The sequence below is a fragment of the Caretta caretta genome, chromosome 2, assembly GCF_965140235.1.
Source record: "Caretta caretta isolate rCarCar2 chromosome 2, rCarCar1.hap1, whole genome shotgun sequence".
Lineage (NCBI taxonomy): Eukaryota > Metazoa > Chordata > Testudines > Cheloniidae > Caretta > Caretta caretta.
Window position 1 is genome coordinate 188205764 of NC_134207.1, and position 576716 is coordinate 188782479.

The 576716-nt window shown below is 41.4% G+C and overlaps 2 protein-coding genes and 2 long non-coding RNA genes across 14 annotated transcripts; 2 read left to right on the top strand and 2 right to left on the bottom strand.

The window, feature by feature from the left end:
* The first annotated feature begins 15921 nt into the window (after positions 1 to 15921).
* ULK4 (unc-51 like kinase 4) lies at positions 15922 to 401936 on the top strand. 8 transcript variants are annotated; one of them, XM_048838839.2, is made up of 39 exons: positions 15946 to 16042; positions 18459 to 18556; positions 18921 to 19000; positions 21631 to 21818; positions 23223 to 23322; positions 30148 to 30287; positions 32052 to 32217; positions 39257 to 39358; positions 40141 to 40224; positions 48660 to 48735; positions 49206 to 49298; positions 49597 to 49718; positions 49876 to 49945; positions 51230 to 51329; positions 53629 to 53733; positions 56447 to 56507; positions 62938 to 63119; positions 64508 to 64554; positions 66206 to 66284; positions 96916 to 97023; positions 100763 to 100846; positions 113154 to 113315; positions 122574 to 122756; positions 137764 to 137891; positions 152892 to 153025; positions 160793 to 160914; positions 161213 to 161269; positions 172775 to 172826; positions 173063 to 173157; positions 178633 to 178684; positions 178784 to 178928; positions 190463 to 190555; positions 219181 to 219229; positions 283029 to 283134; positions 323299 to 323465; positions 328018 to 328116; positions 344800 to 344985; positions 396690 to 396778; positions 401147 to 401936. In XM_048838839.2, exons 4-39 carry the CDS (start codon positions 21681 to 21683, stop codon positions 401208 to 401210), a joined length of 3840 nt encoding a protein of 1279 aa, XP_048694796.2. In that variant the 5' UTR covers positions 15946 to 16042; positions 18459 to 18556; positions 18921 to 19000; positions 21631 to 21680; the 3' UTR covers positions 401211 to 401936. The 8 variants fall into 8 exon arrangements, 5 of the variants coding, with proteins under 5 accessions (XP_048694795.2, XP_074981776.1, XP_074981777.1 ...); XM_048838838.2 differs by lacking the exons at positions 18459 to 18556; positions 18921 to 19000 and having other exon boundaries at positions 15922 to 16042; XM_048838837.2 differs by lacking the exons at positions 15946 to 16042; positions 18459 to 18556; positions 18921 to 19000 and adding an exon at positions 16058 to 16214.
* A 3392-nt stretch (positions 401937 to 405328) lies between these two features.
* Positions 405329 to 437666, bottom strand: CTNNB1 (catenin beta 1). 2 transcript variants are annotated; one of them, XM_048838848.2, is made up of 16 exons: positions 437445 to 437585; positions 416712 to 416771; positions 415947 to 416174; positions 415501 to 415754; positions 415168 to 415406; positions 414883 to 415084; positions 414403 to 414547; positions 413675 to 413778; positions 413255 to 413593; positions 412579 to 412737; positions 411540 to 411659; positions 410867 to 411017; positions 410655 to 410776; positions 407363 to 407423; positions 406356 to 406575; positions 405329 to 406088 (listed from the first exon to the last, which is right to left on the bottom strand). In XM_048838848.2, the coding sequence occupies exons 2-15, from the start codon at positions 416722 to 416724 to the stop codon at positions 406367 to 406369; spliced, it is 2346 nt and encodes a 781-aa protein (XP_048694805.1). In that variant the 5' UTR covers positions 416725 to 416771; positions 437445 to 437585; the 3' UTR covers positions 405329 to 406088; positions 406356 to 406366. The 2 variants fall into 2 exon arrangements, with proteins under 2 accessions (XP_048694805.1, XP_074981778.1); XM_075125677.1 differs by lacking the exon at positions 416712 to 416771 and having other exon boundaries at positions 437445 to 437666.
* Positions 437667 to 438988: 1322 nt separating this feature from the next.
* On the bottom strand, positions 438989 to 444220 carry LOC142071152 (uncharacterized). Of its 2 annotated transcripts, none has more exons than XR_012667176.1 (3): positions 443964 to 444220; positions 443148 to 443221; positions 438989 to 439857 (listed from the first exon to the last, which is right to left on the bottom strand). It is a non-coding gene; the product is annotated as an uncharacterized LOC142071152 (long non-coding RNA). The 2 variants fall into 2 exon arrangements; XR_012667175.1 differs by lacking the exon at positions 443964 to 444220 and adding an exon at positions 443806 to 443938.
* Positions 439671 to 446096, top strand: LOC125631747 (uncharacterized). Of its 2 annotated transcripts, XR_007355033.2 has the most exons (4): positions 439671 to 439798; positions 439947 to 440306; positions 441682 to 441743; positions 445643 to 446096. It is a non-coding gene; the product is annotated as an uncharacterized LOC125631747 (long non-coding RNA). The 2 variants fall into 2 exon arrangements; XR_012667174.1 differs by lacking the exons at positions 439671 to 439798; positions 439947 to 440306 and adding an exon at positions 440313 to 440965.
* The last annotated feature ends 130620 nt before the right edge of the window (positions 446097 to 576716 follow it).

Sequence of the window (576716 nt, forward strand, 5' to 3'; positions counted from 1 at the left end):
CCTTACTCCTTAATGCTGCCTGTTAAAAACAAGACAGCAGTTTTGGTTTTAAGTCTTCTTACCTTTGCTGCCACAGAGGTATCAATTTACCCATTCCAATGCTAAGCTACACTTAAGGCTAAATTTTCAGAAGTACTCCACTCCCAGCAGCTCCCACTTTGGCCATTTAATTTAGGTGCTTAAATGGCAGCTGAGTTATTTTGAAAGTCTGGTCTGTTCTCTGCCATGCAATCTCAGCACTTTCCCACAATTGGTCCCACATTGATGCAGCTCCACCTGTGAAAATGCTAGTTTAGGTCAGGTGCAGGGTTGTGGTTGCTTTTAAGCCCATTTATCATCTAATCGTACATTAATTGTTTTGTTCAAATCTTGTTCTTCTATCACACAAGCAAGTGGGGCACAGTGTGTCAGGACTCAAAAAGGAAGCCACATCCAAGGATGTGGAAAGAGCTAGAATCACATTAGGTTGATAGTCTGTGAAAGCAGCAGGCCTGATCATGGATTCTCACTCCTGTAAGAGAGCAGTGGAGAGTTAGGGACTAAGAAGCAGCAGAAGGAACAGAGGCTGAGTTAGGAACTAAGAATGGCAGCGGTAATAAACTGAATATTAGACCACGTTTCTTAATCTGATTTTGCTTTCTTAACTGTCAAAGAGCAATTACACTTTTGTATTGGTGGAAAGTTCAAATTCCATTTAGTCAATCAACTCCCTTCTGCATTTCCACAAACATGAAGGGTCACTAATTGATACTTAGGTGCCATCTTAATATCCTGTTAAGATGCATAGGGAGCTCATACATCATTTGCTATTACTTCAGTACATATGGTTCCAGATTAAGCTGGCTTTATTTTCAAAGGTTCTAAGAATTTTCCTACAACTCCCATTGAAATCAGCAGGCATTGCAATCAGCATATTTGAAAATCATGCCAAACATGACAACAATAATGCATCTGTTTACATGTGTGGCTATGCGAATATGGCTGATACACCATTATGTTAGACTATGCCAAATAAGGCTTCCTAAACCAGGGTCAAACCCTGGTTACAACATATGGGTCCAATCTTGATCCATGATTCTAAATCCATTGCCAAAGATATCCATGCAACTACAAGGACTGGAACTTTAAAAAAACAAAGAACAAACTTCAGTGGAAAGTTAGCTCCATCTATACCTGGGAAGCTTAATGTTTAATTCAATCTGCTAACTCATGTAAAAGCGACAATCTGCCTTTTCTTCACTAGGATTTCACCCCAAGTTATGAATACATCTGTTTTCCTAGTAAAGAGACAGTCACTGAGAGCAGAAGAGCAATAGTTGCAATCATGTTTAAACACTTAACGATAGCATGGTTCGAACACAGTTTTCCACATCGACATGGACAGGGACTGTTTTGGTTTGAGACCTGTATTAGAACCATGTTACAAAGTACCTGGGAAATATATGGTTTGTCAAACCTGGTACCCAAGCAGTTGGGAAAATATCCCTGTCCATGGCAGTTGGGGAAAGTGTTCAAGAACATTGCTAGCAACAACCATATAATATTTAAACGCAATCCTGGCTAACACAGTTCAGCTCCATCATGGACGGGGCTGGAGACCTAATGTAGATTACAAAACAAACCATATATAAAGCATAGTTGTGCAACATGGTTAGGAACTGTGGAGCTGGTTAGAACACATTTCCTGGTTGTTTTCTGAGAGGCAGGCTAAAGTAAGATTACAGATTCTGAAGGAAACATCAAGTTCTACATGATGGCCTTAATTCCACCTACTCATGAACAGGTGTGAATGGTGAGGAAGGAAAAAAATCAGGGTTCCTGCCTTTTAACAGATGTACCAGTTTCTTTGGGACATTCTTCCCCCACCCCATAAAAATATACTTGACTAGACAGAATGTTTGGAGATCGTTTAACATTTTAGAGGGAGGCACACTTCTGAGCACTAAGAAATGTATAAGAGTGCATGATCTTTTATAATTACCACCAGCTTAAAAATGAAGGAACTTAGATTAATATTTAAAAGTTTCATGAATTGTGGAGGAGTATTTGCACAAATGCAGATCCCCCTTACTGACAAACAGAGAAGCAACATCAGCCTGCCTGTAAATAATTCACAAGGCCCAGTTTTGCAAGCAATTCTTGTGTTTCAGGTTAGGTAAACACAGAATAGAATTAAACGGTGTTCTTCCAAAGGGGAGGTGCCAAAGAGCACAGAAAGCAAGAGACGCTGTTCTAGCTATTTCAAACCAGGGCTCCTTGAAGGTCGGCCCAGTGTCATATGGTTTAGAGTAGCGGTTCAGGAAACAGAGCCTGGATCTGGCTCAGCGACACCATGCTGGCTGCGAACTAATGCAGAAGGCCCCTTTGCCGCTTCCTCGGGCGCTGAGAAGGACATCTGCACAGCCATCCAGCCCCCCGGCCGCAGTCCCGGCTGCGCCTCTACACCTGAGCCCTGGAAGGAAGAGGCCAGGAGCCACAGGACGAGCAATCAATGGGTTCGCGTCCCTCCAAACCGCAGCACAGGAGGGACCGCCAGCGCCGCCGCCACCGCCGGGAGAGGAAGTGAAGGGCATCCAAAACATGACACCCAAATAGCGCGAAACCGGCTAGGACACTCCACGGGGTTCACCCGGGGGGATGCCCGTGACCCCCCTCCCACATGCGCAAGCAGTGATTGCAAACGAGGAGGAAGAGCCACTCACCAGATTGCCCGCGCACAAGCCGCGGCGGGGCGAGCAGCTGCAGGGGTTCTCTTGGCGCCGCGCTGCCGCCGTTCGCGCCTGTGGATCCCGCGCCGGGCGTGAGGCGTGCAGCTGCCCAGGGGCGGCGGGGCCGGGGAGAAGGGCCGCTCGGCTTCCCCTTGGCCGCGGCGGGCGGTGCTGCAGCCGCCTCCCGCTTTCAGGCTGCACACGGAGAAGGGCGGGGGGACGCTGGAGCAGGGGGACCGCAAGCACCTCCCTGCCCGCGAGAACCCGCGCACGGCGGCATACAGGCAACCGGCCGGCAGCGCACGTGGGACAAGCCCTCCTGGGGCGGCGGCGGCGGTGGCGGCTGCTGCTGCGGGCGGACAGCGTCCGCGGCGCGATCCCGGCCCCCTGACGCCCTACCCCGGCCGGGCTATGTGCTGGGCGGGCTCCCGCTGTCCTCCCCTCCCGGCCGGGCTACGCCGTGGCGCTGGGACTATGGACCGGGGTCCTCGCCTCCGCCTGGGGCTTGCAGCGTCCTGGGGCCGGGCTCCCGATGCAACTGTGCCCGGGGGCGCTGAGCGGCTCCGGCCTCTGCACCCTGGCGGGGGCGCTTCAGCAGCCCAAGGCACGGGTGGCGCAAGCGGCTTCGCTCACCCTCGCGCTCCAGCTCCCGCCGGGCCCTGAGCTTGTTCCTCAGTCGCTGCCCGGCTCGCTCATCTTCCCCCGCCCATTACCTCATCCCACACAGGCCCCGCCGCCGCCGGCGGCAGCTGCTCCGGGGGGTGGGGACTGCGTGCGGGGAGTAGCTAGGCAACTGCTTCCAATACACCAGCTCACGGGGAGCGCACTCGTTGGACGGAGTAAGTGACCTTCATGCTCGAGCGGAGGCATCAGCGGCACAAACTGGCTCCGCTCTTAACGTCTGTAAAAGAGAATCAAAAGTGCGAAGGGCTGTGAAGCCGTAGGGCACCTCACCAATGCCCGGGGCTAACGGGACAGAGGGGTTTAAAACAGTCCCGTGAAAAGCAGGGTTTTGTTGTTGTTTTTAAATAAACATCGCGAGGGGAGCATTTGTATCCGAAACATGCATCGCTGTGTCCGTTTGTAAGACCCTGGAGGTGACTATCAACACAAAACTAAATAGAATAGTTTGTTCACTGCTCCTCGCTCATAAAAGACACAATAATAACCATAATTAAAAGTAACTGGACGTTAACGATTCTTTCAGTGTTAATCATCAACGTTATTATGTTAAAATGCTCTTGAAACTGTTTTAAACCTGATAGTGTCCTTTTAAGGTGCTTATTCAGGGGGGAGAGAAATTGATTTGAAAGTGCTACATTATGTTAGCATGACCTGAATAATAACCGTATGGCACATTTCATCCCGAAGTACAGTACAACTCAAGCTAATTTATGCTGGTGAGCCCCCTGCATCTGTCTTGAGGTGCAAGGTTCCATTCAATTTGTAAAGATCAGCCTGCAGCACTGGGATCTATCTATTCAATCCTGCAAAGACTCACATGTATGCTTAACTTTAGACACTGAATAGTCCCATGGGTGACTACAAATGGGATTACTTCCAGGGTGTACAGTTAAGCATGCACATAAATCCTTGAGGGATCTGGGCCCTGCATGCATTAGCACCACTGAAAAACAGCTATTTTTGAGGTAGAGAGAGACATCCAAACAGCACAGAGCATAACAGGTAGAGGAGAGGAAACGTTTGGCCTACGACAGCAAGGGCAAATTCCTATCACTAATGTCCATGCAGAGCACACAGGATTGTTTTTAAAGTTCTCATTCAAAAGACCCAAATAGAGGAAATAAATTTGTTTATCTCAGAAGGATCTCAGATGATAGTGAGATGACAGTCACGTGGTTTCAGTTAATCTAGGCTTTACAAACCTGATCTTTAGATCACTAAACCGTGCTAATTTTGAATAAAACCAAGAATACAAATACTACAGTATTCCAGAATTCTGGTACAAAAACAACTGTTTTGCACTTGCTACAGTAACACCCCTGGATGGTATTGTAAAAAAATGGCTAGTTGTACCACTGTCCTCTGCTGGAAAGGATCAGCACTTCAGTTGTTTATCATAGTGCTATACTGCTAATGGAGGCTATTATACTTTAGGCCAAATATTAGGAGCCTGTGCTTTGGAAGGAGGAAGAAAAAATCTGAATATTGTCCCACTATTGCCATAAAGTTTAGAATTACTCCAGTGTGCAGCATTATGTCAGTGACAACTGTGAAGTTTCTAGGCAGTCACAGATTTGTTACAGTATTATAGGAGTATGTTGGGTGGTGGTAAAGCATGATGATGTTATTCCCATGTCATGCACTCTGAGTAATCAGGAAAAAATTGGATTCCAGACGTGAGTTATTTTCTCACTGAGAGATAAATGGGTTGGCACAAATACAAGGTTCCTCTATTCCTAGTCTAATTTATTGACAAGTTTGTGCACTCCTTAAAATTAGATGGAACAAGCAAAGAGTAGTTTATAACTCAAGAGATGGAACATCAGTTTCAGACCTCAAGCAAAACAGCTAGATGTTCAAGTGTCCAAAAACACTGTATTCCTGTGACTGCTGCCTTCCCCAGGACAATGCTTCCACTCCTGTGGTTCTCTCTTCCCTCTCCAAATATATTAAGTCCTTTAGGTTTAGGCTTTACCCTCCAGACAGTTGGTAAGTATCACTCAGAACCACTTCAAGCTTGGAGTTGATTTGTCTGCATCTATAGCTTAGATATAAACTTCCCCAAGAATTAGAGAAAGGTGTTATAGCTGGAGTGGTAGCTATAATGTTTAGTAAAGAATTTGTATAGTACTAAGGGTTAGGAGCCTCAGTCATGGACCAGGACCCCATTGTGCAGATGCTGCACAAACACAAAATAAAAATACATTTACAAATAAGTAACTAAATAACTTACACTCTAAGTAGAATTAAGATTGCATTTGCATTTCCATTATAATCCTCTGCTTCCAGGTACTCATAGATTTTTGAAACATTCGTTTTTCAGGCTAAAATGTTCTGGGCTTGTTCTCTGCCCAAAAATGAATTTTTATTTACGTTTGATTTAAAAAAATGTTTCAGTCGTTTTTGAGCAAGAGGTGAGTAATAAAAAGAAAGAGACCGTCACCATTCTCTTACGAATAAATGCAACCACCTTTTATGCACAGCACTAATGTGGAAACTGGGAGTGGGAAGCTGTAATTTGGAAGAAAAAAAACATTTTTACTGAGGATAAGTGCCTCTGACCCTGCTGGTGAAAACTCATTGTGATTTGGCTGAATACTGAGGGTTTGAAAAACACACTTTGTGCATGCACAGTACATTCAGAATGACTGTTCAGCTAGTTTTACCAGTGTTATAAATGAAGGAATACTGAGCAGTGGCTAACTTGGACCTTGCTTACACTGGAAACTTACATTTTGTTGGAACACATGTTAATTAACATGATGCTAAACAGCCAGTCCAAGACTTTAACTAGAGTTAACTATCACCAGCTGACAGGAGGTTAAACACCACAATTTTTGTTTACACTGAGTGCTAAGTCATGTTTAATATCCTGTTAGTTAACATTCGTTTTAATAATCAGATTTTCTAACACAGAAGAGACATTACATGTGCAATGAAGGAGGTAGGGATGCTGCATAGCAAGGTACTAGGAAGCTCATGAATTTGACAGTATAGCAACTACAAAGTATATTACTGAGCCTCAGCTTTTCTATCTATCAAATAGCGATAATAATCCTTAGTTACTTATTAGTTCACAGTGGTGTTGAAAGAATTAATCAGTTACTTATTATATAAAAGTTTACTAACATAAAATGCTATCTAAATATGAAATAGTATTATTCTTAGTTTGGGGGCAAGCTTTACTATTCAAAAGGATAACAGTTGGAGGGCCCAATTGTCACCTCAGAGGCTGAGGGGTAGCCACATTATCCTGTCAAAGCCTGACGCAACAGAAATAGGACTTTCTCACAAGCCCTAACAAAACATCTATTTCACACTGGATGTGCTTAGAGGTGTAATAGAGGTATTAATATATTCCCTCCCATATTTACCATTACATCACCTCATTTGTATAGTGTCTCTCATTCTGGTAACTAAATTAAGATGACTAGATATTTAAAGTTAAAAAGATGGCTTCCTGTTATTTCTCTACTTTCTCTCCCAGTCCTTCAATGTGCTTCTCAGTCCCTCTTCCCTCACACTGTCTTCTCCTTCCTGTCTCTAACACACTCATTCATTCTATATTTAGTTTCCTTACTCATCCTTCTGACACAGATGTCTATATTCCTTGAGCCCCAGCTAATAATATCCAGTCTTCTCTAGTGTATTTTTCAGTGATCAACATTGACTTTTTCCGCACATTCCTCATTCTTTCTTTGTAGTGCGATTTCTTTTATGGATTCTCTAAAATAATCAAAGAACACAATATTCCTTTAACAACAGCATTCAAGAGGAACTGTAGAAGAACAAATTGTAGTTTGCCAACTGAAGATCCAGAAAGATCAAGGTGTCATTTAGATATTAAATCTCATGGTTTTAATCCCAGAGATCTGGTGATTATTTTAAGATAGGATTTCTCAAATAGGGAATCATGTCAAAATCACCAAAACCTGGCAGACAATAGGACCCAGGGATAAACAGAAGAGGGAAGAAGAAGCTCTGCTTTCTCCTTTTCCTCATGTTGCTACCAGCTTGCTCCTTGGCCTTGCTTCCCCCACCTCCATTCCTTCTTCATGCACTGAACCCTGCTCCAGAGACCTGCCCCTTAAAAAAGTGTTTATAAACAGTTTGCGCTGACCCAATGATTCCTGCTGCACTCATTGCCTTCCTACCCTGTTTAAACACTAGTTCCTTGAGTGTTTTGATAGCTTTCCAAAGGGGGCATTATAGTGTGACAGTATGCTTATGTATAAGGTAATGTCTAGAAAGTTGGAACTTAAAGAGTTCTACTTTCCAGGAAGTGCTTAATGAGAGATAACACTCTATGTGGATCAAGGAATAAAGCCTGAATGTTGTACTTTCTTCTCTCCCTCTCCTTTTGTTCTTGAACACTGTATATGTCTGAAATGAGTTGGCTTCTGCAGGTATGTGAAATATTAAACTAAGAATATTGCAACGCAATACAACACAAAAAACAACCAACAAAACAAACAACCCCCCCCCCCCCCAAAGAGACTATAATAATCATGGTGGCATACCAGATTCCTGTCCCAAGACAGATGAAGATGAACGGGGATGTGTTCAGAAACTGCACATTCTTTACATCACAATGGGAAAATTGTAAAATTGCAACGGAGCTGGATAAAAAGGAAAACAAAAGAAGAGCATCCACACTATTAACTGTACAGGCAATCCTCAGACTTACGACACAATTGGTTCCTCAAAATTGCATCTTAAGTTGAAACATCGTAACTCAGAACCGCAATCCACTCCATTGCAGGACCAAGCGTCATAAAGTCGAAACCAATGTCGTAAGTCGAATCAGGGTGTCAGCTCAGAAATGTTGTAAGTGTGTTCGTTGTAAGTCGAACATCGTAAAGTCAAGAACTGCCTGTAATGGGCAAAAGCTGCCACATGCTCTAACAGCATCTGGATATGTCAGCACCAGACCTGGAAGATCCATGTAAAATCCTGGAAGTACTCCATAATTATTTTCAAAGCACAAAAAATGTCATATCCACTACAGTCTAATAATAATAATTCCATATAATTGAAAACAGGAGCTCTTTCAAGAATATATTGGAGACCATTCTGGAAAAGAAGCCTGTATCTGGAAAGCCAGAGATGCCATATTCTGGCCAAATATGACCAAGGATATCACAGACCTAATGAGCAGGTGTGATACCTGGGGTGCGGGGGGAGAAGTGAGGGGGGAGGGGAGGATGATGCAGGCCAAGTAGCAAAATGAGACAATGGAAACACAATGCATTGCCAACAGACTTTAGAGCAAAATAGGAATGGACCTTTTCACCATAAACCACACAAAATACCTCAATATTGTTCCAACTTCTGGAAACCAGATGAACTATCAAACACTACCATTATTACCATCATAGACAGACAAATGAAGCATTTCAGCAGACATGGTATCCCAAATGGTGCAGCTTCAGACACTTGACCCCAGTTACTTGTAGTGAGTTTATTAAATTTACCTGAGAATTGGAATTCAGTTACATCACATCACCACCATACCATAGACAATCTAATGACTAAACTAAATTGGCAGTTAAAATTGATAATACTATTAAAGAACACTGCAAAATACACAGAAAATATATGGCAAGCCATGTTTGAATGGAGAAACACACCCACAAAAGTCTTAATAGCAGCCCAGTATAACACGTGATGTCAAGAAGCACCCATAACTTGGTGCCTATAGCCCCAGTATTATAATTATAATTGTCAGTGGTGGAAGGAGTAACAGAAAAAAAGGAAGAGAGACAAGCAAAGGCCAAAGCCTACAATGACCAACAAGCTTAAGACCTCCTAGAACTACAAACAGAAGACCCTGTCAAGATCAGATTACTTTCTCAGAAGAAAACATGCACTGTACTTGGAAGCAAGTTAAATGTGTTGAACAGATAAATCCTCCTTTATATAACGTAGCAGTGGATGGGAATATATTTCAAATAAACCACAAATACATTCACCCACTACAAAGACAAGATAAACATGGACTTGGAGGATGGTGAAATATACACCTCACTGAGACTCAATCAGCAAGACATGTAAGGAACACAGGCCAATAAGTGACCAAATGGATATCGGAACAGACTCTCAAAACACCACACCATCTGAAGAATCAAGTGTGAGGCAGTCTCCTATAGTCATAAGAAAGTCTCACATTTGCTCCAGCATCAACCCCCCTTGCAAAGCATACATGAAACTTTGTAGAACACTAAAGCATGAATAAACAACCCTCCCAAACCCAGAGGAAAATACCTTAGTTCTCAAGCAAGTGAAAAGTAAAAAACTAAAAAGTTGTTAAATTATACATATGACAAGTTAGGCTGCGAGTTTTCATGGAATCCGTGACCTCCGTGACTTCTGCAGCAGCCGGTGCGCTTGGCACCAGGGAAGCTCAGGCAGCCCCAGTGCCAGGCGCACTGGCCGCTGCTGCGGCAGTTTCTTGAGCCACTGCGCCGCCACCACCACAGCCAAGTTTGGGGATGGGAGGGGGTAGGGAAATGGGTCACAGGATGGGGTGAGTTGGGGTCTGGGCGGTGATTGGAGTCTGGGGGGCTCCCTGGAAGCGGCGACATCCCTCTCGCTCAGCTGGTAGGCAGAGGTGTGGCCAGGCAGCTTTGCAGACTGCCTCCACCCAGACTGCTGGCTTTGCAGCTCCCATTGGCCAGGAACCACGGCCAATGGGAGTTGCGGGGGCGGTGCCTGCAGGTGAAGGCAGCATGCAGAGCTGCTTGGCCATGCCTCCGCCTAGCAGCTGAGAGGGGGATGTCACCACTTCCGGGGAGCTCCCACAGGTAAGTGCTACCCAGAGCCCTTCTCACCCCATCCATGCCCCAATCCCTCCCACACTCAAACTCTACTGCTGCTGGGGGGAGGCACGAAGCCAGGTAGGGAGCCTGCCAGCCCCACCAACCCTGCCCCACCACCACCAACAGGAGTCCCGGCCTGTGCACCGCCGCCTGGTCCTCCTTCAGCAGCAGCGCCACCCTCCCCTAGCACCCATAGGGCCCCTGGGCAGCCCCACTCCCAAGTTTTATTCACTGGTATTTTTAGTAAAAATCATGGACTGGTCACAGGCTGTGAATTTTGTTTACTGCCCGTGACCTGTCTGTGACTTTTACTAAAAATACCTGTGACTAAAACGTAGCCTTAATGATGGGATAGATATCAAGGGAGTGTAACAGAATGTTAAATATGTAAGAGGATATGGATTCGGTATTCTTGTTTAATTTTTCTATTTCACATACATGTGGCAAAAAGGTATGTTACAAATATGATTGATAGCTTCCCAATAGGGCTCATTATAGCATGATAGTATGGAAAATATCTAGGAACACAGAGAACCTTGCTTTCAGGATGTATTTGGATGAGAGAGGAGAGTATATGTGAAGGAAAGAATAAAACCTGAATGTTACACTGTCTCAGCTCTCTCATTTATGCTCACTGAACACTGGAGCAGAGCACAACGTAAGTGAGGCAGTGGCAGGAGGAAGCACTCTCCCACCCAGCAATATCCTACTTTCACAGCCCCTAGAAACCATCTCCTCCTAGCCAGCACCCATCACCTGCTCAGCAGAACTTACCCGTGACCTGTCAGCACTCCACCTTCTAGCACTAGGACTCCTTATCAGCAGACTACATCCCACAAGCTCCCCTCTGAAAACCAGTCCTGGTTTCATGCCATGATCCCAAAGTATTTGACTGCAATAACTGTGAAAATGGGACCATGTTAAAAAACTCAAGTGGAGAAAGTTGAGAACCCCTGATATACAAGATCAATATGAATACAGACAAAAAGTGACAAGAAAGAAAATTCAGTCCCTTGGATCAGCCAAAAATTTGTCAGAAAGATTAACCTTAAATCAGTGTTTCCCAAACTTGGGACGCCGCTTGTTCAGGGAAAGCCCCTGGTGGGCCCGGCTGGTTTGTTTACCTGCCACGTCTGCAGGTTTGGCCGATCGTGGCTCCCACTGGCCGCGGTTTGCTGTGCCCGGCCAATGGGGGCTGTGGAAAGTGGCGGCCAGTACATTCCCTCAGCCCGTGCCACTTACCATATTTGCAGTGAAGTTTGCATCAGTAAAGACATTCATAACTTCTTAGCTAAAAGCAGTTGGGAAAAAAATGGTATGAGCCAATATAGCTACCTGTATCTGAATTTATTCATATTGTAAGGCTTTCTTATGAAGAGATTTGTTTTGCAAGACTGAATCTGTGGCTTGTCTGATAGGATTTGCTTGCTAAGAGGTGGATGTGCTCTTATAATTAAAGTCTCTGTTTAAAAATATTTATTTAATAAAATTAAAGATGACAAAAACAAACTTTCCATTTGTTTGTTTTGATTTACAGTACTTTGTACTGCTATAGTAACTTCCAATGAGGCTCTCAAGTTCTTTACATCCATTAATGTTCACAACACTCCAGATAACATAGGCACTGTTTCCCATTTCGTAATTTGTTACTATTATTTCTTATTAATATTGGATTTGGCACTGTCCAACACACAAAAATAAAGACCATCCTTGTCCTAAACTTATTATCTAACATACATAGGACACTCTGGGAGAATCACAAAGGGAGTAACTTAGTTATTTGGATTTAGTTTTTGTCATTTATAGCTGGGGAAACTAAAGCAGAGAGAGGAAAGTTACTTTTCTAATGTCACACACAAAGTCACTGTCAAATCCAGGAATAAAACCCAGTTCTGTGCTTTAACCATTAGACCACGCTTCCTCTTTTAAACTATATCTGCTATCCTTAAGAGACCTAAGAATCAGATACGCATTAATTATAAACCTAAATTAATCCCTACTTAAGGCCCACTTTTTCTGTGATGATGACAAGAAACTATGTGACATCTATTTATTCATTTTACTTATACTGTGAGTTAAATACTCATTTATGTGGAAGAAAGAAGACAAGGGAAATCCATTCTGTTTGTGTTTAGTTTCAGTTATTAGAGCACAGATGTCTCTGTAAGGGTTGGGAGGAAGTACTGTGCAACAGAGGAAGAATTTGAACATTCAAAAAAGTGAGCAAGCATTTAATGTTTTACTATGCACGTACAAATAACAATTTTCTGCTTACAACTTAGTGAAATCTAAAGAGATTTACTTGAGGACAGCAAAATCTCTTGCCTATCTTCAGCAGTCGCCTCCTGACAAATGTCAACACCCTGTTCCAACCCCCCTGAAGCCTTGAACTGCTAAAAATATAATTTATTTTGTTACAAAGCTAAAACTAACTATTTTTCATTGACCTTAAAAATGGCTGAACTTTATTGGACCAAACTTTCCCAGAAAACTGAACTTGAAGCAGACACTAGACATGAAAAATGTCAGCCCAATGGACAAAGCTACAAGCACATGAAAACAGTAAATTGTAACGTAAAGTGTTGGACAGCCCTGGTATACAGGTCATTGCTGCACAGAATAAAACATATAAAAACTGTTTTGAAAACTAATAACCTTTAGTTACCCACTGCTTTGCATTGAAAGATCTCAAAGCACTTTACAAATGTTAACGTAGCCTTTCAAATGGCCTGGGAGATGGCTAATTACAGTGGAGTCACATCTTACGCGGGGACTTAGGAGTCAGCGTGTAAGGCAAAAATCGCGTATAGTCAAAATTACCCTTGAAAATCCCTTAAATTGCCCATAAAGTACAGTATACTGTACATGGTTTTGTGTATACAACCCTGTACAGTAATATGTATAATGTATACAGTAATGTACAGTGTATAATAAAGAGTACATATGCAAAATATAATTTTACAGTACTGTATTTTTAATTACAGGGGGTAATTACAGGGGGTTGTCGGGGCTTGATGTTGATCCAGGAGATGGAGGTGACGGAGACTGAGTCGTAGACAAAGTGGATGGCTCTGGTTCAGCTCAAGAAGTTGATTGCGTAGGCTCATCTGCTGCTGGTTGTTTTTCCTTGAAAAGCACAGTGATCAGCAACTGTCGCTGTTGTCTCTTGAGCTGCTCAAACATTTCTTGATACGGTCTCAAATCGTCCGTAATACTACATGTGATTTTAAATCATTCAAGTGTTTCGCTGCTTGGAACACTTCAGCAAATTTATGAAGATTCCAACTTGTTGGCTCTTTCTGTTCGTTGTCATCATCTTCATCTTCTGTAGACAATTTTATCAGTTCCTCTAACTCTTCTTACTCAGTGTTTCTCTATGGCTCTCAATTAATTCTTCAATTTCTTCCTCAAGGATGTGGATGAAGCCATCACCACCCACTTGCCTGGCCACCTGAACAATGCATTTCACTTCTTTGTCAATGGTCAGGAAACCCTTAAAATCATTCACACATTTTTTCCATAGGTTTCGCCAACATACATTGACTGTTTCAGGCTTGATTGCATCCACTGCCTGTTTAATATAAGTGATGCAATCAGTAAGGTTGAAGGACTTCCAACACTCCATCACATTAAGATTGGGATCAGCATCCATAGCGCTACGTATCCCTGAGAATGTAAGCCTCGTGTACGTGGCCTTGAAACAGCAAATCATGCCTTGGTCGAGAGGCTGGAGGATGGAGGTGGTATTGGAAGGGAGAAAGACGACTTCAACATCGTTATGCGCAAACTGGAGTGCCGCAGGATGGCCAGGAGCATTGTCTACGATCAGCAACACTTTAAAGTCAAGTCCTTTCCTCTTCGAGGCACCGCTTAATCTCTGGAATGAAACACTTGTGGAACCAATCCAGAAATAATGCTGCTGTCACCCAAGCCTTTTTATTTGATTGCCAGAACACAGGCAGGAGATTTTTGTTCTTGCCTTTTAGGGCAAGGGGATTTGCAGTCCTGTAGAGCAAGCCCGGCTTTATCAAATGCCCAGCCGCATTGCCACAAAACAACACAGTCACGCGGTCCTCAGCTGCTTTGAAGCCAGGGGCTTGTCTTTCTGATTTTGAAGTGTAAGTGCGGTTGGGCATTTTTTTCCAGAAGAGCCCAGTCTCATCAGCATTAAAAACTTGTTCTGGAAGTTAGCCCTTTTCTTCTATGATTTTCTTTAATTGTTTGGGGTAGGCTTTTGCTGCCTCTTCATTGGCAGATACAGCTTCACCAGCAGTCTGCACGTTTTTGAGGTTGAAGCGGTTCCTAAAATTCTTAAGCCAACCTTGGCTGGCTCTGAATTCCTTCTCATCAGAAGGCTGTCTCTCTTTGGCAGGACGTTTGAACAGCGCATAGAGACTAAGAGCCTTTTCTTGCAACATGTTGCCATTGATAGGCACACGTTTACGGTTCATGTCTTCCAACCATAAGTTTAATGCCTTTTCAGTCTTCACTAAAGCCTTATCATGCACCTGGCTTGTCACCTTAGCAGTTATTGGAGCACTTGATGCCATGGTTTGATGAATTTCTCTCTCTCAAATCTTGATGGCACGGATGCTAGATTTGTTGCGGCCATATTTATGCGCCATGTTGGAGACCGGCATACCTTCTCTCAGTAAATCCAACACAGCCAGTTTTTGCTCTAGTGTTGGAACAGATCGCTGTTTCTTCGGTTGACAACCAGAGGAAGTAGTTGGCTTGCGTTTAGGGGCCATGTTGTAAGAAAAATACGTACAGTATCTTTAAACACTAGAATCACACTCAGCGCGGCAAGATGCTCACACTATGAGAGGCACAGGGGAACTGAGACCGACTGAGGGAACAGCAGATTCACGTCTCCCATCTCATGCTTGCTCCGGGGCATACGCTCATTGAGTGGAATGGTGGGCGGAATTGCCCACACTATTTACAGGTATCTTGTTATTTTTCTTTTTTTTTTTTGCCGAACGCATATAGTTGAATTCATGTAAGTTAAATGCGCTTATGATGCAACTCACCTGTACAATGATCCTTTTGGCAGAGAGGGGATTACTGGGGAATTGGCAAGTTTAGTGTTATACCCAGGGTCACATACGGGCTTGTGAACTTGTTTCTAATCACACATTAACATGGGTTAACTGCCATGAGTATAACATGTCTGTGGGTGGTAGGTTTCCAGCCATGTGAGTTAAAGCAGGGTTGGAGAGTACAATGTAGCCAAGCCTCACGGCCAAGCAGAGAAACCAGGAGCCCCAAATCCCTGCTCTAGGCCACCAGCTCTTCCAGCCTCCCCGTTGGATCTGTCCCGCCCTGCAGTGGCGGGCATGGGCATAGGAGCTGGGGATACCACCCCACCTCCTGGCTTGAAGCGGTTTCCATTCTATGCAGGGTTACAGTTTAGTTCAGTGGCTCTCAGCACCCCTGGGCCCGGGCCAGCACACAAGCAGCAGCAGCAGCAGCAGCAGGAGGAGGAGGAGGAGGAGAGGGGACAAGGGCAAGATCAGGAGCAGGCAGGGTCATGGGAGCCGGGAAGGAAACAGCTGGAGCGCAGCGAACTCTTGCCCCTGCCCAAGGTAACCTCACCCGGAACCTGTCAGCTGGGCCAAGCGCCTTTGGCAGCCCCGCCTCTTTACACGTACGCATTTGCGTGGCCAATCGTTGCTCCGTTCGGTTTCCGGCGTCGGACGCGGTATCTTAGATACGGGGGCGGGGCTGGCTCAGACCACACGGGACTGAAGGGGTGCTGGGTACCCGGCGAGCGGCTCGGGGTCTCGCGCCGCCGGACTCGTCCGCTCTCCCGGGCCGGTCCTGGCCGCGGTGCGTTTCCTGGGGGGTAGCGTCTGTCGTTCCGGGCCCCCGGGCGCGCTCCTCCCAACCGGCTCCCCCGGCCAACCGCCGTGGAGTGGCCCCCGGGTGGGGGGCGGGGCTCGAGGATTTCGGTTGATGGCGGCAGCGTCTTGTCACTGACCCGCGGCGGCCCTGGCGTCAGGTACCCTGCCCCTCCCCCCCCCTCCCGTGCACGTGCGGTCCCGCTTCTGCCCGCTCCCGGCGCGGGGCGGAGCCGGGCCGCTGCCCGCTGGGCTCGGGTCCCTGCAGAGAAGGGGGGCGCGCACCCTGGAGGCTGCAGGGGTCGGTCCGACTTCCCCCCTCCCCGCCCGAGGGTCTCCGCTGTGGGCGCTGAGCCGCTCCCCAGCGCGGCTGCATGGGCTCAGGCGGGGGTGAAATGTCCCGAGCCATAGGGCTGCCACCGCCAGCCCCGTGGCCCTCCAGCAGCCTGTGGGGAGCTCTGGGCTCGGCCGCCCATCCGTGAATGGTCGAGACGTGTTAGCAGAGAGAGGGCTCGGAGCAGATAAATTAAACGGTGGAATTGATGAGCTGTTTAACTAATAGTCCGAGATCAGTTACTATTGAATATGTACGTTATGGTGGCACCCAAAGACCCCGGTCGGAGTTAGGGTCCTGGCTAGGAAACTCATTTCGGGCCCCACCCTAGTGCCCTCACCTCCTCCCGCACCTCAGCCCCCAATTTTGTGAGCATTAATGGCCTGCAATTTCCATACCCAGATGTGGCCCTCAGGCCAAAACATAGATGCTGACTTCTGCTGGTGGGTGCTTGACCTCCCCCTCCGTCCCTGGCCCTGCCCTGACTACATCCCTGCCCTGCCCCAAAGTCTCCACCCCCTCCCTGCCCCTATTCCAACCCCTTCCCCAAATCACTGCCCTTGTCCCGCCTCCTCCCCTGAGCGTGCAGCATTCCCGCTCCTTCTCCCAGAGCTTGTTATGCCGCAAAACTGCTGTTTTGTGGCAGCAAGCACTGGGAGGAGAAGTGGGGACGCGGCGCGTTCAGGGGAGGAAGCGGAGGTGAGGTGAGGTGAGCTGGAATGGGGGGCGGGGCAGGGAGGCTTGGCTGCCGGTGGATGCATAGCACCCACCAATTTTTCCCCATGGGTGCTCCAGCCCTGGATCACCCACGGAATTGGCACCTATGGGCCAAAATGTTTGCCCACCCTGATTTATAATGTGAACGTGCTAACAGGGGAAAGGTGGGTTGCAATATACAAGCCAATGAGTCTGGTGAAAAATTAGAACAGCTTTGTTAGTTACATGTATTGGAGCCTTTTTTTTAAAAAAAAAAAAATAGTATTTCAGTTTTCCCTAACAATCCCTGTGGAACCTTGCTCCTGGATCTCAGCTTGCCAGCATGAGACTGGGGAAACTCCCCTAGCTGGTAAGGACTTTAAAGTCTTGAGTGTAGCAGCATAAACTAGTGGTTCTCAACCAGGGGTCTGGGGTCCCCTGGGGCTGTGAGCAGGTTTCAGGGGGTCCGCCAAATAGGGCCAGCGTTAGACTCACTGGGGCCTACGGCAGAAAGCTGATGTCCCACTGCATGGGTCTGAAGCCCAGGGCCCTAAACCTCATCATTCAGGATTGAAGCCGAAGCCTGAGCAATGTAGTTTCATGGGGGACCCCTGTGGTATGGGGCCCCAGGCAACTGCCCCGTTTGCTGGCCCTGGCTTTTGTATGCAGAAAAACAGTTGTGGCACAGGTGGGTCGGGGAGTTTTTATAGCATGTTGAGGGGGCCTCAGAAAAAAAAAAAGTCTATACCATGGTTCTCGACCATCAGCCAGACCTTTTTGGACCAGCATGTGCTGCCCCTGCGGGGTAGGGATCCTGCCCTCCACTTAGATCATTTTTAACTGTTGCCAGAGAAGAAGGTCCCCAGAGGAGCAGAGTCAGAATGGCTGCGAATCCAGCCCTTCTGGATGCAAGCTCCTCTTCTAGGTAGCTTAGTGTCCTAAACCTACCTTCCAGTCAGATCTGTTATGTTCTAAAACTATTATTTTGGGTATTTCTGCATGCTGTTCTGCCTGATTTCTTCATTGCTTTAACACAGATAATTTTGATGCCAAGCTGAAAGGGTACCACAAATCCTACAGTGCCATTCTTCAGACATTCCTTTCATTCTATATGGGCAGTTTGTTTGACTGCTTGATGTGGCCTATTGTCAAGGCCAATGCAAGTGTCCCAGAGTTGGCACTGTTGAAGCAAGAATTTCTGGCCCTGACAGTACCCCCTCCCCATCTGTGTTAGAGGCTATGATGCAGCTATTGCTGCTCTTTGGATTCAGATGAGCCAGAAAGTGTATCTCTTGCCAAATACACCTCTATTACTGAGGAATATTAGTATTGATTCCACAGGTGAGGATCCTAATTTTGGCCAGTTTTTCTGCAGAAGCTGTTGAAGAAAAGCTGATCTTCAGCTGGCTCAATAATCTGCGAAAGCCTTAAAAGAGTTAGCTGGGCCAGGAACCTCTCACCAATAGTATTGCTGTATCCTTGAACCTTACTTTGGGCCATCTGGTTAAGATGTGGCAGATCCCTCACACAACTGCTTCATTCTCACAGATGGTTGAGGGAAAAAAAATTTCCTTGAAGATGCTGCTGGCTATGTCTCACATCCTGCTCATGAGAGCTTTTTGCTAGAGAGAAGACCCACCACATTTATAGTACTGGGATGGGAATAGGGGCAAAATCATGAGCTGCAGAACTGGGATTCTTCTTTGTTACTTTGTGGCTACAACTTTTGAAGCTGTGGACAACTGTGACTTCATGGCCAGGGTTAGTTAGACCTTTGGGTGGGGGGGGGGGGGGGTCCTACATCCTGGTCAGTTGTGTTCCCCAACAGAAACTTCAGGAGCTTAAGAATCTTATGCATGAGGTTGCAGATCTGGAATGGGTAAACTGTGTAGTCTCCTTTGATGTAAGTAATATAAGGTGAGATCTGGTGCCTCAGATACATATCTATAGGTCTGTTTGACTGCACTTTCATGCGAAGTCTGATTCTTGCAAATATCTCACCCCCTATATTGTAGGATATTAATGTGATCTGATGAAAGCGCCTTTTGAAATACTCAGTTCCTGTGAGTTGAAGATTCTTACATGGAAAATCTTTTTTTCCTGTGTCAAGGTTCCTTCCCCACTCTGTACTCTAGGGTACAGATGTGGGAACCTGCATGAAAACCCCCTAAACTTATTTTTACCAGCTTAAGTTAAAACTTCCCCAAGGTACAGACTATTTTCCTTTTTCCCTTGGACTTTATTGCTGCCACCACCAAGCGTCTAACAGATATATAACAGGGGAAGAGCCGGCTTGGAAACTTCTTTCCCCCCAAAATCCTCCCCAAACCCTATACCCCCTTTCCTGGGGAAGGCTTGATAAAAATCCTCACCAATTTGCATCGGTGAACACAGACGCAAACCCTTGGATCTTAAGAACAATGAAAAAGAATCAGGTTCTTAAAAGAAGAATTTTAATTGAAGAAAAAGTAAAAGAATCACCTCTGTAAAATCAGGATGATAAATACCTTACAGGGTAATTAGATTCAAAACATAGAGAATCCCTCTAGGCAAAACCTTAAGTTACAAAAAGACACAAAGACAGGAATATCCATTCCATTCAGCACAGCTATTTTATCAGCCATTTAAACAAAACAGAATCTAACGCATATCTAGCTAGATTACTTACTAAGTTCTAAGACTCCATTCCTTTTCTGTTCCCGGCAAAAGCATCACACAGACAGAGAGAACCTTTGTTTCTCCTCCCCCCACACCTTTGAAAGTATCTTGTCTCCTCATTGGTCATTTTGGTCAGGTGCCAGCAAGGTTATCCTAACTTCTTAACCCTTTACAGGTGAAAGGGTTTTTCCTTTGGCCAGGAGGGATTTTAAAGGTGTTTACCCTTCCCTTTATATTTATGACATCCTGGTGGCAGGAATTTCTGCTTGTAGCGTGAGTGAATGGCTCAATCACCTTATTTAAAGTTTTACTCATCCAAGATTTGTCATAAGGGTGATAACTTTAATGAGCCTATCATCCTTCCTTTGTTCTCACACTTGCAGCTCTTTTCCCAAGACCTTGAAGTTAGGTGGTCTTTGGGGCAGACAAAAGCACTTGAAAAATCTTCCTAACTTTATTTTATAGTAATTATCAGGAGGACTGTCTAAATAGTGTCAGAGTGCATTTTTTTTTTTATCATGACATAGCTGGCCTGAAAGAGGAAGACATCAAGGCTCAGTTGATGAGAGGCAAGGCTGTCACCACTGCGTGTCCTAAAGCAATCTCCCTTCTGACAACTGCAAAACAGCTCTCTGTGCACTCATAGAGAGAAGAAATGTATAGAGTATTACTGCTTACATCCTGCGTCCAGGAGAGAATCCCATTTTGGAATCTGTTCTTCAGAGTTTGTTTCCCAAGTTGAGGAGGCCAAACTCTCCTATCCCAAAATAAAATAAAAATGTCTTTGTGATGTCCGTCACTTGAAGTTTGCCAAAGTGCTTTTTTTTTTTTTTTTTTTCTACTTATGGTTTACATTTCCTACAGGCTTCAGCATTCATAGCCTCTTGGGATTTTTTTAAAGCAGTATTTTACTCCTCTTTTAAGAAACAAAATAAATCCCTGCTGTAGAGCTGATACTTTCATTGTCTCAGACAGTGGAAATCTAAGGCCAGGGAATGAGAATCTTCTTAGAAAGCTGTCTCCAGAGAAGCAGAATTATAAATACGTATTTTCCCTTCATATGTTTTAGTTATGATATTTTGCTACCAGTTCTGTTTGAAATTCAAAGTAAAGGCTCACTCAGACCAAGACAGAATAGCTCCTATTACTTAATGTGCTCAGATACAGAACATAAATACGCAGATTAAAAAAGTCTGCTTTACTTCTTACTAAACATGGTGAACTACTTACATTTTTTCTGATGTACAAATGAGACTACATTGAGGATTACTAATAAATTGTAAATATTTCTTTGGAAGCAACAGTACGGTATTATCTAGATTTCGAAGTCAAAAAATGATAAAACTGATGGGAAAATTAGAAGTTAGTTTATGTGGAATTGCCTTGAATCTCAAAACACAAAACCAGCTCAGTTGGTAAACATAACTTTCCATTATCTTTCTCTACACTAGGGAATTTCAAGATATTCCCACTCATACATGCTACCTCTGGTTCTTAGCAGGTTTAATTGATGTGGTAAAAACATTGGAAGCTGCTGGGGTCCTTGGCTCCATTAGGGCTAGTGCCAGGATAGATGAACTGCTAGTAGACCAAAATTCCCTAGTAATGTCATGGCTGTAGAGGCAGGGCTTTGTAGATTAAGTTTTGTTTAGAATTTGCAGTTTCGAGTTTAATATTGTGACTCTTATATTATCCTCTGTGTAAAATGTTGATTAGACTTAGTTGTGGGAGGTCTTGTTTATAAACTTTCTGTAAGGTCAATCATTATTGCTAATCACATGAACGGTACCTTTTTGTATTAAATGCCATATCTTAAGAATTAAGAAAATAATGATTACATATTTACATTTAATAAATTTGAATTTCTTTCTTTCAATATGATGTTTTAGTGATGAAAACAACCCATTTCTTAATTTGTTGGATGTAAAGCGTATTAAACATGGAGAACTTTATTCTATATGAAGAGATTGGAAGAGGAAGCAAGACAGTTGTTTATAAAGGAAGAAGAAAAGGCACTATTAATTTTGTTGCAATTCTTTGCACTGATAAATGTAAAAGAGCTGAAATAACTAACTGGGTAAGAATAATGTTTATTACTATTTCGGTAGGGAAATGTAGATACAAATACCAGGTACTCCTTCACATACAATTAATTTGTCACAATTTATAGTTGATTGCACTGTTGTTGTAGCCTTGTTGGTCAAAGCAGGTGAGATAATATCCATTATTGGACCAATGTCTGCTGATGGAAGGTAGAAACTTTCTAGCTAGACAGAGCTCTTCTTCTGGTCTGTGGAGCTCAAAAGCTTGTACATTCCACCAGTAGAAGTTGGTCCAATAAAAGACATTACTTCACCTACCTTGTGTGTGTCAATTTATAGCAATGTTTTAAGATTTTAGATTCCAAATTCCCATAGCTTAAATGGGGTTTTTTGTAGGTGTTAAGTCATGGATTCCTCCTAAAGTCCCTCACTTAATTTCAGTCCTTTTTTAGCACAGATGTAAACACATCTGCTCATAAGTGGTTAACTTGTGCTGGTCATAGAAGCTGTCATAAATGTAGTGATTGTTTTTACTTTGTTACTGCAGTGTTCACTGGGAAAATACAAGTCAATTGAAGTACCAGCCTCCCTCCTCTCCCATATATACATTGTCTTAAGTACTTTCTCTTATTGTTTCAGTAATCAACACTTACTGAGTCACTACAAAGTTATATCCTTGGTTAAAAATGCTCAGAATATTTTGTTACTTTTTGTATTGAGCATATCCAGCAATTCTTCTACCACAAACTGCAGTAAATGTTGCACATTTAGGCTTCCTTCCTTCCTTTTTATTTAAGATGGAAAAGGGGAATGGAGAAATTTCTACTATTTTCCCCCGTGTCCCTCAAAGCTGTGAACCGTACTTTATTGGAGTTGACCCATCTTTCAACATAAATGTAGCTCCTGGGCACCTCTCAGTGATATTTGGCTGACCAGAGGGGATTACTCAAGAATAATGGAAAACTCTTTCCTTCTCCAGGACTCACTGTACCTGCTTCTTTCACACTTCTATCTCTCACTGGCAAAGAAGCTAAGGACGTAACTTTGACCCTGAACTCTGATCTACAACATGGGAATGTTTTCTTCTGTCACTGGATAGCTATGCTGACCCTGGCCTTCTTTCTTAAACTGTTGTTTTTTTGTTAACCAGTTGAACTGTTTTGAGGAAAATTGACTGTAGTTCTGAACATAGGGAAGTTGGGGTGGGTGGTGGGCTTGTGCCAAAAGGTACCTTCCCTCTGTATTTTTGATTGCATGATTTGAGTAGGAATGTGACTTCTTAAAAATTTGGTGGCATTTGAAAAGCTAACAAGATGGGGAGAAAGGAAACTAGAATTACTTTGGATTGCATCTCTCCCTCTCCCTCCCCCACTCCCCCCTCGAAACACTAATATATGAATGCAACTCTCCAAATACAATATATAAATATTCTGTTACAGGTTCGTCTTACACATGAAATTAGACACAAGAACATAGTAACATTTCATGAATGGTATGAAACAAGCAACCATCTCTGGCTTGTAGTGGAGTTATGCACAGGTAAGAGATGCTAACTAAATAAAATATGTTAAATGGGAATTTCATGTCATAAATTTATAACAGAAAAAAGTTTATTCAAAATGTACATTTTAACTTTTTTTCCTGACAGTCTATTTAAAAACATAAATGAAAGGTCAGAAACTTTAGTAGAAAGTTAGCATATAGAAATCATTTACAACTGGATTCCTAGAAAAATGCCTCCAGTTGTATTCTCTTCCACTTCAATGTGTGTTTCAAGAGTTAACTGATATGAAACAATATAATTGGATTTAAATAGCTTGGCAGATGATGCCACTGCTGCAACTTGCAGAGCACCACTATGAATTCTTGAAGGGGATGAATAGATAAAAGTTGTTCAAGGAAAGGTTAGATTTCTAGTGCCTGTCAGCTTTTTGGTACTTTCCTAAATATTTTTTGAGAATTAAAAATAGAAAATATGCCAGTAAACCTAAAACATAAATTTGACCAGATGAAAGATATTGCTTCATTTTCCTTTTTGGAAATCAAAAGGGGAGTCTGCTGGCTAGTGTTATATGAATTAAGCCATCTCTTCCAGTTGACTTGAAACATCCTTTCTTTTATGTTAAGACACCAATTTTGGAGCTGAATGAACCTGAGGACTGCCCTATGCTTTGTGAACTGGGTGATTCTTTGGTCTGTATTAGGTTATCTCTATGTTATCCAAAAAAGGTTTATTGAAGGGCTTTATCCAGTTGTTATGACGTGCATGGTTTGAACTCTAGGATAGCATTATTTCCCATGTTTGACAGAAATAAGTGGGCTAGATACTGAGGTCAAACTTTGAAATTTGGCTGCCTAACATTGGCTTCCTAGTAAGGACCTAAATAAAATAAACTTTCTGTTCTCGAAGTGCTATGAAGCTTCAAATGCCACTGAAAATGGGAGCTGCAGATTCTCAACACCTCTGACGTAGCCAGGCCACTTCTAATCAAGTGTATGATTATGGAGTTGGGTGACTAACTTTATACCCCTAAGTTTGAAAACTTTGGCATATTTTTCTAGTCTAATTTGTTGGCAAATATGACAGGTTTCAGAGTAGCAGCCGTGTTAGTCTGTATTCGCAAAAAGAAAAGGAGTACTTGTGGCACCTTAGAGACTAAATTGGTTAGTCTCTAAGGTGCCACAGGTACTCCTTTTCTGTTGGCAAATATGTTCACCTTTGAACAGGCAGCCTTTTGTTAAATATAGAGAGAGTATTAATCATTTCTGGCAATCATACAGTTTCTACTAAGGCTCAACATAATCATGATATTTCTAAAAAATCTTAGTTACCATATTTTTAAGTACAACAAGTCTTAGGTCCTTCATTAAATTTGTTCAGTTTGAAAATAGCTTTTGAAGTGTGGAAAATGTATTCCATTTTGAATATCCAACATATCTCTCTTGCAACAACATGAATGATTTTTTTTTTCTTGATCAGATCAAGTATAAATTTTGTTGTGCTTTCTTCCCTCCCTCCCCTCCCCCCCCATATTTTTCTCTGTATTTTTGGCCTTATTGAGTTGGACTATTTTATATGCAGTTTTCTAAAATAAAGTGATTAAAAACAAAACCTTAAAACAGGAGCTTAAGAATTTGGTATGGGTGTTTTTTTTTATGATGATGATTTATTTAATGAGTTTATGGGGTTACTGAGTTGTTTTGAAGGAATGTCTCAATTATTAAAACCGCTCAAAACAAATGTATAAAGGAAATCACTGTAAGGTTCAGGAACCTGGGCAATAATGCAGAGATACAGTAACTCCTCACTTAACGTTGTAGTTCTGTTCCTGAAAAATGTGACTTTAAACGAGACGATGTTAAGTGAATCCAATTTCCCCATAAGAATTAATGTAAATAGGGGGGGTTAGATTCCAGGGAAAATTTTTTTTGCCAGATGAAAGACTATATTTTAATTATAAATAAATAAAATATATATACACACACACACACAGAGACACACACAGTTTTAAACAATTTAATACTGTACACAGCAATGATGATTGTGAAGCTTGGTTGAGGTGGTGAAGTCAGATGGTGGGATATTTCCCAGGGAATGCCTTACTGCTAAATGATGAACTAGCAATTGGCTGAGCCCTCAAGGGTTAACTCATTGTTAATGTAGCCTCACACTCTACAAGGCAGCAGAAATGGAGGGAGGGGAGACAGTGTGGCAGAGAGACAGTGTGTGTGAGAGAGATGTGCATTTCCCCTTTAAGTACGCTGACCCAGTCTTAAGTACGCTATCTTTTTAAGTTAATCAGCAAGCTGAGACCACAGCTGCTGCCAGGAAGCTCCCTCCGTCCTGAGCCCTGTCATGTGTCCCCCTGCTCTATGGAGATGGGGTAAGCGGGGTGCAGGAGCAAGGAGGAGGTGGACACCCTGATATTTGCGCCCCCCCCCCCCGCAAGCAGGAGGCTCGGGGAGCAGCTCCAAGGCAGAGGGCAGGAGTAGCACATGGCAGTGGGGGGAGGGACAGCTGAACTGCAGGCAATTGATAGCCTGCTGGGCGGCTGCTGCACAGGGAACTAAGCGGAGCGGGGAGCTGATAAGAGGGCTGCCGGTCCACCCTGGTTCCAAGCCCCAACCAGCTAGCTGCAACGGGCTGCTCTTCCTGCAAGCAGTGGACAAAGCAGGCAGCTGCCAAACAATGTTATAAGGGAGCATTGCACAACTTTAAACGAGCACGTTCCCTAATTGATCAGCAATGTAACAACGAAACAAGTTAACCAGAATGACTTTAAGTGAGGAGTTCCTGTAGTTCTCATACTCTTCCTTTTATCATTGGGAGGAAATTGTTTAGCAGATATTGGCTACTATTGATCAACATCCAGATATTTCAGTGGATTCAGTGTTGGTCTAAAATAGGTTTCTCTTATGTTAAATATTTTCTGTCATAAAAGTGTACAGAAGTAAATATTTTTTAAAACAGTATCACATACTAGAAAGGTGCCTTAATACCGCAAGCATTTTTTAGACTGCAGTCAAGTGTTTGCTTAGAAGGATGTGTATTGTAGATGGGGCTGGTAGCACCACCTTTTATTAAGGTTGCCTGACACTTCAGACCTTGTTTTCAGTTTTTAATAATTTTGCCAGACTATAACTGTTTGGGCTGAAATTTCCCATGGTGTATGTCTGCCTCATGTTGAATTTTTTCGGAAAATTCCAGCCAAAATGTTTATTTCCAAGGATGAGGGTAGGGGAGAATACATTTTGACTGTGTGTTTAGTGTGGTTTTTTTTTTTTTTTGGCAACCTTTATTTGAAAAGGTCTAATGCCTCCATGCTTTGGAACAAAGCCTTGAAATTTGGTGGGGGGGTGGTCTTTGTATCAAGGATAAGCCTTTTGCTGCCCCTCTAAAAATCCTCCCAAATTTGGCCAAGTTAAAAGCTTTTGAAAAATGGTAATTTGCACATGCTCAGTAGAGACCTTTTCAATTTTAGCAGCTAAATTCTCTGCACAATCTGTCCTCATGGAGTTATATTCCAGCCCAGGGCTGAAAAGGACTGTAACAGAGCCTTTGGAAGCCAGGTGGTCTAGCGGGTAGTGTACTCCGTATTGCTTCTCAGTGGGAAGGCCTTTCAGTCCAGTTCCTCATCTGAGGATGGATTTAGCTTCACCTTAGGTTGCAATGTCCTTGTCCTCTTATCAAAGGTGGAGTGAGATTGGAATGTGATTTATGCCTCTCCTGCAGCAGGGGTAGGGCCCGGGCTCTTCAGTCAACAGTGTCCCGTGCCCTATAGTGCCCTTGAAATTACCTTTCCTGGGTCTGCTTTCTACCATCTGTCTCTCATGGCTCCAAGTCTAATCTAAGGTAACAAAAGAGAGAAGAAAAGACGGCTAAACCTTTAGCCCCAATGGGTCTCAGCATGAAGTCCTATTCCTCACAGGGAGACTTCTTCAGCAACCTTGTTCAGGACCCCTTAGGGTAGGTCTGTTTTCCTCCCCTTGACTGAGCTGGGTAGCTCTCTTTTTTTAAGCTTCCTTTCTAGTTGGAGCATGCTCTGCAGGTCTGGAGGCATAGGCGGCGACTCTGTGGATACTGCAGGGCTGGAGCACCGACAGAAAAAAATTAGCGGGTGCTTAGCACCCACTGGCAGCCAAGCTCCCCATCCACTGGCGGCCTCCTTACTTACCCTCCCTCCTAGCGCCTTCTGCCTGCCATGGATCAGCTGTTCCACTGAGTCCAGGAGGCACTGGGAGGGAGGTGGAGGAGCAGGGATGGGGTGTGCTCGGGGGAGGGGGTGGAACTGGGTGGTAAGGGATGGGCCCTTGGGGGAAGGGGTGGAGTGAGGGCTGGGCCACAGGCGGGAAGAGGTGGGGGTGGGGGATTGGAGGAAGGATTGGAGTGGGGACGGGGCCTGGGGCTGAGTGATGGTTGAGCACTCCTGGGGAAAGTTGGAAGCTGGCGCCTGTGTCTGGAAGGGTGGGGCTATGTGGGCCCAGTATTGTCTTTTATCCCTTTCGGGCCCAATATGAGGTTTGTATACCTAGTGTTTCTCACGGGTTGTGAATTTGTGTTTACTGCCTGTGACCTGTCCATGACTTTTACTAAGAAGACCCGTGACTAAAATGTAGACTTAATCATAATGCATATGCAGAAGGGGGCTGAAATAAGGTTGTTAATTCTAATAGTTCCAAACTTTTGTATGCTTGACTGCAATCTTATTGTGCTTTTAACATAACTTTTTGCATATGGTTTATATGTATGTAGTTTAGTAAGCATAAAATTAATAGTAGAAAGTAAATTAGGCTCCAATCCTGTAAACGTTTGCTCAGTGTTTAACTTTATGCATGTGAGTGGTCCCATTGGTGCCAGTGGGACTACTTGCTGTGTGTAAAGTTAAGCACATGCATATGTCTTTGCAGCACTGGAGCCCTAAAATGTACCTATTACTTCAGACCGCTCATGTACTGACTTCTAACTGGAAGTTAGAAATAGTCTAATAAAAGCAGCAAAATTTGCCTATTGCAATGTAGTTGATTAAAAATTTCTTAAAATCTCAGGCAAACAATAGAGCAGGGGTTCTCAAACTGGGGGTCAGGACCCCTTAGGGGGTCATGAGGTTATTACATGGGGGTCACGAGCTGTCAGCCTCCACCCCAAGCCCTGCTTTGCTTCCAGCATTTATAATGGTGTTAAATATATTAAAAAGTGTTTTTAATTTATAAGGGAGGGGGTTGCACTCGGAGGCCTGATATGTGAAAAGGGTCACCAGTACAAAAGTTTGAGAATCACTGCAATAGAGTCTTACTGGCCGCTGTCATTCCTAATGCTAATTGACACCTTTGTTGATGGTCTCATAAGATGTAAAGTACTCTCTCATGTCAAGAAGTGGGGTTTTTTTGTTCTTTTATTTTCTGGATAGGTTTGTTGCACGTTGGCAGGGCAGTGTAGGAAGCTTGCACTATTGCTACCCATACTGTATTTATTCGGTGGATAGAAGATTTCATTCTTCAGTGTATCTAATCCAACTTCTTTCATGGTATTAACATTCACTTAAGGAATTGTGGAGTGGGAAAAAGAAAACAATAAAATCGTTGTTAGTGAACCCACTCATTTCATTTCTCTGATAATGATTCTCTTCAAATCCTTTACAAGGGACCCCCTGCCTCTGGAGATAGATCAGAGTACATTAGCACTTCAAGAAAGTGCTCAGGTCTTGAGCCCTATTTCATCTGGCACACTGTTGCACGAGTTGTTCTAAAGCTGTAAATACATTAACATTAATTCTTCTTAGAATCGATACAGCCGTGTATTCCACCTGGGTGTGTGCATGCTCATACCTAGGTGGAATACATGTCTGCATCACATCTTGAAGAACCACAGTTATAGTAAGTAACCATTTCTTACTGATTTTACAATATAACTATTTGAAGTTATTGTTTTCAAGACAATTATACTAAAAAATTGTATATAAAGTTAATCTCTCTCTAGTTTTGGAAGAATTCACAGGAAGACATTCCACTTCAGAAGTATTAGAGGAGATGTGTTAGAATAGAATTCTTTTTATTTTAATAAATAATTTAATAATAAAAATATGGTCATAGGTTAAATATAAACAGTTAAAAGACATCTCGATTTCTGAAGAAGAGCTTTCTTATAACCTCCTTTTATGGTCATTACCGTAATAATTTCATGGTGTGATATAAATAAACCATTTGTTCATGAAAATTATAAACTGAATTGTTTGCTCTGTCACTTTTCAGTAATGTTGATTTAGAGAAAGATGAAGATTATTGTATAAAAGGTGAAGTCTGATATAAATCATGCTATATAAATGTATGCAGGGTTGTAATTTTGTTTTGAGTACTAAAATAATGTAAATAAATTCAGTAAAGAATAGATCAATTTCCCACTCTCTGCCTTCTTGGCATAAAATAGGAACTCTTTGACAGAAGTAGTCATTATTGATGTTAGTGGTGAACTCTTATCGGTTTTAGTGATCCATATGGACAAATTAGATGACATGGGTCTTATGTTCAAAATTTGCCCATGTTTCAGTGACTAGGTATAAAGGATGTACAGTGATTATACGAGAATGATGTTTCCATGCCTCCGTTTTTCCAGACGTCAAAAACAGCTGGGTGTAGTACACCTTTAGTGCTGATGAGTAACAGGTTATTTTTATATACATTTTGAAACTTGTGGCTGTTGGAGAGTCACAAAGCAATTGAAGATAGGCAAACATTTATTTTTTTCAATTGATTTTGTATTTTCATTTTAATTTTTTTAAGAGGCTGTATAATATCATAGTAGGCTATTGGTCTGGCCTTTTCTTGATATACAACTGTCATAAGGAATTCTGTGTGAATTCATTTCAGGTGGTTCACTAGAAATGGTCATTGCGCAAGATGAACAGCTACCTGAAGATGTGGTGAGAGAATTTGGTATTGATTTGGTTACTGGATTACATCACATTCATGACCTTGGAATTATCTTCTGTGAACTCACACCTGGAAAGGTAATGAGTAACAGTAGTTGTGTTATAATGGGTATCTTTATGAAATGTTAATGATATCTTTGACATTACAAAATTATTATTTGTATTATGTTAATGTCCAGAGTCCCTGCTCAGGGTTGGAGGCCAGGTGTTGTGCATGAACAGAATAAGAGACAAGTATATGTCCTGAATACCTTACAGTCTAATTAGTTTATTTTCTATCTCTCCTGTCAAGCACTAATTCCCAGCTGCAGAGTGGTAGAGTATGGTATTTGTTTCCATGCTGCAGCATAAAAAGATGAGTCAATAAAGGATTTTCATTATTCATTTAGGAGTCCCTTTGTGTTTATAGCTTTGAATCATTCTGTCATACCCTGTTTACACTAGGAAACCACATACTTCTTCGTTTCTTGGTAATCCTTCATGCCACAAAATAAAACTTAAAAAAAAAGTAAATATAAAAAACAATGACTTAGTCGAAATTAATACTGTATACAGTACATAAATTATTGTGTAAATAGCAATTGGAGAATAAAGTTGGTGAAATCTGCTTTTAGAACTCCATGGGAAGTTGTTACCAAATGTTGCATAAATGAATGATCAACCTACTGTAATTGTTTCCTAAAACAAGACTGCACATCTTTGCCTAGTTTTTGAATTTAGTCTAGTAAAACCCTCATGTTTTTCCTAAAATGTACATAGTGAATCAAAGTATGACCACAATAAACATTTTTGGTTTTGCTTAGTATATTGACTCTGCTCTCAATTGGACTCTCTCCTGTGTGATCACATTTTCTGCATTACCAAGTTTCTTGTAAAATCAGCTATTGTGGATGCATGCGTAAATTCAGTAGATGACTTCATAAGAAATATAGTGCTGCACATTTGTGTATCTGATGGCAGGACATTGAGACATGAATGGAATACAGTAGAGTTTGAAAACTTGTATTTCCTTTAAAGCTACTAATTTACTGTTAAACCAGGTTGATGAACAGGTAAAATGTTTCTCAGAATCTGATTGCTAGGTGAATAATCCTTTTAGTCAACTCTAGCGTCTATATTTTGGAAATTAAATGTTAAATATTATAAACGTTAATCTAACAAACTTGAATATGCACACTTTGAAAGATGCATCAATTTTTATCTTTTCTGCAGAGTAATGTAGGTGGCAATTACTCCTTTGAACTCATCGTCCAGTTCAAAGTGTAGCCATCCTTATTTTCAGAGTCCTGCATAGAAAACTGTTCTGGCTATTTTGATATTGCCTCTTTTTCTATGTAACCACAACCTCCCATGACAGCTATGTTCCACTGAAACAATGTAGCTGTTGACCAGTAGAGGACTAATGACTTCAGGAGCTGGAACAAGATTTTGGAACTCACCACCAGATTAAATAAGAATGGTTGCTAACTTTGCTGCATGCAGAGCAAATGTAAAACCTCTCTTTTTCCATGCTTTCCCACAATATCATCTTCATCGTCACAGGCTCATTTAAAACAAAGAAACAAAAAGCCCTCTGCCCAGATCTGTCTAAAATAAAAAAAAACACCTTTTGATGTCTGTGAAAAAAGGAGGTCGTTGTAGTCTTTCTCCCCCCGCCCCCCCAACCACTTGTGGGAGGCATTCAGCTATTACTGTGATGAAGGCCATATAAATACTTTTAATGGTAATGAGACTTGATCAAAACTTAAATCTTAGATAGGTTGACTGAAAAATTCAGCTTCTTGAAACAGTCCTTATATTTAAAAGAAACAACTTGGTGTTCACTTTTGTTTACCTCTGTAGATACTTCTGGAAGGGCCTGGCACACTGAAGTTCAATAACTTTTGCCTGGCTAAAGCAGAGGGTGAAAATTTGGAAGAATTTTTTGCTTTAATTGGGTCAGAGGAAGGAGGAGGTGATGATGGCTGTGAAAGCACTCCACAAAGAAACTTGAAAAATAGACTCAAAGGTACAGCATATAGTATATTGTTTTATCCAGTTAAAATTAACTAAACCCAATGAGGCATAATGAAATGTTTTAAAAATGTTTTGATTTTAAATCATGTTGAGAGGACGGGGTCTTATTTTCTCTGCCAGAAACTTTTAAAATAGTAGTCTTTTGTAACTATTCTTTTTGTGGATGCAGGAATTAAGAATGCTAGGTTTTTCTCAGAAAACTCTACGTTAGTAATGAAACATTTTATTTTGTTTAGTTCTGACAGTGTCTATGACAATGTAATAGGAAGCATTATGGGAATTTGTGTATGGTACAAACCGCAAAACAAGCTACACTACCTGTTATGAAAATTAGAGCAAATAAAATGTAATTGTGAAAGGCAATTGTTAAATAAATTGTTACTAATTTATCTGTACATACAGCTATTGCTTCAGGTGACTATATTTTATCTCTTCTCCTCACTGTAATTAATGCTACTGTTAGCTTAAGGCAGGGGTTCCCAAACTTGGTTCGCGGCTTGTTCAGGGTAAGCCCCTGGTGGGCTGCGAGATGCTTTGTTTACCTGAGCATCTGCAAGTACGGCCGCTTGCAGCTCCCAGTGGCTGCGGTTCGCTGTTCCCGGCCAATGGGAGCTGCGGGCAGACATACCCATGCTAGCTTTGATTGAGCTAATGCACTAAAAATAGAAACGTAGCCACAGTGGCAGGAGCAGCAAGCTGCTCCAAGTCCAATCCTGTCTGAGACCATAGGTTCATGCTGGGGACAGTCAGTCCCTCCCACATTTGCGCCACTGTGGCTACACGTCAATGTTTAGCAGGTTTGCTCAATCAAAGCTAGTGCAGGTATGTCTCCTCAAGCTCGAATTTACAGCTTTTAGTGCCAGTGTAGACCTATCCTTAGTGTCATGTAAGCAAGATTTTGGTAGAATAGACAATCATTGATATCCTTAAGTACAGGGAAGATTGCTAGCCCGCGCTTTAAGTGAGTGCATGACAGGTACATAGAGAAGAAACAGGTTTTACATACACGCAGTCATGTTTCCTACCTTCATAACAGTACAAAACCAAGTTTAGCAAACATACAGCATAACATACATCTGTGAGAAGAAGTAATAAAGACTGTTTTATCATTTTAGTGTGTCTGTTCTGAATAATCTTCAAGGTACCCTTGAATTAAAGCCCAGATCAAGGTATTCGAGTATAGGGACAGTGAAGCTGAATTTATATTACTGTAATTACATAAACTTACAGTGTGGCTGTACAAGTGAGTGGTTGGTTTTTACAATGAGTGTTGTAGATGTAACATCACATCTCTGAAATGCAACTTTTACTGTACAAACATACATCTCTCAATCATTTCCCAGTGGCATTGGTGAGTTTTCAGTAATTTCAATGGCTGGTGTGCTGCTGTTTCAATTTTTTTTACATTTAAAACAATAAACCAATTTTCAGGAGTCATTTTTAAAACAAAATGATCAGATAGATAACAGACTTTAAATGGAGCAAGGGGCCTAATTAACTAGAAATACTAACTCATTAAATTTGGGTGGGTGGGTTGGTTGGTTTGGTTTGTTTATTTATTTTAGGATGTCCTTCTGTGTCTGATATAGACGAATGGGGAAAAATAAAACCGAGTTGGCTATTACATTTCTCATTTCCTCGTTTAAGTGCAAATGGTATGATTTTGTAAACATTTAGAGTAACCGTTTGAACTTATGGAGGTACCTAGTATATGGAGCAGTACATATAGAAATATAAATAAATCCATTTTAGATTACAGCTAACACAGCAAAATACAATCCTTTATTTAGAGCCTGTTGAGCTCCAGCTGTATGGTGAAAGCTGGTGTATGTGGAAATGAAGGCTGGAACTATGGTAAAGCAAGGGAAAATATTATGAGGTTGCCAATACAGAGAAGTGCTGAAATAAGTAGCATTAAGCCAGTTATAGGCACATATGTGCCTAATAAACAGAAGATCTTTATCCTTAAGGGATTAAACTTTGCACTCCACAATCAGTAGAACATAAATAGTTCCTTCAGCAAATTGTTTTGTTTTTGTTTTGTTTTTTCTTGAAATGAAAATCTTCTAGAGAGGACCAAACAATACTGTGCAGTGTATTTGCCTACATGATGTGGCTAAGGAGATATCAAATCAGTTTAAATGGGAGGACAGAAAATCAATTCTAACCCATCTGTTCTTGATATAAAATTATTAGGGCTGTCAAGCGATGTAAAAAAAAAAATCACGATTAATCGTGTTAAACAACAGGATACCATATATTTAAATATTTTTGGATGTTTTCTACATTTTCAAATATATTCAATTACAACACAGAATACAAAGTGTACAGTACTCGTTATATATTTTTTTATTAGAAATATTTGCACTGGAATGGTGGTTGAAGCATGAAGGGATATATGAATCTTTAGCGCATCTGGCATGTAAATATCTTGCGATGCCGGCTACAACAGTGCCATGAGGAAGCCTGTTCTCACTTTCAGGTGACATTGTAAACAAGAAGCGGGCAGCATTGTTTGTCTGAGCAATTGGCTGAACAAGAAATAGGACTGAGTGGACTTTTAGGCTTTAAAGTTTTAGTTTGTTTTGTTTTTGAGTGCAGTTATTTTTGTACATAATTCTATATTTGTAAATTCAACTTCTGTGATAAAGAGATTGCACTACAGTACTTATAATGGGGGAATTGAAAAATACTATTTCTTTTTTTTTACAGTGTGAATATATGAATCAATTTCAATTGGTATTCTAGTGTTTAACAGTGCAATTAAAGCTGCGATTAATCATGATTAAGTTTTTTGAGTTAATTGCATGAGTTAACTGCGATTAGTCAACAGCCCTAAAAATTACGTAAAGTATTTCTCTAACTCACTGAACTCCAGTTGACAGAAGCTTGGTAACATCCTTCAGGATTGTTTTGCATATTTCATCGTTCCATGTTTTCCATACTTGGAATTAAGTGAAGATATGTCTCACTCAGTTGGACAGCAGAGAGATCTTGTATACTGGGCTTCCCAGAGTGCAGTGGAGAAAAGGCTTTGGACTGGGACTGTGCTGTCCTCCTAGCCATGGTTGAGGCAGCTCGTCCGTGCTGATACTTTTTTAAAGTCTGTCAGGTGCCTTCAATGGCAAACCCTATGATCTATGGTATCACATTTGATCCTACCACTAGTAGGAGGTGGAGTTGATTTAGAGTATGTGTGCTCCATTTACATCTCCGAGAACTTGGAAGTTAATTTGGGATAGTGAGTTATATATTGAAAGGACCTCGCCTATGGGGTATGACAGGTTTAATTCTGTCGCCCTTTTGTTCAACATATATATATGAAGCTACTGGGAATCTCAGTTAAAAAAACAACTTGGGCTGCTAGTGCCCTCAATATGGACTTCACACTGCTATTGGGTATCCATTTATTAGCAGTGGCTTGAAGTATATTCTTCCATCTGTTACTGGCCAGGAGACTTTCCATCCTCCCTCTGGATGCTGTCCTGGCTACTGTGAAACATTTTTTTTTTTTTTACAATAGGCTTAATTATTGCCATGCCTTGTACTTAGGAATAAACTCTGGTCATTAAAGAAACTTCTTCTGTTCCAGAATGCAGCAGCCTTTTCACTCAAGAAGTCTGGTCCATACAAATGCATTATAAGTGCAGTAACTGAGATGCCACCAAGTAGGAGAACAAATTCAAAGTTCTGTACTTAATCTTCAAAACCCTCTATGCTATGGGATTGAACTATTTCAGTTACAGCTTCTCTCTCTTCAAAATGCTGATCTGCCACAGTACTTATTAGGAACAAGTGAACTATTGACAATAAGCTTTGTCTCCTGCTCGCGTAAGTTTCTTAATGGAACTCCCTATTGCAAGAAACAAGAATGATGATGAACCTACTGTATCCAGGAAGAAACATGAACCGAACAGCCTCTTTGATATATCTTTATCAGAATGACTGCAATTGTGTGTGTGTGTGTGTGTGGGGGGGGGGGGGTTAACAATCTATCCCCTCTTACAAGCCAAAACCTAAGGATAAAAGAAACCAATAAGTGCTCTTGAAAGGAGGATGGAACTGAAAATTTTGTTGACTTTGTCTAACCCTCAGTGACTGTGGTATAATACAGCTGGATAATAAACTTTCTATTTTTATTCCTCCTGTGTTGAGGTTAATTGGCAGACAGGCGTGTTGTATCTACAAGTTATTTTTTGTATATGAAACATTATTCATGATTTATATTCAGGCATATTATAAAAAGTAAGGTGTAGTATTGAGAAAAAATGGAGTTTGGGATCAGTAAATAAAAGTGATTTAATCTGAAATGTCCTAAATATCTAGGTAGCTCTATAGTCATTCTCTGCTAGTATGACACAGGGACTACAAAATTATATGTAACAGGAGAGGATGTCTGCTTCACTCTTTTAGCAGCACTCCAGCCCACTTAAAGAAAAGGGATTATAGGAAAATTAAAGAAGGTTATTCTGATAAACCATTTGCCTTATAATCAGATTTGTGTATTTTGTTGTTGTAAGTATTTTTCATTTAAGTAAAAATACAGAGAAATTGGCTTAAATTTGTAACCAATATCCTATTTATTGGCTTCAACAGGAGTTTCACCTGTGCAAGGATTGTGGGAACAGACATCATGTGAATAAATACTATGGATAATTTTACAGTATTTTTTCTGTTTGTTGGGACTCATCTCGCCCTCAGTTGCATGGTGTACATATCTCTAATTAAATTGCATAAAATGGTCCTCTCCTTTTTAAACAGGGATAAACATTTCTATGAATCTTCAGTTCTGTGGCTTCTACTCAAAAGGGGTTATGTGTATTTTACAAAACACAGAGTACTAAGAAAAAATCATTCCAACAGAGAAGTCATTGCATTCTTCTCCTTCCTCTTCTCTTGTACAGTCTGTGAAAACTGACACTGCAATTTTGTCTTTCATGGCTGTGTTCCCAATTTCCCAAACACTGAAATGCCTCCATTCCTGTAAACTATTGTTACTAATATTGAGTTTAAATAAATCTATATATTTAAAAGTGGACTACATCTATTTTGTGTTTGTGTACAGCAAACTGAGCTCAGAAGAGAGGAAGCCCATTTTGAATACACTTTGTGCAAATGTGCTTCACAGAGCTTTTAAATACAGTTGGCATTTTTGAAGCTACTGTGGGTGGTGGTCATCTTAATGAAAAGTGGCATTGTCTGAAAGAGTGGGAGTCCAGTATGGCAGAATGTAGACCTATTTCCATCCTATTTTAATACTAGTTTAACATAGGAATAGCTATACTGAATCAGACCAGTGGTTCATATAGTCTGGTATCCTGTCCATGACAGCATTCAGTATCAGATGCTTCAAAGGAAGGTGGAAAAACTGCAAAGGGAAACCACCATAAACGGTCTATTTTTTTATTGTTATATATATCAAGATCATCCCCTCCTTCTGCCTCCACTTCTCTCTCTCCACAGGCTATTGCTGACTTCTTCCAAGAGAAACTGACAAAATGCAATGTGACCTTCCCATCCCTCCCACAGCTCTCTCCTCCTTCTCCCCATCATAGATGCAGAAGCTTCTTGTCTGTTCTCTAACCTGTCCTCTTGGCTCAGTGACTGCATCCTATCTTCTGGGCTGCCTTCTCTCTCATCTCCTTCCTTACTCTTCTCCTTAACCCATCCAACTACTGCTCCGTCTCCCTTCCCCCTTTTGTCTCTTAGCTCATTGAACATGCTGTCTGCAATTGCTGTCCGGAGTTCCTCTCCTTCAGTTCCATCCTAAGCCCTCTCCCATCAAGCTTCTGCTCCTTGCAGTCCACTGAAACCAATCTCACCAAAGTCTCTAGTGACCTCTTCCTAGCTAAAGCTCAGAACCAGTACTTTGTCATCATTGACCTGTCAGTTACCTTTGACTACATCACCCATGCTCTTCTTGAAATTTTGACCTCCCTTGGCTTCCATGACTCAGTTCTCTTCTGGTTCTCCTCCAATCTCTCTTACTGCTTCTTCAGAGTGCCCTTTCGGGGATTAGCCTCAATACCCTATCAGTTTTCTATGCAGGCTCCACAGGCTCATGCCTTGTTCCTTTCTCTTCTCCCTCTAAACCTGATCTCTGGTAATCTCATCTGTAAACACAAATTCAAATACCAGTATCCATGCTGATGACTCATAGATCTGCCTCTCTTCTTCATTCTTGTCTCCATCTGTCCAAACTAAAATCTTGACCTGTGTCTCTGACATCTTCTTGTAGATGTTTAGTCATTAGCTCAAGCCCTCCCCTACTTCCTTTCTCAGTCACTCTGGACAATACCACTAATCTGCCTATCCCTCCATCCCCTAATCTGGGTGTCATCTTTGACTTGGACCTTTCTGTAGGTACATTAGAAAATTACAGCACAAAATGGTAGATGTTCTTCTCAGATTATCTGTAGGTTTCAGAGTAACAGCCGTGTTAGTCTGTATTCGCAAAAAGAAAAGGAGTACTTGTAGCACCTTAGAGACTAACCATTTTATTTGCGCATAAGCTTTCATGAGCTACAGCTCACTTCATCGGATGCATACTGTGGAAAGTGTAGAAGATCTTTTTATACACACAAAGCATGAAAAAAATACTTCCCCCCCCACCCCACTCGCCTGCTGGTAATAGCTTATCTAAAGTGATCCACTCACGAAAGATTATGTGTAGTTGAAGTGAAATAGGAATATAAATAACAAAATAGTTTCCACAATCCCACTGAAAAGGTATATCAGAGTGAAGTGAGGATAGTTGTCTGAGAGGCAAGGTTGTGATCACAGGACTATAAGTCAAATTCCTGAGTTTCTACCTCAGATCTGACATTGACATTTTCTGTGCCACTGGGCAAGGTACTTAGGGAAACTGAAGTTCAGCATTTATCTCTAAATGGAGATAATGTATACTAATTATCTCCATTTAGAGACAGAGGTGAGGTGGGAGGATTGACACGGTGGCGCTTTTTAAAATTCTGAATTGACTATCCATTCAGCCTTTACACAAGTTGCCTTATCTATGTTTTATTTTGTAGGATCTCCTGTATACACCGCTCCAGAAGCAATAAAGGGAGCTGACTTCTCCATAGCTAGTGATTTGTGGTCATTGGGCTGTTTGCTTTACGAAATGTTTTCAGGTTGTGTTTCTATCTATCTATCTATCTATCTGACATTTGTGATGATTTGGGAAAATGAGTTTTTGGTACACTATAAAGACTTCCATTTATTTAGGAACCTTGTAAAATAATCAGCTGAGATACTGTCACTAAGATCTGAGTTATAGTATAATTTTAATATATGGTTTTAACTGCTTCTAGTGCTCAGAATTATAATTTGCTAAATTATAATAACAGCTTGAGCTCCCATTCTCATTCAAGGGTTTTATGCTCTTAAACATTAAAACAATTTAGCAAATGCATTAATTTGTTATTTTAAAGGTAAAATTCACTTTTTAGCTGTTTAAAATTGCACTACTTTAGCTTAGTGAAGGGTTGGGAGAAGGGAGCGGGAAGGGAGCATTTAGGAAGGGGAAATCTCCTTCAAACCAGGTTGCAGGGTTGTAGCCCAATCTTCCTGTGGCAACATACACAGTATGCTAGCCTATTGGATTAACATAGATGTGGGTCTTGCTGTCCTCATTATCCACTCTGCTGGTATCTGGGGCTACCATGGAGACCCGTTTTGGGACATCAGACATGAAGGAGCATTTTTAATGGCTGTCCTGCCCATGTTTTGTTCTGCAGTCCTCATTGTTCACTGGCTCTCACCAACAAAGTTATTTGTAGTTAAATTGACATGAATTTGTTAAATTGAGTTCAGATTGACGACACTTGCTTCTTGAATGAGAATTATTTAGTAACAATTATTTTGCAGTTTAACCAAGTTTGATAGAATTAAGTGAATCTACTTATGTTTACAGGAAGACCTCCATTCTTCTCTGAAAGCTTTTCTGAATTAATTGAACAGATTTTATATGAAAATCCTTTGCCACTTAAATCTAAAGGTAAGGTTTTCTTATAGTTAATGAGTCAAACTAGAGTAATGCTTAAAATGTAGTAGTCAGGTTTGTTTGTTCGTTATGTTGATAACTAATATTTTGGTTTGCAAAGAATATTCTGCTTAAAATTCTTAATTGCAGAAGTGTATTTTCTCATTAAACTAAACTTGTATTAGCATAATTGTAAGAAATTTCTATCCCTAAAACTGAATTTTTTAGCTCTGATGCAAAAACGGTTTAGTAAAATTTCTAAAACTTCCTATGGACTTGTTCTCAAATGCCTTTGATGGGTGTGAAGAAGTGTGGTTTCAAAGTAAAAATACAGGGTTGAAACAGTGTACATAAATAGTAATTTAAATAACATAGCAGAGGTACTCACCTACATCCATTTGCTGACCAAGTTACAAGTGTCAAAGCAGTGTAATTTGCACTGATTTTAGCATTCATTTAATTTGCAAACTGAGTATACTAATGTAGTATTCTGTAGTGACTAACTGAATCAGTGAGAGTTGTGCCTGTTAACCTGAGGCATGAAAATGATCCTGGGAAAGTGGTGAATGGTGCAGACAATTTAATGTGGATTTGGAGCTGCTTTATCTCTTGCCTGCTACACATTCCTCTTCCATTCACAGCATGTGTATTAAACATAGAGTTGCTAACCCTCCAAGATTGTCCTGGAGTCTCTAGGAATTCAAGATTAATTTTTAATTAAAGATTATGTCATGAGATGACACCTCCAGGAATACAGCCAACCAAAATTGGCAACCCTAATTAAATGTGAAGTGCAAATAAAATCTCTGAATTCTGTCTATTGCAGCAGTAAGTAATGAATATTTCCCTTAGCCTAAAGGTACTTATACCCAGAGACTACACAGTAAAGAACAAACTTTGAAACAACATGCACAACAGTATAAAAACAGATTTATCTGAGCCCTTATGGCTCCATGCTGCAGCAAAATTTTGTACAGTTCCTGTACTATCATCATATGGTGCTGGAGGAGTGCATATGGAACTGTACTCATGAGTCACTTAACATTTGTGTTTTAGGTCTTTTACTTGTTTGATAAAATAAATATTAACTGTAAAATTAGGTGCAATCTTTCTCCGAACAAATCATTTACTTTGAATAATTTATATACTATGGGCCATCCTGCCGTTCATCTATGTGTACAATTTCCACTGGATTCAAGAGAGACTAACCAATTTATTTGAGCATAAGCTTTCGTGAGCTACAGCTCACTTCATCGGATGCATCCGATGAAGTGAGCTGTAGCTCACGAAAGCTTATGCTCAAATAAATTGGTTAGTCTCTAAGGTGCCACAAGTACTCCTTTTCTTTTTGCAAATACAGACTAACACGGCTGTTACTCTGAAAACTGGATTCAATGGGATTTCTGCTCATAGAAGGAGCTCCGAATATGACCCTGTATATGAATGTGTTTTTTAAATTCAATAAATGAAATCCCTCTGGTACGGGGAATTGACACACCTGGTCAATTATCAGATGCAATCAACTCTAGATTTTGGGAAGAAATTTCTTAAAGGATGAAATTCTACCCTTGTGCACATGTGCACAATATTAATTAGGTTCAGAGAGTTGCGTGTGCATTTGAGGGCAGAATTTTTCCTCTTAAGCATCCTTTAAAATGCAAAAAGGTCATATTTAAAACTTTGGATTCATTCAGTGTGTGTTTTGAATATGTTTTAAAATTAAATTTAAGACATGGTTAATTAAAAATAATTGTATACAGCATACAGTTTAGTCTTTTGTTCTATAAGTAATGGGGGGTTCTTCTTCTTTGAATAGTGTCCTATGGGTGCATCCCCTGTGCTTTTGATCAGAAACTTTTCATAACAATGTGCGTTTGGCCTGTGCGTACATGCATGCTAGTTTGTGTCACGCCCTGTGAGTTGCTACATAGCCGTGCACAGGCAAACCTCCCTCAGTTGCTTCTCAACAGCCTCAGCCTGAGATGGAGCTCTGGCAGTTGTCCCCGTTGAGATTACTTCAGCTGTGTCCCAGTTTTTATTCTAGTGCTTCACTTATAGTAAGTGTTTGTGTAATTAGTTAGTAAGCAGTAGTAGCTTTAGCTTCCTAGTTTAAAGAAAAAAATAAGAAACTTCTCATATATTATATAGATAGATAAGTGCGTAGACAAGGTACTGGTAGTTCTTGTTCACTGGGAGGTTATGCCTGGTTCTCCTAGTTTAAAATGTCTGTCGTGCCAGGAGGCAATCCCGGTAAGTGATGGGTACTCCCAGTGCATCGATTGTCTCAGGGAATCGCACATTCCCAGAAGTGTAACTTCTGTCTGACATTGAGCCAGAAAATAAAGGGAGATTAAACTTCGTCTCCTCATTATAGTAAACTCGTTGCATCCATCTTCTGACCCAGGCCAAAGGACCCCTTCTGTACACCTGTCTCCAAGCAAGTCTGCTGCCTCCACTATTTCTAAGTCATGCTCCTCGAGGGCATCTAAGAGGAAGACCTCTCATAAGACTTCCAAAGATCATGCCCTGAGTTCACCAGGTAGGGAATTACCTCAAAAAAAAGCCGAGGTTGTCGGAGTCTTCAACCAGGTCAGCATGCTCTGCTCTCCAATCTGGTACCTTTGAGGCTGCTGATTCCTCAGGTACCAAGGGCGTTGTTAGCCAAAAGATGGCAAAGCCTCGGGTGTGGAGAGATCGTTGGGACCATCAGCAGACCAAGGTGGCAAGAAGTGCGCTTCCTCTGCTTCCTCGTTATCAAAGATGCCTGCTTGGGTTCCTACTGCATTTCCCTTGAAGCAGACAAGATTCACAGTACCTTCAGCTCCCTTGGCCACTACTACGTCTCTGCAAACCATGGACTTGGTACCAACAGCACGGTTGTTACCTCAGGAGTTTTGTTTTCCCCGAGACCTGGCTGAGGTGTCCAATTTTTCATTGCTCAGAGATAGGCAGCCTTCATGTACTGCCCTCTCTAGGAGACCTGATCCTCAAGAAGAAACCTTTGAGGAGCAGGAGATAGAACTGATGAAGAGGTCTCTCTTCTGACCAACAGCTCCTCTTCATCTCTGGATGATGCAGTTCTGCCTCATCCTCCATCCTTGGAGAATGATTTTAAGCAGTTTCAGGATCTAGTCAAGAGAATTGCTGACTCATTGCAGATCCCTATCGAGGAGGTTAAAGCATCATAAGCTGCTTGACATCCTTCAGACAGTCTCATTTGCCCACGTAGCCTTACCTGTTAATGTGGCCCTTCTGGACACACCTCATCTACTATTTCACCTACATGCAACAGAACAGATAAGAAATATTACTTTCCAGCAAAACACCTGAAGTTTTTATTTTCTCATCGCTCTCCTAATTCTTTGTGGACAATGCAGTTAATAAACGGGGAAGGTAGCACCACGTTAAATCTACGTCTATGACAAAGATCATAGCATTTAGACCTACTTGGTAGAAAACCTTATTAATCAGCCTCCTTACAATTTAGAATTGCCAATCTACTAGGTATTAATGGTGAAATATCATATAAATTACACCAAACTGAACTCTTTTGTTGACCGATTACTGGCAGAACATAGAGAGCAATTCCAGGCAATTTATTGTGGATTGCCAGCTGCCTTCCAGAACTTCACTACAAGCCTTACTCGATGCTGCTGATACTGCTGCCCATTCAGTCTCTACGGTGGTAATTATGAGAGGGACTTTTGGCTCCAGATTTCCAAAAGAAGTCCAGAATACAGTGGAAGACTTCCCTTTCAGTGGGTCTAAACCAGGGGTGGCCAACCTGTGGCTCCAGAGCCACATGTGGCTCTTCAGAAGTTAATATGCGGCTCCTTGTATAGGCACTGACTCTGGGGCTGGAGCTACAGGCACCAACTTTCCAATGTGCCGGGGGGTGCTCACTGTTCAACCTCTGGCTCTGCCACAGGCCCTGCCCCCACTCCACCCCTTCCGCCCCCTCCCTTGAGCCTGCCATGCCCTCACTCCTCCCCACCCAGAGCCTCCTGCACGCCACGAAACAGCTGATCGGGACGTGCAGGGAGGGAGGTGGAGGCTCTGATCGGTGAGGCTTCTGGTGGGTGGGAGGTCCTGGGAGTGGCAGGGGGGGAACTGATGGGGGGCTGCTGACATATTACTGTGGCTCTTTCGCAAGGTACGTTGGTAAATTCTGGCTCCTTCTCAGGCTCAGGCTGACCACCCCTGGGCTAAACTGTTTGCAGATAGCGTGGATGAATCTCTGAGCACGTTAAAGGACTCCAGGGCTAGGTTGCTTTCTCTTGGGATCTATACACCTGCCTATAAGAGAAGGTTTAGCAAGACTCTGACAGCTCAGAGATCCCATCCTGTGCAATTCTCAACCTCCTAGAGGTTGTATGAACCACATCAAAAAAGACAGAAATTCCAGAGACAGAAACTGTCCGCCTCTCAGCCTTTGACCTCATACCCTTCCAGCTCCAAGCAGCAATTTTGATGGGCTGACTGAGGTCTTGAATGACCATCCTCATCCTTACCAGCTGCACCAATTCAGCTGTCTTCTTCCCTTCAGCGACCACCTTTTACCACTTCAGGCAGGCTTCAGAGTCTATCTCCACAGACAAGTGGGTTTTGGAGATCATCTCCCCAGAGTACACCATCCACTTTACTACCCTTCCACCAACCAACCTCCCTGCCCAATGCCTCTTTAGGGATTCCTCTCATGAGAGCTTGCTTTGTGAGGAAATGGAGTCTCTTCTATACTTGGGTGCTATAGAACCAGTCCTTATGCAGCACAGAGGAAAGGGATTTTATTTAAGGTACTTCCTGGTACCAAAAAAAGAATGGCAATTGGAGACCCATTCTAGATTTGAGGTTACTCAACACTTATGTGAAAGCATCAAAATTCAAAATGGTGACATTTGCAGGTGATAATTGTGTCACTAGATCAAAGGAATTGGTTCTCAGCCCTTGACTTTCTGGATGCATATTTCCACATTGCGATCCCCCCCATCTCACAAATGATTCCTAGGTGTTACTATTGGCCAGGATGCTCCTTTTTGGACTGTCATCTGTCCCGAGGGTCTTTTTGGAGGCCATGTCGGTAGTAGTGGCTCAGCTCCACAGGAAAGGTATTTTAGTGGCCTCTTACCTGGATGATTGGCTGCTGAAGGGTCACTCTCTGGAATTAAGTTCATGGGTAACTTTTGAAGCCATAGATCTCTTCCTCAAATTGGGCCTACAATTGAACATTCAAAATTTCACTCTGAGCCCTGTACAAAACTTAGCATTCATAGGAACTCATCTCCGTTTAGTAACAGCAAGAGCCAAAGCACTGCACAGATTTGTGGCCTTTTCCGACATAGCAATACAATCCAGCACATCCCCCAAACCTTTGTTTTATATCAACTGGCAAGGAGGAGTAAGAGTCCTCTCCCTCTGTGCAGAGGCTGTCAAGCTTAGTAACCAGTGCATATGCAATCAGGTCATTGTCACAGGGGTTGTCTTCCAGGGGTTCAGAATGTGACCGTAGATGCATTTAGCAGGCACTTATTCCAAGAGTATGAATGGGAAATAGATTTCAGCATATTACACCACATATTCTGGCAATGGGGACCCCCCCAGATAGTCTTGTTTGCCACAGCAATAAACAAGAAATGTGCCCAGTTTTGCTCCAGAGGCAGGCTGGGTCACCGATCCCTGGGGGATGCCTTTCACCTTCATTGGTCGTCGGATCACCCATATGCATTCCCACTGACTCCTCTAATAGCTGAAATTCTACTGAAAATAAAAGAAGACAAAGCCAGAGTCATCCTAATATTTCCGAGCTGGCCCTGACACACGTGGTTTCCTTACATAATACAGTTGGCCGTTTGCTCACTGGTCACTCTGCAGGCCAGTCTTCATCTCCTCTTCCAGGAAGGCAGAAAGATCCTACATCCCAGCCTTGAAGTTCTTCATCTCAAAACATGATTGGTCGATGGTTCATGGGATTAAAGACAACCTGCTCTGAGGAGGTGAGGTAAGAATAGTATTACCCAGCAGAAAATAGTCTACTACCCATACTCTTAAAAATGGACAAGATTTGACTGTTGGTGTGACCTCAAACGTACTCCACTGACTCCTCATTGCTGCCAGATATACTGGTCTGTGTCCTAACTCTAAAAAGTTTAGGGCTATCGCTGAGCTCCATTAGAAGTCTCCTGTCAGCCATCGTGGCTTTATATTTTCTAGTAGAGCCTTATTCCCACCCTTTATTCCTTCCTGTTTTGCTCACCCAACGACAGTTAGGTTCCCAAGGGGGCTCGGAAATATTTCTTTCAGTCAAGCATCATACTCTGGTTTGGGAACTCAATCTGGTTCTTAAATGCCTTACAACACCACCATTTGAACAGATGGCTACCTGCTCACTTCTCCATTTAGTGAAAATGACATTCCTGATAGCCATCATGTCAGCATGACAGGTTGGGGAAATTAGAGCCCTTATGGTATCCCCTCCTTTCACAGTATGTTTTTTTTAAGGACAAGGTCAAATTTCTACGTAACGTTGTTGGGAGAGAATTGGATTTGATCTAATCTGCAGTCATCTTGTGCATTTAGCCTCTCCCTCCTCTCTCCAACCCCCCCACTCCCACCCCCTGCCAGCTAGAATCAAGGACACCATAGAGTCAGGAGAAAAATCTGGCCTTGCTTAGGCAGACAAAAAGAGCTGCAAGCTGCAGTTTTACTGATTGGGATAGATAAAGGGAAAGGACAGATTCATTGTGGGGGAAAGGGGGGAAGAAATATGGAAAACTGACCTTGATTCTGGTTGTCTGTTTGTAAGATTTGTTTTTGTTTGCCGAAGTTACTTTGCTGATAAGGAGAATAAGGAATTGTCATTGGCTGTTGCGATGGAAATAACTCATAATAGCCTCTAATAGGCTATGTGCTTTGTCCAGAAGAAATCTATAGAGTGAGTTAGAAAGCATGCTTTGGAGCAGTCTGAGGAAACTTTTATTGGGGCAAGGAGCTGACACCTAAACTTCCCAGCAACTGGACGGAAGGAGGGCCCCCGGAAGCCTGACTGCTAATCACTCAAAACCATCTCAGTCTTTGGGTAATGATAAATGTTTGGGGTGTTCTGAACCTACTGCTACAGCACATGTGTGTGTGTCTTGTGTGTTTGAGACCTAATAAAAGAGTAGTTTTATGTTAAAGCACTCTTGTTTGTACCAATCATTTATGAGACAGAGGAACTGTGTCCCCAGTGATTTATTCCTGACATGATCTGGAGAGAAACAGTTAAATTACCACTGCTTTGGGTTCTGAAAACTGTGGGTAACAGTGTCCTCTGAATTCCAAATTAATCAACCCATTCACATGCCAGTTTTCCACGCTAAACCTCACCTAGATAAACAAGAGGCATTGTTGCATACCCTTGATGTCAGGAGAGCCCTGGCCTTCTGTCAGGATAGAACTCTAAACCCTTCAGAAAGACCCCAAATTGTTTGTCTCACTCACAGATAGATCAAAGGATCTGCAATCTCTAATCAAAAACTTTCCAAGTGGATTTCCGACTGAATTAATTGCTATGAATTGCGTAATATTCAAGCACCTTCGAACATATGAACTCACTGTATGAAATTCATTTCTACTTCTTCACCATTTCTCAAAAAGGTGTCCACTACTGAAATATGTAAAGCTGCTACTTGGCTTCTATGCATCCATTCGCTGAACACAGTGCAATAACTTGTGACTCTACAGCTGAGTCAAACACAATATCAGAAGTATTTTCTTCCATACTGGACTTGACTCCAAAGCCCCTTCTTAAAGCGGGGCTACTCAATAACCCCCAGAGTGGAGCACCGGAGGGACACTACTCGAAGAAGAATAAATGGTTTCTCACCCTGTGCAGTAACAGCAGTTCTTCAAGATGTGGTCTCTATGGATGCTCCATTACCTGCACTACTACTCCTCTGTTATAGGGCTTTGCTGTAGAGAAGGAACTGAGGTTGGTTCACCCATGCCGTACTATATAACAATGGCATGAAGCTGACTAGCATAGATGCATGGGCTAAACGGACACTGCCATGAGAAATTTCCAATCAAAGGCACAGGGGGTGCAAACACAAGTAGGGTGGAGCACCCATAGAGGGACACATCTTGAAAAACTACATTTACTGCACAGGGTGAGTAACCATTTCTTTTATACAGTATGAGAATCTTCCCAATGTGAAAATTTGCTTTTAGAAACTTTTAAAATTACAGCTGCTTAGTAACTGGAAGCGTCTGTTGCATATGCTGTCTTAGGTTCTGGTTGTGTAATCATATACAATCTGTACCCATGTATACCCCATTGTCTTTAGTGACTAATAGCAGGAACAGGACCTATATATATGACAACTCTATATTTCTTCTATTATTTATATAATCATTCTAGTTTTAGGCTAGTTTATTTTTATTACCAATATTATTTGAAGTTCTTCTGTTTACAGGTTCTGCTCTTCCCAAACCTTCTTCACACTTCCTTAGTTTGCTGGATGGTTTGCTTCAAAAGGATCCTCAAAAGAGGTAAAGCAGTCTAATGCAGGACAATTAATCACATATTATGTTTTCTCCTCTTCCGAAAAGCGATGACTATTGCAATACTGAATTCATGTCATTTTGCAGATTACATCTGCAAAGAGATGTAATTGTCTGTTTTGAATATGTTGCAATTAATTAATATAGTTTTCGTTCAAAGATTTGTGCCGAGTGTTTTGATTAAATTACTCTGATACGAAACAAATAGACACCAGGATAATGGTACTGGTGGCAATTTTAGAATCCTATAAAATTTAAAATCAGTCCAAACTTGTTTTGAAAGTGGGAGAAGAGCAGTTAAAATATCTATTTTACTGGGCTTCTGACTCATAAATGGTATGATTACATTGTTACATAATAACAGGTTTGCCAGTCACTGAGAAATTCATAGAATATTAAATCATGGCACTGTATTGTAGTGCTGTTTCAGGCTCTCTTTATTCTATTGTATTACAAAGATTGAACTGGACAGACCTGTTACAGCATCCATTCTGGAAAGATGCTTTCAGCAGATATGATGATTCCACAAACAGCCAGGACATAAGCTCAAGGTACAATATGTTCAGTGAAAATAACATTTTATAATAAATATAAGGAGACAAATATCCTTTTGTACTATTAAAAAAAACTCTTTTCTGGTCATTATTTGTATTTTTCTTTTAATTTAGAAAAATGTTTTTAAAATTTTGTTACATTTGTGCTATGCAAGTATTGTATCTTGAATCTTGTCTCTTGAAACTTATCTATCACTGTTGCGAACACTAGTGCAAATATAAAAACACTATAGTATTGATTTTTGAAGGATGTTAAGTAACTAGTATCTAACTAGCATCTCTTATTAAACAACAGTGAAAACATGGAGTTGTTTGCATCTAGAGATACCAAGGACTCATTGGATACCCATAAAAATTCGAATGACATGTCATCCTCAAGAGCAGATAATAAACAACTTAATAAATCTTTCAAACTAGGTAAGATTATGTATTGCTATTATTGTCTCATTTCAAATGAGTGTGTTCTGTAAATCCGATCAGCCTCGTAATCCCAGCAGTATGTCTGTTCCATAAATTTTATTCCTCATAATCTTTAAATTAGTGAGTTCCATGTTTTTTGTTTTTTTTTTAACAGAAAATCCATCTGAATTGCGGCCTAAAAGCGCCCCTGGTGGTGAATCAAATGAGTCCATATTTCTTCTTAGGTATGATAAACTACAGAGCAATTAAACTAGAAATGAAAAAATGTATGGAGTATCTTCTTAGATGTATTATTTTTTAATTAAAAGAGCACAGGCTGAAATGCAGTATTTTTATGCAAGCAGATTGTCTCATGATTCTGTAGGGAAAATTGTGTTTAGATAGTTAGTATAAAGAAACCCTCGAGATGTTGTAGCCCACAATTTAAATATTGCTGAATTTTACTGTTTTTCATAGCAATATCTTGTAATCTCTAGGCTGTTCTGCTAACCAGGATTAGAAAAATTTAGGTTTTTCTGTTATTCATTACTTTTATTCTTTTCTTGTTTTACGTATGCACAAATGATCTTTACCATTTAAGAAGCAATTCAAAATTGCTTAATAGGGTGGAGGGTCTGAAGCTTGCAGTTTCAGCCAGGCCAACAAATAGTGCCTGCAAAGACCTGTCAGTTGTGCTGCATAGGCTATCAGTCGCTATGTGTGCTATTTGTGCAATGTGCCACAGGAGCCATTAAATAAAAACGGAAACAATGAGTTTTAGTTGGTGAGGGCCTACTGTGTGTGGTTTTTTGCATTTGCCTCAAGGCAGGAGAGATTCATTTTTGATATAAGAGCCTTAGTTTCTGTCCACATGAAGCAGAAACTTGCTTGTTTAAAAACAGCCATCCCTCACCATTCACTAATGTAGCAGAAAGATCTGTCCAAAGCAAGGATTACACTGGGGTAAAAATCCAAACACCTTGCTTGGTTAATCTACCAATAATGAATTCAGTACTGAATCTGTTTTTTATCACAACACCCTGGTCTCTCCTTGTGTGTCTTCCTAATCTTCTTGGTGACTCTGAAAAAATCTTATGAACAAACAGCATTTTGAAAATGAAAAGAATGAATACAAAAACCATCAGGATACTTGTCAGTTTCAATGCTTCCCAGCTCTAAACAGCCATCAGTGAGAATGGAAGAACAGTGTAAAGTGCATTGCAATCCAGCAAGTTAATCACCTTGAGATATTGTTTGGTGACTCCTCACATTTAGGAGATGGGATTTTAATATGACTACATCCTTTGGTTTGGAGGGTTGATGGTGCGGAAAAAAACAACAAACTATTACGGGAGATTTAAAAACAGGAAGTATATATTGAGTTGATGGAACAAATATTCTGCCTGTCAGCCTTGACGCTTTCCCCACACAAATGGGAATTACGTAGAGGTTTCATAATCCCGAATATGTTGTGTAATCCATGAAAGCTAATCGGCACTCTTCTTTCATTTTTGTCTCCTGTCTTTCAGCTCTCGTCCTACTCCGAGGACTAGCACTGCAGTAGAAATGAGTAGTGCTACTGCTGCCTTAACTCAGAATTCGGCACAAAGAACTTTACGCTTGGCAAAGGTGAGGAGATCGTAATATTTCCATAGTTACGATTTCATCCTGGATTCCATTATAAAGCCAGCTGGGCACTCCTTTCCCCCTTGAAATTAAAAACAAAAAATCCCCAAACCTACACATTTACTGAATTTTAAGATCAATTCTCAGGGCGGCTGTTCATTACAGCAGGGGCCAAAATTGCCCCGGACTGCCCAAAATTTGGGAGCTCAGCGTCTATTGCCCTCTAATTAAGAGAAATAAAAGAGATTGCCAGACCAAGACATAAATTAATTAAATAAAAAGGGTAATGTTACTGTAGAATGTTACACAAACATTCAAAAACATTATTACCAGGAGTGTTATAGTTTAAAAAAAAATTAAAAATCTAACATTGAAAAAATATATAGAAAAGATAAGGTAATATAAAGAAAGTTTCAATATTGTTACAGTTGATACATTATCTAAAAAAACTCCCGCATGTATGAAAATTAACAGTAGATATTTCAAGAACAGTCTTAACTCTGACCTGTAAGACATAGCTCTCAAGAAATGTAATATTTCAAGTTCTGAGTTATAAGAAGATGGTGTAACACATCTTCAGTGGAAAGAGGACTAATGTATCTGTTACAGTAACTAAATTCAGTTGCACCAGACTACAGAAACTGTATCTTTAAGGCGTATTGCACACACCTCTTTCAATTTCAGAATACTAACATTTTAGTTAATTCTGTAGTATCGCTATTGCAGAAAGATCACTGTTTTGTGTATATAGAACTGATATACCTTACGTTATGCTATGTAAAATTTCTAAAATAGTTTGATAGAAGTATAATGTACTATTTTTATACTAGTCTTTTTGTGTAACATACAATATTTATTAAACACATTAGCGAGTAACTGCATTGCATGGGGTGGGGGAAGAAATAGGAGTTAGTGTTGAGGTTATTACTGGAAAGTCTAATGTTAATTTTCACATATGTAGATATTTCTTACAAAATATATAAATTGTAAGACTACTCAAAATTTCATGTACCTTATCTTATTTTCTCATTTTGTATGACTTTTAAAAGGTGGGGATTTTAAAAGCTGTTTTTTCTTGATACTTATATTTTCTGTTTTTTGTTAACTTAATGTGGCAATATTAACTTTTAAGTTACAGGGTTTGGTTTTGTTTTTTCGATGAATAGTTTTGTTTTTTTTAAAACAAACATGTAGCTATGTCTGAAATAAATTGATTTTTATTTTTACTTATCGACCTTTGCTGCTCAAAAGGAATATGTTAATATTTTAATTACCGATCATAAAACACAGCTGATAGTTTTATTCATCCAACTGCATTTGACATTTATGAGAAAATTGGAGTTGCTGTTCTTTCCCAAGAGCATGTTTACTCAAAACACTAGTAATTACCACAGATTCTCATAAAATAAAAGGATTAGATTTAAATGTGATTTTAGAGACCATGATGATGATAATCTAAACATTTATATAACTGTTGATTGTAAGTTCCCAGCTTCCTTTTCTTTATTTTTAAAAAGGCTGTTGAAATCTTCGGCTATAATCCTTCAAAGATTTATTCACACTGACTCTGAATGGGACTATTCACAGTGTATAAAGTTAAGCACCTGAATACATTTTGGCAAAATTGTGGTGTTGGTAATTGGGTATGGTGGGGTGTGTAAATACCCCCCACCCCCATGAACATTAAAAAGATGTACCAGATAAAGAAATGGGCATTGTCCATACAAAACATGTTCACTGAGTAAGAAAAAACTCCAAAGAATTAAAAAGGCGTCACTTCTGCTCGGTGGGGGAGCGGCCGCTGCCCCGGTCCCCCCCAGCTATGCTACTGTTCGAGAGATGCATAAACCATATAATTGGCATGTAAATACTTGTTCTTTCATATGAGATTTAGGAAAAGTGTGTCTGTAAGTTGGTGGGAATTTTTTTTAAAAAAATATGGTAATAGAATATGCAGCAGTAACTGGGGTGGGGATAATGAATATAAGGCCCTGATTCTGGAAAGACTTTTAGGACTTGGGCAAGTCACGTAATCTCTTTGTCTCAGCACCCTTTGTCCGACTAGTCTATTTCTATTGGATCAGCATCTTTCTCTTACTGTATGTTCGTATAGTGCCTACCACAGTGGGACCTGATCTTAGTTAAGGAATCTGTTCACTACCATAAAGCAAATAATACAAACACTGAGTATTTGTGTTATCCATACAATGCAGTTTGGTAATGTTTAAAAGAAATATTGCTGCAAAAAATTTTGAAAAGTTTTCTTACAAACCTGACTACTGTATTTTTGTTGTTGTTCTAGGGTAAAAATGGACACTCAAGCCAGCAGGACATGGAGTCCAAGATGAAAGAGCTCATCTACACAGAGTCAGACCTTTTTGTAACTCCTATTCTTGACAATCCAAAGGTATGGCAAAGTAAAATACTAAAGAGTAGATTAAGGAACTTGCTGTGCTGTTTATTGCACAGATAAATCTTTAAATGGGGCAACCACTCTTTTCCTTTCCTTTATTGTTCTCTTTTTTCCTTTCCTTTATTGCTCCACCCAGTCAACTGCTAATTCTTTTGACAAGATTTCTGCCGTTTTGTATGGCCCTATTATACAATCAGTATGGAGAACTGATTTATCTGGGGATCAAATATTAATCTGAAAGGGTTTCCCACAATTAATGGAAGCTACTAAATGTTGCATTCGGTGCCCTTACAGATTTACCTTTTGATATCTTGCATTCACTTATTAAACTCTAGTAACATATAGTCATGACAGATATTTATTTATAGGTATGCCTGTTAAAATTAAACTTTGTAGAGGTAGGTGTCTTCTCACTGGATACTAATCCTTTTACACTAGGATTTAGATTTTTACACTGTGACTTCTGTTGCGGGATGTTTGCACGGTGGAGAAAATTGGAAGAGTTTAAGCATATGATTATTTTTTCTAAAAAATGTGAATTTAATGTTTCTGAAAATGAGATTAAAATTGCAGGCAACGCTGGACAAATGTTCACAATTCTCTGCTATGGCACCTTAATCCTGATCTGGAAAACTCCTGCTCTTCTAGTATTGAGAGTCTTGAGCAGAGACTGCCACTTGTGCTGAATGGTGTGATGGCTTCTGTGTGCAAAAAATCAAGTTATTTTAAACAACTTTAATTAATAAATTGCAGGTGTTTGGGCTGAAATATTTTGTACTGGAGGCAGCTGTCATTCTAACTGTGGAAAGACTATTGCCTTACAGTCTACTAAAAAGATCTATGCTTTAAACTGAAAAATAAACAAAACCCCTTTGTTTTTAATAGTTACTGTTCCTTGGTTTCACCATTTTAAGTCCCCCATATAATCACCTCCTTGTAACAATCTAAATAGTTGGCTTTTAAGGATAGTGTTGTTTTGAAAGAATTTTTTCCATTATTTAAAAGTGCATTTGATTTGACTGGTGAGTCCATTTGTCTCTGTTTTGTCTTTGTTCGTGCATTTCATCCATGAATTCACTGGCCAGGGAAACTGTGTTAGCATCTTTCCAGTTAAGGCCACTTAAACATGATTCTAGTTAACCTGGTTTAAACTCAAGTGTAGGCCAGTCCAAAATATCCTGCTGTGTACCATGATAGGCCCAGGAGCAGGTGACATTTAATGATTGATCAGGTAGGGTTTGGTTTGGTTTGTTTTTTTTCTCTTGACAGAGCCTGGCCTTTTTTTGTCAAGTCTCTGAGACATTTTCCTGGAAAAAATTCCTTTTACCAAAACTTTGACTCCACCATTTGTTTGAGAGCAGTTTGCCAGGTAAATATTACTTTCAGGTAAAACACCAGGGAATAAAAGGACATGATACTTCTTCAGCAGAGTTTTCTACAATCTCTGGTAGTTAATCAAGCCTAATGTTAACTGTGAATTTTAAAAATCTGCTTCTGCCTTCAGTGGGAACTCTGGTTTTGGCCAATATAAATAAGAGAGGTTATTGAGGAAAACACTTGGCTGATTTTTTTTTTTTCCCCAATGAATTGATTCGATATGGACATGGAAACAGTGAGATGCATACACTGTAATTTGGATTCCAAACTGGGACCTCATGGGTCAGAGCCATATCTTTGGGACAAGGTGTTGGCCTTGCTGTTTCTGGGCAGTTGGTCATGGTAAAGTTTAACCAGGAGAAGAATAGGGCACTGGAACTGTTGTTGGTTTAGGGACTTGGCCATGTGCAGGAACTCTGGTTCTTATGGTCAGTGAACACTTGGACCTGATGGTGGGCCCTTTCCAAGTAGCGTTGCTGCTCTTCAAAGGTTATTTTAATTGCCAGGAGCTCTTGTCAAAGATCTTGTTGTTTTTCTCAGTATGGGTGAGCTTCCTCAAGTAGTGGGTGATGTGGTGCAATATTTGCCTTTGGGATAGGACTGCCCTGATTGACATACTGAAGACATCTGCTTCCACAACGAAAGCTTGCATTGCACCTGGGTGGGCCAGTTCTGGAGCTGTGGTGAAGGCAAGCTTTGACTGCTTGAATATGTGCTGGGCCTTGGATGACCAATGGAACTGCATGTTTTTCTGGAGTATGGCAGTAAAGGGCTTGGCTTGTCTTTTGGAAAATTCTAAATGAACCTCTGGTAGAAGTTTGTGAAGCCTAATAAACACTGTAGGCCATGGATGTTGCGGGGGCTGTCCAGTTGTGAGCAGCCTGGCCCTGTTTGAGCTTGGTGAAGGTCATCAAAGATGGCTGACATCAATTGGAGAAAGGTGGCCCAGTTTGACAGCACTTGGGTATGGCCTTCCGGTGGGGGGGGGGGTGCGGGCAGGCAATCAGCTGCTTTGGGACTCTGCCAGTTGGACCTCCAGGGTGGTGCCTCACACTGGGGCTGGGCTACATGGGTCTCAGGTAAGCTACTGATAGCAGGCTGCTAGGTGGAGGGCTGTGGAGCGTGGCTGCTCTCATGAACCTTGTGGGCCTGGGTTCTAGGCCTGTGGCTCATTGACACTTAAATTATAATGGTAGGAGTGGCTTGTATTGGGTGCATGTGCCAAATATATTTTTGTCTATCTGTGTCTGTGTTTATATGTTTCTCTACTTTAAAGACGTTTACAAATGCTTTTTAAAAATCACTGTTTTTTCTATTTTGTTTTTTCCAGATAATGAAACAAGCACCAGTTAGATTTGACTTGAAAATGTTACATATACCGGCACATTCAGGTACAGTCCTGATGAAGTTGATAAAATGTGTAAGTGCTTCACATGATAGCACATACTTACATAACATGTTTTCATTTTCTTCATAATTTTCCATCTGAATAGTTTCCCGTTGATTACAATTCATAACTTTCCCAGTACATCTGAAGAAGTGAGATTTTTACCCACAAAAGCTTATGTTCAAATATATCTGTTAGTCTTTAACATGCCACGGGACTCCTTGTTGTTTTTGTCTAGGTGATAATGAATCTCATACATATATTCAAGGAAGAATTGGTAATTGTTTTACAATGTAGTTTGTTATATTAAATGCTAAATGTTTGAAAGAAAATTTGAGATCATTTTCTATTGTGTTTTATACCGATTTCAAAGAGAATGTATTATTCATGGGTTGCAGAGCTCAGCCTACAAGAAAGCAAGACTTATTAGGCCCTATTTAGAAAATAGCAAACCAAAAAAATAAGCACTCAAATCCAGTTATTATACTAAAGCTATGGACAACTTTAGTTGCTTCTGACATTGATTAATTTTTTATTTAAAACCTTTAGGAAATAAATGAATACAATATGTATGTTTTTCGTGGAATAACTCTCTCCATTTGGAATTGCTTAGACTTTTGAAAATCAGATCACTTTATTTAGATGGCTCCATAAGGACTTTGAAGCCTGTCCTTTTGAAAATCTTGGATGGGACTCTCCCAGGGTTTGGGAGTTAGTGTGTTCAACTGTGTTGATCAAAGTCCCAACATTTTCCAGCAGACAGCTGGAGTGTATGAGAGCCTGATCACATGTGACTCAGCTCCGTGTCTTTTTATGCTGTTAAATCTAGGGCGAAAAAGTTCATCCCTTTACAGTGAACTGCATGATTCAGTGACTTAACTACAGAAATTCACTATACAAGGGTTTTTTACTCTAGTTGCATCAAATTTATTCGCAGAAAGCAGTCAGATGTTAGGGAAAATTAAGTATGAATTACATATGAAAACCAAGTTAAAAATGTTAAAAATACTATTAGGGTTCCAAAGTCAAGCACTTGAAACTTATGAAATGACAGAATTAAGGTTACCTGTGCAACTTTAATTCAGTCCACTTGTGCATATGCATTGCAATAGAGTCTATAATTACACAATCATATACTATTCTTTTCAGTCCCAGTTTCTTCCCTCCTGACTCTTCATTGGACCTGATTTTATGCTTCCCTCCAGCCCCCCACCAACTCCCAGTCTCCCCCTCTGGGCTCTTCATCCAGTTTTCCCCCTGCTCTGTTTCTTACTCCCAGTCCTGTTTTTCAGCCAGTCCCAGTCCTCCCCATCTCCTGGCTTGTCATTTTGATCAGCACTCTCACTCACAAACAACTTAATCCCAGTTCCTCCCCCCATTTCCCTCATCATCTGTGTCTCCTTGCTCAACTGTTCTGAGCCTTTGTTCCCCGCCCCCCCGGTCCCAGTCTGTTTCATTGACCAGCTAGTCCCAGCCTCTTCCCCTAGAGAGCTGCCAGTAACAGTTTCTCTTCCCACCCCCTAGTTCCAGTCTCACTAGACTCCTTGTCTCAATCTATCCTTTTCCCCCTGTCCTCAGTCTAGCTCTTGTCCTTACTCAAATCAGATTAGGCAGCTTGCTCCTCCATGCTGCCAAGGTGCCAGCAAGAAGGGTCTCTGAGAGCACAGGAGAGACACTCCCTGCTTGTCCCCACCCTGCCCCAGAGTAGCAGTTACAGGGAAAGTCCAGCTTCATTCCTGTTTTTATTGGACTGGCAAATGCTCACTTGCTCTTCAGGGATGGTGAATGTGCATTCTGGTGAGCAATAGAAGCTATGAGAGACGAGAGCATGTGCAGTGAGGTTGGAATCTTTGGAGATTTTTAGCTGCTAAAATTAAAGAAACCTCTACTGAGCATGTGAAAACTGAGAGTTTTCAAAGGTTTCTAATTTGATAATATTTGGATGGATTTTCATGGACAGCAAAAGTCACATCCCTGACCCATTTCAAGTCCCTGCTCCAAAGCATGGAGGCACTACACTTTTTAAAAGGTTGCCAGAATTTCTTAACATGGGCAAAACATTCTTGGAAAGGGTTGAACTGTTTTGGCAGACATTTTCCAGGCAGATACCTGGCATGGAAGATTTCAGCCCAAATGCTTAAAGCTTTGCAACTAATAAGGGTCTTATGATGGGAAGAGTTGCTGAACCATAACAAAAGATGGCACTACAAGTCCTACCTATAATTGTGAAATGCTCCTAATGCCCAGCATTGTTGGGGTTTGGGGTTGTGGGGGGGAGGGTTGTGGGTTTTTTTGTTTTGTTTTGTTTTTGGCATCAAGTGAAGTTTTTTATAAAAAAAACAAAAGGCTGATTGTTATCAGGAAAGTAATACTAGTTCCTTTGGAATACTTCCTTTTGGTCTATTTACGGAGGTATTGTTAAAATATATTATGTTTGAAGATGAATTTCAGCCAAAAATATGTTCCTTTTGGAATTCAGGTGGCATCTCGCTCTCGTAAATTTTTCCTTCTCAGCTCTTTATGGTGGGAGTAGGGAATGAGGAATAATGTAAGATTCTGTTCCGTTTGGTATGATCCATATATTGAGCAGTGATTTTGTTGTAATATAGTATCTCTTGGCCCCAAACAGCAACAAATACTTTCTGTAGGATAAAGTCATAGTTCAAAGTTTTCACACTTGGGTGATTAAAGGTAGACAGGTTTCAGAGTAGCAGCCGTGTTAATCTGTATTCGCAAAAAGAAAAAGGAGTACTTGTGGCACCTTAGAGACTAACAAATTTATTTGAGCATAAGCTTTCGTGAGCTACAGCTCACTTCATCAGATGCATTCAGTGGAAAATACAGTGAGGAGATTTATATACACACAGAATATGAAAAAATGGGTGTTATCATACACACTGTAAGGAGAGTGAATCACTTAAGATGAGCTATTACCAGCAGGAGAGTGGGGGTAGGGAGTGGGGGGGGGGAAGAAAACCTTTTGTAGTGAGAATCAAGGTGGGCCATTTCCAGCAGTTAAACAAGAATGTCTGAGGAACGGGGGGGGGGAATAAACATGGGGGAAATAGTTTTACTTTGGGAGTGGATGAGTCATTACACAGTCTCTATTCAAGCCTGAGTTAATTGTATCCAGTTTGCAAATTAATTCCAAATCAGCAGTGTCTCGTTGGAGTCTGTTTTTGAAGTCTTTTTGTTGTAATATTGTGACTTTTAGGTCAGAGATCGAGTGACCAGAGAGATTGAAGTGTTCTCCGACTGGTTTATGAATGTTATAATTCTTGCCATCTGATTTGTGTCCATTTATTCTTTTACGTAGAGACTGTCCAGTTTGACCAATGTACATGGCAGAGGGGCATCGCTGGCACATGATGGCATATATCACATTTGGCAGATGTGCAGGTGAACGAGCCTCCGATAGTGTGGCTGATGTGATTAGGCCCTGTGGTGGTGTCCCCTGAATAGATATGTGGACGCAGTTGGCAACGGGCTTTGTTGCAAGGATAGGTTCCTGGGTTAGTGGTTCTGTTGTGTGGTGTGTGGTTGCTGGTTGTTTCAGGTTGGAGGGCTGTCTGTAGGCAAGGACTGGCCTGTCTCCCAAGATTTGTGAGAGTGATGGGTCACCCTTCAGGATAGGTTGTAGATCCTTGATGATGCGTTGGAGAGGTTTCAGCTGGGGGCTGAAGGTGATGGCTAGTGGCGTTCTGTTATTTTCTTTGTTGGGCCTGTCCTGTAGTAAGTGACTTCTGGGTACTCTTCTGGCTCTATCAATCTGTTTCTTCACTTCAGCAGGTGGGTATTGTAGTTGTAAGAATGCTTGATAGAGATCTTGTAGGTGTTTGTCTCTGTCTGAGGGGTTGGAGCAAATGTGATTGTGTCGTAGAGCTTGGCTATAGACAATGTATCGTGTGGTGTGATCTGGGTGAAAGCTGGAGGCATGTAGGTAGGAATAGTGGTCATTAGGTTTCCAGTATAGGGTGGTGTTTATGTGACCATCGCTTATTAGCACCGTAGTGTCCAGGAAGTGGATCTCTTGTGTGGTCTGGTCCAGGCTGAGGTTGATGGTGGGATGGAAATTGTTGAAATCATGGTGGAATTCCTCAAGGGCTTCTTTTCCATGGCTCCAGATGATGAAGATGTCATCAATATAGCGCAAGTAGAGTAGGGGCGTTAGGGGACGAGAGCTGAGGAAGCGTTCTAAGTCAGCCATAAAAATGTTGGCATACTGTGGGGCCATGCAGGTACCCATAGCAGTGCCGCTGATTTGAAGGTATACATTGTCCCCAAATGTGAAATAGTTATGGGTGAAGACAAAGTCACAAAGTTCAGCCACCAGGTTTGCCGTGACATTATCGGGTATACTGTTCCTGATGGATTGTAGTCCATCTTTGTGTGGAATGTTGGTGTAGAGGGCTTCTACATCCATAGCGGCCAGGATGGTGTTTTCAGGAAGATCACCGATGGATTGTAGTTTCCTCAGGAAGTCAGTGATGTCTCGAAGATAGCAGGGAGTGCTGGTAGTGTAGGGCCTGAGGAGGGAGTCTACATAGCCAGACAATCCTGCTGTCAGGGTGCCAATGCCTGAGATGATGGGGCGCCCAGGATTTCCAGGTTTATGGATCTTGGGTAGCAGATAGAATACCCCAGGTCACTGTTCCAGGGGTATGTCTGTGCGGATTTGTTCTTGTGCTTTTTCAGGGAGTTTCTTGAGCAAATGGTGTAGTTTCTTTTGGTAACCCCCAGTGGGATCAGAGGGTAATGGCTTGTAGAAAGTGGTGTTGGAGAGCTGACGAGCAGCCTCTTGTTCATATTCCGACCTATTCATGATGACGACAGCACCTCCTTTATCAGCCTTTTTGATTATGATGTCAGAGTTGTTTCTGAGGCTGTGGATGGCATTGTGTTCTGCACTGCTGACGTTGTGGGGCAAGTGATGCTGCTTTTCCACAATTTCAGCCAGTGCATGTCGGCGGAATCACTCTATGTAGAAGTCCAGTCTCTTGTTTCGACCTTCAGGAGGAGTCCACCTAGAATCCTTCCTTTTGTAGTGTTGGTAGGAAGGTCTCTCTGGATTAGTATGTTGTTCAGAGGTGTGTTGGAAATATTACCTGCCAAAATACAGTATGAATGTAAATAAGTGATCTGCTGTTCAGAGGTGCTTAGCACGCACAACTTTCGTTGTCTCTTCAAAGGGAACTAAAGGTTCTTAACAGCTCTTGGATTCCAGGCTGCTTATTTAGGTGTCTGAATGTAGATTGAGGTATCTGCCTTTAAGCATCCAACTTTGAAACTGTTCACTATGGAGCTGAATAGTTTGATCTGCATTACAAATGGGTTCCAGTGTCATTTGCTATACAATAGCTGGATATAATTTATTTAACAACTGGACGATTGTGTTTGAGGCTATAAAACTAGCATAGTTTGCAGGTTTTTTATTTTTGCTGGCAAACAACTGTTTGGCTAGTGTTAGAATATCTTGTAAAAAGATGCTTAGCCTGGTGCTGAATATCAACACTGAGGGCTAAACTTTTCCTTTTCAAAGATGAGAATCAAGGTTAAAATACCCAAAGTCTGATTCTCTTCCTGCTTACGCTGGTGTAAATCAGGAGTGCCTTCTTTGAAGTCAGTGGAGTTATCCCAGTGTAAAATTGGTGTAAGACAGAAGAGAATTAGTCCCCTTAAATATTGCCAAGAACAATCAACACATTCACTATGAAAATGTCTGGATACCATTTACAAAAATAAATATATTTTTAGGGATGCAAGAAGGAATGGACAGGATTGCTTAGCTCTATGGAATGAAAGAATTTTCATGGCTTTCCTTGTAGACATGTTGTGAGTAATGGATTGGGAGTCATGAAATTAATTCTAATCCCAGCTGCGATCTGACTCTCTTGTTCAAGTCACTTAGGCCCTGATGCTACAACTGTTTAAGCACATGCATACCTGCACACATGCTTCAAATAAGTTGTGATTCTGAGCAAATTCCTCAGATTTTTTTACTTAATTTTTGCTTTATTGTTGTTCTGGCAAACTCCCATTGATGAAATCTGATTAAAAATTAAAGAATGAATGAGGACAGTATCACTTCCTATAATCCATGGGAAGGCAGTGTGGGTTTACTTAAGCAAGGACCAAATGAAAACTGTAAATAAGAACCTAATGGATTTTGCTCTTTGAAAATAGTTTTGTATAGATCTGTTATGTATTATATCCCCTTTTTTCTCTTGGTCTTTTTGATAATTCTCATAATTGTATTCTAATAAAATTAAATTCTTTGATATTTACGATGACATTAAGGCAAAGTTGTGATTGTATCCAAAAGTTTTAAAATTACTTTGGTTCATGTGGACATAACTATATTTTAGTATTTAAAAGTAAAATCAAAGATGTCCATTCGTAATCTTTAAACAGCTGCTGACATTTTTTGTGTACAGTTGAGAAGCTATTATCTCTGAAAGAAATGGACTGGAATGATTTTTTGCAACAAGTGTGCTCATTGGTTGACTCCACTGAGAAGAACACAGGGGCAACACGAGCTAAATTGAATTTGCTGTGCTATCTGTGCACTGTGGCTGGCCACAAGGAAGTAGCAACCAGGTTAATCAGCTCACAGCTGGTAAGTAGTAAAGTTCCCGGAGAGTCAGCATGGTTCACATACCAGCCATTGCAGCAAAAGTCAGCTGCCTTTAGCACTGGTGCCCTTTACTTCTATTTTAAGAACCTGTTGGTATAAAAACACATGCAGTACAGCCAATTAAGGACAAAGCAATGAAATGTACCAATTAGGTTTCTTGAAAAGAAGTTATGGAGCATTGTCTGTCTCTTAGACTCCAGATGAATTTGTTGGTTATAATTCGCTACATTAATAGAGTTAATTAAATAATTATTTAAACTGTCTCCAGCATTAATAGCACCTTGAAATGTTTAAGATGCTATAAATTGTTATTTATAAAAGCTGTAACACAGAAAACTGCTTTTGGAAAAAAATGTGCATATCAAAATGTTAGACAATCCTCCTTGACCATACCTTTATAGATGGTAAACATGTTTTCTAAAGCATATACAACCATTAAGGAAACAAACTGCATGTGGAAATCAGTTTTGCTGGTCTCTGGGTGGTGGCCTAATTCATTTTTCAGTCATAGGTATGCAAAAATAGCAAAAGCTTGCACTTCCCTTCTCTGTATTTTAACTATGGAAGTGATCTACACACTCTCAGAATTATTATAACAAACTGCCTTTTTAAATAAGTTTACAGCTTTGAATTTTGAGTTTTTTTTTCTTTAGTTTATTTTCTTTGACTGAAGGTAAACATTCATGGCCTAATTTCCCCTTATTTACATGTGTGCCACTAACTCCATTGAAGTCAAATTCTGCCCTCAATAAAGTCATTGCAATTATAGTGGAGTAATAAGGGCAGAGTTTTCCCACACATGCATTAGACTAAATAAGATCATAACAGTTGGGGACAGACACATATTAGATCATAGAGTCTGTGTGAGGGCTGGAAACAGTCCTGACAGATGGTGTGTTGAATACTCAGTTGATACTAGACTTGATATTAGCCAAAACAATTGTATTGCAGAGTAACGTAGAATTTGTAAGCTGGTTGTTTGGTTTGTTTAGTTCAGATGAATAGCCATTTCAAATTCTTACCACTTGTCTGTTTACCTTTGTGTGTGTTGGCAGATCACAATTTTTCTAGTATATATTTATTTTTATCTGGTGAATATATTTTTAAGCAAAGCTTCAAAAAATTTCTCACTTTTTTTTTTTTAAACGTTAGGAACATAAACTTTGAAGATTTTTTCCAAACTGTCAATTCATCCTTTTGAGTCAATGGATTTTGAACGGCACCCAAGGTCTTTTGTAGTCAGAGTACAAAATAGACATTTAAAAAAAATCTTAATATGTATTTTCATAAGACGTAGATCTATATACTCATACATGAATAGGGAATTTTTTGAGAAATAAAAATGTATATTTATCTATTCCTTATTCTAGTTCCCGTTGTTAATACAACAGTTGCGGGCAGCTCCAAATTGGGATATGTAAGTAACAAACAACTTATTACAAATGAATTTATTCAAATGCTGATTGTTGCTGAATATTTTATAGGGCATACTTTAAGCATTTGTTTATGCCATGTCAATTCTGCTGTGGTTTACCTTGAAAGAGGAATGACCACAGACATCACATAATATAACTGTATGTGTTCTGATTTGAATTTCTTTAGTACCTCAAGCCTAATAAGATCTGTTACATTTTAGCCACTACCAATTTCAACTTTCGGTTGGTGATTTTACTTATTTTATAAATAATAAATGTATTCTAAGAGATGCCTCATTAGATTTAATTAATGATATTTATATAAAGGAAGAATAACTTAACATCTTTTCCAATTTCTTTTGCAAATTGGATGTGCTGTTAAAATTTATATTCCTGAATAAATCTCTCAACAATAATATGCAAAACTGAGTAGAAAAAATAAAGGATCTGGAATTACATCTACAAATTCTATAATGTAGTTTATGATGTAGTGTATTAAAAATCCCCAAACAAACCAACCCCTGCTCTAAGTAAGTATAATATCCATAATAACAGAGAGTTTCTTTGAAGCAATCCTGTCAAAAATTATAATGGAATAATGCCCTCTGCTGGTTATTTTATAGAAAGCTTGATTTTTTTAAATTCCTTATTTTTAAAATGGTAGTTTTAACTCTCTTATCTAGAGTTAATTTTCTGACATGCACTTCATTTCTGGCATTGGAATCTATTTTGACAACTGGAGTCAAAGATTAAAAATGATTTATGATGGCTTTTCTGTATTTTAAACAAATGTAGATGAGTGTGATTAATGAATAATTTAGGTAATATTCATAGTAACGTACACTTTATTGTACGCAGGGGAGAATCATGACATTTTGCACAGGTAATTGCCGAAGTCATAATCAATTGAGCTACTGAAATAAAATGCCATTTTAAAGGGCAATGGATAACGTATCTAAGAAAAAATTCTGGGCTTTTGTTAATGTAAAATTATGCTTCAAAACTGCATACACTTAGCACTATACACTTTGTGTACAATACACATATTGTACACCAGGGGTGGGCAAACGTTTTGGCCTGAGGGCCACATCGGGGTTCCAAAACTGTATGGAGGGCCGGGTAGGGAAAGCTATGCCTCCCCAAACAGTCCCCGCCCCCTATCTGCCCCCTCCCACTTCCTGCCCTCTGACTGCCACCCTCTGAACCTCCAAACCATCCAACCACTGCCCTGCTCCTTGTCTTCTGACCCCACCCCCTATCCAACCCCCCCGTCCCTTGACAGGCCACCCAGGACTCCCACGCCTATCCGACTGCCCCCCCGGGACTCTTACCCCTTAGCCAACCTCCCCGCCCCCTTACAATGCTACTCAGAGCTGGAGCCAGCCATGCCGACACGCTGCCTGGCAGGAGCTCACAGCCCTGCCACCCAGAGCGCTGGCAACACGGCGAGCTGGGGGCTGCGGGGGAGGTAAGACAGCAGGGCAGGGGCCAGGCAGGATAGTCCCATGGACCGCAGTTTGCCCACCTCTGTTGTACTCGCTGTGTACAATACACCGTTATAAATAAGTAGGATCTTGAACTTGTCTGATCTTTTTTTTTCTTTTTCAAATTTTAATTTTTTTCACGAAGCTAACAAATGTATTTAATTCACAGACGTGCCAAAATAGCCAGGGTGATTGCTTTACTAGCATTGCATACAACTGAACTTAAAGAAAATGTACCTGTTACTGAAGTAAGTTACCTTTTGATTATTTAAGTTGCCAAAAATTCAGAAGACTATTGATATTTTTATTCGCAAACTCAGAAATTTTCACAGCTTTTGTTGAACTCTGCTTTATTTCCCCCCAAATGTGAAAACGGGCATACAGTGCATCCTATCAGCTAAACGTATACATCCATGTTGTAATATATTTATGCTATTCTTGTGGTTGTTCCAAATATATTTTGGCAGAACTGCAATATTTACAGCCTTTTTCAGAAACTCAGTTTTGCAGGTATTTGTTGCTAGGCTATCACAACACTTCTTTACTGAATTTTGGAATAATGTAAAAATATATGATGGATTTCTGTATAGTCAGTTATCCTCAAAGGTAATTATTATTACTATTGTTTTAAAGAAAGCAAAATAAATTTGATAACTAAATTCTGGAAAAAGGATGTAGGAATGGGACTCAGTTTGACATTCCACCACCCATTCTAGAACATAATATTGCAGGGGAAAATTATTTAGTACGGAGAACAAACAAATGTTTTTATTCCATACCACTTGAATCTTTTATAAATTTTCACATACTGATGGTTAGCTGACATGACTTAATCAGAAGACTGGTCCAACACATACATTTCATTTTAATTTTACTATTTGCATATGGCACATGTACACAAAACTCCTGAACTTGGTGGCAGCCAATCATTCATGTTTATCTAAAGTGTTTAAGGTTGATGAGATTTCTACAAAACAGTGAAATTAACAACTGAAGAGATTTTCATGCATAGCTCCTATATTCAGTGGACATCAGCACATGAACAGCACAGCTGCTAAAATTTCTCCTAACACAAATACACATCCTCTGTATACGGATCTGGCTTCAGGAGAGAGTTTTAGTACTTTAGGCACACGCAGTCGTTGGTTAATCAATAGCTAACTACATATGTAGCACTACAGTTTTCATAGTTTATTTTTTTTATTCCAGGTGCCTTCTTCTGGATGCACCATACAGAACATTGTGCATAATCATTTCATTATTATCTATAATTATAATAATTATCTTGATATAGCATTTTGTGACGTGTGTTCATCTTCTGAGAAAGATGAGAATTCTACTGGATAATCTGGAATCTTATTCCACAATTCCTGGCAATATATTTTAAAATCACACATCAGAAATAGGGGAAAGACTTTAGATTACTTCAGAAGCTTACACTGTTACCAGCTGCATCCTACCTGAATTCCAGGTTGCAATGTCAGTGTCACCTTTAACTTCTTTCTCTCAGATGTGGCAATGTTTCCTGTTATTATTTTAATGAAGCGAGACATTAAAGGATAGTTCCAAGATACACATACAGTTTTTGTTTTCAGGTATTTGCCTAGGAAATCTTTACATCCAGTAGAATATTATTAAATATTGGCCAGCCATTTCCCATCAAATTAGTATAGCAGATATGTTATCCCATGGAAAGTGTGGAATAACAAACACTCATGAAGCATACTTCCATTAAGTGAGTTTAAACGAAGAAATTGAGCAGTTGTTGCACTGAGCTAATACTGCTTTTTGCCCAGACTGTGTCCCATTCTGGTGATCTTCCATATAAACTCAAAAAGCCCATAGATTTGAGAATTCCACACAGCAACCATTAAGCGATTGGACCCCGGACAAACTACTGAACTGGGGCATGTTCAAACTGAAGAGCTATTGTCATTTCCAGAGCCATCTGGTATGTGGATCAGATTATTTTTAATATTTCTGGTAGACTAGCTGGGAAAATGTCTTTCATGAACATTCATCTCCAGCTTGTATATATGTTTGCTACTCTAGCCCTAATGATAATTATTCTAAATAAGTTTTTTCCCAAAGAAGAATTTTATTTTCAATCACCCATAGATTAAAAGTATTGTTCAGCTTTAATAAACATATTGTGAGACCATCCTAGCAGAATCCAATGCAAACATTTTGATGTCTTCAAAGTAATCTGTAAATATATACATTTTAAAATAATTTTAAACTGTACAAAGAACTGGTTGACTTTCCAAAGTATGGTTGGCTCAGGAGAGGAAGAGTAGGAGGGAGCTGTCAGAGATCTTTAGACCTGCAGAGCTCTAATTGGTGCCTATTGAGTCATCACAGCAGTGTCAGAGCTGGACAGTCTGACTTCAAAGAACATAAATACCAGTAACTTTTTAAAATATATTTTTTAATACTGTGACTTTTTGGTTTATTTTCCTCAAACTGACATTGGCTAGCTCCTGCACTGATACCATGTGAGCTGAGTGCACGTACTAGCACGGCTCTGTGGTTGACCCTGTAACCACAAACTCATGCTGGGGTTGTGATGTTTTCAAAAGTGTAAGGCACAGTTTTGAGATGTTTGATGATTCTATGCCTTTGAGATATTAAAAATAATCCCTTTCAAAATTGTACTCTGAATTGTATTAAAAAAATAATGCCCCTTACTTGTCTCCTTATGAGCCAGTTAATGCTTCAGTTAGAACTCTGAGATAGCTGTCCTGATGAAGCAAGTTGCATGCTGGGGTGTCACAACAGGCTGCAGCCAGTCAGAACATCTTGGGGGATCTAAACTACACCTAATGTGAAGTGACTGGTCTCAGTCCAGTTCCTAGAGAATGATTATCCACATCACAAAACCTAACACTGGTGGCCCTGGTTAGTACTTGTTTTGACCATCTTAGCTGAGAGGCCAGGGTCTTAAGGGCTTGAATCCACGTGGTTAAAGTCAACATGGGCTTTTTCATTGGTTTGAATAGGAGCAAGATCAAGCCCTGAATGGGCATAGAGACTTAATCTATCTCCTTACCGTTAGAAATAGTCTCTTCAGGATAAGGTAGATTCCCCTGGGTGGGATAGTATTTTCAATCTTTAACTGCTCATGTGTGTTGTTCAGTGAATAGAGGACTTCAGTCTGGCACATTTCCCAGCGTTACACTCATGCACATGTTGAGAGAAAAAAAAATCAACCCTTCTAAATTTCTATGTGCACAAAGTCCCTCTGCTTCTTGTTTGAGGAGTTCAGTACCTTTTGATAAAAGCTTGCAAAGTTTAGTATTCAAGGCGACCTGCAGAGAACAATTTTGTTTTTGCTGTACAGACCTCCACCAGAGGTCACTCAAACACAAAAAAGAAATATAAGAAAAAATAGGTTCTCATTCAATTTGAATCTTAAATTGAAAACAGACTAGGCAGAGGTTTACTATGGAACTATATATTGCACTTATGTCTTTAGTGTGCTGATATATGCTAATATTTGAATGCTATCAAATATTCATATTCAGAACAAGTAGATGTTCTTGTCCCTGAAATCACTGCACTTCTTTTGGTTAATTTTGAAAAGATGGAAGTTGCCTTACCAGGTGTGAGGTCACACTCCCACCTTTTCATGCATTTATACCTGCTCTTGTATTTTCCACTCCATGCATCTGATGAAGTGGGTTCTAGCCCACGAAAGCTTATGCCCAAATAAATTTGTTAGTCTCTAAGGTGCCATAAGGACTCCTCATTGTTTTTGCTGATACAGACTAACACAGCTACCATTCTGAAACCTATCTTTGCAGCACAATCAGGATAGCCACTTAATATTATTGTTTCCACTGGGGTTTGTGCTAATAGAGGGGATTTCACTTTACTAACCAAGTGTCTCAGAAAAATGAATTTCCTACCTGTAAAATTAGTTTCTGCAATACATCTCCAACAATCTGGAATAATGGAGTTTTCTTATTAACTGGCCTTGGATAAATGGCAGGCAGACATATCAATCAAAAGGCCAAAATTCTCCTACCCAGAATGAGTCTCCTCTGACAGTGACTCATGGATTGGTCCAGAAAAAGTCTTTCCAAGAGTAAATAAACTGGAAATCTATATACTCTTGTTTCTGCACATACAGTTCCATCAATCCAAACAAATGGGGCTCTAAAAAGTGCTAAGGCAAAGCCTAACAAGTGCAATGGAGAACTTGAAAATTATTTAGCTACTGTGCTCAGAAAGTTATACTACTGAATGGAGCTTTAGGTACATTTTTATAATTTTGTTTGATTAATTACATGGTCAAAGCTGAATTCACCTTCATAAAAGGAAAGGAGTACTTGTGGCACCTTAGCGACTAACACATTTATTTGACTAACACATTGATTATAAGCATCCGATGAAGTGAGCTGTAGCTCACGAAAGCTTATGCTCAAATAAATTTGTTAGTCTCGAAGTACTCCTTTTCTTTTTGTGGATACAGACTAACAGGGCTGCTACTGTGAAACCTTCATAAAAGGCACACTTACTTAATTAGAACTGTTGCTAGGGAGCACATTACATTCATTGCATTTCTGTCAATCAGCAAAATGATACATCTTCTCCATTAAAATGGCATGGCTGGTGTTGTCTAGTATGGTCCCTTGCCAGAGTCCCAAATAAGTTGGTGTCTTTTTATGAGGGTGATGATTTAGTGGTTTCTTGTATATTATTTTGTGCGACACCATTAATTTGTGGGTGAAGAAGAACTATATAGTTAGGATCCTCTATTTCAGTGACAGAATACATGAATTTCTCAAGGATGAAGTGGTATCTGTAAAAGACTATATTCTGTGTATTTGATCCTTCATTCAACATTCTGAACATAACTTGTATTTCTGTTAAATCCTCTGTTGTGAAACCATCTTCTGCCTCCATCGTAAATGTAATTTTGACCTTGACTTTGTCATACAACAGGGAAAATTAGGAATATGATCTGGAGGAGGAGCGGAGGTTGCATGCCTCACTCAGAGTGAACTCCCTGTGCACAGCAATCAGGGGATAGGGCATGGATAACCACAGCAAGTATCCTCTTGTTCTTTCCCTCCTCCTTCATGAAGATGGGTAACAAAAGCTCTTTGGCCAAAGCTATTTCCACGTAGCAATTCCACAACCACTCTGTAGGGCTGTGTGTATGTAATATCTTTTTACCCACTCCCAGGCATCTGCCCAGCTGGTCAAACCAGGTGCAGGGCTTGGAATTTCTTCCTTTAGACTACAGAAGTGTGTTTATTCCCTGATGTCTTCAGTAAAAAGAAAAGGAGTACTTGTGGCACCTTAGAGACTAACAAATGTATTTGAGCATAAGCTTTCGTGAGCTACAGCTCACTTCATCAGATGTGATATCTTCAGTGGTACTTAAGATCAAAGAGTATTCTTGGCTTGCAAACTACAATTTTATCTTTTAATATTTCAAACTTGTATGGTGCTTTCTGAGCAAAATTAAGCTTAATTAATAATAATAATAATAAAAAAAGTGTGTTCTTAGATTCCTGCAATGCCAAGGTCTTTCTTATTAGCTCAGGTAGTAATGTAGCTCTTCTAAGAAAAGAAAGACATCACGTACGATGAGGTACGTATGATTGAGAATTCCATACTTTGAGTGCGAACAGTACTTTATTTTTGGTTTTGGATATGACTTGTCAAATTTAAAACTTTCTGGTATCTATTTGTCTGACATTGTATTCCCCTTTCCTTTCTAATAAATGCTTTAGTGAACTTTTATAGGTGTTTACATTGTTGTATAAACTCAGGAAAGGGATCTGGACATCATTTTAGACACTCAGTGAAAAGCCTCAGCAAAATATGTAGCTGTGGTCAAAAAAACAATGTTAGTATGTGTAAGGAACTGGATGGAGAATAATATAGAAAAAGATATAATGCTATTATATAAATCAATGGCATGGCCTCATCTGGAATACTGTGTGCAGTATTCACCATCCCATGTTAAAAAGGATATTGAAGAATTAGAGGGTACTCAGAGAAGAGCAATGAGACTGATTAGGAATATGGAAAACTTCTCATATGAAGAGAGATTGAAAATAAAGGGATTGTTTTACTTTAGAAAAGAGACAGAAGGGGGGGGGTGAGAGAGATACAGGAGGTAGATTGGAATTTCTGTTTTCCCTGTCTCATAGCACAAAAACAACGGGACATTCGATGAAATTAAAAAGATATATTCTAAACGGAAGCAAGGAACTACTTATTCACCCCATGTGAAATTAGATTGTGAAACTCATTGCTACATGATGTCATTGAAACCAGAAATTTAGCAAGGTTCAAAGAGGGTTAGGGGTTTACCTGGATAACGAGAATATCCAGAGCAGTGATACTTAGACATCAGTGATTCAGGAGCCAAATTAGTGATCAGTGTGATCGAAAGAGCCATAGTAGTTTGAATTGGAGCTGTCAATTAATCACACTTAACTCACGAGATTAACTCAAAAAAATTAATCTCAATTAAAAAAAAATTAATCACGATTAATCACATGTTAACTAATTGAAATTTATTAAATATTTTGGAGGATTTTCTACATTTTCAAATATATCAATTTCAATTACAACACAGAATACCAAGTGTACATGATCAATAGCACGATTAATCACAATTAATTTTTTTAATTGCTTGACAGCCCTAGTCTTAATTTGTTTCATTTACTATAGTACTATGTATTCATATTTAAACAGTATGACAGGGAAAATATTTAGTTTATATCTGTCTGTATCTATATCCATCTCACAGCAAAATGACTGACTCAAGTATTATTATTTTTTCAACTACAATTTGTTAATAACATAGTAAAAGCATCTCGATTGGTTAATAACTTATATTGGTTAATAATTAAATCACACAGTGTTTTAATATCATGTGCTCCAAAGAGCTGCAGGAGACACATTAAAGAGCCACATGCGGCTTGTGAACCGCAGTCTGAGTAACACTGATCCAGAGTTATAATAGTTAATGCTAGCATAGCATTTCTGAAGGGTTATAAAACCTTATGTTTCAGATGTTAAGCCAATCACTAAGTATTAAAAATTTGGAGGAGACCTTTAAAGGGGGGGGCTCATTATCCCACATTTGCCTAATGTAGAGTTTCTTGCACCATTCTCTGAAGCATCCGGTACTGGCCATTCTCAGAGAAATAAGAAAGTGGATTAGATGGATCGTGAGTCTGATTCGGTATGACAAGTTCTATGTTCTCTTAAGTTTTTTGTTTTGATTCATCTGCCTTGCTAATATTTATAATGTGAAATCATACTTCCTACCAATTTCCTTTGATTAATTGCATATTTTAATTTGTTTGGGATAAAAGTGTAGTCAAAATAAAACCTAATGCATTATCACTATTGGCTTCTTATTGGCCTGCACCTAGCCTCTAATCCTAAACCTCCTGTTTACTGAACTTCTGGTACGCTGCTAGGTAAGCTTATATTTACTTTTAATATGATATACTTGATTATTTTCTTTTGTCTACTTCAGAGTAAACTTGTTTGTAGAGAAAATGTAGGACTCAAAAATATTTAACTGTGGATTACAGAAATAAAAGAATGTTGTTTTTTTTTTTTTTTTTTTTACATAAGTGAAGTGATGATGAAGTGCAATTCAGATGTAAAACGGCCATATTTGAATTGCTTATGCATGGAAATAGCACATCTCACATCAAAGAACACTTTAAAAAAGATCCCACCTAATTGCTTATAATGATAGAAGTGTATTTGGTATCTTACCTGATGCCTTGTAGAACAATTTTCAGCCTATAATTTTTTCTGTAATCACAGATTTTTATTGGTTCTAACTAGCTCATATCTCTGCCACCCTTTATACTATTTTTAGTGCACCAATTGTGAGGTTTCTATTTAAAGCATAATGTGATTTTTGAAGTTCTTATGAAACCTTGATATTAATTTTTTGTTAGAAAAAAACATGTCTGTGAAAGACCATGGAAATAAAAGTCACAATTGGAAGATACACCAAATTCAAATAATGAGAACTGCACCCTGAAACAGAAATACCATTTAAATTTGGCTTCTCTTGCATTTTTGTTAGGACTACCGAACATCATGGGTGAAATCCTGGATCTATTAAAGTCAATTGTAGTTTTGCCATTAACTTCAGTAGGGCCAGGACTTTACTTTCACCCCATGTCTTTCACATGTCAGGTAAATACAACTACTTGTATAAAATCCATGTGTGCATGTGGATTTAGGTGTGACATGAGTAATTCTACATTTACATTTAGAATTTTAATATCAGTAATTGTTGCAAATAATTCTGAGGTTGTAGCGCTATTTGGAGAAAGAGTTGACAGACACTAATTTTTTGTGGGTGTGTGTTTTAAGATTATAGATGTTGCCTCTTAATTAAATGATTACAATATAGCATTTTCATTTTCAATTAATAAATAGCTATTAAATATATTGCATGTCACTTAACATCTGTACAGAAACATAATTAGGTGCCTCACACAAAATCAAATTCTGTTAAGGTCTATATTCTCTGCTTTAAAATTCTACATTGAACTCTTGTAAGCTGAGTAGCTTTACCGTCTTATCTGTGGCAAAATGCATCATATATAATGCTGGGTGCATCACTTCAAGCTGATTACCTCTTAATCAAACTCAAGAGCAGATGTGGTTTTTTTGTTTTTTTGTTTTTTTTTAAACCACAAAACCTCAAATTACTATAGTGATATTGTACAATAATTTTCGATGCTTTTAAACCCTATTTAAACAAGTCTTAAGTCTCTGATGCAAAATAAACTTCTGATTATGTTTTATTGTCAACTTCTACATTTTAAATAAAGTTGTAGAAGTTTAAATATGCTCTTTAATTTAGATTCTGTGGTAATAAGATAGGTTTTTACATTTAAAGGGGATTGTTCCCCATTCTTTATGCTGATTTGCTTGTTTGTGGCCTGCTACAGTAGTTCTTACAAGTGTAAAACTTCCATGGAAGCCCAAGGGAGCTTTGCATTCCTGAAGATTCTAACTATGATCAGTGTTAATGGGAGCTGTACATATCACAGGGAAAATAGATTCCAAAATATGGAGATGTCACCTAATAGTTCCCATTATTTATTTGTTGTTTGTATTATGATAATGCACAAGGTTTCATCTTTGATTGGGGCCCCATTGTGCTAGGCATTGTACAAAATACATAGTAAGAGACAATCACTGCCCCCAAAACATATATAATTAAAAAATAAATTAAGGGCAGGGAAGTAGGATAAAAAACACAAGCAAAGTGGTCAGGGTGATGATATGCATATTTTTTTGTTAGGTCCATTGCATTAATTTTTCTCTAAATCAAGTGACATATGAATAGTAGGGAAGAGGGATACAAACAAGTTATGTACATTAATTATATTTACTTTTTTAACTCCACAACCCCTCAAGCTATCCATTGTCAGCTGCCTAGTTTCATGTGGTATCACAGCATGGGTTGTTCTCTGTCCTCTGAAATTTCTCTTAAAGAAGTGGCCTCATGAATTAGTTTTCATAGAGGATTACATGCAAGACAGTGAGGAACAAAGCATGGTGGCTGTGTTAATCTGGGGGCAGTTCAAGGGTGCTGGAGTTTGGCTCACCTTTGAGTGCAAATATCAGAGATTGTAAGCATTTTCCGATCAGCTGACCCTCATGAGGTCTATTTAAGAACTACATGAAGTGCACTACAGAGCTGTCGTCATTATTACCTAGACATTGTGCTGTCGTGTGACTAATTTTCCTAACTGTCGTATTAGAAGGGCTTTTGCTGAACTGAGTTCAATATGCCCCATCCACCTCTTTGAGTAATTAATAAGTATATATTTGTGCTCTATAGGATGTATGCATAGAATAACTTGTACCTTCCATAATTTGTGTTTTTTACATTAATCCAAATTGAGACTATTTCAGAAGTTTTCTTAGAGCTGCTAGACTTTTTTATTAAAAAACAAAACAACTCAAACTGAATACATACATGTAATTTATTTCTTTTATTAGATTTAAACAATCACAAAAACAAAACAAAGCCAAATAAAAACCCATAGAGAAAATTCTAGGTACCTGACAATTATTCTCACAATATAATGACCACCCTGCAGCTTTAAAAACTCATGTTAAATAACAAACTCAGCCTGCCAGCAGGATTAAACAACCATAAATGTTAACAAATGAACTCAGCCAGCCAGTAAATAAAAGCAACAGAAAAGCTCCTTTACATTGTACCATTGCTGTTAGCAAAATACTCTCAGCTTTCCCTGTAAAACCCTATCAAATAAATGGCTTTTGAAGCATGCCCTCAGATTTACTAAGTTTGGGGTATTTCAGATCCAAATGAAGAGCATATTCCAAAATCTTGGACCACTTAGAGAGCACTCTGTGTACAGCCTGCTCTCCAGTATGGCAAGGGTGATGCAGCTTGAGCATCACTGCTGATCTCAGCTGTGGCAGTATGGAGAGAGGCAATCTCTCTGGTAGCCCCAACCTAGGTCATTTAGGGCTCTCATTTTAAGATGATCTGATTGGAATTTAGTTCTGAATTATATTGTTGCAAATTCCCTTTCTTTTCTTTTATGTATACTTTCCCCATGGCTTCTCAGCATCCCTTTCAGAACTGTACAGATGTGTTTAAATTTTCCTGTTGGTTTAAATCCCAATCCTCCCTCTACTGGGCCAATTTAATGTAATCTCCCATACTTTTGTCCTCCGTTGCCAGTTCTTAGTTGACCAAAGGGGTTGCTGTTCTGTTACTCACTTCCATTCATTCATTCCCAGTGGCAGTGTATAGAGTTGTACTCTCACCGTATGTCAACCTGAGGATCATGGGACCAAGACTGGTACTTGCACATCCACATGGCAGTCTAGGGAGCAAACCCTAGACTTGCTTTTCTTGATATATAATATATCCAGCGGTTTTCAACCTGTGGCCCATAGTCCCCTGGGGGTCCACAGACTGTCTAGGATTTCTAAAGGCTCTGCACCTTCATTTGGAATTTTTTAGGGTTCTGCAAATGAAAAAATGTTGAAAACCACTGTATTCTAATAAATTTAAACCAAATTTTCAAATTTATATGCTTAGTTAGGTGTTGCAGTTCAAATACAAGACAGAACAAGGCTTTAAGCAAGCAAGCAGGCTGGTCTGGCAACGGGTTGTTCTCCTATCAGCTTTCCACCCTCTCTTTTATTTTTTCTCTCCCCCCGCACATTACATACTCCAACAGATAAAAGGAATACACTGGCTTTGTTTAACATTCTTATTTACCAATATTTATCTACCGCATTCCTTGCTCTCGGGCCTTGAGCCCAGTCCTGGGAGGCTTCCCACGGTTCATGTCATCTGGACGAGATTCCAAGGTTCATGCCCTTGAGAGGAGCCGTGTGTGCACTGCTCCTACACAACACTCCGGGTGTGTCCTGAATGTTGCCAAGTGCATGAACCCTGCATGAATGCTACAGTTAGGCACCTAAATCCAGATTTAGGAAACTAGACAGACGTGACCTGCATAACAGGACGGCTTGTGCTGTGAGCTGGGGACCTTGGGGCGGGGCTAAGACAAGCTCAGAGCAGTGAAGAAATCACTCTGGGCAGGGAGGCCTGGGAGAGAACTGACTAATGAGGGAAGAGACAGAGACCCCAAGAGGAACTGAAAAGGCTGGGTAGAAAGTGGCTCAGGGAAAACCACAGCACAAGTAAAGGAGCACACCTGTTTGTTCAGTACAGGGCCCTGGTCAGAATCCAGAGTAAAGGGTGGGATTGGATTCCCCTACCAACCCTAGGGAAGGAGGATGTACAAGCCTATTGCAAGGGTATTGAGCCCAGCGGATGGGAGGGGCTGCAGGCTAAGCCCTGAAGAAAGACCGAGGAATAGCCCCAGTGAAGGAGGAAAGATTTTGTTTGTGTTAATTGGGACTTTTAAGTTTGGACAATTAGATGATGAAACCTAAATATACGCAAGCCCTGTTTATTGAAGGACAATATACAGAGTATACCCTCCAAGTTGGTATACAGTGGGGCAGGGCTGGTCACCAGAATTTCCACTTCAGTTCCAGGGGGTGGTTAAGCAGGTCCTGGTGGTCCTCATCAGCACCTCGGGAATCAACAGAAGCAGTGGGAGGTGCAGCTAGATCTACAGAGTGATTGCACATGTGAGACTCGAACCTGGCCTTGTCTAAATGTATGGGACCACCATCTTAGCCTTCAGCAGCGTGCTTCTTACTATACCTCTTTTGGAAAGTGGTTTTCCTAACTGAAATCACTTCTGCCAGAAGTCTTCTTTAAAGCTAATGTGTACATATGTCCTTATCCGAGTTTCCTCCCTAAAGTAGTTTCAGATTTTCATAGTAGTCAAGCAATTTACTTACCTGTGTTTTACCTAAAACCACAGCACAAGTAAAGGAGGAAATAGGAATGAACAACAACTATACTCATTGGATGTTAGTCTTAGAAGCTCTATCATTCTACATAGAGAGGACTAAATCATTTTGGCAGTCTAACAGTTGGTGGCTAGAGTGGACAGGATGAAAGGTCTCCCAATCTCCTCATGGAGAATCTCATGTTGGATAACTTCGTGTATCCATCATTGTTTGGAACAGACAGGTGTTTCATCACCAAATAACCTGACTGCTCATTCCATGAATTCGCAAGCATCCTCTGCGGCGTTCTTAGCACAAATTCCTATCCAGGACATTTGTAAAGTAACAACTGGGTCATTGGTGCACACCTTCTCCTCCCATTACATCATTACTAAAGGAAGATGCAAAATTTGGTTGAACTGTACCATGGTCTCTATGTACAAAAATTCCTATCCTTCCTTGTATATTACTGCTTTGGAGTCACTAAGAGGCAATGCACATGTACACTCAAAGAAGAAAAAATGATTATTAATCTTTTGTAACTGTTCTTCGATATGTGTTGCACATGTCCATTTCAGTAACGGCCCTCCTGCCCCTCTATATCTGCGTTTTTGGAAAGAAAGAACTGAGGGGGTGTGGGGTCGGTTGGGTGCTTTATATCCGCAATAGTGGCACATGGCAGAAGAAGGCGCTCAAGCTGTCCTGATGGGTATCATTGAGGGAAAATCTTCCAGTGGCTGTACACACCCAGAGTGGAATGGACATGTGCAGTACATTTTGAACAACAGTTACAAAAGGTATGTAACTGTTTTTTTTTCTTGTGGAAGAAAACTGCTATTTTCAAAATAAAATTTAAAAAATTATTTAATTTAAAAATTCTACCGGTGAGTGGAAGTAGCTCGATGAAAACTGAATAGTACAGGGCAAAAAAAAAATGGTAAGATAATAGTATTTTTTTGTAATCCATAGGATTGTAAATGATAAGGTTGGAAAGGGCCTCTGAGGTTGTCTAGTGGTTTTCAGTTTGTGAACAGGAGGAGCAGAAACTAAATCAAAAATACATAAATTAATAATTTCCCCATTGAAACTGCCATCTCATTTTATACTTAATTCTTTTTGGTTATAGCATCACACATTTTACCCCTGCTTTCCTTGAAAATAATGCAGGAAAACAGAAATAAGGCTTTATTACAGTTGCACCTCAGGGCAGAAAGAATGAGCTGAATTTGTAGATGTAATTAAAAGCCATTCACTAGCATTTTTTTATCACTTACATAAACTGAATCCTTTGTGCGCAGCATTAAATTATTGTATTTTTATGCTAGTACAGCATTGACAAACAAAGTAAGGGTAAATGTCTTACGAAGTAGAAAAGTAGGTATATGGGTAAATAAAATAGAGAAATATCATTTCAAAGCGATGAATTTTGAATATAGGCATTTTGTGTGTTGCAGTTTTTTAAAATACACACTAAGGGTTTCTCTTTACATTTGCTTCTGTAAACAGGACATAGCATTTTTTAATAGATCAAAAGCAGAAATCCACTAGAAGGAAAGAGTTTTTATGTATTAAAACGATGTGCACTTCTCCAGGAAATCTATTACATTTTACCATTTGGAACAATTTTGCTGCTGTTTGTAGGAAAAAAAAAAACCAAACACAATTCTGTTACATCTGGATTGCTCCTTACCATGCTGGAGTTTCCAGAGGCGGTTCAAATCTGTGGCACAGCGTGTACTGGCCGTGCCTCATTCTGCTTGCTGCTAGAGCTACTGCCTCTGTGGCAGCAATCAGTTGGTGGCTGATTTGCTCCCATCCTTTTCTTTTGCCTTTATTATTTTTTAAAGCTATTTTCAGGCAGTATTGAGCTTTCATTTGTTCCAAGCCTCCTTCCTTGTTCCTGGTTCGGGGTTTGTCATGTCATGACCACAGCCACCTGGAGCCTATGCTTGAGCACTTGCCTGCTGAGCTGCTCTTTCCCCTTTCAGGCATTACAGAGCAGTCTCACAAGCACTGGGCGAAGTCCAAAAGGTGTTCCATTTATTAGGGAGCTTTCCATGGCTCAGCAGGGAGGGAATTATGCCTAGCCGTCTCCCAGCCAGATGACTCTAGTGCTGCTAAGGCATGAGCTCTGAGTAAGATAGGTATGTTAGGGCTCCAGCCACCCTCCAAGTAACCATGACTTCACCACAGAAAAGCCTGAGCTGAGCCAGAGAGAGATTATACAGAGGAAGGGTACTTCATCCAAAAGATCTAAGGGGAAGTCCTGAGGTGACAAAGGGCTGCCAAGACAAGACCCCTGTGGAGCTACTGGTACTCTCCCTCCCACCCACCCCCACCCCACCCCCAGTGTTGAGTGCCTTGGGAAGAGAAGCAGGGCTTATATTCATCTCCCCTCCCCATCACAGCTTGAGTGAGGGAACTCTGAAAATGAGACCTCACACCTTGCTCAGAGGGAATGGGACCCTGAACGGGCAGGACTCAGAGAGAAGTTTCTAGAGGGGTCTGGGCTATGCACAAGGCAAACTGCAAAAAACTGTGCTCTGATCATAGCAGGGCAGTAACGTCCACTATGTACACCCAAAAGTCAAAAAGAATAAAAAGGGGGTGGGGGTGGGGACAGGGACTGAGGACAAAAAATCCGGAAGGTGCTAGTCCTTTGACTCCTCCTCCTGAGGAAGGCGAGCTTTTAGACTCTGAATCTGAGCAAGACTTGGAAAAAAATTGACATTTCACCTCCCCTTTGAGAAGTTTGAGGCCACGTGTAAAAAGGTTATGACAACAATCCAGATCCAACCTGATAAGGCTCTTGAGGATAAGCATTCCTCCCCTGGCATCCAGCAAAGCCCGTTTTGAATCCTGTTCTGCACAGCCAGACCTTTCAAGATCACATTAGGGATTCAGCGGTTCTCATGCTCACGGATAGTATCACCATGATGTATTATGTGAACAGACAGGGGAGCACACTCCAATGTGCTGTGTCAGAAACTGATCAGGCTCTGGCAGTTTTGCATCAAGGAAAACATTTATCCCTATGGCCAATCATTTACCTGGGATCCAGAATCACCTGGCAGATCACCTTAGCAGAAATTTCTCTCTGAATCACAAATAGTTCCTTAAGCCCAGCATCCTGAAGTCCATTTTTGCAGATCGGGGCATCCTAATGATCAACCTGTTTGCCATGAGAGACAACAAGAAATGGTGGCTGTTTTTTTTTCTCAGGGGTCTCAGGCCGAGCTCCTTGACTGATTTTTATCTGATCTGGGAATTTGCACTTTTTCTCCAATTTTGATCAACCTGCAGGGTCATTCTCAAGCTGAAATTGGACTGTGCCAAGCTCCCTCTCATTGCTCCAGTGTGGCCAAGACAGTGTTGGTTCTTCGACCTCCTTGCTTTATCAGTTTGGCCTCCCATATCCCTTCCTCTTCCTCCTGACCTTCTGATTCAGCATCTCGGTAAGGTTTTGCATCCAGCGGTCAGCTCTCCATGTCATGGTGTGGATGCTGCACGATTAGATGAGGAACAGGAATGTTGTTTGTAGGTGGTCCAGCAAATCTTGCTTAATAGTAGGAAGCCTTCTACCAGAGCAGCCTATTTGGCAGAGTCAAAACAGTTCCCAATATTGTTGCTAGCCCGGGCAGTCCAGCCAGAGCTAGTTTTTATCCAGGACATCTTGGCGTACTTGTTACACTTTCAGTCTTCTGGTCTTGCACTTGGTTCATTGGGAGTCCACCTGGTGATGATTTTCGAATTTCATCCTCCCATCCCTGGGAAGTTTGGTGTTTTCAAACTCCATGGCAGTGACGTTCTTGAAAGGAGTTACTTGTCTCCACGTTCCAGTTAAAGAGCTGGTTCTTTTGTGGGACCGTGATACTGTCTTAGCATCTCTTGTTGGACCTCCCTTTGAGCCTCTGGCAACTTCTTCTTTCTCCCTTCTGGGCCAGAAAACTGCCTTCCTTTGGCAATAACAACTGCAAGGAGGGTCGGTGAGTTGCAGGCTTTGATGGTGGAGCCCTCCTTATGTGCAATTTTTTAAAGACAAAGTAAAGCTATGCCTGTACCCTAAATTTTAATAGAGTGGTTTCTCAGTTCTGCTTAAACCAAGCTATATATTTACTAGTGTTCTTCTCTAAGCCGCATTCAACCCCTGAAGAACAACGCGTTCACGTGTTAGATGTCAGGCAACACTTAGCTTTTCATCTGGATAGAACCAAACCTTTCTGCTTCTCATTTCATTTGTTTGTTTCATATGCAGACTGAATGAAGGATAAAGCGGTCTCTTTGCAGATCTCCAGGTGGATAATTTCTTATATCACTTTTGAATATGAAGTATCCCAGGCTATGCCTCCTCAAAGGGTGTGAGCTCATTGAACGAGAGCCCAGGTGACGTTGACAGCATTTCTAAGTGACATTCATGTATTGGACATTTGCCAAAACACAACAGCCTTGATGGTATTCTTAATGCACATTCCATGAGGAGAGTTTAAATAGATTAGTGATCATTAATCTATTTAAACTTTCCTCACGAAATGTGCAGGGCATTAACAATACCATCAAATGGAGGGGAAAATATTAAACTAAACTTTAAAAAAAACAAAACCTCACTATGGCCTTACTTCAGGACACCCACCACACCAAGGACAAGGCATTTTGAACTCTTACTCCTCTTAGGCCTGTAGCATTCCTCTTCCACAAGTTTTTAGACAAAATCTGTGGCGAGATGTACCCTTAGTGCGAGCTAACAATGAAGAGCAACTAATATAATAGGTAATATTTTCATCTCCAACAGAGATTCCTGCGTGGGTATTTATAGAATGGCAACTTACTAGATCTTTCTCTCTGCCATGTGTTCTGCTGTCTGCATGTTACTGCCACCTCATAATCCTGCCCTGGCATCTATGCCACCAGGAAGACTGAAGCAAATCTACACAGGGTCTTAAAGTTTCACTCCTATGCAATGTGCCAGGGTTGTTCTTTGAGGCAGTCCAGACTTCCTCATGTGGTGAAAGCATTATGTAGAAGGAATGGGATGAACAGATGTACCATCACACTTTCCTATAGGTTTTAAGATCTTGCCTCATTGTTTAGTGGACAAAAGCTGCAATTGTAGCATCTGTTTACTAACATCTTTGTCTCATATGCACTTGGAACCAGAGAGATTTCTTCTTTCTTATCTTCCCTGAGGGATTTAGTTCAATAGGGAGACCTCCCTCTGCTATTTACTTATTCATTATGAATACTACAGAGGTTAGTCTACAGCATTAAAAAAAACCCATATTTGATAGAAAAGGAGTACTAGTGGCTCTTTAGAGACTAACCAATTTATTTGAGCATAAGCTTTCGTGAGCTACAGCTCACTCATCGGATGCATTCAGTGGAAAATACAGTGAGGAGATTGATATACACACAGAACATGAAAAAATGGGTGTTTATCATGCACACTGTAAGGAGAGTGATCACTTAAGATGAACTATTACCAGCGGGAGAGCGGGGGCGGGAGGGAACCTTTTGTAGTGATAATCAAGCTGTAGCTCACGAAAGCTTATGCTCAAATAAATTGGTTAGTCTCTAAGGTGCCACTGGTACTCCTTTTCTTTTTGCGAATACAGACTAACACGGCTGCTACTCTGAAACCCATATTTGATAGATATCTCCAGTTTACAGTCTTAAATGGACTATAGTCTAGGATTGACCTTAATGTTTTTAAAAGAATCATGAGCCTCTGTCATAAACTGATGCATCAGAAAATACTGTTCCACCTCCATTGGTTACATCAGAATGTGTAAGACGATGATGCTTGCTGATGCTATGAGGGTCCAGAAGTCATGCCAACTACATATGCTGTGAGAATGATCTGTTGTTAAAGGCTTCTGCTGGGAGGTGTGTTCCAGGATTTCTTTCATCTTCCAATAAAATTCCTACTCGTTCTGCAGCAATTTCAAAGTCTCTGGATTTTATTGACTACCAAAGACATTGGCTTCTTTGGGCCTCCTTTGTGGCTAAAAAAACTAGTGCTGCAGAGATGAAGCATGTGTGCGTTTTGTAATATTGATGTCTTGGAAATGGTGGCATGCTTAATAAGACTTAAGAGATTCAAACTACTTGATAACAAATGGCTTTTATTCTTTGACATGAATGATCTTTACTTTGTTGGTGTTCAGCTAGAATCCTTTTTATCACAGTTCGAATTTAAATGCTGTTTGTTGCCTTGAACATCCTCTGGACCACCCCTCCTCCCCTTCTTCACATAGCTTTCTGCCCATCTTTTCTTTTCCAGTCAGTTTCTCAGAACATGCAAAAATCAGTTATACAGCATAGTTGATTCAACTTTATCCACTGGATTTCACTGTTAATTCAAGACCAGTTCTGAATCATGACACATTCTTAGAATTTTTTGCAAAGCTGCAGTACTGTTGGAGAACAAATTTTAAATTATGGTTTGCTTTTGTCTGTGCTACAAGACAGAAATCTGTTTTTAATTCTATCGGGACATTACTGTATTGTAACCGGGTTTCCCAGTATGGTAGAAATTACACTGCAGATGGGACATTAGGTGCTGAACATACATTTGTTGAGCAGTTGTACTTCAGTTTTTGAGTAAAAATCTTGTTCCCCTCATTTTTAATGTGTGTTGCTTCAAATACCAGTTTATCTTGTAGAGCTGGTCAAATTCTGTTACTAACAAAATGCATGATAAATCTCGGCCTTTTGTATCTGTGGATTGTGATCAAAACAATTCTGTATTCAGAAATATTTATTCAGTTATTGTTGTTTATTTGTTTGTTTTTACTGTAGTGTCTAGCAAATTTTATGTAAGCAAATTTCAGCCTGTGGATTCTCCAAAACTTTTCACCGCCTAGTATTTACTATGTAGTATATGTAGCATGTGATTGATCAGCTAAGCCATATAGTATTGTTTCTGCTAGGATGGCTTTAGTAATTTTTAAGTAGGAGAATAAACACTAGTGAATAGGGGTGAGATCCAAAGGCCATTGAAGTCAGTGGTAAGGCTTCAGTTGATTTCAGTGTACTTTGTATCTGGAATAAGAATGGTCTGACCCAGTAGGGCCCAAGGTCCATCTAGCCCAGTATCCTGTCTTCCGACAGTGGCCAATGCCAGGTGCCCCAGAGGGAATGAACAGAACAGGTAATCATCAAGTGATCCATTCCCCGTCCCCCATTCCCAGCTTCTGGAAAACAGAGGCTAGGGATGTTAGGATATAGATATTCAGGCCTGTCTGCAAAGGCCTGTACTTTAAGAATTTAGGTGTATTCTTATCACTTGGCTAGTTCTAGAGGTATAAAAGAAAGAAAGAATCAAAATCACTGTCTGCCAGTGTAAGGTCCTTCTCTTACTGTGACAGTCTGAGGCCCTGTGCTTAGGCTAAGGCCTTTGGCTAAGCAGCAGAGACACCCATAAGCTGGGAAGCGACCGGTCACATCCTCACATTCCAAACTAGTCGCATTGAAATAAGGTGCTATTGGGCTGTTAGGAATACAATCCTGTCCTGATAATAATGCCTGTCACCTCCAGAGAAAGGGAAGTGCCTAGAAAATATAGATGGAAACTTAGTTTGATAGCATCCTGTCTGGCAAGAACTCACTTATCAATAGCTGGGATGTGAAATCCTCACTTCTGTATTGTTTTGTCATTATGGTTTCCACTTTGCTATTGTTTGTCTGTATAATCTCTGTCTGGTTCTGTGATTGATTGTTACTATCTGCTGTATAATTAATTTTGCTGGGTGTAAACTAATTAAGGTGGTGGGATATAATTGGTTACGTAATCATGTTAGTTAAATTTCAGGAAAATGATTGGTTAAGGTATAGCTAAGCAGAACTCAAGTTTTACTATATAGTCTGCAGTCAATCAGGAAGGGAGTGGGTGGGTGTGTGGGTGGGAGAAATGGGAACAGGGAATGGGGGTAAGGAAATTGGAATCATGTTTGGCTAAGGGCAGAAATGGGAACAAGGACACAGGTGTAAGGCTCTGTGGTGTCAGCTGGGAAGGAGGACACTAAGGAAGGAAACTGGAGTCATGCTTGCTGGAAGTTCACCCCAATAAACATCGAATTGTTTGCACTTTTGGACTTTGGGTATTGTTGCCCTCTGTTCATGCGAGAAGGACCAGGGAAGGAAGCGGGTGAAGGAATAAGCCCCTTAACAAGGGACACCATCCCTGCCCATCCTGGCTAATAGCCAATGATTGGACTTATCCTCCATGAATTTATCTAGTTCTTTTTTGAACCCTGTTATAGTCTTGGCCTTTACAACATCCTCTGGCAAAGCGTTTCACATGTTCACTGTGTGTTGTGTGAATAAATACTTCCTTTTGTTTGTTTTAAACTTGCTGCCTATTAATTTCATTTGGCAACCCCTAGTTCTTGTGTTATTTACTCCCTCTGATAACACTTCCTTGTTTACTTTCTCCACACCAGTCATGATTTTATAGACCTCTATCATATTCCCCCCCTTAGTCGTCTCTTTTCCAAGCTGAAAAGTCCAAGCTTTATTAATCTCTCCTCATACAGAAGCAGTTCCGTACCCCTAAATTTTTTGTTGCCCTTTTCTGAACCTTTTCCAGTTCCAATATATCTTTTTGGACATGGGGCAACCACATCTGCATGGGATTTATACAGAGGCAATATGATATTTTCTGTCTTATTATCTATCCCTTTCTTAATGATTCCCATCGTTCTGTTTGCTTTTTTGACTGCCGCTACACATTGAGTGGATGTCTTCAGAGAACTATCTATAATGACTCCAAGATCTCTTTCTTGAGTGGTAACAGCTAATTTAGACTCCATCATTTTATATGTATAGCTGGGATTGTTTTCCAGTGTGCATTACTTTGCATTTATCAACATTGAATTTCATCTGCCATTTTGTTGCCTAGTCACCTAGTTTTGAGAGATACTTTTGTAGCTCTTTGCAGTCTTCCTGGGATTTAGTTTGAGTAGTTTTGTATCATCTGAAAATTTTGCCACCTCACTGTTTACCCCTTTTGCCAGATCATTTATAAATATGTTGAATAAGGCTGGTCTCAATACAGACCTCTGGGGGACACCATTATTTACCTCTCTCCATTCTGAAAGCTGACCATTTATTTCTACCTTTTGGTAACTGGTTAAAAGATAGGAAACAATCTATAAGGGGACCTTCCATGTTATCCTATGACCGCTTACTTTGTTTAAGAGCCTTTGGTGAGGGACCTTGTCAAAGGCTTTCTGAAAACCTAAGTACACTTTATCCGCTGGATCCCTCTTGTCCACATGCTTGTTGACCCCCCTCAAAGAATTCTAGTAGATTGGTGAGGCATGATTTCCCATTACAAAAACCATGTTGACTCTTCCCCAACAAGTTATGTTCATCTATGTGTCTGATGGTTTTGTTCTTTGCTGTAGTTTCATCCAGTTTGCCCGGTGCTGAAGTCAAGCTTACTGGCCTGGAATTGCTGGGATCACCTCTGGAGTCCTTTTTAAAAATGGACTATAGTTAATAGTTCTGCAATTTCACATTTGAGTTCCTTCAGAACTATTAGGTGAATGCCATCCGGTACTGGTGACTTACTACTGTTTTAGTTTATCAATTTGTTCCAAAACCTCCTCTAATGACACCTCAATGTGGGACAGTTCCTCAGATTTGTCACCTAAAAAGAATCTCCGGTTTGGAAATCTCCCTCACATCCTCAACCGTGAAGACCGATGCAAAGAATTCAGTTAGCCCTGGTCTACACTACGAGTTTAGGTCGAATTTAGCAGCTTTAGATCGACTTAACCCTGCACCCGTCCACACAACGAAGCCATTTTTGTTGACTTAAAGGGCTCTTAAAATTTGATTTCTGTAATCCTCTCTGACGAGGGGATTAGTGCTGAAATAGACATCGCCAGGTCGAATTTGGGGTAGTGTGGACGCAATTTCAATTTCTCTGCAATGGCGTTATCATCCTTGAGTGCTCCTTTAGCATCTCAATCGTCCAGTGGCCCCACTGGTGGTTTAGCAGGCTTCCTGCTTCTGATGTACTTTAAAAAAATTTGCTATTACTTTTTGTGTCTTTGGCTAGCTGTTCTTCAAATTCTTTTTTGACCTTCTTAATTATATTTTTACACTTCATTTGCCAGAGTTTATGCTCCTTTCTGTTTTCCTCACGAGGATTTAACTTCCACTTTTTAAAGGATGCCTTTTTGCCTCTCACTGCTTCTTTTACTTTGTTTAGCCATGGTGGCTCTTTTTTGGTTCTCTTAGTATGATTTTTAATTTGGAGTATACACTTAAGTTGAGTGTCTATTACAGTGTCTTTAAAAAGTTTCCATGCAGCTTGCAGGGATTTTACTTTTACTGCTGTACCTTTTACTTTCTGTTTAACTAATCTCCTCATTTTTGTGTAGTCCCCCTTTCTGAAATTAAATGCTACAGTGTTGGGCCACTGTGATGTTTTCCCTGCCACAGGGATGTTAAATTTAATTTTATTATGGTCACTGTTACCAAGTGGTCCAGCTATATTCACTTCTTGGACCTGATGCTGTGCTCCACTTTATGACTAAATCAAGAATTGCCTCTCCTCTTGTGGGTTCCAGGACTAGCTGCTCCAATCAGTCATTTAAGGTGTCAAGAAATGTTATCTTGGTCTTAATGAATGGCCTTATTGAATTTTCAGACAGATAATAACTTGTGATGAAATCATTTTTAAGAATACAGTAATGTCATCCAGATACACAAATAACACACAAGTCTAATGAACTTGCCATATTTTTTGTGAAGATATTTCCAGATCTTTATAGTGTTCAACCAAAGATAGATAGTGTTCAACCATCACCTTTCCCCACTTATGCAAATTGGTATTTTAGGATATTCTAAGAAACACCATTATCTTTCTTTGTAACTGTAGAGTATATGTCCTTTTTCATGTGTACTTTTAAAAAAAAGTTATAGTAGAGAGAGTTTTTTGTTTAGTGCCAACACTATATAACCTACTTTTGCAGCCAAGGGAGAGTACTCTGTTCAAAGGAAAGTGAAGTTGTTTTGTTATTACCAGCACACATAACATGATGTGTGTCTACTTACAAGACATTGAGCTCTACAGCAATTTCTATTATGCTGGAGGCATAGGCAGTTTTATCTCTGTAAGGGTCTACAGCATTACAAATGTGTTTTAATTCCCACTAATGCTTACTGACACCTCATACCAATGGATTAAAAATGGAGTAACATTGTAAATCTCTGCCACCTACTTCATAAGATATAAAATAGCTCTTGTTTGTGAACAAACTATAGTACTGGCTTCTGAACTGCAGAGAAACTTCTAGATGCCTGAATTGGGGTGAAAATATCCAAGGAATAACATATTAAATTGACATATTATTTTGTCATACTATAGCTAATGGCTGTCTATGCAGATATAAATCTTATATCTTAGCTCTGTTTTTTTATTGTAACTATATCTGTTATGTCCATCCAACTTGACAGCTAGTATAAAATGTCTAACTGATGTGTTACATTTAAAATGCCTTTTCAAGACACTGTGGGACTTACTGTTCATTACTAATTGCTCAATAGGGAAAATGTAGGCTGATAGAAAAGAAAAAAAAATAGCCAGAGTGGGGAGAGATGACATATTGTCGATAATTAATATAAATTGACTTTTTTATTACAGTTTTTTCCCAAGTAATAAATAAAAAGTGTAGTCGTATTTTATTTATTGGTTATTGCCCTTTAACCTTGAACAAAAAGTCTATGGCCCAAATTTTGTACTCTTATATTTGTCCCTAAATCAGAGTTAATTTACACCTTTAATCTATCCTATATTATTCCTGTAAGGAGTAAAAGTAATATTTGTGTTTGTGGGAGAAGAGATTAGTTAGGGCCCATTTTTTGCAAGGCACATTTCTAGACCAGGATTCCTGATCTTGAGACTCTGCCACACATCTCTCCTATAGTTCTAGTTGCAGATGACCTGAGAAGGGCCTCTCCATGGATCTGGGGAGGAAACAAGATACCCCTCTGATTCAATGGGCCACATCATTTTAGGTATGCATGTTTTGTCTATGGCTACAGGGAACTTGTTTTCTTGAATGTGTTCAGCAAAGAGAGGAGAAGCATAGGGCTAATTTATAAAGTGTTCAACATTAAAAAGTCACAAAAAGAAAAGGAGTACTTGTGGCACCTTAGAGACTAACCAATTTATTTGAGCATGAGCTTTCGTGAGCTACAGCTCACTTCATCGGATGCATACCGTGGAAACTGCAGCAGACTTTATATACACACAGAGAATATGAAACAATACCTTCTTCTCTGTGTGTATATAAAGTCTGCTGCAGTTTCCACGGTATGCATCCGATGAAGTGAGCTGTAGCTCACGAAAGCTCATGCTCAAATAAATTGGTTAGTCTCTAAGGTGCCATAAGTACTCCTTTTCTTTTTGCGAATACAGACTAACACGGCTGTTACTCTGAAACCTGTCATTAAAAAGTCAGTATTTCATAACATTTACCACAGAGTGGTATTTCAGAGGCAAGAATTTTCCTCTATACTTAGATTAGGAAGTTTGTGGTAATGGTCGGTAAATACTAACTTTTGAGTGCTGTCCACTGCTGTTCTTTCCTTAGTATCCCATATTGTGTGTGTTTGGATTAGTACTAGTGGTATAAAAGCCACAATCAGGATAAGGTTCTCGTTGGGTTAGGCACTATAGAAATACATAGGATGACGCTGTCCCTGTCTTGAAAGGCTTGTAGTCTAATTTTAAGGGAAGGTACAACAAGTGAGTGTGACAAACTGCTTGAAGGAAGTGGGGTGGATAACAGTAAGTGATAGCAACCTATTGTTACGTAGACTGTGCACAAATAGGTGTTTTTTTTTTAAATTGGAAGGTGTATATTTTATTTCATATAATATACATCAGTTATTCCATAGAGAACACATCTGATGAGGAAGAAGATGCTAATATCAGTTATTATTCAGTTCAGAACCACTGAACCAAAACTGTAGTGTTTTTCTCACTGTTCTGTATTCTCTGTTAGAAGCTTTAAAATATATTATTTTTGTTTTTTAAATTAAAACACAAGCTAAAAAAACAATAGTGATACCCAGATGCAAGTGCCAATGAGATTGTTGTCTGGAACCTTGCTTCTGCATTCTAAGAGGTTATGACCCACAAGAACGTTAATTGGATGTATTAGAAGCAGGCAACCTAACAGACCAGAGTATTTGCTTACTAAGCAACCAATTTTATGCGTGTTTCACCTTGCGATGGTAAAAGTTTGTAAACCTTATAACAAAATTCATTTTAGAAAATCCAGCAAAATAAAAACTTTGTCTAGGATCATTTCACGACCACCGTATTGTAGTTTACCGAAATATTTGAAGGATAATGTTTCACAATTAATCTGAAGTGATTTATAAAAGGGGTATAAAGCTTTGGGCTATACCTTGAGACATCCCATGGTAGTGATACTCTGAAATTGTGAATAAAAATCCTGGAATATCAATGAATTTTGTTTCAAAGAATGAAAGAATGGTGAATTTTTGCTGATTTTTGTAGTATCTGGAGGCCTTCTCAGAAAATAACAGATAATTGTTTTTATCTAAGGTACTTCTGTGTTTAAAGTATTTACTAAGTAGTACTTTGTATTTCCTAGCTTTGCTGTGTCCTTGTATGCATAAGGACACACTCAATTATGGTTTAAATTTTTTATTGTACTGTATTTTATACCTTTTGTATCAACATTTTAATAAGTCAGTATTGCATACCTAAATTAGAAAAGCTATATGATGACAAAATTGATATCTTGTGCCCTAAGTCTTTTACTTGTTGAGGCCTCCCCTCAACATGGTATAAAATGCCTGGGTTGGGGGAAAACTTGGAGCTCCGAGCTGGGCGGGACCCTTGGGCATAGGCATAATTTTACTTCTATTTGTGGGGTGGGTAAGAGCCTAGCGTGGCTCGAGCCAGCTCTGCACAGCGGGGTCCAGGGAGGGAGCGCCACCTCCACCCCCTGACTCACTCAGGAGGCCACCTAGCCTGTTTGGGCTGTGGAGGGATGCAACCAGAAAATATAACTCACAGCTGGGGCTGTATGCCGTCCAGAAGGTAGCTGAAGGTGCAGGAAGGAGGTAGCTGGGGTTGTGCGTAGGGAGGGTAGTAGCTCAGGGTACAGGGTGGGAATAGCTAGGGGCTGTGTGCAGGCAGGGGCGTAGCTATGGATGCAGGCAGGGTGTAGCATAGGGGGGCTCCCAGTGCGGCTCCCAGCTTTGGGAGGGGAGGGGGAGGAGGATTGCTGAGGCTCCCAGCTTCAGCCCCTCCGGTTGCTCCTGGCTGTGTTGGAGGAGGTTTGCTGGCTTCAGCTCCACACCGCTCCCAGCTCTGGGGGCTTGAGGGGGTTCTGGCTTCAGCCCCGTGTTGCTCGCGGCTTGGTGGGGGGCTGCTGGCTTCAGCCCTGTGCTGCTCCCAGCTCGGGGATGGGGTGCTGGCTTTAGCACTGCTCCTGGCTTCGGTGCAGCGGGGTTGTCGCTGGCTTCAGCCCCGTGCCACTCCCAGCTTCAGCACTGGGGCTTGGGTCACCAGGTTTCAGCCGTGGGGTTCTGCGGCCCCTCTGAAAGGGCTCATGGACTGCCCCCTCCCCCGGTTGAGAACAGCTGCCCTAAGTAACATCCAACATATGTCTCTGAACATTTGCAGATGGTTAGTTAATGCTTATGATTAATACAAAAGGAGAATACTGGTCAATGTCACAAAGGCCACTTTGTTTCTGAAAGCTTCATGATAGACATGAACCAGTCAATAATAATAAATTACATGGGACTATATCTTGACAGGCATCCTTTATTGAAATCTAGAACAAAATGCAGAAGGAACTAAGGAACTATACGTTGATCAGTATCACCTCATTATCTTGTTGTGTAAACAAGAGCACATTATATCTGCATTTACAAAAGCAGAGCAAATCACCAAAAGAAACTTTAGAAAAAAACAAAATAGCTGGTAATCAAGAAGCATTTGTCCCTCAGAAATATCTTTGTTTAATGATGGTTGCTGTCAGTTTTTCCTTGGCTTTTTTCTTCAGCCCAGTGTGTCTCACATTCTGATATGTATGGGCTATTCCTCTCGTCTGCAATTTCCAAATATGGTTCAAAGGTTCAGGATGACCTGTGCTAGCTGTGCCCCCTTTACCTGCCAGGTATTCTGCCTCCACTGCAGCTATCAAATGTAATTTGCTTCACTCCCATCCTTCTCTTTTAGATTTGTTATTTTAGCTGCTTTTTTGGCAGTTAAAGCACTTTTATTTGTTTTCAAGCTTCTTTGCTAGATTGAAGAGCCCATTCTTAAATATTGGTTCCCCATGTAGGTACTTATAGACTGTAATCAAGTCACTCATTAACCTTCTCTTTGTTAAGGAAAATATACTGAGCTCTTTGAGTCTATCACTATAAGGCATGTTTTCAAATCCTTTAATCGTTCTCATGGCTCTTCTTTGAATCCACTCCAATTTATCAACATCCTTGAATTGTGCGCACCACAAGTATTCCAGCAGCGGTCGCTCCAGTGCCAAATACAGAGGTAAAATAACCTCTCTACTCCTACTCAAGATTCTCCTCTTTATGCATCCCATGGCATCATTAGTTCTTTTGGCCATGGCATCACAGTGGGAGCTCGTGTTAGCTGATTATCCACTACGGCCCCCAAAACTATTTCAGAATCACTGCTTCCCAGAGTAAAGTCCCCAATCCTTAAGTATGGCCTACATTCGTTGTTTCTAGATGTATATATTTACATTTAGCCATATTAAAATGCATATTGTTTGTATTGGGACATGGGGCTCTTAGCCCAACTTTTTATGGCCACCAATGCCATATCTTCAGTGGCCTCCTTGGGACATTCCTTGATCTGCAAGATCTCAGTCCTCAGTTCAGTCCAGGGTAAGGTAGCCAATCCCCTTCATAGTCTCTTCTCTTGAGCCACCTAGGCTGCAGACTCAGACTGAAGTTGTTCCCTCTGAGCTGGTTCAGTCTGAACCGTTGTTATAGGAGCAAGTGTTGCCACAAGAGATCTGTTAGCTCCCCTCCCTTCCTCTTCCTCCTCACCAGATCTCTCCATGGTGCTGGATTCCTCCTCTTCTGTGCCTAAGGATTTTAACAGGTTTCAGAGTAGCAGCCGTGTTAGTCTGTATCCGTAAAAAGAAAAGGAGTACTTGTGGCACTTTAGAAACTAACAAATTTATTTGAGCATAAGCTTTCGTGAGCTACAGCTCACTTCATTGGGTGCATGCAGTGGAAAATACAGTGGGGAGATTTCATTTACACAGAGAACATGAAACAATGGGTGTTACCATACACACTGTAATGAGAGTGATCAGGTAAGGTGAGCTATTACCAGCAGGTGAGGGTAAAAAAAACCTTTTGTAATGATAATCAAGGTGGGCCATTTCCAGCAGTTGACAAGAACGTGTGAGGAACCGTGGGTGGGAACATGGGGAAATAGTTTTACTTTGTGAAATGACGCATCCACTCCCAGTCTTTATTCAAGCCTAAATTAATGGTGTCCAGTTTGCAAATTTATTCCAGTTCAGCAGTCTGTCATTGGAGTCTGGTTTTTGAAGTTTTTTTGTTGAAGAATTGCCACTTTTAGGTCTGTAGTCGAGTGACCAGAGAGATTGAAGTGTTCTCCGACTGATTTTTGAATGTTATAATTCTTGACATCTGATTTGTGTCCATTTATTCTTTTACCACACTATCAGAGGCTCGTTCATCTGCATATCTACCAATGTATGTCTCTATGCAGAGGTTTGAGTGCCTCTCACGTCCGGCCCCTAACTCTCTTGCTGTGATGATGGCAAAAGAGAGACTTTGTCTTTACGTGTGGATTTGTAAGATCTTAGATTTGATGGGAATAAAGATTTATTCAGCCTTGTCATTACAAATGCACATTGCATATCTGCAGCCACTATTATATAAATATGATTTTGTAGATTGGGAGGCTATGTCCAAATTTACTGATAAGTTGTCTGTATCCTCCAGACCTAAGAATCCTAACACCTGTGGGTACCTAAGCTTCTGATATTTCTGATAGGTAGAATTTTCTTTTTTTTTCCCTCTGATACTAACTCATTTGATCATTATTTTGTATCGCTATTCAATTTAGTCTCCTGGATTTTTAACACACTACTCTGCTTCAATGGAACTTGGACTTGCACTTACAGTTGGGTGAGCAGGAGAGTAACTCAGGCGGCTCTGGACTTCACCAGCCTCTCTTCCTATATCCAGTGCCTTAATAAGCTACAGAGGGACTTCTTTCTGCACAGTTTTTCCACTGGGACTGCAGTGCTGCCACCAGAAGCCCTATCTCCAGCTTACTCACTTCCAGTTTTTTCTCTAAGTCTTGTCTTTTGTGCGTGAGGTCTAGATCCATCTCCATTAAGAAACATATCTGGTCTCTCGGTTTCTGAGTGACCATTCTCTTTACTACTTGTATGTTAAAAAGGTGGCACAGCACACTGCATGGGTAGGGTACTCTTTACCCATATGGAAGCATAAAATTAGATCAGAATTCAACAATGAAAAGAATATCACCAGTACATTATTTGACTAATCATTACAGACTAATCATATCTGACCATTGGATAGACTTTTACTTTTCCCATCAGGTACTGAAAACAAAGTAGACATCCAAGATCTTGGAATTAATGACTATGTGATACTTGTCTTGGGAGATACAATCTTTTTAAAAAAAAAATAAAAATAAAAATACTGCTAAAAAAGTCTGCAACCAGTTGTTTCCCAGCAAAAAGGCGTAAACGAAACATAGGAACTTTCTCCTCAGACTGACAACAAGAGGTACTTTTGGTTTCTTAAAGGAAATTGGAAAAGGAAGTATTTACAGACGGAAGAGTGAAATAGTGCACAGTATATTTGTCATGCCAAAGATGGTGATAATGCAGTTGTTTCTATAGTCTTGTTTTCAAATTGCTGGTCAGCCTTGTACTGATTTTTGTACATTTTAAAATATCATGGAGGTAAGCATGCAATAGGAAGGCCCTATTATTTATATGAAATATTAAATTTTATTCCTCCTGGTGTGTATCAAGATTTGTAGCTGGTAATGGTTTATTGATCCTCTGAAAAGGGTAGTACAAGCTGTAATATATTTTACAGTAGTCCTGAAAAAGCTAATATTTTCAAGTGTTCACACCATGGTATCTGTGATACCATAATTACCGCTTATATAAAGTATGTAAAAATAACCCAGCATCTCAGGTACATAGCATGCAGTAACTTTTGGAAACAATTGACTTTAAGGGTCACTACTGTCTATAGTATAAACAATACCTCTTAGTTGTTTCATGCACATAGAATGAGGTTGGTAAAGAAGAACAGGAAGAAATTTTTAAGCTACAATGTGAAAGTTCTGCCTGAGTGAGGACTACAGAATTAGAATCAGGCACATCTCAGTTGGTTTTCAGTGTAAGTTTTATCTGAGACAAGGTTGCCAATTAAGGCCTATCATATTTTATATTTTAGGCAGTCATACTCCTAACTGAACTGATCAGGGAAAACTTCAGGAACAGCAAATTGAAACAATGCCTTTTACCTGCCCTCGGGGAGGTGCTTTACCTGATAGCCAGTCAGGTAAGTCTATAAAATGATCGTTGCAAATCTTTTTAATGTTTTAAATCCTTTTCAAAAGTAAGGTAAACATCCTATGTGGGTATTCTTAGCATTTGTTACCCTCAAGTGCAGGCCTTTTTAATGTTTAATGTGTTCAAGTGCTGTGACATTAAAAGTACAGGGGATTTGCAAGTCTTGTAAAATCCCACACTGTTGCGCCCACTCTCTCTTGCTCTCTCTCATTAGCTATTGCCATTAAGAGAAGGAAACGCCTGAAGCTCTTGTTTGAAATAAAATGTAACTTTTAAAGGGGCCATGGAATTATTTGGTTGCCATTTTATATTCCCCCTCTACTTTGTGAATTTCCAGGACAGATCATAGAAGTTTTAACATCTTTGTTTAAATTTCTTACACTCTTTCACTGTAGATTTTTTATTTTTTCTCCGTTATCCCTGTTTACACTTCTCAATGCTCTGTTATTTCTAAAAATGTTTCTTTATGCTTGCTGAAAGAGACATTTTAAAACTGAAATGAAGCATTTAATGCTTCTAATTCATGTAATGGTATTTCCCCGCCTTGAAAGGAGAGAATCTAGAATGATGGTAGCAGGATTGAAATGTTTTTATGGAACAGTGACTGTTCCTGTAGTCCTTATTAAACTGTCTTGCTTTTACTGGGACACTGGTGCTGTATGCACAGTAGAAAATAGCTCTCAGAAGTTCTCTACATTTTCAGTGAATGGGGATTTACTTTATAAAAAAAAAAAAAAAAGAAAGAAAATGAAAGCCCAAAACCAACTCCATAAATTGTTGAAAGCTTTTTCCAGCTGTTAAAAGCTTCTTCCCCAATCACTGATTTCCCTCCATACTTACAACTCTATTCTCACATGATTCCTTCCCCACCCACAAAGAACATCATAAATGGGCCTTTCTGTGTGACCTGAATGTGAGTGAATTTTGACACTGGTTAACTGATGCAACATTCCCTTGCCTGCATTTCAGTGGTGATGTACATGGATCAGTGTTGCTCTGCATCTGGCATGTTAAACAGCAAATGAGTACTTAACTGAAATTTTTATTGCGCAAAAATCAAGAAATAGAGAGTTAAGTATGTTATGGTCCTCTGTCTCAGTGCACAGGTAAGGTACAGTATAATGCAGACAGCAGTGTAGCATTTTGCCCTTGCTGCCCCAGCAGTGTTTTACAACACTTATCAGGAGGGAGACCATCTTTAAGTTTGAATGCGTAGTTCACATATATTGTCCTCTGCTGAGACTATCAATATGGGTTCCAATTGTAACAGTGTTTATTTTTATATGTGAACAGCTGTCCTCTAGGAACTGAACTGCGACCAAGCAATTTCAAATAGCAAATTCTGATGATTACTGACAGGCTGAATTTGGACCATTGAGCTAGAAACAAAAGGAACAATGTTCTGCATCAACCATTACCTGGAGTAGCATTTTCTAGACAATGCTGACTTTTGTAGAAAGAGAGATACTATTAATAGTAATAACAGAAGATGGCATTTTTCTAAACACCCATGAGCTTCTTTTTTTCTTCTTTTAAGAATTCTGTTTTTATTCTTTAGAATGTAGATCACTTCAGATTAAAAAGGTATTAAAGGATATTGCATGTTATACTTTGTTTCCCTTGAGGCATATGCATTAACTACATTATCTAAAGGTTTTGAATATTACTATATTAATTTCATAAGGGCACAAGACCAGAATGAGGATCTAAAGTGGATATGAACATTGGTTAACTCCAGTTACAATTAGTAATTTCTCTTATATATACACACACACACACACACACACGTATTCACAGTTTATCCTTCACAGACCAAATGCATGTTCTCTTATAATTAATATGGTATAGGACTACATTAACGTGAACTAGGTACTTTTGAGAGCACATCAGAGGGAACTACATGGAGCACAACGCATTAAAGCACTCTACAAATCACACCCCTCTAGAGTGCTTTGCTGGCACTGTGTAGACAAGCCCTTATTCCTCCTATGGAATTACAAGCCATCCTCTGCTTGAACTTGATTGGGCTGTAATGTAAGGTTACATATTATTTTTCCCTATTCACTTTTGCAGTGGATGGGGAAAGGCAAACTGTAGTTAAAACCCAGCTTGCCAGTGTCCAGAGATGACTTTTACACCCTTTCACGTTTTTTTTCTCAAATGTTCGGGGTTACTTTGAGCATTTAATCTCCGATTTTCTTTTAACAGTAACATGAAAAAAATGTAAATGAAGAATATCTCTATATAAATATCTGCAGATAAATTAAAAAAAAAAAAAAAAAAAAGCAGGGGAGAGAACATCGTAGCCTAGGGTTAGGTGTCCATGGCTGGCGTTAAATTGAATCTCCCCTGGTTACACCATGTAACTTGACAAATCTATCATGTTTGCATGTGTCAGTTCCAGAGGAAATTACACCACACTTTTTAATTGGTAGTTAGCTGGCATAGAGCTCAAAGAAAATTAGACATTGATTAAAAACTCAGCTTCTCTATTGAAGCCCTTTGCAATCAACTTAAACTTTATTCTCCCTTTGAATGAAACCAGGTTTAAGAAATGATAATGTTGGAATGAAAGAAATTAAGTATTTGATTTTTGATTAGGGTTGTATGTATTTGTGTTCCTCTCAAATGAAAATATATGGAAAGCAATTCATTAATTTCTTTTCTTCAACTACTATATCTTGTTAATGCAATGGTGATGTTGAATTATATATTGAATCCTAAAAGTCAGGAGAGACAGAAAATTAAGGTTGTTCCTGCAACTTTAACTTGACCACTTTGTACATCCTATGCTTTTTAGAGTATACAGCACATAAAAAGATTATTCTCTTTAATTTTCCCAGCAAATGTTTTTCTCCTGCAGTTACTAGCACCTATATGCTATCAAATGCAAGTTAGCACCTAAATGTGCAATTTGTTTTCATGAAATGTTACAGGTTCTTTCTATACTAAGAAAATCCAAATGACATTCTATTTACCTGACAATTTGTAATATGCTACTTAAAACAAAAACAAAAAAAAAAGCAATAGTCCATTTACCACTAATAGTGGAATAATATTCTCATTTTAGTGAAGGGAACAAGACTATTCCAATAGGACAGGTATGTAAGGATTCTGGAATATTGTTACTTCTATCTAGATAAATAGCAGATTTCCAAGTGCTCCATACTGGGTCTTGAATAAGCTACTCTTTATAACTTCTGTATATTTTTCAAAAACAAATTTTCTTTAAAAACTTTTTTAAATTGAGAGACAGAAAGCAAATGTATTTCTAGGTATAATTTAAATGTAATCACTTTAAATTATTTACATTTAAATCACTTTAAATGTAATCTTTAAATTTTTTTTCTATTTTTAATACTTTAGAAACAGGTAACGAATTAATCAAAATGATTGCTGAGATTGTAGGGACTGGTTTAGAGTGTGAATTACATTAAGCCAATGAAAAATACAAACCTCAGGACAAATACTCCTAGGAATTTTAAAGCATGCTTCAACAATATAATAAAAATAAACTTTTGTGCCATAAAAATCCAAAATATTAAATTCAACTTTTGTTCCAGAATTTAATCTATCTTCTAGATTTTATTCAGTCGACATCTGTATATTAACCTTTTAAAATCTGATAGGTGTATCTTTCATGGCTGAGATATTATGATTTTTTTAATTAAGGGGTTAATATCATTTGTGCTGTTAGCTTCGTTGCTGATCCTTCCACTTCATTACAGGAAGAAAAAAAGGTGCACTCCAGAGAATGCTGGGTCGTTCCCTTGGCTGCTTACACTGTGCTAATGAGGTGCCTTCGGGAAGGGGTAAGGATCTTTTATTGTCCTCAGAATTTCTCCACTGTAATAACCCTTCAGGCATTGTGAGATGACTGTAGCCTAAAGCACTGCAGTACATTGTCAGTGAAGTATTGCTCCTGAATTTAAATAATCGTGATACGACCATGACCTACACAGTAGTAGTAGATTGCAAAAATGAAGTAGCTTTCTCTGTATACCCAACATTTATACATGATTTTGGTTATAAGATAGTAAATAAAGAATTTCTATGATGTAAACGTTGAATTTATTCATGTTATGGATTTCTTTTGAGGATTGTTTGGTGAGCTAGTACAACCCTTGCTACAGTTTATTTTTTGCACAGATCTTTTTTTTTCTGCCAGTTTTTTCTGATAAAAAATTGGTATACAAGGCTCTAAACACTCCATCATCTTGTCAGGTCATCAGTGTCCTTTGAGGCCCAAAAGTAGTAAACTTTAAACACTTTTTTTGCTATATATATTATATGTCTTATAGTTAATTTCTATTGTGACAACTTTGCTTTGTTAGAAAAGAAAAGAAAAGAACAGATTTGTGGTCCCCACTCACAAAATGAAAAAGAATTGAGCAGAGCCACATACAAGGTTGGCATTTACTGTTTAAGATCAATTGCCCAAGGGAAAGCCAAAGGCTGAAAACATTCCTTACTGGGGGGGTGGGGGGGGATCAAGATAAGTACACTTCTTTATTGCTTACAGATTGTACTTAATGGAGGAAATCTCCAGATGCATAGAAAATCTCCAAATCGTCAAGCGGCCAAGAACACACAACTGATTGTTTTTTGGACTCTTTCCAGCCGGTAGTAATGGATACATAGTAAGATGTCACTCCAAGACATGGTTGTTATAAACCACGTAAATGTCATCTTAGCAAAGGGAGACTTCTTTCTATCTGTAGATATCCATGGCATAGAAACAAAACGGAGGCATTCAAAGGAACATTAATTTATTCCTGTACAGTAAAATAAATTCTAAATCCTGAAATATATTAAGTTTCACTGAGAATTTATCTGGATATTAGTTTTTTCAGTTTTTTTTCTAGTGAATATAGTGCTCATGAAATTTGCTGAACTGACAGTCGTGCAAATGAAGGTCTTATCACTGAAGACAAAGCAATGCCACAGATTTTGAGGCTTTCTGTGCCACCATAGTGCAAAGATCCTGCTCTGGAGAGACATTGTGTGTTTGCATGATATGCATGTATTCATTCAATAGACCTGAGCTTTATGTATAATTAGAAATAAATCAACACATTCTTAGGTATTAGGGTGGCTAATTACCAGACAGTGAAGTGGTCTGTCCAATCTTAGATTTAAGAAAGTTGAACAAGTTCTTCTGGAAGTTTGGTTTGGAACGTTAACCCTAGCATTCATAATTCCATCACTTTGAAGTATGGATTGGTTTTCAGTTCTCAATTTAAAAGATGCATATTTCCATAACTCTAATTGGCTAAATCATCTGAAGTACCTCTTTTTTGTGATGGCACAGAGATATTTTTAGTACAAGGTTCTTCCATTTGGCCTTTCTACAGTGCCAAGGGTCTATATTAAGTGTCTTTCTGTAGTAGCAATGCATCTAAGAAAATAGGGTAGCTTTGTTTACCCATAGTTAGATGATTGGCTGCTGAAGGCTCTGTTATGTGAAGATTTGCTAGCTCACATTCAGGTGCTGCTCCATACTTATGGATTAGGACTACTTCTGAATATCAAAAAGTCCAATTTATGTCTAAGTCAGAGAATCCATTTTATAGGAGCTATACTGGACTTGGTAGCAGAAAGAGCGTTCCTTCCAGAGGAAAGATTTGGGGTAGTGATGGTATTCCAGAGATTCTGTGTCATCAGACCCAGAAAGTAATTTTCTATGTGGGTCTAAGAGGTCTCATGGCAGTGTCTATTTATGTTATTCCATGTGCATTCCTCAGAATGAGGCCAATGCAACGGTGGATGGCTCAAGTTAACAAGCCAAAACTGGACATTCTTCTCATGCTAGTCACTATGCCTCAGGATATTTTTTATTTTTTTAATGTGGAGGACAAACGGAGCGAATATTCTCAAAGGTGTCCAGTTCCCTTTTTTCATTTGCCACAGTAATCTCAATGCATCAGACAATGGATGGTGAGCTCATCTGGGTTCTCTGATAGTTTGAGGTCACTGGGCATTTCAGGAAAAGAATTTTCAGATAAATGTTTTAGAACTGAGAGCAACTTCACCTGGTTCTCAGATCTTTTCTTTCTCAAATAAGGAGGAAAGTTGTACAGATAACGATGGACAATATAGTTGGCCCTGTATTACATCTGCAAGCAAGCAAGGCAGTGCCCTGTCTCCTCTCCTGTGTGCCAAGGCAGTCGGTATTTGGAAATGCCACCATATGCCTTTTTTTCAGCCACAGTTTGAGCCAACCATTTTACTGTGAGGAGTAACTGTCTTGGTAGCATTATTCTTTATTTCTTTTATTTCATGATTACAGCAGCAGATTCCCATGTCTTAGGATGGTGTATGGAATGGACTTACATTTTTAACAGCCCTTTACAAGTCTTCTTCCTTTGGCAAGAATCAGTATGAGAGGATTTACGTTTCTTAAATCCCTCAAATTTGCATCTCTCAACTTTATTCGTGGTCAGCCTTATGCTCTACTTCCTTTAGCCTCAGCTCTATAAGCCTTCTATAAAAGAGTACCTTCTTTTGTATGTTGGACATGGGTTACCATTGCAGTCATCGTGTTCACAACTGGTGCATTCTACGCAATGTCTGTCTGTTTAGCAGGGGACAGTAATGTATTGGCAGATGAGCTCAGTAGAGAAATTTCTCAGATGCACAAGTGGCCTCTGAAGGACCAGATGGTACAAGAGATCATCTCCAGTTGGGATTGGCCCATTGTGGATCTGCTTGCAACCAAGTTCAAGAAAAAGAGTAGTCTTTTCTGTTAAAAGAAAAGGAGTACTTGTGGCACCTTAGAGACTAACCAATTTATTTGAGCATAAGCTTTCGTGAGCTACAGCTCACTTCATCGGATGCATACTTTGACTTTCCACAGTATGCATCCGATGAAGTGAACTGTAGCTCACGAAAGCTTATGCTCAGATAAATTGGTTAGTCTCTAAGGTGCCACAAGTACTCCTTTTCTTTTTGCGAATACAGACTAACACGGCTGTTACTCTGAAACTTTTCTGTTAAGTGTGGGAAAGAGCAGCGAGTCCATCTTGAACGCTTTCCTGATGCAGTGGTGAAAGGGCCTCCTTTATGCTTTCCCCACTTTTCCATTAATTCAGTTGGTGGTGAGGAAGATAAGAGAGGATAAGGCAAGAGTTGGTCCTGATTGCTCTAGCATGGTAGAGACAGCAATGGTATGCAGACCTGCTTCAGCTGTTGGAGGGAGTTTACAGATTTTTTTTCCCCTGGCCTCCAGACTTGTTTTCTCAGTAGTATGGCAAATTCTTCATCTGGATCCCCAATCTCTCTATCTAACATCCTGGCCTGTCGGACTCTGAATAATCTTGAACAACTTGTTTGTCATTAGTCAGAATATATTGCTTAATTCTAGAAAACAATCTGTGACGAAATGTTGTTTGAAATGGTTTAGATTTTTTTTTTAAATGAAAAAATCTGGCTCACCATTTACAACGTCTGTTCTGTGTTTTGGAATATATAATGTATTTGAAGTGTGAGGGGCTCTTTAATTTGTCTTTAAGAGTTCATTTGGTGGCTCTTTCAGTTTATCATGTTTTGATTTATGACAATCACTATCTGTGTATAATACAGTTAAAAGGTTTGTGAAAAAATTATCTAACTTGTATCCCACCATTGAGAGATCTGGTTCTACCATGGGCTATTAATGTGGTCTGATCTATGCTTATGAAGCCCACAGGTAAATATAAAAAAGCAACCATAACAGAGTACTAGATGGGGAGGAAATGGAAAATTACAGTAGGGTCATATGAGAAATAAAAGGGAAGTCAGTGGGGGAATCTGCTCAACATCTTTGATTATACTGAAATATAAGGATTATGGGGAATAGATAGAAAGAACTGGAAGTATTGGTACATAAGCTAAATTATGACTTAAGTGGCATCACAGATCTGTTTTACCAATTACTTTTCCAACAATAATTGTTGAAATACTTTTCCAACAGTAATTGGACAACTTTGCCAATTACTTTTCCAACAGATGTCTGAGTAGTTAAAATCCCCCATTACTACTAGGTCTTGTGTTTTGTATATTTTTATTGTTTGTTCTAGATATGCCTCTACCACTTCCACTTCCTGACTTGATTGTCTATAGTAAACCCCATCATGATGTCAACCCTGATTTTTCCCCTTTTATCTTTACCCAGAGACTTTCAACTGATCTACCTCTCAACTTTTTCTGGCCCTCAGAACAAGTGTGTGTATGTGTATGTGTGTATATATATATATATATATATATATATATATATATATATATATATATATATATATGTGATATGTATATGTATATGTATATATATGTATGTATGTGATATGTATATGTATATGTACTTGATGTATAATGCAACATGTCCTCCTTTTTCTCCCACCTGTCCTTCCTAAACAAGCTATAACCCCCTATACTTATATTTCAGTCATGAGATTTATCCCACCAAGTCTTTTTCAGTAAATTCTTGCAAAATATTGGGGACAACTTTTTATTTCATTAAGTGGAGGACAAAACCAGGGGCACAGCCATTTTAGACTTGATTCTGACTGACAAGAAGGAATTGGCTGTGAATCTGTAGGTTGAAGGCAATTTGGGTGAAAATGATCATGAAACGATAGATTTCATGATTCTAAGGAAAGGAAAGAGTGAGAGCAGCACAATAAAGAGAATGGACTTAAAAAACCCCAGATGTTAACAAACTCAGAGAACTGATAGGTATGGTCCCGTGGGAAGAAAATCTAAGGGAAAAAGGAGTTCAGGAGAGCTGGCAATTTCTTGAGACAATATTAAGGCACAACTGCAAACCATCCTGATGCAAAGAAAAGATAAGAATAGTAAGAGGCCATTATGGCTCCATCAAGAGTTCCTTAATGACCTGAAAATCAAAAAGGAATTCTACAAAAAGTGGAAACGCAGACACATTGCTAAGGAGGAGTAAAAAAAGAATAGCACAAGCATGTAGGCACAGAATCAGAAAGGCTAAGGCACAAAATTAGTTATGCCTAACAAGGAACACAAAAGGGAATAAGAAGAGGTTTTTAAAATACACTAGGAGCAAGAAAAAGGACTAAGGAAAGCATAGGCTCTCTACTCAGAGGGGAAGGAGAGCGAATACCTGATGAGATTGAGAAGGCTGAAGTGTTTAATGCCTATTTTGTCTTCTCTAAAAGGTTTAACGATGACTGATACTCAACACAATTAATACTAACAAGAAGATGGAAGGAACAAAAGCCAAAATAGAGAAGGAGCAAGTTGAAAATTATTTAGATAAATTACATGTATTCAAGTTGGTAGCGCCTGATGAAATTCATCGTAGGAGGCTTAAGGAAGCAGCTAAAGCAATCTTGGAACCATTAGTAATTATGTCTGAGAACTCCTGGAGATGGGTGAGGTCCCAGAGGACTGTAAAAGGGCAAACACAGTACCTATCTTTTAAAAAGGGAAGCAAAGATGACCAGGGAAATTATATACCAGTTAGCCTAACTCTGATACCTGGAAAGATACTGGAACAAATTATTAAATAATCAATTTGTAGAAGAAATAGGTTTATAAGGAGTAGCCACTGAGGGTTTTTCAAGCACAATTCATGCCAATCCAACATAATTTCCTTGTTTAACAGAGTTACTGGTCTAGTGGATAGGGGAAGCCATAGACATGATATATCTTGATTTTAGTGTGGTGTTTGACACAGTCCCACATGACATTCTCTAAAGGAAACTTGGGAAATGTGGTTTGAATGAAATTACTATAAGGTGAGTGCACAACTGGTTGAAAGACTGTGCTCAAAGAGTAAGTTATCAATGGTTTGCTGTCACAGCAGGAGGATGTATCTACTGGGGTACAGAACTATTTAATATTTTCATTATTGACTTGGAAAATGGGGTGGAGAGCGTGCTAATAAAATTTGCAGATGACACACCACGCTGGGAGGGGTTCAAACATTTTGGAGGACAGGATTAGAATTCAAAATTTAAAAAATTAAATTAGAGAATTGATCGGAAATCAACATGATGAAATTCGATATAGACAAGTTCAAAGTACTACATTTAGGAGGGAAAAATCAAATGCACAACTACAAAATGGGAAATAATTGGCCAGGTGGTAAGTACTGCTGAAAAAGATCTGGTCTTAGAGCAGATCACAGACACAATATGAGTCAACAATGTGATTCAGCTGCAATAAAGGTTAATATCATTCAGAGGTATATTAATATGAATGGCATATGCAAGACATGGGAGGTAATTGTTCCATTCTACTGAGCACTGGTGAGGCCTCAGCTGGAGTACTGTGTCCAGATCTGGGTGCCACACTTCAGGACAGATGTGGATAAACTGGAGAGAGTCCAGAGGACAGCAACAAAAATTCTAAAAGGTTTAGAAAACCTAGTCTATGAGAAAAGGAGTACTAGTGGCACCTTAGAGACTAACCAATTTATTTAGTCTCTAAGGTGCCACAAGTACTCCTTTTCTTTTTGCGAATACAGACTAACACTGCTGCTACTCTGAAACTAGTCTATGAGGAAAAGTTTAAAAAAAACAGGGCATATTTAGTCCTGAAAAAGGAAGACGGGAGGACCTGATAACAGACTTCAAATATGTTAAGGGCTCTTATAAAGAGGATTGTGATCAATTGTTTTCTTTGTTTCCTGAAGTTAGGATAAGAAGTAATGGTCTTAATCTGCAGCAAAGGAGATTAGATATTAGGAAAAACTTTCTAACTTGAAGAATAGTTAAGTTGTACAATAGACTTCCAAGGGTGTTTGTGGAATCCTTAAAACGTTGGAGGTTTTTAAGAACAGGTTGGACAAATGCATGTCAGGGATAGTCTGTTTACATGATCCTACCTCAGTGCAGAGTGATGGACATGATGATCTTTCAAAGAACCTTCCAACCCTATATTTCTATGATTCTTTTTTTCTTTTTCTTTCCCTTTTATGTGCTGTGACTTGGTAATTTTTCACATAGTATGTGATCAAATACAGTATGGAATGGTGGGTTAAGAAGAAAATTTCCTTCTTGATATTTAATTTCCTTGTTTCTGTTTACATCAGTTGGCCCTGTAGTGTTGTTGAAATATATATATTTATCATTAAATATATATAAATTTCATTAAATATCATTAAAGAGCTAAGGCCCCAGTCCATTTGCTGCAGTGAAGTCCTGTGTCCACGCTGAGCCCAATCGACTTAAAAGTAAAGCTCATTACCTGAGCAAGGACGTTTTTTACTGCAATAAAGTTGGAGGGGAAAAGAAAAGGGGGGACGGGAATACCATTATGACCCTTATCTTTGGGCTGCTGAAGGACCGAGTGCGTCAGACTGAGGGGACAGACTGGGCGGTGTTTACTGTCCTCGTTACTCCTTTTTTAGATGTCCATTCCTGAATTTACAGCCAAATTCTTGTTTTATTTTTCTTAAAGTAAAAGTAAATCTTTTACTCTCTCTATCTTGTCAGATTATTTTTTCAGTGAAGAATGTGTAATTACAACTCACAGCCAAATGAAGATTTTGATTTCTATAATCCTGAATACTCAAGAATAAAAGTTAATTCTTTCATGATATGGCTTTAATATATTAGAGTGTGTGTACATCTTCTAATTTTCCATCTTTCATCTTTGTTTAAACTAAAGGCGTTCTAGCAACTGATTAGAAAGATGCTGGAATAAGTTCTTATTTCCTGAATCTGTTTCCAGTTTGGCTACCACTCTGGAACCAATTTGCTTCTGTAATCACACGACATTAGTATTTGAAATTTTAATTTTTTTTATATAAATGATATTATACATATATAAGATCACTGCGTGTGAGTGTGTGTGTGTGTGTATGTATGTATATCTTAATAAGATATATTATCCAAAACTGAAGAAGACATGTTAAACTCTAAAAGCAGTGTACTTTTCATTATGTTCTTTCTCAGTGTTTAGGAAAGCTTCTAATATGCTGTTGGCTCTTCCACAACCAAAATAAATAACAAGACAGAATAAAATCAGTTATTTACCCAAATGTAAATATTGACCTCTTTATACCTTTAATTCCTTAATTCCTTTTAAATGTTGAATGAAAAGGAAGCTTACCTTTGTATTTTCAGATATATTCACCTTATTTGTACTTGCTTTCTCCATTATGTGTGCCTGATTTTCAGACGTACTCAGCACCCACAACTGTATTTTAAGTCAGTGGGAACCAGAAGTGCTTAGTGCCTCTGAAAATCAGGCCCTATATCTTTTAGTGCTCTTTTGTAAAACTGCTTGGAATCTGAGAAAATCTGATTGTGTTGTTTTTTTAATATTGCTATTATTAATGCTATGATGGTTCATGATACTGGCAGGTTATCTGGTGTACGAAAGCTCTTCAATCGTATCTTGAAGATCCATTTTTTTCAACTAACATAGCTTATGTCCTGATAACATGACAAGATGAATCCTTCAGTTGAGGCCAAATATTAGCTTAGCTCAGGCTTCCTTTCCCAAGAGTTAAGTAAGCAGAAAATGGTACAAGGCTTGTTGCTTATACAGTGTTTGACAACAGGTCCCAGAGGGGCTAAGGGAGCCAATCTCAGGTGGCAGCAAATTGAATTAATCTGAAAGCCTCATTGAGTTGAAAGAGCACTGAGACAATACATGACCCTTTCCAGCCAAGATATAAGAATGACTGTGGTTGTCTGGTACAGGGCATGAGTCATCTTAGGACTGGTTAAAAAGTACAAGATAAAGCACGCTTCTGAGGGACAAAATTTTGCTAAGGATAGCTGCATCTGGATATTGCTGAAGATCTGTTAGCATTCATAAGAACCATTCTCTGCTGCATAATGCTTTGGTTATGGCTTATTTATGGTATTATAATTAAATGTGGTATTACTTATTTCAAGCGACACAGGAGCCCCAGTTTGTGTGCCTAATAATCATTGGTATGTAAGAAAGAATTAATACTGCTATAAATCTTTTGAATATGTACAGTTCATATTGTAAATACAGGTATATTTTTCACCCCTGCAGTTCAGAAAATCATTTAAACTGAAATTTAAAGAAAAAGATTGAAAATTTGTATTGTTATTTGCAAACAAAAATATCTGAGAAATAAGTGTCAAGAAGCTTAATTTTGATAAAAGTGCACTTGTATATGAGTTTTTAAATGGTTGTCTACTGTACAGTATGGTACACTAACAAAACTTTAAAGACTGGGGGCTAATTCTCCTTTGATTTACAACTCTGTAAATGAGAAGTAAATCCATTAAATCAGTTGTGTTATATCCATGTAAAACTGGTTTGAGATGAGAATCAGGCCCATGAGTAAATTGTTCTTGTTTAAGTAGAACTGAAGTTTAGACAGTGGTAACAAATTAATTGACACTTATGAAGAAAAGTTTCTTTTAATAAGAATTATACTAAATTCCCACATGCATCTTTTTAGTCTTATATGTTTAAAAATTAAACACTGATGATCAGTAGAGGAAGGAGATAGTTAGGAATATATTTTTAATGACATGAAAACTTCATTATTGTTGCTCGCAGTTGGTGGTGATGATGACTGTGGAGATATAAATGTCAGAAATCCAAAGGGAATGAGATGGTAGGATAAAGTGGAGAATAATATAAGAGAGAAATAAATAGTGCCATTATGGTACATTATTTGTGAAGACTGAGTGTGCTATAGACTAAACAAACTAAATCTCTGGAGTACATCTATTGTCCTCCTTACTTGTATTTAAATTAACTTGACCAATTCATCAATCGCATTTAGTCAGTGTTGAAAGACTTTGCTTATTCACAGTTTGAGCTGGAAAATGATGTTGTGGACAATGAGGAAAAATATCAGATGTTCTGTCTTCAATTTCTGTTTGGTAAATGATCTGTTTATAAAATATAGCATTTGATTATTCAGTCTGTATTCAGGTAGACCTTCCGATAGAGTCAATAGGAGTTATCCAGAACACAAATTGTTGCAAGATAAGGTCCTTCATTGATCAGCATTATTTTGACATAATTTATTTTCCTAGAAGTTTAGAAATAGACAAGAGAACAGTTATTTGCATGGACAGTGTACATGGATTATTATCTTTATTTTATTTGTTAATTTAAAATTACTTGGTGCCTGTTCCTGCAAATGCTTATGACAATAAGATTCAGAAAGCACAAAGGGGATGGAATAGGAAGTAACAATGTGGCCCAAGAATTTAGGGATTGCTGTACTAGATCAAAGCAGTGGTCCAGTTAGTTCACTGTCCTGTGTGTCTCAGTGGTGAATACCACATTTTCAAGGTCCAAGGAAGGACAGTTATGGAATAACCTGACCCATGGAGAACTTTTTTGTTAATCCTAAACATTTAGTGGTTGATCTATGTCCTGCAGAATGAGGATTTCAAGAAAGGGGGGAGAGGTGGTCAAGATGTTGTTTGAGGAGCAGCTGGACTCAGAGGCAAGCACTCTGTGGTGTTTGAAGAAGATAGGCCTGCCTAGCTTACCATCAGGTGACTGTAAGATTTTAGTTAAAATAGACATGCGTTTAGACTGTCATCTTAGTTTCCTCTAAATATGTTGTGTCCTTACTGTTAAACAATATTTTGGTTTAAGAAGAATATTTCTGGTCACTATATTCATCACTGGTCACAGACTCCCAGCACAGGTGCCAAACCCAGGTGGACCTGTTGGGCAAGCACATTCAGTACTCAGGGTGCTGTAACCCAGGGCCTAATCTAAGACTGGAAGAGCTGTGTAATTCCACCCCTGGAATGGTAAAGGCACACAAGACCTGATATCTGAGGCATGCACTCACATAAATCAGAAATGGGACAGAGGTGTAGCATTTGTGAAAGAAAATATGACATTGGATGGTAACTGTGACAATCTTGCTATCTGTGTGGCAATGGAATTGTTTTGGTGAAGTAGAACTCATGGGGACACTTGGCAAACTGATGGCTGAACATATTTCTCAGATTAAAGTAATTTTAGATTAAAACCATAAATTTTAGATTAAAACAATTTTTGTACTTAAAACTGTGTTTCTTTTGTCAATGAAAAACTATAAAATAGGTTAAATTTGAAATTTCTAGCTTCTGACAGTAATAGCTATGTAGGTGCAGAAATTAAGAACCCATGAAAAATTAGACTATTTTTCATGTTCTTATAACTCAAAAATCGCTGAACTAATTTCACTAAAACCTTCCAAAAGATTAATCTTTTGGCTGAGACTAAGCATGAAAAAAAATTGGCTGTGGAGAAATTTAAGAAAGTTATAAAGCAACTGAAAGAAAAACTAAAATGGAATGGGATCTCAGACTTAGTTAGCTATAGGATAGTACTAATTTCCCAGACTGCTGTAGTATGACATGTATATATGCAGCACTTACAATATGCACTTCCATATTCCAGTAAATGTTTCCTATCCTTTCCCTCCATGCCAAACATGAGACATATGGTACATGTTTGACTTGACCAACAATTATTGAATGGAAAGTAATGTAAATTTTTAATTAAAATAAATTCTTAAATAAACTTATTAGTAAAGATGGTGGATTGAAAGCCCTGGAAAGTGTCCTCTGTATATCCATAGAAAAAGTGCATTGGGGTAATGGCAATGCAATCTGCCATGCACTGCCTCACTTATATGCCTGAACCTTGTCATGGTAGAATCACTTTAGTGTTAAGAGTAATTAAATTTCCATGCCTATCAAGTCCTTGACCCTTTTGTTAATGTCCCGATAATAACTGGCATTCTTATTGGCAAATTCTGTGATATGAACACGTCTTCATGTAGAGCTGAATGCTCATGACACAGTAACCACTTTCATTCATTACTGACCTATGCTGGATTCAGAGTGATCACTTGGAGATGAAAGACTCAGTTTTAAATATTATTTCTATTATTTCCTTGGATTTATTTACAGTACAAGACAAAGGGGAGGAGGGGAACATAAACTTTGTTTCAAAGTAGTTGAATTTTCTTGTGAAATGACTTATTCCCTTAGGATTTCCCATATTTGTCCTGATATCTGTGTAACAAGATTAAGCAGCAGTATTCTGACAACACAAATTATTTTCCTGTATTTGTCTTTTATTTAGATAGTTCAGAAAAGTAAAGTCAGAGATCGACAATAGTAGTTAATATAAAATGCCTTTTTTCCCCTCTAGGAAGAACGTGTTGTGAATCATATGGCGGCGAAGATTGTTGAAAATGTTTGCACCACTGATTCTTTTCATGCACAGGGATTTATTACAGGAGAAATTGGACCAGTGTTATGGTACCTTTTCACACATTCCACTGTAGATTCTCTGAGGATAACAGCTATTTTGGTAAGGAGCTTCCTCTCAAAACATCTAAATAGTCTGGTGTCGTTGATTTGAAAAGCTTGAGAGCATTCTGTACAGATATTGAAATGTGTGAATATTATTTTCATATGTGACATGTTAACATTTTGTATTTCTACATATATTTCTAAAACTGTATAATAAATATTCAGCAATCTGTTAGTTTTGTAGGAACATTGCTTTCTAAAGGTATGTCTACAATGTAAGTGAAAGTGTGATTGTAGCACAGGTGGACATACCTGTGCTAGCCTTAATCTTGTGGGCACAGGTTACAATAGTAGTGAAGATGTGGCACCATGGGCTCGCAACCAGAGTACAAGTCTGTCTGGGTACTCTGGTTGCTCGCCTGTGCTAAAGCCTGTGCCACCGAGTCTTTACTACTATTGTTACCATTGATAGCTAGATTAAAACTAGCATGGGTGTGCGTATGGGTGCTACAATCAATCCTTCAGTTGCAGTGTAAACATACCTTTAGTATTAGTTCTGTAGGCAAATGCGGTGCTTTTACTTGTGTAATGATGGCTACTGTATGGGTCTTGCAAGACAGAAATTTCTTTTCTTATATGCAAAGTCAACAAACCTTAATTTGCTTACAGATAGAAGTTGACTTCAGTTGACTTTTAAGCAAGAGGAGCCTTGTGACAAATATATTGCTAATTAATGAATCTTACTAATGTTTTAAAGTTTTGCTCTGACCTGGAAAAAGCCTCAAAACTGTTTGGCTTGCATTGCTCTGCCAACATAATATTACTCCTCTCTAACACTGTGACTAATAATTTTCACTCTACCCTTGTTCGTGTTCTACTCATTTCACTGAGATGACTTATAATTGATGCTGAGTACATCCTTATGTTGAAAGCTAATATTGGACAAATGCCTCATGAGTTCATAATTGTCTGTTGGACTCATGCTTTACTGCACTGTCTGTAACTAGTATTCAAAGGGTTCTGTCTTCCAAGGAATCTGTAAAATTCCCGCAGTGCTACAATATAGTCTTTAATTGTTTTGGGAAGAGGGGTAGAGTATTATTATAATTTACTGTTAATATTACAGAAGAGAGTAGATGACCCAGCTAAAAATCAGTGTCCTATTGTTCTAGATGCTGTACAAACACATACTAAGAGACAGTCCCTGCCCTGAAGAGTTTACAATCTAAATATGACAAAATAGAGAAATGGTGGGAGGAAGGGATGCAACATGCAACAGAAGATTGGGCACTGAGGAAAAACGAGCTTGTGAGTTGCCAACGTAACCCACGAAGTCTGTGATGGAACTAGGAATTTTACCCAGATGTCCTAGGGCCTGTTCTGGGGCCTAAGCCTTCATTATAGACGATCATTTTGGAGGTGTATAAATGCCCTTGGGTTAGCTATGGAACAGCCTTTAAAATATAAAGTACAATCATTTTTTAAAACTTTATAAATTTCATAGTATGTTGGCAATATTTTGTAAGGTATTACCCAAGATTTTTCACCCCTGTTGGTTGGAAGAACAACTGGAGGAATGGACAAAAACTACATTAGCAGCCACTATATTCAGTGTGAAACTGCTTTTTGTTGCTGTGGTTTGGAATTTGAGGGTATTGTTGGATTCCCAGCTGTTTCCTGTGTCACTAATATGGTGGGTGTGCAATTAGAGAAATGTAGCGGCATGTTAATAAAGACATGAGAGAGAATTAAAAATAAGCCAACATGGCACAAGAAATATTGTCCTTTAAAAAAAAAAAAAAAAAAAAGCCTGCAGAAGTGCTATGAACTTTTGGAATATTGTGGTTGCTGTTGTTTAGGATGGGATTTTACACTTATACCTTACAGAGCTCAATATTGTCCTTGGAGGATTAAAGTATATATTTTCTATGCCAGAAGTTGCCACTGGTTTTGTGGAGTCCAAGTCCAAAATTGTGAAAGCTTTTGGATTCCTTTGAAATATGTTTATTGAGTGCTTTAAACTTTATTAGATTATTGGACAGGTCAATAGCCATTCTACTGTTAAGGTTGCTGCTGAGGGTTCTATTATAAACCTGGTTTTAGCACCTCTAAAATCCACGAGCAAAGGAATATTAACCTTAACAGTAATGGGTTAGGCCTGAGGTGGAGGTAGAATTTTTCTGCCACATTTGTAGTGAGTTACACAAGAAATTCCTGAAGTAGTACTGTTACAATTCAGGGCAACTGCACCTGTATTCTTCCTCCATGGTCCAACAAGGGCACCCTCAGCTGTCACCTTTCTTGGGCGGAGACCCTCATCTCTCTCCCTCCTGACCAGGCTGCATAGTTCCCAGTTTAAACTGTGAATTCCCCAGCAACTCAGACTGCCTAAGCGGGCCTGCTTTGTTTCTCTTCCGAGGCTATAAACAGCATAATTGCCCATAGATATGTTACCACACAGATCTTTCTAAGCAAGCACATGTATTCTTACAGAGAAAACACGTTCAAACAAAAAAGCTACAAGTGTGCTAATAAGCTTACCAGAGATCACCCCCACACACACATGCAACCAACTCCAGGAGGGACTCTGGCTAGTGTCAGTCCTTTCAACCCTTCCCAGGAAGGGCTGGGCCCCTACTTGGACAGAAGGTCCTGTCCATTTGCTGTCTGTTGGTCACTGAAGAATCCAATTCGAACCAGTATATGCAAGCCTGAGTGAATTTGCCTAATCATCTCCCACAGTTCTTAGTTCCTGGAGGGCTGTGGTCCTCCTCCCTGGCCCTCCATGATCTATAAACTTAAGTAAGATCTCCAAAATATATTGCAGGAACTTGCCATATCTGTCACAAGGACACCCTAAACACTGAGCTGTTCATGACAAGTCAGACAGTCTTCTAACCTTTTTTGCAACACTGTAGCAAGAAAAATAAAAGAATGAGAGAAAAAACATAGTTTACTGGTCTTATTAATTCTCTTCCGTATAAATTTTCATAAGCCACTCATCACTGTAGTATGTGAATGCCTCCTCGTAACGGGTTAAGCAATGGTACTACACATCTGTCACCTGTTGTTTGTTCTCTCATTCTCTCTCCAGGGAGAAAAATGTGTGGAATGGAGTGTCTTATTTTGGTAGGGTTTTAGTTGTGTTGTGTTTTTTTAAAAAATATTCACGTTGCTATGTATTTATGTTAAAGAAGTCAAGGTCAGAGAAATGTGCCTTGCTTTTGGAGTGGAAGGTGGTGAGGTTTGTGACGGTCCTTAATTCTTGGAGTTCATTCCACAGTTGCAGATCAGTGCCAAAGAGTTCTGTCTCACATTCTGCAAAAGGAGTGCAGCTGTCAATCAGTCTCCATCCCAGAACTTTAGAGATGGTCTTTTTGATATTCTGGGACCAGGTCTTATAGTGCTTTGAAGATAAGGGCCAAGACCTTGAACTTGATTAGAAATTCTAAGGGAAGCCATTGTAGAGAGTGGAGGATAGGTCTGATGTGTTTGCAGTAGTTTGTGTTGCTGAGGAGATATATTACAACAGTCTGTATTAGTTGGTGTTTCCTAGGTGCTAAAGACTTCATGCTTACGTATATCATATGGCTGCAGTACAGCCACAAAGGGATGCAGGCATGAATAACTGAAGACTCAGGTCATTGTCCACCAAGGTGGGATGGAGTTGCCTAGTCAACAAGAAAGGATAGAAAACAATGCTCATGGGTGCTGCTATGTGAGAGTTTAGTGTCAGTGAGGAACCCAAGAGTATTGTTAAATGACAAATCAAATATTGTGAATGTGTACCTTCGACTAAAGGAGGCTATACTGTGGCTGCAAACTCTTCAGAATGCTTTCCTGTGCTGCCAGCATCACCCCCTCTTGTTCGGTTCAGCTTCAGTCAGCTGTTCATCATCCAGGAGCTGATCTCATCCAAGAACAGGGCCATCTCGATGGTGATGCTGTGGTTGCTTGTGGTAAGGAATAGATACAGTTGTGAGTCATCTGCATATTACTAGTACTTGAGTCCATGTCATCTGACCTGTTCACTTGGTAGCTGCAGATCGGTGTTGAAAAGGACTGGAGAAAGAATTGATCCTTGTGGGACACCACAAGTGAGGAGTCTAGTGGTGGAGATGCCATTTCCCAGTAACTATTCCTCCAGGGTGGAATCAAACCATTTTAGTGCATTACCCTGGACTCCCGCCACATCTCTCAGGTGAGACAACAATATTTCATGGTCAAAACTGCTAAATGCTGCAGAGAGGACAAGGAGAATGAGAATCGTCATCTGCTTTTTATCCAGTGACAGGAGGAGATCATCCATCGGTGCTACTAAAGTGGTTTCAGTTCCATGGACTGGCCAGAATCCAAGTTGTGCCAGGTCTAGAATGTTAGCTTCAATTAGATGAGTTTGTACTTGACCTTTGGCTAGCTTCTCTGTGAGCTTGCTTAGGAAAGTTGGGTTTGATATTGGATGGAAATTGACTAGAATCAAAATACCTAGGTCTGAGTTTCTTCAATGTTGTTTGGACTCCTGTGTGTTAGAAGGAGGAAGGGAAATTCCTTCTCTGTATTATTTTTTGGCTAATCAATCAGGAGTGGAACCAGTTCATGATTCTCTGGGCTTGCATACATGAACATTTAGTTTGCAACGAACTGGGGTGTAAATCAACTCCATGCTAGCCTGCCATATGCTAACTGTCCGTATGGACCCTGCTGATGTGCACTAATAGTTCCTTAGTGCACTTTGATCTAACTCCGGCTTCAAACCGTTGTAGATCAAAGAGTATTAAGGAACTGTTAGTACATGTCAGCAGAGACCACACAGTTAGTGCGCAGCAGGCTAGTATGGCTGTAGATTTACACCCCACCTAGCAGCTCACTGAATGTTCATGTAGACAAGCCCTCTTTCACAGCCAGGAAGGACATGAGTCAGATTCACAAATTTTGGGTCAAGACCATTCACCGAAAATGCAGCTTCAGTTGATATAAATCTATTTGCAAATTCCTGTTAGGTCTGCCAAATATTTCTGGCTCAACTGAAAAATCAGTTTTTTTCAGCATTGGAAAAATGAAACATTTCATTCAATCCAACTCAAAATCTTTCATTTTTTGTTTTTTGACATTTTGACAAAAGCAAAGGAGGAATAGATTCACAAAACTCTTTGGGCATAGGGAAGGGGGAGGACCTTCATTTATAAGGTTTAGCTAAGTGTTTGGGGTACTTGTGGAATGTGGGAGATGCGGATTCAGTGCCCCTTCTGTCTATGAGAAGGGATTTGGACTTGCTTCTCCCATATTGCAGGACAGTGTCTTAGCCGCTGGGCTGTGGGATATTCTGGTATGGGTATTTCTCAGTCTCCCCTGTTTAAGCTGTTCCACTTTTTATAAATAGTCACTGAAGCATAAACTTGAACTTCGGTCTCCCAAATCCCTAACCACAAGGCTATAAAATCATTCTTCCTCTTTCCCTGGCCAATGACTATCTATTGTCATTCATAGTAATTCAATCTATCTCAGTTATGTTTAATAACACTAAGAACAACATGGTACATTTGTAGGTTTTGTGAGCCATGTTAAGGTTGCAGTGGATTGATGGAAGCCTTGCTACACAACTAATGCCCTTTTGGATTAAACCAGGGTTGGGCAAACCCTTGCCCCAGCCCTGATCACACACCCGCTCTCTGAACCCCTTGGTCTCAGCCCGGAGCACCCTCCTACACCCCAAACCCCTCATCCCCAGCCCCACCCCAGAACCCGCACCCCACTCAGCCCCAGCTTGGAGCCCCCTCCTGCAACCTGAACTCCTCATTTCTGGCCTCACCCCGGAGCCCGCTCCCCCGGCCAGAGCCCTCCTCCCCTCCCACATTCCAGCCCAAATTTTGTAAGCATTCATGGCCCACCATACAATTTCTATACCCAGATGTGGCCCTTAGGCCAAAAAGTTTGCCCACTCCTGGATCGGACCGTACTATGAGTACGTCTAGACTGCAATAAAAAAACCCTGGGTATAGTGTCTCGGAGCCTGGGTCAACTGATTCGGGCTAGCAGGTCTCAGGATTGCAGAGCTAAAAATTTCCGTATAGACATTCAGACTCATCCTGGAGCCTGTGCTTTGAGACCCACCACCCCCCTTGTAGGGTTTCAGATTCCAGGCTCCAGCCGTAGCCCAATGTCTACACTGCCCATTTTAGCCCTGTGAGCCTGAACCCTGCAAAACTGAGTCAGCTGACCCAGAGGTCTTTTATAGCAGTGTAGACATACCATGTATGTCTTTTTGTGACATTGGGACTCTTTTTGGTAAGTGCCATCAGTTTCACTGTAATTTATTGTTCCAAAGATATATTTAGTCATTTTTGTGCCTCATGACTGTGTGAACAGCTGTCATTAGTCCTATATACTGTTTTATTTGATCATATTTGCTGGAATCTCCTCTGCCTTGTTTAAAGGTATCTTGAAGAATTCTTCACAATTGAGACTTACAGTCCTATCTAAATGCATGTCTTTTGAGAAATGACTGTTGTATCTTGACATTGAGAGAACAGGCAATATGGAAAGTACACCAACATCAGGATTTTGCTCTGAGGGTACTCTGGAATTGTGCTCATTATGATCATTATTGTTGTTTGTTATAATTTTGTTTTAATCAATAATAAAAATCTATCAAGAAGATTCTGTCCTCAGTGTCTGGAGTCAAGGAAAAATACTCTTTATGCAGTCCTCTGTCTGCAGATGATAAGCTGGAACTGAGTCTCAGTATTTTTTGTTTTCTTTGGAGTCTAGGTTGCACCAGGTAAATATAACAGACTTTGTCCTGTAGAGAAACTCAATCTTTTTAATGTCTTCCCTGTGTCAAAGAAATAATTCTATAAAATATGAGTCAAAATGGCTTATTCTCACAAGTACAGCAATTAAAAACATTATTTTCAAAATAAGTGGAATGGTTATGCCTTCATTGGCCACAAAATATTGATGCAGTCTTTAAAATATGAAGAGAGAGAGACAGTTTTCTTGCCTTTTCTATGGTAGGAAGAGCCAGCTTACATACAGCATAAACCACTTAAATGAGGATTAAAAACTTGGCAAAACTCAATTGAGTCATCTTATTTGATTTGATTTTTTTTCTGAATGATGGACTCTGCAGAATCTGTTTTAAAAGAGAGATGGCTGTAGAAAGTGAATGAAAAGAGCAGGAATTGGTAAGGCTGTATTGGTCTGGAGAGGACAAAAAAGTGGGAACACTGAGTAGTTGAACAGGTTCAATAAAATGTCCATTTAGTTCTACTGTTAAATAACCCATATTCAGTTTAAATAGACTCCACTGCATTTCTAAGCACCAAGCAAATACTTTTAGTTTTTTTCTGTCCTGGAGTTATTAAAAAAAAAAAAAAAAAGGCTATGGGATCAAATTTAGAACAGCAGGTTTAAAAGGCATAACAAACATTATTTAGTATAAAACAGTATAAATTTGTATTTATGGTCTAATGTCTGTTATATTTTTCTCAGGCAAGTTACTTTATTATTACAATTCTGAGATATTAACTCTTCGTCATTCTGGACTGAATAGGACTTTTGAAATGCTGAAACTAAATCAGTCTTGCAAATTTTCTCTTCATTAGACTAAGTCTCTGAAGCTCAGCTCAGAGATTCTGCATACTTCAGACTTAGACATTACCCAAACTTAAGGTGCTTTAGGGACAGAATGTCCTCCCAGTTGCTTAGAAGCTTGATAAATCATATTTTTTGCAGAGTCAAACAGTTGTGCTGGGACTAGAGGTGCTGGAGGTGCTGCTGCTGCCCCCCCCATCTTGAAATGATAATAACAAACACTAAATACATGGTTTCCATCGTCAGCACTCCCGCTAGCAAAACTGTTCCAGCACCTCTGGTGTCAATCAGCAAACATTAGCCAGTATGAAATCTGAAACCTCATAAATGAAAATGGAAAGTCTACAAAGTTTACTAACATTCGAAGAGAGTTAGGCAAATACTGTCTGGCCTTGTGCAGTCTGTTTAGACGCATTTCAGTGAACCCTTTCTCTAGAAAGTTTCTCCAGTTTAAATAGATATGGATTTTGTATCAAGAGAAAGTTGTGTTGGTCCTACCAGCTGCTCCAAGAATCTTATCAATGCTAGTGAAACCAATTGTGTGTCTCTGTGTTACTTACTATGGGGAGAATTCTTAATTTATTTGAATATTCTGATTATGGCTTACATAATCCCTTGAGATTCTTTTCTTCCACTTAAAATGTACATTTCTTCAATTTTTACCTTGAGATTTTTTTAAAACCTTTATTTTGTTGCAAAAACTAGAGATCAGTGGTTTTCTACTGTGGTCCGTGAATCCCTGGGGGTTTGCAGCGGGTGTGCAAAAGTTGTCATTACCTCTGGGGATCGGTAGACTATGCCTAAAATTTCCAAAGGGATCCACACTTCCATTTGAAATTTTTTAGGGATCTGCAAATGAAAAAAGGTTGCAAATCACTGCTGTAGATGTTTCATGTAATTGGATAATGCAAAACTAATTAATTCCTTTATCTTTCTTTTGCTATTATCTTCACTGACGTCACTTATTTATATGAAGTGACATCATTTCCTTTTATTGTCAGTTTCTCTCAGTTTGGTCAGATGTCTATGTTAAAACTTATTATTTGACTTACCTATGCAGATTGAAAATAAGAACATTGCTCTTCTTCCTTCTCAACTGGGTTATTTCAATGGTCAAAAAGTTAGATTTGATATGAAAATGTGGGGTGTGTTTGATGAATTTTGTGATTATTTTTATCTGTAAATATTAGTTTTAAATTCTATATGAACCCTTACTCTAAAGAAATGGGAATTGTTTTTCTTGTTCTTTTATAGGCTTAATTGCTTGTATCATATGCTTCAGCTTTGGTTTCCTTTTTCCTTAACTAAAACAACAAAAACATTATTTCTAATTACAATAAAGACATTCATTGTTAATCTATATAGTTAAATCAGGATAATTCACTATTGTGTATGGAAGAGTTAAGCAAAATTAATTTAGCTAACACAGAACCCAAACTATAATAAAATAACTATTTAGTATTATGATATTGTACCTTAGCAAGGAATAACATTTACGCTAACAAAATGCTTGATTAAAATTATTTTCAAATTTATAGAGCAAGTTGCATTGTGTGTGTATATAAGTGTGGGGGAAAATTAAACTGTATGAATTCACTACATTCCTACTCCTTAAAAAAATTGGAAAAATCTATTGCTGTTCAATGATTTTCTTTATTGCATTAGTTATTTTATTATTAAAATGAAAATAGCATTACTTAATGGGAATATCTTATTTATATAGGCTTTATGCAGAATTACTCATCACTCACCCAGTGCTTTCCAGAGTGTGATTGAAAAGGTCGGGTTAATGGCTGTTGTAAACTCATTGGCAAATGGAATATGTAAAGTTCAACAGTACATGCTGACCATGTTTGCTTCTATGTTGTCATGTGGGATTCATCTTCAGAGACTGATTCAAGAAAAGGTTTGATTTAAACTTTATGCTATTATTCTTGATTCTATGATTCTGCCTTGCTCATGCCATTTTTGTATACCAAAAACTTTTCCTGACCCTTCATAGACTATGAAAGGTATTATGACAATTTATCAACCTTTTTTGTTTGTTTGTTTTCCCTTAATATTCACCTTGTTTTGTAGTGGAGATAAATAACAGTTCAAAGTTATTGAAACACATTCCTACACTACCCAAAAAGCTGAAAAAATTGATGTAGGAAATGAGATTTTTGTACTGAATGAGGCCACTGGTCCATCAAGTCGGAAGTCCTGCTTTCAACAGAGTGTAATAATTGCTTCAGAGAAGTATGAACTCCCTTCCCCAAGTAGTGGTTAGTCAATTATGCAATGTGGAACATGGGAAGTGGCGGGGGTGGGGGCGGGGGTAGGGGGTAAAAGATGTGGTGGCAACAGATTTCCTCCTGGTCCTGGCATGTGTTCATCTTACACTCTGAAGTAATGAATCTATTGACAATTATCTTTGCAATATTTGTAATTATTTATGCAATACTTCAGTATTTTTATTTTGCATCTTTATTTTGTATAGGATCTTTTGTTGATACTATATCCCAAAACACAGTAGAGTTACCAACTTAAATAAAAAAAAGAGAGATGTTGAGGGGCACAGATAAAACTTAGGCTTGAAACTGGATAAAGTTCTTCACACGGGAATCTTTCATCCCTACGGTTTATCTGATCGTTACGGAACACGTTCCATTCTGTTGGTATGGTAATTACCATTACCATGGCTGGAACATCTGCATCTGCTTAAGAGAGCTGTACAAGTAATTTCTTGTTTTTCTTCTGCTTACAAAACATCTGTTTGTTGGCTCTTTTAAATATACCAGGAGTTTCCCATTCTTTCTCTGTTTGTCAGAAGCTGGGAATGAGTGACAGGGGATGGTTCACTTGATTACCTTTTCTGTTCATTCCCTCAGGGCACCTGGCACTGGCCACTGTCGGAAGACAGGATACAAGGCTAGATGGACCTATAGTCTGACGCAGTAGGGCCATTCTTATGTTCTTACATTCTGTATAGATTTTTACATGATGACATAATTTTATCAATTTGTTGTTGTTAAACATTTGTATGTAGCGCCATAGATTTGTATGGCCCTGTATAGTGAGACTCGGGACATGCACCTTTCCCTGAGGAGTTTATAGTCTACATGTAGTTATCAGTCACCATTTTGCAGCTGATGAATTCAGAACTCCTTTATTAAAGTGTGGTACTTCTTATAGCTGGCCTTGTGTGTGATAGCTTTCGAAGTGCCCTCAGATCTCTAGCAGTCACACTCCCCATTGTCGTCTGCATTTTTGGTTATTAGCTTTAACAGAGAAGACTACCTGAGCAGACACAATAGTGTCTCTCAGGACTAGATACTTTGGTCAAGAAAGTTACTACCTGCTATCTACACAATGGAGGCTATAATTAAACAAACAAAAAATGTAAAATAATGAGGTACAGAACTTGACGGGATTGATTTTTTATTTATTTATTTTTATTTTTTGCAAATCTCAAGAGGTGGGACTGATCTGTAATTGAGTTGCTGGTTCAGCTAAAATTCAGTAAATTCAGAAGGCTCTAGCCTGGACATAAATTGATAATAGCTCTAAGGGAAAAACAATGAGAAATGCATTAGGACAGCTACTTTAACATAGTACCGTTACACATTTAAAAGAGAAAATGCATAGTGATTGAAGCTAAAATTGTACTTGGATTATGCTATCCATACCTTAGGCCTTAGGCCAATTTGTATTGTAAGTAAAATGGTGACATAATCCTTTTATTAACTTAAGACAGTTTAAGTGTCACACGTCCTGATAAATGTCTGTAATTTATCTTCTAGAATATGATTAAAAGCTACTTATTTTGATCACCCAATCATTCTTCACTGTATAAAACAAAAGAAGTTCACCTCCATTCCTAGTCAATAAATATTCCACATCAGTAAGAAAATAGAATACTGAATGTAGGTTTTCATATAATTTCTTTTGTAAAATATATTGTAAATTGATACTGAATTCTTTTTTAAAAACAGATATACTTGAGACTTCTTAAATTTTGTTTCCTGTGAAAATTATACTCTCCTTGACTCCTATCCATCTTTCCCAACATCCAACACTGCTCCATTTTTAAAGCCACTTCCATTTTTTTAAAATTGCCTATGTGCCATGTGCATCCTAGTGCTCCCGTATGAGGGCATAAAGAGTGGATGGTTGCAACCCTGCATCAGTTCCTTTTTACCACCCATGGCAGTGAGATGGAATTTAGCTGATGTCCTACCCACTAGGCTTTAGCTTTAGCTAGTTTTCTTGAAAGCTTCTCCAAATCCTCCTGAAATTCTCAGAACTATCTATAATCTTTTATTTTTACAACCCTGGTCTCTTGTAGTGCTTGTCGAACCGAAAGCTGCTTGCAGACCTTCCTGTAACAGAGTCCTGGAATGGCAGACTCAAAACCCGCAGGCTTCAAGCCTCTCTGTCTTGCAATACTGGTACAGCAGACACTTGTTCTGCTTGAGAGAGTCTCAATCTGAAGCAGGTGTTTGGTCTGTCTCTCCTTTGCTGTAAGAATCCACAAATCAAAGGATGTGAGGCTGAAAGTCCATCTTCTAGAGTAATTTGTGAGAATGTATTCAGATCCAGAAGAGCTGAGTTCAAAAACCCATTTAACGGTGAAGACTGCATCTACCAGTGCTCCATCAAGCAGGCAGGTATCTCTGCAGAGAAAGAAGCACCATAACCCGATGCCATCGCTGACCTCACTGTCAATATCCGCATTGATACTGACCCTGATACCAAAGCCATCAACAGCCCTGACGTTTAAGCTGATGACTCAGATGTCAAAGCAGGGTGCTGAAAGGGCCTGCAGTGAGTATTGGAGAAGAAGCTTAGAAAGGAGCTTGGGGAACACAGAAGGATGTTGGGATACAAGCTGGCCAAGGCATGTATTGTTCTGAAGGTGAGTAGAAAGGAACAGATGGAGCTGCAGCAGGCTCCACCTGTAATGGAGGTTTCTTCTTCAAATGCTTGCTCATGTCCATTCCATTGTAGGTATGTGTGCTCGCCACATGCACTGCCCTCAGTGGTATCCTTAGGGGACCAGTTCTGGCACCCTCTAGAGTGGCGCGCATATGCACCGGTATAAGGGGTGCTGGCAGCTGCCCCTTCCCTTAGTCCCTTCTTACCACCAGTGATGGTGCTGGAATGTCTCCTTGCCTCTGCAAGCTTTCCTGGTGTGCCTACTAGCAAATTCGTTGTATACAGTTATTAAAGTTGTAGAGTTAATAGTTCCTTTAGTGTTAAGTTTGAATTAATTAGTAAGTCCCATGGGACTTAGCCTAGGGGTGGAGCATGCCCCAGTTCCCGGACTTCAAGCTTTGTGACTGCTGCAAAAAATCTGTGCCAGTCAGTGATCTCCATAGAAGCTTCTTGAAGTGTTTAGGGAAAACCCACGTGAGCAACGAGTGTCGCATTTGCAAGAGCTTCAGGCCATGGACCAAAAAGGAGTGAGACATTCATCTCCGAGCACTTCTTATGGAGTCTGCCCTCGCACCGGCCTTGGAGCTAACATGACCGAACTCAGCTCCGAGCACCATGGCCTTGGTGCGGAGCACACCATCCCTGGTACTGGCTAAAAAGCAAAGAAAGGCTGGGAGAGAGCATTCTCCTAGATCCCATAAAGGGAAGCAGAGAGCTGGAGAAGAGCAAAGACCCGTGTGAGGCAGCTCTTCCCCTCCAGATGTTGGTCAGGCTCCAGTTCCCATTGAGTGGTCAAGCCCTCTTCCAGACCTGCCTGCCACCCCGGGACCCTTCCAACAGTTTTCATCAGTGCGGCACAACTCCCCGTCACAGGGGGTGCCCCGCAAGCACTTGCCTGAACAGCGCCACCAGTCCCCAGATGTGGGTCAGCTTACCTGCCTGAGGCCTGGCGTCAGTCCCCGGACTCTAGGCAATGTTCCTTGGGGTCCTGGTGTTGAGTTCCGGCGACCGTTGCCAACCATCTTTCGGATGCCCCTGAGACCAACTGATGCCCCTGCGACAGATGGGTAGACCCCTAGGGGTTCCAAAATTGGCAGGGGGCCAACCACTAGCCCTGGGTCCATGTTGCCACTGGTGGCCCAGAAGGGAATGCCAATGTCCCCGGTGGGTGATCTTGGCCTGCAGGCAGGAGCCCGAGGAGTGAGAGACTTGTCTGGGAGACCAGGATGGTACCGAGACCTCCTGTCTACCTCATTCCTGTTGGCTTCCTCCGCGGACCTCTGTTAAGGGACCTGTACTCATGCCACGACTCCGGTGACTGGCAGTGGCATTCGGCGGATCGGGGAAGGTACCCCAGCGATCGACACTTGATGCTTTGAGAGCACTGCCGCTCTGTACACCAGGAGCGAGAGGACTGACATGTCGGAGACAGTCAACGTGCTCGTGATGATCCGTAATGGCGATCTGGAGACGGGACTCCGGGATAGCCATGTCATCCCTCTGAAGTGGTGCTGCGGACTGGTAGACTGGCTCGGGCGCTCCTGGGACTGGAGCTCTGGGGACTGGTGACACGCCTCTGCAGACTGCCGGATATTTGGCAGTCCATGGCCAAGTTTGTGGACTCGCTGCCAGAGGAGCCCAGGAAGGAATTCCTGGCTATCCTCGATAAGGACAGGGCTGTGGCCAGGGAAGCCCTTCAAGTGGCCTCAGATCTGGCAGATTAGGTGGCCCAGACCATGGTTTCGGCTATTTCTGTGAGGTGTGGCTCCTGGTTGCAGTCGTTGGGCTTATCGGTGGTTCAGCAGTCCATCGAGGACCTCCCATTTGATGGCCTGGCACTGTTCTCAGAACAGGCAGAAAGTAAATTACACAGTCTAAAAGACTTTAGTGCTACCTTGCGCTTGCTGGGCCTTTACACGCTGGTGCCTGCGAGGAAGCGGTTTAAACTGCAACAGTCCCACAGGTTTGGGACCCAACCTCGATCAGAGCACTTTTGCAAGAAGGGCAAGGGTATAAGTGCCGGCAGGGCCATCAGCTGGCCTCCTCAGATCACTTGAGCTCCACCTGCAACCAACCAGGTAATCAAGCATTTTGAGGGTGTGCTCGAAGGAGACCTTCCAGCCTGTGTCGTGGATCTAGCACCCCTACTTTTTTCCAACCATTTGTCCCCCTTCCTCCCTGCCTGGCCTTCTGTAACATCAGACCAGTGAGTCCTCAGCACAGTAGCAGGGGGATATGCCCTCCAGTTTATTTCTATCTTGCACCTCCCTCCCTATCCCTCTTCAGGGACCCTTCTCATGAGCATATGCTGACTCAGGAGGTGCAGGGCCTTCTGCAAGTGGGAGCCGTGGAGGAAGTCGCTCTGCACTAGAGGGGGATAGGGTTTTACTCCTGCTATTTTTTGATCCCAAAGGCCAAGGGTGGTCTACGCCCCATCCTCAAGCTGCGGATCCTCAAGAAGTATCTCAAGAAGTTGAAGTTCCACATGGTCTCCCTGGCCTCCATCATTCCTTTCCTGGATCCAGGAGACTGGTCTGTTTCCCTTGACCTAAAGACACTTACTTCCACTTATTGATATTTCACAGACACCGACAGTTCCTAAGTTTCATAGTTGGGACCGCACACTACTAATTCGCAGTGCTCCCTTTTGGCCTAGCAATGGTGCCAAGGATGTTTATGAAGTGCATGTTGGTGGTGGAGGCCTACCTCAGATGTCGGGGTATCCAGATCTACCCGTACCTCAACGATTGGCTCATCCAGGGCCACGCCAAGGTCCAGGTCCAGGGCAGCGTTGCGATATTGCAAGCCACTTGATCCAGGTCCACAGGATAGAGTTTATCGGAGTGGTGCTCAACTGTACCCGAGCTGGAGCATTCCTGCCCTAGGCCAGGTTCAGGGCAGTGTCAGATCTGATTTGCCAATGTCATTTCCCACATGTTCATCACTGCCCGGGTCTGTCTCAGACTATTGGGGCACATGGCAGCATGCACATACATTGTCCGACATGCGAGACTCGGACTACGCCCGCTCCAGATCTGGCTGGCGTCGATATACTCCCTGGCCAGACATCACCTAGACAAGCTTATCATGATCCTGTTGCAGGGGTGGTCCAATCTGATTCTGATGTTGGAAGGTGCACCATTCATGAGCCTGCGACTGTCTCCCTGATTTCAGATGTGTCCTACCTCGGTGGGGAAGCACATCTTGGTATACTGTGAACTTAGGGGTTATGATCTTGAGAGGAGCTCACGCTACATATAAATGTCAGGGAGCTCAGAGCCATCCATCTGGCTTGCGGAGTCTTCCTTCCCCAATTGTCTGGTTAGGTGCTGCAGGTGTTGACGGACAACACAGCCTCCATCTTCTATGTCAGCAGGCAGTGGGGAGCTTGTTCGTTGGCTCTGTGCCAGGAGTCTGTGGGACTTCTCCATTCAGCATGCAATCCACCTGGAAGCCTTGCACCTCCCCGGTATCCAGAATACGCTGGCGGATCACCTCAGGCGGTCCTTCTTCTCTCACCACAAGTGGTCCCTTCACTGGGAAGTCGTCAGAATATTCTTCCGGAAGTGGGGAACTTCCCGAGTGGACCTGTTTACCACCAGGCTGAACAGAAAGTGTCATCAGTTCTGCTCTCTCCAAGGCCTCAGCAGAGGCTCGCTCTCTGATGCCTTTCTCCTGCCTTGGTCAGGAGACCTGATGTACGCCTTCCTGCCAGTTCTGCTTATCAGCAAAGTCCTTCTAAAAATCAAGAGGGACAAGGTATGGGTCATTATGATCACCCCAGCATGACCTTGCCAGCATTGGTTCGGCTGTAGCAGCCCCATGGCCACTTCCCAGCCACCCAGACCTACTCTCACAAGACCACAGTCTGCTCCTGCACCTGAACCTCCCCTCTCTCCATCTCACAGCTTGGATGCTGCATGGCTGATGAATCCAGAGGAACAAGCCTGCTCTAGTCAGGTACAGCAGATTCTCTTGAGAGCAGAAAGCCCTCCATCAGAGCAACTTATCTGGCAAAGTGGAAGCGTTTCTCCTGCTGGGCGTCGGAGTGCAATATCTTCCCAGCCCAGTCGTCTGTGCAGTCCATCCTTTGGTTACCTGCTTCAGTTAAAGCACCAGGGCCTCGCCTTCTCTTCAATCAAGGTGTGCCTGGCAGCCATATCGGCCTTCCATCCTCGCTTCCCGGGTAGATCAGTATTCTTGCATGACGTGTCGTTTAGGTTCCTGAAAGGCCTTGAAAGACTTTTTCCACAGATCCTGGACCCGTTTCCCCAGTGGGACCTCAACCTGGTCCTCTTCAGGCTCACAGGTCTGCCCTTTGGAGCCTATGGCTTCTTGTTCCCTTTCCCACTTATCGTGAAAGGTTGCATTCCTTGTAGCTATTACCTTGGAGAGTTGTGTCTGAGATTAAAGCCCTCACTTTGGAGCCCCTGTACATGGTATTCTACAAGGACAAGATCCAGCTGTGGCCCCATCTGGCCTTCCTGGCAAAGGTGATGTCACACTTCCATGTCAACCAGGGTGTCTTCTCCTGGTGTTCTGTCCAAAGCCTCATACAACCAATGAGGAGAGGCGGCTGCACACACTCGATGTCAGGCGCGCCCTGGCTTTCTATCTGGAGTGCACCAAGCCTTTCCGTGGACTGGCCCAGCTCTTTATCGCAATAGCTGATAGGATGAAGGGTCTCCTGGCGTCCTCTCAGAGGATTTTAAATTGGATCACTACCTGCATCTGTACTTATTACGAGCTGCCGCAGGCTGTACCTCCACCAATAGTGAAGGCTCACTAAACTAGGGCACAGGCATCTTTGGCTGCCTTCCTGGCACATGTTCCTATCCATTTGCAAAGCCACAACATGGTCTTCAGTACACACGTTCATGACACATTAATCCATCACTCAGCAGGCCAGCAATGATGTTGGCTTTGGCAGAGCTGTGTTGCAATCGATGCGTCCATGAATTCTTACCCGCTCTCAATGGTACTGCTTGGGAGTCGCCTACAATGGCATGGACATGAGCAAGCACTGGAAGAAGGGACAGTTACCTTTCGTAACTACTGTTCATCTCCATTCCATGACCTGCCCTCCCTCCCCTCTGTTGGAGATCTGGAAAGAAGGAACTGAGGGAAGGGGGAGCTGGCGGTGCCCCTTCTGCCAGTGCATATGTGTGCCACTCCAGAGGGCTCCAGAGCCGGTCCCCTATGGATATTACTGAGGGAAAAAACTTACGGCACCAGTGCATGTGGCAAGCACCAGCACCTACAATGGAATGGACAGGAGCAGCACATCTTGAACAACAATTACAAAAGGTAACTATCCCAACCCCAGCAATGTCAGCTCTGGCACAATAGTGTAAATTCAGGGCCACACTCTGCACTGAGTTATGGACCTGTGCTGAAACCACCCTACCAGATAGTTTATCTCATCACCATCCCTGAAACATACCTTTCCACCTGTGTTGAGCAGAGACCTGTCATCACTGAAGTCTAAGAGCCATGTTGCCATTCTTTACAGACCCCATCTGTAAATGCAGCAAGACTGACACTGTCTGGTCAGCAACCTGTCATCCCTCTGTACACATATGGAATGCCACTGTAGCCCTTATCAGGGCCTGCCCTCTAGGGCCTCTGTGTGTTGATCCCTGCCTTAGTAGGTGAGGAAGAGGTCCCCCACTTCCATAGTGAGGCAGCAGTTGGTAGATAGAGAGGAATGGGATCTGGAGGCCAAATGACCCCTATTATTTCCTAAAAAGATCTTTTCATAATCCTCAAAGAAAGCAGTATCCTAGGTACTGATATTGGCACCGGCCAATTTCAAGGCCTTTTAAGAGCTGCTGGTGCAGATTGAGGACACCTTGGATACTGATAGGTCAGTCATCTCCAAGAAGTTTCAGAAATTATTTTACATTTTGTCAGCTGCTGGTCCCACTAGGATTGCCCTCTATATAAATGAAGGTGTCCTGGACCCAAATAGCCTTGTGGCAAACACCAGCCACTAAATACCACCAGCAAAACATGTCAAAAAACTATATCAGTTACCCCTGGGGGGTACTTTTACTCCCATTCTAGCCCAAACTCCCTAGAGGATTTGATTGTCTAAAAGAAGTTGAGCTTTGCCAAAAGCCATGCTTAAGGACAAGGATCTCCAATGCTTAGATCTGTTTGGAATAAAGGAAAAATGGGTGGCCAACTGCCAGCCATTGCAAGTGAAATATGGCTTTTCAGGATAGGATCATAGAAATGTAGGGCTGGAAGGGACCTCACCAGGTCATCTCTTCAGTTGCCCCACGATGAGGCTTAAAGTGGCTCTCCTACAGCTCATGGAGTCTCCATTCAGGCCATTAGTGGAAAGCTCATTATATCATCTCACTGTCAAGACAGTCTTTGTCTTAGGTATCATATCAGTGCAAAGTCAGTAAGCTAAAGATCTTATGGCTGGACCTCCATTTATGTCCTTTTACAGGGTCAAGTTGGTGATGAAACTGCACCCTAAATTTATCCCTTAAGTGGTCTCAGAATTCTGTCTGAATCCGTCTCTTACTTTATCAGTCTTCTTCCAAAACTTCATTTGTCATTGGGGAAAAAAAGGAGCTTCATTTTGTGGATGTGTTTAGGGACCCACTTTCTTACATCAACAGGACCAGACCTTTCTCCCCACCTCTTTGTGGCTGTATCTGGTGCATCAAAGAGTCAAGCCAACTTGTCCCAGAGAATCTTGATATGGCTTACAGAATACATTTCCACCTGCTATCATTCAGCTGGCAAACTTTCCACTCCAATTGTCAAGACACACTCCACCAGGGTGCAGTTTTCGCCTGCTTCAGAAAAGTACCAATATCTGTGATTTGTAAGGCATCTGTGTGGAATAACCCACTGAGCTTTCTAAAACACTATGCTCTTGACATGGCTGCCAGAGCTGATGCCAAGTTCAAAAGAGCAGTACAGTAGAACCTCAGAGTTACAAACACCAGAGTTAAGAACTGACCAGTCAACCACACACCTCATTTGGAACCAGAAGTACGCAATCAGGCAGTAGCAGACACACCCCCGCCCCCTCTCCCCCCCAAAAAAAGCAGATACAGAATAGTACTATGTTAACTACTAAAAAAAAATTAAGGGAAAGCTTAAAAAATAAGGAAACTGTTTCTGTGCTTCTTTCATTTGAATTAAGATGGTTAAAAGCAGCATTTTCTTCTGCATAGTCAAGTTTCAAAGCTATATTAAGTCAATGTTCAGTTGTAAACTTTTGAAAGAACAACCATAATGTTATGTTCAGAGTTACAAACAGCCTCCATTCCTGAGGTGTTTGTGACTCTGAGGTACTACTGTATTTCAGTGCCTCTTTGACTGGTACAGCTGAGACTCCTCACTCCCATCCAGTGGTGCAAGTAGAAATCATTTATTGCCGGTACTGCACTCGTGGGAGGGAAACAAGGGGGGACATGTGACCGCCCCAGGTTCTCCCTGTCCCCTCTGACACCACCCTTTGTATATACAAACATCAATATGCTTAACTACTCACTTTCCCTCCAAATATGTAGTATTCAGTCTGTTTATATGGAATATGGGAGTTGGGTGAGGAGCCATTTCAGCATATGTATGACTTATTAAAAGACAAATTTTAAGTAGAACTGTATCCTAAACTACTTTATGGTATTGTACTCAAACGTATTTCAATGAGGGATTCAACTTCCTTTATAGGAACAGACTCCTGAAACTCTTACCAGTCCACAAAAGTGGTCCAGAGTCATGCAGATAGTCTCATTGTCTTCAGTGGGATTGATCAAATGATTAAGGGTTTACAGGATTAGGTTCCAAGTTTGTAAATTATTCTGGAAAAAACTGACAACTCCTGAGCTGTCAAATCAGTAGAAGCCTCGTTCAGATAAAGGTGGGCAGATGTGTGATAAGTCTTAGCTCTGTTGCTAAGATGAGGAACATATTTTCATCAAAGTTCTTGGCAGATTCCTGAGGCAGCTGGTTTAAGGCCATGAGTGTCTGGCATTATAACCTTCATTTATAATAATCCCTGGTGAGGAGGTTTTAGCTGGAAAACATTCCAAACATCCATATCATTGGCTTAAGAGGTTCAGTCTGCAGACCTGCAAGTCATTTGAACCAGTAGCAAAATTTCCTACAAACCAGGACTTTAACTCTTGGATACATTAAATGTCTGCTTCAAAAACGAACGAACGAACAAAAAAACCCACGGTCTTTGAAGAAAGGAAAAGATTTGCTGGAATATGCTTTGGCAGCTACTCCTCTTTCTATTGGATATAAAAATTCTAAGCCTCCTTTTCCATCTTTGGGAGCTGATGTGCCTGGATAGGCAGTTCTATAACCATATTGTGAAATATTTTATGGATCGCTTTTGAATACAGGGTTCTAAACGAATCCCAGCCTGAGAAAGCAATACTAATAAGTAAAATCTCAGTTGAAGGGAACAGGTATAATGTTTCCTCCCCACCCCCGCTATTCCTAGGATCCATGGCCTTTTGTAAGTTAGTTATGCAGTTTGGATGGCTTCACATGTGAACTCTTTATGCTTGGTTGAGCTTCCTGTATTACTCACCTGTGCACAACGTCAGTGTACTTGTGGCTCCCCGCACAAACTGGTAAAGGAACTTTCCAGTAATCTTTCGGGAATTCTGATAAGTCAGACAACCTCATCTCTTGTAATGGGTGCATTCAAATTCAGAAAGTGTGCCCCACTGAGCCGCTCATTAGCTTATGCACTCTGGAAACTGAAGGAGGCCAATCGCCATGTAAATGTTGTGGAATTTCAGGCTGGCTTTGAGACTTTCTTCTCTCATGCTAAAATCATTATTCATTTGCAAACAATACAGATGCATTGTACTGTTTCATCCACCAGGGACTGTCTAAGTTTCCTGTGCTGGGTGGCAGTTGTATGTGGGAATAGCATTTTGAGACTGAAAGGCACCCACCCAGAGTTTATCTAGTATTGGACACAAATGGGTCAGGAGCAACATGAAGGGCCCTAGGAAGCATGGTAGCAAACTTCACCATTGCCAAATGGAACCGTCTTCTGGAGATGGACTTACTTAAAATCTGGAACAATGTGGACTCTCCAGACTGTTATTCAAGAATTGGTAACTGATTATTTTATTCCTCAGTGGTAGAAAATTCTCCCTCATGCTGTCCCGGTTTCCATTCTTTCTAAAAGGAATTATAGTAGATACTGCAGGACAGAGTATGAGTAATTCTCATATCATGGCCTTGACTGCCAACTCTGTTAGCCACCTCCACCCACTGACACACCCTTACCTCTTCCTGGCGCTGATTCTGAATGTTCTCTCTGAGGAAAGGTCAGATGCTACATGTGAATTTCAAGTCCCTTCAACTGTTAGCTTGGTTTCTGGGTTCTGAGCAGAAAATTCTTTACAAAATGCAGTTCAAGCTGATGAAATTTTGTTGGAACCTCAGCAGCCATCCAACAGACATTGTTAAGCTTTCAAGTAGAAGTGCTTTGTGAAGTGGTTTATTCTATGGTTATACACAATCTTGTTTACCTTTTTATTTTTGCACACTCTCCTTTCTTTAAGTTGGGTTAGTGAAGGTGTACTTATCAAGTTTCAGTTCAATTTTTCAGTCTTCAATCAGTCTTTCCACCAGGTATCCATCAGTGCAGAACTTCATTTAGGGTTTTTCATTTGAATCCACCATTTCATAACCCTTCAAATAATGGCTTTTCAATGGGGAGAAATCAATGGACAGGGAGCTTATGCTTGTGACCAGTCAGTCTTTCTTCCCTCTTTCTTGGCACATACTGAGTTGCATAGGAGCAGGGATCTCTCTCTAGCTTTGAAGCTCTTTGCAGGGTTCTCTTGGGATTATGTGCTTAAAACAACAGTGGATTTAAGTGGGTGCTGTCAGAGAGTCAGAGCTTGAGGGTATGATGCTGTCTAAAGGGGAAGGTGACCATCTATACTAATATGGTCACCACTTTTGTAAAAGTGTGATAAATCTTGTACGGAGTATGCCTTGTGAGGTATCATTTGAAAAGATGCAATCCACTGGGAATTATTATCTTGTTGTAATGTGTATATCAACTTTGTGTGTGGAGTTATGAAATTTTGCTATATATTTGTAACTCAAACATGTGAGTCTGAGAAACGCCCATAGGCTGGCTCTTCAGGAATGACAAAAGAACTGTAAACAAGGGTCTCTGCATGTCATCCCAAAGACACCTCAGATGGAACATTTGCAGGAGATGCCAGCCTAATTTGCAATTCATATCAAGGACTAATGGCAAAGCACCTATGTCATGGAACTGCCTGACCCATGTCACAGCCAGGATTTTTCCAGCAAAAAGGGTCAAGGTATAAAGAGGGAGAACAAAGGCACCTGGCCACCTCTTTCCTACCCTATCTCTGGACTGGTGAATTCTAATTCGGGAAATTTAAAATAAAAGGACTGAGATCCCCAAAACTTTTTGGGCAACTGTGACAGAGTGTCAGGCAAGAAAGGCTGAGTCAGCATTCTGTCCATAGCAGGTCCAATCGAGCAAGGCAGATAGGAGCTGACTAAGCAGAGCTGTACCAAATTTGTGGTTGAGACAGGGCAGAAAAGCTACTTAAGCAGTTAGCCAGAGCCTACAAATAGGCACAGGAAAGAAGTGGAAAGGGGCAAGCAGGCAGCAAGGGGGGAGGGAGAGAGAGAAGGAGAAAGATTGCTTGCTTGCTCGCTTGCTCTCTCTCCCCTGCTTGTTATAGGATCTATATAGGTAATGAAGGTGATGGGGGACTCCATTTCTAAATAAGCTGCACAAGGTGTTGGACCAGCACCAGGGTCTCTGTGCAGTTTGTAGTCCTGGACAGAATCAGAACCAAGAAGGCCCTGTTACAGCAACCCAGAGAGATTTATAGAAAACTAGCAGATTTAACATCCCTGCTATCATTTGGCCTACATACTTTGATCTAACTGAAAGGTATTTTATTTGCTTTGATCTTTTAGTAACTTTCATTCCTTTTTCTTAGTTAATAAATGTTTAGTTTACTAAAGGATTGGCTACAGTGTTGTTTTTGGTGTAAGGTCATGAGCGTCCATTGACCTAGGTAAGTGACTGGCCCCCCAGACTTGAAGAACCTAATGTGTGGTGATTTTGGTTTTAATAACATTTCATCACAAAAATCCAGTTTGGGTGATAATATAGGTCTAAGGGAATTGTCTGTGGCTTCATGTTAAGCTAGTATAGCAATCCAGGAACACACATTTGTTGTTGGTTTGGTTAATCTAATGATAGAATATACCACCAGTGTGAGAGTGTCTGCCCAGTTTTTTCACAGCGTGACCCGAGATTGGCCCTCAGCTGTGACCCATACCAGGCATGGTTACAGAGGGAAACAGTGTTTTCTTTTAAATTCAGGGTCCTTGCTATGTAACTTAGGTCTGATGTGCCACATAGTATGCGGTATACTTCACTAGCCTCTAGTTACATCAAACAAATGTTTTTTTATTTGTATTAGCTTACGATTTTCTAGCTCACATGGAAAGTAGTATGTAAACTACTAAATTTCATAGTATTAGGAGGAAAGACAAGCATTTATTTTTTGCAATTTTTAAAATTACAACTTTTCTTTTAAAACAACTATTGTGTTTAAAATATCCTTTGTCATGTCTTTTGTTAAGATGAAATAACTTTTTCATTATGGGTTTCTCTGTGTTTTAAATGATATGTCCTATTTTGGGTCCAACACAGTAGAAAACGTCTGTTAACCTTGGCCCTCGGAACGCTGCACATATCCGCTTTGCAGTTGGCCTATCTGTCTAGGACAAAACTCCTTTATTCAACAGTATCATGTGGGATTTTGAGCTGTAATTTAATGTTCTGAAAAGGCTTTACCTAACATTGAATCCAAACATATTTGCATATTTATTGTGCCAGAATGATTTAAAATGAGTATACGCTAATGGACAATGTTATTTAGCTACTTTGTTGTTCAATAAACAGTATTTGTGTTTTTGTTCCCACCCAGGATTTTGTGACTACAATTATCCGTTTATTTGAAAGTCCATCAACTTCCATTAGAGCAAAAGCCTTTCTGGTCCTGTTACAGGTTTTAATTAATAACAGAGAGATGTTACTGCTCAGTTGCCAAGCAAGGTAAGATGATAATGGAGACTATAATTAGACATGTAGTGTGTATTTTCAAAGTTTAGCTCTGTAAACTCTATCAGTTTATACTTGTTCATACTCTACTTGTTTATAAATAATTATTAGCATATTATGAGAGGAAAAACGTTGATGGCTTTTGTCACCAGATTAAATAAATCATATATCAGGTTTTTATTTATAATACTTTCAAATGAGCCACTTTTGTGAGGAGAGTGGTGGGACAAGCTATGTACATTGTGAATCTTGGTTCTATTCTAATATTTTTTTCATGGTACACAAAACAAAATAGATAATGGGCCAATACACACTATAAACCATTATGATTAACAACAGCTATGACTAACAGCAGCAGTAAAGACTTGATTGAACTGCCAAACTGTTTTTCTTCATATATTATGATTTCTTTAAACATAACGGTAGCTTTTTAGCGAACAATTTATCCCTTGACAGGATAACTGATTGAAACTAAAACATTTCTCTGGTGCTCACATGATGAGATAGCTACAGTGGGATGGGAGAGGAGAAATGGGCCATTATATGGGGAGACAGTTACTTTTGTAATATTCTGGACCCTGAATATTTATTTGACCCAGTGTGGATAATGGATGTTCTTTGATATGTATCAATGGGCATTCATCAGCATATTTCAGTTACTTAAGTGTCTCCTAGATTTGTGAGCGAACCATACAGCTATTTCAAAATGACTAGAAGTACAGTAGCAAGAAATTAACTGGCTGACTATTTTTAAAAAATGATTTGAGTATTTCATGCATTTTTAAAGACTGTTTTGTGAAATTTATAGCAAGTCTGGTAAAAGTTGCAAAATTTGTGTCTTGATTTCCTCTTTAGTAATACTTTGATAAAGATAAAATATATACAGACAGGAAATGCATATAGCACTATATTGCTTCAAACTATAAAATCTGGTGGTAAAAGACAATTGATACAAGGGAAAAGTTCACCACGAATTGAGGCAAGTGATACAAAAGTCAGAGTAGTAACAACCCTAAGGCAACACTGCATATATCTCCACAGTTTCAAGAGAAATGCTGTTCAGTCTACTTTAGACAGGGTTTTATTTTAACCAAGTTATCAAATCTAATATCATTGCAGGGGTTTTTGTGAGTTAGTTGTTAAACTTACTAAATCTGTAAACTAGTATTTGCTAGTTCAAAGTCTATGCTGTACCTTAAAAAGACTCCATTAAAAGACGTGCATTTCTAAATGAGTATTTCAAAATTAATTATGTGCGAACTGGATACCTGGACAAGGGAGGTAATCTGACACAGGATTTGTAACAGAACCTGTTACACAGACACTTTCCGAAGGGCTTTGAGACCGATGAAAGAAAAGTACCTGAGAAATAATAATGTTTTTATTGTTATTTCATCTCTAGGTCACTGGTTTCAGCCCTGTCCAGTACTGGTTTCAGCCCTGTCCAATATCAGTACTTAAAATTAATTGATCTCAGTCTGAATGCTGTGGATAGGTATACATATCACAAACCCAGATACCACAGTTGGCACCCATTCAGCCATTCTTGCCAGAGAAATGCAAAACCATTGTGACTGGGAGGTCTGGGGAAGCCTGCATTGTTGCTATTCATACTGTGACAGTCCCTTAAATAATTAAAGGTCTTTTACTCTCAAGGGCTATCACCACTAGTACCTTTCAGAAGCACCCCATTTATGTTTTTAAATACAAAGATGTGTCCATTGTAACATGATTACTGTTTCATATATGTTAGGTAATTTTATAAGTCTTTCAAAGTTTTAGACAAAGGAAACGCAGTGGATCTAATTTACCTAGATTTCAGTAAGGCGTTTGGTACCATGCCACATGGGGAATTATTAGTTGAATTGAAAAAGATGGGGATCAGTATGAAAATTGAAAGGCGGATAAGGAATTGGTTAAAGGGGAGACTACAGCAGGTCATACTGAAAGGTGAACTGTCAGGCTGGAGGGAGGTTACTAGTGGAGTTCTTCAGGGATCATTTTTGGGACCAGTCTTATTTAATCTTTTTATTACTGACCTCGGCACAAAACATGGGAGTGTGCTAATAAAGTTTGCAGATGATACAAAGCTGGGAGGTATTGCCAATTTAGAGAGAGACCGGGATATCATACAGGAAGATTTGGATGACTTTGTAAACTGGAGTAATAGTAATTGGATGAAATTTAATAGTGAGAAGTGTAAGGTTATGCATTTAGGGATTAATAACAAGAATTTTAGTTATAAGCTGTGGACGCATCGATTAGAAGTAACGGAGGAGGAGAAGGACCTTGGAGTATTGGTTGATCACAGGATGACTATGAGCTGCCAATGTGATATGGCTGTGAAAAAAGTTAATGCGGTCTTGGGATGCATTAGGTGAGGTATTTCCAGTAGAGATAAGGAGGTTTTAGTACCATTATACAAGGCACTGGTGAGACCTCACCTGGAATACTGTTTATAGTTCTGGTCTCCCATGTTTAAGAAGGATGAATTCAAACTGGAACAGGTACAGAGACGGGCTACTAGGATAATCTGAGGCATGGAAAATCTGTTTTATGAAAGGAGACTCAAGGAGCTTGGCTTGTTTAGCCTAACCAAAAGAAGTTTGAGGGGAGATATGATTGCTCTCTATAAATATATCAGAGGGATAAATACCGGAGAGGGAGAGGAATTATTTAAGCTCAGTACCAATGTGGACACAAGAACAAATGGATATAAACTGGCCACCAGGAAGTTTAGACTTGAAATTAGACAAAGGTTTCTAACCATCAGAGGAGTGAAGTTTTGGAATAGACTTCCAAGGGAAGCAGTGGGGGCAAAAGACCTATCTGGCTTTAAGATTAAACTCGATAAGTTTATGGAGGAAATGGTATGATGGGATAACATGATTTTGGCAATTAATTGATCTTTAACTATTCATGGTAAATAGGCCCGATGGGATGTTAGATGGGGTGGGATCTGGGTTACTACAGAGAATTCTTTCCTCGGTATTTAGCTGGTGAATCTTGCCCATATGCTCAGGGTTCAGCTGATCGCCATATTTGGGGTCGGGAAGGAATTTTCCTCCAGGGCAGACTGGAAGAGGCCCTGAGGGTCTTTCACCTTCCTCTGTAGCATGGGGCACTGGGTCACTTGCTGGAGGATTCTCTGCTCCTTGAAGTCTTTAAACCATGATTTGAGGACTTCAATAAGCACAGACATAGGTGAGAGGTTTATTGCAGGAGTGGGTGGGTGAGATTCTGTGGCCTGCATTGTGCAGGAGGTCAGACTAGATGATCATAATGTTCCCTTCTGACCTTAATAGCTATGTATCTATGTAAAGTTCTGTTGTACAACAGAATTAGTTTTTTTGTCAATGATGATTAGAGTAAACCTATTCCATCATTACTATGGCACTAAAGTACTCTATACAGTACAGAGATTGCTTTGACATAATAATATAGTCTTGTGACAGGTATCTGTCACTTGATTTATAGTACTCTAAAAACGTTTTAGCTGCATTGTAATCAGCTGCTGCTGCAGTGCTATTAGCCTTAGAACATTTTGACTGCTGGTGATTTTAAAATGGATGATAGCAGAGTACTCTAATGACAGTGTAGTGGTGGTGTTAGTATTTGATATAATGAATTGATTTTTGTTTTTGCTTATACTTTTTTTTTCCACAGTGACCTTTTTTTCCCTGTAGCTATTATTTCCCATTTCTTTGCATTTGCCATTCTGTTATGTGATGTATGGCCTCTTTCTTGACTTGCACTTTGTCTCACTTCAGATGAAGGTACATCAAATAAATATGACATAAGTCAAAAGAAATAAGGACTCAATGTCTCCACATCAGCTCTCTGTTTTTAAAGTGTACTATAATATGCTGTAAGCACTTCCCAAGTTTTTTTCAAACCATTAGTTTACTTAATAAAAAAACAATCAGACCATTTTGTGAAAATGTTGGTTAGACAATTCGACAGGTGTCATAGTCCTAAAATGAAATATTTTTTTCAAAAAGTTAATGTAGTCCACTCTTTGGTCTTGTTGGTGTCCTTATTAGGACCAGGATGCAATATGAAAATGAGGAGATGTTGCACACCACCTTTTTCTCTGCAATCTTCAGCATGTATGTGATGCTTCTGGTAGAGATCATGAGACATTTTCATCTTCAGGTTCATTAGTAGGCTGATAATGCTTAGCTCTGTGTCTTTCTCAATCAACCTTGATTCTCCATTCTCTTTGCTTTCCTCCTCCTTAGCTGACACAGGGTCCTGTTCATCCAGAATAACAGGGTTGGTGGTGTTGGGTAGAGGGAAACATTTTGAAGAATTGATAGGAATTACGATTGCTCCCTCTACTGAGGAAGTATTCTCCCATTTGTCTCCTGGAACAGTACTATCTGGGTCTTACTGGTTCAATTGCTGCTGCTGGATTGGTAGGTAGTGTCTTTGGCTGGCCTTAGAGGTTGCACCCTCATCATTGCTGTAGTTATTGATCCTATTTACTCCTGCTACCTGTCTGTAGAGTTGGCCTTGTGTGGAAAGATTCTTAATGAAGAATCCTTGGTTCTAGAAATTGATTTCTCTCACAGATGGCAAGAGCCTTAGATCTGTGGTGCAAGACATTTCTGGGTCTGTAATCATCCGATTACTTAAATGGGTGGAAGAGCCTAAGTAAATTGTTGGCAATAGTTTTGTTTACATTTTTGAAATCTCAGCTCACACATTGATGTGGGATATATTATAAATTACTTTAATAAATCTGCTATAGAAGATTATGATAAAATGAGCTATTGTTATATCATTTTCTAGCAATAAGACAAAATAATTATTTAAGACCAGAATTAAAGCACCAGCAACCCACTTTTTTTGTCGTCTTGATTTTGTGAGCATGGAGGCCAGTGCTTCAGTGCTTTAATCTTCATACAACATGTATACATCTAACATCTTTATCTACACTGTTGATAAATAATTTTTCATAAAACAGTATATTGCCTTTAAATATGTAGTTTTCATATACTGTAGTTTTGATACTTCATCAGAAGAATATCTCTGGTAGACCAACAGTGACCACCTTTATGTAGTTTGAGGTAAACAATATTGTAACACTAATTTAAGAAGCATGGGTTGGCTATGACCTGTGGGTCACTAGGCAATTGAATAAACATTATAATCAAAGACACCCCTATCTTATGTGTGTCTTAATGTAAACCACTGTTGACAGGGCATCCAGAAAATATACCTTAAAGTCTAAACCAGTAGCACTCATCCATGAAATAAATACACAAAGTACTTTCCTGATTCTTGCAAGAAAGTTTTTTCAAGCAGATAAGAATGTTCCAATGTAATCCTCTGCTCCCATGATTAAATTGTAGTATTATTTTGATTAAGCATCTCTTTGTGATTCAGTGATCAATTGACGTTTTTATTTTAAGTATATCCTACAGATTATGTGAAAAGCAATAGAGGATAGTACTTTTTAAAATTATACTTCTTAAATTGACTTCTGAATCTGACAAAACTGTCAGAAAAATATTTTATCCACACATCCTGTCTATATTACCAAGCTTAGCTCCAAGCACAGGGGCAATTATATTTACTCAAGCTACATTATTTCCAGATCTTTAAAAAGGACCCTATCCTCCAGACTTATACACTTGCTTAACTTTATCTTCCACGAATTAACCCATTGGTTTCAATGGGACTACTTATAACACATGCAGTTAACATGTGCGTAAATCTTTCAGGATCAGGGCCAAAGTTAATTTCAGGTCCCTATTTAGCTTAAGGACCCATGGTTTTGATGTAAAACACAAATTAAAAATAGCTTCTGATATAATTGGGACTTAAAACAGACATTTGCTTGACCATTAGAGAGTATCACCATACATGTAGTTTTCATGCAATTTAATACAGTGTTAAATTATGGGGCAAGCACCTGTGCTGTGTGATTATTTTGGAAGCGTTTTACAAGTTGTTTCTCAGTGTTTTCTAGAAGTGCATGTATTTTCTCATTGTTTGATCATGGCTTTCTCTTTCAGTTGATGAAAATATCTCTTCACGTCGTAGGCAGTCATTATTTTACTGATTAACTACACCCAACTAATTTTCATTGCAACAGCTAAGATTTTGTGGGGTTCTGGTAGGCAAAGTTTAGGTTAAAGCTATTCTTCAGTTAAACAGACCGTAAGGCAATACATGCTTTGTATTCTGCTTTGAATAGCATGGTTATTTTGGAATCATGTCATAAGTGCCAATGTAATTGCTGTATTACTTTTTCTCATAACTCATTACCAAATTAAATAGTGAGGATCATAATGTTCCTTGTTTAAATATTAAAAATGTAAGTCTGAGCAGAATTGCAGCATATAATGTAAAAATATTGAATTTTCCTATTGAAAATATTTTGCATCACTAATCATGGTAAAATCATTAAAAATTGCTGGTAGGTGCAAATTACTTATGGTTGCTCAGTGTTGGTAAACTCAGTTGTATTGTAGCAGGGAGCATACAGTATATTACCTGAAAATGAAAGTAATGGAGATATAAAGAAAGGAAACTGAATATTAAGGACAAAATTCCATTATGTGCAATGTGCAGCCCTGTGTACCACTTGTGAATGGCAGGGGTCTGTGATGACAAATAAAGGCATCTTGTATTGTTGGCCAGTCAGTCGCAACTGTATAAATTCCATAGCAGGATAATGTGTCAAGTCAAACTGTCCTGGTAGCAGTGAAAAAGGGGAAGGTCCTCAGTGTTCCCTCTGTTACTTACCTTCACCCTTTTCACTGCTCAAATCCTAAACATGACAGTCAGTAAACCTGACAAATGAGCACAGGTTTTGTTAGGTTTATTGACTGTCAAGAAAGATTATTGCATAAACTGACTGCATAGATCCTTGAACTCTTCAGAATGCCAACAGAATTATTCTAGTCCATCACTCTTCATGCCATCATAGAGCCATCCAGCCCTAGCTAGCCAACCCAAGAGCCTGTTGCAGGGACCAAGACTACCTATTGAAAGCCCTCTTTTTTGAGGTCCAGCCTATTGGCTGACTCTTGAAACAGGGCGACCCAGGGACGTGCACTGCATTCCAAGGCCTGCCTCACAGTCTCATGCTGCCTGGTAAGGCCATCATACCTTAAATTGCACTTAAGCCTTATTTTTGAGGATGTAAGAGGTATTAACTGGTGCATAGGCTTTGTGCTGACTGTATGCACAAGGGTGCATTTCAGCCAAGTGAAATGGACGTACAATTCCTATTAGTAAAAGATATAAGAATAATATCAGAAACTGTACAAATCGTGATTTAAAAGCTCTCCTCGTATATGTGATGTGAAGGAAATCTGGTGCAACTTTATATTTCCTTATTGGAAAAAGATGTATTTCTCTGGTCCTGAAAGAGTTAGGAAAATATCCTTATTTCCCACTCCTTTACAATCCCCGTTCTTGAAGTTCTTACCTAGGGAAATAGAAATAACTCTGAGAGAACCTGTCAGTGCAACTCCTAATTGGCTGCAGGGCCCTCTGTGAGTATTACAAAGCATGCCCTCCAAAAGAGTAAGACAAGGTCTGGGAGTCATTGCCAGACTCTTTTAAATGGCAATGTAGACTACCTGCCAGGTCAGAGCACTCCCGTTAGGCCACTATGACTTGCCATCTACTGCACTGGGTGGATCTATGATTGCTGTATAAAAATTATTACTGAGAAATGAGGTTGGGGTTTTCAGAGAGGCCTACTGCAGTTATGCACCAACTCCCATTGAACATGATGGGAGTTGGTTGCATAAATCTTAAACATATTTGAAAATCCCAGTCTTAGTTAATGAAAACTATTTGCTGCTCTGATTTAGATTCACTTTGACTGTGCTGATTTATCCACCCTGCAGAAAAGTGCTGCTTGCCACCAAATTATTTCAGTACCACATAAGTTGTGTCCGCAGGATGTGGGCAGGTTTTCAGTGCTTAGGGCTGCCATTCATGTACCTCACTTTTAAGACTGTCCTTAGTTTCATCTTAACTCCTTTTATTTTGTATTATTCTTATCTGGTAACAAAAAGTATTAAGTGTGAGATTTCTTCATATTTTTTGTGTCAAGTCTCTTTATCTAGGTGAATAATAAGCAAGATTTGAAACTTTTTCAAATTCATAAAAACCTCATACTTTCCTGCTATGAAATATATTCAGCAGTTCAGAGCTTATTTCATTTGCTGTACCAACAGGGGGTTTATAGATAATTTCCATACTTTTATTTCCCTTTCTGGGAGCATATGTCAGCTGCACTGCATCCAAAATCTCCCCCTGCAGCACAAGAGATAAAGGTTTGACCGGACTTGCACATTAGTCTAGAACTACAGTAGATTCCTAAAACTGAAATTCCTATTAGACTATCAGAGTACAATATCTGACTTCCTTTCTGGATAATATACTGAGCTGTCATGTCTATTTGTTTTTACATACTCTATATTTTAAAAGGATTTTTCCTTGTTTCTAGTGAACGTCTTCCAAATTATTTACCTTCACTTCATTTTATCCACTAAAAAGTTGTTCTTGGGGTGGAGTTCTTTCCTTAGGTTGGAGAAAAAAGGAGAGGGGTTTTGTTTGTTTGTTTGAAACCTTCAGTGAAAACTGATAAATGTTCAAAACTTTTAAAAATCAGACCATTTATGTAGATGCCTATAACTGGACTAAGAACCTATCTCTAGGTACCCAATTTTGAAAATCTTGACCACTATTAATAATGTAGTTGCCCCCCAAAATGTACAACTTTGATCTCCAGAAATTATAGTTTCTTTGGAAAGTAGAACCAGTTTTCTAGGAAAATACTTATTTTATTTGTTGTTTTTGTACCTTGAGTACATAAAACAAATATTTATTATTACATTAAACCTAGGAAATAAATTTACCCAGAATTATATCACTGATCTTTCTGTTCAGACACAGAAAATTTAAGGGAATAATTTATTTGTGATTAAGAACTTATAAATAATATTAGGTTGTGGTGTTGGAAAAATGGTTGAAACCTTCGATTGTTTTCTGTATAATCCTTAGGTTGCCTTACAGGGGAGTGATAGGACACAACGTACCATAAATATAGCCAGGAAGCTGAATTGATTTGCATGCCCAACTTCTCAGAGAATGATTAATTCATCCTAACTGTTAATGCCATGTCTATTTTATTAATTCTGGCATTTCTTTGTTCACTTTGTGTCCCTTTGACTGCGTGGCACACATATACTTGTTATGCATGGAATAAGTGTGATACTTTTGTAGGCCCAACTTTGCCATACAAACAGAACAGGTGTTTATTTGGGACCGTAAAACATTCTGGTAAATCATTCTATGGTAGGGTTGCCAGGCGTCCAGTTTTCTACTGGAATGCCCAGTCAAAAAGGGACCCTGGCAGCTCCGTTCTCGGCTGTGCTAAAAGTCCGGCTGGCTGCAGCATGGCAGGCAGACTCCGTACCTGGCTCCGCATGGCTCCCAGGAAGCGGATGGCATGTCCCTCTGGCTCCGACAGGGAGGGGTGGCTAGGGCGGCTCCATGCTCTGCTCCCGCCTGCAGGCACCACCCTGACCACCAGCTCCACAGCCCCCATTAGCCAGGGTTCCTGGCCAATGGGAACTGCAGGAGCAGCACTTGCAGGCGGGAGCAGTGTACTGAGTCCCCTGGCTGCTCCTCCGCTTCAGAGCCAGAGGGACATGCCATAGCTTTTCGTGAGCTGCATAGACTTCCTCCATATCCAGGAAATGCCGGGGCTGCCTGAAGCCCGCACCCCCTCCCATGCCCCAGCTCTGAGCCCCTGCCACACTCCCAACCCCTCGGCTCTAGCCTGGAGCGCCCCCTGCACCCTGAACCTCTTTTCAGCCCAGAGCCCTCATCCCCTCCCACACCCTGAACCCCTCATTTCTGGACCCACTCTGGAGCCCATACCCCTCCCACCCCAGCCTGGAGCCCTCTCTTGCACCCCCAACCCACCCCCCCTTGCACCCAGAGCAGGGGTGGGGCCTGGGCACAGGGCAGGCAAGGGGTATTCAATTTTCTGCAATTAGAAAGTTGACAACCCTATTCTGTGGATGACTGCAAGGAAGGGAGAATGTTTGCCTAGGGCTTTAGAACAGTAAACTTCCCTAAAGCTGACTGTACTTATGTGGGAATTGGCAGGATTTTGTTGAGTTGCTATCAGTGCTATCAAATAATTTAAAGAAATATTGGTGGTCTTTTTTGGAAGCAATTGTCAACTTTGGCTTTTTTGTGGGAGAGAAGAACATAACTTTGAAAAGGGGAGGGTTTTGCACATGAAGAGAGAGAGCTGGCCATACTCAGGAGCTTTACATGTATTTTTACTTTTCACTTTCCCCAAAATAAGTAAACACACATCTGATGCTTCTCAAACACTCTTTATGTTGGATTTTGCGAGAGAGAATTCCTTTCTTAAAATATAAATATATATCAAACTTATTGTGCTAGCCTTCACTCAACAGCTTGTTTAGATAATGTGTAGACAATTCTAAACTTACTATCTCACTCAAACTAAATTTACAAGAATATTTAAAGAAAAATATGATACTCATGTTTCTCATACTTAATATTTGGTTAAACATATTCTCTCTCAATGAAAGAACATATTTAAACAACTTTAATTTATTTTGTTTTAATTATTCAAGGCAACTGAAAATGTCTAATAAAACTACATATCATATATATATAATGAAAGTTGGAGTTGACTGATGAGATGGGCTTTTGAATAGTTAACATGTATTTTATTTCATCAAAATTGACCATAATTGAATAAATCATACCTAAAGTCTAAGGAAAATAGCTAGAACCTTTGGCAAGTATAGCTGGATCTGCTGCCTTTGGGCTCCTGTGGTGAGAAAAAGTAAATGGTTACTGAATGGATCACTTATTTCTCTCTCTCCTTCCTACTCCCCCCATCATCCTAGACAAGGACACATTTTGATTTCTGTATTAATGTGGCACTTTGGGTCCAACCCAGACCAGTAAGAGATTGAGTCACTGTCTGCCCTGTAATCCTGTGCAGCCTTGATTCAGCGCCCTGTCACCAGCAGCAGGCTCAAAGCACAGTAGCTTCACTCTGGCTTTCACCAGCCTTGGCTACTCCTTGCAGGGTGACCCCAACACCCTCGCAGTCCCAAATTTCCATTTAAACCATCTGCTTTGTAGTGCTCACTAAACACTTACAAAAGTTAAGTTCACTGATCCCTTAGAAAGTGTAACCAGCAGTTTATTAGCTTAACTGGGGTTAGCAGACACTCTGTTTAATCAAAGCACTGGCTTAGTTTATACTAAAAATAAAACAAGTTCATTAAACAAAAAGACATAGGTTTAAGTGATACCAAGTATAAGGACTAAAGATAGAAAGGATTACAAGCGAACAAAAGTAAAAATATGATTCTAAGACTAACACCTGAGTCCCTCTTTTTCAAAGAAGTGTTTCTAACCAAGTCTCTTCCAGCATAGCTGACCATACTCTTTGGCCAGTACCCCTCAAAGTGCTCAGTTCCTTTGTCCCTTCAGGTGAAGGATGCCAAAATGGCTTCTCCCCCCCGCCTCTATATATCTATATAGCTATATATCTATCTCTAATCTTCCCAAAGTTCATTGACCTTGCTTCAGGAAGCAGAAAGGTTTCTTGAGGGCACAGTCTCCATCCCCCAATGAGATTTCCTCACATGCTCTCCTGATGGCTTTCAGAGTAACAGCCGTGTTAGTCTGTATTCGCAAAAAGAAAAGGAGTACTTGTGGCACCTTAGAGACTAACCAATTTATTTGAGCATAAGCTTTCGTGAGCTTCTCACTTCATCGGATGCATACTGTGGAAAATACAGAAGATGTTTTTATACACACAGACCATGAAAAAATGGGTGTTTATCACTACAAAAGGTTTTCTCCCCCCCCACCCCACTCTCCTGCTGGTAATAGCTTATGTAAAGTGATCACTCTCCTTACAATGTGTATGATAATCAAGGTGGGCCATTTCCAGCACAAATCCAGGGTTTAACAAGAACGTCTGAGGAACGGGGGGGAGGGGCAAGAGGAGGAATAAACAAGGGGAAATAGGTTACTTTTTATAATGAATCAACCATTCCCAGTCTCTATTCAAGCTTAAGTTAATTGTATCCAATTTGCAAATTAATTCCAATTCAGCAGTCTCTCGTTGGAGTCTATTTTCGAAGTTTTTTTGTTGAGGGATAGTCACTTTGAGATCAGAAATTGCGTGACCAGAGAGATTCAAGTGTTCTCCGTCTGGTTTATGAATGTTATAATTCTTGGCATCTGATTTGTGTCCATTTATTCTTTTACGTAGAGACTGTCCAGTTTGCCTTGTACACGGCAGAGGGGCATTGCTGGCACATGATGGCATATATCACATTGGTAGATGTGCAGGTGAATGAGCCTCTGATAGTGTGGCTGATGTTATTAGGCCCTGTGATGGTGTCCCCTGAATAGCTATGTGGGCACAGTTGGCAATGGGCTTTGTTGCAAGGATAGGTTCCTGGGTTAGTGGTTCTGTTGTGTGGTATGTGGTTGCTGGTGAGTATTTGCTTCAGGTAGGGGGGCTGTCTGTAGGCAAGGACTGGCCTGTCTCCCAAGATTTGTGAGAGTGTTGGGTCGTCCTTCAGGATAGGTTGTAGATCCTTGATAATGCGTTGGAGGGGTTTTAGTTGGGGGCTGAAGGTGACGACTAGTGGCGTTCTGTTATTTTCTTTGTTAGGCCTGTCCTGTAGTAGGTGACTTCTGGGAACTCTTCTGGCTCTATCAATCTGTTTCTTCACTTCCGCAGGTGGGTATTGTAGTTGTAAGAATGCTTGATAGAGATCTTGTAGGTGTTTGTCTCTGTCTGAGGGGTTGGAGCAAATAAGGTTGTATCGCAGAGCTTGGCTGTAGACAATGGATCGTGTGGTGTGGTCAGGGTGAAAGCTGGAGGCATGTAGGTAGGAATAGCGGTCAGTAGGTTTCCGGTATAGGGTGGTGGTTATGTGACCATTGTTTATTAGCACTGTAGTGTTCACCTTGATTATTATACACATTGTAAGGAGAGTGATCACTTTAGATAAGCTATTACCAGTGGGAGAGTGGGGTGGGGGGAGAGAAAACCTTTTGTAGTGATAAACACCCATTTTTTCATGGCCTGTGTGTATAAAAACATCTTCTGTATTTTCCGATGAAGTGAGCTGTAGCTCACGAAAGCTTATGCTCAAATAAATTGGTTAGTCTCTAGGGTGCCACAAGTACTCCTTTCCTGATGGCTTTGTTTACCTTGCTTGTGAAAATGCTTTTCTTTGACTTTGGTCACATCTTTTGCTAAATTTATAGTAGACAGGTAGGTAGCTACCTTCCCTCCTGTCTGGGGGAGAACCTCTTTCTCCCTTAGTGTGGTCACAGACTTCAAAAAAGCATAATATCAGTGAGTATCCATAATTCCTCATATAATGTTAATACATACATTTTACAATGATATTCATCACCAGTGTGTCATTAGTTTTCAAATGATTTATAACATCTTTTAGATACAGATTATGACAGTAGCATGATAGGCATAGAGTGAGTCTGTCAGGCTTGAGAAGAATTGCTGATACAGACTACACAGAATAGTGAACCACCACGGGGCCTCTCTGTCACATCTATTTATTTATTTTTTAAAAATAGTGGCTAAGAAATGGGATGGATTAAGAGAGCTGAAAACGGTCCTTTTTAAAAATCCTGAGAACAGATCCAATCCATTGGCAATTAATGTTTCCCTGCCAGTATGCCAAAAGCCTACTGCTAAACTATAGTTTTAAAATAATTTCTTACTAGGGTTGCCAACCCTCCAGGATTGGCCTGGAGTCTCTAGGAATTAAAGACTAATCTTTTGTTGTGATGAAATCTCCAGGAATACACCCAACCAAAATTGGCAATCCTATTTCTTACTCAAAGCTCGCTGTCATAATTTCTAGACTGAACAAATTAAGAATTTGAAACATTTAATATGTAACAAATGTGTAAATTAATCCAGTCCATTTTCATCTCCACAGAGAAATTTGGTCTTAAATATATGTCATTAACTCTGGCTTCTTGAGTATGCGTATTATTATTTATTACAGCTAAATATACTCCTATACTGGAGCATGCTGGAAGAGACCATCCTGATTCTGGCCCACGTTGCGGATGAGCTCTGGGAGGGATCATGCCTGAAAAAGGAGCCCACAGGGACACAAGGGATGTATGCCTGCTGCACCATTCCCTAGAATGGCACAGGGTGTGCACATCTCTGTGTCTGCAGCCAACTCCATAAACAAGTGCTGTGGAAGAAAATCAGTGCTGTGGCCTTTCTGGTGGCTTTCACTACCGGGGTACTAGGAGGGAGCAAACAGAGGTTGCAGTTGTTCCTGGCCACTAATGCTGGGATGCAAGGAGGCAGAAGTGTCTTGTGCTCTCCCTCACAGGTTGCACACCTATACAGTGGCCAGGCATAATCTGACTCTTGGTTTTTTAAATTTTTGTTTGTCCAATGGTGCACATATGTGGCCTGATTTTCAGTGGTACTGAGTACTTGTATATGTCATTAACTTTGGGAGATTTGTGGCTTCACTGAAAATCACACCACTTCTTTTAAGTACTTAAAAAGTAGGTTTTCAAATTTATATTTAGATACACAAATTGAAAATTTGCTGCCTTGGTTAAGCAATTTTTTTTGCATTACAATTCAATATAGACTGTTTAAAGTTAGAATCTCCTATTCAGTTTTTAAGGGCCAATTCATTCCTCATGTAAGCACTATATCCCCATTTACACTAATAGTGTTGTACTTGCTTACACCAGAGTTTAATTTGGCTAATTGTATTTGGTTTATCTGTAGTTCCCCATAGAAACATTTGTTGTTGTTTTTAAAATAAACTTTGTTTTAAAGATAAAAATCTGGAAGTGCTTGCCTCAGTGGCATTTTGAGATACAGTATCAGTTTTTTGTCACAAGAGGTAATCTTTTGCACTTGCTTATTTGTAGATTGGTGATGTACATTGAAAGAGACAGCAGAAAGACTACACCTGGAAAAGAGCAGCAAAGCGGCAATGAATACCTGTCAAAATGCCTGGACCTTCTCATCTATCACATTGTGCAGGAGCTGCCAGGAATTCTAGGTAAATTCAGCTGGCTGACTATGAAAATAATTTTTGTCTGTCTTCTTTCCTCACTCCCTTGTGGAACATTTAAGTATCTCTCTTTAAAGAGTAAAGACAATGGTAAGTAGAAAGATATTTTCTCCCTCATTTACTGTTTATGGCGTTAGCTTCATCAAATTTCTCAGTTATATTGTGACCACATAATACTTTGCATTTGAATCTTGAAAAAATGTTTTCTTTTATTTAATATTTCAGTCATGGTGGCACACAAGGTCCCAATCAAGACTGAGGCTCCATTACGCTAAGTGTTGTATAAACATTTTTAAAGACACAGTCCATGCCCCCCAAAACTTACAGTATAACTGTGACCTACAAAACATGGAAGAAGAGAGATGCAATTGTATATATTATATAAACATATATGTGTAAGTCAGTGGTTCTCAAACTATTGTACTGGTGACCCGTTTCACATAGCAAGCCTCTGAGTGCGACCCCCCCCCCATAAATTAAAAACACTTGTTTATATATTTAACACCATTATAAATGCTGGAAGCAAAGTGGGGTTTGGGGTGGAGTTGACAGCTGGCGACCCCCCATATAATAACCTCGTGAAACCCTGATGGGTTCCAACCCCCAGTTTGAGAACCCCTGCATATATAAGTGTATATACTTTTATGTGAGAATGTATATAGTTATAGTTGGGGCAGGTAGCACCACCTATTAAGGTTGTCCATTGTAAAACCCTGATTTCAGTTGCTTATAATTTTTAAAACTTTTGGGGTGAAATTTTACATGCTTGATTTCTGCTTCAGGATGAATTTTTCTAGAAAACTACAGCCAATACAGTTCAGGTGCCTCTAATAAGGAGGACAGGGAAAAATAATTGTTTTGTCCATGTTAAATTCTCACCATTTCTTCTTTGAATAGTTCTAATGCCCCCATGCTTTGGAGCAGGGACTTCAAATTTGGCTGGGAGTGGTCTTTGAGTCAGGGTGTGCTTTGTGCTAGCCCCATGAAAATCCACCCAAATTTGGCCAAATTATAAGCCATTGGAGAATCACAGTTCACATGTCCTTAGTAGAGACTTTTTTTGATTGTAGCAGCTAATTTCTGAACAGTCCAACCTCATTGAACATGTGCCTCTCTCAGGTCCTGGTGCTGACCAGACTGCATGTGTACCATCCCCATACAGCAACCAAGCATACTCTATGCCAGGTCTACAGAGGTGAAGCCGGACTTTCCCTGCAAAGGGATTGGGGCTGTCCCTGGAACTGAAAGCAGGAAGCCTGTCTCTTCTGTGCTTTCAGTGACCCCTCTCCTGGCACCCAGTTATTGTGGAGGAGGATGCTGTCTGTCTTGAATACTGGGGGCACAAAACATGGACCAGGGATTGGGACAAGGAGTCTGGTGAAACTGGGACTAGAGGGGTTGGGAGGGAGGGAAACTGTGATTGAGTTGGCAGCGAGACTGGTGCTGGGAGCTAGTGAGGGGAAAGGGTGGTGACTGGGAGACATTTGGCTGGGGAAGGAACATTTGACATCAGATGAGTAGCGGGAAACTGCGACAAGGAGCAGGTGTGGGGTAGGGTAGTGTTGAGGAGCCAGATTGGCAAGTAGCTGGGGTGTGGGAGGAGAACTGAGATGGCTGAACTAAGGGACTGGGACCAAGAATCAAGGGAGGGAGGAGACTGGGTGGGGAAAGGAGCTGGAGAGAGGGTGGTGCGTGGACTGAGACTGGATGAGAAGTTTGGGGATGGAGACTAGGACTAGGAACCAGTGGGATGGAGGGGAGAGACAGATCGGATGAGGAGCTGGAATGCGGAAACTGGGACTGGCTGGGTAAGAAGACTGGGAATGGGTGGGTGGGGGGAAGTGGGAGAGACTTGAAGTGGGGTGGAGATTGGGGTAAGAAGACATAAGAGTTGAGACTGGGACTGACTAAGCAAGGAAAATGGGACTGGGATGAAGAGCCGGGGAGGGGAAGAGACAGGATTGGGACAGGTTGGAGAAGATGGGACAGAAGAGGTCAAGCATGGGGGGAACAGTCAGAAGAGTCTGTGCCCACTAGACACACTTCCCCCCAGAGCCTGGAATGGAACCCAAGCTTCCTGAGTGTCACCATTTCTTTTCTGTCAGAAAATATCTGTGAAACCCCTGGCAAGGCACCTCATTCCCTCTTGCCAATCCACATATAGGATGGCCACCTACTATTGCTATCAGTTATTCTGTTAGCTCAAGTGACAGAAGTCTGTGTGGTGGATCTAAAGTTGCCAATCCTTCTGAGGACCTATGTGAGTGTTGGTAGATGCCACATGATAGTATTTGTTTTTTCAGTTTGCTTTTTTAAAAACGTAGGAAATTACAAAAAGCTACCTTTTTTGTTGAGGTTGCAAAGCCAAGCACGCAAGTTAGAAAAAGCCAGAATTAAGTTTGTCTTTGCATTATTTGGACAGTGTGTGCAGGTGCATAATGGTACGACTTTAAATGCATTATCACATTTTTAGCACAAACAAGCTCGGGTCCTACAGAGAGCAACTTTCACCACACATACCTCATGTGTGATCATATAGTTAGACTGTATAATAATGCTCAAGGGAGTTGAATTAAGTTTGCACAATCTTAATTCTGGTATTTCCTAACCTTTGAATGCTCTTTCAATAAAGTTATTCTAACATACTTTATATAAGAAGTGCCAAATATCCCAATCTTCTCCTGAAGCGATCATTAATTTTCTAATACGTTTATAGGTCTTGAGGAGAGTTTTGAAGGATAAGATGCTAATGACTTTTCTATTCAAACAGCCAAAGTTCTCTGGGACATAGTTCCAGGCACAAAGCACAGTTTGGAAGGAGATACTGAGGTAGGATTTTGTGAGAAGCAGACAAGGCAGGGTGGGGGGCAATGCAATAAGAGAGGAGAAGAAATGAAGACGAGCAGAGAGCTGTGAAGGGAATTGCAGGTGAGAACAAAAGAAGTTTGAATTTGACATGGTGATGCAGTCAACTTAGGGATTCAAACAGGGGTCATTTGACCAGCAATTTGTGTGGGCTGGATAGGGAGATGTGGGTGATAGGGAGCCCAGAGAAAAGAAGCTGATACAAAAAAGATAAAATGTGATGAGGGGCTGGGTGAGTTTTGGCTGTTTGAGCAGAAAAGATGTATAGATCTTAGACAAGTCTTGGAGGATGATATGGCAAAATTTGGGCACAGCCTGGATATGCAAGGCAAAAGAGGAGTCAACAAAAATGATCCCCAGGTTAGAGGATTGAGAATGGTGGGGTTATCAAGCCTGACAGAGAATGTGGGTAGTGGAGAGTGTTTGTGAGGAAAGATGTTAAGTACAAGTTTGACTGCAAGACTTCCAGAAAGAGGAGATGTCAAAGCGAGGCTAGCATATGGGATTGGATGGAGAAAGATACTTTAGGAGTGGAGAGGTCAATCTGTGAGTCATAGTGTAAAGATGGCAGTTAAAAATTCTGTTAGCAGATTAGATCCCCCAAATGTATGGATGTAAAGGGAGAAGAGAGAGGAGGCAAAGGCCAGAGCCTCTGAAAGCCACCAGGCAGAGGAGAGGAATAAAACTCGTCGGCTACGTTGTCCAAGAAATGACTCTTTCTTTATTTCTCACTATACGCTAATTATTGTTTTCCGTAATGGGGAAAAAAAAGGGGTAGCACTTGCAAAGTTTGGTAGGCTTAAAAGTCATCTATTTACAAAGACCATGTAATATTTTGTTTCTCCCTCAAACCACATCTGTTCTTTGTTTTCCTAAGTAACTAAATATCAGATGACTATGTATGGTCAATTGCAGGATCGGGGCCTTAGACTGTATATGCTTTGAGGAGGCCCCCCCTCCCTCTGAATGTGTGTACACTGCCTAACACAGTGGGACTCTGATCTCAGTTGGGGTCTCTGGGTACTACTGTAATGCAAATAATGATGATAATATATTTTGGACAACGTTTACATCAAACGTAAGTTCTCCCCTTTGTTTTCCTTCTCCAGTTAATGTTGGGGAGAGGGGGTTGTATTGTTTTTGTGTGAAGGGAGGGTTGTCTTTGTGGTTGGCTTTTATTAAGGTTAATTTTGAGATCTCTAGTTTAATGAGAGAATATTTTCTCTTTACCTGTTTGGGATAATGAAAGAATATGTTCTGATTCAGGGTGAAAGTTATTTCCTCATGTGAAAAATGTCAAAAGTTAGACACTTTGCAAAGTGAAATGAATTAAAGGCAGTTACATTTCTGAGTTGGAAATTGATGTTTGCTAGTTTTTAATATATATTTATCTAAACTCCCTTCTAATCCCATTCTCTTCCAGCAGATGTAGCTATAAACCAAATAGATTTTAAAAAATAGAAATTGATTTCAAATATTTATTTTAAAAAGTTAGATTAAATCAATAGTAGAGTGGTCAGCCTTAAATTGCCATTTGCCTTTGTTAACTAAATAACTTTACTTCTGTATTTGTAGCATTTTAGGTATTTCCTATATAATAAATATACAGTCATACTGAAATAATAAGGTATATGTACCTATTTATCTAATGCAAAATTTGGCAGCAGGATGACCCTGTATGCATTGTAAAATATGGAAAGTCAGAATAACAAGTTAGGTAGATTCAGCATCTCTTATTCACCACAACTAGGGCTTTGTCATATTATTGTAATTTAATTATTCAAAACCAGAAGTACATATTTAAAATTTAGGACTATTTATTGAGGCTCACATTACTGGAGAAATGATGGGAAATACATTCATTTTTATGAACAGTGCATTGCATTTGGAATAGAATTGTTTGCACATCTCTCCTTTTAATTTAATTTAAGGTCAGGTTCTGCCTCCATTACGTACATTGAGTATTAAAGTCAATGGGAGCATTCGAGTAATAAACTACCAATACTACTCAGCTAATTAATATGAATTAATTCTGTGGCCTGTTATGTACAAAAGAACAGGTCTGTTGAGTCTCTGTTCCCTTCTGGCCTTAAAATCTCTGAAACTGCATATAAGGGTGGCAGAATCTGGTTTTTAATTGTTAAGTGTCTCTATTATAGGCTTGGAAAAACAGGAAATATATGTACATTCAAGGGAAGAATTTATTAAATGAATATTTTCAATGCTTTGAGAGTTTTCTTCTTTCTTTGCATATAATCAGAGACTTTCCCCTGCCCACCGCTTCCATTTTTATGTATAAGCTGAAGGCCTCTTGTTTGTCTGAGACAACAGTTCATATAAAACAAGATCAATCAGAGTGGAGTTTGCTGGTTTTCACACACTTCTTGGTTCTTGAACCACAATCTTCCCCTTTATGATCAGATTTTTGATCCTTCTCTCTAGTTGTGCCTGAGACACATTTTCGGTAACTCAGCTGTGCTCCCTCATTGACTCATGCTAACTATCCTTTTTATTTTATTTTTTACTTGTCCCTCACAAGAATCCCTGTTGCTTTGGATAACTTTGTGTTATCCACTTCTCTTTTATGAAAGTACATTCCAGAAAAATTATATGCTCCTTGAAAATGTTGGTTTTTATCATCCAGAAATCCTGGGTGAAATCCTGGCCTCACTGAAGTCATTGGCAGTTTTGCCATTCAGTTGAGTGGAGCTAGGAAATCATTCATTATATTTCAAGAGTTCAGGTTTTTTAAATATCAGCCTACAAAAATAATTTAGGTGTGCATTGTGTATATATGTGTTTAAAGTATATGAAATTGTACACAGTATCTTGCACATGATTAGAGTTAATATGAGACTTCAGTATCCAAAACCTTCTTAATTTAAATCAGCAGTTCCCAAACAGTGGGTTGCGACCCCAATAGGCATTGTGTTATCAGCAGACAGGGTCGTGGGTCCAACAGACCAGATTCGTTGTGTGAGAGGGTGCTATCTGCCCCAAACGTTTCCAGACCTGCTCCAAAAATGCCATGGCAGGAGGTTGACGTTTTGACGTACAAAATGGCGGCCTCCTCACATCGTGGCCTCGTGGATACAGTGCATGTGAGGTCATGTTGTGTAGAGGCTACCATTTTTGTAAAATGGCTGCCTCCTGGCATAGTATTTGTGGAGCAGGTCTGGACATGTTGGCTGTGAAAAGATCCTTTTCAGTAGGCAGCAGCTTTATCAACAAAGCATCCTCTCTGCCTGAGCTGGTAGGAGCCTGTGCTAGCCTTTTCTGAGATGGGAATCTGCAGTTGATTGTAAGTACCTTAAGGCAGAGCCCATATTTTCTTTTTATGCCACCCTGAGTACACTATTGGCACTCGATAAAGAATCATTGTAACTCATTGTGTGTCTGCTGCAAGTTCCTGGCTGACAATGAAATTATTCAGCCTCCCACACAGGTGATGATGACTAAGCATCTCAGCCAGATGGAGGAAAGTTTGCATCCTTTTTCCCCCAACTTGGACATGACAAAGTATGATTCGGTACAAAACCACTTTCACTGCAAGCCTGATGCCATGGATTTGCCAGCAGCTGAAATCAAATAGCTCATTGAAATTTCCTGCAGTGGATTCTTTTGAGGAACTTATCCCCAACTTTCTCTCCTGGAGTTCTGATTCCCTACCAAGTGTGAATATTCTGAAACTGATGGTGCCATTCGCGAGCACATATTTTTGTGAAGCTGGATTCGGCTCACTTGTGTCCATCAAGTCTCAGTATTGATCTTCTGTTGATGTTACATCATAGATTAAATGTGAAATTTCTATCACGCCACTGGACTTGGAGAAGCTGTGCTGCAACACGCAAGTCTATGTGTCACATTAGAGCATTAAATAATGTACTTGATGTGTAAATTCCTTGAATTCCTTGGTTGCTGTCTTGCATTGTTGCTGTCTGGGGTCACAGCAAACATTGTCTCAAAATGGGGTCATGCAGGCAAAAAGTTTGGGAACTCTGATTTAAAGTGAGGTCACTGAACACTATTTTCTAATATCTTACGGAAAGCTGCTAAACAGGCTTCTCCAACTTTTGATTGCTAAACTTGGCTAGACTGCACAAGTTTCCTATGGTTCATTCTGATATGTATTTGACTCCTTGGGATTCAGAAGGGGATGGAGTCTTGATTTACAAATGTTTCCAGGGACCAGAAATTATTCTTGGTTTTAGGGGAGTGTGGAGTTCAGAGTTAGTGTGGTTACAGAAGTTTGAGTGACAGCTGCTTGCCTTGAAAAATAGCGTGCATGCCACCGTACTACTCCAGTTTTATGCAAAAATAATTCCACTGAAATCAGTGGAATTATACTGGCATAAAACAGGACAAACATAGTAATCAGCCTCAGCTTTCTTGTTTGTCACTTACACCCATTTGGTATGAAGGAGAAATTAATTTCTCACAGTAGTGGGAGACTGTGAAACTAAAGGTTAGTATTTTTGGCAATAACTGGTTAACATTTTCATTTAGGATAACAGATATGCCCCTTGCCGCTCATTCTGAATTACTGTCTAGAGAAGAAAGGAATATCTTCTGTTTGAAAATCCACATGAATCAGAGCAACTTACTGGCAAGCATCAGTTGAAATCAATTGGACTGCTCACGTGCTTAAAGTTAAGCACTTTTAGGTGTTTTTTTCTGGATGAGTCTAGAGTGCCGAGCACTTTGCAGGATCAAACCCTCTTTAAGTAGTTCAGTTTGTAAGAACAATCAGAATTAGTTTTTCTTCAGGTTAAGCCTGGGAAACTTCATACAGACTACATGAGAAAAAATGTCAATAGCCCCTTTGTTTAATTAAACTAATTATGTTGAGGTAGACTGAGATGCATCTTGCACATTTGCTGTGTGTTACAGGTGATATTCTTGGTGCTCTAGCTAATGTCTCTGGACGTAAACATCCATCAACAACTCAGGCCAAACAGCTGAAGATGTGCCTTCCCATGATGCCGGTGGTTCTTCACCTTGTGGCATCCCAGGTAATTATTTTTTTAATTAGAAAACAATATAACCCACCGTATGCTCCTTAAATGCACTTTATGTTGATTGTAATTGGACTAGGCCAAATTCTGTCTTCTTTACATGAAGTCAGCTTAACTGAAGTCAGTGGGATTTCCCATTGACAGAATGAAGATCCCTATTTGTGAAGTTATGTTTAGACAATTCTAATGATAAAAGCAAAATAAATGTTCTGCTTTTTTAAACACACTGTAAAATATGCTACATTTATCATGTTTTTTAATTATTTAATCTTATGCCAAAACTCTGCTCAAATAGGTATTCCGTCCCCAGATTGTAACCGAGGAGTTTCTTTTTAACTATGGAACTTTGCTTGTAAGTAACAAGTTGAATTATACTAACATTTTGTATATCAAGAATGTGTATACTTCTGGGAATTAATCTTATACAATATATAGGATAGTTAAAATAAAAGTGGGGTTGTCTTTTTTTGATGTAACTTTTTTATTTTGACTATATTAAATTTGAGTTCTTAGCAGAAAATTTATTGTCTTCCAATAGTATATTTGCTTAAAAGACAAAAACCTAATACAATGTCTTTCTCCATGGAAATCATATTTAAGATCAAAAGTCATGAAGGTCATTCAAATAATGAAAAAGATAATTTAGAAGCTTCATATAACTGAGTGTACTGCTCTGCATACTGTATAATTTCTGATAAATGCATAATTTGCTAAGTGCTATGAAAGATAAACTATAATACCCTGTTTCAGTTCAGTCATATTTAATAAGACACATGCTTTTTCTAGTTTAAGGATATGACCCACATGAATTATGTTATCTTTTTCTCCTTGCCAGTACATTTGCACTATATTTAGTTGATGAAATGCTGAGCAGCATAAACTAGAGAGCTAAGACATTTGTCATGTTCAGCATCTGCTGTCTAGCTTTGACATGAACAATAAAAACTGTACTGGATTTCAAATATGCCATACAGCACTGTAGTTAAAATGAAGTAGTACTTCTGAATTGTATTTTTAGTTTCTAGTATAAAAGTGATAGCCACTATCAAATGAGAAAAGCGTATTTTAAAAGTTGCACTTCATGATCAAACAAAATATTTTGAAGGACACGTTTTCAACAAAGTGTTTAAATTAGTGATTTATTCCCATGGTAGATTGCAAAAGCTCTCACTGTAGACTGGTTAGATTACGGTTTCATTTTTTCTTGTTCCTTAGAGATTGATGTAGCCGCACCTGTCTGTGGTTGAAAAGATAGTGTTCATAAAGACTGTTTTTTAGAATGATGAGCATTAGAATTAAGAAAAAATAATCCAAATTTTAAAAGTGAAGCTGCATAGTCGTTTTTTTTTCTCTTGAACTTTTTGTAAGTGAATTTAATTTTTATGAAAGGTGCTGGATTGACCTTTGTAGATATCAAAGTCCTCTGTTTTATCCACAGATCAATTACAGCTCATGCAACTGTAGTGCAAGTTTCCTCACTACTGTCCTGCCAACTTGCCTCAAGTGTGTAAGAGAGATATCAATTTTAGTTCACTTTCCAAGCTCTTTGGCTTCCCGAATACAGCTAATAAATTGGCCAGCTAGTTTTAGCTGTAGTTTTTGTTTTGCGAAGTGGCCATTTGTTGTCTTTGGAAAAGAACCAATATCTTCCCTTCAAAAATTATTTCACATAGTCACCAAATTCCTGACAGATAATAACAATTTACAGTTACTAACTGGGCTTGATTTGAACCAGCAACTTAAACATGAAAGACTCTTATTTTTCATCAATAAATCTCTGAGCTACAAAGTTTAAAGTAATGCTTCCAGATCCCAAATAATTAACCAAATAGAATTTATTTATATGTAAACTTAAAATATATGTTGTTATAGTTAAAGCCAAATTTTGAAATATCAGATCATCCTTCACTTACCTATGAAATCTTGAATTCAGAATTATTTGTATCCCCTGCTATGGCTCATATAATCTTAAATGCCATAAATAATGCAGACCTAATCCGGCAAGAAGCTGGGCACTCTCAATTCTCCTTGATTCCACTTCACAACTACATCCTCAAAGAAAAGGTGGTGAGAAGGATGAAAGATTTTATCAAATTCTTTGTTAGCCCAAACTGGTTCTCTCTAGTCAATATTTTATCTTTATGGTGAACTGATGAAACCATATATGAAGGTTTGCATTGGTCATCCCTTTTGGCTTCTTTAAATACAATTTCTATAGTGATTGATGAAAGAATTCTTTGTAAAATTTGTTCTTAAACTTCTGTTTATATTAGTTGAGGATCTGGTGATGATGCATGGAAGAATTTGCATATGTTTGGCAAAATAATTCCTCATGGAACTCTCTCAAGAAATCATTAGGACCATATTGTCTCTGTCCCTTTTGTGTGTGTTGGAATAGTAAGAAGGTGAAGTTTAAAGAAGCTGCCGCCACCTTCTTCAATTAGTGTCCCTATGGGTGCTCCACCCTAGTTGTGCTTGTGCCACAGGCGTCTCCGATCAGTTTAGGAATCAGTGCCCGTTTGGCCTACGCTTGCACTCTTCCATCTCATGCCCCGCAACACCGTTATATAGCGCTGTGTGGGCAAACTGCCCTCAGTTCCTTCTCAACTGTCTCAGCAGCATCCAAATTGAAATTACCTCACTTGTATTTTTTTTCCTCTTGTTTGAAATAATTAGTTCATAGTTTCCATTAGTTCTAGTACTCCCTTTTCCTTTTCTTTAGGAGTTTATAATTTTTTTTATTAGAATAGCATCCACAATTATTTTTTTTCTTGGTTGTTCCCTCTAGGGAAGTGGAACCTGAAAAGGGTATTTCTGGCTCCCCTGGGTTTAAACATTGCCTTTCCTGTCAAGAGTGTATCCCAGTCCATGATGAACATTCATCCTGTATACGCTGTCTCGGGGAGTTACATGTCCCTCAAAAGTGTTATTTCTGCCTGAAATTAAAGTAAAGGGCCAGAAAGAACCATGAACTAAAACTGTGTCTGTTTATGATGGAGAGTTCTGACCGCAGCCCCAGGACCCTCCCTGTACAGTGGTCTTTGAGAAGGCCTACTCCATCAACTTCTTTGGCATGACATTTCCCCATGGCTTTGAAGAGGAAATCCCTGGATTCCTCTCAAAAAGCCTCCAGAAAGCAGACTTCATGTTCCTTGGGTAAAGAATCTACCACGAAGAGATGATCCCCGGCCAGGTCGAACACCTTGGCACCCACCAATCTCCAGCTTGGTACCTAGGAAGCTGCAAGTGCCTCAGGTATTGTCATCACCAGAAAGCCTAAGGACTCGAAGAGTTTGGGATCCGGAAGTTTGGTACTGCCGGGTGAATGGAGTGGTGGAGAGAAAACAGCTCTAAAATCGGTACCAACAGAGTCGCCTAGGGCCTCGGTACGTAGTACTTTAGCGCTGTAGAAGGCCAGACCAATACCTACTGGTCATTCATCAGAGTGTAAGAGACCTCCAGTACCATCAGCACCTTCTACATCAGTTGCTTCTGCTCATCTTACCTCAGCAGTACTGCCCACCATCCCGGTACCACAGGAATTTTGCTTTTCTAGGGTCGTGGTGGTTTCAGAAATGCCCGAGTCTCTCCTGCTCGGCATCAACATGTTCCCAGTACTGACCACCTCTCGCTCTCTGGACAGACACACAGTACTGACAGAGTCTACCATAGCTTTCATAACTGCTCCACCTCTGCCAAGTGATGAAGAGGATGACAATGATGATGATTTCTCATCAATTTCTCTCATTTCTGTCTAAGGCTTTCCTTTCCACTATCAGGGAGCTTTCCACCCCTGCAGAACCAGCTTACTGTCTTAAGAGATACAGCTCACCCAGTTGGTTTGGATGCCCATATCCATGTCTTTTGCACCACATCGGTGGCCTTACAAGAACAAGTGCTTGGAAGCACCAGAAGAACAGCTTCCCACAAGGCTCAGTATTATCTCCGACATTGTTCAACTTTTATTCGAATAACCTACCATATACCAGATCTCGTGAGTTTTATGCAGATGACATATGCCTCGGCACTCAGTTATACTCCTTTGACATACTTGAGTGTTTTGAATGCATGTATGGTGACCGATTGTTGTTGTTGCCTGATACCAAGTGTGTTGGGTGTCTTCCACTTAGATCATGCACAAGCAGGCCGCGAGCTGAATATAGTTCTCAATGTTTAGTGAATAAAGCATGATTCATATCCGGTCTATGTGGGCATCATGTTGAATAGAACTCTCACATTGTGACCATCTTACAAAAGCAGCAACTAAGGTTGAAACGCGCAACAATTTGCTTGGAAAACTGGCCGGAACGACTTGGGGGTGCCAATATCCAAATGCTGCGCACTTCAGCCTTGGCACTCTGTTATTCAGCTGCAGAGTACTGCACTCCAGCGTAGGCTTGCTTGTCTCACACAAGAATGAGCGATGTACAACTTAATTCCACCATGCGTATTATTTCAGGCACATTTAAATCTACTCCTCTACCTTGGTTACTGGTTCTCTGCACTATTGTTCCACCCAGTGTACACAGAGAGGAAAGGGTAACAAAGCTCATGGTGAAATTGTGTGATATGCCACATCTACCATTAATTAAAGGCTTGTTTAATCCACCACATGGTCGTCTGGCCTCACGGTGCTCTTTGTGGATAAGTTTACCAGCTGAGGGATTTACAGGAGAGGACATGTGGCAAGCTTCATGGTCCACAGAGAAAGTGACAAATAATTATCTTGTCTCAGACCCGACTCAGCATCAACCTGGGTTTGATTTACCGTGAAGGCAATGGAGCCTTCTCAACCGGTTTCATATTGGACATGGAATTTGTGCTGCAGTAGGATTTTGTTGGCATTTTAGAGACAGTCCACTATGTCCAATATGGGCAGCCACAAACCATGACACATGGTTGAGGAAAGCAAAGTGACTCAAATTCCTGGAGATCTTTGTGCCTTGAACATGGTTAAGAATGCTGTGGCTTGGCTTAACCAGTCATATTGCATACACCAAATAAATGACTGGTCTTACTGGGACCCCTGGGTGGCTTATTGCCAGCAATTCTCGAGGGCCCCTAGTGTTTCTCACCAGGAGGAGAGAAGGCATTCCTCTCCAGATTCTCTCTAGAGCTTTTTATCTACAAAAGGAGACCTTTGAGGAATAGGAAGCAAGATTACACAAGGAGATTATATCTGTGACCAACATCTCTTCATCCTCTCCTAATAAAGCCATTATGCCTCCTCCACCAACTTCGGCGCACAATTTCAAACAATTTCAAGACTTTATCAAAAGGCTAGCGGATTCCTTCAAAATTCTGCTAGAAGAGGTTAAGGAGTTGCAACACATGCTACTTGACATCCTGCACACCACCTCATCTCTCCATATTGCGTTATCGATTAGCAAGGCCCTCCTAAATTCAGTGAAAATAATATGGCATACCTCAGAAACAACACCTCTTACCTGTCAGAGCAGGGGGAAAAATACTACGTTCCCTCCAAGGGCTCAGACTTTTTATTTTCACACCCATCCCCAAACTCCCTTGTTGTCAGTGCTGTAAACATACACGATAGATAACACCATGCTAAATGGATGCCATATGATGAGGATTTTAAATGTCTTGATTTATTTGGGCAAAAACCATATTTATTAGCTACTCTATGATTAGGATAGCCAATTACCAAGCTGTCATGGCAAAGTATAATATATTAATTACTCCAAACTCAATGCCTTTATTGACCATCTTCCAACAGACCAGAGGGAGCAATTTCAGATGATCATTGCTGACGGCCAACTCCTTGCAAGTACATCTCTGCAGGCCTCTCTAGCCACTGCTGACACAGCCACTCATTCCATCTCCACAGTGGTGGCCATGAAGAGGGCTTCCTGGCTTCAGCTATCTGGCTTTTCAAAGGAAATCCAGCATAAGGTGGAGGTCCTTCCGTTTGAAGGATCTAAGTTGTTCACCAAGAAAATTAATGAATCCCTCCACATATCAAAAGATTCTAGAGCCACCTTGTGCTTGTTGGGAATTTACTTACCTGCACACAAAAGAAGATTCAATGAATCCCAGATGGCGCAGAGATCATTGCCTACTCAATATATCCCCCCCGCCCCCTCCCGCGGCCTTATGAAACCCAGCACAAGAGATTGCAGAAAAATACACAAGCATTCACTTCATAACCCTCTATATCTAAACATCAATTTTGGTAGGTTGGTCAAGAGCCCGAATTACCATATCCATCCTTATCTGTTCTAACAATCTGCACGTCTCCCTCCCTTCGGCAACCACCTTGCTCTTTTTCGTCAAAACTGGGAGCACATAGCTACGGACAAGTGGGTGTTGGAGATAATTTCTACAGGATATTCTATCCATTTTACCTCCTTCCCTTTTCAGGCACCCTTCTCATGAGCACCTTTTGCGACCAAAAATCGACTCACTCTTGAACCTGGATGCTATAGAACCAGTTCCCAAACAACACAGAGGGAGAAAAATCTACTCCAAGTACTTTCTGGTACTGAAAAAGAATGGCAGTTGGAGACCTATTCTAGATCTAAGATCACTCAACAGATTTGTGAAGGTTCAGCGGTTCAAAATGGTAATTCTCACAGCAATAATTCCATTTTTGGACCAAGGGGACTGGTTCTCAGCTCTCGACTTGCAGGTTGCTTACTTCCATATTGTGATCCAGCCATCCCACAGAAGGTTTCTCTGATTTACTCTGTGTTAGGATCACTTTTAATACAATATGCTCCCATTTGACCTATCTTCTGCACCCAGGGTGTTCTCAAAGGTCCTTTCTGTGGTACAGTACATTCTGTGGTACAGTACATCTTCTCAAACAAGGAATTCTGATCTTTCCATGCTTAGACAATTACCTACTCATATCACGCTTCTTCAGCGAGGGTTTGATGGTCACACAAAAAGTCATGGCCCTATTTCTCTGACTGGGACTACAATTAAATATCCAAAAGTCCACATTAACTACAGTACAACATCTGGAGTTCATAGGAGCCTTCTTCAATGCAGTAGAAGCCAAAACATTTCTCCCTTCGCACAGATTCAACACTCTGATCAGTTTAGTCTTAACAGTCCGGGTCAGCCGTCAGACCATCTCCAGCTACTGGGACACATGGTGGTCGGCACTTTTGTAATAAACCATGCAATACTTCACAATGGGACAGAGGTCTCCTGTATGCATTTCCATCTAGAACTAAAAAGGTCAGGATTATCTCTAAGCTCCATCAAGGTGCACTTTGTCACTGTCACAGCCTTCCCTCATCAGATAGAGCGTTATTCTGTTTTCACTCATCCCACAACCAGAGGGTTTCTCAAAGGTCTGGGTAATCTCTTTTCACAAATCAGATGCCCCACACTGACATGGGACCTCAATTTTGTCTTCAGGTGTCTAACCAGATTTTCCTTTGAACCCATGGCCACTGCTCCCTTCAACACCTCTCTATGAAAACTGAATTTCTAGTGGTATTATGTCTGCCTGAAGAGTAGGAGAGAGTGGGGGCTCTAATGGCATACCCCCTCTTTACAGTCTTTTTTTAAAGGCAAAGTCACATTATGACCGCATCCCAAGTTCCTACTGAAAATATGTGGACATAAATACTTCCACATAAACCAACTTATCCACCTCCCAGTTTTCTTTCTGAAACTGCACCAAGAAAAAAGAGATGCAACATTGCACACACTCAGTGTAAGGCAAGCACTAGCCTTTTATTTAGATAGGACTACGCCCTTCAGGAAATCTCCCAGACTATTTCTCTCCATTGTGGACAGATCTAAGGGATTCTCAGTCTCCAAACAAAGAGACTCTAGCTGGATATCAAGCTGCATTACCTACTGCTATCCTTGTCACAATCTTCAACATCTTTCTAGAATACAAAATCACTCCACGAGATCCCTCTCCACTTCCATAGCCTTTGTCAAAAATGTTTCTGTTGTAGAAATATGCAGAGCCGTGACTTGGACATCTGCTCAAACATTTGCTGAACATTATGCAGTTACTCATGACTCACCATCTGATGCCATATTTGGCTCCAATGTCTTATCCACAATTCCAGACTCTACACTGAAGCCCCATACCTCCCATAGGAGTAGTGCTGCAGAGACCTAGAATGGAACACCCATAGGGACACTACTTGAAGAGAAGGTTACTCACCCAGTGCAGTAATGTGGTTCTTTGAGGTGTATGTCGTTATGGGTTCTCCTCTACCTGCCCTCCTCCCCTCTGCTTTGGAGTTCTTTCCAGTGAGCTCTGAGTTAGAGAAGGAACTGAGGGCTGTTCACCCATTCAGCACTGTATAGCCCTGATGCAGGGCACAAGATGAAGCAAGCGCATGGGTGGGCTGAACGGACTCTGCTACCTAAAATCTCTGATCTGAGGTGCCAGGGGTGCAAGCATACCTAGAGTGGAGCACCCATTGGGGGAACACATCTTGAAGAACCACAGTTACTGAACAGGGTGAGTAACTTGCTCTTCACACTCTCTCCCATCAGATAGGATAAACCTAGAGCTTCTGCACCTGACCACCTAGTGGCAGAGATTATGGATGGCAAGGATCAAGTTATGTTGACTTTAAAGTAGGAATTTTGGCACTGGACTTGATTTGTCTCCTGTCCCTCTTCAATTAAACATAACATGAGGATGGATAATGATATCCTGGAAATCCATTCAGAACAGACTGATATATACCAATTGGCTCAATTCAGTGAGTGAGAAAGCAGCACAGATTATGGATTTCCCAAAATGGACAGTTTTTAGTTTGTCACAGATAAACAAACAAAACCCTCCCTGTAAAGAAATTAGATGAAAGGTAGATGAAATTAGTTGAAAGTTCGTTTGAAGCTTTCTTCAAATGAACAGGCAGACATAATGATAAGTTCATTTTCTGTGAAAAAAGGAATTTTATTATACCTTGATGTTCATCCAGAATAATTGTTCTTTGAGTATATGTCAGTGTGGATCCAACTCTAGGTACACATGTGCTCTGTGCGTGCTAGATTGAGAGGTTTTTTTAATAGCAGTGTCTGTTAAGGCTGCACATGTGCCGTGTGCCACGTCTTCCATAATTCCTTCTTTGTAGATTTTCACAGACAACACAACAGCCATGCACTACATAAACAAGCAAGAGGGCACCTGCTCTTTTTCCCTTCTGCCTGTAAGTCATCAACTTCTGAAATTGATGCCATCAGAAAAGGCCAACAACAGGATTCAGCAACAAGTTAGCAGGCTTCCTGAGCAAGCAGTCTGTGACCAGCCATGAATGGCCCTTGGCCAGATGCATTACAGAACTAATATTCCATTAGTGGAGATTCCCAACAATAGATTTATCTGCCCCAATGGTAATGCAAAATGTCATAACTTTTGCTCTAGAAGAGACCTGAGTCCAGATTCATTACCAGATGCCTTCCTCCTTCAGGGGAATAGAGGCTTGTTGGTATGCCTTTGCATAATTTCCCCTGATTCTGGTGACTCCTTACTGGCCAACACTGATGTGGCTGACAGATCTACTGCAGATGCCCAGCCTCCAATCCAACTCCCACAGCACCTGGAACTTGTCTCACCGAACTATGGCTAGTTACTCCACCCAGAACCATCATCACTGCACCTCATGTTGTGGCTATTGGATGGCTCAGTAACACAGATAATGGCTTCTCCCTACAGGTCCAGGAAACCCTGTTTCAAAACAAAATGACATCTATTAGATAACGTATTCTTCAAAATGGAAGATTTTTTTGTTACGGGTAGCCCAAAAAATCCAGATCTCATTACCGAAGGTCCTTGACACCCTATGCAGGCTGGTCTTCTGCTCAAATCTAGTAAAGTCAGCCTCTCAGCAATTTTAGCGTGTCACCCATCTTTCTCCTCTCTAGTTGGTCAGGAATTTTGATGAATCATTTTTCCCCCCAAATACTGATTTGTTGAAACCTAAACTGTGAACTAAGGCAAGTTTTGACAAATATCCTGACTCAAATTTCAGGGGGAAAAGTTTTGAAATTGTTGAAATGGGATATTTCAACATATTTTAAATGAAAAGCTTCAGTTTTTCCAGGCAAAACAACTTTTTTTTGTTTTGAAATTTTAGAAATTTGGACTAAACATAGCGGGGCGGGGAGGGTTTGAAATTGAAATAAGCAAGTTTGATTGATCCAAATCAAAATTTTTGAGTAGATATGGGATGGGAAAAAAATTGAAATCTCAAAAATTCTCTCAGGATGGGAAACCTGTTTCCTGCCCTGCCCTAATCTTCTCATGCTATGCTACTGAAACTTCTTAAAGGGCAACTACACCCCCACCAGTCAGAGAACCATTTCCTGCCTGTGACCTCAATATAGTCCTCCTTAGACTCATGGAGTCTCCCTTTGAACCTTTTTCAGAATGCTCCCTACATCACCTCACTGGGAAGGTGAATCTCCTAGTCTCTATCACTCCAGTCAGAAGAGTGAGTGAGCTTCAGGTGTTTATGGCGTAACCTCCCCAAATGACATTCCATAGAGACAAGGTGGTGCTAAGACCTCACCTGAAATTCACCTCTAAAGTGGTCTTATAAATTCATCTGAACTAATCTATCAACTTACATTTCTTCCTGAAACCTCACTTGGGACTGCGAGAAAAGAAATTACACATACTAGATGTAGCCAGGACTCTGTACATTGACAGGAGTAAACCATTCAGACTGTCACTCCTTCTGATGGACACTGCTTATTTAAAAAAAACAATCAATCTCACGTGTATGAATCACGTGTGCACTTACAGAGGGATCCACTTGACAGTATCTCAAGGTACCACAGTTACTTTAAGATAAGTAACCATTCTTCTATGACCTGCTCTGTAATCATTTAAAAACAAAGATATAATGCTGTTGTTGCAGCTAGAAAACTCCTGTATGCATTTCTTAGGTATTAGGGAAAAGGTAATATGTTTTGGATGCACTTTTAACAATGTTATAGAAATACAATTTGTCATTCACATCCACAGGGCAGAAACTGGTAGTTCTATGAAATTATTTGAAAGCTTTTACCATAATACTGTATAGAAATGAGGTGTATAACTTGAAGGTGAGAAAGATGATGCCAAAACATCTTTTGTCTGTGCAATAAAACTCTGACTTGGTAAATATAAGTAATAGTGTATTAAATTCTGCTGAGAATTATTCCTTCTGTCGCAAGTAAGTATCAATAGCACGTCCTTTGCCTCCCCTGTGAAAGATATATACACGCATAAAAGTGAAATCAGACGAGAGGAAATGATTTAAATAGCCCAAGAACAGTGGGAATAATAGTTCCATATTTCCTTATTTCAAATCATTAATATTTTATGCTCACTGTTCCTCAGAATGATGATTTATGTAGGTTATAAAGTATGCTTTTCTCTATGTACTCCTGCATGTAAGTGCATCCATACAATATGGACTATGTGTGGAGATTAAAAAGATGGCCCCAATTACAGAAAATTACATTTTCCAGAGGGTTTTTGTTCTTTTTCATGAGTTATTTTAACATAGCAGTATCCAAGAAAGTTCTATGTCTCTTTTTAGAAAATGCAGGCTCTGTTACTAATCAAGTACACTATTTAATTGCTTCCTATTTATCTGGAAACTTCTTGACATTAATCGACTTAATGGGCCTCGTTGTAGAGTACTTTTGAGTACGTAGAACCTTTACAGAACTGCAAAATTATGTCATGAGAACTAGAATACAAATGCATTCAACGTTCATATATGAAAAATATTAAATATGATTAAGGACAGCATAGTCTTAATGAGGATGCTATGAGGTGCATGTTTGAGTGTAAAACATTTGTTGTTCTTTGTTTCTAAACTCGTTTTGAGTGTGTATATTTTACTTATTTTTTCTACAGAATTTTATCAAATCAATAGATTCGGGAGAAACTAACTTAAATGGAGCGGTAGGTAAGTTCATCTATGGCATTCTCATATCTTTATATGAATCTATTCTTACCAGGGGTGCTGGAACAATGTGTATAGTGGGGGTGATGAGAGCCATTGAACCAAATGTAAACCCTATATATGATTGAAACTACTTCAAATCAGGGGGTGTGGCAGCACCCCCAGTACCCCTAGCTCCAGCACCTATGATTCTTACTGTAGCATGTTATAAAGAAAGACAATGATTCTTTTATGAACAGGTCAAGCTGCATCAGAAGAACTGATTAAGTCCACCTTATCAGCATTCGAAGTGGTAACACAGCATCCAGTCTTATTGACACTCCACTGCTCAACAGTAAGTCCTGGCAGAACATGAAACAATTGCATACATACTGGCTGAATTCCCACTAATAAACGGAATGTTTCAAGTAGTCAGTAGTTATTAGGGTCTTGACTTAAAATATGTATGGTCAGAAAATAGAAAAAAGTTTTAATTATTTTTTGATTGAAAAAGATTTGTTCGTTTATAGAAAGATCTAAATTTAAAAGATGAACAGATATGTTCAGGTTCAATTTATTGTGTCCAAATAGTTGAAAAGGTGCAAAAAGAGTCAGATGTTTTGTCCAAAATTAGCTCTGGAAATTTATTTGTTTTTAAAATGATTTTGTATGCCAAAAGAACTGGATTGACCAATTTAGCCTCAGAACAAGAACAGCACTGAACATCAGTGGAAGTTTCCCCACTTTGTTCTACCAGTATGCCTTAACCACGACCTGAAGAGATCCACCTCGAAGAGTAAAAGCGTATTTCAGCCTTCAAGGTCGTTCAGTCCTTGTTCTTTCTCATGAGACTGCTACCAAGAGTACCAATTAATGTTGGTTATGGTGTTGATTTTTATTATTATATGGATACTTGTTAAATGGAAATTGGACTGTAATCACCAAACTCAACAGCCATCAAATTGCAACAGCCTTTGGTCATTAACAAACTGAGCTGAACTGACATGAACAAGTGGTCTAGAGATGAAAATCTGTGTCTCAGTTCTCCAATCCCCTTTCGGGGGGGGGGGGTGTTTTCAGCAGACTGTTAAGTTGTGAAGTTGTAAGAACTAAAACTACTAAAACTAACAACAACAACAAAAATAGATGAGCTGGAATTAAAATCCCTGTTGTTGTTGTTGTTGGTTTTGAATAGTTTACAGTAAACAACCCACAATATATGGGTGTTCGCCGAACAGTCAAGAAAGTCTAGTCCTCCCCACTAGTAGATTGGAATCAGATAGATAAGTAGATAGAGGTTATGGGAAGTGGAACAGGGATATGCAGTTTATCTTTAAGTCAACTCAATTCACTGTAAGCAGAATTGCAGAAGTAGTTAAGTAGAGATCTGGAGTGAATTCAAGTGAATGTTATCTCAGACGCCTGTCAGCATGTAAATTGATGGTTAGACACCATTCCAAGAGCATACGGTTTCTTAAGATAATGATTCTGTGCTTTTTAGTGTGACCTCCATAAAAGAGATGCATGTTTCTTTCAAAATATTAACTGAAATTTCAGTACCTTCTATCCGTGCATTATATTAAATTATAAGGTCTGTTTTTTCTGAAATAAATTGCAGCAAGAAGGCAGGTGCCTTTTAATATACATACTCCGCAACATATTGTGACAAAAAGTGAGGAGTGACTATCCTACTTCACTTCACTTCAAAATTATCACTAAGCTGTACTTTCACTGTGCTGTAGCAATGTCCACCAAACTGCAAGCTGGTTCACTGTAGATTCACGCCCTGATTTGCTGTGCAGTAACTTGCCATGTAGACAAACCCTTCATTTGTTTCCTAGCTCTGTGTAGATCAAAAATGCTGTAAGAATCCATTTTAGTCCCAGCCTAAGAAAGGGCAGAGTCATGTGGGTGTGTGGTTTTTTTTTTTTTAATTTAACCCAACTTTTTTCACTTTAAAAATATTCAAGTTTTATTCAGGTGTTTTGCAAAGTTCTGTGGTAGTGTTTACTTTATCCAAACAATCACTATCAATAACCAGAACTAATTTTTGTGTCCACCCAAATGCTTGTTAAAGTTTATGAAGTATGGCACTTTTGTATACAGACAGAATCCTTTCCCAGTTTTCAAATGGATGTCTTTTTAAAAAAAAATATTTATTAACTGAAAATAACTACTTCCATTGCTTATGAGCAATTAGTTTTGAGAAAATAATCTGTCACTTGCCTGCTTCATTTCCATCGATAAGTTTTCTCTTTCTCCAGACCAGTACCAGTGTCCAATAAATGGCCATTCAAACCCCATATATAGTGGGGAAAGAGCCCTGAATTTAGTATGCTAGGTTGAAGAGATCTGTTTTAATCCATCATAACTGATTCTGTAACCGCATCTGCCGCTAATAGTGTGAACTGTAATTAGTTTACCACTTGCAGGGTCTAGTGTGCTAATTATTTTGGGAAGTACAGCTTACCATTACTGTAGAGGAAAGTGCTACCTCATCTTACATGATGCATACAAAATATTTTTAGAAATACTGTTACTCAAGGGATATCTTTTAATTGCTACAGGTTGGGCATGAGTGGAATCTATGAATATAAATGCCAGCACCCAAAGGAACTTAAAGCTTTTTTGAAAAGTTGAAGCAAGACATGTTCACAGTTCCAGATCAATACTTTAAATATAAAAATGGTTACTAGGATATCCTTTTACTAGCCAGAAATGTGTATCTTCAATAGGTCCCAGAGGTTAGGATGATTTCTTTAGACAAAGTTGCCTACCATCACTGTGTCATGAATTAAAAAAATTAGCCAAAGCCTTCTTGAGTGGTGCATAACATTTGCTCCCCAACAGCAACATTGAAATTGTTTTAGTTTCCAATAGCAAATTAAGAAAAGATGGTGTTTGTTAACCTTTTTTAAAAAAACAAGAACATTCCTTTTAAACAAAAAGAAAAATCATTTTACCTACCTATTGGCCCAGTACTCCCTTATATGGGACTAATCCACACAGGAATAGACACTCCCTGAAATTGCTTATTTTCTATTTGATTCTTGCATATCAGGGAGTTGTTTCCCTAGATGTCCACAGAATAGGCCAGGGATCCTACCTCCCCCTAAACCTCACAATGAGCCACCAGAGACCCTGCTATCAAGTTACCACTGGCCCCTCTGGCTTCTGCAGGGGTCACCCTGTCAGGAGCTCTCTTGACCTCAGGTGCCCAAGTACCTGCCCATCCCATGACTCTTTCAGAGGCTTGCACAGCATAGAAAGGAAGCAGTATATCTTACTGCATGTTCTGTCTGCAAGTTTTGTAAAGGAGGAAGAGGGGATAATGCATCAGTTTTGATTCCCTGCAAAGCTTTGGAACTGGAACCCCAAGAAGCCTCCGCATAAGGGGAAAGGGAGCATGTCGTCGTGGCAGCACTACTCCATTTCTACACCCTTCCCCACTACATGTGCATAGACTCCATTTCTTCATATGTATGTAGAAAAGAGTAGATGAAACAAAGGAAGGAAACAAAGCTGTCTGTCCCCTTCATGTTCCACAATATTATCAGTGGGCTTTCCCCTCTCTACTATATGATGGAAGACTGACTAACCTTTTCTCCTCCCTGAGGTGTAGGAATCCAGTCTTGTCTATTGCGTATAAGTTCTTATAATGTCTTCATCATTCTAGTATCTGGGTACCTTCCAGTAGCATATTACAATGTGTGTTTGTCATCTGTCATATATGGTTTGTTCTTCCTCTCATTCTCGCCCTATGGGGGATTTGTGCATAGCAGTGTAGTGTTTTCTTTTGGTCTGTATTTTTTGTTGATGTGTTTTAGGTTTGGGTTATTTTACAATTATTTTTGTTTTAGTATGTATGCTATGCTCTGTGTTTGTTAGAGAAGGCAAGGTTGAAGAAGTGCACCTTACACGTGGAGTGGGAAGGTGGTGAGGTTTGTGATCATTCCACGCTCTTGAACTGGCCCCCAAGAAAGCTCTGTCTAATCTTGCACAGATGAATTTTACACTTATGGTCGAAAGTTCCATTGTGACTGAGGGGGAAAGTTGTCAACCATGACCTTCATCCTGGATCTTTAAAAAAAGCCTAAAGATATGCTGGGCCCACGCAATAAAGAATCATGAAGATAAGGACCAAGACATTGAATTTGATTGAATATTCTATGGGAAGCCAGGGTACAGAGTAGAGGAGGTAGGTTTGGTACGCTTAAAGTAGCCTGTATTGGTGAGGAGACGCATTACAACATTCTATAGTAAATGAAGTTTCCTAATGGCTGATGTGTATGGCATTGGTGTAGTCCAGGCAGGAGGTGGTGAAAACATGTATAACTGAGACCAGGTCATTGTCTGCCATAAGATGGTGGTGTTTCCTAGCCAGCCAGAGATGATAGCAGCATCTGTGAATAATGCTTTCTGTGCGAGAAGTAGCATCAGCAAGGAATCCAGGAGCATTCCTAAACTAGGATCTGAATTGAGTGGCAGAAGAAGTGATCCCATACACTCTTACCCATCTCACAGGTCTGTTGTGAGACTTGCTTAGTTAGCATTCGTAAAGCAATTTAAAGTCCTCCATTGAAAGGCGCTATGAAGTGCTAAGTCATTTTATTACTTATTCTATTATATATGTATTGTAAAGGCTATGAAAGATTTCATAATGATAAAGTATTGAAAAATGCACCTTATACATTATTAAGGCTTTGAGTGCTCTATGAAATGAAATGATTAGTCTCCAAACAATGAATTGTTAACCATTGTAATGTGCCATTTTTGTAACATTCAAATAAATTCAGTGGAACTAAACTGATTTATACTAACTAAGAAGCTAGCCACAAATACATATTTTTGAAACATCATATCTTACATTCTGTTCAGAGCAATTGAGGCACCCACCTTATGGTGGCATGGTCAAATTTGTTTCCACTTGATTTTTTTTTGTGGTGGTGTTATCTTTTCATTATTTGATTTGTGTAGTTTACTGAAATGATTAACTAGTAATATTAACTTCTCAGTTTTAGGATCTGTGACCTGCCCTTGATGCTCAAGATTAGTTTACTGTATTGTATTGCTTCTGATGATTTTCATCTCTTCTCCTGTTGAGTTTTCCATTCCCAATAACTTTTTTTTTTGCTTGTTAGAAGGCTGAATTTGCATAAAATTTAAGATGAAAATAAGCTATCATTTCACTAAAGAGGGGACTTGATGTATCAGACTGGAATATATTGCTCAGTGACTCTAGGGAATATAGAAACATTTTCTTGGAGTATATTTTTTTCAAAATTCAAGACTTCAGTCTCTAAATCTGAATCTCATTGGGAACCTATGGATGACTGTACTGGAAAGAACCAATGGTTTATCTAGTTGAAGTATCCTCTCTCTGAAATTGATGATGGTGAATGCTTAGGTGTGGATGGTGTGAAAATTCCACAACGTACCTTAACTATCATTGGAGGAAATTTCTTCCTAATCCCATCTGATTAGTTTATGGATTAATACACGTGGTAATTTTATTTTAGCTTCTTTAATATCTAAATTCGGCACCAAATTCTGCTTTTTAAACTAAAAAGAATTCTCAGTAAATTGTGCCAACATTGATACTACTGTTTTTGATATACAGATGTTATCTATGACTTTATAGTGATTTACTAGACCAAAGTGAACTTGGTGGCCTAATAAGTGTGATTATGGATGAATTTCCATGATTGTTCAGTTCATCCCTTTGATTAAAGACTCTAGCAGTGGAATAAACAGATTATGTATATATTTCTGAGTTCTGTTTTTTCTTTCTGAATGATCTAAACCAGATCTTTTTAATGCTCTGTTTTAGGTTGTGGACTATATCCTCCCACCCTTAATTTCTTTGGTTCATAGTCAGAATGGTAAGTACATGGCCACATCAACTAAAATTTCCATGAATTCCACATTTTGTTTTAATTAGACTTCAGTGTGGTCACATTTTTGGCACATTTATTTTCAAGTGGAATGGAGACTCTTCAGCTTGCGGTTGCTTTCAGAAACCACATCACTGCTTGTGAGCCACGAGGTCATGGCTGAGGAGAAAGAGGAGAGCCTTGACTCAAACAACAAGCTTCTGTGTCTCATTAGAGATTCATTGCTGCCTCAGTAAGTACAGTACTGCTGCTTTAATGGGGAATAATTTGATATCCAATCCATTTTGACTATATATTTGTTTTAAATACTTTTTTGATGTAAACAATAAAACAAAAATAGTAGTAAGTAATGATGAATTGGTGTCACAGATTTTTCTGCCAGATGTTTGCCTACCAAATCCATTCAGTACTTGGGATGGGATCCCTGGAGTACAACCTGGAACGTGGGACTGCTGTGCCCCCTAAACTCTCCTAGTCTGGGCTGTCTCTCTCAGTGCAATAAAAGTGACAAACAGCAAACCCTTCCAGGGGCTGTGATCACTCAGCCATCAGCATGTGGAGATTCACATAGAGCTAAATTGCAGGAATGCTCTCTCAGCCACTCATGAATCATAATGAGAGAAGCACCAGCCAATCACTCCAGCTCCCAGCCTTGCCCCCCAGACGTATACCCTGTCATATTGCTCAAGACTCCCTTGGACAGTGTAAACTCATTAATTAGCTCACCACTCCAACAAAGCGTAGTGAACGTGCAACAGCCCTTGTTAATCTGAGCTGAGATTCCCCAAGCACCTCAACTAAACCCACACTGTTTTAGGTAAATTATAAAACAGATTTATTAACTACAGAAGGCTAGATTTTAAGTAGCAGGCATAGAGAGCAAAGTTGATTAAAAAATTAAAATAAATTTGCAGACCTAAATTCTAACTTGAACAGACTAAGCAAGATTTGAATCAAACAGCTTTTCTCACCCTAATAGATGTTAGACAGCTCATAGTCCTTAATACACAGGCTGTATTCGCTTTCAGCCTAGGACTCCTCTCCCCAGTTCAAAGTCTTTATCTTCCAGGTGTGGAGATGCGGGAGGAGGGAGGCCAAGTGGTGATGTCACTGTCCCTCTTTTATACTTCCTTCCCGAAACTAGAAAGATCCTTGCTGTGACATGGGAGTTAGACAGCCCTCATTGCGTACATGCCCTCTCCGAGGAGTCTCTGGGATAGCAGATTCTTCTTGATGGGCCATCAATGCCTGTCTGGCCAGAGATAGTTGCCTCAACCTCACAACATATTTCATTAACATATTTAGCAATACTTCATAACTGTACATAAAATGATAGTGCACACAATCCAACAGGATATTAATGCTCAGCAAATCAAGACTTTTTAAATGATACCTCGCAAGACATACTCTGTACCAAACCTATCATACTCCGATCACAGTGGTGAATATGGGGTTTCCGGTGCACAGAGGTACAGAGTGTGTCAATGACACAAATAGAACTTCTGTGGGACATCCAAGTTGCATCTCAGTGATACTGTCTCCATGGTTTCTCGTAGAACAAGACAAGAATTTCCCTCAGCTCTTGGGCTGTGATTTAAACAAATCCATGTTTGCCCAGCTAATGAGTTAAGAATAGTTCTTCTTTGAGTAGATTCAGCCATGTATTTCATATAAGCGTGCATCCAGTGCACCAAAGCCCTAGAACTTTGCCCAGAAATACCCACAGAATGGCACTCATACCCTGCTGCCCTAGCCCTCCTCTGGCTATGTAAGGGCAGCATTGCCCCAATCCCCCTCAAGTTTTTTCTCACCTCCTACAGCTAGTGTCAGAGCTCAGTGAGGTGTGTTCACCTTGCATTTTCAGTCTCGGTTTTCTGAGAGGTTTTTCTTGTTTTATTCTATATAATAGTTAGTGGTACTTTAGGTTTAGTTTAGTGTTAGTTTGAGTAGTTGTCTGCCCTGTGTGATGCCCTCATCAGGGCTCAAACATTGTCCATTGCAAGGAGGGGCTATCCCCAATAGTGATCCCCACATGAGGTGCTTGTTGTGCCTCTGTGAGGGACACATAAAGGAATAGTGCTCCATCTGTAAGTCATTCAACAAGAGAACGCAGGTGGTGAGAGGCTTACAGCTGAAGCAGCACCTTCTGGAGCAGGCCATAAGGCCTGCTTCAACACCAAGGCACTCGTCTGATTGGCGGTCACCTGTGTAACCAGCAAGTGATGCCGGTCCAAATTCAGATCCTGCTGTTTCTCCCAGTAGGAAGAGGAGTCATTGTCCCTCGTTTGGTGTGGCAAGAAAGAGGTCCCATAAGACTAAAGGGGACCGTGTCATGTAGAATTGCCAATTTTGGTTGGATGTATTCCTGGAGATTTCATCACATGACATATTTTTTAATTCTTGGAGACTCCAGGTCAGTCCTGGAGGGTTGGCAACCCTAGTGCCATGGCTTGGGGAAACTCTTCATCACCTTTCAAGAGGAGTGCTGCCCGGCACTGTACTCCTTCCGGCACATGGGATGGAGCAGGTCCATCCAATCATTCCCTAGTACTGCGATGAGATCAGTGAGAGCTCATACTGTTGACTCCAGGTCTAGTCATGGGGCATCCATTGAATCTGGTACTGATGATGTAAGCACCAGCGCTGACTGTCTCCATGCCGTTGGCATATCAGGTGGCTTCAGACCTGATTTGCCTTTCAGTCTCTAACTCTCCACTAGTTCAGGAGTCTTCTGGTGCCATTATGTCTACTGCTTCATCTTCCTTTGTTCCCTTGGCATCTTCTGACTGTGTTGCAGAGGTGCTGAGTTTCTTTGCACTGCAGTTCGCACTGTCCACATCTCAGGCTGTGGAATTGAGGCTGATGCTGTGCCCAACACTGAAGGCCCCCTTGATGCAGGTGTCATTGCCCTCTCTACACTGTCATTGCCCTGGCAGCAGATCTTGTTGTCAAACTCGGTACCATCCTTGGCCTCTGTCATAAATATAAAGGGAAGGATAAACACCTTTAAAATCCCTCCTGGCCAGAGGAAAAACCCTTTCACCTGTAAAGGGTTAAGAAGCTAGGATAACCTCACTGGCACCTGACCAAAATGACCAATGAGGAGACAAGATACTTTCAAAGCTGGAGGGGGGGAGAAACAAAGTCTGTCTGTGTGATGCTTTTGCCGGGAACAGAAAAGGAATGGAGTCTTAGAACTTAATAAGTAATCTAGCTAGATATGCGTTAGATTCTGTTTTGTTTAAATGGCTGATAAAATAAGCTGTGTTGAATGGAACGTACATTCCTGTCTTTGTGTCTTTTTGTAACTTAAGGTTTTGCCTAGAGGGATTCTCTGTTTTAAATCTGATTACCCTGTAAAGTATTTACCATCCTGATTTTACAGAGGTGATTCTTTTACTTTTTCTTCAATTAAAATTATTCTTTTAAGAACCTGATTGCTTTTTCATTTTCTTAAGATCCCAGGGTTTGGGTCTGTGTTCACCTATGCAAATTGGTGAGGATTTTTATCAAGCCTTCCCCAGGAAAGGGGGTGTAGGGTTTGGGAGGATTTTGGGGGGAAAGACATTTCCAAGCGTCTCTTTCCCTGTTACAATTTGTTAGACGCTTGGTGGTGGCAGCAATAAAGTCCAGGGGCAAAAGGTAAAATAGTTTGTACCTTGGGGAAGTTTTAACCTAAGCTGGTAAAAATAAGCTTAGGAGGTTTTTCATGCAGGTCCCCACATCTGTACCCTAGAGTTCAGAGTGGGGAAGGAACCTTGACAGCCTCTGTGCAGATGCCTTCTCTGGTATTGTGTGGGAGCATGACTTACTCAGTACTGCTGGTGCTGATTCCCTCTCCCTTTTCACCACTGATATCATGCCACATGTTGTGCTTCAGATTGGTCAGATCATTTGTTCACCCTATTGGAGCTGACGTCCCTGTTGTCACCAGAGAATCTTTGAGACCCCTCGAGGTTCTGGTTAGAGTGGTCATCCTCTCTGTCATCACCCAATATGGTGATCTATGATGTCTGATGCCTGAGTACCAAGGTTGGCATCATTCCTGCAGTCGGGACTGGGGGTCTTGACCCGGTGCCTACTGACCACCAATGCCATATCCTTTTGCCCAGTGTCCTCCTTATGACACGCCTCGGTTTTTGAGGTCTTACTCTTCGACTCGCTCCAGAGCAAGATCACCAGTCCCATTAGTGGCTTTCATTCCCAAACCATAGCTACGAGCGACTACTGAGCCTTTTCCCTCTGGGCCTCCAGGGTTATCCATACGAACAGCCGTACTGGGTCAGACCAATGGTCCATCTAGCCCGGTATCTTGTCTTCCAACAGCGGCCAATTCCAGGTGCTTCAGAGGGCAATCATCCAGTGATCCATTGCCTGCCATCCACTCCCAGGTTCTGGCAAACAGTCTAGGGACACTCAGAGCATGGGGTTGCATACCTGACCATCCTGGCTAATAGCCATTGATAGACCTATCCTCCATGAACTTATCTAGTCCTTTTTTGAATCCCATTATAGTTTCCATTCTGTAAAGTGACCATTTATTCCTACCCTTTGTTTCCTATCTTTTAACCAGTTACTGATCCATGACAGGACCTTCTCTCTTATCCCATGACTGCTTATATTGACTGGATCACCCTTGTTTACGTGTTTGTTCCCCTCAAAGAATTCTGATAGATTGGTAAGGCATGAATTCCCTTTACAAAAGCCATGTTGACTCTTTTCCAACAAATTGTGTCCATCAATGTGTATGATAATTCTGTTCTTTACTATACTTTCATCCAATTTGCCTGGTACTGAAGTTAGGCTTACAAGCCTGTAACTGTCTGGATCACCTCTCAAGCCTTTTTAAAAAATTGGCATCACATTAGCTATCCACCAGTCACTAGGTGCAGAAGCCTAGTTAAATGATAGACTATATGCCACACTTAGTAGTTCTGCAATTTCATATTTGAGTTCCTTCATAACCCTCTTGGGCGAATACCATCTGGTTCTGGTGACTTAGTACTGTTTAATTTATCAATTTGTTCCAAAACCTCCTCTGTTTACACCTCAGTCAGGGACAGTTCCTCAGACTTCTAACCTAAAAAGAATGGCTCAGGTGTGACTAACCAGATCCTGTGGTGCAAAACCAGGACCTGTTGTTGGCACAGCAAACCACCTCTTCATCCTCTCTGGATGACTCATCTGTGCCAGGCTCCTCCTCCTCCTCCCTAGATGCCTGAACAGTTTAAGACATAAGGACCTTAGGCTACCTTAGGTATCCAGATGGAATTTCTGCAGGACAATATGCATAAGCTGCTGGATGTTCTCCAACCATCAGCTCCAGGAAGAGTAGTCCTGGTTACACGAGGCTCTGTTGGAGTCTGCAGAGGCCCTCCAGACTCCTGCTTTGTTGTCTCTCACAGGGAAGTGTTCAGAGAAGTGATACTTTATTCCCATGCAGGGTTTCTACTCCCACCCAACCCCTAACTCTCTTGAGATAACTGCAGCAAATGACAGGGAAGACATAAATATACATCTACAGACAAAGAGTCCAAAAGGATGGACTTAATGGGGAGGAACATTTATATTTTCTCTTCCCTGCAGATGTGGTTTGCAACCCAACAGATGTTGCTCTCTAAATATGGCTTTGTTAATTGGGTGCCCATGTCTGAGTTTGCAGAGAAGTTGCTAAAAGCCTTAAAGAGTTTAAGGCATTCATTGGAGAAAGCCTTATGGGAACCAAGATTTCTTTACTGTCATCTCTAGACCTGGCAGATACCTCAGCCAGAATTATGGCATTGGCTGTGACCATGAGGAGATTCCTGAGGGCTGCAGAATTCAGGCATTATACCTGAGGGCCAGCAGACCATTGAGGACGTAACTTTCGATGGTTAGGTTTTGTTTTTGGAAAAGCTCAATGAGACCCTGCGCTCTTTTAAGGAGGCCCTGACTACTTTGCGTTCCTCGGGAATTATATGCCAGCTGTACAGGGATGCCCCTATACGTGTTTCTTTGGGCAGTCCTCCTTTCCAATAAGGCAGTGGGACTACCCCAGGAAAGGACATAGATCCCAGAGGCGAAGGCCCACTGGTTCCAGATTTAGCCATCCATGTCATCCTCCTGCAACATCCAGCAAGCACTCATTTTGACTTCTGTGTCCAGGACAGTGATCCAGTGGTGATCAATGCTTTTCACCTGCACTGGGAATCAGCACTCCTGTATGCTTTTCCTCCAACTCTGATCATCCCACAAGTCATTCTCTAGCTGAAATTGTATTGTGTCAGGCTTATTCTCACTTCTCCAGGACGGCCTAGATAATGGTGGTTCTCTGACCTCCTTGCGTTATCAGTCCAGCCTCCCATATCTCTTCCTCTTCATCTGGCCTCCTGGCTCAGTATCACAGCCAGATTTCACATCCAGCACTCATCTCCCTGCATCTCGTGGATACTGGATGGTTAGACGAGGAGAGAAATGATATTCAGAGGTGGTCTGGCAAATCTTGCTTAATAATAGAAAGCCCTCCATCAGAGCATCCTATTTGGCCAAATAGAAGTGGTTCTCAATATGATTGTTAGCCTGGGGAATTCACGTGAAAATGGTTTGTATACAGGACAACTCTGAGTACCTGTTACACCTTGAGGTTTCTGATTTTTCACTTAATTAGTTGAGAATGCACTTGGTAACAATTTTGGCATTTCACCTACCCATCCATCGGAAATAGGTATTTTTGAACTCCATGGTAATGAAATTCTTGAAAGGAGTTATTCGGCTCCATTTCAGGCTCAAGAACTGAGAGGCTCGCTATCCAGTTGTATGGGAAAGGGGGATTTAATAGTTTAATTTGTGCTGACTTTATTTTTAAAGGGGACTCTGGCTGGCCTACTTTGTGTGTGTAATTGAAGCCTGCAAAAAGTCTGCCCACATTCAATTGATTCAAGTGAGAGATTCTCCCAGGTCTTAGAATGTTGCTCTATATATCTGAAATGCAAAAGGGCAGCTTTAGAGAAATGCAGTATTGGCAAAGATTTTCTTATCATGTGCTGTATACATGACTGGCACCCTCTACTTGAGTTTAAGAATGGTAATTTTGGGTTAGAAATATTAGTGTGTTTGTAGATCAGTATGTTATTTTTTTTCCCTACCTTTCATCGAGTGGAATGTTTTCATTTCTTTCAATGAGAGATTTTATTTTTCCTGGGTATTTGGTAACCAATACAAAACTTTTGGAAATAATAAAATAAACAGGGATTGTTGAAATGGTTTGTATTAAATAAAAACTGACCAAAATGTTCCTCAAACTCAGATCACACCAACCCTTTTTCATATATGAAAACGTTTTTTAATCTTTTAAAATACAGAAAATAATATTTCGCATTTACCCATTCCTTTGCACTTTCTGGTTTTGGTTGAGATCTCATGTGCTGAAATGTGATTAAGATTATCATGTGGTGGTTCTTGGCAGATTTCCAGCCCAGCTCTTCAAACTAAAATCTTGGATCGTTCAGATAGAGAGGAGGTAAATGGTTAGAATTTTTAGTGGTTAAAGGAACTCCAAAACGTCTGGGTTCCCTTGACACTATTTATATGTGAGAAAGATGGCAATATAGCAATATACCAGATTATAGTTGAAATTTACCAAATAATTATTTTCATCTCTAAAAACTGAGTTTATTAGTTTGTATGTTTCTTCATGTGATGAAAATATTAGTCATAGATATTCACGCTGTAATGGCTTAGGAGCAGAGAGACTTGGTCTTCACATAGAACGTACAGCACTGGGTTATTTGTGATTCATAACCCTATATAGTTTTCCAGAAAAAGTTCATCATAATTGCCACAAAAAGAATGTTCATTTTAGCAGTTCTGGATTTTTTGTGTGGTATTTGGGTCGATTAATCACTTGGCTATAGAATTACTTAGTACGCCGAAATATCTTACCCTAAATATTTCACTTATGTTACCTTTGGGGGAAAAAAACTGGAGTTTCAAGTAAAAACAAATAACTAAGACTGATTTTATTGAACACATGGGAGATTGAGGTTAAATAAATATAATGGTAATCATTTTTTTTTTAAATAATATATCTTCTCTGTGAACATTAACAAGTTACCAAGTACCACATTTATAAGCATGTAGGCCTAAAATTAGGCTTCTATATCAATATTTATTAATATTGTTAGGAATTATCAGTTTTTGAGACCTAAATCCATGTTTTGTGTAACAAAATCAGAATTTTGAGAGCTAATTTAGGTGACTACCTTTAGGCTCCCTTGTTTAAAAATGTAGTCCCAGCAGTCCTTGCCTTGACTATAAGCATGCATGAGTAGTCTCATTGAGATCAGTAAGACTACTTGCATGTGTAAGTGTTTGCAGGATTGGGGCCTATGTCACTAGTGAATTAAGATTTTTTTTTTTCTAATGTGAGAGAAAGAGAAGTTCGTTAATCACAAATGAGAAAATGTGTTTTATTTCAGGTATTGGAATTTATTAGTTGGAAAGTACAAGCTTTAATTATTACAGATATAAAGCTACCATCAAGTATTAAGTCTTTGGTCTACCATGCATGATAGTAAGTTCAGTTCCTGGTATTTCCTTCCAAAGATGTCATGGACTTGGAACATAATATGGCTAGCACACTTAGCTTAGCAGCGAGTACCAGTGATGTGTTGCTGACAGCAAGCCCTGCCTTGCTCACACATGTACTGTGTGAAATGGGACTACTTTAATACACATTAGGGAACTTTTAGTGTATGCCAGCAGGTTTCACACAGGCCAGTTCGTTTGTGATGTGCGGAATGTTCCCTAGAATTTATACCTCTCTGGTGCAGATTAGTGCACTGTGTACACAAGCCCGTAGGACTGTCTTTTTCTGTGAAGGGAGTCCCATAGATGCCAAGATAACCAGTGATATGTGTTGGTAGTTTTTAGAAAACACTTATGCAATATGAAAACATTGTGGTGTCAAAAACATGGTATTCTTTCTTTTACTAATCCCCTCATTTTTCCTTTTTAAGTTCTTCATGCTTTACTTTGATGAATAATGGAATGTCTCGTCTGTTGCCTTTATCTCTTCCAAATGTCTAGATTGGCCTTCCTAAAGGAAGCACTTACTAATGAAAGGTGCTGTTTTTGACAGGAGTGAGTCAGTCTGTGTTTGTCTGTTTGTCTCTGTCTCTTACTCACTCTTGTATCTTATTTCATCCCTTCTCTTCTCCATTACCATATGCAATTATTTTACAGCTGTTCATTTCCTTAAAAGAAATAGAAATATCCTTATTCCTCTGGTAAATCAAAGATTGTCATGTTGTTAGAAGACATGTCAGTGTCCATGTTGATATTCAGCATCTTGTTTCCTCTTTACCAGGCTTTCGGTTAGTGGATTTTGCATGGGTCTTTTCAAAGATTTCTTTCTTGTACCTCTTTACTGATCCGGACTTTCCATACATGTTTTCACTTTTATCTGCATGTAAAGTTGATCAGACATTTCATCCAGATTTGCTGTTCTTGCCTGTGTACTATATCTGCTTGTGTGTTATGTACAATCTTCAGTTGTCTTTAAAAATAAATAAATAAAGCAAACTTTGAGGGGAATGAGTTGATGTTAGGTGGTAGGTAACTAATATTCATGTCTCCCTCACTACATGGCATTTTAGAAGTAAAAAAAACCTGATTGGAGTTGTTGCACATTCACTAGCATTCCTTAGAGGATGAAAGTGCACTTAATTCAAAACAGCCCCCCCCTTCCCTCCCACCCTGGTGCTTTAAAAGGTTTTAAATTGCAAAAAAAATAAACAAAATCAATAATCTAAGTTGGGTCACACATCATCCCTCGTACGATATTTCTGAGCTCCGCCTAGCACTTATACCTTTTACTATTTTAAGATTCTTTGTGTAAAATGATTTTTTGTCATTTTACTGCTGACCTTTTGAAAATGTAGATATACATGTTACTAAAGGACTCTATTAATACTGCATTTCTTCCTTTGTATTTTCTTCCCATAAACTGGGATTAATTTTTGTGAAGCTCTGCTTTTGAAACTTCATATCCAAGTAGTGGACTTATTATACAGTTCCAAAGAGTTAGGGTCCTTGAGAGTGCTGGTTGGACCTAATTTTAAAGCCTGACCTGAACGTGACTAGACCACAGTTGACCCAAATGCAGGAGTGTCAAGTTGTGTTCATACTGGACCTGACTCTTGTAGTTGCGTCACATTGCATTGGGCTGCAAAGTTAGTTGCAGAGGGGTAGCAACCAGAGCCAGCAGACCAGTGTGGCCAGGGCATTGCAAACAGACCTATGTGCCTCTGTCATTCACAGACCTGCCTTGTTTCCCCACCCTGTCCTGCAGTTGCCCCAATGAACATGGGATTGTCTGCTCCTGCACCCCCATGGGACCACAGCCCTCCTAGGGTTGTCAGCTGTCTGGTTTTTTACAGGAATACCTGGTTGAAAAGGGACCCTGGTGGCACCAGTCAGCATTGCTGACCGGGCTGTTAAGTCTGATTGGCACGGGGTTGGCAGGCTCCCTATCCAGCTCCCAAGAAGTGGCCAGCATGTCCCTCCGGCTCCTAGGCGTAGGGGCAGCCACAGGGGCTCTGTGCGCTGTCCTCGCCCCGAGCACCGGCTCCGTAGTTCCCATTGGCCAGGAACCATGGCCAATGGGCACTGCAGGGGCAGGACTTGCGGGCAGAGGCAGCATATAGAGCCCCCTGGCCTGCTCCTCCACGTAGGAGCCAGAGGGACATGCTGGCCACTTCCCAAGAGCTACCTGAGGTAAGCACCACCTGGAGCCCACCCCCCTCACCCCCTCCCACGCTCCTGCGCCAGCCCTATGAAAATGAGCAAGTGAGGGTGGGGGAGAGTGAGCAATGGATGGAGTGAGCGGAGATGGGGCCTTGGAGAAAGGGCGGGTCAGGGAAAGGATATTTGGTTTTCTGCAATTAGAAAGTTGGCAACCCTAAGCCTCCAGCCTGCAGCCAGGGCAGCCAGTCACCATGCCCCATTGCTGTGTGCATTTGGGAAAGTCCTTGTCCTCCTCCCCTCTGCTGCTACCTCTTGCCTGGCAGTGCTGTAGGGCTCCAGGCACAGGGGAAAGGTAGGTGTGGGCACAAGCCCTGGGACTGTGGGGTGGTGTGGGGTTAGCACCCATCTGCTGAGCCCCCCATAATCACCATCTTCTCACATTTCCTGAAATGCTGCAGCAAGGGCATCTTCTGCACAGGAACCATGAACTACTCCATGCCAGGCAGGGAGGTGGAGTGCAAGGCAAGGGATGCCCAATGCAAGAACCTGACTGGCCATGCCGCACCACTCTAATAACAGCTGAGGTGCACCACGTGTGTATGCACACATTTGTGTATTTGTCTGTTTCTTAAGGTGGGAAACAGCTGGTGCGAGCATAACACTCCGTCCCTTGTCAGTGCTGCTGATGCCAGCCATTGTCCCATTTAAAGAAAAGACTATTTGCTGTAGCCCCAGCCTTGCCATGCCACCTCCAGGGATGTCCACAACCCCAGTCCACCTCTAGTCCTTTGGGCTTGATCTTAAAGCCTGACCCAAGCATATCCTATCCAACCTGCGCTCAACACTTGTGTTCAGGTTTGAATCAGGTTGCAAGGCCCTAAGGTCTTTGTCTTGTTGTTGACTTGTAAAACAAAATCATTTTGGGTTGGTGATTTTCATAAAACTCTGGTAGCTGATATAATTTAAGCTATCACAAAACATCAGCTGTATGATGCAGAATATCTCCGATTTTCACGATAATTACTTTCATTTTCATTGCAGATATGAGCACATTCTAATGGCACCTGACCCAGTACCAGTGTATGCTCTGAAACTGTTGGTAGCCCTGACTGAACATAGCCCTGCTCTTACTAGGTAACACAACTAAGCTTTCTCTCCTAATCAGAATTTTTCTCAATTCATCCTTATTCACTGTTCAATTAGAAATTAAGAATTATATAGATTTAAGTGCAGTTCATACTGATGAGATTGTGTTGAGAGACAGATCTTGGCAGTGTGTATTTGTTACAGGTAGAATTTTTGTAAGGCATAGTTTCTGAGCTGAAGTCTTTTGTATTACAGTTTGGTATGTGCTTGATTACTTTAATTATCTTTTAGCATAATTAGTTAAATATAAAAAGTGGGAATTTAAAAAACATTTCCTGAACTGTCCTTTATGCTAAACAAATAAATAGATATAGATATATAGAGATATCTTATTCTGTGCAAATATTACATACTATGCCACCATATTACATAGGCTAATAATTCTAAAAGCTGATGAAATTTCTTTTCCCTCACTACTGCTGGTAGGTGAGCCTTTCATCTCATTCTTCATTTCTGAGCATTGTCTTCTGAATTCAACCAATAACGTAGTGGCAAGACCAAATTAGGTTTCTGTATGATTCTGAACCTTCTAAAACCAAGTTGCTTAAAGATAACGCGATATTCCGTCAGGCTGTGATTAAAATGTTCAGACATGCCAGCCTGATCACAGTGAGAGAAGGCTTCTCCACTCACCCTCTGGTCACCTGAAAGGGCAGAATCCACACAGACAGACATGCGCGCGCGCACACACACAGTCCAGCTACTTCCTGTTCCTCCCTGCTCCATCCAGGTAAACTTTCTCCTCCCCCACCTCACCCCCCCCCACTCAGTTTCAGAGGGAGCCCCCTATCAACAGCAACCCCTTTATTTCCAGGCAGCAAGACAAAAGTCCCATGGTGCAGAATGGTGGTCAGGACATTTCTTGGGTGCTTAATTAATCCATATTTACAGTTGACAAGTGGCCTAATTTTCAGAGGTTTTGAATATTCATATCTTCCTTTAAATTTGTTTAATGCCTCTGAAAATCAGACTGCTATGGATTTAGATATCTAATTTATGCACCCAAGTTTGAAAATATTGATACGTGGTTTGATTCCCAACTCTGTAATTGTGCTTGAAAATATCTTTTGTGACAATTATTCCTTTTGTGAATCTTTTCCATTGTTCCATATGCTCCATCTAAGATATTATCTTTCATCTGTGAAAGGCAAATTACCACTTTTTAATCTCCTGTTTTTCTTTCCCTCTTCCGTAGCCCTATTCTTATGCATTTTTTTATGAAAGTCTATGCACACCAACTTATGCAGACAATACTGTAGCGATACAATTTGGTAGAAAGAGTCCTGCCAATGTAGTTCTGTCCTGTTCTGTGCAAGGTTCAACAAACATAATGTTCTTAAGTGTCCCCCTCCCCATCTAACCTGTGCCTAAAAAAAAAAAAAAAAAGACAAATGTTTTTAAAAACAAATATTTTGGATAAGTATTTGGATCTGGAAACCTTTTGTTAGGTACTTTTGTAAGAGATTTTACATAGACAGTTTTCAAATGTGCATTTGTAATGGATAAAAACAACTTTAAAGCAACTGTAGGCAACAGGTATTTAGGCTGTGCTTTTAAAGAAAATCCTATTGAAATCTGATTGATTACAGACTAAATAGTTAAATATTTCTGGATGTTAAATAGATTTGCAAATAAGTATAGGACACTTTCAGACCCTGGTCCCAAAAAGTGTGACCAACTCAAGTAGTTTATGGCAATTTGCAACTCGGGCACCATAAAGCACCGTGGAATGTTTCAGTGTATTGTCCTTTTATAGAACCCTCTAAACTGCTTCAAACCTCTCTGATTCCAGCTGTTATTTGGTACTGATGCCTTATTAACCTCTAGCTACTACAGTGACTGGTGAACTGAAGATGCATTTATTGAGACAGCTACCCCGTATCAAGAAACAACTACATGGAAGTGTTTATAATGCTTTATCCTGTTTTTTTCCCTATATTATGGTAAAAATTATTGAAAGTTTAGAGAAATTTTGTTTTTTTATGTAATAGGGACTCACTAGTGGAATTTTCTGCCACAGAGGGAACTAAAATAGGTGTATTCTTTACATGCCTCCTTTTCTTCAATTTTTGAACATTGTTTCATTTCTGTGTCAATCAATATGAAATAGTCAAATGCTGTTAATAAACCATAAATCCATAAGTCTGCTCTCACCGGGGAGATGAATTTTAGAAGATATACACTTGTGTTTGTAAACAGTTGTTGCAGAAAAATGTCCTATATTAGTCATGGTCCTTGGGTTAGGTTTGTGATAGAATGAACTGTATTTCCTGATGAGGATGTGGTGGCCGAACGTCCAGGGAAATTAAGAAAAAAAAAAAAGGTTTTAGGAAAATAAACAAGATGTTTGAATGCGGGATAGGTAGATAGAATAGGCAGGAAGTAGAGCAGGAAGGAGGAAGAGAGAGATGGAAAAGGAATGGTAATGTGTTTCCATTGTATGTATCTAGGATTTTGGGCCTGAATGTGCATTTACTTGCATTAAGTTGTTAATAGTTCTACTGAACTCAGTGGAGTTATTAGTATAAAACTGAAGTGAGAATCAGTTAGGTCCTTGGTACTCACCTCTGTTGGGTGGTTTCTGGAGCAATTATGTTTGGGGAGTGGTTCTTTGAGTCTCAGTCTTCCGACTTTCATTGACTGAAATGAGCAATAGGAAAAAATTAATTTATTTTCCTTAACAGCTCAGATGAAAACACTCCCCTTTTTCCTTCTTATCCTTTACAGTCCTACCATGAGCACTGCTGCTACGCACTAAATAGATTAAAAATGAACTAGAAAATTGTTTGAGTGGCTTGAGATTTTGAACAATTTGAATACAGTAAATGCAGTACTTAACTGCAATTTTATTGCATTTATACTATTTATACTACCACAGGATTACATTTATTGTGCAGATAATTAGTACCATTTTCTATTGTTGAAATAAATCTATTGAGCTTCTAATTCTTTATTACAATTCATAAAATATCACTGTAGCTCAGGCTTTGGTTATCGGAGCAATGTTTTAGCTCACCATCAAAAGCTCTTTTCTGGGGGGAGAGGGGGTGTACACTTAACAGTGTTTGTGCAGGGTAGATATTTGGATGCTGACTCACCCTTATAATCTGTTTATAGTTGGGTAATATTATTTTTTTGATCCTGACATTACTGGATGGTGGGTAGTGAGCTTCTAGGTGCTACAGTACATCTTTATTAACTGTTCATATTTTTAATTTAGTCTTTTTAATTCGAGTGTATCCAATGGTAATATTGGAAGGTGGATTCTTAGTTTCCAGGTTCTGATTTGACTTTAGCAATCTTGCTGATTTCCTTCAGTTATTTTCACTACTGGATATCTTTTTATATTGTTATTTTAATACTTAATGATGAATGCTACTTTCCACTGAGTCTGTCTTATCCAAAATTACATTTCTCCCATAATGCTTCTCTCTTCATAGGGTGACACATTTTCTTGTGGCTTGAAAAAAAATCAGTAGAATGGTTATAGATTTGGAATATGTAAATGAATGGGTTATTTTTTCTTATCTCATTGCCCCCAAATCTTCCAGAAATGACTCCCCTTACTATTCTGATTCTGAACTAACAAGTTTTTTCTTGTTTAGCAAATATGAGTTGTTCTGAAATTGCCTCTATAAATTGAAGAGTAAATTGTGAGCAGTTGAGATATCAGCCCAGACAGTTGTAATGTGAATTTAGTGATTCTGTCCTGTCCTAACTGTAAGTGTGTGTGTGTGTGGGGGGGGGGCTTATTAATACAGCTTATACAACTTAACAAATAATAGTGTTTGTAGATCTAGATTATATTAAACTGATTTTTAAAAACACATTAGACTTTTTTTTTCTTTCTGTTTCTCTTGTGGTGTCACTACAAGGCAGAGTTAAGTTTGGGTGCCCTAAATGTGTATTTCTACAGCTTAATATGTTTGGATTTCTTTTACCCTTTACTCTTAATTTTCTGGTTTTATAATGCTTCCTTTTGGAAAAATTGCAGCATAATATTTTAGTTAAACTAAACTGGTATACTCTGTCTTAACTCCATGCTAATGTACTTCTAAAATCTGGGATGCTGATTATTATTTATTTGCATACATGAGCTGAGCTAAGATTCTCACCTAGTCACATGCCTCCAGGAGCTGAGGCATTCAGAAAAACATCAGATATTGTAAAATTCGCAATGAAATGACAGAAGTTGGGGACACTGCCTATTATTCTATTGTTAAAGTCATTCAAGAAAAAAAAGGAGGGAAGAGTATCTGGTACCAGATATGAAAGTTTTAAAGGACCTATTTTAAAATAATGTTAACTGTAAATACATTAATATATTTATTTGTCAGTTCTCAGAAATTCTGTGCCCAAAGAGTAAGTTCTGTAAGTTTGGGGAAATACACTGTAGTCTTCATAAATAACAAAGGCTGAATGTGTGGTTCAAGTACAAAATTCAGCCTTAACTAATGAGCTGCAACCAGTACTTTCATAATACATCATCTGAAATGACTGAACAGATTTTAGAAATTGAAATGGATAGGAAACCTCTTTGTGTCATCTTATCATGGACATCCCTTCCATCAATATCACATCATGTGGACACAGCAGGCTAGATTGTCTTTGGCCCTTATGTAGGTCCACCATGAGGGTGGCAGTGAAGGAGGGAAGAAAGGAGCCTCTCCAATTCCCCCGCACTTCCCACAGAGTACGGACAACACCAAGGAGACACATGGCAGAACAGAAAAATGTTCAGAAATCTTCCATTTCTAAGGGCTTGTCTACATTTACTGGGGGATTGACAAGCAGCTATCAATGCATCGACGGTCAATTTAGTAGATCTAGTGAAGACCTGCTAAATTGACTGCAGATCGTCTCCCATCGACTCCTGTACTTCATTGGATCGAGGCGAGTAGGGGGAGTCGACGGGAGAGCGTCTCTCATTGACATCGGGTAGTGTGGACCCCGCAGTAGGTAGATCTAAGCTATGTCGATTTGAATTACGCTGTTCACGTAACTCAAATTGCATAGCTTAGATCGAACTTCTCCTGTAGTATAGACAACGCCTGAGTGTTACGAATTTAGTAGCTGTGAAGATGATTGATGGATCAACTTTGTATACACAGTAGACTGTCGTGATTACTTAGAATCTCTAACTCTTTATCATGATGTCTTTGAAACCACCCATTTTCAAATGTCATTTACACCACTTTTCTTATCCATGCATTGTCCATTTAGAGACTATTAAATGCACATTTCAGCATCACTATTAGTAGTGGGTTGATCCTCTTCTCATACATCATGATGATTGCTTTTCCTAGTTTTTGATTTTAAAAGCAGCTATAGTAGAGTTTGACCTTTTACCTTTAGAGTTGAATGTTGAGATGATAATTGCTTTTGAGTCAGGAGATGCTCCATTTAATCCAGTGCTCCTGGTATCAGCTATTTTAAAAACTTCCATGTGAAAAGGAGCAATTTAGATTACAAAATATCCATGAACAAATAATATTCTCTTTACACTTGAAACAAAAACTATAAAGTTTTGGTTCCTTGCTTCCATATTGAACTGAATAATGGATGCTTATATTAATTGTCTAAAAAGCGCTTTATCCTGATCTCCCAAATTGTAAGCCATTGTATATTCTAGTTTAAAAATAGTGTTAAATTTAAAAAAATGACCGGTTAGCTTCTAAATTAGAGCTTTGTTTTTTCTGTGCTCTCTGCCCTTTTGAGTTATTGCAATGAATTTAAACAAATATTTGGAGAGGTTCCTAATAATGAGCAACCCTATCTGGTTTGCCCACTAAAATTGGAGAATGTTTAGGTGCCAGTCTTATTTAACTCAACAATAGGATCAAATCTTAGATTCACAACACATTGAGAAAAACTAGGTTTTCTTAGCACAGGACAGGACTTTTTTTTAAATCATTGGTCTTATGTCCTCTGCCTTGCAGCACCAAACCCGGATTGGATATTTGACAAATTACAAAACATATAACTAACATCTTAGTCTCCTCTTCTCCAGAGACTCTGTCTTTCAGGAGTAGATTAGAAACACATACATACATACAAGTAGTCTTAATATGTTGGTTTTGTTTATCTCCTGCAAATTTTAGAACAGAGAGCAAAATTTCAGTTTCCACCTCCCATTCCAAAAAAGATTGGAAAAAGCTTTAAATCCTACAAAATATCAGGTAGCACAATGCCTAAGAATGTCTTCTCAAATAATTGGTAGATATCTATCATTTCAACTCCATGTTAACTAAGTGTGTCGTGTCCCCGTCCCCTCCGCAAATTTCCTCTGGTGTGTGGGTTTTTTTTTTTTAACAACATTTAAGAATTGCTCGATGACAGATTTCTCTGTGGAGAGTTTAGGCTATGCAGAAATGGAGCCCTCTGTTTATTAAATTATTACCTTCTGAGGCTTCCTCCTTTCCCCTCCAGAGACTTGGCTGCCTCTGTCTTCCCATCACAGAGAGAGATCTCATGGGGATGGGACAGCTAAAAAAAAAGAATTTTAGTAATTTTTTTTTTGGAGATGTGATCACTAGGCCACAAGATAGGACCCTTTCGTTCTTATCTGGCACTCTTCCATTTAGCCCAGACCAAGCCTGTCCCTGCCTTCTCTCTAAACCAGATCAGCCCTTCTTCTGTCTGTCAGTAGTCTCTCCTCTTCTTCACCAAGAACATATTGTGTAAGGAATAGAGTGAATAAGGTAGGACTTGCCAAACCATAGAATATTATTTTGGGGTGGGTTTTTTTGGTTCTTTTAAATAATGTCCTTCAGGCTGCCTCCTTGCTCCATGTTATATGCTGATCTTTGGGAGATTTAAAAAGAAATGAAGATAAGTCTGAAATCAATTACTTTACACTTATTTAGGGCATTTAGCACACAGATCTATAATTTAAGGTAGTTTTTTAAAATTGTACTTGTATGTCACCTTTACAAAACACCCTGCTGGATCTGGATATGTCATTAACAATACATTACTTACTTTAAGCAAGTGGGAAATTGGTGGCAGAGGATGGCTTATTTGCTAGCTTGGATCTATTTCATGGTCAGTGGCAGCATGGCAGCTCCCTTGGTCAGTGCTCTCTCATCCCTCACATTGCGCTGATCATCTCCGATAAGAATAAAAGAGCTCAGTTCACATTAAAGACTGACGGCCCGCAAAGTTTCATTTTAATAATGCTATTAGAGAGCCTAGTCCTGTCATCTTTACTTGCTCAAGTAGTTCTATGAATAGGATTATCTATGTCGGGATATCCAGCACTGTTAAGAATTGCAAGATATTGTATTATGTTTTTTAGTTATCATGTGGCCAAAAGTCTTTGAGAGCTGCCCATAAGTTTGCTTCTCTCTGACTAAGGTCTGGTCTACACTATGAGGTTAGGTCGAGTTTAGCTGCATCAGGTCGATTTTATAAGCAATGCGGCTACACAACCAACCCCGTTCCACCGATCTAAAGGGCTCTTAAAATTGACTACTGTACTTGTCCCCGACGAGGGGAGTAGCGATTAAAATCGACCTTCCTGGGTCAAATTTGGGGTAGTGCAGATGTAGAGCTGTCCAATTCTATGGTATTGGCCTCTGGGAGCTATCCCAGTGTGCTCCAATATGACTGCTCTGGACAGCACTTTCAACTCGATGCATTAGCCAGGAACACAGGAAAAGCACCAGGAACTTTTGAATTTCATTTCCTGTTTAGTCAGCGTGGTGAGCTCAGCAGAGCAGGTGATCATGGAGTCCCAGAATCGCAAACGAGCTCCAGCATGGAGCGAAAGGTAGACACTGGATCTGATTGCTGTGTGGGGAGAAGAATCTGTGCAGGCAGAACTCTGAACTAGCAGAAGAAACGCTGATATATATGCCAAAATCACACAGGGCACGGTGGAGAGAGGCTATACCAGGGAGACACAAACCAGTGAAAGTTAAGGAACTCAGACAAACCTACCAAAATACAAAGGAGGCAAACCATCACTCCGGGTGAGAGCCCCATACATGCCACTTCTGTGATCAACTGCATGCCATTCTAGGGTGGAACCCTACCTCTACCTCACCACTGTCTGTGAACACCTGCAAGGGGGGAGTCTCACGCAGCACATAAAAGGATTTTGTGGATGAGGAAGAGGAGGAGAATGTGCAGCAGGCAAGAGGAGAATCCGTTCTCCACAGCAGCCAGGACCTTTTCATCACCCTGGAGCCAATATCCTCCCAAGGCAGGTTCCCGGACCCTGAAGGTGGAGAAGGCACCTCTGGTGAGTGCACATTTGTAACTACACTACAGGGTTTAAAAGCAATAGTGTTTAATGTTTGATTTGCCCTGAAGAATTGTGATGTATTCGCGGCCTGTACAGCTACTGGGAAAGTCTGTTAACATGTCCGGAGATGGAACAGGAATCCTCCAGGGACATCTCCATGAAGCTCTCCTGTAGGTACTTTGAAAGCCTTTGCGGAAGGTTTCTGGGGAGGGCTGCCTTATTTCGTCCTCCATGGTAGGACACTTTAGCATGCCAAACCAGTAGCAAGTAGTCTGGAACCATTGCAGCACAAAGCACGGCAGCCAATGGTCCTGGGTTTTGATCGCATTCATGCAACATTCAGTCTTTATCTTTCTGTGTCAGCCTCGAGAGTGATATGGTCACCATGGTCACCTGGTTGAAATAGGGAGGTTTTGTAAGGGAACATTAAAAGGACCCCGTTCATTCTGGGCTGTTTGTGCTTGGCTAAAAGGGATCATTCCGGAGAACAGCCACGTGGTAGGAGGAGGGGTGTGCTGCACATCCACCCCAAAACCGCAGCCCCGCCTTTTAAACAGCAAACCCAATCGGCATTGCTTGCTATGGGAAAGGAGAGCACTGAAGTTTGAAACAATTCCCACATGTTATGAAGGCGGAAGAAGCCAATCCCTCATACCCTTTGGCTTACCTGGAAGCTGCCTGGAAACCGAATTCTGTTGCCCAGCCATATATGATGTGTCACCATACCAGCAGGCGCTCAATATAAAAGGCAAAATGCGACCTTGTACCTAAAACACATCAGTCTGCTGTGAATTGCTTGATTCACTGTAAAAAAAATCTTTTGTTCTCAGAAATGTATCTTTTTAAATTGTACTCTCCCTTTTTATCCCCCCTGCAGGTGCAAATGTTTCTATGCTCCCTGTATCAACTCCGTCCCTGAGATTATCATAGATTAGAAGGTGAAAAAAACACACTTGCAGTGACATGTTTTCCAAGCTCATGCAATCCTCCCGCACTGATAGGGCACAGCTGAATGCATGGAGGCATTTGGTGGCAGAGGCCAGGAAAGCATACAGTGAGCGTGATCAGAACACGCAGGAGGGGATGCTGAGACTAATGGGGGAGCAAACGGACATGATCAGGCGACTGGTGGAGCTGCAGGAAAGGCAACTAGAGCACAGACCCACACTGCATCCATTGTATAACTGCCTGCCCTCCTCACCAAGTTCCATATCCTCCTCACCCAGATCCCAAGAACTCGGGGGGTGGGGGAAGGAGGAAGGCTCCGGACACCCAGCCACTCAACTCCAGAGGATGGCCTAAGCAACAGAAGGCTGTCATTCAAACAGCTTTGATTTGTAGTGTGGCTACAATAAGCAGTGTGGCCTTGTCCTTCCCTCCTCTCCCATCCCACCCGGGCTACCTTGTCAGTGATCTCAATTTTTTTAATAAATAATGAGTGAATGGATTCAAAACAATCGGGACTTTATTTCGTTTGCCAGCTGTGGTTGAAGGGGGAGGGGGATTGGCCTACAGGGAAGTACATTCAACAAAGGGGGCGGTTTTGCATCAAGAACAAACACATGCAACTGTCACACCATAGCCTGGCCAGTCATGAAACTGATTTTCAAAGCCTCTCTGATGCACAGCGCACCTAGCTGTGCTCTTCTAATCGCCCTCATGTCTGGCTGTTCAAAATTGGACACCAGGCAATTTGCCTCAATCTCCCACCCCACCATAAATGTCTCCCCCTTACTCTCACAGGTATTATGGAGCACACAGCAAGCAGCAATAACAATGGAAATATTGGTCTTGCTGAGGTCTAAACCTACTCAGCAAACAGCACCAACACCCTTTTAAATGTCCAAAGGCACATTCTACCACCATTCTGCACTTGCTCAGCCTATAGTTGAACTGCTCCTTACTACTGTCCAAGCTGCCTGTGTATGGCTTCATAAGCCATGGGAGCAAAGAGTAGGCTGGGTCCCCAAGGATAACTACTGGCATTTCAGCATCTCCAGTGGTAATTTTTTGGTCTGGGAAGAGAAGAAGTCCCTTCTTGCAGCTTTTCGAACAGCCCGGAGTTCAGAAAGATGCAAGCATCACGCATCTTTCCCGACCATCTCACATTGATGTCAGTGAAACATCCCTTGTGATCCACCAGTGCTTGCAGCACCATTGAGAAGTACCCCTTGCAGTTTATGTACTGGTTGGCAAGGTGGTCCGGTGCCAAGATAGGGATATGCATTTCGTCTATTGCCCCACCACAGTTAGGGAAACCCATTGCAGCAAAGCCATCCACTAGGACCTGCACATTTCCCAGAGACACTAACCTTGTTAGCAGAAGGTTATTGATTGCCTTGGCTACTTGGATCACAGCAGCCCCCGTGGTAGATTTGCCCACTCCAAATTGATTCCTGACTAACCAGTAGAAGTCGGGTATTGCAAGCTTCCACAGAGCTATCACCATTCGTTTCTCAACGGTCAGGGCAGCTCTCATCTTGGTATTCCTGTGCTTCAGGGCAGGGGGAAAGCAACTCACAAAGTTCCATGAAAGTGGCCTTACGCATGCGAAAGTTTCGCAGCCACTGGGAATCATCCCATACCCGCAACACTGTGTGGTCCCACCAGTCTGTGCTTGTTTGCCGGGCCCAGAATTGGCGTTCCACTATATCTACCTGCCCCACTGCTGCCATGATGTCCCAATTGCTACATCCTGTGCTTTCAGGAATGTCTGTGTCCATGTCCTCCTCACAACAGTCCTCATGCTGGCGGCTCCTAGTCAGGCTCTGCACATACTGTAGGATAATGCGTGAGGTGTTTACAATGCTCACAACAGCAGTGCGCAGCTGAGCAGGCTCCATGCTTGCTGTGCTATGGTGTTTGCATGGATAAATCAGGAAAAAAGGCGCGTGATGATTGTTTGTTGTTGCTTTCAAGGAGGGAGGGAGGAGAGACTGACGACATGTACCCAAAACCACCTGGGACAATGTTTTAGCCCCATTGGGAGCTTAACCCAAAATTCCAGTGGGCAGCGGGGACTGTGGGATAGCTACCCACAGTGCACCACTCCGTGAGTTGATGCTAGCCATGGTATTGAGGACGCACTCCACCAACCTATTGCGCTTAGTGGGGACATACATGATCGACTGTATAAAATCGCTTTCTAAAGATCGACTTTTGATAATTTTACACGTAAGGAAATTGCTTCAAATGTGGACTGTAAACATTTGTCCAAGTTTCAGGCTTTGAAGTGCAACTGTAAAGTTTCAAATAGTCAAATACAAAAAAAAAAGCCTCTGAAAATAATTACATATGTAGTGTAAATATTAACAAATCCTTAATTCTCATATAGTGACGCTGCTGAGCACAGCTATAACTCAGTCTTTTGTGTGTGTGTGTGTGTGTACATGTACAGAACAGTCTTATCTTAGATCATTTTATGATCTAGAAAAAATCAGAATAATTTTTTGTTAAAGCACAACCTGAAAATGAACATTGTCTTTTACAAACTTCTATACAATTTTTGTTTAATGTAAGTTCAACATTTTAATGAAGTTTGGGTATAAGAAAGATTAATATTTTGTTGTACTCCCTCTCTCTGAAAAGCCTTGTGAACCTGAGAAGCACTAAATCGAAATATTTTTTTGCTTTTATATTTTTAATTTCCAGTTGGATACAAATCTGAGTAGTCTTAACCTTTTCTTCTAATAAGTAAATATTAAGTTATTGTTGATCTTTGTACAGCTGGTATTTCAATTTAGTTGAAAATGTGCCATTAGCAACAGATTCCTGGGTTGCCAAAATATACAGTCAACTTCTGTCAAAAACATCAAAAAAGTAATATTGTCCTTTAACAACAAAAAAGCTATATAGTAAATGTTTTAGAATCCATAAGGGGGCTTAATTTTGCCAGACTCTTTCATCTGTTCCATTTGTGATAACTATTGAACTTTACTTTAAACTGAAGAATTTTATGGAGCATAATATTTTTTTAAAGTTATTGAAGTAAGATGAAGTAATTGAAATGAAAAGTGTTTCAATTCAGTGTAATTTCTGAAATTTGAGATATGAAGGTGAGGTTTAGCAAAAATTAGCCTAACCACTTGACCATAATTAAACGGCACTGTTTTATTTCCTTTGATGTCAAGAGTTTTATAAATGAATACTGTGATTTATATAGACATTCCAGCAGCACATTTCTTGAAAAGAACATTTGCATTTTTTCTTAACCCTTTTATTAAGTTTCTATTAAGATTTTCCCCAAAGTCCTAGGTGCTTTTGCCTCTGAGCACATAAGCAGTTGTTGTTCGTAGCAATGATCACAGCAGGTTTCTGAAGTTAACAGCTTTGCTTACTACAGATACCAGAAAGGGAGGTCTGTAGAATTCAGAGCATATTACTAATACGGTCAAAACTGTATCTGACATCTGCAGCCCATCAGTTTTCACCAATCATAGCTTCTCTGATTTTGTGTGGGTTTCCACAGTATGGAAACCAGCATATTTTTATTTTTCTGATTTGAGCCCGTAGTGGTAGATGGTTTCACACTGAGTTGAACAGGAAAGTCTCTGATTACTCATCAATGTGTCCATATAAAAACACATCGTTCCACAAACTGAAATTAATGATAGACTGCATTATAATTCTTTTGCAACCTACAACATAGAATCAAGCAAAATCTGTTATTTCCAAGGGGCCAGATTTATAGGCAGAGGCTAGAAGAAAATCACTATTTAACTTGATCTCAACATCAGGATTGGAACAATCCTGGAAATATTGGGATGGATAGCAATGTTTATCTGGGCACTCTTCCTATCATTTGTCAGTCTGGAATGGTGTAATGCAATGCATTACAGTTCCCAATTTTCACAAATACTCCAAGTCTTGGGCTTTCAGCTGTTCTGACTGTGCATCTACAATGTTGCAAACAACATACTGGTAGATTAACTCACCAGGGATGAAATCATGGTACTGTTGAAGTCAATGGGCAAGATTTCACCCCAGGGAGTCAATTTACTGTGATATTAGAAGTACTTGTGGCACCTTACAGACTAACAAATTTATTGGAGCATAAGCGTTCATGGGCTACAACAGACTAACATGGTTGCTACTCTGAACCTGTGATATTAGAAAATCAAGAAAGACAGGAACCAGTTGTGAAGAGGGGCCAGGCCCACGAGAGAAGTTTTATTTTAAAAATTTCTTTTGGTCAAAACCAAGCTTAGATATTTATCTAGGGGAAAAGTTCTGTTCACCCTTGGCAAAAACATAAACAAACAGATTTCAACCACAACAACTATATTGTGCAATGTAAATCATAATTTTGGGGGTAAAATGCCAGAAGATTTTACAACTAAGGGAAAGATAGCAAAAAGCTTTACATGCAAAAATATTCAGCCATTTCTAGTGAGAAGCCAAATTATTTATGATTTGTGTTTAAAAATAAGAGACAAAATCTTATATTTAGTACTCAAAGAAACAGGAAACCAGTACAATCCCACTAAGGCAGAGGTTTTATGTTGCTGCTGTTTAGTACATGCAGAACACAAACTGTGGCATGTAGAAGCTGCAACAAGGGTATCTCTTTTCCCACTTAAGCGATTTTACTTGCTTTTATGTTTTCTTCTTGTTTTGCATAATTAATGCTGGGCAACTACTCCATTCTAATGGATATGGAATGTTTAGGGCAGATAATGTGTATGCTATGTGACTAATTTTTTGAGGTTTTTTTGTTTGTTTGTTTGTTTTTAAGAGGAGTAACTTTACTGTTCTCTTGCTTTTGTGTGGCATCACTGAGCAACTGTTCTGCTGTAGACTTGGGTGGATTACAGTAATCCTTATGTAAAAACATGCTTATTATTTGATTTTATTATTTATTACTATTAAAATATTTATATGGAATGGTAAACGTTTTGGAAATAGTAAAGAGAGTAAAGTGACAAGACATACTGAGAAATTGGAGTGGGGGGATGGAGGGGAAACATGAGAATATACTTTTGCTTCCAACAAGGAGGGGAATACCTAAAAAAACAAAACAAAAAAACCCTCCATCCTTTCTAAATAAATTACAAAGATCTGAATAATGTAAAGTGAGCAATTTTTGAAAACAAATTAATTAAAATAGAGATTATTTTGGATTAGTGGGGTTGTTAAGTTTTTCCCAGTCTATCCTCCTGCTAAAGTAAAAACTTGCGTTTGTGGTTCACAGCTGGTAAAAGACATATTAGTTTCCTGCAATCTTGTACAATTTAAAAAAAAACCCAACACTGATCAGGAATGAGCATAAGAACTCTGTTCTGGGTCAGTAATCATGCTGAGCCACTTGGCTAAATAATTGCTTTTTGCTGTGACACCCCTCTGATAAAACATGAATAAAGAGGAATTGTGAGTTTATTTGGAGATTTAAAGTAAGCCTCTTTCGTTTCAGCATATACTTACAGGAGGCTATTAGCATTTCAGCGTCTGATACCTTATAGCTAAACACTAGCACTGCTAGTGCATCAGTAGATTCAATAAAAAAATCTACTTTTTATTGTACTTTTTAAAAAGTACTTTTTATTTGTTCTCACACACATAGATAGTTGTAGCAAGTATTAGAAACAAAAATGTCTGAGATATGACATTTTTATTTTTAACTCTCCAAACTCCACTCCCTCATGTACCAACTTTAAGAACAACCTGTTTCCCCCAGATAACTCTCACCTTCATGTACTTATGAAAGATCTTAAAAAAAAAAAAATTGCCCCCAGCATTTCACACTAAATTATAGAATAGCTCCCACAGCAGTTCATCCACACCAGACTGAGTTTTTTGTGTTTGCAGTTCTATCTGGGAGAGAGTTCAGGGATGGCCCTTATATCTCATACAAATCTTTCACGTTCTCTCTTTACTCCCACCCCTCTATCACCCTCACCGCAAAAGAGTAAAGCACTCCGTTGGATACTAGAGATTTAACAAGTAGAGATACAGTTTAGGAAATATTCTATGTCCAACGTAATAAGATTCATTTTCTGTCTGCTTGAAGGCCCAAATTCAGTCCCTTACTTATTGCGGGAGACCATTGGAGGGTTAAAGTGGAATTGCTGAGAAGTTTCAAGAGTGGGAGATTTGGAAAAAGTACACTTGAGCAAATAGTTCTAAAATAACCGGGGACCAAAAAGACAATCTGTTCACAGTTTGCTCCTTGAAGAGTTAAAGGATTTAAGCCTATCTTTATATTAGTCACAGTTCTGGGGAGTACCTTGATTTATTCATTTTTTTCCTGAGGAAAATTAAAAGGCCAGATCATCTGCTGCAGCTTGGAGCAGCTATTAGGCTTGTGTGTAAATGAGGCCTTCATCCAGTTTTGCACACCAATCCTGTGGCTCCTCTTCGTTAGGCAGGATCTGCTAGAGCACACTAGTGTATCTGAGGGCTGTTCTGATTTGTTTGTGATGCCAGTGGCCCTCAGGGGGCCACTGCAGCAGCCTGGAATGTCCAGGTGCATGGATTTCCCAGACATGCATCCTTGGGCCCAGTCATGCCCCCTGCTCCAGCTGCAGGGAGTGGTGGGACAGAAAACAGGGGACATGCACAGTGGGCCAGTGCAAAGCTGCTCTAGTGTACCAGAGGCTATCACTCAAAGTCTGTATTAAATACATTCATTATTTTTTTTATCCTCACATCTTGTTTCGATTTCTGTCCAATGAGACCATGCCAAAATTATTGTTCTCTGCAATCAAATTTTATTCTTGTTTTTCTTTGGCAGAGTTGTTAGTTGAGGGTGATGTTAACACTTAGTCAACCAGAGCTGTGGCAGAAGGAGAGGCGGCTTCAAGCCATTTTCTTGTGGTGAAATTGTGAAGAAGCTACTTGGAATTCATTATGCACATTTATAAATATTGTTTTCTTGGCATTAGACTGCAAAGTGATTCTAATTTTGGGTTGTGTATGAGCGGAGAGGCTTTTTAGCTTTACTCTTCAATTTTTGCAGAAGGTTATAGAGCAAGCTCTAACTAATCAATTCCAGTAACATTTATTGCAGAACCAGAAAATTCTCTATTCTAATACCAGGGGATCCTTGTTACAGGCTCTTGACTGTAATTAACCTACTCACTGGTGCAAAGCAGCCGTAGTTGGTTGACCTATGGGGCAGAGCAAACCTTTCTGAGACTTGTCTGAAGGTGAATTAAATGGGATGGTTTGCTTTGGATTTTCTTTTTTGTACAAATATTGTGTTTAATAATATGTACATGTATTTTATTGTTATTGGGTGTGTTTTATAAATAGAACAGCACTTACATCACTTAATCGCTAAAATATAAGAGCTTCTAGTGTGAATCACAGAAAATGATTAGCAAAACTACACAATTTGGAACAGGAAGTGAAGAATAAATTAGCTAATTTAAATTGAAGGGAAATTAGGTAAGATAAATATAACTATTCAAGTTGGAATCTGCCCACGACATTGCCACCTCCATTCTTGTGAAAAGTGCGGTCGGATTTTTAATGGCTAAAAGAAGTCACCTTTTTTCTTTATCGTGTATATCCATCATCCACAAGGTAGAATCCCCAACAGCACTGTGTACTCCAGCAGCACTCCAACTCAGCACTGGGGTTTAATACTAACTCAGAGAGAAAAGTGCCATGTCCAGCATCGCTTATAAGAGCATATACGTAGCCTATGAGAACTGATAGATTAAGGTTATGAGAATTATGTCTGCATCTGTGTAACTTTCATTGAGATGGAAATACTTGTTTGTGAACTTTGTTTGGGAAACAGGTAGTATTTTGAAACAAAACAATTGGCTCCTCTGGCATCCTTCAAAAGTTAGGAAAGGGAACTGGGACTTCCCTCCAGATTATAATCCTTAAACTCCTATATAATTAATGTCTCACGGTATTTTGCATGTGCCTATCTTAGGGTGTCTGTAGTACCCATCACTCTAGTAGCTGAGCATCTAACTACTTTACCAGTGATGTAACCAAAATAGCTTGAGAGATCACCTTATAATATGGGGAAAGCCAAAGAAGGGGGAAAAGTAGAAATATATAAAAGCAATTTCTAATTTTGATATTTGGAATGGGGTTTTACTCTTCTAATATTAACTTTCCTGCATAACTAGAAGTACAGTACTAAGGATGGAATAATCCATAGGTCCTCATAGTTCATCTTCCTGCTTTGTGGTAGACAAGCTCTGTTTTTCTGCAGAAATACTTGACTGTAGTGCTGGATATTAAGTATATGTCTTCTAAACTTAGTGACCCCCTATCATTGGTTCCAACTGGGGTGTCACAGATTCCTACATGCTGGGGAATTCTCAGCTGGCAATTAGTTTTTGGCTACTTGAAGATATCTGTTCTTCATATACCTGCTTCAGTATCTTCTTAGACTTATACTGCTATGAAGTAAATTCATTCAAACCTTACCATAGCAATGCCTTGTTGTCTTATTTGCCATGTTATTATGACCCCCAGAAAAAATGCCTCTGCTACTATACAAAGTAACAGTTGTAACATGAACATAAAATCACAGAAATGTAGTGCTGCAAGAGACCTCGAGAGGTCATCTAGTCCATCCCCTCAAGATGAGGCCTTGCCAAGTAAACTTAGACCATCCCTGACAGGTGTTTGTCTAATGTGGTTTTTAAAAACCTTCAGCGACAGGGATTCCAGAGCCTTCCTTGGTAATCTGTTCCAGAAGTTAAGTAATCCTTATAGTTAGAAAGGTTTTCCTACCTAAATCTCCCTTGCTGCAGATTAAGCCCATTACTTATTGTCCTCCCTTCAGTGGACATGGAGAGCAATTGATCACAATCCTCTTTAAAATAGCTCTTAACATATTTGGAGACTGTTCTCAGGTCCCCCTGTCTTCTTTCAAGACTAAACATGCCTGGTTTTTTTGACCTTTCCTCATAGGTAGGTTTTCTACACCTTTTATCATTTTTGTTGCTCTCATCTGGACTCTTGCCAATTTGTCCATATCTTTCCTAAAGTGTGACGCACAGAACTGGACACAATACTCCAGCTGAGGCCTCACCGGTGGCAAATAGATGGGACAGTTACCTCCTATCTCTTAAGTACGACACTCCTGCCAATATACCACAGAATGTCTCTTTTTTTGAAACTGTATCACATTGTTGATTCAGATTCAATTTGTGATCCATTACAATCCCCAGGTCCTTTTCAGCAGTACTACTACCTAGCTGGTTATTCTCCATTGTTTAGTTGTGCATTTCATTTTTCCTTCTTAAGTGTAGTAATTTGCACGTGTCTTCATTGAAATTCATCTTGTTGATTTCAGACCAATTCTCTAATTTTGTCAAAATTGTTTTGAATTGAATATGATGCTGGATATTAGGTATATGTCCTTGTTTTAAACTTAGTGACCCCTATCGTTGGTTTCAACTGGAGTTTGGATTCTTCCATGCTGGGGAATTCCCAGCTGGAGATTACTTTTTGGCTAATTGAAGATGTGGTGTCATCAGCAAATTTTATAAGCATACTCTCCACTCCATTATCCAAGTTATTAATGAAAATATTGAAGAGTACCAGACCCAGGACAGACTCCTGCGGGACCCCACTAGATCATAGAATAACAGAGTTGGAAGGGACCTCTGGAGGCCATCTAGTCCAACCCCCTGCCCAGAGCAGGACCAATTCCAACTAAATGACCTCCCAGTTTGATAACTACTCTTTGAGTATGGTTTTTCAAACAGTTGTGTTCCCAGCTGAAATAATTTAATCTAGATCAGTGCTTTTCAAGCTATCTGATGTGGGGGACCGGCAATTTTTTTTCCCAATGTGCGTGCAGACCGGCAGCCGATGGTTCACGGACCGGCACCAGTCCGTGGACCACCACTTTGAGTAGCACTGATCTAGTTTGCTTATGAGAAAGTCTTTTGTGTCAGAGGCGCTACAAAATTTTACATGTACTTATCATGAGTACAAAATTGCATGTACTTATCATGAGTCTTTGGCATTTATTAAAAAATATGTGCCTGCTCTTTGGCAGCCACAAAATGCATCCTTAGACCTTGGGTAAAATTTTCAACAGTGACTAAAGTCCTTTTTCAAAAGGGGCTTAGGCCCTTGGAAGTTTGTCTCATTGCAAGTTAGTGGCATTTAGGCTCCGAAGTCACCTCAGTGCTTTGGAAAACTCATCCCTTTTCTACAGTGGGGATTTGTCACACTTCTGTTAATCATTGGCCAGCCAACAATGTAGCTGCACCAGTGCAAACCCCAAGCGTCGTCAAGAAATCTGCAGTTTTCATTGATGGAGTTTAGCCCAGTGTTCAAGCAGGATGCATGTACAAAAGTATAATATTTGGTAACCAAACTGATTTAGAAAAATAGAGTGCTGGCATTGTTTTGCTGTTCTGCTCGTCCAACATAGGGTGTGATGCTGAAGTGCTAAGCACCTGTAATTTCCATTGATTTCAGCAAATTCTCTTTTTCTCTAGATTCAGGGGCATGCACAAGGGGGGCAAGCAGGGACATTCTTCCCCCCGCCCCAACCAAATCTCCATGTGTCCCAGTACCCTGGGGAGGGAGGAAGCAGCAGGGCAGCTGGCTGCTAGCTGAGCTCCTCTTCCTCGTCTTCGTCCTCCCCTTCAGGGGCACCAGTTAGGGAGGATGGGGGGCACCTGCCCCCCCCACAAGTTTTGTACTAGAAGTCTGCTCCTGGAGCATGCCCTAGCCCCACGCAGAGCTCTGACCTGTGGTAAGTTTCCCCTGCTGCACTAGCTCACCCACCTCTCCACAGCCATCTGCCTTCGCCAACCAGCAGCAGCAATGATACGGAGTGACAGTCCTCCTAACCAGTAGTAGTCTTCTACTACCCAGGACAGCCGCCCCAGCTGGAGTAACAAGTGCCGATGACAGCCTGGCCCCATGGCACAGGGCACCGCACAGCAAGCAAAGCTTTCGGAGGGCTACAGCTGGCCATGCCATCTGTGATCCCTGGTCTCTGGGGGTGGGGCAGGCAAGGAAAGGGTCAGTCAGAGTGGGAGGGAGAAGCACAGGGTCCCCAATGGTGGTGGGGGAGTATAAGGAAGGGAGAGATGAGGGTATAGGGCTGTGCCATGAGGGAGGGGGCACTGAGTGTGGGAGAAGCACCTAAGGGGGAACAGTCCCTAGGACAAGGATACTGAGGGGGGGGGACTCAAGAAGGGGGGGTTAAGAGCAACTAAGGGGGTCTATTTGCTCTCAGAGAAGCAGGGAGTACCCTCACTTCTCCCTAGGAAGAGACTGGAGACAGATCTTTCTGGTCTAGAGCCATCATGTCCACTAGTGGTTGCAACTTCAAGGACGTGTGTGTCTGTGCTGTGCTGCAACTTCTAGCAGCGTGTGTTTAATGTGCCCCTCCAAAAGCAGTCAAATTTAATTTCCTGCACACACCCCTGCCTAGGTTGGTATATTATTCCAACCCCAAAACCCCACATTTTACTCGCCTGAACAGAAGGCTAAACTCCAAACCATGGATCTTGCCACAAGTTTTGTATTTCATTGGGAACTGTGAGGGTTCAACACCTTTCATGATCAGGCTTGTAGTTATCAAGTTGTTGTTTTTCCTTCCTTAATTCCCTTTTTTAATGCTGCTCATGATTTAAGATATGCCCCAAATTAGATACTCCATATTAAGACATACAAGAACTGGAAATTGAAACCAAAGATGTTGGGGGCAAGGAAGGAAAATGTTTTCTCATGTATGGTTCTTTAATCATAATAATTTGTAACTTTGATGTGCAAAAGGAAATTACAGTAGCAGAGTGTTGCAGATTAAAAAAACATTTAGTTGGAGTCTGAAGTTGCATCCATTCATAAATACAAAAGCATTACTACTTCCACTCTAAACATAGTAGGCATAATAACCAACCATTATGAAGATAATACTTGTGAGAAGTATTTCCATAAGTGTTTGACTTTAAATCCAGCTTTATTCTACAGACTTGAATTTAAAATGGCTGGTTTTGGTTCTCTTGTTTAGTGAATTATGTAAGCAGTGTGTTTAAAATTTTTTTAAAAAAATCTTTGCCTTGTGTTAAATTTCATACCATGGGTTTCCTTTTGGCCATAAAGCAAACTAGAATGTCTTAAAAATAAATTCTTCTGCCCATTATTTTAAATCGAAGCACAAGTCCCAGCTCATCCTATTAATGTTATGAAAAGTCAATGATTCAGTGAGAAGGTGGTATTTATTAATATCAGTAAGATATGACTGCATTCCTTTATAATATGACACAATCAATTAGAAGTTCTGAGTGCAAGTTGATTATTTAAATATGGGCATAGATAAAATACTATATACACAGTGTCACTTATGTACAAATAAAAGATAATCCTAAATATATAAAGCATCTGTATATTTTCCAAACAATATGCAATATGTATGACTGATTAATATAATAAAGTATTTTGTCTGTATTTTCCTTTCTGATAACTTATTTGAAGATACAACCATTTATAAAGTGAGTTCAACGGATGAACTAAAATTCAAATTCCTTTCTCCCTCCTCAATTTTTAAGGCTTTTCCTTTGTAAAACCCAGAATGTTCTCTAAATGATAGCCAGCAACAGAGAGCATGGTAATCTCTCTTTCTCTCTCTCTCTCTCCCCAGTCATTGTAATTCAGTTTTAAACTTTGTCACAGGAATGTCTTAATACACCATATGACTTGACTTCATGCCTTTAGTTTTGCATGCAAAGTTTTCTTTAAAGCCTGCAGCTATTCCACACTTGCATTTTAAAGGTTTGCAGATGACCTTTAAAATCTAAGAATGATCAGTTTTATTTTAGCTGTACTTTGCTGTACATGAACAGAATATATAGGTAATTTATGTAGCTTTTTAATAATCATGATCCCTTGTATTCCGTGACCACAGAATGTGCTTCATAATTAACTCCTTGCCACATAAGCATCCAGTCTAATCTAAATTTTTATTTTAAAAAAGAAAGTGATGTTATATTCCTGATTCTAGTCTGTGCTCCAGCCACTTTGTGCCATTCCACTCCATTACAAAAATGCTGTTAACCTGGCAGATTGGGCCTTGGAGTTTCTCCCATACACAGAGAGATGCTTGGGTGGCGTAGAACTAGCCATGGTTTTCCTTTTTCCCAACTGCTGTCCTGGAGGCATGGCAGGGACTCTCCTATGACCTGGTGATGTACAACTGCTGTAACAGCCTCTTGTGACCATTCGAAGCTGGATCAGATAAGGTCAGCCTTCATGTTGCTGTAACCTGTGTAAAGGATCTGGTAGAGCACCCCTAAGGTTTGGGTGTCTTACCGTTGACTTCACAGGATCAAGAATATGTCCTTAAATTGAGTTTTCTTCTTTAACTTTGAAATATTCATATTCCTTTTTATAAATTGTATTCCTGATTTTGCATTGTATGTTTTATATAGAACATATTATGTTGTTTGTATATATGTTTTTACATCTTTGTATGTGGAAGGGAAATTGACTACGTTTGAGTGTCAGTGCACATGAATTATTTTCACATGTGTCTGCGCAACTACCATGGCACTTTGTATCCCATGTTTTGAGTTGATTAGCAGATGTGCTCCATCTATGTCTATATACACATGTCAGCTCTGCAAATTCTAAATATCTGATGTGTATTCTAAGGGACATAAGGGAAAAAAGTAATCAGTACTAAGTTTCAGGTGAGGGCAGAGGGGAAAGAAATAACAAACGTTACATGGAGTAGGAGAGCAGAACTTACTTTCTCAATTTATTTGCCTGACCTCTCAATAATGTTTGTTTTTCCGAACACAAATGTGGCTATTCAGTTGAAAAGCATGCTCCAGTTTATTCCCTGCCCTTCTTCACAGTAAAGTTGTCTTCAGATATTTTTATTGAATGTGAAAATTAGCTAGAAGTACATCATTGTACAACAAGTTGCTTATTAACCAGAATTTAACTTCACTACATAACAGTGCATGGTGTTTCAAAATGTTCAGAGGTTCAGATATGAAACTGAACCCTTAGGAGAGAATTTATTTTAGCCAAAAATCTATAATATTTATTTCACTTGAAATTATACTATATTTCAGTGTAGTGTGCTAGGTCAAATTCATTTTTGAGTTATGTTGCCTAAGATAATCATGCTGATACAGTGCTTGAAAACTGTCCAGTGGAATGGTACTTTAAAAAACCTGATCGGAAGAGAAGAATGAGGGGGGATTTGATAGCTGCTTTCAACTACCTGAGAGGTGGTTCCAGAGAGGATGGTTCTAGACTATTCTCAGTGGTAGAAGAGGACAGGACAAGGAGTAATGGTCTCAAGTTGCAGTGGGGGAGGTTTAGGTTGGATATTAGGAAAAACTTTTTCACTAGGAAGGTGGTGAAACACTGGAATGCGTTGCCTAGGGAGGTGGTGGAATCTCCTTCCTTAGAAGCTTTTAAGGTCAGGCTTGACAAAGCCCTGGCTGGGATGATTTAATTGGGGATGGGCCCTGCTTTTGAGCAGGGAGTTGGACTAGATGACCTCCTGAGGTCCCTTCCAACCCTGATATTCTATGATTCTATGATCTTGTTATATTGTTATAAAGTTATAGTTAGGTTGTGGCACTTTATCTCAAACCTTTTCAGGATAAATGCTTCCTCACTGTGCTCTGCAGTTGTGTGTTTCTTTCCCTTGGGTACCTAGCTCTGTCCTCCAAGAACTGTGATTTATATGTTAAAGTTACCAGAAGCACTGCAGGTATGCAGAAAATAAGGTGATTAATAGAAAATAAGTTAATTGCAAATAATGACAGACTTGTAAGGGTGGGGAGAAATGTTAATTTAAGTTTAATTATTACTCTGTGTTTTTATAGTTCAGAGAGAAACATAATACATAAGGTGTATGTTCAGGTTTTGGATGGCTTACAAGTTTGAAATAAGGAGCCTTGTGATTCTCAGTCACCAATTCAAATCCATCTTGAGATGACAATTAAGTGGCCTATATGAAATGAGTACGTGGGGTCAGTTGAATTCCTAGCAGTCATTGAGGTCTTCATCATCAGAAACATCCTTAAAAATTGGTACCATTTTTAATAACCTAAGAGAAGAGGCCAGTGATGGTGGCTCTTCGAGTGAGGGTCCCTATTGTATTCCACAAGGATTTCGCATACATGCATCAAGCATCTGGAGCCAGAGGATTTAAAAATAGTGTCTGTTGGTCCACGCATGTGCCCCGTGGTTTTGTCCGAGGTGATAAAGGACAGGGCAGACCGACTGTGTCTCCAGTTCCTTCTCACCGCTGCGTGATCCTGGTTGGAACAATCAGGATCCACTTACGTGTGGTGCATTTTAACAAAGTTGTATATAGTTAGTTTTTACAGAATTTCACTGTTTTGATTGTTTTAAGTAGTTTTTAGTAGTTTTAGAGTAGAACAGATAGTTTGGGGGCTTATTTTTTCTTTGTAACTCCTCCTCCCATGTACCCACACATGTATACTAGACTATGCCAAAGACCCCAGGCTTTAAGATTTGTGCCTCCTACCCACGTATCTTTAGTAAGGACGAACATCAATGCTGTCTCTACTGCTTGTGAGAGGGCCACATCATATCCAGATGCAGTGTCTGCCAGTCCTTCCCCAGCCATACCTGAGAAGGTCGGGCTCTCCACCTCCAGAAGCACATCATGGAAGTTGCCATAAGGCCTCATTTGAATCCAGGCTGGGGAAAACCTCCCCCGTACACTGGCCTGTGACATCCAGGAGTGCCCCTCCAGCTACAGAGTCCGAGTCTGACACTGGTGGTATCACCGCTATGGACCCCACACCAGGGCCTAGTCAGGAGGTGAGGAACCATGACCCTAAGCACGGCAGTAAGACTTCCTGCAAGCCCAAGAAAGGGGACACTCCTTCCATGGGCTCCAGCCGTGGAGGGGGAACACATGCCAAGCATCATAAACATGAGAAGAGGCCTCACAAGAAGGCAGATCCACCTGTACTGGGTACAGACCACCAACACTGACAACATCAGTGCCCCATAAAACAAGAGACCATTCTGTTTCGGGGAAGCCCATCGCTCCAGTGCTGGTACTGGGTACAGAGTGGATGCCCTTAACTCCTGGGAGACTGGGGAGAGTGTCAGAACCCCAGGACATGTTTGTTCTGGGAGATGTAGTATCTCCACACTTTTCTGGACCCTCTCTGCCTCTAGGGAGATTATACCTTCTCATCAAGATGTGCTGCATTCAGCACAGAATCTAATTGCGGACTTGCTCAGCAGACAATTTATGGTCAATCATGAGTGGGAACTCCACAACACTGTATTATCGGACATCGTCAACAAATGGGGAACTCTGATCAGAGACCTTTTTGCATCCGCAGTGAACAGAAAATGCAGTGCATATTGTTCCAGTAGGGGCCTGGGTCATCACTCCCAGGGTGACGCCCTCATTCTCCCCTGGCCGAACCAATTCAATTACGTCTTCCCTCGTCTCCTGCTCCTACCACGGGTACTCCACAAGATCAGATGAGATGAGTGACAATCACCCTAATCACCCCCTGGTGGCCCAGACAGTGCTGGTTTCCCAACCTCCTTTGTATGTCAGCCTGTCCTCCAATTCCCATCCCCACCTTCCCAGATCTACTGATGCAGCACAATGGCAAGATCAGACATCCTAAACCACAGGTGGCTTCACCTCAGAATGTGGTATTTGGATGGGCATCTTCTCTAGAAAGGACATGTTCATCAGAAGTGCAAAACATCCTCTCTAGCAGCAAGAAAGAATCCACTAGGCTTTGTTACGGGGCCAAGTGGAAAAATTTTGCCTGCTGGCACCAAAATAAAAGGGACTTTCCCCAGAAGTGGTGGGGATTCCCCTCCTCCTGGACTATATCCTGTTTTTGAAAGCATCCAGTCTTATCTTCAACTCTCTCAAGGTCCGCCTAGCGGCAATTAGCACCTTCCACTCCCCAGTGAAGAACACTGTCTTACACACCTCTTGACTTCTAAGTTTTGGAAAGGCCTCATCAGAACCTTCCAACCCATAAAACCCAGAGCTACCTGCTTGACCTCAACCTTGTTCTATCTGCACTAACTAAACCACCCTTCAAACCACTGTCGTCATGCTCTGTGTCCCTCCATGCCATGAAAGTCCCCTTCCTTGTTATCACTTCACCAAGGAGGGTCAGTGAACTTGGGGCCATGATGGCAGACCCTACTTTCGCAACTTTCCATATAGCTAAAGTCTCCCTGCACCTGTATCCCAAACTTCTGTCAAAGGTCGTCTCCCAGTTTCACATTAATCAATCCATTCACTTACCTGTTTTCTTCCTGAAGCCACATGCCTCAGAAGAGGAATGACGACTCCACTCCATCAAAATATGTTGGGTCTTGGCCTTTTACCTGCAGAGGAAAAGGCCAATCAGATAATCCCCCAGACTGTTCGTTGCAACAGCTGAAAGAGTGAAAGATCAGGCAGTCTCAACAAAGAGAATCTCCAAGTGGATTTCAGGGTACATTGCACTCTGCTACCAAGTATCTGGCATGCTGCCTCCCACTGGTATGCTGCCACCCACTGGGGTTCAGACTCATTCCACGAGAGCCCAGGTTTCAACTCTCGTCTCCACCTACAAGTACTACTCTGGGATATACATAGAGCTACAGGAGCCAAGCTGGACTTTGTGTAATTGCTGTTTCTGGCTGCTATTGTGCTACTAAGCATAAGAAGTGGTATCAGGGAGACTGTCTTCTATGATCTCAGTGCTCCCCCTGCTGACACCCAGATAGCATAGAAGAAAAGAAAGCCTCCCTGAAATGTAAGGGTGTGGAGCTGGGCAGAGCAGGTTGGGTATGGGTAGATGTTGAAAGGGACAGGGTCAGATTGTGGGGGAGCAGGGCGATAGGGACAGAAAAGGACAGGCTGGTGGGACATGAGTACTGGTTAGAAGGGGTTAGGTTGGTGGAGGACAAGTACTGAAGAGTTTACACTAATAGAGCAAACTCCATTCCAAAATCTGGAATTGACCTCAGGATTTCAGAGTCTCATGATTACCCTATGGTCTAGCAAATAGTAGCTATGAAATCCCCTAGCAAAGTCTGAGTCTCACCGTTTGCTTTTGGCTCATCTGCATAATACCAAGTATTCTGAAAAAGTAGATTTTAAGCATCTCCAGTTTGACAACCAAAATTAGTGAACACTTTGGATAGTTTTGGCCTTGATCTCTTAATGCTTCAGATCCTCATCTGTACGATGGGGATAACAATACCACCTAATCTCATGGGGATGTTGGGAATCTTCATGCTTCACAAACATAAATGGTGAAAGCACCAAATGAAAGCCCATGAGAAAATTAATAATTCTTTATTCAGTGGCATGGTTTGGATGGTGTGTGGTGACTAAGCCATGGTGTAGCACATTGAGTGATGAGATAAAATGAAATATCGAATAGCTTCCCAACGAGTGAGCACCATCCATCCCGTGCACTGAATCCTGTGGAAAAAACAGTATGATATAGTTTTAACTGCTTGATCACATAATGTAGAGATACAAGGGGGTCAAATTAAGGTGGTAAAAGCGATCTTAATGTTGGCATTTTTGAACTTCTAGTGTTTGACGTTGTGGTCTTAACATTCTTTTAACTTAGTTTGATTTTTGTATGAGGTAAGTTATTAAGATTAAATTATTAAAACAGAGTAGAACACTTTTAAAGCAAGGGACCAGTTCCTGTTAACTCTCATTGATTTGAGTGGGAACTTAAAAGGAAGCAAATTAACCCATGGTTACTTCACAAGGATGTTGTGAAGGTTACTTTATTAATACACATAAAACACTTTTTGCAGTTGTAGGATGAAAAATGCTGTGTAAATCTAAATTGTTGTTGCTGTGGTCCTTTTTCTGAATATTCCCCTCTTATGATATATGATCTGTATCTGATTTTTATGGAGAAAATATTTAGAATATGCTGGTTGATCAGTTCCCAATACTTTTTTTTTTAAAGAAGATGCTGCAAATTCATTGGACCGTGTTATTTTAGAGTAGAGAAGATATTTAATTGGGCATACATATAAAATTACCACACAGCATACTTATAAATTCACTGTATGCTTTGTGGTCTATTAGTTCAAATTATTTCACCATCTACATTGCCTGTTTGATAGTATGTTTCTGAATTTTAATTAATTTCTGCCATTTAAAAATATTAATTTTCTTACTGTTCCACTCATTTGCTTCACATCAGTAAGGCCAGCCCAGGGAGTAATTTCCACTGAAGAATTACATTGCTGTTTCTATTTAATAGCTGGAGTGGAATTCATTTATATGAAAAGTTAGTCAAAGAATGAGGTTCTAGGTCATAGATTTTAGTATCAAAGACTTCTGCTGCACTGCTCCCTGTGTAAGTTCATTGTGTTAAATAACAGATCATTAATATAAATAAAAATGTGTTTTAATTATTTTTTACAGCCTTGTTGAAGAAAGTAATCTTGTTCCTGTACTTTTCCAAGTTATTTTGGTAAGAACACATTTTATATTTAATTTTAAACAGCTTTAAGCAAATTTGTGTAGCATACAATGAAATGGCCTGATTAAAACATTCTGTTAATAAATATTTCACTTGTATACATATGCCTTTATGTATATGAGTTGTATGAGTCTCCTCAGGTTGTTCAAGCTTCATGATATCTATCAGCATAGAAAACTCTAGCATATACTTAACATACAGACTTATATGTGTAATGTAATCAGCTATTTACCATAGCAAAGATCTCCTTTCATGAGCCAAAGGAATTCCCTTCTTCAGATCTTGGTCAGCTTTGAGTTTTGCGTACTACACTGCATACTTGCTATCCATCAGCAAAGAAATAATCTCCATTACTACTAGACAGCATCAGTTTGGTTTCATTGTATAGTTTCAGAAAACTGCTTTCACATACTCTGCTTATGCTGATAATGCTATTCCTGCCAACTCCAGATACCTGCCTTTAGCTCCTCTTCTTTTGGTACAAAAAGTCCAGGAGCATATTTTGGGTAATCACAAGCTAAGTTGAGAAAATTAATTTCCATCTCCCGAATATAGTTCTTCTTGTACAAAAGATCACAAAATGCTGGTAGATAGCTCATGTTACTGGAGTATAGAAGGAATATTTCTCAAACAATCCACTGACACTGTGTTAGATACTGTGTTACTACTTGAAGTACCACAAGAAGGATATCACAATTAGTATAAAAAAAGAGTATAATATAAAAAGAGGTGAAAAGGCTTGTGTATTTGGTATGATAAGTATGTTTACATCTTATATGTTGCAGAAATTGTTCAAAGGTCCATTTTCCTCTTTTCTGAAATTGTATGTAAGTGTCTGCTGTAGTTCTTCCAGTGATGCAACTGGAAACTACACAGGGGCTAAGAGGAGCACAGGAACTGTGACTATTGGTGAGATCACAAGAGTTGTCAGACAAGTCCAATATTCTGTTTTTAACAGTGGTCACTACCAGACTCTTCAGAGGAAGCTGCAGTTATCCCAATAATGGAAAATTTTCACTTGTTAATCCCCTGCTCAGAGGCTAATCTATTTAAAGATTGGTATTCTTCACTTAATTGTCATCCGCTTCACTGGGGGAATGGCGATGGCTTCCAGCAGCACCTCCTTAAACTTCTGCATGCCCATCTGAAAGGGGAACATTGTATTGATTCCCTTGCTTCTAGTACAATTAAATCCCCGCTTCAATACTAATAGAACATCTCTTCTAGGTCAGGCTTGTAATAATGCTCCTAAAGAGCAAATGTTTAGCCTTTTAAGATGGCTTAGATGGTACCAAATGAAAGGTAGTTTCAAAACATTTCCAAAGAAAGCATAGGCAGACTCCACGTTTTCCTTCCCTCCCCACGCTCACTCACAGTAGAGTCATAAATGTAAGGTTCCTCACAGGCTAGAGAGCAAATTTGGAGCTGCTTGTTAAAATATTGATAGCATATAAGTATATCACTGATCATTTCCAGTTCTCTCTCATTCCCTTTTTACTTGTGTTTTATTGACAAACTCATACTAGGGAAATGTTATGTTGTGTTAGTGTGCTCTTGATGAATACAAAATATGTGTGATTTATGGAAGTCAAGCCCATTGCGTACTTTTTATTGTAACTTCCTTGAAATTTAATCTTATTCAGGGTAGAAGTTGCTCATTAATGTGGTTCTGAATCAGCTTTGATTTTTCCCTGCTTAGGTTTAAGTATTTTCATCTTCTCTTTTTCATTGAAGTGATTTATTTCATTGACTATTATATTAAATCACTTTAATACCAAATAACCCAGATAAACCTTTTTTATTAAAAAAAACAAACCCAAACTGTTCATTGATGACAGATTTTTCCAGTGGCATTCAGAATATTGCTGTCATCACGTTTTATATACATTCATGTATACATAAATCTTTGAGAAGCAATTCTTGTGGCAAATATAAACAATAAAAACAAAGGTTACACAACAAAATTTGGACAAATAATTAGTTCTGACCTGGTTTAAGTCCTACTTATAAGTAGTACTTGAAGAAAGACATGGTAAAATACATGAATCAGATGTTTCATAGGAAGGCATACAACAGACTAACACTTGAAGTTTAACTCTCAAGACTCTGGCATTTTGCTGATTGCCAACCAAATGAATTTTTAGAAGGAAATACTGTATATAAAAGATCAATAGCTACAATCTTAGTAGAGTTAATTGTAGAAATCTGTCTCAGATTTAGGAGAAAAGATTTAATGATTCTTTTGTTTCTAAAGATAATAACCTTTATCTGAAACAGTAACCTCTGGTGACTGAGGTCCATTGTGTAGAAATGGGAGAAATTGGAGTCAGTCAGTAATTTTGTTTTTCATTTCACAAGTTGATCCAATATGGTCTCAAACTAGTTTCTAGAGAATAAAGAGAACATTATCTAGCTGAATATTGTCTGTAAGACTGTTGATCTGTGAAAATGTCATAGGTATCTTATACTGCTCGGGTGTGGGAATGAATCACAATTTTTAGGGGGAAATTTTCCTTTTTTAGCATGCTGTTTTTTCCTAAGAGAGGTTTTGTAGTTGCCTGTGTTACCATTGGGACGCTCCCCAAAAGTACCCATGGTTGTGAGGTGCCTCTCCACTACCTGCCCTTAGTGTGAAGCAGTCTTGTCTGTGCCTGTTGTAGATCAGCTCTCTGAAACCAACAGCCTCTGGCACCACAAGCACTATCTTCCAGGCCTCCACAGGCCTTTCTGTGTCTGTACAGGTGTGATAGGCACATGCTAACACCCAAATTCTCTGGGTATTTCCTGCGATGTCCAGCCCCTTATCCCCTGAACACTCACAGAATTACCAGGACTGCTGTTCCCAAAGGAACTGTACACACCAGCTCGTAAGATTTAACTCAGGACCATCATTATGCTTAATATCATAGCACTTAAATATTTTTACTGTGAAAACAAGAATAAGTTTATTGTCAAAGAATAGAGACTCACTATTTCTTGAATAAGGATATTGGAAGCGAACAGTTAATATAAAACGAAATCATAACATGCTTTCTAGGCACTTTCAACCAGGTCTGGTTGAGGCCCCTTTTTCATGAAGCAAAATTGCTGTCCTTTCACATCTCCAGTGCAAGTTGCCAGGATGTCATCTTAGTCTCCCATAGTGGAGCAAAACTTTGATGTATACCCCTAGATAGAGATCTCTCTCCCACACCCCCATCCTCCTTGCTGGTGACCAGTACTGTACCTTGATACAGACTATAAAAACATGAGACACTGGCTTTCATTTGAGACTTCACATAAATTCTTTGGTGAACTAATATTTACATGCCAGACCCAAGAGATCCCTGTAATCCCTCTGCACTCCCTTGCCAGTCAGTATTAAGAGTTACTTGGGTTATATCCATGTATGGCAATCCTCTTCCTTCTCCCACACCCCCCCCCACCCCCGCCCTTGCCTTCCAGTGGACCAGGCTCGGAAATTCCCTAAAGTGGAGCGCTTACTTCCCTATCAGACCAAATCTAGTCAACCAGGGAAGATTTTGAGATCACATGCAATTGTAGTAAACTTGCTCTTTATTTACCTGGGAGGACAGACAGAGAGAGCAGTTTATAATAGCTATTGTTCTCTATGACCTCTTTTTGATGTGAAAGGAAGAAACTAATGCTTGTAATAAACAGCTCTCCCTAGCTGACCTTGGAAAATTACCTGTCAGTTATGGAAGAGCAAGAAAGATGCTAAGGCTTTTAAACGGTTTTGTTGTGTGCGTGTGCATACGTACAAACTTGTCAGTGTGAGTGGGAAAGAAGTTGAGGTTGGATAATTGATTCCTATTTGTTTGGCAACAGATAAGAGCATAACAATAATAATTTACATATCTAAAGATCTCAAAATTCTGTATAAACATTCATTAAGTCTCACTATACCCTGAAAGGTAGATATTATTTTACCCATTTTACAGATGGGTAAATTGACATCTAGAGTTGTTAACTGACCTGTATAGTGTGACATGGAGAGCCAGTTAGATAATTGGAAATAGAACCCCAGTCTCCTCATTCCAAGCCTAAACCATGTTACGGTAAGAAACTGTAACTTTGATGTGAAGAACAAAAGAGGAGAGAGAGCTTGTTTGCACCCTGAGCAGTGTCCCAGTTTTCAGCATAAGACCCTTTTTCCTCTTGTGTGGTTTCAGAGATGTTAACTTTTCTGCTAAATCAATAAACTTCCAGAGACAGAATCTGCAACTTTGCTTTGCAGAGTTTGAAATACATTGTACTATAAAAATTAGACTTAATCCGTCACAGTGTTTGGTACTGTACTACTCCATTTACTTCTGCTTGTATCTCCCTGTGTCTGGGACTAATGGGCGGGTCCACATGGATGAATGGACTCCTTAGCTGCTAGAATTTTGGCTCTGATAATAATTATTAATAATGTTTCCTCTAGTATTTCCAAGATTTGCCCCTTCTCAGGAATAGCTTGCCCCAAACTTTCCACTCTTTCTGTATGTCCATCCATCAGGACATGGACTTTTCTGCTCTGTAGGAATGATTTATTCCCAAAATAGGATGGCAGGGAAAAAGTGCCTGGATTGTGGCAATAGTCTTGCCTGTTTCTGAGGTGATGTTGTAATGCCTCTTCTGTAGTCAGCTGCCTCTTCGATGGCCTTGGTACATACTGTCTTCTCAGCCTCCAGAGAATCAGTGGGGGGCTAGCGTGAACCTGTTTTTACACTAAGATGGGGGCAGGAATGCTTTGATGCAGCCCTTGCCATAGCGCTTTTGTAAGGCCTACCAGGGTGGCAACAGCTCCTCTTTGGTTAGAACCTCTCCTTTCTTTACCTTCACCAGTTAGGAGCAAAGTAAAGAAACAGTCCTTGGGGACTGTAACAACGTTTATAGGGGTAAGGGTAAGTTAATTCTGTATGTTCACTCAGTCCTTGGCCTCTGTGCTGAAACTGCCATGAAAGGTAGCAATTTGCATTGAATTAACAATACCTGTGAGCATAACTCTGTTGTCATGAGCATATATCCCCTCAAACTGGACAGACTACCAATTCCTTTCACACAGGCTAAGCAGCTGTCACACTGAAACTTTCATTCCCACTTAACCTGGGTTAGATTTTTACTGGGGGCCTAGACAGAGCAAGCTCCCATTACCGATCACCTGAGCAATGCAGTGCTCCATAAATTTTATACCTAAAGTTTTGATGGCTGGATAAAATTCAGGCACCATGCCACTTCACTGAACTTGAGTATGGTCGAAAATAATCAGAAAAATATATAGAATGGATATATTTGCAGAAGGCTGCTGTTTGATTATTGGTTTTGATTAAACTTAATAGAAAACAAAATCTGTGGGTTATAAATTTTCAGATTTTTTTTCTTTGATAAGTATTAAAAATAGAAGAATGTATGCATGCATTTAAGATTTGCAAATGCTTTCTCTGAATATTTTAGGGAAACTGACAAAAAACAGAAATAAGGTGGGGTTTTTTAATAAAAAGAAAATATTACAACAATAAATAGCTTTAGTAAGAAAACCAGGGTCTGAAGAATTGAGTGTCCAAGGAGAAAGACAAGGTTGGAGATGCATTTGCTGGAAGAAGAGCCTAGGGTTCTTTCAGAGGAGTCTGAGTATAGGTACTTTTCCAAAAGAAGTACTGAGAATAAATAGTTATTTGGCTGTTGTTGCACTTATGAAGTGTTAACCAGAACAAACTATAAACATGGTGGTTCTTCGAGCAGTTGCAGAGATGTGTGTCACTGAGGTGTGTTTTCCAGAACCAGAGGCTTTTGCCTAGCAGTACCCATAAATGGGCAGTGCTTGCACCTCATGGCTGTGGCTCCTCCCCTCGTTATATGAGGCAGCCGTGCCCAGCCCCTCCCCCCCCCCAGTTCCTTCTCACCGCCTGTGGCAGGAGTTCGAGCTCTGTGTGGTTATAGTCTCTCAACTTCATATTTAGGGCAAGTCTACACTAAAAAATTAAGTCAACCTACGTTGATGTACAGCCACTGCAGTAATTGAAGTAGTTTTACACATCCACACTATGCTCCTTGTGTTGACTGTGCACATCCTCACCAGGAGCGCTTGCACCCATTTAATTGCCAGTATGGGGCATTGTAGAATGGTTTCTGAAAGGAAGCAACAATCGATGTAAGTGGTGACTTCAAATCAGCTGCAAGCCCAGGTCTCGACAGTTCTCCTTGCAGAAATGCTGGAATCCTCCCTTCTGGGTGCATCTTCCCGAGCGCCAAACCAGGTTTTGACTTAGCTGAGACCCTTGTCCTCATCACCAGATAATGCTGTGCTGCCTGGTTCATCCTCCCCTTCTATTCCGGAGGACTTCAAAACGTACCAAGATCTTTTATGCCGTGTAGCCGCATCCCTGGACATCAAGGCAGAGTTTTTCCAGGAAAACGCACACAAACTGGTAAACATTCTACAGCCTGCTGTCCCTGGGAGAGTGGCCCTCCTGGTCAATGACGTGTTCCTCGAGCCATCAAGAGCCCTGTGGAGTACACTGGCCTTGGTATCACCAATACCTATGCACACAGAAAAATGTTACTTTGTTCCCATGCAGGATTTGAAAGGTTCTATTCCCATCTGTCTACGAATTCCCTGGTCATAACAGCACTAAATGACAGGGCCTGGCAGGGTAGGTTCAAGTCTACCCACAGGACAAAGACTCCAAGTGGTTGGATCATCTGGGCAGGAAGATCTACAGCTTGCCGTCCCTACAGATGAGGATTGTGAATCAACAAACTTTGCTGTCCAAGTATAATTTCCTCAACTGGTCAGCAGTGTCCAAATTTGAGGACTAGTTGCTTGAGGCCATGTGAGGTGTTTCGGGCATTCGTTGCATTCGGGCATTCGTTGGTGGCCATAACATCCTTGCAGTCCGCTCTTCATGTTGCAGACACATTGGCCAGGGTGATGGCATCTGCAGTTACTATGAGGAGGGCTTCCTAGTTGCAACACTCTGGGATTGCTTTGAATGTCTAGCAAGCCATTGAGGACTTGCCCTTTGATGGCTGAGTCTTGTTCTCAGACAAGACTGATGACACTTTGCACTCCTTTAAGGATTCAGGGGCTACCTTGAGGTCCTTGGGAGCATACATACCATCCACACAAAGACGCCACTATGGGATGAAGCAGCAGCAACAATATTGCCCTCAGCATTCCTTTGTGCAACCTTTCTCCCTGAAACAACGGGACTACCCTAGAAAGAGGGATAGATCCCACAAGAGGAAGCAGTCAGGGTCAGGCTTCAGACAGTCCACATGCCCTCTCTCAGTGCCTGCTAATCACCTGACCCCTTAGTCCAGAGCACTGGTCCAGTAGTTACTCTGCCCTCTTTGTCTCCCTGTCTCTTTGGGGGCTGGCCAGCTCATATTTACAGTGCTTGGCACTCAATTACTTCTGACAACGGGGTCCTAGACACTGTCAGATTGGTCTATGCAATCCAGTTTCTCTCCACACCCCTTTTCCACCCCCTTCCCCATCCCTCTTCAGGGACCCTCCTCACAAGACACTGCTCACTGAGCTGGTCAGCTCTCTGCTAACCTTGGGAGTGGTGGAAATAGTTCCACGGTGTATGGTCATGGTGATAGTGAACCTCAGAAAGAAGGGAACCCATATCTTCCTGTATCTGAACAACTGGCTGCTGACGGACAGGTCCAGAGAAGAAGTTCTTTCTCACATAGACACTACACTGCGCTTGCACAACTGGGTCTCATCCTAAACACTGGGAAGTCAACTTTGGTTCATGCTCAGAAAATAGAGTTCCCTGGGGCCTTAATAGACTGTGCGAGTTCGAGTGTTTTTACTTTCTGACCATTTTCAGGTGATTCACCTTGGTCTGCAGTTTCAGCCTTCCATGACAGTTCAGATGTGCCTGATACTCTTGGGCCACATGTCTGCTTGCACGCAGGTGGTCCTGCTCACAGGGTTGCATCTTCAACCTCTTTGAATGTGGCTCAGGATAGTTTACCATTTGACTCTCCACCCCTTGGACAGATTGGTCCATCTACCTCAACTGGTCCTGGATTCCTTGCAGTGATGGATGTTTCTGGAAACTGTATTCCAGGGCATTCCATTTGTCCAGCCCCTACCAATCAGGTCTGTTGTCAGCAATGCCTCCCTGATGGACTGGGGTCGCTGAAAGTTCAAGGTCTGTGGTCAGCGCAGGAGGCCTCACTGCAGATCAACGAGCTGGAGCTTTGGGCCATCAACAATGCCTTTCTGAATCACATTGGGGCTCATTATTTTGCATACTTATGGACAATATCACCGTGATATATTTTGTGAACAGGAAAAGAGGAGTGCACACCAGGGTCTTCTGCCAAGAGGCAGTCAGGTTGTAGCAGTTCTGCACTGAGGAGCATATCACTCCAAGAGCCAATCAGTTGCCCAGCACACTGAATCATCTCATGGACATCAGCAGAAATTATTCCCTGAGTCATGAGTGGTCCCTTAAGACAAGTGCCCTGCAGGTCATCTCTGCAGCTTGGAGCATTTTGACAATCAACTTGTTTGCTACAAGGGACAACAGAAAAAGCCTTCTGTTCTGCTCTCTCGAGGGTCTCAGTCTGGGCTCCCTTCCATCTCAGCTGGCAGTTAGGTCTTCTGTACACGTTTCCTCTGATCCTGATCATTTCACAGGTCATTCTCAACCTGAAAGCGGGTCAGGCCAAGCTCATCCTCATTGCCCCAGCCTGCCCAAGGCCGTGTTGGTTCTCTGACCTTGTGCTGTGGATTCAGCTTCCCATAACCTTCCTCTCCATCCTGACTTCCTCATGCAGAATCACAATCATCCCTGGCATCCTGAGCTCAGATCCCTGCATCTGACTGTGTATTTGCTTCGTGGTTGAATGAGGAGGAAGAGTGTTGTTCAGCGGCCTTCAACAGGTTCTGCTGAACAGTAGAAAGTCTACTATTTGGCTAAATGGAAGTGGTTTGCTGTGTGGTTGTTGGCCCACAAAGTTCAACTGATGCTGGCCTCTATGCAAGACATCTCGAAGTATTTGATGCATCTTTGGTTGTTGGGCCTTGCGCTTAGCTCATTGAGGGTGCATCTGGCAATGATTTCTGCATTTCATCCCCCCCCATTCTTGGAAAATCAGTCTTTTCCAATGCCATGATAGCAAGATTCTTAAAAGGAATCCTTCATCTCCATCTGCTGGTCCAAAACCCGGTTCCACTGTGGGACCGGCAGCCTTAATGGGACCTCCGTTTGAGTCCCTGGAATCTTTTCGCTTCCCACTTTTGTGTGGGAAAAAATTCATTCCTGGTTATAAAAACATCTGCGAGGAGAGTCTGTGAATTGCAGACTCTGATGGCAGAGCCTTCTTACACACAATTCTCCAAGGAGAAAGTGACTTTATGGCTACATCCAACATTTTAGTATTGAGTGATTTCTGGATTTTTTGAACCAGGTAATATATTTACCTTTGTTCTTTCCTAATTCACATTCATCTCTGGAGAAGCAGCATCTCCATATGTTAGATGTTAGTTTTCTATCTGGACAGGACTAAATCATTTCATGCTTCACCTTGTCTGTTTGTGTCATATGATCAGCAAGCAGTCTCTTTACAGATGATCTCTAAATATCATAAGACTGCATATGAAATAACTTCAACTATGTCTCCTCAGTGGGTGCAAGCTCATTCTACGACAGTTCAAGCTACATCAATAGCATTCCTCAGTGATTTGTCAATATTGGACCTAAGTGTCCACACAAGGAGTTATACCTAGAGTCATGCAAATCTGCAGATATACGCATCTCTGGACCATGTTTGCGGATCAGATGCAAATACAAGTTTTGTATCTGCACAGGGCTTTAATTATACCAATATAACTATAGTGTTTTAAATTTACACTTTGGGTTATACCAAAAAAACTTTCTCATGTAAGTAAAACTTCAGAGCCGAACTCTTGGACTAGCCAAGCTTGGGAACAAGGCTGGGTCTGGATTTTGTTTCATTTTGCGTTCCTTTTATAAACAGTACCAAACTACAGGAAGTGCGTAGGTTCAGAGCAGCTACAACTTGTATTTGAAGCAGATTGAGGAAGCATCCTGTTCACATTTGGTGTCAGATATCATGTCTTTTTTTTTTTTTTTTTTTTCTGTTAAGCCTCACTGAATCACAGAAATGTAGGACTGGAAGGGACCTTGATAGGTCAACTAGTCTAGTCCACTGCATTGAGGCAGGGCTAAGTATTATTTAGATCATCCTTGACCACGTGTTTGTCTAACTTGTTCTTGTTCTCCATTTGAGGCCTTATCAGTGCTCAGTAGAGTGAAAGAATTGCTTCCTGTATCTTGCTTACAACACTCCAGTGAATGCATCCCAGAATGATATTCACTTTTTTTTTCAACAGTGTTACATTGTTGATTCTTATTTAGTTTGTGATCCACTATAACCCTGAGATCCTTTTCTGCAGTGCTCCTTCCTAGGCAGTCATTTCCCATTTTGTATTTATACAGTTGATTATTCCTTCCTAAGTGTAGAACTTTGCATTTGTCCTTATTGAATTTTGTCTTACTTATTTTGGACCATGTCTCCAAGAGCATTTTGTCAAGAGCATTTTGAATTCTAATCCTGTCCTCCAAAGCACTTGCAACCCTTCCCATTTTTATGTCCTCCACAGACTTGATAAATGTACTCTTTATGCAATTATCCAAGTAATTTGTGAAGATATTGAATAGAAATGGACCCCGGACAGATCCCTGCAGAACCCCATTAAATATACCTTTTCAGCTTGACTGTGAACCATTGATAACTACTCTTTGAGTACACTTTTCCAACCAGTTGTGCACCCACCTTATAGTAGGTTCATTTCTTTAGGCTTTATTTTTCTGGTTGCTTATGAGAAGGTCATGTGAGACTGTATCAAAAGCCTTATGAAAGTCAAGATGTATCACGACTACTTTCCTCTATCCACAAAGCTTGTCACCCTATCCAAAAAGAATATTAGTTTGATTTGACATGATTTGTTCTTGACAAGTCCAAATGGTCTGTTAGTTAACACCTTATTTTCTTCTATGTGCTTACAAATTGATCATTTGATTATTTGCTCCATTATCTTTCTGAGCACTGAAGATAACCTGGCTGTTCTATAACTCCCTTGGTTGTTCTTATTCCCCTTTTTATAGATAGGCAGTTTAGGCACTATATTTGCCTTTTTACAATCCTCTGGGATCAGTCCCATCCTCCATGAGTTCTCAAAGATCATCACTAATGGCTCAGAGATCCGTTCAGCCAGTTAAGGATTCTAGGATGTATTTGGTCATGCCTTGCTGACTTGAAGACATCTAACTTGTCTAAGTAATTCTTAACTTGTTCTGGCCTTATTTTAGCCTCAGATCCTATCCCATTTGCACTGATGTTCACTATGATAGTCATCTGATCACTGTCTACCTTTTTGGTGAAAACTGAAACAAAAAAGGCATTTAACACGTCAGCAATTGCTGTGTTTTCTGTTGTTGTCTTTCCCTTCTCTTTGTCTATTGGGCCTATCCTGTCCTTGGTCATCCTCTTGCTTCTAATGTATTTGTAAAATGTTTTCTTGTTATCCTTATGTCCCTAGCTAATTTGGTCTCATTTTGTACCTTGGCTTGTTAATTTTGTCCTTACATGCTTGTGTTGGTTTTTTATATTCATCCTTCATAATTTGACCTAGTTTCCACTTTTTGTATTACTCTTTTTTTAATTTTAGGTCATTGAAGATCTACTAGGTAAGCCAGGGTGTTCTCTTACCATACTCCTCTCTTTCCTGCACACTGGTATAGTTTGCTCTTGTGCCCTAATAATGTCTCTCTAAAAAACTGCCAACTCTCCTGAACATTTTTCCCCCATGAGACTTGCTTCCCCTGAGATTTTACCTACCAATTCTCTGAATTAGCTGAAATCTGCCTTCTTGAAATCCATTGCCTTTTTTTTTCTGCTATTTTTCCTCCTACCATTCCTTCGAATCATGAACTCTTATAATTTCATGGTCACTTTCACTCAAGCTGCCTTCCACCTTCAAATTCCCAACCAGTTCCTCCCTATTTGTCAGAATCAAATCTAGAACTGCCTCTCCCCATCACTTTCTCCACCTTCTGTAATAAAAAGTTGTCTCCAGTGTATTCCACTGCATTATTACCCTGCTGCATTATCTTCCCAACAGATGTTTGGGTAGTTGAAGTCCCCCATCACTATCAAGTCCTGTGCTTTGGATGATTTTGTTAGGTGGATGAAGCTTTTTTTTACAATAACTTTTTTTTTCCTTTTAGGTGGTCTATAGTAGACCCCTCCCATGACACCATCCTTGTTTTTTACCCCTTTTATTCTTACCCAGAGATTTTCAACAGGTCAGCCTGCAACTTCTATCTCAACCTCAGTGCAAGTGTATACATCTTTGATATACAAGGCAACACGTTCTCCTTTTTGTCCCTGCCTCTCCTTCCTGAACAAGATATGCTCTTCTTCACCAATATTCCAGTCATGTGAATTATCCTACCAAGTCTCTGTGTTGCCAGTCACATTGTAATTATGATTATTCACTAGTATTTCTAGTTCTTCCTGTTTATTCGCCATACTTCTTGCATTAGTGTACAGACGTATAAGATTTCCATTAGATTTCCCCTCTATATTCCCTTTTCTCTCTCCTTTGCAAAAGTGTTATAAAAAAGGAAAAGTATTGGTGAGAAGATTAAAAAATGGAACCGGATCTCATCAGTTCTTCCATTCCACTTAGCCTCAGTTTTCTGCTTGGGGTAGGCAATCAGCTATTCTCTTGAGGGAAGGGGTTGGAAGACAGGACTGGTGAGATGCAGCTATTTCCTCTTTTTTTTCCCCCAGGAGCCAATAGGGGACCAGCAGGGATGGGAGACTGTGGCTGGTGGATCCTAATCAGAAGTTAATGCAAAAGACAAGATTTAAAAGTTCATCTCCCTCCCCAAGCCTCCCAGGCTGGCTGTGTATCTCTTGAGGCCACCATGTATCTACCACTCAGAACAGCTATGGGTGTCTGCAGGGATGCAGGTGCTTGTAGATCTTCCAGGATTGCTATTTGAAGTAGTAGATCTTCTATGTTCAGAAGGAAGCATAACGTTCTGCTGCCACTCTGTTGCTCTGGCAGATGCACATATAGAAGACGCCAATGACATAAGACTAGAGCTTCTCACTAGAAAGTCAATGATTGTTCCTTAACTCAGCCTCAGCTTCTAATTTTTAAAAACTAGTATGACTGAGAACAGCTAATGCAACCCATGTTTTAAAAACAGGGAATTGACTTTTGTTTGAATAGCTTTATATGTGATATTTTGCACTTGTTGAGAGATTCAATACTACTTTAAGAAAGCAAAATGTAATGGTTTATTTAGTTGTGCTCCAGCAGTACATTGCAGATATTGTGGAATGGCTGCATTTGGGAGCTATCTTAAAGTTAGAGAAGAAGAATGGTTTTATGAGTAATGTGTGGGACGGTTAGTCAAAAGCATTAGGAGTTTATTCATAGTTTTTCCGCAGACTTCCTGTGTGACCTTGACCGTGACACTTAATCTCTCTAACACATTTTTCCTATTTATAAAATGGGGATAATACATTATAGGGGGTTTATGAGGCTTAATTCATTAATAATTTGAGCTGCTCTTATACTATGGAGATGAGTACCCTACTGCTTCCAAACAGTAGTAGATTTTATACAGTATTTAAAGGTCCAAGCTTGATCTCTGAGAGAGGATACTTATTTTCTATTAGTCCATCAATGGAGCTGAGTTAACACTGGTTTTGGAGAGATTTCATATTCCACTTCAGACAGAAGGTAGAGCATTGTTTTGGTGGGTGAGGGAAATTACAAAGTGCAGAAGACAAAGAAATAGGCAGTATCTTTATTCAGATATTTGTAGAGGAGAGGTGCCTGGCAAATACAGAAAAAATTAAATGGAAAAAAGATAAAAATATACAGTATCTTAATTTTAAAATCATGATTTTAATTAACAAATTACATCCCCTTGTGAGAGCCCTTGGGGGAGAGGTTTATATATCTGCACATCAGAAAGACATGGTCAGTGTTGAATTATTAATTCAATAATTGGGTCCAGAGCTCACAGTTGTTTTTCGCAGTGTTCTTAGTGTTCACTTGCAAACACAAAATTTTATTTCATGAAATGACAAAAATCATCTTCCTAACTCTGGATGACAGAAACTGAAGCGCTATGTGCTAAAAGATCGGGGTCAAAATCCTAGCTCCATTGTAGTCAATGGCAAAACTCCATGGGGTCATGATTTCTCCTCAAGTCTTATTGGATAATATGAAATTGTTTTCCCTGGTGGATCATCTTAGAAAGCTAATCAAAAATGTCAGCAAAGATCATGGTCATTGTGGGAGTTTTGCCTCTAACTTTAATAAGAGAAAGATTTGGCCCTAAATATTATTATAACTGCTATGCTGGACTCTCCGTGAAGTCATGTTTACTTAGAAAACTTAGTTTCCAAAAAAGAGCACTATGAGTTGAACAAGTGACATGCAATATTTCTGAGTTGTGTGCCAGACCTGATAGTGACATACAGTAATGACTTAAAGACAGCAGTGTTATGCCTTTCACTTCACTGAGAAGCATGTAACAACCACTTCTCATGCTATGCATGCAGTTTAATAATTCAATTCTTTTCTGTCTTCTCACTAATGTAATCCTGAAACAGTTAAATTAATAACCATTGAACTTTTATCAGTCAGTAAGATGAAACTATGTATGGATTGATGACAGAGTAATATTATTCGATTAAGACTATTTTTCATGTTGTATGTCAATCCTTCTCCTTCCCCCAAAGATGTGTGTGAAGCTACCTGCTGACATCAGATGATGCCCCATATACACATTTATGAGGGCAGAATTTATTCCACAATGTTTGTCATAGGTTTTATAGTGTTCTTGTATAGCAAGTGGATTCAGGTATTTGCAACCTAAAGAAATTGTTTCGCATCACTAAGGTCTTCTATTGTGGTTGTACCATAATTACACTAGATAACTAATTTTCTTTATAGAAATAAAGGACTACTGAGGGACTTTAGCGAACTCTTCTTTATTTATTACAAATCTCTATTCATATGTACACTTCCTCTTGGCTTTTTCAGACCTTGCCCCACAAAGAGTAGATTTTATAGATAATAAATGAGTCTTTAAAATGTTTATCAGTAACATACAGATGGATGAGATCATAAATAAGCAGCCAAGTGCATAGGTACATGTTTTGCAGAAATGGTGACTGATTACTGCTGACACAAAAGCCAGTTTTCTGATTTTATTGCTAATCTCAGAGCTATTGAAAACTTTGTGTATGTCTTTGATCTCTCAGATTGTAATTCATTTTACTTTCCGTCATGGAAATTAAGCAGTACAAGAACAGTGCTCTTTTGTTCTTATTATGATAAGGTTTCTATGCTAGTCACAAGTGAACAGTCACTGTTTGTACAATATTATGGTATAGTTTTGTTCTAAGTTTACTTGTAAATTAAAGCATTTGTTATCTTGACAAATTGTCCTTTGAAATGTACTATGTAATCACTTTTGGGCCTTGCACACTCATCTCTTTAGGTCTCTTGTCCGTATATCATTTTATTTCTCTGTACATTGAAAGAGAGGGGCTTTTTTCTTTTTTCTTTCCCGAAAGTGACTTCCAGCTAAGTTGAGGCTTCTATTTTGCTTCCTTTTAACAACCATATGGCTATTTTATTTGAGCTAAATCCAATATTAGAATGTAGGCAGAGTTTGTATGTGTAAAATTGGTGAATGCCTTTGACAACTATTACTATTTTATGCTGTAATGGGTTTTGTTGATGACTAAAAGTATCTTAAAAATGTTTTTAATTGTTTTTGGGTTTTTGTTGGTGGTTTTGATATATCTTATTCAATGGTTGATTCTGAGGGTTAGGCCTATTTCATGATTGTGTATTTAAGTGTTGTCAAGGAGCATCTAGAGCAAGAGATAGGTGCTCCTTTCCAGTAAATATGTTTATAAATATAAATAAATAGTACAGTTAAGTACTATAACCACAGAGGAAATATTAATTTACAGCTTTGTACTTAATATAACAATTGTCGCCTATTTTAATCTTTATATTTGGGAAACAAGTTAAATGGTTAGTAAATCATAGTTTCAGAAGTTTATTCAAAGCTCTGCAGGACCAGCCAATAAACTGGATTCAGAGGAGAATAGGCTTCTTTACAGGCTTTGTTTCTAAAATAGTTGGTGATTAGTAGAGCATTTTTTCTTTACTTTAAAAGGGTGGTATGCTTAATAATTTTGCAGCACACAGAAGGATCTACTATATTGGATTTCCTGTTCTATGGGCAACAGAAGTTTGTTCTATCTTGATCAGTATAGCACTGTAAGTTCTTGGGTCTTAAACTGTGGAAAATACCACTGTATTTTTGTATCATGGATACCCAGGTAAGCGAAGGTTTGCTTTTCTTCTTTGGAAACTAAAACTAGATGATGAAAGAATAAAGACTAATTAACTTAATTATTGGTATATTTTCAAATTACATTCATTCTGTAATCTTCTTAGTTTAAAAACAACTATGTCTAAGCTATAACTAGACAGATTAATGGCTTGTGTTTTCTCTATAGACAAAAGGCATTATGATCTATCAAGCTACAAGTTAAGAGCAGGGTGGGGGTCCACTTGGACAGCTCTGAAGATCCTCTTTGTCAGAGCAACAGTATACACCCCGGCCTTAAACATCTTGACCTGCTTCAGTAGGCTGGCTGTTAAAACTCATACAATTGACATCACCTCTCCACTCTCCATTTCTCTAGCACAAAATCAAGTTGTTCTTCAAGTACTGGTCCCTATCTGTATTCCACTGAGAGTTTACACATGCACGGCATGTGTCCGGAGCAGAAGAACATGAAAATAGTCATGTCCGTTGGTCCATGCATGAATCCTTGCCTCGCCTCATGGTTTCATCTGAGGTGATAATGGGTGGGGTGGACCAACCACATCTCCAGTTCCTTCTCACCGCCGCATGGTGCAAGTTGTAGCTTCTAGTGTCCTCCCGTCTCTGATGCACTTTTAAAAGTAAAAAGTTTTAAAAATTTTATATAATTAGATTTTATTATACTGTTTTCACTGTTTCTTACATAGTTTATTTTTCAGTAGTAGTTTTTGTAGGATTTGGACTTTGGGGGAATCTGTTTTTTCCAGTCCCTCCACCCCACCCCAGCACCCACACACAGGTACTGGATTATGCCGAAGATGCCAGGATTCAAGATACGTGCCTCCTGTCTGCATTGGTTCTCTGTCAGTGATGAGAAACGCTGCCTCTGCTGCTTGGCAGAAGCCCACATTTCATCCAGGTGCAGTATCTGCCAGTCCTTCCCAAGCCATACCCAAGAAGGCTGGGCTCTCTGCTTTAAGAAGCACTTCATGAAGGTCATCACATGGCTGCAGTCGGACCAGGCCACAGAACGCCCCCGAACATCAGCCTGAGAAACCCAGGAGTGCCCCTCTGGCTGCAGAGCTCGAACCCGACTCCAGCAGTACCACCACTATGGACTCTGTACCAGGGCCTAGTCGGGAGGCAAGGAAGCATGCACATAAGCATGGCAGTAAGTCTTCCTCCAAGCTGATGATGCGCTTTCCCCAAATTCCAGCCACGGAGAAGTGGTACGTTCCAAGGCACGTTCCAAGTGGTACGTTCCAAGGCACATAAGCATGACAAAAAATCACTCAGACCAATGGATCCACCAGTACTGAGCACCAAGCCACATGTAACCCTCCCTTAAGATGAGGGATCTGCCGGTTTTCAGACAGTCCTCTGCTCCAGCACCAGCTCTGGCTCCAGATGGGTACCACTGATGCCAGGGTGCTCAGAGAAAGTACTGGAGCCACATGAGCAGTTCACCCTGTGGGAACCAAGATCTCCAAGCTTTCCTCTGCTTCCCACACCTAGGAAGGTCCGATCTCCTACCCAGGACTTGCCAGAGTCCGGCCACTCTTCGATACATGGTCCTGTAGTTTACATGTTTCTGTCAGTTCCAACGGTACTGCCATTGGAACCGGGATCAGCGTTCTCATTGGAGGACGATTCCAATGGAGCACTAGAGCCACCCATTCCCTACCACCAGTACGAGTACCCACAAGCACCACCAGCGGCATGGCAGGATCCTTTCTTCCAGCAAAGGGAGGTCACTGGTTGCCCTCTCCATGGGGCACTCTACAACATCTCCAGGATCCATCTTGCTGGCCCTATTGGGGGTTCTGGCCCTAGTACCCGCAGAACCCACCCATTCCGCAAGGGGGGCTTTGCCCCGACCCTGCTTAGGGCGCCCTCAAGCAGATGGTCTGAACAAGTTATGGAAGATGAACTGCTCAGTCTGGTTCCAATGGTACTGCCAGAGCAGGAGCGTTTCTCTTTGTCCTCTCTGGATGCCGCAGTCACTCCAACCTCCCCCTTGCCTCCTGATGACTTTCACCAGTTCCAGGAACTCCTGTGAAAGTGGCAGATGAGCTGCGTATTCCACAGGAGGAAGTACAAGACAAGCAGCAACAGCTCCTGGACATCTTTCATTCTTGGTACCATGCAGGGTTGCCCTAACAATCAATGGTGCCATTTTTCAATCAGCTTGAACAATTTGGCTTGAACCCCAGTTACTTGCATTCCTACCACCTGAAGGGACAGAGAAGATACTCCAGCCCATTGGCTGGTATGTAGTTTCTTTTCTCACACACTCCACCCAATTCCCTCGTGGTGCAAGCAGCAATGGAACATGCCAGACAGCAACATCTATGCTCCACCCTGACAGATAAGAAGGGCAAATGATTAGACCTTCAGGGACACAAGATTTTCTCTTCAGCAAGCCTCTAATTCTGAATTTCAACCTACCAGGGTTTGTTGGCCAAGTATGACTTCCTTAACTACAGCAAATTGGAGGACTTCACTGAAAAGCTGAGCACGTTGCCAGTTTATCCTGGAGGAGGGCAAGCTGGCGCCTAGAACGGCACTTCAGTCAGCTCTGAATGCTGCAGATACTGCCTCACACTCAGTGGCTCTGGGCATTATCATGCAAAGGGAATTGTGGCTTCATTCATCTGATTTTCCCAGAGGGGTGCAGAATACCATTGAGGACCTTCCTTTCAATGAGTCGCACCTGTTTAATAAGAAAACCAAAGAATCCCTCCATTCCTTCAAGGATTCCAGAGCCACACTTCGACTCCTGGGTATCTACACACCTGCACCAAAGTGAAAATTTTACCACCTACACAGTGATTCAGGACTCCCCAGTTCTTCCACCAGAGGCCATATTAATCTCCTAGTAATTGCCAGAAGACCCAATGATCCTGCCCACCAGGTCTGTCTTCACAATCTTCATCATCTCACATGCATTTCTGTGAATGCCACTATAAAACAGTCAACCACTGTGCCTGTTGCAATGCAACCAAGTCACCCACTTCAGGATTGTCTAGCACTCTTCTTACTAGCTTGGGGTGCAATAACAATGGACAAGTGGGTCCTGCCTGTACAACTAGTTCACCATGCTACCTTGTGCACATCCTCTGCCTTGATTCCTTTCCAGTGACCGCTCTCATGACAGTATCCTTTCCCTAGAAATAGACTCTTTACTGCAAAGGGGGGAGAGAGAGCACATTCTTTTGTACTACCAGGGCATGGGGTTCTATTCAACCTACTTCCTGGTACCCAAGAAGAAGGGTTGCTGGAGACCAATCCTGGACCTCTGTTACCTCAACCGCTTCATACGCAAGCCGAAGTTTTGTATGGTTGCCTCAGCAGCCATCATACCATCGCTAGTAAAAGGCATGTGGTTTATGTCTCTCAATATGCAGGATGCCAATTTTCACATAGACATCCATCCAACCCACAGGAGATTCCTGAAGTTCACGGTGGGCCCTTGGGATTTTCAGCAAGGTGCCTACTGTTTGGACTCACTACTGCTCCCGGGGTTTTCACTAAGGTTTTCTCTGTCATATTGGCCCATCTCAGGTGTTCTGGGGTCCTTATTTTCCCATATCTCGACAACTGGCTTCTCGCGGCACAATCCGGAGTCAAAGCTCGACTCTCGACCTCCCTATTCATCAGACTCCTTTCATCCCTGGGGATCAGCACCAATGTTGAAAAATCAACTTTGACTCCCACTCAATCCCTAGAGTTCATGGGGGCCTCCATCAATTCGATCACAGCCCGTGCTTATCTACCAAGGGACAGATTCCAGACTCTTCACAGGAGCTTGTTGCCTGGGTAGTCAATGGTCCATCTGTTCCAGTGAGAACTTGCTTATCCCTCTTTGGCCACATAGCAGACTGCAAGTACATCATCACCTTCGCTTGTCTCCATTTCCGCTGTCTACAGATGTAGATCCAGAGAGTGTACTCACCCACGCAACATGCCATGGATCTTATGCTGACAGTCCCGTTTCCCCACCCTTACTGCCCCCCGGCCTCCCCCGCGGTGCTCTCTTCCCTCCTGTGGTGAATGTATCCTGGGCAGGTCTTTACATGGATCCCCTTTCTCTCTTCTTCCTCAGCCAGGACGTTTATCACAGATGCATCTCTCGTAGGATGGGGAGCACACATGGGAGAATACATGTTGCAAGGGACATAGACCCCTCAGGAATCCGGGATGCACATTGACATTCTGGAACTCCAGGTGGTACGAGTGAGTCAACCATTTTACCTTCCATTTTTACCTGCCTATCATGTTCTTAGTATGTTGGACAACATCACCACTGTCTTATTACATCAACAAACAAGAGGACGCTGCTGTATGTGCAGAGGCGGTCAATCTGTAGGATTGGTGCATTGCCCACAAGTTCCTGTTGACAGCAGCCTATCTTCTGAGGACTCAGAATATACTTTTGGAGTCTCTCAGCAGAAGATTCATCACAGATCATGAGAGGGAGCTTCACAACTCCATAGTAAACCACATCTTTAGTCACTGTGGGACTCTAGCCAGAGATTTCTTTGCCTCCCGCGTGAACAGCAAATGCAACACATACTGCTCCAAGGGTAACATCGGTATCCACTCTCAAAGCTATACGCTCGTCCTCCAGTGGTCAGACTAGATCAACTACGCGTTCTTTCCCCTTCTTGCACTCCTTCTGTGATTCATCGCCAAGATCCAGTGGGAGAGGGCCATGGTCATTCTGATCACCCTGTTCTGGCCATGCCAGTTTTGGTTTCTCAATCTTTTCTGCATGTTGACCCATCCTCCAGTTCCCCTACCTGCTTTCCCAGAGCTGCTCATGCAACACAACATCCTGATCCACAGATGCTCCACCTCTGAGCTTGATATTTGGATGGACGTCTTCTCTAGAATGTGAGTGTTCATCGACAATGCAAGGCATCCTTTTAGGCAGCAGGAAAGAGTCCATGAAGCATTCCTATCAGGCCAAGTGGAAATGCTTTGCCTCCTGCGCCCAGCAGAGAGGGCTTTTCCTGGAGTAAGTGGACATTCCCCTTCTTTTGGATTACTTCCTGTCCTTGAAGACATTGGGACTTGCCCTCAATTCTCTCAAGGTTCACATAGCTGCTATCAGTTCCTTCCACCCCTGAGTGGAAGGATAATCCAGATTTACACATCTGTTAACTACCAGGTTTTGGAAAGGTCTCCTCAGGACTTTCCCACCCATACAGCTATCGCTCCCTCAATGGTACCTCAACCTTGTTCTCACAGCATTAATGAAACCACCCTTCAAGCAACTGGCCTCATGCTCTCTGTCCCCCCTTTCCATGAAGGTTGCCTTCCTGGTGGCTATTACTTTGGCGAGAAGGATAGGTGAACTTGGGGCCATGATGGCAGACTCCCCTCTCCCTTCTTCTTTGAGTGTTGGCCCTGTGGGTGCTCCGCTTCAGGTGTTGGTGCATCCCAGCACCGATGATTGGATATTTTTGGTAGCAGTGCCTGGTCAGGACACGTGTTGGCAGTAGCTGTCTCGAAGTACCATGGCGTTTTATCTAGCGCTCGCGTGGCCCAACCCCCTCAGATCCTTCTCAGCCATCGTCTGCTGCAGACAGCACTCCAATGGCACTGTCAGAAAATAACCTAGAAAAGATTCTTAAATAGTTAATTTTTTCTTCTAGTAGTTATATAGTTCTAGTCTTAAGTTTGTTTTTTAACCAATTAGACTTTCCTTGTTTAAAAAAACAAAGTCGGGAAGATTTCCCTCCCTTTTTCTCTTTAGTTATACCAATTCACAAGAAACAAAGGTAGACAACAAAAATGCCAGGCTCTCCTGGATTTAAGAGATGCACTTCATGCAAGGACACTATGCCTGTCTCTGATGGACACTTGCAGTGCGTTCGTTGGGTAGGGGAGGTGCACGTTCCTCAAAAATGTGACCATTGCAGCAACCTCAAAGCCAAAGCGAGGAGGGATAGTGATCTCTGATTTAAAATTATCCTTATTGAAAAATCCCTAATGCCACCATCTGACTCTGGGAAATCCCAATGAGGGACTCTCTGGGTGCCTCTTCCCTGGACAGAGCGAGTACCCTTTCCTCCAGAAAGTCAAGGAGGACGGAAACATCTCCCACACGTGGAGAACCATTAAAGAGAAAACAGTCTCCGGCGAGATTGCTACCCTCTGTGCTGACAGCCAGCAGGGTGACCACATTCAATGCTCCAGGCATCTCCGGCACCGTCCATACTGGGACCGCAGCTGGCAGGAACAAGGACTTGAGTAGCAGGCACAAGTCAGCCGCCTCCTCCGCAGCACCGAATACTACCAGGAAGGACACGATGCCGACAATGTCGTCGATCGCGATGCCACCTGCACTACTGCTGACTACTATGGAGCAGTTGCCCGAACGAGCTAAAACGTCAATACCGGCACCAACCAAGTCCACTCACAAAAGAGTGGCACCAACCGGACTAACCTCCCAGGCATCTGTACAAAAAAGCATAGCACCGATGTCTGTGGCACCACACTCCTTCACTCAACCAGCAGACATGGAAATATTTAAACTCCAGGGTCTCCTATACCCGACACTGACGGTTCCCTGGTGCCAACGGCACCGAAACAGCCAAACTCACGGTCTGCTCCACAGTTTTCCAGTGATGAGGAAAATGACCTGAAGGAGGGAGTCTTCTACTCCGGACACTCATTCCCTTAAGGAACCGAACCACCAATGTTGCATGTGAGTACCAGGGATAGTCTTCACAGAGACATGCCCCCAAGGCTAGCTGACCTCTGGATGTGCCCCTCAGTGCCATTCCTGATGCAGTGGGCACATTGAAACCCATGGGCAGCCTACAGGTTTCAGTTCCACAGACCTCATACCCTGTAAAGGAAACCGAACTCTGCCCCCCCCCCGCCCGCAAAGATGACCACAGAACCCTCGGAGGCACCCGAGGATACGGCAGACAAATTGGATGATTCCGATACGCAGGACTTCTCACTAGTCCACAGTTCCTCTTCATGTCCAGATGAGGCAGTAATGCCCACTCTGCCCACCGTTGCAGATGATTCAAAACAATTTCAGGACTTATTCAAGCACATGGCACAGAGCCAGAACATCCCTATTGACGAGGTGGCTGAAAACCAGCACCAGCTTTTGAAAATCCTACACCCGGCATCCATGACAAAGATAGCACTGCCAGTAAACGATGCCCTGATGGAACCGGCAGAAATAGTATGGCAAACACCAGCAACCATATCCCCAACATGCAAGAATGCTGATAGAAAATATTGTGTGTCCAATAAAGGCATGGACTTCCTCTTCTCACACCTGCAACCAAATTCCTTGGTGGTGGATTCAGTGAACCAACGGGGGAAACAACCCCCGTTTAAAACCACACCACATGACAAAGACTGTAAGAGAAGAGATTTATTTGGTCACAAAGTCTATTCATCAGCTACACTCCAGTTCCACACGGCCAGTTATGCTGCCGTACTTGCAAAATATGGCCATGACAATTACCAGAAGCTCAACAAGTTCCTCGCTGACATACCAGAGGACAAGCGAGAACAATTCCAATCTATCCTGATTGAAGGACAACTGGTAGCACAGATAGCATTACAAGCATCCCTGGATGTTGTGGATACAGCTATGGCCATAGTCATGTGGAAGGCCTCCTGGTTACAAGCCTCGGGAATCCAAAGGGAACTCCAGGTTAAAGTTGAGATCTTCCCATTTGACAGAAATTGTTCTCCTCTAAGACGGATGATGTCCTGCACTCAATGAAGAACTCCCGTGCGACACTCCGAACCTTGGCCATATATATGCCCCAAACAGGCGTAGGAGGTACCAACCGTATCACCATGACTGGGATGACACAACACAGTACCCACAGCAACCTTTTGACACCTCAACACCGGTCACAGAGATCTTGACCACACCAAGCCCAATCCACAGCGTCCCAAGTAACATCCACCAAGATGCAATTTTGAAGCTTTGGTCGAGGGTCTGACCGACCTCCCCGGACATCCAATGCAACTTTCACAAAATACCCAGACTTTTGATCATCGAATACGACTATTCTACCTAGCTGGGTACTGGAGATAATAAGATCGGGCTATACCATCCCCTTCACCTCCATCCCACCTACCCTCCCTCCTTCAGGGACTCTTCTCATGAGCATCTTCTACAACAAGAAGTGAACCATCTGGTACAGTTAGGTGCCATGGAACATGTTCCAGTACAACACAAGGGGAAGGGGTTCTACTCCCATTACTACTTGACTCAAAAGCAAAACAGAGGATAGAGACCCATTCTAGATCTCAGAAGACTCAAAAAATTTGTACGTACCCACAAATTCAGAATAGTCACACTGACATCAATAATTCCACCACTGGAAGAAGGGAACTAGTTTTCAGCCCTCGGCCTACAAGATGCGTATTTTTATATTACCGTACACCCCGCACACAGAGGTTTCCTATGATTCACAGTAGGGAAAGACTAGAGTATTACCAATACAGAGTGTTACCGTTCGGACTCTCAACAGCTTCGAGAGTCTTTACCAAAACCCCGGTTGTAGCAGCAGCACACTTACACAGACAGGGAAGAATGATATTCCCATACTTGGATGGTTGTCTATTGAAGGGTCACACTCAAGTAGAAACAATAAACTTCACACACAAGACTGACACTTTTTCATACCTGAGGGTTACAGATAAATGAAAGAAATCTACTCTAGTTCCGGTTTAACAACTAGAATTCATTAGAACTTACCTAGACTCAATAGAAGCCAGAGCTTCATTACCAATGACCATATTCTCCACAATGACCACTCTCATATAAAGAAAAGGAGTACTTGTGGCACCTTAGAGACTAACATTTGTCTCTAGAGACATTTGTTAATCTCTAAGGTGCCACAAGTACTCCTTTTCTTTTTGCGAATACAGACTAATACAGCTGCTACTCTGAAACACTCTCATATAGGTAGTCACAGACAGTCCAAGGGGCTCTTCACTTACCTGCCTACAATTATTAGGACACAAGGCAGCCTCTATCTTCATGGTCGAGCACGACTGACTGCACATGCACGGTCTCCGGAGATAGCTGAGTATAGTCTACTTACCATGCATGCACAGTCTAAACAGAATCCTGTCACTAACACCGAAAGTCATGAAATCACTACAATGATGGATAAACCCATGCAGTGTGTGCGCTGGGGTCCTGTTTCAACAAGACCCAGCATCCATCCTGATCACTACAAATGCCTCACTGGTCAAATGGGGTGCATACTTGAACCAACACACAATCCAAGAGAAATGGTCTCCCGCATAGTTACTATTACACATCAATATAATAGAACTATGAGCAGTTTGAAACGTGCCAACATTTCCTACCGATGATAAGAAATAAATCCGTAAGAATAATGACAGACAATATAGCCTGTATGTTCTACATAAACAGGCAGGGAGGAGCTTGATCTCATTCCTTACGCACAGAAGCCATAAAATTATGGAACTGGTGAATTACCCACAATATTACCATTACTGCATTGTACCTTCTGGGCCAACAGAACACGATGGGAGACACATTGGGCAGTTTTCCCAAGAACATGAATGGGAACTAACGACAACATCTTACAACACATATTCCACACATGGGGGTCACCACACATCGATCTGTTTGCAACATCATGAAATGACAAATGTCCAAGGTTTTGCTCACAAGCAGGACTAGGACCACGATCCCTAGGAGATGCCTTTGTCATCTGATGAAACGTGCGCCTCCTGTATGTGTTCCCACCAATATCATTAATATCCAGAGTGATACACAAGATACGGACTGACAGAACCAGGATCATACTGATAGCTCCGACGTAGCCCAGACAGACATGGCCTCCATTCCTGAACCACCTGGCGCTCTGAACCCCGTACACCCTTCCTCTCCATCAGGATCTCCTCTCCCAGGACGAGGGTCAAGTTCTTCACCCGAATCTGGACAAATTCCACCTGAAGGCATGGCTCCTCCCTGGTTCCATCACGATGAACTAACTTGTTCGGAATAGGTTAAAAAGGTGGTGCTAAACAGCAGGAAATTTACCATGCATACCATTTACCTCCATAAATGGAAGAGGTGCTCCACGTGGTGTCACAACAGTCACATATCAGCACCTACAGCACTGATACATTCGATTTTTGGAGTACATGTTCCATTTGAAACACTCTGGTTTATCTGTTAGTTCACTTAGGGTACACCTAGAAGCCGTAATTGCTTTCCAGCACAAGGTAGATGGTTTTTCAGTATTTGCACACCCAATTATGAAACATTTCCTTGCAGGCATTCAGAACATGTACCCTGAAGTCTGCAACCCTACACCAGCATGGGATCTTAACCTGGTCCTCAGAGTCCTTACCAGAGCCACTTTCGATCCCCTTGCTACCAGTTCTCTACTCCATTTATCAATGCAGGTAGTGTTCCTGGTCATGATCATCTCAGTACGTAGAGTGCTGGCTCTCATGACCCATCCTCCATACGCCATATGCTTTAAGGACAAAGTGACTATGCGACCACACCCTAAATTTGTACCAAAGGTACCTTCATCATTCCATCTCAATCAATCTAGCCATCTACCTGCAGTTTACCCTAAGGCACATAGGTCTACACAGGTATCTATCCTCCACACTCTAGATGTGAGAAGAGCACTAGCATTCTACCAAGATAGAACAAAACCTTTCCATAAGTCACCGATACTCTTCATTTCCACCACTGAACGATTGAAGAGTGCAGCCATTTCGAAGCACAGACTATTGAAATGGATTTTGAATTGGATCCATTTGTTACCAACACCAAAATATAGAACCCCTGACCGGGCCCATTTGACAAAATCAGTTTCTACCTCAACTGAATTATTCCATAACGTTCCAATCAGAGAAATATGCCAAGCCACCACTTGGGCTTCCGAGCACAAGTTCACAAATCACTATGCAATTACTCAGAGTTCAGAGGCCAATGCAATAATTGGCCTTTCAGTACTAGCCTCAACTGTACAGCCAACTCCAAAACCCATCCTTTCATCCAGCTCTAGATGAAGCACCAACGGTACCATGAGACAGCTACTGTGCACACTCGTCCCAACCAGGCACTGCTACGGAAAATCTCCAATCGGCATCAGGATGCACTGACACCTGAAGTGGAGCACCCCCAGGGACACACCTCTTGAAGAACTTCAGTTACTGCAAAAGGTGAATAACCTTCTCTTCACCACATTCCATAAGGACAAAGTCTCCCTGCACCCCAAGTTTCTACCAAAGGTTATATCCCAGTTTCATCTCAGCCAACCCATACACTTTACCTGCTTTCTTTCTAAAGCCTCACACCTAAGTAGGAAGAGCAGCGCTTTCACTCCCTCAGTGTCTACCTTGGCCTTCTACCTGCACAGGACAAGGCCAATCAGGAAGTCCCCTAGACTGTTTATCTCTGTAGCTGAAAGGATTAAGAGGCAGGCAATCTCCACACAACAGATTTCCAAGTGGATTTCAGGGTGCATTACGCTCTGCTATTGGTTGTTGGGACTGCCTCCACCCCCTGGGGTGAGAGCCCATTTCACAAGAGCTGAAGCCGCCCTTTACAACTACGACTATGGCCACCCTTTACAATGTGCCACATCCCAACATATGAAGGGCAGCCACATGTAGTTCGGTACAAACCTTCGCTGCACACTTTGCCTTCGTGCAGGACTCTGCAATGGATGCCTTGTTTGTGCAGCTGTCCTCTGTTTAACTGTTCTGTCCTCTTACTCATACCCTCTTCCAAATTAGGTACTGCTTATTAATCACCCTACGATATAATAGGGACCGTCACTCAAGAAGAGGAGATTACTTATCTGTAACAAGGTTCTTCGAGATTCCCCTTCTCCTTCCCCTCTGCTGTGGATCTGTTTGATTTGCGGTGGAGAAGGAACTGGAGATGTGGTTGGTCCTCCCCACCCTTTGTCGCATCAGATGAAACCATGAGGCGAGGCAAGGGCGCATGCACGGGTCAACGGATACTACTACTTTAAAATTCTCTGGTTCTGGTTCTCATGTGTGCATAAACCCTCAGTGGAATACAGATAGGGACAATGCATCTCAAACAACCTCCAGTTAGAAGTAAGTAACTTCCTTGTTTCATTCCAAGTTTTCAGTTGATCTCTGATCCAATGGAAGCTTCTAAAATTCTGTATTTCCATATTTTTATAATATACTTCAACTCCTCTTTTGTACTCATACACAGATATAACAGATTTGTCTCTTCTGTTTCTGATATTAAGATGGAGAGAGAGAACTTAAAATTTAATACTGTTAATATTGTTGGATTAAATATTTGGATTAAACTGACAAGTGCTGAAAATCAGCACAGACATTCTGGTTTAACAAATTATCTCGTCTTTTTTATTAATGTAATAAGTGCCGACAATGTGCTTAATGTTGTACAATACACAGAATACAGACAGCTTAAAGATTTAAGGCTCATGTCACTGCAGATTTTCAGATATAGCTCTGATTTTTCCTGCTTCTCATAGACTTCGAGTCAGACCTTTAGGGATAAATTCTAAGTTATGCACCATGTGAGTGAAATATCAACAGAACCTCTACTAACATATAGAAGCAATGCAGTTTCACTAATAATCTGACATCTTGCCGTGTAGCTGCTGGTTTTCTGAATGTTTGCATTTGCTTGGTAGGAATAGCTGTGTATCCCAAATCCACATACCTGGTTCTTCTAGGAGTTCGGACGCATACCAGCCATATAGGTAAAACGTCGCAGTTCAGGAAGTGCACTTCTTTTCTCCCTTAACCCCTAGGAGTGAGTTATCCAACAAGCAATATCATCTTGTATTTCTGATTTACATTGGTAAATTGGCCTGGAACAACTGTGTGATTACAACTTCTTGAAAAAAGTATTCTGCCAGCAGCATGTAGTTTTACTGCTGTTTTTTTTTTTTTTAAGGTTATCTTACAAGTTCCTGGCCTGTGGGAGGAACCCTCTTCACTTTTGCCAAGTCCCACCTCTCTCTTTGCTTTTGTGCCATACCGCTGGCAGAGAATACACAGATATGGGTATCTGTTTTCTCCAGCAGTGTAATTTAGAGTAATCTTTTCTGGCAAAGTTTACTTTTTATCTTGATGCCTAATGAGATTATTATTTGAAAATATTTTTATACTTTTTAATTTAGTAGACAAAACACTTTCTGCTTAGTTTGATTCGAGGGTCTTTGCTTAACTACTGTTTAATTAGAAAAGGGGCAGTGAATTTATAAGCAAACATTGTTAACATAAAAATTGCAAGCATTTTTTGTCCTGGGTATCATTCAGGCTGGGTGTTATCCAATGTGTGTTCAGCTCAGCTCCTCATGTAACCTTGCTCCATTTCATTTATCCAGGTCAGCGCACCAAAAAAACAAAGAGGAGATTAATATTGAAGAGGGTATTGTTATGAAGGATCATAAAAGATACTAAAAATCTTTAAAAATGTTATTTTTTCCCGTATGTTAGAAACTGCAATAATGTATTTATAGCTATTAAATTATGTAGCATTTTGTAACTGCGGAAATGAGGCTACTTTATTTTAGGAGGACTTTAAATTATTAAAAACATCAACACTGCAAGTAATTTATTGCTTTGTTTGTGACACTATTGGATGATGGATAGACATGCTACTATATGGGCCAGACGACATAAAATATTTGGCAGCGGTAATTTCAGATGCTGGCATACCAAAATGGCATAAACAGATGCTGTTGTGGGGGGGGGGGAGGGTTCTGTTAATTTATTATCTCAGTGTTTTTCTTTACTGTTTCTGTACTACTTTGTGTGGATTCATACTCTGAGTGGAGGATATTGGTAATTGTCCCAGGTTTCTATGCCTTGTAGCATAAATTTGGAGATTTATGGGTGTGACAGGATCCCCGGGCGCAGCCTACGACTGCGGGACCACTGTGCCGCCCTAAACTCTCTCCAGCCTGGGCTCTCTCTCACAGTGCCCCTGCAGGCCCTGTGATCACTCAGCACAACAGCATGTGGAGCCCCACACACCCATCTATATTGCATGAATGCTCCCACAGCCACTCATGAAGCACATAGAGGAAGGAACCAGAGCCAAATCCCCCCAGCTCCCAGTACTGTACCTCAGGAATATACTTACCCCAAGATGCGCAGTGCAGATTTATTAATTGGTTCACCACTTCAGCAATGGAAAGTGGATATACAGCAGCCTTTGCAAAACCTGAGCAAATTTGCCCCACAATCCGTACAAACTCACTGGTAAAGATAGGTTTCAGAGGAACAGCCGTGTTAGTCTGTATTCGCAAAAAGAAAAGGAGTACTTGTGGCACCTTAGAGACTAACCAATTTATTTGAGCATGAGCTTTCGTGAGCCACAGCTCACTTCATCAGATGTGTACCGTGGAAACTGCAGCAGACTTTATATACACACAGAGAATATGAAACAATACCTCCTCCCACCCCACTGTCCTGCTGGTAATAGCTTATCTAAAGTGATCAACAGGTGGGCCATTTCCAGCACAAATCCAGGTTTTCTCACCCTCCACCCCCCCACACAAATTCACTCTCCTGCTGGTGCTAGCCCATCCAAAGTGACAACTCTTTACATAATCAAGTCGGGCTATTTCCTGCATAGATCCAGGTTTTCTCACTTCCCCCCCACCCCCATACACACACAAACTCACTCTCCTGCTGGTAATAGCTCATCTAAACTGACCACTCTCCAAGTTTAAATCCAAGTTAAACCAGAATATCTGGGGGGGGGGGGGGTAGGAAAAAACAAGAGGAAACAGGCTACCTTGCATAATGACTTAGCCACTCCCAGTCTCTATTTAAGCCTAAATTAATAGTATCCAATTTGCAAATGAATTCCAATTCAGCAGTTTCTCGCTGGAGTCTGGATTTGAAGTTTTTTTGTTTTAAGATAGCGACCTTCATGTCTGTGATTGCGTGACCAGAGAGATTGAAGTGTTCTCCGACTGGTTTATGAATGTTAGAATTCTTGACATCTGATTTGTGTCCATTTATTCTTTTACGTAGAGACTGTCCAGTTTGACCAATGTACATGGCAGAGGGGCATTGCTGGCACATGATGGCATATATCACATTGGTGGATGTGCAGGTGAACGAGCCTCTGATAGTGTGGCTGATGTTATTAGGCCCTGTGATGGTGTCCCCTGAATAGATATGTGGGCACAATTGGCAACGGGCTTTGTTGCAAGGATAAGTTCCTGGGTTAGTGGTTCTGTTGTGTGGTATGTGGTTGTTGGTGAGTATTTGCTTCAGGTTGCGGGGCTGTCTGTAGGCAAGGACTGGCCTGTCTCCCAAGACTTGTGAGAGTGTTGGGTCATCCTTTAGGATAGGTTGTAGATCCTTAATAATGCGTTGGAGGGGTTTTAGTTGGGGGCTGAAGGTGACCGCTAGTGGCGTTCTGTTATTTTCTTTGTTAGGCCTGTCCTGTAGTAGGTAACTTCTGGGAACTCTTCTGGCTCTCTCAATCTGTTTCTTTACTTCTGCAGGTGGGTATTGTAGTTGTAAGAAAGCTTGACAGAGATCTTGTAGGTGTTTGTCTCTGTCTGAGGGGTTGGAGCAAATGCGGTTGTATCGCAGAGCTTGGCTGTAGACGATGGATCGTGTGGTGTGGTCAGGGTGAAAGCTGGAGGCATGCAGGTAGGAATAGCGGTCAGTAGGTTTCCGGTATAGGGTGGTGTTTATGTGGCCATTGTTTATTAGCACTGTAGTGTCCAGGAAGTTGGTCTCTTGTGTGGACTGGACCAGGCTGAGGTTGGTGGTGGGATGGAAATTGTTGAAATCATGGTGGAATTCCTCAAGGGCTTCTTTTCCATGGGTCCAGATGATGAAGATGTCATCAATATAGCGCAAGTAGAGTAGGGGCTTTAGGGGACGAGAGCTGAGGAAGCGTTGTTCTAAATCAGCCATAAAAATGTTGGCATACTGTGGGGCCATGCGGGTACCCATAGCAGTGCCGCTGATCTGAAGGTATACATTGTCCCCAAATGTGAAATAGTTATGGGTAAGGACAAAGTCACAAAGTTCAGCCACCAGGTTAGCCGTGACATTATCGGGGATAGTGTTCTTGACGGCTTGTAGTCCATCTTTGTGTGGAATGTTGGTGTAGAGGGCTTCTACATCCATAGTAGCCAGGATGGTGTTATCAGGAAGATCACCGATGGATTGAAGTTTCCTCAGGAAGTCAGTGGTGTCTCGAAGGTAGCTGGGAGTGCTGGTAGCGTAGGGCCTGAGGAGGGAGTCTACATAGCCAGACAATCCTGCTGTCAGGGTGCCAATGCCTGAGATGATGGGGCGCCCAGGATTTCCAGGTTTATGGATCTTGGGTAGTAGATAGAATATCCCAGGTCGGGATTCCAGGGGTGTGTCTGTGCGGATTTGATCTTTTTCAGGAAGTTTCTTGAGCAAATGCTGTAGTTGCTTACGTAAAAGAATAAATGGACACAAATCAGATGTCAAGAATTCTAACATTCATAAACCAGTCGGAGAACACTTCAATCTCTCTGGTCACGCAATCACAGACATGAAGGTCGCTATCTTAAAACAAAAAAACTTCAAATCCAGACTCCAGCGAGAAACTGCTGAATTGGAATTCATTTGCAAATTGGATACTATTAATTTAGGCTTAAATAGAGACTGGGAGTGGCTAAGTCATTATGCAAGGTAGCCTGTTTCCTCTTGTTTTTTCCTACCCCCCCCCCCCAGATGTTCTGGTTTAACTTGGATTTAAACTTGGAGAGTGGTCAGTTTAGATGAGCTATTACCAGCAGGAGAGTGAGTTTGTGTGTGTATGGGGGTGGGGGGGGATGTGAGAAAACCTGGATCTATGCAGGAAATAGCCCGACTTGATTATGTAAAGAGTTGTCACTTTGGATGGGCTAGCACCAGCAGGAGAGTGAATTTGTGTGGGGGGGTGGAGGGTGAGAAAACCTGGATTTGTGCTGGAAATGGCCCACCTGTTGATCACTTTAGATAAGCTATTACCAGCAGGACAGTGGGGTGGGAGGAGGTATTGTTTCATATTCTCTGTGTGTATATAAAGTCTGCTGCAGTTTCCACGGTATACATCTGATGAAGTGAGCTGTAGCTCACGAAAGCTCATGCTCAAATAAATTGGTTAGTCTCTAAGGTGCCACAAGTACTCCTTTTCTTTTTGCAAATACAGACTAACACGGCTGTTCCTCTGAAATCTGTCATATAATAAGATTATGTGATATCCAATGCAAAGGTGGTCATGTCAGGTGTCTTCGGAAGGCTCATGATGTACTGAGCATTGTTATAGTAATATTATAGGTTGCAATTTCATGTATATAGTTGTGAGGCTCAAAATGTGTCCTCATGGCTTAAAACAAGCCCGGGCTAAAACTCTCCAGGAGCCGAGGCCCAGGAAAAAATCTCCAGAAGCAGAGGGGCAGTTCACACCTCATCAGGGCATGTGTGGGATAAACCCAACCTAGCCTCACAGGAACAAAGGACACTGGCCTAGGCAGCAGCAAAGGATCCTTTGGACTCTCGAGTGAACTACCCCCTTTCCCTTGGTCAGTTTGGGACTACGATGAGGTAATGCTCACCTGACTCTGAAGGGAAGGGGGGCAAAGCGAAGAGGGAAGAAAGAACATGATAAAAGGGAGAGATGTTTGCCATGCTCTTCCTCTCTCTTCCACCTACATCTACAGACACCACACCAAGCGACTGACGCTCTGATCAAAGGAGAGCGTCAGGTGGCAGAACTTTTTTTCAAAATGCTTTGCAGTTCACCTTTGATAGAGATATAATGGTGGCTGAAAATGTTAAAGATAAAAATGGAATTAACATATGACAACAGATTGCTATGATGAGGATTATTTAGCCTGGAAAAGACGACCGCTATTGTGTGCACACTTAAAAAGTTTGTTCTGGTTTTAGAGGCATTACGTGTTCTAGCAGTATTCCTCAGTGTAAAGTTGGAGGGCGGGGGGGGGGGAGGGGGGAATCAGTGGAAGCTGTAATACCTATATAACTGGAACAAACTTAAATGTGCTTCTTGTGTAAGTGTCCTAAACAGCTAAATTTAAGATAATAAGATTAGTAAATAATTCCCTATGTTTTTGCAACATACTACTACTAAGAACATAGGGCCAATCAGCGAAATTCCTGAATTTGTTGTAAATATAAAACAAATACAGGGAGACACTTTTCACACATTGAAAGTTAGCTGTTTAATTCACTACTACAGGCAGAACTAAATACCATGGGCCAGATTCTCTGATGACTGAATTTACTTTGTGCTGTTTAAGTGAAAAGTCTACTTCTATGGTGTGGAGCTTCTCTTGTGAGAATTCCTCTTGTGTAGACAGGCTCATCAGATGGTATAAAGCTTAGCTAGAGCTGCATCAGTCACCATAAGGAAGGAAGGTACCTATCAAGGATGGAAAGGGGGCACTGCAAAGTGGGGATCCACAACATCTAAATCTCTGCTGTTGGAAGATCTTCCACCATTATCATAAACTAAAGATGTCTCCCTATAGCTTTAACTTACATTGGGGCTGGGCAGCTGAGAATCAAGGAGCTATATCCGTATCCTCTCTCCACTTTGCCTGAGTTCTATTCAGATGCAATGAAGAATTGAGTCCTTTATAGCTTGGAAAAGGAGCTGGATAGTTTTGTGTCTTAAAGTGATGCACGCTAAGGTACAGGCAATAAAGTATAGGAAGGAATTTTCAGCCATATACAGAAAAACACAATTGAGCAGCTGCATTATTGGGGGGTTGGGAGGAAGATGCTTCAGAGAAAGATGACCTATCAAGTATTGGATAGGGCTTTAGGAAAAATACATGAAAGAATGGACAATTTGTTTAAGCTGATATAGTGAAACTTGTTCATAGGCTAACTGTTTAAAATATCAGCTTTTCCTGCCTACAGTTAAGGATGATATCTAAAAAGAGCTCAGCTTTTAGTTATTGATGATAATCTGTTACACTAAGATAATTATGTAAGATGTAATTATATCAGCACTCTGCTCCACTTCATTCCATGGAATCTATATACTTAGGATGTTTACAATAAATTTGAGAAAGAAAAGAAAGACAGAAAGAAAAAGAATATCTGAAATATATCTGAGAAACTGGTAACAGGAGTTTAAAAGGGGACAGGATAATATGATACTAACTGTTTTTATTTCTTAATGGAATATGCACATTTCAGCATGCTTACTGCAAAAGTGGCTCGGTGTCAAAGAGCCTAAATGAGATCTGAGAAAGGATAATGTACCTTTAATGATTCAAATAGCAAGTAAATTAAATGTAATCATGTTCCATTAAGCATACTCTAGCTCCTGTTTTTACTAAATTATTTTATTATGACTTCCCTACTGTCTACTGAAATAACCTTTTACAGCAATTTAGTTCCTTACCATAAACAAGTCTCGTTTTTCACAATGAAGTCCCCTAGGATTAGTTGGAAGAGTTGGATAATCTAAATTTTGCCATTCCCCCATCCACTAAGGTTCACAGAAGTGAAGATTGTTTACCTATTTGTGGCTAAGATCATTAAGATATAATTAGAATTTTATTCATGAGTAATGGACCGTCTGTTATGGAGAGGCCATTCAGCCAATGAGCATCTCCCATCCCAGTTTTTAATAAGAAGGGCATCAGGCATAATCCCCCTTCAGTCTCTGGAGAGTTCTGCACTAAATAGACTGTACTAGACATCTTTCTTGCCTTCCTTTAGGTTTTGAATGGAATTTTATTCAGGCATTCAATGTTTTCTCAGACTCCATGTTGCATCCGATGAAGTGAGCTGTAGCTCACGAAAGCTCATGCTCAAATAAATTGGTTAGTCTCTAAGGTGCCACAAGTACTCCTTTTCTTTTTGCGAATACAGACTAACACGGCTGTTACTCTGAAATCAGACTCCATTGTTATTGATCAAAACTGCTAGCCTGTTTGCTTTCAGCACTATGCTCCTGCAGTGCCATCCAGATGTGAGTCCTAAAGACAGCTATGTGCAGTGAATTTAAATCTCTTCCAAGAACTTGGCACAGGGCATGCACATGAGGAACCTCGTATAGTAGAGTAACAAATGAATTGGACTGTTTACAGAATAACCCTTGGCTCTGCAGAAATGGAAGGAGCTAAACAGTATATTCACATATCATTTTAGGAGCTCAAACTCGTTCTACTTAGTATATACCCTACAAAAAAAGCTTCAGGATCAAACTTTACTGGAAGTTCCTAATTTTAATAGTTCCGTTTTGTCCTATATAAGACAATCTGGTTCCATTCGCAATCTCACATGTTCAGTATATGTTAATAATACATCAAAAAAACATTTTATACAAAATATTTGCCACGAGGAAGAACTAAACTGTACTATGAAGATTGTGAGCAGGCTCTGTAACAAACTTGGTAAACCTGAGGTGGCGTGTGTTGCTTATCGCAACTTGTTAGTAAGAACTTTAAAACATGCTAAATAAGAAAAGGAGTGAAAATACAATGCCTTGGGGCAAAATTCTGCTACCCTTCCTCAAACTGACTAGTAAAGTATTACTTATATAATAAGGCACTACAAATGAAGGGGGCAGAATCTGAAACTAGTACAATGAAGTAGCTTAACAGAAGAATTGAAGAGAAGAAAAAAATCTTAGTCTCCGCATTTGTCTAGTGAATCTTCATTTGAGATGGCACCATTGCTTATATAGCAGGAAGCATAAAGTAGAACAGATGAAATAGCAAGATTAAATGTAATCCTATATATTTCTAATCATTTTTACTATACCTAATTTTTAGTAACTTTTGGACTTATTAGCATGCTATTCTGAAAAGACCTCCTAATCCTAATAAAAACCTTTAAACAGAAATAAATAAAAACAAGATACATTTAGAAATTAAATATACCATGGTGTCCTGCCCTAATATGAGTAAAAGTAACAAGACAAAGTAGAAGTATTAATTTTAATTAATACCCCATGTTATTAACCATGCAATAGGACAAACAAACACGATGTATCATGCCCAACTGAACCTGAAAAGACCAATCGGGTTTCTAGATATATGACGTAACCAGTTAGAAACCAATTTATTTATATAAGTTCAATATTCTTTTACAAGAACTACTGTGAAGCACACAATAGCCTATTGTCTATGTCATCAGAATGTGGCAGGTCAATAAATGTTCAGTCAGCAACTGTCAGACTTCTACATCAACATTCATTCACATGAAATGATTAAATCTACCTCAATCATTTGATAGAATAGCCACATCATGTACAATCCTGATCACAGGGTCAGTGACTCCAGCTTTGAAAAATAAACCGCTTTACTTCCACATTTATTTTCCTTAAATGCTTTGGCTTTACCTTGACATTTATGTTGCAACAAAAGACTAGTGACAATGTTCTAATACATTGACAGAGACAGGCCCCAGTTAGAGTGACCACAGGAGAGTTTGGACTGAAACAGAGTTTTCTTTGAAATTTTTTGTTAGTAGAATACAGAAAAGCTGTTAAATAACATGAAGAAATAGAAACTAAAAAACCTTGGGTGAGATTCAGCCCCTTTAAAAGTCAATGTTAAAACTCCCACTAACTTCATCAGAGTCAGGATTTTACCCCTTACCTTCAAACTTACACATAAAGCTAGTTCAGTCTGGTACTTAGTTACAGAGTACAGCTCCAGTTTGTTATGGAGGTGAAAAACCACCACAAGACTAATCAGGGTGTAGCATGTATGACTACTTGCCTTGAAACCCAATGAAATTGTGTGCACATCCAGTGCAAGTAGCAGGTTGTCCCGACTCCAAGTATAGCGTCATGAGCCTACGTTTTCTGAACTGGAGGAGCATAGCGATGAAATAGTTTACGGACAGCATATAGGGACATTACAGAGCAGTCCCACTTTCAAAATGGTTGATCAGATTATCCAGCTGAGGAAGCTGGGAGGGAAACAAGCTAAAATGAAGGAACATATACCTTAGTTGGGACCCACCCTTTCAATAAAGGCAGACTTATTCCTTACATGGCAAGGACAAGGGATTAGAAATGTGAGTCTGAGAGACAGAACGGCTCTGGATTCAGTCATTAGAAATATTGATAGCTGTGTATGGTGCAAACTCGGGAGACCTTAAGATGTTTAGATAAATTTCTGGTGAGTGCTGGGGAGGTTATAGAATCATAGAATAATAGAACTGTAGGACTGGCAGGGACCTCGAGAGGTCTTCTAATCCAGTCCACAGCACTCAAGGCAGGACTAAGTATTACCTAGACCATCCCTGACAGGTGTTTGTCTAACCCGTTTTTAAAAATTTCCAATGATGGAGATTCCATAACCTCCCTAGGCAATTTATTCCAGAACTTCACTACCCTGACAGGAAGTTTTTCCTAATGTCCAACCTAAACCTCTCTTGCGGCAATTTAAGCTCATTGATTCTTGTCCTATCCTCAGAAGTTAACAAGAACAATTTTTCTCCCTCCTCCTTGTAACAACCTTTTATGTTTTTGAAAATTGTTATCATGGTCCCAATTCCCCTCCACTCCCCCCCCCCCAAGTCTTCTCTTTTCCAGACTAAACAAACCCAATTTTTTCAATCTTCCCTCATAGGTCATGTTTTCTAGACCTTTAATCATTTTTGTTGCTCTTCTATGGACTCTCTCCAATTCATCCACATCTTTCCTGAAATGTGACAGTCAGAACTGGACACAATACTCCAGTTGAGGCCTAATCAGCACAGAGTGGAAGAATTATTTCTTGTGTCTTGCTTACAATACTCCTGCTAATACAGCCCAGAATATTTGCTTTTTTTTGCAACAGCGCTCCACTGTTGACTCATATTTAGCTTGTGATTCACTATGACCCCCAGATCCCTTTCCATGGTACTCCTTCCTATTTCCCATTTTGCATATGTGCAACTGATCATTCCTTCCTAAGTGGAGTACATTGCATTTGTCCTTATTGAATTTAATCCTATTTACTTCAGGGGCCAGTTCTCCAGTTTGTCCAGATCATTTTGAATTTTAATTCTGTCTTCCAAAGCACTTGCCAGCCCTCTGAGCTTGGTATTTTCTGCAAACATTATAAGCGTCTACACTATGCCATTATCTAAATCATTGATGAAGATATTGAACAGACCCAGAACCGATCCCTGGGGGACCCCATCTGATATGCTTTTCCAGCTAGACTGTGAACCACTGATGGTTAGTCTCTAGGAACAATTTTCCAACCAGTTATGCACCCACCTTATAGTAGCTCCATCTAGGTTGTATTTCCCTATGGTAAATGGGAAGATATTATGGTAGATATTGATACAAGTGACACAGGGAGGTTGTGACAAGTTCCTTAGCAAAGGGCCCCCTGTTAAACTCTCTACACCAAACACGTCTTGCAGGATTTTTATCCATAAGTTCATAACTTGTCAAGATTAAGTCGTGAGATGTATGTACAGATAATATTTAAGGAATAATGTATTTATACTGAAAGCATGCTTTATGGACGTATAGTAAAAGTTAATCACCAAGGGATAAAGTGTCTCAGTAATGGGCCATTCAAGCAGGCGGGAGTTGTCACCCTGCTCTAGTTAGCCAGTGATGTAATGCAAGACTCAATTGTCTAGCCTTGCTCCATCCCAAGACTCTCAATACAAAACCCTCAGAGACAACTGCAAACAATAAAAATCATTTGGGTTTAAAAAAAGAACATTATAACATAAAGAGGTTCACCCTGTGAATAGAGAAAAAAAAGACTTTCAGTATAATACAGAGTATGGAAAGGCACTCCATATTCTTTTAATTGAGGAGACATCTTGAGGAGCAGGGGTGGTCTTATGAAAAACTGGATCCTGGTTCCTCCAAAGCCAGCCAACTCTGCAACAGATTGAACATTGGGGTGGGGTGTGGGGAACCAACTTTATTATATAGGACAGTCCTATGGGCAACCCAAGCACTCCCCTCTCAGCTGCCACAGGTGCCACTGTTCTTCTGCAGCTTTGTGATAGGCACACTCCCACCCCCAAGCCCACCCAGCATCTCCCGGGAGTGCCCAGCCCCTGTTCCTCTGCACACTAAGTCTTTACAGATACGCTGTTCCCTAAGGAACAGAACACCTTTCACATCAGGATCACTGCCCTGCTTAACACACAGCATTTTGATACGTTTATAGTGAAAAACAAGTGTAAGTTTATTAAACAAAAATAGAGATTCAAGATTCATGCTATATAAATCCATGTTATGTCCACACCTTGAATACTGCATGGAGTTTTGGTCACCCCTTCTCAAAAATAATATATTCGAACTAGAAAAGGTACAGAGAATGGCACCAAAAATGATTAAGGTTATGGTACAGCTTCCATGTGTTGTGGAAAACGAGTCACACCATCTGTTTGGTTCAAACAGTCTGAGATCCTTTTATTTGAATACAAGCATGCAGGGAGAAGGAGACAGAGATGGTCACACACAGGTGCCAGCCTGGTCTCTCTCTGTCCTGCCCCTATAATACCAGTCTTGTATAGTTTTTTACATTCAAGTCAAATGATACATTTCCTTAATTTTTTTATCACTCAAGCATTGTTAATAAAGCCTTATAAGGAGCCAAAGTAAACAGTTTCATAATTAGCACTGTGCTGACGCACTTCGTTATTATCAAGATCTGCGGTTTGCTTGTGGCAGCATTTTGTCTAGGGGTTTTTGCAGGTTGGCGGGGGCTTGCATATAATGGACAGCTAGGGACTTGAGCTAGGCTATAGGTTGGCCTAGTTCGTTATCTGGGTCAAAATACCATGGCCCAGCATCTGCAAATGCTCTTAGCTTAAGCTAAGTCTTACGGGATTCAGGCCTGTAGGCCTCTTGTATTACCGCTGTTGCCTATGCTGCATATAGTGCATAGATCTTGTCACAGAGTGGGATGGAGTCAGGTTCAACAGCAAGGTTAACAGCAATTTTCCCCACACATGTGAGGAGAGATTAAAAAGACTGGAACTTCTCATCGTGGAAAAGAGATGACTAAGAAGGGATATGATAGAGGTCTATGAATGGTGTGGAGAAAGTGAATAAGGAAGTGTTATTTATGCCTTCTCATAACACAAGAATCAGAAGTCACCTAATGAAATTAATAGGGAGCAAGTTTAAAACAAACAAAGGAAGTACTTCACACAACACAGAGTCAACCTGTGGAACTCATTGCCGGTGGATGCTGTGAAGGCCAAAATTATAACAGCATTCAGAAAAGAATTAGATAAGTTTATGGAGGATAGCTCCATCAATGGTTGTTAGCCAAGATGATCAGGCAGGCAACCCCATGCTCTGGGTGTCTCTAACCTCTTATTGCCAGAATCTGGGGGTGAACGACAGGAGATGGATCACTCGATGATTGCCTGTTCTGTTCATTCCCTCTGAGGCACCTGGCATTTGCCATTGTCAGAAGATAGGATGCTGGGCTAGATGGACCATAGGTCTAATCCAGTATAGCTTTTCTTATGTTCTTAAGAAATAGTAGGCAGGTAAAAGTGTTGGGAACAATTTATTACATCTAAAACAAAATCATAATATGCGTGCTAGAGCCTAGACTTAACTAACATGACATTCTCCTGTCTCACAAAGGTTAGCTCACCCAAAGTCTTTGTCCCAGTAATTATCAACCTGGCCAGCTGTGACCCTCCGTTTGTAAGACAAGCATGCTGGCAGCTTGTCCCCTAGGTGAAAGATACTGGGTTTCTCTCTGCATTCTACTGATATACCAGACTATTTCTTTGATCTTATTCATAAAGAGGACACCCTCCTACTGTTTGTTCCTTCCTGTAGATTTTTGATCTCTTTTTGAGTTTGCAATCTTGAGTAGTTCGGTAACTGTATGCTAATAGACTTACGTTGTAAGTCATACACCACACAATGGTCAGCCAGAGAGAGATAAGAGTCGTCTTTTTCTCACCTTCCTGTGAACTGTTTTAACTTACATACCTTAAGAGCATAGTCTTCAGTATAGTTACATAACTCCTTCAATATCCTCTGTACATACATCTCACAATGATTAGGATGATCAGTGCATTATTGGTTGTTGGAAGAGACCTCACATGCCACCCTTTGATACACTGTTATATAGACATCAGACTCAGGGATCCCTGTAAACCCCTATGCACCCCTTATGCCATCTCCCAATTGGCGTCAGGCAGTCCTTGGGCCATAATGCTTTTGGTGAAGTCATTGAGGGAGACTGGGAAGTTGCTGAAGTAGATAGGACAGCGTCAAGCAAACTGATAATGCTCAATAAGAATAACAAATAATGACCCAGACTGCAGTCTATTAATACAAAAAAAACAAATGATCCTCATTTAGTAAGTTTCAGAAAACTAGGGTGAGCTTGCATCCCATATGTTCGTCAATACTAAGCCCTTCAGGATGGCTTGTTAACACCATGGAGTTTCAAGGCATTCTTGTATAAGTGTCACCAGATAGGTAGTTTCACTCGTATTTTGTATACTCAGGTGATCAGAATACTTTACAAGAAAAGACAGACATTTATACATTTTAATATGAACTATGACCTTTACGTTCAAGGCACTTTTTAGAAACGTAGATATCTAAACTATCATGTAACCTGTTAGGCACATCTGTTCACCACAGAAACAAGCTTATAAATGCCTATTAAATTCAAAAAGTATTCACTCTTTTGGGGCTGCAGGCTTTATATTTAGTACTCCTGGGGGAATTCTGTGCCAGTGTGCATGCGCAGAATTCATGTCCCCTCTTCCTTCCCCCCGGCCCAAGTTTCTTTGCTTCCCCACAGAAAAATAACTTCTGATGGGGAAGCAAAGAGAAGCCACAAGAGCAGTCATGCGCCCGTTCCCACCAGCATGGGTGCATCATTTTGAGTGCCTGGAGCAGCTGGCAGAGAAGTAAATCACTGCAGGGGCCTTGGGGAAACCCCGGCCAGTGGCTCCTACCCTGCGCCGGGTTCAGCTACTAGTTCTGGCTGGGATGGGCAGGAGGGAGGACTGCTAGGACTGGCCACCACTTTCCCTGCTAGGACTGGCCACCACTGGTTCAGACCCACCTCCAGAAACCTCCCTGGCTGCGCCCCCCATCACTTCCTGCCCCCCTCGCTCCTCAGCTGCGGAGTGAGGGGTCACCATACAGGGAGCTGCTCCCCCATCCACCCAATCCCCATGCATCCGGATCTCCCATGCTCAGACCACCACTTCTGAGCCTCACCCCCTTGCATCCGAGCCCCCACCCTGCCAAGTCACTCCCCCTGCACCTAGACCACCACCACCCCGGGTCCCCTGTACTTGAACCCCAACCCTGACCCAGTACCACCACCACTGCACCTGGACCACCTTGACAAATCCTGCACCCTACTGAGCCCCAACCAGCTGCAACCAGACCCCCACCCCATCAATCCCCACTCCCCCAGCACCTGGACCCCCCCCTTTGCTGAGCCACCCACACCCAGGCCCCCTATGGTAAGCCCCAACCCTTCACACCCAGACCCTCCTCCTGAGTCCCAACCACCTTCGCCTGGACCCTCCCACAGAGTCCTATTGCCGCTGCACCTGGAATTCCCCAACTAGCCCCTGTGCATCCAAATCCCCCTCGCACCTTGACCCCTGCCACCAAGCCACCTGCACCCAGCTTGCCCCACACAGAGCCCTCTTACCCCAAACCTGGATCCCCCCACACTAAGCCCCTCCACACTTGGATCTTGCTGGGCTGAGCCTGCCTGCCCACACCTGGATCAGGGGCCAGGGTTGGGCATGCATGTCAGGGTGGTACAGCCTCACCACCGAGTCCATGACCTTGGCGGGGAGAGCTTCAGGGTGACCTCCCACCTCTGTGTTGCCAGCGGTCTGAACTCCTCACTGCCATGCTGCCTCCATATTTATTTATTGATAAATAAAATATGCAGAATTTTGCAGAATTTTAAAATATTGTGTGCTGAATTTTTAATTTTTTGATGTAGAATTCCCTCAGGAGTAACTTAAGTTTTCCCACCCTCCCAGGAGCCAAATCATTTGACGGTAGATATGAAGAGCTAGCCTGACCAATAGACTCTCGATTTTAATTGAACCTAATGGCTGTAAGAAACCATATGCCATTTGATAGCATTTATCTCTATAGTTTATAAAGAAAACAAAAAAAATTCAAATATGGGTGCCTAAAGTTAGTCTCCTAAATACATACGTAGACATAAATAATGGCCCTAAAATTTGAGAGACGACCATAAAAGTAACTGTATAATAAATCATTTGGCGATTATCCTGTAAAGAATTATAAACACATCATTCATAATAAAAAGCACAGAAGAGCTTGCTCTGTCTTTGAAAGTGAAGTGGAAGTTGTTTAGAAAAGCTTTCTGTTTTGCTGATGATATCATTCTTAATTGTCTTTGATCCACCTATTCATCTACTATAAAAGTGGAATAAATTATGGGTAAGATCACGTAACTGCACCAAGCATACTTTCTTTTAACTCATGCTAACTGATGTGCCCATGTAGATATTTATGAAAAGCAGAATAGATGTTTTTAAACTCCAACTTGTGCCCTTGTTCCTCACTTAAATGTAGGAATTGGGGTTTGGAGCTGCTAGCAATCAGCAGAGGTGTCATTCTGCCAATGAAGGACACACATACGAAGAATGCCTCAGGGAGCACTGGGGACACCTTTCTATATAGTGCTTCTTAAAACTTCTTAAAACAGCTGGGAGGGAAGCCCTGGTCACTCCACAGCTCATTTGACTGTGACCCATTTGGGTTGTGTAGCATCGCTGGGCTCCCCACTTTGTGCTTTGGGAGCAATAGCGTCTGCGTTCTGCATGAGTGCCTAAGGCGTAATGGAGGGGCAGTATTAGAGTCCTAAAAGTCTATGACAGGTTTCAGAATAACAGCCGTGTTAGTCTGTATTCACAAAAAGAAAAGGAGTACTTGTGGCACCTTAGAGACTAACCAATTTATTTGAGCATAAGCTTTCGTGAGCTACAGCTACAGCTGTAGCTCACGAAAGCTTATGCTCAAATAAATTGGTTAGTCTCTAAGGTGCCACAAGTACTCCTTTTCTTTTTGCTAAAAATCTATGACTGCTGTTTAATTGCAGCTTCTCAGTGAATAGAGAGCTACTGCAGCTCAGAAGAATAATTGTGGCAATATACTGGTATCAGTTGGAACTGACGGCTCCTTCAAATTGATAGGAAAAATAAGTTAATAAAATAGATGTAATTTTGAAGATTCTGTAGAATCTTTACCATAGCTAAAGGGCTTAAATTCTTATTTTTGCCTCTCTACTGTGTGATGAGCTTTCTTTTCTCTCTTCTCCTGACCCTGTCTATCTAACTTGTTCCCTCTTCACATGCTATTGCAGTCTAGCTTCACTTCAAAATACTACCAAGTGAGGAACGGTGACCTTAAAATATGAACAAATTCCAGAGTTTGGAGGACATCACTCCTGTGAATTATTTTGTGTCTCTTTTTTGCAAAATAAAAATTCCACTGCCACTGTATAAATATTCTGCTGTTTTATTTACTTGAAATACTGCCTTCTAAATTTGATCCTCACCACTGGTCCCTTTGCACTAAGTACACAGGAACAAACAAGTATTAAATGCAAAAAAGCTCTCCAAAAAACTTTGATTAAAGGAAAACCAAGGATCAGACCAAGAAAAACAAATTCATGTATTCTTTCCTCAATTGTGCCCATATTGCAAAAATGTAAAACAAACTTGTGTGGGTCATAGAAGCTGTGGTACTATCCCAGAACAACTTATGCTAAGAGGAGACATCAACCTTAACTTTAAAGTTCCCTGTTTGTAGTCTCACAGCTCGATATATTTATTATTTTCAATTCTTCATCTAAAGTAGACTCCATTCATGTTAGGAAATATCAATAAAATACTTATCACATTAATTTCGGTGAAAATTAGATTAAAGTATAGGAATGATGGTCTGTTTTGTTAAGAATTGTGTTTATGAGGGATTTGACCAGTTATTTACCCTAGTAAGGGTACCAGGTTTTTGCGTAAGCAAACATTGCTCTCCTCCTGTTGTTTACAATTGAAAGAGTAATTTTATTATTTATAAAAATAAACTTCCTCTTTTTCTTGGGCCATCTGAAAACCTCCATCCTACATTCCTGGTGTAAATCCCAAAAGAACCTTGAAAACACTACCAAGTGGGGTACTTTCTAACATGAGTTGTCCTATTGAGGTCAGTGGGATTGTTTGTGGCTATAGACACTCCTTTTGGTAAGTGTTTTCAGGATCAGGCCCTAACTTTATAAATGAATATAAAATCTAGTTACTGGAGATGGTCAAGAGCAGCACAATTCTGGATTTCAAAGCCACTAATGTTCAGGAAAATTTGGATCCAAGGTTTTATTCCAGCCCCTCTAGAGTTGGGTTAGCTTGAGTTCTGATCTTGATTCATTTCCAAATTCTGAACCTTCAACCCCACACGCATGTTGATGGCTATTCAGTTCATTGGGTTTCAGTTTCAGTTCAGCTCTGGATTTTACTAGTTCATCCCCAATTCTAGGGTAAGCTGGGATTTACAGATCTTGAGGCAAGAAGTAGAAACATGTACCCTCACCTTCCTGAATAAGTTCTGAGTGATAAGTGGTGGGTGGGGGTGGGGTGTAATATACATAATATTCCCAAACAAAAACTAAGTTAAGATGGAGTTAAGGGTGAGACTACATATTTAGACATTAGAGATGTTGTAATTATCCCCAAACCAAGCATTTATAAGCCCAGGAAATTCAGAGTTAAAGTTAAACTTAAAAGCAGTCAAAACTTGTTAAAATATTGCAATGCACAGTTAAGGCACCCAAACAACCATAACTCTTTCTTGTACTAATATCATGCAATGAACATATGATTATGAGTAAGGTATATGTTAGTGTTTGTGTCCAAAATTTAACTGATTTTTAATGATTTCCCTCCATTTGATTTCTTCCTTTTCCCCCTGCATGGTACCACTCTCCAATTTCCAGACGACTCAAAGTGACGATTGTGAGGGGGGGTGAACTTCCCAATTCACCAAAACACCAAGGAAAGGAAAGGCCATGAGAGGGCAATGGTTTGCTTTAGTTTTGCCCAGATTATTACATTTAGAAAAATCCTAAAAAAATAAATATCCCCTATAACATTCCTCCAGTATCTACATGAACTTAATTCTTAATAAAATAAAATTTTAATCTCAACATGAACATCAATATAAATAGCTACACAAAAACTACTCAACACAAGCACTGTGACAAAGAGTAGGTATATTTAACAATTACATATATTTTGAATGAGCACATAGTTTTACTATGTATAATTTTTATTTATATATGTTATTAATGAAAATTAGTTTATCATTTTTCTTGCCTTGTTTTTACTGGCCCAGTAGCTTGAATACAGTTTGCTCAGAGCAGATTGGCTTGTCTTTCTAAGCCCAGGGCAGGAACATGCAAGCAATGCACCCTGTCTCAAGGGACAAAAATAATGCTGACTGTATTACTCTTCAGCACTTCAGCCAATTTATTGAGGAGTGTTATTGGTTCTGGCCGACTTCCTGCCTTGAGGCTGGTGCCTTGATACCAGCTAATAGAAAATGTTGTTTTCTGCTGCAGGAATAAACAGTGTGAGGAAAGGAAATTCAAGTGATAACATTAATTTCCTAGAAGGACACGAGTAGCAAGATAAGGTTTGTATTTTAAGCTGTGTGGAATGCTGAGAGATGATGCATGCAGTCTGATTGGCACAGGGCATGTGTTTTGTAGAAGTGCTTTCACATATGGAAATTACAAAACTCATAATAATCTGAATTAGTCAATTCCCCTTGCCTGAAGGCTTCTGGAGCTAGTTCCACAAAGAGGACTTAGGCATTGTAGCCCGTAATTACTGGGCACCCTGCTGCCCAATGGAATTCACAGCCCTTAGTTAGGTGCCTGGGCATTCCCTTGTGGAATTAAACACCTAAGAGAGGGATTCTCAGAAGACAGCAAGCTGAGGGGGAGCTGCCAGAACTATTCAGGAGTGAAATGTAAAGGAAAGAACACGGATCCACAAAGGTACTTAGGTGCATAGTTTCCACTGACTGACAGACCGGAGGGAAGTGCCTGTTTCTGCTCATGATTCCCAATCGAGAGTCCTTTCCTGGAGTTAGGCGCCTAAGCCAGGTCAGCCCTTTTTTGCAAGAAACCAGAGAGAGAGAGACTCCCATTCCATTATAGCCAAGAGTCTAATGAGTAGGACAAACACCTGGGATGTGGGACACCTGTTTTCCAGTCCCTCATTTGCCTGATTTGGAGTATGGACTTGAACCCAGGGCTCCACATTCCAGGTGAGTGCCTGAACCCCAGGCTAGTGGGTAATCTGGGGTGGGTCTCTCACAATCTCTTCTGCCGAAGCTGTTCTAAGTAGTATACATAAATATTGGAACAGAGAGAGGAGGGAGAGTGAGTGACTCTGTAGCCCAGTGCTTAGGGCACTTGCCTGGGGAAAGAAATTCTGCTCCCATTACTTCCTGATTCTTAAGCCTAAGTAAGGGTTGAGACCGATTCTCAGCCTCTGAGATCTCAACAAGTATGTCAAAATATGAGATTCTGCATGGTAAGCTTAGCTACAATTCTCCCTGTGTTACAGCACAATGACTGGTTTCCAGCCCTTGATCTTCAGGACATCTACTGCCATGTGGCAATTTTCCCAAGTCAAAGGAAGTTTCTGAGATTCATAGTGGCTGATCAACATTATCAATACACAGTTCTCTGCTTTGGCCCGGCATCAGTTCCACGTGTGTTTACCAAATACATGATGGTAGTGGCAGCCTATCTAAGAAGAATGGGATTTCATGTCTTTCCTTACCTGGATGATTGGTTATGGAAGGATAAATTCAATGTGCAAGTTTTCTGTCACCTCCAGTTCATGCTATATCTCTTAAATCAACTGGGGTTGATTTTGAGCAAAGGGAAGTCAATATTAATTCCAACACAAAGAGTTGAATTAATTGTTTCCCTACTAGACTCTACAAGTTCAAGGGCTTTTCTACCAAAAGAACAATTTGTCCCTCCAGTCCCACTCTTCAGCTATGGTCCATGTATGTATGAAGTTATTAGTTCATATAGCTACATGCTCTTATGTAGTCCAGCATGTGAGATTACACCTTCATTCTCTTCGATCCTGGTTGAAGATGGTCTGTCTCCCTTGTTGTCAGTCATTGGACAGGCTTGTCTGAGTGCCATCAGCAATCCGTCCCTAGAGTGGTGGATAGATCAGAACAAAGTAAATGAAGGTATACCCTTTATCTGTCCTCCATTGACCAAGACTGTAGTTACTGATGCCTCCACAATACATTGGGGGCCATATATAGGGATATTGAAAGTTCAGGATTTGTGGACGGAAACTGGAAGCTTCTTTTCATATTAAAGTCCACGAGCTTCAAACAGTTCACAATCATGCCAGGCTCTTCAGGCTCAGATCAAGCTTCACATACTTACCGACAACACTACTGCAATGTATTATATGAACAAGAAGGGAGAAGCCCACTCCAACCAGCTCTGTCAGGAAGCAATACAATTTTGGCACTTTTGCATGAAGGAAGACATAATTCTCAGAGTCACACACTTATCAGATGCACAGAATTAGCTAGCTGATCACCTCAGCAGAAATTTCTCCCAGAATTCCAAGTGGTCCTTGAAGACCAGTGTTCTGTGGTCCATCTTCAGAAAGTGGGGTTTTCTGAAGATCAGTCTGTTTGCAACAAAAGACAATGAGTACAGTCAATTTTGCTCTCAAGCAGGGCTCAGTCCATGCTCTTTAACTGATGCCTTCTGTCTGAACTGGGAATCAGCAATGATGTGTGCCTTCCTGCCAGTCCCACTCATTCCTGAGGTTATTCTCAAAATGAAGATGAATCATGCCAACCTGATACTCACTACACCAGCTTGAGCAAGACAATGTTGATTTTCTGACCTTCACAGTCTATCTGTTCAACCTCACAGATCTCCTTCCCAACCTACTGACACAGCGCCACAGTCAGATTTCGCATCTACTGTAGAGTAGCCTGCACCTCATAGTGTGGATGCTGCATGTTTAGATAAGGAAGAAGGACAGTGCTTGCAAGCAGTGCAGCTAGTCCTACTTAACAGAAGAAAAACCTCTACTAAGTCTACCGATTTGGCCAAATGGAAGGGTTTTTTGGTTTGGTTGCTCGCTCAGGGAATTCAGCCTATGCTAGCCCACGTTCAGGACATTTTGGATTACCTTTTACATCTTAAGTCCTTGGGTCTGTATCTCAACTTGTTGAGTCCTACCACTTCGTGGCAATCTCAGCATTCCATCCTCCAATCCATGGGAAATCAGTTTTTCCAAACTCCATGGTAGTAAGATTTTAAAGAGGGATTGATTGCCATTTTCCACCTGTCAAAGGAAAGGATCCCTTGTGGGACTTAATTTCTGTGCTGGCTGCCCTCATAAAACCTCCATTTGAGCCCTTAGCAACTTGTTCCCTGTCTCTCCTTTGCCAAAAGACAGCCTTTCTTATTGCCATAACATCCGCAAGGAGAGTAAGTGAATTGCTGCAAGCCCTAATGAGAGGGCTGCCCTATACATAGTTTTTCAAAGACAAGATGGCCTTAAGATCACACACACAATGTTTTATCTAAAGTGATTTCACCTTAACCAAACAATATTTTTCCCTATTTTCCTAAGCCTCATTCGAATGCAGGTGAGCAGCACCTCCAGTCACTGGATGTGAGATGATCCTTGAGATTCTGTTTGATAAGGACTAAACCATTTGGTGCATTGCCTCGACTTTTTTGCTCCTATGCGGATTGGATAAGGGGTCAGGCAGTTCTTGCACAGACGATTTCCAGATGGATCACTTCCTGTATTACAACAGATATACCATAGCTCAGACCTCTTCTCCACAGAGACTGTGGGGGTCATTCGATGAGGGCCCAAGCGGCTAGCCCCTCACCTCTCCCCGTGGCTAACAGTGGGGAACATTTCTGTTCAGCCATAGGCAAACAGCCTAGCAGGAACGGGCACCTCTGAATGTCCCCTTAAGAAAAGCACCCTATTTCAACCAGGTGACCATGAATGATATCACTGTCCTGGAGATAACACAGAGAGATAAAGAACGGATGTTGTTTGAATGCCAGCAAACATACACTGCAATGCTTTGTTCTACAATGATTCCCGAGTACGTGCTACTGGCCTGGAGTGGTAAAGTGTCCTACCATGGTGGATGGAATAAGGCTGCCCTCCCCAGAAACCTTTTGCAAAGGCTTTGGGAGTACATCCAGGAGAGCCACAAATGCCAGGGCAAATTAATCATTAAACATGCTTGCTTTTAAACCATGTATAGTATTTTAAAAGGTACACTCACCAGAGGTCCCTTCTCCGCCTGGCAGGTCCAGCAGGCAGCCTTGGGTGGGTCCGGGGGGGACTGCCTCCAGGTCCAGGGTGAGAAACAGTTCCTGGCTGTCCGGAAAACCAGTTTCTCCGCTTGCTTGCTGTGAGCTATCTACAACTTCATCATCATCATCTTCCTCATCCCCAAAACCTGCTTCTGTGTTGCCTCCATCTCCATTGAAGGAGTCAAACAACACGGCTGGGGTAGTGGTGGCTGAACCCCCTAAAATGGCATGCAGCTCATCATAGAAGCGGCATGTTTGGGGCTCTGACCCGGAGTGGCCGTTTGCCTCTCTGGTTTTCTGGTAGGCTTGCCTCAGCTCCTTAAGTTTCACGCGGCATTGCTTCGAGTCCCTGTTAGGGCCTCTGTCTTTCATGCCCTGGGAGATTTTGACAAATGTTTTGGCATTTCAAAAACTGGAACGGAGTTCTGATAGCATGGATTCCTCTCCCCATACAGCGATCAGATCCCGCACCTCCCATTCGGTCCATGCTGGAGCTCTTCTGCGATTCTGGGACTCCATCATGGTCACCTCTGCTGATGAGCTCTGGCCAGCGTGGCAAGCTGCAGGTGACCATGCAAACAGGAAATTGAAATTCAAAAGTTTGTGGGTCCTTTCCTGTCTACCTGGCCAGTGCATCTGAGTTGAGAGTGCTGTCCAGAGCGGTCACAATAGAGCACTCTGGGATAGCTCCCAGAGGCCAATACCATCTAATTGTGTCCACAGTACCCCAAATTCAACCTGGCAAGGCCAATTTCAGCGCTAATCCCCTTGTCGGGGGTGGAGTAAGGAAATCGATTTTAAGAGCCCTTTAAATAAAAAAAAAAGGGCTTCGTCGTGTGGACAGGTGCAGGGTTAAATCTATTTAACGCTGCTAAATTCGACCTCAACTCCTGGTGTAGACCAGGGCCCAGAGACCCTTCAGGCACTTAGGAAACTTGGTATTAAAAAGGCACCTACAGCAGTGTGAGTACTAGTGATTCTCTTTGAGCTTTGTTGCTCTGGAGCAAACCAGCATGAGTGCTCCCTTGGTGCCAGGGACTTCCTTAATGCTGATTAAATTAATGCCACAACATAAGCTATCTGAATATCTTCTGTGGTATTTCCTCAGCCTCAGGCAGGTTCTTTTGAGGATACATTGATGCAGCTCTTGGCTCCTCTGTAGCCCTTGAAAAAGAAAAAAAGATGTGCCAATGGATATTCGGGGTCAGCACCTCGGGATCTCAACTCACTCTACCAGGCATAGAATGTTTCCTCCTTAGACTTCTGCAGAGCATTTACCTAATGTTCTGAACGCACTCAGCTCTGCTCTCTTGATGTAACATCTAGAGCTGATGCTCACTGTCGTAGGCTAATTCTGCAATTCTTATTAATTATAACGTATAAACGTACCTCCCAGAGGTAGTAGTGCTCATTAGAATCCCACCAGCTGGAATGTGCAGCAGCCACCTAAAAGAAGGAAAAATAGTTACTCTAGTAATTATGGTTCTTGGAGGCATGTTGCCTGTATATTCATGAAACTTGCCTGCTATCCCCCCTTCTATAGGACTCTTCTTTACAGAAAGAAATAAGAAGAGTGAGGTCATATGGCCCATTTATAGCCTCAACTCTAACTATTTGGTGCTTCCAGGGAGCACTTGTGTAGTCCCAACAGAAACTGCTTTTCTAGAAGATTACCAAATCTCATCTTTTCTGGGATTGCATCCCGCAAATGTAAATATGCAGAAGCAACACTCTTAAAGAACCCCAGTTTCTATAAGTAACTTTCCCTCTGGCTCATAACAAGCTACTTGTTAACATAGGGGGCAAGAATGCAACTATAGCCATCCATCAAACTATGGAATAGGGGGAATAAAGGGGACACCATAATTGATTTCCAGTATGAAAGAAGAGGGCTTTATCAGGGCTGTGTTTAAAACTTGCATAATCTGACTAGGATTTGAGCAGAGAAGAAACCTATGTGTTAATGGCTGGGATAAATACCCCCACTGGAAAAAGGAGAAAATAAAATATAACACTATTAAATATTTGTCTTAATTTTCTGTACCACTTGTTATGGTGGGATAGGAGAACAACAACCCAGGCTTTCAGTACCTTGTGTGTTGTTATGGTGCTTGAAATAACTGCGTATTTTCACACACATGCGTTCTTCCTTCATCACCCCCAAACAATCACTCTGAGTTACTATTTTCCTTTGATGTCTGAAGCTTGCATACGCCCTTTTATGACTCCCCAATAAGAATTTTAGTGAAAGGCGCAAGACATCTCCTTTCTCCTGTGTGCACCACGTAGACCAACGTTGTCATACATCCAAGAAGCAGGATATCCATGATTATTCCTGAACTGGATTTCCAAAGCCTCCTCACTACATGATCAGCACCCTACTGTAATCTTTTGAAATGTTATATTTATTAGACATATTTATTACATATGAGTAAGAATGGTTTTGAAAGATGAAGTCATCAGAGCTATGTTTTTTTCCTTTGGAATATCAGGTTGTTAAAGCATAATCCCTATTTTAAGTTCGATCATCTACAGACAACAACATTAAATTAATATTGAGATTCATGTTTACCAATGTTCAGTTTTGTGTAGACTAGTCCATTGATCAAAAGCAACAAAACTTTAAAAGCCTGATTAGTCAAGTATGTAACTAGGCAGAATTGACTTGTTTCTCAGTTAGCTTACTTTTATGGTTGAAGAATGGTGCATATGTTTGTTGACAAAGTCCCTTATCGGCTGTATACTAAAGATATAACAATTTTCTGCTTCCAGATAAACTGTATATTGAGGCTTCTAGTTTGCTCATTGACATTTACGGACAGAGAGAATAAACTATGCCCAGTACAATATAAACCTGCACTTTTGTCAAGAGGTTTTGACAACAAATAAAAAATGCAGCCTTGTAAGAAGTAGTTTGGTTATATTTCATTTTTATAATACTTTTTTATCAATTGATTTATTGTAAGAAATAGCAAAACCTCTTGTGATTTCATATTAATTAACTAACTTGTGTTCATAGGTCATGTGCTTGAGAAAGAGAGCTCCTAAAATAGTTGCAGTTTAACCACTGTAATTCCATTGAATGGACTAGAATTACTGTGTGAAATGTCATGGTATCCTGTAATTTAATTACAGCATATCTCTGAAGTTAACCCTTAAAGTGTTTTTATTTTGCAGACTGTTAGCCAAATTAATGCTTAGAGGGGCATGTACACGTTATGTACAGTCTCCAGAGGATTAACTTTTATCACAATTGCAATCTGGTTTCAGTGTTATCAAACAAAGTGGTTAAAATGCTGAAGTCTGGGTGTGTTGTTTTAAATTCTGATGCACTAAAAGGAAGAAAAAAGTTATTATTGGGATTTATACAATAGCATCTGGATGAAACTCACAGGTCCATGTAGCTAATATAAATTTACTTACCTTATTGGTTTTAAAACAGTGTGAGTGATTTCTTTCATTAACACACAACCCTTCAAATTAGAATAAAAAGTTTAATGGCCTAAATACAGTGCAGTGTTCTTTGAAAAGCCAATTTTTTAAGCTAGTATTTCCTTGTTATGCCCTTGGTATTTCATAGCTGTCCTGTTTAAGCACTGAAGCAATTAGTTTTGAGAAGGCTGATTCTTCAGGGTCCAGTGCTTTCCTGCCTTTCATTTGCCGAAACTGTACATTTTAATGAAGTTGTTTCATCTGCATTGCTAAACACTAGAATTTTGCTTCTTCAATTCTAATTATCTCTGTTGGCAAATGCTATGTTTTATTAAAGCTGTCAAGTGCACTGTTCATTAAATGTCCACAGTCTTGCTGTCGTGCACACAAATTAGATCAGCTTTGCTTATTGATGGATTATTTAGAAGTCAAATATTTTCTACACAAACTTTACAAATCTAGCATAACAGCCATCAGTGACACCTTAGGTGTAGGTAAGACATACCTGTGGCTTCATGAGACCTAGCCATAATTCATTTTCTATATATACAATATAATAAAAACTTCAGTAATCTAGCTGAGTACACTCTTTTTCTCTAAATTGGACACCTAGAATAATATTTTATTAAGAGAGTATTTTTCTCTCTTAGATACCTAGAATTACATTCTGAAATCTACAATTGTGTAGGTTATAGTACAATAAACTTCATGTGATACTGCTTTAATTGTTGCACAGGTGCCTTTGCTTCTACGTTTCATTCGAGAGTTATATATAACACAGTTGATTGATTTCCATTAAAAGAATTATGGCTTAATTTAAGAGCTACTAACTTTGTGGATGCAAAAGATTGCAATGCTGCACAACCAGCAAGTTCTCTATTACAAATGTATATTTAAAAAGGTGAATTTTGATTGCAAGATATTTACATCAAATATATGGTGCTTTGGCCTCAGAATGACAAATTTATTATACTTCCACAGAAAGTACTTGATACCGAGTGTCATCTTTCATTTTGTCATAAACAGAGATCTTTTTTTACTAACTTTGCATTTTTGTTTTCTTAGGAACTGGTTTTCTACAGAATATATTATTAGTTAGTTTTGTTGTGAAAAAAGTATATCTTCTTGGTGTTTATTAATTGTGCTCCAAGCATGCTTTAAAAAAAACTAATTAGAGAGAAGGTGACAGGCTATAAGATGAACGTGTATCTTGTTGATATATTAGTAATGCTTATCTGAAAACTTGAAGTCCCACAAGACTATATTTCAAAACTGCTTTTCAATAGCATTGCCATATGACATCACTTTTCTGTTTTGGTTACTTTATTTTTTTAAAGGAGATTACATTCATACTTTCCAGCATTGTATTTAAATATATCAGACTATATTTTAGGCTTTGCATTGTATCCTAAAGTCCAGCAGACCCTTGAGAAAAGTCAGTTCCAGAGTCAGGAGACCCCCCACTGAGAATTCCCAGCTACTTAACCACATGATGTTTACATCTAGGCCCTCAAATGCTCTACCTTATCTCAAATGCTGTGATGATCATATGTGGAAAGAGAAGTTCTCTCTCTGATAGTGGGGACCCAAGCCATCCAGGGCTTTATAGATAAGAGACAACACCTTGCATTGCACACAGAAGTTGACTAGGAAGGAACTATTTTAAGAAAAGTAGTAACATATTCCTTGTGACTGTTACAAGCCAACAGTCAACCAGTTGCATGCAGCACCATCTGTAACTTCTGAGTGGTCATCAAGAATATCCCAAAGTAGGACTTATTGCCATTATTGTGGTAACAGCAAACCTGAGAGAGGTCACAGATGTCTATTCAGAGGAGGTAGCTGAGATTAAGTTGCTCTTGGCCCCCAGAACTAGCTGGGTTCCAGAGGAAGACTGTGGTCTTAGAGCAGGGGTTTTCAAATTGGGGGTTGGGACCGCTCAGGGGATCATGAGGTTATTACATGGGGGGTCACGAGATGTCAGCCTTCACCCCAAATCCCATTTTGCCTCCTGCATTTATAATGGTGTTAAATATATTTTAAGGTCTTTGGGGGTCACACTCAGGGGATTGCTATGTGAAAGGAGTCACCAGTACAAAAGTTTGAGAACCACTATCTTAGAGCATCAAGTTGCAAATTGCTTGGCTAACCCCTGTATTTAATGGGGTCTGAAGTCATCTTCACCATACTCTTAAAATCCTTCCGCTGCTTTTAACCCATTGTTGTTATTTCAGATTTGTACAAATTAAGATTCAGCTAGTTTACTCTTATGCAAGTCCTAATGCTAGGAAGCAAGCAAAAATAGACCCCACATCATCCATGTCTGGTAGAAAGAAGATATGTTGCTGCATATCATCTGTATACTAATGAGTTTGAGTGGGAGTTCTGTTGGAGGAGAAGGTATTTGTATTTGGTTTTGGTTTTGTAGTATTTGTATATGTATAGGCTTGTAGGGCCTTTGTGCTGGGAGAGAATCTGAGCCCTGATTAGGGGGCGGGGCTTCTCTGACTAGGGGTCCTAAACGGCAGCCAGCCAGTCAGTCAGCGGCACAGATAGCTGCAGAGGCACAGGAGCTAGCAAACAGAGCTGTAGACAGGGGAGTTTGAGTGGGAGTTTGAAAGGGGAGTTTGTCTTGTGGTACTTGTGTTTTGCTGTGGGTGGTGGTGTTTTGGGTGTGGTTTGTGTTTCCCAGATTAACAGGATTTAGGTGGCAAGGCTATGACAGATACAGAGGCAGCAGTGGGAGTGACCCATGTAGAGGAAGACACAATGAGGATGACTGGATGTGGAAGCTGTAGTATGTACATGATCCTGGAGGGGGCACCTGGTAAGAGTTTTGTCTGTATGAAATGCCGTCTGATAGAGCTGATGGAGGAAAAGATCCGAGGTTTGGGGATGCAGGTGGAAAGTCTGGTAGAGTTTAGGAAGGGGTTTGAGCAGATTATGGAGGTATCTGAAGGGAAAAGCTCAGACTTGCAGGTGGAATCAGGGCTGGGGAATTCTGAGGGGAGACTGGGTGAGGAAAGTGGTCAGTGGAAGCATGTGACTAAAAGAACCAGGCAGAGGAACAGACGGGCTAGTGAAGGAGAAATAGAGCTCAAGAATAGGTTTGCAGAGTTGGAAAATGAAGAAGGGTCTCAGCAGGTAGTCACTGAAGGTGGAAGGGCAAGGAAGAAGAGAAGAGCGGCTAGTCCTATAGGAAAAGGGGAAGAGTTAATGGAGATTACACCAAATATAAACCCCAGGAGGATACAGGATGGGTTAAAGAGGATTACAAGGGAGAATAGGAATGGAAAGAACTTGCAGTCAGAGGGAACAGGGGATAACTGGAGAATAGCACCGTCACTAGGAAAAGGCAGGTCTATGTGATTGGGGACTCTTTACTGAGAAGAATAGATAGGCCTGTAACCAGAGAATAGGAGAGTGTGCTGTCTTCCAGGTGCTAAGATACGGGATGTAGACCTAAGGTTGAAAAGGATTCTAAAGGGAGCAGGAAAGAATCCCCTAATTATCCTTCATGTGGGAACAAATGATACGGCTAGATTCTCACTGGAAAGTATTAAGGGAGACTGTGCTAGGCTGGAGAAGACTCTTAAGGAAATCGAGGCTCAGGTGATCTTTAGTGGGATTCTGCCTGTTCCTAGAGAAGGGCAACAAAGGTGTGACAAGATTATGACTATCAACAGTTGGCTTAGGCGGTGGTGCTATAAGGAGGGCTTTGGGATGTATGGACACTGGGAGGCATTCATGGACAGAGGACTGTTCTCTCGGGATGGACTTCACCTGAGTAGAGAGGGAAATAGACTTCTAGGATGGAGGCTGGCACAACTGATTAAGAGAGCATTAAACTAGGAATTTGGGGGAGATGGCTGGGAGACATCCAGGTAATCTCCACGCCGGATTTTAGCATTGAGAGGAAAGAAAACGAAGTAAGAAAGGATACAGCCATGGGTAGGAGGAAGGGCAGTGTAGATACCAGTCTAACAGGTTATACTGGCTGTATAATGACCGTGCCTAATAGGGTACAGAATGTGAGTGAGGCCAAACAGCAAAAATTAAGATGTTAGTACACTAATGCGAGGAGCCTAGGTAACAAAATGGAGGAACTAGAGCTACTGGTGCAGGAAGTGAAACCAGATATTATAGGGTAACAGAAACATGGTGGAATAGTAGTCATGACTGGACTACAGGTATTGAAGGGTATGTGCTGTTTAGGAAAGACCGAAATAAAGGTAAAGGCGGTGGAGTAGCATTATATATCAATGATGAGGTAGAATGTAAAGAAATAAGAAGCGATGAAATGGATATGACTGAGTCCGTCTGGGCAAAAAATACATTGGGGATGAAAACTATTAGAGCCTCCCCTGGGATAGTGCTTGGGGTGTGCTATAGACCGCCGGGATCTAATTTGGAATGGATAGAGCCCTTTTTAATGTTTTTAATAAAGTAAATACTAATGGAAACTGCGTGACCATGGGAGACTTTAACTTCCCAGATATAGACTGGAGGACGAGTGCTAGTAATAATAATAGGGCTCCGATTTTCCTAGATGCGATAGCTGATGGATTCCTTCAGCAAATAGTTGCTGAACCGACTAGGGGGGATGCCATTTTAGATTTGGTTTTGATGAGTAGTGAGGACCTCATAGAAGAAATGGTTGTAGGGGATAGTCTTGGCTCAAGTGATCATGAGCTAATTCAGTTCAAACTGAATGGAAGGATTAACAAAAATAAATCTTCAACTAGGGTTTTTGATTTCAAAAGGGCTGACTTTCAAAAATTAAGGAAATTAGTTAGGAAAGTGGATTGGACTGAAGAATTTATAGATCTAAAGGTAGAGGAGGCCTGGGATTATTTTAAATCAAAGCTGCAGAAGCTATCGGAAGCCTGCATCCCAAGAAAGGGGGGAATATTCATAGGCAGGAGTTGTAGACCAAGCTGGATGAGCAAGCATCTCAGGCACTCCTTGTCAAGCTAATTATTACTGATCACACCACAATTTTTCACACCTTTCCGATTGATTACAGCATATTTTTAAGGACAGTAGAGATGCAACATTTTTCTTGTGATCAAAAACACCTTGAATGTATCAATATAGAGACAGAATATTCTGTCACTTCACTGAAGCAATCTGTCAACAATGAGCCTCACTGAAATCATGAAACTATATATGTAAATATGGGTATCCTCCATGTATTATATATTAACTAGGACTGTCAATTAATCGCAGTTAACTCACTCATTTAACTAAAAAAATTTAATTTAATTGCACTGTTAAACAATAGAATACCAATTTAAGTGTATTAAATATTTTGGATGGTTTTGTACATTTTCAAATATATTGATTTCAATTACAACACAGACCACAAAGTGTACAGTGCTCACTTTATTTTTATTACAAATATTTTCATTGTAAAAATGATAAAAGAAATAGTGTTTTTCAATTCACCTCATACAAGTATCTACTTCTGAGGGCATTCTGTGCCAAAAAATTAAAAATTTTATGCATAATATTTTAAAATTCTTCAAAATTCTGCAAGTTTTATTTGTCAGTAAATAAATGTGGAGGCTCTAGCATGGCAGTAGGGAGCACAGGCCACTGGCTGCACAAAGGTGGAAGATCACTCTGCAGCCCTCCCTCCTCCCAACTCAAGGACATGGACTCAGCAGTGGGGCTGCACCGGATCCTGACACAGCACAAGGCCTGGGCCTGCCCCAGAAACACCCTGGGGCCCTGCCCCTCTGCGTCAGGTGCACCAGGTGTGGGGCAGGCAGGTTCAACCAGGCAGGATCCAAGTGTGGAGGGGCTCAGTGTGGGGGGATCCAGGAGTGGGGTGAGAGGATTCTCTGTGGAACAATCTCGGTGCAGGCAGCTCAGTGTGGGGTCTAGGTCTGGGGGGGATCTGGATCCACAGAGGCTCCTTAGGGAAGTTCCAGGTGCAGGGGCAATGGATCTCTGCAGGGGCTTCCAGGTGAAGGTGGTTGGGGCTCAGCAGAGGGATCTGGGTGCTGGGGGAGTGGGGCTTGGTGGGGTGGGGGTCTCGGAGCAGCTAGTTGTTGGTCAATGGCGGGGGGGGTCTGGATGTGGGGGCTCTGGGTGGGGATTTGCGTGCACGGAGCTCAGTGGAGGGTGGTCTAGGTGCAGGGGTGTGGGTCCGGAGGCAGGGGGTCTAGTGCTGGGGGGCTCCAGATGCAGGGGTTGAGGTTCAGTGGGGAGAGGTTTGGGTATGGAGGGCTAGGGGGGTTCTCGATGTACTGAATGAGGCTTGGCAGGGGTGTCTGGGTATGGGGGGTCTGGATGCACAGGGGTTGGGTGGATGGGGGAGCAGCTCCCCATACAGTGACCCCGCCCCCAACAGCTGAGGAGTGATGGGGGCAGGAAACAGGGGAGGATGCTGAGTTTTTTGTAGCTGGGGGAGGTTTCTGGGTGTGAGTTTGACACAGCCCCAGGCACTCCTTGTAGAGGAAAAGGAAGTCCCATCCTCTCCTGCCTCCAGCCCAGCTACTGATTCTATCTCAGGGTAGGAGCCACTGGCTGGGGTGTCTCCAGCCCCATGGAGATTTACCTCTCCGCCAGCTGCTCTCGGTGCCTGAAACGTTGTACCTTCACTGCGAGGGAGTGATGTGTGACTGCTCTTGCAGCTTCCCTTTTCTTCTCTGTCAGAAAGTCATTTTTCTGCAGGGAAGCAAAGAAATCTGCAGGGAACATTAATTCTGTGCATGCTAAGGTGCGCAGAATTCCCCCAGGAGTAAAGTACCGTAGTGCAATCTCTTTTTTGTGAAAGCACAACGAAAAGTGTAGATTTTTTTTGTTACATAACGACACTCAAAAACAAAATAATGCAAAACTTTAGAGCCTGCAAGTCCACTTGGTCCTACTTCTTGTTTAGCCAATCACTAAGAGAAACAAGTTTGTTTACATTTACGGGAGATAATGCTGCCCACTTCTTATTTACAATGTCATCTGAGCGAGAACAGATGTTCGCATGGCATTTTTGTAGCCAGCATTGCAAGGTATTTATGTGTCAGATATCCTAAACATTCGTATGCCCCTTCATGCTTTGGCCACCATTCCAGAGGACATGCTTCCATTCTGATGACGCTTGGTAAAGAAACAATGTGTTAATTAAATTTGTGACTGAACTCCTTGGGGGAGAATTGTATATCTCCTGCTCTGTGTTTTACCTGCATTCTGCCATATATTTCATATTATAGCAGTCTCGGATGATGACCCAGCATGCTGTTCGTTTTAAGAACACTTTCACTGTAGATTTGACAAAACGCAAAGAGAAGGTACCAATGTGAGATTTCTAAAGATAGCTACAGCACTCAACCCAAGATTTAAGAATCTGAAGTGCCTTCCATAATCTGATAGGGTCAGAGTGTGGAGCATGCTTTCAGAAGTCTTAAAAGAGCAGCACTCTAATGCGGAAACTACAGAACCAAACCACAAAAAAAGAAAATCAAGTGGTAGAATCTGACTCAGATGATGAAAATGAACATGCACTCCTTTGGATTGTTATCAAGCAGAACCTATCGTCAACATGGATGCATGTCCTCTGGAACGTTGATTGAAGCATGAAGGGACATATGAATCTTTAGCGCATTTGGCACAGTGCCATGCGAATGCCTGATCTCACTTTCAGGTGACATTGTAAACAAGAAACGGGCAGCATTATCTCCTGCAAATGTAAATAACCTTGCTTGAGCGATTGGCTGAACAAGAAGTAGGACTGAGTGGACTTGTAGGCTCTAAAGTTTTACATTTATTTTATTTTTATATGCAGTTATTTTTGGTACATAATTCTACATTTGTAAGTTCAACTTTCATAATAAAGATATTACACTACAGTACTTGTATTAAGTGAATTGAAAAATACTATTTCTTTTATTTTTACAGTGCAAATGTTTATAATAAAAAATAAATATAAAGTGAGCACCGTACACTTTGTATTCCATGGTGTAATTGAAATCAATATATTTGAAAATGTGCATCCAAAAATATTTAAATAAATGGTATTCTATTATTGTTTAACACACGATTAATCGCGATTAATTTTTTTTATAGCTTGACAGCCCTAATATTAATCTTAATATTACATTTATGAAAAATCTTGCCCCCTGGTGTATTTACTCACAAAATAACAAAAGGATCACATGGCTTTCTATGGCACCTCGAACTAAAGCTAAGTAGAATGAGAATAGTCTGTAAGAGAAATGTAATGCAATGAAAATATACATCAGTTCTGAATATGAGGTGAGTGTTCAGGGTTATTCAGTTTTTGTTCAACTCATTTATGACAAAAGGTCACATGTGAAGTTCAGATCTGAGGTTTTAGTGCAGGTAATTAGCCTCTTAAACAACCTTTATAAGAGGTCATGTTAATGTAATTGTCACTGTGCTGTAATCATGAAGTTGAATTTTAAAGGAATTGGATAATATTTCCCATTACATTTTGCAAGGTAACAGTCTACTGTTAAACTTAAAATAAGTAAATGTATTGGAAGATGTTTTATTTGTCGTTTAATTTTATTTGTATTACAGGAGCACCAGGACAGTGTGCTGGGTAATACCATGCAGAGTGTAATTGCATTATTGAATAATCTGGTTGCCCACAAAAATACAAACATGACTTTACTTTATGAACAAGGTATGTGTTTCTTATATTTGGCACCCTCCTCACTACAAATATTTGCCTATGTATGTATCGTAGCATGAGCTTTTCTACTCAGTATACTTAATTATGTTCTGTAGTTTATAATTACATAGCCACACTAAAGCTGGTGGTTCCTAAAGGAGTGACTAAGTGAAAGCTAAATTGTACCTTTAAGGCACAACTTTATATAAGGGTGGTACAGAACCCAGAGCCGAGAGCACATGAACTTTGATTGTAACTGGTCCTTGCATGCCTGGAGCATGCAGGAAGAAGGGAGGCTCCTTGTATTCTTCCTACCTTCCTATTCACACCTGTGAAAGGGCCAGTCACACTATGACTATAAACTTCTTTCTTACTAACTAATGCCCCAGTCCTACATTGTGATCTATTTAGCAGTCTGATGCACCCAGGAGGAGCCCCATTGACTTCAGCGGTCCTAACTATACAAATCATTACACATCTAAATAAAAGGCAGATTCAGTAATAAAATGTGTTGAAATAGAGAATTTGGCTTCAGTTTACAAGATGTAGTGAGAAACTTCTGTTGTTGAAATGAGAATACATTTGTTTGAAAGCTTGTCTATAAATTTGTAACCGCATTTTGCTAGCATCGACCATTTTTAATTACTTATTAACAATAGTATCCTTGGTTTTGTGAGTAAGCATTAACAAGCCAACAAGACAAAATCTGCAACAGTGCACTTGAATAGTTGTCACTTGTGCTATCATAATTCTGTGAATTTGACTGTAAACTCTTTGGGGCAACTTCTTTCTTTTGTGTGTTGACTAGAGCTTCAGACATATACAGACTGCTATATAAATAATAATGATATATTAGAACTTCAAACAGAAGTTATGGGTTTACAGGCTGGATGCAGAAATTACTGGCTGAGCTTCTATGGCCTATATTGTACAGGAGCTCAGACAGTTTCAAAATGGTCCCCTTGACCTTAAAAATCTAGGAGTAATTAAAATATTAAAATCCTGGTGCTAATGGTATTTTTATCAGTTTAGGACATGTACTTAATTGAAATGTTGCTTGTAAACAGATTATTCATAATACAGAGAAAGCTCTTCTGTTTTGTTTAATTTTAAAATTAATTCCATTAACACTTTAAATCTGGCTATTCCCTAGTGCATATGCACTGATCTTTTCATAATTTTTAATACAACTTTTTGTATTAACAGTATTACTGTCTAAATTATGGATTCACATAAATTATAATTCACAACAGCTGCAAAATATATTTAAATAAACACACACCATATGTATTTCCTCATTAGACTCAAAAAAGGCACGCTCATTTCTTGATAAACATTGTTGATTTTCACGCACCTAAGTATGAAATCATCTAAATAGGTATGTACAGATCAGAAAACCTATATATGAGCTGTTTAACATTTGTTTTTGTTTTTATGTTTTGTTTTTTTATTAGTTATATGTATTTTTTAATTCTTTGAAAGATTTTGTCTTTAAAAAAACAAAATAATACTTTTAAATTACATTAGGACTCCACAGCAAGCATCCTCAGTCCTCGGGCCGGTTTTGTTCAATATCTTCGTAAATGATCTGGAGGATGGTGTGGATTGCACTCTCAGCAAGTTTGCAGATGACACTAAACTGGGAGGAGAGGTAGATACGCTGAATGGTAGAGATAGGATACAGAGGGCCCTAGACAAATTAGAGGATTGGGCCAAAAGAATTCTGATGAGGTTCAACAAGGACAACTGTAGAGTCCTGCACTTAGGACGGAAGAATCCCATGCACCGCTACAGATTAGGGACTGAATGGCTCGGCAGCAGTTCTGTAGAAAAGGACCTAGGGGTTACAGTGGACGAGAAGCTGGATATGAATCAACAGTGTGCCCTTGTTGCCAAGAAGGCCAATGGCATTTTGGGATGTATAAGTAGGGGCATTGCCAGCAGATAGAGGGACATGATGGTTCCCCTCTATTCAACATTGGTGAGGCCTCATCTGGAGTACTGTGTTCAGTTGTGGGCCCCACACTACAAGAAGGATGTGGAAAAATTGGAAAGAGTCTAGCGGAGGGCAACAAAAATGATTAGGGGACTGGAACACATGACTTATGAGGAGAGGCTGAGGGAACTGGGATTGTTTAGTCTGCAGAAGAGAAGAATGAGGGAGGAGTTGATAGCTGCTTTCAACTACCTGAAAAGGGGTTCCAAAGAGGATGGATCTAGACTGTTCTCAGTGGTAGCTGATGACAGAACAAGGAGTAATGGTCTCAAGTTACAGTGGGGAAGGTTTAGGTTGGATATTAGGAAAAACTTTTTCCCTAGGAGGGTGGTGAAACACTGGAATGCGTTACCTAGGGAGGTGGTGGAATCTTGTTCGTTAGAAGTTTTTAAGGTCAGGCTTGACAAACCCCTGGCTGGGATGATTTAGTTGGGGATGGGTCCTGCTTTGAGCAGGGGATTGGACTAGATGACCTCTTGAGGTCCCTTCCAACCCTGATATTCTATGATTCATGCCCCTGCCTGTCTCCTGTGTGTAGTCTGCTGGGTCCCACTCTCATTTACTTTTCACATTACTTGGCAATGTGCTAGTTCTTTCCCACCTCTAATCTATTTCGTGTCTCATCACTCAGGGTAGTTCGTGGCTTGAGGAATTGGGCTAGAAATGTTATTGAAGGCAGATGTGACATGGAGAGGACAGGCTTGGAGAAGGGAGAGTCCCAGAAGGGATTGGATATGACACTAGTTGGGGCTCACTGCATCTCACTGCCCTTTGCTGTGAAGTACATCCAGGTACCAGAAACCATTTCTTCATCTAAGTCTCAGCACCCTTAGGAACTGGTTAGTCTTCAAGGTACTAAATACCTGAAGCATAGCCAGTGTCTTATTGATTGAGGGCCTAATCCTAAAGTTCACAACTTCTGACACCCAAGTCTGTAAGATAATTACAGAAATACTGATCTGGTAAAGATAGATCTGAAAGTTCTACTGTCCAAGTAAAGGTGGGATGAACGCTGGCCTAAAGCAAAACAGAGGACTTGTTTACCTTTTCTCATTTCCCATTGGGACCAGGGTTCCAGGGGAGCCAGCTGAGGTCGCTCAATTAGGGTGAACTGCAAAGAATGGGGCAGACTATCCCCAAAGCTGGTGAATATTTTAATACTTAGATTTATCAAGCCAGCACAAAACAGCTTTTTTATTACCTCACTGGTTGCCCAGAAGCCAACAACACAGTTCCCTTAAAATAACCCAGCCTCAGGCCTCCACCCAGATACCCAAGTCGAGAATGATGAAGATTACGGAAAATCTTATTTTGTCATATAAAAATGAAAAGCGTCTACCAATCCCAAAGGATCAGACACATTACCTCCCAGGTTAATGAATATTCCAGATCTTACCCAAAAACATGCTTACAGCCAATTCTTATTAACTAAACTAAAGTTTATGAAAAAAGAAGAGAGAGAGAGTATTGTTAAAAGATCAGTATACATACAGATAAGAGTTCAATTTTTGAGGTTCAGATTCATAGCAGAGATGGTAAGCTTTGTAGTTGTAAAGAGTTCTTTCAGAAATAGTCCATAGGTTATATTCATTGTTTATATTTCAGGGCAGTGCAGTCACAATTGGGAACTCAGTCCTTGTGGCTTAGGCTTCTCCTGAATAAAACTTCAAGCAGATCTGAGATAAAAAGGATTGGGACCCAAACATCTTTTATACAATTCAGGCCTTCTTTGACAGGTTGGAGTCCCTCGGGGAACAATAGACCCTCATTTCTTAAGCATCCTCGTTAATTATTCACACAGACTAAAAGAAAAGGAGTACTTGTGGCACCTTAGAGACTAACCAGTTTATTTGAGATAAGCTTATGCTCAAATAAATTGGTTAGTCTCTAAGGTGCCACAAGTACTCCTTTTCTTTTTGCAAATACAGACTAACACAGCAGCTATTCTGAAACCTGACCAGACTAAAGTAAGGCAATTGCCTGTTTTTCCATCATTCACAGGTGATATACTATACACTTCAAAAAGAGGTGAATACAGTGATATCCTGCGTTTACAGTTCATTTAAATGCTAGGATGTTTTTTTTATCTCTGAATTTACAGAATACAGCATAGACAGGGACTGTTGATTACATTGTTGACCACTACCCATATATATGTAAATACACAAAAACACAGACATTATCTCTCCATATGTCTTTAAGTTTGAATTTGAGTTATTTATCCTGCAGGATGCTTAACCCTTTCTAGCCATGTGTCATACCCACAATAACTTTAGAATTCTTTCCTGCTGCAAAAAGACACTTTAAAATTTGTTTGGCACTATTTCAAGTTCCTGATTTTTGTCATCTTTATACACAGAGCAGGACATGATCTAGTGGTCTGGGAGATAATATTCTGTCTGTGACCTTGGGAAAGTCTCTCTCAATTTCAGTTTTCCAATCTGTAAAATAGGGCCTTTTATAGTTCTTTAAAGATCCTACCCTAGAGGATTTTTATCCCTTGGTTTCAGCTCCCTAGCCAAGACAAGTGGAGCCACCTAAGCTCTTGAAATATTTTGGTCCATGGGGCAGTAGTAGTGGGATAGAGCATAACAGGTAATTAATTTTCTCTTGCTTCCCCATAGCAGTGTGAGAATTAACAAGTTAATGTACTTAAAGTGCTTTAAAAGTGAAAAGCTCTATATACACACTGAACATTATATGAGACTCCAATTATGAAGTCAGTCCTGAAAAGTTATACTGCTGATGCTCCCTTTTATGATAAAGTAAATTCATAATTCCAAGGGGATCACTCATAAACATAGTATAAATTATGCCCTAAAGATGCTTTTGTTTTGCTTCATTTATCTTGTGTTCAAATGATGCCTCACAGGAAGTTATTGAATTTGTTTTTTTAACAGTTCAAACACTAGCAATTAAACCCCCCCTTCCTATTCTGGCTATGATTCTGTATCTTCAGCTGCCAGGAAACCAATATTTTTGAAGGCAGAACAGTCATAGATCCTAGTCATTCCCATTACTTTTGTACTTTTTAGTTTTTGGAATTTACTGTCTTTTTCCTCCCCCGGGGAGTTTTATTAGATTATGAAGATTATAGAGTGGGTTACAGTCTACATGTTACTTTTTCTCCTTTCCTCAGTCAATCTTGCATGATGGATCTTGCTTCGTGATTATTTCTGCAGTTTCATATTGATAACAATGAAAATGCCTTACATTTAGCTGCTTTGATTCCAAAATCCTTTATGTAGACTACCATGAAGTCACGTCTCTCTCCTCTGAACTACAGCCTTTCATGTCATGGAACACATCAGATGTGTAAAGATGCTCACCTGTAATATTTCTAGGTGAAAGAGAGAATAACATATGTAACTGGATCTGTGAGGGGAATTTTAGAATGGCCCACGCCATCAGTTTATAAATGTGTATCCCACTGAAATTAATGGAGAGTTCTGCTTAATAATCAGCTCCATGATATGGCCCAGAATAATTACCCAGGCTGGAATTCAGTGAGGACACAGGGACTAGCAGAATTACTTCAGTCTCTTGTAAAAAGTATAATCCGCTCTTAAATAACCAGAAGTATTTTGGTCATGTTTAACTCCCATCTAAAAGATTCGCAAAAAGAAAAGGAGTACTTGTGGCACCTTAGAGACTAACCAATTTATTTGAGCATGAGCTTTCGTGAGCTACAGCTCACTTCATCGGATGCATGCTCAAATAAATTGGTTAGTCTCTAAGGTGCCACAAGTACTCCTTTTCTTTTTGCGAATACAGACTAACCCGGCTGTTACTCTGAAACCTATCTAAAAGATTGGTACGGTTGGAGGTCTCATAGGATTCTTTCTTTCAGTGTACCAACCATCAGGTGTTTGTCTTTTAAAACTTTAGTTTATGAGCCTACTCTCTGCCAAAGTATATACAAATCTCAAGGCAAAACAAGGTGAAAAATGTCACTTGACACCTCATACGAAAAGGAAGTTGAGAAGGAGAATATTCTTAATCTTTAAAAAGGCTCTTAATGGAGTAATGATTCTTCTTCATATCTCATCATTAACTTTAACTCTGGGTGATCAGATCTTGAAACCAATATCTTGCGATAATCCATTTCAGATACACTTAGTAACTTTCTTCTCTGACAGTATTTTACAGTTGTCACCATTTTAAAAGGTCGACATTTCGCAACATATAGCACATAATTATCACTGATGCTCTATTCTGGATATTAGAAAAAACTGTAGTATCTGATTACTATTTGCAAATGTTGACCATTGTAGGCGTACAGTAGATACTCACCTGCTTCTGTACTCTGACGGCTGCTGGAACCCAATATATTGACTAGAATTTCAGTTTTAATAATAAACTGAGGGTGAAATAAAGAACTGCCTTACCTACAGTAAGTGAATTACATTAGTGTGTAAGACTGTCGTATTTTGCGGAACATTTCACCATCAGTTTATTATTTCTAGCACCTTTGTTTCCCTTCTCATTTATTTACAGACTGTTTTATGTGAATTAGAAGTTGTCAGGAGCATTTAATTGTCCTCATTGTAGCAGCATTTCTGCCCATTGTGGAATTTATTCTTGTCTTTTGGGACTCATTCAAAGGCAAGGAAATACTTCATTTGTACTGTCATATCAGCTGGCATGTCTTTCACAGAAAGAAATTGGACACATTTTATTAGAGGCAGAAATGTGTTTGTAAAGCTTCATTCTGTAGCTTCGCTTCTCAAAGATGAACAAATCAGATTATTGCAGAGTAGACTGGATGGACTAGAAAAAGGTTTTAGTAGCCTTTATGTATATATCAGATCATATTTGTATAAACTGATGTTTCAGGGAGGGCATAGAGGAGTAATTTGCAAGATTTCTACCTGCAACACTTAATTGAATCAGTCCAATAGGTGGTTTACAGTCCAATTTTGGATATGTCCAGAACTACTCATTTGTTTACTCTATCTTTAGCTTCTTTGGCAGGCCAGTACTCCATTAACAGTTTGGGTTGGCAACTTTCTACTCGCACAAAACCAAACACCCTTGCCCTGCCCCGCACCCTTCTCCTTTCCTGAGGCCCCACCCCTTATCCGAGGTGCCATCCTCGCTCACTCTATTCCCCGCACCCCTCCAGTCGCTCGCTCTCCCTATCCTCACTCTCTCATTTTCACTGGATTGGGGCAGGGGGCTGGGGTGTGGGTGGGTGCTCCGGGCTGGGATTGAGGAGTTCGAAGGGTGGAAGGGGGATCAGGACAGGGCAGGGGGTTGGGCCACAGGAGGGGATCAGGGGTGCAGGCTCTGGGCGGCGCTTACCTCAAGCAGCTCCTGGAAGCAGCGGCATGTCCCCTCTCTGGTTCCTATACGGAGGAGCAGTCAGGTGGCTCTGCACACTGCCCTGTCCCAGCCAGTGGGAGCTGCGGGGACTGCACCTGCGGACTGGGCAGCGCACAGAGCCCCCTGGCTGCCTCTAGACATAGGAGCTGAAGACATAGGCTGCCTCTAGACATAGGCTGCCTCTAGACATGCTGCTGCTTCCAGGAGTCGCGCGGAGCCACGGCAGGCAGGGAGCCTGCCTTCGCCCCGCTATGCCGTGGACCAGACTTCTACTGGCCCAGTCAATGGTGCTGACCTGAGTCAACAGGGTCCCTTTTCGACCAAGCATTCCAGTTGAAAACCGGTCACCAGGCAACCCTATTAACAGTTTATCAAAATGTTTCAGATTTTTCTACCAAATATTCACTCCTTTGCTGAAGTTAACAACGTTAGGACTATGAGGAGAGTTTAATCTTATGTGAAAAAGATGTTTACATGTAAACTGTGTCTTCAGAAAGTGTTTATTGTAAACTGCTGGGGCCTGGGTGGTCTACCTAGTGGGTGGAGCAGGACCTTGCCTCATGCTTGTGGTGGCAATTTGGGGAATAATAAGCGTAGCTCTAGGGATCAGGGACTGGTCCAAAGGTGAAGCCAGAGTCAGGGTCGAAGGGCCAAAGGGTCATAACCGGAGTCAGAAGTCCAAATTTCACCTGAAGGGTAAGCTGGAGTCATAGTCAGAGATGTAGCCAAGAGTCAGAGCCAGGAGTCAGAAAACAGAATGAAGCGGGGGGGCTGGAGCTGCTGGTGGGAGCAAGGGATGAGCAGGGCTTGGAGCAAGGACTGTCACTAGAAGCCGGCTGGATCAGGAAGTGGAAATGAGAGCAGGGTAAGCGCAGCTGTGGATGTGGTATATAATGAGCAGATGCTGTTGCTCCTGCAAGGCTCCAGTAGCAGACCACTGTTTCCCCTGCTAAAATAAGGTAGTGCAAACATTTTGGAGGGAGCTCATTGGGCCCTGCTGAGCTTGCTGGGTCCCTGGGGACCAGGGCAGGAGCCAGCTGTGCCCCTCACAGTTTCCACTATATGGTGGAATTAGGGCTGTCAAATAATTTAAAAAAATAATTGCAATTAATCGCAAGATTAAAAAATATAGTCACAATTAATCGCAGTTTTAATCACACTGTTAAACAATAATAGAATACCAAATGAAATTATTATAAATATTTTTGGATGTTTTTCTACATTTTCAAATATATTGATTTCAATTACAATAGAGACTACAAAGTGTACAAATATTTGCACTGTAAAAAGATAAACAAAAGAAATAGTATTTTTCAATTCACCTCAGACAAGTCTTGTAGCGCAATCTCTTTATCATGAAAGTGCAGCTTACAAATGTAGAATATTTTTAACATAACTGCCCTCAAAAACAAAACAATGTAAAACTATAGCGCCTACAAGTCAAAACATGAAGGGGCATACAAATGTTTAGCATATCTGGCACATAAATTCCTTGCAACACTGGCCACAACAGTGCCATGAGAACCTGGTCTCACTTTCAGGTGACATTGTAAATAAGAAGTAGGCTGCTTTATCTCCTGTAAATGTAAACAAACTTTTTTGTCTTAGCAATTGGCTGAGTGGACTTGTCTGAGGTGAACTGGAAAATACTGTTTCTTTTGTTTATATTTTTACAGTGCAAGTATTTGCAATCTCAAGTAGTAATATAAAGTGACCACTGTACACTTTGTGTTCTGTGTTGTAATTGAAATCAACATATTTGAAAATGTAGAAAAACATCCAAAATATTCATAATAAATTTAAATTGGTATTCTATTATTGTTTAACGGTGCTATTAAAACTGCAATTAATGACTGTTTTTTTTTTAAATCTAGTTAATTTGTTTTTCGTTAATCGCATGCATTAACTGCGGTTAATTGATAGTCCTAGGTGGAACATATGCCAAACTTTATCCCGCTGTGTTTGGAGTTGCCAAATATGTTGAATCTTAGGAACTAAAATGGAGATGAAAGTTCCAGGCTATTACCATCTAGAATGACACAACCAGCTTTAAAATAAACCTTGACAGCTCTTTCTGGCAAATGAGAATGGGAGTAGTTTCTCTAAAACTGGAAGTATAAATAGAAAACACAAAATGACAGCGTACAACAATCATTAAATCCAACACTGTATTAAGAAAACATAGTAAGCACTCAAGATGTGAACATTTATTTAAAAAGGGAAAGAGCTACAATAAAATTTTGTAGAAGGATCTTAATAACTCATTTGCACCTCATGAAAAAAGATAATAATCAACCTTCACAGGTGAAGTATCCCATTCATCTTGTGGTCCATTGCTTTGACTTTTAGTCAAATGTCAAGAGATTAATTAGGTTTCAAATGTCTTTATGCATGTCGTATTATTAAAGTCTGTTAAATCTTGCACACTGAAAAAGTGACTCCCCTGGCAGCAACAATCCAGCATTAACATTTTTTAATAAAAAAGGTCATGTGTCATTTATAGATCTATTATTTAGTTATAGGCAAACTGAAAAAGGTTCTGAGATCCAAATAAGCCCCCAAAGTCTTATAACTTATCCATACTTTTGGAGGACATTTTTCTACCATTCTTCCACCATACTTGTAGTGCAGGTCCTATTTCCAAAATTCTCTTAATTGTTCTGTCTGTCAGCCAGTTCTTAATAACAACTCCTGCCTCCCTAACCAGCTTCTCTCTTATTCTCCCGGTTGTCGTCCCCATTCGTGTAGACTGGACACTGGCCATTCCTTATGAGAGAGCTGGCTCTCTGACCTGTTCCGTCTTCCTTTGCCCCGTTACCCCACCTCTGTTGTGCTTCACTGAACCACTGTAAAGTATTTGTGATATCTCAGTGCTGAAAAAGTACCAGAAATTGTGGAATTGGATTGTGCATAGACTTAAGGCAGAAATAATAGTGGGTTATTGGAACAGCTGGGCTTGAGAAATGATATAGAGAAAAGAAGAGCAGATGTGTGGAGGACAAAAGAAAGGGACAGTGTCTAGTTCTCTTTTTGGGGAGGGGCAGTGTTTTCATTTAGAGTTGGGAGGAGATAGTCAGCTGGATTTGGGTGGGGATGGAAATCCTTTTAAGTACTAACTTAACACCTATTTAGTACACTATTTGAATTGATACACCTATTTTAAGAGGTTCAAGCTCAATTTGGATAGAAAGAAGAGCCAAGATTCAGCCTATTCTTTTACTTTTTCTGAGCCCATTTGTTCATCCCCAGTGTAAGTGAACATATACTCACTCACTTGTATGAAGTGTGTATACCACTTTCAGTAGAGCAAGAGAACAGAAGTCTTGCTGCTGGGTAGAGACCATTGCTTTGGGGAGGCTCTCTTTCCTTTCTCCCTACACATTGAGGTGATTCATTGAAAGGTAGCAGATCAGGTTAAGAATCTTGGGGTCATTTTTGACCATGTTGGAAATGCTTTGAAATTGATTGTCATATGCACAGTTTACACAGGCCACATTGTGTTTTAGTCCTTAACAACTTCTCAACAGTAAACATACACCTTTGTGACAAAGAGACTTTATTATCATAATTTCCTTTTAGAAAAACTTAAGATTTTAGAAAGCTTTTCCAAAATGCAGCAGCAGCATATTTGTTTTCTGGCTGAAGCTACCACATTCATATTACAGACACTGTGTATAAAGTGGTCCATAGAAAAATCAGTCATCCTATCTGAATAGTTTTACCATGCTCATCACTGTAGTAGTACCTGAGCACCTTTTACTTAGTTCATATACAATATGTCTGTGGCTGTGAAGGGTAGGAGCAAGAGACAACAAGTAAATTTACATATACAGAAAAAGAATTTTTAAACACTTTTATCAGTACTTAGGATCCAAAATGCTCTCAATGCAAAAGGGTAACAATATGAATATAATGGACATTTTTTTACAGCGAGAGTAAATCCTGACTGGTTGATTGCATCCTCTCTCAAAGTAGTAACAGGGATAGTTGTAAAAGTGTCTCTTGAGTTGGATGTCAGAGGAAGGGCCACACACACTGGAAACACTCCAGAAGTCCTACCTGGGACACCTAGACAGGGAGCAACACTTGTTATACCTTCCTGCTAATAGTAAGGTCATCCTCTTTTTTTTTTTCCTATAATGAAACAAATTCACCTTTTTTCACACAGTTATTTTAACCTGAAGTAAATGAGCTCCTGAAGACAATATGTGCCATCGTATTCCCATAGACAAGAGTTTATATGAGGAAATAATGGCAGCTAAGTCTGAACAATTGATTTTACATCTTATCAATGGAGAGAAAAATGACTGTCCTATGTGATATAGAAAAATCTTTGCTATGGTGATATAAAGTTGAGAGTGCAAGGGCAGGAGAGTTTTAAGGGCTATCAAATGAGAATGACTGATCACACCAAGGATAACTCTTCATGTGTCACTGAACTATTTCAAATTAACACAAATTATTGAGGGGGAAAGATTAGAAACAAAAGTATATTCAGAAACAGTTAATTCTACAATATTATAATTTATGAGACACCCATCGCTGAGACTTGAGTCACATATCTGGTCCAGTTTCACTTAATGATTGAAGGATTTTAGTCTAATTTGTTTTGTTTAATCTATCCTTAATTTGTAATATGTCTAATTTACAATTATTTAAAGAATACCAATCACAGTACTATCTAGGTATTGATACCTGCCAAATACCTACTTGAACAAAACTGTTATGCCAGACTGTCTACAGGTTGCACCATTCATGGAACTCAGCCTCAGTACTGTGAAAAGCAAGATGGTAACCATAGGAAGTGTACTGCACTCCAGGAGGTACAAGATTCATTCAAATGGAAGTCACTTTTTAAAAGTTTTGCCCTTTCTATCCTGTGGATGGTTTTCTGCTTTAAGAAACCTAGAGATCATAGAACTGGAAGGGACCTCAAGAGGTCATCTAGTCCAGTCCCCTGCACTCATGGAAGGACTAATTATCTAGACCATTCCTTACAGGTGTTTGTCTAACCTGCTTTTAAAAGTGTCCAATGATGGAGATTCCACAACCTCCCTAGGCAATTTATTCCAGTGCTTAACACCCTGACAGTTAGGAAGTCTTTCCTAATGTCCAACCAAAACCTCCCTTACTGTAATTTAGGCCCATTGCTTCTTGTCCTATCCTCAGAGGTTAAGAAAAACAATTTTTCTTCCTCCTCCTTGTAACAACCTTTTACATACTTGAAAACTGTTATCATGTACCCTCTCAATCTTCTCTTTCCAGACTAAACAAACCCAATTTTTGCAATCTTCCCTCATAGGTCATGTTTTCTAGACCTGTAATCATTTTTCTTGGTCTTCTCTGGACTCTCTCCAATTTGTCCACATCCTTCCTGAAATATGGACACAATACTCCAGTTGAGGTCTAATCAGAGCAGAGTAGAGCAGAAGAATTACTTCTCGTGTCTTGCTTACAACACTCTTGCTAATACATCCCAGAATGATGTTCGCTTTTTTTTGCAACAGCCATTACGCTGTTGACTCATATTTAGACTGTGGTCAACTATGACCCCCAGATCCCTTTCCCCAGTACTCCTTCCTAGGCAGTCATTTCCCATTTTGTATGTGTGCAATTGATTGTTCCTTCCTAAATAGAGTACTTTGCATTTGTCCCTGTTGAATGTCATCCTATTTACTTCAGACTATTTCTCCAGTTCGTCCAGATTATTTTGAATTTTAATCCTATCTGCCAAAGCAACCCCTTGCAATCCCTCTCAGGTTGGTATCATCTGCAAACTTTATAATGTACTCTGTAGTCCATTATCTAAATCATTGATGAAGATATTGAACAGAACCGGACCCAGAACTGATCCCTGCAGTACTCCACTCATTATGCCCTTCCAGCATGACTGTGAACCACTGATACCTACTCTCTGGGAATGGTTTTCCAACCAGTTTTGCACCCATCTTATAGTAGCTCCCTCTAGATTGCATTTCCCTAGTTTATTTATGAGAAGGTCATGCAAGACAGTATAAAAAGCTTTACTAAAGTCAAGATATACCACATCTACCACTTCCCCCCCATCTACAAGTCTTGTTACCTGTCAAAGAAAGCTATCAGGTTGGTCTGACACAATTTGTTTTTGACAAATCCATACTGACTGTTACTTATCACCTTATTATCTCCTAGATGTTTGCAAATTGATTGCTTAATTATTTGCTCCATTATCTTTCAGCATAAAGAAGTTAAGCTGACTGGTCTGTAATTCCCTGAGTTGTCCTTATTTCCCTTTTTATAGATGAGCACTATATTTGCCTTTTTCCAGTCTTCTGGAATCTCTCCCGTCTTTCATGACTTTTCAAATAATCGCTAATGGCTCAGATATCTCCTCAGTCAGCTCCTTGAGTATTCTAGGATGCATTTCATCAGGCACTGGTGACTTGAAGACATCTAATTTGTCCAAGTAATTTTTAACTTGTTCTTTCCCTATTTTAGCCTCATCTGATCCTACCTCATGTTCACTGGCATTCATTACTCTAGATGTCCGATCACCACCAAACTTCTTGGTGAACATTTTTGAGGGTATGAATGCATCTGTTGCCTGTGTGTGAAAGAAATAGGTTCTGCCATCAGCATTTGCCCACGTGATGGCTGTTCAACAAGAGCTATAGCCTCCAGGCTGACTCTCACGATTACAGGGTGAGAACTGTGCTTTTGACCCCTTTTTGTCCCTCTTGAATTTACCCCTCAGGTGACAGGCCTCGCATCCTGCACCTCTTGCTAGGTGGAATCCCATAGTCGAACCACTCTTAGATTGGATCTCTGGGCTTCAGCCCCTTGCTTACCAACCATGTTAGTCTGACAGGTTTGGATGGTTTGGCACCTGTAAACCATGGGGAGCTGTGATCTGAGGTGGATTAAATCATAGCTCAGGTAGGTCTAACTTATTCCCGTCTCTGTGTTGGGAGAGTCAGCCTCCTTAGTAATGGAAGTCCCTGTCTTCCATTATTGGGTGTCAGCATAAACCCACTCCACCAAGGTAAGCATTTTTGAGGTTTAGGGTCCCCTTTGATCATATGCTGTCAGCCTAACAGTGAGAGCAATTAATCATTGGACCAATTTACCAAGGGTCGTAGTGGATTCTCCATCACTGACCATTTTTAAAACAAGTTAGAGTGTTTTTTCTAAAAGATCTGCCCTACGAATTGTTTTGTGGAAGTTCTATGGCCTGTACTACAGAGAAGGTCAGAGTAGGTGATCACAATCGTCCCTTCTGGCCTTAGAATATGTAAATCTAGAGAGCCACATAGGTAGCTGTCATAAATATAAAGGGAAGGGTAACCACCTTTCTGTATACGGTGCTATAAAATCCCTCCTGGCCAGAGGCAACATCCTGTTACCTGTAAAGGGTTAAGAAGCTCAGGTAACCTGGCTGGCACCTGACCCAAAGGACCAATAAGGGGACAAGATACTTTCAAATCTTGGGGGCAGGAAGGCTTTTGTTTGTGCTCTTTGTTTACATGGTTGTTCTCTCTTGGGACTAAGAGAGGCCAGACAAAAATCCATCTTCTCCAACCCATCCTAATCCAAGTCTCCAATATTGCAACCAGTATAGGTAAGCCAGGCAAGGCGAATTAGTTTATCTTTTGTTTTATGTAAATTTTCCCCGTGTTAAGAGAGAGTTTTATTCCTGTTTTCTGTAACTTTAAGGTTTTGCCAAGAGGGGGATCCTCTGTGTTTTAAATCTGAATACCGTGTAAAGTATTTTCCATCCTTATTTTACAAAGATGATTTTTATCTTGCTTTTTTTTTTATAAAATCCTTCTTTTAAAAACCTGACTGATTTTTCCATTCTTCCAAGATCCAGGGGTTTGGGTCTTTAATAATTTTGTAACCAATTGGTTAGGATATTATTCTCAAGCCTCCCCAGGAAAGGGGGGGGTAGGGCTTGGGGGGATATTTAAGGGGGGCAAGACATCTCCAGGTGGTCTCTTTCCCTGTTCTTTGTTTAAAACACTTGGCGGTGGCAGCATACTGTTCAAGGACAAGGCAAAGTTTGTACCTTGGGGAAGTTTTCCACCAAAGCTGGTAAAAATAAGCTTAGGGGGGTCTTTCATGCGGGTCCTCACATCTGTACCCTAGAGTTCAGAGTGGGGAAGAAACCCTGACAGTAGCTACTTCCCAATTGCATTGTGATCTTAGCTCCTTTGGAGCCCTTTACCTAAGATGTCTTGTCTTTGCCATTATTCCTGTTAGTTTCTCCTTTAACAGCCTCCTTGGATTTAACTCTTGGCAGTCAGGCAGCTTAATATCAAACAGATAATGTGAGGGGCAGATGATATTTATAAAAAATACTACACATAATTCTTTCATTCTCCACATGGAGAAAGCAGGTGATCTTGCAAAAGGGAGAATTGTCCTCAAACTGTTACCCTGTCACTCATCCATATGATGGATGGCCATATCCTGATCCCTAGAGATTTCAGATTCATTTTAAAAGGTCCTTCTCCTGCAGTGCAATTTAAGTGACATCTTTATACCTTTCCCTGTTACTACAGTGAGGCAGGATACAACCCAACCCACATATCAGGATTTGTGGCTATGTCATTTTTGGAGAAAATAAATGACCAGGTAAAATGATTTTTTTCTTTGTAATGAAAGTGTAGCTGTTATATTAAGTACAATGTGCCATTAGTGACACAAGCTATGAAAGTGATTAGAGATGCTAAATTAAGGTATAATGACAACAATGTCACTACGTAGTTTGTAAGATATAAATTGTAAGCTGCTGGATGGTTGTAGAGAGTGAAATTCAAAACACAGATCTCAACAGATATCACCTTGTATTCTGTGTATTATTTAGCAGCCAGTATTTCTTTTTATTTCTAGCTGAAAGATAGTCTCAGTCTAATCAATATGTGACTGACAATTTAAAGTTTGCACAGAGCTTTGAAGATGAAAAGTACTATACACAGTAAGAATTAAGTGATATTATTCATTATTCTACCATTGAGCCAATATTCCTCTTCTGCTATGTTTAATTGACTCCACTGAAAGTAGTGCACTCTGTCAATCACTGAGATCAAGTGCTGCTGCTGGAAAGGCCAGTTCAGTGCAGTGGACAGCTGTCCTGTGCATCCATTTGTAGGAATTTATTTCATTTTGAGGTTTTTGTTACATTTTCCCAGTGGCTACGCCTGTCTTCCGGGCAAGAAGATTTTTTCCTTCTAAGTTATTTGCAGAAAAAACTGTGGACTAAACAAATGTGCTTCCCATGCAAATTAATTTGCAATTTAAGCAGCCCAGAGAAATCTAAACTTTCAAATACATTTCTCCTTTCCTAAAATAGAAAGGACATTATATCATAACAGAATACATGTGCAAAACTTAAAAATTGCCAATCTGTTTATATTTTAAAACGAAACAGTGGAAAAGTAGCTCATCTTACATTTAGCAATCTAGATCCAAATTAAGGTTCTATGCTTTCCCTGCAACAGATGATGACACCAGAAACACTTAGAAACATTTTTATTTACTCCTTGAACTGTTTTACATGGTTGTAAAGTCACCTTGCCTCTATCCAATCCGCTGACTGCTCACTTTGCATTGGCCTCCTGGCTCACTTTCCACCCTTCCATTGTTCATGCAAGAGAGCATCTCAGGACAAAGACTTAGGCAGTCTGGGTTCTATTCTGCACTCACCTCCCTAGTGATTTACTTTTTCTACTTGTAAAAGGGGATAATATTTACCTACTCAGAAGAATGTTGAGAAGTTGAATTCAGTAAAGTTTGTAAATCACTTTGAGATTAGATAGAAGTGCAAAATATCGTTCTAATGGTCAAAGTCTTTGCTTTGATACTCCTGCCATCTAGAATAGCCTTTCTGTAGCTGTCCATCATGAGTATATCTACTTTCAGTTTCACCTAAAAACATACCTTTTATTTCTAACCTTTACTTCTCTCTCTCATTGCTACTCTCTAACTGTATTTAACTCAGTAGACCATTTTGGGATGCAATCTGTACATTGGGTACAATGAGAAATACCATGCTGTCTCTCTGTGTGTGTGTGTGTGTGTGTGTGTGTAATCCTTTTCTCTGAGTAAATTTATTTTGGAGTCTAAAACCTTATCTACACCCAGAAGTTGCACCAGTTTAACTTAAATCAGCTTTTTAACTGATTTAGGAAAACCCCTGCAAAACCTTATGTAAACAGTCTTACTTTGGTTTAAGAATGGCTTATTTCATTTTAGTTTAAACTTGTTCCTAATTGATTTAAGCTAAATTCGTATAAACCAGGTATGAATATACTTAGTCTCCACGAAACCTTTTGCATGGGTTTAACTAAATGAATTTTAAAACCTCATATTTAGTTAAACCATTGCAATTTTGCATGCCATTAAGCCCTAATTTGGAAGACATCACTTTCTCTATTTTTCAGATAGAGCTTTCTCTGTGGAAACCTTTACTTTTAGATGATATACAGTTATTTCTATAGATACGTAATTGGTTGGCTGAAGCACTTGAGATGCTCTTTTCCTTTGTTCAACAGAAAGTCCGTGTTTCACTTGACATTTTGTAGATGAGTAGGAAGAAAAATAGGGCACTGCTTTTATACAAAAGTTTCTACTGGAACTGGATAAAAAAAAGTCTGGTCCCAGTCTTTTTAAACAGCATCTGTGACTAAATATTTTGATCTGCTGTTTTACACTCCTGTGACCAAAAATTCTCTCTCTTTTGGGATAGTAAAAGCAGGGAAAATGTTGTTTTTCTTGCTTCTACCTGCCATGTGATATTTCAGAAAGATGAAAAAATGCAGCGCAAATTATTGTTAACTTATATCCATTCAGTTTCAGCTTGTCCATATCTTTTTCATAGAATCATAGAATATCAGGGTTGGAAGGGACCTGAGGAGGTCATCTAGTCCAACCCCCTGCTCAAAGCAGGACCAATCCCCAACTAAATCATCCCAGCCAGGGGTTTGTCAAGCCTGACCATAAAAACTTCTAAGGAACGAGATTCCACCACCTCCCTAGGTAACGCATTCCAGTGTTTCACCACCCTCCTAGTGAAAAAGTTTTTCCTAATATCCAACCTAAACCTTCCCCACTGTAACTTGAGACCATTACTCCTTGTTCTGTCATCTCCTACCGCTGAGAACAGTCTAGATCCATCCTCTTTGGAACCCCCTTTCAGGTAGTTGAAAGCAGCTATCAAATCCCCCCTCATTCTTCTCTTCCGTAGACTAAACATCCCCAGTTCCCTCAGCCTCTCCTCATAAGTCCCTTAATCATTTTTGTTGCCCTCCTCTGGACTCTTTCCAATTTTTCCACATCCTTCTTGTAGTGTGGGGCCCAAAACTGGACACAGTACTCCAGATGAGGCCTCACCAGTGTCGAATAGAGGGGAACCATCACATCCCTCGATCTGCTGGCAATGCCCCTACATATACATCCCAAAATGCCATTGGCCTTCTTGGCAACAAGGGCACACTGTTGACTCATATCCAGCTTCTCGTCCACTGTAACCCCTAGGTCCTTTTCTGCAGAACTGCTGCCGAGCCATTCGGTCCCTAGTCTGTAGCGGTGCATGGGATTCTTCCGTCCTAAGTGCAGGACTCTGCAATTGTCCTTGTTGAACCTCATCAGATTTCTTTTGGCCCAATCCTCTAATTTGTCTAGGGCCCTCTGTATCCTATCTCTACCCTCCAGCATATCTACCTCTCCTCCGAGTTTAGTGTCATCTGCAAACTTGCTGAGGGTGCAATCCACACCGTCCTCTAGATCATTTATGAAGATATTGAACAAAACCGGCCCGAGGACCGACCCTTGGGACACTCCACTTGATACCAGCTGCCAACTAGACATGGAGCCATTGATCACTACACGTTGAGCCCGGCAATCTAGCCAGCTTTCTATCCACCTTATAGTCCATTCATGCAGCCCATACGTCTTTAACTTGCTGGCAAGAATACTGTGGGAGACAGTGTCAAAAGCTTTGCTAAAGCTTTTTGAAGGCCATTCTCATTTTTGCCATATGGTGGGTTACTTACTCAAAAACCTCCTACATATGCTCCCTGCATTAAGTTTCTCTTTCATTCTGTTGTTTAAAAGCTGAAGTATTGTTTATGGCTTTATTCATACTTTTAAAATGTCATATTTCATAGTTATTTTACCCAGAGTGTTATATAGACAGTAGAACCTCAGAGTTACAAACTGACCAGTCAACCACACACCTCATTTGGAACCGGAAGTATGCAATCAGGTAGCAGCAGAGACACCCACACCCCCCAATAAAAAGCAAAGACAGTACAGTACTGTGTTAAATGTAAACTACTAAAAAAAAAAAAAAAAGAAAGTTTAAAAAAAAAGATTTCACAAGGTAAGGAAACTGTTTCTGTGCTTGTTTCGTTTAAATTAAGATGGCTAAAAGCAGCATTTTTCTTCCACATAGTAAAGTTTCAAAGCTGTATTAAATCAATGTTCAGTTATAAACTTTTGAAAGAACAAACATAATGCTTTGGTGAGAGTTAGAAACATTTCAGAGTTGTGAACAACCTCCATTCCCGAGGTTCAACTGTAGCTTTTTGAAGATGACAGCCATGAAATATGACTTTTCACTGACAGTGGCATTATTGCTATACTCATCATTCTACATAGACAATAATTATTAGTGAAATTATCCATTACGTGCTTACAGGACAACCTTAGTCTCTTGTTATGAAAAACTTTTGAAAACTTTTGCCCTGTCCTTTCTAAATGTAGACCGCTATGGTATATCGTGTGGCCCCAAAAACTTTTGAAAACTTTTGCCCTGTCCTTTCTAAATGTAGACCGCTATGGTATATCGTGTGGCCCCAAAAACAAAACTAACCTTGAATGACACAAAGATCACCAGGATACATCAGTAAATTATCATAGAACTCATTGTAATGTGCAGATTTATGCCATGATTTCATTTTATATATATTGCATGAGTATTACGGTACTTTTACCTACTCTGTATTTTCCAACAAAAGTCTTGGTTATATCACACATCAGTGAATTCAGACAGCATCTGGTTGTTGCAGTGGACTAGAAAAGTGAGTTTAGAGGTAGTATTTTGGAATTACTGGAAGGGAAGGTTGTCAGTAAACTGTGGCGAAGGTGGTTACTGGAGTCAAGGTGATAGGTTATCAAGGCATGGTCAGGGATTTTGGCAGCAGATATGGAAGGGAAGGATAAGATTTCTTTAACAAATATGTATTAGGTACAAATGGCCAGCAATGTGTGTTGCACATGGCAACATTTTTCTTCAGTGTTATCTTTCTCCAGTCTTTGTCATCAGTGTGGTAAAATGCTTTACAGTCCACTCTTTGAGCTTTGCCACAGGATTTCTGTGTCATCCACATCTGACATGGCCACTGTTACAGTTGATATTCCGGTTTACCAGAAGCTGCAAAGAGAGATGATGAATTTGCAGCTTTGAATTGCAGCTGTCTCCGTGTGAGCAGTATAGCAGAATGATGAATTGAAGACTCACTTCAAAATTCCAAAGCTGTTTGCCGTTTTGGAATCCATGTGCATGCTCAGACACTGGCCATATGTAGCTCTGGCCTAATTTTCAGCCTGTCTAGATCCATGCATTCAACTTTGAAAATTGGTACTATCTTATCTGTGCCTAAAAGTTCCAGCATGTGCATGTTTGAGATTCTTTAAAAAAATTGAATCTTATTTTCAAAGTAGAAAACGTTGATTTTTGTGGCACTTTTCTATTGCACTGACTTTATATTTATTATATCAACATTGTAATTTATGCAAATTTAATGGGCCAGATTCTTATCTGCACTGAGGGGGGGTCAAAAGAGAACCAATCACAGCTTCCTGATTCTGGAATAGGTCCTACGCTGACCTCGTGTAGATTAGGGCAGACTCAGGCTGCTCTAATTTGTGCCCACCAGCCATGGATTGCTGCATTGTCTGTGCACTGCAACTCCACCCCGACATGGCCCTCCACGGCTTTTATTGGTCCTCTACACCAGGGGCTGCAGAGGAAAGAACCTGCCAAAAAAAGGCAGTTATGCAGGTTCTATGACTGGTCGGGACTCATAGGGGAATCCCCAGAAGGGGGTATACCGTATCAGAATTTCCCATGGAGTCAAGCCAAAGAATTTGGTCCAGTAATCTTACATGATGGATGCTGTGCTGATGCAATAAACCTGATAGGTATTCAGGGTTGTTGTAATGACTGGTCTGCTGTATTCTGATTGTGTTAGAGAACAAACCTGTTAGCCTCAGCTAGTCATGGACCAGTTTATATATAAATATATTTAAATAAAAAAAAACCTGTACTTTTATGTGTAAGCAGATTTCTTCCTGGCTGAAGTTTAATTGCCAGACTGCTAGACATAATCACCAGGGCTTGGAGAGCCTCCCTCCACACCCACAGTAAGGGTATAAGGCAGCCCTCATGACTTTGCCAGAGAAGATGATTTCCACGTTGGGTGAGTGCCGTCCTCTTCTTTTTCTAAAGAAAAGCTGACTGGCTACAAACAAAGGTAGCTCCCCACAGGGCAGAAAATGGATGGAGATAAGCATGTAGGACACAGTGTGCAATCTAGACTTGCCACACCTTTGATGATTAGAGAAACTAAAGGGTGCTTGAGACCAATCCCCAGGTTTTAACCCTATGGGGATAGGCAAGGAGAGGTGAGTGGTCCCAGTGGACGTTGCTCCCCAAAGATTCTGATGGCACACAGTGCAGGTGCTTTGATCCTGCATGTATGAATATGCAGAGACTCATCTCAAAGGACTCCAGATACTGGTAATTAACCTTCATTTTCATATTAAATTTTATCAATCAATAATGATTAACATTATCGCAAACTGTCTGTTGTCATGGATTCAATTTAGTACAATGTCAGATTCCATTTAGTATAATATTGTGTCCTTTGCCAAATGTTGCAGCTGCAACAATTCTGTAGTTTTAAAATCAAAGTATTCTCACCCTGGAATTGATGATCCTGCCATAGACATGTGAATGGACCAAGAGGAGTAGGAATAAATGTCTCTTCTTAGAGAGGGTGACTTCTCAATAGGGATATGTTTGAAGTTCTTGTACTTATCTTTTACTAAATATAAAATTATGGGAACATTAGTCAACTGTATTTATTTCTGCAATTTAGAAGTGTTTAAAAGCTTTAGAGAGTTGTCTGAAGCCAAGGTTCATTGGTCCTTATCACTCTCAGTCCAGAGACTCTTGAAGGCTCAGCTGAAGCAATTAGTGCTGCTAACTTTGTTTAAATGCTGTTGACTGCTGCACTGAATGTTGACAGTTTGTGACAAATAGTTTAATAGTGCATCCATATTCTGAAACTGTTCGTATCTGGATTTTTCAGGTTTTGTCCAAAAGGCAGCTTTCAGAGTTTCAATATAGTGTCTCAAGGATTTTGGTAAAAAGGGAAAGGCATGTGTGGATTTTTGAAGCAGATAATCAAGGATTAATTTTATGTGACAGTCTGTTATTAAAATCTCTCTATCTCTCTCTCTCACTCACTCAGAGCATTCTAGTTCTAAATTAACCCCAGGATACAACTTCCTCTATATTATATCACATGGTAATTGTTGCAGGCTTGATGTTTCTGAGCATTAAACAAAAAAAAATTCTGAAAATCTTGTTGACACCAAGAATTTCCTGATCTAAAACAAATGAGCAGGTTTGAGCCTGCTAATGAAGAACTTTTTGTCTTATTTTTGCCATTAATTTGACAACTTCCTCCAGCCTTTGCTTTTGTATAAACATCTACATTTACAGTATATTAATGTGCAGAACACAAACTAAATCTTCCCATATCAGTGTGAGACAAATCTGCCCAAGCAAAACAGCATTGCATAGAGTCTTAATCGAGTTATAGAGGTGATTTTAAAGAAGGGTTCTTCCCAAAGGTTAAGCTGTTATAGGAGACCTGCTCAAGTGTTTTCTTCTCCTGTGTGGGAAGCTAAAAGCAACTGTTCTATTTGAAAAGTTCGTAATCATATCTGATTTCTAGCTCATAAAAATAATAGGAATTTTGTTCCACATTTTTATTGTGTTGGAGGGTATAAAGGGTTTGAGATTAATGTCTGTCAGTATCTGAATGCAAATACAGTATTTTGTGGAATGCACATCACAGCACCCGCGGCAGCACCTGCAGCACTTTTCTAAAAACTCAGCACATAGAAATTACTTAGAATACAGGTGTCTGTGACCATCAGGCTGTTTACTGGAGCATTTGCAACTGCTGCCTTTAGAACAGGAATAGGTAATTGAGGAGCTTGTGGAAAATACCAAAGGTGTAAATGTCGCTATATAGTAAATATTTGGATCACCATCTTTTGGAAATCTTTCTTAAATGTGAAAAAATTGAATATTTCTGAAATGCACATGTGTACAAAAAATTCTAACTGAAGAACTACTAAAAAGCCTACTATACTGGATATTATCAACAAAAGTAGTGAATTCTGACAACAAACTTTTATTTTTTTTAATTCAATCTTCCTTTTTTGGAAACTGAAATTTCTAGGATTTGGATAAATGGTATTTATGACATACCAGGGTGCTATCCAGATCAGTGAAGGACTGTGTCACCCCTGTCCTGCAATCTTGGGTGTCTTACAATACCTTGCTGGTAGTAGCTCCCACCTGGTCCACTCACAGACAGACTTTCAGCATGCGTCCCACCCCCGAGTGTCTGTGTGTAACTGCAGCCTGGCAGCCACACTTGGGTTACACTTTGGCTCTCACCTGTCTTGGTTATACTGCAGGGTGACCCCAACATACACAGTCCTGGATTTTCCTCCAGAAATGTATGCCCAGCCCTTTCCTAGATAGTCCAAAACTATGACTTTATTCCTTTAAAGGAATAATAGAGACCAGCTATCTTAAATGGAGTTACCTAGACAATTTAACTTAAACACAGTGGATTAGATAAAACAATACAAGAAGTCTATTGTATACCCCAACAAGCGGCACTAGCTATGTTGGCAGGAGAGCATCTCCTGCCAACATAGTGCTGTCCACACCAGCGCTTTTGTCAGTGAAACTTATGTCAGTCGGGATGTGTTTTTTTTTCACACCCATGACTAACTAAAGTTTTGTCAACAAAAGTGCTAGCATAGACAGAACACAAGAGACAGGGATTTTGGTGGAGGAAGGAGATCTCATGCTGTTTCTTTGCTAAGAAGCAGATCTCTTTCTTCCCCCCCCCCCCCCGTTACTTGCTAAAGAATTGCCATTTGATGGGTGATGGCTTTGTTAACAGCGGGCTGGGGCGTCAGCTTGCCCTTTGTCTTTGAGAAACTGGTTTAGCCCCTCCCCAGATTAATCTGGGAAACACACTTCAGTCATAATTTCAGCTTTCGTTCATACCTTGATGCGTAATGTTGCTAAAAGCATTTTACCATGATATTATTGATCAGCAAGTTTTGAGTTTTCAAATGATACCTCACAAGGCATGTCTTATACAAAGATGATTACAATAGTGTGTAGGGTGTGAATATGGGGGTGCACTCTACCGCAGTATTATTTTAATTTTAGCAAACATGGCAAGATTGTCAGACTGAAGACCTCTGTCAACAGAAATGTGTCAACATATGTAGCAACAGCACAAGTCAGTATCCTATAATGTTCTGTCAAGCCCCTCTTCAGATGATAACATTATTTAGTCTTCATACTGTGACAAAGTTCCTCCTCTACCTTGGTGGGTCTTGCGCTTATTGGCGGATTTGCTCACCTTCACGGCAGCCCTCAGTTTGGCCATTTTCGTGAACCCACAGTCCAGGTCACAGGAGGACTGACCAGGAGTTGGGAGGTTTGGGGGGAACCCAGGCCTGCCCTCTAATCTGGGTTCCTCCTGGAACAGTTGTGCGACAGCTACAACTCCCTGGGCTACTTCCCCGTGGCCTCCTCCCAACCCCTTCTTTATCCTCACCATAGGATCTTCCTCCTGGTGTCTGATAATGCTTGTACTCCTCCGTCCTCCAACAGTATGCGTTCTCACTCTCAGCTCTTAGTGCCTCTTGCGCCCAGCTCCTCACACGCACACCACAAACTGAAGAGAGCTCATTTTTAAACCCAAGTGCCCTGATTAGCCTGCCTTAATTGATTCTAGCAGCTTCTTGATTGGCTGCAGGTGTTCTAATCAGCCTGTCTGTCTTAATTGTCTCCAGAAGGTTCCTGATTGTTCTGGAACCTTCCCTGTTACCTTACCCAGGGAAAAGGGACCCTCTTAACCTGGGGCTAATATATCTGCCGTCTATTACTCTCCTGTAGCCATCCGGCCCAATCCTGTCACAATACTTATGTAGTGCTTTGTGCTTTTCTGTGTCTGCCAACAAGGATCCCATTTGTGATCTGGATTAGTCTTCAGCACTGAGAACCTGTCTCTGCACTGGGAGCTAGACTTGAAGCTGATTTTATATAGGCCATTGGACTAAATTAATTCAGTCTTTAGACAGCAGAACTATATTTGAATAGGTGATTTAAACATGAATGGTTGTCTCTTTCCTAGTTCCCCAAGCCATCCAGTTTGAAGGTTTGGATTGTTGTTTTTTTAAATATCTCCTGGTTTTTACTCTTTGGATGTGATTACCAATGATCTTTTTGTAATATAAACACAATTATATATGACTAATCTTTTTAGGAACATCACTAGTTGTTGGTCAGAGTCAATGAATCTCTTATCATAAGTCTTCAGCAACAAATTCTGAAACATATTGGTAACTTTGAGTGTTACATTTTTTGGCTTAGGGTGCATGTTTGTGTGTATGCCCCTTCATGAATATTCCCTCCAGCCTAGAAAAGGTTGACAACTCCCTATGGGGCCATCAGTTCCACATTCTTTGTCTGATTGGAGTGTTCTCAGGTTCTCTAAGGGCTTGTCTACACTGGCAAGTTTTGTCGATTAAACTAATGTTGACACGAAAAAAAGACCAAATCAAAGTCGCCAAAGCAAGTCTACATTTGCTCCCTCTGTTGACAATCGTGTCCACATTCGGAGCACCATTGTCAACAGCGTGAGCAATGTACTGTGGGTATGTATCCCACAGTGTCTGGCGACACCATTTGTCACTAGGTGTTGTGGGAAGGTGAAATGGAGCGCGGTGCATCCTGGGACATGCAAAATGCCCCATGATGCACAGCTTTGTGTCCCAGCCCTCCAATGGTTTCAGACTTCCTTTAGTGTCGTTCTGGCTTTATTTTTGTGTCGTTTTTCCAACTGTCAGTCTTTGTAGTGTGCGCCAGCATCTGCAGTGAGAGTGGATGGATCCCGCACTTCTCTCCTATGTGCTGTTAACTGTCTTGAGAACATTGCACATGGCAGCAGAGTTACTCGCAAAGTTACTGACAGAGGATGAATCACAGGCACCCCAGTGTAATAAGAACTGCAGCAATTTATCAGTGCTTTTGGCATTCACCGAGTAGCTGCATACGGTAGACCATCGCTTTTGGGCTAGGGAAACAAGCACTGATTGGTGGGATCACATTGTCATGCAGGTGTGGGATGACCAGTAGTTGTCCCAAAAATACCAATAGACTGTTGAATAATTCTATGTAGACACTTCATTTGCAAGAATACATATACAAAATGTTTTGTTTAGCCTACATTCATTCTCTTTTGTCAAGCAAAGGGTGAAGATTAATTTTCAAGGCAGCAATCTTGTTACTGAGATTCTCAACAACCCTACACTCTGCCTTCTGAATGCGTTCATCTAAGAAACCCCATATTTTGCTTTTCTCTCAGATCAAATAATCTCTCAGTTTTATGTTTAATCTCTCTGGAATACTATAGTATTAACACTCAAATTATTGTTATAAATGTAAAATATAGTAAAGACAGTGAAATACATTGTAAAAAAAAGTCACTCTATCAGTAACTCCTTTTTGTCACTACACCTGACACAGCACCAACTATCGGTCATTTACATTCTACTGTTCAACACTATGCACTTTGGGATATTTAGATCTGGACCCAAACATTGCAGCTCAAGCCTCTCTCAAGTTTTTAAAGAAGAATGTGTATGCAGGCACACCATTGTTTTTCAAATAAATACATTTTTATGAAAAATAAATTTTAAATCATATCATAAAAGGGGAACAAAAGAGGACCCAGGGAATTATAGACCAGTCAGCATAACTTCAATACCTGGAAAGATAGTGGAATAAATTATTAAACAATCCATTTGTAAGCACCTAGAGCATAAGAGGGTGATAAGAAATAACCAATAGCCAAGAAATTTGTCATAAACAAATCATACCAAAGCAACCTAATTTCCTTTTTTGACAGTGTTACTGGCCTACTGGATAGGATGTGATATATCTTGATGTTAGTAAGGCTTTTTGAAAAAGTCCCACGTGGTAGTCTCATAAGCAAACGAGGGTAATGTGGTCTAAATCAAATTACTCAATGGGTGGGGGCATAATTGGTTGAAAGACCATATTCAGAGTAGTTATCAGTGGGCGGATGTATCTAGTGGGGTCCATCAGAGGTCTGTCCTGAATCTGGAACTACTCAATATTTTCATTAATGACTTGAATAATGCAGTTGAGAGTATTGCTTATAAAATTTGCAGTGACAGCTAATTGGGAGTGATTGCAGGCACTTTGGAGGACAAGATTAGTATTCAAGAAGACCTTGACTAATTGGGGAATTGCTCTGAATTCAACAATATGAAATTCAATAAAGCCTAGTGCACTACTACGAAATGGGAATAACTGGCTAGGTAGTAGTACCATTGAAAAAGGATTTGGGGTTATAGTGGATCATAGGGGTTAATAGGCAACAGGTTTAAACACAAACAAAAGGAAGTATTTCTTCACACAACACACAGTCAACCTGTGGAACTCTTTGCCAGAGGATGTTGTGAAGGCCAAGACTGTAACAGGGTTCAAAAAAGAACATGATAAATTCATGGAGGATAGGTCCATCAATGACTATTAGCCAGGATGGGCAGGGATTCTGTTTGCCAGAAGTTGGGAATGGGCGACAGGGGATGGATCACTTGATGATTATCTATTCTGTTCATTCCCTCTGAAGCACCTGGCATTGTTCACTGTCGGAACATAGGATACTGGGCTAGATGGACCTTTGGTCTGACTCAGTATGGCCACTCTTACGGATCACAAATTGAATATGAGCCTAACAATGCAATACAGCTGCAAAAAAGGCTAATGTCATTCTGGGGTTCATTAACAGGTATGTTGTATTTAAGACACAAGAGGTAATTGTCTTGCTCTACTCAGCACTGGGGAGGCCTCTGCTGGAGTACTGTCTCCAATTCTGTATGTCACTTTAAGAAAGATGTGGGCAAATTGGAGAGAGTCTATGTGAAAGCAACAGAAATGATAAAAGATTTAGAACATCTGACCTCTGAGGGAAGGTTAAAAAAAATGAGATATGTTTAGTCTTGGAAAAGAAGATTGAGGGGGGACTTGGTAACAGTCTTCAAATATGTTAAGAGCCGCTATAAAGAGCATAGTGATCAGTTGTTCTCCAAGTCCATTGAGTATAGGACAAGAAGTAATGGGCTTAATCTTCAGCAAGAGAAATTTAGGTTAGATACTAGAGAAAACTTTCCAACTATAAGGGTAGTTAAGCTCTGGAACAGGCTTCTAAGGGAAGCTGTCAAATCTCCATCATTGGAGGTTTTTAAGAACAGGTTAGATAAACACCTGTCAGGGATGGTCTAGCTTTACTTGATGCTGCCGCAGCGCTGAGGGCTGGACTTGATGGCTTTTCTCAAGGTCCCTTCCAACCCTACATGTCTATGATTCTATGACTCTATCATTGCACATTTTACTAGATCAGTTTCTGTATCGAAGGCAAAAAGGTCACTTGTATCTTCTGAAGAGATTTGTCAAGTATGATCATCATGGTCCACATTCATAAAACAGTAGAAGCTAGGCATTCAATACATTGCAGAGGTCACTTTTTGGGATGAGTAGAATGGAGAACCCTGTGTAAGTCAAAAATCTTATTCTTTAAGAATGACAGTAGGAATTTTGGGTTATCGTTTTCCATCCCTCTAAATCAGATAATGAAATCTGAATTATAATTAGAACAGTTTCCATCCTAATTCTAATTTTGCTAATCTGCAAATTGATGATTCTCACACATGCAAAATCCAGCAGTTTTACCTCATTTTTCTGCCGATTTAATTGGAGAGAGTTGCACTGTGGTCTGATATTACTAAGATTTTACTTAGTAGATATTACTAAGATTCCTAAGATTACTTTTACGAAATACAACAGTACATTTATTAGTGTACTATGAAGTATTATCTTAATTATTAAAACTCAGCTTTGCTTGTTAAACATAAATGAACAAAGTACATTTTATGATCCATTCTATTTTATTTTTTTAATTGTGTGCTTGCTTGCTGAACTCTGCAAATTAGCAGAATAAGCAATCTGCAGTGAGAGAATTAATGAGGTTCTGCTGAACTCTTTAAACTAGAAACACTGAACTTAAAGAGAGGAAACCATGAAACATTATGTCACTATGTATAAACTGTCATTAAACTTCCACACTTCCAACTGGGGTCTGAGTCAATGCCAGCTAAGGCTCAGTTTACTCAACAGCTTACAGCTGTTCTCCCTAGAACCATCTCCCACAGTTCATGCCAATTTAACTCTAAACTAGAGATGTGATCAACCGACAGAGGTCAGATCCTGGATCCAATATTTTCCAAAGTTCAGTACTGCTTGGATTTAGGCTTTTGATTCACTGTCCACTCTACTTTTAAATAAACTCTTGAAATATACTACAAAAGAAAGAAGTTTCTTCTGATTGTTGATTAGAACTGTATACAGTTTTTTGAATGCAAATATTTAGGTTCATTTGAAAATTAAGGCTGGAAATATCACAGATGACTGGAGCATTTAATCTATAAATTTTACATAGTTACTAAAATTTTATAGAAAGGCTTCACAATAGACATTTTTAAAATTTAGATATGAAAACACACTTTTTAAATGATTCTTCCTGTGACTAAAATATTCTACTTTTAGAATTTTATTCTCTAAAATCATCCACCCTCTTTTATTGAAACAGTGTCTGATTTTGGACTAATTTGTATGAATCATACAAAGTGTCAGGGAAGAGTTTAGGAAGGAGCTTTATTTTAGGTATCTTTTTAGTAAGATTAGGTGTGTTATATTTTCCTAAGATATTTAAATACGTAGAATTTCCAAATTAAAATGCACGTGTCTAATTTATGTGCACTAATCCTGATATTTGACCAAATATACGCGTGTACAAATACCCAGTTTGTGTACACATCAGGTATTCACATGCGTAAGTTAGGAGTGTGAAAATGTTTATGTTCAAATATGCATATTTCTTATTGTTATATTTTGTGTTTAATCTACTTGCCAAAACAACATAAATTAGAGTTTTACTTAATCTACTTGAGGTATCTTATTCAGCTGAAAATTGCCACTACTCTGTGTGGGGAGTAAAGAGAAGTGAAGTTCTTCATCTTCTTGCATCCTCTTCTGTGTGCTCTACAAGGGTCATGTGTGGGGTGAGCAGGCTCTGGGTCTGTTGTATTTATGCCCCCTGAATGGGTGGGTGAGGAGTAGGTTGAACCTTGTCTCCACTTCCTCAATGCACTGGCCAACAGAAAAGGAATTGTAATCTGCTTCTGGTCCAGGGAAATAGCAGATCACTCCGCTCACAGATCAAGGTTTGAACTAAGAAAGGAACTGTCAACTCCTTCCCTGGGCCACATGCTGCCCCTTACCAAGAGTCAGACATAAAAATCTCAATCTAGTCCAGATTTTACACTGGAGGAATACATGAGGCACCTTTGTGGTTTCTTTTAAAAAACTAATTATCCGTATTGTGCCTATTCTATAAAATGATTTTATTTATTTATGTATAGAGCTTTATGGGAATTCTAAACGTCAGGTTAGTCTTCTGCAAAAGATGTAATTTTAAAATCATCTTTAACTACAAAACAATTCCAAAGAGAATGAAAATGGCATATTAGACTCAGTCGTGGACCATTCCAGGAAAGCACTGCTTGTCAGAGGACCCAATAACATTTTTAGAGTCTGGTGCATAAGGAAGCACCAGAAGGTAGAAAACTGGGAAGTCCAGCTCCCCAGTGGTATCTAGCAATGGTGCCTAGCCCTGACAGCTTGTAAGTTAGCAGGTCTTAAAATGACATAGTATTTCTGACTATTACCTTGCTTTTCCCCCCATTTCAATTTCTGTATGAATTTAGAGGCAGCTGTCTCAAGAACTGCTCCTGGAGCTAGAAACTAGTGCTGTAGTTATTACCAATCTAAATGTTGGGACCTAGCTTTCTGATGGGATAAAGCATTAAGGTTGCTTTTCAAAAGCTCTAAACGATTACCTAACTCTGCTTTCATTGGAGTCAATGGTAAAATTCTTTTTGACTTCAATGAAAGCAGAGTTAGGCCAACACACAGTGCTTTTGAAAATCCCACCCATTATCGCTAACTCTGCAAACTCATAAAATATCATTTGTAAAATCATGGTGGAATTGAAGTGAGGAGTTTATCAGGACTGTAATAAGAATATGATATTAGCACCTAGGAACTCCAGTCATGGACCAGTCCCCCATTCTGCTAAGTGCTGTAAGAACACAGAATAAAAGACTACTAAAGAGTTTACAATCTAAGTATAAGACAAGAGACAGACAGACTGATGGGAGAGTATAAGGAAACAATGAGACAATATTGGTCAGCATGATAGCTAGTGGCCTTAATAATTTAATTGTTGTCAAGATTTTTGTAGACATCATGGCAAAAGAGAGTTTTAGGGAAGGATTTGAAGGAGGTTATCTCGTGACTCACAGGACTTAGAAACATTTTGACTCGCCAGTGCAAATTTCTTCAGAACCAGAAAATGTTTCTAACAAATAGTCCTAGACCTGTGATGGAATAGAAGAAAATTTGATCCTTGTTCCCACATCTCATCTATATTACATATAAATATATTGTGGGTTGGGTTAAACTTTGTTGTTCTGGATTGAGCGTAATAGTCACTTTTCATTCAACATAAATGTAAAGTGGTTGAAATAGTAGAAGCACCATGCAAAGCACAGGCACGTGGAAAAACTTGGGAACAAGCCCAAGAGGTTTCAAATGCAAGGAGCGGACTTTGGTTGGTGGTGGAACTCTGTCTGTCTGTGTGTGTATGAGAGAAAGGGTGAGGTGGGTGGGGGGGAGAAGCAGCCAGAAAGCCAAGCAGATAGTAACGGAAATGCTGGTAATGCACCCCTGATAGAAAGAGAGAAGTTTTCATCACACAGAATACTGACTGAAAACGCAGGCTTGGAACAACGAAGGGTTAGGGTTGTTATGGGTAGGGAACTTTCAGCTTGGGTTAGGGTTCCTATGGGTAGGGCTCCCCACCCTAGGGTTAGAGTTCCTCTGGGTGGGGCTCTTGGATCTAGGGTTAGCTTTCTTATGGGTGGGACACTTGGAACTAGGGTTAGGGTTCCTGTGGGTGGGGTTGCCCACCCTACTGGTAGGGTTCCTTTGGGTAGGGCATTTGGAGCTGGAATTAGGGTTCCTATGGGTGGGGCACTTGAAGCTAGGGTTAGGGTTCCTGGGTTAGGATTCCTATGAGTATGGCTCTCTGCCATAGCGTTAGGGTTCCTATGGGTAGGGCACTTGGAACTAGGGTTAGGGTTCCTGTGGGTAGGGCACTTGGAACTAGGGTTAGGGTTCCTGTGGGTAGGGCACTTGGAACTAGGGTTAGGGTTCCTGTGGGTAGGGCACTTGGAGCTAGGGTTAGGGTTCCTGTGGGTAGGGCACTTGGAGCTAGGGTTAGGGTTCCTATGGGTAGGGCACTTGGAACTAGGGTTAGGGTTCCTATGGGTAGGGCACTTGGAACTAGGGTTAGGGTTCCTGTGGGTAGGGCACTTGGAGCTAGGGTTAGGGTTCCTGTGGGTAGGGCACTTGGAGCTAAGGTTAGGGTTCCTATGGGTAGAGCTCCCTGCACTTGGGTTAGGGTTCCTATGTGTATGGCTTCCCGCCTTAGTATTAAGGCTCCTGTGGGTAGGGCACTTGGAGCTAGGGTTAGGGTTCCTATGGGTAGAGCTCCCCACCCTAGGGTTAGAGTTCCTCTGGGTGGGGCTCTTGGATCTAGGGTTAGCTTTCTTATGGGTGGGACACTTGGAACTAGGGTTAGGGTTCCTGTGGGTGGGGTTCCCCACCCTAATGGTAGGGTTCCTTTGGGTAGGGCATTTGGAGCTGGAATTAGGGTTCCTATGGGTGGGGCACTTGAAGCTAGGGTTAGGGTTCCAGGGTTAGGATTCCTATGAGTATGGCTCTCTGCCATAGCGTTAGGGTTCCTATGGGTAGGGCACTTGGAACTAGGGTTAGGGTTCCTGTGGGTAGGGCACTTGGAACTAGGGTTAGGGTTCCTGTGGGTAGGGCACTTGGAGCTAAGGTTAGGGTTCCTATGGGTAGAGCTCCCTGCACTTGGGTTAGGGTTCCTATGTGTATGGCTTCCCGCCTTAGTATTAAGGCTCCTGTGGGTAGGGCACTTGGAGCTAGGGTTAGGGTTCCTATGGGTAGAGCTCCCCACCCTAGGGTTAGGGTTCCATTGGTAGGGCTTTTCTCCCTAGGGTTAGAGTTAATATGGGTGGGCTCCCCGCCCTAGGGTTAGGATTCCTATGAGTAGGGCTTCCTGTCTTTGGGTTAGGGTTCCTATGGGTATGGCTCCCCTCCCTAGGAATAAGGGTCAAATGGGTTTGGCTCTCTGCCCTAGGGTTAGGGTACCTGCTTGATTCATGGCATGTGCAGGGAAGCAGGACTGTGTGTATAATTTTTATAAATTTAATAAATTGCATCTGAAATATCTTGCTTCATCATTAGTTTCTCCTCCTGGTGGAAACAACCCACAGAGCCTGAAACTTTGGCTATCCACTCTGGTCAAACAGGGGTAACAGTATAATAATATGTGCATATACAATGTAGGATATAAAATTTGTGTCATAGGATAATTTGATAATTGATCATTTCTAAGCAGAGATTTTTAATATAATGTGGTAATGGGTATCTACTGTAGTTTGAAAGAAATGCTATGATACTGTGTTTTATAGAATGTTATATTTCAAATAGTCTTTTTTTAAAACCACTTTGTGACCTTATCAAAATTCTTCTGTCCTCAGTCTATTTTTTAAGCTCTAATTGTAATGGAACGTTTTTCATATTGGCATGTATGTCTGATTTCTGTTTTGTATTCCTTATCTTTAAATGAAGTCACAGTTTGTGGCCGATGTTTTTTGCCCAATGCTCAGCACGCTTTCAGAAAATTATATAATTACATTGAATTATCTTTTTTTATTTTGTTGATTGTTTTTCATTCACTGTTTTAATGCTCTCAGTGCAGAGTTGTTGTTATTTACCTAGGGGGATTGTTTGCCAAAATCTCTTGACTGCCCATGCCATATCTGCATTAGAAAGAGTCTTTCACAGCATTAACTTTTAAGGCAGCCACTCAGAGATTATGTGCAAACCATCAAAAAAATAAGAGTGACTCATTCAGCTTGATGTGGTCCGTGGGTTTAGTGATTACCTACAGGCAGAAACAGGGTATACTCGAACATCTCCCCACATGAAAGTTTGCAGACCTCGCTTTGATAGGGACCAACTTTTATTGGATCGTTTTATTAGGTTTGTTATAATTTAGCCTATAATTTAGTGAAAAAAGGGCACAGAGAGACCACAAGTTTTGTATTGTGTAGATGTGCAGTTATGCCTGTTCATTTTCTTCATGGCGGATAGTGGGGACATCACCTGAATATGTCTCTGCACAGTATCATTTTTGTATGACGTATTCAGAACACTAGCAGAAACAAAGAGGAAATTAAATGCACAAGATTAGACTTAAATAATGCTGAGAGTCTGGCTTAAGCAGACAAAAGATGGGAAATTCAAAGTTTAGCCTGATACTTGGTCCTTAACGCAAATCATTGTGTAAAAATAATAATTAAAAAGACACAATGGCATGAGTTACAGCTGGAGTGTGTGCCTTAACAATCCCAACCCTTAACAATATTTTAAAGTAGAATTTTGTATTTAATTACCTTAGGGAAGCCAGGAAGGAGGAGAATAGGAGAAAAAAGAACTCTGTTGTGGATCAGTAAATTAAAGGGACAGTTTTCAAAGGCAGAAGTGTCAGGAACCCCGTAAGGGTTTGTGTTTTTGTTTTGTTTTTTTTTACTTGAGAGCTTACTGATTTAATTGTCCCCCATTGTGTATAGTATTTATTTTAATGTTGTACTTAAGCTTTTGAAAGTATTATTTTCAAAAGGATTATTTATAAAATCAGCTCTATATTTTGGTATGTGTAGTGTTTTTCAGATAATTATATTTGTGGTCTACAGTATTGCCAACCACAGCCTTTCAAAGTCACGAGAGAGTGGCTTAAAAAATAAGGATGTAGATACAGATATATATGGGTTCATTATTTGGCTTCAGAGTTTTGAGCCTTTAGGGTATGCTTGGTCATGTTTAGAAGCTCTGCTTTAGAATCGTAAGGACTAGCAACATTTAAAAAAAAAATAGAAAGCTGAGAGTTTCATGTGATCCCACGACTCCAGGAACTGGGGCTTTAAGAAAAACACCAAATATTGCAAACTCACAATAAAATCATGAGAGTTGGCAACATTGGGTCTATTCCCCGAATTTATATATTTTGTTACCCAAATGCATTTTTCAATGGCTCTATACAGTTATGTTTAGAGCATGTCTAGGAAAAAGCACTTTTTTTCCATAGAGAGTAACTCTTGACCCTTGCACTCCATCCCATCGCTCACACCCCCACATCCTGTGAATAAGACCATGTCTATACCACAAAGTTCAGTTGATGCAAGTACACACTTGGGTGCTTTCGTCTTCACTGTGCATACTCACCACAGGTAGGCATCCTAGAGGGCCCTGCACTGGTGTTCAGCTCAATATCTTGTGGGACATTTTTGCAGTGCTTTCTGGGATACCAGTGATTCACCCAGGGGTTTCTGGGAGCTAAAGGTCAAATTTCCACCATGCCACTTTCTCCATCCCATAATTTTCATGCCGTTTTTTAAAACTCCCACAGTCATTTTTAGCCACTTTTTCATTCTCTGCCATCGCTCTAGCAGAAACATGGACCCTGCACAGCTCAATGCAGTTCTTGTGAGCGTTGTTCTTCTTAGTGCATGCGTACCATGCCTCAGGTGGCATGTGACCAAGATTTATCACCGAATTTGGTCCACTGATTGGATCATTAGCTTCCCCAGGCAGGATACTGTCAGGAGTGTGATGTGAACTCTGATCCATGCCCCCCTCATGAGCGTTGCTAACACAGGATGCACAATTCTCATTTATTTACAGAACTTGAAATAGTACTACTACAACCAGGAATGCAACTAGGAAGGTGTGGAGATGTTCAAACACAGTAACTGGCTGCTGATGGACACAGCAAAAAAAAAAAAAATCCAGGTTCTTGCTGGCATTCATGGAGCAGCTCCACACATTGAATTGCCACTTCTGGACCCAAGAAACGCACACTGATGAGTAGGATCACACAGTAATGCAGGTTTGAAATGATGAGCAGTAGCTGTACATTTTTTGGATGCAAAAGGATACATTCCTGGATGAACCCAGACCTTCAACACAAAGGCATCAAAATGAAAGCTGCATTGACAGGAGATTTTACACTATGCCAGATTGCTTTCAGTCAATGGGGAATCTGTTTGGAGTTGGAAAATCCACAGTGGGAGCTGTTGTCATCCTACTGTGTAAGGTCATTAAGCATCTTTTGCTACAAAGGAATGTGGCTTTCAGTAATGTGCAGGAAACAGTGAATGGATTTGCACCAGTGGGGTTCCTGAACTGTGGTGGGGAAATTGATGACATGCTTATCCCTATTCTGGCACCAGTCCACCTTGCCACACAGTACATCAACTGAAAGGGATACTTTTCCATAGTTATGCAAGCACTAGTAGATCACTGGAGTCGCTTTACTGGTAGCAAGGTGGGCTGGTCAGGAAAGGTACGTGACACTCACATGTTTAAGAACACAGGACTTTTCAGAAAGCTGCAAGCAGGGACATTCTTCCCCAACCAGCATGTTACTACCAGCGATGTGAGAATGCCAGTTGTGATTCTAAGGGACCCATCCTAGCCGTTGCTTCTCTGCTCGTGAAGCCAAACGCTTGCTATCTCAGTGGCACCAAGGAAAGATTTAGCTGCCAACTAGGCAGGTGCAGAATGACTGTTGAATGTTCTTTTGATAGACTGAAAGGTAATTGTTTACACTGTTGTAGCTGCATGTTGTGTCCGTGAGGCAAAGAGGGAAAAGCTACCACTAGGGTGGAGGGGCAAGATGGACTGGCTGTCTGCAGAATTTGAACAGCCAAACACGAGCTATTGGAAAAAATAATTGTGAAGCTATAAGGCTGAGGGAGGCCTTAAAATACCATTTTAATAGTCAGCCACAGTAGTGTATATTATATGGACATTTCAAAACCTCTCACCAACAATGTTGGCCTGCAAATTGACATTTCAAGGTATCTATCTTGGTTACTTATGTGGCCCCATTACTGTAGTGTCTGTGAACATCCTCACCTTTTAGTGCATTTGTCATTACATCACCCCTGGGAGGTACAAATAGAGAATTGGGGGATGGAGAATAACGGCCAGATTGTCAAAGGTCTTTAGAACACAGAACTAAATCTAGGTCTCCTAAATCCCAGGCTAACTCCCTAAATGCTGGACTAGGGCCTGTAGCATCCTTTGCGTGAATGGTTTGACCCTTCTGGATTTCTGTTTTGTGTGAACCCAATACCAGTGTCTCATTATGCCCACTCCACATCCCTTCCACGTTGCAGGACAGAGAGCCACTTCATTGACCTCTTCCACAGCCGTTTAGGGTGCCTACTCATTTCCATTAGTTCTACACTAGTGCATCAAAAATGCTGCTCTTTCTTTCTTTCTTCTTTCTTTCTTTCTTTCCATTGATCCATCCAATAGTGCAGTGCATCACCATAGTACCTGAGTGCTTTTCATGTAAAATTAATAGCAATAGCGAAGGCCTTAGTGGACGTTGTGGAATCCCTGTAATTTTTTACTGTTTGTGGGTAAAACTCTGGTGTAGGGCTGTTGTTTGTTTGTTTTTAATTGTATTAATTTATTGTTTGTTGTAGTTTTTTGCAGTCAGTTTGTTTCAGAAGTTGATTGGTTAGTTGATCATGTTGTGTGTTTTTGTTGAGCTTTTATGGGTGCAACAAAATATGCTTACTTCCAAAGTATACAAAAACTTGACTGAGGAGATGTGATGTGGCCTATTTTAAAACTTTATTATAGTCATCAGTTTTCTTCTCTTTCTCTCTCAATTTTTAATATACCTAAAATGATTATGCTACTTTATAAATTCAGGTTTTTTTCTTTTCGTATGAAAGCTGTTTTAGTCATCAGCCAAATTCAGAAATCAAGGATATTTTTCTGCTTTCATAAAAAAGAATTTGGTTTCATATAATTCCTGTCATATTTAAGATAGTATCCCAAACCATTTCACTAAATAAAGAGAGAGATGTCCTTTCTGTCATGGTCACCTGCCCTGTGCAGTGCAGTGACCAAATACAATAGCTATTATGCATTCAACAATAGCTCACAAAGCCATGAGTATATAAACTTCTTCTATTAAGAGAGGAAATATTAAGAAATATTCTCTGAAGAGAGGACACAGAGATTGTCCTCTATTCTCTTTCAATGATGCTATAAAATGTTTAACTCTATCCTGGACAGCCACCAGAAAATTGGAAAAAGGACCTCAGATTAGCACCTCATATGAAGAGTCACACCTCTAACAGTACAGTATCTCCATACTAATTTACTGCAGCATTAGCACATGAACCCAAGTTTCAACCTGGATGAAATTCCATTACCACCTTAAAGATGACCCTGTTGGTAAACATAATTGTGTTCATCAGCTAGGAATAACATATCTTTCTTTATGAAACTTTAATTTAAAAGAAATTACTTTGAAAGTTGATAGATAATTAATTCAGTCACTTTTTATTTGAACGTGGCTAGGATTCTGAATTGATTTGTTTATTTTAAATTGATTAGTATGGGTGTTTGTTTTTCCTGACACATACATTGATTTATGGTTTATATGAGCCAGGTGAAGTGGTATTTTGACTAGCAACATGAAATTCCAGAGGTGCAGAAAGAAAATGTCAAAGCAAAAAAGGCATTTTCAAGGAGAGTCTTATTAGTGTTAGTCAAGCAAATATTGGCAGTTTTCCAGAGTAATATTCAATGTTTCTCTCGATTATAAAAGTACAATGCTATACCAAATATATTTCACATTAAGCCTGGTATTGTTCCCTTTTACAAATCACAGCATTTTGGGGAGGAAATGGGATTAACAGTTTGCCGGGGACTTTGGGTTCCATTCTCAACTCTGCTAGTAATTCACTGTCTGACCTTAGGTAAGTCACTCAATTTTCTTAACCACTAGGAAGGGCTCTGTAAACAATAGCTGTCCATAGACTATATATTCCAGCATATTATGCATTGCTTTAAAGTAACTACTAATTGTTTATTCAGTGGATACTATATGACTTTCAAAGCATTTATAATGGTTGATTTTAACAGTTTAGGCACCAGTCTTGCAAGCTGCTCCACACAGACAGAGCTCAATTAAAATCTTATATTTTAAAATATTAATTATAAAAGTGGAGGGAGAAAAGAAGAGCGTTTGATAAATATTCAGCATATGAAATTCTTACTTTCCGGTGAGCTATTATTCTTTATATACAGATACCTTCCAAACTGATATTCTTTTCTGATACCATGTGTTATTTATTTTGTTTTTCTGTATGCTTAGGACTGGTCCATCACATTTGTAATCTCTTAATAGAAACTTCAGCTCTGTATTTAGAAGTGGATGATAAAAGCAACATCAAGACAGCTAATGGACTGTTGCTGTCCTTGCTTGACATTTTGCGTTGCATGCTGATATATACAGCAAACATCATCCGCCTAACTTTACAGGTATGGAATCTATTTTTGGGTAGAGTAAGGCCATTGTAAAAAATTTTAGCCTCTTTCCTATTATCCTCTATACTGAATTCCCCACTAAAAAAATCAATAAAATTAGTTGCTGTATTTTTTAGACATTTTGGTCCCGGGATATGAGAGTCACAAGGTAATATTTTTTTATTGGACTTTTGATAGTACCTTTTGTTGTACAAAAGCAGGGGATTTCATGTAAATCAGAAAAAAATCCTTTTCTCATGTTAATGGCCAGAGCAAAGGGGAGGGGGAGAGGGGAAATATGTAAAGTATATAGTGTTTCTTTGGTGTATTTTTCCTAAGGGATCAAATATTTTTGAAAGTGTTGTTAAAGAATAAGTGTTCCTTGACTGAGCACAATTTGAATAGTCAGTATTCATAGATTCATAGATATTAAGGTCAGAAGGGACCATTATCATCATCTAGTTTGACCTCCTGCACAGTGCAGGCCACAGAATCTCACCCTCCCACTCCTGCGATAAACCTCTCACCTATGTCTGAGCTATTGAAGTCCTCAAATCATGGTTTAAAGACTTCAAGGAGCAGAGAATCCTCCAGCAAGTGACCTGTGCCCCATGCTACAGAGGAAGGTGAAAAACCTCCAGGGCCTCTTCCAATCTGCCCTGGAGGAAAATTCCTTCCCGACCCCAAATATGGCGATCAGCTGAACCCTGAGCATATGGGCAAGATTCACCAGCCAGATACCGAGGAAAGAATTCTCTGTAGTAACTCAGAGCCCACCCCATCTAATATCCCATTGGGCCTATTTACCATGAATAGTTAAAGATCAATTAATTGCCAAAATCTTGTTATCCCATCATACCATTTCCTCCATAAACTTATTGAGTTTAATCTTAAAACCAGCTAGGTCTTTTGCCCCCACTGCTTCCCTTGGAAGTCTATTCCAAAAGTTCATTCATCTGATGGTTAGAAACCTTCATCTAATTTCAAGTCTAAACTTCCCGATGGCCAGTTTATATCCATTTGTTCTTGTGTTCACGTTGGTACTGAGCTTAAATAATTCCTCTCCCTCTCTGGTATTTATCCCTCTGATATATTTATAGAGAGCAATCATATCTCCCCTCAAACTTCTTTTGGTTAGGCTAAACAAGCCAAGCTCCTTGAGTCTCCTTTCATAAGACAGGTTTTCCATTCCTCGGATCATCCTAGTAGCCCGTCTCTGTACCTGTTCCAGTTTGAATTCATCCTTCTTAAACATGGGAGACCAGAACTGTAAACAGTATTCCAGGTGAGGTCTCACCAGTGCCTTGTATAACGGTACTAAAACCTCCTTATCTCTACTGGAAATACCTCGCCTGATGCACCCCAAGACCGCATTAGCTTTTTTCACGGCCATACCACATTGGTGGCTCATGGTGAACTAATACTCCAAGGTCCTTCTCCTCCTCCATTACTTCTAATTGATGCGTCCCCAGCTTATAACTAAATTTCTTGCTATTAATCCCTAAATGCGTGACCTTACACTTCTCACTATTAAATTTCATCCTATTACTATCACTCCAGTTTACAAGGTCATCCAGATCTTCCTGTATGATATCCCGGTCTCTCTCTAAATTGGCAATACCTCCCAGCTTTGTATCATCCGCAAACTTTATTAGCACACTCCCACGTTTTGTGCCGAGGTCAGTAATAAAAAGATTAAATAAGATTGGTCCCAAAACCGATCCCTGAGGAACTCCACTGGTAACCTCCCTCCAGCCTGACAGTTCACCTTTCAGTATGACCCACTGTAGTCTCCCTGTTAACCAATTCCTTATCCACCTTTCAATTTTCATATTGATCCCCATCTTTTCCAATTTAACTAATAATTCCCCATGTGGCACAGTATCATACACCTTACTGAAATCTAGGTAAATTAGATCCACTGCGTTTCCTTTGTCTAAAAAATCTGTTACTTTCTCAAAGAAGATCAGGTTGGTTTGGAACGATCTACCTTTTGTAAAACCATGTTGTATTTTGTCCCATTTACCATTGACCTCAATATCCTTAATTACTTTCTCCTTCAAAATTTTTTCCAAGTTCTTGCATACCACAGATGTCAAACTAACAGGCCTGTAGTTACCCGGATCACTTTTTTTTCCTTTCTTAAAAATAGGAACTATGTTAGCAATTCTCCAATCACATGGTACAACTCCTGAGTTTATAGATACGTTAAAAATTCTTGCTAATGGGCTTGCAATTTCACGTGCCAATTCCTTTAATATTCTTGGATGAAAATTATCTGGGCCCCGCCGATTTAGTCTCATTAAGCTGTTCGAGTTTCATTTCTACCTCAGATATGATAATATCTACCTCCATATCCTCATTCCCATTTGTTATGCTACCATTATCCCTAAGATCCTCATTAGCCTTATTAAAGACTGAGGCAAAGTATTTGTTTAGATATTGGGCCATGCCTAGATTATCCTTGACCTCCACTCCATCCTCAGTGTTTAGCGGTCCCATTTCTTCTTTCTTTGTTTTCTTCTTATTTATATGGCTATAGAACCTTTTACTGTTGGTTTTAATTCCCTTTGCAAGGTCCAACTCTACTTGACTTTTAGCCTGTCTCACTTTATCCCTATATGTTCTGACCTCAATAAGGTAGCTTTCCTTGCTGATCCCTCCCATCTTCCACTCCCTGTATGCTTTCTGCTTTTTCTTAATCACCTCTCTGAGACACTTGCTCATCCAGCTTGGTCTACAACTCCCGCCTATGAATTTTTTCCCCTTTCTTGGGATGCAGGCTTCCGATAGCTTCTGCAGCTTTGACTTAAAGTAATCCCAGGCCTCCTCTGCCTTTAGATCCATAAGTTCTTCAGTCCAATCCACTTCCCTAACTAATTTCCTTAATTTTTTGAAAGTCAGCCCTTTTGAAATCAAAAACCCTAGTTGCAGATTTATTTTTGTTTATCCTTCCATTCAGTTTGAACTGAATTGGCTCATGATCACTTGAACCAAGATTGTCCCCTACAGCCATTTCTTCTCTGGGGTCCTCACTACTCACCAAAACCAAATCCAAAATGACATCCCCTCTAGTCGGTTCAGCAGCTACTTGATGAAGGAATTCATCAGCTATCGCATCTAGGAAAATCGGAGCCCTATTATTATTACTAGCACTCGTCCTCCAGTCTATATCTGGGAAGTTAAAGTTTCCCATGGTCACGCAGTTTCCATTAGTATTTACTTCATTAAAAACATTAAAGAGGGCTCTATCCATATCCAAATTAGATCCCGGAGGTCTATAGCACACTCCAGGCATTATCCCAGGTGAGGCTCTAGTAGTTTTCTTCCCCAATGTGATTTTTGCCCAGACGGACTCTGTCTTATCCATTCCATCGCTTCTTATTTCTTTACATTCTACCTCATCATTGATATATAATGCTACTCCACCACCTTTACCTTTATTTCGGTCTTTCCTAAACAGCACATACACTTCAATACCTGTAGTCCAGTCATGACTACTATTCCACCATGTTTCTGTTATCCCTATAATATCTGGTTTCACTTCCTGCACCAGTAGCTCTAGTTCCTCCATTTTGTTACCTAGGCTCCTTGCATTGGTGTACAGACATCTTAATTTTGTTATTAGGACTCCATATAAGCATCTAGGAGAAGAGAGGATTCATTACATAGTCTGGTAAAAAAAAAAAAAGAGAGAGAAATGCAACTGAAATCGATATACGTAGGTCCAAATTCTGCCCTCATTTACATGTGTCAACCATTATTGACTGAGTCTAAGGCTTAAATTCTGAAGTTTGGTAGCCAATGACTAGTTGGCAGTCTAGAGAACTTATTTTAGGTACCAGAAATCTGATTTTCTTAGTTTTCTCCAATGCTGCTACAGAAAAATCTGCCTCTGTATTTTAAAGGGCCAAGCTTCTATGTTTAGTGTTTTCAGAGGACTACTGACCATTTCCCTGTGGAATCTTATTCATCAGGCATTTTCTAAAAGTAGTAAAGCACCTGAAGTTCAAATTCCACTACATCATTCCACTTCGGAAATTCAAGTCAGGAGGGCAGGAGTGGAAGTCTTAACTTTTGAATCATCTTGATTTTCTTGTTTTGAATTGTATTTAAAATCATCTCTTATAAAATAGAGGGTGATCTTTGGAGACTTACAGTGAACTATTATACATTAAAATAAAGAAGTCATATATTTGTGTGGAGAGAGGATATATACAAAAAACATAGATTGTAGATAGACATATTTTATTATGAGTTCATAGAGATATATATTATACATATAGTAGGTATGTATCTTGCTGAAGAAATGTCACGTAGGTCAGCATATTAAATCGGTTTAGAGTGGATGTGACCTCATGAGTCCCTTTTGCTTTGTGCTTATTGTTACAGACACAATCAGACTATAACTTCTCACAGAGATCTCAGAATACTTAACTAGGAAAGGGAGTATAAGAACACCTCCTTCGAACTTCCATTCAAATTTGTACTGCCTAATGGACCTTATTTGTTTCTCAAAGCTGATCACTCACCAAGACCCCTTTTTATTTTTCCTTGTCTCATTAAGGCACAGAAATCTGGCACAGGAGGGGACACCCAGGCTGCTGAAGACCTTTTGCTTATCAATAAACCCCTGACAGACCTAATTAGCCTGCTGATTCAGCTGGTAAGAGCTTGCTTGTTTGTAAGTCTTTTAGAATGTTACTAAAGTTGAAATTACTCCTCTAGTCTGGTAGTCAAATGCAAGTTTTTGGCAGTACCTTGTTTTAATGTCCATACAAGTTTTTGAGGGCAGTTTGAATTTCAAGACCCTAAATTCAAAGAAACTGCCTCACAACACCTTGTTACTGTTGAGCGTTTTGAAATATGAGCACGTATTACCACCCACCTCCTGATTCGTATATCAGGTGACAGTAAAATCACTTTCCTTGAATTTCAGTTATTTTTAATGAAAATGTCACACTGATATTTTGTTATGGAACGTAGTTAGTTAGGAGGTACACATGGTATGACTGTATTAGTATCTGTGTTATCCATATAGCTTGTTAGTACCCCTGACCCTGAACCAAGACATAATGATATATGTCAGAGCAGAGAGAGGACATTGGCCACTGCATCTAGAATCTGTGAAACTAATGCTTTGCAGCTGGACATGCCAGTTAGCCATGGTAAGGTTACATTACTTGCAATCCATGGAATCCATGCCAGGTAATGCCTTAGAGCAGTTCATGAAGGATAGCACATCATGCACCATGTTCCGGAAATATGGAGTATATGAAGTGACGTACTGTGAAACTACTTTCATGAGGCATGGCCACAGCCATGGTGGCATTAAGATCGCCCTGAAAACAGAGACTCTCAAGATTTGGGCTCTTAACCTCCACATATGCAGATGTATAGTTCCTATCTTGTAGTGTCATTCAGGCAGCAAGGAACCAATCAGAAGCAAGAGGTCTGGGTTAGATTCTGTGACAGCAGCACAGCAGGAGGGTTGAGGAGGGTTAATCCATCTTTGTAATCTCCTTACCCTAGACTGCTCTAGAAGTTGGAGAGGGCCCTGATGTAACCTAAGCAGCTCCAGAGCACTGTCTAAGTTATGGTAGTCTCTCTGGGGCTGTGTGCTATGACCTGCCCCCAGCACACCCACTATGCCAGGGCTTGTGAAGAGGTCTTCAGAGGTCAATCCTACAACAGCACCTACCCCAAGGATATCTTCCTTTGGACAGATAAAGGGCTTTTAGGATCCCTTTATGGTGCTCCAGCCCCTTTACCTGGCAAAAAGAGACTGGAGCAGGGATTAGGGTCTCACCCTGGTGCTATGCCCTCCCTTTTCCAGGTGGTTTGTCTCCAGGCCCCCCAAGTGAAAAAGGCAGCACATGTCCTACTGGAATTTGGCTAAGATGAGCCCTGTCCTAGGGTCTGCAGTTTCTTCAGGACAGGATAAATAACATTCTCTCAGCTAGCACTCATTGGGTCTAACTTCTGTCTATAGTGCTCATAGGGGCTCTGTTGGAGGATTGTCCCCACTGTAACCATTCATGCCTAAATGCCAAATCCTAACTTAGACTCCAGTGAAGTACCTGGTCCCTTCCTTTCTCCATTTTCTTTGTTTTTCAAATCTGATTTCTATTTGGCGTTTGAACATTTGTAATAAAGAATTTAGGTAAAAGGTTCCACTCTTGGCTAAACAAATCTATATGTATCCAGACATTAATGATGACCTGATTTTATTCTACCAGATGCTTTCTTTGTAATTTTCTGTACTAGACTTGTCTATAGACATTACCTAGACTGGATTTACTTGTACCAGTAATTGATAAAAGCTTTTTGAAATCCCCACTCAAGCCCCTACAACAAAAATCAGAGAGTGCTCAAATTTGGATTACATAATATTCTAACCCTTATATTTTGTTAAGCAATTTAAAAATCTATGTATATGGTAAATTTTGAAACTAAACAGATTCACAATGTCCTTTTAAGCAAAACTGGAGATAGACAAATGTTTACTTTTTTAACCTTTAGACTTAAATTTCATTAGCTCCCTAAAGAACAGAAAAATAGTAGCCACACTTTACTCAGTCTATACCACCTGGAAGTCTATTATAACTTTCTAATTAAAGGGTAGAATAAGATGTATAGTTAGCATGTACTGATATGTTCCCACCCTCCTCCACATCTCATCAGAGCATCCTCAGTTACAGCTGTGCTTTACTTTGTTCCACTATTCTGAATATTCTGATCTATTGAAGATGGTTTCCCATGTGGCTTGGTATTTGCTGTTTTAAATATATAAATCAAGAAGCATAACCATGCGTATTTATTCTTTTGAGTCTTGAAAAAAAATTTTTTACAGTGATAAATCTTCCCTTGTATCCTGTGTGAGAGGTGCAAGTTCTTAACATAAATGCATAATTGCACTGGTTTATGTAAATTATCTCACCTATTTTTTTTCTTTTGAACTTTGTATCAATTGCTTATTAGTAAAGGTATCTGTATTGAACCCTTTGTTATAAAATTAAAAGCAATATTTGTGCTGATATTGGCATACGTTATCTCTGGCAAAGCAGCATTTAACACACAATCATGTCAGCCCAGGAGTGAGCCCACAGCCACCCATTACATGTTCCAGGGATAATGATTAATCCTAATAGAGCAGTGTGAGTAGGAGATAAGGGGGTACCACTGACATTGTAAACTACATCCTTTAACTAGAGGTTGGAGGGTGTAGACTGTGAACTCCACTGGTTCTGGGACATGACTAAAGACTTCTGGCCATATTTTTTGAAGTATGCACCTTTGTGTATAGCTCAAGGCCTGAATTGGACCTTAATTCTACAGATTATTTTTATCATTTCTACCCCTCTGAAGATAACATTTACTAGTAGTTAAGTAACACATGATTGAATGTGGGCCTTTTATTATATGAGATAATAGTGCTGTGAATCATAGCTGTACATTTATCAAATTTTGAAGAAAGTCATGGAGGAAGTCATGGTAACGAAGGGTCAGATCCTCGTAGGTACAAAGCATTTGGCTGCAGTGGAAGATGCAGCTCAGCATCCCTCTCAGTTTGGCTTAACTATCACAAGTCGGAGAAATCATGAAAAAATGTATGAAAAGTTAATCATGGTTTATAATTACCAAACAATCTTTGCAGAACCAGGCCCATTACATTTATTCTTTCTTATGTGGGAAATGGTGAACATTGCATAATCTCTTGGGTACTTAGCAACTACCTTATTCCCACTTACATATCCCTTATGGTAGACAGGGAATACCACCCCACAAACATCATCTTGTTTCGCCACTGCTTTTTCCTGTTTTCTCTCCTATTGGCCTATTGGTCTATTCCTGGGACATCTCCCCACTTGCGAACCACTTTGACTAGTTCTCTGAGTTCTTCAGTGTATTGGTTCATCTTGATTCCCTGTTATCTGTAGCCTCTCATTTAATCCTATGGGTTGTTTTCTTAAGAAGTTCTTAAGAACTTTAATAGTTCATTCTTCTGCCACATACTTACCTGCTTATCCACTTTGCTGACTCATCAAACTTTCAACATTTCAAGAACAATAGACGTGTTAAAAACTATTAAAATTTTGGAATCAAATGTGACACAGAGTCATCCATTTTATCATAGTTAACTAAAGCTGTAAATCAAAAGCAACCTGGAAAATACAATGCAAATGACTAAACAGACAAAGTTTATAGGACTAAACACTGACAAAAATATACCCTCTTATATATAATATTTAGCAGAATTTAGCATCTTGTTTTTTGATGAGTGTATATGTTGCTATGAGCCATTCTATAGAGCCATGATAGCTCCACTGTATTTAAGGTTGAAAGAGCCACTGCATTCCTGTTTTCAGTCATTTTTAATCTTTTCAGAAATGTTCCTTTTTCGTTGAATTTTCTCATCCTTGTCACAGTTTAAAGGTGAATTTTTTAACTTGTTATAAATTAGAATTGATTTTGAGTTTTACGAGCATGGGGAAAATGTGTTCTGCTTTCAAAGGCTGTGGGTGTGGTTTTGGTTTTGTGCTCATCTCAAATTCAGATTCAAACTTGGCAAAGACGTTGTCCTCAGTGAGGTTTGTGACCTGAAAGGAACAACATTGGAAGCCATTTAGCAATTACATAATGCACATGTACAGCATTTTATTTTCCTTGAGGCAGTAGGTATGCATGGTTCCAGACAGAGATGGAGTACACATTCAGAAGCAATTTAGATTGTCTAAGATGAACCATATCATCCTGTAACTTCCCTGCTTCCCCACCTAACTGTCTGTCCCCCATGTCTCAGTGATCTTTGGCTGTGAAACTGTAAAGAGAAGCATATCAGAATTTAACTTATTGGTAAGAGAATATTGACATACTTGGAGCTAATATTGGAGTTGGGGCAGGTCACATTATCCATCCCACTTAAAGTAAAAGCAAGGCTTAACTCCTGTCAAGTTTTTTTAAAAAATGTACCTATGGTAGCAACTCTTAAAGACAGAGAACAAAACTTTAAATCCTAGAAGAGATGAAAAGACCTAGTAGATTATCTTCTTCATTCTACCTTCCCTGTACAAGTTCCTGCTTTTTCCACTCTAATTTTTAAATAGCCCAAATGGTGAGGCTTCTGTGATGGGTTCAATCACAGAAACCCCCTGGGAGCTGCCACCTGATGTGCCAAGACTACTTCTGCCCCTGCTTTCCCTGCCAGCTTTGGACTCCAGCACCCTGTCTTGCTGAGCCAGACACACCAGTCTGCTGCAGGGTCTGAACCATGTCCCCTAACAGCTGTGGGCTTAGCTGAAAGCAATTTAGGAAGTGTTCCTGTCCTTGACACTCAGATGCCCAACTCCCAATGGGGTCCAAACCCTAAGTAAATCTGTTTTAACCTGTATAAAGCTTATACAGGGTAAACTCATAAATTGTTCGCCCTCTATAGCACTGATAGAGTGATATGCACAGCTGTTTGCCCCACCTCCCCCAAGTATTAATAGATACTCTGGGTTAATTAATAAGTAAAAGGTGATTTTATTAAAAATAGAAAGTAGGATTTTAAGTGGTTCCAAGTAGTAACAGACAGAACAAAGTGAATTACCAAGCAAAATAAAATAAAACACACAAGTCTAAGTCTAGTACAGTAATAAAAACTGAATACAGATAAAATCACACCCTTAGAGATGTTTCAATAAGTTTCTTTCACAGATTGGACACCTTTCTAGTCTGGGCACAATCCTTTCCCCTGATACAGCCCTTGTTCCAGCTCAGGTGGTAGCTAGGGGATTTCTCATGATGGCTGCCCCCTTGTTCTGTTCCACCCACTTATATATCTTTTGCTTAAGGCGGGAATTCTTTGTCCCTCTGGGTTCCCACCCCTCCTTCTCAATGGAAAAACACCAGGTTAAAGATGGATTCCAGTTCAGGTGACATGATCACATGTCACTGTAAGACCCCAAGCCTTCATTCCTCCCAGCCTGACTCACAGGAAGGCCTGCCTGTAAACAGAGCCATCCACAGTCAATTGTCCTGGTTGATGGGAGCCATCAAGATTCCAAACCACCATTAATGGCCCACACTTTGCATAATTACAATAGGCCCTCAGAGTTATATTTCATATTTCTAGTTTCAGATGCAAGAGTGATACATTTATACAAATAGGATGACCGCACTCAGTAGATGATAAGCTTTGTAATGATACCTTACAAGAGACCTTTTGCATGAAGCATATTTTAGTTACATGATATTCACACTCATCAGCATACTTTCATAAAATCATATAGAGTGCAACGTCACAGCTTCCATCTCCCATAGGAGACTAACCTAGTCTGATAGATAGACATTTTCCCTGATAGTCAACCTATATTTCCCTGTCCCAGGGCCGGGGCATGGGTGTCCTGGCCTAGGAGTTAATGTCAGGTGCAGACCAAGGGGCCAGGAGCCAATTGCCAGGAATCAGGCCAGGTTAGAATGCCAGGAGATCAGAATCGAGGGACAAACCAAGGGCAGGGATCAAGAGTCAGTTACCAAGAGTCAAGCCAAGTCAGGATTGGAAGGCAGGAACAGATAAATGCCAGACCAGCGATCCATGGCAGAGTGAAGCCCAGTTGTACAGACAATGTCCTGTTTCTTCTTCTGGCTTTAATAGGGGCTCTGGCCCAATCAGAACATAGAGGCAGGGCTTGTGACCCTATTGGGCTTCATGAACCTTGGTTCCAGTTGCTGTATCTGAGCTGCCAGGTGGAGGATTGAAGTATGATGACTCCCAGGACCCCCACAGCCCCAGATGTGAGACCTGCAGGGCCTGACATCCTGTTCTGTATTTTCATCCTGTTACACCTACAATATTTACAACTTCTTGGGCTACCTTGAACAATTCCTCTCTGGTGTTTAAATTCTTCAAGTAGATGATTGTGTGTCTTGCACCCCACTGACTAATTTTTTCAGCCAAGTTCTTATATGCTTAGTTCACTTAATAGTCCCTCTTAAATCAATATGAGTTAAACTTGAAAATGTCAAAAACTTAGAATCAATTTTTCCCTTCTGTAATTGTTATTTAGTCCATCATTTAGGACACACGGAAGCAAATATAAGACACCCAGACTGCATGTAAATGAAACCACTCAGTTCTTAAGAACATGGAAACGGAGATAATTACAAAATCCATCATGCAGAAATACTGCAAATATAGAAAATTCAGCTTTTAATCCCATGATCAGTGTTGTCCTTAATTGATGAATCAAAGCAAAATAGATTGACCATTTAGTACTAGATTCTTCTTGGTAAGTGTATTGCTTAAAAACCAATTCCACCTACATTTTTGTTGTCCAGTACTTCTGTATTTAAAAATAATTGTAATTGTTTATTCCACCTGTAGTTTGTAGGATTTGCAGAAATTACCAAATGGAATATTTAGACTATTCTGATGTTAGTTATGCCTCATGAAGTCCAAATATTTGCATGATTTGGAAAAGCTGATATAACATTGCTTTTGCAAACATAATACTCACTAAAATTTGGACTGCTCTTCAGAATCTTTCCAAAACTGGGAGGAAGCATTAATTAATAGGACTGGCACTTATGCAGTACAGTAGATCATGCTAAATCTCCTTGGTCTTGGCTATACTAATGTGATGTTGTTTTTACATGAGTTAACTATTACCACTATTCTAAATTAAGTAAGCTGATATAAACACACCTCCAAAAATAAAAATTTATCAAGCCAGGCCAAGAATGAGCCTCTAATTTGGAATTCAGTTTGAAATAAGTAACTTAACTTTCTCCTTAGTTAGGCTCCCATAAATCCTTATTCTTGGTCTGCCTTAGCACATGAAAGGCAGCTTGTGATGGCTGCCAAGTGAGAGAGCTCCAATTGCAAGGGATAATGTAGCATCAATCCATTTCCTCAATAAGTGTTCCATACATTCAAAGAAAAAGAAGAAAATTCTTACACCGTTCAGCTATCCCTACAGAAAGGGGCAGGGAATATTTTTGTTTTTCTTTTGAATTGGGTGGTGCTCATATTCTACAGAGATGAGGGTCATATAAGTACCTAGATAGCCACCGAGTGGATTAGACAGAACAGGCTTTTCTTTAACATTTGGCTTGAATAGATTCTCTCCCAACTACCCATAATACAGTCTTTATCTCTTTGGGGATGCTTGATTTCCCTTCTGTCCCTCTTACAGCATATCGAGTTGGTAAGGTTGTGCTGTTGCTTCCATTTCAAAGCATTGGAAAGCATTTGCTTCTGAAGCATCAAAAATGTCAGCAGAAACAGTATCAACATATATAGACTACCACCCATTTCTTATGAATGCAGACAGTTCTCAGACACTACTTATTGGTAGATGTTAGCTATTTGTGGCCGGACATAAAGCTTTCTTCTCTGTACAGTATGCAGCAATGAGAAAAGGAATAATTTCCATGATCCTGCTTGAAATTTTATCACTTTTTTATTAATTTGTATAAACTCCTGTGTCAGTATGCACCCACTTTGAAGTCCAAAGGGCTGAATACTGGCTGGTTGTCCTTGGTGGAATTGCATAAAGAAACTGCAGGGGAAATAAGGATATGTTGTCCTAAGTACAAAATTTCAGAATGGTGCCTTTGATTTCTTGACAATTAGACTATTTAAAGTGAGCTGAGAACAGTGCTTCCTAAAATGTGTTTTTCCTTGGCTTGAAAGTCTATAAGTTACTTTTAAAGCCAAAAGATAGTGGTATGTAGTACATGTTATTTTAAAGTGTGCATATTTAGTAATAAGTATAATAATGCTGTTTTGCTTTTGTATAATGTTTGCTAAATCATCTTGCCTATAGCTCCCAATGGCCCCTTCCTGTACAGCATGTTCTGTAATCATATTACTGATCTAATGAACATCTATCTCTTATCTTAATAAACTCTCTTTGTGTATAACCTCATTAAAGTGCTGAAGTAGTGTTCCCTCAGGGTATTCCAGACAGTTTCATTGTAGCTCTAAAATTAGATGCCCTAACAACTCCATCGGTGTGAAAACTGCCACTTCAGCTCAAATGATCTCACATATTTCTTGCAGTGGTTTACAATTAATGAACGCTGTGTAACTGGCCTCAAAATAAAGACATATTTTGGTAATAAATTGTGAAGTATAGGACCGTAATAACAAAAAAACTTCCTGTTTAATTTTAATCAAGTATAAAACTACATGGAGCTAGTAAATACCTGTGCCAGATAGAACTAAATACAGTTCAGATTTTACCTTATGAACCTGTTTTCAGGAGATCATAGTACGACCATAAAAACTAATTAAGCTGAAACTTGACACGCACTGGGCATCAAGATTGTAACAAGAAGTTATTTTATTTTACAAATTTCACCCCAAAATAAGAAATCTTTGGGGAGGGTTATACTTTTTGCACTCTTATAACTTTAGCTACTTTAATGTGCATTTTCTGTAAGTAGTGGGACAAGGTGGGTGAGGTAATATCTTTTATTGGCCCAACTTCTGTTGGTGAAAAAGAGAAGTTTTCGAGCCACATAGCGCTCACTCTTCTTTGGGTTTGGAAAGGTACTCCCTGGTCACAGCAAAATGCAAGGGGGAACAGGTTTAGCATAAGTAGTTAGCACACATTGTAAGGGACCATTCAAGGTAGAGTGGCCCACTAACACCTCTGCAGTCATAGGACAAATAGAAGGGGTTTGTGGGTTACAAATTTTTGTGATAAACCATATATCCAGTTTCAGAGTAGGAGCCGTGTTAGTCTGTATTCGCAAAAAGAAAAGGAGGACTTGTGGCACCTTAGAGACTAACAAATTTAATTGAGCATAAGCTTTCGATGAAGTGAGCTGTAGCTCACGAAAGCTTATGCTCAAATAAATTTGTTAGTCTCTAAGGTGCGACATGTACTCCTTTTCTTTTTCCATATATCCAGTGTGTCTGTTTAGGCCATGATTTTTAGTATCTAGCATAGTAATGCATTTAAGCTTCCAAGCTCATCTTTTGAAAGTGCTGTGCAGGTTTCCTTTGAAGATCTGGACTGGTAGGTCAGATAGAGAGTAATCGCATTGTGAAAAGTGTTCACCAACAGGTGATAGAGTATTTTTGTCTTTTATCATTTTCCTGTGTGAGTTCATTTGAGAGTGTAGCGAGTACGATTTTGGATCCTGTACTAAAAATCCAAATGGTCAGCAGCCTAGAACAGTGACAGCCACGTGCGGGGGGGGGGAATCTAATACTCCTGTATGGTCAAGAGGCCTAACACACAAACCTCTGGAAGACTGAAAAAACAAAATGAAAAGTCAATTAGAGATGTTTTATGGGTAAGAAAAGGAGAGAATTGGCATCATGTTGATAGAATGCTAGTGTAGAGTTCCTTTCCCTTCCTAAAGGCCCAGAGCTCTTTTGATATCCCCCCTCCCATTGTCTGATCAAATTCTTTGTGCAATAAATGTGTTCTGGTTTGAAAACCTAAACAGCATTCAGATACATATTTTTTTTCACATGAAAACACACGCATTGCACACAGAATTTGTCCAATTAGCAAAATAAATCAGAACACTCTTCTACCTTATTCAGAAAGGAGATGACCTGCCTTATCAGTATACTGTTGTCTAGCAACATGACATTAACTTTCCTATTCCTGTTTTAAATCAGAGGCTGCTTACCCAAAAATCAGCTTTTCATTTTTTGGCTTTTACAGTTTTGTGTTTTTATTTTTTATGCTTTTCAGGGCTTTGTCATCATCAGCATTTTTCTTCAAATTTCCCTCTTGTGTACTATCACTAGTGGTAGCACAAATGCAGGCTGGCAGCCAGTGTTAAATAGTATAGTGATATCGCCAATGGCCTCTTTACACTAGTGCCCGATCAGTGCAACTCTACTGGTAGTAGTGCAATGTGGAATTATGAAGAAAAATGCTGATGCAGACAGATAGCGATGTCATGTTTTTGTGCTTACCCCCCATATCACTGTTGATGTGTTAGATGTAGACAATACTGGTTCCAAACTATTATTTGGATTCCTTAAGAATCAAGTATATTGGGTAAAATTGCATTTATTACGTTTTAGCTTCATTGAAAGAGGTGTACCCCAGGAGAAACTCCAGGAGGAGTTGTGCCTTAGGTGGTTCTTCATGTTTCGGTGTAATATGATGTCATATGTCTTCGGGATTCTAATCCATAGCTTCCATTTTAATGCAGTTTTATGAAAAGAGCTGTGTGGATATAAAGAAAGACAGCTTTGTTTGCTAATGGATGTCTGAAGAATTACTACATGGATATTTAAGGAGTGTAATATGTCAAACTTTACACACTAAAATTATGTTAAAATGAGAGAAAAGGTTGGTCTTAAACTGAAAAAAGTCAGAAAATTCAGACTTTACTAAATTATCATCACTGACTCTAATGATTGTCCCTAGGCATGAGTAGGTGCCTAGTACGTAAAGTTCTCCGAGTTCCCAAAAGTGAACCATGTCAGTTTCATTCCCCAGGCACAGCTATCCATGGTGTAATATAAAGTCTAAGTTTCAGTCTTTGCTATATATTTCTTGCCTTGTACTGGTATAAGAGCATAAGAGTTGCCATCCTAGGTCAGACCATGGTCCATCTTGCCCGGTATCCTGTCCCCAGTAGTGGTCCATACCAGAACTTTGGGAGGTGGGGATGTACTGAACAGGGCTACTATGGAGTGATCCACCCCGTCTTCCACTCCTGTCTTCTGGCAGGGGTTGCATGTCTGACCATCTTGGCTAACAGCCATTGATGGACTTTTCCTCCATGGATTCATCCAGATCAGCGTTCCCTCTAATTTTTCCCACCCATGTGTGGAATGAATAACAAAATTCATATGACGGGATGGGGCCGAGGGGTTCGTAGTGTGGGAGGGGGCTCAGGACTGGGACAAGGGTTGGAGTGCAGGAGGGGGTAGGGGAGGACTCCAGCTGGGGGTGCAGGCTCTGGGTTGGGACTGGGGATGAGGGGTTTGGAGTGCAGTTGGGCTCCTTGGGGCTACAGTGGGGAGAGAGGACTCCCCCCCTCAGCTCTCTCCCCCTGCAGCAGCACCTGGGCTGGGGGGGAGAGGCGCCTCTCCCGCATCCGGGCCGGGCTGGGCTAGGGGAGAGGTGCTGTCCCTTGGCCGCAGCAGGTTCGGGGCTGGGCTGGGGGAGGGGTGCCTGTCCCCTGGCCGCAGCACGTTCGGGGTCAGGGGTAGGAGAAGGGTGCCACGACAGGTCCCAGGGGCTTGGAGAGAGGCATCTCTCCCTGTCGCAGCCCTGAGCGCCTGCACAGTGCTTAATAGGCAGCTCTTATATCCAGATAGACCCTTAGGCCTGGTCTACACTACGAGTTTATGTCGGATTTAGCAGTGTTACATCGAATTAACCCTGCACCCGTCCACACAACAAAGCCATTTTTTTCGACATAAAGGGCTCTTAAAACCCATTTCTGTACTCCTCCCCAATGAGGGGATTAGTGCTGAAATCAACATCGCCCTTTCGAATTAGGATTAGTGTGGACGCAATTCGAAGGTATTGGCCTCCGGGAGCTATCCCACAGTGCAGCATTGTGACCGCTCTGGACAGCACTCTGAACTCGGATGCACTGGCCAGGTGTACAGGAAAAGCCCCGGGAACTTTTGAATATCATTTCCTGTTTGGACAGGCGAGCTCATCAGCACAGGTGACCATGCAGTCCCAGAATCGAAAGAGCTCCAGCATGGACCGAAAGGGAGGTACTGGATTTGATCGCTGTATGGGGAGAGGAATCCGTGCTATCAGAAATCCGTGCTATCGTTCCAAAAAACGAAATGCCAAAACATTTCAAAAAATCTCAGAGGCCACGAGGGACAGAGGCTACATCAGGGACGCAACATAGCGGCACATGAAACTTAAGGAGCTCACATAAGCGTACCAGAAAACCAAAGAATCAAACGGACGCTCTGGGACAGAGCCCCAGATGTGCCACTTCTACGCTGAGCTGCATGCAATTCTAGGGGGGGCCGCCACCACTACCCCACCCTTGTCCATGGACTCCGATGATGGAGTACTCTTCGCCATTCCTGAGGATTTTGCAGATGGGGAAGATAAGGAGGAGGAGGACGAGCTTGGGGAGAGCACACAGCACACCATTCTCCCCGACAGACAGAATCTTTTTATCACCCTGGCTGAAATACCCTCCCAACCCAATGAAGCCGGAGAAGGGACCTCTGGTGAGTGTACTTTTTTAAACATAATCCATGTTATAAAAGCAAGCATTTTTTAATGATTAAGTAGTCCTGAGGACTTGGGATGCATTCGTGGCCAGTACAGCTACTGGAAAAGTCTGTTAAAGTGTCTGGGGATGGAGCGGAAATCCTCCAGGGACATCTCCATGAAGCTCTCCTGGAGGTACTCTAAAAGCCTTTGCAGAAGGTTTCTGGGGAGAGAAGCCTAATTCCATCCTCCATGGTAGGACACTTTACCACGCCATGCTAGTAGCAAGTAATCTGGTATCATTGCATGACAAAGCCTGGCAGCGTATGGTCCCGGTGTTTGCTGGCATTCAAGCAACATCCGTTCTTTATCTCTCTTTATCCTCAGGAGAGTGATATCGTTCATGGTAACCTGGTTGAAATAGGGGAATTTAATTAAGGGGATATTCAGAGGTGCCTGTTCCTACTGGGCTGTTTGCTTGTGGCTGAAAAGAAATCCTCCCCGCAGTTAACCACGCGGTGAGTGGCGGGGGAGCGGGGGGGGCGGGGCATTGGCGCTGAGCTGTTCACGTTTGGCTAGCAGGGATCTTCCCTGATACCAGCCACGCGATGGGGGGAGGGGTAAAGTGATCATCCCAGAGAATTGGATGGGGCTGGGGTGGGGGGTTAGTTTGGTTTCTGCTGCTTCATGTTAACAGGAAAACCGCAGCACTAAATGGCCAACTCAACGTGCTTTGCTTGGTACGGGAGAGGAGGGCGCTGCTGTTATGAAGGTTGCAGAAGCCGAAAGACTATGGCTTACCATGGCCGCCTGCAAGCCGAATTCTGTTGCCCAGCACTGCGTGTGTGATCTCTAACACCAAAGCCACAGGAACTCAATATAAGATAAGATGCAAAATGCAACCTTGTACCAAAATCACATGTGCTATGTGAATAATGTTGCTCACCATGAAAGAGTATAGCCATTGTTCTGTAAAATGTATCTTTTAAAATACTTCACTCCTTTTTTTTACTCCAGCAGCTGCAAATGTTTCAAGCCTCCCTCCTCCATCCCAAAGGCTACCTCAGATAAGGCGGCAAAAAAAACCACGGGCGATGAAATGTTCTCTGAGCTCATGCAGTCGTCCGACACTGACAGAGCTCAGCAGAATGTGTGGAGGGACACAATAGCAGAGTACAGGAAAGCGGCCGATGAACATGAGAAGAGGTGGCGGCAGGAAGATCAGAGGAGGCATGAGGCAATGCTGGGGCTACTGAGGGATCAAACGGACATGCTCCGGCGTTGGGTGGAGGTTCATGAACGGCAGCAGGATCACAGACTGCCACTGCAGCCCCTGTTTAGCCACCCTCCCTCCTCCCCAAGTTCCATAGCCTCCTCACCCAGACGCCCAAGAACGCAGGGGAGGGGGAGGCTCCGGGCACCCAACCACTCCACCCCAGTGGACAGCCCAAGCAACAGAAGGCTATCATTCAAGAAGTTTTAAAGTTACCTTTTCCTTCCCTCCTACCCTCCTCCCACACCCCACCCAGGCTACCTTGTGAGTTATCTCCCTATTTTTATAATCAGTTAATAAAGAATACATGTTTTTAAAATGATAGTGACTTTATTTCCTTTGCAAGCAAGCTGTGATCAAAGCGTAGAGGGTGGGTGGCTTACAGGGAATTTAGAGGCAACCAAGGGGGCGGATTTTCATCAAGGAGAAACAAACAGAAGTGTCACACAGTACCCTGGCCAGTCATGAAACTGGTTTTCAAAGCTTCTCTGATGCGCAGCGCTTCGTGCTGTGCTCTTCTAACCACCTTGGTGTCTGGCTGCACGTATTCAGCGGCCAGGCGATTTGCATCAACCTCCCACCCTGCCATAAACCTCTCCCCCTTACTCTCACAGAGATTGTGGAGCACACAGCAAGCAGTAATAACAATGGGAATATTGGTCAGTAAACTGTTCCAGCGACCCTTTAAACATCCAAATGCACACTCTACACCGTTTTGCACTTGCTCAGCCTATAGTTGAACAGCTCCTTACTACTGTCCAGAGTGCCTGTGTACGGCTTCATGAGCCAGAGCATTAAGGGGTAGGCTGGGTCCCCAAGGATAACTATAGGCATTTCAACATCCCCAGCAGTTATTTTCTGGTCTGGGAATAAAGTCCCTTCCTGCAGCCGTTTAAACAGACCAGAGTTCCTGAAGACGCGAGTGTCATGAACCTTTCCGAGCCATCCCACGTTGATGTCGGTGAAACGTCCCTTGTGATCCACCAGTGCTTGCGGTTTATGTACTGGCTGCCATGGTGGTCCGGTCCCAAGATAGAGATATGTGTTCTGTCTATAGCCTCACCACAGTTAGGGAATCCCATTGCAGTAAAGCCATCTAGTATGACCTGCACATTTCCCACTACCTTTGATAGCAGCAGCTCAATGATTGTGTTGGCTACTTGCATCACAGCAACCCCCACAGTAGATTTGCCCACTCCAAATTGATTACTGACTGACCGGTAGCTGTCTGGCATTGCAAGCTTCCACAGGGCTATTGCCACTCGCCTGTGACCTGTGAGGGCTGCTCTCATCTTGGTATTCTTGCACTTCAGGGCAGGGGAAAGCAAGTCACAAAGTTCCATGAAAATGACCTTACACATGCGAAAGTTTCGCAGCCACTGGGAATCATCCCAAACCTGCAACACAGTGCGGGCCCACCACTCTATACTTGTTTCCTGGGCCCAGAATCGGCCTTCCATGGCATGAGCCTGCCCCAGTAACACCATGATCTCCAAATTGCTGGGGACTGCGGTTTTAGAGAAATCTGTGTCCATGTCCTCATCACCGCGCTGCCGTCGCCTCCTCGCCTGCTGGTTCTGCATAAACTGCACAATAATGCGTGAGGTGTTTACAATGGTCATAACTGCTGCGGTGAGCTGAACGGGCTCCATGCGTGCTGTGCTATGGCGTCTGCTTGGGCAATCCAGAGAAAAGGGCACAGAATGATTGTCTGCTGTTGCTTTCATGGAGGGAGGGAGGGTTGACTGACGACATTTACCCATAACCACCCGTGACAAATTTTTGGCCCCATCAGGCATTGGGAGCTCAGCCCACAATTCCAATGGGCAGCGGAGACTGCAGGAACTGTGGGATAGCTACCCACAGTGCACTGCTCGGAATGTTGACACTTGCCATGGTACTGTGGACGCACACCGCCGAATTAATGTGCTTAGTGTGGACGCATGCACTCGACTTTATACAATCTGTTCCCAAAAATCGACTTCTATAAAATCAGAGCACTTTCATAGTGTAGACATGGCCTTAGTAGTAGTTTTGTGATAAACTGAGTAATGGTTATTGGAATGGAATAATTGAGTAGAAGTAGGGAGGTGACATTACCTCGATATACTGTATTGGTGAGACTATTACTGGGATACTGTGTCCAGTTCTGGTATCCACACTTCAAAAAGGATTTTGAAAATTTGGCAGAAGTTCAGAAAAGTGCTGCAAGAATGATTTGAGGTCTGGGAATCCTGCCTTAGAGAGAGATTTAAGAAGCTCAATCTATTGAGTTTATCCCAGACACAGTTAAGTGTCTTGATTATGGTCCATAAGTACCTGCATGGGGAGAAGATATCTGGCATTAGGTGGCATTTTAATCTAGTACATTAAGGCATAACAATAACCAATGGCTAGATGGACCAACTTTCCAAGAAATGTGGTGAATTCTTCATCAGCTGAAGTCTTTAAACAAAGATTGGATGTCTTTCAGCCAGAAGTTACAGACTAGATGCAGAAAAAACTTGATGAAATTCCATAGCCTGTATTATGCAAGAGGTCAGACTAGAGGATCAATCTTAAATTCTATTCATGCTGTTTGAAGCAAAATTGCACAGTCCTAAAAGTCAGCAATAAAATATATTAAACAGAAACAGTAGCAATATGTGAAGAGTCCTTTGATGCCATTGTAGGTAGGTTAACTAGGTGAAATAAACCAAGCATACTGTAGACACTTATATACTGCTGATCAAAAATAGCTGTATTTTAGTTATGTCTTTCAATCACTTTAAAAGTTTGCTGATGTTTAGTAATGTGATTTTAATTAGGATGACTATAAAATTTTGCTTCCTACCACAATGGAAATTTTAATGCTCTTCCCAGATCCCAGTGGTACAGAATTTTATGAAATTTAAGCTTATTTATTTGTTTATTTTAGCTTCCTAGTGACGACGCTGAAATATATGAGACTGCATCACAATGCTTGTCATTGTTGGTTCAGCTGTACGGAGGAGACAACTTGGACAGTATGTCTCCAGAAAACATGGACAGCTTTGCTGAAGTATTGAAGTCCAAGAGGGATCTAAAACAGCAGAAGCTTTTGTTGAGAATCATCAAAAGATTGGTGAGTCAAACAAATATAACTTCTTGCCATCCAGAATTTGAATTTAACTGTTTGTCTAGGCTCTACTATCCCCTGTATAAAAACATTTTTGAGACCTGTTTTTCCCCTTTAAGTAAACATTTCTTTTTATAAAGAATATACACAATTTCTAAAGAAGCAAAAATCCCATAATATTAGTATTCATATTTTTTTTAAATCCATTTTAATTTCTTTGGAAGAAAATGTCAGCACCTGGACCCATGCCTGTTTTATTTTCAACATTTAGAACCTCTATAAAAAGACTGTTTTTCCTTCAGTTAACCATTTGACTGTTTTCATAGAAAGCTTTAATTGTTTATATAGATATTTAGTACCTTGGGTTTAAGAATTATAATAGAAAATTATTTTGAATTCCCTCCAAAAACACTAAACTTCTAATAAAAATTGCTACTCAGAAACTTATAGTGCTTGATTTCATGTCAGATGCTGATAATTCTGTTTTGTAGTTGAAGCAAACTTTTATATAGACTACTGATTGTTCATTCTCATCAAGTGGTAAAGGCTACTCCTGGTGGAATGGTTATAACATAGATTATCAGTCAACAGAAATCACACAAGCACTTCACCTTAAGTAAGTGAAAAGTTACTGACATGTAATGACTTCAGTTCCTCTCATGCTTCGTCAATACAGATGGCAGTGTTGTTTCTCAGAAGTAGATTAATGATATGCCTGGCAAATCACATGATTTGTAACTTTCTTGTAAGTCCCACCATGCTTGTCATCTTGAAGTCTCTTGAAAGATCCTTTGGCTGGACTCACTGCTAGGCTTGGATAATTACCTTTCCATCTGTTGTACTTGCTATTTATCTGTAATTATTTTAGTGAGATTTTAGGATTTCCTCTCAAAGCAGTGAAAGCAGGTTTTATAGGTAAAGTGACTGACAATATAGTAAATCTTATATTATTTCTGTGAACCTTAAAAATTCCTGTTCACAAGAGATTATCATTATGTTAAAATTACAGTAATCATCAAACACACTGAAATATTATCAGATCTATTTGCGGTTATTTCAGCCCACTTTCAATTATTTATGGTGAATTTTGTAGCCTAGAGAAGAGTTTCTTAGACTTCTTCATAGTTGGTCAAAATATGAATAGAGAAATTATGTGCACCAGCTTCCCATCCCATTCAGAATTGCTTGCACCACCACCACTTTTACATCTATGATAGCAGAGCATCCCTGTGGCATCCATAGTTGCTGCTTACATAGGCAAGGAATATTAGAGAAGTATTAATGTATTCCTGTATGGCTTCTTTTAATATAGTGTATCTGCTGGAAATGAGGAAGAGCTAGTGCCATGTGACTAGCTAGCTCTCCAGCAAGTGCCTGGTACTACACTATTAGTACGACAATTCTAAAATCTTTGATTCAGAATATGTGAATGAAATCATTACCTTATTGGGCAGCCACTGTTTGAGAGAAAAACGCATTTGTGTGCCTTTCATTTAATAATATCAACTCAAAAACATTTCTTCTACACATAGTGCACATACTGTGGACAGAGTTGGGATTTTAGGGGAGAAAATTTTAGACCATTTACAAGAGCTTTGAATGGTGATGGGACTGTGATAGGTATTTTCCTTTTTAGGACTGCCCTTCTCCATTGAGCTTCAGACTGAACTTTTGCTATCTTAATTTATTTGGATTTTTTCCCCAAAAAAACCATGAAGAGAAGAAAAATATCCAGGACAGACTTATTAGTTGAATCTGACAGACTGTACATACTCTTTAGGAATCCCTTGTTTATAGTTTTATTTTATTGTAAATAGAAACTATTAGCAATGAAAAACAGGAAAATATACCCCACTCAAAATTTTAAAACTATTTATATTTTTGGCCCTTTGACGCACACACTGGCTAGCCTTATTCTGAGATGATTTATTAGTGTTTCCAGAGCAAGAATGGTCAGAAACTGAATAAGAAATATTGGCCTGACACAAAGAAATGCAGTATGATTTTGCACTAGTGATACTTATACAACTGTCATTCTGGTTGCTTCAGCTTGGGATAGGCAATATTGGCATTTGGATCTCCAAGATCTTTCTTACGACCCTTTGTATTATCTGCCAGTGCCATCAGAACTTTCTGATTTGGGAAAGTGGGCTTGTTTTGCATACCAGTTCCAAAATCATTTCATCTTGCTGCTTTAAAGGATGCTGATAATCTTTTGACTTAGCCTGCTCTGCAAAGGTACAGAATACCTTACCTACAGTCCAGGAAATCATCTACATTGAAACATCCCACCCAAAAGTAGAAAAGTTTTTCACTATGGGAGAAAATCATTTTTGTTTGGACTGTTTGCTTTACTCAAAATTTCTTGGCCTCTCCTTATCTTTAGTCAGGGCGCACCTCTCTGCTATCTCACTTTCCCATCTTCCAGTGGCCAGTGCTGCAGTTTTAAGTCATTCCACCATCACAGGATTCCTTAAAGAACTGATCAACATCTTTCCATTGGTTAGAGAATCTTTGGCAATGTGAGATCTCAGCTTGCTGGTGAGAAAGGTAATGTTTGCACCCTTTAACGTAGGGAGAGAATGCTCTGTATTCTGCTTGTCAACAAAAAAATCTGTAGCAAGAAGAATGAATAAACTGCAGGCTTTAATGGCAGATCCTCCCGTCACTGTATTCCACAGACATTTGTTCTATATCCCAATCCTAAATTCCTGCCAGAAGTGGTGTCTGAGTTCCACCTAAATCAGAACTTCAATCTGTTTGTGGTGTTCTTCCCAGCACCTCTTTCTCACCTGCCAGAAACTAGATTCCACACCATAGATGACAAAAGGTACTTTAGCTCTTGTTTATGTAGGACGTTAAGCAATCCTCCTAGATTTATGGTAGCTTTCGGATCAATGCCAAAGTATCTTTGAGTGGATTAGGCTTATATTAAGATGTTAATTTTAGGTAGGGTGATCCCCTCAGTATCCTAAGGGCTTACTCTGCTGGGGCTAAGACAGCATCAGTGGCATGCTTTTGCACACTTCCTTCATAGAAATGTGCAGGACTGCTACACACATGGAGTGGAGTGGAGTTCTGTACACACATTTACTCAGCATTGTTCTTTTGACTTGGCTTTTATTTTTTATTATTATTGTAGTAGCTCCTGTAGAACCTGATCAGTCCTCATTGTGCTAGCCACTATGTGCACAAACACCAAAAAGACAGTTCTGGCACCAGAAAGCTTACAGTCTAAGTCAAACTGATGTTTGCTTTACAAGGTCAGTTCTGCAATCCTTAAATAGAATTCCTCATTCTGCCTCAGTGGGAGTTAAACGTGTCACTAGACTCACTATGCAGAGGACACCTGGAAGAAGAGAAAACGATTAGTTACTATAGTGCCTCTGATTCTTAAACAGTGCTACCTTTGTAACCTCAGCTCCAAATATTCAGAGCCACAAGGAGGTGCTGGTGCAATGCCAAACCGGCCCTGCTTTTCTAGAACTTTTGTAAAACTTAATGGACCTGTTGGCATATCCCACTAGTATGATTGTGCACTGGCATCATAGAATATCAAGGTTGGAAGGGTCCTCAGGAGGTCATCTAGTCCAACCTCTGCTCAAAGCAGGACCAATCCCCAATTTTTGCCCCAGATCCCTAAATGGCCCCCTCAAGGATTGAACTCGCAACCCTGGGTTTAGCAGGCTAATGCTCAAACCACTGAGCTATCCCTCCCCCCAACTCTCAAAGAACCTCAGTTACTAGGGAGAAGGAATTATTCTTGGCGATATTCTTTCTTTGTATTGACCTTTAAAATGCATAAATGAAATTTCTACTGAAAGCAATGGAAGAAAATGGGCCACCATAGTAATTTGATCAGAAGAGATGCTTGTTAAGTTGTTAAGATGCTTGTAGATGTAGGTTGCTGACATGTATATTTGTTCTTACTTCGATCAAAATCAACCTGTTGTTGCTATGCAATCCTTAAAGTGGAGAGTGTATGTTTCTGATACCAAGCAAACTATCTTAATACTGCATTGTTGTGTCCTTTATTGGCAGTCATACAGAATGCCTTTATTTTATTGACTACAGTCTCTAATAGAATTTTCTTCAGTATGATCAAACATTTTTATTTTATATCAATTACTAATGCTTTCTTCAACAATGAAAAGCCAGTCAATGCTAAGGTGTGTTATGCATATCAGAAACAGGACTTTTTACCCAAACTATTGTGTAGCAAATACAATAAAAGTATTAATGCCACTTCTTTTCTTTATCCTTTCACCATTGTGTCAAGAAGCTCAGTCTGTTTATAAACTCCAGGCAGACCTTTTGTGTAATAGTTATGGACAGGTTTTAATGAAATTTGAGAGGGTCTCTAGAAATCACAGACATAGAGGCCTTTAACAGTGTGGTGTTGCTTAGCAACCTTAAGCCATTACATTTCCAGTATCTGTAATAAGATGATATACTGCTCTTTTGCCAGTCCCTGATGAAAATGTTATAGAAATAATCACTTTCTAAAGGTTGTACTCCATGAGTGTTTGGGTGGTAAAAGATTGTTTTTCCATTTCACTGCTGGATTTTAATTTAGTCTACAAAGTAAGTTTAAGTATTGTCTCCTGAATGCTGAATGTGTCGTGGTTGGAATACATTTTAAGATGATATTTTTAAAAAGCAGACATAATATTTTTATTTTTAAAAGCAGAGATAATATTCCTAAATAATGTTAACAACCAATACTGAATCTGTTACAAACCTGCTGTCCTTTTTCTCCACTCAAGAGGCAATGTATTGGGTCAAATTCAGCAGTGAAGAAAACTGTTTTAATTTGATAAGAAAACTAATGTTGCTGAGTGTAAGAAGCAATGTAGTATAATTTATACAAATTTGGATTTCAGTGAGCTCAATTTTCTGTTGCACTGCAGCCCCTATAACATTGTTCTGATACTCAGTGTGCCAAAAACTGAGTAAATACGAGAATATTTGTTTGAATTTTTAAACAAATTTGCTTCTGCTGTATTTATCACCCTTCCACATCAGTTTACATCAGGGGTTCTCCAACTGGTGGTGGGGACTCCTCAGGGGGTCACGAGCTGTCAGCCTCCACCCCAAACCCCGCTTTGCATCCAGCATTTACAATGGTGTTAAATATATTAAAAAGTGTTTTTCATTTATAAAGGAGGTTGCACTCAGAGCCTTGCTATGTGAAAGGGGTCACCAGTACAAAAGTTTGAGAACCACTGGTTTACATGAAAAGAAAAGGAGTACTTGTGGCACCTTAGAGACTAACCAATTTATTTGAGCATAAGCTTTCGTGAGCTACAGCTCAGTTCTACTAGCACAAATTCTCATGGAAAGCAAATTTTAAGATCCCTTAATCAAATATTGGAAAGTTTATCTTAAAGTCACCGTGAGTATTATCAACAGCACCCATAAGAGCCCATCCAATCAAGGAACAAATAAAATTGTAATTTTTGACCACTCACAACTAAGCAACGCATAGCACTTATAAATAAATAAACAAAATGGGAAAAAATGAATAATTTTGAAAAATTAATTCAAGAAAATCCCAAACTGTTCTCAGAGTTCTGCAAGGGAGGCAAAATTCTTCAAATATGAATTGTTTTTGTATAAATTATTCACTCAGGTCTAAGTGTAACACAGCATTTCTGAAAGTACTATTCTAAAGTACTGTTTATGGACCTCGTTCTTATATCAGGTGGTATTCACAATCTCGGATTCTGAAATGGAGATTCTAACTGTCACTCAAGATCTTATTGCGCTCTTTGTAAGAATAAGCAAAATTAATGGCAACTTGGCTAATTACGTTTTGCCTCCCTAAATTCAGCCTGCAATTTCCACTGGATATGGTGTTTTTCGCTTCTTGTCCTAAACTGTTGCATACTGCTGCTGTTTGATGGTAAATACTCTTTCACTGCAGAGGTGGCCGCATCTTTGTAGTTGATCTGTGTGTATAGTTTATATAACGGGTTAGGGCCAAATTCAGGCTGAATTATACCCCCTGCAATGTTGCAAGACTAGTGATAAAAGCATGTGAGCTAGTAACCATGCATATGTAGGATCATCTTCTTTCACCATAGTTGAGGTGGACTTTTGTGCATGACTAACTCAGATAATTTGGTTGATTCCACATTTTCAGGATTCCTTAATTTCAGATAGGTTTGACCCAGGTAAGATTTTCCAGGGCTTCCAGCTGTTGGTCTGATCTGAGATCCTTCTGTGTCAAAGCTGTTTTTATGCCTGGGACCTCCATGCTAATTTTAATCTGCATTTTCTGTTCTACTTGATCCAAACATTTCAGCACAATGACCAGTTTGCTGACTAATTTATTTATTTTAGTTTGTTAAAGTATCAAGTGCTTCCTTCATAGAGAACAGAATATGCTGCACTTTGTCTGGTGTGGCCACCCCTAGAAACTACAGAAGCTTTGAAGAAATCAACCAAGTGAAAGTTTTTGATGCATACATTGAAGGGAGAAACAGAAGCATAGAAACCAGCTTCCAAGTGACTCTCTATAAATCCCTTTTACACATCCCTCAACAAAACCCCACTTCTTTCTTTCTACGTTGATCTCCTCACTAACAAACTTATTGCATGTTAACTATTCTCCTATGTATCATATTTGAGTGCAATTGGTGCTTCTTTCAGGAAAGATCCATATATTTCTTATGACTTTTGTAAAGTGCCTTGTATAATATGCTTCTGCACTCTGTACATTGTAATAATTATAATATTGTTGTGTTGAACTAAAAGTCTGTCAAAGTTGCTTCAAACAAATATCAACTCAGGAAAAGGACCTGGGCATCAATCGGACCGCTCAATGAAGATCTCTGCTCCAAGTGCACGTGTGGTCAAGAAAGCAAACAAGATGTTAGGAGGCATAAAGAATAGGATGGATAAAAATACAGAAAATATTATTTTGATAGTAAATCCCATGCTTCAGGACCTAAGTCAAAATCTTAACTATTAGAGATCAGGATGAGATCTAATGTGTGTGTGGAGCAGGGGGGCACAGATTATCCCACAACTGCCTACTGTGGGTTTCTCATAACTTCCTCTGAAGCATCCGGTACTGGTCACTGTCAGAAACATAATGTTCGACTAGGTAGATCTTGGGTGTGATCCAGTAGAGCAATACCTAGATTTCTGTATTTCTAACCCTTGAAAAAGTTTTGATGACTCGTGCAAATGAACCTCTTCCACTAGATAACCTTTTTTCTTATTCCCCCTTAAAAGTTTCTACGGTCCCTATTGCTTGTCATTGTTCCATTATTCCCTTGGCTGCTGGTTCTACTAGTAGTATTCACTGCAGATATATATAGATATATATATCTGCATAACACCTGACAGACACAGACATAGGGTCTAATACTTGCCATCTTCTTATTCTGCTGGCACAAAACAACTAGACACCTTGCATTTCCAGTTGATATGGGGGAAACCCCAGATGGCCCAGAGCTGACAGAGCAGCCCTAATGTATGGCGTGCAAACAGGGAAAGGGAGTATGGCTGGAGAGTCTTAAGGAGAATTTCGAAGGAGGAGAGAGTCAGGGTGCTTGGCACCAAGCAATGAGGCATGATAGTAGGCACAAGAGTAGGAGAAGGAGATAAATGTTATAACTGAGAGAGTATTTGAAAGAGTTTGGGGAGTTAGAGGAACACGAGGAAGAAAAAGAGTAGAGCTAAAGACAAGGTAAAAATATGCAGATTGAACAACTTGAAGTTTCTTTCAGTAAAAGGAAACCAGTAAAGGGATTCAAAGAGGCAGGGGGTGTTGGAATGATAGGAGAAGAAAATTATTTTAGAAATATCAGTAGAATGGCACGCTTCATAGGATGAAGAAATATAGAACTTCTTGAGTGTTTTTTTCCTTGGATGCTTCGTGCATCTGATGATTATGGGATTCAGAATTCGTAAGTATTCATCAGCACTAAGTGCATGCTCCTGGAGTTCCCCATGAAAGGAATCCATTTTGATACACCAGTGCCTGGCATTTATACATGTGCCTGTGTATCTAGAATATGGTGGTGCACAAGCTCAAATGAGTCCTTTATTCATATTAGTATTCTGGAAATGAGGTTGTTATGTTTAAAAATAGCTTTTATGTCCATTAAGTTTGTGCTTTCAGTAGACTTCTATGGTAATTGACTTTTTTTCAAGTTCAGTGTTTCTGTCCAACATCTTCAGGGATGAAACCTACGCATTTTGAATTATGAAGGCTATGCTAGTTAAACATTTATAGAAGTGCCCAGTGCTGTTGTTTCTGTAAACATTAAAAGGTAGTGTTTTTATGTGAACATCATTATACATTTATAACAAATGTAATTTGTGTGGTGATGCATTCTTCTATGGGCTGTGAATTACTGTCCTAAATTTCACACAGCAGATGCTTTCTCTGGGATATAATGTCTAGTTGATTTGTTCACATGATGCATCGTACAAATATATCTCATAATTTGCATACTAGTTCTGTACTGATTATACAGTTTGCTTTTCTAGACATTTCAGGGCACTTTTTCAGAGCAATGAAGTTGACATACAACTCTTGTTGTTTTCAGGAGCTGACTGCCTAACCTTTTGAATATAAGTAATAATGTACCCCCTCCAGGTGTTCGTAATAGACAGTCAAGTATAATAGGGTTTCTTAGATATGCATTAACAAAATTGCTATTTACCAGTATTAAAAAGTCAGTCCAAATTATTTAAGATATGTTTTCAACAACAGTACCAAGGTTTTTAGCTGTGCAATGGCAATTATAATACATAAGTATAACACCAAAAAAGGGTATGTATTCTATTCCAAACTGCTGTATAATATAAACCACACTATGGATCGAATTCTGACCTCAATATTTCTGTCTAGTTCGTGGAGTTACTCTGGATTTACACCACCACAAGTGAGATCAAAGTTTGATCCACAGTGTGCAATACTGTACAGCAGTTTGGAATGGAACTGGATTTATACCAGTGTAACTAAGAATTTATGAACAAACTTGCCAAGTATATATGGTATGGAATATGTATGATCGAGGTGGGATGCATGAAGCTAAACAAGAGTACAAATACAGCTGCAAGATTTGTACGCTACAGTTGGGTATTGTCCCAGTCAGAAAAAATGAAGAAATAAAATCAAAGTAAAATATTCTCTTCATACAAATTTCATGCACCCTTCATGGGTGTTTATTTAATGGGATAGTGTTTCCAATGAAGGATCTATACAAGATACCTTTTCCAATAAGACATGCCAAACCCGTGAAAAAATCACAGAAATTGGGCTTGTTTTTGGCTTAATTGGCTTGTGAGTTGCTCGTTGGCTAAGTTTTGGCTTGTAGCTTGTTGCTTGTTTGGCTTGTTGCTTGATGTAGCTTGTTGTTTCTTTTTTTTGATTGGCTCCCGGCAAGCAGGGGCAAGGAGGGGAGAGAGTCAGGGGTGCACAGCGTGCCCACCACAGTCCCAGACTGCATGCCAGGGGGATAGTCACATAGAGTGTTGGGGTTCTTAGGGACTGGCTTGTTTTGATCTTGTTTTGAAATGGGATTAGCTTGATTTTTGGCTTATTGTGAAAGTCAGGGTGCTTATTTACCGCGTGAAAGTTGGCAACTGTGTTTCCAATGCTCCAAAGCATAGTGTGTATTCCCACTATTGTGCTCCAAAGCTATAACAGCAAGATTTCATGGAGGACACCAGCACCAACAGCACATTAAAAACATGTATACGAAAATCATATGGGCAAAAATGAATAGTGTAGCAAAGAATTTACTTTTCTTCAAAGTACAAATATTTCTTAAACATGTTAAAAATTCATTTTATTTTATATATATATAAGTTTCCATGAAACATGAATAGGACTTTTGTTGTTAAACAAATTTTTAGAACTCTCATTTATCACTGTAAACCCTTAAATGGTAACATTTATGTATTTGCAGTATGAATGAGGATATATTCATGAAATGGCATGCAAAATTTATTTCCATAGTCCATAACTGCAAGTTGGCCAAAAGTAGTCCATGTCACATTTATCAGTAAGATGTGTGTGGTCTTGACACCATTGATGTAGTGATCTTTCTTTTACTTCTGGGAGAAAATATTATTACTTAAAGACTAATTATGACCGTCACTGACATATTTAAGTCTGCATGTAAGGCCTGAAATTCCATTGAGAGATTCTGGGGACATCATAGAGAGATGCTCATGTAGTTTGTTTATGCCATCAGAATCCAAAAATGGAATTATGGGGGGAGGGATTTTATTTATATTTTGGGGTGATGTTGTTTAATAATGAATTATTTTTATATCTCCTAATGTACATCATGTCCTCCCTTCTTACCCCTTCTGTTTATCAGGTTTCTTCTCTTTTCCTCCCTTCCCATCCCATGTCTTTTGTTTTACGTTTCTTCCTCTGCCATCCATCTTTCTGATTCTCCTCTAAACCCCTGCCCCAGCCACTCCTGACATCTTCCCACACTTAAATATTTTCTAAATGAAACTGGAAGCTTTGTGGAAATTGCTGTTGGAAGCTAGAGTTGCAGCATCTTGAATACTAAAATACCTTCTCTTGTGTTTCATTCTGACCACTGCAAGTTTCAATAGGATCCTCTTCTCCTTCTCCCAGGCTTGGTACTTTAATTTTGCATAACTATTTACAATCTCAAGAGTACATAATTAAATGTACATAATATTATGTGCTTGTATGTGTACATGTGTGTAGGGTTATATACTTTTCTGTAATCAATTTTTAATTATGTCATTAAATATAAGTAGAGCTTTCCTTATTTTAGCATTTTATATGCATAATGGCTAAATTTTTTTAAAGTGACTAGTGATTTTGGGTACCTCTATTATGGGTGTCCATTCCGAGAAACCTTAAAGAAGCCAAATTAAAAAAAAAAAAAAAAAAAACTCTGAAAATTAAGCCTTTTTTAAATGTCTGCAGTTCGGCACCCAAAAGCACTAGTCACTTCTGAAAATACTGGGTAAAAAATTATATATTTCTCTTACTTGAGGTTGAAAAACAGCAATAGATGAAGCAACTGGAGACTGGACGTTTTGCAAACTTCTCAAATAACATTAGGGATTTGCAAAACTTATGCAAGTTCACAAGCTTTTTTTCCTCTGTAATTTAAGAGTTTGGTAGTTTTTTTTTTAAAAAATGTTATGGCTAAAAGGAAGGCTGTGCTGTGAGGATAAGCTACAAAGAAGGCCACTAGTCCCTCCAAAACGCTAGGACAGCACAAGTATTAGATCTGTATTAAGCCTGTCTTTTTCATTTGAGTTTTTCTTTCTGCCCTCACCCCATTCCTTTTTCCACAGTCTCTTCTAAATAGAACATGGTTAAGGCTACGTTTTAGTCTCGGGTATTTTTAGTAAAAGTCGTGGACAGGTCATGGGCCATAAACAAAAATTCACGGGCCCGTGACCTGTCCATGATTTTTACTAAAAATACCCACCCTTACTAAAACCTGGGCAGGGGCCATGGGTGCTCTGGGTGCTCCGCATCCCTACAGCTTCTAGACGGCAGAGGCAGGCAGGGGCCAAGGGCAGAGGCTCCACTGCTCCCGCCACAAGCACTGGCTGCCGCAGCTCCCATTGGCTGGGGCGGGGCATCCAGGCGCAGGCAGCATGCCGCGTGGAGACTCCCCCGCCCCCTCCGCCACCTAGGAGCTGCAGGAGGGCCATGCCAGTGGGAGTGGGGGAGCCCCCACCCCAAGGTAAGTGCCCCCCCCCACACTCCCCAGCTCCCTTCCTCTGGCCCTGAGCCCCCACCCACATACCCAAACTGCTTCTGCTGGCCCAGGGGCTGCCCCTGAGCCAGCACCAGCCACTGCAGAAGGCATGGAGGTCACGGAAAGTCATGGAATCCATGACTTTCGTGACCTCCATGACAAACTCACAGCCTTAAACATGAACCCAATGATGCTCTAGTCAAACTTTTGACCCACAATCTTCTACTGGCTTTGAAATGAGGCAAAACAAGTTTGCCCATCTCCACTGGAAAATAATGGCAACCAAAGGTCAATTATAAAAAAGTTGTTTTAATTAACTTCTGCTGAGTGTTCATTTTAGAACATTTAAAGAACTTTAAAATTAATAAAACTCTTAGATGCATTTGGATAAGAAAATAGAATCAAAATGTAATCACTGTGAGAGATGGGGGGTTTAGGAGCAGGGCTAGGTGGTACAGGCTGTAAATTGTGGAGGTCAGGAAAGAGTTAGTGAGAGATGGGGAAGGCTGGAAATTGTATGGTTGAAAGATATAAAGCAGGGGTTCTCAAACTTCATTGCACCGTGGCCCCCTTCTGACAACAAACATTACTATATGATCTCAGGAGGGGGAACTGAAGCCTGAACGTGCCTAAGCCCCTCCACCCAGGGCAGGGGGGGCCAAAGCCCAAGGTCTTCAGCCCCAAGTAGCGGGCCTGTAACCTGAGCCCCGCCAGCCAGGGCTGAACCCCTCAGGCTTCTACTTCAGCCCCGGGCAGTGCTGCTCAGGCTTCAGCCCTGGGCCCCAGCAAGTCTAAATCAACCCTGGTGACCCCATTAATATGGGGCTGTGACCCACTTTGGGGTCCCAACACACAGTTTGAGAACCGCTGATGTAAAGGAAAGAAGAGCCTGTCTGATATGAGAGGAAAAGAATCCAAGGGATTTGGAGCAGCTGTACTACTGTAAACTTTTTGGGGCAGGGACTGTCTCTAACCTTGTGTTAGAACAGTCCCTAGCACAGTGCCAGGATCCTTAGTGAAGCCTTTGGGCACCATTGCAGTAGAAGTAATAAGAGGAGGAATAGTCTGACATGGAAGAGTAGAACATGAAAAGGAAGAGTTTGTGCATGAGGACCTGACATTTTAATGTCCCAAGGTCTTCTTTCTTAATCCACTCACTCTTTTAGGTCTAGCGCCTTATCATATGCCAAGGCTAGAATTACTTTGAGAAACCACTATGAATAATTTCAGGACAAATAAGCTTTTCTTAACATCAGCCATTGAGCAGTGATCAGAACTGGGGGTGGAAATGCTCATTGTAAATATCTATGTATTTCCAGAAGCAAGAAAGGCTAACTTTCAGATTGAGGGATAATGACCAAGATCGGCACATTTTGCCTTTCAATACCACTTATACAACAATCTTGAAAAAAATCTGGGGGAAGAGAAACATATTCTTATGAAATTTACACATTAACGAAACTAATGCTATGATTTTTAAAGTGTCATATAAGAGAATGATAACATCTTTACATAAAACTAGGAAAATCAAATAAGGAAAATCATCAACTTTTCTGCCACTCAGGTGGCTTGCAAAGCTCATTATTTTCATTCTATTTTTCTGTCGTTAGTCTTTTCACTAAAGGCATGTGGTTGAAAATAGAATGATCATTAGCATTAGCCTGTTTTATGAGAAACTATTAGTGACAGAGGCTTGTTTATTGTTGTGTACAATAAAAATGTGATGTGAGCTCATGAGAATTCAAATTAAAACAAGACTACAGCTTGTCAGCGGTTTTCTTTATTCAGCTGACTCTTTATTAGGCCAAAGCTGCTCACCTGCTTTTATTTGACTTAACTATAATAACAGTAGCAACATCTTTATTATTAGACCCATCCAAACCAGTTTGACTACAAAATGCACAAAGGAAAAAACGTATCCAATAGAATTAAAACAACTAAATTTGGCTCTCAGGTTATATTGAAGAAGTATTGACCTTCCTTTCCCATCCCTCCCTATCCCATTCTTTGGAGTAGAAAGTTGGTAATGTACACCTTGCAGGAGGTTTATCTGCATGGCAGCACTAAATAGATCTAAAAGCAAACACTTAGGGCAAGTCTACACTGCAAACTTAAGTCAACCTTATGTTACGTTGACATACAGCCACTGCAGTAATTAAATCGCTTTTACGTGTCCACACTATGCTCCTTGCGTCAGCGGTGCACGTCCTCACTACCAGTGCTTGCATCAATGCAGAGAGCAGTGCACTGTGGGTAGCAACTTGCCATCATCTGGCGCAGGCTGTTTTGGGAAAGGTTTGCAATGCCTCATGGGGTCAAATGAGTCATGCAGGGGTGACTGGGAACATGGTTTCAACATCCCATGATGCAGTTTTCTCCATCCCATCATTTTATCTGCATCCCATAATGTTTCACACTTCTTTTGAAAAGCCCCATAAACCTGTGCATCTGCCATCTGTGTGAGAAGCATGGATCCTGCACAGCTCTGCACTATTCTGATGAGCATTACGAGCACGGGGCGCCTGATCCTGCAGTATTTGCAGACCTGTCAGAGGAGCCGCAGGGAACATGACAGTTTCTTGGAGGCTGGCTTGCTGTTGAGACCTAGAAAAAAACAATTCAAGGTTGTTGTTGGCAGATGGTGCAGCACCAGTTCTGGGCCCTAGAAACAAGCACTGGCTGGTGGGATCTCATTGTTATGCAGATTTGGGATGACGAGCAGTGGCTGCAGAACTTTTGGATGCGCAAGGCCCTCCAGTGCAGCAACAGCAAAATGAGGGCGACGCTGACAGTGGAGAAGCGAGTGGTGATCACTGGGTGGAAGCTTGCAACACCAGATTGCTACCAATCAGTCAGGAATCAATTTGGAGTTGGGAAATCCACCATGGGGGTTGCTCTGATGCTAGTGTGCAGGGTCATTAATCGTGTCCTGCTACGAAGGACTGTAACGCTGGGCAACATGCAGGACATAGTGGATGGTTTTGCAGCAATGGGTTTCCCAAAGTGCAGTGGGGTGATAGATGGCATGCATATCCCTATTTTGGCACCAGACCACCTTGCCACAGAATACATCAACAGAAAGGGCTACTTTTCTATGGTATTTCAAGCACTGATGGATCACCGGGGGCATTTTACCGACATCAGTATGGGATGGTCAGGGAAAAGAGCATGACGTGCGCATCTTTAAGAACACAGGGCTGTTCAGAAAGCTGCAAGGAGGGACTTTTTTCAGACCAAAGGATTACCATTGGGGATGTTGAAATTCCAATAGTGATCATGGAAGACCCAGCCTACCCCTTGCTCCCATGGCTCATGAATAAGGCTACGTTTTAGTCACGGGTATTTTTAGTAAAAGTCATGGACAAGTCACAGGCAGTAAACAAAAATTCACAGGCCGTGATCTGTCCATGACTTTTACTATATACCCCTAACTAAAACTTGGGCAGGGGGCCACAGGTGCTGGGGGAGGTGGCCCAGGACTGTGCTGGGGGTCGGGCAGCGGCGTCCAGCCTGGCACTCCCACTGGTGCGGGGGGAGGACTATCAGGGGGAGAGGTAGCTCATGGGCATGAGTATATACAGATAGGGCAGTTGAACCATTTTCCACATGCAGTGGTGACTTTAGCTATCATCTCACTCCTGAGGGTAACGGAAGCTGAAACGGAACAGCTTCTGGACACTTCCATCTGCAGACCGGGGCCATATGCTGTACCCTGTGTGCTGCAATGGTTCCCGCTGAAGTAATTGCTGAGTGTTGTGGGAAAGCAGAAGAAACAAGGCAGCCCTCTCCAGAAACCTTTGCCAGAGGATTGCATACTACCTGCAGAAAAGTTTCCTCGAGATCTCTATGGAGGATTCACAGGACATCCTTTTGCACATAAGCAAACTGTTCTGCAGGACCCCCTTGGACTAACTGTACAGGGGAATGAGAAGCAGATAGCAATTCTACCTCTGTTGGTTATTTCACCACCTCTTCTAGCATGGTTAGAAAAGAGTAAATGAACACGTGTCTCCCTGCAATATCAAAGCAAACTGCATACGTCCCAGAGGTTCCTTCCCCTGCATCAGGTTCACCTATGTAGGGTCTGTCTTGACTGCTCTGGAGTCAAAAACAGGTCCTGGCTTGCTGTGCCACTGGATCCACCAGTCACCTGTCTCCTAAACTCCTCCTCCTCCAACACCACCTCCTCACTGTTCTCTCCAGGAAACTGTGACTCTGGCTCCTCTGAAGTATCCATAGTGCTCGGGGGCGAGGGGTCTCCTCCAAGGATGGCATGCAGCTCTTTGTAAAAATGGCAAGTCTGTGGCTATGCACCAGAATGACTGTTAGACTCCCTTGGCTTCTGTGCGGCACTGCTACGGGACCCTCCATTCCCCGAGCAATCTGCTCGTATATATTGACATTTCTACAGTTGAATTGGAGCTGTGGCTGCACAGCCTCTTCTCCCCCAGACCCAGGAGATCCAACACCTCCTGTGTACTCCGGCAGGAGTGCATCTGCAGCGTGAAGCTGGCATGGTCAGCTGGACAGTTGCAAGGTGAGCTCTCCCCACCGAGCTAACAAGAAATGGAATTCCAAAAATTTGCAGAGCTTTAGAGAAGAGGAATGTATATCTGTGTACTTGGCTGCCAGGCAGTGGAGTTCAAAACAGTGATCAGAGCTGTTATAGTGGGGCATTGTGGGACACCTCCTGGAAGCCACTAAAGTCAACGTAAGTTACTCAGTGTCTACACTGACACTGCGTCGACCTAACTGCGTTGACCTAAGTATTACGCCTCTCGCGGTGGTAGAGTTATTAAGTCGGCATAGCAGGCAAGTTGCATTGGCAGCAGCAACATTTTAGTGTAGACGCTTACAGAGTTAGGTTGATGTAAGCTGCCTTGCATCAACCTAACTCTGCAATGTAGACCATGCCTCAGTTTGAAAACTTGACAGGAAAATGCATATGGATTTTGTTTCTAATTCTATATCATTATGTAGAAACTTTTCTGTTTTATGGTTGGGTTTATGAAGTTTTTTTTAAAGGGGTTCTTGGGACTGGTAATCTATGTAACCTGTTAATAGCGAGCCAGATTTTCCTTGGCCATTACATGAGTGCATAGTGCAGGGAGGTTATAAATCGTCTTCCCTTCCCTTTTCACTGTCTCGTAAGGAGGGCAGTCAGGATTGAAATACCTACATTGAAGAAAACTCAGGGCTTCACTGTCCCTAGTGGCACACAACTCCCAGAAGTAGGCCAGGCTGAGGTGGGCAGGAGTCAGAACAATGGCTTCACAGTCACCAGAAGACCTGACCAGAAGCATGTAAAATAGTAAACTGGACCTCATAAAGGGGTATAATAGCAGGTGCCTAGGAACTCTGAATCAGAGTGCTTCCCATTGTTCCTTCTGGGATTGAATAGAACTGCTCGGGCTCCAATGCGAGGGTGTGCCTAGACGGCATAATTGAGACTCTGACGTGTTAAAGTACCACTTGCTCACAAAAACAGTAGGAAAAAGATCAAAATCAAGTTCATTTCCATAAGTTTACCTTCTTTCTTACAGTCACTGTTTGCAATTCTACTTACTGATTACCATGTTTACTCATTTTGAAATGGTAGGAATTGACTGACTCTGCCTTTTCATAGGTTGCATAGAAGAGGGTATCTTCCCCTCAGTCATTTTTCCATGTTTATGTAGGTCTTTATTATCTCACTCATCAACATGGTACATGAGTGCCTATCGGGATAGAGTTGCCATTCTGATGCACAGAGTTTTCACAGAAGCTGGGCCTAGATTATGGAACTCACTACCAGAAGAGAGAAGAATGACCATAGACTTCAGCCATGTTCAAAGTAAGGCCCTGCTTCAGGAAAGCATTTAAGCATGTGTTTAACTTCAAGCACATTAGCATCAACAGGAATTAAGTATGTCCTTGTAAGTACTTTCCTGAGTAGAAGTGGATTTCTCAACCAGGATCCAAATGCAAAATTCTATGATTTAGATTTCTGTGAAAAGGTTTTTCACACATGCATAATATAAACTAATCAAGCTATTTCTCCAAAGGCTAGGTGGGAAAAGAAACAGAGAATTTAGATAAATACAATGATTAGACTTCCATTGCCACATTCAGCATAACCGGTTTATTTGCCTCTCCTTCAAATATTGTAGAGAGTTGATAAATAGAAGAGGCCTCTGTTCTTCCACATTTTCCTGTTGCTTCCACTGTGCTGTCCTTTGCAGAGAAATTTCTTGTGATGCAGTGAAGTCTCATTGCTCTATACAAGTATAAAAGCACAGCATGTATGCCCAGTAGCAATGAACAAAATGTGGTCTTGGATCAACTACTTCCGTTTTTAATGTCATGTGTGTTTGCTATTTTCTTTTTCTTTAGGCACAGCAACACTGATAACAGTGTATCATTGACATTAATTAAAATGTTGCATATGTAGATATTATTAACTACTTAATTTATATAGGGGTATTTTATTTAAGAATATCATGATAGCCTATTGCCATGAGATCTGTAGTTGCTCTAAAGAGTTAGATAATCTTTTAGAACCATAACACTTTATTCATAGTGTCAATCATCTCCTTATAGCAACTGAGTACTCCACCTCCGTTCTTCACAGCATTGGGTTAAGTATGTGGGCAGAGACTCATGTATGAAATTATCATTGGCTTGTCACAGTTTATTTCTGTCTGCTTATTAATTTTAAAAGATGGAATAGTTCGTGATAATCTTACACCCAAGTGAATCCCCAAAGAGAAAAAGGACACCTTCATTTTGCTGTTCTCAGAATTTGAAAACTGAGCTTTAAAAGGCCAATCATACTTCAAATAACTCTAATGAGGTAAAAATAATCTGCAACATTTCCAGTTAGAACACAAACTCATGCCAAATTAGTCATAGGGTCAAAGGACAATTATGGTCTGAATTAAGGGAGAGGGAAGAATAAACAAACACAGAAGAACACCCACTAAGCAAGAGCAACTAAACCTAGCAGTAGCTAGCAGAGTCCTTTTGGGGATTCTATTGCTGTATCATTGAGTTTGTACTAAAATGATAGGTAGACAGACAGACAGCCATGATGCATCCAATAATAAAAGGACAGGATGGGATTTTCAAATAAACCTGAAGGAATTAGGCATCCAGATCTCACTGAAATTCAATAGGGGCTAGCCACCTAACTCCCTTATGCTCCTTTGAAAACTCTGACTACGATTTTAAACAATATCAGTTAAAACTTAAATTACTTTTTTTTCACATTTCCACTTGCAAAAATCATGTTTTGTTTTGTTTTTTACATTGTGTGGTGGGTTTTAACTCCTCAAAATATTGCATCTATGCTATAAAAAATGAGTTGATCTGAACACCCCAGCACTCAAGTCGAGTCACCCTCTTAACAACAAACCGGTGACTATGTGAGAGGTAGCAAAGAGGTATTGAGCTGTGTGAATCTCAGCAGTTTTCATTCACATAGGGTGCGTGGAAACTTTTTGGTTTTGTTCATGTGTTTTACATCTTTGAATTTCCTTTTGAGTTTTTTTGTTTGATTGAATCTACAGCCATAAAGTTAAACCCAGGGAAAACTACCCAAAACCATAAAATGGCCAGGTTTGTCCAAAGCACTGGCAAACAAGATTAGCAATTCTGTCTTGAGTCTGGGGTTTATAATGAAACTCAAAACCACTTGAGCTTCTCACAGCTATTATTATACAAACCAGTGAATGGTGATCATGTTATAAAGGCATCCAAAAAAACCCCTTTCCTCTTGTCCATTTGTAAAGACATGTGTTGTCACTCATTACTGCATTTGATATATATTTGGATGACTGTTTTGAATGTGGATATGAAAAATTATTGGAAAGGAATAATTGTTTGGTTGCTGTGACTGATATTTTTATCACCTTGCTGGTAGGTAAAATTTGGAATTAAGGAATAGTAGTTAGTTATTGTAATCCATACTTTGAAGAGATTCCAGATATTGATTCTTCTTTACAACTACATGGTCTAAACTATAATTTCAGTTCTCATCCTTAACTTTAGCTATAGAGATGTAGAACACAGTTAATGAAAAAAATCTTAAATTTATATATTTCATGTTATAATTATTTATGCAGATGATAGCTGATGTGTTTTATACCCTATTTATGCAAAATAATTTGGCAAGCCTACCATTCAGACATAGTGGGCCTGATTCTCATTTATACTGCTGTATCAGTGTAAAGGGGTTGTAAATATAATTTATTTCTATTTTAAAGCACCTTTATAGAAATGATTAGTGAAGAATCAGGCCTAATATGATACAAAAGGAGTTATGGGAAATGTAAAGATGTGTTCTTCTGCTAGTGGTTGCATATTTCTATTCCACTCCGGTGAGCGTTTTCCCAGTGCACCAAAACCAGACAACTTTGCTGAGCAGTACCCAGAGGGGCAGTGTTTGTGCCCTCAGCCCTTCCCATGGCTATATACAGGCAGGGGCACCCTGACCCCCCTCAGTTCCTTCTTGCCACTTGTAGCTAGAGTCAGTGCTTCCCATGCTCCTCATGGTTTTTTAACTATATCAGAATTATTAGTAGTTAGTTAGCTTTCGTCTGTGTTAGTGTTATATGGTGCTTTGCCCTCACCAGGATTTAAGCACTGTCTTTCTTGGGGGGTGTATATTCCTAATAACGACCCCCATATGTGCTGTTTGTTGTGCTTAGGACAGGGGCACATTAAGAGAAGGTGCTCTATTTGCCACTCCTTTAAAAAGAGGACTCAGGTGGCCTGAGAGTTGCACTTAAAACAGGTTTCAGAGGAACAGCCGTGTTAGTCTGTATTCGCAAAAAGAAAAGGAGTACTTGTGGCACCTTAGAGACTAACCAATTTATTTGAGCATGAGCTTTCGTGAGCTAGCATCTCATGGTGCAGGCTGTGAAGCTGGACTTGGCATGGAGACCTCTGTAGAATGTCAGGTCTGTGAGTCTTTAGAGGCAGTATGGACTCCTGAGAGGCCACCTGAGGTAGACTCGTCTCCTTGGAGAAGAAGGGACTGGTTCCTTTCCTCTGGTCCTCCAAGGAAGAAGATGCATAAAATTAATGTAAGCCATTCCAGAGCTCAGAGAGACTCTTTCCGCTTCTAGACACAATGAGGGCCATCACCCTAATTCTCCCTGTAGATAGAGCAGTGTCGTATACCTGTTCTCTGGTGCCAATGCCAAATCAGACTGGCACCGTACCATCAAATCTGGCACCATCTGCTGAACGGCTGATTCCAGTACCAATGTCCATCTCAGCTCCAAGGGCCTTGACCTTGGCTTGCTTAGTAGGCAACAGCGGATTTACTCTGCCTGTCAGTCCCAGACTCTCCTTTGATTCAGGAGTCTTCTTATGGAGTGCTACTTCCTGGCATTGGCACTGGCCTGGTCCTGGCACTCTGTGTCCATCACTTCACAGGGATCTACCAGACAGGAGAGCTTGGTCCCATCTTCCATGCCAACACTTCTGTCTACAGTACTGATGCCTTTATCAATACCCAGAACTTTAATCCACTCAATGTCTCTACGGCCAGCTCCCAGTCAAGCACCAATTTCCTCCTTGGCACTGATGGTGACCTCAGTGCTGATGGTTTTCCTACCATCAAATGTTGTTATGATTCAAGTACCTGATCAGTGATTGTGCAACCTTTAGTGCCAGCCGAAACTCCGATGCAGCGCTGGACTGCTGATAGATCAGGTCATTTAGTAGCCATAGCAGGGATAGCTCCACCATTATCAGCAGGCTATTCAGGAGGAGCCTCATTCTCGAGATCAGGATTAGCCTCTTCTCTTTATCCTTCCAGAGCATAGTCTTACAAATTCTCTCGATCCTCTTTTGAAGGATTGTCTTCTGTGCCATGATTGTTCTGGGGATATGGCTACCTGTTGGCTTCTGCTGCTGTACTCATTTCCAGATTAGCCTCCTTGGAATCCATGGGGTGCCCTGTTTTCTTTGAAGTCCAGGTCAACAACTCACTCTGTACCACGGTCATTGAGCCGGCCAGTTGTTTCACTTCCAGCCCCACCTAGCTAGGAGGCACAGGCTGATGTGGTGGCGGCAGAAATTCCAATGCAACAGGAGGAACAACCATTACCTCAGGAGGGGTTTCTTGTTCCTTCATCCATCATGCTCTTCACCTGATAATTCTTTGGTCCTGGACTCATCCTCTCCAATTCCGAGGACTTTAAGGTTTATCAATAACATCTAAGAAGGATGTCTGCAGCTTTGGGTATCCAAGCTGAGTTTGTCCATGAGAATGTCAATAAACTGCTGAGCATTCTGCAACCTTCAGTTCCAGGAACAGTAGCCTTCTTGGAACAAGGAAAGTCCCTGTGGAACATGCAGCAACAGTGCTTCCTACACCAAAATGTACTGACAAACATTACTGTGTTTCCATGCGTGATTCAAGTGTTTCTTCTCACACCCCACTCCCAATTCACTTGTGGTAACTGCTGCAATGAGAGGATGTGTCAGGGCAGATATAAATCTACCCCAAAGGATAAAGAGACCAAGAAATTGGATTTAACAGGCAGACAAGTTTATTCCACCTCATCCTGACAGATGTGTATTGCTAATCAGCAGGCCCTCTTGTCTAAATATGATTTTTTTAATTTAAATTCATTATCCAGATTTACATAGAAGCTGCTGGAGGATGCTAGGGAGGAGTTTAAAGCTTTCCTGGTGAAGGGCCATCTGGTGGCAAAGACTTCACTGCAGTCAGAACTTGATGTAGCAATCACCTCAGCCAGGCCCATGGCCTCTGCTATAACCATGAGCCAGGCATCTTGACTGTAAAATTCTGCTATTGTCTCTGATATACAGCAAATGATAGAAAACTTACCGATTGGTGGATGGATGAGACATTACATTTATTTAAAGACTCTAGGATTGCATTACTGTCCTTAGGAGTTAATACCCCAGCAGTTAAAAGATGCCATTATGGGCAGCAACATTCCCTCCTATTCCCCTCAATATCTCAGGTGATCCTCAAGCTGAAGCTGGACTAGGCCAAGCTGATTCTCATTGCACTGGCTCGCCCGAGACAGTGCTTGTTCTCCAGTCTCCTTAATCTGTCAGTGCAACCTCCCGTATCCCTTCCTCCACTGCCCAACCTACTGGCTCAACACCATAGTCAAGTTGTGCATACAGCGCTAAGCAGTCTACAGCTCTCGAGATTGTTGGTGCCTGGCAAGATGAAGAAGGGCGAAGCTCACAAGCAGTTGAGGAAATTCTGCTTAATTGTAGAAAACCATCTACTAGGTCCACTCATTTGGCCAAGAGTTACAGTACAAGTAGGGAACCATTTTTTCTTGTCCTGTTATAGTTAGTGTGATCATTATAGTGGGGAAAACATATTTTAGTATTTATCTATAGTAGTAGTTGGGCCCTTACAAGCATCTATTTTAGCTTTCCTTAGTTTTGCTTCTCTAAAATAAAGTTCTCTTTTTCAGCACAAAACTCTATTTTTAAATAGTAAATTCCATTCCTAAAAAAAGTATTGTGTATAGTTTTGATATTACTATAAGTAATCATAGGCTCATAGAAATGTAGGGCTGGAAGGAACCTCAAGAGGTCATCTAGTCCTGCCCTCTGCGCAGAGACAGGACCAACTAAACCTAGACCATCCCTGACAGATATCTGTCTAACCTGTACTTAAGGGCCTCCAAGGACAGGAATTCCACAACCTCCTGGGAAGCCTATTCCAGTGCTTAACTATCCTAGTTAGAAAGTTTTTCCTAATATCTAACCTAAATCTCCCTTGCTGCAGATTATGCCCATTACTTTTTGTCCTACATTCAGTGGACACAGAGAACATTGATCACCATCCTCTTTATAACAACCTTAGCATATTTGAAGACTGTTATCAGGTGCCCCCTCAAGCTTCTTTTCTCAAGAATGAATGTCCAATTTGTTAACCTTTACTTATAGGTCAAGTTTTCTAAATCTTCTACCATTTTTGTTACTCTCCTCTGTACTCTCTCCCATTTATACATATCTTTCCTAGAGTGTGGCACCCAGAACTTGACACAGTACCCCAGCAGAGGCCTCAACCAGTGCTAAGTATAGTGAAACAGTTACCTCCTGTGTCTTACATACGATATTCCTGTTAATACACCCCAGAATGATATTAGCCTTCTTTGCAACTGCATCACGTTGTTGACTCATATTCAATTTGTGATCCTCTATAACCTCCAGATCCTTTTCAGCGTCATTACTGTGTAGCCAGTTATTCCCCATTTTGTGGCTGTGCGTTTTATTTCTTTCTTCCTAAGTGTAGTCCTTTGCACTTGTCTGTATTGAATTTCATCTTGTTGATTTCATACCAGTTCTCTAATATGAAGGTCATCTGAAGTCTAATCCTATCCTGCAAAATGTCTGCTTCCCCTCCCAGGTAGGTGTCATCTGCAAATTTCATAAGCATACTCTCCACTCCATTATCCAAGTCATTAATGAAAATGTTGAATAGTACCAGATCCAGGACAGAACCCTATGGGACCTCACTAAATATGTCCCTCCAGTGTGACAGCAAACCATTGATAACCACTCTTTGAGTACAGCCTTTCAATCGGTTATGCACCCACTTTATAGTAATTTCATTTAGACTACATTTCCTCGTTTGATTATGACAATGCCATGTGCAACTGTGTCAAAAATCTTATTAAAATCAAGATATAGCACATCTATAGCTTCCCCCCATGCACTAGGCCAGTAACTCTGTCAAAGAAGGAAATTAGTTTGATCTGGAATGATTTGTTCATGTTGGCTATTACTTATCACACTATTATCATCTAGGTGCTTACAAATTGATTGCTTAATAATTTGTTCCAGTATCTCTCCTGGTATTGAAATTAGGCTCACTGGTCCTCTTTTTCTACCTTTTTAAAGACAGGTATACTATGATTACCCTTCCCCAGTCCTCTGGGACCTCACCATCCTCCAGGAGTTCTCAAAGATAATCGCTAATGGTTTTGAGATTGTTTCAGCTAATTCTTTACTTGAATTTGATCAAGTGCTGCTGACTTGAATACATCTAACTTATCTAAATATTCTTTAACATGTTCTTCCCTATTTTGGCCTCTGTTCCTTCCTCCTGTTGTCCTTCTTAATTGTGTTAAGTATCTCATCACAGTTTATCTTTTTATTGAAGACTGAAGCAAAATAGGCATTAAACACCTCAGCCTTCTTGATGTCATCTATTATGAATAAGGTCAGTGGGTTTCTGACCCTAGAGTATCATTTATTCCATTAGCGAGGAACCATCAGCGCTGTAAAATGTCCTTACTCTGCAGAGGTAATAGTTTGCTCAAGAAACCACATGCTTGTCATATTCCAAGTTGTGGGTAGTATTATTCAGTCAGCTGCTATTACCCTTTGGTGACATGTCAGCTGTTTTCTCCTTGTTTTAAATATAAAAATACTTTGTATTTATTATAGCCCTTTACACGTTCAAAAAGCTGTGCAAACATTAATTAAATAAACCTCATAGCACACAGAAGATGACCTAAGGTTCAGTCTACAGTTGAAGAGGCTCTTGTCGGACCATAATATTACAAATTCCACTGTTTGCTTGGGGCAGGAGCAGGTTACAGTGGCTTGGTCAGAGCTGGCCAGTATAGTTGCTGAGTTTTGTTCAACCAACTGCAGCTTGGATCTTTGTCTAATAAAATTCCTTTTGGATTGTGGAGAGGTCTTCCTGCCAGTCTGAACACAATTCAGATTTTGTTACATGTGGGATATATATTCTCATTATTCCGAAGAAAATGGTGGTAAAGCATCAGTTCAGGATGACCTTGGTCAAAAATACTCTGTTGGGAAAATATAGACGTTTCCAACCTGTTATACCCAAGGACCTAGAAAAGCGGCCACAGTACATCTGCGGGAACATAGGGAATGGAATTATCCATTTGTCAATGTGCAGTCCATATTTCAGCACAGACATAAGACCAAGTTAATCCTCAGATACACAAATAACATACCATGGGGATGAAGGGGACCTTTGTCATTGTACGTCTTTGCCATTTTGCATCATTGACACCAGCTGAACTGCATTTTTAGTTGTATCTTATTTGCTCACAAGAGACATCATCAACTTGAAACCTAGGCAATTTAAAAAAATGAATTTAAAGTAATTTCTGGTACTGTACTCTGAGACCTCTACCAACTGTTATGATCTTACAATCACTTTTCTGTTTTATATTTGGTGTTTTACTCTTCCCTATTACTTTGAGAAAAATCCACACAAACACAGAGGGACAAAAAGAAAAGGAGTACTTGTGGCACCTTAGAGACTAACCAATTTATTTGAGCATAAGTTTTCGTGAGCTACAGCATCCGATGAAGTGAGCTGTAGCTCACGAAAGCTTATGCTCAAATAAATTGGTTAGTCTCTAAGGTGCCACAAGTACTCCTTTTCTTTTTGCAAATACAGACTAACACGGCTGTTACTCTGAAACCTGTCATAGAGGGACAGCTGTCTGACTGTACAGGGAAACAGTACAACTGACTACAAACAAAGTCTCGTGAGAGGCACAAAATAAGTCAGCTGAAAAAGTAAAGGATTTTTGTTTTTACTATCCTCTTTCAGTTTTAGTAATTGTAGCAGTTACATAAAAGTTAGTCAAAACTTTTCAGAGAGAAGTGTTATTTTTTGATGTCCGTTTAATTGCAGCATTGTGAAAGATTGGGAAAAGGGTAACTTAGTCTGTTCCAATACTAAATAATAGTAGCAATAATAATACTTTCATCCTACAGCTGCAAAGGCACAGATTTTAAGGTATTGCTCTGCTCATTGTTGCAATGCCTAAATACCTTTAAAATGTGGGACAAATGTGCTCTGTAATGGTTGGGATTCTGAGGCAGAAACAGGTCTATTGGTTTCCCTAAGATCGCCAGTGATAGCACTGGGAGTAAACCCCCCATTTTGATTTCCAGTCCTGTTGTCTGACAAGTGGAAAATGCTGCCTTGTCAAAGGAAAACTCATAACTGCATAGATTAGAAGAAGAAAAGGACATATAGGAAGCAGAGTTTTTTGAAGTTTATAGAATTGTAATTACTATATATGATATCAGTCAAAAAGGTCTGTTCTCAATTTAAGTATGGAAAAGTCAGGGGGGAAGGAGGGAGAGTGAGAGTGCACAGAAGGAAATGAGCTTGTTCACAGTTCCTTTAAGTAGTAACTTATAAATGGCCATTGAGGCAAAATACTTAGATCATTCAAAAATATAGTTGGCTTAATTAAAAAAAGGAATATGTTAGCAGTAAATCTGAATAGGTTAACACACCCTAACTCATCTCTCCAAACTGTGTTATGGTCATCTTTGTTTTCACCACTTTAACATCTGCCTATGGAAGGCTATAAAGCTATTGCAGAGAATGTGATGCTTGTAGGTTTTGGTGCTGCTCTGGGAGTGCTGAAGAATTCTAAAGGTATTGGAGGAAAGGCCATTCAGGATATTAATAGGTGCTGTGGTACTGTAATGCAGTAGTCTAGTCTAACTATTCTAAATGCATTTTTTTGCTGAGATTCCTTCATCCTTATGTCATGAGTTACAGACAAAGAGAAAGAGAGACTATATTGCATTGTGGGGTTTTGTATAAATATCAGAAGTATCATTAAAGCTTTTTCAGAAACAGCTGCATTTGCTCTTCCATGCCTTTGTACCGCCAAGTTTACAATTGACCACCAAAACCAGTTTGCACAAGGTAAAATATCTTTTTTCTTTCCTTAAGCATTTGAAGAATTAGCTATAGCTATGGAACCAAATTCTCAGCTGGTGTAAATTGGCATAGCCTTTTGGGTCTAAAACTGCATGGTGCTTAGCACCTTCAAATCCTGTTGAAGTTACTGGGAGTTGTGGTTGCTCTGCATCTTTCCTGGTTGGGCCCAGAAAAGTCAACAGTTCCATCTTTCATCTATGCTAATTTAGAGTAATCCATTAACAATGAAGGGAGGAAATAATTGTATAAATTAAATCTGGTTCCAGTAGAACCTGCTATACCTAGGAGTGAATTCCAACTTTCATTCTATCTCTCATTATTCAGTATCTTGGCTACATAGACTGAAAATAAATTATATGTGCAGAAAATTGTTTTAAATATGCAGGGCTTTCAGCAGATGTTGTGCTAATCTGGTTGATGAAGTGAAATGGGAATTACAGAAGCCAAGCGTTTCAATCAGTAGATCTAAATTGCACTTCAGTTAATAATGAAATCCATGTAGGAAATTATCTGTAAATCTTTGTTCAGGAACCTGATTTGAAGAGTTGTCCATACTGAGTTGTAAGGCGTTGTGGTATTTCCTGTGATCAGAATAGCACTAACTTGGAAGGACAAGAAGGAGGAGGAGAAGTGAACCATGGCCTGGGAGACCAAATTACTTGTGTGTGATCTACACAAGTTGAATCAAATGTCCTTTCTACTCAGGCCCAACAAGTAGCACTATTTCATTTGAATGCTGACATGTTTACAAACAATGTTGAGTTCCATTTTTTAATGAAAGTGCTAGGTGTTTTTTCTTAAAATGTCCTTCAGAAAAACCTTTATTCTTTCGAAAGAATGTATTCCTCCCCCATACCAATCCCTTCCACCCACACTTTCTGCATATGCACACTGTAATTTAATGTGACATTCAGAAAGGGGGGGAAATAATTTACAATCAAAACATCAAATTATGTTATAAAATTCAGATTCTAGAAGTTGAATGCCTGAATTTGCATAGAAAATATGTGGTTTGCATAATAATTTAAAATCCATTTTCCAGCTCTAATACTTGGTTTTAGACTCTCTTTAATCTGGCATAAGTGCATTTTAAAATAATTTTTTTTTACAGATACTAAATACTTATTTTATTTCTGTTTAATTTCATTTTTCTTTTGTGACTGTTCAATCTTCAATAACATTCACATTTAGAAGTTAACCTAATATTGCTAAAAAGGTAATAATAATTATTTCATTTTTAGAACTTCATTTCATTGTGCTTTACATTTTTTCTGAACTAAAGTAACTCAGTTAAGTAACTTTTTTTGTAATTAGGCATAAGTATCTAAGTATTTGAGACCATAAAGTCTTACTCTTTTTTGTTGCTGTTCTAATAAATTAGTGGTTTAAAAATGTTGACCATTTTTGACTATTTGGCCAGTATTTGACAAGTCAGTTGACCAGTTATTTTTGGATGGGTCAAATGCCCAACCCTACAGCTCCTAGAAGAAAAGACAGTCAAAACAAAATGGTTCCAAACCAAGGGTGAGATAGACAAACTGGAGTTGTAATTTGCAGCTATTGCGAGGCAAGCACTATTTACACTGAAGGAAGGGTGTGCAGAGTAAAAGCATATTTGTTTGTTGAATTTTTTATGCAGTCTAGCACTTTTGAAATGAATGCTGAATTTCCAGCAGTCTCTGATTCTTTCTTTAAATGATAAAAGATGTTTCTGTGGCCATTACCGTCCTAATTAACACCTCTCCTCTTCTTTCAAATGAGCCTGTAGGGTAGGTAATAGAGCTGTGGGAGCTTGGAGAAAAACTCCCCTGGTGAGCAAGCTTTTACAGCATGAAAGAAAAAAAAAATCATGAGCTGAGGGAGAGCTCAGTTAATGTCCATGGAAATTTTTAAGACATTAAAAACAGGGCAGTGAAGGAAAAGCAGTATTAAAATACTAGGGGCGATCCTCGGCTGGTGTGATTTGGTGCAGATTTATTATAGATATTGAGCAACACTGATTTGTACCATCTTGGAAGTTGGCCCTGGATCTTCAAACTAAGCCGGAGGACAGCTGATTTGAGAGATGCTCTGTATAAAGGGGTAGGTACAGTCTGAGCAATTGACACTGAAAATCCAGTATCATGTCAGCAGCTACAGGATTTTAGGCTCTTGTCGGGTCTTACATTTCTCTTTTAAAATAATACTTTAAATATACTGCAAAGATTCTCTTCCACTTATGGGCTTGTCATAGAGACATACGAGAACCCATGTCAGTAAGATGTATTGGACTATGTGTCATGATGGGATATTGTTCTTCCTCTGGTGCATTATGAGGCACAATGCTAAAGGCCAGAGCCACAACCGTCTGAGAAGTGTCCGCCATGTTTCCATGTGAGACATTGTGTCTTATTGTGATTATAGTGAGCTTGTGGTGTTATAATGAATTCCTGAATCATTTTATTGTTGTTAACCGTTAATGCTGTGTTTAGGTATTGTAATAGTTCAAAGTTAAAGAAGATACCAGTTGCATTTTAAAATTATTGTAAAAAAGTAGAGGCCCAGAGAAGCTAAGTGATTTCATGGTATCACACAGCAGGTCGGTAGCAGAGCTAGTTCTAGAACCCATTCTTTGGGCTTCCCTTATCTATTCTCCTTATACTCCTTTTCTAAACCCTCAGTCTGATCTCTCTTCTGCCTGGCTCTCTGACTCCCCTTTTTCTTTACCCCATTCAGGAGATGTTTAAGCCTTTTCTGTCCTTCCTCTTCTCCTGCTCCTTCCTGCCCACTCCCATTGAAGCTGTGCCTTGTTGAGACCATTCACCCGCATGGTGCAGGGTCGCAGAGTCACCACCAACTTTCTCTCTTAGATAGAGAGGTTTTCTCCTCTGTGAAGTGCCAGCCACTCCTACCTAGCAATACCTCAGTGGGAGAGGAGAAGTTAGGAAACAAGAAGGGAAAGGAAAACCTAATAGCCCAGGCAGTGGGGACCAAAAGAGAGTGCCATGAGCAATGGGGGGGAAAGGGGATTGCAGGGAGGGAGGGGGAAAAATAAAAGGGGTGGGGAGAAGGGTTGAGAGCAGCAAGTGGATCAAAGTGGATCAGTAAAAGGAAGTAGTCTCAGTACCAGGTATTGTCCCAGGATATTACCACAGCTATTTGCCAATAGCAATGCAGGATTTCCTAATTAATTTTATACTTTGTAATACAGCACACACCTAAGCACTTGGTGGAACATAGCCATAGTCTCCAGCTTGCAATGTACCAAGGTGTGTCATTAATACACAGTTACATATGCTAAATCGTGTATTATGTAAGCAATAACACACAAGATGATGTGCTTTTGTCAGCTAATATACGCACACCTTCGGTGTACTGTGGCTGCAGCACTGCTGAGGGTCACAACACACCCAGGGTGTGTGTATATTGGCTGATGAATGCACATTATGTTGTGTCTTACTGCACTTATAAAATATTTTGCCCTGCTCCATCATGTTTCCTGGTGGGAGTGGGACAACCTGGAGACACTTGATTTAATTCTTCTCCACCTCCCGCCTTGGAGCAGCATACGGGCAGCAGTTTCAGAACCCCCCAGTCAGATGGAAGGCTTCTCTTCCCCATGACTACAACCCCCAAAACCGAAGAAAGTAGCAACTCAGGGCAGCTTTATTTTTGAAGACTATTTTTTCCAGCCCCTTTCCCAGCCAGCAAGGAGAAGATTATTTAGTTTTAAATTAATTTTTAAATGTAATTTCATTTTTAAAGGTCAAAAATATGCAGGAAATTTAGTCATGCATTTTCAACTGTGTGTGAATTGTGTGGACTCTGTGAACTCTCATTGTTAATATGATGTTATGGAAAATATTCCCTTAACTGGTTATTCCAGAAAATTCTAACTAGTGAAGGGCCGTCTTGGTGTCTTAGAAGTCTTACTAAATAACACCGCTAAAGAAAGTGCTACATTTTAGAATATGCCATTCTGTGACCTCTCAGTCCCTAGTTAGAGACCCTCAAGGGGAGAGAGAAAGAGAACTTCCATTGAATTCATAAATAATTCACCCTAAACAGTGACAGTAGTATTAAAAACAACCTATTATAGTAAAGTGACAAGAACTGTGCATCCCTTTGGGAGAAGGATCTTTTAACTAATTTCCCTCAGTCACAGTAAGATTACTGTAAATAGATATAAATGAAGACTTCCTGGCATCTACATTCTCAACTTTAGAACCAGAAAATAAATCTGATGATCGCAACCTACAGTAACTGGAATTTGTTTTGGCATGTTGCAGAAATCCAGCATATACAAAGAATTGTATTGTGCTTCAAGATAAATCAAAATACCTACCAAAATATTTGATTACATTTTCCTCTTAAGAACTGAAGTTCAACTCAGTCATTTATCCTGACATTAATGCCGTAATAAAATTTGTGATTAGTTGTTTAAGGGAACAAATGACATAACTAAGGAAAATTGTTTCCTGTGGTTCAGTTGGTTTACATACAGTAGAAAAAGCATCAGACATGGATAGATATACTTCCTCTTGAACGGTAATGGTGTAAATCTTTGACTCTATCCATTGCTCAGCTTATTCAGTTCTCCTGTAAGTGCTAACTATTAATAGAAGCAAGCTAAAAAAAATTTTTTTTCATTTACTTCCTCTGCCCAAGAGATCTACATTTTCTTCATTGTTAAAAAACAAAACCTTATGGATTTGCTTTAACAATCTTTAAAAATAATTAAGTCTGATACAGTTAAACTTAAACACAGTTAAAAAAAACAACAACTTGCAGTCATCATACACATTTGTTAAAGTTACTTTGAGATAGTAACAGATTATCACAAATACTTATTATTGGATCCAAAAGGAAGCTGTTCTAAGGATTCCCTCAAGTGGGATGCTTCAGGGTTCCATTTTATCACCCCTATTCAACATGTATGTGAAGCTGTTAGGGGAGATAGTGATGGTGTTATTGGCAGCTGTGTTTCCAGTAATTCTGACAATATGCAGCTCTACATGTCCGCTTTATCAGATCTGAATGATACAGATGATCATCTTAGTTCGTGTTTAGTTAGATTCAGAGCTTAGAGGACGGTGAGTGGCTGCAGGATAAGTCCATATAAGACTGAGGTAATGCTGATAGACCGGGAAAAGCAACTGAAAAAACTTGGGGAGTTGATATCCGTTCCTTTGACTGAAGAAGGAACTGATATTTAATAAATAAATAAACTGTTTATTTTTTAACTAAAATTTGCTACACTTCTTATTATCTACAGTTGACAAGAAATTGGCAATCTTTTCTTTCAGATGCAGATCTTAGTATAAAGGTCCATGCTTTTGTCACATTGAGATTAGAATGCTGTGACATACTCTACATGGGTCTGCACCTAAAATCCACTTAGAAACTCCAGCTGATGCAGAATACAGCTGCCCATTTGTTAAGGGGTGTTTCACGCAGGGAGCATATTTACACTTGTGCCTTGTGATGCATCAGTGTCCAAATTATTTTTTAGTGTGACATAAGGTGCAGGTTTTTAACCTACAAAGCCTTAAATGGATTGGGCCCGCGGCTACCTCATAGATTACCTCTCCCCTTGTGTCGCACTTCAACACTGATATGATCTGAGAGGCTCAGACTTCCTGGTTAAATATGCAGGGACAGAAGACAGTGCATTTTCAATGAGATCTCCCATGTTAGTTCACCAATTACCAGTGTGACTTTGTGGACCTTCAGGTTCTGCTGTGAAGCCTATCAGTTCTCCAGGCTTTTGGGGGAAGGAATAGTCCCCAGACATAATCCCATGTTAGGTAATTGCCCTTTCCACCCAGTATTTGCACACAGATATTAATAGATATTATGGTGATGGGCATCAATATAAGAACTTGGAGAAAACACCCTCTTTCTACCTTGCAACTTGTTTAAGAAGAGGGCCTGTCTTTACCTATATCTTGCATAGTGCTGAGGATAATAATTAAAAGTATTAGAGTATGTGTGAACCCGACCCATTATATGAATATTATGATTCAGTCTAAACAAATAAATAACGGCACACAATCATGTAAGAAACACCCCTAAGCCCCACATTTAGACAACGGAGCTCTGAGTTCCTAAGTATGGAGGGAGAGGAGGGGCAGTTAATGCAGACCCCGTCTCCCCTCTCGACTGCAAAATCCTTCTACATTTACTATTGCAAGACCCTGTAATCAGACTTTCTCTTCCAGCTTCAAAATCCTCCTTCCCCCATAAGACAATACCTTCTGAATGTAACCCTGCCCAACTGTCAAACCCTCCTGTGATGCTAGGAAAATTATCCCATCACCCCCAACTGCTAAACTTTTCCACATCCCTAGGACAGTTCCAATCCCACTGGTCTCCCCTAGTTGTCAGATCCCACCATATTCTTAGTTATCAAAGTCCATTTTTAGTCACTGTACTGTGCACCTCTCAGCCTATGGAACCCCATGTTTCCATACCCCTCTGATGTATTCCCTAACCTAGATATTGCTGCCAAATCCTCAGTGATCTTCTTGGATAGTTTACGCACTCCGTTACGTTCCAAAATTTACTTAGATGTAAAACCTTGCGTTTTTCATTCCCATCTGTGATCAACCCCTTGATAAAACGGCAAGAAAGGCAACTCAATTTTTAGTTTCCAAATCTAGTCACCTTAGTCATATGTACAGGTGTAAATGCCATTGACTTGTCTGCAACGTTTCAGTCCAATTAAAAATGTACTTGACAAACTAAAAGGAGTACTTGTGGCACCTTAGAGACTAACCAATTTATTTGAGCATAAGCTTTCGTGAGCTACAGCTCACTTCATCGGATGTAGCTCACGAAAGCTTATGCTCAAATAAATTGGTTAGTCCCTAAGGTGCCACAAGTACTCCTTTTCTTTTTGCGAATACAGACTAACACGGCTGTTACTCTGAAACTTGACAAACTAGTTCAGCTAATTACAATGGTATGGTATTTCAGCTCTTTCACCTGCATTACATAAATTATTAATACCTTTTAATTATACCAATTTACCCATCCTCTAACATGGTAAGCTGGCTGTTCTCATGAGCACTTTGGTTATGTGTTTAGAGATGATTTTACAACTTTTTCTAATTAAATCTCAATTTAGTCGTCTTGTGTTTTTCTTTTGTCTTTTTACTCTAACCCTGGAATTCCTGCTGATCACAAAAATACTGTGATATCCTAGTTTTAGTATCTGTCTCTGTACTAATTTCCAGGCCTTGCTATTTGTTCTGATCTGTTAAGTCCAAGCATAGAGATGTCAATGAAATATATTATGTTTATTTAATATCTTTATTAGAAGCTTTTACAGTTCTGTCAGGGTTCCCTCCCCACTCTGAACTCTGAGGTACAGATGTGGGGACCCTCACGAGAGACCCCCTAAGCTTATATTCTACCAGCTTAAGTTAAAACTTCCCCAAGGTACAATTCTTTTCCTTGTTCTTGGATGGTATTGCTGCCACAACCAAGTGATTTACACAAAAATTCATATAAAATAGTTTTTTTTAAAAAAAACAGCTTCAGAATAAATTGCTCATGTAAAGACATTTTTGCTGAGGTGTAGCTAATTGTAGCATGGTTTTGTATTCATTATTATACAGCTATTATGAACAAGGTGGTCCTATAAATGAGAAATGGCAGTTTAGTCATTTAGCCCGATTGTATTAATGATTTAAATACTATCATGGTTATAAAAATGAGACCAGAGGGACACTTGGATGTAAATAGTCTTTCATCCTCCACTCTTAGGAAACACCTCCCAATCAGCTGTTCCCTGGTGTGGAGGCTCTGGGGGAAGGGGGAGGAGCGAAGGCACTGCAGGCTCAAGGGAGGGGGCGGAAGGGGTGGAGTGGGGGCAGGGCCTGTGGCAGAGCCAGGAGTTGAGCAGTGAGCACCCCCTGGCACACTGGAAAGTTGGTACCTGTAGCACCAGCCCCGGAGTCAGTACCTATACAAGGAGCCGCATATTAACTTCTGAAGAGCCGCATGTGGCTCCGGAGCCACAGGTTGACCACCCCTGGCATAGATAGTGGGCTAAAGAGGCTGCAATCCCTCTTCAAATGTAATAGTTTTCTAGCTAGAGTATACCTCAAAATTGTTTATTTTTAGGACATTGTTTCCCGTCTCCATCATGAAAAGTGTCTGCCAGTGGGACATGAATGAGATTTGGGATATGTTTTAAAAATATTTTCCAAGGTCAGGAGGGGCATAGCCCAGAAGGCATTTTTTCAGTACAGTGGTAATTATTTATTTGTGTGCTAGGGGCTGTACCTACATATAAGAAGATATGATCCCTGATTGTATACTATTTAGGGCAGGGACCCTGTCTTGTTATATGTATGTACAGTCCCTGAGCACATTGTAGGTACCACCATAATCTAAATAATATTTTGTCTCTTTTAACCTTGGAAAATCTGCAATATTGTTCATGGTTATTCAGAGGTCTATGGTATATAGCTCAAACTTAACCATCCAAATTTCCTCAAAATACTCAAAAGCACTAGGAAATGAGGAATTGACCATACTGGCTCAGACCAGTTGTCCATCTAGTCAAGTGTTCTCTCATCAACAGTGTCAAGCACTAGATGCTTCAGTGGAAGGTGCAAGAAAACCCTACATTATGCAGTTATGGGAATACTACCCCCACAAAGAAAGTTTGTGTCAGTGCATTGTATCAGAGGATCTCAGAATGTTTTCAGGCTCTCTTGTTAACCTTGGAAAATCTGCATCAGTGTACACAGGCATTTTAAGCAGAAATTGCCAGATTCCAAAGACTTTTAAAAAGTCCATAGCAGTAGTTTTGAAGAATGGTTGGTGCAATTCTAGCAAGCCGGAAATATGTTGTTTAACACAGCCATCATCTAGGTTGTAATCTATATACTTTTTGAGGAATATCATAGCCATTGTATGAGATTTCCATCTTTCTTGATAGTGATAGACAGTCCTCAGAAGCAGATGTCTTCATCAATTTACGAAGGGAAAAACAACATAAGGAAGGCAATCATTCCTCGCTAGTCACAAAAAGTTACAGTTAGACACAGAACTAGCATATCTCATCCAACCTCCTATTGTAAGATGAGATAATAAAATTTTCCCACTTGTGCAGAAAGAGGAAAGGTTATTGTAATGAAAAAGTAACACACTAGTCACTTTATTGACGTTCTTTCAGTAGAAGTTTTATGATGCTTTTTACGTCATCCTGTCAGAGAACAGAAAAAAGTTACCATGTTGCCTGGGTGGCCAGGCAACATAGAAAATCACGAACAATCCATAGTCTAAAATGTGCTTGTACAAAGCATTTGTTGAAAAATTATGAATAGTGATAAATTATAAATAAAAAGAATGTATTCACAGATAATGAAACAATGAGCTAAATTCACTGAATAAATAATTAGTTGTAAATTATTCATCCAGCTCTACCAAAGACCAAAGAAGAGCTCCAAGTTCTGAGGCCCCTAAAGTGTGACAATGACTGTCCCTACAAAAATGCAGAATTAAACAAAGTTATTTAGTCATTTATTAGCCTTTTCCCCCTGCCATGTGTATAAATGTAGAAGAAATTAAGGTCCAATATCTCTAGTCTGGAACTTGGATGTAACTTTTTTCTTTCTAAAATGATTTTTTTCAGTTTAATTCTGGTGCAAGGCGCTGACCTGGTAACATTACTAAACCTTTTCTTTGGATGAGTTAGACAAAACAGATAGAACAGGAGTAGTGGTGGTACAAGCTTCCCCACGTTGTGCTGCCAGTGTGCCAAATACCTTGACTTAGAGGACTATCTTTAGTGGTGACATGTTAGTTCAGGTTTCATCTCTATTCATTCCTTGGCCTCTCTTCTAAAAGTGCCCATTTTATTAGTGGTTTTGTGCTGACTATGCATGTTGACAAGAACTGGAATGAGACCTTCACCTAATTTCATATAGGACATCAAACGGTCATCAGATGGTGGTACTTCGGATCACTATCATATTGGATTGGAATCAGCAATTTAGAAATGAAAGACTCAATATCTCATTATTAATCCCTTGATCCACCCAGTTTTCCCCTGGGTGCTGTTTTAGGAGCCTAATCCCAGTCTTTCTTCAATTTTTTAAAAGCAATTGGTCTTAATTACGTCTCTTAGAAGATAAGACTTTTTCTGCTAGTTAGCTCTTCAATAAAAACAGGTGAGCTAGAGGCTTTGATCATATAGGTATTCTTTTTAAGTCAGATCTAGTCTTTTTAGATTTTCTTTTTGCAAGTCTGATAGTATGCCAGAAAGTAATCCAAATAGTATGTAAAATAAGATTAATGTCTTCAAAAATGAAACTCAGAGCCAAATTTGATTGATTTGAACACTTGAAATAGTGCTATAAAACTGTTCTTTAATGTACAAAATTATTTCTAACCTGTCATAAAGATACTTCCAGGTACCTTAGCTCCAAGGAGAAGGATCACAGACTTGGTAAAATCACAAAACTCTTTTAAATTGCTAATTAAGTATCAGACAACAAAGCCCCGAGACTCTACTAAGCTTCTTTTTAAAAGTGTGACTGCTGCTTGTCTGACTACTTTCCTTCATGGATTGGGCATCTCCATTTGCTATTCTCCCTATCACCTGACCTGGTCATTTACAGGTAATCTCTAACTGCTCAGTTTGCCATAAGGTGCACCTTAACAGTGATGGATGAACCTTCTTGAATCTTGTTGCAAGTATTGTGTCTCCTCATTGTTTCATCAGCCTCTGACTGGCACAATAGTGATATCATTACATTCAGTCAATAATCTTGACATGATGTTATATTGTGACACAGTGGCTTTGTTCTAGAGGGCAAAGTTACAAAAATGGTCATCCTTCCATGGTTATAGGAGCAAAATGCAGGATCTTCTGGCAGATCTCCAAATACCCATTTGGGGTCCAATAAGGTTTGTCCCATGTCTATAAATGAGGGTTTAAGTGTTTTCTAAGAGTGGAGGATGAAAGACTATTTACATCCAAGTGTCCCTCTGGTCTCATTTTTATAACCATGATAGTATTTAAATCATTAATACAATTGGGCTAAATGACTAAACTGCCATTTCTCGTTTATAGGACCACCTTGTTCATAATAGCTGTATAATAATGAATACAAAACCATGCTACAATTAGCTAAACCTCAGCAAAAATGTCTTTACATGAGCAATTTATTCTGAAGCTGTTTTTAAAAAAAAAAACTATTTTATATGTTAAAAATGCTTTATTCAGTATCTCTACATATTTATTATGGCGTATTCCTCATGTTATAACTTTTGGTTTTTTTCCTAACAAATAGAAAATTGAAGGAAAAAAAGTACCTCATTCACAACTTGATTTAAGTTGCAGCTGAAAGCAGGGCTTTTGGTGCCATCACAGTTTCTGTGCGTAGTTCAGCATAATTGTCCATCTCTGTTCATTTGAAGCCCAAGATTGCATTAATGGTAGTGTTGCATGTTATGAGTGAGGTTCACTTACCAGAGCTGTGTGGGAGAAGCTTGCCACAGCATTTATATATGTTACGATTGTTTTAAACCAGTATCATCAGCCCCTCACTTTCATAAAAATTAAATTCACCCACAAAATAAAAACAAAAAAGTCCACGCATACAGAAAATAAGAAAAAATATTCTTCTTCGAGTGCTTGCTCATGTCCATTCCTATGTAGGGGTGTTTTTAACCTCAGTGGTATCTGCCGGGTCGGCTCCAATGTCCACTGGAGTCGTTTTCCCATAGTGCCTGTATAAAGGATCCTGCTGCCCAGCTGCCCCCTCAGTTCCTTCTTACTACCTGTGAAGGTTGCTGGAACTTCAGCTCATCCTGGAATTTTCCCACAAGTACTCCTCTCGGTGGACTTTTTTTTTTCTCTATTTGTACATAATTCTAGTTATTTGTTTGTGGTTACGTTTCAGTTGTTTAGTTAGTTAGATTAATGAACCCCACTAAGTGAGAGAGGCAAACTTTCAAGCTTACTCAGAGCTCTTCTTCAGGTCTGGAAAATTTTCAGAGCATCACTGCTAAATACAAGATGAAACAGATTGTTTAGCATAAGTAGTTAACACATATTTCAAGAGACCATTCAAGGTGAAGTGGCTCATAGGTAGGGAAGGAAGTGGAGGGGGGGAGGGAGAGCGGCTGGGAGGCAGGTTGTTAATTGGCTATAGATTGTTGTAGTAAGCCATGAATCCAGTGTCTCTCTTCAGACCATGGTTTTTAGTGTCTAACAAAGTTATGAATTTAAGCTCCCAGGCTCATAAGTACACCCACAAAGCGATCACTCTATATCTGACCTATCAGTCCTCATCTTCAAAGGAAACCTGCACAACACTTTCAAAAGATAAGCCTGAGAACTTAATTTCATAATTTTGCATTGCTGTAGCACTTTAGTAAAGACACTACGGGCTTGTCTACACTACCGGCCGGATCGATGGGCAGCAATCGATCCAGCGGGGGTCAATTTATCGTGTCTAGTATAGACACAAAAAATGGACTGCCAATCGCTCTAGCATCGACTCCGGTACTCCACCTCGACGAGACATGCAAGGGGAATCGCCGGGAGAGCATCTCCCGTCAAGACACCGCAGTAAATAGATCTAAGTACGTTGACTTCAGCTACGTTATTCATGTAGCTGAAGTTGCATAACTTAGATCGATCCCTCCCATCCCCCGTAGTGTAGACCAGCCCTATTATGCTGACAGGAGACCTTCTCCCATTGGCATAGTTAATTCAGCTCCCCAAGAGGCAGTAGCTATGTCGATGGGAGAAGCTCTCCCACTGACATAGCGCTGTTTACATGGGGAGGTTAGGTCGGTATAACTATGTCGCTCAAGGGCATGGATTTTTCACACCCCTGAGTGACGTAGTTATACCAATATAGGTCTGTAGTGTAGGTCTAGCCTAAGTTTTCCTGAAGAAAAGGTCTGTGTAAAACTTGAAAGCGTCTCTCGCCAACAGTAATTGGTCCAATAAAAGATATACATCATCCAACTTGACTGTCTAATATCCTAGTACTGACACGGGTACAACAAACACTGGATACAATAGTGGGAGGTCAATAAGACTGTGGCATTTGGATGGATTTGTCTTTCCTGTCCTCACTAGTTATGCAGACTGAGAACTGCCTGGAGCTAGGACTCAGCTAACTGATAAAGGCATAGAAAAGCCACCGGCAAATCTGTTCTTCTCAATCACTGATTGGAACTGTGATAAAATTAGCTGTGTGGGGGAGAAAAAGAAGGGAAGAGAATGGCTGTGGACCTCTTTCCACAGAATATATTGAGAAGAATCATTTGTGGAATGTGCTGATATTGTGGATGACAATGATGTGGGAGAGGGCAAGCACAGTCAACACAAAACTTAATGATCTCTGTGGTAGCTGTGAAACAACATGGCTGCAACCTGGCCCGTTGCCCTACTTGTTCTGCTGGATATATTACATCAAGTATTCTGACAGGACACTGTCCACGGTTTTGTCATAAGTGCTGTATCTGTGGAGATATATCTATTTCTGTGTATAACTGGGCTGTTGCTTTCTATCTTTCTTTGTTTACCAAGTTGTATTGACATTGAAAGAGTTCAATTCATGTATAAAGGCTGCCGTTAATTTATGACACTAAGGAAGAATCAAATGAAGGAGACTTTATCCTACTTTCACAGAGTAACAAGGAAGTAAAAAGCAGTCTTTATTTCCGTAGCTGGAATACTACAGGTTTATGTTCCAGTAGAAGTTGCCATTCCTTGCCCACTTGTTTGGAATGCATTCATTTTCCAGAAGCCCTCTATGAGTTGGCACTGCTCTGGCATTTGAATAATGGGAGCCAGTGTGGTTGTAAGTAAATATGAGAGCTGGCCCACAAAGCAGCACTGACGTTGTCAGCAATGAGAAATATGGTCTCTCTCTTCTTGGCTGAATGTTTTACTTTGGGTTGTAGAGTGAAACTGTCTGATTCTGAAACCATCCCTGTGTCTATCACAATTGTTTTTGTTGTGGAGCACTTCTTGCCTTGATTCAGTGCCCCTGTGGGAACAAAAGGTCTGCCATGTTCATTTGGTGTTTCACTGCACTGTAATTTTACATAGTACAAACGCTGCTGAGATTGCCTTTCTGTGTTATTTGTTGTGCCCATCACCATTACTTCCTTTTGACCGCTTCTCTGTAATTACACATGCATGGTTTACTGGCTGCTGTAAAGGTATCTAAATACAACTTGACTTGTTTCAAAACAAAACGTAAATTAGCCAAAATAGTCCTCTCAAAGGTCAGTCAAGACCAAATGATTACCTGCTTATTCTTTGCCAGCCAGACAAAGAATAAACACATGACAATAAACAAGAGTAGTTTTCAAGACTCCATTTATTTTTATGACCGTTTTCACAATTTTATGGAAATTGGACCATTACATAAAATATAATTTTCCTCAGAAATTCGTGTTTTAGAGACTGATATCCCTCATCCTCATCTCCATATTTAGTTGGTTTTTGGGTTGTTTGTTTTCTTTTTTTTGACAAACAGCACAAATCTAATCACATTTTTAAGAAAATATTTAGACATAAGTTTTGTCCTTTTATCAAAATCTTTAAAGGACTCTGTTTGGTACTTAATGAAAAGCTCAGGAGTTCTATTTCCAAGTTTTATGAGCCTTTGGAAACTAGGGAATGTACATATATTTTCTAAAGATCCTACTGAGAAAGGAGTGTATAATGCTTTTAATATTTAGCCCCGAAATCATAGACCACAATGATTTTCTAACAGATTTTATCACTCTTGTTATTCTTATTTCCCCCCCCCCACGCATATATATTTTTCATAATCTTTAGTTCTCAACATGCCTCATCATCTTTCTACTCCTCTTTAGATGGTAAACCTAAAATGTCAAGTCAAGTTAATGTACAAGCTTTTAGCTCTGGAGTCCTGAGTTCAAATCCAGGTTAGGACTCATGTGAAAATGAGTTTTCTGATTGATCTTCATCCCTAGTGAATGTTAATAATGTCACAGAACTGCCACTCACTCTCAGCCAGTTTGACTTTCTGCTCAGGAAAGGCTAAGGATTTAGATCAGGCTTGAAATGCACTGGGGAAGCTTGCACAGCAGCTGGTCACTCTATGCCCTGCTGAAGCTAGTGCTATTAGTCCCTCACTTTCATGAGTGCCAAATCAGCATTTCAAAATGAGAGAGAGGAAGATGCCAAGCTGGAGAAGTATTAGATTCCTTGACAAACTGCAACTGCCCTATAGTTTTGGAGTTTTGTCTGGGTCTGTTGTGTAGCACAGGAATGTCCTCTTGGATACTGTTGTCCTTAGATACATAAGCATTTCTTAATCACTAAGTCACTTGAATACTCCTACAGTACAAAAGTCATCATTAAAAAGTCAGCATTTTCCAACAATTACCACTCAATGGAATGTGCAGGTTGTCATTGTCTTTTCCTACAGTGAGAATAGGAGATATTTTGTCATAGCTGTCTGGTAATGGTTATTCCTATTATTTATTGTATGTGTTTATTTGTATTGAGGTAGCACCAAGTCATGGATCAGGGCTCCATTGTGCCAAGCACTGTACAATGCACAAAAAAGATTGCTTCTGCTCCCAGAAGCTTACAAGCTAAGTATGAGACAAAAGGCAGTAGGTGGTTACAGCATATAGGCAGGGAATGCATAAGGTAACAATGAGACAGAATGAATCAACGTAATTAGCAGTGGTCATAGCACATGAGCTACCTAACCAAGTTCCAGTTTTTCTGCAGACATCACAGAAGAGGAGATTTTTAAGGAGAGATTTGAAGGAGGACAATGAGGTGGTTTTGCAGATGTTTACAGGAAACTCTTCCAAAATGTAAGGGGCAGCATGGGAGAACGCATGACAGTCTTATTTGAAAATTTAACAAATGGGACCTGAAGGTTGCCATCATTGGTCAAATAGATACAGGAGTCAACATCAATATCATATAAAAGACAGTAGATAGCGCAGGGATAGGTTGTGAAGGGCCTTAAAAACGAAGATGAGAAGTTTGTGTGTGATGCAATGGAGAAGGGGGCACCAGTGGAGGGACTCAAAGCGATGGGGTCAAATCTATGAGCCAGGAAAATGATCTTTGCAGCAACATTTTGACTAGAGATAAGTGCGGCAAGATGAGATTTGTCAAGGACAAAGAGGCTGCAGAAACCAAGACACTAGAAGATGAGGGATTTAGCTGTGTGGGTGGAGAGGAAAGGCCAGATCTCAGAGATATTTTGCAGAAAAAAGTAATAAAATTTAGACTTGGCCTGGACCTAGAGAGAGAGCTGAGCTGAAGATTACACCCAGGATATGGGCTTCAGCGAGAGGAATGATGGTGGTGGTGTCCACAGTGACTGTGAAAGGATGGAGTGAGGAGGGCTTTTGGGGAAAGATTAAGAGCTGTATTTTGGCCATGTTGAGTTTAAACTGACATCTGGACATCCATGAGGAGACATCAGAAAGAAAGGCTGGGATCTCTGTTTGGATAGAAGGAGACAAGTCTGAAGTGGAGAGGTAGATCTGTGAGTCATCAGCATAGAGATGATAGTTGAAGTTTGTGGATGAGATCACCCAGTGACAGGGTGGCAAATGTTGACTTTTTAATCTGATATTACTCCTTTATATGTATACTAGGGAACACTGCACCATGGTATGGGAGTTTCCTACAACCCCCTTTAGACAGTCTGTAACAACATATATTTCTACTATGAGCAGGAAACCTCAGATTCTTTTTGTCAATTAACAACTGCAGTTCACTTATATTGGATGCAGTTATTATGGACAGTAGGTAAGAAGAGACACAAAGAGATTCCACTAACCAACTACATTAAATTGAACACTTTTAACTCACTGTTATAATGGACAGAAACTGCAGTAATGATGGATATTTTCTGGGTAATAAAGACATTTGTACTTCCTGAAGGAGAGTTGAAAACAGTTGCCAGTTAGCAATTTTCTGACTTTTCAAGATTTGCAATAACCGTGAGGTTAGTCTGTGTATGTGTTTATGCATATTGAGGAAGAGGGGATACATTCAAATTGGAGGGTGCAAAGAAAGATCCAAGGTGAAGTAGCATTCACAAGTGTAGTCCCAACAGTCCCAAAGTCCATCTGACTTTCAAAATGTCAGGGAGCTGCTATAGTCACAAGTTACCACTGGAAATTGCTTTGAACTCATAATAAAGATTACTGTACACACACATACACACATGCATAAATGAAAAGGAATCAAGATAGGTAGGATGAAATATTGGCCCTATTGATGACAAAAGGAGTTTTGCCATTGACTTCAATGAGGCCAGGATTTCACCAATAAAGAGCAAAAAAGGTGTTTGAGTTATTGAAGCTAAGCTTTCTGATGTAGGTTATTGTCACAGATACTGGCTTGTTTTTGCATGTATTGACAAGATCTGAAAGCCACAAAGTCTTTCTAATCTGTGTAGATGGAGTACATGCCTATAATGATGTGTGCCAAAGAACACCTGGAACACTCATGCTTTTATAATTTTCATTTCTTGTTTTTACGTCCATCAGCATTGCCCAGGCCTGTTCATAGAAGCTGGCAATTAGTAACACAAACTAAACCTGCTCAACTTGCTTTGCTCTTGCCACACATGCATTTGTATATCTCTCTCCCCATCCAAAATATTAACAGAGACGAGAGTAGTAAGAAAATACATAATGATGCAGGGAAGTATCAGAAATATTTTCTCAAGTTCCAAATTAGTTTTCCCTGTATCAGAGGTAGTAAAGACAAATGTGGGCCATCCCAATGAGTTCTGTTTCAGACAGTACATGCAGTTTGTACATTATGTTTGTAAAATTTTATAGTGTGTTAAGAATTTTGTTTTTTTCTCTTTAAATAGTAAGTAATTGAGTGTGTCTGAGAGTCTCCCTCTGCTGATCTCCATAGGCTGTTGACCTCTCTACCACCATTTTAAAATTATAACCATAGGGACGTGGTTTGTTGTTGATCTGAATAAACAAATGCTACTGGTTTTTGAAGGCTATGGTGAGAACAATCATAGTATGTGCAGTTCTCTCTGTCTCATGGTAGGAGAAAATGCAAATAGAAATATCTACCAATAAATAAAATAGCATGAGACGTGTTTGCAAACATTGTACTTCATCCTTCCTGTTCCTCAATTCCTGGAGCTGCCAGGGGGCAGTCTGGGCCCTGACACAAGTAGATCTTGAAGCCACAAGGACTGCTGAAAATTTTGCCCACAGTAACAGCTTCCAAGGGGCTGTTATACTGGTCAGGTGTCGAAGGAGTGCAGTGGCCATGCCACTGACAACCTCTTCCCTGGGCAGGGACCAGGATGGAGTGGCAGAACTGGTTATGCTGATTCCAAGCAACCCACAGATTCACACAGGGAGTTCACAGTTACCTAGTTAGGGCAAGTTTTACAGGTCCTTTCCACCCCTGGAGCAGCACAAAGACTTGTATCAGGGTTGTGAACCTGGCCTTGTACTTATTGACAAACTGGGAACACACTTAGTCTCTGCAAAAACTTAGTTTAAGACAAGGTGTACAACAGGTGGAGAGGACAGGGAAAGGTCAGGGTAACAACAATGTAAATAAGATTGCAAGCTATTTGGGTCATAAGCTGTGTGTTTGTACAATGTCTAGCACCCATTCTGTCTGGGGCTTTTAAGGAATACTGTAATACAAATGATTATGCAAACTTAAGGTCTCTCACCATCATAACACCAACTATACAGGCCTGAAGAAAGGAGGAATATTTATATGTATATAAAAAATATGGGCAAGATCAAGTGACTAATCAATTTCCATTTTCTATAAATGTATGTGGTTTCCTATAAGACTGAAAAGCAAAGTGGTTCTAACCCTGTTCCATATGAATTGTGAGTGGCAAATTAGGTGATATGCTTTTATTTAATTCATGTAGTGCTTATGAGAAGATGCAGGACTGACAGCCTTGGAGACTGAATAACATACCGGTAGTTTCCATAGGTAGGTGTGACATGGGCAGCATGTACCTGTAGTTATATCAGACGCATACAGTGAAGGTGTATCTGTAGTTATATCAGACCTCAAGGAAAAAGTAAGATGACATACCATTATGGGATCCACATAAAGTGCCAAACTGGTAAAAAGAGAAGTCCAAGGTACATGTGCAATGGTGCACTTATATTTCTGTATACAATTACTGCAATGGCTTGTGAAAATCAGTCATTTGGCAACAGAAATGAGTACTTAGACACCTAAATATCTGTTTGTATTTGCAATTATTTGCACTCACAGTATCCATACTTGTGAAAATAATTTGAGAGTGCATCTGAATATGGTTCTGGGGTCTTTCTTACTTTCTGATTTAAAAAAAAGCTGATCAAATAAATTTTTAGTGTGAAAAGGCCCCTCTTTGTTTACCCAATTAACAATTTTGCATTTTCTCACCATATCGATATAATTTTCCTACACAGACTGCAAGCTTGTAACTCACTTTAAACCTGAACATGGCAGGAGAAAGCCATCCCCTTCAAAAGAGAGGTTAATTGATTTTGAAGTGACTCATCAATTAAAAGTCGCAAGTTGTGAAAAATTGGAGAAAACAGTTCGGTGTCATGAAGCCATAGACCTTAAGAAGAGAAAAGATTCCTGATCTTTCCAGATAGTGTAAAACTATGCCCAGTTTTTTCAATTGTCTGAGAATCAAACTGGACAAAAATCAATGTGAGTTAAATCAGAACTCCAGCTCCACTCAGCTCATTAGCACTGTAATAAAGTGCTTTTGGTCATTTTTGTATTTCATACATTTTCCTGCATGCTAAGTGCACTTGTCTTTAGCAGCACTGTATTACCTGAACAGCTATTCAGTATTTTAGGGAATAATGATATTTACATATCAATTATGCTGTTCTTTTATGACTCATCTTTGCTTAATAGAATTGAACAGAGAAAGCCTGCTGTTTGGTTATTAGCTTCATAAAAAAAGTCATTTTGAAATTCTTATTAAATCGCAATGAATGTACAACTAAACTGAGATTTAATTACATTTTTAATTAAAGGAACAACTACTGATTGTAAGTTATTGAACAATGTTTTATAACCAACCAAAACAAATCACCATTATTAAAAGAGACCTTCAAACTATTTGTTAGGAACATAATGAAACCCTTAAAAATAAAACAGGTCAAGTCACATGGAGATGTATTATAGAAGAAAGAATAAAATGTGTGAAAAAATGCTTGTAAGGTTCTTATTATACATATTGTATTAATATTTATTGTCATCTGAAAACCACACAGAAGACAAAAGATTATGATTATACATCAACTTTTCAATAAGAGTACAGTATATTTAAATTGTTTTTGTCCTGGTTCTATTAGCTAAAGAATGATTCCTCAGCTCAACCAGGTTTTTTCTACATAGCCTTTACACTAGGAGAGATCTAAAGTCTTATGTCTCAGCAGCCCTCAAGCAACTCTTGGAACAATAAGCTTTACCAATCAGTTTAACTTAAAAAAAAAACAAAAACACTTTGGCAAAAGCAAATGGTATTGCTTGTTGTCATAAGTAAGATAGTACTGGCAAAAAGATAGCCATAATACTGGCAAGTGCTATCCAAGGTGCACCACACGGCTCAGCCAGCTCACTTCACATCTGATCTGCAACTTCTTTATTGTTACAGTATTGATCCTCTCACAAGCTAGTTGTATGACATGGGTAAATTTCCTAATGGAGGGTGAAGCACATCATTCTGTGTTCCAATGATCAAATTTAGACATGGAAACCCTATTTGCATGGGCAAATCTGTACACTCAAGTGCTATTGCACAAAAATTGGTCATGTATGTTTCCCAAATCTATTTGAAGCCTCTTTGAAAATTTGTCCCTTAAATTTGTTTGTTTTAGTTGGTCTCGATTTAAAATGTATATAGGAAACTAACAAAGCTAACCATTTTTCACTAAAAAAAAGTTAATTGTGACCAGTTGCTTAACACAATATGAACAGAAAGAACACAAGCCAGAAAAGAAAAAGAACATGTTAAAGAAAAGAAAAAGAACATGTTAGTATTCTTTAACATGTTTAAGAACATGTTAAAGAATACTAAGATAAGTTAGAGGTAGTCAAACCAGCAAAGCCTAATGAAATTCACCCTATGGTACTTAAGGAACTAGTTGAAACAATCTCAGAACCAATAGTGATTATCTTTGAGAACTCATGGAGCAGATGGGTGAGACCCCAGAGGACTGGAGAAGGGAAAACACAGTACCTATCGTTAAAAAGAGGACCCAGAGAATTATAGACCAGTGAGCTGAACTTTGATACCTGGAAAAATACTGGAACAAATTATTAAACAATCAATTCATAAGAACCTAATGGAAAATAGGGTGATAAGTAACAGCCAACATGGATTTGTCATTCCAAACCAGACTAATTTCCTTTTTCGATAGTTACTGGCCTACTGGATGGGGGGAAGCTATGTGATATATCTTGATTTTAGTAAGGATTTTGACATAGTCCCACATGACATTCTTCTAAGCAAACTAGGGAAACATGGTTTAGACTAAGCCAGTTATGCACCTACCTTATAGTAATTCTAAGATCATACTCAAAGAATGATTATCAATGGTTTACTGTCAAAGTGGGGGGACGTATCTAGTGGGATCCTGCAGGAGTCTGTCCTGGATCTGATACTATTTGACATTCTCATTAATGACGTGGATAGTGGAGTGGAGAGTATGCTTATAAAATTTGCTGGATACACCAAACTGGGTGGAGTTGTAAGCACTTTTCAAGACAAGATTAGAATTCAAAATGACCTTGACAAATTGGAGAATTGATCTGAAATCAACAGGATGAAATTAAATAAAGACGAATGCAAAGTACTACACTTAAGAAGAAAAAATCAAATGCACATCTACAAAATGGGGAATAATTGGCTAGACGGTAATACCTCTGAAAAGGATCTTGGAGCTCCAGTAGAGCACAAATTAAATATGAGCCAACAATGTGATGCAACTGCAAAAAATACTAATGTTCGGGGGGGGGGGGGGGGTATTAACAGGAGTGTCATATGTAACAGACAGGTGGTGATTGTCCCACTCTACTCGGCATTGGTGAGGCTTTAGCTGGAGTATTGTGTCCAGTTCTATGTGCCGCACTTTAGGAAAGATGTGGACAAAATGGATAGAGTCCAGAGGAGAGCAACAAAAATGATAAAATATGAGGAAAGGTTAAAAAAAACTGGGCATTTTTAGTCTGAACGACGTGAAAAGATTGCAAGGTCAAACACTCAAATGTTAGGAAATGCCAGAATGTATGGTGCCCATGCAAGCTTAATTCATCTGTCTCCTGTGTATGGATGATTATACAGCCTTCCCTACATGATCACAAATGTTTTTCCCCACAGGACCCCTGCCTCATTCAGTGCATAGGATGGTTATTGCTCTAAGGTTGAATTAGGGTTGTGTGGTGAATGAGGCTGGTGCCTGTGGATCCCTGCCTCAGTAGTTGCAGAAGTTGGAAAATATGTAGTGAATGAGGGAGGGGATTGCAGGAAGAGAAAGGATGGTCTTGTGATTAAAGCTGTTCAGAGCGAGAAAAGTGTTTTATAATTTTGGTTGGTCCAGTGTGTCATCTTCGTTTACAGTTCTATAATTCAGAACACAAACTACAAAAATATTCTGTATCTCTAGGTTGAGAAATAGAGGTGGATTATTGAACAGTAAATTGAGATGTTCTGATATAAACCTCAGGAGTGTAGAAAGGCTGAAGTACTTGTGATAGCATGAATACCTAAGCATGGATGTATACATAGATAATGAATTTACTGTTTTGTCCAATTAGTAGGAAAGATTTTAGTTAATGCAAAGAGGACCCCGTTCTTTGTATAGTGTAGCTATAGGCTGTTTGGATTACAAGTGCAAGTGGCACTCGTGTAGTAAGATAACTGCTGGCACAGCTTCTGGTGGCATGCAGTAAATACAGCTTCTCTCTAGCTTTAAAAAAAGAATATTTGTAGGCATATTGGCCTATGCCTGATCAGTGTTAAATAGGGCCAGCCGTGGGATGTTAGAAGTTACAGCTCCCTGCCAAATTTTAGGACTCAAAATTGTGATTTCAAGCAGTAACTTCTGAATTATTAGAATGTTCAGCTAGCCAACAGTAAATGATCACCATTGTTTCTGATTCTTACCCTTCCCTCTATGGCCAACCCATATCCTTTGCAGGTGGCAACCCATATCCAGATTTTAGTAATTTCCTGGGATGTATGTGGAATGTACCAATAGTGCTGCTTAAGCAACTTGTCAGGTATTCAGTGTCCACCATGTGAAGCATGTGATTCCATTTTGTGTCACCCTTTGATCTTCCCATCAGCATGATTAACTGATCAGGAAATGAGAAGCCACTTGCAGCTTCCTGGCACATCAGTAGTTATAGTTCTTGGGGAGGGGGAACAGTAAACTGGTCATTATAGAGCACTGTGATAAAACAGGTACAACACATATAAGCGTTACAAGGTCAGCTGTAACCAGCGTTAATCCACCATAGAAAGGCTTGCAGGATTTGCCTTTCATTTTTATGTTGTATAAACAGTAAGGTAATTTTGTTGCCCTGTACATTTAGTGTTTCTTGTATCTGATAAGTGGTAATGGTCCCATCAGGAAGGAACAACTTGTATGAGCAATTCCCACAAAGCAGTGATGTTAAACTAGCCTCCTCGATATGCTCATAACAAACCTGACATTTTATAATCCAGATAAGTAACCTGAAGGATGACTGATACAAGGCTGACTGTTCATTTTCCTCTCAAGTGGGGGAAAAAAATGATTGTGTCCTGAAATTTTCCCTGAAGTTCAAAATAAATGGATATGCTCTTAGTTGCATTGATAGTAAAAATGAAAACCAGTTACTCAGGGTTAGTGGACTGTGATCTGTGAATTTTCACACATGCAGGGATACAGAACAAGAATGAATCTTATTTAAGACACTTTAGACATTCTTCAGTGTAGCAGCCGTGTTAGTCTGTATTCGCAAAAAGAAAAGGAGTACTTGTGGCACCTTAGAGAGTACTCCTTTTCTTTTTTAGAAATTCTGCAGTTAAAATCCAATCTTGTTCAGTAAAGGGGTTTACTTTTGTTGGGTTTGTGTAATGCCACATTCCATTTAAAACTGTAACAATTGCTATGACTTGTTTCTGTCCTCCTCGCCGCTTCCGCCCCCCCCTACACACAAAAAAAAAAGACTAAGAAGAATTTCTCCCTAAGCCTTTGATAACTGTTCTTTCTTTTCATTCCAGATAACTTCAAACAAGAAGCACTCCGAGAGCCTGAAGAATGATGGTGACAGTCTTATCCAAATTCTAGAGAGACTGGCCCAAACTGCCAGGTGAGTTCCCTCAGGCTTTCAGGAATTTCCAGGGCTGAGAGCACTCCCCTCCCCTTTTGTCTGAGATGGTCTTCTCTTGTAATCACCTCATGTGCACTACAAGCTTCTCCTGTTACCAGCCCTCCCCTCCCATACACTCCTGTCCTCAAAACTCCCTTTATTCAAAGTTTTCTTGCTTTTTTTGTTGCTGCTGTTGCGGTGTACTTTGATCCCAGATGTGGCTAGGCCATAGGTATGTCAGACACTTTCTTTTTTTTTTTAAACAGCTCACCTCTTCATAACCAGATACTGGTTTATTGTTCCCCCATACAGTGTACTGGCAGCACAACATGGCTTTGTGCCCTTTCTCAAAGTAATGGTGGTGGTAAAAGCAAAATCCTTTCAAATGCACAGCTGAGGAGGACAAGAAATATTCTTCTAAGAATGCCGAATGTCTTTCAACTAAGACTTAAAACTGAGGTCCTGACCACTTCTGAAAAGTATCTTGGCATTCTTTGTAAGAATAGAGGTGTTAATCCCAGTGGCCTGGTCAAATCCCAACACTCTACCTACCTAATTCCCCTTGCACTCTCAAATGGACACATTTTTGTTCTCTTTCCCTTAAAATGTTGTTCTTTGTTGCTGTGAACTGCTAGGCTGCATTTCACTGCTGGGTGAAATGGTTCCCATGTAAAGTTTATAGATGATTTTTTGCAATGCTTTGGGAATCTTCCTGGTATCCTTTGTGCACATAAATACAAGCTTTGTATGAGTCAATGTTGTAGGCTCTGTTCAGGTGTGGAGTTATGAAAATTGGCCTCTCAACTCTATTGTAGAGTAAGTTGTATTATTTTTTGGAAGGGGGGAGATGTTTGAGGAAATGTAACAACCACTGGTACCGTGATGGAGGGGTTTGTGAAGCTGTGGGATAGAAGTGGTGTGGAGAAGGAGACAGAGCTTTCCATAAATCAAGTTTTCAGAAATCTGCTTTCCCTCTTCTGTATTCAAGTGCTGAGTTGCATTTCCTGTTATCAACTACATTACCAGAGTAAAATAAAATGGCAGATCCCCCTAAAAGAGACACTAGCACCATCAGCTAAAGACAGTGACAAGTTCTTAAAATTCCTTTTCAGTCTCTGCTGTAGCATTATTTAGTTAGTTAACTAAGGAATTATAATTCACTCCTTTAACCCTTTCTAATCTTTGTCTTGGCTTCCTCTAATTGTTTACAGTTTTAAGCTTTCTTTACACAAGAAACCAGACACAACTGTTTATTTAGGGCCCTCCTCTGTGCGCCTTGCTCCAGCAAAATGCCCATTGGGCTAAATCCTAAGGAGCATAGAAGCTCCTACCCAGCCTGACCAATCCCAAGGATGGTCAAATTGGCACTGTAGTTGTGGAGCAACTCCTCAGCTGCCCCATGGTCTAGCCCTGCAGCAGCCACAACAGGTCAATGGGAGCTCATGGAAATGAAGTCCTCTCCCTGTCCTCTGTGGAATTTGCTTCTCTGGGACCCTTGTGGCTAATGCTGTCTTGTCTAGACTCTAAGTTGCTACAACTGAGGTGGAGCAACAGGAAGGGCCTGAGAATCTGTGGGCTCTAAACCCCTTCAAAAATGGTGTTTTTGAGTCTAGGGGGTTCTGCAGTCTCTTATGTATAGGTTCCCTCTTTCCCAAAATGTTTGCCAGTGCCTAATAAACTTGGCACCAGCTTCTCAACCATTCATTGAAACCTCCAAGCTCCTTCTGCCCAGCTGGGCTGTGCATCAAACTGGAAGCATTTCAGAGAAAGCTACCACTAATGCCCTGGACCTATGCCTTTTTTCTAATAGTCTAAATTTAGCTGCCAGACCTCTCCTATATATATGTACGAGATTTAGCTGATATAAGAATGCTTCTGCCTTTCAATTTCATGAAGTCCAGTTGTAGTCCTTTACGAAATCTCCCACTATAGTGGAGGGAATGAGAGAGGTCCCAACAGAATAACATGTATGTCATGTTTAAATAACATGTATGTCATGTTTAAATAATCCACATAGAATTCATTTCATCTCTTCATTTTGCACTTCAAGATTTGTGGTTTTTTGCTATTCACTTTTCCAATACAGAGGATGAATTAATTTAAAGAAAGATGTTCAGGTAATAAGGCTTCTGGTTTATACTGCTGCTCAGTAAGAAACTCCTTCTAAAAGGAAAGTATGGATCAACAACTCAAGCAGCGTGGTCAAATACATGTTCTTAGTCATTCAATTGATGCATGTCACAAGCTGAAGCCAAGGAACCAATGAATCCATATTGACCCACTTTCACAAGGCAGGAAAAACTAAAGGTCAACTGCAAAACTAAGCTTGAAACTATAGTAAATAACAAAATTGTCAGACACATAGATGAACATAATTTGTTGGGGAAGAGTCAACATGGGTTTTGTAAAGGGAAATCATGCCTCACCAATCTACTAATTGAGGGGGTCAACAAGCATGTGGACAAGGGGGATCCAGTGGATATAGTGTACTTAGATTTTCAGAAAGCCTTTGACAAGGTCCCTCACCAAAGGCTCTTAAGCAAAGTAAGCTGTCCTGGGATAAGAGGGAAGATTCTCTCATGGATCAGTAACTGGTTAAAAGATAGGAAACAAAGGATAGGAATAAATTATCAGTTTTCAGAATGGAGAGAGGTAAATAGTGGTGTCCATCAGGGGTCTGTACTGGGCCCAGTCCTATTCAATATATTCATAAATGATCTGGAAAAGAGGTAAACAGTGCGGTGGCAAAATTTACAGACAATACAAAATTGCTCAAGATAGTTAAGTCCCAGGCAGACTGTGAAGAGCTACAAAATGATCTCTCAAAACTGGGTGACTGGGCAATGAAATGGCAGATGAAATTCAATGTTGATAAATGCAAAGTAATGCACACTGGAAAACATAATTTCAGCTATACATATAAAATGATGGGGTCTAAATTGGCTGTTACCACTCAAGAAAGATCTTGGGAGTCAGTGTGGATAGTTCTCTGAAAACATCCACTCAATGCTGCAACAGCAGTCAAAAAAGCAAACAGAATGTTGGGAATCATTAAGAAAGAGATAGCTAATAAGACGGAAAATATCATATTGCCTCTATATAAATCCATGGTATGCCCACATCTTGAATACTGTGTGCAGATGTGGTCGCCCCTATCTCCAAAAAGATATATTGGACTTGGAAAAGGTTCAGAAAAGGGCAACAAAAATTATTAGGGGTATGGAATGGCTGCCATATGAGGAGAGATTAATAAGACTGGGACTTTTCAGGTTGGAAAAGAGACAACTAAGGGAGGGTATAATAGAGGTCTATAAAATCATGACTGGCGTGGAGAAAGTAAATAAGGAAATGTTATTTACTCCTTCTCATAACACAAGAACAAGGGGGCAACAAAGGAAATGAATAGGCAGCAGGTATAAAACAAACAAAAGGCAGTATTTCTTCACACAACACAACAGAACTCTTTGCCTGGGGGTGTTGTGAAGGCCAAGACTATAACAGGGTTCAAAAAAGAGCTAGATACGTTCATGGAGGCTAGGTCCATCAATGGCTATTAGCCAGGATGGACAGGGATGGTGTCCCTAGCCTGTTTGCCAGAAGCTGGGAATGGGCGACAGAGGATGGATCTCTTGATGATGACCTGTTCTGTTCATTCCCTCTGAAGCACCTGGCACTGGCCACTGTCAGAAGCCAGGATACTGGGCTGGATGGACCTTTGGTCTGACCCAGTATGGCCGTTCTTAGGTCAAGATAGCCCATAGTTGCAGTAATTGTTTCACTAGACCAGCAGTGGTTTGTGTGGGGTGAACACCCAATCACAGGTTGGAAAACTATTAGCAGACAAGAGAGGTAGCAAACCACTGCACTCACTGATGGAGGCAGTGAACTGGGTCTGAAAAGTGCAGTGCTATGTACAGCTAGGACAATTCTACCTTTCCTGTAGCAGGTTAAAAAAAAGATACGTCAGCAGAGTTGCCTTCATCTGCTGACAAACTCACTCTCCCCCCCCCGCCCCCCAAGGAATGTGCATTGAAAAGAAGCCAAAGATTTGAGACATTTTTCCACCAAACTATTGAAGAAAATGTAATAATTACGTCTTTCCTTTTTCAGAGCGAGACTTAGCAGGGCCCCAAGCAAGCAGTTCTGTAAACATGAACTCAAGGGATCACATTGATACGCATGCCTTGCTCCATGTTGAAATATCCACAGTATCCTAACAGAAAATTGGTTTACACAGAGTTATCCAAAGTGGATTCCCTCATCAGGCACTTTCCAGCACAAGTGAAAGTCTCATGTGTAGGACAACCACAGAAGTTAGATGAGGTGTTTTGCCTTGAAGATTACTGTCTTTGTTTTCTTCTTTCCCAGCTCCCAGGCCGATATTGCTGTTGCTGCCTTGGCTTTTGAAATTCTTAGAACAGTTGGACGCTAAAAGATGAAGGCTACCAGATCAATCATCACTCCACAGGCCTGACTGTGCACAAAACACTGGCATTGTGAATTCCTCAGTCTTGTTGTAGGATGTTTTTGAATGAGTGTTGTCCTAATTTGATAAGAAAACTATTGTGTGTATGTATTCACTGGCTTATCTATTTAAAAGGAAAAAGCGGGGAAAACTTGCTATTAAAAGAATAAGCATTTGTCCATTATCTTGCTTACATTAGCACAACCTATGGTTTGAGGGGATTTTTTTAAGTGTCCTACAGCCATGTTTTGAAGAATATAAATTAGAAAAATTTTATTTCTTAATTATTTCACAAATATGTTTAGGGGAGAAACATTTCTCATTCCACCTGAATTGTGGTACATTTGCCAAGTTTTTGATCAGAAATAGAATGCCTTAGCTGATGATCCTCATTTGAAACATCACCTATAACAAACTGTAGAATACTTTTGCACATGTAAAGATTTCTGAAGTGCTTTGCAAATGTTAATGACTCAATCTGAAAACACTGCAGGGAGTTGGTATCATCCCCTTTTACAGATGGAAAATGAGCACAGGGAGTGAGTGATTTCCAAATGTCCCACAGAAAGTCTGGGATGGAGCCAGGAACAGAACCCAAATCTTCTGGCACTAGTCATGTAGTTTAAAGGCAATTTGCAAAACCAAATACAGTGTTCCAGTTAAAAGGGTACAATAAATGACTTTGCACTTCTATATTGCAGTGATTTTTGGTTAACCATTGCCTTACACACAAGTCAACTTGTGGCACTTTTCTTAAACTATTTTGATATACTTCAGTATGTTCCAGATTCTGTTTGGTCTATAAGGAAAATACTGTTAATTAAAAAATTTCAAACTGGGGAAGACCAAGCTACCTCCCTCACTCTCCTACTTAATTTTTCCACAAAGTTGTGCTCCTTTTGACACATTTGCCACAGTTATGATTATAACATTACAAAATTAGCATTAATTTCACAGGAGGGTTAAATGCCTACTCTGACATTTGCCTGCAAAAGTAAAGCAGTAGAACAGCTACTGAATTTAGATAAGGCATTGCAGCTTGTTAGCAATTGTTTACATTAGCAGCTCCCATACAGATATTGTTTCTTGGGCTTTGAAATTCTCTGAGTTAGACATGGAAAGATCAGTGCAAGTATCACACCCTACACATTATAATCACTTCTTTTTAATTAACAATAGCTTGTTTACAATGGCAGGAACGGTTAAGAATGTTGCGTAAGTCACTAGATTTGTTTTTAGTCTAGTTCCTATTTAAGTGACTGGGAGTCCTTCAAAATGTACATGGTGACTACTGACTGGATAACTAGCCAGAGTGCTTCATTGGTCTATGCCATTCCCAGTGCCTCCCTCAGTGACTTACAGTGTATCCTTAAACTAGTGAAAGTACATTTGAAGCCCAGCCTTGTGTTCTGACAGGTATGCATCCATGCCCTAGCAGGCTGCCATGACATGTATAGGTTGCATTAAGCGGCTAGCACTTGCAAAACTGACTTGTTAGTACCTATTATGTTTCACTGGGCAGCTCCTGTATTTATGCTGATTTCTCTTGTGTTTGTCACTTTAGTGTAACTGATTTGCTAGAATGAACCCTAGAGTTTTTTTAACCTATGCTATTTTAGATGGGTATTAAAAGATTCTATAGAAAAGGTTATTTTCAAACCATCTGATCTGACCTTACACTAATGTGCACTGGGCTCAAGTTTGCTGCCTCTGCAGGCTCAAGTGAATGGCTTTTTTCTTCATCTCAATCATATTGAGTTGTTTTACTGCTGAAGCCTGGACTAGATGCTTCCAAACGCAGGGTTTGACTCCTAATTTCCATGGTTTTGGAGCAGGTCCTGATGCAACATTAAATGCAGCTTGCTAGTTGACCCCCATCTTTTTAAATATATACATCTCCTTTAGCATACCACAGAGAGGGGCTTGCTACCCTCACAGGAGCCGTAGCTACCAGGAATCAGAGAAATTGTGACACTGAAGCATATCCTGACCCCCTACATGGGGTAATAGGTAGTAACATTCTTCAGTAAGTTGCCTGTTTTATCTCTGCTTAAAAGTAAGTTGCCAACAGCAACCCTTCATATTTAATTGCAGTCAACTGGAGGAAATCTGTTCAAAACATTACCTCTCATGGATTTCTGGAAACAGTCCTGAGTGGCTGCAATACCAGCATTCCCTCAGCAGGTCTGCCTACTACTGTGTCCCTTTCCTGACAGTGGATAAATTATACCTCTCAACCTACCAGTAGGTGACAGCTGCCCTCTTGACAAGGACTTGAAGGCATCCACTGTGAAAGGCACAAGCTTTCACAGCTTGTGTTAAAGCGCTAGACTCATACAGAATGCAGTCACAAACATCCCCTTTGTGTAACATACATCCTCTGCAGATTACCCCTGAAAAATGTTGACAGACTAGTTAGTTTTAAGAAAGGAATGAGAGGACTTTTTTTTTTTAAAACTACATCCCTCCGTTTAGGTCAATGGCAGACTATGGGGTGAAACCCTGCAAACACCTTAGCTTAGACTTGTCCCTCAGCTATGGGCTTGCTAGCCCCCTTGTCATTTTGCAGCACGTTATACTCTACAGTAAGAGTGTGTGTGTTTCCATCCACAGCTCTGGGAGAAGTGTGCTCCAGTAGCTTGTAAACAAACTACCTATCCAATCAAAAGCAAGCTTACTGCCTGTACAGGTAGTAGCCTAAGCTCTAGCTTTAATTTAAATGAGTAGAGCATGCAGCAGTTTACAGTTAACTAACTTGTAGGGGAGGATGTATACTCTTGGAAAGTTTCAGAGTAACAGCTGTGTTAGTCTGTATTCGCAAAAAGAAAAGGAGTACTTGGGGCACCTTAGGGACTAACCAATTTATTTGAGCATGAGCTTACATCCGATGAGCTTTTGTGAGCTACAGCTCACTTCATTGGATGTAAGCTCAAATAAATTGGTTAGTCCCTAAGGTGCCACAAGTACTGCTTTTCTTTTACCCTTGGTAAGAGTGACTCACAGGTTTATGAATACAGGTGCTTGGGTAAGATCTGATCCAACTTTCTGTACCTTGAGCAAGATGGGAGGTGTTTTTAGTGTAGACTTATTTTGCTGACTCCACAATGGGAAGGGAAAAATGCCACAAGTACACACTTCAGGCAGTTGGGGGGGGGTGTTTCTCATGTGTGTGCTGTAGATGGGAGTAGTGCCTGAGTGTGAGAATTGACAGGATAGCAAAGGACATAGCCTGTTGCAATAGTGCAAAGCATCTGATAGTAAAATACCTTTGAAATATTTTCCTGTCAGCTTTGTTTGACAAATATTTACATAGAAAAGTTAACTGAAATCTGTAACAAAAACTTTAGTGGAGCAAGTAGCTCTATCCTCAGAGGAAGCAGATATCTAAATTCAGATCAAGGCAGAGGCATAATTAGGCCACAGCTCTCTTCCCTTGAATGAAAGATTTGTGTTCTACAGTTCATGATTTTTTTTTCATGCAGAATTAAGAATATCCTTATTAGATGATACTTGCTTCTTGGTGTAGGTGGTCTATATTCTCTGAAATATGGCAAGCCAGGTTTTAGGCACAGGCCAAATGCTTGTGGGGCTGGTCCTTAAGTTTATGCTTGACACAGGCTCAGTTCATTTAGCAACATTGTACCTTTGAATCTATAATTCTTCATGTGCTTGGTATTACCATTTGCTAGAGCAAAGTAATTAAAAAACCCACTAAAGCCAGAGGTGATTGGATACTTGTTTCAGGGTTGATGATGGTGTTGTGTATATACACAAGTATCAAGATTGTTAAGCAGTGGTAAGTTAACTCAGGGGAGTACTGCAAATAGTTTGCTTAGTCACACTCGACTAATTCTGCTAAAAAGAAGAAATCTCCATGATTTGGCCTGCAGCACTAGTTCTTCTAAACTGAAGAGACTACTGAAGTTGCTTTGTTTTTGGACTGCAGTTCAGTCCTGTTTGATTTGTGCCATGCCACCCCTTCCTATGCAAAATATGCAAATTGCTGTAGGAAGTTAGTTTGGGGGGGAATCACCCTGCAGATTAAGCTATATGTTTCCCATTTCAAATAATCTGAGACAGCTGAGTGAATTAAAAGTTTACTTTAATCCTTTAACCACTTTTGCTCATGAAGCATCTGTGTCACAGCAGGCTACAATAACTTTGGGATAAAAGGCAACTGGTAAACTGTCCAACACAAGGTTCCGAACCAACAGTTCTTACTGGCCCCTACCCAGACACATCCCAGATAAAGTTTTTGATCAAAAACATGAAATAGATCCACCTGCTTATTTTAAGCATATTAAAAAGGAAACTAATTGGACCATTTCTATTTCTCTATTTTTATACAAAAAGGCTACACAATGTTACACTTTATTCAGAATACAATTAGTGATTATGAATTAGTGTTCTACACCATTACTCGATCCTTAAAAGTTAGAAACTGCTGTAGCATATTCACTATAACTTAAACACTACAAGAGACTTTAAAAAAAATCCTAACAGTTACAGCAAAAAGAAAAGTCTACTTTCAAAGCAAGCAAGGTCAGTACCATTACAGAGGTTTTAAAAAAAAAATATTTTTTTTTTTAACAAGCAAGGCTAAGGTTTAATAAATTCCATCTTGTGATTCTCTTGTGCATTCTTCATTTCTGAGTCACTCCCAAAATCCATTTGTATTACTCCTCGACCAAAAAGGACCAGAACAAAAAGTTTACTTCAATTGTTCCCATAGGAAACTCAGCTTGGTTAGTGTGTCAGGCACTTTCTGAGATACTAGCCCACCCCTCGAGCCCTCTCAGCAACGCTACAGGCCAATCACAATGCAAGTTCATTCAGACGATACAGCTGTGTAGGAAGAAAAACAAGGACCTGTCAGTGCTGTAGAGTTATTTGCCCACATGTTAAGATTGCATAAAGCTGGAGCACAACACACTGAAGTTAATCACTTCCACACTTCACAGCAGGAGTCAGTTCAAGTGCACAGAAAGTACAAGCTTCAACATACTCAAAATTCAGTATTTGGATAGGAGTTGGACCCATTTAAGCCATTCCCTCCCTGCCAACCAAGTCCTCAGTTCACAAGGTTGTTTTATTCAAGTTTGAGCTTCTTACCTAAGGACGATTTACAGGTCAGTATCGAACCAGGCCAACTGATTACTGTCACCTGGAGGCAGCCCATCCATAAGATCCTGGGCATGTCCCAGATCTGGCAGCCCATCAACTGGGTAGTCAGCACCAGGGTGGTGGCCACCCATTTCATGCTCCATCATAGGGTCCATACCCAAGGCATCCTGACCATATCCGCCAGAGTGGAAAGAACGGTAGCTAGGATCTAAGAGTTAAGGGTGGCAGGGGAGGGGAAAAAAGCAGAATGTTAACAGATGTTAGATGCATCAAAAGCTGCAAATATCAGGGACAGAGAAGATTGTTGTAGCCATCTAGTTTCTTCTAGTTCAGCCCAGCTGAACACACAAATTTATTGCCTGGTCTAATACCCATCCAATTGAATGAGACAGCCTTTCAGTGTGGCTCTGCAGACAAAGCATACTGCAGTCAAAAGCATGAGCAAATTCCAGCCAAGCCAGTAGTCTGCATAAACAGTACTGAAACCCAACACAGCAATACTGCAAGAGAACAAGCCTGTTAACTGCAGATTTGCTTCTTAGGTTGCTAGTCAAAATGGCTTACAATCCTTAAGACATGATAGCGTTCTTCAAAGCTGTAGACTACCAGGGTACAAAACACCACGCTTTGTTTTAAAGGAAAACTGTAATTTAATTCATATTTAGAGTAAATGGGAATGTTCAGAAACACCCAGTGTTGTTACTCTTCATAGAGAGGATACTCATTGAGACTCCCCAGCACAAGGACCACCAGTTTTCTGTTTAAGAGAGAATACAACTAACTGAACAGGATGTAGAATGTTGCAAAGCTAGTTATTACTTGCTATTCAAGATGGCAGTTTCCCATCTGACTGCCAATTTGTAGTATTGAAGTGAAGCGATTGATTTGCTTTTCTCAACTGGCATCTCCTGTATTACTTGCAGTTCTCCTTTAAAGGCACTGAATTTAGCCAGGCTTAAGTTTATTAGGAAATGAGGGAAATGGAACAGACATACCATCTGGACGGTATCCAAGAGGCTCTCCCTGGGCACCAATATCAAGTCCAAGATCTGCAGTCTAAAGAAGATGTGGAGTGTGAAAAGCAAGAAAGGAGGGAGAGTTAAAATTTCAGTGACAAGCTTTCATCCATGAGTTGTACCACATGTAGGCAGTTATTTAATTTTAGACCCAATATTTAGGTTTAGAGTTTTACCAACCTGATATCTCCCTGTAAGCTGGATTTCAGACAGACACTCCTGTTTGCCACAAATCCGACAGCATAGTTTTGCTTAGAACCAGAAAAAGTTACAGGCCCTATAATTTGAGGGCCATATAAGGGCTTGTCTATGCTATGGAGTTAGTGGCATAACAGTGATGCCACAGCACTCTGCACAGCGTAGATTCACACTACAGCAACAGAAAGGATTCTTCCATTATGTAGCAACTCCATCTCCCTGAGCAACAGTGGCTAGGTCAACACAAGAAAGCCAAGGTTGATGGAGACAATGTCTACACTGAGGGGTTAGGCTGGCATAACTGCAGTGGTCAGGGGTGTGTGTGTGGGGGGGGGGGAACACTACACCCCTTAGCAACATAGCTAACTCAGCTTAAGTACAGACCATGCTGAAGATGGGGTTTTTTGGGGGCCGTTAAAGTCTAACACACTACACACACACACACCCCCAAACACCACACCATACACTGTTTGACCACCTATGAATATACCCACTATAGAAAAATGCAATGACCTGCAGATTTTATAGTATTTGGTTAGAAATAGAGAGTCCTGCAAACAGAAGAAGGTTATTATTCATTAAAGTAGTAATAATTCAGTGGTTTAAGCCAGAGGTTCTCAAACTGGTCTGTGAGCTCCATTCAGGTGGTCCATGGATAGTTCCCTCTAAGATGTATGCCTGGATGGCCACACAAGAGAATGGAGGGCAACCAGAATGGAGGGAATGCCTGGACCCTGGAGAAAATGCATATGTAAGGGGAGGGAGGTGATAAGGAGGAGGAGATATGGGATGCAGCTGCTGGGGAGAGACCCATCCCTCCTCCCAGCCCAACTCAGGGGCTGCTGTGGTCAGGGAGGAGGGCACATCCATCACATTAGAAAATTAAGACTACCGATATTAAAATATGAGTTGTGTGCTTTTATTGGTATAACAAAAAAAGGTTTTTTAAATATAGCGTTTTTATCCAAAGCGCTTAACAGTTAACAGTACAAACATTTGGCAAGATTAAGGGGTCCGAGACCCCCAGCAATTTTTAAAGTGGTCCATGAAAAAAAGTTTGAGAACCACTGCTCTAATCCATAATAAGATCTTGAGTGGCCACTCAAGTTTATCCTATACCAGCGTCACAGAGGAGCTTTGTCTGATTTTGTCCCTTCTCCTTACAGAGGGATCAACAGGGAGCAGTAAGGAGCAGCTACAGTATAAAGCATCTCCTTTACTGCAGGTTCAGTGTTGTTTCTCCTTTGCTCCAGCCTTGGGCATTGTATTGCTCTGAAAAAAATGCCTTGTGGGCAGTACCATCTCGAGAACCTTCAGAGCTTCTCCAGGACCACTCATGCTCCCCTGTCCTTAAACAGTCAAGACTGCTTCAGACTGTGCGCTGTATACCTTGGGACCAGGTATCAAAAATCATTGTGTTATACCTAGAAACTACTCATTTGAAACCCCAGATATTTAAGTAGATCAGGAAATGTCTAGGAAGATGCGATCAGGTTTTATCTTTTTTTAATTTTTTTATGGCTTGTGGACTCCTCTGTGCTAACCCCAGATGCTTTTGTTTTGCTTATAACCTTTAAGCTGGACCTCAAGAAACTGATGCTTAACCATTGTAAAAAGAAAAGGAGTACTTGTGGCACCTTAGAGACTAACCAATTTGAGCATAAGCTTTTGTGAGCTACAGCTCACTTCATCGGATGTAGTTGGTCTTTTTAAAAATCTAGCAATAGATTAAGTTCCCAGATGTATTTTCTTCCTTTTGTTTTAAAAAAAAACTGGATGTGTGTCTTAAGAGGTTTTTGCACGTTGTTTAATTAGCTGGTGGCAACAGCCGATTTCCTTGTCAGCTCTTCCAGGGTGGGGGAGGACTTGAGGGTACCCCACAGGAAGGAATTCCCAAAGGCACCTTCCTGGGTTCAATGGGTTTTTGCACTTGGTGGTGGCAGCATCTACCAATCCAAGGTCAGAAAAAAAAACCACACCAAAACTTTCAAGTTTACAGCTTAATACAAGGCTGGAGTGGCAAGCATTAATTTTTAGTGTCCTTGCGGGCCCCCACCTTCTGCACTCGAAGTGCCAGACTGGGGGGAAAAAAAAAAAGCAGGCACCACCATGAAGAACCCCAAAATAAGGAACTTTAACATGCCACTCACTTATTGTTCTGAAGCACTACACCAGCCAAAAGCCTTTAAAATAGAGAATGCGTGTGGGTGAAACTGTTATACTTGTAACACTATTTAGATGATGCATGTTACTTTGTGACTGAGTGCTCATCTCAGTCCTTTGTAAGTGAATAATCCAGAAGAGAGTTTTAAGAGGAGAACTACAGCTACATTTTTACATTAATTACCAGATCTAAACTGTGCAATTTCATCTTGTTAGGGGCAGTGCATTTTAAAAACAGTCAATAAATATGCCCAGCCTGGCCAAATTGTTGCAGCTTATACAGCTGGCAGAAGCAGTTTTGCCAAGAAGTTACTTGACCTAAACCACAATACAGAATAGACTAAGAAAGGAATTACGTAACTGGTAAAGATTTTTTTTTTTTTTTACACACACATGTACAGAGGCCTTTAGAATCTGGTCTGACAATATCCCTTCAAGGTATACCTAGGGAAGCAAAGACTGAGTCAGTTGCTTCATTAGTGTTTCTCAAAAGAAACAGTTACAACAACAAATACCATGATAACTAGGTCAAGTTTGTGTTTATTGGGATGGGAGCAGGGGGAGGAAGAGGAGAGAGATCAGGCCAAGTCACTCTGGATATCTGATGGGGGGAGGGAGGAGCTGGGGGAGGAAGAAAGGAAAGGAGAGAACCAATTCCAGCTTGAGGAGGAAAAACAGGGTCACCACAGTATACACACTTAAGCCTTTTTTTTCCCTTTTAAAAAAGAACAAAAAAACACAACCTGCTCTTGGATGTGCTGTGCTCAGACAGGGGAAATGCAGCCTGGTTCTGAACAGTCTAGAAGGCTCTCCAGTAGCAAAAGGGAGAAAAATCTGATGGCATCAGAAAGGTCACATGGGAGTGAAGGCTTTTATAGGAATAGGAACAAAAAACGATGCTATAACTCACCTCATTCCAAGCCATTGGTTCAGTTCTGAATAGAGAGCTCGTCAACTCAACTGAAAGCCGTTTCTTGTAATCTTGTGGTTTATCCTCAGACATTCTGAACAACACTGCAGCTGCATATGTTGCTATTGAAAGCAAGCAATAGATTTTGGTACAGCCCTTGCCATTTCAATGATTAAGCTTATTTTTCTTATTTCTTATTTTTCTTCACTTACCAACACCTTCATTTCTAGAGTGAAGCAGTTCCGTTAGAGGAGCAGTAGCTCCCTCGGCTTCAATGGCTTCAGCTGCCTCCTTATCTTGAGCCAGTTCACAGAGTACTCCTGCAGCTACTCTCTGGATATTCTCGATGGGAGAATACAGCAACTATAACCACACAAGTATGTGAGTGTAAGTGTTTGGACTTTGATAAACATGCCATTTTGAGGACAGCTACAGAATAGTGGCTAGAGGTAACTACTTTAGTGCTACTAAACAAAGGGGTCTAACCAATTTGGTAAGCCATCCTCCTTTCCCCAGCAATAAGTAGCTAGCTTAATATCAATATTGAGCTAAATCTTGACAAGGATGAGGTGCAAGCTGCCTTTAGTAGACTGCAAGAGGGCAAGTTCCAGAGCCAAAAGTTCACTTCAAGGAGGTGAGCCAGGTAACAGAACAAAATGAGTATTCTGGCAGAACACAGCCACCATCCCACTGTAATAGAAGCCTTCAGGATGTATCTGGTTCCCTGTTAGTCAGGAGTGCTGGGATCATTTCCTTAGTCACACAGGCAACTGATCTGGGCTCATCAGTATAATGCTGAATTGATGGGCCAGATACAACATTAAAAGTTCGTGTCCTAAGGCTTTTTTCATGCCAGGAAGACAACTCTCAAAAGTTATCACTTACCTGCACAAATAGTGGAATGGTATTTAGACCCCTGATTACAATTCGATTGTGAACATCTCGTGCAAGGATATGAAGGGCTCCAGTACAGCCTTCAACTATCTCCTCCATACGCACACCCTCCTATATAGGGAAATATGCATAAAGGCTAGTATTGTACTTTTAAGAGGTGGAAGATTTTAAACTGTTAGGATTTGAGTTTGTTGTAGCGTTGTCGTCTAAGGGGGCCATCTGGGCCTCAACGAGTTTGAGTATGCTTTCGTTTAGTTTGTTGCACTGGCAGGTGCTATGACAACTCCTCTCTCCAGGCTGAGAGTTAATGTGTGCACTTAATGCAGTCTGTGGTCTATCTATTGGTTACAGCAGGCTTACTGGTGTGAACTTACCAGGCTACTTGACTTGTGCATTAATTCTCCTATCTTGGGAGACAGGGATAGAGGGCCAGGGGAAGAGGAGAGGCATATACAGATCTTCTAGTGGCAGAGAATCTTCAAGTTACAGAAGTGTTTAGTGCGCACTCAAGTTCATATACCGGTCAGTGATGTTATTCAACATTTCAGATTAATTTTGGTGCATGTGTGTGCATAGTTCTGGTAAGACAAGATTGTTGAGTAGCAGGTGATGTCCCTACCTCTGGTTAGTTGGAAAAAGAAATTCTACTCTTCCCCCGATTAGGAAACAAGTGCACAGTCTACACCTAATAACCTTACACTAAGAATCTCTTGCTCAGTAAATGAATTAAACAGGCTCTCCCAGACTCCCCAGGGATCCTCAGCTTTAGGGGAGACTGTCTGGACAAGGTGTGCAAGAGCGTATACATGACTTATCCAGATCTGTCCAAAATGCTAGTTGGACTGCAGAAAGTAGGTGCTTGTTAGACTAATTAATAGTGAATTAATCTTAACATTTACAGCAAGTCATTTTAAGGTTGTAGAAAACCTCATTTTCTGCTATGCTTAGACATAAGTAGCATGCCTTGACTTCCAAGAGGAAAACATCCTGCAACAGTGTCTTGTTTCGCCACTACCTCTTAGTAACGTACCACAAACTGCTGTTGGGTTCCACCCATAGATGTGCGACGCTGGGTATCCTGATGTGCTCTAACCAGCAACTGAACTAGCCTTGGAATGGCACCTTGTTCACGCAGGGGGGCATGATTGGCTGGACAGAGAGCAAGATTGCGGATCAGGCCAACAGTAGCCTGCAATTGGGAAGAAAAAGAAATTAAGAATTTACAGCAGTGAGTCTTAATTCTGATGTTGTAGCGAGCAAATCCTTGCAAGAGCTATTTTCAAACTGTTTAATGCCTTGTCTACATTGCCACTTACAACACTGAAACTTACTTTGTTTAGTGGGGTGTTAAAAAGCACCCCTGAGTGATGCAAGTTTCAACGCAGTAAAGTGGCAGTGTAGACAGTGCTCCAGCACTGGGAGTCGCATTCCCAGTCCTGGCATCTCTTCCCTTCACGGAGGTGGTTTTATTACAGCGCTGGGAGAGCTCTTTAATGTCAGTGTTTAGACATACCCTACGGTTAGTCTTCTCACCCATCCTAGACATGGTTACCTGGATGTTCTCCTGTAGCTGAGCTTGAAGACAAGGTTCAAAGCAATCTCAAAACTCAAGTGTTGAATACACCACATTCTACTAATACATTGTTCACTTCACTAAACATGTTGCTACATATGCAACAAGTGCCATCTTAAGTTTATAAGTTTACCTTGATCAGGGGCCAGTGAGATGGTGGGTGTAAGAGTTTAACCACCACTGGAAGTCCATAGTGAAGACGTACTGCATTTTGTGCCATCTCAGCTTCCTGATGTCTACTAGTGAGGTGACGAAGTGCACAGATAGCAGGTTCTGTGATGTCTTCCCGGTCACCGGCCCGAAGAACAGTGCGCACAAGAGCCTCAATACCCCCAACTTGGCATACCATCATCTTGTTCTTATAGTTGTTGCAGGTAAGGTTAGAAAGGATGCCAGCTGCACAGGTTACAACATTGATATCATCTGACCCTAGAAGCTGAACAAGTGTTCCTAGAAGGCCTTCCATGCCCTCCTGTAGAGAGGGAAAGAAAGTGTTGTAAACTACCACCAACCAGCGTTGGTTTTGTTCTTGATCCCTAGCAGAACCACTTACCTGCTTAGTTGCAGCATCTGAAAGATTTCTGAGAGTCCAAAGACAATTCTGAACAAGACGTTGGCTTGGATCTGTAAGGTGGAGTCCCAAAGCCTGCATCCCACCTAGAACAAGATGCAAGTTAACTCTTCAGTGTTAAGCCTACAGCCTTTCAGAGGCAGTAGTTCTGTATTATGTATTCTGTAGTAGTTGCAAAGGGCTGAGTAGCTTCATAAGATGGAGAGCACCTTCAAATCCACCTGAATTTAAGAGGTAATGGAAGGCATTCTGTACTTTGCAAGTACCTCCAGCGTCGTCATAATGAAGATTTCTATACTGCAACAGTGAAGAGTTTGCCACACAAAAAAGTCTTAAGTCTCATTAAACAGTGTCCATACACTTAACTATGAGTCTTCAGCCACTTTAATTCTGGCAGACGAATTAACTCTCAGCATATAGTATGTTATTATGGACTACTCAGTCATTTATTGTAGAATACTTGTCTTGCGACTGTCGGGAAATCAAAGCTATCCCGGGGTTTACTCATATTCAGCTATGTTGGTGGCCCTACAAGAGCTACAGCTCTAATCTAAGCTACTAATTTCTAAGGAGAGAGGCATTTTACACTTAGTTTGTGTAAATCTTTCCAGAACATCAATTCAGATCCTTGTGGGATGGCATGTATTGGTACTAGAGTACAATATTCACATGCAGCCATTAGCATGGATACAGCTAATCTGGACACTTACCAGCTTCAACAATAGCAGGTTTGTTACTAGAGCAGACTGAGAGCACCTTCAGCACTCTACTTGTGGTCCATAGTAGTTTCTCATATGTATAGGTCCTCATTATGTTTACTAGAGCCTGGGGTCCACCACTGGCCAGAATAATCAACTGCAAAGGAAGTTTTATTTAGAGCTTAAGATGAAAGTTATGAAACCCAGTCTTTCCACGGTCATTCATTCAGTCTTCACATGCATGGGCAATAACCTGGATGGATAATAGCCATTCAATGGCCTCTAAGTGTTTGTTTCTTATACTCTAGGAGACAATGTTTGGCACCCTTGCTGAAGCAAATCTTTTCACCTCTAGATGTGGTTGGTCCCTACATGTGAAGGTTCTTGATAAGTATCTGCCATGACGACACTAGTGTCATATCTGTCCGACAGCCCAGAGACTGACCGTTAATAGTGCATCTGCTCACGAAAAAGTTGGATGCATTCATTTACCTTGCTTTCTTGATTGCCATAAGCTAAAATCTGAAGGCAATCTGTTGTGATGGCCAAGAATTTAACATTTGTCTTGTTGAGCAAGGCAACCATTTTCTGCAGCCCACCAGCTAGACGGACAGCCATTTTGGCACCTTCCTGATGCAACAGGAGGTTGTGCAGAGTAGTTATAGCATAGAACAGCACGGAGTCCACTGGGGAACTAAAAAAACAAAACAAAGGAAGTGAGCACCTACACCTATCAGTATTAAATACAGGTAAGTGTTGCAATGGTAGTCCACATACCCAAGCATTTTAACCAGAGCAGGAATGCCTCCTGATTTGAAGATGGCCAACAATCCTTCACGGTGATGTGAGAGGTTGTGTAGTGTACCTGCAGTGCAACGAGCTGTTTCCACATCATTTGTATTTTGCATGGTACGCACAATAGCGGATACCATTTGAGGAGAGCGCATGATAGCATGGCGGGAGGCTTCCTTTTTGGACAACTGATGAACCATAACTGCAGCCTTGTTCACCACCACCTATATAAAGTATGAAGCAAGCTTTTAGTTTTAGCTAGTCATTTTAATGACACCCTGCAAATTGGTTACATTAACCTAGAGCCTACACATGTACCTGGTCCTCATCATTCAACAATTTGGTCAGTTCTGGGATGGCACGAGTTGCAAGTTCTGCATCATCTTGATAATTTATCAAGTTAACAACAGCATGTTTTAACATCTGGGATGGCTCAGCCAGGCGCTGCACGTTAGTTGGATGAGCAGCATCGAACTGTGTGGAAGGTATCTGCATGCCTTCATCCAGTGTTTCAGGGAACATAGCTGCACGCACTCTCTGTGCTCTAGTCATTGCATATTGTCCATCAATGTCTGAAACAGAGGTAAATAGACTTTGCTTAAGACTGGACAGAATAGAAAAGAAAGAGTAGGAAGTCTAACAAGACAAGGGACACCAATTAGTATTTAAATTTGTAGAATTAAGGAATCTTGACTTTACTAGATGAGTGTCAGTTTGCAAGTCAAACAAACAATTTAATACAACAGAATGGAAATTTTCCTTACCAGCTACTTGTTCCTGGGTAAAGGACTGAGAGAACCCCTGTTCCCATTCATACAAAACTTGGGTGGTATCAACATCATCCTCTTCAGGATTCCCCTTGCCACTCAGAGAAGGAGCTGTTGTTGTGGCACCAGAGTGGATACCAGAGTCAAGATAGGATTGCTGCTGCCAGTGGCTGACTGCTGCTTTTCTATCGGGCTCCATTGCCATATCCAATTCCATCAAGTCAGCTGCAAGAAATCAGTGTTGAATATATAGACCACTTGTTTATTAGGCAAATTTTAGTCATAAGAAGATGCAGCGTGAATTGTTACAACTTTGTATTTAATTTGGAAAGAGCGGAGACAGTTGCTTCAGACTATGAGGTTTTAACTTTATGCCAGTTCAGTTAGCTCAAGACCCAAGCAGAAACAGGCAGCCCCAACAGAACTGGGCAATAGAACACTTGGTGGTGCATCCAGGACATATAGGGATTAATTCACCAGTCTTATGCCCTTTTTTTTTTTTGGAGGGGGGGGGAAGGGAAGGGGAAGGGAGAAGAGGAAGAAGGGACCTTGTTGGCACTTCCCGGACTGAGAAGAATGCATGTCTACAGGTTTATGTTCTTCCTAAAGAGCAGTTTTCCATGCACGAAATATTTAGCAGTAGATGGAACAGTTAGACAGTCCCAGAGGGATTAAATGGGAAGAAAAAAAAAAGAGCTAAAAGCTTAAGAAGCCCCCGCAATATTTGTCAGAGCCAAGCAAAGTTCAGTCTGTTAGATATACCTTGGGTTGCCATGTTCCTTGCTGGGCTCCCAGAACTATAGCCTGCAGAACTTCAGAAACCTTAACCAGAAAACAAACAAAAAAAAAAAACACACAAAAAAAGTCAAGAACTACGAACTTGCTAGCTTTGGTTAGTTTCCAGTAAGAGAAAGGAGTTCAAGTTATGGGATCAGCCTAGCATGTTAATGCTGTATCTCAGTCTACATGCAGTGGTTCTCAAACTTTCGTAGTGGTGACCCCTTCAAGCAAGACAAGCCTGAGTGTGACCCCGCCCCCCCATAATTTTTTTAAATCGTTAATACTACTATAAATGCTGGAGGTGAAATGGGCTTTGAGGTGGAGGCTGACAGGTCCCAACCCCCTGACAGGTCCCAACCCCCAGTTTGAGAACATACAGGTTAGGAGACACATCAAGCCTGTATACAATGCAGCCAATTACTCATTAGCAATCCCTCTCATCTAAGAATGAGAACATCAGGGAATACACATCCAGGCTTTTGCTGGCAGTCTCAAAACATTTACTTTCTTAAAAATCCAAGAGGAAAAGCATGGAGGACAGACAGCATTGAAACCATTTTCTGCATTTCTCTATTCCTCAGCTATAAACTGGAACCAGATTAACATCATGCGGGGGGGGGGGGCGCACTGGGAAGTACTCGGACACCTTTCCAGCTCTGATCCTAGAGCCACTACATGAGCCTTAACCTCTGATAAGGCTACAGACCTGGAAAATGCATAGACCCACTGTAAGCCCACTGGCCATCCTTCCCTGCCATTCCATGGGTGGAGAGAAGCCATTAACTGCATCCCTAGGCCACCCAGAGACTTCCCCACTCCAGAATCCTCAACTGATCATTTAAGCCAAGTCTGAGTCTGCTTTGTGCCACTGGAGTAGCACACAGATTTAGGATTTATACTGCCCACTCCCCACCTCAATTTGGTTTGCTGTGAAAACAAGTTTGATAGTAGACAACAAACTTGCATGAAAATTAAATGCTGAAGAATCACAAACTGGATGTTTAAATTCTCATTTTGCAGTCAGTCAAGACAATTCTTGATCTAGACCCCATAAATTCTAACGAGGCTTGAAACATTAAGCCCACCTATTCCCAAGGTCAAGAAGGGAGTGTTGACTGAAGATGAACTAGACACACAGGTAAAGTGCTCACTAGTTGAGTTTGGCATGGTAAAAATTTATGTAATATCTGCTTGTACTGCTCCATAATCCCCATTCCCAGTTTAAAATTAGATTAGCTTCCCTACTTGACAGGCAGCCATCTATTCCTGAAGTGTACACAAACTTATTAGGTGGTCAATAACTGAATTCCTCCTCCCCCCCTCCCTAGAGAGCTTATTCATATGGGTAAAGCTACTTAGAACACTTCTTCAGTTTGCCACAAGAGATAGGGCTGTCATTTCTCCTTGATATTAGAGGAGAATATTTCACTCTTCAATTTGGACCACCATCCAATAGTGAAAGATTAAAGCATGTCCAGACCTATTAATCTTAAATTCAGTTTAAAAAAAAAGTCAAGTCCACCCAGCCAGTTTTTGGCTAAAAGAGATCTTTTACATTATATAAGTGAGGAAACCTTACATATGACCTCCTTTTATACTAGTAAAAAAAACCCACACACATGTAGATTAGCTCTTAAACAGCTGGTTACCAAAAAGTGATTACACTGAACATAGCACCAACTTTTCAAAAGAGCAATGCAATTCACAGGAACCATAAATGGAAGCCTACACCATGGGTCTCAACCTCTCTGAGACCCCCCTTCCAACATGCTACAGAACTCCACAGCCCACCTGTGGAGTTCAACAACTGCTTTTCTGCATATAAAAGCCAGGGCCCGCACTGGGGAGTAGCAAGCCGGGCAACTGCCTGGGGCCCCATGCCAGAGGGGCCCCTGGGAATCTAAGCTGCTCAGGCTTTGGCTTCAGCCCCATGTGGTGGAGCTCAAGTCCTCAGCCCCATGTGGTGGGGCTTCAGCTTTCTAACCTGGGCCCCAGCGAGTCTAATGCTGGGGCACTGCTCGGTGGGCCCCCTCAGACCTGCTTGTGGCCCCCCAGACCGCTGGTTGAGAGCCACTAGTCTACACTACTCCTAAATTATTCAAAACTTCACCGGCTCCTGGAATTCCATCCTATTAACCTTGATGCAAGTAGACCATGTTTAGAACTTAATTTTAATACACTCTTGAAAGCATTTTGCTTTCAAGTATTCATTACTGCTAAGCACAGTGTGATTTATTTATGCCATTGGAGATACCTACATGAGCACTAAACCACCACACATTTTTCTTTCTTCTGAAAGACTGCTACATCTGTTTTGCATCTGGTGTGAAGATTGTATTTTAAAACTTCCCTGGACAACTGTTGCTAAAGTATTTTACAAAGACTGAATAAAACTGAAGTGCATGCAAGAAAGCACCCACAAGAAGGGAGCTTCACAGCCTCTGCCTTCTGCCAGATCCCCCAGCCAAAGTAAAGCTTCTGTTACAGGAAGTCTACTGTTCTGATGTTGCATGGCATTTTGGTAGGTGTTCAGACTTATTTCCAAAAGACAAGAATAGAATCTAAAATACAAGTTAAGCCTGAATGACTAGTCCAGCAACAGTCTCATTTTCCATCTAATCAAGTTTAGTGTTGAAGCTTCAGAAATAGGAGAAGCTATATGTTAAAGTATCTGGAAAACGGACAAGCCTAATAAAATGTTTAGCATAGATCAGAGGTCTAAGTCAAACCATCTACAAGTAAACAATCAGGAACTATGTTCAAGATTTGAAAAACTGCTGGCAGATGTATTTAACCAGTCAAGAACACTAGTGATCAGCAGCTGCAGCATGTTGTGCCTGTTTTATTGAGGCAACTTATTACCTCTAAGCCTTTGACTACCAGGCAATGAGTCCCTACAATTTCATTTAACTAAGGAGTTAAAGATTCAGGAAAGCAAAAGCAAGACGGGTGGCTACAATGTAGAGTGCATGCTTATGCATGCTAGAATTTTATATTACATAAGCCTAGATAAATGTATAGTATAATTAAGTTAGTATGTATTTTGCTGATCACTTCTAAAGTTTAACTGCAACAAATGAGAGCTAGTTAAGACTAGTTTTCTAGATGTGCCAGCAGCAAGGTGTTCTACCCAAGATCTTTAAGTTACTTTGTTGCACATCTGTCCCAACTTCTTCCTCCTAAACATCTTTGTATCAGTAGATGAACTAGAATAGGTGAAAGAATATCACATGCTTGAAATTGGTACAGAATGGCATTTCTTCTGCCAAGATCAGATAACCTGCTCAGCCCAGAACTGTCCACCCTTCCTTAGTTTAAACTACAGTTAGAGGCAATAGGTCAGGCAGCAATAAGCCCTCTGCCCCCCAATTCTGTTAAATTGATATGAATATTGCTGGTAGTTAGTATCTACAGCAGTTAGCATGAAGTGCTGAACTTGTTATAGAAAGACATTGTTGACAGCGTAGGTTACCCAAACAAACAATCCTCTGCCAATGGCCTAGTTACCACCCTGGCTTCTGCAAAGGAGTCCTTAATTAAACCTCTGAGATAGGACACAGTTCACCACCTCATGTATTGCTTTGGCATTGACTAAACTCCAGGCACTTTCCCCTGCAGAAGCACTGAAATGCTATTGTCCATCTTTTCCTAGAATGCATATCTACAAATGCTAAGCAGCATGGTAAGAGGAAGAGGCCTCTTAAGGGCACAGCCCAGTTGAGTTATCCCTGTGGAATTGGAACAGGGAGGTAGGATACCTTGATTTTACTACATAGTTCTGTTAGGGCACTGTTGCATGAAGAGTGCTTATTAAATGGCCAAATCAGTATCATGAACTAGTTACAGAAACCTGGTTTTGCTTTTTAGTATGGATAAGGCCTTAAAAGTTTGCCTCTGAGCAGTAGCATGTTGCCAGTCAGCAAGAAAGTTTTGAATTAGAAGCCCATCTTCCAAAAATCAGGGTGGATTAACCTTTACTATTGAAAATCTGAAATGCATAGACATGGAACAGTGATATTTCATTTAAACAAAGCAATGGATTCTTTCCCCCTACCCTTTGTCTTGTCCATTTAGATCGGGGTGGCCAACCTGAGCAGAAGCCAGAATTTATCAATGTACATTGCCAAAAAGTCACAGTAATACATCAGCTGCCCCCACCCACCAGCAGCCCCCGCCAATCACCACTTCCCCTTCCCTCCCGATCAGCTGTTTTGTGGTGTGCAGGAGGCTGGGGGGGGGGGAGCTAGGGCACAGCAGACTCAGGAGGAGGCAGGAAGGGGTGGAGTGGGGGTGGAGCTTGTGGCATAGCCAGGGGTTGAGCAGTGAGCACCCCCCAGTACTTTGGAAAGTTGGCACCTGTAGCTCCAGCCCCAGAGTTGGTGCCTATACAAGGAGCCACAGGTTGGCCACCCCTGATTTAGATGAACAGCTCTGTGGCAGTTTGTAGTGTCTAGCACAATGAAGCCTCATTTTTGTTTGCCCCAGGCACTACTGTAAAAAAAATTTTTTTTTAAAAGCAAAAGAGAACAGCAGCTGAATTAAAGCAGAAAGTGTTATTAGTGAGCTGAGTGAAAAATTCTACATACAAAAACTAATGGTAATGTTAGTATCTAGAATTTTGACATCCTTTTTATACTATACCCCCTTTTAATTGTTTTGTCAAAAGTGAAGCCAGGAATTTTAACCCAGATTTTTAAAAAGGTATTTAGGCATTGCTAAGTTCAGAGTTGCAAACACCCAACTGATCTGAGAGACCTAAATCCCTAGGAAGAGGGCTTAAACTCCTAAATCAGTTACACACTGAAATAGCAGCAATGCCTAAATAACAAAATCTAGGCCTTTGTCCATCTTAAAAAGACACTGAGGGTTACTGCATTTAGTGGAAGTTGAACTAGCAAGGATGCTGACAGTTTGAGCATAAAGGTAAGGAAGATCAGACCTGCAGTTTGAATAGTTAAATGCTTGAGTTTTAGCTATATCCATCCTACAGTCTAGGCAGTGATTTAGTCTTTTCTGTTTTAGTTAGTGTTCCGTTTTAGAAAAAAACTTCAAGTCCTTGCTATCTACTAAATTGCATGATGGTTTTGCTCTATTTTGACTGCTCTACAAGACAGCCATTTCAACTATGGAAGTTCCCTCCATTCTTATGAATCCTTAATACAGCTCTACATACCACACTGCTGTTAAATAAATAGTCTTTGCTTCCAAGTTTCAGCCATACAGGACCAACATAAATGGTCTGTGACAGTTGGCTGAACTAGTTACTGTGCATTCTTTATACATCCAATTATGAAAATATTTTCTAGCAACCCGAATTGCTATGTAAAATTCAGAGGGAAGTGGCATGCATTCCTATGCTGAGTGTAGAGAATCACCACAACTGAAGCTGAACGAGTCAATCTGTTTTGAATGCTTCCACAGGTAAAGAGTTATTCCTGGTTACTTCTTCCTCTATTTTCCTCTGGTATTTTAGTGAGCAGTGAATCAATCCTACAAGTTGCCATTCTACATCAAGAGAGTCAGGACTGCTATGGATCCCATTTGGGCAGCAGATGCTCCCACCAGCAACTTCAAACCTAATGTCCATTCATATCAGATGCCACTGAGTACACTCATTTCACTGTTTCGTGGCAAATGAAGCTCAGCAGTATGTACAAAGTTTTAGCGCTCAAAAACTTTCAACATTTCCTACTAATAGCTAGTGTCATGTTCAAGTTTAACACTAGCATACAGGCAAGCTCTTTAGTAACTCTTCCCAATAATCTTATATTCCAAGTGCTGAATATTCACAAGTTCTAGTTTTTCAAGTGTGATGTTCTGTTGGTTGTCCAAAGTAGTATGTTCCACCAGGAGTTACAGGACATTGATTCACAAACCTTTTTCAAGAAAGCCTTTGATTAACATTAGGGTGGCGAGACTTCAGTTTCATTTATTTCCTTGATGAGACTATATTTCTCAGTCTGAGCAATGAAAGGACCAGTCAGTTTTACTTTGTGACTACAGGAGACATATGCATACCATTCTCACACTACAGGGTTTCCTAGGATGTGCCACACCTTGGAAGCTCTAAGCTCTCCTTCCCTTGTGCAATATCCCTGTTTATATTCCATGTAAGCAATTCCTTTAGTCTAGAATATTCAGTGTACTTCTAGCTGTCCTTAATACCATGTAATGTGTAAAGGCATTTTTAAGCTTACCCAAAAAAAAAAAGTTCTGATCAGAAGGTAGTATAGGAGTGGGTAAACTATGACCTGTAGGCCAGATCTGGCCTGCCAACTGTTTTAAGCTGGCCCTTGAGCTCCCACTGGGGAGTGGAGTCTGGGGCTTGCCCTGCTCAGGGTCAGGGGTCACTCCATTCAGCTCCTGGAAGCTGTGGCATGGTGTTGCCACCCCACCCCACAGCACTCCAGCATGGGAGTAGGGTTGGGGGCTGCTCCACACGGCTCCCAGAAGCAGTGGCACAGCCCCCACTGCAGTGCTCCAACAGGAGCTACAGGGGCAGTGCCTGCAGACACGACAGAGTGGAGAACCACCTGCCCATGTCTCCACATAGAAGGAACATGCTGCTGCTTCTGAGAGCTGCTGGAGGTAAGTGCCGCCCAGAGCCTGCACCCCGAGCCTCTCCATGCCCTAACCCCCTTGCCCCAGCCCTGATCCTCTTCCTGCCCTCTGAACCTCTTGATCCTAGCCTGGAGCACCCTCCTGCACCCCAAACCCCTCATCCCTAGCTCCACTCCAGAGCCTACACCCCAACCCCTGGGCCCAGCCCTGAGGACCCTCCTGCACCCCAAAGCCTGCACCCCCAGCTGGAGCTCTCACCCCCCTGCACCCTACTCCCCAGCCTGGAGTCCCCTCCCACACTCTGAACTCCTCATTTCTGGCCCCACCATGGAGCCTGCACCCCCAACCAGAGCCCTCACTCCCTCCTGCACCCCAACCCCTGATCTACACTATGGACAAGGCTCCTGCAGCTGGGCTTGTTCTACTGCTGTTCTAAATAGTCTTGTTTTCTGGCAGTCTTAATTAAATAGTTAAGGATGTGGCAGCCAGACAAGCCCTTTATTTTGGGACAGTATGAGTCAGTGGTAAGTCTTGGGACTTAGAAAGGGGTTAGTATTTTGCCTTAATAAACTCAGCCAATAAGGGATCATACCTTTCTTTTGTATTCGAGAAATACATCAACTCAGACACTTCTGAGCATAATATTAATTATTTCCAGTTGGTGCGTACTTGGGTCCTGTAACAGTAATACACATCTACAGAACTCAAAATCAAAGATCAGCAGAGCATTCCCTGAAAAATAGGGAAAATGGGAGTTGCAAAATCAACAGTTCCTACCATATTTAATCTTTCATTCAAAAAGTGGTGAGCCCTTATGGTTGCAAGGAGGGCACTCAAAATAGAGCTGCTCTGGTGCCTTGAGGCAGGCATGCAGCCAGCACCAGCACCACTCACTACTTTGCTTGCAGCGGCAGCACGAAACAAGGTCAGTCAGTATCACTGCAGTTGCTCAACCATCTAAGTAGTGAAGGCAAATAACTGGGTCCTTCTTGGTGGAAGGGCCCCATAAAAAAAACATCAACTTCAGAGCAGGAAGGAGGCTCTGGAAACAGAAGAAACCAAGCTTCCCATAAATGGAGGTGGAAGATCTTATCCAGAGATTGATCCAAAAATGGAACCCCAAGTAGGATCCAGGGACTGCTTTCTGGTAGCGGCTGATCTCTTCTCCTGCAGTCAGAAAACTGATCAACTAGAAACATGTCAGTGACCCACCATTATTCAGTGTATTGCATTTTTGGGGTGTGTGGTTGATTTATACAGGGGGAATAAAGCCTTGGTAGTTGTAATTCATGGTAAGTAGGCTTAGTTCTGCTAATTCCTATCTAAGTTGCTTTGTCTTCCTAAATGCAACTTCACTGACAAACTGCTGTTGACTGGTCAACGTGAGGCTACATCTTACTTTGCGTATTAGTGGTGTTGCCTCTCACTAGCTAGAAAGAACTGAAATCAAGGGACACTCGTATCAAACTGTCAAAACCCTTACATTGTAAAAAGGTTTTCCAAAGTCCTAAAGCCAATAGACTTGTTCCCAAGTATGCTGTACTGCAGCTGGGAGTGAGCCTCCAAGCATGGGTAGATGTCATGCTCGCTCTGCTCAAGCTAGAGTGCTAAAGTAGTAGTAGTGTGGAGGTTGCTTAGATCCAGGAGACTGGGTGAGCTTGAGAGCCCCAGCTGTAAGTGTCCACGCAGCTATCTTTAGCACACTAGCTGGAGCTGAGCAAGAAAGAATCTGTCTACCCAGGCTGGGAGGCTTACTCCCAGCTGCAAAGTGGTCATACCCTAAAGCATGCATAGTCAGTAGACCCCCAGATGCTTTAAAACAGACCCTGAAATTTTTACTTGCTGTTTTTTATTTTCTCAGGTCCTTGGCCAAAAAAATTATATGACTACGCCTGCCATAAAGGAAAAAGACTTGTATCCTTAATGTTTATGATGCAGCGTTAATAAAACTACTTCTTGCATTAGAAATCTGGATGTACCCAGTACCTCCCATGTAAAACTCCATGGCTGTCTTGAGTTAGTAGGTTTGTGACTTCACAAGTCAAAAGGGGGAATGACTTTTTTGTGGGGGGGAGGGGGCTTCAGAGGTGGTCTCAGAGGCTAGAATTGAAAGGGCAGGAGGACTGAGTAGGTACAAAAAAATCTTACTATCTCAGGGGTGGGCAAACTTTTTGCCCTGAGGTCCACATCCGGGAATAGAAATTGCATGGCGGACCATGAATGCTCACAAAATTGGGGTTGGGGTGCGGCCAGAAATGAGGAGTTCAGGGTATGGAGGGGGACTCCAGGCAACAGTGCAGGCTTTGGGATGGGACTGAGGGGTTTGGAAGGTGGGGTAGGGGGATCAGCGGTTCAGAGGGCAGGAAGGGGATCGGGGTGGGGCAGGGGGGTTGGGGAGAGGCTTGGGGTGCAGCCTCCAGCTGACGCTTACCTCAAGCAGTGGCACATCTCTTCTCTGGCTTTTATGTGGAGGCGCAGCCAGGCAGCTCTGCACGCTGCCCCGTCTGCAGGCACTGCTCCTGCAGCTCCCATTGGAGCACCAGAGAGGGGCCATGCCACTGCTTCTAGGAGCAGTGTGGAGCAGCCCCCCCAACCCTACTCCCTGGCTGGAGCACTGGGGGGGTAGGAGAGGGCAGCACCATGCTGCGGCTTCTGGGAGTTGCATGGAGCGACCCCTGACCCTGAGCGGGGCAAGCCTGAGAAGCTGCTCGAGCACTGCAGTTTGCCCACCCCGGTATAGATCCTACCCATGCTAGAACAGCTAGGAGCTCTGTAGATTTCCCTAGTACAGACAAGGTTGGGGGGAAGCAGGGAGTCACAATGAATGAAGAATCAAGGTTTAAGGCAGAGCAAGTAGTGTATTCTAGCCAAATGGCTGAAGTACACAAAGTTCTTAGTAAGACAGTAACCGAGTCAAATTTTGAATTACTTGCCATTCTTTGCCAGTACTGGCTGCTTAAGTACCTAAAACATAATTCCATAAAAATTAGGATAACAAACTCCGTTACCAAAAGCCAAATACAGGGGAAATATGGAAAGATGCAGGATTATTTGTGGTGCTCTCCAAGTATCTCTAGTTCTTGTTCTGAACCAAAATACAAAACAATCTACTGCTCTAGCTTAGAAGTCCTACAGATACCTGTTCAACAGTCCATTGCCTACATATAGCTGGCTCCAAGAGAAAGGGCAATACTTTAACACTGCTACTTAGGCTAGTGCACTGAAGTCATTGCAGTAGCCTTTATAAACTTAATACCTTTCTTTTAGAGGTTAAGATTAACAGTTTCTTCACTCACAAAACCAGCTAACTAGAACTGCAGGTGTTTCCATAAGCTTGAGAGACTATGAAACTAGGGTGGATAAGAGTCAGACTGTAAAATGGGAAGTACAAAACATTTTAGTTTCCTAATTAGAGTTTCAGATTTTAAAAAGATTTTCTATTAAGAAGTTTCACACTTAATACTCATCTATGCCTGAAGCTAATTCCAGGGCGTCAATATGCTTATTGGGAAACCACTACAAGACTCAAACACCATGCAAAGCCACCTTCTAAAGTATTGAATTTCAAGAAGAAAAGACACTGACTAGGCTATACAAAGTTTGCTGTTTGAAGGCAATGGGACTTCTGCTCCTAAGTCACTTAGGTGACTGAAAAATCCCATCTGATCCTAAAAGTTAAGTTCCTATTTTTGAAAATTATGGCCTAGATACTGAAAGTCTAAATATCTTTTCATTACCATCACTGAAACAAGTTTGACAGATTTGCCTGTAGGAAAAAATTTACACAAAAAACAGTTTTAGCCACCATTGCTGCACATGTGATTATTCCCTTTTAAGTCAATAGGACTGTTGATACAAGACTTACATTCCTACTGAAATGTGTCCACTATCAGTACCATCAACTCTGTTGCCTTCTCAGTTTTGTAAGATTCAAATAAAAATACCTCAACAGTGGTGGCATTTAAAAATACAGGGGTTTACAGTTTAGTTCATTAGTACTGTAATAGCACACGTTTTTCACCTGTTGGTTTTAACCCCATCCAATTTCAGTCAATTCACCCTGACCTATGCATTGTACACTAACTCCTGAGTTGCAGACCATTAAGCTTTCAGAGGCTGAAGATACGAGCAATTGGATATTATTCCCAAGTTATCTAAACATTCATTTAGAGATCACCTACAACGACTAAGGATTTAGAGGTATGAACTCCTCCTCCGCTATAGTTAATAGGATAATATAACTAGGGCCCTACCAAATTCACAGCCATGAAAATTGCATAACGGACTGGGAAATCTGATCTTGTATGCTTTTACCCTATACTATACAGATTTTACAGGGGAGACCAGCATTTCTCAAGCGTGGGGAGGTCCTGACCCAAAAAGGAGTTGGGGGGGTCACAAGGTTATTGGGGGGGGTTGTCATGGTATTCTATCTTTACTTCTACACTGACTTCAGAGCTGGGCAGCTGAAAAGCAGTGCTGTTGATTGGGTGCCCAGCTCTGAAGGCAGCACACTGGCAGCAGCAGCCCAGAAGATATGGTACTGCCACCCTTACATGCCATCCTTACTGCTGTGCTGCTGCTGGCAGCTCTGCCTTCAGAGCTGGGCTCCTGGCCAGCAGGTGCTGCTCTTCAGCTGCTCAGCTCTGAATGCAGAGCCACTGCAGGCAGCAGCACAGAAGGAGGGTTGCAGTACTGCTACCCTCCCCCACAATAATCTTGCACCCCCACACACACACACAATTCCCTACAATCACAACACTGATGTTTCAAATTTAAATAGCTGAAATCAAAAAAATTAGGATTTCAAAAATCCTATGACACTGAAATTGACCAAAATGGACAGTGAATTTGGTAGGGACCTAAATATAACTAAATGAAGCCTGTTTTAATAAACCTTGATTTTATTTAGTTAATATTTGATAACATTCAACTGGTAATTCAGAATGTAAGATAACCAATTTGAGGGGGGAAAAAATCCAACTTCCTTGACCCTTACATTCCTTCAGATTTTTGTACAACAAAGCAAGTTGGGGACAAGTGAAGTAATCATGGCAGGATTTACACATATATACGACATAGTTTCAGTCCAGTGTCACTCACATAAGTGATGAAAAGCTACAGATAAGGCATTACAGCAGCTCAGAAAAGTTTGCTATGGCATCTTTTACACCATTTGTCTAAAATGTCCTCATTTAAACCTGATGCTTTTAGTCTAAGAATTTAAGCTGACATTTAAAGCTAAGAGCCTTGTTAGTCAATTGGAGCTACAAGATGGGTGAGGTAATCTTTCATTGGACCAGCTTCTGTTGGTCAGAGACAAGCTTTCCAACTTACACAGAGCTCCTTTGAGGATAACCCTAAAATCCTGGGCCCAACCCAGCTACAACACTGCATACTATTAGTCAATAACAGATTTCCATCCAGATTGGAAGTGCAAGCCAATTCTTGAGTCTACTATGCAGAGAAACATGTGAACTCTAGTTCCGTGCTATGCAAGCAAGGTTACTGATGTTAAAGTGAAATGGAACAGTTTGTTGTGTTGGTTGCTTACAAAATTTCAAGTAGTAAGACTGGTCTTCCTCCACTACAGTTGTTATCCTACTGGAGACTTGTACATCTGGAATAACTGAAGTAGTAGTGTCACCACATGACCACTTTATAGTATTTCATAAAGTTGGGAAAGTACTTTCAGTTTAAAGTCAGCATGATCCATTACAAGGACATTTGATGCCAATGATTGGAGGGAAAGCCATTAAGCCAGCTAATACATGAACATTCTGATCCTGCCAACGCCTAACGCAGCCTCAGATTTGGTTGCTGGACTACACTAGAAGTATTTAAGAGGCAGCTATCCAAAAACTGACTTGGTACAAGCTAGTCAATACATAGCGTAAAAGCAGACTTCATAATCAAGTTTATGTAACCGATTGGTACTGAAAGCAGTTTTCTACCAGTAATATCTAGTTCTTTAATTTTGCAGATTAACATTGTTTGTCATTCTAGATTCACACTGAATATATGACTACTTGAGGTCAATACCAACTCTCTGAAATCAAAGAACATACATATAGGCTTGAGAAAACCCAGTCTGAAGCTTTGCAAGAGAAGGGGGCATTGATAGCTACATTTCCTCTAGAACTTTTGCCTCACATATTTGAAGTTAAGCTTCTAATTATCCAAGAGCTCAATTTCCAGTTCTGCATCTGTATTAACAGAAGTCAGTCATTCCATAGGTTTCTCCCATAGTTATTTGGGCAGAATGAGAATTGTAATCAAGTCTGATAAAATGCAGTTCCCATTTTAATTAGTATACTTTGCATTTATCAGAAACGTTTCACTGCTGTTTGAAGCCACTAACAACAGACTTTTCTACACTGCATGGAACCGAACTCCTACTGGAAAATGGCTTGCTATCACACTAACAGTTCAGGCTTCCAAGTCCTTGCTTCTCCTCCGAATATGTGGAAGAGATCTATTAATGGAGAAATTCAGAACAAAACTTTCCTCCCTACCCCAAAAAGGGTCTCTGATGTGGTGTCCACAACATTGCAAATAAAACTGGTTTAAAGCTGCCATCATTCCAGCAATCTAAAAACTAAAATTGTAAAGTCAGATTTTACAATTCTTGTTCACATATTTTTGTTACCTAATCTTAGCAAATACAGCAACAGCACAAGAGTGCTTTGCTTCGTCAAGAAAACTGGGTTACTCCCATCCACAAGACAGTCTTTAAAGCCATAATTAAATCCTGCTACAGTAGCCTTAACTACATTTTCTAAAACTGGATTAGCTGTACTATGAAAATTTAGAGGGTCTTCCAAGCAGGTTCATACACAGCAAGTAGGGCCCTTTGCAGATCATTGTAGTTTAAGAAAAAGCATGGTCCACAAAGAGGTGAAAACAGCACAGCATGGTTACTGTATGTTAAAGCTGCATCCCTTCTGCCCCCTTCAATTATGCTTAATATTTTCCAGTAAATCAAGATAAAAGGTATCTGACAAGCAGAAGCCTCGAGATTCTGCAGGTTGCCTTCAGAGTGGTGTTATACTTCAAAATGTGTCTAGAAACTGCATCATGGTAGGTTTGTGTAACTTGACCACATTTTCTTTAGGAGTTACCAAGACAAAGACTGACCATACCTATACTACATAACATTGCACTTGTTATGCACCATTCAAGCCAAATCAGTATTACAGGGCTAGAAGATGTCTGCCAGATATTTTTATCTACCTTTGGTTAGTAAGCAAGTAAAGGTGGTGTCCTTCCAGTGTAGCAAGGTCCAGACACAACATCTTGGTAATGAAGGCAGACCCACGCTCAGCTACTGAGATTGCCACTAACAAGTTATTCCTGGATTCCCCTTTCACATCAGCCTCTGGCTCCAAAGGTACAAAACTCCCTCTGCAGACTACCCAGCTGTCACTAAGTAGTTGTCTTTTACCCCACTTGCTTAGTGTGAAGTCAAGATGCAGATACTCTACCACTTTGTCAGCCTCCTCTTTTGGCTCCTTCTCCCAGTGTGGAACAATCATGGCCACAGCCTGGGGAAAGCTATAGGCAGCACCAATAAACATGTAATTTTGGGTACATGAACAGTCTTGTTAACTTGTAGTAGTTTGCCAAAGCAATAAGCAGCAGCACTGAAAGTGCTTGCAGACGTCAAGGAAACACTATACAAGTTCTCAATTGGAAGACGGATACTCATGAGGGTCAGCTTTCCACTTTCAAGGGGATTTTTACCAAGCTCTGCAATATCGGAACTGTAAACATGGTAACCAATTTTACAACCTACATATGGGCATCTATATGCCAGCCCCAGATGATACAATTGCCTAGAACTTGTGACCAGCTATATTGAGGCAGATTCTAATCTGAAGTGTGCAGGTTAGTTGGTATTTCCAGATACACCATAGTAATGCACATGATGCAGCCAAAATCAGGTTGAGGTGCTTTATTATTGTGTAGTTTGCTTCTTAGTTTATGAAACTGAATTTAGTAACAGTGCTTTCTGACATTACTATATACTTTAGCAACTTGAATAAACTGTTATCAGCAACCAAACATACTGTGGGCTTGTCTTCACTACCAGGGAGATCTATGCTGCTGCAATTAATGCAGCAGGTATCACTTTAGTGGGTCTAGTGAAGACCTGCTAAAACAGCAGAGCGCTCTCCAGTTGACTCCAGCTCTCGGAGAAGAGTAAGGTAAGTTGACTGGAGAGTGCAATGAAACAGCACAGTGAAGACACCAGGATAAGTGGACCTAAGCTAGGTCAATTCAAGCTACATTAGTCACATAGCTGGAATAGTGTAACTTAGATCAACTTACCCTGGTAAGTAAGACAAGTCCTATGGTTGCACCCCCACTGTTCTAACACGTTCACAGTTCCAGCTACTTTAACTATTGTGGGAATGGTTTATGCCACACATTGTGAAGCCTTTGCTTATATGCCTGCCCTCCAAAAACCCTCAACCAAGAATTTAACAACTTTGAGGTTAATTACATGTACCGTATATACTTGTTCATTACCTGTTCATTTATTAGCCAACCCCCCCAATGGATAGGTAAAAATAGTAAAAACTGTGTGACCCTTTTATAAGCCAACCCTATATTTCAGGGGTTGGCAAACTTTGGCTCCCGGCCCATTAGGGTAAGCCACTAGAGGGTTGGGACGTTTTGTTTACCTGGAGTGTCTGAAGGCATGGAGGCTTATGAACGAGTATATATGGTAATTTTGCTTACTGTGGTAAAGGTCTCACAGTATTGAGCAGTAATCCCTTAAAGTTTGAATCAATTTAAGTTTGATGCTCCAGTCACTGAAGTATCACCACATATACAAAGACCAAATTTAAGACATTCCAGACCTAAGACTGGACATCCATGCCAAGAGTTGTGCCTAAATTGCCATGTATAGGAGAAAACATTTAACAAGGCTTTGTACACAGAACTTTATGCTTTATAAAGAAAGGTCTACTTTCTCCCAACACCTCTATACCTAGGTCCTCATCTGTAAAGCAGCTCACCACTTTAATACCTTGCACCAAAGCCCTGCTGCAGCACTTCTGCATAACAAGTCTATAACCTCTCAATCCTATGAGAGAATCCAAGGCAGAACTGAACTACACTATTTAAAAGTAGTTAATGTTTCCCATTAGTCTCAGCAGCTTAAAATTGAAGAAATTAAGCAGTTATAAACTTTATATATAGACTAAATGAAACACCAGAACACTCAGAAATTGTACAGCTAGAGCAGCCACTGCTCGGTCAGTCCGATTCCATGAATGGAATAATCTGGAAATATAAGCACTCTTGTAAAACTTACTTCAGTACTTTACAAAGTCACAAGGAGGCAATCTGGACATTGGTGAAGTTTGACACTACAGTAACGAAAGGAAATTTGAACACCATCTTTCATTTAACCTAGTCAGTTTGCATATCTTGATGTGCGATGTTTAGATTTTTGGCCACTTGATGGGACCTGTATTGTTGCTAAATCAATGAGAAATATATAAAGATGTACAAGAACTAGAGTTCAAATGTTCCCTTAGACGTCTACACATGTTATGGGACAGTACTCCAATGTAGCAAACAACCTCTTCTTGTAACACCTAGCTCTATGTTAATCTTCTGTTGATAAAAGTGTGCCCTGAGTGTATGTGATGGGTACATTTTATATTTAATAATTCATGCTAAATTTAATAGCATTATCACACTGTTTAACAAATTTCTTCCATTTTGATTCACATTTTCAACACAAATATAGTGACTGTTTAAAACAAAAATCTACCTAGACAGACCTGTTCTAATGTTAGTTTGGTCAGGGAACTGCCTATCATTCAGTACAGTATGATAGAGAATGTAGTGACAATGCTCCATCTGAAACAATACGTACTTAGTCCCATTTTATTCATAATTTCCTGAAACAGACTGAAGCTGTTTCAGAGTTTAGTTTTGTGTCAGTGACACTGTGGAGTGCAGTCTGTGCCCACTAGGAAGCAACAGTGTCCAGTCTACTTGGCTGTTAATTCAATTTACTTCATTCTCTTGCTTTGCTTGGGAGACATTAATGTAGACTCAAAGGCACAGTTTTACCAAGCTACCATGGATTTTTTATCTATTCACACTGTACTATGTTGAAAAAGTTTAGTACATCACACAAGACAATTTTTGAACTATCCCTATCAACTTCTAAATCAGTCACATTATTTTGGGTATGATCAGTGTTCTAATCACTATTCCCTTTTTAAGTGAATCAATTTTTCTAGTCAGTGCACCACCAGAGACAAAAAAGGCGGAAGAACGTTAACACTGCATGAATCACTCATGAAAGCAGATCAACTGGTTTTGAACCTCTGACACAGAAGTTAGTTTAATTGGGAGTTTATTTTGAAAAAGTCTGGAGCAGAATGCATAGCAGGTACTGGAAATACTGATTTTGCAGGCTTTGCTAATGCTGTGAATTATTAAAGAATAGCAGTATCAGGATGTGGCAAAACTTATAAAATCTAATCTATTTAGGTAGCAGTATACTAAGAATTTGGTTTTGATGGCAATGTCTAGCCAGACCAGCATTGCAAGAAATGCACAAGTTTAAAAGGAGAAGCAGTTTGCCTCACCCATCCTTTATTATGACAATTGTTTCACTTGATAAAACTGTGCACTAGCCCAGGGCAGCAGGCAATTAGAATTTTGTAAGACGAGTTAATTTGCAAATGACAGCATTTATCACACTAAAATTTACAAATCTTACCTAGATTTTCAGTTATACCCCAATAAGTACAAAGTTTAAAAAAATTAACTAGAACAGCAGAAGTAAATGCAAATCTTGAGTTCTGTAAAAGGCACCACTTGCAAAAAGCTTACTTTACATGCCTTAATAAAACAGAAATAGGGTCTTAAAGCTTCTGGTCTTGAACTGAGGCCATGAGAAATACATGAAGTCATTCTGGATTTCCTGACTACAATAATTTACATTCTAATTAAGTCAAGAAGCACACGTTACTACAGTTTACTGCAGTGTCACAGCAACCCCTGTATTAGCCTAAACTATAGTAAACTGTATCAGCATGGACAACTTTATACTTATCGCTGTGTCTGCACTCGCATTATGATTTCTTCTGGCTTTACTGACCATATTAAGAATTTGTTGTTGGATAAAACTTGGTAGAGCCCTATCAGTGAATTTTATCAGATGAGCAGTCAGACTCCTAGTTATAACATTGAAAAAGCATAAACTTAATTTTTTTGTAGGTAGAAACTAGTGTAAAGACATTACTGCACGTGGGCCAGCTGCCTTACATGTGAATTGGCATTTTAGAATTAGGTACTGCCCATGTCCATTCCCCCCCTGCCCCCCCCCAAAAAACCCACACTATCTTGGACTCTTTGATGGATGGATCACATCTGATGAAGTGAGCTGTAGCTCACGAAAGCTCATGCTCAAATAAATTGGTTAGTCTCTAAGGTGCCACAAGTACTCCTTTTCTTTTTGCGAATACAGACTAACGTGGCTGTTCCTCTGAAACCTATCTTTGATGGATGTTTTTCTCCCTTTCATTAATTTGAATCATTTCATACAGTCAATCCTATGTTTAAAGAAAAACTGTTAGGTCTGAAGCTTAAATTTCAGAAAATCTAACCCAGAAAGACTACACTACACGCATCAGACCAAGTGGGTCTTCACCCACGAAAGCTTATGCTCCAATACGTCTGTCAGTCTATAAGGTGCCACAAGTACTCCTTTTCTTTTTGCGGATACAGACTAATACGGCTGCTACTCTGAAACAGGACTCTTTGCTGCTTTTATAGATCCAGACTAACAGCTACCCCTCTGATACCAGAAAGACTGCTATATGTAATCACTGCAACAATCACTTTAGCATTATGCTAGTAGTACATGCTAACTCCAGTTTTTGTTGCACAAGAGTTGAAGGCATAAACGGTATGAAGTTTTTAGAATTTTAGTTTTAAGGTGTAACAGATATGAGTTACAATTAAACTGACAGGGTGCTTTTAACTTGCGGGTCGAGCCTTACCTTGTATTAAATCTTGTGTTACATCTTTACTTAAGCTTTTTGTCTCATTCTAGAGGCCATTTTCTATCCCGCCCTTTCCTGAGAGGGCGAAAATCCTATGTGAAATTCCTCAAACCACTACCCATTTACACCAAGAGGATCAGCTTAAAGACTCAAGCCTCTTCACTATTAAATTTTGAAGACTGCTTGAATAAAAACAGCAAAGTCAAACACTGGCCTCCTACATTTAAGAAAATAGTTTGCATTTACAGTACATACACGTGATGTATACAATAACAAAATTAAGTTCATGCAGTTCAGCTCTTAAAGCCACATTTTTTATTTTCAAACAGTGCCACCATCCAGAAGCTGCTATTGATGTTAATGGGATTTGCAGACTAGTACTTTTGGAAGATAAGTCACATATTTTTGAAAATCTTGGCCTATTTAAAATTATAGCACATTTTACCACATTTAAGACAGGTAACCAGAACAAACAAACATCTTAAATTCAGTTAAGGCTTTTAGCGGTCAATTGGACTTTGCATGCCAAGTGATAAACCCTAACACAGAAGAGTACACATCTTGCAATAACTTTTTAAGATTAGAGGAAGTTCTCCTATTCATTCTGGTCACTTTCTAAACCGAGTCTACTATACTCTCATCTACTACACTCTCATAAACAAAGCTCCCAATTTTACTAAAACCCCTCCTTGATTTCCTTCCACTGGCTCAGCATACCAGCCCAGCCTCTTTCCATTCACCACTCGCATGCATACTTTGGGGGAGGGGAGGACCACAGATGTCTGGAAGATATAGAGTACCAAAACAAGAGAGTCCTTCCATATAGGAGAGCTCAAGAAAATACAGCTAAAAGATTAAAAAAGTGTTGCTATCCCCCCCACCCCCAAGAAACCCACAACCCATAAGCAGTTATCACAGCATACAGGTGCTGTAGAATTTCCTCCAAAAATCATACTGAAATCCACTTCTTCCCTAAACACACATTTAGAAAAACTGCAAGTGTTTTTTTTTTAAACTAAATCAAGTTTCTTTTAATGAAAGAGCCAAGACCAGGTGAAATTTTGTTTTTTAAGCCTAGCTGTCCCAAGAATGACCAACGTTTTAAATAAATCCTAACTCAGACATCAGTTTGGGCAAAAGACAACCTGGAAAAGCCCAAAGCTCTGAACAGGAAAGATGCCTGAGCGTTTAGAAGTTTCATATAAGCCACCAGGAACAGTAGAATTGGTCCATGGACCACCTCCCCTCCGAAGAATCAGCTCTGCAGGCGAACCCCCACAACACACTGCATATTCTGAAGTGGGCCAGTGCAAAACCAGCAAGTTTTCCTCCCCACGTAGGAGAGCCCCAAGCCGCCTAGCTCGTTCTTTAACGAGACTCCAGCTACTTGGGGTGTTTTAAACTCGCTTTGGTTACACCCAGCTCCGGAGCAGCTTGAACTCAAGACACCCAGCAGCGGCACAGATACGAACAGGAGCCTCTCCTGCAAAACACACATGCAGCTGAGACAAAAGCCCACAATGCAACAGATAACAGCCCCTGCAGTTAAGCAGCAGATTAGTTATTGGATAATTACACAGTACAAACAAACCCGAACCCGCGGCCCGCCCCCCCTCCTGCTATCGGAGCCGCGCTCGAAAGCCTGCCAGCGCCTCCCCAAATCGGCCCGACACTGCTCCAAGCCCGGCTGGAACCCACAGGCTCGGCTACGAGCCTCCCACCCCAAAGCCGGGGTGCAGGAAACTCGCCTCGCCCCGCCACAGGCAGAGCCCCGGCAGCCTCCCACAACCCGGCACCAGCCACCCGAGAGGCGCCTCGGAGCCGCAGCTGCCGCCGCCTACCTCCCCAGCCACGCAACTGTCCGGGCCGCCCAAATCAAGAGCCCCCGCGTCCGAGCAGCTCCCCACCCAGGCAGCGCTCCCTTGCCGCCCCCGGGGGCCGGCACCCCTCCGTCCCAGGGCCGGGCCCAGCGCGAAACCTCCACCCCGGCTCCCGCACCCCCGGCGGGCGCCCCCCACCCCCGCGACCAGCGCCCCCGCCGGGCTGGGAGCAAACCCAGTGCCGCCGCCGCCGCCGGGGAGGAAGCGGGAATTCAGCAGAAAGCGCCACTGACACTGCGGGGAGGCAAGAGCGCAGGGTTCCCCCAGCCCCGGTCTCCGGCCGCTGCCTGCGGCTCCGTCGGTCCGCGCCGGGCGCTTCCCCTGCCGCTGCTCTGCCGCCGAACCGAGCGAGAGGCTTAAAATGGCGTCGCTCGCAAGGAGGTTCTTATAGGCAAGCCAAGGCTCGGCTGTATCCTGCCGCCGCTGCCGGGCTCGGCGCGCAGCATTCCACAGGCACCCAGCGCCAGGGCAGGGGGAGGAGAAATAGTGCCCGGCTCCCAGGGCGGAGGGAGACGAAGGGCAGCTGTGCGCCGCCCGCGGTGGGTCGCTGGCCCCTGCGGAGGGCGCTGGGGGGAGGCGAGTGGAGTTGCAGGGCAGAGGGGGTGAGGGGGGAGCCTGGGGCCACAGCGGGGGGCGCTGTGGAGAACAAGGCAGGATGGGAGCAGTGATCCAGCAGCTAGGGAGGTGTGATGAGGCCGGGGTGGGGGCGGCGGAGACACCTCACTCTGGAGCTTGGGAGCGGGACTGGTTCCTTCCTGCCTGGGGAGAGAAGTTGCTGCCGGGGGGTGGGGGAAGCAGCCGTGTGGTGTTGTTCTTAAAGGGGCAGTAACTCCTTGGCAAGCGATCTGGGTCCCCTCACTCCCCCCCCCCATAACAAATTTAGAATTTGCGAGCTGGGGTGAGGGGGGGCTTCACATGCAACCATAGAAAGTGGTGTAGTGTTTCCCAAATGCTTGTTGTGGAGACCAGTGCCAATAATAATCCCTCCGCTCCTTTGCGTTTCCGGCAGCACTGAAAACTTTCTGATTTACAACAGACAGAACTAATAGTTTCAGAGAAAGGCTTGCAAAAAAGGCGGTGACCCCCCCCCGCCCCCCGTCCGCACACACTTTGCCCTGGTGGAGGTACAGGGTGCCCTGCTTTCCTGTCCGCCACTCCTTTAAACAATTAGTGGCAGTGAGTTCTGGGGAAGGTGGTTATGAGACGCATTCACGTAGGCGGAAACGCGTTCTGCAATTCCTTTATAAATATTTGTCAGGAAGCAGTTGCCAAAGAAAGTATCATAGTTATGCAATGGTTTTTGTGGGCGAAAACTCGGATTTTTCGCCTTCTGAAGGAGTTTTAAAAACAGGAAAATATTATGACTTACACAAGCTTTTCCACTGCATGCAGGATCACTCAAATAAATTTGTCAGTCTCTGAGGTGCCACAAGTACTCCTCGTTGTTTTTCCTGATACAGCTACCACTCTGCGATCTTGCACATGTATTTCAGCCTCTGCATGCAGGATCGTGTATCTTAAACTGTTTTACACACTTTGGCATGTACCATCTTGCACTGGCAGAATATGCTTATCATATTTAAAAAAAGAAAAGGAGTACTTGTGGCACCTTAGAGACTAAAAGGTGCCACAAGTACTCCTTTTCTTTTTGCGAATACAGACTAACACGGCTGTTACTCTGAAACCCATATTTTAAAAAAGCCAATATGAGACCTACTCCAGTGCAAGATCACGGTTACAAATAAAGAGTTTATGTTAAAATAAAACAACACCGTAGTTGGCTAGGAAAAGATGTGAATTTTTTTTAATCCATGGTTTTGCATTAGCAAACTATGTTTCACCTATGTGGGTTGTTGTGTTCATTTTTGTACCCACGGTGTTGCATTGGGGTGTTTCATATAGGGTTTTGGGGTTTTTTTCGTACATCATATTGCACTAGCAGCATCTCTTTAATAGGGCCTCTTTCTTTGTATCTTGAACTGGATATAATTCACGTAGGCTCTTTCTGCTCCTACCTGATCCTGTACCAGCAAAGCATATTTTTACACATAGGCGGCTCTTTCTTTGTATGCGGGATCTTGCACGAGCGGAATGTTTTAAATAGGCACTTGATTTTGCAGTGGCGAGATTTATTGTGCAATCTCTCCAAACGCGAGATTTTGCACCGACAAAGTATATTTCAGGCAAACAAAACTGCCTAAATATGGACTTTGTTTGCAGCGTCGCCTCGAGGAGCGTTCACACCGCGCACGCTTGTTGGTGTCGGAAGGGAAGATGCTTTAAAGTCTTCTCCAGAGGAAAGAACGAAAGTGGATCGCCCACTGCTCCCGCTCTCGCGTTTCCTGTGCCAGGGCGTCCGGGTCATTAGGGGCGCCTTGTCCCTGACTCCGCTCGGCCCCGTGTTTTCCTTGGGTCCTGTCGCATCCGCCCGGACTCCGCCTCGCTCATCCCAAGGGGTGGGGTTCGGGGCTGGAATGGCGAGCGGCGCTTGGGTGCCAGGAGGCCACGTGGGGAAGCGAAGGCGGCCTCCTCTCTCCCTCGACTTCCCTTTTTTCATCCCCCTCCTCGCACGCTTTTGCCCGGGCAGGTAACGCTGGGCACCCGCAGAATAGAGCGGGGGTAGGACGAAAGCAGAGGCTTTCTCACCTGGGGGAGAGTTAAAGTTACTGTTATAAGTTAATGGGCTTTCAAGGTATTGGCTCTTTAACGGCCTCTGTTTTTACTTTCCATTTTAGGGCATGCAACAATCTTCAGCCTGGCGCTGGCGGCCGTTGGCCTGTTGGGGCCATTCTCCCAGAAGCTGTCCAAGCTCCAAAACACAACTCCTCGCCTCTATGTGCTGTGTGCATAATCCTGCAGTTAGGGCTTTACGCCTCCCATTTTAAGGAAGTACTGGGGACCCACTTTCATTAGCTAATATATTGCTGCTAATATATAGCTCCTGTTGCACAGCAAGCTACTTTGAATATCCTGACTGAAAGACCCACCCCAATAACCTCATAAGAAACAAAATACAAGAATCAGGCAAAATACATTCTTCTTGGATCATGACCTGAAGGTTTGAGACTCAGACTCTGGCTGACTTCCAGCAGGAGGTAGCCTCTATTGTTCAATAAAACTATTCTACTGTAGGCAGAAAGGTTTCACCGTTACTGGCATTGCAGTTTGCATCAGGTCTTTTCATTCTGCTTTATGATAGCTCTCCAAGGCAGCGTGGTTTTGGGGGTTAGGTTGGAGGCTAGAGGCAAAAGAGCTTACTTCTTTGTGAAACTCCTTTTTCCCCCAACTGCTTTGCTGCATGACCTTGGGCAAATCCTGTATCAATCATGTATGCCTTGGCTTCACCCTCTGTAAAATGGGGATAATATTACTGACTGACCCACCTTTTAGATTCTTAGATGAAAGGTGCTGTTTCAGTGAAAGTGTTGTTATCAAATTCCCTACAAGCAATTCCTTTGGGTCCTTGATAACAACAGTAGAATCAGTCAAATGCCCTTGATGCACTGCATGGTCCCAGATACCTTTCAGAGTCTCTTTGTGTGCTGTCCTACCCCCTGAGGCCTGAGGGGACAGGGCTGCTGGAGCCTGGATTTTCCAGGAAGGGTAGTCTGTTTGCTTCTGGCCTCAGGACTGTGGACTGCTCTTCTTTTTGACATGAGGAGGACCATTGGAATGATCCTCTTTTAAAGGAGGTTTAAAAACTTTTTAAAATTATAAATATCAGAAGGCCTTCAGCAGATTGTGTTGCCTTATAGTGAGTTGAAGAGGAGTTATAATATTGTATATTTTAAGCCATTTAATCTGTACTTGGTTTATTTCAGAGTTGTTATGTTTTGTATGGAGGCACAGGCAATTAATATTTTGATTTGGTTTGGTTTAGCACTATTTAGTTAGTGAGCAGTTAACTATTTACTAGATACTTTCGGTTTTGTGGAGCTAGCTGAGAAGAGCCATTGCTTTGATACCTATATGTAAGTCTTACAATTGCAATTTACTTTAACTTGTAATATCACTGTGTTTTATTACAAATGTTTCTAAAAGAGGGTAGGGTATAGCAAAAGGGAAACATTTTGTCTTGGCTATTAGAATGCAGGGCTTCAGTTAATGAATTTACAATAAACAATAGACTATATACAATGTCTACTTATTGTCTTCCCAGCCCACAAGCATTCATTATATATATATATATATATATATATATATATATATATATATATATATATATATAGCTTTAAAAGTTTCTTAAGACCTGATTAGTACTTTAATAGATTTGTTTTGGTAACTGTTTGTTAGTTGACTACACTGCAGACTTCTTTAAAAAAAAGGTCAAACAGTCTTCTAGCAAGACCATTGTGTATTTCTGCAGTGAGAAATCTTCGCTGCAAAGGAAAACTTCTTGGTTAAATTTTAAAAAATAATGATTCAAATCTCCTAGCCATTTTTTTTACATCCTTGGCATTGTTTTTGCAGAGTCAACTTTTAACTCCACACCACAATAGGGAGCAGCTAAACAGGAAAAAAAATGGATAAAGGTAAATTTTGTTGGTCACCTTTCTTGCTAAGGATATTGGAATATAGCTATGTCGTCTTAAAGCACACAGTAAAGAATAAGTAGCAGTGGTACTAATACGTACTCAAAGCAGAATGAACAATTAACGTTATATTTAAGTCACTGGGCCGGAATCTTTGATTTCCCATACAGATGTAAAAAGTAATTAGCTTCTAACTGTGCACGTTTTAGGTGCAGATTACAGACTCCGTTACAATACTGTTAAAATGCTAATATTTATGTGTTCAGTTTAGCAACACCACAATGCAGCATGTTGGACATTTAAAAAAAAAATTCTTCCACTGAAATTAAGTGTGCGGTGTATAAAAACATATTTGAACTTTTCCTGGAACACATGGAAGGGCAGAAAAAATAAAGCAAATGCTTGTAGTGTTCAAACATTCTACTTGAGACACAGGATTAAGTAATGTAATGTTTGCTGCATAGTTGGGAAATATATTTTATTAATACAAGACAAAAACTTTGCTGTAGTAAAGCAAAAATGCGATAGCCAGACCCAACTTTGGTAAAATACTATTAGCAGATACTTTAAACAAGAAAGAAAAATAAAGAATTAGCCAAGTTTGAGATCTTGGTTAGGTTTGCTTTTCTCGTAAAATAATGAGACAAAAAATGTTGCAGATATCATAGTTGTAGATCATCTTCTTGAAATGAAGGCAGACCGTAAAACATTAATAAATTAGTGTGAAAATGATAGGTCAAAACAGCTCGTTAGTTGGTTGAAATTACATAAAATAGAGCACTCTGTAGGTGTTGTTCCAAATATTAGAAATAGTTATTAGTGACCAGAAATAGTAATCAATGACCAGTACAGTTCTTTCTGTACTATTCTTTCATTTTTATGTTTTTCTTCTAGAGACATGCAACATTTCTGTTAGCCACCTTAATTTATTTGAAAGCCAACAGCAGTTTAACTGTATATTTCAGATGTGTTTCAGAAACTGAAAAAGTCTTTAACTGATTTAGCAGCTGAGGCATTCTTCATCACAATATCCGATTATTGGCATATTAAGCAGTAGATACTGCAAAACTAAACAAACCGAAATGGAAGTTTTGCCCTTACCAAATACATATATTTTAACTACTAACCAAATTAATAAACAAATTGCTTTGCATTTATAATATTAATCATGGATAATTATGATCAAGACCAACAGAAATCCACAAGTCTGTTTTTGTCATATCTAGTATCCCACAGAACCCAAGTTTTTATTTAAAAATGTATATAAATATATGCCTGACTCTTACTGATTATGTACCTTGCCTTCCTAGTTTAAAGGAATGTGTGATTGCTGTGTTCACTCAGCCTTGCAGAAAAACTAGCGCAAACAAACTAAAACAATAGACACAAAGGTGCAATACCTACCTCCTCTCCCCCACTCCGTTCCATCCACAAGAAGCCATTTATTTTTCATATGGGTAACCCTTTAAATGTCAGTACTGTAGAAAGAAGAACGCTATATGTGATCAGAGAGAAAAACACTTTAAAAATTGAGTTGGTGTTTTTAAAAAGTTCAGTTTCAGTCCTGTTTTTTAAGAGTGATTAGGACAGATTTTTCTAATTTAATATGTAATCTGAAAATATTAGACATCAGGATAAGAGTTTCATTTAACAGACCTCCAGATAGGCTATTTTTGGACGAGAAGTTCAGATTTGCAGTACATCTCATAGCTCAGTTTAATCTTTTGATTTCTTTCCAGCTGCAAAGGCTAAGTAGTTGTAAATACCTCTTGTCAATCTAGAAAGTTGGCTACTCTCACACAAGCAAGTAACTAAGAATCCGCTGGGCAAATTCAATGGGAGTTGCTCTGAAAACTTTCATTTGGGTCTGCAGTATTAGTTCATGGCAGGTCTGTAATTATACAAAACAAACAGTATATATCTTACATCTTGGTTCTGAATTTCTTAGCAGCATGAAATATGGTTATCACCATACTCTAGAAGTAAGTATTTACGGTCACCATTGAAAGAGTATGAGTAATGGAGACAACAACTAGATACTCAAATGACACAAAGCGCTTACAGTATGTTTTCCTTTCAGTGTTCTTTCAATGCAGAGTAAATATCGTTCCAGCTCTTAGAAATCATCATTCTTTCCCCCTTTTTATTTCAAAATGGTTGCAGATTTTTCATTCACGAAAAGGTTAAAGGCGTTCCCCATCGCAAGAGGGATTATCTTACCAGAGGATTCTGGGACTGCAGATGTATACTGCGGCAAAATCCTAAATTCATCGGAAAAAAATCATTTCCAGACCCCAGCTGCTAAAAATAATAGAATTATAGTAAATCATTGATAAGATTAAAACATAAACCCATTTTTACATTCCAAAGTGTTTTAAAACATGAGTCTTTTCTCTTAATTCATTTCTTAAATAATGCAAATTTTAAAGTAGCTTTCCTATCCCGAGCACACAGCGCCATGAAATCGATAATTTTTGATCTTTTGGTTAGTAGGCAACATGGTGAGCTATTGCAGTGACTGCAGGCAGCAGACATGTTCTTGTAAGCTAAAAATTTTCATATTGTTTTTGAGCCATTGAGATTTGTAGATGGGATATAGCCAGTTATACCTTCAGCTCGCACTTTGCTGTAAGGACGTAAAACAGTGTAGTTTTAGCCAGCCATATAAATATAAATATATATTTTAAAAACAAGAAGCATTACTGGATTTTAAACAAAAAATTATGTAAAAAGAATGGCTGGTGTGATTATAATCACATCATGCAGGGTCCACGGTTTCCATTTAGTGAAATTTCGCAGAGGGCAAGTTCTTAAGAACATCCCTGCTGTGCAGAGTGAAAAGCATGAACAAACCAAAGACAGAATTCATCTGTGTTTATATTTTACAGACAATGAAAAACCTACTCTTTGTATGCCTTTTTTTCCACCTTATTATTTCATGAAAACTGCAGCATTTTCCCCACCCCCACCCGAACTCTCACCACCCAGCACTGCGGTGTGCGGTGTTTCTTTCTCTCTTTTTTCCCCCCCTCTTCTTCTTTTTTGCTTTCACAAATTCTGCACGCGCCATCTTTGTCTATTGTTATTCTTTTCTAATTTCAGTTACCCATTCTCTTTCAAATCAGTTAATAAATAGAACGCTAAATGCCTGATGGATGCCTGTGTGTTTAATTTTGTTCCCCATTTTGCTCTGAAAAATAATAATTAAAAAACCCCACGCCCCACCCCAAGAATTTTCTAATATTACCGTAACCTGTTGTGTATAGTGGTTATAAAAATATTATTAACATAATAGCAACAGCTGCAGCCTAAATAGAAGCTAGGAGATAATTAATGTGCTACAATAAATTAATTTGCTGCAGGTGCTTGTGCTCTGAACTGTATAACCCAAACCATTTCAAGTCTGAATACAATTACAAGTCTCCCCACATGCTAAAACAAAATGCAGAGTGAAATATCTTGTTGTTATAAATATCTTGTGTGCCTGTTGTCAAAGACCATCCTCTGCCCTGAACATTTTAGCCATCAGTAGAGAAGTGGAACAGACAATTAAAAAACCCTAGTAGAAATGTATATATATTTAAAGACGCTCCTGTGATATGTCCAGGCTTGAAGATGTAATGTCTACCTATATATTAAATTACACCAATCATCTCTAACCTTCTGTATTCCAGAGTTTTGTAGGTAAAGACTTACTGAGATATTGCATATGTATAATTGGGAAGGTGTGGGTTGTAAGCATCTCAAGAGTAAGTGATGCAAATTTGTATATTTTCCATTTACTTTATAGTAGTGAAAAGCAATTGTATTTGCTGTTCAGTTTATAGAATCTGCAATGAATTAGATGAAGAATTTTACTCTCCTCTCTGATAAACAGTATTAATGGGAGCCGGTTGTAGTGTACCTTTCAGAAATATGCCAAGTAACACACTGCAGCACGCTAAGACTACAAGGACAGGAGGCTGAGTGAAGCTAAACTGCCCAGAAGCAACTGTCCATTTTCATTCTTGCACCACAGTGCGATGATTAACTTTGTGCATGTAAGAAGAAGAACATACAGACGTAATTGCCTGAAACTTTGTGAAGAAGCTGAACTAAGGCTGAAGTTTAGAACTAAATTGTGCTGATTTTTCTTCATTAACATTCTACTAATGGAAATTAGTTTTCTGTCTTCATTACCACAATGTACACTGCACTCTTTTGAAAATGTAATTTAAGCAAAGAGTTGTATATTGTGTATTTTAATAGATTGCTCATTCACTGAGTAAACTTAAAATTTTTTTTCTGTAATCTAACAAAAGTAATAGTGTGTGTATCCTAACAGGAACTATAAAACTAATTTCTTGGAGACTGCATAGATTTTATCTATATTTTTGTTTAACTTACCAGTGAGTACTTGGAGGGAACCTTGATGCTGAAACACCACTTGCACTGCACTCTGAGTTGGCTGCGAGGTTTGATGCATAAAAGATATTCTTAAAAGGCCTGATGAGCTGCCCTTACGCACATTGGTAACTGTTTACTGACATGAGAAATCCTACTGATGAAGTTAATTGTATTACTCATGTGAACATGAGTAAGGGTTGCATAAATAGGGCCTAAACTAGAATTTGTATGCCTAGTACCTTAATGAGAAATACCTACAATCATCAGTTATTCAAAGATCTATATACTGTACCAGGGAAATTTTCTTGGTTTATATGAAAGCTTTGGTGTCAGAATCTATTTGATTTCTCCTGCTTCTTCCCATCCACTTTAAGGGCCTGATTCTTAAGTCCTTACATACGCCAAGCTTCTGTTGATGCCAATAGTTATTTTGGTAGGGTAACAACTGCAAGATCAGTCCCTATATTTTTGATATTCCGGTAATGTCTATAACAGTTTATTATAATATTCCAAAAAAGAATTATCCCATTTATTAAAATGTACCACTAATTTGCATATGTAGCTCTATAAAACAAAAACCAAGATACTTTTTCTCAAACTTCTGCACAAAATGTATATTTCTATAATCCAAGTCCATAATTTTTCTTCTCCCACAGTAAACTTGGTACTATAACATGGGCAACGTTAGGCTTCATCCTGGGAGCACCACCAAAAAACCCCATCTGATTTGGAAGTAATTCAGGATCAAGCTCTTAGCCAGGAAAATAAGATGGAGTGATATTGTCTTGTTCCCAATAGCAGGCCATGTTTTGCTTTCAGTTGATTTCAATAGGACTTCTGATTAAAAACTGACAGTACAATATCACTGAAGGAATAAAAGATAACTATGTTATTCAAGAACAGGAATTATACTATCATTATTCTGGAGCAGAAATAGTTACCTTGTCAACAATTTGTAACTTTGTTTTCTATCTAAAGTACTTAGATAGAAAACATAGTATCTGAGCACCTCACAGTGTACACAAATTTACAAATAGGGAACTGAGGACAGAGTTTCAAAGGTATTTAGGTGTAAAAGGTATAAAGGACAGAGTTTCAAAGGTATTTAGGTGTCTAAAGATGGAGATAGGTGCCTGTTGGGATTTTCTAAAGGGCTTAGCTGCCTAACTCCCATTGAAGGGAGCAAGGTGCTTTTGAAAAATCCCACTAGGTGCCTATCTGCATCTTTAGGCATCTAAATACCTTTGACAACTCTGTCCCCAAATCACTTGCTCAGTCACAGAAGAAGGAGGCATAGCAGGACATTGAACCCAAGTCTCTTGAGTCCTAGGCTAGACCCCAATCAATGGAGCATCCTTTCTCCCTATTCCTAGTCACTATAAAGAAAAATATAGCAGGTGTTAGTGGCAATTGGCATACATATGGTGAGTATTTATTTGAGGGGAAAGGGATGTGTGTGTATAGTTTCTTTATTTCAAGAGAAGGTATATATGTGAGGAAGAGAAAATGGATGGATGCAAGACGATACGACAGTCATACATTGTATTGCTGGCTGTATGTATGTAACAAAACTATCTTTTCATGGGCTAGACTGGGTTCTCAAACTTCATTGCACCATGACCCCCTTCTGACAACAAAGTTACTACAGGACCCCAGGAGGGGGGCGGAGCCCAAGCCCGGCCACCCTGGGTGGGGGGGCAGGAGAGGAGACCGCAGGCCAAGTCATGCCACCCTGGGTGTGGTGGAGAGGGGGCAACAGCCTGAGCCCTGTTGTCCCAGCTGGGACTGGAGCTAGAGCTTCAGCCTGGGTCCCAGCAAGTCTAATGCTGGCCTGGCAACCCCATTAAAATTGGGTTATAACCCACTTGAGGTGCATCCGATGAAGTGAGCTGTAGCTCACGAAAGCTTATGCTCAAATAAATTGGTTAGTCTCGAAGGTGCCACAAGTACTCCTTTTCTTTTTGCAAATACAGACTAACACGGCTGCTACTCTGAAACCTACAGTTTGAGAACCGCTGGGCTAGAGTGACTAAAGATTCAATTTTATTATAACTATTGACCAGGGTGGCCCAGTTCTGCCAGATCCTGAGCACCAGCTACAACAGGCCTTCCCCTAGAAGTGAGGGAAATCAGTGGACTACTCACATACTTACAGTTAAGCACATATGTGAGTGCTTTGCTGGATCAGGGCCTATGGTACCTGTCCTTCTGCAGGAAGAAAAGCCTTTATTTGAATTTCATCCATCACATAGAACACATTTCTGTGATTTCTCTCTTTAAAGGGGCACTGTCAAGTGGAAATCTAGTCAACATTAACAAATGAGTTAAAAGCACTTTCATATGGTACTTCTACCCTTGAGTCTCCGGCTAATATTTATGGGGTTTACAGTTGCATTTTTTTGTTTTAAAAAAAATGTTTGTCTCTACACTGGCTCTCACCTCTAGTCTTTAGGGTTGCCAATGCTCCAGGATTGTCCTGGCGTCACCAGGAATTAAAGATCAAGTCGTGATGAAACCTCCAGAAATACATCCAACCAAAATTGGCAACCCTATCTAGTCTCCATCCCTGCCAGATCCATGCCAAGAGATTCACCCACCTGACCTCAGCAGCCTTGTATGCGCTTTTCCAGGTAAAGCCCACAGGGCTCAAGGGGTGACAATAGGCACCAATTCCTCAGCCTAGCCAGTTACCTCCCTCTCTTTCAATACAGACCGTGGTGAGAGGACTGTGGTGAGAGCTCTGCCAGGTCTAGAGGTGTGGGGGCTGTGACGTTCCCCTCTGGTGTTATCTGGACCAGTGATTTGCTAGGTTACTCCAATCCCTGACTCTGGGAGCCAGCCTTACCCCGCTCTGCTGTGAGAACCCCTACTCCTGGGCTGTTCACGAACAGCCTCTGGCATGTAAGCTGCTCCTTGGATTGTGCAACTGAATGATGCTAGCCAATATCTCCGGTCCCAGATACAACCCTAGGAACCACTGTCTTGCAGTGTCCAGTTATGCCTGCTGGACACTCCAAGCTTACATGAGTTCATCAATTTAACAAAGAAATTGATATGCACAAGGCTTGTTATCCCAAGGGGAGTCTCTGACACACTTCAAACTAAACACACTGCTTCAGGTAGAATAAACAAACAGATTTATTCACTATAAAGATAGATTTTAAGTGATTATAAGTCAAAGCATAACAAGTCAGATTTAGTCAAATGAAATAAAATCAAAACACATTCTAATCTGATCTTAACACTTTCAGTGCCCTTACAAACTTAGATGCTTCTCACCACAGGCTTCCTGGTTTCCCTTCAGTCAGGCTCTCCCCTTTGATCAGCGCTTCAGTTGCTTGGCAAATGTCTCTCCCTTTTATCATGTCCTTTCTTCCCTCTTGGCTTTGTGCCCCCACCTCCAACTTCAGAATCAGGGGAGCATTACCTGATCACAGTCCCAAACTCACCAAAGGAAGGGGGGTGACTCACTTGAGAGTCCAACAGGTCCTTTTGTTGCTACCTAGGCCAGCATCCTTTGTTCCTGTGAGTCTGGGCTGGGTTAGTCCCATACATACCTTGATGAGGTGTGAACTGCTCCTCTGCTCTTAGAGAGTTTTTGCCTGGGCTTATTTTAAGCCATGAAGACACATTTTCAGCCTCATAACTATATACATGAAATTATAACATTACTATAACATTACTGTCACAACAATTACTATAACATCACTATAACAACAATGCTCAGTGCATCATGAGCCTTCCGAAGACACCCAATATGACAAACTTTGCATTGGAAACCATACAGTCATTTTATAAGGATGGACATGGGGGTGTAGGGTGTTCCCCCGAGGTACAGAATGTCACAGGGGCATTGCTGTAGAAGTGGCTGTCCTCCCTTGCCTACAAAAGGGGGGAGGATGTGGGCAGAGAGGACACTTTCACACATGGATCAGGCAGGGGATAATTTGGCCCCTGGTAATGGCTAACAATTTCTGTCAGCAACAAAGCTGCATCTGGTGGGGGGCTTGAATTCAAGATTTCTGAGTTCTACTCTCACCTCTTCTGCTGACTCAGTCTGTGACCCTGGACAGGTCAACCTCTCTGTGCCTCACATTACCTACCTCCACGAGCATTGTGAGGCTTAAGTAACTAATATTTGCAAAAAGAACAGGAGTACTGGTGACATCTTAGAGACTAACACATTTATTTGAGCATAAGCTTTCATGGGCTACAGTCCACTTCATCAGATGCATAGAATGGAACATATAAGTAAGAAGATAGATAGATATACATACAGAGACGGTGGAAGTTGCCATACAAACTATAAGAGGCTAATTAATTAAAATGAGCTGTTATCAGCAGAAGAAAAAAACTTTTGTAGTGATAATCAAGATGGTCCATTTATACAGTTGACAAGAAGGTGTGAGGATACTTAACATGGGGAAATAGATTCAATATGTGTAATGACCCAGCCACTCCCAGTCTCTATTCAAACCCAAGTTAATGGTATCTAGTTTGCATATTCATTCAAGCTCAGCAGTTTCTCGTTGGAGTCTGTTTTTGAAGCTTTTCTGTTGACACCTTTAAATCTGTTACTGAGTGGCCAAAGAGGTTGAAGTGTTCTCCTACCAGTTTTTGAATGCTATGATTCCTGATGTCAGATTTGTGTCCATTTATTCTTTTGCTTATAGACTGTCCAGTTTGGCCAGTGTACATGGCAGAGGGGCATTGCTGGTACATGATGGCATATATCACATTGGTAGATGTGCAGGTGAACGAGCCCCTGATGGCGTGGCTAGTGTGATTAGCTCCTATGATGGTGTCACTTGAATAAATATGTGGACACTGTTGGCATTGGGTTTTGTTGCAAGGATAGGTTCCTGAGTTAGTGTTTTTGGTGTGTGGTGTGTGGTTGTGTCCTTCAATGAAAGGTGCTATAGAAGTGCTCTTGTCAGCACTGAATTTTGAGACTGTAGCCTGCAGGCTGGTTCATGTCAGTTTTGCTAAACAGACAAACATTTATTTTTGCACAGGAAAATGCACTGGGGGTGTCATAGGGCAAGCCCTGGTAGTGCAGCTCCTCACTTTGAAGCCCTGGATGGCAGCCATTCCCTTCTACAACCTACTTCCTTAATCCCTCCCAGCTTTGCTGCTTTTGCCACTGCCTGACCACCACCCATCACACCCGCAGCCCCAGTTCCAATTTAGGAGCCACACAGTTTATCAAATGATTTTTGTAATCAATTAGCATTGCTGCATAACGGTGCAGAATGTAGTACAGCTGTGCTGCATGAATAATGCAGTGAGGCCTCCCAATTTAAGTCTAATGTGGCACACAATACAAGGGGCCTTGAATATGACTGAGCTCATGCTATAGAAGGAAGAGGGAGCTAATTAGGAGGTCTGGCAGGGGTAGGGATCCTCAGTGCAAATACAGAAAAATCCTAATAGTAGAAAGGGGGAGTCAGCTGCCAACAGACTCTCCTTTGAAGATCTCAGAAACCTGATCTTTTTTCCGGCTGCAAGCAGCCCTCTTCCCATTACATCCTGCCCCTCCAGAGGGAGGGATGGAGAGCAAATTGTCAATGGCCTCAACACCTTCCTCCTCTCTCCAACTCCACCCTGCAGATCACTGTTGTTGGAGAGAGTCCCCCTGCTGATCCTGTAGTACCAGAGATGGGTGGCACGCACCTCTCCATTGTAACGTGTTAACCAATTGCATTTGTCAGTAAAGAGCAGCTAAACATTTCTTGTGGATCTGCAAATAACATCTGGAACTCTTATTTGCTTTCAGACCCATTTAATTTCCAAATATTCAGCGCTATAAACATCTAACAATTCTCCATGAGAGCTAAATCCTGCATCTTTGCAGGGGGTTAGACTAGATGACCCTTATGGTCCCTCCTAACCCTATGGTTCTATGATAATACTTACAATAAAAATACAGATAGACTCCAATGTTTCCTTACTTCAACTGTCTGAGTCACATAGTATCTGACATTTGTATCTGATCCTGTACCTAAAATATGAAAACTGCCCCTCAAGGCCTTTACAAAAATCAGTATTACCTACATGATGGAGAGATGACACTTTTCCTTGCTCCCCTCCGCATCAATCTGTATTCACCCTTTTTGCCCCTTAGGGTATGTCTACACTACGGAATTAGGTCGAATTTATAGAAGTCGGTTTTTTAGAAATCGGTTTTATATATTCGAGTGTGTGTGTCCCCACAGAAAATGCTCTAAGTGCATTAAGTGCATTAACTCGGTGGAGTGCTTCCACAGTACCGAGGCTAGAGTCGACTTCCAGAGCGTTGCACTGTGGGTGGCTATCCCACAGTTCCCGCAGTCTCCGCTGCCCATTGGAATTCTGGGTTGAGATCCCAATGCCTGATGGGGCTAAAACATTGTTGCGGGTGGTTCTGGGTACATATCGTCAGGTCCCCGTTCCCTCCCTCCTTCCCTCCGTGAAAGCAAGGGCAGACAATCGTTTCGGGCCTTTTTTCCTGAGTTACCTGTGCACACGCCATACCACAGCAAGCATGGAGCCCGCTCAGCTCACTGTCACCATATGTCTCCTGGGTGCTGGCAGACGCGGTACTGCATTGCTACACAGCAGCAGCAACCCATTGCCTTGTGGCAGCAGACGGTGCAATAGGACTGGTAGCCGTCATCGTCATGTCCGAGGTGCTCCTGGTCGCCTGTGTGAGGTCGATCAGGAGCGCCTGGGCAGACATAGGTGCAGGGACTAAATTTGGACTGACCTGATCAAGTCATTCTCTTTAGTCCTGCAGTCAGTCCTATTGAACCATCTTATGGTGAGCAAGCAGGTGATATGGATTGCTAGCAGTCGTATTGTACCATCTTCTGCCGGGAAGGCAAGAGATGAGGATGGCTAGCAGTCCTATTGTACCATCTTCTGCCGAGCAGCCATGAGATGTGGATGGCATGCAGTCCTTCTGCACTGTCTGCTGCTAGCCAAAGATGTAAAAGATAGATGGAGCGTATCAAAACAAGAAATAGACCAGATTTGTTTTGTACTTATTTGCAACCCCCCCTGCCCCGCCCCCGTCTAGGGGACTTATTCCTCTAGGTCACACTGCAGTCACTCACAGAGAAAGTGCAGCGAGGTAAATCTAGCCATGTATCAATCAGAGGCCAGACTAACCTCCTTGTTCTAATAAGAACAATAACTTAGGTACACCATTTCTTATTGGAACCCTCCGTGAAGTCCTGCCTGAAATGTAAAGCCTTGATGTAAAGCCACCCCCTTTGTTGATTTTAGCTCCCTGTAAGCCAACCCTGTAAGCCATGTTGTCAGTCGCCCCTCCCTGCGTCAGAGCAATGGCAAACAATCGTGCATCTGAGTTGAGAGTGCTGTCCAGAGCAGTCACAATGGAACACTCTGGGATAGCTCCCGGAGGCCAATACCGTCGAATTGTGTCCATAGTACCCCAAATTCGACACGGCAAGGCCGATTTAAGCACTAATCCACTTGTCAGGGGTCAAGTAAGGAAATCGATTTTAAGAGCCCTTTAAGTCGAAATAAAGGGCTTCATCGTGTGGACAGGTGCAGGTTTACATCGATTTAATGCTGCTAAATTCGACCTAAAGTCCTAGTGTAGACCAGGGCCTACTGTCTGATAATTTGAGAGCTCTGTATTCTTTAGAACTGGTCAAATAGTTTTACAAAATAATTCTTGAGTATTTTCTTGAATAAAAGTGCTGAACCAGGTTTTCTGTGATGGGGGTTTATACCATTGCAAGTGTTGGATGACTCTTGCGTATTCAGGGGCAGTGATTATGAGACCCAAAACCTATACATATTTTTACTCAAGCCTTCATTCATTTTAAAAATTGTACCATAAATTCATTTTTTGTTGTTCTTTCTTACTCATTATTCATCTGTTTAAAAAGTGTTCATCAAGCAGAAACAATACCATGTGATCACTCACTAACTGGTCAAAGTGAACAGTTCACAAAAAACCACATAGGATGAAAATTATTCATTAAACTAATTTAAAATTATTCTCTAGCCAAAAAGAGGGCTAAATTCATAACACATATTCGAATCAAATAATTCAACCCACTCTAATCTGAAAGATTTCTAGGTAGGCATCTGCCTCAGCCCAATAATAAAAACACTATCCATAGCGTTAGCTAGTTCAGGATTATAGGATGTTGTTACAGAAAAGGTGGCACTAATAGATTGTATTGGAGCTGAGATCCAAAGTAAAGCAGCTGTACATCAGAGAGAAAATCAGAGCCAAGAGACTGATAATGAGTATGGTAAGTATTTTTTCTGCTTATGGGTGGAAAAGCCAGAGAAGTCTCTTTTTCAAGACAAAGCACATAGTAATTTGATCATAAAAGTCTCCTAATGGGTACTATGTGATGTAGAGTAAATGTGTTCATTTCAATACATTATTCCTATATCTCTGCATTCTTTTAAGAGTGCTCCACACTGTAGTGTGTACGTTATTGCAATGGTATCACTAAATGTAGGCAGAGCTAATTCACCTCTTTTATTATTACTATTGGTTTTTGTTATTCATATTTATATTGCAGCAGCTCCCAGAGATTTCAATTAGTGTTGGGGGGGGCCTGTTTTGCTAGCAGTATACAGACACATGTAAAGGCACTGTCCCTGTCCTTAAGAGCTTAAAATCTAAGATGACAAGTGACATACAAAAGGCAGGGGAGGAATATAATAATTATAGGCAGGGTGGGTAGCACCATATATTGTTAAGGTTGCCTGTTTCTTCTATAAGATCTAGGTTTCAGTTGCTTATAATTTTGCCAAAATTTAGCATTTGTCAATATCTCGGGCTTCTGCTATTCAGGGTTTATTAATTTCATGTCTCCCCGCCAGCTCCTACGTGTAGGGGCGCCCAGGGGGCTCTGCACGCTGCCCCTGCCCAAAGTGTCGGCTCTGCAGCTCCCACTGGCCAGTGCGCAGAGCCGCCTAGCCAGTGCCGTGCATAGGAACCAGAGGGGGACATGCTGCTGCTTCCGGGAGCTGCTTGAGGTAAGCGCACTATGGTAATATAAATAACAAACAACAATAAATATGTTCTGGATTTTCCACAGGAAAAATTCTTTTGGAATGAGAGGAAATGTTTTCTGTCCATAAATCCTCTATGATCTCTTCCTTACTAAGAGAAACTCCAACTGACCGCTATTCCTACCTACATGCCTCCAGCTTTCACCCAGACCACACCACATGATCCATCGTCTACAGCGAAGCTCTATGATACAACCGCATTTGCTCCAACCCCTCAGACAGAGACAAACACCTACTAGATCTCTATCAAGCATTCTTACAACTACAATACCCACCTGCTGAAGTGAAGAAACAAATTGACAGAGCCAGAAGAGTACCCAGAAGTCACCTACTACAGGACAGGCCCAACAAAGATAATAACAGAACTCCACTAGCCATCACCTTCAGCCCCCAACTAAAACTTCTCCAACGCATCATCAAGGATCTACAACCTATCCTGAAGGACAACCCATCACTCTCACAAATCTTGGGAGACAGGCCAGTCCTTGCTTACAGACAGCCCCCCAACCTGAAGCAAATACTCACCAGCAACCACACACCACAATCACTAACCCAGGAACCTATCCTTGCAACAAAGCCTGTTGCCAACTGTGTCCACATATCTATTCAGGGGACACCATCATAGGGCCTAATCACATCAGCCACACTATCAGAGGCTTGTTCACCTGAACATCTACCAATGTGATGTATGCCATCATGTGCCAGCAATGCTCCTCTGTTATGTACATGGGTCAAACTGGACAGTCTCTACGTAAAAGAATAAATGGACACAAATCAGATGTCAAGAGTTATAACATTCATAAACCAGTCGGAGAACACTTCAATCTCTCTGGTCACTCGATTACAGACCTAAAGGTCGCAATATTACAACAAAAAGACTTCCAAAACAGACTCCATCGAGAGACTGCTGAATTGGAATTAATTTGCAAACTGGATACAATTAACTTAGGCTTGAATAGAGACTGGGAGTGGATGTGTCATTACACAAAGTAAAACTATTTCCCCATGTGTATTTCCCCACCCCCCACCGCTCCTCAGATGTTCCTGTTAACTGCTGGCAATGGCCCACCTTGATTATCACTACAAAAGGTTTTCTCCCCCCTCCCCACTCTCCTGCTGGTAATAGCTCATCTTAAGTTATCACTCTCCTTACGATGTGTATGATAACACCCATTTTTTCATGTTCTGTGTGTATATAAATCTCCTCACTGTATTTTCCCCTGAATGCATCCGATGAAGTGAGCTGTAGCTCACGAAAGCTTATGCTCAAATCGATTGGTTAGTCTCTAAGGTGCCACTAGTACTCCTTTTCTTTTTACGAATACAGACTAACACGGCTGCTACTCTGAATCCAACATTAGTAGGAGTCATCTGCCTTTCCCCTTCCATTAGGATGTTGGAAATGTTTCCTGTTGAAATATGAATCTTAATTTTCAACCGTTCATTTTAGAAAATGCTCAGTTAATGAAATGAAGTCCATATTTCAAGAGAGAGACACTGTTCAGTGATCAGTTTGTCTCCATCCCATTAAAAACAGCACCGGCTCAGTGTGGCCCTTAGATAATGGACATAAGTCCTTATGAAGTTAATGGTATTTATACCAATCTGAGGGCAGAAATGAGCCCCAAACAGGCCTGTCCACAACATTTTGGCACCTGAGGCTGGGAACTCAAATGATGCCCCCATGCCCCCTCGCTTAGGCCAAAACTTTGAAAGGTCTCAGTTCTGCCTTCTTCCTGTTCTCCTCCTCTCATGGTACTGCTCTACTACCTACCCCAATAAAGGAGAACTAACAACTTAAAATGCCTTGTTCAAAAATTTTAAGTAACACTTAACTTTCAAATGCCTGAACAGCAAATGTAACTTTTCTTGTCTGCATCGTAAACACTGGCATTTTTATCTGTTTGAATAATCAAAGTGATGCTTTCTGTGCCTTCTTGATTGCAAAGATTTGAACTGTTTCCTGCTGAAGGTCCACAGTCTGGGCCAGCTCATGCTCTATTGAGATGGTTGCCAGGCCGACCAGCCTCTTCTGTGTCATTGTGGAATGTAGATGTGTTTTTATTAAATTCAGCTTGGAGAAGCTGTGTTCTCCACTGGCACCTGTTACGGGAAGTGTTAGAAGTATGCGCAGAGCAACAAAAACATTTGGTCATCTTATTTGTGCACATATATTCCAGAACAGCCTTTGGAGTTGGATGGAAACTTCTATTTTCATTGTCTTTGGGGAAGACGAAGTTTTTCACTTGCTGTGGCCCATGCAGTACAAGGAAGTCCCTTAGGCTACTGCTCAAGTGGGAACACAGTCCTGGATCATCTAGACTTAAGGAACTAAACTGAGCAGCAGCTGTTTCTTGCGCCTCCACCACACTCTTCTCTGATCTACACTTTTCTTCAGGAATGGGCATGGTTACACCCTTTTGAGATGGGGATATGGATGCTGCAGTAGCTGCCAGGTCACCTGCACTCTGACTAAGTGGAAGATCAGGCATCTCCTCACCACTTACATCCTGACTGGGGCCGGAAGGCTCACCGTGAACATTTGTGTCTACGTATCTCAGGAGAGCTCCGTCCTGCTTAGATAGAAAAGCTTCCTCTGCTTGCTTTCTTTTTCTGAATGCTGCCCCAGAGGGGTGTTTTCTTCTTTCCCTCATGACTGCTGTTCTGTGCCAGCTATAGTGGCTCTCAACACTCAGTTGAAGGGGACAAATAAGCAGGCTGGTAGCAGGGCCTGAGTGAGGGAAGAGATCAGTGTCTTAAGGGCCTAACTGGCTCCTACTACTTCAGTCCTTGACTGCCTGTTCTCCTCAAGTGGGTTCAGGGAAGCAGCAGGAAACTCCCTGAGAAGTTGGTGTTAATCAGTCCAGGCTCCTGGGGGTGCTAGAGAGGTACATAAGAGGCTCCTCCTTCTCTCTCTCCCTGCAGCTCCTGCTGCTTTCTGTTATTCCCTCTCACCTTTTCTCCTGCCTGCCTGTTATGTCTCTTGTGCCCTCCTTCCTCCAGCACAGCACTCCACCATCTCCGTGCATCTAGAGCAGAGAGAATACATACGCACCAGAAGAAGACACAATTTTCTACACTCTGGGTCCTAGTGCCCCCCTCCCACAGTCTGGAACCTGAGGCGGCCACCTCAGTTCGCCTCATGGTATGGCCAGCCCTGGCCCCAAATCTCAAACACGAGGAGACAGATCCATCCCTGCATTGGTACCATGGCAGAGGAGTGGTAGCTCACACTTTTATCTATCCAGGGCTACCCTAACTCAAGCCCGCACAGCAATGGCCCTTACTGGCTACTACAGCATTGCAGAATCCTGTGGGATCAGACCACACTGGCCTCTCCCTCTCTCAACCCAGACTGGGGCACCCTTTCACTGAGGGAAGCTGTTTGGGGAGAGAGGCCATAGAGTTGGCAGAGCCAGCTCTGAGGCTCCCGCAGAGGACTGCCTGTCCCAGAAGTCCTTATGGACCCTTTGTGCTGGCAGAAAGGGGTCACAGTGCACTGATCAATTTTATTCCCCTATAACTTTTTTGTCCTTAGAAAAGTTGGGATTCTTCTATATCAACCACAAACTTCTCTAGAAGGCAGGCTGCCTAGAAAATAATTCCTTTCAATGTCCCACTGGTATTCCAGAGCACAACTATGATTGCTCAGGGAGAAGAGATTTACACGTATTGAATTCACTGTTATTACTCTGACAAATAGTATAATCCCTCAGAGCTAGTTCCTGCTTAATCTCTTCTCTATGTTTTTAATGACCTTAGAACTAGAGATAAGAGTAGTTGAGAAGATGGAGGGCCGCTTACAAGACCCTCCTTTGCTCTGCACTGACAGGCAGCTCTTGGAAAACTCTAGAACTAATGTACCAAACCCGGTTGTTTACTTCAGTATTGTACTGACCAGGGCACACTCACTTAATGGGGAAGGAGTTAATACGAGTATATTTTGCGAGGATGCAGAGGAAGAAAAGAATATTTTCTTTTTGTGTAACAGATACAACTAATTTCTAATCATGCCACAGTCAGCATCTGACTCTGAATCATGTCTGATGTGTGAAAGCACCACAAAGGGAGGCAGGCAGGGTTGTAATCCTGAATAGATGGGATGTGTTTTCTGATCACCTGCAACTGGCACCAATTTTGTCTGGTTTTAAGCTATTTTAATGCCTTATCTTAAGAAGCCTGAATTGAAATTGTGACTGCTCAATGCTGACTGCTCTTGTAGCATCTCGCATTATATTATGCATGTTGTGCTAAGGTATACTGAAGTAATTGTGACATTTGTCCCCATGGGATGTTTGCAAGAACAAGATATCTATCTATGATTTTATACCACTCTGATCACTAGCATCTCTGAATGCCTTGTAAGTAAGAGAAAGTTTCCAAAAGTATCCTATATTTTAAGTTTCCTTCCCTCTCTTCTACACATGGGATTTTGTTGCTTTATTGATTGTGGGAAAGCACAGTCAACCAGAAGAGTTTTGCATTTTCCTCTACAGGTGGGAAGATTCGTGGTCATTCATTTTGTTGCGTCTTACAAGGCTATCCGGGCAAGCAAAGTTTTAATGAAATTGTGATGCAGTGACATATATTTCTTGAAATAAGGGAATGAGACATAACAGATTGGATCATAAGTTTCTCTGAAGTTAAGTCAGTTCATTTGTTAGCATTAGGCAGAAGAGCCTGTTAGCTGTAGGTTAAAGCAGAGACCTGAGGCTCAGGAAGTCTGGCTGCTGCTCCTGTCTCTGTCACTGACTCGCTAGGCTACATTTACACACCAAAAAGAAAAAAAAAAAACAAATCCTGACAGTGAGTCTCAGACCCCAGGTCAACTGACACAGGCTCATGCTGTGGGGCTAAAACTAGCAGTGTAGGCATTCAATATCGGGATGGAGCCCAGGCTCTAAGACCCATCCCCATCGCTGGGTTTCAGAGCCTGGACTCCAACCTGAGCTCGAACGTCTACATGGCTATTCTTAGTCCCACAGCATAAGCCCAAATCAGTTGATCCTGGCTTTGTGGCTTGTTGCCGCTGTTTTTAGTTCGTTTGCTGTGTAGACGTACCCTACGTGAATCTGGGCAAACCACTTCACTGCTCTTTACCTCAGTTTCCTGATCTATAAAATGCCATAAGTAATAACATCAGAGGAGTGTTTATATTTACACAGTGCCGTGAGGTAGGCAGCTGGAAGGCATTCTAGAAAGGCAAATTATTATTCCCATAGCATTGCATCTCTAGGTTTAGAAAAGCTTTTCTAGCACTTCCAGAGGCTGTAGCATGAAGAAATCTGAGCAATTGTTTATTCCAGACTCTGTCATCATATTAGCTGAAAACAAGAACTAGGTTCTCTGACTGGTTTATTTATTGTCAAAACATATTCTACTACGGGGCACACATAGTCAAATGTTTTCCCTTAAAAAAGAAATTCAGTCAAGTCCAAAACCTTACCCTTCTCTCTCCAGCACACATACATACCTTTTAGAATGCACATATCTTGATACAACATGCAATTTCCTTGGCTCAAACCCCCTCCAGAAACTAGATAAGATGTTTGATTGTATTTTATGTTCTGAAATGTCTATTTGTTTTTTCGCCAGCATGAGTATTATCTCATATCTATGCTAATATTGATCTGTTAGAAAAGGTGCCATGGCTTCATGAACCAGCTGAAATGCCTTCTATGTTTCACAGCAGAACCTTACTAATCATCACTCCCCTAATCTGCACACTTTATAGGCATTGCTGGAGTGAGTGGCCCCATTACGAAAACGTTCTTATTTTTACAAATTATTAACTGACACATTAAGAATTCTTATATAAGTAAAACCGAACTATATAATTATCAAAAGTAAAAGGCACAGTGTACATTTGATTATGTGCTAGCTTTGTTTTCTTTTGTGTTTATTCATTTAATGCCAATCCCAGCCAGACTAGCCATTAATTTAAATGGGCTCCCTATGATTAGTGCAAATGAGTTAGGTTCTACTGTAATTAAATTTATTATAAGCAATGTTACTTTATCAGTAGTGTGTCATACATTGTGTGGTCAGCACATTTTCTTAAAGTATAATTAAAACATCAACATCCCATGGATTCATTAGTATTGAATGTTTGGGTTATTGGGGTTGTTTTAGCTTTTGTTTTTTTAATACTGACCTTTTCAAATTCCTACCCAGATAATGGGATCTGACTTCTAAGTGGAAGACAGACCTTTCAAAATGTTTCAACATAATAAGAGGTAAAACAACAAGAGAAACTGAACAAAGCAGTGACTTTGAATTAACAGGAAACCAGCTCTCTTAAAAACCATAAAAATGATCCTAGCTGTTGTCTAATGTGGATACGTTTAAAAAAAAGTCTGACTTTAAAAAATCTTGAGTTTAATGACATTTCTAAAATATTGTATCCTTTCTTCCAAGCTTTATTGTAGAGCCATCTATTGAGTCCCTAAAATACATTTAAAAAACAGTACAATACTTTAAGTATGTTTAAAATACTGTTCAAATGGATTGGAATTACAAGAAGTAGTGAATTAACATGTTTATCCAGTATATGAGGAACAAGACTCATAGCTATGGAAAGAGAAAAAATTGTAGTGAATTTTTCTCTTTCCACAGCTATGAGCTATGTATGATAGGTCTGTATGAATTATTCTGTATAGGTTTGTGGAACATATCCCGCTGTGGGAGCCATGTAGGATGGTCCTTATGTTGCCAGAAGTCCTGTTTGCAAGATCACAGCCTTATGTGTGCTCTCCTCTTACTGACCATGCTTTCCTCCAGCATTATTAACAATGGAAGGAACTGGCATGTATTAAGGGGAGAATAGTTCCTTTAATCACAAAGAAAGCTGGATCGAGCCATGTATTTTTAATTTCCATATTATGTTGCATGGGTCTCGTGGTTCAAGCAACACATGAGGAGCTAACACTCCCAAGGTATAGTTTCAGCTCTGCCACTGAGTTGTGTGGTCTTGGACAAGTCCCAGACGGCCTGGTTTTCGGAGGCACTGAATGCTCATCAATCCAATTAAAGTCACTGGTAGCTGCTGGTGCTGAATATAAGGTCCATTTTCCATAGGAGAAAAAAATCAATTTTCTCCACTAAAATATTAAACATGTGCCTGATACAACTAGTGTTGTCTGCCCTGGTGATTTTTCTTGGAAGTCTTGCAATATTTGATGTTTTTCTTAATGCTCCATATCATGAAACTGTGAGACTCTTGGCTTTCATTTTAAAAAATGAACTATGCTTCTAGCCTGTATAGTTGCAAAGAAAAGCTGAAAAACATGACCTGAATACACCCTAAAGGCTCTGATACCAGAAGGCAAAGAAAAAGAACCAAAATTTATTATTTGGGGGAAAAAAATAATCTAATAAACTTTAAGTTAATCTCGTGATTGTTTGAAGCCTGACTCATGATTTTTGAATGCTTGAGGCTGGCAATACACTGAAGCGTTTCAGATGTAAAAGTTGTTGCTTGCATCTTGTAGCCTGTCTCAGAGAGAGGTACAGTCAGACTTGGCAGAGGAAGCTTGTGTTCATTTACACCGGGTGACCTTAGGCAGATCACTTGAACTGTCTGTTCTTTGTTTCTCCAACTGTAAAATGGAGAGAATGATTCTTTACATTTTTGTAAAGTACTTTGAAATCTATGGATGAAAGTATTGTTTATTTACATTCAGGAAGGTCCTAGACATAGAAAGTGAATGATTTCCATAAGCACATTATATTGCTTTTCCAGTTCATTCAATTCTGGAATGTTATGACTAGTTTTTGGCTTTCAAATACTACGACGATGGGTGTGAGAAAGAATATATGTATATATGCATGCACATGTATACATAGAATGCAATAAACATATACTGAAAACCATTTGAAGCTGGTGTAGCTCTCAAATTTGTAGAGCTGGCTGCCTTTGTTGCATTCTCAGATGACAAAGCTGGTAAATATTCTGTGTCACTTTAAAAAGTCCAAAATTCTAGCAGTCTGTTGGCTAGTGAAAAATACACATTCAAAACATTATTGGTTAAAATGACGACCTAATGTTTGTCACAGGACGAACTAAAACCAAGACACATACCTAAAATGAGATGTTAAACTAAGTTCCATTCAACCTCATTCTGGTATCTGTCCAGATGGAAATTAAAGATCTCGGTGGCATCTGAGGGACTGATCCAATGCCCATTGAACTCCATGGAAAAAACCCATTTTAGAGGATAACCCCCTTGTAACCTGAACAACATTCCCTCTATAAAACTGATTCTAGTGTCTAAGAGAGTTACTGCTGTCTGCAAAATGACTAATACACGTTGTATCCTGTATTTACCTACACAGTCACTGAATTAATTTTCTGTAACTGATTTATGCTTTGTACAGTATTTATGAAACCTCAAAAGAAACTATATTAAACTAAATTTGACTCTTTCTGTTGGTGGTTCTACACAGTTCTACAGCTGTGGCAGTCACCAGGGATATTAGAGCCTGCCATAGATTTTATTTTTTTTTTTGAAGGATGATTTACTTTTCTCCTTCCTTTTCTTCTTTCCCCTACGCTTCTCCTAATTTCTTTCTGTTCTAGTATTAACTAGTGTGTCTTCTTCTAATGCACCATATCTGAGGTGGGGGACGGAGAGAGAGAGACAGAAAAGAACGGAGTGGTAAAAAGAGTAAGTGAGAAATTTCAATATTAAGCTGTGCAGGGCAGGGATCTTTTCTTCATGACTGTCTTCAAAGCAACTTGCACATTGTTGGTGCTTTGCAAATAATAATTTCTAATGGAAGAGGAGGAGAAGGAGAGAGAAGGGGTACTGAGAGAGTGAGGAGAAAAGATAAGAGACATGGGTAAGGAGGACTATTCATAAATCTGAGACTTGTCACACTCCCTGAACAGAATCTATGGCAACAGGCTATTTAAACACTCATATAGTCCCTTTAAAAAACCCTCTGGCTTGGATCTCTTACTCCTTTCCGGTGGGTCTGATCTACAGAGTTCTGATCCCAACTTTTCCAAAGTGTGGGCTGCTGGGATCTACAGCTTTGGTTAGACCCATTTCTACAGTTCATCTTTTAAAATACAGGGTAAAAATGAAAGGTGATGGGAGAAGAACTTGACACCAGTCAGGCAGTGCATCTTTTTGAGTGGCTCCATGAATGTACAGGAAAATGAAATGAACACCAGTAAGTAAGTACCATAGGAAAATAATGTACTGCAATGATTCCATTTAAAAGAAAAGCATAAAAGACCAAGACCAGGAATTTGACTAAAAGCAGTGGGGTGATGCACTTTTGGTGGCCTGTGTTGCTAACAAGCATGCAGCTGCTTTCTGTACCAGTCTGAGCAACTTCATTGCTAGGAATAATGAACGGAGACCAGCAGGACTGGAACTCACAAAAGCATGGATCATAATGACTAACTCTGAGTCCAATTGGATGAGGCATAATCTTCTAGTCAGCCCTTCTAGTCAGACATTTGGGCTTGGGCTGAAGTCCAGGCTCTGGGAGCCCAGGCTCCAGTCCGAGCCTGAACATCTACATCACAATTAACAGCCCCTTAGCCCGAGCCTGAGTCAGCTGACATGGGCCAGCTGTGGGTTTAATTGCAGTATAGATATACCCAGAGAGAAACAGAGAGTCTGTGAGCAAACTGAGAGAAACAGGGAGAGGGCAGCCAGAGAGACGGAGGGAAACCGGGATGGAGGGAAACCAAGAGCAAGTGGAGAGACTGAGATTGAGTAGGACAGATGTACAGGAGAGGGTTCCTGTAGTTTAAGGCTGTCTGGACAAGTCAGTCTATGTTTGATGGAATGTTCCTGAGTGTCCGTTCCTGAGCGTCAGTTCTGGTCACCTCCTATCATTGATTCCTGTTGTTCCAGAGAACTGAAACAGAATAACCTACGGTCTTTCAGATCCAGTGGGTCTGGTCTAATGTGTATTCCTTACAAGCAAGCATCACTGGAGTTGAGTCCATCTCTTCAGGAAATCATGAGAGGCACCTCAGGCTCAAAGACTGACTTGGTGTTAGACAGTACCCTGTGAGACATTTGGGGAAAGGAGAACCTTAAACTAAAAAAATAATAATCATAATGCATAAGCTAATAGGCTGTGCATACAGAGATAGATATATTTCTTTATTGAGAGAGTTATATATAGTTAAGTACATTTAGTAGTAAGTTAAAATACATATAAATATATATATATTTGAAGCAGTATACTTTTTTATTATATATATTCTTAACCTATTTAATGTTATTATAGGTATTTATTCTGTTTTAAATAAAATCCCTGTTATGTTAATTTTTTTGACAGCCAATTGTATTATCTTGGCTACCATTAAATAACCTTTTATCATGGTTTAATGTCACCCGGAGAGCAATGGAAAGGCAAATGTGTAAGATATTGCTCCGTGATCACATACCGAATGAGGAGATCAGAAGGCATACAGAGGTGAATGATGTAGTGCAGGTGATGTACGACGCAAAGCGGAGCTGGGCGGGTCATGTAGTCCGCAGGCAAGACAATAGGTAGACAACCCACATCAGTGACTGGATCCCCAGAGACTACAAGCGACCGCTGGGCAAACCGAAAACACGTTGGGCTGATCCCATGACAAAACTCTTTGGCCAGAAATGGAAAAAATGTGCTTGCAACAGAACAGAATGGTGTGGCGTGGACTTGCATTCGTGGAGGGACAGACAAGGACAAGCTGGACAAAGGTGACATGGTTTAACACCCTCCTCCCCAGCTCTCACCTGCCTACTAAATTATACCGCCACTGTGATGAGCCATTATTAAATCTTGGTCAGAGGTTTTGGGACTGGGTGACCCTTGAATGTATTTGAAATTATAACACTATAGCTCTACCCTGAGAGGTCTGTTTCCATAGGAAATGCTTAAAAACTTGGGAGGGGCAAGCTACTAACTAGATGTGCAAACAACTGTCTCTAGGACTTTACATTTGACTAAGAAACATATTGTTGCCATGCCTACCGTTGATATGGAAAATGCTCAGCAGAAGAGCCAGGAGTGTGCTCTCAACACTCCTATTAGAGATTGTGGTTTAGAATTATGTTGATTGAATTCTTATTTATGCTGTGTAATGTTTCAGTGGGCCTGCCAGGCAGAGGTGGGACCGTAATAGATTTAATGTTGGAGTCATTTTGAGACCCAGAGGTGTACTGTAGAAATTATGTGGGCTTTGGCCAAATTATATATGAGACACTGGGGCATATTTATTACCAGGTTTTCTTGTAACTTGCTATGTCTCATTAAAGTTTCAAAGTCAGAGAAAGACCCACTTGCTCATCTCGTCCATCTCCCTGCTAATGCAGCATTGTTCCCTAGAAAGTATGTTTGCTTTGTCCAGTATAGTTTAAAATGTACCAGTTCATGAGTTTTCCCTACTTCTGTTGTGCGATTAATCCCCAGGCTAATACATCTGACAGTGAGTTTTGCATTTTCTTTTTAAAATTTTCCTTTTTAAAATATTATCCCATTGCTAACTATCCCCACTTGGTGTTAATAACTCTTCCAATATACATAGACAGTTATTGGGTCTCCCCATATTAGTTGCTTAGCTGATCTATACATATTTAGGGCCAGACTGTAAACACAGTTACTCACGGTAACCTTACTCCACAAGTAGTCCCACTGAAGTAAATGGCAGTACACGTGGAGTAAGGTACTACTCAATATGAGAAAACATGTCACAATCCAACCCTTAACTATTTTAATCTTTCTTTACAAGTCAATCCACTGAAACCCCTAGACATGTTTTGGTCTTCACTTAACTCCCTCTTTCAGATGGTAATGAGATGCCCAGAAGTGAACTCAATATTATAAGTGTGGTCACACCAGAGCTGTAGAGAGAGGAGCTATTTCTTCCCTTTTCCATAATTTCAAAGTCCCTGAATATCTAGCCCAAAATTTCCTAGCCTTTTTTTGCTCACTAATGTTTAATTTTCTCTCTTCTATCACCAGATGGCTTCTTTTAGCATTACTTTCCCCATTTCTTCCTTCCATTGAATAACTGTGTTCTGGATTATTTTCCCTAAATGTCTTAGTTTGAATTTCTTCAAGTTAAGTCTTTTTTGTTATTTTCTTCCCACAGGCCATATCATGTTATCAGTTATTAAGTAGAACTCTGTAAATGTGGATCATAAACTATGGGATTAATTTTCTTTGCTTTTTGAGGAGGAAGAAGAAATTGACAGTTACCAAGATTTCTCATTTCAAATCCCACTCTGCTTCTACAAACAGAAAGAAAAGGTGATTTTTTTCCCTAAAATATTTATTTAATATCAGAAATTATATTAGAGTCTTTTAGTTTCAACACCTTGAAATATGTTATTTCAGGTCACATATTTTAACTGATATTTACAAGTTAGAAATTGGCTGTCTACTACTGAAAGCCTTGTCTTCAAATATCCAGAAAGAGATCCATGTCAAACATTTATAAATAGTCATAAAAATACCAAGAAATGTGTATATGTTCTATGGATTATTTTGGGGAAGTTTCATGGCCTGTGTTATGCAGGAAGTCAGGCTAGATGATCAAAATGGTCCCTTCTGGCCTTGGAACAATGAATTATTAGAATATACAAGATAATTAATTGGCTAGCAAAAGAGCCAAGGGAGTTCTATTTGGGCACTGCCATAAGAATGGTGACTGGGTGGAAATGTGCTTTAGCAAATACGATTACTGTTCATTCATAGCCTATATGATGATGCACTTTGATATGTTCCATGGCCTATATTTTAAACTTTATAGGCTAAATTTACCATATAAATTGATGCATCTTCAGTTAACAAGTGGAATTACAGCTGCTTACATGTGCAAACAATCTGGCCCCACTGCTTTGTAAGTGAAACAAAAACATGTTAATGTGAGTGCTGTTTGTTAGAGATGTACTATAGAAAAATCAGATTTGTCGTGCACAGGCTAATTCTACACACATTTACACCTGTGCTGTACATTTGCCCAACTTTAACTGAACATAGTTTGGTCCACTGTGCTTGGATGTAATAAGATATTGGAAGAGCATAAAACTCATCAATTCCATATAAAAAAGCGTACTAGCTGGCATCACAGTGTCTCCTACCTGGAATTAATCCAGAGGTTCGGACCACATGCTCTCATATGATCCAATTGATTTGTGTCCCAATTTCTTGTTCAACACTATGTATTATATGCCGATGGAAATCTCCAAATCCACCAATGCTACAAGACTGAATTAACGAGGTCTCAGATTGCAACCAAAATAAGAAATGAGTTTACATTTTCTACCTTCCTCCATGTAGGGACAGCGTCTAGCACATTATGGGCACTCCAGTAACAACAACAATAGTGAAAAAGAAAAAATAGATTATAGCAGTGAAACCTATAGGACAATGAGGGAACCTTAGAATGATCAAATGATGTAACTAATTATCAGTAGCAATTTTCAGGCTGAAATTTTTGCTTTGATGTAGTTAATTGATTTGTATTGCCATGCAGACATAACCGTTAAAATAAATCCAAACTTTACAAGCACATACATGCTATAGAACACTTATTAGCATGAAGTGTAATAATTTCAGCTAGGCTACACCTGTCAAAATAAATGAACAAAGTAAAATTTTTGTGTCATGATTATCAACTGATTTGCTAATTCACAAAATTTGATAATTTACAAAGGGTCTCACAGTCATTAGTGTGAATTAGATATATTCTCGTGTACTTAATATTAGCGACAGAGGAACTGGTACAGTAGGAATAAGAACTCCCAACCCAAATCCTCATCAGTTGCAAGTGCCAAACTCAAACCAAACTATTGATGGGCCTGTGAAGGGGAACTCATTGGTGGAACATCTCCTTGTGGCCTGGTATGGCATAGCAGCTCTCTCCCCATCAGGTGCCCCCCTGCTGACAGCCACTCTGGTCCACCTCTTCCCATGACTTGGCCCTCTGGCCAGGTCATGATTTAAGGCTGCTCTTTCCAGGGTAACAGAAAGTCCAACACACTGAAATCCAAGACCTTGTATCAGGTCTTCGGCCCCAACTCTGAGCCCCATGGTCCTCAGACCCTTCTCCCAGGGCTTTCAGTCATCCTTATCCCCTTCTCACGGGCTTCATTCCACCTTGTCCAATGGCTGGTAGGGGATCCCAGGCCCTCTCACTACACCTGATTCCAGCCCTGAGACCTAATAACCAGCAGCCTATGACTGCACTACCCATGCTACTGTAGCTACATTGCTATTTATACTCAAGCTAGCTCAGTGAGAGCTAGAGCAAGTATGTGTACATGAGCAGGGGCTTCATACCCCTTGCTCGTAGTGTGGACATAACCTCAGATGACACAGTTCTGAAAATGGCATCAACAGGTACTCTACACTAGAGCTCCCAACAAAGGGAACATTTTTCACAAGTGTCCCAAATATAGACCAGGCCTTACAGAGATAGGTTTGAGCTGCAAACTTATATCTGGGGTGAAGATTTAAACTAACCCTGTTATCAATTTTTTCAAAGTTTTTTTTTAAACTATTTTATTATTTAAATATTTAACTTCCAACTTCCAAGGATTCCAGAACCAGAATCCTAAAATACTGTTGAAAAGCCATTTCAGAGAATAACCTCTTACCCTTCTCCTCCCAAAATTAGTTCTGGCTTAATTAGCTTATACAGCAGGAGATATATAACATACATCTTTATGGGTATCCTGATAATAAAGGGTGCAGAGGATATGGGATTTCTGTGTGTAGCCAGTGTCAGGAGCTATATATCACTGCGGAGTGCTTCAAAGGGACTCGGGGCTACTGTTAACCTGCAAGGCAAAGTTAGGGATGTGATATCCTAGAGAAGAGTGCCTGAGTGGTTGAAAGGCTGGTAGTGCCCATACCACAAGAGAGACTCCCTCTCACTAGAGGCAGGAGGTAACAGGGTGACTTACAGTCCTGGGTGCCCTGAGAGCCATCACAATGGGTGCATACAAAAAAACCCACCCCAAATCTGAACCTGGGTTGGAGAAATGGAGAGAGATTTCAGAATCCAAATGTCACCTCTTGCCCTAACTTTATAATCCCTTATTAAAAATATACCATGGAATTTTACAGTAATGCCCGAGACATTGCAGTAGAACTACTGTAAGATGTCATTTTAGGCCATTACTGTGGAATACTGAGCCTGCTCGTGTAGTCACTGTAGTCAATGGCAAAACTCCCACTAAAGAGCTAGTGGCTTGGAATCCCAGTAATCTCATTAGCAGGGTTGTGCAATTTGTGTGCTAATAAAACTAACTCCTGTGTATTGAAGTTGACCCCATTATTGCTGAGTTGCATTGGCTGGATGTAAAATGCTTTAAACCTGTGGACTTACTCCTAATGTATGTTTTGTTGTATTAAAAAGTATGAGGTTTTGTTTTCATAGTGTCTTTTAACTAGTGTCTGGGGATGTATTGTGTTTTCTTGCCGATCCATGCTTGTAATACCTATTATCATTAATGGGAGTATTACCATGTGTGCACTGAGAGGAGAGATTAGAACTCTTTGTTATACTTTTCTTTATGCCCAAATACATAGTTACACATACAAACGACCAAAGGAGGATGGAGGGGAGGAGCACTGGGAACAATTATTTATATCTCATTTAGGTTCTGATATTGAAAGGAATATTTTCATACTGTATGTATATTGAGGCTACTTAATTCATGGTCAGTTCACTAAAAAGTACACAGGGTATGAAGGAGAGGACAGTGGATATATTTAACATCAGTATACCATATACTGATGAGATATTATTTCTCATGCTGAGTTCAGGGGAATGAGGCCTTGATCCTGCATGAAGCTCTGTACATACAGAGCCCTGGCCCTATTGAAATCAACAGGGTTTTGCATGGATTGGAGTCCACCTGCATGGAGCTTCTTGTAGGACCAGGGCCTGGGTTCTCTTGTATTGACTGACTCACTGGGCAAAAATCTCTTAAACTCTTTATTCTTTAGCTTTTATCCATTTGTAAAATGGTCATAATGCTGCCTCACTCACCGGGATGCTGTGAAGCTGGTAATATGCTTTGGGATCAGCTGATATTTGAATTGTAATTTACCAGACACCTTAATTCTGTATCTTTCCCTGACTAGCTAGTTTCTCCATTATTATTTGCCCTAAAGTTTCTTTGCAAAGAAGGGGGCAATAGTGCCACAAAACAGGAAATGGCTTTTTGTCCAGGAGGGGAAAGCTGTTTGAAAACATCCACAAAACTACATATTCTTCCTGGCTCAGACTAAAACCAAAATATTAGGGCTGTCAGTTAATCGCAGTTAACTCACACGATTAACTCAAAAAAATTAATAGCGGTAAAAAAATTAATCATGATGAATTGCACTTATAACAATTGTGACAGGGTCGGGCCAGATGGCTATAGGAGAGTAAAAGAAGGCAGATATATTAGCCCCAGGCTAAGTAGGTCCCTTTTCCCTGGCTAAGGTAACAGGGAAGGTTTTTTTGAAACAAAAAAGAAGTATATTTGTAACACTTACAAAGAATTACCAAAGGAAACAAAACAAACTATGCAACAAAACAACGCAAACAGAAGGTATAACACAGCAGCTTTCAGGAGGGAGAAGTGTTCAGGTTAGCCTGGGCCCAGAGCGGGGGGGCTTCCTCGACACTCGTGGTCTTCCACCCTCCTGAGTTACCTGGTGGCCTAGAGTGGGGGGCTTCCTCGACATTCGTGGTCTTCCACCCCCTCGAGTTACCTAGTGCCGTGCCCAGTGTCACCGATTATCCCTCTCCTGAGAGTGCCCAGCAAGATGGGCATGGCTGTGGGGTGGGTGGTTTAGGGGTGGGGGGGGTAGACACCCATGTATTATAGGACCCCTCCTAGATGACAGTAATGATGGTATCCACAGTGGCAACGGCTGGGGCTGGCGTCTCTCTCTCTTCCCCTCAATCGAAGGGTCAGATGGAGGGAACCGGACGGGGTCACTGAGCAGAGAACCCCGGACAGCGCCCACTGCTCCTCGAAGGCGTCAAGGGAGTCGGTGGACGCCGCCCATAGGAACTCCGCCCGGATACGTGAATGTACTGAGGATCGGAAAAAGGCCCTACAATCGCAGGACGCTTCATGGGCCAACCTCCCCTCTCTGGTTTTATAAATGGCTAGGAGGAGGTTAACCAGGAGGTCTCGCGATTTTGAGGGGCCATGGATGGGGAGTGTATAGATAAAAAGGTGAGGGGAGAAATGAAGCCAAAAGCACAATAGAATATTTGTGAGGAGCCGAAAAAGGGGCTGCAATCTGGCACACTCTAAATATAAGTGCGCCAGGGTTTCCCTCACATTAGAAAAAGGGCAAGTATCTGGGATGGGGGTAAACCATGTCAGAAACACGCCCGTGCTCACAGCTCCATGAAGGAGCCGCCAACTGATGTCCCCAACGGGCCTCGGGACCAAGGTGGAATACAGGCTGGCCCACTGAGGTTGCTCACCTCCAAGGGTGGCAGGAGGTCCTGCCACTTTGTATCGGGGCGGGACACCAGGGTGTGGGCATGAAGGGCGTGAAGCGTGAGTGTGTATAAATAATTCCATGGTGCGATTTGAAAACTGACCGGCTGCAGTTCATGCAGCCGGCTTGCAGTGAAAGGGTGAGGGGTTTGTTGGGATCGGCACGGTAGGGACCCAATGGAAAGGTCTGGCGGGCCTGGGGTAGAGGATGGGCGTGGTGAGCCCTCGCACAAGGCTCGGTTGACATAAGCCCGAGCAGCGGGGGTCAAGGCGACCTTCACCTCCTGAAGTACGCGCCGGGGGGTAAGAGGGCTGGAGAGCCCCATGCACCGAGCGAGCGTCAGGGGATCCAGCCAGTCTCTCCAGTCGTAGTCCAGGAGGTCTCCGACCCTCATGACTTCCGCCAGGACCAACCTCTGGCGCACCGAACGGGACTCTGCCACCTGCACACGGAGCTGGGGGTTGTGTAGCAGGGGCTCCGTGAGGAGATCTGCTCCCACGGTGGCCACCACGGACCTGGTCGTTAGAAACGACCAGTTTCCAGGTCCGGAGGAGGTCCTGGTAGAAGACTGGCAGCCCGGAGAGGTCTCGCAGAAAACCTCTCAGACAAAGATAAAAGAGCTGCCGGTCGTATCGGAGCCCTTGGAAGCGGTGCAGGAAGGCGTGCGCCAGTATGCTCCACGCCGAACTACTTGCACTATAAAAGAGCCTCTGCAGGGCCTGGAGGCGGAAAACACGGATCTGAGTGTACAGACACTTCAGGCCCTGCCCTCCTTCCTTCAGGGGTAAATGAAGAACTCCAACAGGGGCCCAGTGCATTCCTGACCAAAAGAACTCTAGAATCAATCTCCGGAGGTGGGTCAGGAAACCCGGGGCCGGGGCCAGGGTGTTGAGCCGGTACCAGAGCGTGGATAGAACTAGTTGGTTAAGCACCAGTGCTCTCCCTCGGAGGGAAAGACATCGGAGTAGCCTCGTCCATTTCCGGATCCGCTCTATCACCCTGCCCTCTAAATTTTGCCAGTTCTCCGGCGGGGAAGGGTGCGTGGCGGAAAGGTAAATGCCGAGATAGAGCAGTGGAGCAGTGGACCCGCACTCCACCGGATGGTCTGAAGCGCGGGTGGGAGGGAGCTTACCTGTCGCCAGTCCCCCACCGCCAAGCCAGAGCTCTTGACCCAGTTGACTCGGGCGGAGGAGGCTTCCGAATAGATGGCCTGGCATGCCTCCACTCGCGCCAAGTCGCCCGGGTCCTGGACCACGAGGAGTATGTCATCGGCATCGCTGACAGGACCAGCCACAGCTCCAGCTCCCGCAGCACCAACCCTGTCATCCTCCTGCGGAGGAGACAGAGGAAAGGCTCGATCGCCAGAGCGTACAGCTGGCCCGAGAGGGGGCACCCCTGCCGCACTCCTCGCCCGAAGCTGACCGGTTCAGTCAGGGTCCAGTTGAGCCTAAGCAAACACTCCGCGGAGGCATACAGCACCCGGAGAAAACTCACAAACTGAGGTCCGAATCCAAACGCCTGCAGAGTGCTCAGGAGGTACCCATGGTCTGCTCTATCGAACGCCTTCTCCTGATCAAGAGACAGGAGGGTGAACGACAGACCATCTCTCTGCCCGAGTTCCAAAAGGTCTTGGACTAGAAATAGGTTGTCAAAAATGCTGCGACCCGGGACAGTATAGGTCTGGTCTGGGTGGATCACATCCGCCATCACGGACCCTAGCCGCAGCGAGATTGCTTTCGCTACGATTTTGTAATCCGTGCTAAGGAGTGAGACGGGACGCCAGTTTTGTAAATCGCGGAGGTCCCCCTTCTTCGGCAGCAAGGCGAGCACCGCTCGCCTGCACGACAGAGGGAGGACCCCGCTCTGCAAGGACTCAGCCTAGACAGTGACTAGGTCTGGGCCGAGGATGTCCCAGAACGCGCGGTAAAACTCCACGGTCAGCCCGTCCATGCCTGAAGATTTATTGGTGGGCATGCGACGGAGGGCTTCCGAGAACTCGGCCAGGGTGAGGGGCAGCTCTAGCCGGTCTCGGTCGCCCACGCTGACCGTGGGGAGTTCCTCCCAGAGCACCCCACAAGCGCCAGGATTGGTCGGATCCGGGGAGAAAAGGCTTGTGTAGAAGTCACGGGCCCTCCCACACATCTCCTCCGGATCCGTGAGGGGGGTGCCGTCTTCCACAAGAAGGCAGGTGACGTGTTTCTTGGTCCCCCTCGTTTTCTCCAGGGCATAGAAGAAGCGGGAGCCACGGTCCATCTCCCGAAGAAGGCAGATGCGGGACTGAAAGAAGGCACCTCGGGCCCGGTGGTCCTCGAGGGCCCGGAGCTCCTCCCGCTTCTCCCGGCATGCTCCACAGAGGGATGGGTCCTCGGGGTTGGCGGCCAGGCGCCTCTCCATCTCTAAGACCTCCCATTCCAACTGCTCTATCGCCGCATTTCTCCGTCGGCTGGTGCCCCGAGTGTAGTCGCGGCAGAAGAGCTTGGCGCGCACCTTCCCGAGATCCCACCATTGCCGCACCGAGGGAAAGGCACGCCACTGCTCTCGCCAGGCCAGCCAAAACTCCCAGAAGGATGTCACGAAGCTCTCGTCCTCCAACAGGCTGTTGTTAAAGTGCCAATAGGCCAGCCCTGGTCTCTCTGCACAGGGGGAGACCATTGTGGTGACTAAATGATGGTTGGAGAATGGGGCCAGCCGAATGGCGGAGGAGTGGGCCTGTGAAAGATGGAAACGGGATAAGTAAATACGGTCCAACCGAGAGTGGTGTGACCGAAGGGCCTCCACCCGGACAAAGGTGAACGTGGAAGTGTCATCTGGGTGATGGTCTCGCCAGACGTCAACTAGGGAATGATGTTCGACTATTCCTCGAAGAATGTTCGCGGCAGCTGGGCTCGGCTCAGCCCCTGAGCGGTCCCGTTCCTCGAGGGTGGTGTTAAAGTCCCCTCCCAGGACCAGGCACTCATGCGAATCTAGGGTGCCGAGAAAGTCGGACACCCGCTGATAGAATTGTGGCCACTTTGGGCTCGTTTGCAGGGCATAGATGTTAACAAGGTTGACCACGAGCCCCTCCATATGGACTCGAAGGTGCAGCAGGTGGCCCGGCACGGCCTCAGTGACCCTTAGCACCTCGGGCCGTAGGGTGGGGGAGAACAGGGTCACCACTCCAGCTTGCCAAGTCGTGAAGTGGCTAAAGTATACCCCGTCCCCCCACTCCAGCCGCCACCTGGCCTCGACGGTCGGGTCCGTATGGGTCTCCTGCAGGAAAGCTACAGAGTACCCCCCTTCCCGAAGGTAAGAGAGCACCTGGGACCTGCGGAGAGCCATCCTACAGCCCCTGGTGTTCAAGGTTGCAATAATGAAAGGCGTCATGCGGAGGGCTGGGGGGGTGGGGGGTTCTTATTGGTGGGGGTGTTCGTGGCCCCCAGCAGGTTGCACAGCAACCCGTGACCCATCCCGTGGATGAGTAGATCTTTTCGGAAGCCGCGGGCCTGCTCGTAGGCCGCAGCACCGCGCTTTCCTTGCCCTCTGCCTTCCTGTTTAAGGGCCCTTGTGGCCTGGAGAATTTGATCAAAGTCCCCCCATAGCTGAAGAGCCAGCTGTACCCTATTGCGGGTGCCACGGGTGTGTTCTAGGAACTTCCATAGTGCATGCCGCAGCTCATGGGGGGGTGGGGTTGAGATTTCCGGGGTAGTCCCTAGTGGGGCTCTTAATGCAGCCTCGTGGTCCGCTAAGGCGGGTAGACAGGGTGCGGACCACCAACGGGGCATCTGACAGGCTGGGGTTATTAAATCCATTTCACGCCTTGGGGTGGAAGGGGATGGCAGGGAAAAAATTGCAACTCCTAATGGGTCGCGACTAGAAAGTGCAAAGACTGCTCTCTGGGGGGAATCTGCAAAAGGCGGGAAAGAAATAACCCCAGGGGCGGCATTAGCATTTCAGGAAGAGGGGAATTGGGCAGGGACAGGGGTGGGGGCAGGGGCAGAGGTAAGGCTCTGAACTTCATGAGGCAAGCAGCTAAAAGAAGGTGCCTCCTGAGCAGAGTCGAGGGTTAAGGGGTAAGGGAGGGGGCTCCCAGTGACGCTAGGCGCTGGCTCCGTGGTGGTCTTGGCGGCCATGGCATCAGGTGGTGGACCACCTTCTGCGGGGCGCTCGCCCGGGAAGGCAATTAGGGGGAGGGAGCATGGGGAAAGAGGGGCTGGGGTGAGGTTACCCAGATCGAGGCCAGCCGGCAGTAGATCATCCTCTCCCTGGGTGACCGGGGTCAAATCTAGGGCCTCAATCTCCGCATACACGGAGGAGAGGCCAACTCCTGCTACCCAGGGGACCTCTCCTCTAGGGCCCGCCTCAATGGTCGCCTCGGGGTTCGCAGGGGATTCGGGTGGTATCCGGGCAGAAGGAGCTTCCTCAGGGGTCTCGGAGGGGAGGGTCTCTCGTGGAGGGGGGATTCTGCCCTCCAATGCCAGTCCGTCTTCCCCTCCCAACACCAGCAGATGGATCTCACTCGTGGTCGTAGCGGAAGGCTCGATATCAGTGCCTCCCTTCCTGGTCTTCCGGGGGGCTTCCGCATCGGCTGGGTGCAGAGGAGCTCGAGCTTTCCGCTTGCCTCGCTTCCCCTGGACTAGGGTCCAGCCCTCCATAGCGTCGTCTGGGGGTTGGTTAGCAGGGGTCGTGTCAGGGGGCGGAGGCGATGGTTCAGGGGTTCGGGGGGGTAACAGTGAGGCAGCATGAGGGGCGGGGGGTTCTCCTTGGGGCGGACCCTCTCCTATACCCGGTAATATCTTGGCCACACCCTCCTCCATAGGCTCTGCCGGATTGGTAATAGCAAGGGTGGGACTCCCTTGCTCGCCTGGGCGTTGTAGGGGAGGTGTTTCTTGGGCCCGGACGGGAGCAGCGGCAGGTCGAGTAGGAGGAGGGTTGGTTTCAGGTGCCGGGTGGCCAAGGGCGTCGGCAACGACGGGGCCGATGTCCTGTCGGGTCTCGGGGGTCTCAGGTGCCCCTCCCCCCTGGGCCAAAGGGCAGTCTCTGCGGACATGCCCCGCTGAGCGGCAGAGGTAGCACCGGGCCTCTCCGGTGGAGTAAAAGACCCGATAGCGGGCTCCTTGGTAGGGGACTAGGAAGGACCCCTCGAGCGCCTCTCCGTCACGCGCCCCCCGCCGGCGGTAGAAGCTGCACTTGCCGGCGGAACGAAAGGACGTGATGGAGGGTGGGGTCCTTGCAGCCCAAAGGGAGAGGGCTGATGACAGAGACACGTTTCCCCAGGGTGGAGAGAGCGGGTAACAGGGCAGCATTGGGTAAAAAGGGAGGAACAGAGGTGAGGACGAGGCGAACGCCCAAGTCTTCTAGCGGCTCTAAGGGGACAAATACCCACCCCCCACCACCAGGCCCTTCTCCACTGCCTCCTGGGCGGCAGCCTCCAAAGCTAAGAAAAAAACAACCTTCCCATACATTTTGGAGGCTGCCACAATAGCCGTGGGTCCTACCACCTTCGCCAATGCCTGTACGTATGTCTCCACGTGGGGCGAGGCGGGCATCAGGAGGCAACGGACACCGTGCCTCCTGGTCAAGGTGGGGAAGGGGCCCCGGCCGCTGGTGATGGTAGCGGAGGCAGTGGGTGGGCGAGATAACGAGGCGGCAGGCAGGGGGGAGCCTGCCACCACCCAGGCATACGTCCTGGGGGCCGGGGGAGGGACGTTCGCAGAGCTGGTGGAGGGACCAGCAGAGGAGGACGCCACGGTCGATGACGAGGCCACAGCGGTGGGGGCAGCCCCTGCCATGGAGGGCCTAGTGGTTTTAGCGGGGCACTTTCCTTTCTTCCCGCCCTGGCCTTTTCGGCCAGCTGGGGGGGGGTTCCTAGAATCTGGGGGGGCGGTGGACGTAGCAGTGGCAGTAATCGCCCCGGTGCCTCCTGCTGCCGGTGCCCCAGCGGGGGCGGTGGCAGGTGTTTTGACAGTGGTGGTGGTGGGGGGGGCTCGGGGGTTGGGTAGGGGGGGAGGAACAACTGATATTGGTAGAGGGGCCTCGCTCCTCTCATTCCCCGCCATTGTGAGCAGGGAGAGACGGGGAGACACCAGAAGGAGGAGGGGGAGGGGGAAGCAAATTAACCGCTCCTCCCTGCTGGGCTGCAGGCGGGGGGGGGTACAAAATGGGTTGGACTGGAAAGGGGGGAAAAACAGGAATCGGGGTCCAGTGATAGGGGCAAGCTGTGGGATAAACAGTCCGGGGGGGGAGGGGTGTGGACCCACGCACGTTTGTCCAAAGAGTCTCGTTTGGTCGGCTGTTATGTCCGGTCCGAAAGGCAAAGTTCAAAGCAAACAGCTGGATCCGAGGCAGATGGCAGGTTGCCAGCAGGGATGGACGGCGGGGGGGCCGTGACAGTTGTAATAATGTGGGGGGGGCACTGATGGATCGGGGGGCAGCTCTGTGCCACAGCCCCTGTGCCGCCGCAAACGCAATTAAGCCACAGTCAAACTCCCCCCCAAGAGAGTATAATTCAAAAAATTACTCAGTCTTACGGCCCCCTCCATGATGATTTGTACCTTCCCTGGGTGATTTCTTCTGTCTGCTATCTTCTTCTTCTCCAGCTCTGCTGGCTTTGTACCAAGGCTTCCGGCATGCTGAGAATGTTGCAGAGATAAGAAGTAAATTCTGAGCTGCCAGCAAAACGGCTGGGTCTGGGGGCTTCCACTCCCCCCTCCGGGTAGTGGGTCGGCAATCTTCCCCCCCTCCTCCGGCTGAGGCAAACAGCCTCATATATAGCTGGGGCAAATAGCTACGCCCGAGAGCAGGCGTGGGGGGGGGGGGTGCTGGCGGCAAGCTGGCAGCCGACCAGCACTCAACGGCAGCAAAAAAAACGGCAAAAAAACCAAACCAAAACAAAAAAGTGTCTGGCCCGGTCGTGGTGGGGGGGTCTAAGGCAGGCTCAAAAAGTAAGAAAAATCCAGGCCAGGGGGCTTTAGGAAAGAATAGAAAGCAGATAGCTGAGGAGCAAGCGAGGGACGTCGCGTTCCCAATCAGGAACCTTCTGGAGACAATTAAGACAGGCTGATTAGAACATCTACAGCCAATCAAGAAGCTGTTAGAATCAATTAAGACAGGCTAATCAGGGCACTTGGGTTTTAAAAAGGAGCTCACTTCAGTTTGTGGTGTGCGTGTGAGGAGCTGGGAGCAAGAGGCACTAGGTGCTGAGAGTGAGAACGCGGACTGTTGGAGGACTGAGGTGTACAACCATTATCAAACACCAGGAGGAAGGTCCTATGGTGAGGACAAAGAAGGTGTTGGGAGGAGGCCATGGGGAAGTAGCCCAGGGAGTTGTAGGTGTCGCACAGCTGTTCCAGGAGGCACTCTAGACAGCTGCATTCCACAGGGCCCTGGGCTGGAACCCGGAGTAGAGGGTGGGCCCGGGTTCCCCGCAAATCCTCCCAACTCCTGGTCAGACACAGGAGGAGTCGACCTGGACTGTGAATTCAGAAAAACGGCCAAGCTGAGGGCTGCCGTGAAGTTCCAAGGCGAGCAAATCCACCAATAAGCGCAAGACCCACCAAGGTAGAGCAGGAACTTTGTCACACAATAGAATACCAATTGAAAATTTATTAAATATTTTTGGATGTTTTTCTACATTTTTAAAATTGATTTCAATTACAATACAGAATACAAAGTGCACAGTGCTCACTTTATATTATTTTTTATTACAAATATATGTACTGTAAAAATGATAAACAAAAGAAATAGTATTTTTCAATTCACTTCATATAAGTACTGAAGTGCAATCTCTATCACGAAAGTGTAACTTACAAATGCAGATTTTTTTTGGTTACATAACTGCACTCAAAAACAAAACAGGGTAAAACTGTAGAGCCTACAAGTCCACTCAGTCCTACTTCTTGTTCAGCCAATCGCTAAGACAAACAAGTTTGTTTACACTGATGGGAGATACTGCTGCCTGTTTCTTATTTACAGTGTCACCTGAAAGTGAGAACAGGCATTCGCATGGCACTTTTGTAGCTGGTGTTGCAAGGTATTTACATGCCAGATATGCTAAACATTCATATGCCCCTTCATGCTTTGGCCGCCATTCGAGAGGACATGATTCCATGCTGATGATGCTTGTTAAAAAAATACTGCGTCAATTAAATTTGTGACAGTACTCCTTGGGGGGAGAATAGTATGTCTCCTGCTCTGTTTTACCTGCATTCTGCATATATTTCATGTTCTAGAAGTCTCGGATGATGACCCAGCACATATTTGTTTTAAGAACACTTTCACAGCAGATTTGACAAAATGCAAAGAAGTACCAATGTGAGATTTCTAAAGATAGCTACAGCACTCAACCCAAGGTTTAAGAATCTGAAGTGCCATCCAAAATCTGAGAGGGACGAGGTGTGGAAAATGCTTTCAGAAGTCTTAAAAGAGCAACACTCTGATGCAGAAATTACAGAACCCAAACCACCAAAAAAGAAAATCAGCCTTCTGCTGGTGGCATCTGACTCAGATGATGAAAATGAACATGTGTCAGTCTGCACTGCTTTGGATTGTTATCAAGCAGAACCCATCGTCAGCGTGGAAGCTTGTCCTCTGAATGGTGGTTGAAGCATGAAGGAACATATGAATCTTTAGCACATCTGGCACATAAATATCTTGCCTTGTCAGCTACAACAGTGCCATGCGAACACCTGTTCTCACTTTCAGGTGACATTGTAAACAAAAAGCAGGCAGAATTATCTCCTGCAACCTTGTTTGTCTGAGTTATTGGCTGAACAAGAAGTAGGACTGAGTGGACTTGTAGACTCTAAAGTTTTACATTGTTTTATTTTTGAATGCATTTTTTGTACATAATTCTATATTTGTAAATTCAACTTTCATGATAAAGAGATTGCACTACAGTACTTGTATGAAGTGAACTGAAAAATATAATTTTTGTTTTTTACAGTGCAAATATTTGTAATAAAAATAAATATAAAGTGAGCACTGGTGCACTTTGTACTTTGTGTTGTAATTGAAATTAATATATTTTAAAACGTAGTAAACATCCAAAAATATTTAAAATAAATGGTATTCTATTGTTGTTTAACAGCGTGATTAATCGCGTGATTAATTGCTATTAATTTTTTTAATTGCTTGACAGCCCTACAAAATATACATTTGTAAAATTCAAAATCAAGTTTGCCTCTTTAGTTCTGAAATGTCAGAAAAGGTGTGGCAAAAGCAAACATTTAAAAAATATGTATTCCCATACATGAGCATCTGGGGACCCATATGCAGGTCTTGATTCTACAGAGCGCATAAGCATGTGCCCAGCTTTAAGTAGATGCTTAAGTTCTATTGACATGAAAGGGAGTTAAGCATGTTCTTAAATACTCTGCTGAACAGGGATAGACTTAAGTGTTTGATTCAGTGATTTGCTGAATCAACGACACACACAAATGCATAAAAGTTGGAATCACCAGCCCCTATCAAACAGCACTGGTTTTATTTACACAGTATGGTGGGTGGCATTTTCCTAGAATGTTTTGGTCCTTTTGTAGAGTGTGAAAGAAATGAATAATTTTGCAGATATGACTGTTAGCAATCCTGATGATGTCCTAGAAGCACTTGGAGACACATACTTAGAAAGTGAATACATTAAAAAAAATTCTGTTGTAGGCCATGCTGGAGTCCTTAGGCATAACTAAGAGAATAAGCCAGAATTGGTCCTGGCAGAATAGCAACACACTAGGTATCAGCTAACCAAGTAAGCATGTTCCTGACCTGAGAGAATGGTACAAAACCACACAGATCGCTCAAGTAACTACATTAATGCATTCCTAAGAGATGGTACAAGAACATGCTGACCCTCTCATAAAGATAAGGAGGGAATGACAGGATGAATGAGGAGTTTTGCTTGAACTAGCAGGTACAAGGTACAGGATAATAACAAAAAGCATATGAAACGTAATACATAACTTGTTTGTATCAATGTATAAAAGGAGAAGTCATAAGAAGGGCACCTTTATACAAGTCTACCGGATATCATCCTGCTGTGTTGATTGAACTGGTACCTATGTTGTGGGCATACAATGTTAGTGTACTGTAGCTCCTATGTGGCACTAGTACTATGCTTTGTCGACGATAAACCTGGCTGAGTGCTTTCATCACTGAACTGAACCTGCGGGCATTCTTTATGAATAAAATCAACGTCTGCTTAATCAACATGCCACACTTTCTGCTAGTGTCACTAACATAGGTGCTGACTCCGTGGGTGCTCCGGAGCACCCTCGGGGAAAAATTAGTGGGTGCTCTGCACCCACCAGCAGCCAAGCTCCCTGCCCCACCCCACCTCACCTTCTCCTCCGCCTCTGCCTCCTCCCCTGAGCGTGCCGGGTTCCTGCTCCTCTGCCTACCTCCCAGTGCTTGCCTCTGCCAAACAGCTGGAGCAAGTTCTGGGCGGGAGGGGGAGGAGCGGGGACACAGCGTGCTCAGGGGAGGAGGTGGGAAAGAGGAGGGGCCGGGGCAGGGATTTGGGGAAGGAGTCAGAATAGGGTCAGGGCGGGGGCAGAGTTGGGGTAGGGACTTTGGGGAAGGGGTTGGAATGGGGGGAGGAGGGGAGGGAGGGGTGGAGTCGGGGCAGGGCAGGGGGCAGAGCGGGGTCAAGCACCCTCCGGTGCCAGTATAAGTCGGCGCCTATGGTCACTAACACCAGAACTCCAAGAACAGCAGCACTGGCAACATTAACAATGCTGCAGTAATCCTTAACACCACAAACAACATCTGTGACAGTATCACTTCCAACAGAAAAGACTCAGTTCCTGGTTAAAGGATATGTTAACTACTGGAAACAAAACAGTGCTTATGTAACCTCTGGTTACAGGCCTCAGCTACAAAGTTTGTATCTTTACTGCTCCAATATTTGAGGACATTCAGGTCTGAGGCTTTCGTACGGTTCATCATCTACAGAGGACTTAGCCACAAATGGACTTCCCCAAAATTCTGGAGTGTTTGGATGCAGGGTTTTGGTTTGGGCCCATCTCTAATAGTCATACCTAAGGGTAGGCCAAACTAAGCCAGTTTCTTCCAAAGATGGAGAAGAGACCATGCTATTCTACCTGCACACTCATGGTGGCTTGGTAATTCAAATGACTTTCCATAATTCCCACTCAGATGAATGAGAGAAAGAGAAAGAAACTAACCAGGTGGGCTCTAGAGATTTTTCTGTGCTAACTAAACTGACGACTGTCTGGTTCTATCAACAGCAGCCACACAAGCAGTTACAGAACATTTTGGTACCCCTAATATTTTGCCATCCTAGCCAGCCATTTGTTCTGCTATAAGTTAAAAGTGAAAAAAATTCCAAGCTACAAAAAGCTTGTGCACCCCCAAATGGGGGCACTCAGAAGTCCGTTGTAGGTCTGCCATTTTGACTGTTCATCACAAATTCAAGGTAGTAGCTACAGACATATTGAAATGTCATTCCTAAGAGAAGCCTTCCCTTAACAAACAAACAAAATAAAGTTAGTATTGGATAACATGATAGAATGTGCCAAGCTTTGCCCAACCATTTGCTGAACATTGTCACTCCAAGAAGAAAACAATGGGAGCGGTAGGTGCTCAGTATGAGCACTGGCAGGAAAACAAGAATTCTGTTTCATGAAAAATGTTGAGGTTTTGACACTTGGTTCTGTTTCGATGCAGAACAAAATAAGGAGGACCTATTGAAATTTTTCACCAAAAATACCAGAGACCCACCTCCAGAATAGCCAATAGCCAGGACACTTATGTGGGAGACCCTGGTTCAAGTCCCTGTTCTGCCTGAAGCTGGGTCTCCCACTTCTCAAGTCAGTGCGCTAACCATCATGCTATCGGCTACTCTTGGAGGGGTCTCTGTTTCTCTCTGTCTTGCTGGTTTTGACCTGAAACTCCATTCTGGACCTGAGAAGCCTTCCCAACAAAAGCTTTGTCAGAACCAATACCTTCCCATGAAAAGTTTCAGTTTTGTAGAATCGGTATTTTCTGATGAAAAAATATTTAGACAAAAATGTTCCCAATGAGTTCTACTGATTACTCTGAAAATTGGATCACCCATTTTGGTGTGTCAACATCGACTTTGGCATCTAACTTTAGGTACCCACTTCTGAATTTTTTTACCATGATCTCTACATATACTAAGCTAAATTTAGCCCTGGTAAATCTGGTGCTGTAACCAGGTGTGGGAGGGGGGCCGCTGCCGCACCCCCTGGCTTGAAGTGGTTTCCATCATATACAGGGGTTACTGTTTGGTTCTCAGCACCCTCACAATACAAATTGTTCCAGCACTCCTGCCTGGTATATCTCAATGGAATTCAGTGGAGTTTGCCCCAGGTTGAAATTGGCTTATGTGCACACCTCTGATTTGCTGACAGAGCTGTGAGAAGCATTCACAATGAAGCTACACAGCACTCTCATTTGACTTTGTATTTTATTACAAACTCAAACTAAGCTTATGGAAAGGAACATTTGAGTGAACCTGAGTCAATTTAAAGATTTTGCACCAAAGAACTATGAAAATCTTAGTTTTACTTAGTTTTGCTGCAAAACCAAGGGAAGTTCAGTGGTTTTCAGAGAGTTTTTTTAGAGAAATTGGGCTTTGGCTGTTTCATATGCCAAAAACTCAAAGTTACAGGCCAGATATTGCAGTTACTGCATGCATGGAGCCCCCAGTTGGAGTCCCACATGTGGAAATAGCTATAGGATCAGGCCCAAAACCCAGGAAGGTGTCATCCCTTATGAAACCAAAGGAAAGATAATTTTCACATAAATCTTTATGAAGCAAAACCAGAATTTAGGCATGACTGTATCTGCCAATGTAGTTGACTGCCAGAATCCAAGTCTAGATTAAGAATGACTTGTAACTTTGTTTTCTCATGCAGGTAGTGTCTCCAGTTCTTGTGATATTAGAAGCATTTCTGAAACCTCTGGAGGAACAAAGAAATATACACTGCATAATTAAGCACAGATGTGCCTAATAGGCTATATTTATGAAAGCTCTGTAAGAGTTCTTGAATCAATATCTTTACATATATAATGCTCCAGCCACATATGGAACTAATTTGGGGATCCACATGTGGGACTGCCCAAACCATCATGACAGACATGAAAAATTTTGAAATCTATTGAATAATGTTAATTTTCATATTAGACCAACACATACACTAGAAGTGAAATCCTGGCTCCACTAAAGTCAATGGGAATTTTGTCACTGATTTCATTAAAGTCAGGATTTCACTCCCAGTGTTTAGAACTGGGGATTCCATAATTATGATATATTAGGAAAATCTACAACATGGGTCAGCAACCTTTCAGAAGTGGTGTACCGAGTCTTCATTTATTCACTCTAATTTAAGGTTTTGCGTGCCAGTAATACATTTTAACATTTTTAGAAGGTCTCTTTTTATAAGTCTATAATATATATCTAAACTATTGTTGTTTGTAAAGTAAATAAGGTTTTAAAAATGTTTAAGAAGCTTTATTTAAAATTAAATTAAAATGCAGAGCCCCCCCTGGACCGGTGGCCAGGACCTGGGCAGTGTGAGTGCCACTGAAAATCAGCTCGCGTGCCATAGGTTGCCTACCCCTGATCTACAACATTCAGCGTCCCTTAAAACTCTCATTTCCTCCATGCTGTGTAGTGGTCCAGGCTGCAATTTAAAATATGTATATTGTACTTAGCATCCAAGCTGTACTGCCCTCCTTCCCCTTCCCCCCAGGATAGGTTGAGTACTTCAGACCTTTCCCATCTTTAATGACAGTACTATCTACTGTGGATAGATCTGGACTGCCTACACTTTGCTTAATTGAGGGCTACATTTTCAGCTTTCCAGGAGCTGGAGGGATGAAGCTATTTTGTATAAAAGTAAAAGCTGCAGCTGTCCCCATCTGTAAAACAAAGGTGCGGCCTGCAGCTTCAAGCATAAGCTAGCTGTCTGCTTGCGCAAACCAAGACAGCGCATTCCATGCTGGGTCCTATCATTTACCAGTGGACTAAAGATTACCTGCAAAAGAAAAAACAAAGTGGCCCTGTGACCCTTTGGTTTTTTACAGCGTGCAAAGAAAGCCAGAGAGACTGTTGTGGTTTTTCTTAAATTGGTTTAGTTTTATATTAGGAATATCAGTAAAATTAAACTTGCCTTCGCTGTTTTTCCCCCCTGGAAATCTTGGAACACCATGGAACTAGATTTGGACCTCCCTCAGCCTGTAACTGAAAGTGACTTGGTAAGGGTAGGCCTACACTAGGAGTGCTTTTCAGTGTGGGTATATCTACACTGGAAATTAAGGTATAATTTGTAGCTTGGGTAGACATACCTGCACTAGCTCTGATCAAGCTGCAGTACTAAAAATAGCAGTGTAGCTGCAGCTGCACGGGCTGGCCACCCTGAGTTATACAATCACATCTGAAACTCTAGGAATGTATTCGGGTGGCTAGCCCATTCCACCACTCACGCTGCAGTGGCTACCCCATTATTTTTAGCACGGAAGTTCAATCAGAGCTAGTGCAGGTATGTCTACCCAAATGGGAAATTACACCTCCCACCCAGCATAGACATGCTGTGAAGCTATACTGGTGTACTGTACTGGCAAACCACTCCTAATGCAGATGCAGCTTATACTGTGACAAAGCTGCGCGTTTGCCGATATGGCTTATTCCAGCTTCCTCCAAATGAAACAAACTCTGTCAGCAAAAGCGCAGTCTTGTTTGTGTAACTGCAGCTATACTCGGGGCTTTTGACAGCACAGTTCAGTTGGTCAGAGATCCCGGCTCATCACACCCTGACTGATAGTTACGCCGACAAAAGTCCGCAGTGTAAACCTGATCACAGAGATCTTTTCTCCCTCCTGTTTGTGGGGTGTCCAAGTTAAACAGATGTTAACAAATAAACAAACTAGAGGTTCCTCCTCACAGTTACTCAGGTTTCACTTCCTTTGCCCTTGTGAAGTGATAGTATTTCTCCAGCAGCCCACTGAGTATTCCAACAAACAGAATAGTTAAGACCTGAATTTCTAATGTAAAAAACAAGCAAGAAAGAAAAACAACTTAAAAAAAATAATAATTTCAGGCCTTGTTATGTAGCATACAGAAGCAAAAATGGGCAAAAACCCAACACTTCTTTTCTTCTTTACTGGTCCCCTTTAAAGATGAGAGTGGCCATGATCCACAATGTAGAACTCACTGGGTCACGTTGGCCAGTGATGTGTTTTGTGGCCATCCTTGTAGCTCAAGCTGCCCTTTGAGGTCAGTTTCCTGACTGGCTCACTCATAGGCGCCAACTCCGCGGGTGCTCTGGGGCTGGAGCACCCATGGGAAAAAAATAGTGGGTGCTCAGCACCCACCGGCAGCCCCAAGGATCAGCGCCACCCTCTCCCCTCCAGCACCTCCTGCCTGCTGGTGATCAGGTGTTCAGCGGTGTGCAGGAGGCACTGTGTGGGAAGAGCAGGATGAGAAGAGGTGGGGTGGGGGCAGAGCAGGGGTCGGAAGAGGATGGGTGGGCTTGGGGCCTTGGGGGAAGGGGTGGAGAGCAGACTGGACCTGGGACACAGCAGTGGATCGAGCACCCCCCTAGGAACTAAGGAAGTTGGCTCCTGTGGCCCCACCTATGAAAGTAGGAGAAAATGAATTCTGAATGATCAGGTTCTCTGTCTCTTGCCAGAAAGAACCAATTGATATGTATGTAGAGTACTTGGCAAGTTAGAATATTATTAAGGAAATATTCTTCTAAATATTTCTTAGGAAAGCATGGCAAAATCAAAGTTCTGTCACCATGCTACCAATGCCTGCCACAGCAGAAAAGGAAAATGAAACATGACACTTGAGTGAATCTTCTTTTGAAAGGGACTACCTTCATCTGTATTGTATCACTACTCTTTGTTATCAGGATTCCCATGGTGATCAGAGTTACATATATCTCTCTGTTCGAGCTAATTAAGGGGAGTGGGGGGGGAGGAGGAAGCACATTTCCAGGTGGGATTTATTGCCAAAAGATATTTCAGCCAAAAAATGGAAATCTCCATTTGTGTCAAGAGATCTACAGGTATTTCATAACGTTCAGCATTCATTCTGATTTAACTAAATTGAAAGTGTCAAGAAGTGTGAACTTTCTATGAACTTTTGAAGTTTTCCCGCTGTTTTGCTAGATTTACAAGTACAAGAAAGAGAAGGAAGTTATAAAGGGTTTTGAATAGTCACTGAAAAGACATTCTCGATCAAATCAACTTGGTCTGAATACCTGTTCCATTTGTTTGTTAAGTTTTCTGTAGAAAAATGAATCAATAGAGCTGGATTCTTATTTATGCAAAAGGCACTTTACACTGTTCTGGCATTATAAAGGGGCTTTAAAGTGGAAGTAAATTTCATTTAAACCCACTTTAAGACCCCTTTACATTACCAGAACAATGTAAAGTGGCTTTAGGGTAAATGAGAGTCAGGCGAACCGTGATTTAAATATTATCATGACATGTTCTTTGGAAATCAACCCAGACAGAGGCCTGATTTTCCATTGTCTGTCCCTGTGTAGTTATTTACAACAGTGCAAAATGAGTTCAAAATGCTATTAAACCAGAATGTAGCATATCACTCTCACTTTGCTCTGGGGAAAATGATTGCACAAGATGCAAGGTAGAGCTGGGAAAATGTATTTGACTAAATCTTTTGGGGGGGCAAAAAATACAGATTCAACAACACCAATACATTGTGTGAATTAGAGTAGATTTCACAGAATTGTTTCGGTAAAAAAAAAAAAAGAAACTAAAAATAAAATTCTGAAAAAAATAGTTTCATTTTAATATTTTTGAAAAGAAACATCTTGATTTTTTTTATTCAAAATTACTTTGTTTTGAAATACCCTTTAACTTTATTTTAAAAATGAAAAAATACAGTAAAATGCTCTAAATCAGCATTAAACATAGATTATACAAATTAAAACTGTTTTTTCAACTTTTCAATTTGCTGAAAATTTAAAAAAATAGTTTTGGGGTCAATCTGAAATAACTAAGGTTAAGTTTTTGTCACAGTTATTTTTAATAAAAGTCACAGACAGGTCGCAGGTGATAAACAAACATTCATGGAAGCCTGAGACCTGCCTGTGACTTTTACTAAAAATAATTGGGGTGGAGGGAGGCTGATGGGGGATGACTGAAGCTCGAGGGGGGGTGTGGGAATTGGGCGCCTGAGCCCCACTGACGGGGTGCCCAGTACCTGCTGCCCGTGGAGGCTCAGAGCTCCGGGTCCCACTGCCACCCATGGCAGCTGAAAGCTGTGGGGTCCCCACCATCACCTGTGGCAGCTCAGAACTCTGGGGGCCAGCAGCTGAGAATTGTAGAGGCTCCTACTGCTTTTAGCGGCCAAGAGCTGCAGGGTCCCCCTCCAACTGCTCACGGTGGCTGAGAGCTGCCCCCACTGGTTGACAGCTCACACTCCGCCACCCCGGTAGTGAAATGGAAAGTGTCACAGAGGTCTCTGGTCCATGGCTTCTGTGACCTCCGTGATATAATCTTATCCTTAGCCATAACTTTTCCCCCCCAATTTTTCAGAATTGATAGTGAACTCAAAATTCCATTATTCACCCAGCTCTGCGGCAGGGCAATGGAGAATACAGCTCAGAGTCTCTGTACAGTATTGCCAACCCCAAATGTCCAAAAATTATGAGTGAGGCTCACCAAAAATCACAAGATTGGCTTTAAAATCATGAGATTATGTAAGAATAACAGATTTGGTGTTCTTTTTATTTGCCTTCTGCTTTTTGAGCCTTTAGGGTGCACTGGGGTCAGATTTTGCAGCTTTCTCCACAGCCACGAGGGCTAGAAACTTACTTTTTCTTTAAGAATGAAGGCTGAAATCATCACATAATCACTTGACTCGAGGAGCTGGGGCTTTAAGGAAAACAATAATTATCATGAGACTCATGACAAAATCACAAGAGTTGGCAACACTGTTATAGTTGTGATGTCGTCATGTCATTGCCTGGTTGATTCAGGCTCATCTACGCTACAAGCTAGGGCTGTGCTTCCCCTTCTTGTGTACACATTCTCTCATAGAGCTAGCGTGTCCATACCCATTAGTTTCAGGCAGGTTTGTACTTTGCATGGCTCAGCCATGCTTCCGCTGTTGCTACCCATGCTACTGGGGCTATGCTGCTATTTACACTTATGCTAGCTCAATGAGAGCTAGCACGAGAATGTGTACAAGAGCAGGGGAATCACCCCTCTAGCTTGTAGCATGGACGTAGATTCAGTGTGTTTAACTGAACATCTTTGGGTTAGTGTTTGGTTAACATTTGTGTGTCTCATCTCACTGTTTCTAGCTTTTTCTTCTCCCCAAGTCCTGCGTTCAGCAGGACAACCATTTTCTGGAGATGTCAGACTTATCACTGGTTTCAGAGGTCAGACTTATCACTGGTGCCCAGCAGGGGCAGACCTTCTTTGGAAATGAACTAACTATACCTCCTGAAAAAATAACTTCTGAATGCTCCACCGTCATGCACTCAGATTTGCAGTGCTTTGTCCTGAGATATGAAGGTGATATATTATTAAGGAGACACGGATTATCAACGGTATACCATGTCAGAGGATTTAAACTCCTAGGCCCTGCTCACACTGTGACCTACCTTCAAATACCTTCAGCTCCATATCAAATACTAGCCACATGACTGTAGCATGCAAACTGTTTGTTGCAACAGCTGATGGAAATGGTAAAGCTTTCATTTAAAAATTTCAGAAAAACGGTTCAGCCATTTCCTAGAATGAGGCCAGGGGAAAATACATTGTTATGCCCATATTAAAAAATTCTGGTGACTTTTTTTTTAAAAAAGGCCTAGTTGCCCCAAAGCTTTGAAACAGAGACTTGAAATTTGATAAAGGGGGTGGCCTTTGTGTGTCCAGAATTTTCCTTTAGCCATTCCCTTGAAAATGTCCCCAAATTTGGCCAAATTTTAAGGCTTTTTATTTTATTTTATTTTATTTTAAATCACAGTTTGCACATGTCCAAAAAATTCTGTCCATATAGGGCATGCTGCAGCCCAAGGCTGAGCAAGACTCCATTTCTTGCAATTGCAGCCCTGGGCTGCTGCAGGCAGTGCCAAATCTGGGATCGAGCATCTGAACTGAAAAGAGAGAGTCTGTCTCTTCTGTGCTCCCAGTGACCTCCCTCCTGGACTAGGCAGTGTGGAGAAGGACTGCAGAGGGAACCACAGCTGGACTTGTGTGGTGAGTAGATTTGAACAAGAAGCTAAGAAGGGGTGGGGGGCTGCAGGAGGAGGGGAGAGGGAAACTAGGGCTGGGAGTTGAGAGGGAGGGGAGGGGAAGGGAGACTGGGTCTGGCAGCCAGGAAGATAAATCTGGGACCCAGTAAGTGTTTGTGGAGAGACTGAGATCAGTGAGGAGCTGGGGGAGAGACTGGGACTGATTGAACAGAAAGACTGGGACTGAAAACCAGTAGGAAGGAAATGAGGGAACAGGGAGACAGATCTGATGAGGAGCTGGGGGTTCAGGAGATTATTGGGACTGACTAAACAAAGAGACTAGGACTAAGAGCTGGGCAGGAGGCAACTGAGACTGAATCAGGGTCCCAAGGAGTGGGATTGGGACTGGGAGCCAGTGAGGATGGGGAACATGGTAAGGGGTAGTAACTGGAACCAGGTAGGGGAGAGAGACCAACTGGATGAAGAGCTGAGAAAAGGGAACCGAGATTGGCTGAGCAAGAAACTGGGGACAAGGAGCACTAGACCACAACATGCATGGCTCCCATTAATTTCTGAGGGCAGAATTTGACCCAGAGTCAAATGTCTAACGTTTGAACCCAAAGTCCTTCATTACATGATGCAGTGTGGGCTGGAACCTGGAAGCCATTGATTCTGCCTATTGTGGCAGAAGAAACAAGTTTAAAAATTCTATTTAAGCAATCCCAAAGGTGGGATAGGTCATATGGCTCCTGCCTGAGGAAAGAACCTGTAGCCATGCTTGGTGCAGGCAAAAGAGGAAATTCCTTGAGGGCTTCAGGAAGGCACCCCTCTGGGCTCCAGACTTCCTCTCAAGGGAGGAGGCAGGAGAACTTTGTGACAGAATCTCAGACTAGCAGCTGGGAATCTGCTTCCCACACTGCCAGATTCAGCTCACCTGATCATACCCTCCATTACCGCATACAACATACCAGTGAATCTGTGCCTTTTCATTCTACCAAGCCCTGGGTCTCCACAATCCCCTAACTGACTCCTCAGGAGAAGAGGCAGGAGATATCTCTTCTCCCACATCCTGGTGCTACTGAGTGTAAAGTCCAAAGGAGCAGCAGCAGCCCTAGCAGCTTGTGCCTCGGGCCAGGTCTACACTACAGTACTCCTGTGGCAATTCTGTGCCAAAATCAGGATGAAGAGGGGCTCGTTGAGGGCGGGGGGCGGCTCTGGGTGCAGAGGCAATGGGACTCTCAGGGGGGTCCAGGTGAAGGTGGTTGGGGCTCAACAGGAGGGTGTGGGTATGGAGGGCTCAGTGGCAGGGGGGTCTGGGTGCTGGCTTGGTAAGGCTCAGTGGGGTGAGGGTCTAGGTGCAGGGAGTTAGGCAGGGTGGTCCAGGTACAGGTGGTGTAGGATTTGTTGGGGTGGGAGTTCAAGTAGGTGTGGGGCAGTCTGGGTGCAGGGATGGGGTTCAGATGCAAGGAGGTGGGGCTTGGCAGTGGTGTCTGAGTGCAGGGGGCTCCAAAAGCAGAGGGTGAGGCTGTTGGGGTGTGGGTTTGGGTTCAGGGGGCTCAGTGTGTGTGTGGGTTCTGAGTGCAGGGATTGAGGCTTGATGGGGCAATCTGGGTATGAGGTGAATCTGGATGAACGGGGAATGGGGACAGGAAGGAGTGGGGGTGCGGAGCTTCCTGAAGCCAGAGAGGTTTCTGGGGGTGGGTCTGACACAGCCCTGGCCGCTCCTTGCAGGGGAAGAGGAAGTCCCGTCCTCCCCAGCCCTGCTGGGACTAGCAGCTGAGCCTGGCACAGGGTAGGAGCCACCCGCTGGTGCATCCCCAGCCTCCTCCCTCCCCCACTGATTTACCTCTCCACTGGCTGCTCCGGATGCCCGAAACAAGGCACCCGTGCTGCTGGGGAGCGGCACATGACCGCTTTTGTGAATTCCCTTTGCTTCCCAATCAGAAAGTCATTTTTCTGTGGGGAAGCAAAGAAATCTGCAGGAGACATGAATTCTGTGCACATGCAGTGGCACAGAACTCCCCCAGGAGTAACTACAGACCTATATAAACCTGTGACTACATCACTCAGGGATTTGAAAAATCCACACCCCTGAGCAATGTAGCTAAACTGACCTAACCCCCGTGTAGACAGCACTATATCTATGGGAGAGCTTCTCCCTCCAATACAGCTACGACCTCTCACAAAGGTGGATTAACTACGCCAACAGGAGAAACAATCCTGTTGGCGTAGGAGCATCTTCACTAAAGTGTATGTGAAGACAAGTCCTCAGACTAAGAAGTGGAGGAAGGGACTGGCGAAAGTTTCAAATGATTTCAAATTTAGTATTTTTTTAAAGTTTCAGTTTTAAAATTAAAATACCCAATTGGGAGTTGACAAAAGGTAATGCTTCAGCATTCAAAAAGTTGTTTGGAAAAAGTGACAGCCGCACTTTAACCATGGAGACCACTGCTGTGAATCCATTAGGCAGAAACTCTGGCACTCAGGCTATGTCTGCGCTGCTACTTATGTCCGTATAATTAGGGCCCTACCAAATTCATGGTCCATTTTGATCAATTTCATGGCCAGAGGGTTTTAAAATTGGTCAGTTTCACATGTTCAGACGTTTACATCTGAAATTTCATGGTGTGGTAAACTTGGGGGTCCTAACCCAAAAGGTACCCAGAGGTGGGTCTGATCGCTCCCCTCCCCCGAGAGCAGCTGTGCAGGGGAAGGACAAGTCCTGTCCCTCCCCAGCCTGGCTGGGACTCGCAGCTATGAGCCCCAGGCTGGGGAACTCCCAGAAGCATGGGGGGAGATCAGATTTCACGGGAAAGGGCTTATTTCACAGTCCGTGACATGTTTTTCACGGCCATAAAATTAGTAGGACGCTAGGTATAACTTATGTTGCTCAGGTATGTAAATAAGCCACCTGCCTGAGCAACGTAAGTTACACTGACCTAAGCCCTGGTGTGGACAGCGCTATGTGGGCAGGAGAGCTTCTTCCGCAAACATAGCTACTGCCGCTCGTTGGGGTGGATTAATTAAGTCGACAGGAGAGCTCTCTCCCGTCGGCTTAAAGTGGCTACACTAGAGAGCTTACAGCAGTGCAGCTGCATCAGTGCAGCTGCCCCATTGTAAGCTCTCTAGTGTAGCCATAGCCTAAGTCAAGGCTAGGTGGTAAGAAGAAGCTATGCCAAAGATAACAGGATGCAAAGAAGGAACAGAAGGAGACAGAGGGTCAGATTCTCAGCTGGTCTAAATTAATGTATCTCCACTGACTTCAAAGAGCTAAACCTGAATTTGAATTTATGCAGGATGCCTTTTGTCTGAAAGCCACTTGTGGCAGCAGGCTGTGGTTGGGTATATCACACCCTGTAAATTTCCATAAGTCCTGTTTGGCTGTATGGCAAGATCTTGTTGGAAGTAAATTGAACAGAACAAAATGCACAGCAAATCAATACTGAGATTGCATCCGAATAAATATGAGAAGTGTAACAAGTGTTTTGGATATGAAATCTGCTCCCCTGTATGCAATAAATCTTGGCGAGAAATGGGTGCCCACAGATATGGTGTGGTGTTTGCTCTAACACTTCCCTCTCCCCATTTGCTAGATATCTCATCTTTTGTAAGATCTGGTAGGCTGATAGAAAATAGAACTGCCAAACCATATGAAACTCCCTCTAGAGATTTAGAGGAAGATGAATGGTACTTAAGCAGTACAAAGACCGTGAAATCAACCCATTAAAAAACAATCTCTGAGCCACTCAATTTCTCTCACCTCTTTTCCACAATGATAAAGGGAAAAAAGGGCATTGAATATTTCCTTTTATCCTGCACAGGCTGATATGTTGAACTTCTTACAAATTTTATTATGTGCAAAAAGGAGTTGCTAATGTTTTGGGAATACTTCTCTCCTCCTTCCCCAATCCTCACTCCTATTATATTGGAGTACGCTAGAATCCTGACAGTGAGGGTTGGGCTTGGAGGAACTGGAGTTAACAAAGTAACACAGGCTTCTCTCAGCAGGATACAGTGGAGCTGAGACGCAGACAGTGAATAGCATCCTTCCTGTTGCCTAATTTTTAGTAGCACTGAGAGTGACAGGAGCTGAGCAGACTTCTGTGCTGATATCACCATGAAAAGCAGTCACCATAACGTTTTCCGGAGGAAACATTTTGAGATGATGTTGCTACAGCAGCAATGGGAAACACACTCCAGTACAACATTATTGGTTTGTGTGCTGTTTTGTTTTTAATGCTAGTAATTATGTAATTTCTAGAAGACATCCTTATCATAACCAGGTTGGTAATGTTGACAAAACATGCTTTAAATAAGCACATGTCAAAATAAGAGATATTTTTGTTTGCCCTGTATAACACTGGGTTTAGGGCCTTCAATGTAAATCTCAGATCATTTAAAAATACATGGTGCAGTGACTCTATCACTATACTAGATGACTTCTGAACACCTTAAGAATGACCTGCAAAGGGAAAAAATGCATTAAGCAGTACCATTTTTGGGTCCTATGTGATGTACAAAGACCTGTGTGGGGGGCAATTTTTTTATATTAGAAATTCATGGCTTGTCTATTCTGTTTTTCCTGAAAGACTCTATGGATGACATAGTGGGATTATTACACCAAAGACTCCATGCAGTGAAATTTGATTAATTCAGAGAGGAAACGCTTTTTATTCAGAATGAAAAAAAAACTTTTGGCTTTTGTTTGTTTTTGTAAACACCTATTTAACTCAAATGCCTAAACCATCTGAAAGAAAATATATTTTTGTTAAAGTTCAATACCTCTACCCTTCAACTAACAACGCACAACCTCACAGTATGCGTCTTTGAGACCTCCAGTGGATTCTCCAGCAGAAAAGCCAACACAAGAATTGACATTCCTGCTATTTCTAAGGTAATGCCCAAACAGAAACCCCCCAAAACCCAAAGTCTTCTTTATGCATACATAAAACAGAAAAAAAAAAGGGGGGGGGCAGAAACCATTTTCCCTTCTTTCAGGTCATTTTTTTAAAAGCCAACAGTTCCCAGCCTTTCCAAGCAACTGTACTGTCTTTCAGAGTAGCAGCCATGTTAGTCTGTATCCGCAAAAAGAACAGGAGGACTTGTGGCACCTTAGAGACTAAGTCTCTAAGGTGCCACAAATCCTTCCGTTCTTTTTGCACTGTCTTTGTTTTCCAGTTTAAGGGCTCAGTCCTAAAGGGTGCAGAGCACCCTCAAACTCAGTTGCTGGAGTGTCAACACATTGCATGATCGATCCTTGTAACCTTGGCTGTACCAGCTAGTACCCACCAACTCTTATTCTGTTGCAAATGCTCCACCCCACACTGAGACGATTCCAAATCTCAGCCTTGCAAGTGATAGTTTACTGGGGTACAGCAAAGAGGCTCGCCATTAAGGGAAGGAAAAGGCAGTTATTACCAGTCACAGAGGTGTGATGGTGGCTGAAAACGACTGTCTTATGAAATGACGTATCCAGCCAGGGCCGACTCTAGGTTTTTTGCCACCCCAAGCACACACACACACACAAAGCCTGAGTGCCTGAGTGCCACCAAAGCAAAAAAAAAAAAAGGGCCAGAGTGCCACCCCTTGAAAAGTACCGCCCCAAGCACATGCTTGGTTTGCTGGTGTGCAACAGTGCATAAAGGGTTGCACACCAATACTTCAGAGCATTTTAATGTTGGTTTGTTTAAGCTATTCCTCTTTCCCTTTTAAGTTTGAGGGCTGCCCAGCTCATCTATTCCTCAGCAGCTTTTGGATGCTTTCTGAAGCTCTGCTAGCACTCATAAATTCACAAAATTGCCCTTTAAATACATGTGGGGAGAAGGATCAGGGTTCAGAAGAGTTCTTGCTCCTTTAATGCTGAGCACAACAGGAGCAACAGCAGTTGGGGGAACCTGTGGTTTCAACAACACACTTGGTTTCCCCTCCCCCTCTCCTCTTCCAGCGGATATTACAGAGACATGATCCAAAGCAAATACAACATATGGGAAATGGCCCGTAAATTCAAAACAAGGATCATTGCTTTTATCAGCTGTTTCCTGTTGTCAGAGAATAACTTATTGCCTTAAAAAAAAAGTTAAGGGCAGGACCAATATAGAATGGTCGATTATTTAACATTTGAAATATCGCTGAGGGCTTTTTTCTGCATTGTCTTTTAAAATAATGCAATCTGAGGGGTATTCTGTTTGTTTTTTTTTTCCCCCTTTCATTTCCACTCTTCTCCACTCATGGACCAAAGACGGGATGAGCCAATATATATGTGTGTGTAAATATATACACATATACATACATATATGGAAGGGGCCTCAAGAGGTTGAATTTAATCTTGTTGATTTCAGACCATTTCTCCAGTTTGTCAAGGTCACTTTAAATACTAATCCTGTCCTCCACAGTGCTTGCAACCCCTCCCAGTTTGGTGTCTGCAAATTTTATAAGCATAGTTTCCACTCCATTACAGAATCACAGAGTCATAGGAATGTAGGGCTGGAAGGGAACACCCCGGAGGTCACCTAGTTCAGCCCCCTGCACTGTGGCAGGACTAAGTATACCTAGACCATCCCTGACAGATGTTTGTCTAACCTGTTCTTGAAAGCCTCCAGTGACGGGAATTCTACAACCTTCCCTGGACACCTTTTCCGGTGCTTAACTATCCTTATAGTTTGAAAGATTTTCCTATCATCTAACTTAAATATACCTTGCTGCAGATTAAGCCCAGGACTTCCTGTCCTACGTTTAGTGGACATGGAGAACAATGGATCAGCATCCTCTTTATAACAGACCTTAACATAGTTGCAGACTGTTACCATATTTGAAGACTATTATCAGGTGCCCCATCAATCTTCTTTTCTCAAGACTAAACAACGCCCAGTTTTTTTTAACCTTTTCTCATATGTTAGCTTTTCTAAACCTTTTATTGTTTTCGTTGTTTTGCTCGGGACTCACTCCAATTTTTCCATCTCTCTCTCAAAGTGTGGCACCCAGAACTGGATACAGTACTCCAGCTGAGGCCTCACCAGCGCTGAGTAGAGTTGGGACAATTAGCTCACGTCTTACATATGATACTCTTGTCAATGCACCCTAGGATATTACCCTTTTTCGCAACTCCACCACATTGTTGGTTCATATTTAGTTTGTAATTCACTATAACCCCCAAATCTTTTCCAGCAGTACTACTGCCTAGCCACTCATTCCCCATTTTGTATTTGTGGAATTTGATTTTTCCTTCCTAAGTATAGTCCTTTGCACTTGTCTTTACTGAATTTCATCTTGTTGATTTCAAACCAAGGCCTGGTCTACACCTCAGAGTTAGGTCCATTTTAGGCAGCTTACATTGATCTAACCCAGTAAGCATCTACACTAAAATGTCTCAATGTAGTTAGGTCAACTCAGTGTCAGTGTGGACACTGCGTTGCTTCCATTGACTGTTGCTGCCTTTCAGAAGCCATCCCACAAAGCCTCCCACTGACAGTTAAATTGGTACAAGCACTCCTGGTGAGGACACACACCACAGATACAAGGAGTGCAGTGTGGAATGCAAACACAATTTTATTACTGCATCAAAGTAACTTAGGCCAACTTAATTTTGTAGTGTAGTCTTGCCCCAATTCTCAAATTTTTCAAGTTCCTTTTGAACTCTCCTTTTGTCTTCCAGATGCCGGCAACCCCTCCCAGCTTGGTGTCATCCTCAATTTTTATAAGCATACTCAAAAGTCTTACACAAATTAAGAGATACGATTTCTACAGTTTCCCCCAATCCACTAGACCAGTAACCCTGTGAAAGAAGCAAATTAGGTAGGTTTGGCATGATTTGTTCTTCACAGATCCAGATCCTTATAACTGTTATCCTCCAGGTGCTTACAAATTGATTGTTTAATAATTTGTTCCAATATCTTTCCAGGTACTGAAGTTAGACTGACTGGTCTATAATTCCCTGGGTTCTCTTTGTTCCCCTTTTTAAAGATAGATACTAGGTTTGCCCTTCTCCTGTCCTATGGGATCTCATCCATCCTCTATGCATTCTCAAAGATTATTGGTTCTAAAATTATTTCAGCCAGTTCCTTAAGTACCCTAGGATGAATTTCATCAGGTCCTGCTGACTTGAATACATCTAACTTATCCAAATAGTCTTTAACCTGTTCTTTTCCTATTTTGGCTTGCCTTCCTTCTCACTTGTTAATTAACTGTGCTCAGTTTATCTTTTTAGTGAAGACTGAACCAAAATAGGCATTAAATACCTCAGTCTTCTTGATGTCATCAGTTGTTAGCTCTGCTTCACCATTAAGAAGAAGCCCTATGCTTTCCTTTGTCTTTTTCTTACTACTAATATATTTATAGAACCTCTAATTGTCTTTTATGTCCCTTTCTAGGTGTAACTCATTTTGTGCTTTAACCTGTCTGATTTTGTCCCTACATGCTTTTGCTGTTCTTTTATACCCCTTGTTAAGACTGATTCCCCACTTTGGCACTTCGAGTGCAGAAGTGGGGGCCCGCAAGGATTTTAAAAATTAATACTGGCCACTCCAGGCTTGTATTAAACTCCCAAGGTTACAGCTTTACTCTGACCTTGGATGGGTAGATGCTGCCACCACCCAAGTGCAAAACCCAGGAAGGAGCACTTCGTAATTCCTTCCTGTGGGGTACCCTCAAGCCCTTTCACACACACCCCACCCCTTTCGGGGAATAGCTGAGAAAGAAAACAAAGGAAATCAGCTGTTGCCACCAGCTAATTAAACAACATGTGCACAAACCTCTTAGGACACAAAAATCCAATCCTGGTCTTAAAAAAGGTAAATTTTATTAAAAACCAAAAGAAAGAAAATACATCTGGAAACTTAGGCTATTGCTAGATTTAAAAAAACAAACCCACTTATAAGGATTAAGCATTAAGAATAACATTCTTGAGGTCCAGCTTAAAGGTTACAAGCAAAACAAAAGCATTTGAGGTAAGCACAGAGGAGTTCATAAGCCATAAAGAAATAAAAAGAGATAAACCTAATCACGTCTTCCTAAACATTTTTAACTCTTTACAGGTAAAGCAAGTAGAAAACAGCTAATAAAAGGAATTTAATAGCTAACTGGCTGGCTGGCTGGGTTCATAAAAGGGAGCTCTCCCTCCCCCCCTTCATTTATCACACGCCCCTCAAATCACAGATGGTGCTGGCCAGCCTGGTTCAGGTCGGGTCCACAAAAGGGAGCTACCCCTCTGCCCTTCATTTATCACACTCCTCCTTAACCATTTGTATGTTTCCACATTTTGTAGGATTCCTTTTTGATTTTCAGGTCATTAAAGAGCTCCTGATAGAGCCATATTGGCCTCTTTCTATTCTTCCCATCTTTCCTTCTCATCAGGATGGCTTGCAGTTGCACCTTTAATACTGCCTCTTTGAGAAACTGCCAGCTCTCCTCAACCCCTTTTTCCCTTAGATTTTGTTTTCATGGAACCTAAGCTACCAATTCTCTGAGTTTATTAAAGAATGCTTTTTTGAAGTCCATTGTCCATTTCATGATCACTTTCACCCAGATTACCTTCAACCTTCAGATTCACAATCAATTCTTCCCTGTTAGTCAGAATCAAATTCATTTCCAAGTCATTATGTGAGTCATTAATGAAAATATTGAAAAGCACCGGAGCAATGATAGACCCCCTGTGGGACCCCACTAGATCTCACAGTTTGATAGTGAACAGTTGATAACTATTCTTTAAGTATGTTTTTTCAATTAGTTGTGTGCCCACTTCATAGTCATTTAATCTAGACTGCATTTCCCTAATTTCCTTCTTAGAATACATGTGGGACAGTGTCAAAGGCCTTAGTAAAATTGAGATATATCATGTCTACTCTTTCCCCCATCCATGACGCCAGTAACTCTGTCAAAAAAGGAAAGTAGGCTGGTTTGGCAGGATTGGTTCTTGACATTTCCTTGATATTTTTAATTATAGTAAAATAATGACCAATTGCAATTGTATTCCATAAAGCCTCTTCTTCTTTTGCTTTCTCCTTCTGGAAGCAGGCCACAAGCTACTCTGACCTGTATGGTTGGCCCATCTTCTTGGAAATCCCCTCCTACCTCTGTCTTTCTCTCATATATCTCCCTACTCTTAAAGGTGTTGCTGCTGCAGTTGTCTCCTATAACTGCAACTGTCTAGATAAGAAACTGAAGACGGACATTTTTCGTATAATAAAGGACTTCATTTGTAATGGCCACGTGCTGGTATCACAGATAAGATGTAGTCTCGTCTCGTTACATTTTCATGGTTTGGAACCCTTCTGCATGGTGGAAGGTCCCAACAGCATTTTGCCCTATCTGCACACATTACTGCAAGTGCAGCTCCCAAAATATGTTCTTAGGAATATGTGAGGGAATAAAATGAAGCTAGTAAAGTGCTGCATTACCAGGCCTAGAACTTCTAAAGAGGATGGATATGATTTTCTTCATTTAAAATAGCACTGAAAAGCGTGAGGCCTTGTCTTGACTAGGATTTAAAAGGTGTGTTGTTAGAGTGTGTTAGCACCCCATTAGGCACTCAACCAGGTTAGCCAGTGTTAAAGTCTACACCAGTAGTTCTCAAACTTTTGTACTGGTGACCTCTTTCGCATAGCAAGCCTCTGAGTGTGACCCCCCTTATACATTAAAAACACTTTTAAATATATTTAACAGCATTATAAATGCTGGATGCAAAGCAGGGTTTGGGGTGGAGGCTGACAGGTCGTGACGCCCCATGTAATAACTTTGCGACCCCCTGATGGGTCCTGATCCCCAGTTTGAGAACCCTGGGTCTACACGGCCTTGCTACACCACACTTCTAGAATGTAATCGCTAACACATTCTAACAACACACCTTTAAATTCTAGTCAAGATAAGGGCCTAGTGTGCTGAAATAAGGGTTGGGCCAGTTTCTTTATTCTCTATGGCACTGTATATGGATATAATAGCATTACTATTCTTGCCCCTTTTTCCAACACCAATGCCCTGTTCTGACATCAGTGTTGTCCCTCTGCTGAGAAGTAGAATACACCTGAGACCTTGCAGGTTGCCTTCCCAGCGGAGGAGAAATCAATGATGCAGAGTCTGGGTACGTTCTAAGTGTTACATGTTTTATTTACACGTATATATTAGCTTTTAATGCAAAAGTAGATAAAAATAACAACTGGCAAGGTGTCACTGGGAAAAATGGCATTGGAAAAATGAACGAAAAGGGTCTCCTACTCCTAAACAAGTGTGCAGAACATAGCCTGACAATTACAAATACCATATTCAGACAGGCAGGCAAATATAAAACTACATGGATACATCCCAGATCCAAACAATGGCATCTAATAGATTACATCATTGTCCAACAATGTGACATAAGGGATGTCAGGATCACCAGAGCCATGTGTGGAGCAAAATGTTGGATGGATCATGAAATGATTAGGTCAATACTGAATCTACATATTGTACTCACGTGCCTGAAACGCCCCAAAACAATCAAGACGTCCCCTGATATTGTTAAACTAAATTATGCATCCTATCGAGACAAGCTACAAAGTGAACTAGAAACCAACCTTGGTAATAACCCTGTCTCATGGGAGGAATTTAGAGAGACAGTACAAAAATTTGCAACTGACGTCTTTGGATGGAAGAAAAGGGCTCACCATGACTGGTTTGAAGAAAATGAAGAGGAAATCACAGTACTCTTCAAAGAAAAAAATTAAGCTTTCCAAATCTGGCAAATGATATTCAGTCCTCCTCAAAGAAAGACAGATTTAAACACCTGCAAAGCAAGGCATAAAGGCAACTACGCTTGATACAAGATAAATGGTGGGAGAAGATAACAGAAGACACTCAAATTTATGCAGAAACAAATGAAACAAAGAAGTTCTTTGATTCCTTGAAGCTAGTCTATGGATGTTCGAAGGTGGGCACAGGTTCGCTCATGATGGCTGAAGGCAGGACAGTCATCAAAGACAAACATGGCATGGAACAGAGATGGGTTGAACATTTCAGCCAACTACTGAACAGACCATCTTCAACAGAAACAAGTGTTATTAATCTGACACCTCAAAAGCCTATTCAGCACCACCTTGAGTCACAACCCTCACTTGAAGAAATAGAAAAGGCAATCAGTTTGATGAGCTCAGGAAAGTCCTTGGGCAGAGATGGAATACTGGCAGAAATATATAAATCCGTGGGTCCAGAAGTGGTAACAACACTCCAGAAGATCCGTACTGACATCTGGGACAGTGAAGAAATGCCACAAGACTTCAAAGATGCCACAATTATTCCTTTATTTAAAAATAAAGGGCAGTAAAATGGTCTGTGATAACTACCGTGGGATATCTCTACTATCTGTTGCTGGAAAAATCTTTGCTCGTGTCCTCCTGAACCAACCGATTGTATCTGTCTCAGAAGCCAATCTACCTGAGACTCAGTGCGAATTCAGACCTGATTGTAGCACCACAGACATGATTTTCAGGCAAATACAAGAAAAATGTATCAAACAAAACATAAATCTGTTCAGTGTTTTCATCAATCTGACAAAGGCATTTGATACAGTCAATAGAAAAGAATTATGGATGATCCTCTGCAAACTTGGTTGCCCACCAAAACTGGTAAAGATCATTCATTTATTTCATGAGGGGATGCAAAGTCAGGTACTTTTTAATGGAGATTTCACTGACTCCTTTCCCATTTCAAATGGAGTCAAACAAAGCTGTGTCCTTGCCCCTGTACTGTTCAAACTCTTCTTCACCCAAGTTCTCAGGCATGCTACAGATGGGCTCAACAGAGGCATATACATCAGACAAAGATATGACCGTAGCTCAGACTTCAATTTTACAAGGCTTAATGCAAAAACAGAAGTAACAGAACTACTAATAAGAGAGGCACTCTTTGCGGACGACTGTGCCCTCCCAGAGGGAGATCGCCCAGTGCATCGTAGATCGCTTTGCTGAAGCATCAAAATTGTTTGGCCTCACAATCAGCCTGGAGAAACCTGTGGTGGTGCACCAATCATCTTCACCGCTCCGGGCCATATCCCCCAGCATCTCCATTAGTGGAAACCAACTAAAGCAAGTTGACAGTTCTACCTATCTTGGCAGCAACATCTCCCATGATGGATCTCTCGACAGAGATCACAAACAGGATACAGAAAGCTTCTCAGTCATTAGGAAAGTTACGTAACAAAGTTCTGAAATCCCACAACATAACCCTCTCATCAAAAATAAAACTTTATAATTCTTTTGTGCTCACATCTCTCCTCTATGGCTGTGAGTCCTGGGCACCATACAAATGGCATATCAAACAGCTAGAGGCCTTCCATATGCGGTTTCTGAGCACCATTATGGGGATCCGCTGGCAGGACAAAATTACCAACCTGGAGGTTCTCCAAAAGTCAATTGCCAGAAGCATCGAGGCCATGCTGATAAAAGCCGAACTATGCTGGGTTGGACACATCATTAGGAAGCCTGAATATCGACTCCCCAGAAAAATTTTCTTTGGAGAATTGGCATAAGGACACCGGAATCAAGACCTCCCCAGAAAGCACCACAAGGACAGCATCAAAAACAGCATGCACTTTGGTGGAACAAAACTGAATGATCTTGAGAAGGCTGCATTAAATAGATCAGCCTGGCAGCACACAGCACTCAGAGCTTTTCAAGCAGACAGAAATAATCCACTGTTAGCTGCAAGGGAAAAGCATCATTCTACTGCTATAGCTACCAAGACGCTCATCAAGGACTTTGTCTGCCCAATCTGCTCACGAGCATTCGCATCATGCTTTGGACTTCAGAGTCACTCCAGAATCCACAAAAAGAGAGAGCATGAAAATGGCATCATCGAACCAATGGACTACACACACATATATACTAGCTCTGGAAACGAGGTGGTCAAACAGTATGCAGGGCAGCCTCTGCTTTCAGGAATCAGATCAACACCAATGGTTCCCAGGGAGCAACTCTACCTCACGAATTGACTAAATTCAGAAGACAAGGCAGAGAGCAAAGTGTCCTGCTGCTTGCACAAGCTTCTTCTCCAAGAACCACTGCCTCTGAACAAAACCTTGCACACTAAAAACTACCGTCACCTTCCAAAGACTGAACATTTTGCTCACAAACTTAAAATTTTTTTTTTTGGAAGACTATGTGTAACAGTGCTGGCTGGTAACATCTGACATAATAGTATAAAATGACTACACCACTGCTACTTTAGTACTTGGAGAAATTACTGTCACCTGTTTTTATTTTATAAAGGAGTACAGCATTGTGAAGATGTGATAACTCTGCACATTATTTTGGGCATGAATACGATGATATCTTCAGGGTATGTCTGCACTTGAATTTTTAGTCATGTTTTAGCACATTTGTTAAGACAATTGTAAATGCTAGAGTAGGCAAGGCACAAATATTTGTTGCCATCTCTTTTCTTTCTGGTTAAATATGTGTAGCAACAAACTTGTGTGTCCTGGAATTTACACTAATGTTAGCTAACAAGTGTTAATTAGCACGTTACAACATGACTAGAAATTCAATTGTAAAACACCCTTACGCACATTGAGAAGTTGTGATGCTGCACTCCATACTCTTTATGGAACTATGCTTTTAATATGGGTATGACATAACTGAGATATACTTTATGCAAGATGGGTCTTGTAAGGTAAGTTATAACTGACTGAATGTGATTATCCAGTTTGTATGCCTGTTTCATTTCTGAATCAGAAATTAGGAATATTGACTATGTATCTGTATTTCAACTATGCTACTTTGGGTGATGCCCACTGCTAACACTTCAGGTACAACAATGGAAAAGCCAGACAGGACTGATGACCCATCAGTGAGATCGATGGACTGTGAAAAGGCTTGGCCTTCCTGCGGACATTCCATAGTGCCACTGACCCATGGACGCTGTGATACTACAGAGTCAGGTGGTCTTGACACCTGATACTAAACATTACCTGGGACTTCTTGTAACTTTCCACTGGAAGGGAGGGGGGACAAGTTTGAGAAACAAAGGATTCCCACTTTATGTAAATCCGATTTAAGGGTGGGGAGGAAGGCAAATGGGACTCTTCCCCTCCATTGCCTGTCTGCCCAAGCAGAAAGACTGCAAAAGCCACCTGAAGTGAAGGCAGGAGAGAGGCCAGACTGAGACAGTGGTCCAGTCTGAAAAGGAATATAACTGGAACTCTGAACCACAGAAACTTTGCAACCTGCCTAAAATAACATTTAGAGTGAGAATTTACATTTTGTAACCTGTTTCTTAAGTACATTGGGCTTAGCTTGCGTATTTTGCTTTATTTGGTCAGTAATCTGCTTTGTTGTCTGTTATCTCTTATATTCACTTAAAATTCACCTTTTGTAGTTAATAAACTTATTTCTTGTTTATAATAAAATCCAGTTTATATAATTTCTAATGGGGGAGGGGGAGCAAGAAATTGTGCATATTTCCCTCCACATTGAGGGAGGGGGCGAATTTCATAAAACCTTTGGGTTTGTACCCCTTAAAGGGAGTGGGCACCAGAGTGTTGGGGCAAGCCCCAAAGGCTGAATCTTTCCAGAGTGGATCTCTGTCTCTCTGTGCAGCTGGGTGAGGCCCTCCCTGTGTGCTTGTCTGGAAGAGGCTTGTGAGTCTAACCCAGCAAGGCCAGGTAAAGGAGACCCAGGCTGGCAGAATAAGTTGACTCAGTGGTATCCCAGCACATTACATGACACCCCCAAAAGGCTCAAACCCGTCACAGTAGTATCTTACTTTTTGACAGGTTTCAGAGTAACAGCCGTGTTAGTCTGTATTCGCAAAAAGAAAAGGAGTACTTGTGGCACCTTAGAGACTAACCAATTTATTTGAGCATGAGCTTTCGTGAGCTACAGCTCACTTCATCGGATGCATACCGTGGAAACTGCAGCAGACTTTATATATACACAGAGAATATGAAACAATACCTCCTCCCACCCCACTGTCCTGCTGGTAATAGCTTATCTAAAGTGATCATCAGGTTGGGCCATTTCCAGCACAAATCCAGGTTTTCTCACCCTCCACCCCCCCACACAAATTCACTCTCCTGCTGGTGATAGCCCATCCAAAGTGATGGGGATGGATGTGAGAAAACCTGGATTTGTGCAGGAAATAGCCCAACTTGATTATCATGCACATTGTGTAAAGAGTTGTCACTTTGGATGGGCTATCACCAGCAGGAGAGTGAATTTGTGTGGGGGGGTGGAGGGTGAGAAAACCTGGATTTGTGCTGGAAATGGCCCAACCTGATGATCACTTTAGATAAGCTATTACCAGCAGGACAGTGGGGTGGGAGGAGGTATTGTTTCATATTCTCTGTGTATATATAAAGTCTGCTGCAGTTTCCACGGTATGCATCCGATGAAGTGAGCTGTAGCTCACGAAAGCTCATGCTCAAATAAATTGGTTAGTCTCTAAGGTGCCACAAGTACTCCTTTTCTTACTTTTTGAGTATCCCACAGAGGTAATTGGAATTATTCAAGGACTAGGTATTCCTCATCATAAGTAAGGATATCAGAATCTGGCTTTTGGGGATCCTTCCCATCAGTGTAACTCCTAGAAAAATTGGGGCAAGTAGCAACCCTATCTGAAATAGTACTGTCCAGATTTAACTCAGAGATATTTTATGAAAGTCTCACTTCCTAGTGGCTAGAAGCCTACAAAGCCGATGTAAGCAGTACTATGAGAATCTTCTCTAGCTCGAGTGATAGAACTATTTCTTTTGCAACCAAAGGGTTCCAGCAGGGCTGGCTTTCTCACACACACCTAAAAAGCATTCATTAAATGAAAGGGGCCGTTTAACATTGCTAAGTCATTCACTAGAATGCTGCAAAGAGCTCACAATACACTTTCCTTAGGACTGAGGTTTGCTGCTAAGGGACAACCAAGATGCTGCACACTCACTTTTTTTTTTTCCCCATGGGGAAGATTCTAGGTGTTCACCTCCAGTGTCATTAACATAACTGGGTGCAGGGGCTTCAGTATTCAATTTTATTGCTTCAGAGATTCCTGCATATGTTTTTTGGGTCCTAAGCAGCCCTCATTTTCTCCTGTCCATCCATCTTTCTAGAATGGGTTCAATGCTTTAGCACGCATTCAATTCTCTCCATGTGACTTCTCACTGGAGGCTACTTCTGCCTTGACAGAAATGTCCTAGGACTGGGGCTAGAGCCTTTAGTTTTAGAGTGATTGGCCAAGGCCTGTTTCATCCCATCTTTTCTGTGCTTGAAATCCGTATTTGGCATTTTCCCTACCAACTTCAGAAATTGCTCTGTTCCTCTGACCTAGCCTGCTGCTAGTGACTATATGAAAAGCCATAGCAACATCCCTGCCTGCTAACACCAGCTGTACTGCCATCAGCATACAAGAACTATTCTTACCCACATCAGTGGTGCTGGATACAATTAAAATAAAGAGTATTCTCATTCCCAGACCATCAGTTCACATTCAGTAGCATGGGAGCCTCCAACAACTAAGGCCCTGATCCTCAAAGGCACTTTGGCTCTTAACTGCCATTGACAGGACATGTCATCAGTTTACCCGAAGGGAGGAGTCTTCCCATGGATTTTCAGTTCACCAGAGATTTCACTGGAATCTTCTCAAATCCTTGATGCTCTGTGCTCTGAAGTACAGGTGCTCATAGACTCATAGACTTTAAGGTCAGAAGGGATCATTATGATCATCTAGTCCGACCTCCTGCATGACCTCCACGTAGGCAGGTGCAGAGGAGCTTAGCAGTTCTCCGCCACTTCCGACTCATTAATTTCACAAGAGAGATGAGCTGGGGCCTCCTCAGCCTAATGAAAACTATAACCCTTGCCCTAAAACGAGTACACTAATATTGTATGACCCCTACAGATTTACACAGTAGACTTCACTGCCCTGCAAGGCGGCTCCCCCAGTGTTTTTTGTAGCTTTATAGTTTAGTAGAATGTCAGCAACAGAGTTCCCACTTATGCTGCAAGGAATTACTGATTTAGAAACACATGCCAGTAAGATAGAAGAAGAGAGTTCTATGGAAGAATCTGAAGAAGAAGAGTAAGGTTGCTAGGCCTCTCTGGCTTCCCGAACTTAGGTGTCACATCACTGATTTCTTCCTCCCCTGCCTATGCCTGAAGTTTCCAGCTCTCATGTTAAAAAAAAAAAAAGAAAGAAAGAAAGAAAGAAAGAAAGAAAGAAAGAAAGAAAGAAAGAAGCCTCTTCAAACATTTATAAAACTCACAAAGGTTCTCTCAAGTTTTATCAGGAGACACACATCACTGAACGTATGACCCATCGAAAGGGGAAACAGGGAAGGCTGGTGATGGGGCTGTGTTTTGATTTGAGATAGGGACTGATCGTATTTATCACTTCACAGCACAGTTTAAATGTTAAAGTAGAACTTTCAAAAAAGAGTAGCTCTAGAGTCCATACTTTTTGGCCTTGAAACTAATTCTGTAGCACTGGCTACTTGTTCTTGGCAGTAAAGTCCTACACTGAAACCTCACATTTATAGCCTTGCAATTTTTTATTTAAAAGATGTGGGCCAAGCAAGATATTGACTTGGCTGGAGCTTTGTGGTTTTACCCTGGGACCTCTTCAATTAAATGAGAGTACAGAGGAATATCCAGTTCTCATGCCTGGCTGGTCCTAAGCAAGAGCATCACCACTTTATGGAAAAAATCTAACCAGGAGCTAATCACACAGAGAAGGACGGAGCTTGCAAGAATATAAACAGGAACTCAAATACTTTTTCCCTCTTGAGCCAGATACTCTTGTTTCAAAGGCAACACTATTCTTTCTCAAGCTGTAAGTTTAGATTCTGCTTTGAAACAATTACTATCATTCACATGGAGCAATTTATTTCTCATTTAATACAGTGTAGCGATAGAGATTGAAAATTCATGTATTTGAGGGACAGGGTAAACGATTGCAAATAAAACATCTGTCCACCACCCTTCAAAGATGTGTATTTTATTCATTTTTCACAGACAGGAGTATCTTATTGTTTTTTAGAATGTCTGTATTTTGCAAGACTATTGGGTGTAAAATTCAGGAGGGTTTTGCAGTAGGACTAGATTCAGTCCTTACACATCAGTAAATAGTTGTATCACCTATCACAAAAGGCTTGATTGATGCTTAAGATGAGTACTGTATATATATATTAGGGAAGCTACCCACCCAAGGAATTGGTCTAATGTACCTCTTCTAAATGGGTTCAATTTGAGAAATTGTTCTGCTAATTGAGTTTATCCTTGTAAAGTAACACTCCAGACAAAGGAACAAAAAATTATTTCAATATATTCAGAAATAATATGCACAAGTGATAAAATAAGCAAAACTCTTAAACCCACTTCCTTGGCTGTGGTTGAAAAGTGTTCAGTACCATTCAGCAGGATTAAAGCTGCGTTTACATTCCCCTGATTCTGGGCTGGCTGTGTGCCGAGCCAGTCTCCCAGGATGAGTTAGTGCATCCTGAAAGCTACTCTACGTTATGCCAACTGCCAGTGGCCCAAAGAGCTGATGTAACCTACTCGTCAGTGTGTTACATGTCCCACTGTGTGGGGAACTTACCCTGACATGATAGCTGAAAAACACTGGGGCACAGGGATGCCCTAGCAACATCCTTTCCCATAGTCATAGGCCTATACTGGCCATGGGAAAGAAGGAAGGAAGGGCATAGGAGCTGTTACTCTGACTCTGTCTCACCAGAGGATCACACTGGTGATGCAGCACCAAGCTGCCTTCATGCAAATAAGGCAAATCCTACCATCCATACGCAAGCAAAACTGCTTTTGAAGGTCTGAGCATAAGGACTGCAGAATATAGGGTTTGATTGTCTCTAGGACTGCATACTCGCACAGTGGAATAAAGGGAAGTACGGACCTTACACCTCTGCATGGACCACCTGGACGCTGCCTGTCTGGGTATGCAGGAGTGTGTGGGTGCTGTTCTCTCCCTGAACAGATGGAACTGTGGCTCTCCTCCTTGCAGCACACCAGTCAGATCCGAGCTGGCACAGAGGCTGATATAGCCCTCTCCCGTACTTTGTGCAGGCAGGAAAGCCACAGTTCCTTCCCCGAGATGTTCCTGGGTGGCACAGCACTGAGCCATCCCTAAGTGTGGGCTGTGTCTTTATGGCACAGTCTAGCCCCTAGAATTTTGCTGATGAAACCAGCAAACAGGTTTACAGACTATTAGCTTATGCAGCAAAAAATAACCTCCTGTAATTTAAATCCAGCATATGGTGTATCATTACTGCTGTGTAGGGCTTCATTCTTGTGGTGTGTGAAGAAGAAATACCAAGATGCAATTATGTGATTTGCTCAAGATGACTCATGATGGAGAAATATTGTAATGAATACAGTAGAATCTGGTTTCTCCAAAGAGAATGGAGGACATGGAATACAGAGAAGGGCTCTTTTCAATGTGCATGATGCTTATTAAGCCAGACCTCAGTCCAGACAAGAGAGGTTTTGATCAACCAGATCCTAATCACCAGCTCTGAATTTGGCCTTATAGCTACCATACCTACACAGTAAAAAAAATCAAAATACGTATGGAGAGGTGGGGGCATGGGAATGGGCAGATATTTGTTTGGATAAGTGTTTAGCATGATATAAACATCTTGTCCCCTTTAACTAGGGGCTGATGAATATTTTAAGACATTTCCTAAAGTTCAGTTTTCTTTTGCACTAAAGAGCTGATATAGGGTTGCCAACTTTCTAATTGCACAAAACTGAACAACCTTGCCCCGCCCCTTCCTCATTCCTCAAGCCCCCATCACTTCTCTGAGGCCCCACCCCCACTCACTCCATCGCCCCTTTCTCTCCCAGACCCTCACTCACTTTTACTGGGCTGGGACAGGGGGTTGGGGTGCGGGAGGGGGTGTGGGCTCTGGTGTGGGGCCACAAATGAGGGGTTCAGGGTGTGGAAGGAGGCTCTGGGCTGGGGCAGAGGATTGTGGTATGGCAGGGGGTGCGGGCTCTGGCTGTGGGGTGCAACCTGTGGGGTGCGACTGGGGATGAGGGGTTTGAGGTGTAGGAGGGGGACCAGGGCTGGGGCAGGGGTGTGGGAGGGGGCTCACGGTTGCAGGCTCTGGCCAGGCGATGCCTACCTCAGGCGGCTCCTGGAAGTGGCTGGCATGTCCCTGTGGCTTCTAGGCGGAGGGACCAGGGGGCTCTGTACGCTGCCTGCGCTGACAGGCACCGCCCCTGCAGCTCCCATTGGCTGTAGTTCCTGGCCAATAGGAGCTGCAGAGCCGGCACTTGGGGCAAGGGCAGTGCATGAAGCCTCCCTGATCACCCCTTTGCCTAGGGGGCAAACGGACATGCCGGCCACTTTCAGGAGCCGCACAGAGCCAGGGAGCCTGCCTAAGCCTCACAGTGTCGCCGACCGGACTTTTAGCGGTGCTGAACGGAGCCACCAGGGTCCCTTTTCGACTGGGCGTTCCAGTTGAAAACCAGATGCCTGGCAACCCTAGGCTGATAAATGTTGGAATGGCAAGTTCTTATTATCTAACAGACATGAGGGCCTACATTTCAGGGCCTTTCACTCAAATTAAAACAAGGTGCTTTTAAAAATATGTTTCTTCCAACACAGATTAGATGGGAAAGGAGAGGAGGGGTAGTGCACAGAGCATAGTGTAGCCTTTCATTTTTAGCTTTGATGGTGTAGGTGATTTTTGCTGAAGGACTTGCCCCTCAGGTCCATGCCGTGACATTTTATTGTTAGCGTTCATGTTGGCAATTGTGATTACCATCTTCTGGAGCATCACTTCCAGTGACATATCTGGAGAATGCTGAACCCCAGGGAAATAATTATAAGCAGCCCCTGCAAGTCAGATTTTACCCCTAAGAACACTTGGGGAAAGCCAGCCAACTTCGAATGGTGAGATTACAGCGGAGGACATAGACAACCCTTTATCAAGCTAGCGTAAACCTCACAGACAGGTCTATGTGGTGCAACAATCTTTAAATAAATAGAATTGTTCTAATCTGCTGTCTCAGCAGTGGATTTGAAATTGGAATAACTTTCCTCTGACAATAGGCCCGATTCTCTTTTCCTCCTTACTTACACTCACTGTGGGATAGGGATAAGGGGGGAGCAAAGGTCACTTTAAGCCACTTTTGCACGCCCATATTATTAGCCTGGACCACTGTATAAGTTAGAGCAGCCTTACTGCAATAGTCTCCTGGGGCCTTCCACTGCCAAGAATAGCCAGAGCCAAGCATGTTATGGCCCCATCCCCTCTCTCCAATCTGCCCCGACAGTGTTCTCACTATGCTGGTGACTGGAGCAGTGAGTGGGGTATTCTTGGGGTTTTTCTCAGGAGTCTTTCCTGAAGGGTTCATGTCTTTCCCACTCCAGGTACAGGTTGCCAGTAGAATGACAGCTCTCAGGCCAAGAGCTGCATCACTGTCACCTAGTTCCTCTGGACCTGCTCTTGGAGAACACTTGTGAGTTTCAGATATTACAGAACACAGGAATGAGACTATTCCAGGGCCTTTGCCTCAACTTCACATTTCATAATCTGCACTGGCTTCCAGTTATTCACAGAGTGGCCTTCAACGTTTTATTGTTAGCACAATGATTAAAGCTGGGATTAATAGAAGATCAGTTTACCCAAGAGGCTGACTGTGCCTCTGTGTCCCACTGTAGCTATTGAGACCCGCAGATGCAGAGCTACTGGCATTTTCACGTACTGATGAGCAAAGCTTCTGGAGGCTGAGGCTTTTGCAAGTGTCTAAAAATACAATGAAGGATCACAAGCCTAGTCAGTGTTCACAAACCATTTCCCCTGTAATTTAAAACCTTGTTTTTATTAAGGGTGAGTACATTTTAAAACATCCTTGTTTGTCTAGTCCTGTGAAGTCCTGAGTCTTTGGGATAGAGGATTCCCCCAAAAGGTAATCTGACACAAAAAACATGACATATATGGCATGTGCACTCTAGAGATTCATTACAAATCTGCATTAGCTTTTTTCTTGCTATCCCCTCCACCGCAATTGACGTGAATGGACTGGGGAGCTGTGCCACAGTCCTCCTATGTGGCCTCTGGAAAGTCACTTGAGTCTTTGGTCCTCTTACAAATCATACTTAATGGGCGAGAGGGGAGGGTTTATTAATTAAGATCTGTAAAGCACTTTGGCTCAGATTGAGCGATCTTTGGATCTGGCTCGAGGCAGTGGGAGTCATTCCATGGACTTCAGTGGGTTTTGAATCAGACACACAGCACCATGTTAATGTTAGTGGAAGATGATTATTTTCTAAAATCTGACATTTTACCAAATGGAGCAAGAGGAGATGGTATTGACTGCTTGGACAAACATGCCTCTTCCTCTCGAATGAGTAAGCATACGGCATGACAAAGACAAATGAGAAGCCTGGAAAGGGAAATACTATCATTGTGGCTAACCTACCATGTCTACGGGATGAAGACACAAGTTTTCAGGAAGCTAAAGCTGCCAACCTATAAGGTAACAGGATTTTAGTTTTCCCAGATGTGGATCCATGCATGTGAGCACAAAAAGAAGACACTAGTTTTAGCTGAACAAGTCTTTCTAAGGAAATAGAGAGATCTTATTATTTCCTTTCAAATGGCAGATCCAGCATTCAGACACTACCTATCCATTCTGGGACCTTAACAGAGAGACTGCCTGACCAGACTAGCAAGGACACCCTTTTGCTTTCAGATTCAGACTACGAAAAGCAGAGTGACTGAAGTTCCTGCGTTGGTTGACTGAACTTTACCTTAGCAGTTATTGTTTTGTAAAGTGAAGCAATGCCTACCACATCTCATAGGAAAGGAAAATGCAGCTTCTTTGTCAGAAATACCCTCAGTATTTAAGCTATGATTGTATCTGGGCATGTTCAGTTAATTCATAGCTGCTTGAATTGCTATTGCAATAATAGCTTTGTAATTAAATCAGTAGAATAGATGGTCTTTGAGCATATGGACATGAGCAACAACGTTATTTAATTATAAAAGCAATGCTATTGATTTATGTAAGATATTAGGTACTATTGTATAGTGGAACGAAATATTTAGATTTAAATAGGGAAAATATATCACATTGTTTTCTACTTTTAGGCACTTTTGGGGACCCATTATCTGCCAATGATAGACCATGTGACTGCTCTGAATTATATAGAGCGCTCCACCAGACTGCTGTTTGGATACAAGTGTAAAAGCTTACCTGAGATAAATCAAGGGAGGTTGGAAAACCTACATGCCTCTTCCTTACGGTCCTTTATTCTTATTTAATGATTTCCCCTCCCAAAATATGGAGGGTCAGTGAGTTCCATATATAGAGATATAGATATAGTGTCTTTATGAAAATTATAATGGTTAGCTAGGCTCTTTGCATAATCCAGATGAAATATGCTCTATGTCATGGAGTAGCAGGGCTGTCATAAGCACCCTATTTCAGACTATCTCATTATCTTTGTTGTATTAGAGGATTCGCTTTGAAGAAAAATATCAGTAGGAAAGTTCAGTGAAATGAAAAACCAATAGCCTTTGAATTACGTTACAGGAGGAGGTTTAACTTACTCTAGAGAAGAATCAGGTGGAGCTCTGCTCTGCCAGGCCTCTTCCCCTCCCATCCTGCCCAGGCCCCACCCCCAGAGCATCTCAACACACTTCCTCTCTCCAGGGGTGCTGGAACAATTGGTATAGTGGGGGTTCTGAGAGCCATTGAACTAAACAGTGTAAACCCTGTATATGATGGAAACCACTTCAAGCCAGGGGGTGCAAGAGCACCCCCAGCACCCGTAGTTCCAGCACCTAAGCCTCTCTCCCCTTACACTGGTGGTGTGGGCCTGGCTGGCACAGAAGGCAGCAGAATCACTGCCATCTTATGTGAACCCATAGAAGAGCTATGCATAAAATCCAGGGAGGCCGGACAGCTTGTCTTTGCATTTAGCCACTAGGTCACACTCTCTAACTGCTGGTTCAAGGACCTCAGTAACCTTTCCCTCATGTTCATTCTGCTGCTCCCCTCTGTGTTGTTTATTTGCAGAGTTCCTGGCAACTCTTTTTGTCAGGGATTTACCCCTTAATTTTCTTTTTTAGGTATCCAGGTCTTTTTCAGATCTTTCACAGACCAGTTATGGTGCACCGCAGAGTCTGATTTGTTGGCAATGTTTTGCCACATTGTCTCTCTCTTTTTTGTATTGTTTCAAGAAGTGTTTCTCATCTGTGATCTCCAGTGAGGAGTCAGCAAACACGCATTTGGAAGTGTAACACACCCGCCCATTTTGAAGTGTAACAGGTGACATTTCACATTAGTTTCCCCAGATCAGACCTGTTACATCTTACTGGCATTATTGTGCCACCGTTTTTTCCCCTCTGATAGCTTCTTGTCTGATGTAAAGCCTCCTTTAAGGCCTTTTTACTTTTCTATTTGGTCTTCAATGAGGGCTGGTCAAAACTAGTTTTTGACCAAAGTTGAGTTTTCCGTTAAAACAAAATATCACAAAAAATGCCTGTTTGGCACAGAAAAAAGTTGACTTTTTGTAGAAAAAAATTAAAACTTTGAGGGGGGTAAACTAAACTGAAATAGAGCGTCTACACAGGGTTTTGCATCAATTTACCAAAACGGGTTTAAAACTGATTTAAGCCCTTGTTCACACACAAAATTGCATGGGTGCAAAACTCCCGAGCAGACACTCGTCTTTTGGTGTAAGATGGTTTATTTTGGTTTAACTTTAACTAAATGGAAACCGTCCCCCCCCCCGTTCTTTACAGTAGTGTAGTTAAACCAATGCATACCCTGTAGGGGCACTTTTATTTTACTATAAGAGTGGCTTTTTTCCATTTAGAGTATGTCATATGTACAGCACTGCGCCAATACAGCTGTGCTGCTGCAACGTATTTGGTGAAGACGCTGTATACTGATGTGAGAGAGCTCTACCGTTGGCATAAAAAACAAGCTACGTAGGTGGGAGAAGCTCTCCCGCTGACATAGCGCTATTCACAGCCTTGAGCGACGTACGTTTTGTCGACACAGGCTGTAGTGTAGACATAGCCTAAGTTTAAGTTGATTGGGAAGAGGTTCAAGCGAAACCTAAATATGCCTTGTACCCCAAATAAGTGCCTACACAGGGGTGTGCACTGGTTTAACTATAATGGTGTAAATTTACTGTTGGCAACTTTTTCCTGGAGACAAGTCTTAATGAATTAAGCTAAACGAAAATAGGCTTGATTTAAACTGAAATAAGAGTGTCCACACAGCCTTTTGCACCATTTTAGTTGTGTCAGTTTAAAGTCACCCCTTAAGTTAAACTGGGGCAGTTGTGTGTGTTGACAAAGCCATAAGTACAACTTCTGTGTTTAGACCAGCCTGGGAGAGCAGTAAAAGCAGTGATTCCAGTATAGACCAGACTGACTGATCACCAGCAGCACAAAGAGCAGCGAGAAGGGACAAAAGGTAGAAAGGGATATGTGAGGGTGCTCCCATAGCAGAAAGGTCTCTTGGGTGGAGACATGTCTGCAGACATCAACATACAGTTTCTGCAGCACTGCTCCTGTTTATAGAGGTTAGGTCATCCATGCAGGGAACAGAAATCATACCAAGTAACCAATCACACAAACAGAATCCTAAATTCTCAATTATCAGAAATTTAAAGCAGTATCTGTTGTGCACATCTCATGAAAGCCCACAGTCCCAAAGCCTTTCATAAAAACTATTCATTTAACTATCGCAGATCAACAAATCCAGAGAAAACATGCTTGGTTTATAGGTCATTTGCAAAGAGAACAAAATTATTCATAGTGAAGAGCTCAGCCTGTGCAAGTCCAACCTAAACTTTAGGGACACAAGAATGGCCATGCTGGGTCAGACCAATGATCCATCTAGCCCAGTCTCCTGTCTTCCAGCAGTGGCCAATGCCAGGTGCTCCAGAAGGAATGGACAGAACAGGTCAATCTATCAAGTGATCCATCCCCAGTCACTGAGTGCCAGCTTCTGGCAAACAGAGACAAGGGACACCCAGAGCATGGGTTTGTATCCCTGCCCATGCTGGCTAATAGCGATTGGTGGATCTATCCTCCATGAACTAATCTTATTCTTTTTTGTACCCTGTTATAGTTTTGGCCTTCACAACATCCCCTGGCAAGGAGTTCCACAGGGTAACTGTGCATTTTGTGAAGCAGTACTTCATTCTGTTAGTTTTAAAACTGCTGCTTATTAATTTCATTGGATGACCCCTAGTTTGTGTGTTATGTGAAGGGGTAAATAACATTTCCTTATTCACTTTCTCCACAACATTGATGATTTTATAAATCTCTATCATATCCCCTCTTAGTCATCTCTTTTGGAGGGGGTAGATTTTCAGGGCAGTTTCAGAAACAGCAGCTAATACTGTAGAGAGCCTCAGAACTATAGAAAAGAGAGGCCCTACATACTCTACAGTAAGAGGCCCTGCAAACTTCTGCAACAAATGTCCCTAATTTCTGAAGCACGCTAGTACACCAAACAAAATTCTGCAGCTGGTACAGGTAAATTGAAAAAAATGGATGTCTTAAGTCAAACATGAAAATATTTCCTAGAAATAGGAAAGTGACTAATGCAATCAGTACACTTTTGCTGGGCAGGTCAGAGATTAGATATTTTAGGGGACTTCATGCATTCACCTCTTTGAGAATCAGCAGCCATATGAGCCTACCTGAATGCTTGCCACTATATCCAGCAGCAATGGCTCAGCATCATAACTGGATTTTTCTGCTAAAATGTTTGTAGAAGGGTGACTGACCAGGCAGCCCACCCCATCATGGCTGGGTGCAGCACAGCAGGCTCACCTTGCCCTTTGTAAACAGCCATTCCAGTTTCTTCTTGTGACTCAGCTCTCTGGCCTGCTCCCTTTAGAGGCTCATCCCTTCCAGGTATTAAGGTCCCACACAACGCTAATATCAACATGGCATCTTCCACCTACACTGGGCTCCTCTGCAGTCCCACACTTCTCTCAGAGTAGCAGGTTCCCAAGTCTTCCTTAGCATCCCCCAACACACCAAAGAAAACACAACTAAAGCAACCTTTACACATCCAGGTTTGAGTGTTCAGTCCTACCACTTCTCCCTAGCCCCTGTTCCTGAACACCAACCCCCAGGATTACTTCCTGGAAGTAACAGGATTACTTCCTGTTTTCACTAACAAGGTCAGCTCCCAGACTGCTACGCTGGGCATCACAAAATGGGGAAGAGATGGCCAGCCCTCTGTGGAGATAGAGGTGTTTAGGGACTTTTTAGAAAAGCTGGACGTGCACAAGTCCATGGGGCCGGACGAGTTGCATCCGAGAGTGCTGAAGGAACTGGCGGCTGTGATTGCAGAGCCATTGGCCGTTATCTTTGAAAACTCGTGGCGAACCGGGGAAGTCCCGGATGACTGGAAAAAGGCTAATGTAGTGCCAATCTTTAAAAAAGGGAAGAAGGAGGATCCTGGGAACTACAGGCCAGTCAGCCTCACTTCAGTCCCTGGAAAAATCATGGAGCAGGTCCTCAAAGAATCAATCCTGAAGCACTTGCATGAGAGGAAAGTGATCAGGAACAGCCAGCATGGATTCACCAAGGGAAGGTCATGCCTGACTAATCTAATCGCCTTCTATGATGAGATTACTGGTTCTGTGGATGAAGGGAAAGCAGTGGATGTATTGTTTCTTGACTTTAGCAAAGCTTTTGACACGGTCTCCCACAGTATTCTTGTCAGCAAGTTAAGGAAGTATGGGCTGGATGAATGCACTACAAGGTGGGTAGAAAGCTGGCTAGATTGTCGGGCTCAACGGGTAGTGATCAATGGCTCCATGTCTAGTTGGCAGCCGGTATCAAGTGGTGTGCCCCAAGGGTCGGTCCTGGGGCCGGTTTTGTTCAATATCTTCATAAATGATCTGGAGGATGGTGTGGATTGCACTCTCAGCAAATTTGCGGATGATACTAAACTGGGAGGAGTGGTAGATACGCTGGAGGGGAGGGATAGGATACAGAAGGACCTAGACAAATTGGAGGATTGGGCCAAAAGAAATCTGATGAGGTTCAATAAGGATAAGTGCAGGGTCCTGCACTTAGGACGGAAGAACCCAATGCACAGCTACAGACTAGGGACCGAATGGCTAGGCAGCAGTTCTGCGGAAAAGGACCTAGGGGTGACAGTGGACGAGAAGCTGGATATGAGTCAGCAGTGTGCCCTTGTTGCCAAGAAGGCCAATGGCATTTTGGGATGTATAAGTAGGGGCATAGCGAGCAGATCGAGGGACGTGATCGTTCCCCTCTATTCGACATTGGTGAGGCCTCATCTGGAGTACTGTGTCCAGTTTTGGGCCCCACACTTCAAGAAGGATGTGGATAAATTGGAGAGAGTCCAGCGAAGGGCAACAAAAATGATTAGGGGTCTGGAACATATGAGTTATGAGGAGAGGCTGAGGGAGCTGGGATTGTTTAGCCTGCAGAAGAGAAGAATGAGGGGGGATTTGATAGCTGTTTTCAACTACCTGAAAGGGGGTTCCAAAGAGGATGGCTCTAGACTGTTCTCAATGGTATCAGATGACAGAACGAGGAGTAATGGTCTCAAGTTACAGTGGGGGAGGTTTAGATTGGATATTAGGAAAAACTTTTTCACTATGAGGGTGGTGAAACACTGGAATGCATTACCTAGGGAGGTGGTAGAATCTCCTTCCTTAGAGGTTTTTAAGGTCAGGCTTGACAAAGCCCTGGCTGGGATGATTTAACTGGGAATTGGTCCTGCTTTGAGCAGGGGGTTGGACTAGATGACCTTCTGGGGTCCCTTCCAACCCTTATATTCTATGATTCTATGATTCTATGAAGTCTTCCCCCTTTTCCAAGGCCCTCTCTTCTCTAATGGCTTTCCACAGTTCTTCATCCACCTAACTCCTATTAAGGACTTCCCCAAGAGGAAGAACTCCCAGCCTTCTCTCTCCTAGGTCCCCTTCTTTCCAAGAGGGGTCTCACTTTTTTATTGTAAGCCTTCCTGACCCTTTCCCAGCTGTTTCCAATAACTTCAATTAAGCCACCTAATCAGGATCAGCTCAGGGAAAGTTGTTGCATCACAGGCAAAGCTGAACCCAACTTCCCTTAAAGGCAGAATATAAGAGTTCCTGACTGCAGAAAAGTTCTCAGTCCAAACAATCTAGGGAAATTATCCAAGATACTGTACCTTCAATCCATGAAAGGGCAAAAATTAGGAAGCAGTAATACTAAAGGAGCTAGAACACAGCAAATTAGACATGAGTTTGCAAAGTGATATGCTCAATCCCTGCTCTCATTTACAGCAGGGGACAGGTCCTGCACCAAGGAAGGACAACTGGGAGAAGGCAAAGCTGAGTTTTATTCCTCTTTTGCACTCCCCACCCAATCTGAGCTACATGTCGTTCATCTGGACCAAGAAATTAGAGATGGAAAAGACCTCTTTGATTATCCTTCCCTCTGCCAATGTAGGATAATTTTCTAGCATGTTGTGTAATTTATCTTGGCTGTTACTGGCCCAAAGGGACCAAAACTGTTGCTGGGGATTGGTGAACAAAGAAATGTGCTGACCATTCCTTCTTCCACAGGTCATGTCCTGCTCTCCACACATAGGGAATGGGGTGCCCAGGGCCCTCTATGCCAGCTCTACCTTGCCTGAGCTGAAAAGGGTAATCTTCAGGAGGCCTGATATGCTGAGTGTATGGCCAGAATCTGCTTGCACTGCAGTGCAAAGTGGCTGCAATCCATGGTAGGATTGGGCCTTTTGTTTCTGTGTCTACAGATGAACATCTAAGATTCCAGTGCTGAATGGGAAATGCGTCATACTGTATAGACAGCACCATAAGGTGAAACTTAGAAATACTCCCCATTTTTGGAAGCAATAACTGTGAAACTGAACACATGCATTTTTAAAAAAACAATTCTTATGTTTGGTTTCAGAGTAGCAGCTGTGTTAGTCTGTATCCACAAAAAGAAAAGGAGGACTTGTGGCACCTTAGAGACTAACACATTTATTTGAGCATAAGCTTTCGTGAGTTACAGCAATCAGCCCCAGGTCAATTTTGAAACATTGTAGGTTAGTCCTATATCTTGTTATGTGAGGTATCAGTCTGTACTAGGAGTGCATGATGTGCCTTGAGTTGGGAAGTGGGAGTCTGTAGGAGTGTGTGGCAACGCCTAGACTGTAAGAGAAGGTGACAAGTTCCTAGCAATTTTAAAGATTAACACTGAATATTCTTTTGGTATTTAACTCCAGGACATGTCATGTTACCAAGCAGAAACAGAACATCCCCTCTCCCCCACCCTTATTTTGTTCTTAACTCCTCTATTCTGGGCATTCAGAAGCCAAGAATGTCAAATGCAAACTCCTTGAGGGCTGAAATGGCTTTCTATAAACTAACAGAGAGGGTGAGCTTATAATATATGAAGACAGAATCTAATTCAGTGCTCAGCTGAAAGTATGAACTGAATATAGGGGGATTTTAAATTTATTTGAAAAAGCAGCTTATATGAGGAAAAAATGCCACACATCTAGAAATGGCGGGCTGATAAAGAGCATCTAACAGATAGAAGCTAGCATTTAGCAGTTTAAAAGTATTATTGTTGAAGATATACATTTGAATTGGCGCTGATGAGTTTCTGAATATTATGGACTTCAGGCCAAATTTGAGAGCTGCTGGTTGCTCAGCACCTTTGAAAATCTGACCTTGAAGGTTACATTCATCCCTGGTGCAACTCCATTGAGTTACATGAGGACTAAATGTAGACCTAAACTAGATTGTCAGAACCCTGAGATACTCCAACTTTACACTGAAGTAAATGAGATCAGACTTTGCTCCCTGTGCCTGCATGCAATGCTGCTCACTACACATTAGATGGCCTGTGTTTGTGGTCCTGGAAAAGAGAAATAAAAACTCAAATGGCTTTAAACACCAGTTCAACATGTAATGTAGAGTGACCAATACATTTCAGGAATACACATTGCAAGGGTGTAATTGTAGCTGGGACACAGAGCCAAGTCAGACCACAAAGGGAAGCTGTTTCCTTCAAATGCTGCAGTTGCAGAGAGTTGGTGGATGGGTGTGGTCCGTCAGCAGCATGAATACAGTACATGTGCAGTTTCCTCCCTTCTGCTTCCTTTCTTTCTCTTTGCTCCCCTGAGGTGAAAATCCCATAATATACAGTAACAAAACTTGCTGAAACAGAACGTCAGAGTTAACATTTCCTAATGTAACATTTACTAATACCTCCATCTTGCACTAAAATAAAACAGGACAAAAAACACAACCATACCATACTATTCCTTTGAGAAAAAATAGTGACGGGACACATCTTCTGCTGGTGTGAACTGACATAGTTCTGTTGATTTCAGTGGAGTGCTGCTGATTTACACCAGCCTTGTATTTAGAAGGAGACAGACACAGAGAGACACCTGTCCATGAAAGCATTTCCAAACCACAAATTGAAAATCAGGATTGTTTTGCAAGAGTCCCAGTGATGATTCACAGAAAGGGTCAGATTCTTGGCTGAGCTGAGAATCTTTCCCTGATTCTCAGGCTGATTTGGCCCCAGCCAGCAGCCAAAGGCTGCTCTAAAAAACTGTCAGCTAGTCTGTAATAATGTGGCCAAATGGGGATTGCTGGAGAACAGCGCACTCACCATGCTCCCTCAATGTTTCTGACACACCCTGTGCCAGGGGTTGAGAGTGATGGCAGCTTTTGAGAAGTCTATGGGGCTTTGTGCTAGTTTAGGATTTCCACATGTCAGAGCAATCCTTAGCTTGGAAGTTAAGCCCAGTTTCCATTTCCTTTGCACCACTGGAGTGGCACAAAGGGTGTGAAGTGGGAAGAGAATCTAGACCAAATTCATTTGGCTTCCTTCATCCTACATGACAAGTTGCACCAATTTAACTCAAATCAGGTTATTAAACTGCTTGATGTAAATCCCTGTGTGGATACTGAATTCAGTTTAAGCCTGGATTGTATCGATTTCATTTAAATTGGTAAGGAATCGATTTAACCTGAATGGATAAAAACCATTATTTTAAAAGTGTCCAAACAGGGATTTGCACCAACTAAACAAAACCCATTTAGAAAAACCACCTAGACAAGGCCTGTTTGTTTCCTTTCCTAAAGGCTAAAGTGTCTTATATCCATACAATATCTCCATATTGGAATTTGTGTATGTTGCCTTTAGGCAAAGGGTAGAACAATGTTCAAGCTTTGCACTTCAGCTCCAGGCAATATGCAAGGGAAATGTTTGTTATGCTCCTCCTGAGTTCTCAGGAGTGATCAACCCCCAGAGGGCAGGATGAATGAGAGGAAAAGGGGTGTGCCAAGTTCTACTGTGTAAAATATGCACACTCATTGAAAACAAAAGGCATCAAAGCACAAGAGGCCGGATTCTCACTTCTGCTGATTTACATCATGGTTAGTGAAATCAGAATCAGGCCCATTGTGTAGGCCCATTGTGTACAAAATAAGGCTGCATAAAAGCATCCTGTTAACTTGTAATTAGTGGGCTTGATTCTCCTCACTTACACTTGTAAATCAGCAGTAACCCCATTAAATCAATGGGGATGCATTAGTGTAAAAGCAGAGTAAGGGGGAGGCAAATCAGACCCTGTCTCTTTATGTGGATTTTATTTTGGTATCAACTATGCTGTTAAGTAACAAGTTTTATTCATAGCAACCTTAATAGTGGTGCAGCTGAGACATAGGGCAATTTACTGTTATTTGTTACTTTACAACATTTTAAGGAAACAATTTTGTTTTTAAGTAAGCAAGTGTTTGTTGTCTCTAAAATACAGAAGATCATTGTAATACTGTTTTGTTCCTTAGCTTTTATTTCTTTTGCAGTTTCTTTAGAGGACGCTTTATTTTTACGGCGGGAGTAATTTATGAGAAGAAAACCACAAATGTTTACATGTGAGGGAGTGATAGCACTGGATGATATTTGTAATGCATATGATGCAGTAGATTCCTTATGTAGCAAACTTTTGCTTTGAACACCTGTCTGATTCTGCAATGGTAGGAGCTATGGCTCTCAACCTGTTAAGTGCGTGACTAGCTCTCAATCTACATGACAAAGACCTAAAGCACCCAATAAAACACAGCAAAAGATTCAGGCTTCCTTCTTTCACAAGTCAGTACAGCTCTATTTCTCAGACACTACACCCAGCAGAGGGAAAATCTTTCCCACCCTTCCTGGCTGTCTGGGAAGAGCGTGTAACCAAGGGAACAAAGGCATGGCTAGGTAGTCCATGTGTCAGGAAGGAGGGCCTATTATAGGTGTGCCTACCCAGCAGTCAGGAAGCCAGTAAGCAGAGCTGGGCCAGAGCAGTCAAGTGATTGGCTAAGGCAGCCGGGTGGCATGTTGTTAAGCGTTGCTGCAGCTGCTAGTAGAGTTCAATGCGTATGCTTATGGATGCTCTGCTTCTCCCATGTCAAGCCCTGCTCTTGCCTCACTATAGACTAGACCCTGGACTGTGCCCAGCATTGCTTCTGTCCCGTCCCAGCCTCAACCCTGCCCAACACCTAGTCTTGGAAACAGCCCTGCTCCTGCCTTCCCTGGCTGTAGGTAATCTGGTTCTGACCCTCAGCGCTGATTTCTGGCCCTGGCATTTGGACTCTGACCACTAGGTATGACTCTTGCTCTGACCCTCTATGGCACCATGCCACAGTAATCCCCCTCCCCACAAACACACACCCCCTCCACTGCTGGAACTGGCCCCTTACAGCCACTGGAAATCAGCACAGATTACAGCAACGCTGAGACTGCTCTTATCTAGGCTGGAGACCAGCCTGGTGCCCAAGCAGCCTAGGGATTGTGGGCACAAAAGGCTCTGGGTTGTTGTAAAAGCTGGAGTTATTTCTAGGGCAGGTTTCAGAGTAGCAGCCGTGTTAGGATGTATCCGCAAAAAGAAAAGGAGTACTTGGGGCACCTTCGAGACTAACAAATTTATGTGAGCATAAGCTTTCGTGAGCTACAGCTCACTTCATCAGATGCATTCAGTGGAAAATACAGTGAGAACAGGGCAGTGAGAACTCCCACCCGCGTCTCAATCTACACTGACCACTGGCCCAAACCAATCGCTGAGTGGGGTAGGAGGCGAGGCCAAGCCCAGAAGAAGCTGCCCGTGTGGATGGCTGCTGCAGTGCTGCCTCTACAGATGCAAGTAGTCTCTGTCTTGGAAAGTGTCACCCTCTCAAAAGCCATGGGTCTGCAAACTTCCCTAAGAAGGATGGTTTGCAGGAAACACAGCAAGGTCAGTCTCATTGGATTTTCCTGTCTCTTTGACCCCGTACCACATGTTTCTTTATAGACGGGCTGATCTGTCCATACAGCGAGGAGAATGTGAGACTAAAGAATTGATGGATGTATGACACAGCCCAGTATGAAGAGTTTGTATTTTGAAAATGAGAAGAAAGGCCGTGACACAGCCTGTTGAGTTGCCACTCACGTGCAGCCTCCTCAGACTCGTTGCACGAAACTAACTGGGTCATTTGCTTTAGGTAGCAAAAGGTTCCTGTGGCCCCTGAAGTAAAACAGACTTTTATGTAAATAATTTTTGGACCAGCTACACTGAACTAATTATCTAGGTCATTCAAATTTCTGCTTCTAGAAGTAATTGTGGCCTTTGGGAATATACTGCATAATACTGGTTTATGTTTGGAGATTAAACAAGGGGGTTTCTTATCTGCATAAATAGTAGAAAGCAAAGTTAGTGAGTCTTCCTTATGTCCTCAGGGCCATATAGTAGTCTGATCCCATGCAGAAAACTCCCATTGGTTGTAACAGACATTCCACACGCACACAATGAGCACTTGTATCCAGAATAAGAGTCATATATATAGCCTTCAAACCTGTCCTGGTGCTTGCCTAGTGGGCCAGTGCTCTGGCTCCTTAACTATCCTGTTATCGCTCACTGGTGCCAACAGTGAAAAATATGGAGAAAAACAGAGAGGAATTGAGTGATGAGAGTAACATAAGGAAGCAGGGACCACTTGACATCCATACAGAAAGGAATGGGTTCTTAGAGCACAGAAATCCATGGGGAATAGATTTTAAGAATGCAAATTTTGAAGAACAAAGAAACTTAGGGCTACACCCTATTTTTTCCTGTCTCTGAGAGACAAAGGGGGCAGTAAGGCTGCCCTAACCATATACAGGGCTCCTTGCTATGCTGCCTGGTATAGAAGTATTTGGGGGACTGCTTGGAGAAAGCACAATTCTTCTCTGGTGATCCCTAGCTTGTGTAATGGTCTCTAGGAGGCTGTTAACCATCATAAGTTACAGCAGCCCTGGGACTGCTCTAATTTATGCCACTTAGCAGTCCTGGATATTGGGGGAGCACAAAGGTGATATGCAGCCAACGGATCCCACCCTCCCAGGTCCTGCACTGAGTACAGCTCATCCCAATCTGATGATCAGGCCCTTAGTGGGGCATGTGTGTATTGCAATTCTTTGTGGTTCTTTGAAGCTCCCAAATATCAAGTAAGACCTCCCGAAAACTTTTACCTAATCACTTACAATAGTGTGTACAGAGTAACACATACAGAAGTGAGGCAGTTACAAGCCTCCTGTGGGAAGGTAGCTGTAGATATTTATTATTACTGAATGATGAGGAACATAAATGATAGCTGAAAAAAATTGATAAGCCTTTGCCCACACACTTTTCCTTTTCATACATGTCTATCTGCACACTTCAAGCCTGCTGCTCATTTTAGTTCTGTTTAACTAAATCCTTAGTGTTTTCCTTTTTGAATTAGGTGCAAAGAACCTCCCTGCAACTCTCCTCCCCTGATATTCTCCTGGTTAAAAAGCAACCATCCTAACTAAAGCCCTGGGCTCTCTTCCTGACTGTGTGACCCTGGGTAACTCTGTCTCTTTTTCTTCATCAGTAAATTGGTGCAATAATAGTAACACAAGGCATGGTGAGACTCAATACTTAATGCTTGTAAAGGACTTTGAGGAGTGCTATAAAAATGCTTATTGTAAGGATTTACATCTAAAGCTTTATGGGCCAAATCCCAGGCTCAGAAAATGACATGGAGTTCACTGTAACACAGCTGGGCTCCATATTCACAGAGGATTCCTTATATCCATAAGCGGGAACTATCCTGCCCAGAGCCAGTCTCATAGAGTTTGTGGCTGTCCAGCTCCCGTTCCTGTCTGAGGGCCAAAGTCACAAACGACGCACCCTGCTTCTCATATATAGCATGACACAGCTACTGGGGAATGGTATCAAGAGGAGGAACAGATCATGCTCAATGCTTCCTCAACATCCCAGCAGGAGCTGTGTTCTTCCTCAGCTCACTGACAACTAAGGGGGGAGCATTAAAATAGGATGTGTGGCTAAAGCGCAAAACAGAGTGCAAGGGAGAAAAGATGCAATCCATTGGGCAAAAGATACCCCTGGAAACCAGAGAAGAAAAGAGCTTCCTCTTCCCTAACTGATCTGTCTCCTCTCTGCCAAAAACTATTCTGGAATCTCATTCTCATTCTCTTCCTGAGGAGGTGACCTGAGAGTTGCTGCTCCTCTGCAGATGGTGGCCTTACTTAGGAGAGAGATAGCATCAGGATTCAGGAAGTGCTGCTTGGGCAGGCAGGTGGCAGCCTGAAGCACATGTAAACAGCCCTCAGAAGGACTTGGCCCAAGTTTATTAAAACTAGTTTATTCTTATCAGTGACGAATAAATAGTAATAAATTCCACAGTGAAGAACAAGACAAATATGTACTAACAATGAAGATTTACTTAGGCCTTGTCTACACACAGTGTTTGTACAGATTTAACTACAGTATTTCAATTTGGGTGGAGGGAAGCCTTTTTCTACCTCTCTAGTTAAATTTGTACAAGCTTAGCATGGGCATAGTTATACCAGCACAAAGGTGCTTGTATGAGTACAGCTTAATATAAACACCTTTGTATGGTACAGCTGCATCTACATTAGAGATTGTACCAATTTAGCTGTACTTTTTCCAAACCAACAGAGTTACAGTTTTTGTATGACTTTTAACAGGCCCAACTAGCAGCTTTTGGTCAGAGCCAGGTGTAATGAAGAAAGGAGAATGTGTCTTACAGTTCTTAGCATTAAATCGTCCTCTCTACTCTGCACCTCGGTTTCCTCCTTTTTCACTGCAGATTCTGTTCGTGTTCTGCATCCAGGATGCCTACTGACATGAACTGAGGCTTCCTGCATGGAATGGGCCAGGGCGGGGGGCCGGGCAGGTCTACAACAGAAGAGATCCAAACAGAACAAACAGGAGAGGAGATTTTTCCCTCAAATGCTGAATCCTCGTGGTATGTTGACTCCATGGCTTTGCTTTGTCCTATTCGTCAGTAACAGTCACTCTGGACAATTTCCAAATGGGGACAGATCCCAAGTTATCATACTGCTAGCAGTAGGATAGTCATCATCAATTTTTCATAAATCTTAAGCCTGAAATAAATGGCATGACATATCTGAATTTCAGGAATCATTGGCTCTGGTAGTTTTGTGCACAGACTGTGTCAGTGCATTTAAGAATAGCAGTTGGCAAATCTTCTTTTGTACGGCTGCACATTGTTTATACTTTTCTTCCTGTTTTTGAGCTCAGAAATTACTGTCAGGGGCGAGATAAAAATTCTTTCAGAAGTGCTGGTTGAGAACAAACACTTTCCTCATTTGCAGTTACAGCAACATAGAGGAGACATTTCTGGGATATCCCATTAATATTTTATGAATAACCTAAAAAAGGGTTTTTTAAAAAAAATGCAGTGATGTGGGCCAGTGGACTAAGTAAGGGATTAGGTGCTAAGAACTAGCTAGTTTAAACTTAGTTCTGCCACTGACTCATTACATGATCTTGGGCAAATCATTTAGACCAGATTTTTCTAAAAAGCAGGTGACTCCATTTCTGGCTGGCCAACTTTAGACATCTGCAAATTGAGGCACCCAAGATCAGTAGTCACTCATGAAAAACTGGGCCTACTCCAGGACCAGTCTTATACTCCTTCCAAAGCGAGTAGTTATTCCTGCAAATAGTCACACTGAAGTCAATACTCTTACTCAAGTGAGTAAGGAGTGATCCTACGAGTCAGAGCTGCAGGATCAGGCCCATATTTTTGAATCAAAAAGTCATCTACATGTCTGAGATTGTCAAACTTCTATGAAGGATTGGGGCCACTCACCACACTTTTCTTCTAACAGTGCCTGCTGCTGCAAAGATATTTGATTGAACTAAAAGCCTGATGGAAGCCCCTGAGAGCAATCTGGAGTGATGAGTCAATCCTAGGAAAGTTTGCTAGTACAATCAAATTCTCAGGATTACCATTGAGGTCTTGTTGGGGGCTTACTGAGCTGAGCATTGAGTGAGGTACTAAGCAGTGCCGAGATAAGGTAAGTGGGGAAGAGTCAGAGAGCAGTACTGCTAGGATAACAACTAGAGCTTAGAGAACAGCCGAATCAGGGGCTCTCTTTGAGGAACTGGACTCCATCATTGTGAATTGACCATCGAGTAAATTGTGTGTGCGCATGTGAGCAGTATCCTGGAAGAAATACGTGTTTGGGGTAGCAAACAGAAGAGCAGGAGGCCAAGGCCTACCTGACAGAGCAGCATGATGGTAACACAGCCAAGCTGACAGAACACCAGGTGCCCTCTGCACAAGGTATAGATCTAGCTGGTGAATCTTGCCCACATATTCAGGGTTCAGCTGATCGCTATATTTGGGTTTAGGAAGGAATTTTCCTCCAGGGCAGATTGGAAGAGGCCCTGGATGTTTTTTGCCTTCCTCTGCAGCATGGGGCACAGGTCACTTGCTGGAGGATTCTCTGCTCCTTGACGTCTTTAAACCATGATTTGAAGACTTCAATAGCTCAGACATAGGTGAGAGGTTTGTTACAGGAGTGGGTGGGTGAGATTCTGTGGCCTGTGTTGTGCAGGAGGTCAGACTAGATGATCATAATGGTCCCTTCTGACCTTAATATCTACGAATCTATGAATCTGTGTTTTGTTTTGTTGTATAATTTTGCTGATTAAGCATACTCAGCAAAACAGAGGGCAGATTAAATCAAAGCACTTGAGCTGACACTACTTGGCAATTCCATTATTGTCATCACAGTGGCAGATAATTGGAGATGGAAAGTGTTCTGTTCCTAGAGGTAGCCAAAGTGAGTGACTGAATAGGGAACTCCTCGCAGGTTTCTTTTTCTTGTCTGAAATATCTCTGCCTACCACAACTTAATCCCAGGCCCAGTGACTCCAACCTCTGTGGCTGCCCTTTAGCTCCAACTTCCTCTGATGGAGTTCTTTCATCAGCATAGATAATCCACCTCCCCTAGAGTGCTGAGGCAATAGCTAAGTTGATGGACGAATTCTTCCATCGACCTAGTACTGTGTACAATTGGCTTAACTACATTGCTCAGAGGGGTGGATTTTTCACCCCCTGCCCCCACCCCCCAGCGACGTAGCTGGATCAATTTAACTTTTTCGTGTAGGCCAGGCCTCAGAGCAGAAGTTGCCAGAATACCCCTCTCCCATAGGTTTTTTTAACCCAGTGTGGTTAGCACAAAAATAGCTACTGAATGCCAGTTTGATGGAGGGCTTTTTTTATTTTTAAAGACAAGTATTTAAAGCTAACCAAAAAAGCCAAGTCTATTGTACTGTGCAAATAATACCAAACACACTAACCAGCATATACATAATCAGTGTAGTAAACCCAAGATAAATATTTAGTGCTGCAGATCAAGGTTTACATCAGCTATGATCTCTCTCTGGTTTCCTGATGTCCAAGAACACTCTCAGCCAGCTGCTTCTCTACCTTGGTGACCAAGTTACAAAGTAAAGTGCCTTTTCCCTGACTTTCTATTAAGAGACATGATGCCCTGCTACTGTGGAAGGGACAGGGTAACAGCCATGATCATCCATTTAAAAATGCATGGCTAGACCCTCACAGCCTTACAAGACCCTCTGTGAGAGAGGTTTGTATCAACAGCTTTGTTTTATTGATAGGGAAACTGAGGCACCGAGCGGGGAAATGCTCCACTAAAGCCTAAGGGTTGTGCTGATTTACAGCAGCTGAGGATGTTGACTGCTGAGTTCAAGTTCGGGAAGGTGACTTCTGACCACAACAAAAGGAAACTCCAGAGCAGCCTGTGGGGCAATGTTCACTGCTACGTCTTCCATTATCCAGTGGGTACCTTCAGTTCTTGCTTGTATGGTCACTGAACCCCATTATCCCCTCCCGCCTCCCCCCCAAGCCTAGATTAAGGAATTTAAACAAAAAAAGTTGTTTGCCAAAAGTTGTGGGTTTCAACTTCTCAGGTGCTGAAAGCAAGAACGGTCCATTTCACTTGAAAATATTGTCAGAATTGAGGACTATGGGCATAGTGTTTTGTTAGCAATTAAGGCCTGCACCAAACAGTGGGTTCTGGGCAGGTTTATCAGTGTGCAGCACAGCTACACTCCAAACTGGCAACATTCCTGCACTTTGAAGCCATAATGTTTACTCTCATTCTGTACCAAGCTCTCCAGCCACAAATGAAACCCTGGGCACACTGAGACCTCCCTCATTCTGTGCATCATGAAAATGGACCTTCTCAGAGGTGCATCCAGAGGTCAAAAGATGGGAAGCAGAGTGCCTAAGCAACTTGAAGTGATAGAAATTGATATCACGGATTGTCATAAATATAAAGGGAAGGGTAAACACCTTTAAAATCCCTCCTGGCCAAAGGAAAAACCCTTTCACCTGTAAAGGGTTAAGAAGCTAGGATGACCTCGCTGGCACCTGACCAAAATGACCAGTGAGGAGACAAGATACTTTCAAAAGCTGGATGGGGGGCAGAAACAAAAGCTCTCTCTGTTTGTGTGATGCTTTTGCCAGGAACAGAAAGGAATGGAGTCTTAGAACTTAGTAAGTAATCTAGCTAGATATGCGTTAGATTCTGTTTGTTTACATGGCTGAGAAAATAAGCTGTGCTGAATGGAATGGATATTCCTGTTTTTGTGTCTTTTTGTAACTTAAGGTTCTTAAGGTAAGCAATCAGGTTCTTAAAAGAGGAATTTTAATAGAAGAAAAAGTAAAAGAATCACCTCTGTAAAATCAGGATGGTAAATACCTTACAAGGTAATTCTTTTACTTTTTCTTCTATTAAAATTCCTCTTTTAAGAACCTGATTGCTTTTTCATCATTCTTAAGATCCAAGGGTTTGGGTCTGTTTTCACCTATGCAAATTGGTGAGGATTTTTATCAAGCCTTCCCCAGGGAAGAGGGTGTAGGGTTTCGGGAGGATTTTCGGGGGGAAAGACGTTTCCAAGCGGCCTCTTTCCCTGTTATATATCTGTTAGACGCCTGGTGGTGGCAGCAATAAAGTCCAAGGGCAAAAGGTAAAATAGTTTGTAACTTGGGGAAGTTTTAACCTAAGCTGGTAAAAATAAGCTTAGGAGGTTTTCATGCAGGTCCCCACATCTATACCCTAGAGTTCAGAGTGGGGAAGGAACCTTGACAAGGATAAAGATCCTTCTTAAGCTGCAGTGGGTAGTGAGGAGGGAGACGGGACTTCAGATGGAGAAGAAGAGAATGACATTGCAGAAACAGGTAGCATCTTTGGAAGAGAAGGTGTTGCAGAAAAAGGATGAGACCAAGGATGTGTTGTAAAAGAAGGGCCAAAAACTGAGGCTGCAACAGAGAAGATGGACAAAAAAGTGAGCCTGTGGTAGGAGAAAGAGGACTCCAGACTGAGGCTGCAGATGGAGGAGGACCACCAAAGCTACAGGGAATCAGAGAGGTATAAGACTGCTGTGACTTTGGCTTTCAGTAGGACTTAGGAGCCTAAGTGGTGTCCCACTTCCAAAAGTGTGTATTTTGACAGATAAGCCCCATGTTCGTTTGCCTTTTCTGACTAACGGTATGTGAACTGAATACTGTATGTCTGTAGTGGATTATTGAAATATTTACCAGATGCTTGTGTTAGTTTAATGCAATAGTAGGGGTGGGGGAAACAAGCAGGAGGGCAACACAATGGCTCCAGCCAAGCAGCCTCACAGTAAATTCTTGGGGAGTTATTAAGAGTCAATACCTGAGCTATTAGCTGTCAGATGCTACTTCCTTGGCTCCAGCCCTGAGGTCAGGAATTTGGGAACTGTTTGTACAGAACAGGTGGATAGACAGACCCCCCCTGGAGGATCTGAAATAGTCAGGTGTTTCTAACCTGGGATGGAAGGCATAGAAGGGCTTTGGGTAAGAGACATACATATAGACCTCTTGTTTTAAATTTCTCTTCTCCTCTCTTAAGCTTAAATAATACTTTGTTCTGAGAAAGCCCTCTGCTTACAGTATTTACCATGGCTCACAAGCTCTCGAAGGCAAGTCTTGCAGGTGCCCAACCCAGTTGAATCTGCTGGTCAAGCACAGTTGGTACACACAGTGCTGTAACCCAGCCCGAGTGGGAGAATTGTGGAACTCCACTCCGGGATAGGTGAAGGCACTAGGTCTGATACCTGTAGGGGATGCACATATAGGCCAGAAGAAGGGTCAGGAGTGCAGCTAGCCCTGTAACTGTGACAAGGCACTTCTGAACATTTTCCTATGGTGCACATCAGGTGGGTGGAGACTGCAAGCCATGTTCACAGTATCTACCACATGAATGACTGTTTCCATAGAAAAAGCTCACCAAGGACATAAAACAGGCAGGAACAGCAGCCTATGACTGGATCAACTAAGGCACAATAGTGTTCTTATTTACCTCTGACCTGCACAGCTCAAAGTGTGTGTTGAAGACCATTCCGATTTCTCTACCACCCAGAGACCAAATATTGTTATTTTGCTACAATAAGTCACTAAAACCAATCGCTTGGAAAGCTAATATTTTACCTTTTAGAAAACCTGCCTAAAAATGATTCCATCTCTTTTCTGTGGGATTTGCCACCATACTCCTTTTTAAGGTGACATCAGTTAGAAAGATTTGGCCTCCCTCATTAGTTCTGCATTGACTTAACTTAGAACCCATTGACTTCAGTGGACTGTACAGCAGGCCCTACGTGTTGGGCAATATACTGGCTGTGTCTGAGGAGCAACAAACACACACTTTCCAAATCTGCAGTTGTGCTGGGACACTGCTGTCATCCAATATGACACATCAGGACAGACATCTAATGCACTTGTGTTCAAATGTCCAAAATGAGGCATCCTTTGTTTGAATGTGTAGGTTTTACACAACAATTACATACACACTCCTTTCTGAACCTTGTCTACTTTGGGTGCATTTCTTGAGCACAATATATCATAGGTACTAGCAAATAGCGCTGTCAAATGATTAAAAAATAATCACAATTAATCATGAGATTAAAATATAATCATGATTATTCCCAGTTTTAATCGCACTGTTAAACTATAAGAGAATACTAATTTAAATTCATCATTAAATTTAAATTAAATTACAAATGTCTTCTGGAAGGGTGATCAAAGCATGAAGGGGCCTATAAATGTTTAGCATATCTGGCACGTAGCCAGTGTTGCAAGGTATTTACAACAGTGCCATGCAAACGTCTGTTTTCACTTCAGGTGACATTATAAATATGAAGTGGGCAGCATTAACTCCTCTAAATGCAAACAAACTTGTTTGTCTGAGCGACTGGCTGAAGAAGTAGGACTGTGCGGACTTGTAGGCTCTAAAGTTTTACACTGTTTTGTTTGAGTGCAGTTATGTAACAAAATAATTTTACATTGGTAAATTGCACTGTCATGATGAAAAGATCACACTACAGTACTTGTGTGAGGTGAATTGAAAAAATACTATTTGTTTTGTTTATCTTATTTACAGTACAAATATTTGTAATAAAAATAACAAAAGTGACCACTATATACTTTGTGCTATGTTGTAATTGAAATCAATGTTTGAAAATGTAGAAAAACATCCAAAAATATTTATAATATTAAATATATTTAATTTAAAAGAATAAATTTAAATTGGTATTCTATTATTGTTTAACAGTGCAATTAAAACTGCAATTAATCACCACTATTTTAAAATATAATTTGTTTTGTGTTAATTACTTGCATTAACTGCGATTCACTGACATCTCTACTAGCAACACGTGAAAGTCTGCTTAGTGATTTAGACCATAGTGAACTGTCCATCTGCTTATCTGGAGCCAATACAATGTATTGCTTTAAAAAAATAAATAATGAAAAATGGAAAGTTCTGTCAAAGGGTCTGTGAGTATGGAAGATATTTTGGTCACTGGCAAGTCGAAAAAGAAATAAATGCTTAAAAATACACATTTAACGATTGCAAACTAATGTAAATCCTCAGCAATATCAACATGGATGTGTGGTAGACATCCATGCACTGGTCAGCTATATGCAGTATTATTTTTCCCATGGGGAAATAGGAAGTCAGTTTAGGTTTTGTATTATAGTGCAATCATAGGGAATGTGGTGCGTGCATTGCATAACTGCATATTTTGGAGCTATGATACTTATGTAGAGGGAAAGTACGTGATAAGTGGGAAATGAGATGTTAACTTTTTGTATGAAATTTTCTTTGTGGTATATATATCTATTAATATTTCATAGTGTGTGAATGGCACCAAATGGTATAGTTAAAGTTGCAAAAACAGATTTATAGCCTTTTGTTATCAGAGATAAATAAGGCTAAAGGATAAAAAAGCCATAACTTGTCTGTGATTTTTCCTAAAAAGGTCTGACAAAAAAAGGTCTGACAAAAGGTCCCCACACCACCTGAAGCGGGGCAGCTGGGCAGAATCTAAGAGCTGTCTGCAGCAGCTGGGGGTACCCGTGGCCCCTGCAGCTCCAGGGATGCCCCCACTCTCTGCAGCAGCTGGGAGCTGTGGGGGGGCCTCCCGCCACGAGCTTGGGGATTCCCTGCTGCCCAGGGCAGATGGGAGCTCAGGTGGCCCACCTGCCACGCGGGAGGCTTCCCTGCCACTGGTAACTTGGGGGTTCTCTGCCCCCCACAGCGGATGGGAGCTCAGGGGTTCCCATGGCAGCTGGGAGCTCGGGAGTTCCCCTGCCACCTCTGGTGGCACCCACAGCTCCCGACCACCGCAGGCTGAGGTCATAGAAATTGCTGGAAGTCATGGATTCGGTGACTTTCATGACCTCCATGACTAAATTGTAGCCTTAGAGATAAATAATCGTCTAGAACTCTATCCGGCTGAGCTGAAATTTTCCATTGTCTTTTTTTTATGAGCAAAATCTCTACAGCCATTTTATAGTGTTTTATATCTAACATTTTTTAATTTGGAAGGAGTGTTAAAACTAAGTGGAAAGAACTCTAGGTGCATGTAGTGTTTTCTAGGTGCTCGTAGCGTTGGCTGTTAGTGACAAGAAGGCCACGTCTAATATAGGAAAAGAGATCTTGTTTTAAAATGTGTTAATCATATTTTAATCAATAAGCTTTTAAACCCTAGTATGCATAGGTTGACCCTTCTAAAGAGGTGTTAGTTGTGGAGTCGAAGAGATAGGTCAGCATGTTTTTAAATATCACATTTTCCTAGCCTACACACACATGGAGAGAAAATGCTATACAATGATTCAAGCACAGGCCTGGAAATCAAGAACTTTGGTTTCTGTTCCCAGAACTGCCAGTGACTGTGTGTGACCTTAAGCAAGATAAGATCTCTTTGTGCTTTCGTTTCTCCATCTGTCAAATATAGTTATTATGTATAGGGCCTCATCCAGAGTCCATAGAAGTCATAGAAAGACAACATATTTACTTCAGTGGGCCAATAACTCAAGGATCCTAGGACTAAAGACTTTAATTCAGGTTTGTAAAGCTCTTTGAGATCCGTAAAGGGAAGGCAATAGGGCCGTGTAAAGTAGACAGTAACAATTACTAATGAATGTGCAGGTATTATTTCTTCTTTACCCCTCAATTTTCATTTCACAGTAGCAATAAAGCAGAGATTGAAAGCATTTATCAAATGGCTGAGTCACCCAGCCTTTGACTCTGCCTTACGGCAGTGCCTGGAGTGTGCAGTAATTGTGTAGAAAGACAATGCTAGCTTAAGACATTTACTCTTGTAGTTTGCTTTGTTCACTGGATTGCTGTACTAAATTGTAGATTCATGAATGTAAATACAATGAGCTATATATAAACATACACGGTACAACTCAGATACAACTGATTCATATTACAGTTAAGCTTCAGTATGAGAAGAAAAACAAAAGAGGCTAATATTTTTACAAATATGGGACCTGATCCTGTAAACACTTACTTTACTCACGAGTAGTCTCATTGAATAATAAAGTTACTAACAGGCACAAGTGTTTGGATCAGGTCTCTGTTCTGCAAACAGGAATATACATATAATCAGGAGGGTTTCATCTCTGCACGTAGTAATTACATCATCATTCAAAACGTAATGGATATTTTAGAAAGGATATTTATGGGAACTTGGTGTATAATTCATGTCAAGTAATTTATTAAAATGAATTTTGCCTCCTTATGTTTGTGAATCACTGATGAGCAACTGCCATTTAAAAAAAAAAAATGGGTGAATTTCACCCATATGTAGAGGGCCAGTGGATGCCCAGGCACCCCCTTCAGCCCTATGTAAATCCTCAGAATATGGTATAACTGGGACTGAAATGGTGCATAGCACTTGTGCTGGGAAGAATTTCACAATAGAGAAAAATAATTAGTTGAATATCATGAAGAATTCTTGTCTGTACCTCATTAGCAAGTTGCTCATTGCGAGTATTGAAAAATCAAAATTCAAGCTGCTTTGATTCTATACACAACTCAGATGATGTTTCTGCTTCCTGCTTTGATGACTAGTTCTTACAGTTAGGGTACGAGTGTGTATGTTTGATTTTGAATTAAGTTTCCATAGACTTTCCAATATGATTAATATCACTTCTACCAACATTTCTACCAGTAAAAGTCCTACACTAGAGTGTCAGTGGGAAATTGACAGAGTTACAAACACTTTCAAAATAAGTTAAAGATGAGTGAATATTTGGAATCTATTTTTTGTACTATTAGCCAGGTCTGGTATTTAAACTGTCATCAAACTGTGATGAGTCATAAGAACTGCCATACTGGGTTAGATCAATGGTCCACCTAGCCCAGTATCCTGTCTTCTGACAGTGGCTGGTGCCAGATGCTTCAGAAGGAATGAACAGAAAAGGGCAATTATCCAATGATCCATCTAGTCCCAGCTTCTAGCAATTTGGCTTTAGGAACATCCAGATCATGGGGTTGTGTCCATGACCGTTTTGGCTAATGGGTTTGTCAAGGTTCCTTCCCCACTCTGAACTCTAGGGTACAGATGTGGGGACCTGCATGAAAGACCCCCTAAGCTTATTCTTACCAGCTTAGGTTAAAAACTTCCTCAAGGTACACACTTTGCCTTGTCCTTGAACCCTATGCTGCCACCACAAGCGTTTTAAACAAAGAACAGGGAAAGAACCCTCTTGGAGACGTCTTCCCCGCAAAATATCCCCCCAAGCCCTACACCCCCTTTCCTGGGGAAGGCTTGATAAAAATCCTCACCAATTTGTACAGGTGAACACAGACCCAAACCCTTAGATCTTAAGAATAATGAAAAAACAATCCGGTTCTTAAAAGAAGAATTTTAATAGAAGAAAAAGTAAAAGAATCAGCTCTGTAAAATCAGGATGGTAAATACCTTACAGGGTAATTAGATTCAAAACATAGAGAATCCCTCTAGGCAAAACCTTAAGTTACAAAAAGACACAAAAACAGGAATATACAGTCCATTCAGCACAGCTATTTTACCAGCCATTAAACAAAAGGAAATCTAACGCATTTCTAGCTAGATTACTTACTAATTTAAGGAGTTATGAAGAGCATTCTTGATCTGTTCCCGGCAAAAGCATCACACAGCCAGACAGACCCTTTGTTCCCCCTCCTCCAGCTTTGAAAGTATCTTGTCTCCTCATTGGTCATTTTGGTCAGGTGCCAGTGAGGTTATCTTAGCTTCTTAACCCTTTACAGGTGAAAGGGTTTTGCCTCTGGCCAGGAGGGATTTTATAGCACTGTTGAGAGAGAGGAGGTTACCCTTCCCTTTATATTTATGACAGGGTTCATGGAGGATGGCCATTGACCTACATCATTCTTTTTTGAACGCAGTTACACTTTTGGCCTTTGCAACATCCCATGGCAACAAGTATCACAGGCTGACTGTGTGCTGTGTGAAGTAGTACTTCCTTATGTTTGTTTTTATACCTGCTGCCTATTAATTTCATTGGTTTGTGCGTTATCTGGTTTCTTGTTAACCTTCTCCACACCATTCTTGGTTTTAATAGACCTCTATCCTATCTCCCCTCAGTAGTATCTTTTCCAAGCTGACCACTGATGGCCAAGACTTGTGTTTCTACATTTCCGTAAGACACTTATGCATACAGAATTTTACAGTTTTCTACACCTACTTACTAGGATTTTTCCCCCCACTGGAATGAGTTTGAGTATAGCTGCTATTTTTGTACCTCAATAAATGGTTTAAGAGGAGCAGAACTTAACATTCATTTCCCTCCTGTTTATAAAGTATCAATACCATCTTTCCAGTTTAAGAATCCTCAGCTACATGCTGTCAATGTAAGTTAAATATAGATGTATCCGAGATTAGGATTTGGCCTTAAAATGCAGTTATAGGTTTCAATTTATCTCAGTTACACCAGTACAAATCAGGACTAACTCCATTGACTACACATGGCACTGGGACATTAAGATCAAAGGATTTACATCAACATTACAGAACAGAATTTGGATCAGCCTGTATGTACTACAAGTCATGCCTGCTTTCTTCAGCAACAAAAAGACTTCCCTTTAAACTGCTGTTTGCATTGCAGAACCCCTATATCTCTGGGAGAATGAGTTGGATTATTTTCTATTGCTTGCATGGATCATCATTGTTGTTGTGATGTTGCACCCCATAATGCTTTATAGAAATATGTGTATGAGTGTAAATATGACGTAACTGAAATATGTTTTATGCTAGATATGCCATGTAACATATCTTTGCAAAGGTTATGTTCTACTGCACGTATTCATCTTATTCGTATGCATGTATCATTTTTATATCTGAAGTTATGAGTGCTGGCTTGTATTTAAAGTGTGCTGTAAGAAGCATCTAAGGCAGATTTGGTCAACATAGTGTGAAGGGGTTATTCAAGTAAACGGAAGTACTTGGCTAACAATGGACTTTGATAGATGCCAATCCACATCTGAGCTTTCCTGGGAATGTTCGGGCTAACGTGTGGGCAATGGCTTGGCCTGCAGAGAACTGAGTCATGCATGGACATGTGACTTGCCCATGTGACTCCAAAACTCCATCTTGTAGCTGTGATTCTACACAGGGGGAGAGAGGGGTTTCCACCCACAAGAGAGAGACTACATAAACCCATGGAAATCCCTCCATTTTGTCTTTAGCTGGCACAAAAGATAGCCTCTCCACCCCAAAGAGATGCCTGAAAGAAACAAACAAAGGACAGTAACTACAGGGGTATGAGTGATTGCTGGACCCAGACTAGGAGGAAGTCTAGTCTGTAAAAGAAGTCTATTGGAACATCTCTGAGGGTGAGATTTACCTGCATTTACTTTCTTACTGTAGTAGGCTTAGACTTGCATGTTTTTGTTTTATTTTGCTTGGTAATTTACTTGGTTCTGTCTGTTATTACTTGGAACCACTTAAAATCTACTTTTTATATTTAAGAAAATCTCTTTTTACTTATTAATTAACCCAGAGCAAGTATTAATTCCTGGGGGAGCAAACAGTTGTGCATATCTCTCTGTCAGTGTTATAGAGGGCGAACAATTTATGAGCTTTATACAGAGTAAAACAGATTTATTTAGGGTTTGGATCCCATTGGGCACTGGGTATCTGGGTGTTGGAGACAGGAGCACTTCTTAAGCTGTTTTCAGTTAAGCCTGCAGCTTCTGGGGGATGTGGTTCAGTCCTGGGTCTGTGTTTGTAGCAGGCTAGCGTGTCTGGCACAACCAGGCAAGGTACCCAAGCTGCCAGGGAAAATGGGCTCAGAGGTAGTCCCAGCTCATCAGGTGGCAGTCCTAAGAGGGTTTCTGTGACCCAACCCATCACAGTTGTTCACTGTCACATGGTACCTTCCAGTTCTGGGAGCCGAGGCTTGCAGAACCCAGTGGATGTTGTGGGAGGTATGTAAGAGAGTCATACTGTTAAAGAGCAGAGAACGTAGATCAATCTGCTGACAGACCATAAGCCTGGGTGTTCATTGTCATCTAGGATATGGAAGACGTTAATACAGCACTGTTTTTTATACTCCCTGTGAACACATGCATGTTTCTGACAGCCTCAGCAGCGCTGTCATAAATCCTAATTTGCTTGATAACCCCATGGAAGAGATGTAATATATGGTGCAAGTCAAGATAAACCACATTACAACACAGCAAGTAGATTGGTTTTGCTGTTGCAAAGGCCCAGCACTAAGAAATGAAGCAGCTGGAAGACCTGATTGAATCAGTTTGGCTGGTCAGAATGAGCTGTCTGCCAGATATTCTGTCTGTTTTAAGGTCTCAAAGAACAACTCCAAGATGAGTATAGCTTGATTCTGTTTATCAGCCCCAAGTCACATTGCACAGGAGAGAAAGTTGTGGGTCAGATTTACAGTGAATTGTCCACAGATAGATGTGTTTGTGAATGCCAGTCTGACAGCACCTTGAAAGTGATAGCAAATTTTGTCCCTTTTGTAGGACCTATATTCTAACTAAATTCAGAACCAAACTAAGTAGGATCTACTCTAGTTCTGGGGAAGAACTATGAATTGTATAACTTTGCCTGGGCCTGAAATAAGAGACCCTGTGATCTGATAGGTATTAGAGAAGGTGAATCTTTTTCTATTTCCCATTTTCTCCCCATGTGACAAACACTTGGAGAAAGACTCCATGTTGCTTAGCAACCCCCTACAATGCTGAAGGAAATCAGTCAATACAATTCTGAACGAAATCTGCAACAATACACACACACACACACACACACACAGAAAAACCTCACCACTATCTAGAGGACTTAGAGGAAAACCAACACTAGTTATACTTTCCCTAGTTAGTTCCAAAGTCACATTAGCCTTTTGTATATATCACGCTGTCTAATGTGAATGATTGTGGAAGTGGGGTTTTTTGAGGTGGCAGGGGTGGGTCTGGGATGCATTCTAGGACAGTCAAAATTAATAGCCTACTTTGAATTTAAACAGAGATGGTCATTACAAGTATTCATTATGCATTTAGCCCCCTTTTTTGGTGAGTGAATCATATGCAGGACAGTCTTCATTTATGTTTATGTAGTTATTGGGCCAGCTCCTCACCTGGCATGAATAAGCACAATTTCATGGACTTCAGTCAAGCAACACTGGTAACAACTGAGGAAGTGGCCTATTACTTGTAAGTACTGTACACACCAAGTCTTCATCCTAGGAGTTGCTTTCATTTGCTTTAAATACCTGATATTTGTTATTCCTGGTGTATGATTGGGTATATAAATCACATGGTATTTCTCATCCCTGATTGGGTGACCGAACACATAAAAAAGGTTTACTTCAGGTTAATGTGACTTTGGGACAAAACAAGTATAATTATTCTTGATTTTCCTATAAATCCTCTTGATAGATTTTTTCTGTGTGGACTGTTGCAGCTTTAATTCAAAAGGGAAGGGTAAAAAGAGGGACAATATGAGCACTCATTCAAAATTAAGATGTTGAAAACAAAATTAATCAAGGAACTAAAGGACATGAAGTGACACAATGAAGGAAAGTGAAGGCAGATGCAGTTGAGGGGTGTGTGTAAAAGAGGGGCAGCTGATAGTAATGAATATTTCAGAAGCTAGGCATTATAGAAAAGGATAAGGGAAGCAAAGGGACACAAGGAGAAATGTATGGCCAGTAGAGTTAAAAAACAATAAGAAGGATTTTTAAAAAAAATTATATTAGGAATAAAATGAATCCTAACAATGGAATTGGTCCATTACTAGATGGAAATAGTAAAATCAATAATAATGCAGAAGAGGCAGATGTGTTCAATAAATATTTGTTCTGTATTTGGGAAAAAAACAGATTAGTCATGTCATATAACACTTTCTATTTCGCTAGTATCTCAGTAGAATGTTAAAGAGTAGCTACTCAAGTCAGTACTTTTAAAATCAGTGAGTCCAAATAACTTGCAGCCAAGATTTTTAAGAGAACTGGTTGAGGAACTCAATGGACCATTAATGTTGATTTTCAATACCTCTTGGAACACCGGGGAAGTTCCAGAAAACTGGAAGAAACCAAATATTGGCATAACATTTAAAAGGGTACATGGAATGACCCGGCTAATTATAGACTTGTCATTCTGACATTGATCTTGTGTAAAATAATGGAGTAGCTGATATGGGACTCTATTAATAAACAATTAAAGGCAGGTAATATAATTAAAGCCAATCAACATGGGTTTCTAGAAAACTGATCCTGTCAAACTGATAATTTTTTTAAAATGAGATTACAAATTTGGTTGATAAAGGCAATTGTGTTGATGTAGCATATGTAGATTTCTGTAAGTCATTTAACTTGGTACCTCAGGACATTTTGATTTAAAGGCTAGAAAGATATAAAATGAAAATGGCACATATTATGTAACTGTTAGGTCTCAAAAATGTAATTGTACATGAGGAAATCATCAAATGGGTGTGTTTCCAGTGGGATGCTCCAAGGATCAGTTCTTTGCCCAAGTGATAAAGTTTGAAGATGACACACAAATTTGGGAAGCAGTAAATAATGAAGAGGACCGGTCACTGGTACAGAGCGATCTGGACCTCTTGGTAAGCTGGATGCAAGCAAACAATATGAGTTTTAATATGGCTAAATGTAAGTATTTAGGAACAAAGAATGTAGGCCATACTTACATGAAGGGGCATTCTATCATGGGAAAGTGACTGAGAAAGATCTGGGGGGTCATGGTGGATAATCAGCTGAGCACAAGCTCCCTGAGTGATGCTGTGATGAAAAGAGCTAATGTAATCCTTGGATGCATAAATGGACATTTCAAGTAGGAGTAGAGAGGTTATTTTACCTCTGTATCTGGCACTGGTGTGACTGCTGCTGGAATACTGTGTCCAGTTCTGGTGTCCACGCTTCAAGAATAATGTTGATAAATTGGAGAGGATTCAGCCAAGAGACATGAGAATGATAAAAGGATTAGATAATATACCTTTAGTGATTCAACTCCTTGAGTTTATCTATTTAGCTTAACAATAAAGCTTAAAGGGTGACTTGATTACAGTTTATAAGTTACTATATGGGGAACAAACATTTAATAATGGGCTCTTTAAATTTATCAGAGAGAGGTATAACAATGCAATGGCTGGAAGTTGAAGAGGGACAAATTCCCACTGGAAATGAGGTGTTATCAGTGAGGGTAAGTTTTTCCAGTCACTGAATTTTTAAGTCAAGATTGGATGTTTTTCTAAAGATATGGTCTAGAAATTATTTTGGGGATGTTCTATCACAATTGTCCCTTCTGACCTTGGAATCTATGATGAATTCAGAAGGAATTTTTGGACAGTCATTGGTGCAAAAAGTGCATGAAACACTCAGGGGTATTTGTGAAAATGCTCACAAACACCAACTGGTTTTCCAAATGCTCAAGAATAATGATTAATAGGACCTCTTCCAAATCATAGCAAGCTGAAATTGGTGCTTATATTCATAGAATATATTCACATGCCTGTTTGTGTTTTACTGTTAAAACATTTGTTACCATAACTCAGAATTAGAGCTGGTCCGGTTGTATTGGTGAAGTGACAATATGGAAAAAATGGCACTGGTTAGCTGCACCAATAAATCTGATGCATTTATAGCTGTTTTAACATTGCCAAGTACAGTGGAAAGGATGATCAGTCTCAGTCTATTTCTCTGTAGACCACGTTAGCTCCCTGCTTTAAAGGAAAAACAGCAGAAGTGTACTCTTGCTTCTCTCTTGGCAAACTATTCAGTTCAGAATCCAGGCCCAAGTTAGGTCCTGGTTCTGTATGAATGGAACTTCTTGCACAAGCAAAGAACTGCTGAAACAACTGAGGCTTGACACATACACACAGTGGTTTGGCCAGGAGGTTCAGAGTCAGAAGGTTCCCCCAAACTAGTATCTAAAAGCATACTTCCTCCCTCCCAATATATTCCTTTAGCGCTCCAAGATGTAATATGTAGTTTTAAAAGCTACAATAGATAATGCTAATCCAGTGCGATTTCTAGATCTACACTTTCAGGACTTCACATTTCTGCATTCCTGAATGTTTAGTCTAGTGTTATGAACTGGCCCTCTAAAGATATTCAGTATTTTCTCCCTTCATTGACTGTCCTGTAGCTTTAATTCAGGAGAGACAGGGGTGTTTACACATTAACAACAAGCTGTGTGAGTATACCAGCTTGTTATAATGCATAAACTATCCACACACAAATCACTGTTCCTTGATATTAACACAAATTTAGCTGACTAGAAAAACAAAACAAAACACTGGAGTTTGTGTGTTTTGTTTTGTAAGTCATCTGAATCGCAGCCACACAAAAGAAAGCTTTATAATTGATTCTTGAGATAAAGGTCAGCCAGGGAAAACATTTTATAAAAAAATCCCTAGCTTTGATTTTTCAATCTTCTGTTCTGATAAACCATCAGCAACTCCCTCCTACCCTTTTGTTTTTCCATTATATATAATATTTTGTTTTAATTTAAAAAAAAATCATTACCATTAGGAAAAGCTACAAAACCAGAGGTCTTGCCAGCACAACTTTGTTTTTTTCCCTTTAGACTTTAGCAATTTGCTTTCCACAATGATTGTGGTATGTAAACTCCCTTACCATTTGTATTTAATGTAGAGCAGTTCACCATACTGCATGCTAAGGAATTATGCTGGCTAAGTCTCACTCTCAGCACTATGGAAAGATTGAATGTTTCAAAGCTGAACCTATATATCTTGTGGGAGCAATGGTCAGCCAGAGGATGAGAGGGTTCAAGATATTTATTAGTGTTTATCTCTTTAGCCCATCAGCAGGGCATGCTCACTACTAGGAGTGTGATACAACATAGTTGGCATCTGATATGAAAAGCATTAAAAAATAATTAAAAAAAAAAAGAGGAGGAGGAAGGTTTCCTTTGACAGGAACAATTTGTGTTGTTGATATATTTGGTATTACCCATCAGTAGTTTATTTAAGATCCAGCTCAATAACTAAGGGCCCCTCAGAGGTCAGAATTTCAGAAAAATAGATATTTTGAGATAGCAAGTGATGACTCTGGCCCTATAGGACAAGGGGACAGTTGCCCCCTGACCTTGGTTTGCCTCCTCAGACTTTTGATTGGCCTATATGTCTTCCCTGACTTTGCAGGATATGATATAATCACATATAATGTTCTGTATGCTGGCACAACTTTGCCACCTCAGAATTTCAGAAAAACCTGATCACTCTATTTGCATTATTCAAGCTGAGCAGAATGGTGAAAACCAGTGTTCAGAGCACAGTCCAGCTGGGAGAGGAGTTTCCCAGCAAGGGAATATGAAGTCAGTTGGGATTCACTCTAGACAAAGGTTGTGACCTGCATCCTCTCAATTCCATGGGCCAGCAGAAACCCTCCTGCCTCTTGTCACAGCACCCTCTTTCAGCTCTTCCTGTACCCATAGAAGCCAGGAGCTATTGGACTGCATTTCTTCACCCTGTGAGATGGGGGAAGAGGTGCATGTACACAACAGGGTCAAAGACTAATGGTCTGAGATCCATTGGAAATTCTGGGCCCAGCTGCAGAGGTTCTGTCCCTCTGTGGTCTTATGAAAGCCTCCCCTTGCAACACTGTCAGTGTGGTCATGCTGTCTTTGATTCCCACATAGCACCTGTGTTCTGTAACTCCTCCAGTGCGAGCACCCAGAATATACAAGATGAGGGTATCTGCTTCAGGCACCGTTAAGTGATCAGAGGTTTCCTAGTAGGAAGGAACATGCCACATAGAGCAGGGGTTCTCAAACTGGGGGTCAGGACCCCTCAGGGGGTCGCGAGGTTATTACATGGAGGGTTGCAAGCTGTCAGCCTCCACCCCAAACCCTGCTTTGCCTCCAGCATTTATAATCATGTTAAATATATAAAAAAGTGTTTTTAATTTATAAGGTGGGGTTACTCACAGGCTTGCTATGTGAAAGGAGTCACCAGTACAAAAGTTTGAGAACCTCTGACATAGAGGGACTGTTCTACAGCTCCTCCAGGATTGTACAGTTACACACAGGGGATATTGGCAGCTATGTACAGAGCGGTAACATATGAAGCCTTGTTTTACCCTCCCGGTTTCCCACTTTGTATCATGCAATTGAGTCAAGGACTAGAGGAGGAAGTATAGAGGCCGCATGAATTAGACGGTGCCGAAAGGAAAACTGGCAAGGTATCCCTTTAGCATTGGTAAAAATTTAATTATACTCATTTATCTCCTCTTTGACAGACTAGGCTGAATCTGGAGGCCTTAATCCACCTTACAAACAACAGACCCAAGCCTCCCCCTGCAAAAATCCCAACCCTCAGTCCTTACTTAAGCAAACACCCAAGTTCATTGGGAATTTGCTGAGTCAGGACCTCAGGCTTGGTCCACAGAGAATATGAACTGCAAAGCTCACTGGGAGCCTCATCTCCCTATCAGGAGTATTATGTATTTATTTGGCAGAGAGAATGCTAAACGGGGCCTTAAGACATATCAGTGAATCATAAAAATATGGAACAATAGAGACCAGAGCTCGTTTAGATGCTTTTCAGCCACTTGCTTCTGTAAGATGGCGGGGGGGTGGGGTGGGGGAGGGAAGAGGAGGATATCTGTGTCTGGCAAAATGGAATGTTAAGGGTGTCAGCTACAAAATGATGAAAATATCTGTCAAGTGACAAGAAGCCAGTGGCACATCAAATAGCAAAGGAGGACTATGCAGATAACAGCTGTCTGACAAGGGAACAGCTTCCGCTGATTGGATGCCGTCTCCAAGGAACATGGACTGATTCTTTGCTTCCTGACCTTGAAAATGGAAATAATTGTAGAGGCAGCTTTCTCCCATTTGCAGAAGTGTAAGCACGTTTGTTTCTCTCAAATTCATTTGAATACATACGACAGAGTCCATGAGAGGGGAAGGTTACTCCTCATTTATCAGAGAGTGTTCTACTATCCCCACAGGGGCAAGCTGCAGTTTTTAATATAAGTGGCAGGTTTAAGTTCTGGGGTTGACTTTTGTCTCACATAAAAGATGAGACAAAGGCTGAGGACATGGCTGAGATCCTGGTGATAGGAGGGAGATATGTTCTGAGCAAAATTTCCTCACACATTGGATGTGTGTTTGTGTGGGGAGGGGAGAGGAAGAGTGGCACGTTGTGGGGCTGAAGTCAATGCCGGGGGAAAAATGAAAATAAAACAGCATAATTTCACTGGCACTCTTCCAGTTAGTGTGAGCAGACAAGAGGGAAATCTGAACATCACAGCATGATTACGGCAGCCATCCTAAATTTCCCCCATTCAGAATTCTTAAAGAAGACTCTATACAAACAAGTATTTTCTTTGCTTATTACCAAAGCAAACAGAATTCTGCCAGGAATTCTGGCCACACTTCTGAGGATTTCTCCTCACTAAGGTCTAGAACTCACAAGGAATTGAACACTTCTTAAACACCGCTGAGCACCCCTATCTCCCACTGAAGTCTCTGAGGATTGATGGTACTCAGTGCCTTCCAGGAGCTGTAGAATCTCTGAATAGGTGGGGCAGGGCTGGGTCCTTTTAATTTGATATCCTACTTGTCCATACTCACCATTTTAATGCCAAGTATAGTTGCAAGAGGAAAAGAGGATGATTGAAATGTTCACTGTGGTTTATTAAACTGAACTCTATTTGCAGCAGCCTATATTCTGTCCCTATCTCACTCACCACCCCTTTCAGCCAAAATGAATGTAGGGCTACTGTCATAAATATAAAGGGAAGGGTAAACCCCTTTGAAATCCCTCCTGGCCAGGGGAAAGCTCCTCTCACCTGTAAAGGGTTAAGAAGCTAAAGGTAACCTCGCTGGCACCTGACCAAAATGACCAATGAGGAGACAAGATACTTTCAAAAGCTGTGAGGAGGGAGAGGAACAAAGGGTCTGTGTCTCTCTGTATGCTGCTCTTGCCAGGGACAGAACAGGAATGGAGTCTTAGAACTTTTAGTAAGTAATCTAGCTAGGTATGTGTTAGATTATGATTTCTTTAAATGGCTGAGAAAAGAATTGTGCTGAATAGAATAACTATTTCTGTCTGTGTATCTTTTTTGTAACTTAAGGTTTTGCCTAGAGGGGTTCTCTATGTTTTTGAATCTAATTACCCTGTAAGATATCTACCTCCTGATTTTACAGGGGGGATTTCTTTATTTCTATTTACTTCTATTTTTTATTAAAAGTCTTCTTGTAAAAACTGAATGCTTTTTCATTGTTCTCAGATCCAAGGGTTTGGGTCTGTGGTCACCTATGCAAATTGGTGGGGCTTTTTATCCAACATTTCCCAGGAAAGGGGGGGTGCAAGTGTTGGGAGGATTGTTCATTGTGCTTAAGATCCAAGGGTCTCGGTCTGTAGTCACCTAGGCAAATTGGTGAGGCTTTTTACCAAACCTTGCCCAGGAAGTGGGGTGCAAGGTTTTGGGAAGTATTTTGGGGGGAAAGACGCGTCCAAACAGCTCTTCCCCAGTAACCAGTATTAGTTTGGTGGTGGTAGCGGCCATTCCAAGGATAACGGGTGTAATATTTTGTACCTTGGGGAAGTTTTGACCTAAGCTGGTAAAGATAAGCTTAGGAGGTTTTTCATGCAGGTCCCCACATCTGTACCCTAGAGTTCAGAGTGGGGGAGGAACCTTGACAGCTACGTTTATATATAGTCACAATCAGTGCTTCAACTACCTGAGCTCTTCTGCTGGTCTGAGCACACTGCAGACCAGCAGGGGAGAGCAAAGTGACTGTCACTTTTGCAGTTCTGGCTCCAACAAGGGGTTCAGCCTTCAGCCTAGCTATGTCCTGTGCATGGGTCTAAATTCCACCCTGTTTGATGCAGTTTGCAAGGGACCAGCTGGCAGCCCACAGTGGGTGGAGAACAGCATGCTCTGGCCTCCCCCACCAGAGCCAGGTTCCCAACATGCACCAGCCCCTAGGGCTGCTAGGAAGTGGGCTGTGTCGGGCTGTTCTGCCAGCTCTAAATCAGATAGATCAGATTATTCTCCAGTGTTGCAATCCAGCTAATTTATGGGTGGAATAAAGGATCTAGGTTTTTAGAGCAGGTGAAATGCTAGGGGTAGAGGTGCAATGAAAGGAACTTGACAGCACCCTGGGTGCATTCTGGAATGGCCCACTCCTAAGTGCAGAGGCGCACCTGGGACATAGGCCCACAAACATACATGCTGTATGGCAGAAACCACCACCCATGGCCACTAATCCTCCCCTTACCCTGCAGTAGATAAGTCCCAGCTACAGTAAGTTGGAGCTGAAGGGTCTGTTCTTCAGCTACTCCAGTAACGTGTACATGGGGCTGCCTACTCAAACTAGCTGAAATTCACTACTGTGCAGAAGGCCAATACGAGCCCTCAAAGCAAGTGCTGAACAGAGGCAACTTTCACCTGCTAGGTTCTCTTTTCACAGATTCCACCCAAAGTGGGGTATTAGACACATTTTCAAATTTGCTGCCTTTTGACTGTTCTCTCTCAAGCTTTCTGAAATTGGAATGTTATTTAAAACTGGGTGAAGCAGAACCAGGACACATGGCATACATAAAGGGGCATCAGGCACAGACAATCACCTTAGGAGGGCTGTACTAGACTTTAAGAATAACGTGTTCTTTAGTTAGACATGACAAAGCACAGTGAGTGTAAGTCGGACATTTTCCCAGCTTCTCTGTGGGGATGACAGTGTGTTGTCAGGATTGGGCTGGGTCCTAAATAGAACATCTGTGCGTTCATAAGGCTCCCTTGACCTAATTGGAACTGGTGCACCAAGGGGAGAAAAAGCTACAAAATTGTTTTAAAGCTCTGAGCAATTATAACACCCCTTATAGTGCCAGTATCACTAAGAGGATTTGTGCTGGATTATAGCTAATTTTAACATGATTTAATGCTGTATGAACACTACAGTCCACAGCAGGCCTGATTCTTCAAAAACATCCAAATTTGGGGGAAGAGGGAGAAAAAGAATGAAGGATGGGGGAACTTTAGCTGTAATGTCATTTCTTGATTTTTTTTTAAAAGCAAAGAATAAGTCTTAAAATAATGTTACAATTTACATGTGAAATTAACAAAAGCAAGGAAACTCCAAGCTACCCAGCTGCCACTTCAACCTCAGCTCACCCTGTTGTACAGAGGTATTGTGCAGGTCTCAGAAGAGCATGTGATCACATATGACATAACACTAAGGCTCAACAGGTGACTGAAGGATGGAACAAAGAGCCCTAATGCTGAATCTTTGTATCTCTAGGTTTAGATTTTTTTAAATGCCATTTTAAGAAGGCTAAGTATTCCTTTCTTTCAGGGTTATTTTAATTGTGATGTGACGGACTGGGCAGACCCCAACTGGTGTAGGGAGAAAATTAGCCTGTCCCTAAACATGGGACTTATATGGGTCTGCCCTCAGTGTAGGGATTTCAGAGGAGCAGGGCTGTATGCAGCTAGTGATCATCTCACCCTCAGAAAGATGGAAGTGACAGTTTATAAGAGTGGGAGGAAGGATGGCCTTGTGATTAAGGTTTTGGACTGGGACTCTGGAGATCTTGCTTCAGTTCTTGTTTTGCTATAGATGGTGTGTGACCTTGGGCTCTGCACTTCATCTCTGTACCTCAGTTCTTCAACTGGTAAAACAGGAATAGCATTTTCCTGCCTTATTGGCCAGGGGGGTTGTGAAAATACCAGGGGTTCTGAGAACCTCATAATTCATGTAATGGGAGCTATATGGAGTCCTTCAGCTACATAGAAGGGAGAGGACTTGGAAATTGTGGAGGTACAGGGAGAAGAGACTGAACTTAGAGCCTCTGTGCCCAACCTTGGAAACCAATAAGGTAGGAAAAGGCTCAGGGGCCCTGAACCACACCCATGGCTGAATAGCACATTGTGCAATTCAGAGGGTGTACAAAGATGTCCTTAACACACCTTCACAGACAGCAAATCCCAGGCCAATTGTGCACGAGGTTGATATTCCCTGGCACAGGTAAGAGTAGCTTGAGATCTGCCTTTTGGCAGCCAGAGAGCACCTGGTCAGAGGGAAGCAGTGACCCTTTTCCTCTAAGACAGCGGCAGGGAGATGGTAGCTAAGTAGCTAAATTGGCCCTATGACTGGCTCTAATGGGGACACTATGGCTCCACTATGGAGGCCTGTTTTGTCTAGTAGTGCAGAACATCTGCAGTACAAGGTGTGGGAAATGAGGCTAAGAAGTTGTGCTGCATTACACATCACCTCTGAGTTTGGCCCTGACTATGGACTGGCCTGACCATGCTCTTACAAGTATTGTAATTGATTGATGAATAGGATGCTTTCATATTCGCCCCTTGGTAGACTTTATGTCAGTAGTATATTACATTTATTTTGTAGTGCCAAAATAAGTACACCCAACTGAACTCTAATCCATCCTATTGAAACCCACTTAGGAAATAAATTCACTCCCAATATACATCAGGTGAGGCTATAATATCGGAACAACTAGCATCAAGGACTGTGGCCCAGGTTCTCTGTTGCATCCACTTTCAGCTGCATGTGGGGGAGCAGAGAGGTGTCATGCAGCAAGTTACAGCTGCCTGATTCTCTGGCGGCGTCAGCCAAGTATGATGAAACTCAGATACACAGATCAAGGTAAACTGTTAGTTCTTTGGTGCTTGAATCGACTGTACATTGGGTGGGATTTCACTCGATAGGGAATTGACTTACAGTGAAACTCTGCTTACAGTGAAGTGGTATGAAAGTCATAGGAAAATGGAGGTATAAAGCAAATTAACTCCCATGAAGCATTGCAGCAGCATTTCTGAATAGAATTTTTTGGGGGCCATTTGATTTTTCAGAAAAAAATAGTTTTCCATGGAAGGCAGGTACTTTATTTATTTTTGCAAAAATAAATAAATAAATAAATAAATAAATATTGTTTAATCAAAAACCTGATTTTAAGAAAATTTTCAGATAGCCCTAATTCATAGGATTTGTGTACAGGGGTTAATGACCCACAGTGAAGTTTCAGTCTACTAGTGCTAATATCCTTGGTTGCAATTATCACCTAGGAAATGAGTGTTAATGTAGATTTTTGCATTCAGAGGGCCAGATGTTCAACTGGCGTTAAGTTGGTGCAGCTGCAGTGACTTCCCTAGAGCTATGCCAATACACGCCTGCTGAGGATTCAGCCCAGAATTTACTAGATTCCAGTTTACTTTAAGAGTTAAAATAAAGCAATCCAGCCACTTTGCATCCATGTGCTCACTTTAACACCAGTTTATTTAGCTGGAAGATGTTGTAGGTCAAACTGATGAGTGGTTAAGCAGCAATAACATAGCAGCATGCAGGATCACGTATTGTCCATTTTATAGTTTTGGGTTTTTTTAAGGGAGGCATTTCTGGAAAGGAGCTAGCAAGAAATATGGTGACTTGACTTAATATAGCAACTAGCTTTGGACTGTGGCCCCTTTAGTTTAGCAAAGGGCTGCTTTCCTTTCTTCTGTAAAATACTCAGATTGACACCATTTAAAAAGTTATCCAATCAAAGGGAAGATGGCCTGACACCTAGAAAAAAATATATACAAATTTGTAATTTTAAAATGTCACATTTCTGTGAAGGGGGAGATAGGTGCTGTGTCAAAGTGCTCCATTGCTTGAAATGTAGCACAGCATACATTTTCCCAGTTTACTACACTGGCTGTTATGTTGTACCTCATAGCTTAGAATCAATAGTGTCAAGGCAATTTCCTTAACATGCCATCTATAAGAGATTATGGAAGGGGGGCGGGGGAAGGGTTTTCCTTAGTGGCTAATGCCTTAAAGTTCAAATGAGGCAATATATAGTAAAATAAATTCAATCTCTATTTTCACTCCTTGCAATTTTAGTGGAGACTAAATGAAATGGAACTGTGTTGATTCTAACCAGTTCAATATCTCTTCACTTTCTAATAATCAAGGTCATTTTTACCTTCATGGAAAGAGAAGCCAAATGTAAAAAACTCATCCAGACTGAACAAAAACATTTTGCACTTTTTCAAAAGCCAGGTAGATGACTGATATATTATGTAATTCATTTCATGGCACACAGCTGAATGTTTTTTATAGATAGTGTTTAACCTTGCCAGGTTTGCACAGAGATAATCACCCCTTTGAGGATAAAAAAAAAATCACATTTAACATTAGAGGAAAAGGGGGCGGGGGGGAATCTGAGGCATGCAACAGATCTATCCAGGGAGATGATGATTAGAACAGTTTTTATTGCGATGTTATTAGCCAGTGGTTGTTATAACATCAGAAATACCATGATAACTGCTTAGACTTAGATTTTGGTACAGCCGCTGAGGGATGACAAAACAGTAATGTAAACTGTATAAGCGTATTTCTGTCCTGACTAATAGGGCTGGCAAATAGATTTATAAAAGTTTGCTCATATTTAGTGTTGGAGATATTCTAAGACTACTGGAGCTTCACTTGGGTTTGAGTTTATGATGTTAATTGATTAGTAGTGCTGGTATCTGGTGGTAAGTGAATAGAGGAAGGGCAAAAGGAACTGTAAGTCCGGAAGGCACCTTTGCCCCATGGGGGAAATACATCAAGGGCAAAATTCACTCTTGTGCAGGGGTCAGCACAAAGCTCATGCATCATTTAAGCCCAATGCTGATCTCAAGATCTTCTATGGGAATTAAAGGGCACAGAAAGCCAGCACAAGGGTGAACTTGACCCAGAAAGAGGAAAAATGTTTCCATCTTTTGGTCTTACTATGTAGGGATGGGCAAATCAGTTCTGATTAAAAGCTTCCACACAAAGGGGAACCAAACCTAAAACCAAACTCTTAACCAAATATTTCAGTTTGCAACTTGAGTAACTTTTAAAAAAATATTTTAAATTCCCATGCTACTTATGCACTTTCTGCTTCTGGCCACATGTGGGACTGGCTGATGGTATAGTTGCACTTGCAATGAGAAAATCTGTTCTTATGCTATTTCCAGCCCAAACAGAAGCAGGAAGTGTTGGAACTATCACAAGAGCTTTTTCCTCCATAGATTTTCTACTCAATTTTTTCAGACTTTGAGATTTGGATAGTTCAGAAATTCACAAAAGCCATCATGCTAGGTGGGAAGCCCACTAAAATAGCCAATGGGAGATATCAAGGGCAGAGGTGTATGCTAAGCTATGCCCCTCTTAGAGATAGGCACCTAAGTCCTGGTTACAGGGAGGAACCAATCTCTGCTTGTGATTCTACGGTGTGAGCTCTCTCCTGGAGTTCGATACCTGGGGGGGCAAGGAATGACAGGGAGAGGAGGATCTCCCATACAACTTAGCCTACAGGTTAGGGCACTGAACTGGAGTCTCCTACTTCCCAGGTGAAGTCCCCTCTTCACCTGATAAGGAAGAGGGATTTGAACAGGGATCTGCTACCTCTCAGGAGAGTTCTCTAACCACTGGGCTGTGGGTTATTTTGATGTGGGGTTTCCCCAATTTCTCCTGGGGAAGCTGTTGCACTTTGGATTAAATAATTAAGGTCATTGGCTGACACACAGAGAGAGAACATGTGTGAGCAAGAAAGCATGAGAATACCCATCGGGTTATAGTCAGAGCATTCACCAGGATGTGCTAGACCCAGGAGCCAGTTCCCCTGCTCCAATTACTTTGATCATGTATCCACAATGGAACAGCTTCAACAAGAGACTGAGGGAGGCCCACATGGGAATATCCCATAGCCCACTGATTAGAGCACTCATCTGAGAAGTGATCTGAGATCCCGGTTTAAGTTTATCCTCATCAGGCAGAAGGGGGACTTGACTCAGGGGTTTCCTACATCACAAGGAAAGGGGCGGGCAAACTTTTTGGCCTGAGGGCTGCATCGGGTTTCGAAAATTATATGGAGGGCTGGTTAGGGGAGGGGGGCGTGCCCTCACATCCGCCCCTCCCTGTTTTCGCCCCCTGATGCCCTCCCCTGGGACTCCTGCCCCATCCAACTCCCCCTGTTCCCTGATGGGCCCCCCCATGCCCCATGCCCCATCCACCCCCCCCCCGCTTCCTGTCCCTTGATCACACCCAGAACCCCTGCCCCTGACTGCCCCCCGCCATCCCATCCAACCCCTCCTCTCATTCCTGACGGCCCCCCCCGGGACCCCTGCCCCATCCAACCACCCCTTCTCCCTGTCCCCTGACCGCCCCCGGAACCCCTGCCCCTGACTGCCCCTTGCCGCCCCATCCAACCCCCCACTCCTTCCTGACTGCCTCCCCCGGGACCCCTGCCCCCATTCAACCCCCCTGTTCCCCACCCTCTGACTGCCCCGACCCCTATCCACCCCCGCCCCTTGACCCCCTCCCCCCAAACTTCCCTGCCCTCTATCCAACCCCCCCACTCCCTGCCCCCTTACCGCACTGCCTGGAGCACCGGTGGCTGGCGGCGCTACAGCCGTGCCGCCCAGCTGGAGCCAGCCACGCCACCGCGCAGCACAGAGCACCAGCTCAGTGGCGCAGTGAGCTGAGGCTGCGGGGGAGGGGGAACAGCAGGGGAGGGGCCAGGAGCTCAGGGGCCAGGCAGGAAGGTCCTGCGGGCCGGATGTGGCCCGTGGGTCGTAGTTTGCCCATAGGTGATTACCCTAACCACTGAGCTAAAAGTTGAGGGAGCTTTTCCTTCCTACCGTGGCCATGTTGTAAGAGCTTGCCTGCAGGGCCTGATTTGGCGGGCAAATTCAGAGCACACTTATTGGATCAGGGCATGCAGGCAAGTTACAGAGGAGCATCTATCTTCTCCCCCCAGTTTGTGGAAGATTCTGGGGCTTAGGCAAGAGATGGAGTCCAGATGCCTACAGGGAGGCAGCAGCGCACATGCCCAGAGGAAGAAACAGGTGACTAGGGACCTTCTTCTGCAAAATGTAAGTACTTAGGGAACTTCTACAGTGGAAGTTTAGAAACCTTCACTTTTAGGCAGGTGGGCTGTGTATTGCAGAGGTGCACAAACGGGGACTTAGCTTCTTTTGTGCATCTAGGACTAAATTAGTAAATACAAGGGCCAAATCCTGCAAGTCTTTACTCTTGTGATTAATGCAGTTAAGAGTCTAATTAAGTTCAATAGCACTATTCACTTGAGCAAGGATTATTCGTCAATTCAATTCACCACTTGTGCAGACAACTAACATGTGGCCTTTGACCCAAAACAGAGTTTAAATGGTGCCAATGCCTTTTGCTGTCTCTCTTCAGTGGAAGAAATTTCCCCTTTGAGAAAGGGTTAGCAGGATCAGGCTCAAGGATAGCATATTATTACCAGTAGATGTGTGCTTTTCTTCGTAACAGCCTAATTTACCCTGTTTCTTAAATGCACGACCAGCTAAACTGATACATGAAATGTTTGTTCCTTACAAAGTCTGAGAGGCCAGATCAAATCTCATGCAGTTTAAACCACTTCATAGACCATAGTGGACATCCTCAAATCTCATTATGACCTTAGGCCTTGTCTACACTGCACTTGCGTCGTTAAAACTTTTGTCACTTAGGAGTGTGAAACACCCCCTGAATGACAAAAATTTTAATGATGAAAAGCACCAGTATGGACAGCAATTGTCAGCAAGAGGTGCTCTCCTGCCCACGAAGCTACCACCCTTTATTGGGGGTGGTTTTATTTTGTTGTCAGGAGAGCTCTCTCCTGGCAACAAAGAGCAGCTACACTGAGTGTCTTACAACAGCCATGCTGTTGTAAGGTGCACAGTGTAGTCATAGCCTTAAGTGATAGATGTTAGCAAGTAGAAGAACTAGATGTATTCTTTGAACAGATGCTATTGTTACAAGCTAGGTGAAATGTTGTTATGAGTTAAGTTAAAGCCTTGTTCAAATTGATGTGTGAATGCACCCCTCATTTAAGATAGTTAAAAGAGACAGTTAAGGTTAGACAGATAGTTAAAAGAGACACCTAAAACAAGGCCTAACTGGATCTGCTCAGAGACTAGTGCCATGTGGATGCAGGGAGTTTCCCCAACCGGGTAGGGAGAGCAGGTGTGTGTGGGTGCGGAATTCATGAAGAATCTGAGAACAGATTGTGACGTTACACTCCATATGCTTTATAAAAATGGGTTTATAAGTGTGAATATGATGTAACTGTAATATGCTTTATGCAAAAGGTCTCTTGTAAGGCATCATTACAAAGCGTAGAATCTACTGAGCGTGTTCATTCTATTTGTATGAATGTATCATTCTTGTATCTGAAACTAGAAATATGAAATATTACTCTGAAGTCCTGTGGTAATTATGCAAAGTGTGGGCCATTATGGTGGCTTGGAATCTTGATGGCTCCCATTAACTAGGACAATTGGTTGTGAATGGCTCTGTTTACCTGCAAAACTTCCTGGGTACGTGCTGGCCAGCCTTGGAAGAATGGAGACTAGGGGTCTCACAGGACATGTGACCATGTCACATGATACTGGAATCCATCTTAAACCTAGTGCTTTTCCACTTAGAAGGAGGGGTGGGAACTGAGAGAGAGACAAAGGATTCCCACCTTGTGCCAAAGCTATAAAAGGGGGTGGAACAGAAAAGAGGAGTCCTAGTCATGTGGAATTATCTGCTTTTCATCCAAGATGCCGGCTGGAACTAACAAGATCTGTACCAGGGGAAAGGATTGGGCCCAGCCTAGGAAGAAGTCTAGTCTGTGAAAGAAGCCTATTGGAACATCTAAGGATGAGATTTACCTGTATTCAGTTTCTTAATGTATTAGGCTTAGACTTGCGTGTTTTGTTTTATTTTGCTTTATTCTGTCTGTTATTACTGGAAACCACTTAAATCCTGCTTTTTATACTTAATACAATCACTTTTGCTTATTAATTGACCCAGAGTAAGTAACTGACACCTGGGGAGCAAACAGCTGTGCATATCTCTCTCTATCAGTGTTATTGAGGGTGGACAGTTTATGAGTTTACCCTGTATAAGCTTTATACAGAGTAAAACAGATTTATTTGGGGTTTGGATCCTATTGGGAACTGGGTGTCTGGATGCTTGAGGTAGGTGACCCGCTGAGCAGTTTTTGGTTAAAATCTGCAGCTTTGGGGGTGTGGTTCAGACCCTGGTTCTGTGTTGCAGCAGGCTAATGTGTCTGGCTCAACAAGCAGGGTTCTGGAGTCCCAAGCTGGCAGGGAAAACGGGCTCAGAGGTAATCTCAGCACATCCAGTGACAGTCCCAAGGGGGTCTCTGTGACCCAACCCATCACACAGATAAGAATGAAAAGGGAGTCAAAAGCAGAAAAGGCAGCCAATAGCCTGTGAGCACAGCGTGACTGCTAGAGAGCATGCCTCAGAGTCTGCTGGTTAAAGAGGCTTGAGCTTGTAAACTAAGAAACTGCTCCTTTTGGTTTTGGTTCCTCTTGCATTTGGAGAAGATGGACTTTGTCCACTCCTTGTGGATAAACAAGATTGCATCACTGAATACCAGACTCCATCAATTTCTACTTCCAATTTGCAAAACCCCAGATCCCCAAACTTAGACTGGCCACTAGGATCAAGAAGAGGCAACACTATGATTGTCCTTCTGTCACTGGGCCAGACCCTTCTTGTTCCTCACCAGGAGGACGCATTCTTGAATAAAGTTTACAGTCATTTTAGCCATCACTACTATACATATACATGAGAGAACGGGGCTTAAATAAAACAGGCTTCTGTTCACATAAGAGTAGAAAGGAAAAGAAAAATGTAAAAGAAGTGAGATATGAAGGCTTAGCCATCAACATAGAGCATGCGTATCTGTACATATACGAACAAGATTTGGTGCCATAATAATTCAGCTTTACAGTTCTTGCACCTGAAATGATTATGACAGGACACCACTTTAAAATATGTAGCCTCTATTCTAATGCGTGAATAAGTAATGAAAGATTTTAATACTTCACAGAAAAGTGAGAGTCACTACAGGAGAACCCACTAAAATATAGTAATTGTAGAATAAAGTTGTATTAGAACAAGTCACTCACCATTAGGGGCACTGCTTTGTGACACATCTTGGGATTAGCTCTTGAGCAGTTTGATGCCCCCTCCTTTGGTTGCTCACTCCTGGGTGTGTGTCTCTCTGGACTTGGTTGCTCCCTCTTCATGGTTTAGTTCTCCAGCCAGGTCACTATGAAACCCCAGAATGGAAAAACTAAAGTTAGTCCTGAGAGACTAAGTCAGGCAGTCTTCTGAGCCACAGCACAGTCTGTGCCACTTTCCCAGTGGTTGGTAGGGAAACCCTAGGCCCACTCACTACTCCAAGTTCCAGCACAGGGACCCTATGCCCTAACAATAGTCTATCAAACATCAGACCCTGTTGCTGTTTCCTCCCTATCTCCTGGCCCACCTCTGGGTTACCACTGGAACTTCCTCTGCTCCTTGTGGCTACTTCACCCCTCTCAGGTTCTTGCCACAGTCAGTATCTGAGGCAGGATCATAGGGCCTACTCACCCCCTAGACTTCCTCCTTATACATAGCCACTTCACTAGGGAGTGACTGTAAAGTTCTTCCCAGTAGCCCCTTCCTGCTGTCACCTTGTTGGCTTTATACTCAGTCTGGCTCTGCCCAGCTAGACTTCATCAATTAGCCTTTATCAGGTCCTGGCTCTCCTCCAGGTGCAACCTGACACAGGGTTAACTGGCCCTTCTTACCTCAGGCCTTGTGTGGGATAGACACCCCATCACAAAGTCCTGGGGTGTATTATTATTGTTCATTATTTCTAGTATGGGGACAGGACTTCACCCCTTCTCTTTGTATGCATGAGGCAGAGGAAAAGAAAGTGGACACTCACACCAATTGTCCCAAGTGCACTATCATATCTACATAACCTGCTGCTCTCTGTCTGCTGAGCTGCTACTACTCATTCACATTCCAACAAATGCTAACATGATACATGAAGAAGAGAACTAGATATTTGTTGAAGTGACTGTATATTTTCAGACCCACTCCCTTCCTTCTTCTCCTGCCAACTATTGCAGCCAGCACCTCCCTTCCTGACTCTAAATGAAAACTCTTTGACAGCCATGTCTAGCTGGATGTGCAACAAAAATTCCTGGGGATGCAAATCTTTTCTTTGGCTGTGCTCTACAAATCTAAAGAGGTCTTACAGTTGTTATTCCTCATTGTTGACCTCATTCAAGCAACAGTCTATCCTCTCTCATACTTTGTCTCCAGCCGATACACCAGTGCTGATTCTCTTTTGCAAACAGTAATCTGCGATATCACATCACAAATTATCTTCTCCACGAGGTAACTTTAGCTAAGCATGTGAGCCTTGCCTTGTGAAACTAGAGGACTTGCTCTTATGATCTTTACTCAGATGAGTAGTCCTTACTATGGGACTATTCACTTGCGTAAGTATGATTCACGTGAGTAGCAACTGCAAGATTAGACCCTAAAAATCAGATTTTTCAGGTGTGCAGCAGCTACAACTTGGGTCAGATTTTCAAAAGTGCTCTGCACCACCAGCTCCTATTTCAATCCCTACAGCCAAGGGCTTCTTAAAATGTGGCCACCTACTTCGGTGCCTAACTGGGGTCTGAGCCCTTTTGAAAAGGTAGTCCCAATTGCAGGTGCTAAATTGTGTGAAAATCTGGCCCAATATCTGCATGTGTTCGCACATTCCAGGCCAAATCCTGTTTGCCTTACACAAGCAAGAAGCCCCATTAAAATCAAAGGGGATGGTTCTTGATGTGCATATCCTGTCCTTTTTTTGACCAACCATCTCTTGGCAGATACACGTAGCAGAGTACCTGAAAACCCCACAAGTTTTAGATGTCCATGATAAAAGACAATGCCCATGTTTTGGCCCCTGGCTATTTTTCATGTTTATGTCAATAAAGTGCAACACACCAGTTGATGTACAACACCCATGTGCTGCATTATGGCTTTAGGTTGCCTTGGCAACCCATGGAAAGGGTTTTGAAGAGCCAGAGAGGCCCATGCTAATGAAAACAAGCATTCAGGGAGCCTCTTCTCCAGGTGGGTGAGAAGAGGCTCCCTGCAGAGTTCCCTCACCCAGACTGCTTTCAAATAGACAGTTGTTTTGTTTTATTTTTTTCACTCCCCTCTGCTCCTTTCCACAGTAAAATGCAACTCCTGATTAAAAGTTCTGAGACAACTCTTTGAAGCCTCAGATTAATAGGTTTCTTTATGAATCCAAATTAGATGGTCAACATATTTTCCTTCAAAAAAAAAAGTACTATTATGGAAATGTTTGTTGTTGTTGTTGCCATCTTTTACATGTTTAATCTGCCACATGTGCATCTGTGCCAGATGGTGCTGTGAGTAACAGTGAAGATAATCTTTGAACGCTGTCTTCATTAGGTTGAACTTAACCCCCAGGCTGCTGTAGATGCATGCTGCTGCCTCTCCCACTGCTCCCATTTGGCCACCAAACTGGATCATGGCAGCAGTCTAATAGTGAAGCCTTTGTAATCCTGGGCCCTCTTAACAGGCCTGATCCCCCATGTGCTCTGCACATAGAATTCCCATTGAATTCCAGGAGGATTCTATGCACAGAGCTCTTGTAACAGTGATTCTAGGCTGTTGAATTCCATGAGTCCTGCCCAAGCAGCACTGGTAGCTCAGTTTACCCTCCTGCCATTGCACATGTACAGGGGTACCCCCATGTGAGATGTGGGTATTGTTTCTTTATAATGGTAGCATGAAGTGAGATAAGAGGAACTGGGGAAGATTCTTGGCAAAATCTCTAACACACACAGAGGGAAGCTTTAGAGCTTCCTGTCTTATTTAAGTTCCTTTTTCAGTGCAGTACTGCCAACCCCAATTGTTAAAAAATTATAAATCAGGTTGCCAGAATGATGAGATTATCTTGATCATCATGAGATTTTTAAAAATAATAATGTATTGGGGGTGGGGGTTGTTTTTATGTGTCTGCTGGTTTTTAAGTCTTTTGGAGGGAGCTCCCCACTCCCAAAGTGTACATGAGTATTTCAGGGTCAAAATTTAACCTGAAATGCCCTTGCAAAAATATGGAATGCCCCGAAGGGGACACCCCTTGCCCTCTCCTAATCTCTGGAGTGGGGGAGTTGCCATTTTGTCCCTTTCCATTCCCCTCACTTAGCATTATCCTCTTTCCTTCCCCATCCCATTTCCCTCCCCAGCCCATTCGATTTTGTTTCAAGTCATATTCCCACTCCACACTCCTATACAGACTCTTGTCCCTCTCCTCCCCAAGTTACATTCACCTATCCCTATAGGAAGGGGTATGTTATTCCCTTGATGTATCCTGGTGGCATTTGTTTGGTTTGTTTTTGTCTCCTTCCTCTGACGTGTCAGACTTGGCCATGGCTGGAGATGGGACACTGGATAGGGTGGTGCTCTGAGATGGCACTGAGAATTCCCTTTCTCAGGTGCTTGGCTGGTATGTCTCGTTCCCATGCTCAGGGTCTGATTGCCATATTTGGAGTTGGGAAGGAATTTCCTCCTGGAATTTTTTCACCTTTCTCTGGGGTATGGGGGTCACTTGCTAGCATCAGCTGGCCATATCCCATCTAATCAGTGGCCTGCCATTGCAGGATCCTCAGCCATTGGTGCATCTCAACCGTTCCTGTTCTCTGCCCCACCCCAGCCCACCCATGGCACACAATTGTTGAGTCTACTGCAGGCTGAAATACTTTGGTCCAATTCTGGTTGCTGGGCTTGGTATGGGAGTTGGTTAGTGTCAGTGGCCTGTAATATACAGGATGTCAGACTGGATGATATGCTGGTCCATTCTGGCCTTCATCTCTGTGACTGGCTCTTTCCCTTTACAAAATCCTATCCCTCACATTTTCCCTCTGCTCCTCCCCCTGTCCCCAAAAAGGCTTTGAGCACCCCAAATTCCTGTGCATACTGCTCAGTCTCTCTCTAGCCCTCCCAGAATCTCTCTTGAACCCCACATTCCTCTGCATGATTCTCAATTTCTCCCTGCATCCACACTTCCTCTTGCACCCTACATACTATGGTCTCATTATAGTTTCCTGGCCAGTCCAGCTCACTAACCACAGACCCTGGGGGAGGGGGATCTTCCCTGAATCTGCCTGGTTTCAGTCTCATTGAAATCAGTGGGAGGTAGCAGTTGTCATTACTAGGGGCAGTCTCACCTCCACGTCCAAAGCCTGTAGGGAAATGATAACCATTTTGGCTGAGCGCAGTTTGGCTTCAGCCCCATTGAAAGTAGTGGAAGATGGCTGCCATTTTGAATTAGGAAAATGTCACAGGTTTTGAAGACTGGAACCTGAGATCACGCGAGGCTTTAAAAAAAATTGAAACCCAACTCAAATCTTGCCAGGCTCATGGCCAAATCAGGAGAGTTGGTAGTGCTGCTGGCTACGAGAGCAGAAAATAGCTTTTTCTGGGATTCTTTACCCGTAAGTGACACTGTGCCAGAAACTAGCTTGTGTTGAACCAGCATCAATGAGAGGAAAAGAAATTGCTCAAATTTAATGCTCCACCAGCCTTTCAGTTTGATAATACCTACGTGGAAGGAATGCTTCCCCTGGTCCTAAACCACAGTGAAGCTTATCACACAGAGCAGTGAAGTATCGGTCCACTTGTTAATCTATGCAAGTAGGAGTGAAACTGAAAATGTTTATAAATCATTTGCCTTTGCAGAAGAAGGAGATAAGAACAACTATGCCAACATTCCTAAAACATTTGTTGAGGGTTTCATTCCAAACTGGAATGTAATACGTGAATGGGCTTTACCAAAGTGTGAAGAGGCCTCGAGAAAACATTGAAGCCTTGATAAGGACCTCTATGGGAAAAAAAAATGCACGATGGCCTAAATTTCATTAAATGACCAGTGATTTTGGGGTGCCCAAGACACCTTTTGAGGGCCCTAGTTTTCGAAGGGCAGGTGCTCACCCCTTTCTGAAAATTAGGCTCCTTTAAGGTGCCACAAGAGCCACCCAAAAACTAAGGCTCATAAAATCACTCATTATGTTTGAAAATTTAGGTCCCTGTGACTTGAGTGTCCATAAGGAAGAGCACATAAGACATAGTTTTGTAGCTGGGATTTTAAACAAGTAGCTTTCTGAAAACTTTTACAATGAATGCCTGAGGTGACCATGAAGCAGGCTGTGCAATTAATATGGTAGGCTGTCCAAGCTGCCCAGCAAGAAAGTAGTTAAAGCATGGTGGTGCAAGTAGCAGCCAAGGAATAAGCAGCATATTATTCAGTAAAATTTTAAGATCTTACTATTAGCAAGTAATTATTATTGTACCCTTTCATAATTCCTGCGTAACAGGTATAACCCTTACAGCCAGAGGCATGTATATGCTGGATCAACCTTCTGGTTTACATTGCTCCAAGCGAACACAGAGCCCTTCCCTGCCAGGTGGTGAGTTGCCTCTCACCCTGGTCCTGTTGTTGGAGGTTGGACCATCCTGTGATTTGGCAAGTCAGTGCATTGCTTGTGTTCAAGGACACCCCTGCATCTCTACTACGCTGAGCAGGCATATTTCTGGGGGTTAAATGAACACCCAAGATTTGTGATTACTCATTTGGATATGGCAAAGACATCTAATCTCACCCATAATGAATTTCAGTGCAGAAATATTTAACACTTATATTACAGAATTTAAAGCACTTGATCTGTTCCTTGTGGTTTCTAAAGTCTGCAATACTATCCTGCCAATGAAAACAAAGACTGGGCCATGCAAAGAAACAGCTAGTTCAGCAAAAACTGGAGCTTCATATATCTGCAATGGAGAAGAGGAAAAACATCCTCTACCCACAGAAATGCTGCTCTATTTTGCTCCTGAAACTGGCAATTTAGAATTAAAGGCATGTGAATTACACCAGAAGCATGGGAAGAATTTGCTTTATGTTGAAACTGCTAAAAGTACAAGATTTTGTTGCAACCATTATAATACTGCATGCAGTTCTGGTTGCCCCATCTCAAAAAAGATATATTAGAAATGGAAAAGGTACAGAGAAGGGCAACAAAAATGATGAGGGGTATGGAATAGCTTCCATATGAGGAGCGATTAAAAAGAATGGGACCATTCAGCTTGGAAAAGAGACAACTAAGGTGTGTATCGAGGGGGCGGGGATAAGATAGCGGTCTATACAATCATGACTGGTATGGGGAAAGTGAATAAGGAACCTTTATTTACCTCTTCACATAACAAACGAACCATGGGTCACCAAATGAAATTAATAGGCATGAGGTTTAAAACAAACAGAAAGAAGTACTTCTTCACACAATGCACAGTTAATCTGTGGAACTCATTGCCAAGGGATGTTATAAAGACCAAAATTGTAACTGGGTTCAAAGAAGAATTAGATAAATTCATGGAGGATATGTCCATCAATGGCTATTAGCCAAGATGGTCAGGGATACAACCCAACAGAGAGTCCCTAAGCTTCTGACTGCCAGATGCTGGGACTGGATGATAGGGGATGCATCACTTGATAGATTGACCTGTTCTGTTCATTCCCTCTGAAGCACCTGGCACTGGCCACAGTCAGAAGACAGGATATTGGGCTAGATGGACCTTTAGTCTGACCCAGTACAACTGCGTTTATGTTCTTAATTCTGTTTTAACTGAAGCAACATCCCTTGGACACCTTGGTCCATCCAGTCATGAAGGGAAATCTGACTTTCTAGTAGCACATTAGCTTTAACTACAGTATTCAACATTACAGCACATAAACCATCCTGTATCATAAAGCAGCTGTTCCAATGCAGCATTACTCATGGCCATCATTCTAGACCGTATCCCTCTGACTTATATGCTAATAAAGATACAATTAAATTAATTCCTAGCTTCAAACACAGACATACTATCTCCTTCACTGATCCCTTAAAAAAGAACCTAGCTCTCCTACAGCACTTTTTATCAGTAGATCTCAAATCACTTTACAACGAAGGTCAGTATCACCATCACCATTTTACAGATGGGGAAACTGTGGCACAGAGCAGCAAGTGACTTGCCCAAGGTCACCCAGCAGGTGGGAACACAATCCAGGTCTCTCGAGTCTCAGTCCAGTGCTCTAGGCAACACTGTCTCCACACATGCACACACCGCTGGAATTGCTGTTGAAGGACCATGAACTTTCCCACTTATACAGGAATCACCTTCACTGAAAATGGAACCCTAGGTGTAAACTTCATGATGCACAAAGAAATAGCTAAGCAACTTGTATCATCATTAATAGGTATCATGTGGCTATATTCACATTCATTGCACTTCATCAACCTCCTGCACTTGTGTTCATTCGCATAATTTTAATCCTGAGAGTTTTGCTGTCAAAAGACTGGATCAGAGCCACTGAATCTAGTGCAAAGTGTAAGTCATCACTAAAGGCTTTCCCCTGGAGAGGGTGTATGCACGTGCATGTGTGTATACTGAGCATAGGGCTAGGAGCTAGGTATCCCAAGTTCTTTTCCCATCTTTGCCAGTGATTTGCCTTAATACATTGTGCTTATAGTATACACAGCAGCACTTTAAAAACATTATTTAGCTATCTGTCACAAACCTATATATGTTAGGTACTGCCTCTTCATTCCTTATGGCAACTTGGTCTCCCGGGACACAAGGAGGGAGCAGTTCCTGTGCTTAGAAGTATTGGGACTGCAACTGTGCACAGCCACTGCATGAGGCAGATTGGGTGAAAAGAAGGGATGCTTGCTCTGTTTCTTCTCTCCTGCAGCAGCCAGACATAGACTTGTCCTAAATTTTCAGGGGTAACAGTGTTGTCAACCCAAAGGGTTCAAAAATCATGCGTCAGGCCCCCAAAGTCATGAGATTTCTTTTTTTAAGGCTCCTTTTAAAGCCAAACAATAATTTGCCTCCTGGACTTTGAGCCTTCATAAGTCACATTTACAAGCTTTTTTCTGCAATCATATGATCTAGAAGCTTAATTTTCTTTCTAAATGAAAGCTGAAATTCTTACATAATCCTCCTTTATTTTTTGGAAGTAGTTGTACTGTTGAACATGTAGGGTACCCAAGCACGAATCATTTCCAAAGTACAGACAGGAGCTATTTTGTGCATATAAAGATTTCATACAAAACTATGATTAAACATGTTGTGACAGGTTCGGTCACAGAGACCCCTTTGGGACTGTCACCTGACATACTGAAATTACCTCTGAGTCCGTTTTTCCTGCCAGCTTGGGCATTCGGAACCTGCCTTGTTGAGCCAGACACACTAGCCTGCTGTAACACAGACCCAGGTCTGGTCCACGCCCCCAAAGCTGCAGACTTTAACCAAAAACTGCTCAGCAGCACTCAGACACCCAGCTTCCAGTGGGATCCAAACCCCAAATAAATCTGTTTTACTCTGTATAAAGCTTATACAGGATAAACTCATAAATTGTCCACCCTCTATAACACTGATAGAGAGATATGCACAGCTGTTTGCTCTCCCAGGTATTAATCACTTACTCTGTGTTAATTAATAAACAAAAGTGATTTTATTAAGTATAAAAAGTAGGATTTAAGTGGTTTCAAGTAATAGACAGAACAAAGTAAGTTACCAAGCAAAATAAAACAAAACATGCAAGTCTAAGCCTAATACATTAAGAAACTTTACAGGTAAATCTCACCCTCAGAGAAGTTCCAATAGGCTTCTTTCACAGACTAGACTTCTTCCTAGTCTGGGCCCAATCCTTTTCCCTGGTACAATTCTTGTTAGTTCCAGCTCAGGTGGCAACTAGGGGATTTCTCATAATTGGCAGCCCCCTTTGTTCTGTTCCACCCCCTTTTATAGCTTTGGCACAAAGCGAGACTCTTTTGTCTCTCTGGGTTCTCACTTCTCCTTCTAAATAGAAAAGCACCAGGTTTAAGATGGATTCCCGTACCCTGTGAAATGGTCACATGTCCTGTGAGACTTCATTCTTCCAGGGCTGGCCTGCATGTATCCAGGGAAGTTTGCAAGTAAATAGAGCCATTTACAACCAATTACTGTAGTCAATGGGAGCCATCAAGCCTCCAAACCACCATTAATGGCCCACACTTTGCATAATTACAATAAGTCTTCAGACTTATACTTCATATTTCTAGCTTCAGATACAGGAATGATACATACGTACAAATAGGATGAACACACTCAGTAGATTATAAGCTTTGTAGTGATACCTTACAAGAGACCTAAATTTGCATAAAGCATATTCCAGTTACATTATATTCATACTCATAAGCATATTTCCATAAAACATATGGAGTGCGATGTCACACATGTTTAATATGATTTCAATACCAATAACGGTTATCTGCCCATTCAGAAGCAGCAGTGATACGTAAAATCCTCCTGCCATTCTGAGAAGCAGCTCCTATAGGTACTGGCCTAGGAGCAAGAAGGAGAGATAAGTGACAAAGTGTTGCCCTCACAACTTTGAACAGGGAGACTATCTGGAGCCTCCAGAAAGGGGAAGAACCCCCAGGACCTGAGAGGTTTCCTAACCTGGAAGCTTGAGACATGGTCAGCCTGTGGGACCGGGCCAGGGAGGAGGAGATGGACACATGCCATCCATCCTGTGTGCTACATGGTCCACGTAATTAAGGATAGTATCATAATGCATATGCACAAAGGGTCTGAATTAAGGTTGAAATAGGCATCCTTAAATATGGCATTTCATGTGCTTGACTTTGCAATCTAAACAACACTCTTTTAATGTTTTTTCATGTGTTATATGTACACACATCCCTTTCTCTCTCTCACACACACATATTCAAAAGGGACTAGTGATTTTGGTTGTACCAAGAAGAACTGATGGCCATCAGTTACAAGGAGTGTGCTGAGACCTCTTTCTGTCACCGTGGCCAGTATTGTCTCACTGCTTCCTTATGCTTCCCTGTGTGGAAGTATAACATTGTATAAGTAAAACGTTGTATAAGGGGACATGCTGGATACACTGTATATGAGAGGGCATGCCAAAACATGTTACAAAGTATCTGAGGAAGCACACGTAGGAACAGTTAGCTTTTGAATGGAGAAGCAATTAAGATAGAGCCAGCACGTCTAAGAAGCAGGCATCAGAATGGAAGGTGTGAAGGGCAATTAGTTAAGTTAACTGGAAGCTGTTAAAGGAGATTGTTAAGGGTGGCAGGTAATTGAAGATACGTGACTGGTCTCAGGGATCTCGAAGGGTGGTGACTAAAATCTTTTTCTTCTTTTGTCTGTAACTTCTCTGTAACTTGTTCTCCAAAAAACTGTATGAATTAAGAGACACAAGCCCCACTCGGGGGGGCTCACTTCTAAATGTATTAGCAGAGCAGCTTTGCTAATAAAACAGAGTGGTCTGATAAATTGTGAGTCTGAGTCAAACTTTGACAATTTGGAGGTTCCACCGAGATGGCAAGCGGCTTCACTGAGGTTGTGTGATCCCTGACTGCCTTGCAGGACGATCGTGGCAGCCGGCGCCTGGACGCTTAGTCCAAGCAATCCTCCACAAGACAGAAAGGTACACAGCAGCCGCGCAGTCTATGCCATTGAACTTGTTGGTTCCCACTCTGTTCGGGTAGGGGTCTTTGGATCCAGCTTCTGGAATCAGACGTCTCAGGTAATTATTATTTTTGTGCTTTAACCGGTTTGAGGACTGTCTTGTCTTTGTGTCTATCCGTCTTCCCCGTGGTGTGTGTGTGAATCTGGGAGCCATCTCTGTCCGGAGACTGGCTGACCAAGGGGTCCCCATCCCCACGGTCTGAATAAGTGGAATCTGCACAGCTGCAGCCGCACCACGCCTTGGGTATAAACCCTGGTGTGAAAGCAAGGGCAGTTGAGGCAGTAGCCTGTGGGCTCCTTTCTGTGTGTTGCACCGGGTACCGCTCTGCTGAGCCCGAATTTCCTTCTTGTGTGAGTGCTGTATGAAGTCCTCCTGGATGGGTAATCAGAAGTCTAAGGTAGAACAGTTCCCTAAGGGAACTCCAGCTTATTTTATGTATTTTAGGAGGGGTCCGGACTCTTGTAGGTTTCTTGAAAAATGGTCCAAATTAGCTCTAGAGAACTCCAAATTACAGTGGCCACTGTTAGGTTCTTGGGACAAGGATCGAGTGGACTCTTTAAAAAGCAAACTCATCCTCCCAAAAACCAAACTGGAGAGAGGAGAAGTAGACTGCTTCATGCAGTGGTGGGAAGAGGCAAATCGTAGATGGACTGAGTCAAAACTCACCTCTCTTAAAAATTCTATCAAAAAACTAACAGTTCAATTGGATGCAGTCTCTCCCACCACTAGTCCGAGCGCTCCCCTTTGCCCCGTCCTGTGCAATGATCCGGATTAAACCCAACCCCCACCATACTCCTGCGCAAATAAGAAATCAGAAAAGGAAAAATCTTCAGTGACTACAGATAATGAAAGTGAAGAAGATACCCTCATTGGCCTCGCAGCTCTGCAAAATATTATGAAGAAGAAATCCAAAGCAGACTGCAAAGATTCTCTTGACATCTCTTCTTGGAAAAGAGAACCTGATGGGAGGTTAATGAGAGACTCTGATCAAACTGTTGTGGCACCCTTACGAGTCCTTAAGATGGGAGAAAGTGAGTCCATATAGGATTATAAGCCCTGGACTCGTACGGAACTTTTATCTATAGTTAAAAGTTTTCCCAAACCACAGGAAAACTCTGTCAAATTTTCTGAGGAGTTTCTGTTAATCTGTGAAACCTATGAACCCTCTGAGACAGATCTCCTCCAACTGTGTAAATTGTTAGCTCCTGCCAGTTATTATGAAAAATGGTTGGCTGCCGCAGACTGGCCAGCTGAGGCACGCCACTCAACCATAAAAAGTACTGGCCCAGATTCGGCATACAGAGACCGGTGTATGGCTCTTTGGAAGCACCTGCATCAAGCCATTCCCAAAGTGTGGTCTCCTAAAACAAACTGGACAGCAATACGTTGCTGTAAGCAAGGGCAAGGAGAAAGCCCAGGCGACTATAGGTCCCGGCTAACTGATATTTTCCTACAACATTCAGGAATACAAGAGCCCGATGTAAATGGGCAGGGGGCCTTGGCACATGCATTTGTTGATGGTCTTCTCCCTGCCACAGGCAGCATGTTAAAACGAATAAAGTGTGGGATGGGAAACTGAAACCATGGACAAATTGCTGGCAGTAGCAGAGCATTGCCACCGCACTTTAAAAGGAAAGGAGGAACAGTCCTCCCAAAAGTTAATGGCTCTGCAGATACAGCATTATTCAGGACTAAGCAGACCACACCGGGGACAGGGACGGGGTTGCGGAAGGGGGCGGGGGGCTGGATTAACTGGGGTTTGTAACTACTGTAAACAGCCTGGACACTGGAAAAAAGAGTGTCCAAGACGACCTAATAATTGTATGGGAAATCAAGTGAACCCCCCACTGGTTCCTCCAGCTGATCCCCAACCCTATTTTTCACCCCAACAATGACGGGATGCTGGGGAACCTCACAAAGTTTTAGCTCCCTTATTACCTCTGTCCCCTACTGGAGAATGTGTCCTGACTGTAAATGATCTCTCTCTCCCTTTCCTTGTTGATACTGGAGCTTCTCTTTCTAGAATCCGCACCACTGACTTGCCTGAGGTTCCCTGATCTGGAAAATCTGTGTCTGCTGTTGGCATTACAGGGATCCCTACCTCTTTTCCCCTCTCAAAACCTTTGTCTGTTCAGGTCGGTCCCCTCTCTGAGGAGCATGCATTCCTCCTCTCTGATTCCACCCCTGCAAACCTTCTGGGACGGGACTTGCTATGCAAACTCGGCTGTTCCATTTACTGCTCCCCAGATGGTGTCTATCTGCAAATCCCTCAGTCTTCCTTATGTGATTCTGTAGCCTCCCTGCTGTCTGAAACTTCCCTCTCCACTCCGGTCTCTTGCTGTCCCTTAACTCCGTCCCTAGAGCACCTAATCTCTCAGGTTCCTTCCTCCCTATGGCCATCTCACCCATCTGAAGTGGGCCGATTAACTACTGACCTAGTTTGGATTTCTGTAGACAATTCCAAACCTCTGCCTCGCCTGTCTCAGTATCCTTTGAATCCTGAGGCAGAGGCTGGGATTGCTCCAGTTATATCTGCATTAAAAGAACAAAGAATTATTGTCCCTGGTTCCAGCCCCTGTAACACCCCTATCCTCCAGTTCAAAAGGCTGATGGCAAATCGTGGCGATTTGTTCAAGACCTTCGAGCTATTAACCGTATTGTCATACCTTCTTTTCCAGTGGTTCCTAACCCTGCTACAATACTAGCGTCTATTCCTCCAAATGCAACCCACTTTACTGTTGTAGATTTGTGCTCCGCTTTCTTCTCTGTACCAGTGCACTCTGAATCCCAGTATCTCTTTGCCTTCTCCTACAAGGGTCAGCAATATACATGCACTACCCTTCCCCAGGGGTATACAGAGAATCCATCCTATTTTTCTCAAGCCCTAGCCAGGGATCTCGCTGATCTGGTTTTCCCATCAGGATCCACACTGATCCAATATGTGGATGACTTACTCCTGTGCTCCCCCTCTCTGTCTGCCTCAGAAACTGATTCACTAACACTTCTCACAGCTTTAGCGAAAAAGGGTCATAAGGCTTCTCGCACAAAATTGCAGCTCTGCCAAATCTCTGTCACATACCTAGGCTTCCTTCTCTCCCAGGGCTCCCGTACACTCTATCCAGCCCGGGTACAAGCCATCCTTAGCTTTCCCCAGCCTTGCTCTCCACGCCAGGTCAGAAAATTCTTAGGCATGACAGGGTTCTGTAGGAAATGGATTCCCCAATATGCTTCTCTGGCTAAACCACTCCAAGAACTCACTCGATCCTCTGTACCTAACCCCATGCCATGGCCACTTGAAGCAAATGCTGCTTTCATCTCCCTTAAGCAGAATTTAGCCTCTGCCCCTGCCTTAGGGTTACCTAACTATGACAAGCCTTTTACCCTTTTCTGTCACGAACAATCTGCTTGTGCCCTCAGGGTTCTTACTCAGGAGCACGCTGACAGAAATCGCTCCATGGCTTATTTTTCTGCAACCTTGGACCCTGTAGCGCAGGGTTTACCCCCTTGCCTATGCGCTGTAGCTGCTGCAGCACGCCTGGTCGAGATGTCTGAGTCCCTTGTCCTCCGCTCTCCTCTCACTCTCATGGTTCCCCATTCTGTGGAAACTCTCCTTCTGCAACGCAACACTGCTCACCTCTCCTCTGCTCGCCTCACTAGGTATGAACTTTTGCTGCTTTCAGCCTCACATATCACGATTAAGCACTGCTCCCGGTTAAACCCTGCTACCCTCCTTCCTTTACCTAGTGATGGTGAACCCCATGACTGCCTTGCAACTGTCTCCGCTATCACTGTCCCGTGCCCCGACCTTTCAGATGTACCTCTCCCTAACTCTGACCTGGTATTATTCACTGATGGGTCCTGTTATAGAAATGACCAAGGCCACCTTCTTGCAGGGTACACTGTGGTCTCTCTCTCTGAGACCATAGAAGCTGCGCCCTTACCCTTTGTGACCTCTGCCCAGGTGGCTGAACTGATTGCTCTAACCCGTGCCTGCTTTCTAGCCGAGGGGCTCTCTGCCACTATTTTTACTGATTCTCGGTATGCCTTTGGGTTGTGCATGACTTTGGCATGCTCTGGCAGGCTCGAGGTTTTCTTACCTCTACTGGTACCCCTATCAAGAATGGCCCCTACATTGCCGCCCTCTTGTATGCAGTTTTACTACCGTCTGCCTTGGCAATTGTTAAGTGTACTGGCTACTCAGTGGCAGACACTGAGGTGGCAAAAGGTAATGCACTTGCTGATGCTGCTGCAAAACATGCTGCCACTATAAAACCTTCACCAGAAGCATTTCTTGGTCACCTCTCTGTCACGCCACCATCCCTGTCTCATCT

Excerpts from the sequence above, each read along its gene's own strand:
- ULK4 (XM_048838838.2), top strand. The coding sequence starts at position 21,681 with ATGGAGAACTTTATTCTATATGAAGAGATTGGAAGAGGAAGCAAGACA. Across the intron at positions 161,270-172,774 it reads TTAACTATGGAACTTTGCTT|AATTTTATCAAATCAATAGA; the intron begins GTAAGTAACAAG and ends TTTTTTCTACAG. Across the intron at positions 344,986-396,689 it reads TGAGAATCATCAAAAGATTG|ATAACTTCAAACAAGAAGCA; the intron begins GTGAGTCAAACA and ends TTTTCATTCCAG.
- CTNNB1 (XM_048838848.2), bottom strand. Across the intron at positions 414,548-414,882 it reads ATGGCAATCAAGAAAGCAAG|TTGATTATTCTGGCCAGTGG; the intron begins GTAAATGAATGC and ends CTTCCTTTGCAG. Across the intron at positions 407,424-410,654 it reads AACCAATGGCTTGGAATGAG|ACTGCAGATCTTGGACTTGA; the intron begins GTGAGTTATAGC and ends CATCTTCTTTAG.